The 576,716-nt window shown below is 42.5% G+C and overlaps 4 protein-coding genes across 11 annotated transcripts; 2 read left to right on the top strand and 2 right to left on the bottom strand.

The window, feature by feature from the left end:
- Positions 1-12,068: 12,068 nt before the first annotated feature.
- Positions 12,069-23,086, bottom strand: EEF1AKMT2 (EEF1A lysine methyltransferase 2). 4 transcript variants are annotated; one of them, XM_045025929.1, is made up of 6 exons: positions 22,904-23,074; positions 20,487-20,552; positions 19,770-19,884; positions 15,109-15,216; positions 13,414-13,630; positions 12,069-12,609 (listed from the first exon to the last, which is right to left on the bottom strand). In XM_045025929.1, the coding sequence occupies exons 1-6, from the start codon at positions 22,984-22,986 to the stop codon at positions 12,512-12,514; spliced, it is 687 nt and encodes a 228-aa protein (XP_044881864.1). In that variant the 5' UTR covers positions 22,987-23,074; the 3' UTR covers positions 12,069-12,511. The 4 variants fall into 4 exon arrangements, with proteins under 4 accessions (XP_044881864.1, XP_044881865.1, XP_044881866.1 ...); XM_045025930.1 differs by lacking the exon at positions 22,904-23,074 and adding an exon at positions 22,539-22,765; XM_045025931.1 differs by lacking the exon at positions 22,904-23,074 and adding an exon at positions 22,453-22,528.
- Positions 23,087-29,190: 6,104 nt separating this feature from the next.
- Positions 29,191-55,302, top strand: ABRAXAS2 (abraxas 2, BRISC complex subunit). The gene is made up of 9 exons (XM_045025498.1): positions 29,191-29,321; positions 32,014-32,104; positions 36,540-36,576; positions 40,211-40,277; positions 43,028-43,218; positions 43,898-44,017; positions 44,743-44,827; positions 47,242-47,356; positions 53,085-55,302. The coding sequence occupies exons 1-9, from the start codon at positions 29,250-29,252 to the stop codon at positions 53,549-53,551; spliced, it is 1,245 nt and encodes a 414-aa protein (XP_044881433.1). The 5' UTR covers positions 29,191-29,249; the 3' UTR covers positions 53,552-55,302.
- A 72,930-nt stretch (positions 55,303-128,232) lies between these two features.
- On the top strand, positions 128,233-197,804 carry ZRANB1 (zinc finger RANBP2-type containing 1). 2 transcript variants are annotated; one of them, XM_045025963.1, is made up of 11 exons: positions 128,257-128,316; positions 156,140-156,240; positions 157,014-157,864; positions 167,946-168,133; positions 170,664-170,817; positions 172,726-172,797; positions 174,021-174,219; positions 181,795-181,915; positions 182,848-182,977; positions 192,366-192,595; positions 193,606-197,804. In XM_045025963.1, exons 3-11 carry the CDS (start codon positions 157,051-157,053, stop codon positions 193,822-193,824), a joined length of 2,127 nt encoding a protein of 708 aa, XP_044881898.1. In that variant the 5' UTR covers positions 128,257-128,316; positions 156,140-156,240; positions 157,014-157,050; the 3' UTR covers positions 193,825-197,804. The 2 variants fall into 2 exon arrangements, with proteins under 2 accessions (XP_044881899.1, XP_044881898.1); XM_045025964.1 differs by lacking the exon at positions 156,140-156,240 and having other exon boundaries at positions 128,233-128,316.
- A 683-nt stretch (positions 197,805-198,487) lies between these two features.
- CTBP2 (C-terminal binding protein 2) lies at positions 198,488-430,410 on the bottom strand. Of its 4 annotated transcripts, XM_045025959.1 has the most exons (13): positions 430,000-430,410; positions 375,214-375,390; positions 349,443-349,533; positions 295,131-295,289; positions 276,742-278,517; positions 230,832-230,986; positions 229,346-229,490; positions 217,928-218,134; positions 209,005-209,219; positions 208,212-208,342; positions 207,009-207,136; positions 205,570-205,687; positions 198,488-199,961 (listed from the first exon to the last, which is right to left on the bottom strand). In XM_045025959.1, exons 4-13 carry the CDS (start codon positions 295,186-295,188, stop codon positions 199,781-199,783), a joined length of 3,114 nt encoding a protein of 1,037 aa, XP_044881894.1. In that variant the 5' UTR covers positions 295,189-295,289; positions 349,443-349,533; positions 375,214-375,390; positions 430,000-430,410; the 3' UTR covers positions 198,488-199,780. The 4 variants fall into 4 exon arrangements, with proteins under 4 accessions (XP_044881894.1, XP_044881896.1, XP_044881897.1 ...); XM_045025961.1 differs by lacking the exons at positions 276,742-278,517; positions 349,443-349,533; XM_045025960.1 differs by lacking the exons at positions 295,131-295,289; positions 349,443-349,533; positions 375,214-375,390; positions 430,000-430,410 and adding an exon at positions 203,488-203,569 and having other exon boundaries at positions 199,825-199,961; positions 276,742-277,432.
- Positions 430,411-576,716: the final 146,306 nt, after the last annotated feature.

Below are 576,716 nucleotides of genomic sequence, written 5' to 3'. Positions count from 1 at the left end.
TAGGCTGGTTATCTGGGAAATTTCCCTGACAGGTAAACTCTTACAGGAAGCGGTGAAAGCTCCATTGCTTGGAACATTTAAAATTAGACAGGACAAAACATTATTAATGTGCTTTACTAACAGGAAGAAGGGCTGAATGATCTGGCAGATCTTTTGCCATCCAGTTCCTCAGTCTGAGTTAAACTGGAGGCTTTTCTGATCACATATGCAGCCTAGAAACCATAAAAATAAAACATTCTCAAACCCCTGTTCCAGAACATGGGGATCAAATTTTTAAGACGTGTTTTTATAGTTTCCCAATTGAACAGATAAGTAACAAAAGTTTACAGGGTAACTTATCCGCAGCCTCTGTACAGCAATTTCACTTTCCCATAACCTGACTGAAAGTTGCATTCTGTTTATTTTCGTACCTCCATACAAAAAATAGCCCTTGTTTACCACCAGTCCCTCTATGCTTCAAGACAGGTGTGTTATCTGTGTAGTGCTATCAGTCTAGGTGAACATGACCCTTTGGCTTAGGTATAAAAAGATGCTTTCACAGAGACAGTATTTAACAATCTATTTAAATAACATGATTTAAATTTAGGGTTTAGCCATTTTAGATCTGTTTGAAAAGGAGAAAAACAGAGTCCCAGTTTTGATGGACTATATAAAAGTTCTTTGTTAAAGGGAAGGAAGAATGGAAGAGCCTTTTGAGACTAGCTGCCACAGGCTGTAGATTTGTTTGGCCAAATTCTGTGCTGACTTAGGCTGTAGACATTGGAGTAGCATTGAGTCAGCACAAAATATGACTCCCCATGTTTACCTTCCAGAACTAGCTTCCAGAACTATGACCACAATATAACTAGAAAGAGTCCATAACTGTCTGTTTACCAGAGGCCCTACACCTTCCAACCATTTTCCCTGTAAGAACTTCTAGCTGAAGAATTGTCTTTCCCCTTGTGGGTTCCAGGACTAGCTGCTCCAAGAAGCAGTCATTTAAGGTGTCAAGAAACTTTATCTCTGCATCCCGTCCTGAGGTGACATGTACCCAGTCAATATGGGGATAGCTGAAATCCCCCATTATTATTGAGCTTTTTATTTTTATAGCCTCTCTAAACTCCCTGAGCATTTCACAGTCACTATCACCATCCTGGTCAGGTTGTTACAGGGAAAACGGTTGGAAGGGGTAAGGCCTCTGGTAAACAGACAGTTATGGATCTTTGTGGACTCTTTCTAGTTATATTGTGGTCATAGTTTTTATAGCTCTTAGCTAAAGTACAGTGATAAATGCCATAGATAGATGCAATTTTCTTTACCTGCTGTTGCCCAGTATTTTGCTAGTAAATTACAGTCCTGTGGCTTTGTAAAATTTGTAATAGTTTTTCCACCCATGCAGAGCCAACGCAATGTGTTATATTGTCACACTGATAATTTACACTGTATTTGCCATCTATAGTCATTTCAGAAGAAGTGTTTTTTTTAATATCTACATCTTATCTATGACTGTAGTATCTGAGCACTTGCTAATGTTTATGTCCTAACCCCACCATGAGATGAGGCAGTATTATCTCCTTTTTCCAGAGGGGAAATTGAGGCACCAGGCAATTAGGTGATTTGTCCAAGGTAAGACACAGAAGCTCTGTGACAGAGCCAGGAACTGAACCCCAATCTCATGAGTCTTAGTCCAGTGCTTAACCACAAGATCATCATAGGTATCAAAAATTTAGAATCAAATTCTGGCTCCATTTAAGTCAATGGGAGTCTATGCCCAAGCACAGGGGTGCTGGAACACTTTGTATAGTGGGGGCGCTGAGAGCCATTGAACTGTAAACCCTGTATATGATGGAAACCTCTTCAAGCCAGGAGGTGCAGCAGCACCCCCAGCACCCCTAGTTCCAGCACCTATGCCCAAGTAGCATAAATACGGACACCTACATCAGATCCCACCCCCAGTGTGAGAAGCAATTCTAAAATGGAAAGTATCCAAATGGCCTGAAGCACAGGTATCCTCGCAAAATATCTTAACTACTAATGTTTTATTGTAAATCCACAAGATGATCAACATGTTCCGCCTCACAGAACCAATCTGGATCAAAGAGATAATCTCACTCTAAATCAGATGCTGCTGAGCACAGAGGGCTGTAGCTAGTGGTGCTGCTTTTATGACAGTCAACACGTGAAATATCATATCTTAATTATGGAATTTGCTAGATCTCTGATGGAAAACAGGTTTTTAGGATTTTTGCTATCATAGAATCCATGCTACATGCAGCATGGATTTTCACTTCACAGGCAAGTATCTGTTGGGAAATGTTATCCATTTTTTAAAGGACAAGATTTACCCCAAATAGAAAACAAATCACATAAACAATCTTAAATCCACCAAGGGCAATCTTAAATTGCTCTATGCCTGGTTTGCATCTGTTAGAAACTTTTGGCCTAATTTCCTCAACTGTCATTACAGATATTATTAGTATTTTGCAACATTCTACTTGCTCTCTTGAGTAAAAGTCTGATCCAAAGAACATTTAAGTCAATAGGAATCTGGTTTAAATTTTGAGCTCCTTGTGGTAGGGATCAAGACTCAGACCTTCAAAGATTAGGTTAAGGCACCACTCCTATTGATTTCAATCTGGACCCAAATCTATTTTTAAAATCTATTTAAGCTGCCATGCAAAATGATGGTGCTATGTAATATTAATAATAAGGAAAAATGGGTCTCTGATTACAAGGTTCAGCATGTTTCTCCTTTTTAGACTCTAGCTGTTCCAAGAAACACACCTTGCACAGTAGGGTTCTTAGAAATGAACCCTTCTTTCAACTCACTTTTTCTTGATCAAGGTTTTAGAATGGCTGGTGGCTTATCAAGCTGTGGTATGTATCAGGATTTCTAGTCTCTGTGTTGTAACTAAAAGGTAATAGTTCACAAAGTCCTAGCAACATTTTACATGGCTTAAGAAATGCAGATTCTTCCAGTCTCATCTCTGCTTGACATCTGACACTGTTGGTGAACGCTCAAGATGGGGAAGAATTGTGTTGAAACTGATTTCTGCTCTCTCACTAGTGTTTATGAGCTCTAGCTTTCCAGCAATGAATTGCACACTCACTATTATTCAGCATTTATATGTTACTTTGGGGTTACATCATTTTTCTGCATGACGACCTTGAGTTAAATTTCTAGTAACCTAGAAAACTGTTCATCAGAAGGGCAAAAATTCCAAGCTATTACTTAGCTAATCAAGCCAGGGGTTGACATTTCCTTTTGTTATATTATAGAACACATGCTGATGATCACTTCTTCCCCTCAATTTGAGGCCACTTCATCTCAAATCCCCCCACACCCACACCCACTCAATGCTCTACAGATCCATTAATGCTTCCCCACTTAACTATCCTCAAGGCCTGGATCATGGTGAACATACTTCCAGCCAAGCAGTATAACACAGGTGTCCTTTCAGAGTCCATCAGTATCCTCTTGATTTAGCCAAAGGGGGTAGAGTTGGGCAGTATAATCCTACTGTCTCCTTATCCAAGCCAAGAGAGTAAGGAATGGGAATGCAAAGCACTGCCTGAAGACTGATTTATTTCAGTATATTTTATGGAAGATCGTTTGATATGTTAAAGTACTTAAACACCTTATACAATAAAACTGTTATTGAGGTAGCAAAGGGTGTTTGCTTTGTTGCATGCCAAGATTAAGAAAGCAATTTCAGTGCAAAAGCACTAGAAATTAATGCCGCATGTTTCTAATTACCATATTTACAGTTTCTCCGTAACCCTAGATAACATGAATTTGACAATCCTGTACTAAGTACCCTGGAAAAGATAGATAGATAGATAGATAGATAATGATTTTCCTTGCAATGACTACAGTACTGTTTATATGCATATTTTCAGGATGAGGACATAAGTAAAAGATCAGTATACTGATGAAGAGAAGCAAGCTTATACCTAATGTAGTGGAAAAACTATTCAAGAACTCACCCTTATGTAAAAATGGTTGCCATGAAGCTGCCAAGGTCTGTATCAGCCCTTGTTCCTGGCTGCATAAGCTGCAGCTTGATCTTGTACACTTAAAAACAAAATGTTCTAAAAGAGTGGCCGTGTCAAATTGCTATAACTTGCCCATCCAGGCCTCTAGTCCGTTTGGACCTGCAGATGTCCCGTCCTCATTCAGAAAAGTGGCCTGGCTTGTACCAAAAATTCTAATGTTTTTGAGGCATATTATACACAAGACATTCTTCTCTTCCAATAAGACACGCATCCCTTCTTTTTTAATGTTTAAACTCAAGGACAATTCAAACTCTTATTTCACTGCGAGTAGTATTAACTAATGAAACCATCCTAACGGCCCTAGTAACTCAAGCATGTAACTGTTTTACGTAGCCACATACATATTTATACACTAACACAAAAAGCTAAGCTGGATAGAAAAAGTACATACATTTCAGCAACTGTTTTGCCTCTGAATGTTCAGCAGGCCTAGTGGATTTTTTGGCAGTCAGAACTCCCTCTGAACCTGTCAACGTGGCACTTTAATTGGTCAGAAGATCATCTTGTTTTTTGTTTGTTTGTTTGTTTTTGTTTTTTTAATCTCCCCTGCTGGTGCTCAGCGAGCTAGAGCACAGAACTTAAACCTACACGAGAGAGCTGTGCCCTGGGAACCAAAACCTAGGTCTCCTGCAGGGCAGTACAGATCTCATGCACTAGGATGGGACGTCAGACCTGTCTTTGGGCTATATAGCAAACCCATTTGGAAGCCAACAACAATCCTAACTTTCATCAAGGCAGCATTCAAAGGTCAACCATTTAAATATACTTATTACAGTTAAACAATGGGCATTATATTCATTTAATTACTAAGCTAAGCATGTTATTGGTTATTTATATTATAGCAGTGCCTTGAGGCCCAACCATGATAAGGGCCATGCTGTTTAAATATAGGACGAGATAATTCTTGCTGTGAAAAGCTTACAACGTAAGGCTATGTCTTCCCTGCCATCGGGTGGTTTGTACAGTGAGATAGCTAATGTACAGTAGTTAGCTCACTGTAACATCCTAGTAGAGAAAAGGCACCTGTCTTTTTTACCACATGATAGCTAGGCAAGGTCAGCATGTATTCACCCCAGCTGTGGTTGACATTGCCTATCTACCTTGTAATGAAACTACAGGTGCCTAGTCTTTACTAGGATTTCACTGTGAGAGAGCTAATGCACATTCATTATCCTGTGGTAAAAACACACTGTTTTTAACAGTGAAGACAAAGCCCTAGCAGACAGGACAAAGGGAGAGATGAGGAACATAGGCACAGAGAAATCAAGTGACTTAGCCAATGCCACATGGCAGGTGAGTGGCAGAGCAGCAAACAGAACCCTGGTCTCTTGAGTTCCAACCCAGTGCTCTTCCCACTGGACAGTATTGCCTCTCACTTTCTAATGATGATACATCTGTCTCTGTGAGCATTACACGGTGACTACTTTAACTTCACAAAAGGTTGTGATTGTATGGAGCTGGAATTTTGATGAATAATCTGCCACTCCAACAAAGTAGAAACTAAAGCCGCAGCTTTCAAAAATATTCCGTACAACTTCTTTGTTCTCTAGTATAACTCCTGTGTTGTTCAATGGCTTTCTTTGGCTGTTTTTAATGATGGGCATTTTGCTGTACTGTTTCTAAATCCTAGGAGCTCAGGCAATGTGCAGCTGAGGTTCTAGTACCAACCTTTACACTGCCCTTGTTTTTCTATCTTTGCCCCACCCAACTACCACATTAAGGCAAAGATATTTTCCATTGATTTCTACCATTGTGTGACCCCTGTAACATTTCCACTGCTGGGAAGATGCATTAGCATATCTGAGGGAACAGGAGGCTACTAATGGAAGGTAGAAACTTAGAGGTGTCTTTGACTCAGGAGAATGCTGTGAGGAGAGCCACTTCCCTCTTCCCAGCACAGGGCATGGCAGTACTAATCCTGGAGTCCCCTTTGTCACTGTATACAGTAGCGCCAGCAGGAGTCAGGCACCTCTTTGCTCAAAAGGAAGCCAGGAATGATGGGAAATGCCAGTGGCTCAGGGGCTGTATGGGGTGGGGGGGAATTGATAGTTTCACCCCATAGTATGGCTATCACTAAAAGCAAAGGTCCAGGGGGAGAGCATGGCAGTGAGGATTCCACCAGTACCTATACCCTCTGTGGTGGGGTGCGTGTGTGTGTGTGTGTGACAATACTGCCTGCTAGGATCTTGAAGCATGGGTGCTGGTGGCAGATGATTGAGGCAGGTGAGACCACAACTAAGTGGGGATGTGATTTTTTTTCTAAAAGTCATAAATAACCTGCAATCTTTAGGAAATATCAGTACAAAATTCACGAACTCCATATCACCTTACATTAGCAAAAGCACTGGGCGTGCTAAAAGGCCACAGGACTCCTTAAAAAGCAAAGTGAGTTAAGATCAGGTGAAGAGAAATTTACAGAATTATCCAAACGTCTCAGATAAGTTATAGATGCACATGGAGGACAGGTCATCCCTAGAACTTGGGAAAAAATAGTCCTACGTGTTAGTTAGGATCCACTTATAACAAGTTTGATGGGTTTAGATCAGAGTGATTTTGATTGGACACTTTCTCTTTAACTAAAAAATACTCAATTGTCTGAGTGTCAAACTTCTAAAAAATATTCACTTCTTGGCAGAGACTGTGCATGAGAAATGTTTGGAAGAAAGCAGCCTTTAAAATCACTAAATATGGTGTGACTTGTGATAAAACCATGAGAGCTGGCAACTCTGGATTTACAGAAATTCTCATAATCTTAATTTTGGAATCAATATAGTGAGTCCCTAATACCCGTGTTCGGATATAAACCAAGTACAATGCAAACAGTTGCAGTTTTAATTTGGGGTCCTCAGTAATAACCTGAAGAATATTTTCCTAAAGGAACAAAAAGGATATAATTACATGCTTATTCATCTCTGGCCCTCTATGGAGCAGCAGCAGCCAATGAGCTATAATTCTATTAGTTTTATGATGTAATCCAATATCTTCTAAAAACCGAGATCCTCCAAAATGATTTCAGTTTAGTTTGGCCAGATATGAAAGCTAAAAAAACAAATATTAATTCCTTAACCTCTAAGCCTCTCCACAAACATTACACCCAAAACCAGCAGCATATAATAGCCTTTGAAAGTGATAGTTCCTGCTCACTAAGTGATAAATACCATCATGTAAACATATCCCCTGACTTATAAAGAACAGTATGGTTACAAATAGGTGGAAGTCAGAAACTAAGGGAGCATCAGCCTTCATTTTGAATTTCCTGGCGTTTGTTAGCTTATCTCATGACCTTTCTTGTATTACATTTCCTTATTTAAAAAAAAACCCTGTGTGACATTGAAAATAGGGAAATACTTATTTCAACTAAGTGTTTTGTTGTGAAGAAGAGGGGGACTTTTATTTACCAAGAATCAATTGTTTTGGGGAACATATTTATCCAGTGGCTCTAAAAGAGTCCCATGTGCAGAAATGCCATTAGAGTTGTCCTCTTAAATACATACTTATTTATTTATAAAAAATAACCAGGCCCCTCCGCCCCCCATTAGTAAAACAGGGAAGGCATGAACTAAATGGAGAGAAGTGACTGCACTGATCTGCAATAGGAGAATGCCTATCAAACTGAAAAAGTAAGATCTACAAGATGGTAATTAGGCATGCACTTTTGTGTCTCTCTTAATGCTGGGCACTCAGGAAGAGCGAGGAGCAGATCTTGAATACGGTGGAATGAAAATGTTAAGATGAATGCTTGGAGTTACAAGGGTGGACCATGTTCAGAACAAACGAATTAGGGGAAGTGTGAAGGTGTTACCGATTATAGAAAAGCTGAAGGAATCCAGGCTTAGATGGTGTGGGCATGTGAAAAGAAGATCAGAAGAATATATAGTAAACAGGGTGTTAAACTTAGATGTAGAGATTAAAAGAAGGGTTGGCAGACCCCAAAACTAGATGGATGGATGTCATACAAAAGAATTTGATTAGCTGTGGAGTTTCCTAAGAACTGCTTCAAGACAGACTGGAATGGAAAAGAAGAACTCAAACTGCCGACCCCACATGGGTGGGACTAAGGCTCAGTGAAGAATTAGGCCCCCATCCAAATTATGGCACCTGGATAGTTTACTTTCCCAATACAATTTAAATGCAAGGGCCTGGTTTTCTCAATGTAAAATACAGATAGGACTGCAGATAAAACAAGCCCCACAGCAAACCTCTCCAAGCTTTAATGCACTGCTACCTCAAATGCCTAGATCATACGACCTTTGCACCAGGCCCTGAAGGTTTAAACTGCTCAAGAGGACTGGGAGGGAAATAAATTCCAAAGCTGTGGATCCCTCATGGAGAATACCCTGCTCACAGCCCACTTCTTTGTATATGGCATGATCCAAAGCTCATTGACGTCAATGGGGGCCTTTACATTGGCTTCAGCTGGCTTTATTGGGCCTGATGCAAAGCCTTCTGTAGTCAATAGAACTTCCATTGACTTCAGTGGGCTTTGTATCAGAAACCCTTCCCTGCTTCCCCTTCCCCTTCTGCTGAAGCACATACCCAGCCAAAGACACACACACCCCAACAGCAGTCCCGCCGTGATATCCAGACAGACTTTGGTTCCACAGGCAAAGTCTGAGGTCTAATCCTTTATCAGTTCATGGGCAGCGATTAGCCCCAAACCTCACATTCAACAGTGATCACATAACATACCCGTGGCAACTACAGCAATTGTTTATCTGGCAAAGTAACAGGAGGAAAGTATTTAATGTATTTTTAGCTTCTTTCAATATGGGTCAGCAGCTGGAAACAAGGAAGAGATCCAACACTGCGTGACCAGCCAAGTCCCTGTGAACTAGTAAATGCACGTGTTGAGAACCACTCCTCCAAAGCATGTCTCAACCTCCCTTTTTAAAAGTTTGTTTTCCATTGATGAGTATAAATGTTTGTAGGCTTTAACTTAGTCAGAAAATGTAGAGCACAGCATATGACCCAGACACAGAGACTGTCTCTGAGAAGTCATCTCCATAGCCTTTTAATCAAGAAAAAATTCAAGCTGATTAAGTTTATATTAAAGACACACTGGAAACCTCCAGTTTTAAAAAACAAATATTAAAACAAATCAGGTTTCTGACAGAGCATCCTTCAAACGGGTCCTTTTTTTTTTTCTTTTTAGAAAAATCCTCTTTAAACCAAGTTTAGAAGGGTTTTTCTGCTCTCCTGTTTATGATTAGAAGAGTCTTTTGGGCATGGAGGAATCACTCTGTTAGATTTATGGCCTGTGTTGACATAATGGCCCCTTCTAGAATTAAAATCTATTAATCAACCCCACCAAACCTGCTTGGGCCACCCCATTTCTTCCATCACTTCCTGTCTACTGATTCTTCCTTTTTAGTTTTACCACTCTTGTTACTGATAAACACCTTCTTGCAGAGCCTGAGGAACAGCATGCTGGTAAGGTCCATCCCAGAGTAATGCATGAGACAAGGAAACACAACTAACCATCAATTAAACATTGAAACTGACTATACACAGAGTGCTTACATGCATCCGACATGCATCCGACGAAGTGGGTATTCACCCACGAAAGCTCATACTCCAATGCTTCCAGTTATGGTAATTTTTGGTGGGTGGAGGGGGAGTTAATTGTAACAATACTAGGTACAAATGGAAAGATTATTTCCAAGTTGACGGTGCTCCTCGAACAGGTGTGTGCATCTCCTCTGCATTACCAAACCCCTTCCCACTCCTTTCCCTTTCAAGGAGAGTGGGTAGGGGGAGATGTTTGAAGGCATTGTATAGCACCTATGCAGGCCTTGTTGCCTATCGAGCTATACTGCTGAGGAGAGCTGGGAGGGAATACTGCAGTGCGTCACAGGGCCTTAGCTTTTCCTACAAAGATCCATGGGTTTGGGGAGCTGATCCACCTCTTTCCCATACCATGGAAACCATCCAGAAGAAACTTTCTCACACAGTGGACAATAGGGCCCATAGAAAATCTTCAAACCAGTGTTAAGATGAGAAGTTATAACCTTTACTAAAAGCTTTGCTGAAAAAATAAAATAAAATGCCAGAGGATTGATCCAATTTCAGTTCTATCACCAACTTTGTCTGATGCACATTTATTTGTAAGAATTCTTCAAGTCAAGCTTTGAATAAATAATTGGAGAGACTTAATATTTTTATATGGTCTGCATGGATAAAAATAGAAATCAGTCATTTTAAAAAACAAAACAAAGCAATAACAGGCCTAAGTCTTACAGACTGAGAAATTATGGTTAAATTCCTGTTAGCTGATTAAAGGAATTTCCTGTAGTTTGCGATCATAGTTGATTTATTTTGATGTTTTAAACTCTGTATCACTCCTAGATTAGCAAAGATTACACATGGGAATAAAACAGAAGCCTCATATCCAAACAACCCATAATGGTGTATGTGTCCGTTAAAATCTGCTTGTATTGGATCCACCTGATCCCAAATTTATTACAAAAATCCAGACCCACATTTTAAGGCTTGGGAACATCTCTCCAAAGATTTGTTATCTCATCAATATATCCAAGGTATGAACTGATGATGGGCAACTCTTACATGTACTAGTAGTCCTATCTGCTGCTGGAAACCTTTAGATGGGATGTAGTAAATACTACCCCACTGGCTATTCAAATGGCAACATCACTACATCTAACCATTTTGCGGGGGGGGGGGGAGGTTTACTTTGAACATATGTAAGGATACTAGGCTGCTTAAGCATACAAAGAAATCTATTTGTTTGGGACCAAAACCTGATCTCTACTTCTGTTGGGTCATTTTTCAGTGGAATTAGCACAGTTCCACTGTGCAAGGAGGTGCAGAATTCGGGAATATCACACTAGGGGCTGGTTAAGGAGGGAGGATCTCCTACTGTACAGCTCTTCTGGTCCTTATTTCTTGCAGAGGGGGAGCACTAGACCAGCAGCAGGGAAGGGAGGATTCCCTTCCCCTCTATGATTCCCTGCACCCAACCAACCTGCTCAGACTGAGAACTAGGAAAGCATTTCCCTGATGAGTAAACATGACATTCTTCTTCTATGAGAACAAATTGCCTAATAGGAATTGTTGGATGCTTGAAATGTCATGTTTACTGCCATTTGAAAATGTGCGTGGGACAAGTCATAAAAGGAGGAGAAATATTTCTTTCCTCTCTCTCCAGGCAGCTATGTCATTATTCCACAAATATAAAATAATAAACAAAGAAATGAACATGGGTTAAAAAGAATAATAAATACATGGGTTATTAGGCTGGGGAATGTGGAGTTTTGTGGTCTCTGTTTGGGTATTATGCAACTAAAATGTCATATAAAATTCATTGGAGAAGGAGATGTTCATTACTGGCCCTTCCTAACACATTAGCATACAATTAATTAATATTGAAATAGGTAAGCATATCTGCTACTGAGAGGCTGTAATAACACCAAACAGCGTCTTCAAGTATTTAATTGGATCGATGGTACTGATCAGTATTAGCGAGCATATATTAGAGATTCAGGGAGGGATTTTTAAAAGCACTCAATGTTAGCCTAACTCTCCTCCCACTGAAGTCAACGGACTTTGGTGGAAGTAGAAGTAATAAAGGTAATAATAAAAAAGGTAATAATTGGAGATATACCAATCTCCTAGAACTGGAAGGGACCTTGAAAGGTCATTGAGTCCAGCCCCCTGCCTTCACTAGCAGGACCAATTTTTGCCCCAGATCCCTACGTGGCCCCCTCAAGGATTGAACTCACAACCCTGGGTTTAGCAGGCCAATGCTCAAACCACTGAGCTATCCCTCCCCCCAAGTAGGTGAATTCTGAGCATTTATGAAAATCCCACCCTAAAGCACTACATTATAATGTCTTGTGAGTGCTACAATCTTTACACTCATTTTCCTCCTTATTTAACTAAAGGTTGATTTCGGATTACACTATAACATGCACGTTTCCTTTACAGAAATAAAATAAAACATTGCCCACTGTTTAGATCTCAAAAGCATGTTCATTATTATGCCAAACAACACAGAAATAAGACTTCTTGTTTTGTATGATTCAAGACTGCTTACATTTATTTTAAATTGTTCACTAGAAACCAAAATAAACATTAAATAGGAAAAAAATATTTACACTTCAAATGCAAAAGTAATGTGAATAGTTTTAGTTGGTCTCTGAAAAATCAGAGTGCCACATTTTCACGCACTTACACCCACACAATTTTATTGAAATAAGTGAAGCTATAACAAAGAGAAACAGCACAAAGGCAGAATTTACCCTAGAAACATTTCAGCTGTATATAACTTGCCCTGAATTTTATGGAGGCCCATTGCAGTTCAGCACATGCACTGTGTTTTATTGTGCACTCAGTGAGCAGTTATTTACACAGATGCTGGGTTTTTTTTCCTCTCTCTCTCTCTCCTTTGCATCAGATTTACTTTGAAGTGAAGACTTTTCTTTTCTCAGCTAATCTAATTTGTCCAAGATGGATGGCCTTATTTTTTTCTTTGGAAAACCAAGGCTGTTACACTGTTTCCAATTCTCCCTCCAAAGCAGAACTTGGGTGTTGGCAACTCCTCCAGAATTTCAAATCCTGCCAGACAGAAATTAATGCTTTTATTAAGAAGTCATGTTACTCTTCCCTTGGATAACCTTTTGCAAACCACTCTTAATTCATATGGAAAACAAGCAAGTCAGTTACTTTGTAAGTTTATAGTGCTGTGTTTTATATTGCTTCTTTATATAGCTGAAACTCCTCCATAGATAATAAAATCTTAGCTAGCTGCATTGTGCAGACTAACGACAGAAAAGATAAGAATTTGCCAGCAATTCTAGTTCTCGGTACACTTGGGTTTCAAGCTTCAAGCATGAGATTCAGAATCTGACTAGCAAGTAAAAGAATTCAGACCCATCAGGAGGTTCACTGAGCAAGTGACATGTGAGTGCACATGGACTGTCACAGCCTACAACTGCCAGTTCCTTTGTGACTAAGAGAAAAGATAAAAATGTATCCCAATTTTAAAGGTGAGCTGGGTGGGTGAATGGGGGATCTATTTTAAAGACCAGAGGAAAAAAAGCCATACTGGTAAATAATTCTCTTCTTCTCCAAAATAACTTGCCTGCAATTCTTGTCCTCTGAGGTTGGAAGGTATAAAAAAAATCCTCATTTCTGAACTGCATCTCTACTGGTAAAAGTTGGAGCCAGAATTCCCTACCCATGCCTACAACGATGGAAGCTGTACTGAGGATAAGGCTGAGGACGCACACCCACGTTTTATCGCTGTGATGTCTAATCCCGCTTGGATAAAATAAACACGGCAATAAAAGGACATTAACATTTACCTACCAAAACCTTAAACAACCACAAGTTGGCAGATAACTCTGCCCAACTACTTACCTTCCTTGAACTCATTTAGCAGCTCCTCTTTGGTCCAATTACAAGAGGTTATGAGGAAAAAGCCTTCCATTTTCAATACCGTGCAGAGGGATTTCACATACTGCTTCCTCTTCTCAGCTGCATTGTCAGGATTAAGGCTTATGGCATCAAAGGTTCCCTTGTCAATACAAATCTGAAATCCTGATAGCTCAGCTGATGGAGTCAAGAAGTCTTTTACCTAAATCAAAAGTGTACCACTATGTAAATAATCATCTTTTAGTTGGGAAGTGCTGCATCTCTAATGTAGACTTGTGCTGTCATTTGTGAGGGCACAAAAATTGACAACATCTAGGTGTCATGGAAGAAGATAACACTCACAACAGACTCAGGATCAGCTGAAGCCGTTTCAGGCTTTATTCCAAGCACACAACACAGCACCTAGTGGGTAAGGAGCCAGGCAGCCACTTCCCTGAGCACACACTGACTGGCACTCGCTGAGCTCTTATATAGCCAGCCTGGCCATCCTCTGGTGGGCAATGACCAATAGGGTGTAAACTATACTAATTCAGTTACAAGTTCTGCACAGGCTGTATGAGTACCTTACAGACAGGACCAAGTCCATCCCTCCATGGGCTGCATGAGTTCCTTACACTAGGTCTACTTGGAAAGTGGTTACCATGCAACTGCTTTGCACAATTTTGGTGCCATGTCAATCTGATTCTCCCTTTGCATTATGCAAAAATCTCTAGTTGAGCCCAGCTACATGCCTACCTATTTGAAGTGCTTTAGCTGGCCTCCATTGCAGTAGTATTTAAGCACCTCACAATTTTTAATGTATTTGGAAGTTCACTCTAAGATATTATTTACTATTTGCCGTATGGCAGCACTGAGAGACCTCAGTCATGGACCTGGGTCCCAGAGTGCTAGGCTGCATATAAACAGAACACAAGTGACATGGCCCAAGGAGTTCATGATCTATTCTAAGGCTATGTCTACACTACCGCAATAAATTGACCTAGGTCTAGTTACCGCGGGGTCTACACCATGGGGGTCTACACTACAGGGGGTCGACGGGAGAAAATCTCCCATCGACTTACCTTACCCTTCTCATTGGGGGTAGAGTACGGGGTTGACTGGAGAGCGATCTGCTGTCGATTTGGCAGGTCTTTACTAGACCTGCTAAATCGACCGTTGGTGGATCAATCTCAGAGCGTCGATCCCCACTGAAGTGTAGACCTGCCCTCAGTATAAGAAAAGAGAACATCCAGACAGGGGGAGCACAAGGTAACAATGAACTGGTCAGCATGAAAAGCAGTGGTGTCTGTACCATTGTTGAATTTTTTGTAGTTTGACATATTTAGTCTGCTATTTCTTACCTAAAAAAGTCAGAGTATATATTCTAGAATACAGAATTGATCTTTTAAAGTGTGATCTAGTTTCTCCCCTTGCTCAGGGATGACACTCTTGTTAGCCTAAATGGGAGTTTTGCACAGGTATCACGGGGAGTAAAATCTTCACCAACCAAGAGATCTTCTGGTAAATACAGATATATTAATAAGCTGTTGGTTAGAGTCCCCTTCAAGTGAGCAGAACTACAATTAGATTTCAAAAAACGTAGTCAGTATATTAACATATGTCTGAAATCAAGTGACTCGATTAATCCCTCAAGTTCAATTGCTTTCTGTTTTCCCTAACATAATCCCTCGGAACACTTACCTGCAATTTAATATTAGACAGCCCTTCTTTCTCTATTATGTTTTGAGAAAGTTGTATTGCAGAAGGAGAGTAATCAATTCCAGTGAGATTAGTGTAACCACATTTTGCCTAGAGAAAGAGAGAGAATCTTACTCAGTGTGCTAGCAAACTACCCTTACTCAGCAGGTGTGCTCCCTCTGTATAATCCAAGTCAATTCAAGTCATCCTAATAACAAAAAAAGCTTTTACTCATTTTTATTCCTGATGCCTCTGTAGAACCAAAAAAGCTACAGGAGCATGAGCTGTTACTCTATTTTGTTTTGTATATCATCAGCAGAGTTGTTAACTAAGAGCTAGCTCCTTCCAATAGGTGGAAAACTGAGCAGAACCATGACAAGTAACACGCTGCAGAAGTAGTTATAAAATACAATAATACATCCTCTAATCGGTACCAAAAAGGAAACTAGACAACAGGAATTTCCATATAGATCACAATAATGGCCAGTATCAGATGCTTCAAAGGACAGAGTAAATCCTCCATACTGGACAATTATACGATAACATAGTTATGGGGAAATTGTTCCTTACATTCAGACAGGTAGTTGATTTGTCCTGAAGCATACTGATATCCCTCATACTTTTTATCCTAAGTGAGGTAATTGCATATGATATTCTGATTATTCACATTAACATCTAATCCTTATTTGAATGCTACTGAGTTCTTTGCTTCAGTATTATGAGTGAGTTCCACAAGCCAATTATGTGCTGTGCCATACAGACATTGAGTTCGACTCTGTACTCAATAAACCAGTGCAGAGAGCAAAGCACAGAGATAATATTTTAATGGCAAACCTTTTGCTAAGCAGATGAGTTACAACACCTTGTACCTGCTGGCGTTTTACCAGAGAGTGTGTGGTTTCATTCCTAGATAGAATAAATTTCAAAAATGAAGCCTGGGTCACAAGAGGCCAGGTCTGAATCCACCACAGAAGGTGCGATCTCCTGGCCAGCAGCAGATATAAGTAGATGTTTTTATGCCAAGATGGCCATTTGGGAATCCAATGGCATTAAGAAGTTCAAAGGGATCCGAGGCTGTGCACTGACTTAATAGGAAGGCTGATGCCCTGGATAGCAGGGGATATACAAAGACATGCTTTTTGCAGCACTTTCTTCCAAACAGCATAACCTCTGTGAGTTCAGCTTTAACCAGCTACTTTTAATCCAGGCTCTAAATTTTAGCTAAACATCAAGAAAGCTGAGAGACTGTGTTGTTCACACTTGGCATGGAAAGATTTGACAAGGAGCTGTGTACTGCTAAGATTTCTGCCCCTGTTGTCTTCCCAGAGCTTCCAGAGCCTTGAGAGTCTTCATAGTTGAGGGCTCTGGAGGTGGAAGAACAGTTCCCATACCAGCCCTCTCAATTTGATGTTTGAGGAACAACATGATTCACTTGAGGGAGTTTCAGCTCGCCCTACAGCTTCACCTACATTCTCTTGGGACAAGACAGGAGCGTTTGGAGATCAATGATATTGAATGCTGCAGAGTGCTCCAGCTGAACGTATGTGGACTAACTACCCTCTTATACAGACAGGAAAAAATCACACACCAGAGCAACCAATTATGTCTCTGTACCATGCTCTGACCAATGGGACTGGTAGTTCATGTTGGAAAATGCTTTTTGCTGGTTTCTTGATTAGTGTGCTTAGAAAAAGCAGCTTAAATACTGGGTCATAGTTTGCGAGGTCACTAGCACTGAGCAATGGTTTCTTTAGTGTTGGCCAGATTACTGCATGTTCTGAATTGGGTAGTAGATTTCCCTCATTAAAGGATGTACTGACAATCTCTGTTAGTAGGGGTCCCAGATGTTCTCTGCTCTCCTACCATTCAGGAAACAGAGAGGTCAGAGTCATAAGCGGTGGCCTGATTGCTCTATCAGTCTTTCCATAGCTATTAATAGTGAATGGGCTATATTCCTGGTGTTGTATCCAGGAAATGGTAGCTGAATGAGAAAAGCTCATCACAAATACAGAGGCAGAGCTGGCTCCAGGCACCAGCATTCCGAGCTGGTGCTTGGGGCGGCAATCTGCAAGAGGCGGCAGTCCCTGTTGTTTTGCCCCCAAGCAGCGCACCGAATTGCCGCTGCGGACGGCGGGCGCAGTCCGTGTGCCCTTAGGCCGGCAGGCGCGTTTCCGCGGTGGCGGCAATTCGGCGGCAGCTTCTATGTTTAGCTGTCCGCGGCAGCTTCAGCTAAACATAGAAGCTGCCGCCGCATTGCTGCCGCCGCGAAAACACGCCTGCCGCCCTAAGGGCACACGGACTGCCTCCGCTGTCCGCAGCGGCAATTCGGCGTGCTGCTTGGGGCAGCGAAAACTGTAGAGCCGGCCCTGCACAGAGGCAGAAGTCACAACTGCTCTGCGAGTCAGTACACTAGACCCTCAGTAAGCAGGTCTGCAGGTTCCTCATGATACACATATGCCAAAGAGCAAGAAGACCCAACATTGTGGGTGGTGGGATAACAAATACTGGGAGCAGAGACAGAAAGAAAAAAGGAGAAAAATAAAGGAAAGGACGACACAGGAAGTTTTCAAGAGTTTGTCTCTTGGACCTTGTGGAATGGTTGTATGATAAAGGCAACAATGTGAGTTCTGTATGCACTTTGGGGTGCTTTGGCTTGTGGGTGGGTATCAGGATCTGTTAGCATCACAATGGTCACTCATGTGGTGCACCTGCTTAAGGTATGTTGGCATGTGGCATTCTGTATCTGCTTGACTTCTTCTAGAGCCACCTACTTTTGTCAGTCAGCTCTGCCTCATCTATATACAGCCTGCTGCACAGGAGTTAACAATGCTTCAACCAGCATTAACCTCCATGGGAATCATTTTTCTTAGTATAATTCCACTTATTGTTCCTGACTGTTTATACATGTGTCTACTTTTCCCCTGGGAACCAAGCTATGACTTCATTTCACCTCTTCTTGCTCTGATGACAGCCCACCACATACCCTGTACAACCACGTTCCAGAGATGTTCCATCCTATTTAGTTAATTAACTTCATTTTGGCTCTTTCAGCACTGCAGTTTCTATGGAATTATCAGGTCCCAGCTTCCAACTGTAGAATTTTATTACTGTTGATGATGCATGAGCCAGAAGAATCCCAGCATTACTTCCAGATCCTGGACTGAGGTTACAGAGCTGCCAGTTGGAAAAACTAATGCTTTTTCTTATAAACTGAGCAAATCTCATCTCGAGTTGAGAGTAAACAATCAACATGACAGCCATTTTTCAGAATAGTACTTCACTTAAAAAATAACTTTCCTTGTCCAACCACAGTACTTTGGGGCACTTTATATCTTGAGGGATAATTTTTTGGGGGGGGAGGAATAGGCGATGCTAATAGCCTTTAGAAGTGGATTTCCCAGATCATCTTTACCTTTCTTGATATGGAATAAAAATTCATTATATGTTTACAAGTTACATCAAGGATCAGATTCAAGGATGGCAGAATACTCAAGTATGATCCAAAATAACTACATTCTTCTGCAATGAAAGTGTTAACAGTGAATTTAAAACTATTAGGTTTCAAATTAACATATCTAATGAGATAGATGGGGCAGTTATACTTCTCAGTGCTACTGTTTCTGTCTATCTACAGATTTAGGAAGACAAGACAGCATTGGATCACATTCATGGAGACAATAAACTTTAAAAAAAATACAAAAGCCGCACACAAACTTAAATTCTGCTGTAACTGCTAAAGCCTATGGAGAAGTGCTGGTACGGTGAATACCATACACTGACTCAATCTAAACCAGCTAGGACATTCTACCAAAGCATTTAATCAAAAACGTGAAAAGGAACACAAAACTACTCATAACTAAACTTACTGAAGATTGCTCAACTTCATGCCCTGTTGTGCCCCTATGAAATAACAATATTAGTCTTTAAAACATACTTGGTGCTGTGTTTCCACCTCAAGAGAAAAATTATCACTTTTTTTTTTAATTAAAGGGATACCATCAACTTAAAATATTTTCAGGCAGAAGTGTGTTTTTTTTTAACTACTATTTTCACAAGTAATGCTAAGGGTAGTATAACCAAGATGAAAGGGGGGGAACATCTCTGTTTTGTGCATTTGACAGCCCTTTGTGTATTAGTCAATTTCACTATTTCCCCTATACTACAGTTTGTCAGTTCTCTCTCTTGTTATTGTGGGTCTTTCACACAGCAATAGAGGAGAGAAAAGCATTTTAAAACATAAGAAAATATCATAGTAAGTCTACAAACCATGGCAGGGTAATTCAGAAGCTGGTACAGAACCAGATATTACTTATAACAGTTTTTTAAACTGATTAAAGGGAACTGTAAATCTGAAGTCTAAAGTTTTCAGAGAAACAGAAGACTTCTCAAGAAGTTGTAATCTAAACCAGTGGTTCTCAACTGGGGGGCCACGAGCAGGTTTCAGGGGGTCCACGAAGCAGGGCCGGCATTACACTTGCTCGGGCCCAGGGCAGAAAGCCGAAGCCCCATCACCTGGGGTTGAAGCCTGAGGCGCCAAGCCCTGCCACCCAGGGCTGAAGCCGAAGCCTGAGCAACTTAGCTTCACGGGGAAATATTCTCTCATTTGCAGTAAATTTATATACTCTGTTCTTAGCCTTGATTCTGTAATTTTACAAAATACCAACCAATTCAACAAGTAAAACACCATTTCCAGTTCCAATGTCAAGCACAGAGCTGTCCAGAGGGATCTTTTGTTTTTCCATCCATCTGATTAAACGAATCATGCTTTCTTCTCCAAACCTATCAGAAACAGAGGCTTAAGTAATCAACATATTCAAGACACATGAAAGGCACAGCAGCAACTGTACTTCATCTCTCCCCCTATCTGGAATTCATAAAGCACCTGTCACTATAGCATCTAGGCAACAACCTACATAGATCATATTCCAAGTCTGATTTGTTTAAGTTTTAAGTAAACCAAATGGCTTAAAACCTGCTGGGATTAGCAGTACTGGAAACTAAGGCCCTCTTTATGGCCACATAAAATAAAGACTGCACTGGAAGCTTCCCTAGGCTGCCTATTTAATTCTCAGTCTCTGATGATAATAATGATGTCCTTGGTGATATGAGTACGTGCCTACTAGTAAAACAGACTGCAACCACCAACTCATGTCACACACAACAACTAATTTTCAGGGAGTAACTAACAATCTTCAGTCACAACAGAGTTGGGCCAAATAGGAATTGGTGACTCCAAGGAGAAAAGCTCCATATCATATTACCAATACTTTGAACTATCCAGTGACCCAATGAGTTTTTTATTTTGCTTTTATTCCATATATTTTCAAAAGAATAAAAATACTGTATGCATATGTCCATTGATAGTTATTCTCTTTATTTACCAAATTTCCCCAGCATCTCCACTCTCCTGAAAAATCTGTAGTTCACTTTCATATGCAGCATCCCAACTAGGGAGGAAGAGAGGACAGAATATGAAATTAACACAGGAATGACATAGATGAATGATCAAGAAGAAAGGGCATGGGTGGAGATTGTATTCCCATATCGTACACCCCATGTCCAACCCATAAGCTGTTGACACGTGCATCAAAACAAAGGGCCGGATTTCCAGCTCCGTTTGAGAAGTGTATAGCACAACCCAGGAGCGGTATGAGGGCAGGGGGCAACAGTGTGTTTTTGCATTCCCCTGATCCTGGGGTTGTTCTGCACATTGAGTTAGTCCTCCAGAGTAGGTCAGACTGTTATAACCTCCACTAGCAGCCAACAGCCCCAATGGATTGTTATAGAAGCTAGGAATTGCTGGAAGCCCCAGTCACATCTCTTTATCCCATACCACACTTCCTATACCAGCAACCAAGATTTAAGAGGTGGCATGGGAATGGCTATGGTGACTATATGCCCAGGCTAACCCAGGGGAGATTCTCCAGTGGTTAAAACAATGGGGAGTCCTTGTGGCACCTTAAACACTAACAAATTTATTTGGGCACAAGATTTTGTGGGCTAAAACCCACGGGCTGAAATTGTGGAAAAACAGCATCACTTGCCCCATAACCTCAGATCAATAAGGTTATAATGGTGTCTGTCATACTCATAAGCTGCAATGTTCCTTTTCTGGAGCCTTTCAGCACTCATAAAGGTGTGAAGCTCCTTACAAACTCTGAGAACATCAAGCAAAAATAAAAGAAATCACTGCCAATCTGAACCTTACAAAACCTGAGACAAATGAATGGCATACTCAGTGATTTTATGATCCATGTTAGAACTCGTTATGTTCTCCATGGTATTGCTCAGTCAAAGGTTTATTTGTATATTATACAAACTGATGTGGAACATTTTGTCCACAGTACAGATAACGCTGGATGATCACAGTGAACTGAAAAGGTTCAGGTTGCTAGATATGAACTGCATTGGGGGGGAGAGGTAGATTTTTCTGATTGCTCCTCAGATTGAGTTTAAAACTTGAACTATTTTAGCTCCTGTTTAAATTTTGCGTTTTAAAATAGAACTGCTTTCAAGTTGTAGGATTATAAAAAGCTTTCAGAACCACCAACTTCTAAGGTTGTAATTTTTGTAGCGGTTACCATCATGTATTTTTCTCAAAGTGTCCAAAAAACTTTTTAAACAACTTTTTTTTCTGTAGCAGGTGATGAAGAATAATTGGAAAATTGTACAATTTACGAAGGATTCATTCCTCAGGTTCAAGAGAAAATATTAGGCCTATAACACATTGCTACATACTTAAGCTCACATGTTCTCCTCCTAAACTCCACAATCAAATTAAAAAAAAAGAAAAGACTGAAACAAGGAGAGAGAGAGATGCAACTAACTTTGCTGAGATCTAGTGCCCAGGTAAAATGTCATTAATTAATAAATTACAAAAAGCTGACCATTTTTACTTTACAATTGTCTACATGGGGAAATTGCCCAGAATAGCTATTGAGGAATGAACTATTCTGCTTTGAAATCACACTCTGATTATTCTGGAAAAGAGTGTCCACAGGGGGAGCTATTCTGGACTAGCTATAGCAGTCAATTTCTCTGTGTAGGCAAGCCCAAAGAGTATCTATCAGCAGTGAGGTTTGATTTCCAGCTCAGGAATACATTATATATGCTAGCTGTGCTGGAGCTCACGTTATAAATGGCAGCATGACCCAGGAATGCTGGAACAATTTTTTTAGTGGGGATGCTGAAAGCCAATGAACCAAACTGTAAGCCTTGTATATAATGGAAACCACTTCAAGTCAGGGTTGTGGCAGCTCCCCCTGCACCCATAGTTCCAGCACCCATGCTGTGATCAAAGGTTTGGGCAGTGTCTGGCCAGCACCCAGATCCCCAGGGGACATATACCCAGCCATCGCCGAAGCCACGACATTATTTTAATGCCCTAACGCAACTCGCCAGCCTGCCCACCCGGGCTGGGGGTGACACCTCACAGCGGCCCCGCAGACATCACACGGCTCAGCAGCAGCAGCAAAGCGAGAGGCAGCAGGAGCCAAGGTCCCAACGAATGTCAATGGGCTTTGGGACAATTTTGCCAACCCGACTGCCCTGGAGTTTCCAGGAATTAAAGATTAATTTTGAATCAAAGACACTGTCAATGCGATGACAGCTCCAGCCAGGACTCGTCCGTCCACACTGGCACCCCGAGCTGGCACCCGAACAGCCGCAGCCCCTCTGAGAAGCCCGGCCCTGAGCCCTGGTTGCAAACACAAACCCAGGGGCCCCGCCGCCCCGGGGGGAAGGAAATGCCCCTGCGCTCTGCCGGGCCGGGGGGGGGGGCGCCCCGCCCGGGACTCACTGCTCTTTGGTCCCCAGGGCCGAGGGGCCGAACTCGGGCCCCGGCCCCGGGGAGTCACGTGGCCGCTCCCCGGCGTCACTCATCCTCCAGGCGGCAGAGAAGCCGGAAGTGCCCGCGCACCACGGCGTGCGGCGGGGCTAGAGCCCTCCCGCGGCCAGCCCCTCTAGGCTGCTGGAGGACCTTTCCTCTGCCCTGTGCTGCTGGAGTAACGGCGGCCGGGGGAGTTGGGGTCGGGGCTGCCCCGGCCGGGCTCAGTGGCGCCTGAGCAGCGCGGTGTGTTTCCATCACGTCTCTTCTCAGTGCCCAGGCTGGCTGGGGTGTTGTGCCCTCTGGGGGGCGGTGGCGGGTCAGAGCTGGGTCACTTCAGCGAACACACACACACACACACACACACACACACACACACACACACACACACACACACACACACACACACACACACACACACACACACACACACACACACACACACACACACACACACACACACACACACACCCCCCCAGCAGAGCCAGCACTGGTTACTCCGCTCCCCCGGCTTAACTAGAGGGGCGATGACAGACAAGGAAGGATCATCTCATCCTTATTTCTTGAACCATGGAATTGAGGGGGGTTACGGTCGAGGGGCTCCGGTTACACAGCCCCCTAACATGACATGCTCATAACATTTCAGGTTCTTGCAAGTGTTTTCGCTGCACAACGAGGGCCTATGGGGTGTCGCAGTAGTGAGGGGGAATGTGGAACTGTGAGAGCAGTGCTGGGGGAAGAGGATTAGGGGTGGAGTAGTGGGGAGTATAGATGGTGACGGCTTTGGGGCTGCAATGAGGGGAGAGGGATTATGGTGCGGAGGATAAATGGTAGAGGAAGGGAAAGGCATTGATAGTAGAGTGGCCAGGTGGCCGGTTTTTGACCAGAAAGTCCAGTCGAAAAGGGGACCGGACGGTATCCAGTCAGATCGATTGACTTGACACCCAAAGTCCAGTTACTTCTGGCGGGGGAGACAGGAAGGTGCCAAGTCATTACCCATGCCAGCCCCTACTCAGCCAGGGCTGCCTCCTATCTGCATCGGGCTGCTGCAGCTCCCGCCCACGTTCTGCAGGCGAGTCCCTCCCAACCCTGGCAGGGAGGCAGGCAGAGCGGAAAAGCAGTGAGTGATGGAGAGATGGGGAAAGAGGAGCAAACAGAGGCACAGCCTCAGGGGGAAGGGGCCTTGGGGGAAAAGGCAGGGCAGGGGTGAGGCCTGGGTGGAAGGGGCAGGGCAGGGGCAGGTCTTCAGGGGGAAGGGGAGGTTACAGCACTCCTGCTGGAGTGTCCGTTTTTTAAGGTGGGGGGCAGGAGTACTAGGGGAAGTGGAAGGATGGGGAGGACATTGAGATTGGGGATTTGGGGCTGGTTGGCAAGAGGAGGGAGGGGATCTGTCAGCCCATGGTATCCCCTCCGTCCCTCCTCTACGCGTGCAGGATTTGGGGCTGTCTAAGCCCCTCTCCCTGCACATCAGGTGGGAATGGATCTGGGGGAGGAAGGGGTGTCTGAGCCCCTTTTTTTACTCTCCATGTATGATCTTGGGTGGGGGGGTCTTCTCTGGGAGAAGTCCGAGCTCCTCTCCCTGTCTTCCTTATGTGAGCCAGGAATCGGGGTCTGAGGGTGGGAGGAGTGTCTTTTTTTTTAATGGTCTGAGCTGGGAGTATGGGGACAGCAGTGAGGTGGAGTGTTGGAAGAGTGCAGGGAATAATGAAGTGGAAAGGAAAGTGTCAGAGATATGCTATGGGGGAGGTGGGGAGAGCCTTCAGCTCTGTCCTCCACAAAACTGCTACATCCATCAGTCTAGCCAGGATAGGTGCTTATAGCTCCAATCAGTGTAGTGTCTGAGCACTTCACAATCTTTAATGGATTTATCCTCACAACACCCCTGTGAGTTAGACAGAATAAGATAACAAAAGAAGTCTATCATGGAATGGGATATTGAACGCAGGTGTCCCAGGTCCTAACCACTGGACTGGACCATCCTTCCTTTCAGCCCCCCCGCTCAAAAATGTCCTCACTGAACTCCAAGCTAGTCCTGCATCCTCTCACCAGCTCCTGAACACATGGGTCCCAAGATGAGGTTTGCCTCTCCGTGGGACTGTTGGGAGGGAGAACCAGGCAGTGCTGGAGAGGCAAAGGGATGATGCAGAGGCAATGAAGACTACAAATTAGCAAAGATTGGGCAGCTAGACATGGGACAGACCAATCAACAGATCCCAATACACTCTGAATTTTGGGTATGTCTACCCCATCTCTGTAACAGGTTGACTAGAACCATGCAGCTTAGAAGCAGCTGTGTATTGAGGATGAGGCAAATACAACAGGCTCTATTCTATGCAGATCAGGCTTCTGGGAAGTTGCCAATATGACCCTCACTCGGGCAAATTTTGGACAGCCCCATGTCTGTCCATGGGGGAATAAAGTCAGAGGCAAGAAAGCTCTCATGTTGTGTTTGCGTATAGAACATTTTAACAATACTGCAAACTTCTTTATAGATAACATGGGCTTGGACTGGCAAAGCGTTGAACCTGTTTTCAGGTATTTAGCATTGTATAGGATTGGACCCTATGTTATTCACATAACAAACCACACCAGCCCCCTGGAATATGCTTCTTTTTTCCAGACTTAAGTTTTCAGGCCATTAAAGAGCTTTAAAGTATTTATATTTTAAGCTTCATAAAGTCAGTAGGCCTGGCAGTAATGCTACACCACTAATATTTTAGCAGATTAGAGGACTAAATTTAAGAGATCCAATCCTGCAACCCTTAACTGCACAAACAGGATCAGGTCATAGCTATTTTAATACTGTACTTCAATAGATCAAATTCATCCTTAGCACGACTCCAATTTTATGTCCTGTTCTTTTGTCCGTCTGTCTCTTAAACTGTGATTGTTTTGTTTTAGAGACATGATTTTCCTGTTTTTCCATCGTCATATACAAATGCCAGCATGTCATTTAAACAGATTAAACAGTAAATAGCCTTGCTTTCAATGGATAATGTGACTCCAAATGACCAGATTTTGAACCCTGCACCATCTGACCCATATGACTGATCTAAAACCATCAGAATCAGAAGGATTTCTGCTATTTCTTTTGGATCACTAGCGTGTGAAGAGACAGGAAATATAAACACATGTCTTAGACTCAACAGTGAGTACAGTGCATAACCTACAGTGAATGGGGCTTGAAACTTAATCAAAAATAAAATTGCTGTTTTATGGCAAATGAAAATGTAAGTGCCTTAAATTAGAAAAAGAAATAGAATCAAATCTGTCTGTACATTTCTAATGTGACCATGCCATACCATCTAGGAGTCCATAATAAAAATAATAATTTTCTATATTATTTTTATTCTGCACCTATTATACATTCCCTTTAAAAATGACCTGGAGATAACATTGTTCTATATTGTGTTGGGATTATCAAACACAGCATTATCAGCTTTTCAAAGGAACTTTTCATCACATTTTAAATATTTTCCTTGCTGTTGTTTATCTGTTCCATGCTTTAAAGGGATTATAATCTGTTTACTTGCTCTATGTTTTTTCTTTCATTATTCATTCACACATAGGTTCAGTTTTGAAAGGCTTCTCCTAAGATCTCCCAGTATTGAGCATTTGAAATCTATGTATTGAATAAAAAGGTATTGATTCTTGTATTAAAAATAAGAATTTTATAAAGATCAAGTATACAAATGAATAAATACTATAAATACTTATATCCCCAAAAGGAAGAAGTGTACACAATGAAATATATGACAGGACTTGCACCTTTTCCAAAGAACAAGCAATTAGGAATCTGAAAATGGGTGTAACTAGCTGGACATTGCATCAGAAGTGATAAACCCTGAAACTACCAGATCATCTGTGCTGGAGGACCCACACAGAACCCAATCTGATCATCACAGGGGTTCCCCCACATGGAATGGTTTGCAAGATGAAGGCCATAGCCTTTTTGTTTTCTAACACAAGGAATTACATGGTTTTGGGAATCAGATTCTACACGTCCCTTAAATGTAAAAACATACAGCAATTCACTATTTAGGTAGAGAAATCAAGCACAAAAATGTCAGGAGAGTGAAAAGTTATGCCTACAACAGTCATCACTCAGCCTTTTTGCACAGTTCTTGAACAGTTTTAACAATATCAAGCTCCATTTTGAAAACACTATCAAGGGTGCTGCTTACTATCTTGTGTAGTTTCAAGGGTGTCAATAAGTGTTTACTGTTTTGAGAAGCTCACTGGTTTCCATGGACTATTCATGGTTGTCTGACCGACATTTGGTAGTTGGTAGTTTTGGTCCTATAAATGTTACAGTAGAACCTCAGGAATGGAGGTTGTTCGCAACTCTGAAATGTTTGTAACTCTGAACAAAACGTTATGGTTGTTCTTCCAAAAGTTTACAGCTGAACATTGACTTAATACAACTTTGAAACTTTACTATGCTGATTAAAAATGTTGCTTTCCATTTATTTTTAGTAGTTTTTATTTTACACAGTACAGTACTGTATTTGCTCTTTCTTTTGTTTTGTTGTCTTTGCTGCTGCCTTATTGTGTACTTCAGGTTCCAAATTGGGTGTTTGGTTGACAGGTCAGTTTGTGACTCTGGTGTTCTAACTCTGAGGCTCTACTGTACTATATTAGGCTTCGATTCTGCAAGATTGGAGCCTGAAAGTATATTTTTTACAGCAAAAATCGGAATGAGGAACGAGGCTGTAGGAATCCTAGACCTAATTTAGCTTTGGCATATGAATGCACAACTCCCTCTGAATTTGGCCTCTTCATTTTTGTTGTTGTTGCACTAACTTGGGCCCCAGTCCTGCAAGCTGATCCAGGCAGGCTGTGCACAAGCAGAACTCCATTGACTTCAATAGGGTGATACACATGCATAAGGGTCTGCCCATATGGATTAGCTTGCAGTTTCCAGGCTTTGATCTCTTAACCTTAATGTTACACTAAGAATCCTTAATTTAATTCCCCTTGGTTAATAAAAAAGAGTGAAAGAAGTAAGTATGAAAAAGAAAAAGAAGTATTTGCATGTGAAATCACCTCTACTGGGATACATATTGTGATTTTTACTTCTCATTTACAAGTTTTGTTAAACTTTGTATGAAACTGTATATGAAATCACATCTCCCTGCGTGGACGTTACTGAACTGCGCCATTAAAATCACACTGTCACCTGTACATTATTTTGTGGGAAACCTGTCACAGGAAATAGCTGTTGCCACCAGTGGGGCAGATTTTGCTGTTAGTGTAACTCCATTAACTTCAGTAGGATTGGCCTGAGGTGTAACTGGAAACAGAATTTGATTCCTTATACTATTGTTCAGTTCATCCATACCTCCAAAACCAAAACCTTCAGTACTACATATTCATGAAAACATAAATAGAAACCTTTGCGGTTTTAAAATTACTAAACCTATTTTATTATTATTACATATATTTATTACAGTAGTGGCCGGAGAACCTGATGTAGACCCCCACTGTACTGGGTGCCATGCAAACATAAAATGGCACAGTCCCTACCCCACTGAGGTCTTGTCACCTGTGATATTTAAGTCTGAGGCCCAGAGACAGCATGGGCAGAGGGGTCTACATTTCCATGGGTTATCTGATGACAATCTAACGACCCCACAGTTAGGTCAGGGCACATGCTAGGGCAATGCCTGGTGACCTTCCCTTAGTCTGTATAGCACTGTGTACTCTGATGCTGCTTAGGCTGCTAGAGCATTGCGTCGTGCCGTTCCAATATTCTGTACAGCACCGTGCATGCCCACATTGTTAGGGTATTGCCTGGCAACCTGTCCCCGTGCTCTGTACAGCGCCATGCGTGCCGACGCTGCTAAGGCACTCCCTAGTGACCTGTCTCCGTGCTCCGTACAGCACCGTGCACTCTCTCACTGCTAGGGCACTGCCTAGTAACCTGTCTCCGTGCTCCGTACAGCACCGTGCACGCCGACGCTGCTAAGGCACTCCTGAGTGACCTGTCTCCATGCTCCGTACAGCACCGTGCACTCTCTCACTGCTAGGGCACTGCCTGGTGATACCCCGCAGCACAATGACAATCATTACTAGTAGTGCATAGCGAGAGGTACTGATAGGCACTGTGCTGGGGCGCACCGGTTCCCTGGTGGCCGCGCCAGGGCCCTCGGGGGCAGCAGTTCCTACCACTCCCAGGCGCCCGCGCATAGAGGCCGGCATCCGGGAACTACATTTCCCAGGCATCCCCGCGGCGCTCCCGGAAGCCGGGGCGGTGGGGCGGTACTGGGAGGGGGCGGCGCGGTGGTTTGTGGGAGCGGCAGCGGCGGTGGTCTCCATCATGGCGGCTTCCATTTCGGGCTACACGTTCAGTTCCGTCTGTTACTACAGCGCCAACAGCAGCGCGGATCACGTAGGTGTCCGGGGCTGCGCTCCGCTCCCCACCGGGGGGCTGCTGGGAGGGAAGCGGGCTCCTCACCCCCCACTGGGGCTGGGGGGCTTCAGGGAACCCCCCTGCCTGGCCGCCCCGGGCCTAGCGCCCCCTGCCCCGCCCGCTCTCCCCGCGCGGCCGCCTTCGCCTCACCTCAGCGCGGGGGCGGGCCGGAGCCGGGGGTGGGGGTGAGGGGAGTGGAGGGGCAGAGTTGGCGATGGGGGGGGCCGTGCTGTGAGGGGCTTGGGGAAGTGAGTCTCTTATGTCCCCCCCCCCCAACTGGTCTAACGAATCAGTCAGAAGGAGTACAGGGGAAAGGGGGGAGCCCAGGTGGACTGAACGCCTTGGTCCTACACAAGGCAGTAGGCAAATTGGTATGCGTCGTTGCAATCCAGACTAGGCGTTTGCATGTCCGTGCATTGCTGACATCAGTCGTGCATCAGTCCCGCCTCAAGGGATGTTTATTTCTCTTGTTGCTCCAGTTGTTTAAACTCTGGTCTGAATACTTTCAGGAAATGGATCCCGTTCTCCATCTTCTCTTGCCTGCCCCACATGCCCCTGCTGAAATTAACCAGGTGGATAGTATGGTGTCATAGTCGCATAAGGCCATTCATGGGTGTCTAAACCAAAAGCTAGCTTCCAAAAGCTGCCTAATATCTTGAGTTCATTACTCTAAAAAGCCTACTTTGTTCTTATAAATGAGAGTATTTTTTTACAATATTCTCTTCAGTGTACATAGTTTCTCTTGCCTAAAATCATTTTGGCATACAATAGACATTGGATCATAAGTCACTTAAATAAACTGCCTAGTTTGACCATCCCTTGAGTATTGTAACTTACTTGTTGACCTAATACAAGTTATCACTCTACTTTCATTGTAAAATGTATGTAATCATGAAGCAGAAATTTAAAGAGAGTTTGTCAGTTGCATTATCAACATTCTATTGCCTGTGTTTCACAAAGTAAACAAAAAAGCTACTTTTAATGTATCATACTATTAGAATTTATTGTAGGGATTTTATAATGTCTGCAGAGGTCTTTCACCCTTGAAAGTAGATTTTTTTCATTTTAAAGAGTGTGGTTTGACTAACAGTCTGATGTAGGCCAGAATTCTGCAAACATGTATGTCAGGGGTCGGCAACCTTTTAGAAGTGGTGTGCCGAGTCTTCATTTATTCACTCTGATTTAAGGTTTTGCTTGCCGGTAATACATTTTAATGTTTTTAGATGGTCTCTTTCTCTATGTCTGTAATATATAACTAAACTATTGTAGTATGTAAAGTAAATAAGGTTTTTAAAATGTTTAAGAAGCTTCATTTAAAATTAAATTAAAATGAAGAGCCCCCCTGAGTGGTGGCCAGGGCCTGGGCAGTGTGAGTGCCACTGAAAATCAGCTCGCGTGCCGCCTTCGGCACCCGTGCCATAGGTTGCCTACCCCTGATGTATGTCATTAACTTTGGTGCCAAGACTACTTTATTATAAAGTCAAGCATTTGTGTGATTGTTGCTGGATCAGGGCGTTGTATCAGTGTGCCATGTACTTGAAAGTTGGGATGGATGTACAGTAAAAAGGGGGAAAAATACAGATTTGGATTAAACCTCTTTATCCTACGTAGTGTACTAGCACTGGTCATTAAAAATATTACCAAGAGTCCAGATTGCAACAATATGTTTTGCTCTACTTATCTGAATGTAAAGAAACAAATGGCAACCTATTGTTTCATTATTTATATTGATAGGGCCTGATTATCAGTTATCCTACTCCTGTGCTTGGGATAGGAACAAAGAGGGAAAGATGGCTTTAATTACAAAAGAATGATCCAACTTAGTATGACCAATTGTCCACCTACCCCAGTATCCTGTCTTCTGACAGTGGCCGATTCCAAATGCTTCATCAGGAATGAACAAACAGGGCAATTAAGAGTGATCCACCCCCTGTGGCTTGTCCCAACTTCTGACATTTGGTGGCTTGGGAACACCTGGAGCATGTGGTTGTGTCCCTGACCATCTTGGCTAATGGATATATTTTCCATGAACTTATCTAATTATTTTTTTGAACCCATTTATACTTTCGGTCTTCACAGCATCACATGGCAACAAGTTCCACAGGTTGACTGTGTGTGTGAAGAAGTACTCCTCTTGTTTCTTTGAAACCTACTGCCTACTAAATTCACCACTGTTTTCCATTGTATGGGATTGCCCAGCCCCAGTGTCGGGTTTAAGTAGAGTAACTGCAGGGCTTCTATAATTTACACTCTGTTTCCTGTGGGCCTTGGAAGGAGAGAATAGCTGTGATGCAGTGTCCTCTCTGGCTGCACCACCTCCTTTTTCATATTATCTGCATAACATGGCCCCTGTACCGGGGCGGTTAACAGAGTACATATAGAGCCCTTACACAGGTTTTATAATTGAAAATATGGTATTCTTCAAAAGCAATTTCTGCCTCATTCAACACATCTTTACACTGCCAGATTTGCATAAAGAGGCTTTAAGTGAAACTTAGAATCAGACACCGCTGAATTTACTGATAGGTTGCATTTGTAGTTGCTTAAATCAACATGTTAATTTCAAACAGTCTTACATTTAATTCTTTTATTAAATGTGCTTGTGAATAAATTATACTAGTAGTTTCTTTCTGTTTTTAGTCCATCTTTTTTTTTTTTTTTTAAACTGTAGGAAGGATTTCTACTGGGAGAGGTAAGACAAGAGGAGACGTTTAGCATCAGTGATTCACAAATCAGCAACACTGAATTTCTGCAAGTAATTGGTAAGTTGTACTAAGCTTTGAGAAATTCTGGAAGAGGTGCCTAGTTAGTTCACTTTTTTATATAAATAAGGATCTTTTTTTTCTGTTTAAAGGAAAAAACTTTTTAAAAGTTTTCTCCTTTTTAAAAATAGGTATTTTTGCTAACCCTTCTGTAAGGGTAAGGCAAGATTTTACAATCTCCCAAGAACTGTTATCCAAAATTCTTCACTACCATGTGTGTATATATATATGGCTGAAGTATGAGGAAAGGGAACAGTCCTTTTGCTGGATACAGTTTTACTGTGCCTCTCTGTAGAATAAGTGTAACTCATCTTAACCATTCAGTAAATTCCACAAATAGCTTGAATTTTGTAACATGAAATGATTTAGGCCCTAATCTTGAAAATGATTCCACCCACATGCTTCAAATTTGATTTTTTTGCTCCCTTGTATCTGCCTTCATTAACTTCTGGTTTCTTTTATGGGACACCAAAATATTTTTTTCTTGGTAAATAGCTGAAAAATCAGCCATCAATACTGAGGCCATCCCATCTCTCAGGTTTTTTGTTGTTTGTTTTTTAAATAAAAGGTAGTTAGAGCAGTATGATCAAATTCATAATCATATAAGTTTAAAATCCTTACCCATGTTACTAATAACACATTAAAATTGTATTTTAAACAACTAATTAACTGTTTATGCTTCCTGTTTACTATTTTGCATTTCTCTAGACAATGAAAATAGACTAGTGTGTTTTTTGACTTGCTGCGACAAAATGAGATGATTCTAATGGAGATTTTAAAGATCTGTTTTTTGCTGCTGGGTTATTGTTGGCTGTTGTAGATATATTGATTAATGGTTGAAGGGCAGTAATAGTAGTCAGTTTGATAGCAATATATTTAAGAATTGTCAAGGAGGTGCTTTTTTTTAATGGATGCATGTATAAATCAAAATAAAAAGACATTAAAATATTTCTATCAGTCTTAAGATGTTGGTGTGTTTAAAGCCTAAATCCTCAAGCCTGCAATCAGATCTATATGCCAGCAGACCCCGATTGACTATAGCAGGGTTCTGTGCAGGTGTAATGGATTGGCTAACATAGAGTTGATTGCAGGACAGGGCCTACATTTTTTTTCCATGTTTAAACTGATATACATGATACCAGGAACAATGACAGATTATTTTCTGTGTGTGAGATGGGGAAGTATGGTAGTGGAAAATTGTTGATTTTCTTCTCAATATATATTTGCTTTGACAAATTTAAATTTGCATTATACAAACTCAGTTACTTGTCTGAGTCATCGATGACAATAGAGCAGGCCTTCACAACTTGTAAACGGCGAGGGTCATATTACTTCAAAGAAAATAGCTGAGGGCCGAACCCCTCCCCCTCCCAGCACTGCCCGGCCCGTGGAAACACCCCCCCCCCCCAGCGCCGCCAAAACACTCCCCCAGCGCCGCCCAGCCATCCCGAAACACCCTTTGCAACCCCCCCCCAGCGCCACCCGCCCCGTGGAAACAAACCCTCTTTCTCTAGCACCGCCCCACCGAAACAGTGGTATTGAACCTTGGTAGTATGTTATAGTGGGCCCCTAAGGTAGTATAATTAAGGTAAAAGAAAACTCTCTTTTTGCTAAAAGTAGAATAAGATCTTCCCCCCCACTTTGTAATCAATTGCCCTGTTGAATGAATGAGGTGTGACTGAGCAAGGCATGGAAGGCAGGCACCTCCAGACAGCTGCAACCCTTGGAGAGGGGATGGGAGCCAGATCAGATCAGTAGAACAGGTCAGCCACCGACTCACCACTCGCCTCCTCAGCTCCCCTCCCCCGCCTCCAGCTCACCTGCCCCCCCACTACTGCCTGCCTGCTCGCCTCCTCAGCCGCCGGCTCACCTGTCCCCCCGCCACTGCCTGCCCACTCGCCTCCTCAGCCGCCTCCTCCCCTGCCACCGGCTCACCTGTCCCCCCGCCACTGCCCACCTGCTCACCTCCTCAGTCCCCCAGCTCGCCTACTCACCCCCCGCCACTGCCCACACCTGCTTGCCTCCTCAGCCCCCCCTCCCCTGGCTCACCTGCCCCCCCACCTACTCACCGCCTGCCACTACCCACCCGCTTGCCTCCTCAGCCCGCCTCCTTCACCCACTGCTTGCCTAGTCACCCCCCGCGGGCCGCACAGTGAGCCCGCCTAGTCACCCCCCGCGGGCCGCACAGTGAGCCCGCCTAGTCACCCCCCGCGGGCCGCACAGTGAGCCCGCCTAGTCACCCCCCGTGGGCCGCACACACCAATAGTTGCGGCATTATGGGTTGCTTTTTTTCTGTCAGTAAACACACTTCTACAGTATGTTATTCACAAAGAAGATAATTTGTATTTTAGAAAAAAAATAGGGAATTAGCCCCATCAAAAGAGCTCTTTTGAATATTATAATAGTTCAAGATGTAGGATTTGTGAATTCCTGTTGAAGAAATCACATTCATTTAAAACTTGGTATTAAGGCCTGAAAGTAGTGTACAGAAATTAAGCCTTGTAACACTACTGTGCAATATTTTTATCATTCTCACTTATCAATTGTCTCAGTTTACCATAGAGGTTTAGTGATATCCCAAGGATATACAGCTATTCACTGTACAGAACCACAACTAGAATTTAAGAATTCCTGGTTTCCTCTTATAGTCTATACTAGACCTGTGTTTTTCAAACTGGGGTCGCCACTTGTGTAGGGAAAGCCCCTGGCAGGCCAGCCTGTTTGTTTATCGGCTCTGTCCGCAGGTCCGGCCGATCGCGGCTCCTACTGGCCGCAGTTCACCGCTGCAGGCCAATGCGGGCTGCTGGAAGCGGCAGCCAGTAAGTCCCTCGGCCTGCACTGCTTCCAGCAGCTCCCATTGGCCTGGACAGTGAACCGCGGCCAATGGGAGCCGCGATCAGCCGAACCTGCGGACGGGGCAGGTAAACAAACCGGCCCGGCCTGCCAGGGGCTTTCCCTACACAAGTAGCGACCCCAGTTTGAGAAACACTGCAGTAGACCACACTGTCTCAGTTTTTTAAAGAAAGCCCTAGGTCTGGTCTAGATATAACAATGTAGCTGAAAAAAACAAACAGGTATATGTTCCCAATAATTCTAGCATGTGTACTGCTGCTTGAGGTAATTACATTGCATGCTGGTATTATATTATTTACTGGCTTTGTTTAGCAAATCATTTCCATGAGACTCAAGAATGTCAGGCTGTAAATCTGGAGCTGGCATTAAGTTCGTCTTTGGTTTGCAATTGAATAAAAATGTAACTTTCACAGCTCCATCCTTATCGTAGCCAAAAACAAGGTGAAATCTCTGGAAGCACAAACATATATTGATGTGCAAAGACTTATTTTGGTAGTGTCTGAATATGGTGAGAAGTTAATGTGTAAAGTCTGTTCTTGGAGATTGTGGTTTGATTGATTGAGCTGAAATCGCAGACGTTGTGAGCAAACTCTGTGGCTTTCAGAGCAGCAAGTGATGAGTTACTCTTCAGGGAGGAAGGTACCAAGCAAAGTTACTGCTAAATGCTCACTTTGGCAGAGCTCAAAATATTATTTCTGTATAAATGCTGCTGAATCTAGAGAGAGAATAGGGGATTTAAGAGTACTTAAGACAAAAGCACTGGAAAGGATTGGTAGAGAAAAATGCAAATGATAAACAGTAGCTGATTAAAAAGTCATAACTGGAAGGATACATGGTACAAGTGCTTAAAGCACATAAACAAACTAACTTTGATTCACGTTGAAAAGATGGGTTTACTTTATGGGCTTTTTTATTATTTTCCTTTACTTGCCCCACAGCAGAGATCTTTTATAACCTTTTCTGCTTAAATATGAATCTTAGGTAATATTTGTTACTAATTCTTAAAATCAAAAGAAAAAATAATGCAGTGACTTTGTTTAGTTGCAGTCACATTGGCTAAAGTGACAGGAAAGTAGTCATGCCAGAGTGGTGCTTACCCTCTTCTCTTTTAGGTCATTAATCTGCATTTCCCTTCCTCCAGTTTGATTAATTTGTCACGTCTAACTGTTAAGTTTGCTTCCTACACATTTTTTTATCTGTCACTGTACCATTACTGAACAACTGTAAGCAGGTACATCTAAAAGATAGGAAGGTACATCTAAAAGCAAATGAATATGAAACTCAGCAATATGTTAGCTACTTAACACCCATAGAAGAATATTTTAAAATGTGATTACTAGACTCACTTACATGTTCCCTAGGTTCATTATGCTCAGTATAATGCATTCTTAGACAGGAAGACTACTCTCTCACTCTACAGGGGCAATTCTTGTTGTCAGAAGTTCCCCACAGACTGACAGCAGTATATTGTCTGATATTGTTCATTACTGGAGATTTAGAAGAAATTTGTGCAAGATACATAACCACAGTTTTCCCTGGGTTTTGAGCTGCTGGGACAGACACTTGCTTTTTTTTATTGCAGAAATCCATGACCACGAGCCTTGTTCAAAACTCTTTAGGTAAGCTATTTCTGTTGTTTGACTGTACTGATTCCACTGTTGGGTGAATCTGGCACATAAAGATAGGTAGTTCATTGAAATACGTTAGCGTTTCAGATGTATATAATAACATTTGAAACTGCTCCCTATGTGGTTGTATTACAGTAATATGGGTAAATGGAACCCATTGTGACACACAAAACATCCTTTGAAAGCTGTACTAACACCATTTTAATGTAGAATATTAGTTTAAAAAGCACATAGCAGCAAAGTATGTGTAGATACCATGGCCCAAATTCTTTCCTGTGTTGAATTTTCACTTGATGTGTTAGAGAATGGTGGCAGTGAAGGATCCAGTCATGGATCCCTGATAATTGAGGTGGAGCTGCACCCTAGTATAGGTTGGAGAATCATTGGGACTGCTTTAACCTATGCCAGTTTGTCCCAAAGGGACCTGGAGAATAGATGTGCAGCACACTCTGGTCACTCTCACCCCAGATGACTCCGATACCAGGGCCAGAGGGTGGCGTAGGAGCCAAGAATGATGACTTTGCATCAGCCAGTTATTCTCCCATGCCAGAGGAATTTTCAGCTGGCTAGATCAAGCTGCTGTCTGGCCCCTCTGCACTGCCAGAATGTAAAAGGGAATCTAGCTCTATATATCTTCATTTAGAAGACTCATGCTGTGTTAAATCTAATTTTCTCATGTAGACTGCAGTTACTAAGCAAAGATGGCTTCTAAATTACTATCTATAGTGTGTGTTTAGAAGTTGCATTTTTAGAAATAATCCCTGGTTATGTGCCACACATTTGTTTTTATTTGGAGATTTCCACAGATTTACTAAGGAATGGGCCTCAAGTGTCATGATTGACATTTATTATATTACAAAAGAGACGCTGCAGTCTGATTTGCTGTCTGATAATTACAGAAGGGAATAGTCTCATCCTTGTGACTTATGTGCAAGACTCTCCACATCTCAGGTTATGTCCCAGTATCTGTGGTCAACAAGCATGTGGACAATGGTGATCCAGTTGATATATAGTGTACTTAGACTCAAAGTTTTTGACAAGGTCCCGCAAAGGCTCTTAAGTAAAGTAGGCAGTAATGATATAAGAGGGAAGGTCGTCTCATGGATTAGTAACTGGTTAAAGCCAGGCAACAAAGGGCAAAAATAAATTGTCAGTTTTCACAGTGGAGGGAGGTAAAGAGTGAGGTCCCCTAAGGATCTGTACAGGAACTAATGCTGCTCAGCATACTCATAAATGATCTGGAAGAAGGAGGTAAACAGTGACATGGCAAAGCTTGTGGACAATATAAAATTACTCAAGGTAGTTAAGTGCAAAGCTGACTGCGGAGAGTTACAAAGGGATCTCAGAAAACTGGATGCCCGGGCAACAAAATGGCAGATGAAATTAAATGTTGATAAATGCAAAATAGTGCATATTGGAAAACATGATCCCAACTATACATACAAAATTATGGGTCTAAATTACCTGTTAACACTCAAGAAAGTATTCTTAGAGTCATGGGTGGTTCTCTGGAAACATCCACTCAATGTGCAGTGGCATTCAAAAAAGCTAAAATGTTAGGAATTATTAGGAAAGAAGTAGATAAGACAGAAAATATCATAATGCCACTATATGAATCCATGGACCACACACACACTTCGAATACTATCTTCAGTTCTGGTTGCCCCATCTCAAGAAAGGTATATTAGAATTGAAAAAAGTACGGAGAAGTGCAACAAAGGTATATTTTCTAACAGCGTCCATATGAAGGGAGATTAAGAAGACTGGGACTTTTCATTTTAGAAAAGAGATGGCTAAGGAGGGATAATGATGGAGGTCTATACAATCATGAGTGCTGTGGAGAAAGTGAATAGGGGTCATCCAACGAAATTAATAGGAGATTTAAAAGAAACAAAAGGAAGTGCTACCTCACACAGTACATTGTTAACTTGTGGAACTTGTTGCCAAGGGATGCTGTAAAGATCAAAAGTATAATTGGATTCAGAAGAGAATTAGATAAGTTTATGGAGTATAGGTTCCTCAATGGTTATTAGCCAGCATGGTCAGGGACGCTATCCCATTCTCTAGCTGTCCCTAAATTTCTGATGGCCAGAAGCTGGGACTGGACAATGGGATGGATCACTCAACAAATTGCCTTGTTCTGTTCATTCCCTGGGAAGCATCTGGCACCAGCCACTGTCAGAAGACAGGATACTGAGCTAGAACAACCATTGGTCAGACTCAGTATGGCCACTCTGATGTTCCAAATGCATATACTACTCATCAGTAGCGGTGCTCAGTATATGTGCTCTTCCTTTAACCTTCACGTCCAAAAACATTTTTGGCACACTACCAAAGCTTCTTGACTTAAATGTAGTCAGTCATAAGGAAGCTTGCAGCTGACCCACCCTGTGCTCTTGGAAAAGAACAGCTGTGGCCTTGCTGCTATTGAATAGGGTGGGTTTGGTTGCAGTGCATTTCCCAAGTGTTGGGAACTGAGCCAAAAATAAGGGTTCTAAAAAGGCCATTTTCCTGTATCAAAACAGTTTGCAAATGAAGTTGCTCAATTTTTTACAATAATTGCTGGGTATCATCATCCTTGTATGTAAGAATGATGATTCTGTAAATTATAGAAAACAGGGAATAATGATTCCATGAACTATAGAAAACAGACTTCTGGGGTTAGATGGCACTTTATATGAAAGAAAGCTTAAACCATTTTAAAGGTGAACTGAAAAGATTATGCAATTAAATTATTCAGGATTCCACATTTGTAATGGACTATTAGTCTTAAAATTCCAAATAACTTGCATCTTAAAACAAAATATGGTTCCACCTTTATTTACCAGCCAAGTACTGAGTTCAGGATTTTGTTTTTCCCTGACAAGAGTTGAGATCATAGACCTCTAAATCAAAGTGTTTTCCTGCACTGCTTTAGGAGTTAGTGATATCAGCTCTTGAAAGAGACTAAAGACTTGGCAGGTAAGTGAAGGAGGAATCTATTTTCAAATGTTTTTCCCATGTTTTGAAATGTGTAAACCATTTGAATTCATGTTCTGTTATTGACTTAGGCCCCAGTCGTGCAAATGGAGCCACGTGGGCACACCCTTACACTTGCATGGATAACTGTGGACTTCAGTGGAACTTCACAGGTATAAGGGTCCACCCACGTAGATCTGATTGCAGGACTGCAGCCTGAAAAAGTGTTTCCATATTTTTTAATTGAAATGTAAAATTGCTGTTCTTTCTCTCCTTCCCATTTAGCAGGTGGAGAACCCAGACATCCAAACATAGGGCTTTTCAAGAGCTAGTCAGAGGAAACTTATGCAATCCAGCTACATACTCCTTGTAGAAGGGGTTGCCAATGAAATAATTGCCACCTAGCTGTTGGGTGCAACAACACTGAAGATTTTTTATAAACCAGTAGTTAAACCAAGGCGCATTGTTTTTTCACCGTTAGTGATCTTGGCACCACGTTGCTAAACTGCTGCATTGGATAAATGTAAAGCTGCTGTAGTGATTCAATATTCTATGGCTAAATTATGAGATAGTATCTAAAGATTAATTGAAGTACCGTATGTTTACCAAGATGACATCTGAATAGTGTGTAAACTGTACCTACATTTTTTTTCCTTTTTGGTTTAAGCTTTTATGACTATGCAGGCAAAGTTAATGAAGAGAGTTTGGAGAGAATTCTTAAAGATCGAAGAAAAGTAAGTTTCACTATATTCTTCTACAGTTCTGTTTTATTTTTTCCCCCTTGTATAGCATATAGGGTCTACATACAGGAAAAAAGGAAATTTGGGCTCATACAAATGAGCAACTGAATGTACTGCCTAGAAGAAGTGCTTTCTTTTTCAAATCTGCCCATTTATCTTGACTCACATAATCTTTGGCAATACCAGGATTAATCTTATCTTGTGCAGAGGCTATCAATCATGCCAATTATTTTGTCAATTTAAGTAGGGGCAAAAACAGAAGGACCAAATTCATGTTCACGTGAAACCTTGGATTTAGATATAGGTCCCCAGAAATTAATAACTAGTATTAACCTACTGTCACCCTGAGCTAGACTTGCATAATAATGACTGCACAGTGCAATTTAGGCCAACAGAAATGGGAGTTTATGTGAAATGCTCATTTAATCCCAGAGCAGTTACTGTTAAAATGTTCACATACTCTTGCTTAAAAATAGTTATAAATTTATTACAAAGGTCTGACAAACAGTCTTGGAATTCAAATATTTCCACCATCTGAAATATTTTAAAACTGAAACAATATTGCCTCACAAAGTAGCTATTATTAAACTATTGTACCCTTATTCAACTGTACTTTGCTATTAGCACATTCAGTACTATATTAAAAATGTTTTAAGTTTCTACAGTTGACCAATGGGGAGTATCAAGCTCTTACCAATGGGGAGTATCAAGCTCTTACCAATGGTTCATTTTCCATACACATTTAAAACTTGCTAATGCTGTATCTTAACAATTAGCAAACACTTGTTTCAGAAGTTTTTAACAGATATGATATCCTAAAGAGCAGAACTGAGCTTCAAATAGGGGACAAGCAATTCTTAGAGCAAGGATAATCAATTGCCGTATATACTCATTCATTAGCCCGTTCAGTTATAAGCCAACCCCCCAGAATGGATAGGTAAAACTAGCAAAAACTGTATGACCCTTTCATAAGCCGACTCTATAGTTCAAGGGTTGGAAAACTTTGCTCCTGGCCCGTCAGGGTAAGCCACTGGTGGGTTGGGACTTGGAGCGTCTGCAGGCCTGGATCCCCTCAACTCCCTGTGGCCACGGTTCGCCATTCCCAGCCAATGGGAGCTGCGGGAACTGGCGCACCTGACTGTCTAGCCAACTTGAGGTAAGAGTTTTTGTGTGTGGACAGGCCTAGAGTTGGGGAAACACTGAAATTATAAATTGAATTAACTCTATAGTGAAGATAAGACTTAAGTTATCTGTTCAAACTAAATACTTATTTCAGTACTAGTTCCTGCACCACAAATCTACTTTTAGTTCCCTGTAACCATTTATTTCTTGTCAGTTTGCTCCAACAAAAGCAGTTGCCTCAAGTATGTCTTATGTCTAGTAATGATCACATGGGTCTTTCCTATCTCAGACATTTGATTCTATAAGCACCTAACTCCAGCACAGAACAGTATAAATATGGTGTGTGGGAACAAGATGTTTTCGACTGTTGAAAGAATGAGAGAAGTTTCAGTCTTTCAGTTCCCCTTCAGGAGATAAAGCAGAAAACACTTCTTAAAACTGTCTGGCTTTTTTTTTTTTTTTGGTGGGGGTGGGGTGGTGTTAAGCCTGTAGTGTACATTTTCAAATCAAGACACCAACTTTTCAGCTGAGTTTTATTTTGTTGAGATATAGGTCAATTTCAGACTCAGTAAAGATGCATTCTCTGCAATCTGAAAGTAGATAGACTTGAGGAAGGGAAAAGCTTTTAAGTGTCATGTGACTCAGCACTCCAGATTTAAATTTAATGGATTCTTAATGCCATTAAGTTACCAGGACATCAACTAAAATAAAAATGCATTTAGTAAATATCCTGGATTCAGCTGATTGCTAGCTGAGCTTCATCAGAATCCACAGCAGTAGAGGTTTTATTGTAAAAAGACTGAGTAATATTTGCTTACTGTTTTTTTTATTTAATACAAGTGTCGTGCATTGACAGTTAATGTGTGGAATCTACTTTATTCTTTTTGAATGTATGGACGTTTTCTTTATAATACTGTGTACTCTCATGGCTCTTACTGAGCCAGGTTCTGATAACGAGCTAACTTTCTGCATTATTGTCCCTTTATTTCATGTTAACTAGCATGTAAATTAGCAAGTTAAATACATGTTCGTATTTGGTATAATCAGTGAATTACTAGATGGATGTTATCTGCAGAACATACGAGTATGTCACAATTAAATGCTCAAAGGGATAATTTCAGCACTATACACAGCAGATTAATCCCACAGTTTCTGTGAATAAACATAAATTTGCAATTCTGTTCTATGATGCATGTCATTGAAAATGTATCTCATAAGTGCAACACAAGTGAATAATCTGTTGCAGCAATCCTCAAAATAAAAGAAAAAAATCTACCAGGTTTGAAAACTGAGCAAGTAGCAACAAAGAGAAGATGCTCTGAGGCTTGCCTCTAAAATATGACCTTCCATTATAAGTGGGTTCCTAGATAGATGAAGAGAATTAATTTATTATTTCTTGTACAAAAAGGCTTGTAACAATAAACCACTTAAACTTTCAAATGTGGCATTAGTGATAGTCTGTGTAAAAATGTAAGCAATATACAATAATTTAGAATTATATAATTGTCAGATTTTCAGTTTCTTAACTACATTAGCCATACTTTGGGCTGTCAACAGATAAAACTATAAATCTTTTCTCTCTCCATTAATGCTTTGTTTTTTCTTCTTTACTTTCATTACAGAATGTTATTGGATGGTACAGATTTAGGAGAAACACTCAGCAACAAATGTCATATAGAGAACACATCATCCATAAACAGCTGACACACATTCTTGGAGTGCCTGACCTTGTCTTCCTTCTCTTCAGCTTCATCTCGACTGCAAATAACTCAACACATGCTTTAGAGTATGTGCTCTTCAGACCAAACCGAAGGTAAACAGTCCATGTTCACATCAGCTACCACAGTGTGGTTGTAATTATACTCTTTATTGAAATTCCTAATAGCATTAAGAACTATTTTAAAAAATATCTGTATTGAAAGTAATTGTCGACTGGCCAAACTCTGTTTTTTTTATATGCATACATAATAAAATAAGGTAGCATGTTTTTCTCCTGAAGCAATTCATAAATTAAGCTAAGATTCAGTCAGGGCAGTGGAAAGTTATTTTTTAGTCAATACATTTTTTTAGACTAAAAATAGACTGTGAAAAAATTGTTTCTAAAGAGAAATGAGAAGTCAGTATGGCTTTACTTCTCCAAAATTACTGAGCTGGGAATGTGGCTTTCTTTCTGCACCTACAATAGTCTGATTAGTGCACAGTCGACAATTTAGGCGGTATGAAAGATAGATCCACCTGCTGGTCAATTTTGGTTTTGCATTAATGTGTTAAAAACAAAAAGCCATCTTTGAATATGACAAATTGTTTATTCAAAATACAGCTGACCTAGAAATGTATATTAGTTTAAATTTTAAAGGAGTTGAGCTCCTCAAGTACTCACTTTGCTAGGAGACAGACCTGTCCACTTTGGGTAGGGAGGTGGGAGCATACCAAGACTTGCAAAAAAATCTTTGGAAGAATAATAGTGGTCTCTTTCTAAACTTTCTCAACAGGTATAATCAAAGGGTGTCGCTTGCAATTCCCAATCTAGGCAATACTAGTCAGCAGGAGTACAAAGTTTCTTCAGTGCCAAATACTTCTCAGAATTATGCCAAAGTTATTAAGGAACATGGGTAAGTGGAGTTCTTTTTTAAATTAAGTATAATCCAGAAGCTCTACAATTTTTGCCTCCTAAATAGTAATATGAATATGGATTTCAGCAAGAAACAGAACAAAGTATTGAAGCTATTTAGTAATCTGCTTCCATTTTATGCAGTCACCATTTTCTAAACAGCAAAACATATTTTTTTTAATGAATGGATCTGAATTCTATAGGTTTGCAACAACATCAAAATTAGACTAATTGTGGCCTAATCCTGCAAGCCCTCCCTGTGCAGAATTCCCACTGAGTTCAGTGGATGTTCTTTATGTAGGGTGGATTTACAGGCTTTGACTCATGGTTTGAGAATGTTTATTCTTAGTCATTTAAATAAAATGCACAGACACTGCAAAATAACATTTAAAAATGGTTTGGTTATCTAACAAAGACATTTTTCCAGTTACGGCATGGAAGCTTGGAGAGAAGTGTGGTTTTTTTTTTGATTTTTTTTAAGAGTCTAATCTTGTTAGCGTCAGACTTGACAAGTTTTGCCTTTTGTTCCAGAAAGAGCCTCTGCAGCTAATATATTGTTGCCTGGATACTGGTTCCTTGGGATAGAAACGATTTAGCAATATATGAAGTTTAATTCATTGTGTAAATATAAAAATCAAATCTTAAAGTGCTTTGGAGAAAAGCAGCTCAGAGAGACAGAGGAAGTTGTGATGTTATCTTTTCTAACTTCTGCATTTTTTTTTTTAGTACTGATTTTTTTGATAAAGATGGAGTGATGAAGGACATCAGGGCTATATATCAGGTTTATAATGCACTTCAGGAAAAAGTACAGGTAACTAATTTTATTTAATATTGGTCAACATTCATGTGGCGCCTCTGTCTCTGAGCTCTTGTAGCCCAGAGTTGTAAGGAAACCCAGTTTTTTTTTTAATTTAAAATGGTTTAAGGAAATATGAGAAATGACTTGTATTTCTTTACTAGTTAAACATTCATGTTTCTCTTATACCTTTTCCCACATGACCTGCATTTAACAGATACTTCTAGAAAAGTAGAAGTACAAGTAAAAGTAGTCGGTATAAGCATTATTGAGTCTGGCTCTTCGAGCCTTCTTTTTTTTTTCCCACATGAGAGTAATTATAATGTTAAGTAACATCTGAGGGAAACTTCTGTTTTGTTTAAGTGCCCAGGTCTTGCAAATGGATCCATGTGGGTGAATTCTTCCCCATCCCCCACAAAGTAGAGCCCCATTGAAGACAGTAAGACACCATAGCAGTGCAAGGGCCTCCCCACATGGATCTGATGGCAACATTGGGGTTTCACTCTGTACTAGATACTATAGGGAACTCTGCATTTATTAAAACTGACAGATATTTTGCAGGGAACGTACAATGCTTTGGATACAATGCTTGGGTCAGTTTAAAAAAAAAAAAAGACTCTTGCTGTGATCGTATCTGACACATCTGAAAATGGCTCACTCCTGGGCTTCAGAAATCTACTAAAGACTAGATTGTCAATTTACAACTTGTCCTGAGTAGACGATGGCATATAGCTGTGCTGCCTCAGGATCAGACACGTTTGGGAATTGTGACTGAGGCTCCCCCTTTATATACACCCTGGAGTAATGTGCTCCTCATATAGACTGGTAGCAGGTCATATCCCCCTCTCTACCGGCTCAGCTTTGCTGCTGGCATGCAAAACGGGGAATGAGGCAGAGTCAAGGCTCTAACCATCTCTGACCCTGCCCTGTGGAAGCTGCTTTCCTTTAGTGCCCCCACTGTGACCTGTGACGTAAGTAGCCCACAGTGGGCAAGCTACAATTTGGCCTGGCATGTTTGGAGGGTGGCTGGATGTACTTTTATTTTTCACACACGTGTGTGCACACTAACATCAGAGCAACCTTCCCTCTGTGGACAAATACTGTTCTCTCTGGACCTCGTCAGCTCTGCTCTCAGCGCTGCCCAGAGCATGGCACTCAGAGTAAAGAAAGATTCTCTTTCCCAGGAGTTTCAGTGCTGCCTCCAAGCTCCATATTTGAAATAGATGAACAGTTATTCACAAATGTGTTAATAAATGGGTTGATGGGATAGCCTTGTTTAGTACCTCCTGCTTACCAGCATTAAGTAGAGTTAGATATATGCTTCTGCACTAGTCACTGGTGAGTTTAGCTAGCAAGGTGTTTGAGAGAAATAAGGAAAAATACTGACTTCCCTGGGGAACTGCTTTATTGCTCCTAGAATTGTGACCCTGCAGTCTTTTGGTGTCTAAATGGCACTGTTAAGTCTGCTTGTGCACACATACCTGCTTGTTTTTATCCTATGTCAAGTGTTAAAAGTTCCTTTTGTTGGTTAACTTTGAAACACGTGTTTCACAAAGAATGTTGCAAACTAGAAACACCAAAAATGTGTTTAATAGAGCAAGAACAGCTCTATGTATTTTCATTTATTCACTACACCTTTTAATTTTCACTATCAAAAACTTATAGATAGAGGACGAATGTAGAATCTGTCCGTGCAACAGCCAGGAGATCAGGTCGCAACACATTTATCTCCTGACTCCTAGTCACCCAGCTACAACACAGCTGGAAGTGTAGCATAAATGTTACGTTAACATATCACTATCAGGATCTTTAAGTCTGAACAGTTCAAGGATCTTTACTATATTTAACAGTCATGGTAATCTCACGTGGCTGTTGCTAGTATAGTTTCAGTCAGTGTGGATGAGGCCGCCTTTTTGATCCTGAGTGCAGAAAAGATTAGCAGACTATCTAAATCATTTGTAACAGATGATAAAATATAGAGGTAACTTCTTTCCGTTAGGAGTGTCCTCCTATAATAATAATAATACCTAGCTCTTGTATAACACTGTTCATCAATAGATCTCAAAGAGCTTCCCAATCTTTAGTGTATCTTCACCACATCTCTGTGAGGTAGGGAAGGTACTATCATCCCCATTTTACAGATGCGGAACAGAGGCACAGAGGGGCTATGTGAATTGCCCAGGGTCACACAAGAAGTAGGGGTAAACTGGAAGTTCTTTCCATCTTGCAACAGCTGAGCATAGGCCATGATCAGTAGGTGAAAATCCGTTTTCAACAGTTCATGGTCTGGTTCATGGTCTGGTTCAGTATGAGTTCATCCTCTTGGTATTGTTTCTAGTCTGGTAGTATTCTCTGGCCAAGTTGTGTAACTCTTTAATGGACTTTTGGAGAATCTGAGTATGACTTATCTTATTGTGTTTTTCTCCCAGGCAGTATGTATAGATGTAGAAAAGAGTGAGCGAGTTGTTGAATCTTTCCAAGCTGATGTAAACAAACTAAAAGGGCAAATAACACAAAGAAAAAATGAAAAGGAGCAAAAAATAAGTAAGTTCCTTTACACTTATGTTTCATAAACAGAATCTGTAAGGACAAAACATTTAGTAGAAACATGGACTTAAGACACATTGGAATGATCTGCCTGTTTTTCTTATTGCGACAAAGATATGGGGCACAGCTGTTGTCAACCTAATAGCTATTCTTGCAAACTCATGTTTACAATGCCTGTGATAGATTTCGACGGAAATGATTCCTAGATTGTGAAAATACTTGCAACACACATCTTAATGTTCTCTACGCCAGAAGAAAAATATAATTACACAACTTTCTAAGATTTTGCAGTGTGAACTGGCAAAACTGAAAATTTGAAACTGAACTGTGGAGAGGCTAAGTGATCTGTGTTAAAAATTTTCTCCTGTGGATACCTGGCTCAGTTCTTGCTCAGGTTCCATTATTTAAGTGATCTTAGCCTAAAAAATGTGTGGTGTCGGATAGGTTAATGCAGGCTATCAGGCCTTGGACTATAGAACGTGTATTTACATCATCTTACCTAGAGCATGATGACTATGGGAGAGTGCAGCATATGCATCAATGATTTTAACAACGGATTAAAATGCATGCAGTGTTTCATATTAACTAACTTGTGTGTTTTTTCTTTGGGAAGTTTATAAAGAGAACTCATTCTGAGAGAAATATTGATTTCTGTGATAAAGAATTTGGTGGGGAATTGCTTCTCCTTTAGGTGAATGACCTATGCTAGTATCACTATTGCTGAAGCATGGAGGGCCAGATGCCTACATCAGGCTGAATTCTGCTGAGTGTGGGAGGAGGAAGGTGGCTGTCAGCCACTTCTCAGCTTCTGTGTTGCTGGGATTGAACCTGAACCAGCCCTTGACATAGAGTGGACCGATAGGTGCTCTTGGCTATGCCAGCTAATAAGCTTAGTCTCAGGCTAGTAGATGTCAGTACATTATTGAAGCCTTGATTTTTGTGATGGGAAGCTGATACAGCAACATTAGTTAAGTGAGGCACACTGGAAGAACTGCATGAGGTGAAGAGAATAACTAATTGATGAGGTAATTAGCAGTACAGCTGTAGTGCTGCTGTAGTAATTGTCTAGAACAGTGGTTCCCAAACTTGCTCTGCTGCTTGTGCAGGGAAAGCCCCTGGCGGGCTGGGCCAGTTTGTTTACCTGCCGTGTCCGCAGGTTCGGCTGATTGCGGCTCCCAGTCGCCGCGGTTCGCCACTCCAGGCCAATAGGAGCTGCTGGAAGTGGCGGCCAGTACGTCCCTCGGCCCGCGCTGCTTCCAGCAACTACTGTTGGCCTGGAGCAGTGAACCGTGGCCACTGGGAGCCACAATCGGCCGAACCTGTGGACGTGGCAGGTAAACAAACCAGCCCGGCCTGCCAGGGGCTTTCCCTGCACAAGTGGCAGAACAAGTTTGGGAACCACTGGTCTAGTATATCTCTGGCCCATACATCAGTGAGATTGCGAGTTTTATTTCATATACTAGCATTTAATCCATTAGACTGGGGCATCTTCATTTAATCTTTTAACATGTCAGCCTACCACATATCTGCTAAATTTTATTTATGAATCAGCATGAGTTGTCTGTTATTTGCTGTTGGATTGAACTGGATCTGAATGAATAACTGGAATAATTACAATTAGGACTGTCAAGTGATTAAAAAAATAATCGTGATTAATGGCATTGTGAAACAATAATAGAATACTACTTATATAAATATTTTTGGATATTTTCCATGTTTTCAAATATATCCATTTCAATTACAACACAGAATACAAAGTGTGCAGTGCTCACTTTATTTTTTTATTATAAATATTTGCACTGTAAAAATAAGAAATAGTATTTTTCAATTCACTTATTACAAGTACTGTAGTTCAATCTCTTTATCATGAAAGTTGAACTTACAAATGAAAAATTATGTACAAAAAATAACTGCACTCAAAAACAAAACAACGTGAAACTTTAGAGCCTACAAGTCCATTCAGTACTACTACTTGTTCAGCCAATCACTCCGACAAACAAGTTTGTTTAAATTGCAGGAGATAATGCTGCCTGCTTCTTGTTTACAATATCACCTGAAAGTAAGAACAGGCATTTGCATGGCACTGTTGTACCCAGCGTTCCAAGATATTTACATGCCAGATGCGCTAAAGATTCATATGTCCCTTCTTGCTTCAACCACCGTTCCAGAGGACGTGTGTCCATGCTGATGATGAGTTCTGCTCGATAATGATCCAAAGCAGTGCAGACCAATACATGTTCATTTTCATCATCTGAGTCAGATGCTACCTGCAGAAGAATTTTTTTCTTTTTTGGTGGCTTGGGTTCTGTAGTTTCCGCATCGGAGTGTTGCTCTTTTAAGACTTCTGAAAGCTTTCTCCACGCCCCATCCTAATCAGATTTTGGAAGACACTTCAGATTCTTAGACCTTGGGTCAAGTGCTGTAGCTGTCTTTAGAAATCTCACATTGGTACCTTCTTTGTGTTTTGCCAAATCTGCAGTGAAAGTGTTCTTGAAACGAACAACATGCTGGATCATCTGAGACTGCTATAACATGAAATATATGGCAGAATGCAGGTAAAACACAGAGCAGGAGACATACCATTCTCCCCTAAGGAGTTCAGTCACAAATTTAATTAATGCGTTATTTTTTTAACGAGCATTATCAGCATGGAACCATGTCCTCTGGAATGGTGGCCAAAGCATGAAGGGGCATACGAATGTTTAGCAATCTGGCTGGTAAATACCTTGCAATTTCCGGCTGCAAACGTCCCATGTGATCGCCTGTTCTCACTTTCAGGTAACATTGTAAATAAGAAGCGGGCAGCATTATCTCCTGTAAATGTAAACAAACTTGTTTCTCTTAGTGATTGGCTGAACAAGATGTAGGACTGAGTGGACTTGCAGGCTCTAAAGTTTTACATTGTTTTGGTTTTTGAGTGCAGTTATGTAACAAAAAAAAATCTACATTTGTAAGTTGCATTTTTCACGATAAAAAGACTTCACTATGGTACTTGTATGAGATTAATTGAAAAATAATTTTTTTTGTTTATCATTTTTACTGTGCAAATATTTGTAATAAAAATATAAAGTGAGTACTGTACACTTTGTATTCTGTGTTGTAATTGAAATCAATATATTTGAAAATGTAGAAAAACATCCAAAATATTTAATAAATTTCAATTGGTATTCTATGTTTAACAGTGCGATTAAAGCTGTGATTAATTGACAGCCCTAATTACGATATCATTTTTTTGCATGTTAAGCTAGAATCCAGCAAAGCCAGTCCTACATTGAGGAGTAATCACTGGTAAATATAGACAGATACATAGTGCCTTTCTCAAATATCACTGAAGTTTCCTACTTATCGGTGTTAGTTCTGTAATTGAAATGTTAGTTTGAGTATTGAAATACTGCCATCTGGTATTATGTCGGAGGTGGACTCATTCATCCTTTGATTTATTTCAGACAGTGTGAGGCATAAGTAGAACAGGACAATCTTAACTCTATTTTGGTTTGTGATTTAAGATCTGATGTATCAAAACATACTTTTTGTTTACACTGGTTCTCAAAACATACCATTCTTTGTATTGATTTGCTGGGGTATGATTTAGCTTACTATGGTAGAAATATGTCCTCCACATCAAAAATTCATGTTTTTCATTCGAGTTCTATGCCATTTTGTCAGAATAATTATCATGGCATGTGTTATGGGCTACCAGAAAAAAATCCAAGAGCAACAAAACTGCTTAATTTGCAGTTATTTTCTGCTGCTTCACAATTGTCTTGCTCAGTCACATCCATTGTTTGAACATGTTTGGGCTGGTGCCAAACTGTTCCTCTTCCCTAGAAACTGAATAGGGCTTCAGGAAACTTTTGCTTAGCAGGAGGCGGGTATAGTAAAGTGCTCCAGCATTTGAGGAAACAGTACTGATCTAACTCACTTTGGCAGACATAAGGCAGTGGAGATGAGGGAGAGAAGTATAGCTGGAGGGTGGAGAAAGAGAAGCATGAAATGAAGGGAGGAAATATAAACAAGGTGTTAAGGAGAACATTTAAGTGCAAAGTGGAATATAGGGCAATTGTGTATTCGGGGTAATATAAAACAAAGCATCTCAACTCCCTGTTGTACTTTTCACCAGTGTTCCAGAAAAGTCAGAAAGGTGCTCTGGAGAGAGGTTTCACTCTGGAACACATCGTTATATAATTGTCTTTAATTTTTCTCAAGCATTCTTGCGAAGGGCCACTGCTTCTTTCCATCCATTTAATGGAACAATTTATAAAAATAACCCTGCCATTACTGCCAGCAAGAGTATCCTTTATCAGCTCTGTATTCAGTGGTTCTATGTGTGGTTGGGATTAAGGGATTGTTTTGTTTAGTGAGTATTCCAAGCTTTGTAATGGGCCTCTCCGCTACTCGGATTGAGAGACCTTTCCTCCAGTCAGCACGGCAATGCACATGGTACCCACTACTGCTTGGGCATTTTGGCAGCAACAGTTTGATCTCCCAGCCCGCTTCCTGAAGGGTGCCTTCTTCCTTCCTTCAACCCGGAGGATTGATGCTGGCTCTTACCTATTCACTGACCACCTGTAATACACAGCCAGTGTGAATCATTACTGCTTCCTGCTTGACCAGGGATAATGCAGCTCAGGTGACCACTGCTGCATAAACCAGCAAGAAGGTTAAAGTGGATAACAAGAGTGGCCAGAGCTGAACCCAGTCTGTGTGGTAACAGATTCTGGGCACTAAGAACGGAACAGCATTAGCAGTGGGCTGCAGGCATCAGTTCCTGAGAGCCTGTGTCTGAGCAGACAAGAATTGCTTGAGATAGGGTGAGACAGGAAAGTATATACCCAGCTTCCGCATACGTGAAATCATTAGATTAAATGCTGTGGCTGGTTTTCCACCTTCTCATTTTCTCAATATTGGGAAACTTCCTCTTTGGCATTGGAGAGTTGATCATGTATCAGTCATGCTCCCTGTGCAGGGGCGGGAAAGGGAGCTATTGCTATGAACGTTTCTGCAATTCAGGTCCCCATAGTAGTGCTGTTTGTCAGAAAGCTTGTCATACTCAGCAGTTATTGTTAGGTAGGTGTGAATTCTATTTCTGCTGCAGTGAAGTCAGTTGAGACCTGTACCTTCTAAAACATTTAAATCTGTCGTTTTTATAAGTACAATAAGATGTTCAAGGGAGTGATTGATGTTTTATGTTGCATGCACTTCTCAGCTGCTGAAAAACCTTTCATCTTTCTATGTCACCACCCCTTGTACTGTACATCAAAGATTGAACCCTATTGTGTCTTAATTTACCAAATCCATGTGCTTGAACTTTTTCCTATGTGAGTAACATCTTGTCTACTTAAATGATTCCATATAAATCAACTTTGGTGCTTTTGGCTTCACCTCAACTGTTCATAAAACACCACTTTAATCTGAAAAAAGACAAGCTATATGAAACATAGTAGTAGTAGGAATCTAATTCCCAGAGGCTTGAGAGTTAAGTTTACACAGTATAGCAACTTTTCAATCCATAAAATGATTTGTTTAAATAAAGTCACTGAGAACAGAACACTTTTTTTTGCCAGTTTTATGCAGTTTTCCACAAGAAACAAGACAGATGCTTTCTAATGTGTTCACTATACCTGAATTTTCCATAAACACTGACCAACATAAACATAAAACTAGATCACTTTTCATGCTTTTCAGTGTAATTAGGACATGTTTATTTTCCTTTTGTCTTTCATAGGACTGCAGCAAGCCATCTTAACCAGGCAAATGTCAACTGATAATTTGGAATCTATGTTTCCTCCACGAATGTTGTACCCTGGATTTGCTGTGGAAGGTTGCACACTGGAAGACTCAGATGCCTCTGATCCCCCTCCTCCTTATTCTGATTTCAGTGTGAGCAATCAAGAAAGTACTTTGGGGCCTGGTCTTGCAGAAAGCAATGTTTTCATGCCTCGACCTCAAGCAGTGGGCTCTTCCAATTATGTTTCCACAAATGCAGGATTGAAGTATTCTGGCAATGGCGCATCCATGCCTTCCTCACAAAGAGCTGCTGGTGACATTGTTGATGAATCAGAAGACAGTGATTATGAGAACTTGCTTGAACCTACAGAGTCATCTGACAGTGAATACTCACAGACAAGGGATTCACGATCCCTGACGCATCCTGATGGGCATTCCAGGAACACACAAACCTCCCAGATATAATAGAACAAAAACTCAACATGGCACTCTTTTTCATAATTGTTACAGAAAAATTTTGGGGATTTAACCTGGAGGAAATAAACTACAAAGAGGATTACTGTGCACAGAAAATGTAGAAGACTTGCACTAGATGGCTTATTCACCTTGTGATACATTTTGCAAGTTTTATAATGGAATCATTAGGATAATCAAGTTGTGTTAATGTTGATGAGGTTCATGGATATACTGGTAAATTTAGGCAAAATGAAATTTCTAGCAACCTTGTAGCTTTTGTTGCCATATTTTCTTTAAGACAATAGATTGGGATTTAGTGACTAAGCACAGTTAGTCTACAAATAACAATGTTCTCTAAAATCAAAACTTACCTCTTGCACTATCATGCCTTGAATTTTAGTTTTTGAAAGGGAAACAATTTATCAATAGCCTTCAAAGCAACTTTCTATGGTGAGCCAAATTGATCTTTACCAGAAATGAAATTTTGATAATTCCAAGAAGTCTGATTGGAACAAATGTGGTCTACCTTCTTCTGTGTGCATGCTCTTTTAATAGAGAAGGGGGTTGTTTCAATTTTTTGTACTAGCCTAAGGTATCTCATTTAAAATGACTGTTGCCTTTTTTCTGTAGGAAAAACTTACTGGTAAATCATCCAAATGAATGTCATACGCATACGTTGGTTTTGGTGGGTTTACAGTGGCTCTATGCCACACTAGCTTCATTTACAGTCCCATTTTTGTACTAAAAATATGAAGTGCACATAGCAAATTACAAACAGTAGTTAATTCACAATTGGGCTTTAGAATCTACAAATTCCAAACGTTATCAACTATTTGCAATTTCTTTGCCATCTGTGCATTGAATTTTTACTTCCGTATAGTTTATTTTATGTAAGAAATAGGGGATTGCGTTGGGGAAGGTTGTTTAGAGATTCCCCTGGGTTTATTACCTCTTTCACCTCCGGGTGAAATACGCAAACATTTATTTTAATTGGAATCGCAGCTCTTGTCAGAAATTTGCCATTTTGGAAACATGAAATGTGGTATATTTAGAGAATTTATGTTTGGATGCACTTATATTTTTATTTAATTACTGCTTGTATTCTAATTTTGCCCAAAAGATGTGAAATTGTGCCATTAAAAAGTCTGTGTACTATTGGGCTTTATCCCTTACTTGTAAATGACAAAACCTGCAGTTTATGGTGATAGCACATGCATTTAATGCTTTAAAGTATGAATAACCCTCCTTTTGATTGGTTAATATCCCAAACAAAACAGTTGCTTAAATGTTTAAATATTTCAGATTTACAAAAGGCTAAAGTCTCAGATAATATATATGTTGGGCAAAAATCTGTTCATTAGCCTCTCTTTACCTGTACTAAATTAAACAAAATGGGTTTGGAAAAATGAAATGTTAAAATTGGCACTCTTCTATTGGGTGTTTCAACCTCTAAACATCTAATGGTCTATCTATTTTAACTGTTTTACATTATTCTCATTAGCCTTAACTTGATGCATTTTGTTTTCAAGTGTTGCAGTCCATTTTAACAACAGATTTGTTCCAGTTTTATTAATGTTGGTTATCTTCAAGCAGTTGTAGTGCTGGTGTGCTAAACAAGTGCTGTTGCCATCTCATCAGTTCTGGTTTTCACATAAAAGAAAGGGTTTTTTTATTATTATTTTTATGCTGCACAGAAACCTGCAATGTACATCAGACAAAGCAGTTAAATGTGATAATAAACTCTTATTTAATCCTGTAAATATATTTTTAATATCTGTCAGCTAGATTCCATTTCAGTGAAGTCATGCATCTATCTGCATGTGAAAATGCAGTTTAGAGTTGAGATACTTGTTTATTTAAAAAGATCAACAACTTTGCCTAGTGTGGAGGTAAAAGGTGGAATTCGCTAGAGGAAGAGAATATAACGACGAGATTATGGTTTGTATGCCATTCTTGTATACATTGTTCATGTCCACCCAGGCGTTACAACATTTTGTAATCTTTTCTTACAACAGAATTACAACAACTTAGGTAATAATTTTCAGTTCACCCTATCGCACATCTGAATGTAGAGTGCAAAATGAGAGCCCTCCAACTCTTCACACTTCCATGTGGATATTTTCAGCTACTTGTAATCACTCATAAACCAGCATAAAGGATCAGTATTGTAAAATAGAGTATTTTGCTACAGAAAGACACAAAGAAGTGTCGTCTTTGCAGGTGTCACGCTCCTATTGACAATAGGATTGGATGATGACCATAATGCAGAAGTCAGAAGAGATAGTAATACACAAAGGAGATCAGTGCTTCATGTATTGGGGTTTAAGCATAAGGTTTCCAAGCCTCAACCATGCAGACTTCCTCTCTGAGCATAAAAACCCCAACTATCTTCAGGAATTGTGATTTGCTAGCAGGCAATAAAAATCAACAAGAGTGGATCCCTGTGCCTATTGGATTTAAATCAAGTTAATACGTAACTAGTATTTGCGACATATTAACAAAGCTGTATTCACGAAATATAGGGTGGTTAGTGTGTTTTTCAAATTTTGGCTTGAGCACAGCTTTTTCTAAATGTTCATCACGAAAGACTAGAAATCTTTGAATATTGGAAATGGTGGTAATTACGACTTCCACCTGGACAGATTAAAAAAAACCATTAAGTGAATATAGTGCTTCTGAAAAGACTTGATTGATGACATGGGAATAGGAAGTCCTATGTTTGCCCACAGAACAATGCTTCACGGGCAGCCACAATATGAGCATCCTCATCTAGCTTTCTGGAGTGTTAATTCTGAAGCTTAATTATTCAGTTCTTAAATTTTTTGTCAACACCGCCAACCACTTAGTTCGCAGATGCACTTGATCCATATGAATGTCTATATGTTCCTTGTCCTGACACTTTTTGAAAGTCAGTTTAACCGGATATTGTTACTTTATCTGCTTTTGCTGCTGTATGTGTCAATCTGAAACGGGTGGGGCGGGGGTGGTCTGCTGATTTCCCCCCCTCCTCACTCAGTCTATGCTAAAAGCACACACACACGACAACCAGCATCGGATCAGCATACTTAAATTTAATTTTTTTCTTACATCATCGGTTTTAGAAGCAGATTACTTGGATGTTTATGAGCTAGTAATTATAAGTACCAAGTTCTGAATCACCGTTTTTCTTTGTTTTAATTATGTGCACATGAGCTTCAATGCAAAGTTCTGGCATCTGTTGTTCTTCAAAAAAGAGAGATCTCTGCAGATATTTTTTGTTTTCCAAAACAAGATTCCTTCCGTCCTCTCTTGTGCTGCATTTATGGCAAAGCCTGACTTTGACAGTTTGTCCAAAACAAACACCTGTTTCTAACTTCAGTATAAAATGTTTGAGAAACATCAATGAAAAGGTCATGCATGTAGGAGGATCTGACTGAGCTAATATTTAGTCTTTATACTACCATTTGCCCAAGTGTTTTTTATTTAAAAAGGTAATTTGTGAGCTTTGAGAATTATGATGTGACCCTCAGAATCTTACACTTACTTTCTCTTGGCTAGTGCAGTGAGGATTACTTTTCAAAATGTGTGTAATAACCTATAATACAATGTAGACTTAAAAAAAAAAATTCTACATGCACAGTCTCATTAGTAAGCTGTTAGATACTTGGATGTACATTGTAACCGCAATCTCGTTCAGGCATAAATTCTAACCTTGGTTACATAGTACTCAAATAATTAGCATCTTATTTGCATTCCTCACCCACGCCCTGCCTATCCTCTTTGCCCCCATCAGATGAAATGCTCCAGTTAATATTTCATAGCCTGGATATTTACTTGGGCGAATGCTTCTGCAGATTGAAAATATGCTGTAGATTGTCTCTTTGCGTTGTCGTCTTACTGTTTAGTTTCATGATTTTTTCTGTAAATGACTATTGCATAATGGTATCTGGTGTTACATTGCAAGAGTAGGAGAAAACAGGAACAATTCCCACAGAGATTGAACAAAACGCCTGTCGGTTCTCTATTATGACTGGTATATGCTGATTCCTACTCATGGCAGCCAATACCTGGATGCTATACTTTCCAGAACTATCTAGATATATAGTGACTGTTAGACCCATGTTCCCCTCAGATCCAGAGGTTCAAGGTGACGGGATAACTATGAAAGAGACCGTGTGTCCACACTCCTTCAAATCCTTTCTTGTCACTGAAGACTGCAAGTCTCTGAATCATCATTTCTCTGAACTGTTACAATCCTGTTCATATTATTATTTAGTTCTGGTAAAGCTAGAAGTATTTTTAAGTGGCGTTCATGTCTACCACTGATAGTTGGTAAGCAGAAGAACAGTTGCATCAAGTTTTGCTGTTAGGTATGTGAACAGAAAGCTGGGTACTCAGTTGGTATTAGTATGTGGCAATAATGTCCATGAGTGACCAACATACTTGGGCAAGATTCTGTACCTTAAGGGAGACAGCACAGAATTTGCATCCCATGGGGAGGAAGGGTAAGGTAACTGTAAGCTACCTATTCATCCTCCTGATCCTGGGCTGCTGTGGGAGCTGGAAATGCTCCCAGGGTAATTTAGACAGACTAGGGCTGTCTAAGTTACAGCACCCTAAGGCTGTTCAATGGTCTGTAGCACTGCCTGAAATCTCCAGCCCTGCCTTGGTATGCCCCCAACACCAGAGCTTGCTAGGGAGTCTTTGAAGCCTTATGGCTGACTTCTGCAGTGCTCTCACTGTGGGAATATTCTCTAGCTCAGTGGTTCTCAAACTTTTGTATTGGTGACTCCTTCCACACAGCAAGCCACTGAGTGTGACACCCCCCCCCTTGTGAATTAAAAACACTTTTTATACATTTAACACTATTATAAATGCTGGAGGCAAAGTGGGGTTTGGGGTGGTGGCTGACAGCTCATGACCCCACCCCCATGTTATAACCTGATGACCCCCTGAAGCCCAAGCAGGGATGAGGCTCTAAGCCTTCAGGTTTTAAGAGACTGGGAATAAGTACTGCACAATGGGGGTGTTCACTCTGTGTTGGCTTCACTTCTGGGGCCTGCCTTGAGCAAGAACAACAGCTAAGATTGGTCTGGGTAGAGATGGCTCAGCCCTCAAGGGCAGATCTATCTCATCTGCTCTGTGTTGAGAGAGAACCAACCCACTCATAATCTGAAACTACTTTGTAGGCAAAACACTCCAAAATGAGTGAGCCAGTACTTGGATCTGAATGTCTGTCAATCTATGATCCGCTGAAAAACAGGGATGTAGATCCACAGGCGGGACTTTCTTATAAGACCACCTCTGTTCCATTGTCTTCCATGGTCACAGAACAGGTCTGATGTGTATGTGCGCTGCTCAGACCAGCTGATTGAACTTGTGTCTGGCAGCTAACAGTCCAGTTATTGTTCAGTCGTTGGACCTGTGGGCTGCCAGAGATAGGCCTACCTTGATTCTGGGTTCCTTGGATCTGAGAGCCAAAGCTCCAGGTACTGTGCAGGAAGCTGGACCTAAACTATGTGGCTGGGTCCACATTGACTCTGGCATCATACAAATTCTTGGGAGAGATGGGGAAAGTTGGAAGTTTTGGCAGCTCGGGACAATTAGGGCTTTTGTCAGCTGAGGTGGCATGGGAAGCAGTTTGGGTTTGTGGGTTGAGCACGTTTATGGTTTTTCTGCCAAAACGATCAGTAGCAAAATAATAATGTCGATGCTTACATTATATTTGTTTCAAAGTTGATATCCCTTTGAAATGAATGGGGCAGTTCTCACCTCTCTGAGTTAGTGTTTCAGGCTGTCTGCCAAATCAGCAATAAAACACCTGCTTTGGAAGCTAGAATTTGGTATATTCAATATCCAGATTGTAGATATTTTAAAAATATTAAGGAAGCAATTGGTTTTTCATCCTGGCATAATATAGTTTTTTAAAAATGACTCTGCATTTGACCCTGGATGTCCTGGAACAGAAATACAGTGATGCATGAGGCAGATGTTTTCCCTCCAGTGAATTGCTAGTCTTTTGACTTATCAGCATGCCTTTGGTGGTGGATATATAGTTTCCTTGCTAAGTTTGTGAGCTTTTTTCCCTTTTATTGCTCTCATCTTTGCACAGTTGATTCCAAATGAGGGGGTTTTGTTGTTGTTGGGTCTTTTTGCTCTAAAATTCTTAATTTCCCCACAAATTTGGAGATAATTCTACCTTAATTGTCTCCAAAACCTCAGAATCCTTCTGATTACAGATATTTCCTGAATGGCTGTGGAACTTTAAAGAATTCCCTTCAGAGAAGGAAGGACATTCAAAAATGAGAGTAATATTTTCTGCTGTTCGGCAAGCATGGGCGTGGTAAACCTGCTTAGTAAATTATTATTGCAAAATAGATTAAATCCTCCATTTGGGAGGATCACAAGCATGGGTGTAGCTGTGGGGGAATAGAGGGAGCATTGTCCCCTCAAAATGTAAGTCTCGGGCAGGCACAGAATATGCCTCCCCACCCCTAGCCCCATTGGCCTGACTGGAGATGTTCCTGATATATAGAAGTCAAACTACACCTATGCTTAGGCAAGAGTGACGGCTCCTGTGGTTTCATAAGAGCTCACTTTACACTTTAGCTTCCCCAGCCGTGGTGAGATGTAGCACCACAGCAACATGGCCACTACTTTATTTTGGGAGATTTGAAGGACTGGATGAGGAGACTTTTACAAGCTAGATCTCACCCTAGTAAGTTCTTCAAATCAAAGTTGACATTAGAGCAAGTTATGTGTGCCTACCTGGAACGTTACCTTCACTTAGGAGTGTTTGCTGGGAGCTGGAGAGGAGGGCAACTGAAATCATAACCATTTCAGGATCTCTTGATAGGTAACAGGATCAGAGAGGAGTAACATCATCCTGCAGTGCGTTTCTACATAGAGCTGATACTGCAGTGGAGATCTGGGGTGGGGAAAGTGCATGCTTAAGATTTGTTGCCCATCAGTCAAGATGCTAAATCAGTGTTCGTTTGGCTTATCTCTTAGGAGCTGCTCAGGTGAATACAAAATATCCGATGCCCCTTTTCAAGGCGTAGGGGTAAACTCTAGTATTCTAGTTAGCATTTTCTCTCAACGAAAGCAGTTTTTAAATACTCAAAGCTGCATGATCTGCTGTGATAAGCATATGCTGGTTGCCTCAGTGGCTTGCATTAATGACATGTAACTCTGCTTGAGGATACCTTGAGCACGACAGGTGCTAAATTATGCTAGCCACACTTGTATTTTGGACAGCTGAGCATGTGTCTATGTTGACAAACAGTTTGTTAGCTATTATTTCCTTTCCTTGCTGAGGTTTATTTGAAGGACTGCTTCCTACTTTATTGTGGAAGCTAATAGCAAGCAAAAGTATTTGCATGTCAAGACCCCTCTTCTCTGCTATCAGCATTCCAGAGGTTGAGACTAAATAGTGACAAAACAAATGTACAGGTATGTTAAATTCTTCCATTTAAAAACATTTCATATTTTCTTGTCAGGATCCACTTTAACTTTTTGCCAGAGAGTTATTTTCCCCCCTACCCTTTTTATTTTGGTAGTCAGACAAGTGTTGGTCTTGACTAGGGAAACTAGAAATAAAGGTAACCATTTGTCATGAAAAAAAATCCTTGGCTGCAGTAAATGCACTGTTCTGTCAAATTCCACGCAATAGCATGTGATTTATAACACATTCTCAAGAGCAACAGGGGAACGGAGGTGCCACAATGAAGATGGGAACAAAGGTGTAATTGGTAGTCTGTGACGATAAGGGATCTCTGGAATTTTTGCTGTAAATGTAGCTTTGTTAAATAACATGTTTCTAATTCAAACTTTGCAGAAAGATCATTAAAATGATACTGTTCAGATGCACTAGTGGTACTTCTCCATTCTCCAAAAGATAAAAAATAATTATTGGTTGAAAGACAGCATCAAAGGTAACATTCAGAATTCTGATTCCTATTTCTCTCTCTTTTAAATAGTCCTTTGGAAGCTTGAAACTAAAATCTATTACTTTTACCAAATATTTTTCCTTAAACATGTGGTTTGTTACTATGAGATTGTCTGGACTTACAACACTAAATTTAAGGACTATAAGAGTATTGAAGCATTTGCCTGGTGAGGGAGAACATGCACATTCCACTCAATAAGCAATTGCTTCAGAAATCCATACATTTGACATTAGTGATCTGATCATTTTTCTTTGAGGACTTCAAACATGTTAGAATCCATGCTTCCTTTAAAAACCAGACAGTGGTGGTGCAACTTCTGCTAATGGTATTGCAGTGTTTTGAACTATTACTATCCAATACAGTTGTGTTTTTATAGGGGCTGTGAAAGATGCCATGCTTCTCTGCATACTGAAGTCTATCTACATAACAGGGACAGGAGAGGCAAAAACAGGGTAAGTTTTTTTTTTGTTTGTTTGTTTTCACGCCATCAGAACAATGTGCTTCAACTTTTCACCTTGAGGGACTGATCTCTAGGTGTGAGGACAGTTAACTTTCCAAGTTCTGTCTTTGGCCTGAGTGTTGGCTGGCAATGAGGATACAAATTGATGCCAACTGCTATCGTTAGTTCACTGAGAATCAGAGTTGGATCACTTACGCATTTCACATACGAACCAAGCAGCCCGCCAAATGGTGGTAACTTTCACTTGGGACTAGATTTCAGGGGGTAACCAAATCTTTCAACCATTCACTTCCCTAAAATGTCACACTTTTAAGTCATTAATTTGAAATGTTTCTCTCTGTTCTGTGAAATGCTATAATTCCAGGGTATACAGAAAATAGATTATTTATATTTTGTACTTGTATGGTCTGTCTTCCGAGGCTCCTGAATCAGTTTTTAATAATTAATTATGCCTCTTAACATAGTGGTGGTCAGTTTGATTCCAGTGTGCCCATTTTACTGAGATGCAGAAGTTCTGGCCTGCATAAGCTCACATGCATTGTTTGTAGAGCTGAAAACAGAACCCAGAAGTCCTAAACCCCTAATTTAACAAGTAGAACAGTACTCTAGATCTCCTCTTTTGTTAGATACCTTTGTTGCGCCGGAAGTTTTGTTTAACAATACGTAGTGCTTACCACGGTGTCTTCTACCCAAGGATCTCAAAGCAGTTTACAAAGCCTGGGATTAATTTTTGCAGCACCTCTGTGAAGCAGGGGAGTAGTATTACTTCACCAGTGGAGATATAGGGAAATAGAGGCACAAGACAGTTACATGACTTGCACAAGGCTACACAGCAAGTTGGTGTCAAACCAGGATTAGAACCGAGCTTTCCTAACGCAACCATCATATCTAAGCACTAGCTATGTTACTCCCTTAGACTTTAGCTTTATTTCTTTGCTGCATATTAACTTAAGAAATCTCCCCTTTGTTTCTATCTAGATATTAGTTTAGTATGTGGTAAGTAATTCTTAAACAAGTTTATTCTTTGAACAGCTGTTCGGGGGGTTGTGTACTCCTTCTGTGATCAACCTCAAAGTCATTCTCACAGAGAGCACTAGAAATCAAATGAAAAAAGTAATGTTCCTGTTAGAGGACTGGAATAGCAGGGCGAGGCTTACAAAGCATCCAGGGAAGTGCTGTGGAGGTTGGTTTTTTGTTTTTTGTTTTTTAAGACCAAGCACAGTACAAAACACCCTGCAAAGGCAGACCACTCTAGCATTAATTTATACTCAGAGCTATAAAATGGAAATTGTCTCCTGGACAGAGAATAGTCTATTAGATGTGGGGTCAGAAGTAAAGGAGCAATATGGAGAAGGTCTAGACAAGAGAAGGATGATTTCCTTTCCTTTTAATAACATTTCCTTTAAAGTGGGCATAGTGCAGGTGAAAGGGCATATAGCTTTCCACTGCTCTGTCCTTCATCAGAGCAGGAGAAGCAGCAGCAGCTGAGGCTCCTGCACGTTTTCCCCCCGTGCTTCAATCCAGACTTGGAGAGAGAAAAAGCCAGCATCAGCCCTGATATAAATGGCTGCCACTCATAGAAATTTGCCTTGCTGAATTAGACCACTTGTTCATGTAGTCCCAGAGCCTGTCTCGGGCAGGGGCCAGTTACCAAGGGCTGCAGAGAAAGTTACAAGAACCTCTGATGGACAATTGTGGAATAAACTGCCCACAGAGGCCATTTCTTCCTGCCCCCATCAGTTCACCATTGTTTTATGCACTGAAGCATGAGGGTTTATATCATTAATACTTTTTTTTAATTTAATATAATTATATGGATATTCTCATTATCCTTGCAAGTGTTTAATCCTTGGACTTTCACCCAAGATGCCAGCAGTGAATTTGGCCTGTTTCCAGCCCAATTTAATCTATGAACCACTCAGCAGTGATGGTAGTAGCTACTGTGATGACCCAGAAGTCTCTGAACCTGCCATCAGTTGGGAATAGCTTGTCACTTACCCAATCAGTTCCAAATCAGTGCCCAGCCATGGAAGGCTGGCTTCTTATCCCATTCTAAAGCCTGTGAACCATCCAGACTCCCCATGCCTAGTGTTTAATTGTGAGAGGGCAGTGTTTGTACTCAGATAAAATTGCCCCACCTGCAGAAAACCAGAGAACCGGTGCTTTGTGTAGGGTACCTGGCAGGGGAGCAGAATTAACACATGCATCCCACCTAGATGGGACTTCACACCACCACCTCTGAGGCGGCAATTCCAGCCAAAGGACTAGAATAAAGGCAGCTGCCCTTATGCACTCACTGTATGTGGAGAGCTTGGGCCACCTGATCCACCTAATGGCATATTCTGTGGTCCCCACCACTTCAGTTGTCCCCAATGGCTTTCTCTGCACCAGCCTTTTCGGAGCCAGTGCAGAGGACCCACTACCTAGTGCTATTAGTCTAAAAGGTGCCACAGGACACTGTTGCTTTTTACAGATCCAGACTAACATGGCTACCCCTCTGATACTTGATACCTAGTGCTATATTACTCAATGTTTCTACATTAACAGGTGGGGCAGGGGGGCTTCACTGGAGAAGAACTTAAATAGCATTAAGCAGTTTTGCCCTCTAGTGGCTAGAGGATTGAGTTCAAGACTGCTGCTTTATTTGGGGTGAGGTGTGAGAGAGAGAGAGAGAGGGATAGCAGATGAAGAGAGAGGGCACTGGTTTATACATCTGGGTAGCAAAGACTAGGGCCCAAAAGCTGTTAGCTTTAGCATAGCACAAAGACTGCCACTGATGGCTTTTAGCATTTGCTACCCTGCTCCATAGCTGTGTTCAGCATATTGTAACATCTCATAATGAACTAGCCTGTGGAAGAACTAACTCCTCCAGGAAGGCTGGTCAAGATAGCATCATGCTTGCCTGATGACCGCAGGTGGGTTTTTAGTGGTCTAGCTGGGATACGCAATTGTATGTTTTCTGGGGGTTTGGAGTTGGAATTCTCTCTCCTCCACACAAAATCAAGTTCTTCCTCTTGCCAAATAAACCAACAGTTTTAGTAGGGCTGGGAAGTTCCTCTATCAGCCTTTCAAGACCAAAAGCCAAACTCTCTTTTCAATAAGGAATAACAATTAAAGCGCTTTGAAACTGACAACTCGTAGACAAAACTAATATTACTTCTTCCAAGTGCCTCCCACAGAGGTAGTTGTCAGCAATGAAGGGGTCTAGCCCACATCTTGTTGGATGAGCGATGGTCTTGAACTAAAATCCCTGAGCCATGTTTTTTGGGGTAGTTTGTACCCAAATTCAGACATTGTCATTTGGGTCCATCTCTTAGCATTGGTGCCCTGATCTAGCCGATCTCTGGAACCAGTGTGCCCTTTCCAGTGATGGGAGAGAGGGTGGGACACTTCTCCTAGTGCAATGATGCAGTGGAAGACTTAACAGTTTCAGTTGTGATGCAGTGACCACGACTCTGAGAAATCTCAATCATTTCAGCAGTAGACACTGAGTTACTTATCCAACCTATAGAAAAGCTATGCTAATCTCCGTTTATCTATCCAGGTGCTTACAATTCCCAATTCAAGACAGATAAAGCACTAAAAAATATTGATCAAAGAAAGAACATTTGTACTGAGTGTTAGAAAACTTAAATACAGTCACTATAGTCAGGGACAAGACTTACTTGAGTTGATGCTTTTGCATTGATAGGCCCAAGGGTGGCAATCATCCTGGCAACATGTAAGAAATGGTATGGCCTTGTCCAGGGTTAAAAGGGTTATTTTATGTAAACAAGGCATTAAACTTGTCCCCCACACTTCAAACCTGGTGCATGTATTCTGGGACGTATTAGCAGGAGTGTTGTAAGCAAGACACGAGAAGTAATTCTTCCGCTCTACTCCATGCTGATTAGGCCTCAGCTGGAGTATTATGTCCAGTTCTGGGTGCCACGTTTCAGGAAAGATGTGGACAAACTGGAGAAAGTTCAGAGAATAGCAACAAAAATGATTAAAGGTCTAGAAAACATGACCTATGAGGGAAGATTGAAAAAATTGGGTTTGTTTAGTCTGGAGAAGAGAAGACTGAGAGGGAACAGAACAGTTTTCAAGTACATAAAAGGTTGTTACAAGGAGGAGGGAGAAAAATTGTTCTCCTTAACCTCTGAGGCTAGGACAAGAAGCAATGGACTTAAATTGCAGCAGGGCTGGTTTAGGAAGAACTTCCTAACTCTGAGGGTGGTTAAGCATTGGAATAAATTGCCTCAGGAGGTTTGCAATCTCCATCCTTGGAGATTTTTAGGAACAGGTTAGACAAACACCTGTCAGGGATGGTCTGGATAATACTTAGTCCTGCCATGAGTGCAGGGGACTGGACTAGATGACCTCTTTAGGTCCCTTCCAATCCTACGATTCTGTGTATCTTGCAGTGATTGCCCCCTTTGAACCAATGATTTACAAAATACAATGAGTTCCCTGAGCTAAATCTCCTTGCTGTAACTCCATTGAGAACAATGGAGTCACAGCAATGAGAACAATGGAGTCGTCAAATCAGTTACAGCATACAGTTAATCAGCCCATGAGTTGCATTTGATATGGGCAATAGAATGCATTGAGGGGAAACTCTATAATCAAAATACCTGCTATTCACAAGGGTTTAGGACTCGTCTCTTTTCAAGGTTTCATTGAAACTTAAATACATGGATAGTTGATTTCATCTGTTCCTTTAGGGGACCACTACTCCCGAGGGCATTTTGCACCAAAAAATAAAAATTCTGCATGCAATATTTTAAAATTCTGCAAATTTTATTTGTCAAATAAATGTGGAGGCTCCAGCATGGCATTGGGGAGCGCAGGCCACTGGCTGCACAGAGGTGGGAGATCACTGTGCAGGCTGCCCCCGGGACATGGACTCAGCAGTGAGGCTGCACCCAACCCCGAGACAGGGCAAGGACAGAAACACCCCAGGGCCCTAACCCTCTGTGCCAGGTGCACCAGGTGTGGGCAGGCAGGCTCAAAAAGGCAGGATCCAAGTGTGGGGGGGATCCAGGTGTGGGTTCAGAGGGTTCTGTGTGGAGTAATCTGGGTGCGGGCGACTCAGTGGGAGATCCGGGTGCGGGGGGGATCTGGATGCACAGGGGCTGTTGGGGGGTTCTGGGTGCAATGGTAATGGGACTCTGCAGGGGGGGTCCAGGTGAAGGTGGTTGGGACTCAGCAGGGGGGGAATCTGGATGTGGTGGGGATAGAGCTCAGTGGGGAGTACAGGTGCAGGGGGGCTCATTGGAGCTCCCAGATGCAGCTGGATGGGGGGAGTGGGGTTCATTGGGGGGTGTGGTGAGGTGAGGCTCATCAGGAGGCTCTGGGTATGAGGGGGTCTGCATGGGCAGGGGTTGGGTGGATGGGGGAGCAGCTCCCTGTATAGGGATCCCTCCTCCTGCAGCTGAGGAGTGATGGGCACAGGAAACAGGGGGAGAGGGGGTTTGCAGAGTTTCCTTCAGCTGGGGAAGAAATCTGGGGGTGGGTCTGACCCGTGCAGGGGAAGAGTAAGTCCTGTCCTCCCCAGCACAGCTGGGACTAGCAGCTGAGCCCAGTGCAGGTTAGGAGCCACCAGCCAGGTCTTACCCAATCCCACCTCCTGCCCCACAGTGATTTACCTCTCTGCTGCCTGCCCTAGGCCCCTGAAACATAGTCCTGGGGAGGGTCGCATAACCGTTCTTGTGTCTTCCCTTTGCTTCCCAATCAGACAGTCATTTTTCTGTGGGGAGGCAAAGAAATCTGCAGGGAACTCAAATTCTGTGCATGCTCAGTGGTGCAGAATTCCCCCAGGAGTAAGGACCACTCATGGAATAATGCCTGAGTGAAAGTGTCAGCATATGGCTTTGGTGATTAGCATCTTACCCCGCATAGATGTTCTAACTGGTGTTGATTTTCATCTTAATTTATTTTTAATGTATTTTGTGCTTGGATAAAGACTTATGGTCACTTAGTACCATTAATTTTTAATGCCTTTTTTCATTGATAAGCTGTTAGATAGTTTGGGGCGGCAATGTGGTCTAGTGGATAGGGCACTGAACTCACCCAGGAGACTGCTCAGCCACTGCCCTCCTGTGATGGTTTGGGCAAGGTACTTCCCCTCTCTGGGCCTGTTTTCTCCTTTGCTCTTTGTCTTGTCTTCTTATGTGGCATCTCCACACTAGGGGTTTGCAATCATGGTAGCCCATTCTGTACATTCCCCTGTTTATCCCTCTGTGGATGAATAGTGCTTTTGAGACACCCAGGATGCCACACTGTCCATCCAAGATCTTCTTTTTCTGCCTCATGTTCAGCTTTCCTTTCCAGTCTTGTAAACATGTGTTATTCATGGAACTAGGGTGACCAGATGTCCTGATTTTATAGGGACAGTCCCAATATTTGGGGCTTTTTTTAATATGGCCTCCTATTACCCCGCCACGCCCTGTCCCGATTTTTCACACTTGCTATCTGGTCATCCTACATGGAACCCCTTAAAATGTCTTGTCTACTAAGACCATAAGCTCTTCAGAGCAGCGACTCTCTCATTCTGTTTGTACGCTGCCTAGCACAGGGATGCCTACCTCTTGGTTGGGGCTTCTAGGCTCTACTCTGCTACAAATTATAAATCATAGGCACTCACCTTGGGGGTAATGAACAAGTTTTATGGGATCAGGGTTGGGAGTCCCCAAATTATTTTTCATTGTAACACAAGGTCACAGTATGGAAGCGATTGAGACCCACTGTAATTAGTAATCAGAATAGTGACTTTTAGATATTTGTGCCTAAGGATTTCATCTTGTATGTTAAATTGGTTTTCTTGAATTGATTTTTCCCAATGGTTTATGTATGTTAATCATAGTCATTTAGACAACACGGAAGACAAATAAAAATGAATAGAAAACAAAACTGCAGCTCCTTTTGCGTATGCTAATTATTGTTTTATCCTAACATCAGCCTGACTGCTGTTTTGCAGGATGTTTCTAAAACTACAACCTACTGGCCTGCATTATCACTACTGTGGGATGCAGGTAGAACACCAAGAGCAGCTCAGCTACCAGCATAATTTTTATTAGTCTGTTGACACTGCAAACAAAATGATCTGTGTTACCATCAGAATGTATTTAAACAAACAAACAGAGCAGTATGGAAATAAATGTGTTTTGCAAGCTTAACCTAATCCTCCCTAAAGCTTTATTAAAGCTGATTTAAGAGGAAAAAAAAATAAATGGATAGGCCTGAATGAGTCCAATTCATTATTTTTTGTTAAGAGTAGGAAAGTGTCAGAGGGCACTCACTCACCGCTGGAGCGCCTCCTTCTGGCCACATCTGCCTCCTATACTTGCTGTAGAGAGGACTCCAATCTCCAGGACTTTCAACTCCGCATCTTTCCATGCACACTGTATTCAGATGACAAATGCTGATTTTGTGTGTCAGAGCTTTAACCTGCTAGAGCAGTGAAGAAATCCATAATGATGATCTGTATTCTTCCTCTTCTTGTCCATGTCATTTCTTTAGTATCAGTTTAGCTAATTGCTTCCTAATTCAAGGTGATGGTCAAATATCTAGCAGGAAGATGGCTACATGGAAGACAGAGGCCAAATGTTCCCATATTGTGTGTGCTCACATTGAGACACCTTGTTCCTGATTTTCAGAGATGCTGAAAAGACTCTCGGCATCCAGTTTTCAGCATCTCTGAAAATCAGGCACAAAATGCCTCAATGTGAGCACACACAGTTAGGGAATGTTTCTGAAAGAACATAAGAACAGCCATACTGGTCAGACCAATGGTGTATCCAGCCCAGTATCCTGTCTTCCTACGGTAGCCAATCCCATATGCTTCAAAGGGAATGAACAGAACACGGCAATCAAGTGATCAATCCCCTTTTGTCCAATTCCAGCATCTGACAGTCAGAGGCTTAGGGATACCCAGAGCATGTGGTTGCATCCCTGACCATCTTGGCTAGTAGCCATTGATGGATCTATCATCCATTAACTTATCTAATTCTTTTTTTAACCCAGTTATATTTTTGGCTTTCACAACATCCACTGGCAACAAGTTCCACAGGTTGACATTGTGTTATGTGAAGGAGTGTTTCCTTTTGTTTGTTTAAACTTGCTGCCTATTAATTTCATTGGGTGAGCCCTGATTCTTGTGTTATGTGAAGGGTAAATAACCCCTCCTTATTGGCTTTCTCCACACCATTCATGATTTTATAGACCTCTGTCATATTCCCCTTAGTCCTCTCTTCCAAGCTGAAAAGTCCCAATCTTTTTAATCTCTCCTCATATGGAAGCTGTTCCATTCCCTTAATCATTTTTGTTGCCCTTCTCTGTACCTTTTCCATTTCTAATATGTCTTTTTTGAGATGGGGTGACCAGAACTGCACGCAGTATTCAAGGTGTAGGTGTACTATGGATCAATATAGTTAATTATATTGTGTTATATACTGTCTTCTTATCTATCCCTTTCCTAGCGCTTCCTAACATTCTGTTCGCTTTTTTGACTTCTGCTGCACACTTAGTGGATGTTTTCAGAGAACTAGCCACAATAACTCTGAGATCTTTCTTTTCTCTGAAAATGTGGCTGCATGTCACAGCTTCTTTTAGCTCAGAAACTGAATGTACGTGGTGTGTCTGAGGGCATGTACACTATGTAGCATAAAAACAATCATGTTCAGTAAACAGAGTCAAAGACAAAAATTCCCTCCTCCCCACAAAATTACAGGCCAACTCAACCCTCAGTTCCCACCCATAGACTCTGCTGCACTGCAGTCATCCTTCCCTCCCACTCCTTCAGGCAAAAGCCTGAGACAAGTTATGCAGTGTACTGGATAGGCTGTCTGACCAGTGAGGGACACCTGTCCTGTTCCAGACTCAAGGACCCTCCACTGAGAATTCTCTGCCCTGCAGTAGAGAAGGAAAGAGGTGACTCTGATAGAGATCCAGGACCCCAACCCATTGACAGCTTCGTAGAGCAAAGTCAGCATCTTGTATTGCACCTTGCAGTTGCTTTGTGGTTTCAAGAAGCTCACTCCTCTTTCAGTTCCTTTCCTTTGGAATAACTGCTTCTTTCTCACCCCATAGAATTTGCAACCCTACTGTGGTTAATGCCCTCTGCTCCTTGACCAGTGTGTTCTGCACATTTGCGTGGGCCTTGGCACACAGTATAATTAGTATACTGACTGCAGCCCCTTGCAGTGTTCAGGTACAACTGAGTTTGTACATGCTGAATCAGGCTGCATTTTCGTCATGGATTCCATGATGGTTTTTGGTGTTTTTTTTTTTAAATCTGGTGACTTTGGACCTTTGGCCACTTTTGCCATTTTCACAATGATCCTTGAGGGCTGCCAAGTTAAAAGATGAGCTGTGTATGGAGAAGAGAGGGGGTGACTCTTCATAATTCTCTTTATGCTAAAGAAGCACTTACCGTATTGTTCCGAGTATAGGCCGCTCCTGATTATAAGCCGCACCCTTAAAGTTTGGTGCTATTTTAAAAAAATTAAATTTTTAACTTTTTTTAACTTAAAGAAAATCTCAGCCGCGGCTGGGACTCAGAGGGCTCTGGGCTGTCTGCCGCAGCGGGGAGCCCAGAGCTCTTTAAATCCCAGCCGCGGCGGGGAATCAGAGCGCTCTGGGCTGCCCGCTGCGGCGGGGAGCCCAGAGCGCTTTCAATCCCAGCCGCGACCGGGACTCAGAGGGCTCTAGGCTGCCCGCTGCGGCGGGGAGCCCAGAGCTCTTTAAATCCCCGCCGCGGCTGGGATTGAAAGTATTTTTATTGTTTTTTTTTTTGCAAGATCCCGCTTATAGGCCGCACCCCTAGTTTAAATACTTAAATTAGGGGGGAAAAGTGCGGCCTATACTCGGGACAATACGGTAGTTATAACTCCCCTCTTAGGCCTAATTCATGTCACTAAGCAGAAGCAATTTAGTGGCTGTTCAGCAGCACTCCCATTGATACAGGATTATGTCACTGTTTTCACTGTCCTGCTAATCACTTCTTACCTTCTGCTCATAAACACAATAATCCACTGGGACCGGGCAGCATTGAGCGCTCTGTGGTTGCCCCACTGCCTCTCAAACCCTCTGGTTGTTTTCTTTATCGATATGGTGGTAGTTGAGTACAAAAGCAAGTTCTGAGACAGAGGTCATGAAATGTACATGGAATGATTCCCTGATGCAACAGGGCGGAAACTCACAAAGGTTTCTATGCAGCGGCACTGAAAGCATATTCTACCTTTGTTACCATGACGGCAGCTGGTATTATCTTCCTTTTCTTTTCTCTGCCTGATGCTTAATGTCATATTGTCTGAAACTCATTATAAATGGAACATAGCAAGTTTAGGAGATGCCTTGCTGTCTGTTGTATGATATTTCTTTTTGCAGGAGAGGAATTCTCCCAGTCCCTCTCCCCTACTACAAATCTGTTAACTCTGGAAACAGACTAGAGTCGGGTTATAGGGTAAGGTGTATTTTGCTTGCTTTTATATAAGCACAGAAATTGCAGCAAGAGGCTTGCATTTTAACTCATCTCTGCAAAAGATTTGGTGTGTGATCATAAGCTTGTCACTTCTACCTGTCTCTGTTTGGAAGGTAATAATACTGATATACTTTACAGGGGTGGTGTGAGAATTATGAATAGTTATTTGTACCGTGCTTTAAAGAAGTAAAGCATCATTTGTGTTTTGTCTTTTTATAGATCCAGTAGATTTAGGGTGGGATTTTCAAAAGTCTCGAAGGGATGTAGAATAATCCTGATGAAAAGCAGTGTGTGACCAATAGTCAGCACTGAAATAGTATCTGATCAATTAAAACCCTGTTGTTAAACACCTACGATGGGCTTTTCTAAAGCACCTAAGTTGATATAGGAACCCAATTTTCCATGGGACTTGTGCTCCAGAATCACATAGACACTTTGGTGGAAAGTCTCTCCCCTTAATAATTCTGGGCCATCAATGGGTTGGCCACAATTACACTAAAAAGGTTAGTTTTACATGTGTTCACCCAAGAGCACTCATCTGAAATGGAAAACTCAGTGTTTATACTTAAAACATTGAAAGGCCATTCAGAGTGGTTCACTGGGTCTATAATGGCATTTCGTCTCTCACGTCTAATGCTCTCCTTGGAGAGCTGAACAGTCTCAGTAGTGATTGAAGGCACTAAGTATCCACTTACGAATTCTAATGGGGAGGAGAGGCTACCTGCGTAGCTACGTTTATTGACTGAAGTTAGAGAAATCACTTCCAGGCTAAACTAGCTCATCCCCTCCCACAGTAAAACCCACGGGAGGAGGGGATAAAGAGGGAAATCTGCCCCCTGCTGCTCCTTAGCAGCATGGCTGTTCTAGGCCACAGTGGGCCCTAGGGAAGCCTGTGAGCAAAAGATAATATATCCTGGGGCTTTATTATATTGAGTGGGGAATAAGCATGGGGCTTGAGTGGGGAAGATGTACATGGGAGCTGTGGGTAGATCCTAGACCCTGTGGAGAGGCTCCATGAGTTCAGAGAAGGGGAGAATGGTGCCATGGAGGTGATTGAACCTGTTCAGTCTGTAACCCAATCTGCCTACCAGGATATCCTCCTGATGTGTACGTGTGTCCGCAGAGACCACCAGCTCATTTTGGGTAAGCCAATTTCCTCCACAGGAATACATCCTCTCTGAGCTAGCAGGGACCTCTACCCACAGTAGGGTTTTCACCTGGAGGAGGGCACAGGCTGTTTGCACCCCTGATATCCGGCAAGGGTACCAGCAGAGCAGGAGGAGGGCTCTGTAGGAACTCTGCTAGCCTGACGGCTGGGAGAGCACATCCCCAGCAATCCTGCACTACCCAATTTGAAGTTTAGCATTGGTCAGCTGTCGGCGCCCCGTGGGAAGGAGAGTTGTGGGTGCCCTCTGTCACTGTAACCTCTCTGGTCACATACCATTCGACTACATCCTAAGGCTTGTCAGAAGTGGTCAGTGATTTGGGTGCCCTGTATAGAACGCAGGCCGCTTCTGAAACATTTGGCCCAGAGACACAGTGACAGACTCCCAAACACGCAGCAACGGGCCAGCATTTCAGGCAGGCCCTTCTTGCTGGGCACGCGTACAGCCTTTTCCTCCAGACGCAGCAATATACAACATTAAAGGGAATCCAGCCATGTCACGGAGGGCATTGTGTGGGACTCCTGTCAGAATGGAAATCTGAGTGGGACCCCTCTTCTACACACTGCCACAGCTGCTTCGGCATGAGTGAAAGTAAAAATAACCCAAGTAGACATAATATCTAAGGTGTAAAATAAGAGAGAGCTCTCTTGACATGCCATCCAGTAAGCCAACACTCCTGCGATGAGACGCCGTGGGGCTGCCACTGGAATAAAAACTAACTCTTCAAAACAAATCTTTCTGCAATAGCTCCTTCTCCGCCCTTGCCCCTTGGCATTTGTGTAAAGTAAAACATTCTAAAGATAGAACTGCTCTTTCCTAGAACCTTCTTTCCCTTCTGGAGCCACTGCAGACAAACATAGGCCCTGGTGCAGGGTATTTTTACTGGAGAGGCTCTGTGTTGTTCTGCCTTGCCAGATTCAGCAGTTGCTATCTCATGTGTTTGTCACGCTGGTATGTGCATTAGACATGGTGATGGCAGATCGAATGGTACGTAAAGCTGGCAAGGCAGGACAATAATCCTGCCTGAAAAGAGTGAAGTTCGCTTCTGATATTATTACAGCAACAAGACCTTTACACGGCTCTTTGAGCATGGGATGTGCTTTAAAAACACGGCCAGATTCTGATCTCAGTTACCTTTATACAGCTGTATCACTCACTTTTTTTTTTCTCTGAACACATTGCATCGATACAATTGAGTGCAGAATCTAGCCCCTGGTCTTTGACCCTGATTCATCAGGGTACTTAAACACATCCTGAACCTTAAGCATGTGTTTAGTTTGATTGAAGTCAATGAGGCACATACTGAAGTACCATGCTGAATCAAGGCCTATATTCAGAGATCAACTTTAAGGGTTTCAAAACAACTTTCACTCTGTTAACATATGCTAATGAAAAGGGCTTGCAGGATCTTTGAAGAGCACTGTTGACCCTGGCTGACCCAAAATCTGATCTCTTTTTTTTTTCTTGTCTGCTTGCAGAGCCCGTATCATTTTTGTGTGTTAACTTTTCTCACAATGAAGACTTCAAATGAGATTTTTCCAAAACAAAATCAATGCCAATCTCCACTGCAACAGGAAACCAGTGTCCGTGCTTGTGTGCACACACAGTATGAAGAAACATGGTGAGGAAATAGATTTTGGTTTCAAATATCTTAGGGGTTATTTTATTAAACAACAACAAGTAAAAAGACAGCAAATTAAAGAAAGGAAACCTGACCTCTAATTTGCTAGTGAGTCCTTTCTAGCTGCATGCTTCAGAGATTCTTATGATGCCCCAGTTATTATAATGAACCAATGTACTAGATCTTTGAAATGTTTCAGAATCAATGGGTTTTGGTTTTGTTTGGGGTTTTTTCTTCTCACTCCTATTGGAGAAGATAGTGAAGCAAAGCTTGTTTGCTGGGTATTAAAGAAAATCAACAGGATTTTTTGTTTGTTTGAGAAATTGCTTTATTTTTATTGAAGAAAGAAAAGAGTTTCTAAAGCATGAGATCTCAATGGCCAGTGCTCTCCAGACAATCTCAAGATGTTCTTCCATAAAGTTCTGTCACCAAAGAAGTTCAGGTTAGAACACTCTAGTTGCAACAGTGGCACTTTTAGCTCATGTGCATGGACTTTAGTTTTGGGCTAATCTATAGCATTGCGCAAAGCACATATCTAAAAACTCTGTTAATAAGTTCCATGTAGTGTCTTTCACTCAAAGTTCTTGATGTGCTTTACAAAGATAGGTATATATTAACCCCATTTTACAGAGAGAAACTAAAGCACAGAGCATTAAGTGGCCAGTCTAAGGTCACCCAATATGTTAGGGATGAGTTAGGACTAGAACACAGATTTTTCTGACTCTTGGACATATGCTCAAATTATTAGACACTACAGCCTGCCCAGTGATTGTCTCAGTTTCTAACCAAAACCAGAATTTGGCCCAGGTCTCAAAACGAGGTTCATTAACCTCAGCAATGCTGTAGATGTTTCAGATTTCAGGATGAATGTCTTGCATATTTCTATTTGTCACATCATGACATGATCATTTTGTCCTTCAGGACAAATACAAACAAGTGGTCACCTCGCTTCCCTCTCCATGTGATGTAGTACTGATCTGATGTCAGACACATACGTGTGGCAGATGAAAGACAGGCATTTCAGAGCTCCTCTTGAATAATTAGGAGCAAACCTCCTGCATGAAACCAGTGTCGTCAGTGTGATCTAGGATCTAACTTATGAGTTATTGAACTGGTTGTATTCAGACCTATTTCTGTTGCTGGGGTGGAATTTTGCATCTAAACAAATGATGATACATTTATAAGGTTTTGGGTTCATTTATTTACTTTAACTGGCTGGTATGTGTATGTATGGAACTAATCTGCAAGTATATTATTTTGATTTTCATTTATTTCTTCAGAACTGATTATTTTACATTCTGACTACCCGGTGTTGCAATACAATTTTAAAGTGGTTTGAGTGAAAGGCTAGAGGGGTAAAATAATCTGCTGAATTTCTGAAGTATCAATTTAGCTCCAGTTGCAAGTAGTGGCATTGAGAGAATCGATTTTTTTTTTTAACAAGTGATCCATTTAGGTGCTGCAGTTGTTAGCTGTAAGGCAAGTGCTTAATGCTTTATTCAGTTGTTTTGTACCTTGCTCGTAGTCTCTGTCTCTGCCAGGCAGATGTCAGGAATGTTAATGAAAGATGGATGATTTTTTGAAGGAGCCCATCTCCTGCCTCTGCGAGCAATGAAATGGAGGCTGCAGTGCCTCATACCTCCCACTCAGACAGTGTAGTGAGTGTGTGAAATGAAGTTCTGAGTGGGATGAAGAACCAAGAACAGAGATGTTTTGATTTACCTCTATCGCTGCAAAGGAAATGGGGTGGGGGATGCATATGGGCCCTTCTTGCTGCTTTATGGACATTTAAAAGGCCTGGAAGGTCCTCTTTTCTTCCCTGCTTGTTGTTTTACCTAAGAAATATTAGGGCTTTCCTTTCGTGTTTTTTTGCTAGAGCACTGCTTGGAAGACTGGAGAATTGGTAGAATTGTGACATCCTGAAACACATGGCCAACTGACAGGGGAAGGGATTTTTTTGTCAGACTCTGTAAAGCTTTGTGTGTTAAAATCTGTTCAACAAACTCCTAACTCTTGGGAGAGAGAGACTGTGTAAAAGAGACACTACTCCTGCCCCTACAGCCCACAGATGGGAAATACTAGTACACACATGCCCGTACACGCATTCATATTGAATGCCAGCTCTCTCGCTGCTACCACCTCTGATAATATTCCAGTTGACTCTCTTCTGGAAGCACCCAGGAGCATAACAGTCACTACTGGTAAAACAAAACTGATGCTGACCATACAGGCTAGAGAAAAGGGCCGGTCTTGTCCGTGATTGTTACCTGGTTCAGTATGGGGGATGTGGGAAGGGAATGCAGGGACTGTGCTCTCAGGACACCACTAGAATGGCCTGTGCCTCTCCTCTGCAAGGACTGGGTGTGCTGATGGGGGATTGGAGGAGGCAAGAGCAGGCTGCATTTGAAGACGCACTCTCTCCTGAGTTCCCAGTTGGGAGATACGGCTCTGCACCCTCCCCTACTCTGAGCTGTGCCACTTGAGCACAATCAAGCTTAGAAGGTAGAAAGGTTTGAAATCTCAGTGCCTGAGCTGAATCCATGCCAGGAGGGTTGGGCTAACATTGCAGCAGAAAGAGAGCAGGCTGGCATCATTCTGTTTGTTCCTTCCAGCTGGCACTTCGTTCCCCTTGCGGCTGATGGATTGTCTGGTGGGGGAGTGTTACCTTGTTCTCAGCGCGGGTGAGACGGAACGTCAGCCTTCACCTTGCAATCCTTGTGGACTCGCCCAGTGCAAGTATGAAGAACAATGTTGTCAACGTATCATTTGCATGTTAATAAGACAAGTCTCCTTTGCTTGTGCATCAGCCCCATCCCTTGATGACCATGTAGCTCTGGCAGTTGCGTTTCAGTCTGGGGAACACTTTGTTTCTTCGCCCTGATCCTTACAGAAATAGCGGCTTTCAAAATGACAGTGGAATTCTTGTGATTGTCCCTTCTAATAACATCATGTTCACTTCACTGGGATGTTTGCCAAAGAACACATTCAGTGCAGTGTGCTCAGACTGCTTCACGCTGTGGCTCGATGCCCCACCTTCCCTCAGATAAATGAGTGCACATTGCCCTGCGTCTCACCCGCGGAAACGGGTCAATAACTGATTTTACAAGGTTTGCTTTGGGAAAGGAGAACAGGAGTAACTCACATCCAGGGGGCAATTTACAGCCATTGCATCCCAGTCACCAGGCTTCGTGGCTGACATGCACTCAAGTGTAATGCACTGTGCGGTATGTTCCAGGGTATCCAGACAGTTAAATATAAACCCGAAGCATGAAAGAGACAGAAACTAGGGATTTCTCATTTAAACGTCATAAATTGCAGAGAGCTGCGAATCAGCGTGCATCTCTGAGTAGGGTTAGGGACCAATGTAAAATGACCAAGACGAGTCAGTTGAGAGATTAGGGCCGGGTCTATACTACAAACTCTTGTTAATATAGCAGTGTCGTTCAGAGCTGGGTAGATATGGGGTATCTGACTGAGAGAGCTATGCTGGCAGAAATTCCTAGTGTAGACTTGCAAAAGTGCTCTTGCTGGTAGTTTATTTCGCTTGGAGGACCTGGAATGAGCTATACCTGCAAAAACTCACTTTCACCAGTGTAAACTGCATCCACACTAGGGAGCTTTGCTGGTATAGTATACGCCAGTCTAGCTCTACTGCCAAAGCGCTCCTAGACTGGGGTCCTAGGATCTCCTTCCCTCACCTCCTCAATTTCAGCTTTCAAGTCAATCTGTTGCTTGTGAAAGGTGACAGATTTTCAGCACTGGAGACTGAAGTCATCAGTTTATCCACACCCGGGGCTAGCATCAGAAAAGCTTCCCCATATTGACTGAGACACACTTGTGGGGCATATTCTGGAGGTTCTCCCGATGGTAACATGGAAGGTAACTCCTGTGCCCCTTCAATCCTGCCAATTAGTGCTGTAAAAGAGTTCCTGGGAAAGCATGGGATAGTATTTTCTAATGTGCTCCATCAGTACATCAGTAGCTGCCCCTGCCAAGTGGTTTGTATGGGGTTAGAGAAAATGTAATCTTCGACAGCAGGTTAAAGTAGCTATAGTTCTTGAAGAAGAAGGGGGTGTGACTGTTAGCCTAATACAAGGGTTTCGACTGGAATTCTTCGTCCTTTAGAAAGTTTCTCTAACTGGAAGAAGAACTGAGCTATGGAGCATTTTCTGTGTAATGTGAAGTTGGAAGAAACAAAACAGGAGCTGACTAAGGCTTTGATCCAAAGTCCACTGAAGTCAGTGGAAAGACTCAGGTGGGGTGAAATCCAAGCTCTGTTGAAGTCAATGGGAATTTTGCCACTGACTTTAATGGAGCCAGGATCCCATTGGTGGGTTGTGGATGAGATCCTAAGAACATTTGAAGAGACTATCCAACAGGCATTCAGAATCACCAGCTGAATCCCCCAATTTAGCATTCAGAGGGCTGCGATGGGCCAGACTGTTGGTTCTCAGTTTATGGTGTATGAAGCACCTTGGCCCACAGAGCCCGTCCTAGTGGTCTGCAGAACTAATTATTTCGAGGCCCAAAGAACTGGGAGGGGAGATTGTCCATGAAAGGCTCTTTCGTTTAGAAAGTCGTCTGATGAACAGAGAAGCTGGGGAAATAACTGACCAAACAGGCAAATCAGGTATGGTTGCCTCAATAGCTGAGATATAATTAGATGAGCCCAAAAGGAAAATAGTAACTAGACTGTTCACAATAAGTGGGAAGTTAAACAAGGAGCCTATAGGTTTCTGTGAGAAATTCACTGGTGGCAGGATTTTGAAAAGTGTTCAGCATTGACCAAACTGCTGCCAGTGAAGCCAATAGTAATAGACCAGAGTTAGGCCAATGCTGAGTGCTATTGAAAAATCCCATTCCTTGTCTAGGTCTGATGCCGCAAGAAAACTCTGACTTTAGGAATCTTCCCCTTTTGAAGCTCATGTAGAATTATATGACTCAAAATGTAAATATGAGACAGTTCCTAATAACTGGGGGATGCCAGACAGACATTATAAGAGCTAGAAGAAATTAGCTTTTTTTCTGACTTTTTCCAGCTGGCTCAAACAGTTCAATTCGAATGCAGGAAACCAAACAAAAATGCATTTTACTGAACTAAGGCTCAACTAATCGGGGACAGGCGAGAAATATCATGTGACTTGACCCATATGAACTATTCCTGTTAGCTACTTGCAAACGCTAAATGTACTGCGACCTGCAGTCTGTGGTAAAGTCTGTAGATATCCAGATAAAGCAAAAAAGCGTCATGAGACTCTTCCAGAAACAGCTCCCGGAGATGAATAAAACCTGATAAAAAGCATGCAGAGGAGGTGTATAGTTTTAACTTTCACCAAGACTGATTTTGAGTAGCTGGCTGTTCAAGTCAAACCTTTTGTACAGCTCTTCCCCTGGGTTTGTTCACTAATAAGTATGATCCATATTGAAGGACACCTGTCATCGTAGTATCTAGATGAACTGTAGAAAGCTTAGGTTGAAGCAGAAAGGAGGACATTGACAGCTGACTAGACTAGTGGTTTTCAAACTGTTTTGTCACAGATAGCCGCAGGACCTCCAGACCTCTATGACGATGCCAGCATACGTAACACTGTTTTTTATTCTTCTCACTTCTACTTCAGTGTGGCTTTTTCTTTTTTCTTTAAATGCAATTTTAATTAAAAAAATAATATAGAAAGGGAGAAAAATATTCTTATGGTGTCTGCACGAGCAGTGATCCACAGAATAAAACATTTTGGGAAGCACGCAGCAGGGACTTGCTGGGTTGGGAGAGGAAGTAGTCTGGGGAGGGGATCCTTCTCCTTTGAAGGGGTCTACAGAGGGAAAGAACTTGAGGACCATTGGGCTAGATGACAGGGGAAATGAACCATCACTTAGCAAAATGACTGGGAAAACAGGTCCATATGCTTTTTGAATGGAGCCAGACACAGGCCTAGTGAATTTCTGGTAGTGGCAAATTTTAGTCTATTCTGCTTGGCCTTTTAGCTATAAATGTAACAATTTCTGTAAATGTATTCATAGGAGTATTTTACACTGATGGATAACTGTTCTCATAGATGTTTAAGTTCAGAAGGGATTATTGTGATCATCTAGTCTGACCACTTGCATAACACAAGACATAGAATTTCCCTCTATTAAGTCCTGCTTCTAGTCGAATAGCTGTGTTTAAACTAGAGCGTATCTTTTAGAAAAAACATCCAAGTTTTATTTAAAAATTTCCAGTGATGGAGAATCCACCATGAACCTTGGTAAATAGTTCCAGTGGTTAAATACCCTCACTGTTAATTTTTTTTTATTTCCTTTTTGAATTTGATTAACTTCGACTTTTAGCCGTTGGTTCTTGTTATGCCTTATTGCTAGATTGAAGGTAACCATCCTTATCGAAGATGCTAGTCTCCCTTACATTTCCTATTTTTCTGTAGTGATCATTGTTAATCCCCTTACACCTTTAAGTACCATAGTTCTTATTGGTAACTACTAGTGATGTTTTTAGGATCTATAATCATTACGTCTCTAATCTGAACATCCTCTGTTTTCCCCGCACTGTGCCTTTCCAGAAATACCTACAGAGACTGACACCTGCTTTTTGTTCAGTTGCTCTTTTGTTCTATCAACCTTCTTTACAGAGATTTTTTTATCCATTCTATTTTTAGTTACAGTAACAAAAGGCTCTGCCACAAGTCTATCTGAGCTGTCATTTCAAAAATGGATTCAGAACAAATATCCAGCAGGTAGAGGGAGGGAACTGAAAATCTTAACTATTTAATGTAATAAAAGGAAGTAATCTCTATTTGCTAAGTACAACTCGTGTAATAACCAAACAAACCCGGCACAACTCAAAATACTCACACATCTGCTTCTTTCTGTGCCTATCGTATGTTCAGTTTCCACTAGCCAAATACTTTATTTAAATGAAACTCAATCATTATATGCATAAATATTAAAATTATATTAATAAACAAATGATTTAACACATCACACTTTCCTGACACCCATGGATGGTTTTTACTTACAAGGGCAGAGTCATACTATTCAGTGCAGTCAAACTACAAAATGTAGCACCTCTGTGCCAATAATTCTGCAGGCCACTGCCCTTCTGTAAATTACAAACAGCCTTCTGTCTTGCACCGGTTCCTCCAGTTAATTTTTCTTTGTGATGTCAGTTAAGTTTTATTATGCTTCTTCAGGTAATTTCTCCACATTGGAAACATGTCACATTCCATTAACATGGCACAAAAAAATCATCAAAACATTTTCTTCGAAGATATGTGTCCAATACAGAAAGTATGGGTGGGTGTCTGTGTGTGGAGGGGAGGCTGTCTAAACAAGTCTGAGACAAGATAAAAAAAACAACTCCAAAATGTAGTATATCTATGTGGACTGAAATGTAATATCAAACATTATGGCTACTTCTGCTCTAATACATGCTGCAGAGATAGTATATTAGTGGCGGCACGTAACTACACAGCTGAGGTATTCAGGGTTGGATTGTCAAGGTCAGGCCACACAATTGCACATGTGCATTAGATGCCTAACTGGCTATGTGCACATCAGGTATTTGCACAGAAGTGTGCACCTACGTTTAAAAATGTGGTTCCTCATATACTGGAGCCATAGATCCACCTGTATTCCTACTCCCCTGATCTGAATAGGCAGCCCCTGTTGTATCCTGGATAGTACTTGTGCCAAGAAGCCATTCCCCTTTGTAATTCCAACTTATGTTTTTAAAATTTTTAGAATCTGTACAGTGGTCTGTTAAAGTTTTGAATAAAACATCAATCAGCATTACAGCACTAGGGTCTCTGATGCTCTGTCATTGCTTTTCATGACCAGATTATTTTTATTTAGTATTTCCTACCAGTGTGTAAGGTCTAGTTTTGCCTATTGGCTCTATGGAATAATCTTTGTTACATGTTGGTTACTAATAGGCTGCACACTTTCAGCACTGTTATTACAACACAGGTGAAATCTGAAAACAAGCAAAGCTCCTTGTCCATGATAGCTCAAGTCTGTTTTAAGAGCTAGAAAGACATACATTTGTCAATTAAGCAGAAAATCCTGGAAATATTTAACATTACCTGGATTGTGTGCCAGTTTCTAGGTAAGAGGGGGTAGGAAGATTAATATAAAGGTTAGTTGCATGACCTCTTAGTTTAGCAATGAAAACCTTCAGGGGCATATATCACAGTTTAGACTTTCTGTGCTTATCTGTGTAATGTGGCCTGCCCTGTCCTGTTTATAAACATCAGCGAGACTGGGCTGATCCAGAAAGGTTTTGTTTGTATCTGTGCTGAACTGTTCCGGGAAGAGCTTAAAATAGCTACCTAAAATTATTTTAGGATTTTGAACAGGGAAACAGCTCCTAGATGGTTTTTGAAAAGTCCTGGTTAATTTCAAATGGAGGCTCAGAGGTCTTGTCAGCCCTGGAACATATCTGTGTTTGATTGGGAACACTCAAGTTACATGACATACTGCTGACTGTCACCGGAGACACAGTTAAATCCTGCTGGGCCTGGGACCACTAATTCGACCTCACAAATCCCCCTGGGAAGTGAGTCAGTAAGTAGTAATCTCCTGTTATACCAATGAGAGGAGAGAATAGAAGAGAATTGCCCGAGGTCACAGTAGGCGCAGAGCAGAGATTAGAATTCAGGAGTTGATGGCTCTGATTCCTGTGGGACATGTTTCCGCTCAGAATTTTGTGCAGTGTAAAATGCATTCCACAACCTCTGCTCAAACTGGTATAACTCCTCACTGAGGCGTCACACCATTGTGAACTGGGACTTGTCTGAAACACTTTGGTGTATTTTGAGCATAGTTTTTGCACCTCAACCCACCCTTTCTGACCTATGCTTGTTTGATTAGAAACCTAGTCTATTACAGGACTAGCAGAGAGACCCTGGACCAAGCATCGTGGGAGGAACAGCAAAAGTTCATTCAAGTCAGACTTCAGACTCTGTTTCCAACTGGATCTCAGTGCCATTTCTTCCATGCTTCTAATGTCGGCCATTTCCACAGCTGCACAAGAAACACTGTACAGGAAGCAGAACAGAGCAGATCCAGTCAGTTCTGCAGTTTTGCAGCATACATGCAGTACCTTACACTGTGGGTAGGTACATATGGGAAAATGTTGACTTCTGCAAAATAGGTAGGTCCTTTTAGAGGTGTCTCAAAGAATGCTCTAGGAAAAGAACTCTGCTTTTATTAACTGAGTCATTCTCTTGTGCCATCATAGGATATTTATTACAATCTCACCTTTTCCAGGGCAGGCTTTGATTGCAGCTCTCCTGACATGCCTACTAACTAGCTGTAGTGCAGACTTTTCAAGGTCGTTGTTAAGGGATAATATCTACCCTGGGCTCACTGTTCAGTCTGCTCACTGGCACTTATTGGGTCCCAAGTGCCAATTTCACAAAGTGCTGAATGTGCTCACTTCACATAATAGGGCCTGAAGACAAGCACCCTGTCTTAAGAGCTTTGTAGCTGATGAGTCAAAATGCCATTGTGTGGGTTTCTCTCCTTGTGCTGCCAGCAGAGTGAGTCCTCCTTCCCATCTTCTGACTACACTGGATAGACGGAGAGTCCGAGGAATGGCAGCACGTTGATAGGGCAGCAAAGGAGAGCGGGGGAGATAGAACAAAATAGGAAAAAGGAGTAAAGGAGAAGATAGCCAGGAACTCATGAAGGAATTGCTCACGTGCAGTGCATATCTGGAGAGCTGTGCATGTGAAGGCAGGATAGAAAGTGACGAGCAGGGTGGGAAGCACAAGGGAACCTGACCCCGTGTCGGTGGCAGTGCTGTTGAGTGATTGGCTCAGTCACTGTTGCTCCTAGCCAGAGAGGGGCACAGAGCTAAAGACTCTATTTGCATTGCTGAGAATTACCCTGTCTGGGTTTTTTAGGTACTGCTCTTCCTGCTACGTGCTGCATAAGGTGAAAGAGCAGAAAAACCCACAACAAAAAAGATATTTTTTCTCTTTCGTCAGCCAGGGGCATTCTCTGCCCACACCTTGCCCCTTCTAATACCCTCTGTACTAGAAGATAAGGGTCTGGCTACCCTGTCGGGAGGGGAGTATATTTTTAAATTAAATTAGCTAACCTCATTGGAAACACCCGGTCTAGATGCAGTTTAATACCATTACAATTGTGTTAGCTGGTATCTAACCCCTGTTAAAATACAACTTGCCCAGGCTACCCTAGAGTGTTAAAACATGCTCATTAAAAGGTGTTCGCTAACTCTGATGATTTGGGGACTCTATGTATAACTGATGCGTTCTGTTTAATGATATGAACTCTCTATGTTTAAGTCTTTATGATTATTTTTAGTGTATTCTGACATCATCCTTCTTGTGCTAAGGAGCAGGGGAGTGGTGCCTGGGTATCTGTCTTTGAATGGGACAGTCCTTAGGGTTCACCAACAGTGCCTGAACAGAACAATGAGATGGCTGAAGTCTCGGACTAGCTCTCTGGGCTCCTCTAAAGGAGGAGGAGTGGAAAATCTCCAGGACGGAAAGAAAGACTGAAGTGTTGGTACAGCCATCTAAAACGAGAGGCTGCGAAGTTGGGGAGGGACTCACAGAGGAACAAAGAAGCATATTTCCAGAACATGGGGGAACCTTTTGTGTGAGCCAGAAGCTGAGGGATATGGTGGGCAGGCAGGGGCCAGATAGCAATTCCATGTTCCAGAGGAGAAGCCATGTACAGAAGGGAAGGGGGAGAGGAAAGATCCTCGACTCCTTCAGAGATACTCTGACCAAATCCCAAAGAACACTCAACAGGGTAAGGAAACTGAGGCAGGGAATAGTGTACAGATGTTTATTATTTTGCCTAGATCTGTGTATCTGTTGGTCTGCCTAATGCAAAGAGTGATTGTGTTTAGAAATCCTGTCGCAAATCTGTGCCTATTAAGTGTGCATGAAGGGTTAAATTGTAACCCCAAGTGCCCACAAGGCTGGAGCTCTGGGAAAGAATGTATCTAAGTACTTGGGTGTCAGCACTGGTCTTGGGGCCAGTAGGGTAGCTGGACTGTGAGGTGCCATTTCTAGGGGTAACAGACAGAGTTTATGCCCAGCAGGTGTGCCAGAGAGGACAAAGAAAGAGAGACTGCTGAAATCTACACAGGCCAAGAGAAGCTTAAAGCACACCGGTTTAGTGTTGGGATCCAACAGCTGTCTGGGGAGTGTCTGCAGGGCAGCGCCACTAACACTTAGGGCAGGTCCATACTCACCGCGCGGGTCGACGCGGTGAGTTCGACTTCACGGAGTTCGAACTATCGCGTCTGATCTAGACGCGATAGTTCGAACTCCGGAAGCGCCGCGGTCGACTCCGGTACTCCACCACTGCAAACGGCGGTGGTGGAGTCGACGGGGGAGCTGCGGAGTTCGACCCCGCTGCGTCTGGACGGGTGAGTAGTTCGAATTAGGGTACTTGGAATTCAGCTACACTATTCCCATAGCTGAATTTGCGTACCCTAATTCGAACCCCCTTTTTAGTGTGGACCAGGCCTTAGAAAGAACACCTTTTATTCTCGTCTAGAGAGGCCTGAAGGGAGTGGTCATCCATGGAGCTTGAGGCTTTCTTCCACTCAGGGCCTAGTGCTTAACTTTATTTACACCCCATGTAGCCTCCACTTGTACTGGGACTGGACTACCAGCGTCTTTGCTCCCCACTGTGCTCTGCACAAGGACGTGCAGGATCGAGGCTAAACAAGGACATGAATGTGAGAAGGTAGAAGCCAGTAGGCTGACCCATTTTTTACCCCCTCAGTTCAAGAGTATAAAACTTTACCTCCCCTCACACACAGGGCGGGTACTTGACTAGCCATATTCAAGAATGGCCTGAACCATTTAATACTGGGCTGATCTGTTTCAATTTATTCTGCCTGTCCAGTCACACACAATCAAGCTAGAGTAATGACGGGAGGAAGGAGAATGTGGGGCCTGGTCAACAGTCCAGCGCATGCTGAGGTTTCCCAGTAATTGTAGGTCTATACCAGAAAGATTCGCTGTGTGAAGCATTCCCCCGTACCACACATCTTGCAGTCAGAATAGAGCCTGTCGGTAACCAAGGCTGTCAAAAACTTCTCAAAAAGCAACAGAGTCCTGTGGCACCTTATAGACTAACGGATGTATTGGAGCATGAGCTTTCGTGGGTGAATACCCACTTCGTTGCCACAGGACTCTTTGTTGCTTTTTACAGATCCAGACTAACATGGCGACCCCTCTGACGCTTAAAAACGTCTCAGTACTAAATTACAATAGTGTCCAATTTAGATAAGCCAGGATAAGGAAAATGCTTGCAGATGAGCTGGAGACTTTCTAAAAATAGGGTGAACTAAGATGAGTAGGCTTTGCAAATGGATTTGCAATAATTGACTGCTGAGCAGGCTGAATCAGACTATGACCCCTGGCTTGGGTTATGTTTTGCTTTATGGATGCACTGTTCAGCATAGCATGCTTTGGAAGGCTATTCAGATGCCCTACACTGGAACAAAGGAAGAAAACCCACTGAGCTACAGTTTGAAATTGTGATGATAGTTATCCAACTTGATTTAATTTAAAAGCTTTGAAGTGTTGGGGAGCACAGTCCTTTTTTAAACTATTAAATTGTTTCTGATTCTAATGCCAAGGCTCGGACAAGTCGTACCATTAGGGAATGGTGATTCAATCATCTGAAATAGCTAAACGCAACAGCAGCTAGGACAGAATATATTTTGAAGGATAAAATAGAGCAATCCCATACATACAGTTGTTTGTAAATTCTCCATGTGTTTATTGGAAATGTCCATTTATACAATTTAAGGGCAAAAACTTGATGAAAATAATCTCTAAAATTATACACAAGTGTTTATATATACTCTTAATCATAAAGTGTAGGTCTACTCCAAGATTCATTTAAAGCTTCCACAATAAATCAAGATCCAGTTTCTCAGAGGAATTTAGGTGCCAGACTCCTGTTGAAATCAATGGGAATTAGGTGCATAAGTTCCTCATCAAAGGACAGTTCTGAAACTATTTGACAGACCAGTTTCTCTTGCAATATGTAAGCTGCTCCATTTGGAAGAATTTGGAGGAAGGGTCTTCATATTATATACAAATCTAAGATTTCATCCTATTCTTTGCTTGACTTATGTTTTAACATGAATTTCAGCTTTATCCACATAAGATATCTATATAGTAAGCAAGGGAGGATAATCTTTAGTTTAACATAGAGAATACAATAGTGAGCAACCAATAAATCCAGCCGAATACTTTGGGCTTGTCTTTACTACCGAGGAGATCAATGCTGCTGCAATCGATGCAGTGGGTGTCGATTTAGCAGGTCTAGTGAAGACCCGCTAAATCGACAGCAGAGCGCTCTTCGGTACACCCTGGTACTCCACCTCTCCGAGAAGAGTAAGAAAAGTCTCCTGTCGACACAGCACAACGAAGACACTGGGATAAGTCGCCCTAAGCTACATTGACTCCAGCTACATTATTCACATAGCTGGAGTAGCGTAATTTAGGTCGACTTACCCCAGTAGTGAAGACAAGCCCTTTGTCTAACACATAAGAGTCTCCTTTCTTTACAATAACAGTCTGCTGCCCAGGTTCATATCTTTGTTCAAGAAAATAGGTAAATCAATACATGCTTCCATAAAAACAAAACATAAACACACAGACCAAAACCGCCAGGTCATGCTGTCTGGAGTGGCTCACAGCTGAGTGCCTACTTCATGGCAGACTGTCAAAAGCAGGGCAGACACCCCAAAATACATTTTTCTATATTTAAAATTCACTTTGATCTCTAGTAATACACAAGTGAACGGGTCTGGCTTCCAGCTCTGCATTTGTAAGTGTTCAGTGAGGCCTGGGGCCTTGGCATGAGCTGGCACTTGGTTGCCAGTGTCACACACCCCACCAAGGGAATATCTCCACCAAAAATGCATCCAATTCACTGTTCCCAATTAACATGTAGAGCATAATATGGGCTCTTCCTCCTTAATAATGTGCATGTTTTCATTATTTTCAGTGGTGTTTCCATGGATTTTGGTCACTACAGATACTTAACCAATATTTTTTAATTCATTTGGCCATTTTGGTTCTCTGTTTCATGCTCACAACTCTCCTCCGATGCTGTAGTGGCTAGGGTGACCAGATGTCCCGATTTTATAGGGACAGTCCCAATTTGGGGGGCTTTTTCGTATATAGGCTCCTATTACCCCCCACCCCCGTCCCGATTTTTTACACTTGCTATCTGGTCACCCTAGTAGTGGCTGTTCTTGCAACTGGGCTGCCTGACTCACAAAACACTGCAGACAGAGACTGTTGGCCTTAGGTTAACTGGACAAATTAACAAACTATTCCAGAATTGAGTTCATACGTGTTACTGAGTAACATTGTTTACAATTGAGATACCCAGAAGAAACGTTCATGAAGAATTCAGAGTAAACAATCTTCAGTGCTACTTAGCTGCTCCAAATATAATGACGATAAGGGCAGTGGTCCAGAGACAATTTTCTGAAAATCATAGGTAATATTTACAGGTGAGCTGGATCATTACAGAACAATTTGCTGAGAGTAGTTATATAGAAAACGGTCTTAGATTTCTTGAGTCTGACCCCGGGGTGTTGTAAAGTGGTATAGAATCTTTAACTTCAGTGAAGCTACACTGCTTTACCAAGGCAGAAGATCTGGCCCGGTGAGTCTGACACTGTGGATTTGTGAATGTCTGTATTTTCAAAAATGTCTTAAAACGCGCAGAGAAATGTAATGTAAAAAAGACCCTTGTTATTCTAAGTCGCTAATCAGCATCTAGAAGCATGATCCTCCAGTTTGATCAGAACAATTGGCTCCTGCTCCCAGGGGGAGCCCTATTGACTTCAGTGACATTATAGATTTAACATGAGAGGGCTGTAGTGAGAGCTTACGTGACTAAGTGCTTGTCTACCAGGCCCCATAGTTCAGACTATGGGAGTATGAATTGTAGCATGCACTAGTAGCAAGCTGCAGTGTAACTCCCTGTTGTGGATTCTATGGGTGCGAACTAAAATTCACACCCCCATAGTCTGAACTGTGGGGCCATGTAGACATAGCCAAAGACTTTGTTACTTTTCCAGCATGTACCACAGAAATGCAACATAAGCCATGAGGTATCACCCTAAATAATTAAAACTAAATTACACTTCTCAAATAGACAAAGTACAGTTTGGGTCTTGCAAGAATTAAAAAGGTGACTAATCCTTACTCTCACAAGCTATAACAGTAATACCTAGTCTCCATATAGTGATGATATGCATAGATCTCAATGTGCATTACATTTTCAACAGACTTGATGAAGTCATGGGGAGCTCCATGCAGGCAATGGGGTCTGCCCACCCAGACCTGATTGTAGGATCAAGACCTTCTGCAACAAGGATAATGATGTGGGCAAGCAATGGCTTCCCCAGCTGTGGGCTGTTTCTATTCTTCCTGTTCTAATACCTGGCATTTGAAAAAGAGGAGCTCTTGTGAGTGAAATGTGCACCCATAATTTGCAGGAGTTGAAATTATTAGATATAGGAGTATCTGGGTCTTTCTAATACTAGACTACTAATCTCACTAGAGCGAGGCCTACTGTTTCCAAAATAGCTTAGTAGAGTTTTCTTCATTAGATGTATCCATATATTGAACGTAATGCCCATTTGTAGTCTTAATGGCATGCAGAGCACTCTGGACAATCTCATGCTCTAAGGCAGTGAAGGAAACCGTGTATATCATATTGATTTTTATGTTTCATATATTACATTAAGCAATCTAAACATTAAGCCTCTGAAGTGCTCTTTGGCAAATAGCCCACTTTCTTTGTACTGTCATTTGCACTGGTTATCTTCATCTGGAACCAACCCCTTACCCCATTCATTTAATTGAGTGTAGTGGGATGTGCTGGCACTTGAAAGCTTGAGAGGAAGTCCTCTGAGGCCAGCACTGTGCTGTTCCAGGTTTTGCCTTTTAATGCATCTCTATCTTGGGAGTGGGGAGAGCATTAGGATCACAGTGTGTGTGTGAGAGAGAGAGAGAGAGAGGTGGGTGCAGGGAAATGACAGGCATGTGAGAGGGTTGCTTTAGTCAACATGCCATCAGAGAGAGGGTGTCAAACCCCTGCAACACCTCCTCCAATCATGCTGCAGCCCATTGGTGCATGTGGCTGTACAGTTTTGGGAGGTGGCTAGGCAGGGAAGTTGTAGAACTAGGAAGAACTGCTTTTTGTAAGGCCATTTTCCTGAAAACCCATGAGGATTTCTCCCACTCCCTGCTGTCACATGCACACCAGAGCTTTTGACCCAGGCTGGAAAGCCCCCAGAAAGGGTCCTCTACACAAAGGTGTCAGGGTTCCCTCCCCACTCTGAACTCTGGGGTACAGATATGGGGACCCACGTGAAAGACTCCCCTAAGCTTATATTCCACCAGCTTAGGTTAAAAACTTCCACAAGGCACAAATTTCTTTCCTTGTCCTTGCTGCCACCACCAAGTGATTTAAACAAAAAATTCAGGGAGGGGCCACTTGGAGCCCTATCCCCCCAAAATATCCCCCAAAGCCCCTTCACCCGCTTTCCTGGGGAGGCTTGAGAATAATATACCAACCAATAGGTTAACAAAATGAGCACAGACCAAACCCTTTGGTTTTTAGGACACTAAATATCAATCAGGTTCTTAAAAGAAGAACTTTATTATAAAGAAAAAAGTAAAAGAATCACACGTGCAAAATCAGGATGGAAGGTAACTTTACAGGGTAGATAAAAAGATTTAAAACACACAGGATTCCCCTCTGGCTCTGATTTCCAGTTACAAAAAACAGGAAGAAAACTCCCTCTTAGAATAAGGAAAATTCACAAGCTAAAACAAAAGATAATCTAACGTATTTCCTTGCCTTACTTACAATTCTTGTAATGTTAGATGCTCATTTTAGGTATGTTTTTAGAAAATGTTTTTCCTGCTCTGGTCTTTCTCTCCGTCTTGAGAGGGAACAAACAAAGAGAGCACAAACAAAACCTCTCCCCTCCCTCCGCCTGCACCCCAGATTTAAAAGTATCTTTCCTTATTGGTCCTTTTGGTCAGGTGCCAACCAGGTTATTTGAGCTTCTTAACCCCTTACAGGTGAAGTGATTCTGTACCTCTGGCCAGGAGGGATTTTATGTTACTGCATACATAAAGGTCGTTACCCTTCCCTTTATATTTATGACAAAAGGCTTTGTCTTCGTTGTCCCCAAATCCACAGGTTTGTCCCAGTATCTGTGGGACAGCAGCAGGGTTGGAGGACCATGCCCCCAGCCCTCTGTACAAGAAGGCAAACCTGGCCTCTCTCAACAGGATGATTCGATGTAAACTCTACAACCTGATAGCCCCAGAGTGTTCAGTCTAACTTCAGTGTGTGTGTGTGTGTGTGTAATAGGGGGTGGTACACTTCTACCTCGATATAATGCTGTCCTCGGGAGCCAAAAAATATTACCACGTTATAGGTGAAACCGCGTTATATTGAACTTGCTTTGCTCCACCGGAGTGCGCACCCTCCCCCCGGAGCACTGCTTTACCGCGTTATATCCAAATTCATGCTATGTCAGGTCATGTTATATTGAGGGAGCGGTATATATGGATGGGCAACAAACTTGCACCACTGACATGAAGGAGTGTCCTGGGGTTTGTTTGCCGTAGGCAGATTCTCTTACTGTGAGACTAAGTCTTAGGTGATACTGTAAACTATAGCCATTAGGCACCGTTGAATGCTGTATTCCCCTAACTGTGCAGGAGGGGGTGCTCTTCTCCTCTCCTGACAGTTTGGACTCTGTTATGATTTATTATTTATGTTTATATTATGGCAGTGCCTATAGGTCCTCAGCAGGATCTCAAGTCCCCGGTATGAACTGGTGTCTCATCCTTGCTTCTCTTCCAGATATGGGTCAGCAACCAGGAGTATGATGAATCCAGAAATCCAGGCTGGCCACTGGCCATCACAAATCCTCCTAGATGACTGGTCTTACGTCACACCTTTGACAAAAAACCCAACAACCATCTAGAACTGAGCAAAATAAAAATAAAATTGGTCATTATTTTGGGTTAAAGGAGAGCTGGCATTTAACTCAGGATTTAAAAACTGGAATAGTGAAGGTGACAGCAGCCATCTAACTTGTTGGAGTGATTATTGTCAAACTTCTACTACATATCCGAGGATTTTGATTGTACATTTCTTTCTTTGTGCCGGGCACCATGCAAACACAGAGGTAAACACACTTCCAATATCTTTTCCATGTGTCAGGGCAAAGGTTTGTAAAGAAATCCTCTCTTCTGGAGTTTTTAGATCATGTCTACACACACATCTTGCACCAGGTCAGCTAAAACTGATGCAAATTTTGCTCTAAATCAGCCAGAAGAGGTAAAAAAGGGAAGTTTAGGCAGGAAGATTATTAAAGGAATCATTTGTTTTACTTGAGATACTCTCAGAAAGAAAGTCTTGAAACAAATGAAGATTTTCCCTGGGTAGTAGGGGGAAATTCCCTGTCATATAACTTGCGAGAGTTTACTGTGAATTAATCTGAGTAAACTAGTGATTTGGGAAACTAAAATTTTGTGGAACCTTTTTGTTGCAGAAGTTTAGTTGGGGGAGGGGAGTTAATTCTGCCAGAAGGGAGAGGAAAAGATTGTTTTCTTAGCTGAGTGTTCAGAATTAAATCATGTTGCAGCTCATGTTCATTGTTTTGTAGACAGCTAGGGAATGGGTGTTATACAGTAGATAGATTTAGGCAACTGAGGTTAATCAAGCATGTATAACCCAAGGTTTCTGCAAGAACTTGGACCGTCCAGGAACCTTTTGAGAATTTGGTGATCCAGTGGCTGCTACAAATCTACAATTATTTATATAGATGTATGTGCTGCAGCTCTTGCCATTTTGAGCAAAGGCAGCAGGACTGGTAAAAAAACAAACATTTATACTATGTGTGGTTCCCCTTATGATGTATTATAGATCCACGTAGTCAGGGAATGAGATGTAGTCCATTGTTTATTTAATGAGAGATGCTACCATATTGTAATGTAATTTAGAAGTGTATGACCTACTAATTCATAATGCTGAAGTATGAACAAAAATATTTTATGTAGTTGATTTGTTAGGACAAGTTATTCTTTAAGATTCAGTCGATCTATATTTTTGCTCAGATTAGTTTGCTCATAATTTTTTAAGGTAGAAATTCAAGCAGATACTGCAACTGTGCAGTAAGGAAAGAGGGAGATGGTGCAGTGGGAAATTGCTACTTTACTGTACAGGAATAGATCTGGTATCATGCAGATTAAACAGCTCCTGATACTGTGGGAAGTGCTGTGGAGGGAGCTGAAGAAAAACAGGAACTAGGACAAGTATTGATAGGTATGTCAAAGGAATTCGTTTCTGCTAAGTATTTGGAGTTCACTCCTAGTCAGAGACTATTGCAAAGAAGCAAACATCACTCTTACATTATATATAAAAAATATTTTAAGACCGTGAGAGTGTGCACTTACGAGTATCAAAAATATCTTATTTTATTCTAATCTAGAATAGATTATTTTAATCTCCCTCTTTATTCCCCCTCAGTTATTGTTCTTAAGGCTGAATATTTCAACTTTTCACCAGACACAACAATCTTCTGGCATTCCTACCATATAATAGTTGCTTTTTAAGCTATAAATCATTTGTTAATATAAAAGTAGCTATATAAAATTACAGTGCATAGTTCTGTATCCTCTGCAACTGTTCTACAGTAAGCCACATAAATTACAATCATAATTGCGTTTATCTTTGGCACAGAACATTCCACATTTGAAAGAGAGAATAGCCTGCAGAAATGAAGAAAGGAAAGAATGCTCTTCAAAGCCCAAGGTCTTAACAATAATAGACAAAAAATATCTTTACTCTGGCATACAGAGGGTGATCTTGCAAAAAACTGTCTTCATTGGGCCTCTCAAAATACCCAGGTCCAAATTTGATCTGCTTGATGTGAATCTCATCGAAACCAGACTGTTCAATATTCCCCAGAGAAGTCAGATTGCCCTGGGAGGTAACTTACTTAGATTCAGTGGAATTTATCACAGCCTTGTCCTGTCTGGCAAGCCTTGTCCAGTCTGTATATTCCCTTCATATTGTCACTCTGGGGATTAAAAGACTAGGTCACATCAGATCACTTTGGCTTAGAAATGGAAGATGAAAATGTGACTTCTAGCATTTAGAAAACACAAGAGCAGGCAAACAAATGATTGTTCTTTAGAGTCAGTAATGCAGCGAATGCTCACAGCTTCTGGTCAAAGTCAATAAGAATTGACCTTGCAGGATCCGGCCCCATATGGTAGGGGAAAATACTCCCTTTTGTATTATGAACCTGTATGCAAAAGTCTTTTGAATTATACTTTTATCCTTCAGTGATAAGGTAAGCCTGTTTTTTCCTGCTAATGCAACTGTGCCAGCTATAATCACTGGAAAAGGGAGGCTTGCTGGACTTTGCTTGATGGTCCAGTTTAATGATCTGTGCTTTCAAATGGCACACAAATCTAGACAATATCTTTAATTTCATGGGGCCTCAGCAAATTCAGGACTGTGGAAGACAATGAGAATAGATACCAGAAGAGAAGTGAGGAGGATGTGTTCTGGAGGCAACTAGGGCAAATTACATGTATATAGTACCTTTCATCTAGTTGAATGCCAAAGCAATGTAGAAACTGTATGTAGCGTGTGTACACACACACACACACACACACACACACCCCTTTTGACAACCACTAGAATGCAGCCAGCCATCTCTGGGATGGAATACATAAGCTGTTCAGTAGCACAGAACAACACTATATAACAGTTCTGGGACAAAAGGTGAAAAAGAATCATATATAAACATGCTGCTAGTGAGGGATTTTAGCTAGACAGAATGTGATGACCCAAACTGGAATTCAACTCGGACACTGGGGCTAATGTGTCTTACTTTCCTGAAATGTTCCATGGGAACTTTAATGACCATTCAAGATTCATGTCTCTCTGGGAGAGAAGACCTCCAGCAGCAAATTGTTCTTTAACACTAGGCTGGGGTGTTGGTTCAGTACGGACTCAAAGAGAAGTGTGCCATCTGCTGAATCAGCAAAGTTATTCCTGCTGCAAGCAGGTGCTCCTTGGCAATAACAATCTTGTCAACCCATAGCATTCAAAAATTGTTAGGTCTCAAAATATCATGTGATTTGTCTTTGAAAATGATGAGATTTAAAAAAACACATTTTATTACCTTTTTGTTTGCCTTCTGATTTCTGAGCCTTTAGGGTGTACTCGGGTTACATTGTCAAGGTTTTCTCTGCAACCAGGAGGAAATCTCAGATTCATTAGTACTGTACAGACCTGTTTACGCGCGAATCTGCTTAATGAGTGGTAGCAATGCTACCTATTTAACACGTGAGACTCGTTAACACGCGGTACAGGAACTTGCTATGAAGCGCCACAGATTTGCTCACTAACTCACTGACATAGAAATCAACAGGAAGTGTGGAGCAGAAACGTGTTGTATGTCTTTACCGCCAACGGGGGGGGCGGGTAGAAAGGAGCAGCAATGGACCATCCTTAACATTGCTGGCCCTTCCCCCACTCCCTCCCTCCCCGCCATCAGCAGCCCTGTTGGTAGGGGAGGGATAGTTCAGTGGTTTGAACATTAGCCTGCTAAAACCGAGGTTGTGAGTTCAATCCTTGAGGGGGCCATTTAGGGATCTGAGGCAAAAATCTGTCTGGGGATTGATCCTGCTTTGAGCAGAGGGTTGGACTAGATGATCTCCTGAGGTCCCTTCCAACCTTGACATTCTATGATTCCAGGAGCTGGGGTTTTGATAACACCAGATAAAATTGTGAGCGTTAGCAGTGCCATAATAACCCTAGTTAGCTTGTGAGATCTAACAGGATCAAAATCCAAGGTGGCCAACAGCACTCAAAATGTACCCAAGTTTAAGTGGCATCTCACTAGGGGTTATCAAGCTTACATAAGGGAAGCTATTTTGACTTTGAATAAGCAGCAAATGAGACCTTATTTGAAATATTCTAGGATTTGGGAGGGAAGCAGCCAATAAATGAATATGATTCAGGGCATGAACTATGAGGACAAATTAGACACACTTGAGCTTTTAACTACATGACAGACAGGCAAGGGGTAATCTGTCTGAGAAATATGCAATTCAGGTAAAAAACATATTATTGGTAATGGAGTGGTGAATTCAAAGCCAATAGGATAAAGAATAAGAAAAATAGCCCACAAATGAACCTGGCAAAACTTCAGTTACTGTACACAAAGTGGGAAGGGGAGCATCAATCCAAACGGCTTCTTCTTCTGTGTGTGACATAGCCAGTCCCAGTCAACTGAAAACCTTTTTGCTGTTTTTTCCCACCGACCTGTGGTTTTGATTCTGTAGAGATAATGTATTCAATACAGCTCATGATACACTAAGCACACTTTGCAGTCACGTTGCTATTCCTGTATGCTCAGAGACAGACCTCAAAGGAAGGTGCTTGGGGCGGCCAACGGAAAGTGGCGGCACGTCCGGCTCTTCGGTGGCAATTCAGTGGGAGGTCCCTCACTCCCTCTCGAAGCGAAGGACCTGCTGCCGAATTGCTGCCGAAGACTGAAGCGGCGGCAGTAGAGCTGCAGATAGCGATCACGGCTTTTTTTTTTTCTGCTTGGGGCGGCAAAAGCCCTGGAGCCAGCCCTGCTCAGAGATGGCCCAAGACAAAAAGTCAGATCTGAAAATTCTTCATTATTTTAATCAAGTGTTTTGTTTGAGGCCTCTCCCTATGATAGTCAGTTTTCCTGTGCAGCTGTATGGAGAAATGGTTGGTAGTGTAGTGCTTGAGTTACATGAAACTTCTGAACCGCTAGGAAGGAAGAAAAATGTCCCAGAAGGGAAAAGTGATGTATGCATCCATAGGCAGAGTCTTCAGTGTCTGTGAGGATTGTGTTTCCAGCCTAGAGGCCTGATTTTTCAAGGAGTGAGCAGCTTCATCAATTTGCATTGACTTCAGTGGGAGGGGAAAGTGCTTGGCACTTCGCTGGACTGGATCCTAATTTTGTAATATTTTGTCATACTTGATTAGGCTGGATTTTATTATGCAAATACAAGTGCTTTCATCATGGCAACCACTTCCTGCTTCTCTTTTGCTTGGCTGGAAATGTGACATGAAGATACACGATTACACATGAAGCTGTCTGCCTTCTGACATCCGCCTTTCAGCTGTTGTTTACCCCTCAGCTACTGTAAAATAGATAAATAAAAAGAAATCCCCAATACTAAATCTGTATCTTTTTTACTGTATGGAAGATCTAACTTGTTGTTTTATCTAAGCAATTTACAGATGCACATAATCCCATAGTAGCTTGAACACAGAATTACATTTCCTTGATGTTTAAGCCCAGTGAGTTTAAAACAGACCCTTGGAATAGATAGTTATAAAGCTGTTCTCTTTTATGTAAGGGCAGGCTGTTGCATCTTAAACTTTCTTCAAAGAAAGAGATTAGGCAAGATAAACTAATACAAATCATGCTGCTGGAATATCAAACGCTACATATTTCTGATTCGCAAAATCTGTATCTATCAACAAACCAACAAACGGGCATCTTGTATGAAACTGGAATTGCATATTACACAGAGGGTGCTAATAATACTGCTAAGAGCAGGTCACTGCAGGCTACGTGGCTCTGGGAAGAAGGATAAAGGAGTTTGAGGCGCAAGTCGTGTTCTCGTCCATCCTCTCTGTTGAAGGAAAAGGCCCATCAAATTGTGGAGGTAAATGCGTGGTTACACAAGTGGTGTTGAAGAGGGAGCTTTGGATTCTTTGACCATAGGATGTTGTTCCAGGAAGAAGGATTGCTAGGAAGAGATGGAATCCACCTAACAAAGAGAGGGAAGAGCGTCTTCAACAGCAGGCTTGCTAACCTAGTGAGGATGGCTTTAAACTGGGTTCGCCAGGGGATGGTGACCTAAGCCCAGAGGTGAGTGGGGAAGTGGGATACCGGAAGGAAACGCAAGGAGGAGGGTGCAACAGAGGAGACCTCCTGATACATACTGAGAAAGTAGGGCAATCGGCTAGTTATCTGAGGTGCCTGTACACAAACTCAACAAGCCTGGGAAACAAGGAGGAAGAATTGGAAGTCCTGACACAGTCAAGGAACTATGATGTGTTTGGAATAACATACTTGGTGGGGTAATTCACATGACTGGAGCACTGTCATGGATGAGTATAAACTGTTCAGGAAGGACAGGTGGAGGAGTTGCACTGTATGTAAGGAAGCAGTATGATTGCTCAGAGCTCCAGTATGAAACTGGAGAAAAGCCTGTTGAGAATCTTTGAGTTAAGTTTAGAGGCATGAGCAATAAGGGTGATGTCGTGGTGGGCATCTGCTATAGACCACCAGACCAGGAGGACGAGGTAGATGAGGCTTTCTTCTGACAACTAAGAGAAGTTTCAGATCACAGGTCCTGGTTCTCATGGGGGACTTCAATACAGCAATACAGGAGAGCAATACAGCAGTGCAAAGACAATCCAGGAAGTTTTTGGAGAGTGTTGGGGACAACTTCCTGGTGCAAGTGCTGGAGGAACCAAGTAGGGGCTGTGCTTCCCTTGACCTGCTGCTCACAAATGGGAAAGAATTGGTAGGGGAAGTAGAAGTGGGTGGCAACCTGGGCAGCAATGACCATGAGATGGTCAACAGAATATAGACCCTGGACTTCAGAAAAGCAGACTTTGACTCCCACAGGGAACTGATGAGCAGGATTCCCTGGGAGGCTAATGTGAGGTGGAAAGGAGTCCAGGAGAGCTGGGTGTATTTTAAAGAAGCCTCATTGAGGGCGCAGGAACAAACCATCTCGATGTGCAGAAAAAATAGCAAATATGGCAGGCAACCAGCTTGGCTTAATAGAGAAATCTTCGGTGAGCTTAAACACAAAAAGGAAGCTTACACGAAGTGAAAACTTGGACAGATGACTAGGGAGGAGTATAAAAATAATGCTCAAGTATGCAGGGGTGTAATCAGGAAGGCCAAGGCACAACTGGAGTTGCAGCTAGCGAGGGATGTGAAGGGTAACAAGAAGGGTTTCTACAGGTATGTTAGCAACAAGAAGAAGGTCAGGGAAAGTGTGGGACCCTTACTGAATGGGGGAGGCAACCTAGGGATAGATGATGTGGAAAGTACTCAATGCTTTTTTTACCTCGGTCTTCACAGACAAGGTCAGCTCCCAGACTGCTACACTGGGCAGCACCATATCGGGAGGAGGTGAGCAGCCCTCAGTAGTAAAAATCAGGTGAAGGGCTATTTAGAAAAGCTGGACATGCACAAGTCCATGGGTCCGGATGCAATGCATCTGAAGGTGCTGAGGGAGTTGGCTGATGTGATTGCAGAGCCATTGGCCATTATCTTTGAAAACTCGTGGTGATTGGGGAGGTTCCAGATGATTGGAAAAAGGCAAATATAGTGTCCATCTTTAAAAAAGGGAAGAAGGAGAATCCAGGGAACTAAGGACTGGTCAGCCTCACCTCACTTCCTGGAAAATCATGGAGCAGGTCCTCAGGGAATCCATTTTGAAGCACTTGGAGGAGAGGAAGGTGATCAGGAACAGTCAACATGGATTCAACAAGGGCAAGTCATGCCTGACCAACCTGATTGCCTTCTATGATGAGATAACTGGCTCTGTAGATATGGGGAAAGCAGTGGATGTGATATATCCTGACTTTAGAAAAGCTTTTGATACGGTCTCCCACAGTTAAAAAAGTATGGATTGAATGAATGGACTATAAGGTGGATAGAAAGCTAGCTAGATCATTGGGCTCAACGGGTAGTGATCAATGGCTCGATGTCTAGTTGGCAGCTGGTATCAAACGGAGTGCCCCAGGGGTCTGTCCTGGGGATGGTTTTGTTCAACATCTTCCTTAATGATCTGGATGATGGGATGGATTGCACCCTCAGCAAGTTCGCGAATGACACTAAGCTGGGGAGAGAGGTAGATATGCTGGAGGGTAGGGATAGGGTCGAGAGTGACCTAGACAAATTGGAGGATTGGGCCAAAAGAAATCTAATGAGGTTCAACAAGGACAAGTGCAGAGTCCTGCACTTAAGACAGAAGACTGGCTAAGTGGCAGTTCTGCAGAAAAGGACCTGGGGATTACAGTGGATGAGAAGCTGGATATGAGTCAACAGTGTGCCCTTGTTGCCAAGAAGGCTAACAGCATATTGGGCTGCATTTGTAGGAGCATTGCCAGCAGATCGAGGAAAGTGATTATTCCCCTCTATTCAGCACTGGTTAGGCCACATTTGGAGTATTGTGTCCAGTTTTGCACCTTTCACTAAGAGAGAATGTGGACAAACTGGAGAGAGTCTAGCAGAGGACAGCTAACATGATTAGGAGGCTGGGGTACAAGACTTATGAGGAGTGGCTGAGGGAACTGGGGTTTTTTAGTCTGCAGAAGAGAAGAGTGAGGGGGGATTTGATAGCAGCCTTCAACTACCTGAAGAGGGGTTCCAAAGAGGATAGAGCTAGGCTGTTCTCAGTGGTGGCAGATGACAGAACAAGAAGCAATGGTCTCAAGTTGCAGGGGATATTAGGAAAAACTATTTCACTAGGAGGGTGGTGAAGCACTGCAATGGGTTACCTAGGGAAGTGGTGGAATCTCATCCTTAGAGGTTTTTAAGGCCCGGCTTGAAAAAACCCTGGCTGGGGTGGTCCTTCTTTGAGCAGGAGGTTGGACTAGATGACCTCCTGAGGTCTCTTCCAACCCTAATCTTCTTTGATTCTCTGAAGAGCTAAATACGTAAGTAAGACACATCAGTGGAAGAGAACACTGGCACACGCTAACAATCTCCTGTGACTAACTATACATCTTAGTTGTGCTCATCATTTATTTCTAAAGTGGGAGACTGATTCCATGACAATATTCTATTCATTGCAATGATTTTATTTTGTTACTATTATAATTCTATTATAACATGTAAAACTGATGAAGATATAGCTACTCTGTGTGACAAATGATGTGATACAGCAACAGTTGTTAAATGTACCATTGCTGAATTGCTACATTTTTTTAAAGTTTAAAAATGAAACCAATCAAAGAACTGTCTTTCCAGGAAATGAAATTTTTAAAAAAGTAAGCTGTTTTCTGTTTTTTTTGTTTAATGTATCAGTAAATATGGTAACACACTCAGTCCGATCATCTGCTAAAGGATTTTATTATAAAAAATGTTAGCAGAGTAAAGTGAAAGTTGCTGACTCTTCAGTTCTTGTAGGTTCATCAATGCTGGGGGAAGTTATAGATGTTTTATGGCACCAATTTCTAGAATCACAGAGTTGTGTTAAATTAATTTTTAAAAAGTTCTGAACTAGGCGAGGCCTGGAGCCATTTAAATATTCCCCACAAAACTTCAGTGCTGCCCAGATAATGTCCCTTGCCAGCTCTTTCCAGACCAGTGCCATTTTTATTTAAAAGAAATTATTTAACTTCATCTGTTGCTGTCGCTATAAGACCTCCCCCAACAACAGCAAAATAACCCTGGTCTTCTTATTGTCCCCTTGAACTCATGTCACATTGTTACTGCAGCCATTACACCATTCTGCAGCTGTGTAGTACCTACACTCCTGTTGAGTCACTCTCTTAGATGTACTGCTTTCTGTTGCTTATTTTTACTGGATGTATTTAATCCTACATCTCCTCCCACACAAAGGAGAAGACTCAATGAGCAATTAAGAAAAGGCTAGGAGGTTTTAGACAGAAGTGAATATATTCAGAACTCTGAGAGGTATATCAATGAATTATGTCAACTTGAAAAAAGGTCTTGCTCCCTCTCGCTCATCCAATAATCTGATTAGTTGGCACTGACTCTGGTTGGTATGATTTACGGTACTCTGTAAATAGAACGTGTTTTTTTTATTGTTCAGTGGGTATTTTGGGGACAGGTGTACAATAAATTCACTTCTTACTCTCACTGAATGATCTGTACTAACCTTGCCTCTGATCCTGCAATCTGATCCACCCTTACACCCACCTGGAGTCTTACTTGTCACCAGCAGTCCTCTCCACTGGTACAAGGGCCCTCCCACATGGATCAGAATACAGCAGGTTCCCAAACTTCATTGCACCCCAGGGCCAGTGCTATTATTAAGGCAAACTAGGCGGTTGTCTAGGACACCAAGATTTGGGGGTGCCAAAAAGCGTTGCCCCCAATTTTTTTTTTACAGTGTTCCTGGGCTGGGCTGCTGGAGGCGTGCTGACACGTGCGGCTCAGACTCCCTCTCCAGCTGTTTGGTGCCGCAAGCCTGGGAGGGGAGGAGAATTAGAGCGGGGGTGGCGTGCTCGGGGAGGAGGCGGAGCAGAGGTGAGCTGGGGTGGGGAGCTGCCACGGGGAGGGTGCCTCAGGGCCGGGGAGGGGGGAGCTGCCATGGGGAGGGTGCCTCAGGGCCGGGGAGGGGGGAGCTGCCACGGGGAGGGTGCCTCAGGGCGGGGGGGGGAGTGAGGAGCTGCCGCAGGGCTGGGGGTGGGGGCATAAGGTGGAAGTTTCGCCTAGGGCGCAAAACTTCCTTGCACTGGCCCTGTTGAACTGTGACCTTCTTTTGACAGCAAAAATTACTACATAACCCCAGGAAGGGGGGTCGAAGCCTGAGCCCTACTACCCCGGGCGGGGGGGCAAAGCTTGAGGGCTTCATCCCTGGCGGGGAGTGGGATGGGGGTTGTAACCTGAGCCCCACTGCCCAGGACTGCAGCCAAAGTCTAAGCCCCGCCGCCCAGGGCTGAAGCCCTCAGGCTTGGGCTTTGGCTTTAGCCTTAGGCAGTGGGACTTGGACTTTGGCTTCAGTCCTGGGTCCCAGCAAGTCTAACGCCAGCCCTGGCAACCCCATTAAAACGGGGCCGTGACCTACTTTGGGGTCCTGACCGACAGTTTGAGAACAGCTGGATTACACAATAAGTGCCCTTGTTATTTATATGCTATCAGAGGTGTATGTGCATGTGTCACTTCACACCTGAATAAAACAGGTCCCTGCCACTGAGATATTACAGCCTTTGGTCCCAATTCTTCAATGTCATGCACATGTATGGCCTCCTGCGTCTGTGCAGAGCCAGGTGCCTGCAGTTACAGAAGTCCACCCCTGCGGTCCTTATTACAGGTTGAGGGCCTAATTTAGACCAAACGCAGTAAGGGATAACAAACCCAGCACTGAGTACAGGAAGAACCAGGGCTATGACAGGAAGAGATCAAGATATATTTATTACATGCAGGTTATTTGAGGAAGCAATGTTGGGGAACAGGGCAGGAGTGGAGAGACTGCGTTGGAAAGAAGGTTAAAAATTGTCTTCAGGAGAAATGCATAAGGAGGATTAAGGTCTCATGGTGCACAGGTCAGAGCAGTAGAAGATTGCAGGCATATAATGTGGTGTGAGCCACAGAGTGGCTTGTGGAAGAAGACCAGGGGAGTGATATTTAGGCTACAGAAGAGGAAAGCTATTTACAAATGGGTCCACACTGCTTAAATAGATTTTATACTCTATTTGTTAGATACTTTAACTTTTTAATAAAAACCAGCTCCTTTAATTAGGTAGCAACAGTGGCCTGGACACAGTATCTGGATCCAGGCATTCCAGAATTCCAGGCCCTGATTCAGCTGAGCATTAAGCACCTGCTTTACTCTAAACACATGAGTAATCCCTTTGATTTCAAGCATGTGCTTAAAGTTAAAGCTTCTGTTAGACAATTCATATGCTTAAAGTTAAAAACACACCTAAGCCTTTTGCTGAATCAGGGCTCTAGTCCCATCAATATCACTGGTTATTTCTTCACTGAAGAGTTAGTCTGGGTCCAGGAATCTGGATCTGGTCATCCTAGTTAGCCAAGGCCACATGTGAGCATCCACACTTCAGAGCCTCACTCAAGTTATACCTACATATCTTCATCCACACTGGTGCTGCATTAACGCAGGTTAGGTGCTAGGATTTCGGGCGGGGGGCATATCCCAGGTTTCCTAGTGTCTCTCTAAATTAAAGCACTCTAGGAATTGTTTTGAGGTGTATTGTGGGATAATTTGTCTGTCCTTCCCAACCCCCTGTGTGGAAGTGTTTTTGGCCCACTAACTGTCAGACTGAAAGGTCTTTTAATTCTGTGTGCTTTTCATTTCTGTTCATTCTGGCTGCTGGAAAGGTTTGGGTCTAACAGAGAATGATGAATATGCAAAGTAATGCACACTGGAAAACATAATCCCAACTATACATATAAAATGATGGGGTCTAAATTAGCTGTTAGCGCTCAAGAAAGAGATCTTGGAGTCATGGATAGTTCTCTGAAATCATCCATTCAATGTGCAGTGGCAGTCAAAAAAGCGAACAGAATGTTGGGAATCATTCAGAAAGGGATAGATAATAAGACAGAAAATATCATATTGTCTCTATACAAACCCATGGTACATCCACATCTTGAATACTGCATGCAGATGAGGTCACCCCATCACAAAAAAGATATATTGGAATTAGAAAAAGTTCAGAAAAGCAACAAAAATTATTAGGGGTATGGAACGGCTGCTGTATGAAGAAAGATTAATAAGACTGGGACTTTCCAGCTTGGAAAAGAGACAACTAAGGGGGGAATATGATAGAGGTCTATAAAATCGTGACTGGTATGGAGAAAGTAAGGAAGGAAGTGTTATTTACTCCTTCTCATAACACAAGAACTAGGGGCCATAAAATGAAATTAATAGACAGCAGGTTTAAAACAACCAAAAGGAAGTCTTTTTTCACATAACATAGAGTCAACCTGTGGAACCCCTTGCCAGAGGATCTTTTGAAGGCCAAGACTATAACATGGTTCATAAAAGAACTAGGTAAATTCATGGAGGATAGGTCCACCAATGGCTATTAGCCAGGATGGGCAGGGATGGTGTCCCTAGCCTCTGTTTGCCAGAAGCTGGGAATGGATGATGGGATGGATCACTTGATGAATACCGGGCCGAGCCCTATGCAGTATTATTAAACTGGTGCCCCTATGCCTGATGGCAGCACGGGCTCTCATGTGTATTTTAGATAAGGGTGGTCTTTTGAAGGATTTATTTAAAAAATTGTATGTCTGAAGATTCAAGCATATAAGGCTAAAGATAAATACTCAGATGGTGCATCTAAAAATCTATGCAAGGATTTTTTAGAGATGTGATTTTTATAATCTTCAGCAAAACACTAATAAAATATTTTTAAAGCAAATTTTAAACTAAGATCTTGTAGACTAACATGTTCTGAGTAAATATTACAGTCATGCACAACTGTTTTTGTCAATAAATTCAGAAACTGACAGTATATACCTGGGGGGTTGGCAAATGTCTGTTAAATGGCTTCATTACCACTTGAATGGCTCTTTAACAGTTTCAATGCTGTGCTAATAGGTCTGGCAGGCTGGAAGGCTTTTTCACTGGAGGAAGACTCACCAGGCTGCACCAGCCAGCTGTGGTGGGAGCCTGCAGGAAGGGTCAGAAAGGGATAGGGAGAGGTGGGAGGGTGGACACTCTAAGACCCTGGGGTGCCCCAAATTTTCAGGTGCCCTACGTATGCCTAAGGACAGCCCTGATGTTTACCTGTTCTGTTCATTCCCTCTGGGGCACCTGGCATTGGCCACTGTCAGAACAGGATACTGAGCTAGATGGACCTTCGGTCTGACCCAGTATGACCGTTCTTATGTTCTTGTGATGAACTGTTCCTGGTTTTAGTTGCACTGTTAACACACCAGGATGCAGACAAAGGATCTGAGATGTGGTGGTGGGCATTTCGTCAGCGGCTTGCTGCCCTCAGAAGGCAGCAGCAGTCAGGCTTAGTGAGGAGATCACGCACACTGGATATTACCATGGCAGAGTGGAGACAGGTGAGTAGTTGCAATTGGTGTGGATTCCCCCTATGCTGACTGGGAGTTCTGGCACAGGATCACAAGCACCATGTGGCGGGACTACATCATCAAGCGGACCTGGGATGACCAGCAGTGGCTCCAGAACTTTTGCATGAGGAAGGCCACCTTCATGGAGCTGTGTGAGGAGCTTGCCCTAACTCTTCAGTGTTAGGACACACAGATAAGGGAAGCCAGACGAGTCCAGAAGCAGGTTGCTATTGCTGTCTGTACACTGGCTACCCCAGACTGCTATTGGTCAGTGTCAAACCAGTTTGGTGTTGGCAAGTCAACTGTCGGTGCAGTGGTGGTGGAGGTTTGTGAAGTGATTATTGATTATTGAAATTTGTTCCTGAAATAATAGTTGGCTTTGAGAGAATGGGGTTCCCCAACTGCCTTGCGGCCACTGATTCAGGGCCAGCTCTAGACATTTTGCCGCCCCAAGCATGGAGGGTCCGCTGGTCCTGCGGACCCTCCACAGGCACGCCTGCGGGAGGTCCATCGAAGCCACGGTACCAGTGGACCTTCCGCAGGCAAGCCGCCGAAGGCACCCTGCCTGCCGCCCTAGCGGCGACTGGCAGAACACCCCCCGCGGCTTGCCGCCCCAGGCATGTGCTTGGAGCACTGGTGCCTGGAGCCGCCCCTGCAGTGATTGTACACATGTGCTCATTGTTTGTCTCTCACAGGGAGCATATAGATATATCAGCCAGAGAGGACACAACTTGTTCATTCTTCAGGCTTTGGTCAGCTGTAAAGGCAGGTTCATGAACACTATCCACTGGTAAGAAGCATGATGCCAGATGCAGCTCTGGCATTTATCTGTTTGGACAAGAAGGGATCTTAATCCCTCCAAATAATATGCTTATTAATGGGGTTTCTATGCCCACTGTTATTTTAGAGAACCCAAGCTATCTTTTACTGTCCTATCTTTTGAAACCCTACCCTGATGTCAGAGCTCCTGGCAGAAGAAGGTTTAATTACTTAATTTAATCCTGAGCAGTTGCAGGAAGGTGGTAAAAATTTTATTTGGCTGACTGGTGGCAAGATGGCACTGTCTACAGACCTGTTCAGATGCTTATGTGCCCACTGTCATTCTTATTATTAGGGCATGATGCACACTACACTGCAATTGTGAGGATAAATAAGAGAGTTTTCACCAGGAATGGGCTCAAGACATGGCTGGCTTGAAGGCCTGATACAGGTAACCAGAAACCTGTTATTATTGGAGATGGGTCCAGGAGAGCAAAGGAAGTAAGGGATGTCTTGTGTGCCCACATCCTTGTGTTGCAGGGAGAGATGCATGGGAAATCTGGCACAATGTGGTGTTTTAGCACACACACACCAATTTATCAATTTGTTGTTGCTTTTATGTGATTTTGAATGACCTATTAAAATCTTTGGATAAATCTTTCTGCCTTTTCCTTGCTTCCAAAGCACTTGCATATGGATGTAGTGTAGAACCAAGCACTTTATTATAAAAATTATACCATATTAAAGTAATAAATAAAATACAGGAAGAACCAATACAGGCAGCACAGCTGCCAACAAGTAAAGTGTGTAAATTGCCACAAAATCAAAAAGCGCTAAGTGTAGTAAAAACAGTGACGCCACTCAGTGAAATTTCACTGGTAATGGAAATGCACATTGTCAGTGGATCAGGTTTTTCTTACCTGATGAAGTCACAAGGGTTGACTGCATGGACTGATGCATAACCCAGTCCACCCCAGAATTGGCCAGTGCATGCATTGGCTGCAGGACATGGTAGTGTGGAGGAAAGTCCACACTGGTGCTTGTGTCTGCAGCTTACTGGCCAACAGGGAGAGCAACCATTAAAATAGCTCCCTCTGCTGCTTTGGTCATGCTCAAGGTAGTCTGTGACCAGATTTTCCTTCCTCTCCTTGTCTTGCTGCAGTTGTTTCTGCTGAAGCTCAAGGTGCCTGTCCAACCTGTGATGAAAGTCATTATGCATTTCTAGCAGCAGGTTATCCATGAACCTTTTTCTTTCCCGCACTGGCTCAAGAGCTGGCAGGTGTGGATGGCTACATCGGCCTGTTAGAGGTGGGACACAATGAAAAAGTATATTATATTTTTGACCATGGAAAGAAAGAAACACATTTCCCTCTTTATGTTTTGTGACACAGCAGACCACAAGTTGATACTTCTATGTGCTTTTGCTTGATATGCCTTCATTTCATCTCTATGCATCTGCCAGTTGCATCTCAGGTCCACAGAGATTATGGCAGGTATTTCATATTTAATTTATTTTTAAAATCTTGAGAAAAGCTTAATGGGCATGACTGGGGGCAGAAGAGGGCAGGGCCGACAGACTAGGGGCCTGTTAGCAGGTAAGGTCTTAACATTATTTCAGGCACCAGTAGCATTGGAGGACATTAATCTGCCAGAGATCCCAAATTGGAAGAGGGAACAATTTTTCCAGATCTCTGATAGAAGACTGTTTATACATATCAAGGAGATATTTTATTTGCAGTGTAGTTGTTGCTCCCAGGATAGGACCTTGTAAGCTATAGGGATGGACATAGGAAGGTTGCCCAGCCCAGGAATTCCTCTGACTGCCTTGAGTTCCTTTTGTTCAAAAAATTCTCAGACATCATCAGCCAGGAGTGGGGAAGAAATTGGGCAAACGTAAACAGGATGCAGAACTTTGTAACAACAGATTTGCCTTTTCTCCCTCACATGCACCTCTTCCTCTTTCCAAATAGCATGCTGTGAACTGAGAGCACCAGCAGGTCAAGCACTGCTAGCACCAAGGGACTTTTCTACATAGTTCAGCCAGTGGGATCGATAATACATTCTGTATAGGACACTGCTTTAATGTGAATACTGGTATAACAGGTGTGTAAGTGTGCATGTGTGTATAGATATTTACATCTGCATTCATGCTTGCTAAGTATGTAATTCCAGCTTTGAATAAGTGTGCTAGCAGCAACCAGTTAAATCAATAAATCACTAGTTACATGTTTAACTCCCACCCCCTTCCCCCCAGCCTCCCGTTTGGAATATCTCTTAGATTACACATGGTGTGGGGCGATGAAGAGAGCCAGGGAAATGGCATGGCTTCTGCCCTCAACTGAAGCCAAGGCCACCCCATAGCTTGCAATATCTTCCATAATGATAATTCTGTTCATTATAAACTGTGTCCTCACTGAAAAGTAAGCAGGTTAGAGCCCATGTTAAAGTGAAACCTATTCTATACCCCCAGCTGGGCAAGCACACCAAAGTCAAAGCACATAGAAGCTGAGGTTAAAAGTTTTTGTGTGTGGGTGGTAAGGGGGTTTGGCTAAAACCCAGGTAAGAGCCAACCTAAGTCTGCAGTACATACATACCCATTGACCCAGTTGGACCTCAGGTCACTTAACTGTCTTGTGTCCCTCTCCCCTTCTGAAAGTGGGGATAATATTAATGTCATAAGAGTGTGGCATTAGGTAACATTTATGAAACCCTTTGAAAAAGTAAAATACTGTGTAAGTGCTAAATATTCTTAATAATGAAGCATAATAGTTTTGTTTTGGAAGAATTCAGTATGGGGAATTACAGTCTTCAAACTACATTTCCTCTACAGTTTCATGATAACAGTGTATTTCTTCACTTTCTTCCTCTAAACAGCTGTGCTGTGGGAAGTGAGTTAGCTGTTGCTACTCATCCTGGAGGTGGCTGCATTATAGCAACTCTTTTGTCAACAAGCGGTTGAGCATCCTTGCACTTTTGGGGACTGGTCTTTTTGGTCCTGAGCCAAAGCCCCGTGAAATCACTGGGAGTCTTTCTATTGACTTCAATTTATCTTCCAGTCAGCCCCTATGTGAGGATTTTGAGAAGTAAATAGATATCCACTAGGGACCAGGATGAGCCTCCAACTTCTCTTTCCTTTACACCTAAAGCAGATTTTAAAATGGGATTTTTTAAAGATAAAATAATGTTTTAACCTTCAAAGACTTATAGCTGCTGTTATTTGGCACTATGTGTAAGGCTCCTGCTGAGAGGAAGGAGAAGTGAATCGACTGGTTTAGAATAGTTTGAAAGCTATAAGTTATATCCATTGTAGGATGCCTTTTTAGTCTGGAACATTTTATGAATTTATAAATGGAGACTGAGAGAAGTATTACCATGGAACAAGTTATACTCAATGCAGAAATGGCTGAAAATCCCATAGAAGAGGATATATGTGAAGTTATAGACAACTTACTAAAGGGTCCTGTGTATCACAATTTTCACTGTACACGAGAGATGTGTAGTATTTTATAGAGGATTATATTTCTTGAGCTACTAATTCTGAAAACTCTTGGGTCACAAGATTTCTCTTTCTTTTCCAACATGTTGCCACTTCTTCAAGTTCAAATATATGAATTCAGTTTGAGCGGATAGAAATTTGTACTGAAGATCTATTTATGTTTGTGTTCTCCTATGCACTAGCTAGGGGAGACAGCTCTTTGTTAATCTGATTGGGATTATTTAATTGACATGTTTATCCAGAGTAGTCAACAAAGTCAAACAACATAGTGTAGCTAGGAAATTGAGACAAAAGCCAGAACAGAAACTCAGAGGAGTCTGAAACATTGGGCTGCTTTCCACACTCAAGAGTTGCTGCTGGAGTGAAGTCTACATTTGAAATGGGTACAATAGATCTGTACCTGGCACCGCTAATATTTTACCATAAAATGAAATTGTCTTGTCATAGTTCCCACATACCTAAGACAGGAGAACCTGAGGACAAAACTAGTTGTTTAAATGCAGAAGTTCCCTTGCACTCAGAGATGGCTGTTGTGAAACTTCTTTTAATATCTGTTACAGCAGACTGCTCACATCTGGTGAACCATTTGAATTAGAGAACTGCCACCCCTACATTGCAGAAGCCTGGAAAAAAGGGTTCCGGATTTGTCAAAAGTCATAGTACTTTGCAAGGTGCTTAAGACACAAATTAGCCTCTTTTCTCTTCTATATGCAAAAACTCCAAAACTCTGCTTTCATTAAATTTCTAGACATAAGCCCTTACAGTTCTTCAAATACTTAGTGTTTCCTAGCAGTCTGCTCTAGCTGACTTTGGCTTTCCAAGCTATTAGGGTTTCTGTGTTTCACCCCTTTGACTCTCTTTTCATACCACTGACCACTGTACTCTTAGGCCTTGTCTACACTGGCAAGTTTCTGTGCAGTAAAGCAGCTTTCTGCGGTGTAACTCCCAAGGTGTACACACTGCCAAACCACTTAGTGTGCAGAAACTGTGCGGTTGCAGCACTGTAAAAAAGCCACTCTGACGACATCCTGGTCGATCACAGCGCTGCAGTTGGCCTCCGTGAGGTGTTCCATAATGCCTGTTCTCACCTCTCTGGTCATCGGTTTGAACTCTACTGCCATGCTCTCAGGTGACCAACTGTGAACCTCACCTCTTAAATTCCTTGGGAATTTTGAAAGTCCCCTTCCTGTTTGCTCGGTGACATGTGCAGTGGTCTCAGCATATTTTCCAGGTGACTATGCCTGCTCCACACCAGGCGATCCCCCACTTGGAGCAATGTCAAACCGCTGGTCCTCATCAGCATTTGGGGAGAGGAGGCTGTCCAGTCCCAGCTGAACTCCAGCAATAGGAATTATGATACCTATGGACAGATTTCACGATGCATGAAAGAGAGGGGCTATGACCGGGACACACTGAAGTGCAGGGTCAAAGTGAAGGAGCTGCAGAATGCCTACCACAAGGCACAGGAGGCAAACCGCTGCTCCAGTGCTGCACCCACAAGCTGCCAGTTCTACAAAGAGCTGGACGCGATACTCGGTGGTGACCCCACCTCCACTGCGAAGGCCACTATGAATACTTTGGTGGCTCATTTGCCAGTTGAGAGTGGACCAAGCCAGGAGAAGGAAATCTGGATGAGGATGTGGATGGGTGAGAGGGACCCAGAGGCAGAAGACGACTCAGAGGTCAGAGATGCATGCAGCTAGGAGCTCTTCTCTATCCCAGAGGAGGCTAGCCAGTCACAGCTGTCGGCGCTTGGAAAAGCGCAAACAGGAGAGAAGGCCCCTGGTAAGTGGCTTTGATTTTGGGAATTGCTGAAGCGAGTTATTAGGGTTCCCTCCCCACTCTAAACTCTAGAGTACAGATGTGGGGACCCACATGAAAGACCTCTTAAGCAGTGTTCCACTGTGGTCAGAACCTCTGTGAATGCCACAAGCAATCTCGTGTCATAGCTACTATGTGTGGTGAGATCAATGTTGCACTCTTCTTGCCTTTGTAGCTTAAGGAATAACACTCTTGACGTGTTAGTGAGAGCAAGCAGCATATTGGTCAACAGTGCGGGATCCGTTTCTGCAGACCGAAGAGGCAGAGCGTGCAGTACACAAACCATTGAAAGATGGTGCCAAATGTGGATGGCAGCACAGGGATTGCTGGGATGCAAAGCAATACATCACGGGGCATTGGGACAGGACCCAGGATGCCCTGCGACCCCCTTCCACCTTCCCACAAGTCTTAGCGGCAGAAGAGAAAGAGGTGCTCTGTGGGATAGCTGCCCAGAGTGCACTGCTCCAAATATCACTGCAAGTGCTGCAAGTGTGAACACGCTATTGCACAGGCAGCTGACAGTTTGAACACACAACAGTGGTTTCCCTTCAGTGCTCTCTGAGTGGCGATGTAACTGCCGGCGATGTAACAGAATTTTCTTGTTCCTTTCAATGTTTTCATAATGCAACATTTTTAGACATGTAAATTAGCAGAAGCTTGAGGATTTAACATCAAGGTAGCCTCAAAACGCTGTCATCACTCTGCCACTGATGTAGTGGCATATTTGGTTGATTCTTGGTGGATGGTGGTGTTGTAGTATAGTGAAAAGGAGGTGAGCTTGATGGCTGCCCATACATGAAGGGAGTCTAGACTCCTATGTGCTGATTTTCCTTCTATGTTATAGCTAGTTTATGGATTTTAATTTGTTTCTTACACAATTTTGTCTCCGGTCAGTTGCAGATTTATTTGTTATACCTTTATGGAGATGTTTCAGGCCTCCCCAGCCATTTCACATGATTTATATCAGCTTTTCTAATGGCAATGCTTCTTATCATTGATCATTAAAGAACGCAGGGAAGGCTTTCTCTATTGCTCTCCCTATCTTTCCCTTCTGCTTTATTTTTGGTTTCTAACTTCCCTTCTGGTAGTTCTTTATCTTCTGATTCCTCTCTTTGTTTTCCTTGACTCTCTCCCTTTTTTCTCCACTTCTCCTTCTCTTTTCTCCTTTGTCATTTTGCTGTGACAAACCTGCATAGAGCAATTGCAGTGATCTATGCTGTGTTGGCCATCTGAGATGGGAAGATACTCCCACCTCATGAAGTCTCCAAATTGTAGACAGACTCTGGATTCCAGTGCCTGTTGGCCTATTTATGTATCTATGTATATTACTTTTCTGTTGACAATGCACCCAGAACCCTTTGCCCGTAGAATGTCTGTCCAGCTGACAAAGGACTCTAGGAATCCCTGGTCATTCTGGTCTTAAAGAACCAATGAGTTAAGATGCCCTATTATTGTGTGATTGTGCCATCTTCCTTTCCTTCTTATTCAGTGGAAGTATAAGAATACCAAGAATAATGTATTGTGTATTAAAATGTTCTAAACCAGTGCTCCAATGGTGATAGCCAAGTATCCCCTTAAGCTTCATCTCTGCATAGCTGACATTATATCTGTTTTCTAACTCTGATCTCCTTTGGTTCTTTGTTGTCTTTTTTTAAACAGTTTTTTTTTCTCTCCTCTGTCCCCTTCCGTAGTGGGTTATATGTTGCTTGAAGCAATCAGGGGCCTACATTGCTGGTTCCTTGTACATGCTCTGCTTGGGCTTTTGTAGCAGATCCTGTGGTGGGTGAAAAAGAAGAAAATACCTAGGCCAGTAGGCTGCTGCTAGAGTCTACATGTGAGCTGCTCCTACATCTGACTGCCTTCTGAAAAAGGAGGGAAAGTGACTGGCTTTTCTGTCATTGCTTTCCCCACAGGAGCTGCAGCATACATACACTGGGGAGATAAAGCTGAAGATTGTTTAGCTTTCCCCACCCTGGTTGCTCCTCTGCTCTCCTTTGTCCCCTATCCTGATTAATCTGGTGCCCCTTGGCTTGAGATAGTCTCTTATATTTCCATTTCCGTTGTATTACCAAGCAGTAAAGATTGGAGGCAAGAGGGAAGGATCTGATGATCCATGCCCGAGCCATCAGTCAGAGGAACTTTTGAGAGCAGATGCCCAGGAAAGGAGGGGGAAATGTGGTTTTAAAACTCCCTCCTGCAGGATGTTCTCCAAGAATAGTCCAAAAATAGAGCCTGACTGAAGGGTAGAATAGCAAAAACAACTCCCCCTTGAGGCCATGAGGGTGGAGCTTAGGGAGTGTTTATTTCCTCCTTGATAGTTGGAGACTAGTGTTTGAGGAGAAGGTGATCTTTTCTCCTTCAGCAGTTAAAGAGGAGTTTGATAAATTTGAAGCTTGCTGATAAAGACAATAAGTCCCTGGTACAGCAACCTTGAGGGAAACCCTGTCTCCTTTTCCAACAGCTGCAGGTGAGGGGGGTTGGTGTTCTAGCCAGGACATTGCCCCTAGACCTCACTAGCTGACCATCAATCTCTGTCTTGTAGAGTAAGTCCTCTGAGTAGTAGGTATCTGGCAAATTCTTCAAGCTCTAGCTACAATGCAGTATTTTTTGTTTAAAAGTGAATGGGGAAGGAGAGGGAGGGATTTTCCCAATATGTGAAACACAAACATATGAAGGACACTGGTGGCAAGAACCTTGATGACCCAAGAGGAAGGGAAGGAGGGACTTGGGGAGAGGATGGAAGGAGGAAAGTGAATCAAACTGTCTTTAAACCTTTTTTAAAACTGTTTCCCTCTCAATACTATAGTGTCAACAACCTCATCTTCTTTGGTTTATGGTGGGTATCTTTTTCGACTCTTTCATCTAAGCATATTAGTTTAGTTGTCAGTCTTTGTTGCAGGCAAACAGCTTGAAAATTCTGAGTAAAGAGATGGTTGGAACAGAAGGATTATAGTAGCCAGTCAGAATAGGGAGCTTTGCATAGTCACAACTTGGTTACTGAGAAATAACCATATAGTGATTATACAAATGTCTGCATTGTGATTGGTTGTGGGTGTGAGTTGCCTAATCACTACACTCTGGCTGACAGCTAGTATTAAATAGAGTGCAGGGAAATGAGTAACTGAGAAATCTGTGGTTATGCATCACTAACTGTATGGAATCCTTGCACTCTGGCTGACACAATTTCATCTTATCCTAATGTCCCATATTGGTATAGAAGGAAGCAATTTAGTAACTTGTTTCTTTCCTTAATGTACCCTCAAGCTGGCACAAACTTGTCTTTAGCTGATTGAAGCTGTCAGGCATTATGTGCAACTTGTAGCAATCATAGAAATAATAGAAATGTAGGACTGGAAAGGACCTTAATAGATGACCTAGTCCAGTCCCCTGCACTGAGACAGGACAGAGTATTATATAGACAATCCCTGACAGGTGTTTGTCTAACCTGTTCTTAAAACTGCAATGATGGAGATTCCACAACCTTCCTAGGTAATTCATTCCAATGCTTAACCACTCTTACACTTAGGAAGTTTCTCCTAATGTCTAACCTAAATCTGTCTTGCTGCAATTTAAGCCTCATTACTTCCGGATGTGTCCTCAGTGGTTAAGGAGAACAATTTATCACTCTTCTCCTTATAACAACCTTTTATATACTTAAAGACTGTTATCATGTCTCTCCTCAGTCTTCACTTTTCCAGACTAAAACCTAATTTTTTCAATCTTTCCTCATGGGTCATATTTTTTAGACCTTTAATCATTTTTGTTGCTCTCCTCTGGACTTTCTTCAGTTTGTCCACATCTTTCCTGAAATGTGTTGCCCAGAACTGGACACAGTAGTCCAGTTGAAGCCTTATCAGTGTTGTGTAGAGTGCAAGAATGACTTTTTGTTTCCTGCTTATATCACTCCTGTTAAAAATTCCCTGAATGATGTTCGCTTTCTTTGCAACAGTATTAAATTGTTGACTCATATTTCGTTTGTGATCCACTATAACCCCCAGATCCTTTTCTGCAGTACTCTTTCCTAGACAGTTATTTCCCATTTTGTATTTGTGCAATTGATTATTCCTTTGCATTTGTCCTTGTTGAACTTCATCCAATTTATTTCAGACTATTTCTCCAGTTTGTCAAAATAATTTTGTATTCTAATCCTGTCTTCCAAAGTGCTTGCAACCCCTCCCAGTTAAGTATTATTCACATGGCAGATCAAAGCAAGTTCGATATAACACGGTTTCACCTATAATGTGGTAAGATTTTTTGACTCCCGAGGACAGCGTTATATCGGGGTAGAGGTGTATATATTTTCCCTGTTCCCATTCTCTGGGATCTCTCCTGTCCTCCATGAGTTCTCAATGATGAATTGCTAATGGCTCAGAGATCTCTTCAGCCAGTTCCTTAAGTATTCTTGGATGTATTTCATTAGACCCTGATGACTTGAAGACATCTAACTTGTCTACATACTTCTTAACCTGTTCTTTTCCCTATTAGACTCAGATCTTCACTATGTTAGTCCATTCACTGCTAAGCTTTTTGGTGAAAGCTGAAACAAAAAGGCATTCAACATTGTTGTGTTTTCTTTATTTTCTTTCCTTTCTCATTGAATAATGAGCTTACTATGTCCTTGGTTGTCTTCTTGCTTCTAATGTATTTGTAAAATGTTTTCTTGTTACCCTTTATGTTCCCAGCTAGTTTAATCTCATTTTGTGCCTTGACCTTTCTAATTTTGCCCAGACATGCTTATGTTAGTTTTTTTTATATTGTAGCCCTGCTTGCTTCCTTTATTATATCCTTTCTTATTGGTTTGTTGTTGGTTTTATTATAATAAATAATAGATTTATAGTTTTGTATTAAAGTGTTTTTGGCAGTAATGCAAGGACTGTACACAGCGGCGGCTCCAGGCACCAGCACTCCAAGCGCATGCCTGGGGCGGCAAGCCATGGGGGACACCCTGCCGGTCCCTGCGAGGGCAGCAGTCAGGCAGCCTTCCGCAGCTTGCCTGCAGGAGGTCCGCCGGTCCTGCAGATTCGGCGGCAATTCGACGGCGGGTACGCTAAAGCTGCAAACCTGGCAACCTCCCGCAGGTGCACCGCTGAAGGCAGCCTGCCTGCCATGCTTGGGGTGGCAAAAAAGCTAGAGCCGCCCCTGACTGTACAGGCCACATCCTGTATGAGCTAAAGCTAATTATCATACATATGTTTGTGGCCTTTGGCATAGATAAGTGGCCTACCACGTTCCCCCAGTAAACTTAACAGGTACACTACAAAGATCATGGAAATCACCACCAATCAGGCCAGAAATAACAGAAGTGAGAATGAGCTACTTAGCATTAATACGTATGAATATGCCAGACTATAGAGTAAGTGTAACACCAACAGACCCTGGTCGTTGGTGGGCGGGATTGAACCTGGGACCTCTGGAGCTTAGTGCATGAGCCTCTACTGCAGGAGCTAAAAACCAACTGACTGTTAGCTGAGGCTGCAGAGCAGATTCATTTAATCTCTCTCTTTAAGTGGTCTCGGTTCCACTAGATGGGACAGAACGCCACACCCAGACGGTGTGCAGGTTACATAAGCACCCCCTGATATTGTGTGGGTCAGGAAATTAAGTTTGGACATGGAAGGTGGGCACATAGTGCTCAGGCTGTATAAGAGGGGCAAACCACCATATTGTTAAGTTAGTTTTTAAGTTAGGTTTTGGGTTAGTTTTTCTTGGGTCTTTCTATAGCTTTCTAGCTCTCTAGCGTCTCCTAAATTTTTCATCTTCCACTCGATAATTGGAGCATTGGACTCTTTTGGCATGCCAGAGATAGGGCTGGTCCTTCGTCTCTTACCACCAGGCTTTCAAAGAAGGGAGTGAGTATTTTAATCTTTATAGCTTTATAGCCCTGGGCTACACTACAGGGTTAGGTCGATTTTATCCATGTTAGGTCAATTTTATAATGAATGCGTCTACACAAGCAACCCTAAAGGGCTCTTAAAATCGATTTCTGTACTCCTCCCCGGCAAGGGGAGTAGCACTAAAATCGACCTCGCTGGGTCGAATTTGGGGTAGTGCGGATGCAAATCGACGTTACTGGCCTCTGGGATCTATCCCAGAGTGCTCGAATGTGACCGCTCTGGACAGCACTTTCAATGTCAATGCACTAGCCAGGTACACAGGAAAAGCCCCGGGAACTTTTGAATTTCATTTCCTGTTTGGTCAGCGTGGCGAGCTCAGCAGCACAGGTGACCATGCAGTCCCCCCCGAATTGCAAACGAGCTCCAGCATGGAGTGAATGGGAGACACTGGATCCGATTGCTGCATGGGGAGAAGAATCTGTGCAGGCAGAACTCTGATCAAAAAGAAGAAATGCTAATATATATGCCAAAATCGCACAGGGCATGATGGATAGAGGCTACAACAGGGACACACAGCAGAGCCGCGTGAAAGTCAAGGAGCTCAGGCAAGCCTACCAAAAGACAAAGGAGGCAAACGGTCACTCTGGGTCAGAGCCCCATACATGCCGCTTCTGTGATCAGCTACATGGCATTCTAGGGGGGGACCCTACCACTACCCCACCACGGTCTGTGGACACCTGCAAGGGAGGAGTCTCACGCAACACAGAGGAGGATTTTGTGGATGAAGATGAGGAGGAGGAGGAGGATGCACAGCAGGCAAGTGGTGAATCCGTTCTCCCTGGCAGCTAGGACCTTTTCATCACCCTGGAGCCAATACCCTCCCAAGGCGGGATCCCCAACCCTGAAGGAGGAGAAGGCACCTCTGGTGAGTGCACATTTGTAACTACAGTACAGGGTTTAAAAGCAAAAATGTTTGTTTGATTTGCCCTGAAGACTTGGGATACATTCGCGGCCAGTACAACTACTGGAAAAGTCTGTTAATGTGTCTGGGGATGGAGCAGGAATCCTCCAGGGACACCTCCATGAAGCTCTCCTGGAGGTACTCTGAAAGCCTTTGCAGAAGGTTTCTGGAGAGGGCTGTCTTATTTCATCCTCTGTGGTAGGACATTTTACCATGCCAAGCCAGTAGCAAATAGTCTGGAATCATTGCAGCATAAGGCATGGCAGCAAATGGTCCTGGGTTTTGGTTGTATTCAAGCAACATTCGGTCTATATCTTTCTGTGTTAGCCTCAGGAGAGTGAGATCATTCATGGCCACTTGGTTGAAATAGGGGAATTTTTGTAAAGGGAACAGTAAAAGGACCCCGTTCATACTGGGCTGTTTGCACTTGGCTAAAAGGGATCATCCCTGACAATAGCCACGTGATGGGGAGAGGGGTGAAGAGATCATCCCAAATAGCCATGCGGAGGGGTGGGAGGAGGTGTGTGCTGCACATCCACCAGAAAACAGCAGCCCCTCCTTTTAAATGGCAAACCCAACCGGCATTGCTTGCTATGGGAAAGTAGGGTGCTGCAGTTTGAAAACATTACCACATGTTATGAAGGCGTTAGAAGCCAAACCCATGTACCCTTTGGCTTACCATGGCTGCCTAGAAACCGAATTCTGTTGCCCAGCCATGTGTGATGTGTCACCATACTGGCAGGCGCTCAATATAAAAGGCAAAATGCAACCTTGTACCTAAAGCACATGTGAATTGCTTGATTCACTGTGAAAGAGTCTCCCTTTTGTTCTCAGAAATGTATCATCTTAAATTTTACTTTCCCTTTTTATCTCCCCACAGGTGCAAATGATTCTGTGCTCCCCCTATCATCTCTGTCCCTGAGGTTATCGCAGATTAGAAGGAGAAAAAAATGCACTTGCGATGACATGTTTTCTGAGCTCATGCAGTCCTCCCGCACTGATAGGGCACAGTTGAATGCATGGAGGCATTCAGTGGCAGAGTCCAGGAAAGCATTAAGTGAGCGCGATGAGAAAAGGCAGGATGCAATGCTGAGGCTAATGGGGGAGCAAACGGACATGCTCAGGCGTCTGGTGGAGCTGCAGGAAAGCCAACAAGAGCACAAACCGCCGCTGCATCCACTATACAACCGCCTGCCCTCCTCTCCAAGTTCCATAACCTCCTCACCCAGACTCCCAAGAAGGGGGTGAGGGGGAGAGGCTCTGGGCACCCAGCCACTCCACTCCAGAGGATGGCCCAAGCACCAGAAGGCTGTCATTCAAACAGTTTTGATTTGTAGTGTGGCTAAGCAATGTGGCCTTGTCCTTCCCTCCTCCCCTCCTCCCCCACCCCACCATACCCCACCCGGGCTACCTTATCAGTTATCTCCCTCTTTTGTTTAATTAATAAAGAAAGAATGCATGGTTTCAAAACAATAGTGACTTTATTTCCTTTGCCAGCTGTGATTGAAGGCGGGAGGGTGGTTGGCTTACAGGGAATTAAAATCAACAAAGGGGGGCGGGTTTTCATCAAGGAGAAACGCACACAACTGTCACACCATAGCCTGGCCAGTCATGAAACTGGTTTTCAAAGCCTCTCTGATGCACAGCGTGCCTATCTGTACTCTTATAATCGCCCTGGTGTCTGGCTGTTCAAAATTGGCAGCCAGGTGATTTGTCTCAATCTTCCACCCCACCATAAATGTCTCCCCCTTACTCTCACAAATATTATGGAGAACACAGCAAGCAGTAATAACAATGGGAATATTGGTTGCGCAGAGGTCTAACCTAGTCAGCAAACAGGGTCAGCGAGCTTTTAAACGTCCAAAGGCACATTCTATCACCATTCTGCACTTGCTCAGCCTATAGTTGAACTGCTCCTTACTACTGTCCAGGCTGCCTGGATATGGCTTCCTGAGCCATGGGAGCAAGGGGTAGGCTGGGTCTCCAAGGATAACTATTGGCATTTCAACATCCCCAATAGTAATTTTCTGGTCTGGGAAGTAAGTCCCTTCTTGCAGCTGCTCAAACAGAGCAGAGTTCCTAAAGATGCGAGCGTCATGCACCTTTCCCAGCCATCCCACGTTGAGTTGGTAAAACGTCCCTTGTGATCCACCAGTGCTTGCAGCACCATTGAGAAATACCCCTTGTGATTTATGTACTGGTTGGCAAGGTGGTCCAGTGCCAAGATAGGGATATGTGTTCCGTCTATTGCCCCACCACAGTTAGGGAAACCCATTGCAGCAAAGCCATCCACTACGACCTGCACATTTCCCAGAGTCACTACCCTTGATAGCAGAATGTCAGTGATTGCACTGGCTACTTGAATCACAGCAGTCCCCACAGTAGATTTGCCCACTCCAAGTTGATTCCTGACTGACCAGTAGCAGTCAGGCATTGCAAGTTTCCACAGAGCTATCGCCACTCACTTCTCAACTGTCAGGGCAGCTCTCATCTTGGTATTCCTGTACTTCAGGGCGGGGGAAATCAACTCTCAGAGTTCCAGGAAAGTAGACTTACACATGTGAAAGTTTCACAGCCACTGGGAATCATCCCATCCCTGCAACACTATGTGGTCCCACCAATCTGTGCTTGTTTGCCTGGCCCAGAATTGGCGTTCCACTGTATCAACCAGCCCCACTGCCATCATGATGTCCCAATTGCCACAGCCCATACTTTCAGGAATGTCTGTATCCATGTCCTCCTTACAATCGTCCTCGTGCTGCCGTCTCTTAGCCACGTTCTGCACATATTGCAGTATAATGTGTGAGGTGTTTACAATGCTCGCAACAGCAGCGGTGAGTTGAGTGGGCTCCGTGCTATGGCGTCTGCACGGGTAACCCAGGAAAAAAGGCGCAAAATGATTGTCTGCAGTTGCTTTCAAGGAGGGAGGGAGAGAGGGATGGAAGGAGGGGAGACTGACGACACGTACCCAAAACCAGCCGCGACAATGTTTTTACCACATCAGGCATTGGGAGCTTAACCGAGAATTCCAATGAGCAGTGGAAACTGTGGGATAGCTTCCCACAGTGCACCATTCCATGAATTGATGCTAGCCACGGTAGTGAGGACGCATTCCACCGAATTAATGCTCTTAGTGGGGGCATCCACAATCAACTGTATAAAATCGATTTCTAAAAATCGACTTCTATAAAATTGACCTCATTTCATAGTGTAGACATACCCATAGTAAATGATACCACATGTACCTCCAGAACTGTACTATTTCCTTTTTAATTCTGGTTGCTTTCTTTTCCATTTGATTACTATTCCATTTATGTCAATAAAAGTCTTTAAGGTTGTATTTTGTTCTGAAATTGAGTGTCCTTGTCATACATCCCGAGGATCCTTGCAATACTCTGGGTAGCCTGATTCTGGGACAAGAACCTTATTATCTTCTGATCAGATCAATTGGCGAGCCTATAACCTTTATTATATAAACAATAATATTAATCCCCTAAAAATCAGGCAACAATATTCATCCTTTGTAATTTGACCTACTTTCCAGTTTTTGTATGACTCTTTTTTGATTTTCAGGTCATTGAAGATATCCTGGTTTATACAGGGTGGTTTTTACCATACTTCCTATCTTTCCTGCACGTTGGGATAGGTTACTCTTGTGCCCTTAATAATGGCTCTTTAAAAAACTCCCCACTCTCCTGAATTCTTTTTTTCCCTTAGACTTGCTTCCCATGGGATTGTATCTACCGATTCTCTGAGTTTGCTAAAGTCTGTGTTCTTGAAGTCCCTTGTCTTTATTCTGTTGTTTTCCTTCCTAACATTCTTTAGAACGATGAACTGTATCATTTCATGATCAATTTAACCCAATCTGCCTTCCATCTTCAAATTTTTAACCAGTTCCTTCCTCTTTGTCAGAATAAAATCTACAACAGCCTGTCCTCCAGTTGCCTTCTCTACCTTCTGCAGTAAAATGTTGTCTCCAATGCATTCCAAGAACTTGTTGGATAATCGGTGTCCTGCTGCATTATTTTCTCAACAGATGTCTGGGTAGTTGAAGTCCCCCATCACCACCATATCCTGTGCTTTGGATGATTTTGTTAGTTGTTTAAAAAAAGCCTCATTCACCTCTTCTTCCAGGTAAGGTGGTCTATAATAGACTCCTACCATAACATCACCCTTGTTTCTTTCTCTTTTTATCCTTATTATGAGACTTTCAATGGATCTACCTTCCACTTCTATCTCATCTTCAGTGCAAGTGTGTACATGTTTGATATACAAGAAAGCACATCCTGCTTTTTTTGTCTGTACACTTCTGTACCAATATTCCAGTCATATGAATTATCCCACCAAGTCTCTGTGATGCTAATTATGTCATAATTATGATTATTTGGTAGTATTTCTAGTTCTTCCTGTTTATATCCGATACCTTTTGCATTAATATAGACATCTAAAATGGTCATTAGATTTCCCATCTATGCGCTCTCTTGTCTCTCCTTTCTTTCTGCTAGGATTGCCCATGTTCCCTCCAGATTCTGACCATTCACCAGGTCTCCATGTTTTGGGCTTACCTGTGGGCTTTTTTCTCCTTCCCCTGGGGAACCTAGTTTAAAGCCTACCCAAGCTTAGCCAGTCTGTATCCGAAGATACTCTTCCCCGTCCTTCATAGGCGGACCCCATCTCTGCTCAGCAGTCCTTCTCTGAACATCATCCCATGGGGGAGTATTTTACAATACTCTATTGTAAAATGTTTCAATGCTTGCTTCCTAAATATTGATTCCTGTGCTATTTATTCATTTACAAGCACATTGAATCAAAACAGGAACTTGAGAGATGATAGAGGGAGGGGGGAAGAAAACTTAGAGTGAGCATTGGAAGGACTGAAGGAATGGGGTATCTGAAGATTTGAGGAACTGAGCAGAGCTGTGCAGCAAAAGGTAATTTCATTTTGCAGAGGATTTCAAAATTTGGTTTCATTCTGATTAGGAATGAAAACCAAACATTTCTAAATTCTTCCTGACAGGGAACTGAGACCCGGGCAGTCCACCTGACAGGCTGCCATAGAGTCATAGATCCTGGAAACTGGTCCTGTGGTCTTAAGATACATGCAGGATTCACTTTTGATAATAGTGTTTTTGATCAGTATTTAAAGGAATATGTTGACAATACATTTAACCATTTCTGCTAGTCTGTGTTTACACATATCTACTTGATTACATGAAATGGTTCCATTTTACAAAATAACCATGTAATTTATTTTACAAAACAATCATTTCTGTTTCTAAAGTTCCTTAAATGATAAAACTTGTTAATTCTGTTGCCATAATTTTTCCTCTTTCCTGTGTGACAAAATTCAGTGCCTGCCTTGTGTTACTGTTACATCTTTTCAGGGATTTGATTCCAGATTCCATTAAATTCTTTCCAGACACACCCAGAATTTATCTTGCAATCTGCTAATGTAATTCACTCAGTTTTATTTTACCAGAAATCTAGCTGTTTCCATGGAAAGCTGGATAACTTGCTGAAAGATTTAGGAAATACCTTGAAAGAGCTGAAAGAGAAAATTTATTCAAAACTATAAATTCTTTTTGTTTTTATATAAACCTGATCTTTCCACCCTGTCTAATCTAAAACAGTTGTTTCTGTATATTTTATGTGGTTAAATATTTGAAAGAGTATCGAGGATTTACCTTAGCATTCACCATTCTTTTAGATAACTTCCTTGTCAAATGCTTATCTAACATGCTAAGAGCAAGTTTTCTGAATTACTTCTAATCACAAAGACCATAGGCAGTAAATAGGTATCCACTAACGATAGAAATATTTCTTTAAGATGACTTGTCCAAGTTCATCTTGGATCTCATATCTGGCTGTGTGACAAGAAAATATGGTTGTCCTCATTTTTGTGTAGCTAAATATAATTAAGCCTTAATATGCTTGCCAATGTGTAGAGTAGGGCACCACTTGCTGAGTGGAGACAGAATTTAGCAATGACACAGGCTGGGAAGGGCAAATGATCCATTTTCTTCTGCTGCTGAATATTGTTTATAGCAAACCAGTTTCCTTGTAAAGAGAGACAAAGTTTCATTTCAGTCTTTGAAAATAATTAAATTTGGCTTGCCCTGACTGGAGTCCTGATCTGCTGGACAATGGGATTTTTCCTAGCGTAAGTGATGCTGTGGTGCATTTTCATTATTGGGTACCTTTCCCTTACCCCAACTGAATGTGAAGGAAATGATGTAGCTGTGTAAGGCACTGTTACCCAGTCCATCATCTAGCCAGTAGATGGCTCCATACTGCCTAGTACTGTACAGGAAAAGGAAGTAACATGCTGAAGTCAGAGGGGATCAGAGTTGGAGAGGAAGTAGAGGCTGTGTGGAGGAGGTGGCCAATGGTAGCCTGGAATCCGTAGAGGAAAAATTAGATATGAGGCAGCCTGAGTGTTAAGACTGAAAAAGTGAGAGCTGGGTGAATAAACAACCTGTTGCTGTGAGGGAGGCAGCAAGAGGAGGATACAGGTTCCCCTCTGGCTCTTGGGAAAAATGTGATGTGTCTTTTCCTTTCTTCTGGATCTCTGAGTGAGAGAGAGAAGGGGAGGTGACAGCTCCTTTTTAGACCTCTTTGGTGAGGGTCAAGGCTCAGAGGCCTAGCAAGAGACCTGCACTCTGGACCATTGGGAGGATGGGGCTCATTTCTGGTCTGGAAGGAAACAGCGGAAACTTTTTGGGTCTGTAAGGAAAGGGTTGGGGTCTCTTCTTTGGATCCTAACAGAATTGAGAGCCTCCTATGTTGTCCCTTGGGAGACAAAGAGCACACTGAGGTAGGGTCTCCTGTGTGGTTCCCTCCGGGAGGGAGGAAGCACAATGGAGTAGAGGAGGGGTAGGGTGGTGTCATGTGCATCTTGTACACCAGGGGTGGCCAACCTGTGGCTCTGGAGCCACATGTGACTCTTCAGAAGTTAATATGCAGCTCTTTGTAAAGGCACTGACTCTGGGGCTGGAGCTACAGGTGCTAACTTTCCAATGTGCTGGGAGGGTGCTCGCTACTCAACCCCTGGCTCTGCCACAGGCCCTGCCCTCACTCCACTCCTTCAATCCCCTGCCATGTCCTCACTCCTCCCCCCCAGCCTCCTGCATACCACAGCTGATGGGGAGCGAAGGGGAGGCATTGATCTATGGGGCTGCTGGTGGGTGGGAGGCACTGGGAGCGGTGGGGGGGGGGTTGCTGATGGGGAGCTGCTGACATATTACTGTGACTCTTTCTCAATATACATTAGTAAATTCTGGCTCCTTCTCAGGCCCAGGTTGGCCAGCCCTGTCGTACACAGTAGGCTGCAGGGCTGCTATTAGCAGTTCAGGCTCTTGTACCAGATATGATCTGGCTATAGTGCTTCCTTCCCAGAGATGTACACCAGAGATGTGTTTCCTTTTAGTCTACACTTTAATTCACCACCAGGTAGATCTGTTGCATGCTCAGATCAGGTGTTACAAGTAGCACCACCTAGGAGCTGAACAGTATAATACAGTTTATATTCTAGTACAGGGGCGTCTTCTATGTCCCTGGGGGAGTGGAAGGGTGTGGGGGGGTCTCTGGTGTGGCTGGTCGCCTGGGGGACGGGAACGAACTATGGGGTAGAGTTGGGTTGAGGCTGCTCCCCTGTTGGAGATAGGGTCTATTCATGCAGGGTTGCCAACCCTCCAGGATTGTCCTGGAGCCCCCAGAAAGTAAAGATTCATGTCTTATGAAAGATTATGTCCTGTGACGAAACCTCCAGGAATATGTCCTAGCAAAACTGGCAACCTGACAAGATGTGTGGTCCTCTGGCAGGAGCAGGCCAGGGAGAGGGAGAAGCTCTGTGAATTATTGGGGGAGGAGCCGAGGGGGGGGAGGGGAGAGTCCGCCTCCCCGAGAGAGGGCGGGGCTTTCTCTGGGCTGGTGGGGGGAGAGAGAGCAGCTCTCCGGCTGTGTATGGGGGAGGGGAGAACGCCCGCATCCTCACAGCGGCGGGGATGACATCACCACTTCTTCCCAAAGAGGCGCTCTGGCATTGGCTGGGCGGACGGGGTGCTTTCCGCCAATGAGCATGCGGCAGGGCTCCGGGCTCGCTGACGTGAGAGCCCTCTGCCGTATGGGGATTTATTTTGCTTTGGGCTGCTCTAGCCGCCGCCATTAGAGGAGTCGGGAGTCTGGGGCTGCAGATCCCCCCGGCTGCGCCGAGTGGGAGCGCCCGCGGCCGAGCGAGCGAGCTAGGCCGGGAGAGACCATGTCCTGAGCGGGGACCCGCAGCCAGCGGGGCGGGGGGTTGGTGGGGGGCGCGGGGGGCTGCTTGCACCGAGTGGTGTCTGAGGGACGGATCCGGGAGCAGCGGCAGGAGCAGGCGGCGCTGCGGGGTAAGGCAACCTCCCTCCCCGCCCAGGAGCGATTCCCCTCGGGGCCACCCACCGGCGGCTCCTTTGGAAACCGCCGCCCGAGGCCCTGCTCTCCCTCCGACCCCCGGGGGAGGGGGTCCTCTCTCCGCCAGCCGCCTTCTGGGGCAGAAACCCCCCTGCCCTGCGGGACACCTAGGCCAGGGGCTCCCCGTCCTGCTCGTCCGAGCCCCCCGCCCCGACCATCGCCACGGACGGAGCTTCCTGTCGCTGGGTGCCCCCTCCCTAGCCCCTCCCCCTGCGCCCCTTTAACGATCGGGATGGCGCGCGGGGGGTGGGGTGAGTCGGCCCCTCCCCCAGCAGGACCCTGGCTGCCCTGGTCTGTTCCCCACGGTGAGCGACCCAGGGGAGTCCCATCCCGCCGCCAGCGCCGCTCGGGCTCCGTGCTGAGCCGGGGCCGCGGCCGTCTTCCCTTCTCTTCCCTTCCCGGTTTGGGAGGGGGGGCTCCTGAAACTTTTTCTCCCGTAACAAGGGGTCACGGTCTGGAAAAGGGCGAGAACGTCGCTTGCGTGTCCTCCCCCCGGCCGCCCTGCCGGGGGACTCCAGGCACCCGCTCAGGAGAGACGATGCTACTGCAGTTGCCTTGTTTGTTTACGGGTGTAGAAATACCTGCGGCGTCCAGCAGACTCCAACTAGGCTGAGTGTTTTTATAGTCGGAGGATGACCCCAGCTTACTTAAACGGAGACGTGTGGTGCATCTTCTGCCCATAAGGCTTTTGAATTCCACATATTAATATCTAAATCGTGTTTGGACTTTTTTGTTTGTGTCTCCATTAACTTGTATCCTAGTTTAAATGAATAGTGTTCACTTCTCCACTGGAAATCAGGAATTTGCTTCTGCAGTAACTGTTCCCTGAAAGAAGGTTTTTTTATGAACTGCTATATGCAGGTTTATCACTCCACCCCAAAAGCGCTATATCAGACAACTTAAAAGCTATAGTCAAATGACAAGACTGTTAAACAGAGAAAGCCAGGAAACTCTCCTTTTTTTCCCCTGCTCTCCAAACATCTGCAGTACTGAGATCTACAGGAATGAGATCATAGGTCTGTTGACTCCCATTTATTCTCTCTCCCCCTCCCCCCCATTTTTTTTCTAGAGAAGTCTTTACCTCTGTACTACAGAAGCCACCTGCATGTTGTGAATTACTTGTTTGTACATGTATTATAGACTGTAGGATATTCATAGTTAATGTTGAACATGGTACCAAGTTGTACAGAGCATTTGTGATGTTGATGTACAAAGATAAACCATAGTCAGAACAGGATCTGAAATATTTATGAACTGAAGTCATTCTTATTAATAGACTGTAAAATAATCTTCTGATATTCACTTTGATGGTGGCTCCTTAGGACTGTCTCCATCTCTGGTTTGCAACTCTACCTTCAAATCCCTACATGGTAGCAACTAGCTTGCTGATAAAGCTAAACTATACAACCCTCTTTGGAGTTCATTAATGCAACTCTATGAACAGCTGTAGGTAGGCACTCTCTTTCATTCTTCAATCCAGATTCTGAACACACCTCTTCTTGATTAGTCCCAGCTACCCACTCAGGACTAGATGGTGTTAATATGATTGCAGATATAGAATCTGGGTCTCCTGCATGGCGCAGACAGCACAGCTGCTAAGACCTTTGTACTAGCACAGTGACTTTCAGTGATACCAATGAAGAAAATAACTTTTCTAGAATTTTTGACAATTGCCCCTTTGGACAGTAGTGTTTCCTTTTTAGAGGTTACTGGAACAATACCTGAATCTTTAACTGCTTAAAGATTCACATTTTAATCTAGTGTGCAGATGTGTATTTGGGGACACAGTAATTTGTCTAGTGACAGCATACACTAACTCTCACCTCTCAGCTTTTTTGTGTGCAATATCAGTTACATGCAGAGTTGTCCAATGCAGAAATTAATTTTTTTTGTTAGTATAACTGTATTCAGAACCCCCAAAAGAGTAATTCAGGAGGCACTTCTTCCTTTGGTTTATTCAGCACTTCATTTTGAGTCTCTAATAGTTTGACTTAGATAATTGTGAAAGAGGACATAGAAACCCATTAGTACTGTTCAGTAATCATCCAGAGGGGTTGCAGTATGGTAGAGCAACATGAGCCATCACCAGTGTCTTCTAGCTATGGAAGTGGGACACCAGAAACTAAGTTGGTGTCTCCTAGTTTGCAGTCTAATATCTGCAGGTGTTTTTAACTTATACGTGTTGATGTAAAATCGTTATAGATTTAGTTTTGTCACAGTGCTGGACTGGAATAACATTTCTGCATCTATTGCTCACAGGCTTTTGGAAGCTTCAACTATATAGTGTAATGGTTTTGAAGAAAGGATTTGTTGAAATGCTGGTAGCCATTCCTCTAAATAGAAAAAAGCATGGTCCCTGCTCAGCCCCTGGATTTGCAAATACACTAGTCCCTTGTTATTGGAGAGTGGTCTACAATATTACATTTTTAATAAAATGAAGGTATTTTAAAATAAACAGGAACACTAAATAGTTAGAAACCACTCCTTTTATGCACTTGATACAGAAGCATAGCTCAAAGTGGACTTTTAGAGACATAGGTTAAAAATACTTCTGGGTCAAAACAACGTACTCAAATTTTATCCTTGAGTGACTTTGGTGCATGTTAGAACTCCTGGACAATAGTTCATCATGGAAAAAGCCTTAATTTGAAATATGAGTGATACTTAATTTATATCTCAGATCCTTAAACTATAAAATAGGTGGAGTGTGTCCTCCATCAGAAGCATTTTATTAGTTGTGTTGTCTCTGTATGGCACATTTTAGAGTGATACATCAGGAAGGACCCACAACTATGAAGGTAGTGAAGAGAGCAAAGTTAGTTTAGATTCGTCTATTCAAGACAGCTCTGGCTTGTGTTGTTCAGCTTGTAATTTTAGGATTCCTACTGGGAGGAAACAGTCTTGGCCACCTTTCCTACTTTCGCACTAGGAACTTGTATTTGTTTACAGGTTTATACTCATTAACATGTTTCCTTTTTGCTTACGTATTGAATCTGTAGGAATTGAGGTTTTGTTTAAATATATCCAAATTAGGTGTACCCTTGCTAATGCTTAAAATTCATGTGAATTTTACCAAGCATCTTAGTATGGTATCAGCTTAATTTACATGTTATATGCCCTCCCCATGTTTAATGCCTGCCTTCAGCTTGACTTTTAAAAATTATTTCTTCTATCTTCGTCTCCCACATCTTGCTTTTGGAGAGAGCTGAAATTACGATGCCTATTTGTTAAACTATTTCTTCTTGTATAGCACTCTCTGCTAAATTATCTTTCTTTGTACTGCATCATCATTGATGTTTGTGCAATAATTAAACTGCTGCTAGATCTGCAGGGTAGCTAACCAGTTTACTCTTTTTCTCACCAATTCTACTAATATAGTATCACATTTTCTAACTAACTGCAAAAATTCCAGCTATTTCCTAAAGACTTCTGTAAACAAGTAGACTGCATCTTAATTGGTGTAGTAGCAATTTAAAATGGACCTAAATTTTGGTTGTGTTTGGAAACAGTAAATAAACTAGTACAGGGGAAACTAGAAGAGAACAATTCTGTAGTTATCAGAGTCTTCATTTTAGCTTTTTAATAGGTGATACTCATTTATTTTTGCTCCCATTCTCCCATCATTTGTATCAATTCTGATGTTTTACACAGCTGGTGATGAGCTTACTGCATCAGTTGCCAAATGGCATTGCTTGGTAAAATCATTTAAATAGCAGATAATTGCTGCTTTGTGGTGATATTTGAGTTGAATATGTTGTACTTTTAAAAGATAAAGTTTTGTTTTTAATCACAATCTCAAACATAATTTACATTATAGACATTTAACTAGTATTAATAACATTATAACACTTTTTCATACGTTTTTGTCAAACTAGTTGCCGTTTTGACATGTAGGGAATCCAGATATTGGACTCACTTGCTCTTTTAAATTTAAGATCTTCCTTGTTTACTTATTTTCTTGATAGAGCTTTTGTTCATGGCTTGAGAGAGAATTTCCTTTTCAGCATAAGCAGCAAAGAGTCCTGTGGCACCTTATAGACTAACAGACGTTTTGGAGCATGAGCTTTCGTGGGTGAATACCTTATGCGCCAAAACGTCTGTTAGTCTATAAGGTGCCACAGGACTCTTAGTCTGGATCTGTAAAAGCAGCAAACACGGCTACCCCTCTGATACTTTTTAGCATAAAATCCCTTTACAAATAATCTGTGAAAATAATTTAGAACAGTCCTGTAATTTTTGCAGTGATTTATGCAAAATTGAATAAAATGGTACAAGAGTTAAATAAAATGTTCTGATGGCTAGTAATATTTTGAATGTCCTAATGGTAACACTTTTTTTTCCATACAATGATACAGCAAAAAAGCATTCTGTAAAATTGCTTTTATTTTACACTTCCTATATGTTTTAAGGAAGATTACAGGACTAAGTATTATCTAGACCATCTGCGGATTCGGAGCCCCTCAGTTCCCTGTGGCGTGCCACAGCTCCCATTGGCTGGGAACGGCAAACTGTCATTTTTGTTTACCTGAAGCATCTGCAGGCATGGAGCCCCTCAGCTCCCTGTCCACAATGTATTAGATATTCAATTCAGTGATTCCACAGAGTTTAAAATCATCAAATTTTGGTGTAGACCCATTTATAAGCTGACCCATTTATATGCTTCGATGTGTCATTTTTATACCAAAAATATGTGGCTTATGAACGAGTATATATGGTACTTCCTCTGTCTTGCTTACAGTACTCCTGCTAATACAGCTCACAATGTTTGCCTTTTTTGCAAAAGTGTTATGCTGTTGACTCATATCTAGCTTGTGATCCATTGTGACTACCTGATTCCTTTCTGCAGTATTTCTTCCTAGGCAGTCATTCCCATTTTGTGTGTGTGCAACTGATTGTTCCTTCCCAAGTGGAGTACTTTGCATTTGTCTTTATTGAATTTCATCCTGTTTTCTTCAGACCATTTCTCCAGTTTGTCTAGATCATTTTAAATTTTAATACTATTCTCCAAAGCATTTGTAACCCCTCCCAGCTTGATATCCTTCGCAAACTTGATATGCCCTTCCAGCTTGACTGTGCACCACTGATAACTATTATCTAGGAATGGTTTTCCCACCAGTTATTCACCAACCTTATAGTAGCTCCATCTAGGTTGTATTTCCCTAGTTTATAAGATGGTCATAGTATCAAAAGCCTTACTAAAATCAAGGTATAACACATGTACCACTCCCCTCTATCCACAAGGCTTGTTACCCTGTCAAAGAAAGCTATTAGGTTGGTTTGACACAATTTGTTATTGACAAATCTATACTGACTATTACTTATCACCTTATTTTCTTCTAGGTGTTCGCAAATTGATTGCTTAATTATTTGCTTCATTATCTTTCTGGATAGTGAAGTTAAGCTGACTGATCTGTAATTCCCTGGGTTGCCCTCTTCCAGTCCTCTGGAATCTCTTCTGTCTTGCTTCATTTTCAAGGATAATTGCTAATGGCTCAGGTATCTCCTCAGTCAGCTCCTTGAGTATTTTAGTATGTGTTTCATAAGCTCCTGGTGATCTTAAAGACATCTAACTTGTCTAAGCAGTTCTTTCACTATTTTAGCTTCTGAGCCTAGTTTATTTTCACTGGCATTCATTATGTTAGCTGTCCAATTGCTACTAACCTTTTTGGTGAAAACTAAAACAAAAAAAGTCACATAACAGAAAATGTGGAAATAGCAGAAATGCTATTGTTCCTCTCCATTTCTTGAGTAATGGGCCTACCCTGTCCTTTATCTTCCTCTTGCGTCTAAAGTATTTGCGGAATGTTTTCTATGTACTACACTTAGGAAATAAAAATAAAATGCTGACTACAAAACGGGGAATAACTGGCTAGGAGATAGTACCACTGAAAAAGATCTGGGGGTTATAGAGGATTGCACATTACTCCTGGGCACAGTCTGCGCCAAAAAAATAAAAATTCTGTGCACAATATTTTAAAATTCTGCAAAAAAATCTGAAAATTTTATTTGTCAAAATAACGCTGCATAATCACGCCAGTTTCAATTATTTTGTTAATTTTATTTCAAAATAACCTGTCAACAAGCATGTCTAACAATACTAACACACACAAAAATTCCCCTAGGAGTAGAAAGTTAAAGAAACCCCCGTGACAACTCAGTTTCTGTTTCTCTGCCCCCTTTTCTCCCCAGAGCCCAGCTGGGGGGCCAGACACTCTCAACCCCTCCACCCCAAAGTCCAGCTGCGGGGCCCCCCTTGTCCAGACACCCCCCCACCCCCACCCAGAGACCAGGGATCCAGAGCGAGAAACAGCCTGATGCTTGGTCCCAGGCTTACACAGAGTTTCCTGTGTGCTGCCCTCTCCTTCCCTCAGGACATTCTGGGAACTTCAGCTGCTAGGAACCCTGTAGCTCTCTCTCCCTCCTCCCAGCAGTGTCTATGTGCAAGCCGGGTTCTGCTGAGTCCAGTGGTGGCTAGCAGCACTGCAGCCCATTTCTGTGGGGGTAAAGAAATTGTGTGCACGTTAATTTTTGCAAAATTCTGCATTGTGTGGTGGTGCAGAATTCCCCTGGAGTAGCACATTGAATATGAGTCAACAGTGTGGTGCAGTTATGATAAAAGGGAAACATTCTGGAATACCATATATGAAGACACGGGACATAACTGTTTCACTCTATTCTGCATGGAGAGACATCAGCTGGAGTACTGGGTCCAGTTCTTGGTGCCCTACTTTAGGAAAGATGTGGACAAATTGGAGAAAATCCAAAGGAGAGCAACAAAAATGAAAAGTTTAGAAAACCTGACCCTCTGAGGAAAGGTTACAAAACTAGGCATATTTAGTCTTGAGCAAAGAAGACTGAAGAGGAACCAGCTAGTCTTCTGATATGTTAAGGACTGTTATAAAGATGATGATAATCAATTGTTTCCATGCCCACTGAAGGTAGGACAGGAAGTAATTTGCTTAACCTGTGGCTAGGGAGTTTTGTGTTAAATATTAAGAAAAACTTCATAACTGTAAGGATAGCTAAGGACTGGAATAGTTCCCAAGGGAGGTTGTGAAATCTTTAATAGATTGGAGGTGGAAAATAAAACTAGGTGAGAAAAAATTAGGTCTACTAGTTCTAATATCTTGAAGGCCATGGTGACCAGGAATTTACACATAACAAAGGAAATGTTTAATAAATGTTTAAATTCAAAACATTTTGTTAAACTTACTTCCTTGATCCTTCCCCCCTCCCCAGTGTATTTAAAACAAATTTAAAATGCTGTTTTGGTGCATATTTTAATTGTTTGAATTTCAATCCAAATAAAGATTGACCAAAAAAAATTAATTAGCTAGTCAAGAAGAAATGCATCATTTACCATCATCAACATAAAATTTGAATAAATGTATGTTAAGCTATATAATTGCTTAAATAAATGTGTTTAGATACAGCATATCCTCCTTGTTGACAGGTACCACCAAATTTAGTGAAGGCTATATTTAGTTGTAAATCAACATGTTTTAATATGTTGATTCTCATTACTTGGTAACTTTCTTCAGATAACTTAAAGTTCAAATATAAAACAAGATTAGAATGATTTAAAATCACTTTGATTTAAATCAGTCCACACTGGTTCTTCCCACTGATACGTAGAATATTCCCTAAAATTCTGGAGTTGATTGATTGCAGTGTTCAAAAGTCCTCAAAAAGAAATTCCATAGGCCTTGCTTTGCTTGGCCAAAGACTTATTGCTTCTGAAAACCTGTTAATGTCCACGTTGAATGAATGAATACATAAATTACTTATTTCAAATTAATACTGGTTAGTCCATTTTCTGACCTGAAGTTGAAGTATAGCAATTTTGCTTGACTTTTTTTTCTTTGTTGACCATTAAATATATGTGTTAGGGGCCAAATGTAGACTCATAATAAAGTTTCAAAAGAATCAAATATTTACTGTCCGATGCAGCACATGGAAATCCTGAAAAATTTAACATTCCAATAATAGATAAATATTAATTTTTCAGTCTTGTCAAGTTTCCTACAGAAGCCAAAGCTTATTTGCAAGACTGATTCAAAACCTGCTTATTTCAAGGTACTAGAAACTCTTTGGGCCTAATCCAAAGTCCAGTGAAGTGAATGGAAAGACTCTAATTAACTTTAGATCATTTAGGGCCTGATCTAAGCTGTTAATGTTAAATGCTTGAGTCACATGTTAACAATTACTTTGGAAATTTAAGATCTAACAAAATTAATGTAGGAAATTTAAAGTAATGTGATCTATAACCTGTAAAACCATACCCAGATCAGTGGCTGAAATTTTACACAGAGCTAGGAGAAATTTGTTGGATAAGTAGCTTTCTCACTGAAAATTCAGTTTTAGGTCGACTAAAACTATTCATGAATTTGGCTCAAGTTCAGCAAATAGTTTTGGCTAAAGTTTAAAAAAAAAAATCTGAAAAAGTCCAAATATCTTTAGACATTTTCAAAATGTAATTTCATTTCAAAACAATGTTTTTAATTAAAAATTTAGCTAGATTTATTTAGAAAAGGGTAAAGCACACCCAAAAACTAAACAAAATTGAAAACACAAATTAGTTTTGGAAAGAATGAAATGTTTTGACTGACCTAAACAATCAGACTTTTTTTCAGTGTTTAATTTTGGCAAGAAAGACCAAAAGATTTCCATTTTGGGTTAACCTGAAACAAATACTTCGGGTGTTTTTTGATTTAGTCATCAAGCCAAAAAATCAGTTACTCACTTGGCTCTAATTTTAAGTGCCTTCACATTCAACTAAGTTTATTTAATGTATTTTGAGACTTCCTTTGTACAAAGAGAAAAACCTTACCTTTTGTGATTTATAAATAGTTCACTTTCTGAAAGTGAACTACAGTAGAATGTCAGTGTTACAAACAACAGAGTTACGAACTGACCAATCAACCACACACCTCATTTGGAACCGGAAGTACGCAATCAGGCAGCAGCAGAAACAAAAAAAAACAAAAAAAAAAAAAAGAGAAGAAAAGAAAAGCAAATACAGTACAGTACTGTTAAATGTAAACTACTAAAAAAGGGAAAGCAGCATTTTTCTTCTACCTAGTAAAGTTTCAAAGATGTATTAAGTCAGTGTTCAGTTGTAAACTTCTGAAAGAACCACCATAGCATTTTGTTCAGTTACAAACATTTCAGAGTTAACAACCTCCATTCCCGAAGTGTTTGTACTCTGAGGTTCTACTATACTGCAATTTTTTTTTTAAAATATAGGGTCTGCTTTCAGTCCTTGTGCTGCTGCTGCTTCTAGATTTCCCAAGTGTAGTACTGTATTGTACAATTAACTACTACACCTCTATCCTGATACAAAGCGACCTGATATAAGGCGGGTTCGCATACAAGGCGGTAAAGCTCTGACACACCACTCTGAGCAGCGTGTTAAAGCTGCTGGGCCAGGCCGAGGGGTTCGATAAGGGGCAGAGGGTCTCGGGGGTGGTCAGGGGCTCCCCCCAGGGTCTGGAGGCAGGAGTTGTGGGAGGGCACTTTTGGGGGGCCCGCAGTCCCAGAGTGGCCTGGGGGATTAGCGGGGGGCTGGGAGCAGCCTGCTCTGCTTCCCTGGCCCCAGTCATGTCGCTCGGGGGAGGGGGCTTGGCGGAAGGGATTCCCCCCTGCACTCACCAGCAGCAGCAGAAGTGGAGCAGCCAGGCCCCTGCCTGCTCCACTCCGCCAGTTCCCAGCCACAGTACTCCGCTTCCAGCTGCAGGTGAGTATGGGAAGCAACCTTTCCCCAACCTCTCCGCACTCACCTGCGGCGGGAAGTGGAGTGACGCGGCTCCAGCCCGCTCCATTCTGCCACCTCCCAGCCGTGGCGCTCCGCTTCCCGCCGCCAGTGAGTGCAGAGGGCGTCCTTTCCCCAACCTCCCTGCACTCACTGGTGGTGAGAAGCAGAGCAGCCCAGCCCCAGCCAGCTCCACTCTGCCAGCTCCCAGCCGTGGTGCTCCACTTCCCTACGGGCAGATGAGTGCAGGACCTTCCTCCAGCTGCCCCCCAGCGACCTGGCTGGGGCTGGGGCAAGGAAAGCGGAGCGGGCTGGGGCTGCGTCGCTCCGCTTCCCGCCACAGGTGAATATGTGTGTGTGGGGGGGAGGGGACGGGGGGAATCCTTTCCCCAACCTCCCCACACTGGGGAGTGGATAGGGGTTGGATAGGGGTCAGGGGACAGGGGAGTTGGGTAGAAGATGGGATCCTGGGGGTGATTAGGGACGGGGGTATCTGGAGGGGGTGGTCAGGGAACAAGGAACCAACAAGGGCCAAAGCAAGTTTGATATAACGCGGTCTCACCTATAACTCAGTGAGATTTTTTTTTTTTTTGGTCTCCCGAGGAACGTGTTATATCGGGGTGTATTTGATTCTCTACAGAACCTTGTGGGCAGCAGTGAAACTGAAAAGACTCCATGTTGATTTTTGTATGCTGCTTAGAAAAGCTATGAGCATCAGCAGTAGAAAGCAGAAAGGTCATTCAGATGTGAAACAGACCTAAAAATGAGGTTCAAGGAGGATTAGAGTGCTCAAGTCCAACAGTCAGAAGACTTGAAGCAGCCCTAATTTTTTGGGATTTATTTATAAAATGTATGTGCTTGGAGCCAAACTTGGATTACTAACCTTAAATTGACTAAAGCTTTAAAAAAAAAAATTTCCTGAATAAAAAAGGTTGAAGAATCCCTATAGTAGCTCATATTGCACTTTGAATGATGCAGGAAATGCACTAAGTCATCTTATCTGCACCTGTCTTGCAACTAAAATATAATTCACTCCTGTTTTTGTCATGCCTCTGTCCATTTCTTACCTAGCTAAATTATGTGAAACCACTTGATATCATTATGAGTGTGGCTGTGTACCCTTTTTTAGATTAATGGATTCCAAAGCCAGAAGGAATCATTGTGATCATCTAGTCTGACCTCCTGTATAATGCAGGCCATAGAACTTAGAAAAACATTCAATCTTGATTTTAAAAGTTGTCAGTGATGGAGTTTTAGTAAACTGAGTTTTAGTAAACTGTTCCAATGGTTAATTACTCTGACAAAAATGTATGCCTTATTTCCATCTGGGATTTGTTTGTATTCAACTTCTAGCCGCTTGGATTGGATTGTACCTTTCTTTGCTAAACTGAAGAGCCCATTATTAAATATTTGTTCCCCATGTTCACCCCTTTACCGTCTCTTTGTTAAGCTAAATAGATTCAGCTCCTGGAGTCTGTCACCATAAGGCACTAATCCTTTAATCATTCTCGTGGCTTTTCACTGAACTGTCTCCCATTTATCAACATCTTTCATGAATTGTGGGCACCAGAACTGCATGATTCCATCAGCAGTAACACCTTTGCCAAATACAGAGGTAAAATAACCTCTCTACTCTTACGTGGGATTGCCCTGTTTATGCATCCTAAAATCCGATTAGCTCTTTTGGACACAGCATTCTAGTTAGATTTCATGTTCAGCTGATTGTCCACTATGATCCTCAAATCTTTTTCAGAGTCATTGCTTTCCAGGGTGGAGTTCTCAGTCATGTAAGTATGGCCTACATTCTTTCTTATATACAGGTTACCAAGTGATCCAGGTCACTCTGAATCAGTGATCTGTCATCTTTACTGCTCCTCAAATTATTGTCATCTGCAAACTTTCAGTGATATTGTTTTCTTCCTCGTCGCTTAATAAAAATGTTAAATGTTTGATGGCATTTACACTGGAACTTAAACAATATAGGATAACCCAGTATCACATAAGTATTTCTTTAACTGTGTGACTGAACATAGTCTGCGACAAGTGTGTTTGGGGGAAAACTAATTGAATATACTTTCAGCATTAGGTTAAATATGTTTTCTGTGTCAGGTGTTGAACAGTGTGGTCCAAATCAACAGCTAATCTACCTTCAGCAAGGGATAATTATTGGTATTGGGTGTCAAACACTGTATGAAGTCTAGTGTAGGCAGGATCTTTTGATATGTTGTCTGTGTTGAACAAATTAAGGTTAATTTTTCTACTCTGGTAGATTTTAGGTAGTTATTTCAAAGTTTGGATAGATCTCAGTTGTGTCATTTTCAGACAGACAAGTCAAAGGATGACACCTGATCCTTCTCATCCTGTATTTTGGGTCGGGGGGGTAAAACAGAATCTGTTGTTTTTCTTAAGGTCATCTGAACTGTATCTCCAACTTCATGTTTATGAAGAAACCACTTGTTGTATCTTCTAGGCAATTGAAAAATTCAATACTGTTTTAAAAACTTGACACTTAATAGTTTTATTTATTAGTGTCATAGATACCCCTTTGTTTTGCAAGTTGATTCATTAAGTATTCATCATTCATTCCTTTTGATTTGTCAGTCTGGGTGTTTTAATAGTGTTCCAAATCACCATTGCTAATAACCATCTTTATTAAATGTGATTTCCTGTATTTTGCATCTTATACTCCTGTATAAGGGTGAAATGTTTTGGGGGGCTTACTTGTTAGAGCAGTAGTGTTTGGGAGATAATTTGCATTACTTGAGTCTAGAACCGCTTGCTCTGTGTGCAGAATAGTATTGCTTAGATCAGCAGAAAATCATGTAATCATGCCCTTCGTAAGCTGAGGGGATGTATCTAAACCAGTGATACTCAGACTTAAATGTTCAGGAGCCAATTCAGCGATCATTACCCAAAAGAGCCATGTAGTGTGAATTAATTGTTTCATTTACAATAGGGCTATATGTTTATATTCAAACAGTATGACAGTGAAAATATTTACATTTTTAATGTGTATTCTCACAGCAAAATGACTGACAGAGTATTTTATGATTTTTATCAACTTACAATTGGTTGATAACATAGTAAAATCATCCTGATTGCAGCACATGATATTAAAACACTGATTTAATTATTAACCAGATTGCCACAAGAGACTCATTAAAGAGCCATTTGTGGCTCATGAGCCTCAGTCTGAGTATCACTGATCTAAACAGTTATTCAGTGATACTTAGGGTTTTTTTTTTTTATTAAAATGGTACTCATTGAATTAAAAAGACTCTGCTCGCTGAAGCTAAAACTACTCTAATTGCTTCTTATAATGCCTTGTTTTTGCCAGTTGAGGGTTCTGTAAGTGTGCTTTCTCTGTTGCTTACATGGTAACACCTAACTATCAAAATTACACATTATGGTTAATCCATTCCTATCTAAGTTGTAGTGTATAGTGACATTGTCTAGTCTGAAACACTGACAGTTTTAATGATGGACTTAAACAAAAATGTATTGGTGAACAAACATTATGAATGTCATCAAAATAAAAAAAGGAGAAAAAGCATAAAGGAATCTGTGTGTTGACTATTTATACTTCTTTAGTCTCTCTTGCAAGTACTCAAATGATACCCAGTTGATATGATTGTTTTTAAGACTGTCTAGTATTGACAAATCTGACTTTATGAATCACTAAGAATAAATTTAAGAACACCGTTAGGACAAGGTTAATCATATTATCTTTAAGTAGAATGGGTAGACTTTGCACCTGTAATTAGTGTATTGTAATCTTTAAACTGTCTAGAATTTTTAACGATGGGCAAATTTAGCATGACATTAGGTTAGTTTGTAGACATAACCTGGACAGTCTTTTTAAAGTACCATGACAGCTCTTTTATTCCAAATGAGTATCTCTTAAAGATTGTTGCTTTAGCTCTGAATAACCCCTGAAATGCTTGACTCATTACTGATTCGAATAACAAAATGATGCACATGTTTACATTACAAGTGCATTTTAATTTCCTTGTTTACATCAAATGAAGGATTTTCAGTTTTTATTGATGTGCTGCTAAACTGAGTACTTAAAGGATCCTTCAAACAAAAGTAACAATCACTATATTGGAATACAAGGAATACATCAATTAAATGTGTCTTAACCATAATAAAAATAGAAGTAGCTTTCTTGACTGTAGACGTATGTAGCTCACTGTTAAATCCCTTCAATGGGGAGACTTTCAGAGTTGTTACTTAATAAAAGGTCATTTACTTTTTCAAAATTACAATAAAATATAATCTATTCTGTAACAAATCTGAAGTGTGTCTATTTCCCATTTTATCCAACAGTGAGACACACTTCCTGTGGCTCAACTTATTTCCTTTTATGACATGTCTGGAATATCAACAAAATTTTAGATCCTGGAGAAAGGCAAACAACATTGATGTAGCGAAAGTGATATTTTAAAATCTAATGTCTTTATCTCTTGTGCAAATCCTATATTATTAAAACTGAAATTTAAAAATACACTTTTAGATAGTACATTGGTTTGTTGCATTCTTAGCACAGACAATGAAAATAGCCATTTTCTACTGTGTATCACTTCTTGGTTCTTAACACAACACTGCGGCATTGTGTCACTGGACAGACTGCATAGCAATGTATATTCATTTTAAAAAGCCTGGTTCCAAAGAGACTAAAATATGCCTATAACATAGTACAAAATAGTAATGGTTCTAACTTGTAAAAGTTTTATCTTTACAAAACTTAAATTTTGGGCTAAATTTGACCTGACCGTGCCCCTTTAAGGTAATATGGTTCTGTTTACCTTAGGCATGGGAGCCAGTTCATGAGAATACTTTCTCTCTGCCCTGCTGAATTTACTCCAGTGGCTACGATTCTCAGTGGGATAAGGCTTGGAAGACTTAAACTAGTTTGCTGGGAGCGGCCTCCTCCCTACTGAATTCTTGCAGGGTATGCATGTATCCAAAGAGGAAGGAGGTGAGATGGGGTCTTTACTTCCTGAACTGACACACACTGCAAATAACCAGCAGTTGCTTCTGGGGACAAATGATTTCATTGTGTTTGGTTTTTTACATTTAAAAAATAAAAAGCATGAAGGGATCAAATTCCACATCTAGTAAATCCTACCCTGCATCATGAACGATTGTGTCAACTGGAGTCAATGTAATACAGACAGAGGCAATTGCAGAACAAGGACCAGGTGTGGACACTAGGTTCATAGTACTTGTCCTCATTTGTTGTTCTATAACTGATCACTCCAGCCATCCTCATAAGGAACTTTGAGAAAGGTGAGCCTAATAACTGACCTATTTTTTGGTACTTCCTATAACAATTTTTTTAAAACAGATCCTTGTGGTAATGTAATATGGTGAGCATAATGGCAAAATATCAAACTGCTAGAGTGATTTGCTGTAAACAAGTGCACTTGGTTTGCTTACAAGTTGAGGTGGTTTTATTTTATTTTCATAAAGGTTTGACTTTAACATCACTGCCCCTTTTGCGCACCCTTACTCCCTCCCCGCCCCTAGGCTGCCAGTGTGGGGGGGGGGTGGCGGGCAAAAGGGGGCAGCTACCCCGGGGCCCGGTGATTTAAAAGGGCCCGGCGCTCCCAGCTGCTGCTACTGTGGCAGTGGCCGGAGCCCTGGGCCCTTTAAATAGCTACTGGAGCCCCAGTCGGTGTGGGACGGGCAGCATGGAAGGGCTGCCTGGGGGAGGCTGACTCCTAGCCCTGCCCCTTCCAGGGGCCTGGAGCCAGGACTCCATACTAGTAAGTCTGTCTTCTTACTTTCACCCCTGCATCCGAGACTGCTATAACATGAAATACTTGGCAGAATGTGGGTAAAACAGAGCAGGAGACATACTATTCTCCCTGGAGAAGTTCAGTCAACATTTAATTAACGCATTAGTTTTTTAACTAACATCAGCATTGAAGCTTCTCTTCTGGAATGGCGGCCGAAGCACGAAGGGGCATACAAATGTTTAGCATATCTGGCACATAAATACTTTGCAATGCCGGCTACAAAAGTGCCATGTGAACGCTTGTTCTCACTTTCAGGTGACATAATAAATAAGAAGCCGGCGGTATTATCTCCCGTTAATGTAAACAAATTTGTTTCTCTTAGCGATTGGCTGAACAAGACATTGGACTGAGTGGACTTGTAGGCTCTAAAGTTTTACATAGTTTTTTGTTTTTGAATGCAGTGTTATAACAAAAAAAATCTACATTTAAGTTGCACTTTCACAATAAAGAGATTGCACTACGGTACTTGTATGAGGTGAATTGAAAAATACTATTTCTTTATCATTTTTACAATGCAAATATTTGTAATAAAAAATATAAAGTGAGCAGAGTACACTTTGTATTCTGTGTTGCAATAGAAATCAATATATTTGAAAATGGAGAAAAACATCCAAAATATTTAATACATTTAAATTGGTATTCTAAAACAGCGCTATAAACTTGTGTTGCTGAAGAGAAATGTTGACAGATCACTTGTTGCACTATGAACGTTTTTGTAGGACTTGTCAAGTGATTTAAAAAAAGTATCACGATTAATCGCACTGTTAATAGAATACCATTTATTTAAATATTTTTTGATGTTTTCTATATTTTCAAATATATTGATTTCAGTTACAGCACAGAATACAAACTGTACAGTGCTCACTTTATATTTTTTATTACAAATATTTGCATTGTAAAAAAGATAAAAGAAATAGTATTTCAGTTCACCTCATACGAGCACTGTAGTTCAAGATAAAGAGATTGCAAGTTCAGCTTTCAAATGTATAATAATTATTATTATATAACTCACTTCAGCTGAGTGAGCCCTTGTTTGCAAGGAAGGGTGGATTTTACCTTAAGGCCTCAACATGCAGCAGGGGAGGTGAGACTGGTACAGGGATGCTGAGCTTGCCGGGCTCCTGTTCTCTATGGCAGTGTTTCTCAAACTTTTTGTGCTGGCGACCGCATTTGGACTTAAAAAAAAATTATGCCCTCCACCCTCCCTCTCTCTAGAAAAAATTGTGACCCTCCAGCCCGGTGGGAAGCATGGGCTTCTAGACCAGCAGGGAGTGCTGATGCTTCCCTCTACAGCCAGAGGTATGCAATTAACATGTTAAAATTTTTGTTTTCAGTTAATTGCAGGTGTTAACTGCAATTTGACAGCCATAGTTTTTTTTTGCTTAGAACTGTCTTTTAAATAATAATAAATAATATAGGCCTAATATTAATATAATAATAATATTTCAAACATACAGGCCTAACAGTCACTGAAGATATACACTTTAACCGTTAGTTTATTTAGGAAAAGCAACATTTAATAACTTTTTTGCAGTCTAATCTAAATAAGATGTTCTGTTTTAAAACAAACAAGTGAACTACACTAATTTGCTAAATCCCTTGTTTTAGTGTTTTCATATTAGTGTAGAAAATCCTTCTAGATTGTGGCTCTGCAATAATCCCGCCTTTCTTTATTATAATATAAAGTTGCTGCTGTTTCAGAGATTCAATGCTGATGTGATGAGATTATCGCGTTGACACGATCAATATGCTAGAAGTGTGGTAACTTATTTGCATAGCCAGTGGAGCTGCTATTTCCTGTGAAATCTGAAGGTTTGCATATAGTTACTTTTATTTTAATTTACTGCCCTGCTGAGGCTCATGCTGAGTTACCCTTTTTGGCTAACGCTTGTTTGGCACTACAGCAGAGCGAGTGTGGGCACAGAAAAATATAAAAAAGAACACTAACTCCAAAGGTAGAGAGCAAGCGAAGAGAAAACAGTCGTCAAATTGCTGTGTTGGAAGAATAACCAACATAAAGAAGAATTTTAGTTATAAAAAGTTAAGTATAGCATTTGATTCATGGCGATAAACAGCAAATTGTTGTGGTAGTCAGAATAGTATATTAAACATTAGTAGCTCAGCATTTAGTAAGGCTTCTTGGACACATGCAATATTGACAAGTTTCAGAGAAAAATTAAACTGTTAAACAACGTGAAGGAGTTTCTCAGAAAACTTGTAAATCTGAAAACGAAACAGATTAGCCAGTTGTTTTGTTTTGCATGCTTTTGTACAAATATACTATCCTCTAGTCCTTCCTGCTAGCCAGGATATTGCAATTTACAAGAATCCTGGGCTTGACTCTTTCATTGACCAGGATTTGTGTTGACCTCACAAATGCTAGCTCCGGAATGGGGCCAGCTGGCAAAGTTGTAGAATAGCATGGTATGCCTATATGTGATGCGAGGAAACATGTTCAGATCAGTGCTTTGTGTTTCCAAGATATAATATTGGGCTTTAATTTATATTGCAGCTCTTTTAGAGCGGATTTAATTTTCACGGTACCAAGGAACATCTAAAATGATCTGAATTCAGGCCTGTAAGTGTCCTATGATGTGACTGTTTTTGAAACATGAGTTGCTTTAACTGGACACCACCTTTAGCTTAGAATTTCTTTTCTTGTTAGAAATTTTAATGTTCATAGCTTTTTAAAAAAATTTAACGTCTATTCAACATATAAGAACTTTAAATTTAGGTTATAGGTATTCATTTGCTGTAACTTCCCAAAAATAGACTAATGGCCAGTAAATATAAAAGGGGCTGTTATTGGTAATAGACTAGTAGTTACTTAAAGGGATTGGAAAATATCATGTAATTATTTCAGATTGTAGGAAGTTTGCCAAATTTTATTTTTTTGGAAGGACAGTTGTGGAAAAGAATATCACCTGTTATGCAAATGCATTTATACACTTCATGCAACAATACTGTTCAGTTACTATTAAGTAATTATCAAGTGAGGACACTGTTTTCTAGGGGGTTTGCCACTTGTGTGGAATAATTCGTAAGTGTTATAGGTTATTGTAAATATAATATCCGTTGTTTGATCTTCCCTTGCTGTTCTGCTTTCCAAGCTGTATTCCTTTTCCTTCAGAAAATGGTTGGGCATAGGTGAGGCAGATGAATGCAGGAGCAACGCCAATGTACACGTATCAAATGACTTGGATCCTGCATTTGATTACAGAGTTGTTTTTGGCATGAAAACAGGACATTGCTGAGGAATTTTTCAAGCTGTATCATTAAGGCAAACTACTTGTTCTGTTTAATTCTTTTGTGTGAAAAATTAGTTGTTTTTCACTGTAAGTAAACCTCTTCTGAGTTTTGTGACCTTACTCTGCATAGTAGTAATGGCAGCCGTCTTGCTGAAAGTGAAGTCATGGAAGATACCAGTTCTGAAGAAGCCAAATATAAAACCAAGTCAGCTGCTCTCCTATTTATTTTTTGTAAAATCTTAATGATGATTTTCTGAACACAAGTTTATTTAATATTTAAAGGTTTTTTGATAAGCTAACTTTAAGCATCAGGGAACGGGTTTAGTCTTCCCTTGCGCTCACGCAAAAGTTCTAAATCTGCTTTAATCTTAATTGTATCAAAAGAAACTTTTAAAAAATGTGTTTACATATAAAGTCCAAGTCTAATGTACAATCATTATAAAAGCAGAATGGTAACTGGCTCAGTCTTGTAGTGAACTCTTGAATAACAATGCCATCAAACTGCAGCATTTTTTCAGCTGAGATGGCTGCCACCAACAGTGGATCAGATATAGCAGTTGTAAAAAGATCTGGAATTGGAATAGCCATTGATATTTTGTTTTCAGGTACATTCCTCAGTTTATAGTGAACTTTGAAACAAAAAATTGAAGACTGCTTGTTTGAGCAAAATGAAAAGTTTGTGTAAATTAAGATTTTCCCATGAATGTGAATAATTAAAGACTTGAAGAAAATATGCTATTTGGTGCAGACTGTCAGAGGAGTTCATACTTTGCCTCATTTCTCTTTGATTTCTTTATGCCACTTTAATAAGCTTTCCTGTGTACACAAACAATAGGTTCATTTGGACTTGTTTCATTGTCCTGGCATTCCCTCTGCAAGAGAGGTGTAAACAAGGTGCAGACAAACATTTCCAGATTGTCTGTTTCAGAAAGCTGACACTTTGCTTATTCATTCATATGCATGTTTAATGTCATACACACCATTAGAGCAAGTAACCAGATATTACATTAGGAATATTACACTGCAGAATTTAAGGTGGAACTATTAAATAAAGCTCTATGATTGCTTGTGCTCCCAGCCCAGGGTATAAAGGGCCAGAGCCACCTTGACCCCCCCCTCATTCCTTTTCACTGCAGTGATCAATAGTCAGAGTGTGTGTGTGTGCTTGTCACACTTTTCCATTATTCTCCTTCTCTTTCTGTACATGTTTAGTTACTCATTGTGATAGTGGTGTTTTTTTGGGAATCTTTGTTTTTATGTATATTTTTCTCTTGGCTTTAAGCTCAGTACTGGGGCATGCCTAAATATCTGGGATTTTAGTGCTCTTCTGATGTAGTCGTTCTGTAAGTCAGCAACCCTCATTATATGTGTTTAAAGCAGTGGTTTTCGAACCTTTTTTTTCGCGGACCACTTGAAAATTGCTGAGTGTTTTGGCAGACCACTTAATGATCTTTCTAAATGTTGTTTGTACCATTAGCTAACTATTGTAAAGCGCTTTGGATAAAAGCGATATATTAAAAAAAAAAGTAATTGGTTTTTCTACAAATAAAAGCAACTCATATTTTAATATCAGTAGTCTTACCTTTTTAATGCAATGGATGTGCCCTCTCTCCCCCGCTGTTGGGGCTGGGAAGGAGGGGGGTGGAGTTGTCTCTCCCCCACCACAGCAGCCACAGAGCTGAGGGAGATTTAAGACTAAGATGGTTTGGGACGTTTGACTGTGGTGTAACCTGATGGTGGCAGCTCTGTGCTCCACTCAGGAACTTTGTATATGAGGCCTTGGACTCCATCTCAAAGTGCACTGCTGAATGTGGTGGATTCCCTTCAGAGGGAACCGAAGAGAAGGTGTTCTCCTCTTGTACTGCATAATCACCATAAGTTCGAAGCAGCCCTCTTCCTCTTCAAAAACCAGGTCCTCAATGGAGACTCATAGGAGGAAATCTGGTACCAAGATTAGAGCTCAGCCTGCTCCACATAGGCACCCTGCAGTATTTCATTCGTCCTCTAGCAATATAGTCATTGACTCTGGCACCTTGTTTGGTACAGTTGAGACCAACTACATTGCTAGGGACATTCTGCATTGACTTTGTCTGTGTTACACCTATGCTTTTGGTACCTGTGACACCTGAAGCTTATGCAGTGGCCAGGGACCTTCTTTGCCTCTCAGTCCTGGATTCCCCACTGATACAGGAGGAAGTTCCGATGCTCACCCTGTTTCACAAGCCCTACTACTGTCTCCTTTTGTGGCACCCGCTTTTTTTGGCGCTGTCAGATTCTGGTTGTGTGCGTGGGTGCCATTGAACTCTAGAAGCTCAAAAGTGAAGCAGAGCAGGTGTACGGTACCTTCTGTGGGAAAGCCGCTGATGTTTCCTCTGGTACTGATCCCATCTCATCGGTCCAGGTTCCAGTACTGCACTGCCTTGCCCTTCAAACTACTCTTCAGAATTAGAAATGGGATCTCAAAGCATAGTATCCCGTCACACAGGATCAAGAGCCTGTTCTCATTCTTCCTCTCATAAGTCAAGATCTCAGTATCGTGATTTTTGTAGAATCATGTCCAGGGACAGGATGTCTTCGGGTTGGGCCCTGGTATCGTACCAATTTTAACAATGGCCCTTTGGGAGTCCACTGTGTGTTCCTCCAAACTCCAGATCCTCATTGGCTAGACTGTGTAGCATTTGATCACCATCAAGACACCATATTTTGCCCTGTGCCAAACTTGGTACTGAGTCAGGTACGTAGTTAGAAGATGTTTCTCTCAGTGTCTGATCCTTCTGGTGCAGAAATAAAGCAGAAAACAGATCAGACATTACAGTGCAGCCCTTCCATAGTTCCTCCTCATCACCAGGTGAGGCTACTATCTGAGTCATCCTTTCTGATTCCTGATATAACAAAACATACCAGGAACTTATGATAAAGGTAGCCACCTCTCTGGGAATTCAAGTAGAACTGGTCCAGGGCAATTCTCACAAGTTAAAGGATATTTTGCATACTATAGGACCTTCTAGAATGGCTTTACCTATTAATAATGTTTTCTTGGAGCATACCAAAATCCTTTGGCAAACTCTCCTCTCTGACACCCACTGCCAAGAGGCCTGAGAAAAGGTGCAAATACCCTCTCAGGGCCGTGGGTACTTTTATTCACACCCAACTGCAGGATCTTTGGTGGCCATGGTTAATGTAAATGCAAGACAAGGACACTCTAAATCTACTCCTAAAGACAAAAACACGAAGAAATGGGATTTGTTTGGAAGGAAGGTTTATTCATTATCAGGATTACAGTTGAAAATTGCTAACTACCAGACTCTTGTTTGCTTGTTATGATTACTCCAATAGGGCCTCGGTGCTAAAATTCCTTGACATGTTGCCAGGCTGAGAAGGAATACAGAGCACTTATCAGTAAGGCTACATTTTAGTCATGGGTATTTTTAGTAAAAGTCACGGGCAGTAAACAAAAATTCACAGCCTGTGACCTGTCCATGACTTTTTTACTATATATCCCTGACTAAAACTTGGGGGCGGGGGGAAGGGAAAGACCTTGGGTGATGGCCGGGGGGTACTGCTGCGGGTGCTTGGGGGAGGCGGGGGAGGGAACGCAGCTCGGAGGGGAGGGGGGCACCACCACGGGTGCCTTTGAACAACTGAACCTATCTTAGAGAAGAGAGATGAAGAACTTTATTCTCTAGAAAATTTTCAAGCAACCCTAAGGTTTTTGGCCTTTATACTCCAGGCCCACAGAGAAAGCAGTTCCATCTTCAAATCCAGGATTGATATCAGTGTTACCCTGTTAGCCCCATCAATTGAGGAAAGGCCATAAGACTCACGGAAGAAGACCACCATCTCTTCCTCTTCTGCTAACTCCAAACAGACAGCTTAGATGCTACAGACTATCAACTCCTTGGTTAAGGTCAGCGAACCCCTCATTTTGACTTCTCGTACCTTTTGGCAATAGGTTGTCCCAATTCCTAAGTAAGTGCTTAGATCCATCTGATCAGTGGGTTCTAATCATGGTGGAACTGGGATATACTCTGCAGGTCACTTCTATCTCTCCTTCACATCCTTCTCCTATCCCTTTTCAGGGACTCCTGAGACTGTACTAATTCAAGATGTTCAGTCACTGTTACAGTTAAGGTCCGTAGAGGAAGTGTCTCCTCATCATCAGAAGAAAGGATTCTGTTCCTATTTTGATTAAGAAAATAAGTCCAAGGAAGGCCTCAGACCTATTTTTAGACCTACAGAAGCTCAACAAATACATAAGTTAAGTTTCATATGGTTACCCTAGCACGTATTATTCTATCTGTAGACTACGATTGCTTTGTTGTCCTTGATTTAAAGGATGCTTGCTTCCATGTAGTCATTCAGTAGAGTCACAGTAGATTCTTACAGTTAGTTGTAGGAGACATTCATTATAAGTTTACACTCCTCTTCTTTGGTCTTCAGTCCCTTGAGTTTTCACAAAGAGGATGGCAGTGGTTGCAGCACATCTCTGAAGGATAGCTGTCCAGGTATACACATCTGGATGAGTGCCTGGTTTGAGATTGGTCCAGACAACAAGTACTAGTGGCCACTGAGAAGATTCAGTTCAGCAGTCCCAAATGAAAGAGAATCAACAAGGAGAAACCTGTTCTACCTGTACAGAGAATCAGATTCAGAGGAGTAGTTCTCAATTTGACCTGAGACAGTATTTATCTCAAGCCAGGCTTCAGGAGATATTGGACCCATGCGAAGACTTAAAGGCATGTCCTCATATGACAGTTAGCAATAGTCTGAAGCTTGTAGGTCACATGCAGTGTGTACATATGTGACTCATCATGCTAGACTTCACCTCAGAACCATGCAGAAATGATTGAAATCTGTCTGCTGTCCCTCTTATCTGCTGGAGAAGTTGACTCGTACCAAGAAGTGTCTTGACGTCCCTGGACTGGTGGATGGACCCTGCCAGTGTATGCAGTGGGGTTCCTTTTGCCCAAATTGTGCCCTCCATTACCCAAGTTGTGGGTGATTCATTTCTTGGTTGGGGAAGCTCATGTAGAGAACTTTGAGACTCAGGGTCTCTGGTCAGTGTAGGATTCCTGCACTCCAGTGTTTTTGGAGCTTTGAGCTGTTCACCTGGCCTGTAAAATTTCCTCCCCACGTCAAAGGTTGTTCAGTACAGGTGCCCACAGACAACACAATTGCAGTGTTTTATCTAAACAAGCAGGAAGGAACTCAGTCAGACTCCCTTTCCTGAGAAGGAAAGAGCCTCTGGTCTTCCTACATCTACATCAGGAATGAGATAATGCTAAAAGCGTCTTGGTTTCCTAGATCTCAGAACTATCTAGCATACCATTTTTCTCCAGATCATTCAGCAGAGACCATAAGTCATCCCTCAGCCTGACAGAAGAGGAAATGTCATCAGTTCTGTTCAAGAATAGGTCACAACCTTGCACACACACAAAATGGGAAATGACTGCCTAGGAAGGAGTATTGCGGAAGGCGATCTGGGGGTCATAGTGGCTCACAAGCTAAATATGAGTGAACAGTGTAACACTGTTGCAAAAAACCAAACATCATTCTGGGATGTATTAGCAGGAGTATTATAAGCAAGACATGAGAAGTAATTCTTCTGCTCTACTCTGCGCTGATTAGGCTCAACTGGAGTATTGTGTCCAGTTCTGGGTGCCACATTTCAGGAAAGATGTGGACAAATTGTAGAGAGTTCAGAGAAGAGCAACAAAAATTATTAAAGATCTAGAAAACATGACCTATGAGGGAAGATTGAAAAAAATGGGTTTTAGTCTGGAGAAGAGAAGACTGAGGGGACATGACAGTTTTAAGTACATAAAAGGTTGTTAGAAGGAGGAGGGAGAAAAATTGTTGTTGTTAACCTCTGAGGGTAGGACAAGAAGCAATGGACTTAAATTGCAGCAAGCTAAATATGGTTTAGGCTGAACATTAGGAAAATCTTCCTAACTGTGAGGGTGGTTAAGCAATAGAATAAAATTGCCTAGGGAGGCTGTGGAATCTCTGTCATTGGGGATTTTTAAGAGCAGGTCGGACAAACACCTGTCAGGGATGGTCTAGATAATACTTAGTCCTGCCTTGAGTGCATGGGACTGGACTAGATGACCCCTCGAGGTCCCTTCCAGTTCTGAGAGTTTGAGTCTAACCCAGTCGGGCTACTGTTCTGGAAGGGGAAACTTTTTTTTTCTTATATGCTTCCCTCCTCCATCCCTATGGTGCTGAGAGTTTTGAGCAAGTTTAGACAGGATTGTGCATAATAATTTTTATAGTGCCATCCTGGCCTTGTCAGGATTGGTTCTCAGATCTGTTGAGCCTTTCAATCCAGGATCCTGTAATGCTCCCTCAGGTCTTGGATGTAGTTTTGCAGGACCACGACAATTCCAGCCCTCTCAGAATACACATGACTGCATAGATGCTCTGTGGTTAATTCCCCAGGAAGCTGTCTGTTCGAGCTGGAAATCTTCTATACCTTCCCCAGGAAATTGCTGATGGAAGAGATTCCCAGTGTGGTTCCAGCAGAAAGAAACCTTTCCTTCACAGGCTCCCATTCAGTGTATACCTCCTTCACCTAAAAGACCAAGGACTTTGCAAGTTCACTGAGAGTTCATCTGGCAAATATCTTCACATTGCTTCCACGTGTGCCGGGAAGATTTTTTTTCCCCCCCAACCATGTGACTGTTAGGTTCTTGAAAGGTTTGGATGGGTTCTTTCGATCTATTTGATACACCACACCATCCTGGGGTCTGAGTTTGGTTATTTTGATTTTAATGGAGCCTATTTTTGAACCTATGTCTGGGTTTTTTCTTTTCTCTCAGTGAAGGTAACATTCCTGGTAGCTATCACTTTAGTTGGGAGGGTAGTAGAACTTCAGGCTTTGATGGGTGATCCTCTTTTACATGGTGTCTTATAAAGAGAGTTTGTTTGCATTGACACCCCATATTGCTTACCAAAGTGGCATCGATTTTTTTTTTTTAATCTCAATCAGACTGTATATTTACCAATCTCTTTTCTGAAGCCTCATTCTCACAGAGCTGAGGAAAATGTCATACTTTGGATGTTCTCAGGGTGTTAGCCTTTTTCCTAAATGAGATTAAAGAGTTGAACATCTTTCTGCAATTTTGCCTCTTTTGCTGACAGGATGAAGGGCAACCTGTCACTTTGCAGAGGATCTCTTTCTGGATCTCCTCCTGTATTTGTCTGTGCTATGATATTCTAATGTTCCACTGCCTCAGAGTTTTAGCACACACTGCAATATCACAAGCATCATTGGCTGCTGCTTTTTTTTTTTTAAAGGGCATCTCACTTGCAAGGCCATGACTTAGTCGGTTCATACTTTCACCGTCATTATGCTTTCTCCCAGGCCTTGAGACTATGCTAGATTTGGGAAAGTAGTATTGCAGTCCTTGTTTAGGTAGGCTCTGGAACTGCTTATGAGTTGCCTAAAGTGGAATGGGTGAGTGCAAGCACTCGAAGGAAAAAAAGGTTGCATACCTGTTGTTCTTTGAGATGTGTGGCGCATGTTCCTTCCATGGCCCTTCATCAGAGTCACAGCCAATACTGGTCTCCAGTGTGAAGGGACTTTGGGGTTGCTCTGCCCCTTCATGCTGTTGGCTAGCAACATGAGTGTGCAGAGGGCACAGTGCTGCTTTGATGGGTTTCATTATGTGAAAAAATTCTCCGCTTCAGTTGACTGGCACGTGAACATACCTAAAGTGGAACTGATATGTGCATCACCTCTCAAAGGACAATTACCAAAGAGGTATGTCACTATTTTATTGCAGTCAGAAGCTGGTCAGGGAGGGGCACTGTGCTAGAACCACAGAGTGCTAACAAGCTTTACCTTCAGACTGTACTAGATTGACTGTCTGTAGTCCATTCAAACAGTTTTTGATCTGTAACTGTATGGCTGATAACTGTGGCACAGAAATGTTTTGAAGGTGTTTCAGTGAGAAATCTAGCACCTGCATAATTTTGGCTTCTAAATATAGAAGAGACATAAACTAACATTGTGAGACCCTTTGAGTCTACATGGGTGTGAGGTGCATTTGAGTTAAAACCCAACATGTACAGTAGAACTTTAGAATTACAAACACCTCGGGAATGGAGGTTGATTGTAACTCTGAACACAATGTTGTGGTGGTTCTTTCAAAAGTTTACAACATAATGCAGTTTTGAAACATACTATGCAGATGAAGCTGCTGCTTTTAACTCTCAGTTGAAATGAAAAAAGCAGAGAAATTTTTACCTTGTCAATTTTTTTAAACTCTCCCTCCCCTTTTTTGTGGTTTATGCTTAACACAGTTCTGTACTGTGTAGTATTTGCTTTTTTGTCTCTGCTGCCTGACTGTTCCAAATGGGGTGTGGGGTTGACTGGTCAGTTCGTAACTCTGAGATTCCACTAACTTTTTTTTCCCATCAGCTTTTTTTCCCAATAGCAGTATCATGGAAATATGAAAACTAACAGTTGAACTGACGTACTGAGTTTTTGTATTGAGGAGGATATAATCTTGAAAACAATGCATAACTTGCAATTCATGAAGTAAAACCAATACAGGGAATGGAAAATGCAGTTTTCTCTACAGATTGTACAATCAAAACGGTTTAATATTAGACTTTGACTTAGTTGAGTTCTTAATTGAAGTAGAGACGTTCATAGACATAGTGATACAAGTTCAAAGTTTGTGTGAATTTAGCTCTGCTACTTCAGTTACTGTTAATGAAAGTTGAACAGTTAAATGGTTGTATGATGCACTGTGGCTGGTTCTTCCCAAAAATTGATCAGTGGCAAACTTATTTTAGAGGTGCTAAGTATGCATTAGGCTTAGAGTAGGTCATGACTGAGTTTAAACAGAAGCCAGGGATTAGAATGGGAGTGGCATACAAAGCACTACTTTTCTGGTTGCTCAAGTCCAGTGTGAGGCCTTAATTGAAACTGTCTTCATTTTGTTTACAGGGATAGTTGTCACATAGTGTCATCCATCCCATTTTGCAGTTTGAGGAGGGCAAGGTCTGCGCCAGCATGGAGACAGAATCTCCTCTTCATTAGAGAAAAAAGTAATTTTTTTTTTAAAAATCACTGTAATGTGGAAATCAGGATTGGAGTACATATCTTTAAAAAGCCTGCCAACAAACGTAGTTTCTGCACTGGCATTTTTCTGATTTTTCTCATAGCAGCTATTGACCTGAACAATATTAAACAAATAGGCTTAAACAGCTTATGTATACTCTTAAACCATACTCAGTATGCTGTTTAGTGTATGCCACCTTAACAAAACTATCTACCTGGCTGGTGCAACGGAGTAAAGCAAATCCACACCATTCTAGCTTTACCTATCAGCATATTTAACCCCTGAAATGAGGGACTTTGGACAATTAAATGCTACCTTTTCTATACTGTTGTACTCATACTGACTTTTCTTGTCTGATTCTTCTAGCTATTGTCAGCCTTTGTGTTCCATTTCCCTACTTCCGCCCTCTTCCTTCCCCATACCTTTATCATTCCAGTGTTCTCTTTGTACTGTGGAAGAGGAGCTAGGTAAAGATGTCAAGTCTGTACAACCTTCAGAAGACTATGAAGCAATAAACAGTATTTCATCTTTGGAATCTGTTTGTGAAGTTTTCAGCTTAAATTGAAGGAGAGCCTAAAATCTGAAGCCCATTTTCATTTCCTCTTGGGAAACCCTATTCCTGCATTTAACAAAAAAAAAAAAAAAAGTTGCTTAAGCATTAATCAGGATGTTTGCCTAAAAGTACGCTATCCTTTTAATAAAACTTATGGTATAGTATGCAACCATTATGTTCTAATAATATTTTCTAATTATTTATAGCTTTCTGCCCAACACAACTTACTTCAAGAAGTGCACAATGACAGAACGTGGAATTAAATGGGCTTGTGAGTATTGTACATATGAAAATTGGCCATCTGCAATTAAGTGTACCATGTGCCGTGCTCAGAGGCCTAGTGGAACAATTATTACAGAAGATCCATTCAAAAGTGGTTCAAGTGAAGTCGGTAGAGATTGGGATCCTACAAGCATTGAAGGAGGAAGCAGCCCTTTGATATGTCCAGATTCTAGTGCAAGACCAAGGGTTAAATCTTCTTACAGTATGGAAAGTGCAAATAAATGGTCATGCCACATGTGCACGTACTTGAACTGGCCAAGAGCGATAAGATGTACTCAGTGCTTGTCCCAGCGTAGGACCAGGAGCCCCACAGAATCTCCTCAGTCTTCAGGGTCTGGTTCAAGATCAGTCCCCTTTTCTGTTGATCCTTGTGAAGAGTACAATGATAGAAATAAACTGAACACGAGGGTACAGCACTGGACTTGTTCTGTATGTACATATGAAAACTGGGCTAAGGCCAAGAAATGTGTGGTATGTGATCATCCCAGACCTAACAACATTGAAGCAATAGAACTGGCAGACACAGAAGAGGCTTCTTCAATCATAAATGAGCAAGACAGAGCTCGATGGAGGGGAAGCTGCAGTAGCGGTAATAGCCAAAGAAGATCTCCTCCTACAACCAAACGTGAATCAGAAGTGAAAATGGACTTCCAAAGAATTGAATTGGCTGGAGCTGTTGGCAGCAAGGAGGAACTTGAAGTTGACTTCAAAAAACTAAAGCAAATAAAAAATAGAATGAAAAAGACTGATTGGCTATTTCTAAATGCTTGTGTGGGTAAGTTGTCTGTCTCTTGTTATATTGTGATAGTATGTGGAGGGGAATGGAAAGTAAAAAAACCACAAACTTACAACGTGTAAACAAGCTCTCAACATGCAGTTTTGTAGTAATAATATAATTTCACTTCACAACTGCACTTAAGTGAACTGAATGTTACAGTTCCTGAAATAACTTAGTGGTGATGAATCGGGAAGTATCTGCAAACTTGACAGAATTTGGCAAGTTATCTTCGAGATAAGTAGAGCCATTTTGTGTGTGACTAGTTGCATGAGCTCTTCTGACTTTATGGGAGTTGATACAGAATAGCTGCTGAATCTGTTATATAGATTTATTATCTAAGAAAAATCAAAGAACCAACTTGTGCGCACAATAGTGTGAAAAATGCTCTACCTGTGTAAAATTGCTGCTCTGTTTACTGTTACAAGATGTACCAGTAGAATCACCAGATGTAGCTTGGAAATATTTTGTAAACAGTGTAGAGCTTGTATCAGCACAAGACGCTCAGTCAGTTGTTAAAAATAACACACATATGTAGCTCCAAGAAGCTGCATGCGTAATATTGACCTTGAAAATGTTGTGTTAATATTTACATGATCATGTTAACAAGATTTCTGAAAGAGTCTTATATACCCAACTGACTTCAGAAATTCAGATACCAATTTTGTTTTGTATTTTAGTGCTTTCCTAAGGAAATTCTGGATAATGCTCCCAATGCTGTTAAAGAACAGAGACATGAGAGCAGGGTTTTCTCCAGTTATTGACCTTGTGAGTTAATTTTTGTGATGTAACTGCCCGGAAGCAGAAATTTGAGGCTTATGCATAGGAGTAGGTTAAATGCTTGAAATTTACAATGACTTTGGAGTAGGACATTTCTTTTGAAATTCCAGCTCTTAACAATGTTTGTCTCATACCATTCCTTGATTTGTCATGAAGCGACTTTATTGCACTTGGCATTGTTCAAGAACTGATTTGTGAAACACCATTATGTAATCTATTTGGCTGCAAGTGAATGTTCTTATTATGTACATGGATATGTGCATTTCAGTCAGCTAAAAGATACAGTGCTCTCCTTTGATGGGTAAAGAGTTCCATGCATAGACTTAAAGCATTTATGTCCTCCTTTTGAAAGGAGGTAGATTCCTCTCTTTATTCTTTCAAATGATGGTGGCCATTAAAATGTATACTGGCCATGTTTTTCCCCCATAGTCACTTCTTTTCACCATTCCTTTTCCTTCCTCAAATGGAACAGGTAAAAGATTTTTTTTTTCCCTTGCATGCCCTTCATGTACAGAGTTATTGTTAGAGATCCTTTGTTTGCCCTGTGGATGTCTAGTTAGCTTTTTAATGCCATCTTATTAGATGTCAGATTAGTGAAATAGGATTTTTTTTTTCCTTTGTGATGTCTGAAAGATAGAAAAAATGTCCTCTGGGATATTCTGCAGTATTTGTATTTTCCTTGTATTCTGAGATTTGAAATATTAAATACTTGAAAAGTTTGTTCCAGAATAGCGATAACTAAATTGCTGTCTGGTGCAAAACTGCAAAAACAATTATAGAATATCCTGTACATACACTACTTTGTGTAAGGCAATAGTAATTTGCTTGTTTCTTGAATTACTTAAATATGAATGTATTTTGAAGGTGCCTTGTTTTAATAAGTAATTTAATCAGTAAAGGATCAGAGTGACCAAAACATCAGATTTACTCTAAGAGATACATTAAGTAAACATGAAGCTTTAAAGCTTCTGGGGGAATCCAGAATGCCAATTGTGAGTAGCATGTGCTGAACTTTGCAGGTCTCATGATGAAGATTTCATGGATTTTTCCCCTGAGATACTTCTTTAAAAGGTAATACCTTCATATGGAGGCCAATAGTTATATCTTTTGCAATTTAAAAAAAGTTGCATTTTATGTATTTTGGATTTAATCATATTATATAGAACATATGAAAAATGCTAATATAAAGCTTATTTCATCCAGAGAAAACCACTTCTTAAAGACACAGATAACTATTACTGATAAAATATCACACTTCTGCTTCTCTTGCAGTTCAGTTCCATTCTAACTCCTCAACATTATGAAAGTATTTGAACAAATTTAATTAAGGGCTTGTATATATTAGGAAAGTTGAATCGGTTTAAATCAATTTAAAATCTATTTAGTTAAACTGGTGTAACCCCCTAATATAATTGCACTTAAACTAGTTTAACCCTTGCTTAACTTATCAATGCAAGCTAATATACTTACAAATGAAGCTAAACTTATTTGAGTTAAATTGATTTAAGTGCACCCATGTTAGAGGTTTGCACCAATTTAACTAGATCAATGTATTTAAACTAGTGCAACGGTTCTGAGTTATACCATGTTTTAACCAAAGATATAGAAATACGGCAATGAAATAAAATTTTCAAACAAAATTTAAATGTGCAAGAGGGAAACCCATTTTCTTCCCCTTTTGCTGGTCATGTTTAATATCCTGTGTACCAACTGCTTTGTCTGAAGGTCCCCCAGGGCTTGAAAATGGTAATGACTGATTTTTATAGATGAGGAAATGTGAGGCGCACAGGTTGTGGCAGGTGGAAAGAGAACACTGTCCTCCCAACTTCACTACTCTGCTCTAGCTTCTAGATCATGTTTCCTCTCGAACATTCAGAATTACACTAGACACGAAAAGATTTGCACCTCAACATGGAGAATATGTTGTGTTTGTATACAGAGGCAATGAACTCCAGAGGCGCATGTTCTTGATGCAATGATCCTACATTCAAGACTATATCTTGGGAAGGGGCAGCAGTTTTGCTCTTGCTGATTTTTGGTTGTCATTGCAACTGCACTTACAATCATAAAAGTCTGAAAGAATTTTTAAAACTTAATTTGACTATTCATATAATCACACCCAATATTTATGTGAAAAAATGTTAAGATACTACTGTTCAATGCTATAATTAATTTTGAGATCAGGCTGCTGTTTAACACTGTCATTAAATACTCCTGGGGGAATTCTCTGCCCAAAAATTAAAAATTCTGCACACAAGATTTTAAAATTCTGCATATTTTATTTGTCAAAATAACACAATATAATCAACCAGTTTCAATTATTTTGGTAATTTATTTCAAAATACGTGTCAGCAAGTATGTCTATAATAATAGAGACAACCAAAAAGATCCAGGAAATGTTTTTGACAGATTCCTTACTAGGCATTTTAATACTAAGCTTTGATTAAAAAGTAATTTAAACTACAATACAGAAACATATTTTCCCCCACCCCTCAGAAGCAGTGCAAAGGCTTTGAGGAGTTGCGGGGTGGGGTGGTGGTGGTAACATAGGAGTTGAGGAAGAAGGAAGTAATTGCTGGGTTGGAGCCTGGGTGTGAACTTGGAGGGTTGTTGGGTGTGGGTGGGAGAAGTATGGAACAGGGATTTTTTGGGGGTAGAGGGATTGTTAGAGAATTGGGGAGCCTCCTTTATGCAGAACCTGGCTGACCCATAGCCTCTCCCTCCATCCTTGTGCCCCTACTCAGCCACCCCTTGTCCCCATATGTCCCTACGCCCCATGTGTCCATGCACTCCCACTCACATTCAGCTGCTAGCTCCTGTGCCCCGCACCAGTCTGTCCCCCCAGGCCTTCTGAACCCCAGTTTATGACCCCCTCCCCCAGCAACTCCATGTGCCCTTCTCTGTCTGTGCCCCCCCCCCCCATATATCCCATGCCTTCTCACCTGGCCCTGCAGACAGGGCGCTGTGAGGAAGGCAGCCTTTCCATCTACCTCTGTGTGGCTGAGTGAGTGGGCTTGGGCTGCCCTCTCTTTTGGTGCCATAGCAGCCCCTGGTGGGAGAAAGGTATAATTGCAGTGCCTTCCTGCCTGTGCACAGAATTTTCTGTGCACAGAATTCCCCCAGGAGTAAAAATAGTCCAGTGAAGTAAGTAACACATTGGTGTGTTGATCTTTGTGAAGACCTTTGCGACTCTAATGAAGCTACTTGATAGATAAAACTTTAAAGCAGGGATAATCTAGAGAAAACTAATATTCAGTAGCCTGTAGTATGGGTTCAAAATATTCATCTGACCTTACCATCCAAGGATGAAGAACAAGTTTGATTCTGTTCTTGATGCCTCATTCTTTTAATTCATTTTCAATTCTCATTCGAATTGCAAAGCTGTCAAATGAGCAGGCTCTTCCATTAGCGTATTCTTTATTTTCCAGTAAAACTAGTGCACAATATTTATAAAAGTGTTTGCTTTTCTGGTATTTTCTAAAGGGAATCCATTAATGTTGCTTTATAGTTCCAACTTGGCAGACCACCTACTCCCTTTCTAAGTAAATGAGGCCAGATTTCCAGTCATGGTCACTGTCACTTGCACCTCCTAGTTCAATCCTGCAAGTGGTTTTACAATCATAATAAGACAAATGTTGATAAAAGAATGTATTTTTTCATTATTTTATTACCTAGTCAAATTAGAATACTTTTAAGATATTGGTATTTTATAGTATGACTCAATTCAAATTGTCACTTACGGTAGAGATCTCAACTTTCCATTATAGTTGAGAATTAGTAAGCAACATTCTTATCACTCATATTAAGTAGTTTACAGTTCATTGCTCCATGATAAAATACATATTTTCCTTCTCTTTTAGTGAAGTGGTATATTAAAGTTTTAAATGCAAGCAACTAAATACATTTCTTATGCACATACAAATATTTAGACTAATCTGTAATAAATCTTATTTTGCAGTACATCCTTAAAAGGACAGTTAGTTCATTCCTAGTGTGCCAGCATATTCCTCTGGTTAGTTTTGCTTCATCCCTGAGTTTATTATGGCTGTTACAGGCTGCCCTGTTTGTTCTCCCCCCCACTACGATTTTTACAAATGGCATTAGATGTATCCAAGCATTCATAAAACTGGCATGCTTCCCTCGGACAAAATGCAGCAAACATGGTACCTTGTTGGATGTGCTGAGAGAAATTATGTGAGGAAGGAGGAGATCCTGCTGCATTGCAGAGCCTGCCCTTTTCTCTTAACATTGGGAAGACCGATTGGCTAGTTGTAGTTTTACACACTGAGGGTTTGTCCACATGTACAGCACTGCAGTGGCGCAGCTGATGAAGGGTCTCTGTGCCTGTGGGAGAGAGCTCTCCCTTGAGATAATAAAACCACTGAGATCTGTGCCTGGTTTCTGCATCTTCCCTCCTCCTTCTGCTCCCCGCCCAGTGGCTCCTGCCTGGACTTGGAGCACTGGGCTCAGGGCTTCTGCTCCACCCCCTCACCCCCCCCCCCACTCCTGCCTGGGCTTGGGGCACCCATTTTCAAATTGGCCAGGGCCCATGTAATCCATTACTAGTTGTGACTAGCAGTTATGAGCAGCACGGGGGTTATTGGACCCACCTCCACTTCTGTCTCCTCCAGCTGCAGAAAGCTCCACAGAAGTGAAAGTGGCAATTCTGCTACCGCCCCTACAACAACTTTGAGACCCCCTCAGTCCCATTTTGGGTTGGGACTCCCATAGTTACAACACCATGAAATTTCAGATGTAAGCATCTGAAATTGGCCAACTTAAAAAACTCTGGCCATGAAATTTACCCAAATGGACTGTGAATTTGGTAGGGCCCTATATAATAGATGTTCTCTGTGACTTGTAAGTCATTAGAGACTTGTGATGTAGAGCATACATAGGTCTGTAAGGATAGTCTTGTAAGGATGGTATAATTGAGATGAACAGGCTACCAAGGGAATTGATGCCTTTCTAGAAGTCATGATTTAGCCGTACAAAATTATTGGGTTCTGTACAGGGTCACTGGTTTAACTTAATGGCCTGTGCTATACAGGAGGTCTGACTGGAGGACCTTATGATCCCTTCTGAGCTTAAACTCTGTGAATATGTAGTATCTTGTCACTATTTATAGCAGGGGCGGGCAAACTTTTTAGCCTGAGGGCCACATCAGGTTTCAGAAATTGTATGGCGGGCGACTTAGGGGAGGCTGTCTCTCCCCAAACAGCCAGGTTTGGCCCGGTCCCCGCCCCCATCTGACCCCCTCCCCTGCTTCTCTCCCCCTGATGTGCTCCCCCCCCAGGACTCCTGCCCCATCCAACCCCCCACCATTCCTTGATCGCCCCCTTGGGACCCATGCCACTGACTGCCCCCTGCTGCCCCATCCAACCCCTCCTCTCCTTCCTGACTGCGCCCCCGTTCCCTGCCCTCTGACCACCCCAACCCCTATCCACACCCCTGCCCCCTGACCACCACCCCGACTTCACCCACCCTCTATCCAACGCTCCCTGCCCCCTTACCGTGCTGCCTGGAGCACAGGTGGCTGGCGGCGCTACAGCTGCGCCGCCTAGTGCACCAGGACAGGCAGCCGTTCCACCCAACTGGAACCAGCCACGCCACAACGCAGCACAGAGCATCGGGTCATGCAGCGCAGCTGCAGAGCCACAGCCTGGCAAGAGCTCGCAGCCCTGCCACCCAGAGCATTGTGCTGGCAGCGTATTGAGCTGAGGCTGTGGGAGAGGTGGAACAGCAGGGGAGGAGCCAGGGGCTAGTCTCCCGGGCCAGGGGCTCAGGGGCTGGGCAGGAGGCTCCCGCAGGCCGGATGTGGCCCATGGGCTGTAGTTTGCCCACGTTTGATTTATAGGTAGGGCAGGTAGCATTACCTATAAACAAGGTTGCCCAACACTTTCCCTGTTTTGGGTTGCCTGCTTCCTGCTGATTTGTTTTTGAAAAATTTCAGCCAAAGTGTTTCAGCTGTTTCTCAGATCAAGGCTAGGGGAAAATTGTTTTGTGAGAAATTTCAGTACCCTCCTTTGGAGTAGGGACTTGGAAATTTGGCAGAGGGCAGCTTTTGTGTCAGGAAACATGCCTTTTGCTGTTAGGTGAAAATCTACCCAAATTTGGCTCGGTTGAAACCTTTTGGAAAAACTGCAGTTTGCATGTGGTCAGTAGAGACTTGCTAGGTCTTTGTAGCTAAAATCTCCAGAGTCCACTGCTCTGACATGTTCCAACCTGGTACTGAGCAGGACTTTTCCTCAGTTGCCGCTCTGGGCTGTTGTGTGCTGGGCACTGTACTGAGCAGGGAGCCTTTCTATCCTTTGCCTTTCTCTGCTGATGCCCAAGCAGTGTGAAGGAGGAAGCTACCTGATTTGAATGCAGAGGGAACAAGAACCAGACGTGTGTGTGTGTGTGTGTGTGTTGAGAAGATTAAGACAAGGAGCCTAGGGCTAGGGAGAGATTGAGAGTTGAGGTAGGGGAGAGATTAGGGCTCGCTGGGCAGAGACTGGGAACCAGTGGTATGGGGTGAGCAGGGAGAGGGGAGAGAAATCTGAGGAGCAGCCAAGGGATGTGCAGTGTTGGTAAAGAGAATGGAGCAAGGAGTTCAGAGTGGGGATGGGGAATGCAGACGCCCAGGGAGGGAGGTAGATTTGGGCTATGTCTAAACTGCAAAGAAAAAACAAGGGCACTGAGTCTCAATGCTTGGGTCAGTTGATTTGGGCTTATGGAGTTTGGGCTGTGGGGCTGAAAACGGCCATGTAAATGTACTTGGAGCCCTTCAGGCAATTCAAGCAATAATTAAGCTAATTGTCATCTATTCAAAGGGTGAGGCACAGCAACTTCCTTAAGTAGGTGAAGCATTTTCTCTGTATAAAAATGAGAACACAGCCCTATTTAACATGGTATTGCCATCTGCATAAGTACAGAAACCCTGAACTTGGAAAGCTTTTAGTTTAAGTCCTTGCCTAAACTGGGGTCTTGTCTATGCACAGTCTTACACCTGATTAACAAAGTGTTCTTAATCCAATTTAGTTGGAATTCAAGTTTGTGTGTTTACATTCTTATTTTAAAGTGCTTTCTTTTCAGTTTAGCTTTTTCCTATTTAAAAGAAAAAAAAGTAATCTACAGCAAAAAAAAACAAAACCCCACAAACCCACTCTAAGAACTTTATACACAAAATTATCTTGTTTTTACCATGCCATTATAATTAAAGCAGTTCAGCCCCCACCAGTGTGGACACAGTTTTGCTGATATAAAGATACTGATATCAATGTAGTTATTCTCATACATTTAGGAAAATCTATTGATATTGGATACCTTTGTATACATAGCTGTTGACACTAGAAGTTGTACCCATTTTAATTATTTTGGTTAAACACCCACCCCACCCCAGATCAAAACAGTTAAATTGGTACAAAACCAGTGTGTAGGCCAGGTGTTAAGGTTAGAACATATTGGCTAATTGGCTGCTGACACAATTTTCAACATTATGTTGATTGTTGAAAAATATGCTAGTGAGGTGTCCGCACTAATGCTCTGAGTGTTGCTGACATTAGTGGGAAATGTTTTGATAGTTCAATATAAACAAGACCTACGCCCCAAAAGAGGTCTTCTATTGAAACCAGGGAAGGCCAGACTTGACGTACATGATAGGGTTTTTTGTTTTGTTTTTGTAACTTTATAACTGTCAGGTTACCTTTATATATCATAGAAGGGGGGGAGGGAGAAAGGCAGTAGCTTAACTTAAAACAAATTAAACTCCTGTGCAGGTCGCCTTTTTAAAAATGTTAAGCATAGACATTTTCAGCCCAAAGAAATAATATGAACACATGGAAAAAGGGTTGTTGAAATGAAAGTTGGACCATATCCTTAATCATAGCAATGTTTGCCTGCAATTGCTGTGATTCGTATCTTAGTTATCACTTCCAAAGACACTTTTTAGAAGCTGCTGCATGACTTGTCCCTGCTGGCTTTGCAGTAGCAGTTAAGTAAGGCTCATTCACAGAGTTGTGCTGACATTATTTAAAGATTGTAAATAATTTAAGCGGCCCCTCCCTGCACTTCCTAGCTGTTTACCACTACCTCTTCACACGGAACTAACACCTTGAGTCGCAGGGAGGGGCTGCTGAGGGTGGGCCCTGAACCTTTAAACCACCCCCCCCCCACACACACACACACTCAGCAGGTTACCAGTTGTCTCTGTCAGAAGCTCCTAACCCCACTGCAGGGTAAGGATGTAAATACCATTTAAGAAGTTAACCATTTAAGTGGTTAAATATTCCATTTAAACGGTTTACCAATGAAGGAGCTGATCCGGCTGGCTAGGGATGGGGCCAGTGGGGCTGGCACAGCCTGGGTGGGGGTTAATGATTAAGGCGGGTTAATCTTTTTACATCCCTACTTCAGGGCAGAAGCCCCAAGTTCTGCCTTCCCCCCCCCGCCCCCGTGCGCAGTAGGTTGAGGGGAGGGACCGGATGTGTGGGGCTCTGTGAGTCGCACTTTAACTGTAAAAGAGCTGTATGGGGCTCAACCACCGCTGGTGTACACGGAAACAGACAAATGCATTTCTTTTCATCTTGGTTACTGACAGGTGCCACTGGTTTAAAAAGGGAATATTGGTGTTTAGAAAGACTGTACTTGTAAGCACAGAATAAATATTTTATACAAATACTTTACATGACAGTTGATCAAGGAGTTACAGTAAGTATTATCTATGACCTAAGTATTAGAAAGGCAATTCCACATTAAATTTTTCTTCCATCTTATCTTGTATATTAGGATGGAATGTCAATGTCACATTACATTTTCTTTGTACAAGAGTATTTTCTGTGATAAATGGCAAGATTTAAAAAGTTGTGTTTGAAGGGATTTGTCAAAACAAACTCTTGCATACAGTATACAGAGTATACTGATTTTTGACAGGCTTTAAGTTAAACTGCAGGCAAAGTTGTCAAAATAGAATTTTATGATGAGTGGCCACTTTCATCATCCATAGTAAGATGTAAGGGCTATGTACTATATTTAAACCAAGTGTGTCATCTGATGGTCCACAACACCAAGCTTTACTTGGATCACAGGCTCCTACTCTGACTTGGTGTCCTAGCATATGCTTGCTGGAGCATGGAACTGGTCTGGTGGGGTAAGGTCAGTGCAAGACTGCAGAACACTTCAAAACAGCTGTGTGAGCAATTTTGCTTTTGTTAAAGACTGGAGTCCAACGGGCATAGGGAAAGTGTGAAATAGGGTAGTTTGATCCAGAATCATAACTTCATTTTAGATGATGATAATGATGTGCTTTGTGTGTCTTCAGGAGTTGTAGAAGGTGATTTAGCTGCTGTTGAAGCATATAAGTCATCAGGAGGAGATATTGCACGCCAGCTTACAGCAGATGAAGTACGCCTGCTAAATCGCCCTTCTGCTTTTGATGTGGGATACACACTTGTACATCTGGCTATACGTTTTCAAAGGCAGAATATGCTAGCAATTTTGCTTACAGAGGTGAGTTACTTTGGCCCTTGTTTAGATCAAATAAAGTTTTTACGTAACCTTACCACATTTTGCAATCATTGCAGTGTGACTTTCTTTGCTAGGTGATGGAGACAGACAAATGCATGAGTAGCATCTTTGTGCCTTTTTTTTCTTTTTTCCCCTTTGCAGCAGTAGTTCTCTTAAAAGAGCAAGACTGTCATATCCACATATCTGACAAGAAACTTTAAGATATAAGCAGTCTGGTCATACTTCCTGACCTTATTGCAGTGGAAGTAAACTACTTTGCTGCCTCCTGTGCTTTTGGCTGGGGGAAAGGAACTGCCACTAGAGCAAAACACTTACAAACACTTGCTGTATCTGAGGAGTTGCAGCAGCCTTTGCTCCACAGTGCACACAGCGCAGCAGGGGGTGGCACATGGCAGGAGCAGGTATGCAGCTGCAACTGTGCCAACTCCACAGGCAGGAAGGGGAGAAATGACTCGACAGGCAGAGGGCAACAGTGTTGTGGGTGGCTCTGGTTTGGTGGAAAGGGTTGCGGGTGGATTGGAGAACAACTTGCTTCACTTGGTTAGGTGTTCTTTGGTCCAAGTTGGACCTAAAAATTAGGCCTGAACAGACAGGGCAGATGGGTCAGATGATACGTGAAGTTCACCTAGAGGCACCCTTGTGTACTTTCAAAACTACCTCCTTTCAGGGAAGAATTACTCAACAGAGCCTCAGTTCACGCCCCTTCCTGCTTAGAGCTGAATCAGGAATCCACGCAACTTTTAAAGGACAATTTAATGAGAAAAATTACTCTTACCCCGCAGGGTTGGGGGATTAACTTTCCCAAGGAAGCTAGTGTGTGGGAGAAGGGGGATGAGATGCACATAATATATCTAAAGCCTGGGGGTGAGGAACAAAGCAGCAGAAGAAACGACTAGTGGGAAATTTTGTGCAGTTAGTACATGCAACTGCACATTTAAGTGATGAGGGACGCGTATGTAACTGGTTTGATGGATAGATTTAAAACAAAGTTAGCTTCACTGAAAAATCCTGTATTTTTGATTTTGTCAGTAGCAATTTTTACCTGCCATAGTTGTGAAAATGTGTACGGAACCCTAGCACATAGTAGTAATACTGTTCCCTAGGTTTGTCAGAATGACCCCTTTAAAATGCATGTCTTTCAAATATTTTAAAATATCTCCATTGTGTAGTCCAGATGTGTACCCGATGTTAATATTTGACTTTTTTCCTGCCATTGATGGCCAGAATCCTTCAGAATATTGTGGTCCATGTAAAGAGTCATTTCCCCACTTATTAGACTTCTGGCAAGTGGGAGGTAAGAAATGGGAAGTATTCAGTATGGGGTATAGAATTCCATGTAATATAAGATGCAACACCATCACAGGACCAAACCAGATCAGCCACAACATCACCGGTTCATTCACCTGCACTTCCACCAATGTAATATATGCCATCATATGCCAGCAATGCCCCTCTGCTATGTACATCGGCCAAACTGGACAGTCTCTAAGGAAAAGGATAAATGGACACAAATCAGACATTAGGAATGGCAATATACAAAAACCTGTAGGAGAACACTTCAACCTCCCTGGCCACACAATAGCAGATCTTAAGGTGGCCATCCTAAAGCAAAAAAACTTTAGGACCAGACTTCAAAGAGAAACTGCTGAGCTCCAGTTCATCTGCAAATTTGACACCATCAGCTCAGGACTAAACAAAGACTGTGAATGGCTTGCCAATTACAGAACCAGTTTCTCCTCCCTTGGTTTTCACACCTCAACTGCTAGAACAGGGCCTCATCCACCCGGATTGATCTAACCTCGTTATCTCTAGCTTGCTTCTTGCTTGCTTATATATACCTGCCCCAGGAAATTTCCACCACTTGCATCTGAAGAAGTGGGTATTCACCCACGAAAGCTCATGCTGCAAAACGTCTGTTAGTCTATAAGGTGCCACAGGATTCTTTGCTGCTTCATGTAATATAAGGAAGCAAAGAAGAAATTTACATGAGGATACTAAATTGTAATCCGTGCCCATCCATAACATCAGGCTTTTTCCTTTTGTCACCATGTGGCCTCAGCCGAGTTTGGATCAGCATTTTATGAACTATCATTTTGTTTGCTTCTGTTATCTGATTCCACCCCACCCCATCAGCCATCTGTTCAATTTCATTTTTTGCTGGAAGCAAGGCTGTTATGTGGTGGTCAATTTAGTGCCTGTTAGCTTCATAATGAGTAAACGATATTTGCATTCACTCCATTTATGATAGCTGTTGACTTATTTGTAATGTCTTTGAGAAGATTCATATTTACACTCATTTGTGACCACCTTGCATCTGTCTTGATGGGATCACTTTTTCCCTCAGAGTTGTTTTTATTCCAGATTCCTTTTTTATAAACAACTTTAAATACTTACTCTATCCCTCTTTTCCTCAAAACGTTTTCTATGAAATGTTATCCAAAGCCTAACGCTTCTTACTATTTTTGGTTAAATATAAATAGCTATCAGGAGAAATAAGTCTGTTATATTACAGGTATCACAACATGCGGCAAAGTGCATTCCAGCAATGGTGTGTCCAGAGCTTACAGAACAAATCCGGCGTGAAATTGCTGCGTCTCTTCATCAACGAAAGGGAGATTTTGCTTGCTATTTTTTAACTGACCTCGTAACATTTACATTACCTGCAGGTAATTATGAAATGCTCCTCACTTTGTTAATGATGCCTTTGTTACTTTAATTGTGTGTGAAACTACAAACTACCGTGACCCTAGATTATGAAAGTACAGAGGACATGCTTCTAGGTCTGGCTGTCCGCTCACCTAAAAATGCTCTTGATACAGTAAAAGCTTTGTTATTTGGCATGTTTCGTGAATGGGGGGTGGTGGTTTAGTCAAAAATTCTGGTTAACTAAGAGTTATACTTTCCAATGGAGGGAGTGAGTTTAGGTGTGGTAGGGAGACTCGGGGAAGGGGGTTGGGACACGGGAAGGGTTTTGGGGTGCCACATCCAGGCAGCGCTCACTTCGGATGGCTACCCGCAAGCGTCGACATGCCCCTGCAGTTCCTAGGCAGAGGTGCACCAGGCAGCTTTGCACACTGCTTCCACCTGCAGGAGCTGCGGAGCCAGTGCTCAGGGTAGGGCCGCGGCAGCACACAGAGCCCCCGTGACCATTCTTCTGCCTATGAGCAGCGGGGACATGTCACCGCTTCTGGGGAGCCACGCAGAGCCAAGTAGGGAGCCTGTTGGCCCCGCACCAACCGGACTTTTAATGGCTTGGTGAATGGTGCTGACCGGAGCTGCCAGGGGTCCCTTTTTGACTGCGTTTTGACTGGGTTTTCTGGTCTGGACACCTGGCAACCCTAATGAAGATTTGTATTGGGAGAGATCAGAAATGGTGGTTTCTAGAGCTTTCCGGTTGGTAAACTGCCAGATAACACAGCTTTTACTGTAATATGCTTATCTGTCTAGAATTTCCTCTTCTGAATCCTTGTGAGGAAAACTGTATAGTGACTTTTTCTGTTCCATTTTGTGTTCAGTCATTTAAGCTATTTTTTTCCAACAATAGGTAAACAGTGGCTGTAGTGCACTATGACCATAAGTAGGGGTCCACTGTACTCCTATCTCACAACAACAGAATTGTTCCCCACTGCAAAAAGTAGCATTTATGGCTACTTCATTTGTTCTGATTCAGTGGGTCATGTAATGTGAAGCAGACAATCTGATAGTGTCGTGTTGCTAAAGATTTTTAAAAATAACTTTCCTTTAATGTTTTTTTTGGGAGGCGTGGGAGGGTTCGGGGAAAGTACAACTGAATGTTTTCACAATGCGAAATTAATATGCAGAGCCCACTGGAACAGAACAGGTTGCCTATATCCAAAAGTGAAAATAGTTTCTGAAACTCGTTTTATTATAAAATTTCAGTTTTGAGGAGTGTAATTATGTAATTTGCCCTTATTTATCTCAGTTGAAGTATATTTGATGTGCTCCAAACTTTGTACATCAATGTTTTATCACATCATAGGATAAGAAAATTTGTCCCATAAAACAACCATTTGCCTTACCACAGAATACAATCATTTTTGTTGCAGAAGTAGGTCTTCCTAAAGGCCGTGGGCCCTTCCTAAAGGGTATGCAGGCAAGTAACAGCGTGTTGGACTTGGTGTCCATGGTATTAGAAAAACAACTTGCCATTTACCATCCGCGCTAGAGCAAGGTTTTCTTAAGACTGATATGGAAAAACTCTTCTTCTCTACTTATTTCTTGCTTTCTCATCTGGTTCCCTACTTCACTGATTCCACTGGAGGAGATCACTGGTGATCCTACAGGTGTCCAGAAATCCTGTGTGTCAGGTCCCTTAGTGCTTTGAACGCCATGACAAGCCAGCATAAAGGATTTTTAGCTTAGTCTGGGATCTGGAGCTTTGGGCCACACATAGCTGAATGGAAAATAGCAAAGCCTTGTTAAGGAATTAGTGGTTAAGGAGGGTGAACAGTAAGAATCAGCTAATCAATAACTGCACACATTCCATATATCAGTACGCCTCCATTTTTAAATGTGTTGGTGTTAAGCAATTTTATTCATTGTTCCTTTTCCAGATATTGAAGACTTACCACAAACAGTCCAAGAGAAGTTATTTGATGAAGTACTTGATAGGGATGTTCAGAAAGGTAAGTACTTCTCTAGAGAGAGTGTGTTATTGCTAGAGCCCTGCAAATCCGTGGCTATCCACTTTATATCTGTGGTCCATTTTTGCAGATAGCAGTTTGGATGTGGATACGAATTTTGTATCTGTGCAGGGCTCTGGAGCTGTAGCACAGACTCACCAGGGCAAGTGGAGAGACTCAAGCTTCCCACAGCTGCCAGCATGGCTCTCACCGACCTGGCACCACAGCCCGGCCGTGATAAGGGGCGGGCAGCTGTGGGGAGTCATGGCGGATCCTCCACCTGCCCTGGGCCAGGTGGGGAGAGGCAAGCAGCCCCCGGCCTGAGTCCCTGCCCCCCCAGGCCCTGCATCCAGGGCAGGTGGAGGGTTTACCACGGCTCCCCATAAGTGCCAGTTTGGCTCGTCTCATGGCCCGGGCTCCCCAGCTGGGCTCCGTACTGGCCTGGCCGGGGGGAGTGGGGCCTTGGGGAGGAAAAAGAGGGGAAGGGGCAGGGGTTTTCCCCTGTGAAAAGTGGACAAGCGAGCCGAGCCGCCCCCTCCCCCAGTGCCCATTGCTGTGCTGTGACCTGTGGAGCTGTTTAGAGACTTGCAAATCTGCAGATACACATTTTTTTTGTATCTGCGCAGGGCCCTAGTTATTACAACTAAGCCCTAAAGTCTTGCTATCTGCAATTAAAGCGATATTTTATTTAATTTGTAATAATACATAAATTCTATATTTAAAACAAAATTTGATGCTGGATAGGTTGGCATTTGCAGGCAAATTTCTACCTTTTTAATATAAAGATTAGAGATTTGACTTTAACACTAGGAGTACTTCTGAAGGGACAAAGAAAATGCGCTGTGGTGCTGGTAAAATTTGTGAAACCTATGAATTTGTTAGTCTAAAAACTTCTGAAGGTCATGAGCTCTTCAATGCTCTCTCTCTGTCTCTCCTGTGTTTAAGTAAAACTGGTGAACAATCTTTCCACTTGAGTAGCTCTCTTGAAACAAATTATGGTTTTTAAGTTGAATGTCTGCTTTTTTTTATCCACAGTGTTTAGTTCAGGGAGCTCAGCTCTACCCTGTTTAGTGCATCTATTTTTGTAATGTTAAGGTGAATAGATATATGTAAATTGTTGATTGTATAGTATTTTCTGATAACCAGTTTACCTGTAATACAGATTTTCATGTTGAAAAGAGTCTAATTGCAAGTAACATTTACTTAGGATTTTTCTTGTATTGTAGAACTAGAAGAGGAATCTCCCATTATAAACTGGTCTTTGGAATTGGGTACGCGTTTGGATAGTAGACTATATGCACTTTGGAATCGGACTGCAGGGGACTGCCTGCTTGATTCAGTACTACAAGCTACTTGGGGCATTTATGACAAGGATTCGGTGCTACGGAAAGCTCTCCATGACAGTTTACATGACTGTTCACATTGGTAAGCTGGTAAATTTCTCATGTTAAGTTCAGGAATATTTTTCCAGTAGCATCGATTGTAATATAGTGATGAACTCGTGGATTTATATTTAATTATGTGGAATAAAAGGGATGAATTACAGCACAGTTGAAATGTGTGTTTAGTTTATCTTTAAAAACAACCCCCTCCCAAAAAATAAATAACCCAAAAACGTGTATATTGTGTAAGTCAATTGTATTACCAAATAAAATTCTTATTTTCAGTGCTTTAAATTCCACACAATGTCCTTACCACGAGCTATAGTATGTCGATTACTGCAGCTTTCACATTGTGAAGTGTAGTGAGCTTATTCTGGACCCGTATGTGCTAGTTCTTTATATAGTAACTAAACTTTTAAGTAACTTAGTTTTTAGCGTGTGGAAAATATATGTTAAAATAACATCAGGTTGCAAAGTCAAGAACTCAAAAGTTAGGAAACGTGAGAATTAAAGTTGCTTGTGCAACCTTAACTTGTCCCTTTTGTGCCATATGCATTATGATAGTCACTTTTCCCATAGTTTCCCCATCTCATTCAGTGCATGGAATGGACCATGTTCACTGGATGAGGAGCTCTTCAATATGTTTTCTCCATTGTTCCACATCTGGCCTCATGCTTGCCTTACTGCACAGTATTCAAACCCTGCTCTGAAAACAGAATTATTCATGTCCTCATGGGCTTTTCTGTGGGGTGTATCACTATAAAATCTGAGCTTTTGTTTAACAAATGTTAATGAACTTATTTTCATAGCATCACTGTGAGGCCACAAAGTTGGTGTTAGTTCCATTTTACAAATGGGGAACTAAGGCACAGAGAAATTAAGGTGAAAAGTATCCATCATTCTAACTGCCCAATTTGAAACACTCAAGACTTGATTTTGCAGAGTACTTAGTATTGTAATAGCATTGCATATGTTTGAAGTCCCGCTCCCATTGACTTCAGTTGTAGCTGTGAATGTTCAGCACTTATGCAAATCAGATCCCAGATATCTCAGATTTGGCACCCACAAAAAATGTGGTCATGTAACCAAAGACTGTATCATAATATATATGCTCACAAGGGGGCCAAATTAAGGTTGCATGGAAAACCTTATTAATTCTGGCACTTCCTAACTTTTTTAAGAACCTAGGAAATTACGGTTTTAAAAACACCCTACATGAAAAAGATTAAGGTTGCGAACTAAAAAGACAAATTCCATCATATGGATTCTGTTGACACACACCTGGTTCATCATCAGGGTTGGGACCTTTAGATCCAACATACTGACTTCTGCCATTTGAGCTAATGGAGAAACTGATAGCAGTAGTAGGTTTTCATCTTCTGTGGGCCAGCAGTAGAGGAGGAATTGGATACTTTGCCAGTGGATTTTACAGATATTTGCTGACCGCACAGAAGTGGTGAGACTAGGGAATCAAGGGTTCCATTCCAGTCTCTGGAGAAGGGAATAGTCTCTAGTGGGCACAAACTCTTGCCTGTTTCCCCACAGGCTTGACCCTTCTGTCGTGTCTCGTCTCTTTCCTCCCCCCCTCCCCCCAGCCCCTCCAGTCTTGTGGCTAGCCTCCTTGCCCAGCATTCTGAGTCTGTCCGCCTGTCTCTTTTCCCCCACAGTTCCTTGTCCAATCTCACTGGCCTCTTTGTCCAGTCTCTTTCCATCCATGGCCGCATGGTCTGTCTCTTTCCCAGCCTATCTTTGTCCCTACACCTTTTTTAGCCGTCCAGTCTCTTTCCATCACTCCCCATTTCCCACCTCGGCTCCAACTCTTCTTGCCCAGCCAATTCCAGTTTCCCTCTCCCCCCTCGGCTCCCAGTTTTGTTCAGTCATTGTCTGTAACCTCTTCCTGGTCCCAGGTTACTCCGTGGGGTCATGGTCTTGCCTGAGTCAAATACAGAAGGGACAACTTCCTTCTGCATGCTGCGAAAGTGGATAAGGAAAAGTTATTTACTTATTCCCATAATACAAGAACTAGGGGTCACCAAATGAAATTAATAGGCAGCAGGTTTAAAACAAATAAAAGGAAGTTCTTCTTCACGCAGCGCACAGTCAACTTGTGGAACTCCTTACCTGAGGAGGTTGTGAAGGCTAGGACTATAACAATGTTTAAAAGGGGACTGGATAAATTCATGGTGGCTAAGTCCATAAATGGCTATTAGCCAGGATGGGTAAGAATGGTGTCCCTAGCCTCTGTTCGTCAGAGGATGGAGATGGATGGCAGGAGAGAGATCACTTGATCGTTGCCTTTTAGGTTCACTCCCTCAGGGGCACCTGGCATTGGCCACTGTCGGTAGACAGATACTGGGCTAGATGGACCTTTGGTCTGACCCGGTACGGCCTTTCTTATGTTCTTATGTTATGTTATGCTTGGGTGCTAGCAGGGGTACAATTGAGAGAAAAGGGGAGACAGCGTCCCTTCTTTCCATTCTGGTGCCTGGGCACTGCTTGCAAGGAGCCAAGAGCTGCAATTTCAGGGAAAGGCCTCCTTAGCCTCTGTCTGAAGCATTCCCAATGTGCGCAGTCTTCAGAATGGCTGTGAAACTGGAGCTAATATCTGGTGAGAATGGATGAACCGTAGTGGGTTTTTTGTTTGTTTGTTTTTCCCCCTGCCAATGGCTTGTAACTTACCCAAATTTGGCTGGATTTTCACGGGAGCAGCACAAGGTACATCTACTCCTTGGAGGAATCCTGCACCAAAAAATAAAAAATTCTGTGCACAATATTTTAAAAATCTGCAAAATTCTGCGTATTTTATTTGTCAAAATAACAATATAATCATGCCATTTTCAGTTATTTTGGTAATTTATTTCAAAATACCTGTCGACAAGTATATCTAACAAAACAGACAAGAATAAAGATTCAGGAAATGTTTTTGACAAATTCCTTACTAGACATATTAATACAGAACTTTGAATAATAGTTCATTTAAATTATAATATAGAAACATATTTCCCACACCCCTCACAAGCAGTGCAAAGGCTTGGAGTCAGGGTAACTGAGTTGCTGAGTGAGAAGGAAGTAATTTCTGGGAGTGAACCTGGAGGGGTTGTTGGCTGGGTGTGGGTGGGAGAAGTATGGAAAAGGTTTTTCAGGGCGGGGGGGAGGGCAGGAGGGAGGAATTGTCAGGGAGTTTGGAGACCCTGGCTGGGAGAGACTGGAGGTCAATCAGTCAGGCACATCTTCACCCGACCCAATGTGTCCCTGCATACCCTTCCCCTGTGTGCACCCCCACTCCCATTCAGCTCTTGCTTCGCTCTGTCTCCCCACTAGCCCTTCTGAACTCCAGTAGCCCTGTGTGACCCAGTCTGTCCCCCTCTCCCCCATATCCTGTGCCTCCTTGCCCTGTGAGGAATGTAGCTTCTTCTCACTCTCCCGATCGGTTGCTGATTGCTACAGCCAGTGAGCCGCCTGCCTCTGTTCTGGTGCCCCAGGTTGGCAAAAGGCGTAACTGCGGAGCCTCTCTGGCAGAATGTGTTTCCTTTGGAGGTTTAAAAAAAAACAACAAACAAAACTGTGGGGAAACATTAATTCTGTGCATGTGCCGTGGTGCAGAATTCCCCCAGGAGTAACATCCCTGACACCGAGACCATCCCTGCCAAATTTCAAATCCTTGCTCCAAAGCAGGGGAGCACTAGATCTTCTCAGAGAAAAGGTTGCCAGAATTTTTTAACATGGCAAAACAATGTATTTTTCCCTAGCCTCATTTTTAGAAATGGCTAAACTGTTTTTAGCCAACATTTTCCAAACAAATTCAACAAGAGGACAATGTTCCTGGCCACCCTGAGGCACTCCGGTTTGCGCATAACGATGTTGAAGACTTCTCTTCCCCCCCCACCCCCCGTACCACCTCCAACCTCTCAACCAAGGCGTCATTTGCTGTTTCAAGGCCACGTACACAAGGCTTACGTTCTCATGGATATGTAGTGCTATGGATGCTGATCCCAATCTTAATGTGATGGAGTGTCGGAAATCCTTCAACATTGCATCCATTGCCTGTTTAATATAAATGATGCAATCAGCAATCAAGCCTGAAACAGTCAATGCATGTTGGCAAAACCTATGGAAAGAATGTGTGAATGACTTTAAGGGTTTCCCGACCATTGACAAAAAAGTGAAACACACTGTTCAGGTGGCCAGGCAAGTGGGTGGTATGGCTTAGTCGACATCCTTGAGGAAGAAATTGAAGAATTCTATGAGGCCATAGAGAAACATTGACTAACGAAGAGTTAGAGGAACTGATAAAATCGTCTACAGAAGACAAAGATGACGACGATTAACAGGAAGAGCCAGCAAGTTGGAATCTTCATAAATTTTGCTGAAGTGAAACACTTGAATGATTAAATTTCTGAATACGATCCCTCTATGGAACGGAGCCTCAAAATCGAGTGGTGTCGACTCTGAAATCAGCAGAGATACTGAGGTGACTAATGGTGCTGAAGTGGAGGGCGGCGAGTGCCACCACAGTAATATTGGTGGCACTGAAAGCGGGAGTACCAAAGAAGTTCCCAGTGCCAAGGAGGTAATTTGTGCTGAGCCCAACACCGGCCCCACTTCCACTTACTGAAGAAAAGAAACATTGGGGTTTTCGGCCAACAGACCCACAAGTTCAGCGGCCTACCCAGCCAACAAGGCCATAAATGATGCAGCCTGGCAGAGTCCTGAACTAAGGGAGAGGTCGGGTCAGAAAGGCAGAGGAGGTTAGTTGCTGCTTGAAATGCTGCTGGCACAGAAATAGCTGGTGTTGACATTGCCCTTGTCAGTAGCGGACTCAACAGTCACTCCAAGGCCAGAACTGGAGTCAGTGGTATGGGGTCCCTGCCCTCCCTGCACTGTATTGGGGAGCAGTTGATGGGACCTACTCCATCCTGTATGCCAACATTCACACTGTGCTGGTCCACACTCCTTCTGGAGGAGGCAGACAAGTCCCCACAGGACCTGGAGTGGCCACAATGTGAAGTGGCAGCATTCTTGCAACCTGAGGGCAACCTCCGATCCAGTGTAGGCCTTGGTGCTGCAGCAGGCCTATTCAAGCAGATGCTCCTTTAGACAAAGAGCCCTTGCCACCTGAGTCTGTCATGAACTATTTGCAAATCGAATACCACTCCTTGATGTTGGCTTTGCCTAAGCACAGCAAGCACCACATGTGGGGATCGTTGTTGAGGATCTTTTCCCCTGCAGTAGACAATGTTTAAACCCCGTCTTCTCCAATATTATGGTAGCAAGATTCTTAAAAGGGTATCATCTCCATCCTCTAGTCCAAGTGTCTGTTCCTCTCTGGGACCTTAACACAGTCCTAGCGGCTTTAATGGGACCTCCATTTGAGCCCTGGTCATCTTGTCCCTGTCCGCTTTTGTGTCAGAAAACCTGCATTCCTAGTAGCGATAATGTCCACAAGAAGAGTGATAGTTGCAGGCTCTGATGGCAGAGCCTTCTTTTACATAATTCTCCGAGGACAAAGTTACTTTATGAGCACACCCCAAATTTTTATCTAAAGTGGTTTCTCAAGTTTCATTTGTACCAGACGGTATATTTACCTGTGTTCTTTCCTAAGTCGCATTCATTTTTGGAGCAGCATCATCACCTGATGTCCAGTGTATGAAGAAGTTTAACCTTCCATCTGGACAGGACTAGCCTGTTTCGTGTTTTGCCTCGTCTTTGTGTCTCATGCAGATCATATGAAAGGTCAAGTGGTCTTTTCATAGACAATCTCTAAATGGATAACATCCTTTATCAAGGCTGCATATGAAATATCTTCAGCTGCATCTCCTCTGCTCTCGTAGAACGTGAGCTCGTTCTACTAGAGCACAAGCAATGTCAATAGTGTTCCTCAGTGACATTTCAATATTGGACATTTGCAAGGTTGCTATGTGGTCATCCATATGTACATTTATAAACCATTATGCCATTACTACATCTTCCAGGGTGGATGGAGTTTTGGTACGGTTGTCCTGCAGTCCTTGTTTAGGTAGACTCCGAGCCCACCTTCTGGGGTGGGAACTGCTTGTAAGTCATGTAAGTGGACTACATGGCTGCATCTACTCGAAGAGGAAATGGTTACTTACTGTAACTCTGGTTCTTCAAGATGTGATGCAGACATGTATTCCATGACCCACCCTCTGTCCTCTCTGCACTGAAGTCTAGTCTCCGGGGGTCAGGATCACTGAGGTTTTTTTTTACTGGCAGCACTGAAAGATCCACACAACTTCTGGCAATGTTTTTCTGCATGCCCTCCTAAACTGGCTTCTTGAACAGAAAAGCATCTCTAGTTTGCTAGTGACAGCTACAAATCATTCCAACGTCATGCTTATGGTTAACAATTTACAGATGTGTAATTATGCTGCTTGGCAATATCTGAATATTTTTGAATATGGTGCATCTTACAGATGTTAACATATAACTGTGTTTTGGTGATTAAAAATCTGTGGCTATTTCAAACATTTTAGTAATTACCCATTTTTGAAATTAACATACAATTTGTTCTTGATAAAGTCGTTCTTTAAAAAAGCTTCTGGATTTCTACCTGAGGGGGGACTACAATCCATTTGAATTTGAGACATATCTACTTTACTTGTGTCCTAAACCAATTCACCTGAAAGAAGAAAATCTGCATTCTTCAGATGAGAGAAGAGTAAGGAATTGCTCCTTAAACAGAACATTAAATTTACATGAAATTCTATGCCTTGTTTGTTCCCTATGGAACTACATTTACCAAAAAAAGGCAGTAAGGCTTCAAAATAAACTATGCAAGATGTATCAAATTGGCCATTAGAAGCCTTTCATCAGTTACGATAAGTGCCTCCTGTGGACATTCGATCCCACTCAGTCAGATATCAAGTGGCTTCTTAGGCAGGGATGATCAGCCTTGTACCAGCTAATTTGCAGACTGACTCTTGTATCATTTCCTTTAATTCATAAAACAATACAAGATAGCTATTTCACTTTATGGATAGTCTTTGTCAAAGTTCACGGCTGAGCAATCCCAGTAGTTCCTCTATGGCGGTGGAAAGAATTATGAGAAGAGGATAACTTGTTGCCTTACTGTCAGTTGGTCTTCTTACAACATTATACATTCACCAATTGAAAAGACTCTGCGTATTCTCAGACAAATGCATAAAATAGCACAGCTTGGTTAACTGTCTGCTTGTTCATATACAGCCGTCACATAGATGGTATTAAAACATTAGCTTAGTTGCTTCCTTTTCATGATAAACAGGACCAATCATATGCAAACTCTGAATTAGTTGATGGCTGCTTGGAGAACTGTTTACAGGTAAGCTACAGCTGGTCTGCCTCCTTGGGACTTGGAGTTCTGTTTTTCTGATGCACAGTCTGTTTCTGCCCAATGGAAATTGCCGGCATGGAAGAGTTTAGATTTTAAAGTTTCACAAGATTTCTTTTAAAATTGTTTTTGCAAGATGGAAATAGGAAACCCATTCTATTCTTTCATAAATGTTGACTCTTAAACTCTAAAATATTACCATCAGTTGTTGTATGACTCACTTATTCTCAAAAATCAAACTACTATCTTACTTGCTTTACATCCTTTTTTTGCTGCTCACTGTTCTAGGTTTTACACCCGTTGGAAAGAGTGGGAGTCATGGTACTCCCAAAGCTTTGGTTTACATTTCTCACTGCGAGAGGAACAGTGGCAGGAAGATTGGGCGTTTATACTCTCTCTTGCTAGTCAGGTAAGAACATTTTCTTTAAAATCTTACTCTAGGAAGGGATGTAGAATCTGAAGAGCAATTTCATAAACTTGCATTGTTCGTGCTTTAGCCCAGAGTTTTTGGTTAAGGAAAACATCAACCATTTTTCTTACACCAGAAATCGCTAAGTGTTACGGATAGGGTCTTCTCCACAAGAATAAACTGTGAAACTGTATTTGAAAATTGAATTTATAATTTGAGTTTACTGGTAACCTTTCAGCAAAACTGATGCTATTTTTCTTATCTGGTAGGATGAAGCTTGTAAGAGATGAGGCACCAGTTTCTGTTCTGTTTAATGCCCTGCCTCCTTCCCCATACACCTTAAGTAATCGTAGAGAATGAACATGTCTACAGACTTTTTGTGAGCTTGAACCATTAAAGCACTGGCAAATTGAGATTGCATTTCATAATCCAGTGCAAATGTGCCAAGTGCATTTTTAAACCTTTATAACTGTGGTAAAATAAACCATATTTTCAGACTCTCTAAATGGCATATCTACAACCTAGAGACTATCTCCCTGTCAAATTTCCATCTTCTACTGATGTGTTAGAACAGCTAAAATTTAAATTTTATTTTCCATTATTGGGGAAAAGGAGTATTTGTTTTTTATTTTTTGCAAATATCTGAGTTTTTTTGGGCTCAAACTTTGCATAAAACTTCACACATGAACACAGAACAAGCCTGTTGTATTTAAAAAACAAAAACACGGAAAAAATAGGTAAACTTCCTGCAAGTGAAGCATTCCAGAAAAATGTTTTGATTATGGAAATCTAAATGACAGCCATGACTTCAACGAGACTTCAGCAAAATTTTAGGTGGAGAAAAATTTGGTTTTATGGGGTTCATACAGAAGTAAATGTTAGATTAAAGTTCTGTTTCAAGTATTCTTTTTTTTTTTTCCCCTTTGGTATAGCCTGGAGCAAGTTTGGAGCAGACACACATTTTTGTACTTGCACATATTCTTAGAAGACCAATTATAGTTTATGGAGTAAAGTATTATAAGAGTTTCCGGGGAGAAACGTTAGGATATACCCGTTTTCAAGGTAAGCCTCGATACCTAATTACAATTTGTACTTCTTAAAAAATGGGTTTTAAGAGTCTGAAAGCAGCTTGATATAAGATTCTTGTGGAAGGGAGGTGGAGTGAATTTATACAGAAGTAGCTGTTGTTTTAAGCCTCTAATTCTTATAAACCTGTGCGTTCAACCAGTGGTTAACTCCTTGATAGGGAAGGCTGATTATCGAAGTACAAGACTTGCTGGCAGCAGACGTTGGGTGCAGCCAGAGTGGAAGGATGAATGTTTTAAATGACACTTAATACATTCTTTATAGACTTGTTAATTGCATTCAATTTATTGAGGATCACTATTACATTCTTATAAGCCAGGAGAAATGTGTAGAATAATGAAGGTGATGCTGCACTATTATAAAAAGTGATTTTTCAGGGGTGCAGCTTACCCCCATTTAAAACAGAAAATCAGTCTGCATTTTGTTTAGTCAATGTTCCTGTTGTAATACATAATGGCACAATATGGTTATGTGAGAAACAATAGCAATGCTTCACTAAACACTGGATTAATGGAACTCTGCAGAGTCTTAGGTAATGGAAAACCACTTATAAAAGATCCTTGCCTGAAGTACAAAACAAAGATTTTAAAAATATGAAGTAATTCACTAATGGTAAGGAGTAAATTAATTTCATAATGAAATACTATTAACCATAATTATATAGTCCAGGCTATTTCTAAATGATTGGCTTCCACTTTAGATTTAGCAAGTACAGAACTCATCTCATTAGCATTTTCATTGTGTTTGTGCATCATTGGGAAATCTTGACTCCAAATGTTAAGGGGTTAATAGAAAAAGTCTGAGAGCTAGGAACTGTAATGAACATTCCTGGTGGTTCTGGACTGGACTGAACTGGGGTCCTTAGTAAAATTCAAATAGTCTTGTCATTATTAGGTTTATTTTTAAGATGGATGCAATTGCCAAGGGCATTTCCCTGCTTTCCAGTTCCTTGTGGGGAGAGGAGTACCTTTTTAAAAGTTACATGTTAAACTATTAAAGAAGTTTTCTAACTGTGGCTTAATGGAAGGGCCAGCAGAAATCTGTAGAAATTTTTGTCATATTCTGGTCTTCTCAGATCTACAGATTTTTGTTTGTTTATTTTAATATTAAACTGGAAAGAGCAGTCCCCCAAACCTGTTTCAACTATATCTTCATCTGTGGTATACGTGTAGTATATTCTGCGTTTGTTCAGCATTTAGCACAGTGGGATTCTCGTCTACGATTGGGGCTCCTAGGCATTATTGCAGTATAAATAATTAGAATTCCTAGCTCCATGTATACCAGGTTATTAGAACTTATAATAATTCAGTTTATAACTAAACTGATGTATTTGTATTTTAAATGCACTGAAGGAGTTTGTTCAGTGCCTTTTATAAATTGGAGGGATTGTGGGTGGGATCATCATTCAAATAATAGTCTCACAACAAAGTGGGAGACCTAAACTGAACTCTGGACTCCCACTTTTACTCCCCAGGCTTATAAAAGCTAGGAGTTACAAAGGTATCTGCTGGGTAGCCTTGAGGACTAAGCGGCATGCCTTGTCACTCCACAGCATCCCCCTCTCACGTGATTTGCGCTGCAGTCTATAGGAACAGTTAAAGGAGTCATCCTCTGGGCTAGAGGTAAGATGCCATATTAAGGTAGCTAGAGAAGATGAAAGGGGGTAATAAAAAAAAAATAAGGTTGGAATAGCAGAGGAAATGGTAGTGTTTCTGGTATTTTGCCATTCTTGATCAAACATTGAACCATAAAGTTGGCATCTTGCCTTCAGCAGTAGCCAATTGTTTTGCCAAGTACTTTACCTCAACCTCTGTATAGAATACAGTTGGTTAAGAGAGAGATTCCTTTTTGACCCCATGCCAATATCTTTTATTCTGAAGCACGAAATTAGATGACCCATCTTTTAGTATGAATAACTACAAAAGATATTTCTGGTCATCCTACAATCTGTTTCTAACTATCTGTAGCAATGAATTCCACAGACTCTTTGCTGTTATGTGTGATTGATCTTTTGTTTATGTAGTATGAGGTGATAAAATAGATGCTGACCAGTTTTTTTTTAAATTATTTTTAACTGAACTTGTAATTGTGCATTCCTCGATCAATTTCCTATCTTTCCTGCTTGGCTTTCTAGGTAAAGAAGAGCCCAGCCTTTGTAGAATGAATGTAAATGTTACTTTAACGGTCTCTAGTTCAGTGTTAGACTCACATCTGTGTATGTCCAGAGGTGTACATTCAACTTTGCCTAGATGCTAACATATAAATATTTCAGTGATTGGGAAATGAACACCTAAGGGTGAATGGAGATGAAGGACGTGTATATGATGTCTTTGCTACTGCTTCTCTGCTAAGCGTAGCAATTTCCATCAAGACAAACAGCACACTGATAGTTTCAAAAATTCCCATTGTTGTATAAGAGATTGAACAGAGAACATATTCGAGGCAGCCAGGAACTTGATTGCCATGATGGCTCCGCAGTTGTCCACCAGCCAAGACAGACCTCCATTACTGCAAGGTGTGGTGCAGTCTAGAGGTAAACCCACGATGATGGCACCACTCGCCTTCTCCGTGGCACCATTCTCCAGCTCTGCCATGATCCCCCACGCTCAAGGTCCCCGTCATCGGACTTGGAGGCAGAGTCCTACTATTCCAGGTGCAGTTGGCACCGATTTGAGTGGCGCCGCTACAGGCGGGGAGGGTGCTGTGGCAGGCGCAGTGGCAGGGGCCCACGCAGGGGCCTTTGTGGACCCCGTGGGCATACCTTCGGGCCCAGGGCATGTACTCCAGGGGCTCCCAGTCCATAATTTCAGAAGGACGTGTCTCTTTACCACCTCGGGACTATCCCCCGCTGCCTGGCACCGAGACGTCTTCGGTCCACGGTGCAGAGCCCGTCCACGTCCTGGCTTCACCACTGGTACCAAAGCCGCTGTCTGCGCTGAACAGCATGGCACTGAGCAAGACGCATTGAGGGAGCCAGAGGGACATGAGGGCCTGGTACCATCTATGGCTTCATCGTCGTCCTCGCTGGATGAGGCAGTGGCAGGGTCTTCGTCCTCTGGGCTGCCCCCCATTGATGGTAGAGTGCACCAAAAACTGTTGCGCAAGGTGGCCCATAACATGGGGCTACAGGCCAAGGAGGTGGTAGAGTCTGAGGACCCCATGGTGGACATATTAACCCCTGAGGAGACATCCAGGGTGGCATTGCCACCCTTTAAAACAATTAAAGTCACTACCCAAACATTGTGGCAGACTCCTGCCTCCATTTCCACTACAGCTAAGGAGGTGGAGAGGAAGTATTTCGTCCCTATAAGGGCTACAAATACTTATTTACTCATCCACAGCCGGGTTTGCTGGTCATAGTGGCGATGAATGAAAGAGAGACGGGCAGCAGGGCCCAACTCCATAATCAAAGGACTCAAAGAAGATGGACCCGTTTGGCAAGAAGGTGTACTCCACCAAGGGGCCCTCCAGCTTTGGATTGCTAACCAACAAGCAATCCTCAGTAGATAAAATTTCAATTTATGGGACTCCATATTGAAAATTTAAGGAGTTAGTCCCATCAGACTCCAGAGTGGAGTTTGCTGCCATAGTGGAGGAGGGCAAGGCAGTGGCACGGACCTCTTTACAGGCCTCACTGGACGCAGCAGACTCAGCCACGCAGACCATGTCCTCTGCTATAGCCATGAGGAGGAGCTCATGGCTCCAGGTGTCGGGTTTCCACCAGAGGTCCAACAGACAATTCAGGACTTGCCCCTTGGTGGCATGGGGCTGTTCTCAGAGCAGACAGACTCCAAGCTCCACAGCCTAAAGGGTTCGTGGGCAACATTGAAATCATAGCCTCGCCACCCAGCAGAAACACTTTAAGCCCCAATCTCCTCCATGCTTCTACCCTCCCCAGCCTAGGCAGGACCCCTTCAGGAAGAGGGTCAGGAGTGGCAGGTATAAGCCTCCCCATCTGCTGCCCAGTCAAGGCCAGAGCTCAGCAAGGCAGTCATCAGGCTCTAAGCAAGCCTTCTGAGGGAGCGCCCGGGGGCAACACACCAGTCCACTCACTGGATCCTTCATCTTGTTTTCTGAATCATCTGTCCCACTTCCACTGTGCATGGTCCCAGATAAACTCAGATTGCTGGATCCTTTGCACCATAGAAGTGGGATATTCTCTCCAATTCTGCTGCTCCTCCCTTCCCCATCCCTCTTCAGGGACCCTTCTCACGAGCAGCTCCTCATGCAGGAGGTTCGAACGCTCCTCGCCATGGGAGCAGTGGAGGAGGTTCCTCAGGACCTAAGGGGCAAGGGATTCTACTACCAATGTTTCCTAATCTCCCCCAACCCCCTCAAAGCCAAAGGGGGTCTCAGACTCATTCTTGACCTATGAGGCTGCAACAGATTCATGAAGAAGTTACCATTCCACATGGTCTTTGACTGCCATCATCCAGTCTCTGGATCTGGGACACTGGTATGCCACCCTTGACCTCAAGGACGCATATTTCCACATATCGTTAGTTCCAGCCCACAGATGCTTTCTCAGGTTTGTAGTGAACCCCAACCATTACCAGTTAAAGGTCCTCCCCTTTGGTTGGTCAGCAGCCCCTCGAGTTTTTACCAAGTGCATGGTGCAGGTTTTACCGTACCTCAATGACTGGCTAGTCAGGAGCTGCTTCAGGGTGCAAGTGGAGCAGTACATCCCCTTGATGAGATCCACCTTCGACAGGTTGGGTCTACTTCTGACGTATACAAATCAACACTATCCCCTATTCAGAGAATAAAGTTCATTGGGGGCAGTGTTGGACTTGGGGTCAGGCCAGAACCTTCCTGCCAGAGTCTCATTTTCAGACAGTGCAAGACATCATACAAGGTTTCAAACAATACCCCCACCACCACAGTGAGGAATTGCTTGAAGCTCCTCGGACATATGGCAGCTTGTACATAAGTAGTACAACACGCAAGGCTGAGGCTCAGACCTTTCCAGGCCTGCCTGGTATCAACTTATCGGCCAGGGTGTGACAACCTGGACAAAGCAGTTACATTCCCACTGCCAGTTCTCAGGTCTCTCCAGTGGTGGCTTGACCCACAGGCAGTGGTATGCGTGGGGGTCCCCATCACCAAACCACAGCACTTGCTGACCCTGGTCACAGATGTGTCAGCGTTGGGGTGGGATGCTCATCTGGGAGAATTCAGGACCCAAGGTCTTTGATCGCAAGACGAGATCTCACTTTGCATCAATGTCAAGGAGCTGAGAGAGGCGGTCTCCCTGGCATGCCAGACCTTCCAGACCCACTTGCAAGGGAAGTGTGCAGCAGTTATGATGGACAACATGACAGCAATGTTTTATATAAACAAGGGGGGCGGAGCTTGCTCGCTCCTCCCGTATGTCAGGAAGCCTTCAAGGTATAGGACTTCTGCATACCCCACTCAGTTCACCTCGTGGAAGTATCCTGCTTCCCAGGTTCTCAGAATAAGCTGATGGACTGTCTCTCAGCAGGTCCTTCTACAACCATGACAGTTGTAGCAGGGTGGACCCCTGCTCCTTGTCTGAAGGGGTTTAAAAGTGGCCTGGCAGGGCTTGAGAGCTCTGCCCTCAAAGCTGGGCTGATTGGGGGAAGTGGCTGCAGCTGGGCCACACCCCAATCAGGCCACAGCTGGCCCTTATAAAAAGCTGTGAGCCAGGAGCCCAGTCAGTCACTCTCTACCTTCAGAGAGAGAAGGGCCTGGCTGCAGGGAGCTGAGACAAAGTACCTCAGGGTGAAGCAGGGCTGGGGAAAGCTCCAGTCTGGAAAGCCCCAGGCTGCGGCCTAGCAGAGGGCTAAAAGGTACAGGGGGTTGCAAGGTGCAGCCCAGGGGTAGGCCAAGGCAGCAGATCCAAACCCTCCTTGCCAATGATGAACAGGCTGATACTGCAGTCTGCCCCAGGACATGGGGCTAGAGAATGACTGGCAGTAGCCAACACTGAGGCAAAGTGGGGATAGTAGGGCGGGGGTTCCCCTGGGAGGGGGAGACCCGGTTAAAGGGGCACCGGGGTCCTAGGAGGGACACAGGGGGCCAGTAGTAAACAGGTGGATCACCGGCCTGCAGAGGGCGCTCCGGACTGGGGACTGAGCTAATTCCCCAGAGTCACCAGTAGGAGGCGCCACAGGGGTGTGTCGACCCGTTACACAGTCCATTTGCCCGGATGCGGTGAACAGTATTTTCCAAAGGTGCGGAATTCCCCCGATGGACCTGTTTGCCACAAAAAGTAACAGGAAGTGCCTGCACTTCTGTTCCTTCCAGAACCACAGCCCAGGCTCCCTTGCAGATGCATTCCTTCTCCCTTGGACGGACCAACTGTTGTACACATTCCTGCCTTCCCATTTGTCCACAAGATGCTGCCCAAGATCCATGGGGAGCAGGCCTCAGTCATATGATAGTGCCAGCCTGACCTTGCCAGCACCGATATACCATGCTCCTGGACCTATCGGTGGACAACCCAGTCACATTGCCCTTGCTTCTGGATGTGATCACTTAAGATCACGGCCATCTCCAGCATCCTAGGCGTGAGTCTCTCCACCTTACAGCTTGGAAACTTCCTGGTTAAACCCAGTAGAACTAATGTGCTCTGAGCTTGTTAGGGAGGTTCTCCTTGGCAGTAGGAAACCCTCCACCAGGGCCACCTACCTGGCCAAGCGGAAGAAATTCTTGTTTGCAGGGCTGCACCCCTCTGACACAGGCATCAATACCTCTCATTTTAGACTATCTACTGCACTTAAAGAAGCAGGGCCGGTCGGTCTCATCGATAAGGGTTCACCTAGCTGCCATTTTGGCATTCCACCCAGGAGTAGCTGGTTGATCAGTCTTCTCCAGCCCAACGGTCGGTTGGTTTCTTAAAGGTCTCAACAGATTATACCTGCAGGTTAGGCAGCTGATCCCATCTTGGGACCTTAATCTAGTTCTTTCAAGACTAATGGTCCCGCTTCGAGCCCCTAGTGACTTGCTCATTACTCTACCTGTCATAGAAAGTGAAATTCCTGGTCACAAGAACATCAGCTAGGAGAATGTCTGTCTGAGCTTAAGGCCTTAACGTCTGACCCTCCTTACACCATTTTTTATAAGGACAAGGTTCAACTTAGGCCTCACTCAGCCTTTCTCCGGAATGTCGCTCTCAGTTTCATGTCCATGAGGATATTTTTCTCCCAGGCTTTTAACCTAAGCCACACGCTAACAGTCAGGAGCAAAGGCTCCACTCCTTGGACATTCGGCGAGCATTGGCCTTCTATATCGAACACATGAAGCCATTTCATAAGTCAAACCCGCTGTTCGTCGCAGTAGCAGACAGGATGAAGGGACTCAGAATTTCATCGTGGATCATGTCCTGGCATGTTACAATTTAGCAAAGATACCTGCCCCAGCACTAACAGCACATTCTCCTCAGTGTCTTTCCTAGCTCAGATCCTGATCCAGGAGATCTGCAGGGCAGCGACATGGTTATCGGTCCACACGTTCACCTCTCATTATGCTATTACCCAGCATGCCAGGGACACTGGTATTTGGCAGAGCAAGCCAATGGATTTGGGGATTCTTTTTGCTAGAGCACAGCTTCCTGTGTGAGAGCTGTGGAAGTCTTATCAGCTGATGGTGTGCAGCTGGTGCTTTTCTCCTCTATCTTAGTTAGTCCCCTCACTGACCCTGTCATCAGTGATATGAGAGCAGGCCCCCATGAAATCCTAAAATTGAGCTAAAAGTTAACTGCCAAACTCTGCAGGTGGAGGTGGAGCTGGAGAGGACATAAATGATTCTATGGGAGATGAGAACAGCCTTTTAGTATTTTTCATTGTATCTGTGGTGGAAGACTAGAGTCAATTCATAATGTTGCCTATCTGAGATCTCCTGTTTTTGATATAGGGGTAAAGACAGAGACAACTGAATGTCCTTGCTTTTGACAGGAAGCACTCAATCTAATAGATTAGTTTCCCATTAATGCTTCATGGGTTTGGGACTTCATATATTTAATATCAGTATTGGATTTACTGAAGTCATTTGCCTAAATATGCATGCAGAGTTAATTCTGAGGATTGCAAAAAAAAATGTTGTTTTTGGTAACTCCTCCTCATCCTGCATCTCTTTCTACAAATCAGGTTAATCAAATGGAAAGTTGTCCATTGTTTAAAATTCAAATTTAATTTAAACAAAATGTTAAAGGAACACTCCATTAGGAGCTGGCCCCAAACTTAAATTTAATAGTAACATATATCTGCAAGCCTAAATCTAATAGAAAAATTTCCAGAGAGAGTTGAAATAATCATATATTTCCCTGTAGTGTTTTGCAGTCCAAATATGGCCAGTTCTGAGTACCTGGAAGTACATTTTAAAATGTGCAGACTGGTTCATTGATTTTCATTGTTCAGAAATATTTAGCATCCCTTTTCAGTATTACCCTTTAGTGCGTCATTGTTCCACGAATGTTGTAGGAGCAAAGATATGCCTTGTATTTTGTTGCAACCATAGCTGCCTAACACATTGCAGGCAGCTACACTATGAAAGGTTGCTATGGTACATATGCAGTTGGTTTACGCACAGATATTTATAAACTGTCACAAGGTGAGGCATGCTTTTGCTTGAGTTGTCTTGCAGGAGTACACATAAGAATTACTCATGTTCCTAGAAGAAAAAAATCCCAGCAGTGCAGTTTACTCACTTTATTTCTGAAATTGGAATGTGAAACTAGTCTAGGTTTCAACTAGTCTTTCATCTAAGCAAGTAGTATGATCTTTTTGGTGATTCTGATAATTTGATATAAATAATTGATGCAGCCCATTTATACAGTGTGACAACAGGTTATGAAGGCTGTCTGGCCTGACAGGGAAAGTTTGCCATGTAGTTCAGTATTGCATAATCTTGTGGTGTGAGACGATTCTTTTAATACTATCTTCTGAAAGCAGAAGGCGAAATTTTTGGTGGTTTATGAAAACAATGAAAATACAAGTGTAGTGTTTTATTCTCTTGTGCTGTGGAACTTCTTATATTTTAAGGGGTTACCAAACATGAAATCTTATTACTACTATATTTACTCGTGTTCCTTATTGTGTGGAAAGGGCAATGGAATTGCAGTACTGGCTGGAATTGTATGGGCAACCTATGCGTAAACTTGTATGGTAGTGGATAAGGGTATGTATATTGTAATCTCATGCTTAACCCAGTAATGATTGATGATACTGGGGAAGCCTGAGCCATTTTAACAGCTACATTGTGGTCGAGTGCTTTTAATGTCCATATTATGTTAATATTCAGCTAACAAAAGCAGCTTGGAAACCCCCTCTTCACCAAAAATCACTTTAATGTAAAAGAGGGCTCCAGTTCCAGTTGTCTTATCCCTTTTTCCTTTTATTTGTAGGTGTATATTTACCTTTGTTATGGGAACAGAGTTTTTGCTGGAAAAGTCCTATTGCTCTGGGCTATACAAGGGGCCACTTCTCTGCTCTGGTTGCCATGGAGAATGATGGTTATGGCAATCGAGGTGCTGGTGCTAACTTGAACACTGATGATGATGTTACCATTACTTTTTTACCATTGGTCGACAGCGAGAGGAAATTACTGCATATTCACTTCCTTTCTGCTCAAGAGGTAAGAAGCATTTATGTGGCTGACAACTTTTTCCACACTTATTTGTAAGTAAAGGAGGTCTCTTTTGCAGTCTGACATGTTTGAAGTTTTAAATACACCTACCCTTTTCTGATTCTGCTCTCCTCCCCATAGTTTGAGACAGTGCAAAAGGATGCTTCTCACATCTTTGGAACTTGGTTTAGTTTCTTACAAGTTGAATGTAAATGTACTGTATATGTAAATACAAATGCAGTAACCCTGAAATGGACCCAAATATATCTAAAATAGGCACCCAGTTAACTACAAATTTAAATTCAGCCCTAGTTTGAGTGCAACTTCTTTATTGGCCAGTAGGCTCTAAGAGTTAGAGTATTTATATACATCCTAGCTTTAATTAAGCTATGCTTGTTTGCTGATACTGATAGGGAGCTGTAGCTAAGTGTAGAGCCACATTTGAGGATTTGGAGATGGGTCCTTGTCCACAGAAGCCAGTATGTAGAGAGAGGAGAAATAGTATATAATTTTAGTTATAAAGAGAATATTACCTGGCAAGCCGTAACTTTGAACAATGTCTTCAAGAACCGGAGTTTAGAGCAGAGTATTACTAGAATTGTAAAGATTGCCTTGTGACTTACAAGCGCTTTGTAAGAACTCAGCTTTAGAATTGTCTGCTGTATCTGTACAGTAGGTAACATACAAATATTTGCACTGTACTAAGGTTCATTTTGAAATGGATTTTTTTGAAAGATGAGGAGGGAGAGGGAAAACTGGCAAGTACGATTGAGTATAAGAACTAATGTAACAATTATAATAAAAAAAAAAAAGTAAAACCTGAGTGTGAACTTAAACTCTCAAAAATAGAAGCCAAAAAAACCTGATAAATATTATGAAATGTTATGTCCCACTAACTGTATCTAAATAGAGTAGTGGTATTACTTTAGCTCAGATGTCACAATGTAACACAGGTTGTTTCCTTAAAGTTGTCAGCAATCTTGAAACCTTCATCCTGAGTCTGTTTTCTGTCCCCTAAGATAGGTAATGAGGAGCAGCAAGAAAAGCTGCTCAGAGAGTGGCTAGACTGCTGTGTGACAGAGGGTGGAGTCCTTGTTGCTATGCAGAAAAGCTCTCGTCGCCGCAATCATCCCCTGGTCACACAAATGGTAGAGAAGTGGCTTGACCGTTACCGACAGATTCGCCCTTGTACATCCCTTTCTGATGGTGAGGAAGATGAAGACGATGATGATGAATGATGAAATAAAAAATTAAGTATCAATGCATAGTGTCTGACCCCGAAGTTAGAGTTGTGCTCTAGCAGTTTATGAATTGACTTAAATCTAGCAGAAGCGTGCTGAAAGGATTTTACTTACCAGCATGGGGAGAGTCTAGAGGTTCATCTGCTGTGTGAAGAGAGCTAAATTGGTTGGACTACAGCTTGTAAAAACAAAAAACTAATTTTATTATCAAGACAAAACATTTGTTTCTTTCCAGTTGCAAATCTGTCTATAAATGTATCGCATGTGGTTGTGTAAGAAGTTGTGTAATAGGAAAAAAGTATACCAGCATCTTAATTATTGAGAAGAAATTTCTTTCAAATAAGGGCACTTACAAAAGCACATGTTAGATGGATATTTGTTCCTTTTGAGATTTACTTTTACAGTAGAACTTGTATTCTACATCACTCTTTAAATATTCTGACACATTTTCTTGAAAGGTCATTTTGTGAGATCTCACTAGTGCCCAGTCAGATGGTGAGGTTTATTTTTTTGTTTGCACAAACTATCCAGAGCAAGTCAGAAGTACAAACAACGTTCATTATTTTATTAATATTTTAGTTACTGTTGTGCCCATTATAATAAAATCAAATCTTTAAGGAACAAACTGTGGAAGAAGAGCTACATTTTTCATTGAGTGAACTTATATTTTGTTTTCTGAAAAAGTCCGTTCTGCTCTCCATTAATATTTCACCTTGTAACATTTTAATACTTTCTTCAGTATGCTTAAAATATTTATTTAGAAAAGTGACCTAAAATGTTATTCCAGAAATTGCATACTAAACAATTGCGTGGAGTTGCCAACTCAAGTGTGATTTGAGAATTTCATATTGTCCAAACCCAGACTTGCTGTGATATACTGTACATATCATTTTATCATTGAGTCTTTCACTCTAGTTAAACATTGCAAGTGAAAACTACCTTTTACTAGGGGCACTTCTTGATCATTAGTGAGAACTCTTGGCAATTTTTTATTTTTTTTTAAAAACCCCTTCATTCTAAAGTGGCTTTTTAAAAAAAGCACTGTAATATATTTCTCTATGTAAACCTGGGTATTTCTTGCATGTTGACTTTTGTGGCCATACTTAATGTGTAAGGTTCATAAAAGTGTAAGTCCAGAGTATATTCATCAGTAAACATTTTATTATATGTGATAACTTTAGCCATGCAATTTGTAATGGGTAAAGTTTATCTTAAAACAACGTTGCTTAAAAACACTGAAGGTTAATGCCAGTTTTTTACATATACAATGCAATTCAGATCATCTTTAATAAGCACTTTGAAAACTATTGAGTGTGTGTGTGTGTGTGGCTGGTGGATAGGGAACTTTGCAGTAGATGACCTAGAATTTCAAAAGAAGACCCATAAAGTGCATATTTTTGTGTAGCTTAAGGCTATGGAAACACTAAAGAACTTGCTGCTTTTTCTTGCAAATGCTGCTTAGATGATATTGAAATGTGCACAACTCCTAGATAATCTTGGTGACAAAACACCAAAAATATAGAAATAATGAAGTGCTGTATTAAGTTAGCAAATTTTTTTTCCTCTCAGATTCCATTGACATTTATTATGAAATGTGTCTTCACACACTTTTGGCCATTTAGGTCTCCTTTGATTGGTGCATGCATAGATTTTCAGGTAAAAGAATGCATGTTTCTTTGCAGTATATGTATGAATTACCTGAGTGAAAATAGAAGAATCACAGATAGTGAACAGGTTCTACCTTAACATACAATCTTGATTTCAGTTTGCTTTCTAAATGCAGTAGTCAGGTAAATTGATACCTTGTCCTCATTCTTCCAAGATGATGATGTTACCTTACAGTGAAATCCATGTGTACCATGACCAATGAGTAACTTAAGTAAGTTAAGAGCTCATGCATTCATTTCAGTATGCTGTGTAAATGGTGTTGACAAACACACAAACAGCAGATAACACTGCTTCATTGACATATCTTCCCCCAAATGACACACAGTTACTGCAAGTCATAAGAAGCAAGATTCAAATACCTTCTTTGTGAAGTAGTCTTTAACCTTTCTTCATTATTTTGCCATTCTCCAACCAAATTGTTGCAGAAGCAAGCCTTATCTTGCCTCCAACAATATGGGTGGACTGTACCCAAATCTGAGTTCCTTTGAAGAAATGAACATCCTTTCATTTTTAAAGAGATTTAATGTCAGTTTACTATACAATCAGTTACAGCTTTTGATTTTAAAAACCAAACCCACACTGTCTAATATCTTTGCCCCACTTTTGTTACGAATTTACACCCCTCATACTTTTTGTAGAGTTTTATTAACCATTACTGCTTTCTTCTAATCTATAAAACAACAGGTTCTGGCTAACAAGCCTCACTGTGTTTTCAAAATCAAGTGAGACTTTTTAAACAAAAGTCCCTACTTAAAGGAGTTGGGGTTTATCTGTTGACAGTGCACCTCACCCACTACAGTAGATGAAGGTGCAAACAATTGTCCTTTTCCCAGCACGGTAGCCAGTGCACATTAAATCTCCCCATTTGACATACTTGAAGGTTTACAAACACGTATGTGCAGTTGGTGGGTAAGTCCTATATTGACCCAGTCTATATTAAATTTACCACTTGTTTTTTTACTGTTGAATGCTTACATAGCCCAGTACTTGGCTTTTCATTTCAAACTCTTGCCCCCTCTGCATCTGGGAATTGTCTTGGACTATTCATGAATTCCTTAGTAGAATTTAATTCCTAGGTCGCTTTTGTTAAACCGAGGCATGCTGAAATCATCCAGAGTGCTGCTACAGCATAGCTTTTAACCAGCAGTACTTGAATGTTTCATACTCCCTTAGCAAAGTAAAATTGCTGTTCATTTTGAAGAATGCAGAATTCTTGTTGTGTTACTTAATTAACTGCTTAAGAAGTAACTTCTGTGAGCTTTACTGTATGAAGTGGTGACTTTTTTTTTAAATGCCAGTTTTATCAGCACAGTCACATTTTTGTTACTTGTATGAACTGCTTCATGTTCTCCTTGATTGATGGAAGCGCCCCCAGCCTTCCTTGTATTAGTACAAAAGCAGCAGTAAATTGGTTTGTCAGTAAAGCAAAAGGCACAAATCTTGAGCAGCAGCTATCTGCCATACATTTCTCTCCCCTCCCCTTGCACGCTATTCAGTCTGAAAAAACTTGGGGCATACTACAGTCAGCTTGCTTTGGACCCAGTAATATGTCAAGTCAGGCTGGATACACATTCTCCCCGTTTCCATATGACCTATTCCTTGCATATTTTGTTGGTGTTTGTACTACAGACAGTTGAATCCCTCTGTACTAGTCACAATCCCAGAAGTACAGTGTTGTTTTTAAACTGAAGCCTGTTACTATGATACTTTGTAACATTTGGATTTTTTAAATTCATTTTTAGTTCTTGTTGAACTGTAAAACTTAATTGGAAGTGATTGTCTAAGGTTGCTATGATTTGCATCTAATCTTATTTTTATAAGTACTGGATGAAACTCTACAGCATCTGCCATTCTCTGAAAGGTTTGTGCTAGACTTATTTTCCTGATTCAAAATCCACTGCTGGCAATGGATGCACTAGGAACCACTGGCACAAATTATTCTGTTTCATAGAACAGTATTTACACCCATCTGAAATGCAACTGCTTCTTTTAAAAAACGACAGTACCAACAAGTTATTTTTAAAATAGTCACTTTAAATCTTGACAACATGAATTAAATGTTTTATCTTCATTTTCATGTTTCCCAAATGTCCTCTCTCTAACTAACCTGTTTTATTCTCCTGGTTTCTCTATGCTGGTGTTTATGGATAATCATTCATACTTGCTATGTTAGATCATTGACAAAAGGATAGTCACACAGCTATGAAATGTGACCTCTTTGTAACATGTTTGAAGCTGGTAAATAGCTTTCCATTTAATTTAAAACAAACAAAAATACAGTTTTGTAACTAGAAACTTCTTGGTTTCAATTGTTTTTTCCCATGTCCAGTTATTTGCCCTATCTATTCAAGTGGATGTTGGCATTAATACAAGGATGGGCCCTCCATGCAGTGAAGTTTGAAGCTGCTAGTGCTCAGTCAGACTTAGCAAGTTTCTGGAGAATCAAGTTTAATATTTTCTCTGTCTAGTGTAGATAAGTGTTAACACTTACTAAAAGGTTGTACAACCAAGGGCCAGCTCCTTCCCAAAGCACACTGTTCATGAGGGTGAGTTTCTTTAATATGTAGGGCAAATGAAAGTTGCACAGAATTTAAATATTAGCAAGGTATGGATCCAAAATGCATTTTTCTAAGAAGTAAAAAATCATGGGGCAGAAGGTAACACAGGCAAGTTTTTCTAAAACTGAACTGCCTAAGGAATCAGCAAGGTTAAATTGAGTTTCTCCAGAATTTCTTAATTATAAATATCTACATGTGGAGTAAAACCTCAGGGCAGATCCTCAGCTGGTGTAAATTGTCATAGCTGTGACAATTTATAGCAGCTGAAGATCTGCTCTACCTCACTGTGAGTTGTGCAGCCATGAGGTCTTTTTAAGAGGTTTGGTACTAATGCTGTTGTGATCACATTTATAACTTACTTTACATTCTCAAAGGGTTTCTATTTTTAAGCATCCTAAAATTGCATTGAGGGCTCTACGTTTCAGAAATTATAGAAATTTTATCATTTTATTGAAAACTGCACTGAACGCTAAATGTCCACATTCACAATAAACAAATACAATAACGGTAACACACTAAAACAAAACATACTTCTGATAGCCATTGTTCTTTCTGTTTGGGACAGTTTAAGATTTTTTTTTGTCACAGAAACAGGAATGCAACACCCCCCCCCCCATACAAAGGCTCAAAACAGGCCATCTTTTTAAACAAAAAGGCGATGATTCACAAAAGACTATGAATATAACATGTAACTAGTTGATACAAATCTAATAGGATTTGTTAAAATCAGTCACATCTAATAACACATTTTTGAAGTGTCCTTGTATAAAATATCACGTGAAGAAAAGAAGACTCTTATCAATGTCTAAAAAAGTGGGTTTTGTTCATACAGTCTGACAAGTTACCATAAAAAGTGTTTCCTGAGACATAAGGAAATGCAACATTATTCTTCTTGAACCCTTTCCAGCTCAAGACGTTTGCACTCGATAAAATAGCTGCAGATTTAAAACTGAGAAAATATATTTGAGTACAAATAGTGTGTGAAACTTACTTTTTTTTTTTTTTTTTTTTTGCATCCCTGGGGGGCATAACTGAATTTACAGCTACTTTATTCAGTGTGTCGGTCAGATGAGAGAAACATTTCTACTTTCATGTTTTAGGAGGGGAGCTATTTTACTGACACCTTTTTTTCACATCCTAACCTTCCAGGCCTGAATGGCTATAATTAAACTTTATTAAGAGAACTTTCATTATATATTACTGGCCAGCTAGGACTGCACCAAGACATTTTTTCTCATCTCTAGGCCAGTATTTTCTCCTTCTTCTGTAAAAAGAGGTAACCAGACAAGTGAATAAAGAAGGGGCTGAATCCACATGATGGTTTCCTCTTAAATTTCTCATGTTAACTCTTTCAGGTTTGCTTGATGCAACACTGTAAATACAGGTGAATAGGCCCTGCTATTCCCAAGGGCTGAGAAGGGGAAATCTGTTTTATTCTTGTGATTGATGCACAGATGAAGGAAACTTAACACACAGTAACCGAAGCTGATCATTAATGTATATCATCCTAGTTGTCAGTACTTCAGTAAAGCAGGTGACTTCTTCAGGGTTTCTCCCCAGTCTTGACTGCTATCGCATTGTAGTTAACACTGGAACATCAATGATGCATCTGTCCAAAATCAACATTACAAATTTTGTATCAAATTCCTTTTTTAGTTCCTGTATAACTTTTTTTTCACCCAATGTCTCTTGGTCCCAAGTTTATTGAATAATTTTTAAATTAGCTGCTATTGCTCATTAGGGTGCTCCCTGTTGTCCCCATGTTTTGTGGGCTGGTTAGGAGATGGAGCTTGGGAAGGGTGTGCCACTGTTGGAAGATTGTGGGTAACGGGAATGCCTCCAGGTATGATGCCCTCCATTGCTGCTGGAATCCCTCCAGGTGCAACACTGACCATGCCAGGTGGATATCTAGGAAGAAAACAGGTAATGACACCAATATGCAAAAATACTGTAGCAAGACATGTATTAAGGAATGACCAGAACCAATTACCTGTGTTTTGGAAGGAGTTAAGAGTTTCTCACTCAATATATGCTAACGGTGTAGTGGTGTCTATAATTCACCACAACAGACAGCAAGGTATAACTATTCTAATACCTAAGGCATTTAAAAACAAAAAACCTACTGTTTGCTCAAAAGCTTAAAGTTGAACTAATTTTTAAAGTAAAATAGCTCAGCTAGGGCTGTGCACATTTATATTCCAAATCACTTCAGAGAAGCTATGATCAGATAGGGAGAAAAACTGCAGCTGGTGTAGTCTCTATCCACTGGTGTAGTGATAGTAACAGTCATGCCAACAAGCCTTCACACCATAGACTAATCACATACCTCCAGATCAAGGTTTTTTTGAGACAATAACATTGCAGTAGCCCTTGACACAAAACTACTTAAATGATAAATTTACAAGGAAATGGAATGAGGCTTTAGCCTTTATACAGAACCTGAAAGTCCTTCAGTGGATACACTAGCGGCCACTAGGAGCTGATGTGAAAAGATCCCTGAATATGGACTTGTGTGATTTACAGCCATACTTTGTAACTAATGAAGACTTTAATGGGCGAAGAAGAGAACTTCCTCTATTAAAAAAGAATCCACTCGGGGGGTGGGTGTGTGTGAGAGGAGCTGATGTGAAAAGATCCCTGAATATGGACTTGTGTGATTTACAGCCATACTTTGTAACTAATGAAGACTTCAGTGGGCGAAGAAGAGAACTTCCTCTATTAAAAAAAAATCCACTTGGGGGGTGGGTGTGTGAGAGAGAGAGAGAAAATGTAGGAGGAAAATGCTTTCAGCATTCGTTGTTACCGAAGTGTTTATATAAATGTTATTTCAAGCTTTCTCTACTCCTGCATTTTTGTAGTGAAGGGTGGTATTCCATGTTCATCTCTTCTAGTGTTGAGAAGGCGATCAGTATCTAAACAGCACTACCACTGTAACCTAAGGAACAAGTCCCAGGCCCAGCTAGCAGGAAGTAAGGCAAGAAGTGACAAACTTCTATTTGAATTGGGTAAAACTGTTGGGAGGGCGGGGAAGAAAAATAAATGTACTGAATATTTAAAATGCAACCAACGCTTCCTTCCCCGTCCACCATCGTACTTCACTACCCTTTTTTGTCTTGCATCATGCCAGCCCATTGATTGCAATCCTTTAAGGATTATAATGTGCTTAACTTTGCACATGGTTAGCACACAGGCTTTGTGGGTGTTTGTTTTTTTTGTTTGTTTTTAATTAACTCATAGTGGCTCAAGCTGAGCTTTCCTATTGACACCACAACTACCCCATTATGTTTTTTTCAGCTGTCTTAACCATAGAAATCAGCTTCTCACTTAGGAAAGATCTGAACAAATCTACTGGCCTCATGTTAATGCATCGTCTGAGATACATTTTATGGTACAAGAATGTAGCCGGGGAGCAGGTTGCATGTGAAAGTGAGCTCAATGAGGTCCCTAACTCGCACCAGGTCTGCTAAAGCATCGACACACGAGAAGATATTTTAACTAGATTAGCGTAATCTCGTCTAAAGGGAAACAATATCTGGTGGACCATTACCATTCAAACATTTCACTGAACTCAGTCTTCTGAAAATGACTCTTGTAAAAGTGTGCAACTACCACTTTGAACCATGCTTATGGAGCTAAATGTTTCAGGGGAAGGTAATAAATTGCACACACAGCTTGTATTCTACTGTGGCTATGAAGTTGATATACAGACGCTGTATATTTGTGGGACAGCCAAAGGTCATGAGGACACACAATTTTAGCCATAAATATTTTGAACTCTGACTGATGAATAAAAGTCTGGTAGCAGCTTATTTTTCATGTAAGATGTGACAGGTGTACCAAATACCTTTTGGATTCAGTCCTTTCCAGGGGCATGAAAAGTAATGCACACTCAGCTGTTAAGTTGGAAAAGCTTACACTGCTTCAGAGGCCCAGGAAAACATTTCAATGGCTGCATTTATAGGGAAGGGTGCAAAACATGGGCCAGGGGATGTTGAATAGAGGGAGGAATTTTGGCTTAGCTGACATGGGTGCTAGCAATGCTTAGGAGAATTTCTGGGCTGCAGGGAGCAAACGCCAGCTCCACCCGGATGGGAGAGATGCTGAGTATTGTGCTCACTGTAGGATAGCAGCTATTATGCCAGCCAGGTTCTAGGAAGCAGCAATGCACTAACCGTGCCTCCTGCCAGAACCTCTCCATGATGCCTAGTATTCCCCTCGGCTGTCTAATTAGGGCAGCTTTATGGTCATCTTTGAACATGTGCAGTAGCACATGTGGGGGGCTTTATCAGAAGCCAGGATCTAGAGCACAGTTTGTGCTCAGGCATGGGGCTAATAAGTGGTGCAAAGCCAAAAGTAGGAAGGAACATAGTGAGTGCTAGGGCTTGAAAGATGAGATGTATGCAGAGGAGGAATGATGCAGAACCTTGAGAGAGGACAAGGACACATACCTTGAGCTTAGTATGAAGAAGAATGATGGAGGTAAGGAGGGGTAGGAGCCAATACTGCGGTCGCACTGTGGCAGGGCATGCCGTGATAAACACAGAGGGCAGACTGGTGGAGTTCACAGGAGACAAGATGAGATACCCAAGGCATGGATCAGAGATGGAGGGGACAGGACAGATGTTAGAGAGGGAAAGAAAGAAGACATGATCTTGCTAGAATCCTGAGGTGGAGAGAGGCAGCAAGAGCAAAATGATGGTTAGCTTAGGTGCTGGAGAGTGGTGGCATTTTCATCCATAAGAAAGAGAGGAAGAGATGTAGATGGAGAGCAGAACCGATGCTGAGCTTGCAAAGGAAATGTGACAGGAAGAAATACAAGAAAAGTCTGATGGAGCAAGATCTGTAAGTAAGTCATCAGTATGGAGGGCAGAGCTGAAACTAAGGCATCAAAAAGCAAGTGTTAAAACCAGAGCAATGGCCAAGCATGAAGTCCCTTCCATCAGAGGAGCAGTCACAAAGGGAAGAGATGAGTATGTTCCAGGAGGAAAGTGTAGAAGAGGCGGATGCAACAGACTCTACCGAAGTGACAACAGCTCAAAGAGACTGAGGAGGAAGAGGCAGCCATTCAGATGAAGTTAATAGTAGCTTTGGTATGAAGTGGAGAGGGCAAGGGCTAAAAGGAAAGGTGTGGGTAAGAAATTTCAGGTGCAGGGTTAGACTTACATGGAACTCAGAGGTGAAGGTGAGAAGGGAAGTAGATGGTTTCATCCTAATTGATGGGGGAAGAAAAGGCCATTGTCAATGATGGCTTCTTAGTTCCACTGGCACAAGGATCTTGATCCTAAATTAGACCAACTGTGCTAAAAAGTTTGATCCAAGTGGGCCACATTTTCCAAGTTGTGGCTTCAAATGTTAACTTTGCTCATGAGCAAAAACAAACCAACTCACCCAACACACGCTGTGGATACACACATGTTGCATCTCATTAAAATACCTGGTATCCTGGCCTCTACTGCTACACCTGAAAAATGCGCTCATACTTTACAGTGGGCAAGCATACTCCAAAAGTGGCTGATCTACACCAATGAAAATATATTGTTAGCAATCTGTGCTGTACATCATATGTTCAGAGTAGACATATCAGATTCATGGTATCTAAATGTGTTATACAATAAGCAGTGTGTGGGGTACACACTGTAAAAATGGTGCACGTTAAACAGAGAAAGCAACAGCCTGTAAGCACAATACACTCTGATATGGCACATCTCAATGCAATTACGAGACGGCCCACATGTAATGTTCTGGCTACTTTTTGATTTGACATTCTCCAGCAGAGTCATGACTTGTTTTGTAGATAGTCCAAATAAAATGAGTCGCTCCAGGCAACAGTGGAATCTATCCCAACATTTGTTTTGTACTGTGTATGACACCACTGTTGTCTGAACTGCCTCATTCATGCTTAATGATGAGCGTTTCATACAGAGTTGAAAAGCAAACCATTTTACTCCTTCATTTCCTCCCTGCTTTGGTTACTGCGGTGTAAGTTAACTACACAACTGGCTATGGACATTTTACTGACTGTTCTAATTGCCTTCCCCTTTAAAATACTACAAACATGAACAACTCTATTTTGATACGATTTTCTTGTACAATTAAGCTGTAGCCCATCATGGAATAATATACAGCCTTGGCCAAGCACTCAGTAGCAAAGTGCCATTGTGATATGCAAAGGCCAGGATCTGGCTCCACATGTGGATTTTACAATCTGGCTGGGGGGGGGGGGGTCCTTAGTACGGGTGCTGTGGGAGGGCCTATAGAAGCGAGGAGGATGAATGTGCTACAATTAATCTCACTCTTCAGATACCTACTTCCAGTAGAATTATGCACTTAAACAGGGACACCGTCAAATTGTATCTTCATAAAACAGTAACCGTGGTTACAAAACCCAGCTTACACAGAACCTGGAAGCACTTTAAAAGCCTCATTTACTTTCCGCTGTTTAATTACTTTTTTTGCATTTCTCTCAGTTTGGACCAAGAAAATTGAGAAATCAGTTTCATTTTCCAGTTCTCATTCTCTACCCCGGTGCTGCAGTATTCTGGTTACAAACACTGCAGGGGAAAGGCTATTCATTTAAAATAAACACAGGGAGTTTTTTTAAAATCTTGGACTCCTGGCCTCGGGTTGTGTAAGAGCTTGGTTCTATACACCTAACACCAAGACTGTAAAACCTCATGGAAACTGCTGGGTGCGCAGCACTGTTGAAAATCTAGGTTTTAAAAGTCTAGCATTAAGCCTCTTACTTCTGAAAATCTTGGTCTAAGTATGTGACCTAACAACATATCGGAGTACTACTGTATAACATGATCTGCATGGTGCTGATATTAGAAGCAGTATGGCAAAGCCTCTGCTGAGTATTTCTCTCTCAAAATCCTGTGCCCATTTGTGTTTTCTTGCACTCTGAGCCTTTGCCTCAAGTCCCATCTTCCTCCCCGGATACACTCCCCTGGCACCCCCAACCGCACACGTCTGGCTTTGTGAATAAAAGGCACAGGCTGTTTCCTGTACAGTGCCCGTATTTTTATTTGTAAGTCTTTCGGATTGTTCCACCCCCGGCTCTGCAAAAGCGCCACAGCTCCTTATAGAAAGTCCTGGGGGTATTTTTAGTAAGAATAATGCACTGAGTCTCAAGTTTTCCCTCCGCTTCTTAGGCCATGGTGATGAGTTTGGTATGAATGGCTAGATTAAACAGATCAGTTTAAGACTGCCTGAAGCCCTTCGACAGAAGTACTGAGAATATCTAGAGAGATTCTGTGTACGGGCCATTTATGGAGATGCAGCGTTAGCAGCTGCTGTGATGTCTCAATGGAATAAATGTGTAAAATAAACTAAGCTCACTCTAGAATAAGTAACTTGAGCAGTGCTGATAATACACACACATAGTTCCTCTACCTAGTCAAATCCACAGAGGGTTTTGGTTTTTTTTTTTAAAGCAATAGTTACTAGCAGCATTGTCACTGCATATGGAATTCCACTCTGTATAAAACAGCTGTGAAAATACTTTTCTCCCTCTTACCTGTATGTGGCACCATTGAGCTCTGGATGAAGTGCTTGCTGATCTATTACTGACCATGGGGCTGTTGTGACAAAGAATTCCTTGTTCACGCAGTTTCTTAGGCTTTCTGGGATGCGACCTGGAATATAGTTATTAAAGTTAAAAACGTGTTAAGCAACTTAGGGCCTTATCAAGATACAATTGAGCTACTGTTTACTGATTTCTGCTGCGACGGCTAGTGTGAAGGAAAATCACATTCCACAAACAGCGTGGAACGGTTTGAAGAATGCAGCAGTGTTTTTGGAGCCAGAATAGCAGTTCAGCATCGCAGGCTGCTGTGCCTCTATTGCGGAAAAAAGAAAAGTCTGTAGCTAGACTTTCTGCTGATTTCAGAGCTGCATCTAGGCAACAAGCTTTGGCACCACCTAAGATAAATAATTTCTGTTGCACGATGAAGAGTGAGAGCCAAAGTTTGGCTGTAAAGTTATATATACATATAATAGGCCCGATTCGTGGGACAAGTTCAGCTGTGCCTGCAGCAAGACCCACAGAGTGAGGTTTTGGGGCATAGGTGTCTTTATTTTACCCTTGTAGTCCTCCGCTCTAGGGCTAGCTGGTTCCCCAGTCACTCTCCAGCATAACCTCATGGCGGCCCTAGGTTACATGGGTTGGTACGCCGCCCACACCAGGTGCCACTGCGGCACAGCCGCCTTCGCTTCAGTGCTGGGTGACTAAGATGACTGGGTGGAATACTGCTGGCTACTCAAGCTCTCCTGGTCTCCTCAATTATGTGCTCGTGTTATCTGCTCCAAAGGCACGAGGGAAGTTGGGGGCTGGATCTCCGCCATTTCCTTTTTGCTCTATGGTGACTGGGGGGGTTTAGCTGGGCCATATAGGTCTTTATGGTTAAAGTGCCTGGAGTCCTTGGGACACCAACGCCCTCTGACAGTCACTGCACAATTATTCTGATTTATCAGAGCTTGGGACATCAAAGGTTATTTTTCAACAGACCCTGGTTTGTTGCTTTAAAAGCAGCAATGATTAAAATTACCCCTACTTACACACGGTCTGCGTCAGCCAGGCAGCCACGTGCTGCGCTGTTCACAAGCTGCACTGTGTGTAATACCAGTAACACTTGTCGGCCGACAGTGCTTTATAAAGGGAGTGAGGATCATTTCACACAAGTCACGGAGAGGTTAAAGGTTTGGTACCTTCCCCACCGGTACAAATGGGAGTAATGATGAATGCCCACTGACTTCGGTAAGAGCTGTGGGTGCTCAAGCAGCACCTGTTTCAAATGGGCCATATACGAGCTGTCCAACGTAACAGCGACTCTGGCAAAGCCAGGTTTAGAAACCAGGGCTCCTGGCTCCTTGTCCAATCCACTGACTCATGCTGCCGATTACAAAATAAACACAGGCAAAATAGAAGGTGTGTAAGATAAAAAGAGAGTTAGATACCTGTGATTGCGCGACGGATTTCAGTAGCAGCAGCCTCTCTCATCTCTAGGGATGCCTGCTCGCTGTACCAAGCAGTGTGCGGAGTACAAATTAAATTAGGAGCATCTTTCAATGGGCCTTGAGCAAAACTATATAAATATGAAAAATCAGGGTGAAAGTTACAAATCGTGAAAATCTAATGGGCAGCTTCCTTCACGTGCAAGCCACTCTGCTCTAGCCACATGATTTACAGCCACAGCAAATGTAGTGAACACGGAACACCACAGGTTCTCCCTCTGGTCTGAAACTGTTGAGTGGTGTCTGGCACTGGGGGAAGAGGTGCTGAAATACTGCTTTAGTGCCGGGCTTCAGGGGGCATTTTGGACTTTGCATCAGTGCTGAAAAATTTAAAAATCAGCAGTTGTGATAAAAAGAGCAGGTGAGTTTGACAGCCTTTTATAAACCTGCTGGACGATTGATTTTAATACTTCCATCACTAGTATTAATGAGGAGATAAATGACTGGGTGTCTCTCTAGCAGCAACAATAATTCATCTGTCTCCAGCAGAGTGTTTCTTCTCCTACACTATGGACTGAAGGAGCAAAGTCACTAATGCTGGAGACATGAAGAGACACAGTCAGGTCATTTGAGAACTTGAGTTTGTAAGTTTTGTATAGAGATATACATACATAAATAAAGAGAAAGCTGGGTATTCACCCACGAAAGCTCATGCTCCAATACGTCTGTTAGTCTATAAGGTGCCACAGGACTCTTTGCTGCTTTCTCAAAATGGTCAACAGAAATATGTCCATTTGCAGTACCAGTTTTCATTTGCATTTATAAACAAATATTTTCCTGTAGTGTCTGCATTGCAAACGTAGCAGAAAGTGAAATCTTCATGTTTATTTTCATTGTCCAGTGGAACATTCTCTCTAATGAAACAGGACTTTTGACCTGACACGGTCCCTTTTCAACTTTGTTTTTAAACCAAAATTTTAAATTATTAATGGTCTCAAGACTTCCTTGGATTACTGGTTCTAGAACAATGCCTGTGGTATTTTCTCTTTCATAGCACTAGGAATTCTAGGCTCAACATTCACAGGGCCCAGTTGTGGGAGCTGGTGTCAATGGGAATAAATGTGAGCCCTAAAATAGCTGTAAAATGAAAAGTGAATTAACTGCACTATGTATAGGTAGCTTTTAATTTAAAAACAAATTGTTTACCTAAATGGCTCTGATTCATGCACATCAAGCGCTGCTCCTCGTATCCTTCCTTCTTTCAGGGCTTGAGTTAAGGCTTTCTCATCCACAAGCCCACCGCGTGCTGTGTTTACTAGGAATGCTCCCTGCCTCATCTGATGGAAGCCAGGAGGAAAGAGACTATTCAATATGGTTATTCAATGACTCCTCACTTCTCACTACATGGATTTAAATGCTACAGTAGGTAGCATCCTCTCCTACTGACATCTTCCAAGCCACAAGCACTGGCTGCAGAATCTCAGAACACTTTATATAGTAAATACAGGCAGATTTTCCTTGCTGGAAAGATTACCTCTGAACACGTAAGCTTTGCCTATTGACTATGCAAGGTTGCACAGTGTAGGATTAACGCCAAAAGAAAACCTTTCAAGCTAGCAAGGAGGTTCTTGTCATAGAATCTCAGGGTTGGAAGGGACCTCAGGAGGTCATCTAGTCCAACCCCCTGCTCAAAGCAGGACCAAACCCAATCAAAGCAGGACCAAACCCATTTGTGTTCGCTTACTAACAAAGGCTTTTATTTAAAAAGCCTAAGCTCTAGTTTGTAACGTCACACAAAACAGGCTCCTGTTTCTGTCTCAGCAACTGCCTGAATGGGCTCTCTTACCTGCTATCACCTGGTACATAATGGGCAAGAGACAGATGTAACTAACTACTCAAAAGGTAAAATCATCACTGGTATCATCACTATTATAGTGTTCTGGCTTTTCAGCACGAACCATAAAACGATCTTATTTCTTTTATAGAAAAGGTAAATTACCTGCTTAATCGTAAAGTCATTGATAAGGTGGTGATTATGTTCATTAAGGTTACAGTGCAACGATACACAGTCACTCTGATATAGCAGGTCCTGGAGTGTGTAGACTCGCTGGACGCCCAGAGACCTTTCTATCCCATCCTGCAGGTATGGGTCGTAAAATATCACACTGAATCCAAATGCCTTGGCTCGAACTGCAACTGCCTGCGCAGTGCGACCTACATATCAAGAAAAAGAAGAGAAGATGTTGAGAGTCACATGGCTTGAGTGATGTGACGCTGCAGCACTGCGTTCAGTAGGCAACAGATCCATTTACTGCCACTATTTGCTCCCATGTATTTTCTCCTCATGCCACAGCAAATTCATTCGGTCTGCACTGACTCTGCTCGCTTGCGTTTACTTATTAGCCACATCCATCTGTCAGGAGGTGCTGAGGTGCCGGGGCTTTTGGAAGAAAGAATGACATAAGCAGTGGCTAGAGCCAGGCAGGTGGTACAGACGTTTCCCTGCACCACTTTTCTAATACACCTTCATACCCACTTATTTGGCTCTTAGGACTCTTCCAGGAGGTGATCTGTGGCCTGATGCTGCTCCCATTGGCTGTTAGGCCCCAATCTTCAAATTATTTAGGTGCCTATGGGCCTAGATTTGTATCATACTCCTGTCCTGTACTCAGGGCATGTGGCTGACATGAGAGGTGCAGAGGGGAACGCTAGTGTAATGAAAAGCATTTCTCCTTAAAGAGGCATGGTGCGTTCTGAGGATGTGAGCCGAGGCCAGGGCTAGCGATCTCAATGGAAGACATGGAGCCAGGAACTTCAAAGCCCAGCTCTGAAACTTGAGACAGGCCGGTGACGTCCAATACCACAGAGAGAATCAGATTCTGCACCTCTAATAAGCGCCAGAGTGTCCTGTGGCACCTTATAGACTAACAGATGTATTGGAGCATGAGCTTTCGTGGGTGAATACCCACTTCGTCGGATGCATCTTACGCTTATGCTCCAATACGTCGGTTAGTCTATAAGGTGCCACAGGACTCTCCGTTGCTTTTTACAGATCCAGGCTAACACAGCTACCCCTCTGATACTATGCACCTCTAATGTGTACAGATTCATTAACCAGGGGCTGTAAAGTGCTTTGAGCATGAAAAAGGCTAAATATTATCACTAACCCCCCTGCAGTGCCCATTCTCCCCCCCCATCACTCGCTGGCACATTTATGCCAAACTTCCATCTGCAGCAACCTCAGCCCCGAACCTGGTGATTACATCACTTCAATTCATTCGGCCTTTGGCTTAAGAAAGAGCAAAAAAAGTAACCAAATGTGTCATTTAACGCTCCCCTGCGCCGGTAACACAACCCCCCTGCCTTTGAGCCCCCCCCCCGTGCCCCCCGCCCCCCGCCGCAGCCGTGACATCTGTAAGCCTCTTTCCCTCTCAGGATCGACTGTCTAGCTGTTGACTTATCTGAAGGGCAAACATTAACCATGCAGCACAGCGTGCAGAGGGCTAGGCCTAGAATGCGCCTTTACAATATAAGCAGCAATAGTGGTCAAAGGACTGTCCATTAAGCATTTGCCATGTTATTTAAAAGGCTGTCGTCGTTTGAGTAAACGTAACTATCTGCACCCCTGCAGCGCTCGGCTCTGAGGTCAGAATTTGACGCTACCACCCCACCAGGGTAGGGCCACATTCTGTGTGTTCTCGGAGCAGGCCAGGCCATGAGGAGCCGTATTAAGAAACGAACTCCTTTATGAGGTGCTTTTGTTCAAGCAGACAATGCCAAAATAAAATAAAATAAAAATAAAGCCCTAGTTATAAGAGCAACTTGTTTGCTGTAGGCTTTTCCTTCCATCCTCTTGCTGAATGGCTATTTAATTGGGCATGACTAAGACAACTGTCATGGTTTTGAAGCAAAGGTTTAATAAGGCTATTCTGATAAAGAGGGACAGCTGCAGTGCAATCAGCAGGTCATTATCCACAATGTCGTTCCTATTCAATGTCATTGCCTGGACTCGGCTACCCAAGTCCTACATCAATACATGCCCCTTCGTTCCTCATTCGTCTGTCTGGCAATGTAAAGAAAGCCAAATAACCAGGCACTGTCCATTCATGTTGAAGTACTCATTAGAATCAGGCTCTGCGAGTCCTGTGCCGTGACTGCCTGAAAAGCTGCCCTTACCTGAGTACTTCATACAAAGCAGCCCCTGTCTACAGCCCAGGCCCATTCCTCAACACAGCAAAGCATGAGCCCCGTCATTTGACTGCCCCCTTTTGGCTGCTGCTAGGTGACGCTGAGGGGCTGGAATGCCAAGGCGTGAGTGTGTGCTGGAGCCTTTCTCCTCCCTCCAGCAGCAAGCTCTAGGCGTGGGCCTGTGGTTACAGGAGCAGACCCTGAGTGTGTTATGATGCGAGGAAAATGGAAGAATTTTCCAGACCAAGTCCAGCCATTCAGGGCCTCTGTTTTCATGCAGCCCAATGGCAGGGGCCAGTGCTTCATTTCTGAATATTTTATTTTCCCAACGAACTACTTCTGAACACGGTGAGCCAAATTCACCTCTCATGTAGCACCACCGAAGTCACTGGAGTTATGGCAGAGATGCAATTGGCTCATTGTCCGAAATACCAGTGATAATGGGGCTAGCCCGGCCCAGTGCCCTGGGTGTGGACTACTTCTGCTGGTGGATGTACAATACAAACAGGATGCTTACACTGGCTCTAGAACAACAATAGAACGGCCATTCTGGCTCAGACCAATGGTCCAGCTAGCCCAGTAGCCAACAGCGGGCAGTGTCAGATTCTTTAGAAAGAATTAACAGAACAGAGCAATTATCGAGTGATTCACCCCCGGCATCCAATTCCAGCTTCTGGCAGTTGGAGGCTTAGGATACCAGGGGCATGGGTTTGCCTCCCTGATCACCATTAATAGACCTATCTTCCACTAATTCATCTAATTCTTTTTTTAACCCAGTTATAGTTTTGGCCTTCACAACATCCCCAGCAACGCGTTCCTCAGGTCCTGTGCTGGGGTACCCTGTCTACAGATGGTCACCTCAGAAGTGTACATCCTACGCTCACAGCAACCATGGGGCAAGCCTCATGGTGGATTTTCTAAGGACAGTTTCAAATGCTTAACCATGGCCGTGTTTTAAAATTCAATTCCAGGTGTGTTCCCACAAAGATGCATGTTAACAAGTAATCACTGCCAAGCTATGGCCAATAGCTTCCCCCCTTCTTCCCTGTCCACATTCCACCTTTTGTCTGTTTAAACTGTTTTATTTCCTTTGGGTCAGAGCCTGGAGGGGGTTTGCTTTTCTCCAGTGCCGGGCAGCTTCCACACAGCCTGAGTTGAGCTGTAGCTTCCTCTTGGCAACATGTGGCAAGCCATCAGGTAAAGAGGTACAAGCTTTCTGGCATTACATATTTAGCTGCTATGTCCCCCATCTGCAACACTAGCAACATGGCTATTTTTAGATAGGATTCTTTTCAGTTTCACTGATGCTATTTCCATGAACTATTTCGGGTTCAATGAATTAGCATTTTCCTTGGAAAATTTCCTTCCAGCTCTTCTCCTGAGTCAAGAGGACACACTTCCTGTCACAGAAATGCAGGAGGGCAGGGTCAGCCTTAGGGAAAATGGCAGCCTGGGCAAACTTGTATTTTGGTGCCCTTTCTTTGATTTTGAGAACAGCAGCATGGGGTGCAGGGTGCAAGGACCAGCCTCTAGCTCCGGAACCTGGCCGGGCTGCACAGGGAAGAATTTCTGAGCTCGGGGGCTCCCCCGGCCATACACACCCTGACTACCTAATGGCAGGAGAGTGGTTGCATAGCCACCCCCCCATCCTGTGGGAAAGGGGGATCCAGGGGCTGTGCCTCCCCGCCAGGCTGGAAGCTGTGGGTGGCATTGCATACCCCCTTCTTGGCTGGCCAGGGGCTCCAGCCCCGGGCTCGCCCGCACTCACCCCTGCTCTGGCAGTCCAGGGCCACCAGCTTGTGGCACTTGGGACAGTGCACCCCACAGCCATGGCACCCTGGGCGGTACCCCATCCGTAAGGCCAGCCCTGCGGGAGGGTAATCATCCCTGGCTCCTGGCGACACACCAGTGCTTGAAGCCATGCACTGGAGCTCAATCGTCAGCATCAGTATATACAACAACGATAACTGGCGGCCCCAGTGTGCGGTGCTGTGCAATCCCTGAAAGAGCCTGCACTCTATACAGAGGACAGAAAAAGGACTGGAGGGGTGGGGAAGGGCAGAGAAGTGACTTGCCGAGTGTTACACAGCAGGTCAATGGCAGAGCCAGGAATAGGCTCCAGAGCTCCTGATGCCCAGGCCAGTGCCCTAGCCACTAGGCCATGCTGCCTTAAAGGGAAGGAGACCCATAAGTCATGTGTCACTTCCACAATTCACCCTTCAGCATCTGAGAATAAAGAGGGACCCACTCAGGCAGAGGGAGAGCAGTGCGCAGAGGCAGTAGGAGCTGGGACGGAGGGGGAATCATTCTCTGCAGGGAAAGAAGATGGAAAAACTACGTCATTACATTAGGGCCTGGTGTTAGCTTCGTAAAACAGCTTTTAACCAGTACTCTTCTATTTCTTTAATGAGGGATTTTTCAATACAATAAAAGGACAGGCAGGGTCTGAGCACTGGGCTAGGCGCCAGGCCTCCTGAGCTGGAATCCTGGCAGTGTGACCTGGACAACTTACTTATTCTTTTCCCTTCACTCTCCCCAGTTATTAGAATGCACAATGCCGACCTACCTGCATCCCAGGGGTACTGGCAGGATTCATTAGTGATGGGCAGTGACGAGAAACAGCATCACACAAAGACTAGATATTGCTAGAATGTATCTTCTGACTGTCACCCTTGTACTCTAACCACTGGCCAGTGCTTCCATGCTGACATCTGATGTCTGGCCGCATGCCCAATGTGCAGCGAGACACTGTCATGACATACACCAACACTATCTTGTTGCACACCAGCCGTTAACACAGGGCCCTCAAACTTCAATAGTCTGAGAGACAGAGGATGTCTGCACAGCAAAAAATCCCTCTGGCCGGGAGTCTCAGGCTTGCAGGGCTCACGCTGCGGGGCTGAAACCAGCAGTGTAGATGTTCGATCCTGGACAGGCGCCTGGGCTCTGAGGCTGCCCCTCCCCCCTGCTGGGTTTCAGAACCTGGGCTCCATCCCAAATGTCTACATTGCTATTTTTAGCCCCCCAGCACAAGCCCCATGAGCCCGTCAGTTGACTCAGGCTCTAAGACTCATTGCTGCGGGGGTTTTGTGGGTTTTTTGGTTTAGCTGTACCCACAGGTACCTTCTAGCCAAGTCACTCACTACATCTTCAGCCCAGCGTTAAAGCATCTTTAATGCACGTTCGCCACAAGTGAGAACAGATAAGCCACAATGCCAGTTATCTGTGCTACTTTCGCTCCACTGCAAGTCAGATTCTGGCTTGGCTTTACGCAGCCGTGCAGAAGGCATCCGGGGGAGTGAGACTTCCCTCTCCTCTGCAGCATCCTGGAATTTCCCTTATGCACTGGTGGACAGGGATTGGGCTCTGCTCCCAAAATGGGCTGGCCAGCATGGCGGAGTCAGAGCAACTGGGTCATCAGCGGCAGCAACTCTGGCTCTAAAAGCAGGAGCCGCTACTGCCTGGACTGAAAGACTCAGCTCTCAGCCAAGGCTGTAGCAGGCTCAGCAACTTCTGTCCCAGCCACCATCAGAGGGGAAGAGAGTGCCATACTAAGTGATCGGGGGAGGGGAATTGTAATCTTCTCTGAGGAGCGAGCAGGGAGCCCAGAAGGAGCTAGGTCTCCTGGGGGCAGCACACATTCACACACAGGCTGGTTCCATGGGCACCAACTTATATGGGCTCCTGGGGCTTTAGCCCCAGGAATATTCACAGTCAGGGGCTCTAGCGATATTTGGAGCTAGGTTTCTCCCCTGCTCTGGGCTGCCGGCAGCCGCGGGGAGCCCAGAGCCTTTTAAATCCCAGCCGCGGCCGGGAATCAGTGGGCTCTGGGCTCCCCGCTGCTGCGGGCAGCGCAGAGCCCTCTGACTTCCGGCCGCGGCTGGGAATTAAAAGGCTCTGGGCTCCCCGCGGTTGCAGGCAGCGCAGAGTCCTTTGAATCCCAGCCCCTGGCCGCTGATTGCCCCCTCCCCAGACCCAGGGCCGGCTCTAGACCCCAGCGCGGCAAGCACGCGCGTGGGGCGGCATTTGCCGGCAGGGGCAGCAGGCTGGGTCGGTGGACCTGCTGCAGTCATGCCTGCGGGAGGTCCACCGGAGCCCCGGGACGACCGGACCTGCCGCAGGCATGACTGCGGACGGTTCGCTGGTCTCACGGCTCGGCTGGACCTCCCGCAGGCACGACTGCGGAAGCTCCACTGGAGCCGCCGGACCAGCCAACCGTCCGCAGCTGCGGGAGGTCCAGCCGAGCCGCGCGACCAGCGGACCCTCCGCAGTCATGCCCACGGGAGGTCTGCTGCTCCCGGGGCTCCGGGGCGTCTCCCGCGCATGACTGCTTGGGGCGGCCGAATATGTAGAGCCGCCCCTGCCCAGACCCCTGCCCCAACTGCCCCCCAGGACTTCCACCCCCTATCTAAGCACCACTGGTCCTTGTCCCCCGATTACCCCCTCCCGGGACCCCTGCCCCTAACTGCCCCTTGGGACCTCAGCCCCTATCTAAGCCTCCCTTCTCCTTGTCCCCAACTGCCCCCTCCTGAGACCCCACCCAACTTCCCCCCAGGACCTTCCTACCTGTCCCCTGATAAACCTCCTGGACTCCCATGCCTATCCAATTGCTGCCTGTCCCCTGACTGCCCCTCCGAACCTCTGCCCCATCCAACCCCCCCTGCTCCTTGTCCCTTGACTGCCCCCCGGAACTCCCTACCCCTTCTCCAACCCCCAAACCACTTACTGTGCCGCTCAGACCAGCGTGTCTGGCTCTGTGCAGCTCCAGACAGTTGCTGCCATGCTCCCCCATGGAGCCCACAGCCCTCTCCCACCCCCAGCACCTGCCTTCCAGATTTGAACACCTCAAAATTCAGGAGTGCTCAAGCTCGGTTTGGGCAGCTTTTACTTCATTTCTCCCAAATCAGTTTCACCTGCAAGGTGCCAACTGAAGGTGTTGGAGAACAGAGAGATCGGGTGGCCTCCTAATGCCTGGAAAAGAGACAAAGGCCGGAGGAGGGAGTGTCAGTGTCTGTGCGGACTTCTGGGAAGTGCACGGTGTGGAAGGGGATGCTGTGATGCTTTGGAACAACTCCATACAAAGCCAGTCAGGACTCTGGGGGAGCCTCCTCTCTCGGAGCAGACTGTCTCCAGGGCAAGAAGCTTACACCTTCCTGGGTCTGACCTCGGAGCATTCAGCTTGCCCTTCCACATGATGCACTTTCCACAGCGAGTCTGCCCAGGCTGGTCCTGGGGCAACCAGAGGTCCCTGCACCCCAACTCCGCAGTCAGATGTGACTCTCAGCCAGACAGTAAAACAGAAGGTTTATTAGATGATGGGAACACAGTTTAAACAGAGCTTGTTGGTACAGAAAACAGAACCCCTCTTGGGGGGTGGGGAGCCCAGAACCAAGTTCTGGGTCTCTCCCCATTTCCCCAGCCAGCTCCAAACTGACACTCCCTCCTCTGGCCTCTGTGTCTCTTCCGGACAGGGAGGCCACCTGATCTCTTTGTCCCCAACACCTTCGTTGGCATCTTGCAGGGAAAACTGAGGCACCCACACAGTATTCAGAGAAAATATTAACATTCCCAATTCATCACAACAGGTGCAACAAAATATAATACTGTATATTGAAGTAGGCAAGTGCTGCTTCTGACTTTCCACTTTTAATTGACCCTTGTAATCTTGTGGCACTGACGCGTTGTAGCTTCATTTTATATCGGCTTACAGGGCGGGAGCGGGGGGGGGGCACCACCATTTTGGGCCCCACCAAAAATTATACAAACCTGCCGCCTATGGCTGGTTCATGTAACGAATACATGGGCTGGCCCCGTGCATGGCCAAGGCACTGCCTGGGGAGAAAATCATTGCTAGCAAGAGGATACAGAAATTGTTGCAAAGGTTCATGGTCACATTGCAGAGCTGCACTCTGGAGACAAGCGCGGTTGGAAGATACAGCATGAAACAAGGCTACCAGTGTGTGCGCAGAACCCTTTGGGAAAACTCCCACGGGGAAAAGGGAGAGTGCAGGAGAGGCTCATGAAAGCACTGAGGAGATGGGGCTCACCAAAGTCCCTGCAGCCTTGGAAATCTGCTTCCTCTTCGCAGAGGAAGCTGGGTTCACAATTCTGAACAGGAAAAGAACAGGCTCCTTCGCCGGAAAATCAGGGCACATGGCTTCTGTTCCCACGTAGCTATAGCGGCTTAGAAACACTGTTAAATCGGTGGAACCCCTAGCGTGGCTGCAGTTGTATCACCACAAAACTGCCCACATCAGTAGCGCACAGTCTAGTAAATGCAGCAAAATAAGCTCTGCTGATATAGAAGATCTAAGTCAGGGATGGGGAACTTTAAGGTAGTGGAGGGCCAGTTAATCCATTCCAACCCTTTGAGAGGGGTCCTGAGGGAGGGGGGCTGGGGAATGAGCCTGCCCCGCATTTATGCTGCACTACTGGCTCCTCTGCCACGGGGCTGGGCCCGGCTCCCCACTCCGGCCTGTTGGCTTTCACCACAGTATCACGTCACAGCCACCCTGTTCCCTTCCTGGCCCTGATACCATCAGATCGCCTGCCCCAAGCTGGACACCAGGGGCCCAAAGAAAATGATCTATTTAGTGGGATGCAGCCCCCGGGCGACCAGTTGCCCATCCCCGATATAAGTCCTGAGAGTCGTACTCCTCCAAGGTCAAGACTCCATTAGCTCACTGCAGATGGCTCTGCTTTGGATATTTTGTCCCCCAAAGTTGCCAACATACCAAATCCAATGAGGCCGAGAGTTTCTCCTCTGATCCGAGCTGCTCCCGAGGCCACCTCCCTTATCTGTTCCACACTCTGCACCCGGGTCCCTTCCCTCAGTGCTTGATACAGCCAAGTGTTCCGCCTGTAGAGGTTTAGGACATGGCATATGGTGGAATCTGCAGTCTCTTCTACAGCTGCTGATGGGATATTGCAGACAGCAATCCCTGGAGAAGGGGGAAAAAACCCAACAAAATCACGATCTTAGAGCCGCGCAATCTAGTCACTGAAACACCAGCAAATCTCCAGGATTCTCACTAATGAAACTGTCCAAGAAACTGATCTGAACCATTTCTGTTATTTGATACCATCAGCAGACCATTTCCCAACCCAGCATGTAGGTGGACCTGCTCAAAATCACATGACAGTGAAAGGAATTTTGTGGCAAACTCCCAATATCACCTTGAATTTGTACTACTAGATGCTGCTTCACAAAGCACCAAACTCTCACCTGCAGCCTGCGGACTATGTAAGAAATAACATACATAAGAACATATGCTTGGCATACAGGATCAGGCAAGCTGGCCTTCTAGCTAGGTACCCAAACACTGTACTTCCCAAGGTACATTTTTTCCCCAGAGGTTTTAAGCTAAAAACTCAAGACACCTTTTAAAGCTAAGATTCCATTTATTTTAAGCAATCCTAATTGCTAACAATGAATCCTATTTTGATACTTATAAAACAGTATTTTTTCCTCAATGAACCACTTAGAAGTTCTTTTTAAATGTAATTCCAGCAGTACAGTTATAACAGGAATGTTACTGATCTGTTTTCTTTACTTTAGCTGCATATAACATTAGTGTATTAATTTTCTGCAGTGAAGGGGCAAAGTAGTTCCAAAGCATGTGAGTCCCAACCAGGCCCATTGTTCCTTCACAAAGGCTGGTTTTATAAGCTGCAATGAGACTCCTTTCACCTCTGAAATGTCAGTCTGCTGCATTTCTATGCAGAGCAAGCGTCCCACCACACACACACAAATAAACTGGTGGGACCTCACCACCGGGCCACAGCAGGGCAGCGATACTGGCCAATGCAGCTGGTAGTTCTCGGGGACAAAAACTCAACCTTTTTGATCCTATTCCATCCTTAATCGAGGCTGTTATGACATTGTTGCACAGTGATGTGTGGGAAAAAGGGGTTCCTTGGGCGCTTCTGGTTTAAATTCTACCACTAGATGGAGGGAAGATTTGGGGTGATTTCTGTCTCTGATGGGACTCACCCCATCTCTGGAGCCTTGCCAGGATTACTTATCCTTCGGGCTCTTACAAACACGTCTGAAGAAAAGTCTGCACTGGGGATGCACCAAGGGTCAGATTTTTTTTTTATTTTATTTTTTTTTAATTCCCAGGGCAGCCTGCCCTTGCCATACCAACAGGCCGTCACACTATTTCCCATTGCACTTGCTGAACACTCTTAGAAACAGGAAAACAGTATAAACATGTGCTAAGCTCCCCTGAAAACCAGGCTCTTACTGCACATGTGTTTTTTATGGAGCCTTTTGTCTCTCCTTGGTGATAAATAACGAGAAATGTTTAAACGGTAAAACAGAGATTTCCCAGCCCTTCACTCTCCCTCTCTGCAATAAGTCTGGCCCGGGAACACAGGATCACCCCAGGCTGAGGGAGAACATTTTTGCATGAGTCCCTCTTTTTTTGCCTATGTGAGAGTCAATAACCATTTTGGGTAACAGTTTTAAAAGTGCCCAACTGGTTTAGGCGCTTATATCTCATTGAAAGTCATTGCAGTTTAGGGTCCTAAAACTCCAAGGCCAAGATCCTCAAAGGTATTTCAGCAGCTAACTCTCAGTGAATCTACCTTTGAGGATCTGGCACTTTCGGGAGTTTTACCCACCGACATGACTGCCTTCCTTTTAATCCTTTCTTTGGCAAGAGCAGTCATAAGGTATGGAGCCCCATCTTGTGGTAAAGGGTCTGAATCCCAGTCCTTATTCAGGCAAACTCATATGAAAATCCCTACAGTCCAGATCCTTAAAGGTTCTCAGGCGACTAAGTCCACATTCCGGCATTACTGATATTCTCAAAGCTGACACCTAACCCTGGAGGCACCTCCAAATGCTGGTCGGCATTTGCAAAACCACCTAAATGGTGACGCTGCCCCACAGCTAATAAGTAGCTTGGAGGCCTTGGCTCAAGCTGACACCCTGTAGGCCCCTAAGCCAGAGTCTCAAATTGGGCAGGGGAAGGGGAACGCCTATCTCACCAGCAGAGCCCAGTCCTGTAGGCGTGCTCAGAGCATGATTAAGCCAGACCTGTCACACCACAACAGGAGGACTGGATGCAGGTCTCCAATCAATGGGGGCAGCACAGCTCACATATAAAATACAGCCGGGAGAGCATGAGCAGAAGAGAGAAAGATGGTTTCAGCTGCCAGAACATGGGCTACCTAAGCAGCTGACCTGTCTTTGGTGCCTCACTCCAGGAGAGGGTTCGCAGCTGAGACTGCCATATGGAGGGAGGCACCCAGCAGCCAGCCGCACCAGGTGCCTACGCTCTTCTCCTTGCCCTGGGTCCTTCTCGGGATTTCACTCCCAGCTAGCTTAGGCGGCTCCCTTGCCAATTCCTTCCTTAGGTGTCTAGCTCTCCCTATGCACTCTATGGGGAGCCTAGCACAAGGCTGACCATTTCACCCGGCAGCAGGCCGCCTAGGGTTAAGTACTGCTATGTTGAGCAGGGCAACGTCTATGTACCATACCTTTAAGGATTTGCGCATCGGTCCTTACCTTGTGAGAAGAATCTATGGGCTATTTGTGCGTGTAGGCAGTGCACTGCCGGCCTGCCTGACAGGGACAGATTTAAGAAGTGAGGCCTAGTGGACAAATTAACTGAGGGGAAGGGCAATATTACAGCCCGGTGTGGCACTCAAAGCTTGTCTTCACTGCACAGTGAACCCAGGTTATAACAAGTGTTGTCCTAACTCAAGTCCCATCCACACACACAACCCCTCAGCTCCAGAGCTGTGGTGCTTTTAACTCATGCTGGCTGGTCCGTCCGGGGGACAGGACAACAGCTCATCAGCTACTAACACAACCACTCCATGCTGCTAACATACTGGCTGGTTGTAGCTGGCGTGTTATTTCACTCTCCCTCCAGCTAGGCTAACTCGAGAGGCTACTCCAGTTAACTCTGCATTAGGACATAGCCTCAGTGGAGCAACCGGTAGCAGCTGAAGTGACAGGGGGGATTGAGGACACAGCTGTAACGGCAAGAGAGGCAGATGGACGCGGAAGTTCCTCCTCTCCCTGTACCAGGGAGGGGCAGGCTCTCACCTCCCACTAAACCTTCCTTCTCCCATCACTTGACAGTCTCAAGTAGCCTGATGCAGAGTGGTAGCTAGCCCACTCCTCCTGCCTACGGATGTAGGAGGAGCAGCAGCAGCAGCCCTGAGTGGGCTCTGGTGCAGTCTGCAGCCCTGTCAGCCTGGAGCAGGTGAGGCTGAGGCGCAGGGCTTGCAGAGTTCTCACAGTGCAAGAACCCTTTGTTAAGGTAACGAGTGCAGGCCTGGATCAGCTGATTAGGACACTGCTGAATAAGCCAGCTCAGCAAGACCTACAGTTGTGTGCTCAGTCCTGCTCTCAAGGGCCTGGGTGCTCCAAGGACTAGTCGAGCAGGTGGGGAATTCTGCATTCAATTAAATATACGCAGGAACAAGCAATTGGTATGGCACCCCCGGCAGACATGTTATTTTACTCTGCCCCCATACTTTCAACAGGCTGCATTATTTTTGTTTAAAATGTACCACAGAATTTTCTGGGGGAGAGGGGGCTGGGAACGCCCCAACCAGTGGCTCCTACTTTGTGCCTGGCTCAGCTACTAGTCCCTGCAAGGAGTGACTTGGGCTAGGTCAGACCCGCCCCCAACTGCAGGAAGCTCCGCATCTCCCTCTCGCCCACCGGCTTCCTGCCCCCATTGCCTCTCAGCTGCGGGGGGAGGGGGTCACTGTACAGGGAGCTGCTCCCCCGTCCACCAAATCCCTGTGCATCCGGATACCTCCCAGTCCCCCACCCTGCTGAGCCTCACCCCCTGCATCCAGAGCCCCCCCCCCCACCTGGACCCCCTCTGCCAAGCCTCACCCCTTACAAGACCTCCACACTTTAACCCCCACCCCGATGAGCCCCATTCCCCTCTGCACCTGGAATACCCACCAGTCCCCCACACCCCGAGTCCCACCTCACTGAGCCCCAACCAGCTGCACCGAGACGCCCTGCTGAGCCTCCTACATCCAGACCCCCCTCCCGCTACATCTATCCCCCCAAGCTCCCTGTAGAACCCCAACTACCTTCACCTGCATCCCCCTGCAGAGTCGCACTGCCCCTGCACCTGGAATCCCCCAACAAGCCCCTGGACTCCCCACTGAGCTGCCCACACCCAGAATCTTCTCATCCCACACCTGGATCCGCCCACATTAACCCCTCTACACTTGGGTCCTACCGGCCTGAGCCTGCCTGCCCTCACCTGGTGCAGAGGAGCAGGGCCCTGGAGTGTTTCTGAGGCAGGCCTGGCCCCTGCACTGGCAGCCTCCACATTTATTTATTGACAAATAAAATTTGCAGAATTTTAAAAATATTGTGCGCAGAATTTTTGGCACAGATTTCCCTTGGGAGTAAATGTTTGTACTGCAAATCTTGTAATACTGGCCAATGTAAAGGTCCAGTCCAAGCCCACTGAAGTCAATGTGAGTCCTTCTCCCAACTTCAGTGAGTTCTGGATCAGGCCCTAAAGCATTTATATGTCTCTTGCTCTCAGTGGACGTGTAACTCTAATTAATGCTGAGAGGTGTTACCCCCACTGTATAATGTGCATGCCGATGGGGAGACGGAGATGAGGGAGGGGTAGGGTAAGGCCCCAGAGGGTGTAATATGAAGTTAAAGTCTTCAAATGTAAATAATTGTACAGCTTTTGTTTATTTTTAAAAGAAAACATCAAGGAGCTACGCAAACTATAGTCAAACTGTGAGCAACATGTCAACCGTCCACAGCCAAATGAACATATTTTTGTAGATAAACACGTCAGCCAAATGTCTAATTCAAAAATGATTGTTCCAAAGAGCACGCGTTTTCTTTCATTTGACTAAGATTTTGAAGGGATGAATTATGTTAACACCAGCCTATCAACACACCTGAAAGAGCTGTGTTCCTCTGGCAAGGAATAAATATCAGTTTGATTTTAGATGCTAATGGTATCCATTAGTGGTAAAACAATTCACGTTGCTGCTTGCAACAGCTCACTAACATTTCTGTAAGACACAAATATGGCCAATATATATTATGACTCTTTAACCTAGTTAAGAATGCAACATTATTGTGATGGCGAGCATCACCAGGAGGCTGCCACACAATCTTCTGGTTTCTTTTCTTTTTCCGGGTGCGGGGGGGATAAGAACAAGGTCTGACTCTTAGGAAGACACGATGCACTGTTGCTAGTCTGGGGTTTTGCAAGGCTGTGTGCAGAGGCAGCTTCAGGAGAGAGGGAGCTGTGCGACACGCAGCAGAGTTTGCTCTCTGTCTTGGGCTCTGATTGGAGTCAGTACTTGAGGCACAGCAGCTCCCTGGGAACTAGATGTTGTTGGGCTGAGATTCCTGGAAGATGGGACTACCCGGCAAGCTGTTTGACCACACTTGTTCCAGGAATGATGTCTGAGTGTAAATCAAATAAATCACTCATAGAATATACCCAGACAATACTCCACTGACTTCTCTATCCATGCTGATGTGATAGTGGCCAGAAAGACCATCTTAAGGGTAAGGTTTTATTTACACACATACACAAGTCCTGGCGCAAGGGTGGTTAGTAATCTGACAACAGCTCCATGAGTAACAGGAGGACAATGTTACGACAACATGCAAGAGTCAGGTCTCCATCAAAAGGGTAAGTGTGCAGATGTCCCTTGAGGCATCTGGATACCGTTGGCTACAACTGTACTGACATGACACAGCAATATTGCTGCAACATGAACTCTGAGAGAACGAAGAGTCAGTCCAGAATGTTTCAAGAGCAACACATAATTGAGGATCTTTGGGACTGGAGCTTCAACTGGTCCCAGAGCATGCTGGATAGGCTATATGGAGACCTGTTTCCATATGGAGGAATAGGTCTTCCTGGCAGATGGCTTCCTGCTTTGTATGAGGCTATCCTGGACCGCTTGATAACAGTCTCTGTCAGTAGTGCTCAAGGAGCCAACATCCAAGCCATCAGGTGCAACAACTATGGGCCTAGCTGCAATATCTGATTGTGGTTCTGAGATATCATGTCCGGAAAGATTGCTAGAGGGATGCAGGGCTGAATGGACATGTTCAAGAGGTCTGGCAGCCCAAATAGCCTGTCTAATAGGCAGCTATTAGCATCAGCATGAACGTCTTCCCTCTCATTTTGGATATCACCCTGGAGATCAGGGGAATGGAGGGGAAAGACATATAGGAAACCTGGAGACCAGGCTCAGATGCCCTCTAGAGCAGAAGTTCAGGCACTTTGTGTTGTCCTCAGTGGCATACCCTGTAGGTGAAATATCAGCTCTGTAATGGACACCTGCAGAGACCACTCGAGGTTGGTTATTGTGGGCCTGCTTAAAAAGTCTGCCAGGTTGTTGCTAATTCCTAGAAGATGAAGAACCAATGGGATTACCCCATGGTGATGACGCCAGGTCTAATGGCTTCCTAGCAGAGACGGGATGACCCAACACTTCCACACTTGTTGATGTAGTGCATCTGCACCATAAGGTCCCAGAGAACAGATAGGAATGCCATGCAGGCTGACTGGATATCCCTGAACTCCAGGACATTCAGATCATCCTGGGACCTGGTCAAGAAAAGAACACGCTTTCATATGTTTTCTAGGTTCAGCCATTAAGTGGGCTCTTGTAGAACCTGGGTGGGAACGTGACACTCTTATTCATGTGATGCTTGGATGGAAATCACAGTTGTAAGAGCCACAGATGAAGTCTTGCAAGCAGCATCCAGTATATGCACAATGACAGGTGACCCAACAGCCCAGGCGTGTACACACCATTGCTGCCAGGTTTGACTGGAAGTCCCTTGTCATTGACTGAACAGACAGGAACTTGTCCCCCTAGCAGGTGAGCTCTCACCAACTGAGAGTTGATCATGGCTCCTATGAACTCTATTGTCTGCGATGCTGTTACAGACTCTTCTTCATAGTTCACAAGGAGTCCTAATAGGAGAACAGGTAGAGGATTCCAGAGCTGCTGCAGTTTCCTGCTTGGACCTTGCTCCTGATCAGCCTGTCATCTAGGCACGGATAGATGTGGAGTCCCTTTCTCCTTTGGTGTGCAGCCCCCACCCTCCGACATTTGTGAATATTTTTGGTGTTGTGGAGAGAACGAAGGGCAGTACTCTGTATTGTTACCTGGTGGGTCCCACTGTGAATCTAAGGCTCTTCCTGCAAGTCAAGAACTATAAGCCAATTTTGAGCTTGGAGAGATGGAACGATGCAGGCAAGAGTTATTCTGAATCTGAGGCCAGTACCTGTATTTGTTGAGTCTTCTCAGGTCTAGGATAGGATGAAAACCCCTTTCTTCTTTGCAATAAGGGAACAAAAGCTGTGCTATCAAGGAATTTTAGCACAGACATTAGAGACTTTAAACTGTAGTATTTGCCCACTGCCTGTTTATTCAGTTGCAGCAGCAGCAGCAGGGGAATGCAGGGCAGAAGTAAAGTGCATGCACAGCACTTTTAACAACCCCTCTCTAAGGATAATGCAGTTAGACGTGTCCTGCTGTTGCTTGCATTCAGTGTGTGCATGACTGATTTCAGAAAAGTTTCACCACCCCATCTAGTGTGGATGTTGCTGAAGAAGACCATTTAAAAGAATTTCAAAGGTGAAATTTTAATTCATCACAGTCCAATCAGTTATGGCCAGGGGCTTGAGAGACATTTTTATAGAATAATTTTCTGACATTAGGAGTTAAACAAAAAAAGATGAAATGGAAGGAAAATGTCTCCATAAAAATGCCCTGTGCCTTTGTCACACAGGGCCAGAAAGGGTTACACAACTAGCAGGATAATTGATCCAGATTCAACCTGTAGAGACATATTAATAGATAATGATTTGTGGGTTTTGTGTGTTTACATATATATTGTTAGAGGCTGACAATGTAACCAAACGGTTCCTGTCTATCGTTGTAGTCTGTTAATTCAAAGATCAAAAGGAGATATTAACATTTAGATGAACTGAATGTAGTAATATCACTGTCTTCATTTCTGTTTGAAGTATGTAGTAAACTACCTGTAAATGGCAAGAGATGAGCAGTTGCCTTATTGTTAATCCATGTAGCTTGTTACCAACGATGCTTAGGAAATAGGAGGTTACTTCAAAGTCACTATTCTTTACCTAAGGAATGCCTGCTGTCAAGAGGCTATCGGATAGCTTGCTTGAGAACTATAAAAAAGCACTCTTGGGCCCTGATCCTGTTATCTCAGATCTGCTAAAGCTACATCAGGGGAAGTTTGAGTTGCAAGACTAAGGTCCCCAGCTCCAGTCACCCTAATAGTGGACATTGGATTGTGACCTATGGAACTAATTCTGAAAGAACTTTTGCAACTCTAAAGTTCATCTCTACTATGAAACTGATCTAAGAATTTTATTCAAGTCTGTATGTATAATGATCTTTTAACCTATACTCACTCTCTCTTCTTTTTTAATAAATCTTATTTTAGTTAATATGAATTGGCTGTAAGCGTGTATTTGGGTAAGATCTGCAATATTCATTAACCTGGTGGGTAACGTGTCTGATCCTTTGGGATTGGTAGAACTTTTTATACGATGAACAAGATTTTCACTAATCATCATATTTGACCTGGCTGTCTGGGTGAAAGCTCAAGGCTGGGTTGCTTTAAGGGAACTGTGTTTCTGGTTTCTGGGTACCCAGTAAGGTACTGTAGAATTTGGTTTGTTGCTGGCTTGGCGAATCGAAGTATTAGAATAACCACCAGTTTTGGGGATTGTCTGTCCCATTCTTTGCAATTTGCCCTAATTGAGCAATCTCGGTGTGCCCCGCCTTGGGATCTGGTCAGTCTATAATTACATAACACAAATAATTAGGCCATTAGGTATGTGATGAAGCCTATCTTGGTTTGCAAAATCAGTACCCAATCCTGGACAATTCTAATTAAAATCTAACAGGAATATTGTGAAGGCGAGAATGACATTTATAGCTATGATCATCTACTTTGGACTATACTCTTTCCTCAAAAACGTCTTGACATGGAGTCAATGGAGTCAATGATTGTTAATATTTCTACACAAGTGGATCTAGAGTGATTTCTTCTTCAGCACATAGGATATCATGAAAACATCTATACGTGACTCTGAAGTTTCAGAAGTTAACTACGCAAGATCTACAAACTGCAGAGGAACTATCATGTATCTGTTTAATCACAGATATCTATCCCTGTCACAAGAGTAGACACTGGAAAGGAGACATTAGCAGCTGTAGCTTTGGTTTATAACTAATAGCAATGAATAATAAATGGGTTGACCATTATAGAAGCACTTTTCCTTAGGGATATTTGCTCTGTTCCAATCTGTCAGAACTGCTGCACATCTGTTATGCAAAAGTATACAAAGTTTTCCGTCAAAGCACTGCCTAGTTTCATGGGTGAATGCTGCCTTTGCTTTCATATGGGTACAGTGCATCTCTATGGGGACATGAAAAACTAAAGTAAATTTCTCAGTAGATCTGTGAGAACATTTTTAAATGTCATTTTCCTGTTCCCATAAAGAAAAGAAGCTTTTGTTAATGTCAAAAAAAGAACTGATATGAAAAACCTGTGATCAGACAGTAAAAACAGAATTGTTATCCACACCTAGGCAACAGACAGCAACAAGTGGAGGAGAAAAAAATAAATCTTTTCAAATATATAGCCACTGACATTATTTTACAAATCCCAGAAACTGCTACAAAGCAGGTGAGAGACTGCAGGGATTGCAGCCATCCTAAAGTAAAACGAAAGCAGCTCCATCACAACAGGGTTCTTTCTTTTAGCCTGTACAACCCTGTTATTATTAATTTCTGCTTCTCATAATCATCAGGAAGAGCAAAGAGGCTGTGGAGAGGCAGCTCTGAACTTTCTGTAGCACAGGGCGTTCATCTGGAATGCTGTTAGGTAACACAGGGATTCTGTTTCAATTCCACAATTTAAAATGAATTAACAATTTGGTGCAAAGGTTGAATTTCATTGCTATTATGGTAATTATTCCAAGTAGGAGATAGCTGAGTAGGAGGGAGTATGCATTAAATGAGCCTGAATGTCTGAAATCAGAACTGAGCCACTTGTGTTCAGATGGTGGATACTGCATGACTTGTCACTATGGTTAGCCACCTGTCATGTATCAGCTATACAAAGTTAAAGATCTCTTCTTAGTTTTTTAAAAAAATCCCTTCTAGATAGTGGTGCCAATTAAACTTTCGGCTACATTTGTAGAAAGAAATTACATCTTCCACTTCAAACCCCACCATTTGGCCACCCAATTTGCAATGTTTAAAAGGGAGGATTATGCAGCAGTGTTTGTAAGAGTAAGAGTTACAAATACAGAAGAATCTGTCACACTAAGAAGACACCACTCCTCTAGCTGAAAAATACTTCACTATGCTAGGATTTGCTTTTTAGGAATGACTATTTGAAACTATTTGATCTGAATTATCTAAGGGTCTAAATGTCTATTGTTTTTATTTTCCTTTGAGAAAATCTTTAATACAAGCAATCTTGAGCAACGCTGTCATGGTACTTCTTGATGGATTGTATTCTTTGGACTAAATTATCAAAAGGGGTCTCAACACAGCTACTAGAATTGTAGATGCAATTTAGCTCACCCAGTTATTTGTACGTGCAAATCCCCAGAGTTCCGCAAGCAATCTGCATTCGCAGATTGTACAAATGCAACGAGTTATCGTGATTGCAAAAAAAGTGCCTGCAACTGTAGATGGTAGTTTCTGACTATTTGATTATGCAGCTACAAATTAAACATGATGGAGAAATAAATACTAACAAGAATAAGAAAAACACCCCACAGAACTAATAAAAGCAATCTAAAACAAACATCCATCTCATTTTTTTGTGCTGTGGGTGGATATATATATTTCTAACTGGGGCAAGTTTTAAAAAGCAGTTTCTAAAATTGCAATTGTCCAAGCTTTTATGTATTTCACAGTCATGTTCTTTTGCATGCAACATCTTAACACACACAGAACTGCACCCACAATTTTAGGGGCTGAGTCTAAACCCACTTGAAAATTTGGTCTGACATGCCACGTTGATCAAATGCAGGTAAGAAACAATGTCACCTGTGTTGACTGAAAGAGAAAACAAATGGCAGGGGGGCCATTGGCACAGAATGGACACATACCGAGCTCCCCTGCAGCTTTGATATCGATGTTGTCATAGCCACTGCCTATTCGAACGATGACCCTTAAGGCCTTGAACTTCTCTAGATCTTCTCGGGTAAGGGTGATAGTGTGGTACATCATTGCCCCAACGGCTTCATTTAATACCTGAAACAGAACAAAAAGACGTCAGAAAATCTTAGTCATTTAGGTGGGGAAGAACTGGGAACAACTGTTACAGTCGTGTACAATGGAACCAATGGACCTGACCCTGCTGAGCTTGTGGTGCTGTACACCCTTGACTGTGGCAGGAGTCAACAGGAGTTGAGGGCACATTCTAAGGTAATGTCCAGTATTTGTGAGATGCTTCATCCTTAGAGGAGATGCTGCACTAGAGCTCTATAGGCAATTAATGCCATATTGACTTCGAGGAGATGTTATACACTGGAACAAGCTTAGGGAAAAGTCCAGTTATACAAGAAGAAATGTAACCGGTGAGCATTTCTATGTGCTCCCTTTGGTATTATACAAGTATTTATTACGCTAGAGGGTCGCACACTGTTACTTATGTAGGCTGAACTCGCTGCACACACATCAGAAGGTCTTTGCATCCCTTCTTTCTCCCCCACAAGCTCCCTGTGTGCCACCCTCCCTACCCCTCTATTTCAGGGGCTCCCTGCAACTCGCCCACCCCTCAGTCAGAGCTCTGCGAGTCCCCAATTCTCCCATTCTGGGGTCCCCTAATTCTCCCATACTGAGATCACTCATTTCCTCCCATGCGAGAGGCTGTGTGTGTGTGTCCTCCTTCCCCCTTCGCCATTTTTTATTTTTCTTTCTGTCTAGGGAGGTAAATCATTCAGGGTGTCGACATTTTAAACTCTATTGGGAGGATGGGCCAAGCTGAGATGGGGGAAGCTGTTAGATTGCAAGGTGTTAATGGCTGCCAGTAACTAGTTCTTTGATATGGAGATAATTATAGACTTGGTTGAAGCTGATGTGTGTGCTAACCAGATTCCAGGAGCTCCATGGGTCCCCCATTTCCCTCTTCCAGTTGACTGATTTTCTCCAAAATCAACAGAGTTCTGCCCACTGACACCTAGAATTTTCCCTGAAATTTTGGAATTGATTGGGTGCAACATTCAAAAGTTTACATCCAAACAGACAGACCGATGCCACTGAGTTGAGCGTAGGACCTCACACTGAATTGTTGAGAGTTGTCTGAAAAACTTCGAAATTAGAAATGTTGAGGGCATTTTTTAATCAAAATTTTGATGCAAAAAAAGGCAAACAAAAAACAAAACAACTCCCCCCTGAAATGTCCATGAAAATTACATCCCAATTTCCAGCCAGTTCTGCTGAGTATTAAGCCACAGATATTTTTAGAAGTATGGTCAGTTCATCACACTAAAATGCAGCACCCAAACAGGAAAATAAATACTCTGTTAAAGAGGACAAGCATCTTTTCCCCCTTCAAAAACATCTCAATGAAGTTACAGAAGTTAAACTTACCTTCTCATGAATCTCCTGAGTTGATTGTGCATCACAGAATGCAACAGTAGCCAAGTCTTTCAAAATTGGCATCTCCACTGTACAGTCTCTTCCATCCAACAAAGCCACCAAAGGACGAGGATGCATAGGGCCATTCATTATTTGTGGGCGAATACCTGCAATCAAAAGGAGTTTGACTGTTAGATCAGCAGGACTTAAAACACTTCTCAGTCTATAGTTGCTCCTATTTGGGTATTAGCTGAACTTGGTTTCAGTGTCAAGTGTGAAGTGGCTGCATACAACACAAGTTTACTGTATTTGAAGCTTTAGGAAGTAGTTTGGATGGAGGAGCAGGATGCTGGGAGATTCAGCATCATAGGTATCAGTTGACTATCGATACATTCTCTATTAGGGAAATACATCCGTGCCCTTCCTAAAGGGTAGACTCTGATCTACCATGCATTTTCCAACTCCATCTACTATTACGATAGGGCTCCTGACTTTGATCTCACACTTTTTTTTTTAAACTGGTGCCACTCCATTAACTCCAGTGCAGTTACTTCTGATCAACACAGGTGTAAGTGAAAGCAGAATATGGCCCTAGAATTAGGTTTTGCTAGGATATCCGTATATTTCAAGTACTATATATGTCAACAAACAAGACAGACTCCCCAGTTTTGTTTTCTTGAGTGTGTGCAAACTAATTTGTTCAACACTGAAATCTCAGCCCCACTGAAGCCCTGACTTCAATGGGGTCAGAATTTCACTGTAAATGTTTGTATAGGCCTTTAAAATTGTGGTTTTTGAGGAAAGACTCTAGCATTCCTACTACCTCAGTAAATAGACTCTGGGCAACAATCATTCCATAAACAAACAGGTGTTTACCCCAAAAGGAAAAGGAAGGGAAGAGCCAACCAAGAGAAACAGATCAAACAGGCCTTTAATAGAAATAGAACAGGAACCTCTTTTGTTGTACAAATGTGTATCATTAGGGTTGAGTGGGGGAGATGCCCTACACACACATCTTAGTTCATGAAATCAGTAGCAATATTATAAGTCAGAGTAACTGTTGCTCTTCTGTCTCTGCACTACACACTGTAAACTGGCGTTTGGAGCAGGTGAGAGGAATCTGTGTGCACATATGGGGACAATACCTTAAACTCTCCCACCCCAGCTGCTGTAGGAAATCTTCAGGATACTTTCCTGAGCATGTGCAACCAGAGCTGGGAGTGACAGCAGCCAGGAAACAGCTCAGAGGGGTTTTGTTATTCTTACATGGATCCACTTACACAAAGTTTTCCCACACGTTTATTTTGCACTCAAGATGTAATTGTGTGTCTGTTAAACTGAGCTGCCTTTTCTACAACTACATGTTCTCAGCCTCTTCTCTTTTTAAGCTGAGGTTAACCAATAAGCGATTGTGCCAAATGGGGACCAGGAACCAGGACTCCTGTGTGCTATGCCTAGCTCTGCCAATGACTCACTGTTTCATTTGTGGATAAGTCACTTAAAAGATACTAGGCCTCAGTTTATCAGTATGTAGAATGGGGATATAATTAGGGTTCTGTGACTGTGTTTAATTTGTTGTTGGTTTTTTTCACAAAATGTTGCAAAAATATTTTCACAGTATAATTCCAGGCAATTTCACAGTCCAGTAAAGCCCATCTCCTTCAAACACGTGTGCCTTTATGCATAAGAGTAGTCTCAGTATGCATGTGCTTAAGTGCCCTAAATTAATTTCGTGTGATAGCTTTGTAAAATGGAGGACTGGCACCAAAACATGCAAGATTTCACGGTTTTTATGCAAGAGACAACCCCGCCCCCACATATACTGGAATGAAAATTCAAAAACGGAGGATTTTACTTGGAAATTTTGAATTTTGTTAAAAAGAATCATTCAGAAATGGTCCCATTTCCAAGCAAAAATGGTATACAACGCTAAGCCCTCAAACACTGAGATTTTTCAAATTCCATTGTGAATATTTCATAGAGCCCTGGGTATCCTATTTACCTATGTCACAGATGTCTGAGGTTTTACACTTGTAAAGTGCTTGGAAATCACTGGATGAAAAAGTAATTTTTTTTTTAAATGAATCAGTATCTGGAGAGCATAGTACTTTGGATCTGTGACCTATGGCATTAAGTGTTCTGGGTTCAAATTTTCAAAGATGGCAGCTAATTCTGGGTATTTAACTTAAGCAACCTTAGGCCTGATTTTCAGAAGCTGTAAATACCCTTCGCTCCTGTTAACCCTGATTTGAGTTGTGGATGTTCAGCCCTTCTGAAAATGCAGGCCCAATGTGTTCTAATTTTGGCCCTCAAAAATATTAGAGGCCATTTTTTAAAATGTTGGCCATAAGAGATGCCTGTCTGATAGAGGAACCAGGCAGAATCTTTTTTTGATTTTCTTTTTCTGTCTAAGTTAAGAACACATCTGTTCTACCTAGTTACTCTACTATATTATTCAGGTGGTGATGGAAGTAAAGAATGTCTTCAGTACCATCTGATCTTATAGTCATCTCCTTGCTACATTAAGTTCCAAACATATCAATTTACTAGTTATTACAGTAATCGTTTATGATGATTATTTGGACAAGCACTGGGTTATTTTGTCGTGGAGAAGTCAATGGAGTTATTTTAAGTGCGAAAAATCAAATTACATTTCCCATTCCTTTCTAAAGTGGAGACCTGTGACTAGTTAAGGAGGGTCACAGGGGAAGTCATAACTACCTAAACAAAGAGCATTACAGAACAAATGCTATAGTCTGCGACTCTGCAGCTATTCAAAAAGCAGATAAAAAAAGAACCCAGAAAAGGGGGGATCGTTTACTGACTGGAACTAAGATCTCTCACTTGCAGCACTGTGGTGGCAGTCTGGCTTCCTGGATAATGGTCAACACTGCAATATCCTGCTGTGGAAAAGGCCAAAAGCGGTGTCAGTGTAACCCTGATGCCAAAAAATGACAACGAGGGAAGGAAATTAATGAGAATGCCACCACGCTGATTTTTTAAAAAATGACAAAATTAAACATGCACTGTTATCCATTTATTCAGTCAGGTGAACAACATTAGCAAGATCTACATCAAATAATATGTGAAAGACAGACTGAAACACAATGAGCCAAAACCATGCTTTGCAGAACTCCACTGAAGCCAACTCACTTACCCCAGAGAGGAATCTACACTGGTGTGTATTGAATACTGGTTAAAAACTTGCTATACTTGTTTTAGAGGCGGGAAAAGAAACCCTGGGCATAGGCAAATTTAGCAGAAATGTGTTTAATGGTTCTCAGATATTGTTTTGTTGAGGGGGATTTAAAAAGATAAAACCCAAAACAAACAAGTTCTGATGAAATATTTTCAAAATTTAACATGAACGTTTTTCTAAACAGGATGCCTTTTTTCTATGGAGATTTCCATTTGCACTTACTGGAAGTAATACATCATGCTAGCAGTGTTTTATCCAGATGGAAGTGCAACTGTGTCAGTTTGGATGGTACAGAGCTGAGATGATTTGGATAAGTGAAAGAAGCTTGCCATAAGCAGATAAACAAGAATAAAACATGTATAAATCTCAAATGCTTACCATCCATAAGTGAAGCATTATTCCTATTTAATAAGCAACTTAATCACAACACTGACTAAAATGTTACTAAGGTGTAACCAAGCCTAGACCATCACATAATAACAGCCTCGTGTTGTTATCGGCAAAGAAAGAATATGCTACACAGGCAAATGGCACAGTGAAAATAGTTACATCACCACCAGGACAATGACTTTAGTAATCACTGGGATTTACACCATGCGCTGGCCAATGTGTTTCTCAGCCAAACATAATCAGAGCTTGCTGCCTATGCAGGGTAAGAGCTATTTACAAACAGTGATGTAGACAAGACGAGGTTGGTAATTATTTTTTCAAATAATGAAACAAGTAAAACAAAACCAATGGCTATCTGAAACTTGGACACTTAAACTGAAACCCTTCCCACCCAACTGTTTTATCATCCTATCATTACATAAGTGACTTTGTAGGTCACAAGAATTTTTTTTTTTTTTTTTTGCAAACATGACATCTGTGTCTTTGCTTGGGATTACGGATGTAATTGTGTGTGATGACATAGGCTCCTTAGACACGTCAAGCTAGTCTACAGACTAAATACACTTGCCCAGGATGAATGTGAGCTGGAAACTGTGCTGAATATTTAGAAGAATGGCTCTCATTTTCTCTTACTACAATGAAGTAATTTACATCAATTTGCAAGAGAAATAAAGTTTTGAAGCAGATCAATATGAGATGAAGTGCATAATATAGAGTAATTACATTTTAATAAAAATCATTGACAGGTTTGCAAGTTAAATCATACAGTGCAATATATTTTCCTTGGCTGGTTCATTTTTTGTATCTATCTAGTTGTAGCTCTATGACTCTGTATATAAACTTTACAGCTCTATTATGCATATATTTTATACACAAACTCAAACCAAACTGCTGGGACACAGGAAAATCAAATTTATGGACTCAAACTGCATATAACTTTTCTCCTTCTTTTAACTTATGCAACACATTTGACACATATGACTGCTTCATTAAGAATCTGATACGCAAAAAATCAGAAAGTAATTAAAAAATTCCCCCACTAAAAATTCCCAGTCGAGGTTTAAATCATGGGCCTTAAACCTTTAATTCTGCAGCACGTAAGTGTTGGGAACATGGGGAAGGGAAACGCAGCATATAAAATAATATAAAGCACAGAGCTAATCTATGAAGAGTTATTAAGCACATAAAACAAGGAGTCATCCCCACTGTAACAAATGCACAGTTCTGTCTCAATTCATGGGCATGTAGCTACAAATAAGAGGGAGTACAGGCAGAGCTGGATGGAGGACATGGAATGTCTCTTTTTCTAGTGAGATTAGTGCTCTTTATCATTTAGGAAATATATTATACATATATACCGGTATGTATAACATTAAAAAAGCTTTCCACTTATTTGAAGCTTTCTGATTTGAAGATAAATCATAATAAAGCTTGCAAAGCTGACCCAAGTACTGTTCATTCTATATATTTTGGGGCATTCCCTGCTATCTATGGACTTCTTCCAGCATTTCAGTGGACAGCTTTTTAAGGAAGGGAGGAGAAAGGAAAAAAACCCTTTCCCTGTAACACTGAGAACTCAAACTCCACCCCAATTCAAAAGCAGCACAGCTTGTTGCACCCAGCTCAGTGTATAAAGTGCTTTTGTTTCATTTTTAATACACAAAGCCTGCTTGTCTTCTTTTGCAGCTCCTCCCCTTTGCCACCCACTTGTATCCGATTCCAGTGGCACCCCTGCCAAGAGAATTAGGGAGTGCTCCCTGCTAAATGGCAGTCTTTGTGTGACCGCAAGTCGGCTGGTACTATCTCACAGAAACAAAAGCAGAAGCCATTTGCCTAATACTTATTAATCTCAGTTGCCTACGCCACGCAGCTATTAAAAAAAAAAAAAGCTTTAAACATGTTCACTTGCACTATATAAAAGTGTATCAAGAAGCAAGCCCGACAATCTATTGAATTACACATTCACAACAAAGTAGCTACAGTTTTACAGTCGTAGCTACAGTTTTACAGTCAACTACACACTTTATTAAACAAACAGAAAAGAAACAGGAAATTTCCCCTTGCCTGGAAAATGTTGCCTCCACATTCTTCTTCTTATTAAAAACCGCACATGGTAGCAGAGGAGGGAGGGAGGGAGGGAGGGAGGGAGAAGAGGGGGAAAAACCCCCCACACAGGATAAAATACTACCACTTTCAGTGCGTTGACTCTCCTCTCGTCTACGAAGGAGTATCTTCAAACAAGCAATCCCACAGCCCACAGCTGCAACATCTCAAGACAAATGTCTCTTTGAACACGGAGGGAAAGAAAAGGCTTTTGTCCTGAGCTACAGAATAATAGTCTGAAATTGCTAGAGGAGTTACAGTCACCTCTGTGCAGCTCCAAACTCTTTAGAGCACTCCCTCCAGACTTTGCCGAAGCTTTTAACTAATCATAGTTCTTTCCCAGCCCTTGAATAAAATCATGTGAGTGCCAGCCAAAAAATCTTATGCTGTGCACACTAAAGAGCTTGTATATGTTGGTTTTTTTTCCCCCCTCTCATTGACTTGCACATACGTCTCTTTTCTTGGTTGTTTTGAATGGATTTAATCTGTGCCATGCTGCAGTTTTTCATTACTTAAAGAAGTCAAACATGCTTCTCTATGTACAGTATATGGAACAAGGCTCCATGTTCAAACCGATAGCTTGCAACAACAGCAATCCAAGGGATCAACAGCAGTAGGGTTCGGAGATCTGATTTAGATAAGTACCCAAAATTTAGGGGCCAAATTTATTCCTGGTGTGTAAGTCAACTGGTTTTCAATGGGCTCACCCCAGAGATGAATTTGGCTCTTTAGCAGTACCATTTGCATCTGCAAAACTGGGCTAGCAACCCTGCAACATGAGATCCCTACTCCAGTTGGGCCAGAAATCTCTGAGAACAGCGTGCTTCACTGTGACCTTTTGGCTCATCAGCTTCTGTCTGAAATTAGGAAGTGTAGAGGGTGTTCAGCAATGAAAAATAATGGAAAGGAGAAAACATCCATCCGTTCCTCATTCCCAGACCCGTACCTTAATCATAACTCCATTCTTCCTTGACATCCCATGTCATCTTAATGGGTCACCATAACCACGGTAACTTGCCTAATTAACAGATATATGTGCCCAAACAGAAAAGAAACAGGAAATTTCCCCTTGCCTGGAAAATGTTGCCTCCACATTCTTGGCTGACAATTCTTGCTGCTCTTGTTTTGTTGTTGTAATTGTTGACGGGGAATAGAAAAAATAACGGACCCAAACCTCAAACCAAACCACTCCATAGAGAGTTGGTAAATCTGGATTCGTTTCCTGGCTCTCGGAGATTTTTAACATGACTGTGCAAGTCATGTGAGCTTCTCTGCACCTCAGTTCCCCATCTATAACACAAGGACAATAATACATATCTATCTATTGTACGTATATGGTCCCCTTTACAGTAGCATCTGAGCACCTCAGACTCTTGACTGTATTTATCCTCACTACACCCATGTGAGGTATTATCCCCACTGCACAAGTGAGAAACTGAGGCAAGCGAGACAAAGGCAACAGAGGAAATCTGTGGCAGAGCTGTGAATTGACTCTAAGTCCAAGGCCAATGTTCTAACCACCAGACCACACTGCCTTTAGTGCTATATAGCTATGAGCCACTATGCAGTTCAGTGTTGTGAGGATAAATTCATTAATATTTGCAAAGCCTCTGGGAATTGTTGGATGGAAGTCGTCTATTTAAATGGAAAGTTAAAAAAAATAAACAGACCAAAATTCCCACCAGATGCCAGGGAGTCACAGTGGTTCAGGCCAGATCCCCATAGTCTCTGATGCGGATTTGTTCTGCACAAGGACAGCGCCATCAAGCCCAGCATATTTACAAAAAAAATGAGATTGGAGTTTTTTCCCCAAACAGATTTTTAAAATAAATATAAAATATTGTTAAAATCTGTTTGGTGAAAAAACTCCAATCTCATTTTACAGGCATACACCTTTCTGTGGTGCACAGGGGTCCTGTTATAAGTACACAGTACGCTGGGCCAAGCATTAGTCAAGTCTCACTTTAGATATGCAGTTTAACAGCAAGGATTGCTATAAAGCAGTGGTTCTCCACTCACAGCCCAATCAGCACACAGCTGCGGCCCATGTGACATCCTCATATATTGTGTGGATGTGGCCTACATAACACAGAGAGAGCTGCATATGCGGCCCACAATGATAAATAGGCTGAGAACCACTGCTATAAAGCATGCTTTGATTTCTTTCTGGAGAACTCATAACTGCCTGGTCTGACCTCTATTAAAGTCAATGGGAGTCTTTCTACTGATATTAATGGGAGTTGGAATGTGCCCTTAAGACCCAGTTAGGAAAGTACTTAAGCATCTGCTTAACTTTAAGCACCTGAGTAGTCCTCATTGACTTCAAAAAGATTACTCATGTACTTAAAGCTTAGCAAGTGCTTAAGCTCTTTGCCCTGGTCCCTTGGTGAAATAAAAAAGGGACTTTGTTAAACTCAATACTAGAAGCCTAAAAAGGGTATCAAGATCATTAGTCAATGTTTGTAGAGCACTTTTAAAACAAAAGGTACTATGCTAAGTATTCTTAGTTGTTATTAACAAGTAGATAATTGACATAAGATTCTGACATAAATTAATACAAGTATTTAGAAGGGCCTGGGAATCTTATCCTAAATAACAGCATTCATCTGTAATAACTGCTGCATTTCTATGGACTGCAGCAAGCCAAGCAAAACTTTATTTTGTTACTACCTACTTCTATTCAATTGATTCCAAGGCCAGAAGGACTACTGTGATCATCTCAAAACTGACCTGTATGATACAGGCCTCAGAACTTCCCCCAAATAATTCCTGTTTGAACTGAAGTTTATCTTTTAGAAAAACATCCAATCTTGATTTTAAAATTGGCAATGTATTAACATGTGGTGTGGTATAAAGGTTTTACTAACTCGCAAGTGGCAAAGTAGTAAGTGAGTTATGTGGGTCACACCAAACAAATTCCGACAAACATTTACGAGCACCATCTGATGTCTTTTGCATATCACATAACTTGCAAAACTGAATCCTGCAAGAGTTAATCACTGTGAGTGTCAACACTTCCACACCTGAATTCATTCCTTTAACTTCCCTTCAATACGTTCTTTGTGCATACAATTTACATTCAGACGTATATACAAGAACACACAGAAAATGAAACCAAACCTATAAAAATGAATCAAACTATTTCTCTTATTACAGCCTGGGAGGGAAGAAAGAGTTATTGTTATTTTTACTTGTAAATACTTGGAAGACACTCAATACTATGATGATAGGGTCCACACAGGTACCTAGTGCATTAGAGAAATTATCTAAAATAACTTTCTACATATAACAGTAGCACAGTTTTTAAGTCCAAAATCTCAAACTTTTGGAGCCAGAAACAAGTGCTGGGTGTACCCACTGGAGAAAGACTGCAAAAATCTCCTCTTTCCAGTGAGATAAAAGAGCTAGGATCTAACCCTCAGCCCACAAGATACTGGCCCTTAAACCAGTTACCAGTGCAAGACTGAATACTGCCCACCCTGGGATTAAGTCTGCCATTACTTTGTTTTGGGGGAAGGGCAGAGCAAGAGGGATGGGAAGAAGGAACATCTATGCTTCGGAGGAAAGAAGGGAACATTTATCTGATACATTGATTAGCAACAAAAAACGGTGTCTGTTTGAAGCTGCTCAAGGGCTTTGAACATTAGAAGTCATTCTGGGAGGGAAGGACTAGTGGTTAGAGATCCACGGAGCCCCGGTGGAGGCCCTACATAGTTCAGATTCTGTTGAGTTCTTCAGTTAAAGCAAGGTCCCAATGTTTTTATTAGAGATGAAATTAAAAGCACTTCAACCCCACGAGTCAGCACTTGGAGTCTCTTGCAGACTTCCGAAGGTCTGTAGTCAGGGCCTCCAGAAACCTTAGCAGCTCCTCAGGGCATTGGGAGATGGAGGTCCCCTTCCTCAACTGAGATCCCCTGAAGGTCTACAGTTGTAGACTCAACCTGACCTCCAGGGGCCCTGGGCTGCCTAGCGCCAGCTCCCTTGTCTGTCACTCCACTGCGGATTATTCTGCAGCACCCCTTGTGTCCCTAGAGCTAGAAACCATGCAGAGAAGTATGAGCTAGGGGAGTCAGCCAGGTAGCCCAGGCACCAAGGGCGAGCTTATCCATTCTCAAGGTCACTGGGAAGAAAAGAGGCAACCCTTGACCCTCTTGAGCTCCTTCAAGTTTTCTGTTTCAACCTAGCTTCTACCTGAGGAAGATGTGTGCTTCAGCCGCAAGACATATCTGCTTCAAACTTTAGCACTTACAAAGTGAGGTGTGTAAAAATGGGTGACAAAGCCCCAGCCTGGCTCAGCTGAGGAGGGCTTGCTTATATAAAAAGGAAACTCTGAAGAATTACTCTACAATAGCAGCCTCCCCTCTCCAGCAGAGCCCAGGAACTCAGTGCAGCTTCCCTGCTCCAGAAAACTTTTTCCTGAAGAAATTCCTAAGCTTCACAGAAGAGGAGAGTCTGGAGATCTCTGCGGGAGAGAAGCAGCAAAGGTTCCCCTCTCTTAAGGAACTCAAGTGCCTGGAGCTATAGAAAACTGTTTGCACTTGATGCTGGCAATGTTCTGTGGAAACTACTAGGGGCTTAGTGCTGTAGAAAACCTTATGCAGCCAGCATATAAAAGTGGCTTTTTGCTGTTGTTTTTTAAACATGAATCTTATTTTAAACTTTAGCTACACAACCAGAAAGTTATTGTGAATAGGAGTTAAGCGTTACAAATATGGAAATGACCAGCTGTGGTATTTGACACAGATGTTTCAGTATCCTTATAGCTTTTACACTGTAGATAGGCATGATACAGCCAGGCACACCCCCTTCCTTTCCTCCCCACACCTCCATCAGAACATAGAGATGTATGTAACCCACAACTGATACCATCCAACAGCATGATTTTCCCTTAGACAGTGGCTCTCAACCTTTCCAGACCACTGCACCCCTTTCAGGAGTCTGAATGTACCCCAAGTTTCATCTCATTTAAAAATTACTTGCTTACAAAATCAGACATAAAAATACAAGTGTCACAGCCACGCTATTACTGAAAAATTACTTATTTTACCATATAATTATAAATCAATTGGAATATAAATATTGTACATACATTTCAGTATAAACTAGTCATTGTCTGCATGAATTTTCGTTTATACTGTAGTGCTTTTTATGAAGCCTGTTGTAAAACTAGGCAAATATCTAGATGAGTCGATGGAAGGCCCCTGGTTGAGAATCACTGCCCTAAGTGACTTGAAATCAACCTTCAAGCTTCATGAAAATCTGCAGAACTTTCCTTCTATTAAAGTATCTCTCAACAGAACAAAATCTTATTGAGGAACATGCTGGATACTGTTTCAATTATTAAAGCTTGGTGTGATCCATGAAGTATGTAAAATGTAACATAATTCAGCTTTCTATTTATACTATACCTTCCATCACAAGATATTTGTGCTTCACCTTGATTTCCTGGATGCCATCAGGACCATTCAATATGTAGGCACACAGCCGCATGCATCCAATGTGTCTGTCTAGAACAGTGGCTCCCTAACTTGTTCTGCCGCTTGTACAGGAAAAGCCTCTGGTGGGCCAGGCCGGTTTGTTTACCTGTCACATCCGCAGGTTCAGCCGATTGCGGCTCCCAGTGGCTGCGGTTTGCTGCTCCAGGCCACTGGAGGCTGCTGGAAGCGGCGCGGGCCGAGGGACATACTGGCCGCTGCTTCCAGTGGCTCCCATTGGCCTGGAGCAGTGAACCGCGGGCACTGGGAGCCACGATTGGCCGAATCTGCGGATGCGGCAGGTAAACAAACTGGCCTGGCCCACCAGGGGCTTTCCCTGAACAAGCGACAGAACAAGTTTGGGAACCACTGGTCTAGAATTATGTTCCTGGTTCAACTCCCAAAGAATCTTTTCACTGACCTCAATGTGAGATGGACAAGGTCCTAGGTTGGTGGATAGAATAAAACTGCTCTGAAAACCAACCTACTCTTTTCCTTGACAAGTTCAGTACCAAGTTACTTTGTCTTTGGGTATGCAGAAGTTATTTTGAACTTCCGATAATCATAGCTGCATCCGCTAGCAGGGGGAACGGATGGACAAGTCACAAATCAGCTGGGGGAAGTTTGGTAACTGGCATGAGGAGCTGAAATACATAGCAGGAGCTCAAGGACCATCAGAGAAAGCTAAAAGAAACTGCTGATCAAAATATTAAGAAGCAGAGGAGGAAGGAGTGAAGGCCAATGGAACTTAATTATGTCTCCACAGGAAGCATTGGAAGCTGTCAGAGGATACAAGACAGATGTTCAAACAGATGGGAGAGTCCATATGGGGAACTAATGGATGCTACCAGGAAAGCTAAAACAAGTGTCTGGAAGAGGAAAGGCTCAATCAGGAGAGAGACAGGAGAGCTCAGGTAAATAAATAAAATTAGAAAAAACATTGTTAAGGCTTTTTGTTGTGGAGGTAAGAATACCTCACTGACCCACAAACTTTCCCATCACCATGTGGGGTTTGAGCTCTTTAACTACTATTAAAAACAATGTGATGAAGGCAGTTAAAACCCCACACAACTCCCTGAAAATGTGCCCCACCATGTCCAAAACAGAAACATGGAATTTGGTGTTAGTGGTATGTAAGAAAAGATCTTCAAGAATTATATCATCCATAAGACTGACAAAATAAATTCCATATAGTGTTCCCACTTGGCCCGTTGCAGATTTTCTTTATCTTGGGTGTGTAGATATTTGTCTTTGTGGCACACACAATAGCCATATGGCACTACAGAAGAACAACACCAATCACATGTAATTTGTCCTTCGTGTCTATCGCATCTCTTCCTCTCCTCTCCCATTGCAACTATTTATTTGTTCATATTTATTAAAATGGAAAAAGTAGATCAAAAGACACAAAAAACAGTCTATGCAGGATGCAACCTGTTTTAAAAAAATGCAAAATCAAATGCACACAGCTAGAAAAAACGATGGTATTTTGCAGTGTGTTGATGTCCAAATGTAAAGTGGTGCCTGTAAAAAATCCTTTTGCATTTGGGAAGTGTGTTTTTTGAAGAAAGGTGTTTAAGTCTCTCCACCCTCACGGAATGTACATGACAATGTCTTAGTGCAGTCTCTGTGTTGGAAGAAGTACAGAATGCTGACAGAACAGCACAAAGCAGTCAGGCAAAGCCCACGGAAAGAGGTGCATTGATATCAGCCATCTGGACACAAGGAGGCCTAACTTGAAATCACCCCATGGGATTCAAGGGCTTCAAAGATATTTTGAAGACATGATGTATGAACGTAGACTAATGAACAGACTGCCAAGGGTCGTGACAGAAGCCTCATCACTTGGGACAGTTGTAATGACACTGGATGAAAACATCAGAAAGCAAACTGGATGTCCTAGTTCTTGGTTATGGTGGATCTGGATCCAAAAGGTCCAGCTGCTACAAAAGCAGCACTCTTGCTGTGCACCCATATTCTGATCAGAAGTGTTTTCACCCCTCCTGCCCCCTACAGAACAGGTAAGCTGCACACATGGGGCACATCATTTTCATCACTGGGCGGGCCAGGGAATGGAAGCAGCATACTTGTGAAAAACACCCCTTGTCCTCACAACCCTTCCAGGACTGTGGCAGTTTTCTGGAGTGGCAAGGGATTCATTGTATGCAGCTGAAGAGCCAGGACAAGGGTAAAGGTAACAAATTTCCACCCTTCCTCCTCTTTTGCAGATTTTCTATTAAGCAAGTAGGAACAAAAGCCAGCAAGAATTTGACCCTTTCTCTGCTCCTATATATATTCCATCTACAGGCCACAGCAGTACATGAATGATACCCAATAAACTCATCTGCAAAAAACACACACTATAGTTTTCCGAGTGAATCATATGGAAATCCTGATTGTGCAGCACCCTTAGTGCCTTGCCGGAGAGACGGGAGGAAGGGAATTTCCACTGGACCAAGACTCCATAACCAAACACACCCACTCTTTGGGAAAGTCCTTATATGGATCTGACTTTTCCAGCTAAGGTATATCTCTCTCAGTATATAATTATAAGTGCTGCTTACATTTTTAATTTAAATATGTATAGGAAATGTTACCCACTCAATATACTCTGTCCATTTTGGAAAAAGGGAGTGGTTGAAGAAATACCATCATAAGTATAGAGGAAAACAAATCCGGTCATTAATTTAAACAACTTGCCAAAATACAGATTTTCCAGCTACAAACCACCTCTTATATTGTATTCAGTAAACTGACAACTTGATAGTTCAAGCTATGCAGGTTCCTCACAAACAAAAGAAAAAACTGTATCAATCAGCAAAACATCTGGATTCAGTTTTTGGAAAATGAAAGTGGTTTAACCTGATTCGCTGTCCATCTGCCATATGTATGTTTTAAAGTTGTATTTGCACATCAGTAACAGTGAAATAATAGACAATTAGTGGAAAATAAAGAAAATGCCAGACTTTAAAGTGTTTGTGGCAGTTAAATTATGTTAACATTAACCAGTTAGGGTTAGACCTTCTGATTATGCTAAACAGAAAATGCTGTGAATATTTCCAAGTAAAATGTGCTGAAGTTTTTCTATGCACTATTTTCTAGCTTCCATTACTAAGAGGCATGCCTGAGATCTTACATCAGCTGGAAAACAGGACAACAGGGATTACATTTAGAAAAGTTTCCATGTTGGGCATGTACAAAAGCAGGAGAGGATGCTGATTGCCATTTCATATTGATTTATAGTTTTCATAACTAATTTGATGTTGCCCCAGCTTCACAAATGGGATTCATACCCCTGCCAAGATTATGAAAGAAAAGTGTTCTGGTTTGATGTTGGATTTTTTTTTTTTTTTTTTTACTAATTCCTGTTCTCCACTTCTACTTGCTGTTCTTCTTCTGTGTCACTGGTAGAACTTAGTGTACAGATTCAAATGGAGGGATCACTACTTCCCACTAGTCAATAGTACTCTAAATAAGCAAGATGCTACCTTCCTTAAGGGGGTTGTGATATTAAGTGGGGATCCAACTATGTATTTTCCCCTCCCCAACTAAATTTAATTGCTGTTCAAGAGTAAGGGGGAAAGAATGGTCTGTGCAGGTGGGTCCCAGATGTGTGGCCTCTGAGGGTAAAGGGTGGAGAACTGTTGCTGGAAGTGACATTAGCCATCTGGCCTGGCTGCAGACATTGTAGCAGTAGCTAATAATGTTCACAAAGCAGTGAGATCTGTTTTAAAAAAAATACTGTTGATTATTCCGTTCAGTTCCAGACTGTGGGATAAAATAAAGAGTTTTATGTACTGTGAATGCTCAGCTCACAGAGAAGTAAGTCAGGTCATTCATATACAGCAAAAGGGAAAATGGTAAGAACTTCATTTAGAGCTTTCTTGCAATAATTACCATGTCTCTCAACCACTCTTGACTATTTTCTGACTCCCTGATAAACTGACCATTATTCATGACCAAACACTCTTATCAGAGAAGCAGGAAATGTAGCACAGTGCATGCCTCCTCTGTCCCTCACCCGATGGTCAGGTACAAGCTTTCAGTAGTGCATCTTCAATCTCAACTTCAAAAAAAGTATTCAAATGGCTCTCAAACACTATCCTATACATTTATGAGGCAAATGGAATTTCAAAACTGTCATCTGCATAGACAAACAAATAATCCTTCACAAGTTATAACTAAAATTGTTAGAATGTAAAATATTCTCAACTCAATGTGTGTGGCCTTACCAATGGAACTGCCGTTAATGCTAATTAAAGTCCCTCCCATTAAACCAAGACTCCATCCATATGGAGTTTCTTCTTCTTTCCTTTAGAAAAACTGATAGGTAATGGTATAGTGAAGCAGAGGCAGTGACAGAAGGTGGTAGAGGTTGCCTCTATAGAGACATATCAATCCAGCAGCTTTCAAAAGCTCTCCATTTTGGCATTTTGGTTTTACAGGAACACCTTTTAAGGTGTCACAATTTTAGAAACCAAGCTATTCCTCTCAGCTATTCTAGCCCAGTCTTTTATTAATGTTATTTCCAAAGTCGACATGGAAACCTGTGATAAGAGACAGTTGTAAATGAAGAATCACCCAAGTCAAAGGCAGCCTCTAGAAGTGGCACACAGTGTGAAATGGAGGCAGGCAACATGTAAATGGCACAGATGGGCTTTGACCTCAAAGTGGAGTTTTGGCCACAAGGGGGCTGCATTGTAGCCCTTGCCCTGGGTTGGGTGGTTGGATTTGAGCTCCTCAGTCCATCTACGCTTCTCCTGCAGTTTCATCCTAAGTGATACATTTCAGTACAATGCCCACAAAACTCTCCAAGCCTAAGGCCTAGACATCATGGCTTATGTGAAGAACTGTCCTTTGAAACACTTTTCCAAGTGTCGTAAGCATCCTCAAATCCCGCTGAAGCGAATGAGGGCTGAAGATGCTCAGTACCTTGCACAATCAATTCCTCCAGGGTTTGACTCTAGGCCCATTCAAGTCTACGCAGTCTTTCCACTGGGCATTGAATTGGGACTTCAGTTTCTAGTTCACCTCTTCCTTGGTGCTCTTCTTGGTACTCACCACGTCTTTCTCTTGTTTTCTACATTCTTATTTTCTTACTTTCCTTTTATTCATTCTCCCAACTCTCTTTGAAATCTGCATTCAGACACTGAGAGGAAAGGTGACAATTCAGTTTCAGAAGAGGAAAGGCAGCCTGATGAAAGTAGATTTCTCAGGGACTGATTCTGCCAGATGCTGAACACCCTCAGCTCTCATGATTTCCCTAGAGTACGTGTGCTCACTTTCTCACAGAACTGGACATGAGTGAATGAGACAGGCAGCAATACAAGGAGGCTGCTATTGGAGCTGAAAGTTGATTTACTTGTACAACTATTGCTTTATCAGTCATTTGTAGGGATAGTGTGGACCCCGTGGTAAGTAGATCTAAGCTACGCCAATTTGAGTTATGCTATTCACGCAACTCAAATTGCATAGCTTAGATCGACTTTTCCTTTTAGTGTAGACAAGGCCGGAGACGTCTCATTTCTACCTTTTCCTAACTGGGCTGGTGAATCTGAGAGCTAGTACTGTGAAGAACTGGCCCACCTGGGAATTAGCACTCAACCTCTTGGAATCCTAATGTAGAGCTTTTCTTGTGGCCTGTATCAACTTGTCCTCAAGGACAATATCAGAGGTGTGGGGGAAGATGGATTTAATCCTCCCTCCTTTTTTGAAACCATATTTCCAGACTGTTTTGAAATCCCTAAGTATTCTCCCCCATCCTTGTCAGCTATTACCAGTCCCATTTCAGGCAGGAACTATGTGATTATTACTGTATAAATAATGAAGATATACAGCATTCTTTATGTCTATGTGTGCTACAAGGAGACGCATTTCTATTTTGCAGTTTGTTCATTTATTAAATATTATTATTATTATATTTTTAAAGAGGTCTCCCATGACACATCAATAGAATACACATGGGTCAGCGGGTATGGGGAGACGTGTTTGTTGTTGAAGCTAGCTTCCCAAAAAGCATGTTCCATCTCAGATGTCAAAAGGAAGGGTGTTACAAGGGACCTGTTGGTTCATCCTGCCCTCACCCCCGTCAACCCTACTAGCTACAGTAGTCTGCAATGCTGTTCATTCAGCAGAAGAAAACTCAATCTCCTTACCAGACCTCTCTGAAATGATTTTAGACATCCCGCGTAATGCAGTCCTTTTTAGCAACTTGTGCTCTCAAGTCACACTTTATCAGAGTTTAAACTGGATTGAATGGATCATAAAATTGGTGTACTGGACAACATAGAAGATGTTACCAAAACAAAAAATCTGGCTGGTAAAATAAGGTTTTGTAAGATCAGGGGAAAGTATAAATCTGTTTCTGGTTTTACACGTTTGAAGTTTATGAGTACACGTTTGTGGTGTGTGCGCACGTGTGTGCCTAATTCTCCTCTTACACCAGATCAATAGTGGTTTGTGTTCACTGTTATAAGTGGCACTAGTTCTGAATTAAGCCCATGATGCATACATACGCACCCTACAAACTTCATAGTAGTCAACCATTAACTTTTTACGGTCCCATAACCTGAAAATGGCTTGTCTGAATAACCCAAAAAGTTCTCCTCTGGCATAAGCAAGCATAATTTGAGACAGAAATGAACTCTTGCAAAAATAAGAAGTGGTTCAAAGTAAGGCCTAGAATGGGAACTGTTTTACAATCTTAACGTTGGCATTGCTACTATGGCTCCATAGTATATCTCACAAACCTTTTAAACAAAGAACTGTACTGAGTACAGTACATGGGCCTTCAGATCTCTTGCATACCTGGGGCCCCTTGGCTAGTTTGTGAGGGCAATAGCTACTGGGCGCAGCTGGGAGTTTAGAGAGCTCCACTGCAGCCTCACAGGGTCCCTCTGTAGCCAGTGGGATGAAAAGGCCAGGGGGGAAGAGGCGGCGAGATCATAGGGTCCATGGAGTCTTCCGTATGCATAATGTTCTAAAACAATAACTCAGTGTTGCCAAATTACATCCTCAAAAATATCATGGAGACCCATGGAGTTTCTTTCACACTGGTTAACGATGCTGCAGCCTTTAGGCCAAGTGATTTTGGAGTTATGGGTGGGTAAAACATATCAAGAGCAATTGTCAAAAACTGTAACCCACAATTTTTCTGACCCATAATTACAATGCCTTGTACGATGAACCTCAAATTTTTCATGATTTAAAACTAAACATTTAAATTTTCAGGCCAGAAGTTAAAGCAGGGTGCGGGATCAAAAATGCCCCTTAAATTATGCAGTTACTAAGTTTGGCTCCATAATACATTGCCTCATCCCTAAAAAAAATGAAATATTGAGTAATGTCTCATTTATCTTGCCTTCAGCAGAAATTAAGACAGTTGCTATAGAATCTTCAGTGTGAAATTTTCTAAAGCGTTCGGCACTGGCCCTAAACTGCTCCATTGACGTCAGTGGTAAAACTCCCTTTAACGTCAATGATGAGTCCTTCTGAAAATCCAACTCTCTGTCTCTAACAAGCTAACATGGCCGGATGTTGAGCCCCTCTGGCAAGGTACTGAATGCCCACATCTTCCATTGCGCTAGTCATGCAACACCCCTCAGGAGGCATTCAGCACCTTACAAGATTGAGCTCTACATTATTAGGAGTACCTAATGGATTAAAATAACAAAGGTCATAAGCACACACACATTCTGATTTGTGGCAATCACCACATCTGATACCGAACAATTACTAAAAATTTACATAGGTAAAAGGAGAGCAGGGTGTATCCTTAAAATATTATCTATGCTTAAAATAATATTGCAAAAACAAAGTGCAATTAATGAATATGCATAATATCTTTAGAAAGAGATCTGTTTAAATGACAGCAATACATGAGGGTATCTACCATATCACTGTACCTCCGAGCTAAGAAAACATATACTTTATGTTATGGCTTTCAAAAATATAAAAAGACATTAACACAGCAAGTAAAAGCCCCTACCCAATACTAGTGACTTTCTACTCGGCATGAGCCAGTGACACCCCAAGGATAACAACTATGATCATGCTGATGATGCATTTATATAGTGCTTTTAATCTTTATTAATCCATACTACACAGCAGCAGATTTTTATTTTTCAAATACAAGAACTATTAGTTATTTTGTGCTATCACTATTTAATTAATGGTTCTCCTGAAGATCACCAAGGGCCAGATTATAGTCTTTGACCACTGGCACAAGTAGGAAGTGGTACGGAAATGCACGGCTGCACAGGGAGCTATGGGAGGGCACAATCCCGCCCCATGGAGCCCAGTAGGTGTTTACCATCCCATAAGTAGTGCAGCCTGCTCCCTCCAGCATGGTCGGTTCATTCCACAGGCCAGTGGGGGGATGGGGTGGGCAGGAGAATGTATTGCAGAGCCTTGGCCAGCAGGCCTCACCCTTACCAGCTAATAGATGGAGCAGTCCCTGTGCTCCCCGAGAAAAGAAACTGTAATTGTGACAGACCACAGCACAGCCTGCACTTGTATCTAGCTCCCTCTCTCATTTAAAAATAGCCCTGAAAATGCTGTCTTAATGTGCCATCTCACAAAGAAATTAGGTTTTAGTTTTAAATAGAACTGTATCACCACACTTCACAGGATTAACTCAATGAAGGGCGGAGGGAACACTGATGTGGACATGGATAACACAGTCTGTAATAAATGGACATCTCCCAGGCAGAGACTATTCTGATGGCAATGTTTGTGAACTCTTAAAGTATTTTAATAGACATGGAGAAACAGACATTTTGAATATAGAGGCCCTGATCCTACAATCAGATCCATTTGGGGAGAAATAAATTTGATGAATTTACAAGCCTCAATCCTATAATGCAAGCCATGTAGGAAGATTCTTGTGTCTACATGGGGTGTGACTGAAATCAACATGCAGACACAAGGGTCCATCTGTGCAGACCTGACTGCAGTAGCAGGGCCACAGGTTATAACCAGAACATAGACATTATTACCATTATATTACGATTAATAACAGTAGCTTCTATAACGTAAGGAAACCAGTCCCTTATTATTTACAGAACTCTTTTCACCTGGAAGGACATGATTTATGGTTGCCACCTGTCTCAAAATGAGTGAAGGAAACTTGACATTCCCTGGTCTGTCCTGTAGCCTGCTAGCCTAAATTGCAGGACACTTTAGGCTAGGATTTACAAAGGGGCCCAAGGGACTTAGGTGCTCACCTCCCATCAAGAGACTCCCCAATACATTTCCTGTGCCTTATCATCATGACACAGCTGCACCGTGATGGAATCACCGTCCCACTGTGGCATTTTACAAATATGAGTTTAGATGGAGCGGCACAGGGTAACAATTCGAGGACATCGCAAAGTAGCATCGCTACTGCTTTCATCCATGTCAGGATTCTGCTCTCAGCTCCTGTCAGATCTTAAATGTATCGCTCTCTCTACACGCAGGGAACTGCTAACAATTTAAGTGGGAATTTCGTTGGGGAGAGTGAAATATCAAGGTTAAGCACGAATTGTGGACCCCTATTTACCATATATGCAGCCGTGAAAGTTTATCTAATAAACATCACATTTAAGGGGTCCTATTCTCCCATGTCTGCATTGGCTTATTTACATGTGTAACTCCCATGACTATTAACAGGAATCACCATGAAAGTTCCCTGTGCACTATGTGAAGAATAAACCCCAAAAGCTGGCTACTCTTTAAATGAAGGTAAAATATTATGAGCAGAAAATATTTTTATTTTTACATCACTGCTGTATTTCACTATCACTGAAAAGAAAGTCAATTCTGCTGTAGGTAAGAGCAGACTATAAATTTATCTAACGACATATACTGAAGCTGGTGAAAATATTTTAAATCTGCCTGAGGTTATAAAACGATAAATCACATTGAGCTACACCGCTGTAGTAAGCCATTTTCCCTTAATGGTTTTCTATATTTTATTGCTTCAATAAAATCCATCACCTATCACCCTAAGAACTTCAGTCATATACCCTACGGTAATTCTCAATTAACACACAGAAAACCCCAAGGTTTCAGTAATTTTAAGGTTGTGACACAAATCCACTAGAGGAACAGGAGATGAGAATGATGGACTATCCAGCCTTAACTTTGAAAAGAAAAAAACAGCCTCCACAGAAGTTTATGAAAGTTGATATAAACTGTAATTTCTCTACAGGCTTATACTAGCAGTTGATAAAAATGGATTCTGATGAATGGCCCTATATCCATGTATTTATATATCTATAATATGCAGATTATTGAATATATATGCTGGGTCTAGTCAAACAAATGTAACGGGCTGAGAAAGGTTCATATAATAATGAGATGGGATGATAATATAATTTATATCTATGTAGTGTTTGTGTTCCAAAGTGCTTTGTAAACCAACTGCATGGCTGAAGCACAACCAACTCTGAGGTAACCATAGATAATCAAGAGGCACATATTACCCTGCACAGAGGAGAGGGAAGAGAACATCTTGACGAAGGAATCCAGGGAAAACTCTTACTCTGAGGCAAAGCGCATTAGGATCTTTTAATTCCACACAAACTTCTGTTTTTTCAGGTTTCATCCAAAAGACACCCACGCACACAATAAATTGCAGAGAATTCAATTTATTAGTCTACATTTCGCTTACACTACTGTCATTCTAGTTCGTAACTATATTTTGGAGCAAAAAAGAAAACAAACAATTAAGATATCTTAAATATGTGCACAGTCAGTTTTTTTTAAAAGGGTGTGACAAGAACATAGAGGCTGCCATCCCATAATAGCACCCTGGTTGCTTCCAACAATACCTGGCTCTCTCCTTCAGCAATGTTACTTTCACCAAGAGCTTTCCTGAACCTCTCTCTAGATATTATCTCAACAAATAGGTCATCATCTTCGACTTGATGTTCTCTCTCTGCAAGTGGCACAGCTGTATCGTCTTTGACCAATTCTGACATCATTTGTTTCACTGACACTCATCTCTTCATTCAGAAGGGGAGGATCATTCCTGTGTAGGAACTTGTTAGAAGTTGTGCCAATGGAAAGACTGCCTGAAGAACAGTAGATGGATCTCATCATAGGTTTTGGAATGATTTCCTGAGGCACTTGAAACAATCTATTTTGTCATCACCTGAAAGGAAAGAGACCTTGAGAGGAGTGCCCTCTTAATGGTTTGGTCCATTAAGCCACTACCACTGATAGGCTTGTAGATTCATTAATTTATTTACATAGCATTATGAATCACAAAAGATGCATAATGATTGAAGAATTCCATTCCTCTGTGAGCTCTACTTGAACCAGGTGCACAGATCTGTAGCACAGTCTTCCATATCAAATGCAGTTCTGCTACTGGATTTGGTGGCAGCCTTGCACTATTATGGGGTATATGACGTGGACATCCAATAAAGAAGCATGCTTCATGCCAACATTATACATAGAACATTCAACAGTATTCTTTCCTGGTATATGATTAGACTCAAGTATTTCCAACTTTAGCCAGTCCCAGGGCTTTCTGCCCCCTGCAAGGCACATGAACAAAAATTCAGTTGCTCCTTTCTTGTGAGTCACATTAAAAATTCTGGCAATCAATTGGTTCAGTGTGGGAATCACTCAAACCATCTCTGGCTACTGAAAATAATTGATTCTTCATTCTTCAGATCAGGCTTTCTAGAAAGTAAGGCACAAACACTCCGCACCAAACAGTTTTGGTCTGAGGACAAGCATAGTTAGTGACAACATCACTGCTGAAGAAAGAATTTTTTTGTATTTGACTCAGATGGTCAGCAAACGTACTTTATACGGCATATCTTCAAACCATTACTTTTCTTTATATGCATGATGGGTCAAATTTTCTAGTCTGCTATGGTCACGTAGCAGTGCTCAACCAGTACACAAGATGTGAAATGATTGCAGCCAGAGTTCCAAGTACTCGCTGCCTGAGCCCCCTACCTCTTCGTCTGCATACACCCCATACTAAGGTAAGCGAATAAGGAGCCAAAAAGCAGAGGAATCACTGAAGTGGGGTCATGGGGCTTGAAGAGCTGTAGTGGAGCTGGGGTACTACTGAGCTCCTCACTCCAGACACTGCTCAACTCCCCAGTCCGTTTCAGGACCCCTGTCAGGCGACCGGGATGAGGGCTGTCTAGCTTAGTGCTCAAAGCAAGTGTCAGGCCTACCGGTTGGCACATGCATCAGAAACCAAGGACTAGGGTCAGAATTGGAGTCAGCCAACGGAAACTGAAGCCAAGGGTCAAGCTGGAGGTCAGGAGCTAGATACCAGAGCCAAGCTGGACTTGGTAGTCAGCAGCCAAACCCAAGGTTCAAACCGGAGGTCAGGAACCAGAGCAAACAGAGTAGCAGGCAAGGAGGAGTTCAAGACAGGGGAAGGACAGAGGAAAGGCCAGGTGCAAGTCAGGAGCAGCAGAAACAAGGTCACGCAGAAGAAGTCACATGAGGATTGACCAGCCAGCGAGTTGCTGGCTAATCAGGCAGCCTCCTGCAGGCCAGATGTATTGATGAGGCTGGAGACTAGCTCTGATGAAGGCTCTGATTCCGGACAACCCTTCCCCGCAACTCATCCAAGAGAAACAAGTGCCCCTGACAAACATGGTGATGCAGTGGAAAGCTCATTGCCCATCACAGAGATGGGTGACTTAAAGAGCCACCAACAGAGGTAGTCAAATGCTTAAGATTCAAAGCTTTATGCTGGAAGAGCTAGAAATAAACACCAACTTATTATTATTGTTTATTTATATTGTGGTAACACTCTAGTCATGGAGTAGAACCCCCATTGTGCTAGGTGCTGTACAAACAGTGAACAAAAGGATTGTCACTGCCCCAAACAGTTTACAATCTAAGTAATTGCTTGAGTTTCCATCAAAATTCTGGAGTCTTGGTGGGTCTGTGATAGATCCTCGTAGATCTGAGTTCATACTTTCACGTAAAAAAGACCTATGATAATATTGCAGCAACATGCTTTTATCATCATGCAGTTGTAAACTGCTAATGTCACAAAGTTCTGTATATCTACATATAGTTTTTTAGCCTTTACTTTAAAAGCAGAAGGTACTGAAATTAACTGGACTATAAATGCAGATTTGCAGGCATGCAAAGTTACTATTTGGTGAGCATCCAATCTTGATTAGCATGTGTTTCCCATAATGATTGGCAACAGTAAATATTCCTGATATGATGCATATGTAAGGCTGAAACAAGAGGGGAAGTATATTACTATAAAGTGCCCCAAAACATTCAACTGTGATGAATTAGCCGTGGCATTGTCTTCAGGATCCTGGTATCATATTGAAGGGTGACAAGCAGAGTTTGGAAACCAATACCACAAAGCGCACGGATTCTTTTCTTGCAAATCCAGACACTCTGACACTTTAGCAAATGCACAAGAACATATCATGTAACCTATTTATATACTAAAGAAATCAGTCTAAACTAATGGACAATGCCTGTTAACAAGAGACATGAGGATAACAACAACTAATATCAAAAGGTTTGTATTTATTAATGTTGTAATATAAAGGAAATAATAAACCCCTTCAAACTGAGCTTCTAATTTGTTCTAATCCCCTGGGTGTAGCCAGTTCAGTGCTGGCTGCCTCTCTGTCTCAGTCTCTTTAGATTGGTCAGGACAAGCGTTTGCCCAAATCACAACAGCTGGCTGGAACAGCCCTTCCCCTTCTGTTTTTCCCTACAACTTTCCCTTAAATCACAATGACTTTTAAATCCTTCCAGGCTCAAAGCCCAGCAAGCAGCAAAGCGCTAAAGCCCAGCACAAAGTGATATTTATTTCTCCAAGCTATTATTTTTTCATATAAAAATCCAATGGAAAAATAACCCCCGTAACATTTGTTATAGCAACAGGCGGACTTGAAGCACTTATGAAGGGTGAATGTGTTGTACCTGTGCCCTGGGATTGGCATGGTGTGCCTGCCTCTGTACACAGTCATCACTAAGCAAAAAGTAAAAAAATAAAAAGCCGCACCTCATATAAGCTCAGACCTTTTCCTTGACTGTTGGAAGAAATTATTCAGAGGAAAACTTTCGGGGAACTGGGAGTTCGACAGCTCCAGTGCGGAATGGATAAAGAACTAAAAGGAACAGCCACAATGGCTGCATAGTGGTTTACTTAATTATAGAGTTGGCAGCATTTGCCAGAAAGGCGACAATATTACACACAGTTAAAGCAAACGACAAGTAAAAACCATGGCACATAAAGCCACAGGGCAACAGAAAAATTATCAAAACAGAAGATCATTGTCTGACAACACCAAACCAGTGCCACTGTCCACTTCACTAGCTTCACAGATCCTTAGAAACCACTTCAATAATACATTACAAAGCTGGAAAAGTTGTGTGTGGTCCAGTAGCTAGAGCAGGAGATTGAAAACTGATATTTCTGGCTCTGCCAATGAGATGTGCATGACCTACCACACTGACACAGCTGTGCTGCTAAGCTGAATTAACTAATTTTGGTAAAGTGCTTAGAGATCCTTGGATAGAAGAATCCACAGAAATATAAAAAAAACATTATTTAATGACCTTATCACATAAAATTAAGATTTGTTACTTAACTTAGCAATCAATAAAAGGTAAAGTTTGTTTTCTTGACTCTAGTTATATGCTCTGAACTCCTGATTCAGCTAGGTACTTAAGGACGTGCCAAATTTTAACCACATGAGAAATCTTACTGAAGTCAATAGGACGCACATGCTTAAGTATCTTGCTGAACTGTAGCTTAACTGTGTACCCAATGCTCTGTGAGTGCAACAGCGATAGGTTTTCTGACTTCTTCCCCAGGCTTAGTGGTAAAGATTTCCCCCTGCCCGCCAGTTGCTTCCCAGCTTCCAAGGCTGGCATATTTCATGTACTGTACTTCCACGTGGAGCCCAGGTATCTGGCCACAGCTGAGGAAATCTAAAAGAACTAGAGAACAATTTAGGAAACAACAGAGTAATAACCATGCAGGGTTTTGTTTGTTAGTCTGATGTTTAAAACAAAACAAAGTGATCAAATGGAAAGGCTTTAATGATTTTCTTCTCTCCAGTCAGATCCCCTCTAAAAAACGGGAATAAGAACTCCTCTCACTAGAAAGAGAAATTTCAGATTCAGCCCTTTTTCTGGACCAGCACAGGGTGGATCATGACAGAGAAATGGGTACCCATGGAGAGAAGAGAAAAGGAAACTAAAGATATCTTTCTCCTACACTGGTTCCTGCTGATCTACCAATCCAGCACTGACAGAAAGCAGCAATCAGTAGCAGACATCCTCCATCAAGGGGAGGGTAAGCAGTAAATAAACCTCCTGCAGTGATTGAGGAAGGATCAGCAGATGACCCAACTTATGGAAATTCCAATGATTGGTGTGCAAACACTGCAGGTAGTGAAGAGGCAGCATTGCTCTGAGCACTGTCTCCACACTGGCCACCATCATGTCAGACAATACTTCTTAACTGTGGAGAAACACCATGGTATTGAATCTTTCACTAGGCTAAAGAATCAGGAAAAACAACTAGGTAAAGAAGTTCCCGAGGGTATGTCCACACTACATCCCTGTAGCTATGCCGCCATAACCCTGTAGTGGAGATGCAGGCTATACTGTATTAACGGAAGGGGTTTTTCTGTCAGTGTAGGAACACCATCTCCCTGAACAACGGTAGCTGGGTTGACGAAAACATTCTTCTGTCAACATACCTGCTTCTACACTGAGCTACATCAGCCAGAGGTGTTGACGTAGCTATGTCAACCAATGTTTTAAGTGGAGATCAGGCATGAGACAGAATTAAGCTCTTACTGTACCTGACCATGAATCTCTGTTCCTTGAGGACTTGAACCTATCTGCACCTAACTATCCTTGAAAAACTGACCCACGGTGACTGGAATCAATTCAACTACAGCTAATACTTCTTTTAGTTAATGGATGGGTAAGATTCTGTGGCCTGCTTTGTGCAGGAGGTCAGACTAGATTATCATAATGGTCCCTTCTGATCTTAAAGTCTATGAGTCTAAATGCAAAGCACATTTTGATAAACTTTGTTTTTTCTTATGTACTCAGCACATTTAAGTTTTATTGAACTATTAAAAAACAATTTTAAAATGCAGCTTTTCTGCATTTTTAATTGAACACCAATTTCTATCCAAATGCAGCTTGACGCAAATCACGAGTAAGAAATTATCATTTATAAATAAAAATGTCATTCACCATTTTCTAACATAATAAAAAATGAAAAAATTAAGAATCAGAATACATTTATGTTGAGCTATATAACTACCTAAATAAACTTGTATAGATATGTATCCTCTTTATTAGCAAAAAAGTATCAAATTTAGTCTAAAGGCTATATTTAATTGCAAATCAGCATGTTTCAATGGTTATATCAACCACTGAGAATGAACTTTTTTTTTTAGGAAAATAACTAAAAAATACAAATGCAAAACAAGATTAAAATTGATTATTCAATGTTACCTGCTTGCTGATCATGATTAAAATCTATGATTTAAATCACTTTGATTTAATCAATGCACCCTGCATGGTGCTGAAAAGTGTCAGCAGCCAAAGGGACGTCTATAATAGAGCTCTCAACATTGCTAACCTCAGTGGTACTGAACCAGTGTCAGCAAAGCTGTGAAATGTTACAAAAATGTCCTCAATATAGACACACATGAAGAAGTCACCTTAATTACTTGAAAAGCAAAGGCCACAGCTTCAGTTTATGACATTTAGTTTTAAAATACATAGTGAGAAATCCTGACCATGGCACTGATTTTCCTAATTTTGGGTTCCAGTTTTGCCAACCTCAAATGTTCAATAATCATGAGCCAGCCCAACCAAAAATCTGGAGGCTGGCTTCAAAATCTTGAGATCTTTGAGGCTGTTTATTTCCATTCTGTTTTTTTAGTCTTTAGGTTGTACCTGGGTCACATTTTCAAGGTTCATCTCTGCCACCACAAAGGTGGTATGAAAAGCACTGAATATTGCAAGAGTTGCAAACTCTTTGGTTGGAAGGGGTAGGTACTGGGTTTGTCCTCGTTCAGATGCGTTTGATGCCTAGTTGTTTATCGGGGCTGGGTGGCTTTCCTTTCAGATGTTTTAACATCTGATACTGTGGTTTTTGTTCAGTGCTTAGGTACTTTGTCTAGGTGCCTTGTAAACAGATTAAACAAATAAACAAAGAGACAAAAGGGATATTAATGTGCATGTTTTCTAACTTCCGAGACATGAAAAAAATGACATCATAAAGACCCCGCAAATAAGCCTATCTCATGGAAAATGCCCATTATATGATGCAGCATTGAGATGAAGTCTGGATTTTTGACATCTGGTGCAGGCAACCTGAGTCAGAACCATAAGACCATTGAAAATGAGACAGCAATTCCATTACAAATTGCTTATCTTCCCATGCCCAGGTGCTGCTTCTCCCAGATTTCTGCATTCTGTGGGGGAACAAGAGCAGATGGCCAGAAGGGGTTAAACCAGCATCCTTCCCCTACTGACATCTTATGTATCTTCTTTCCAGTTGGAAGGGCAACTTGCTTGTTCACTGACATAATGGCAGCAGATCTCTTTCGCATTTTCTTCAATGCATTGTGACATCCTAGAATACTCAAAGACTGACTGAGGAGATATTTGAGCCATTAGTGCTTATCTTCAAAAACTCAAGGAAGATGGGAAAGATTCGAGAGGACTGGAAGAGGGCAAACATAGTGAAAATCTATAAAAAGGGGAATAAGGACAACCTAGGGAATTACCGACCAGTCGTCTTATCTTCAATATCTGGAAAGACAATGGCTCAAATAATCAAGTCATCAATTTGCCAACACCTAGAGGATAAGAAGGTGATAAGTAACAGACAGCATGAATTTGTCAAGAACAAATCATGTCAAACTAACCTTACAGCTTTCTTTGACAGGGTAACAAGCCTTGCAGAAGGGGGAGCTGTAGATGTGGTCTATCTTGACTTTAGTAAGGCTTCTGATACTGTCTTGGTAGGTGCATAACTGGTTGGAAAACCATTCCCAGAGAGTAGTTATCAGTGGTTCATAGTCAAGCTGGAAGGGCATAACGAGTGGGGTCCTGCAGGGATTGGTCCTGGGTCCAGTTCCATTTCATATCTTAAATTATTTACATAATGCCAGAGACGGTACACTTATAAAGTCTGTGGATGATACCCAGCTGGAAGGGGTTGCAAGTATATAAAAGATTGTTACAAGGAGGAGGGTGAAAAATTGTTCTCCTTAACTTCTGAGGATAAAACAAGAAGCAACAGGTTTAAATTGCAGCAAGAGGGGTGTAGGTTGGACATTAGGAAAAACTTCCTGTTGGGGTAGTTAAGTACTGGAACAAAAAGCCTAGGGAAGTTGTGGAATCTCCACCACTGGAGGGTTTTAAGGTTAGACAAACACCTGTCAGGAATGGTCTAGTTATTATGTAGTCCTGCCTTGAGTGCAGGAGATTGGACTAGATGACCTGCTGACGTCCCTTCAGTCCTACACTTCAATGATTCTCATACTGTTAGCTGAGTTGAGCCAACATGAATCTGTGCTCAGGAACCACCACACCCACACAGAGCCCCAGGTTTGCTAGTGTTACTTCCCCTACTTTTCTGGGCGCTCCATTTGCCATTTATCTTGCTGCTGACTTTCTTGCTTTCTTTCTGCTGTGAAAATGTGGCCTCCCACTTTCCTGCCCCCACCTCTTTTCATTGCCTTGACCTGGCAACCAACTAACCAAGCAAAAAGACACGTCACACGAAGGAGTGGTACCGTCCCGAGACTCTTCAATATCTTTCCAAACAGCAGTGTTCAGAGCTCTGTCCTATTTTCTCTTCTCATCAGAGGACACAGAAGCTCTCCTAGAACATCATTGCTTCCACTCCCTAACATTGCCACAAGAAACCAAACAACTCAGTGTCCCCCTTCCCCTTTCCACCTTCTACTTGGGCTATGCTAGTTATCTATCTTGATGATTGCCTGGGACAAGCACCACCAAATGGTGCTTCCCTCCTCCATCTCCTAGGAAAAGGCTTTTTAACTAAAGCAATATACTAAAAGGAAACATCTACTGAGATCCAAAAGATCTCATTTCAGAATCAAGCGAGTCAATACCTATATTGAATTTCTTATTCTCTACTAGCAATAGAGACTCAGAATTCCTTATTTATTCTGCACAAACTCACAGTAACAGGATATGCTGTCTCGTGTATCTGTCCTATCTTTATATTACACACTTCTCTACTTGTAACTGTAAAACCTTTATAAAGATACATTTTATTTTTAAACTGTGTTTATGTTTATAACCCTGAGTGTTACTTTCCCTCTCATGAATAACTGTGTTTATAGTTTGGGATTTTACACTACTGAACCATTTTTCATATTGTTCCATGTATCCACATACGTTGCCTCTATGCTGCGTTTAAATTAATTAATTTTAAAATCACAATTCTATTCCTTATACAACTATGACTCAACTGAAACTAACAAAGAGTGTATGTAAAGCTCAATAGTTTATAATGATTAAAATCCAAGACAATAGTTTATCAGAATTATTTGTACACACAGTCCCCTAAAGACTTTACAGCAGTTTCATATTTATGAATCTCTTCTTAAGAAAAAACATTTTGTAAGGAATACAGAACACTTCAAGGAGCTGGTAACGTTTTAATTTAGAACAAGTTCTGGTGAAGGCTGCTCCTCAGATCCTAAATAGAAGCAGAAGTTAAAGCAGGGGTTCTCACACTGGGGGTTGGGACCCCGTAGGGGGTCGTGAGGTTATTACATGGGGGGGGGGGTTGCGAGTTGTCAGCCTCTACTCCAAACCCTGCTTTGCCTCTAGCATTTATAATGGTGTAAATTATATTTAAAAGTGCTTGTAATGGGGGGGGGCACACTCAGAGACTTACTATGTGAAAAGGGTCACCAGTACAAAACTCTGAGAACCACTGAGTTAAAGTAACACCTTTGAGTTTTAAATTGGGTAAAACAAACAAACAAGGGTTGGGGGAATTAAGCTAATGGGAATAGAAATGTTGCCATGGTTTTGTTTTAAATTTAAATAGAAACACACACACACACACACACACACACACACACTTTTATATCTGTATCTAGGTATATGAGGACACCCAAACACAACAGCATAATGCTAGCACAGGACAAACAGCTGGCAATACAAACAAAAATCAATCTGACCAGTCTATTTTCAATATCCAAGCTGACTGAAAAGTAAACAACCAGCATAAATGTAGAAAAATGAATTAGATCTTTGAAAACGCTTTGAGATTTAATAAGTGTTTGGTGCAATTTAAAAGCAAGTAAATAGCGAACACTTATTGTACTCATTAAAACTGGGAAAACAGAGAAAACCTACTCATTATCTATTTGAAAAATACAACCTATTATTTTTAATAATGCATGAACATTTAATGATTGAAATTTACAGCTTTTCTTGCATAAAAAACACTTATTTTGTAGATCAAATTATCAGAAATTCAATATGGGGCTGATAACTTTTGCAAAAGTCAGAGTGGAATCCTGGCTCCACCAAAGTCAATGGCAAAACTCCCACTGATTTCAATAGAGACAGGATTTCACTCAGACTCTACCTGGATCCAAACTGTTTGCCCATGGCACATAGTGGTGCGTCTACAAAAATTAGCGGTATCACTTTGTTGACCAATCTCCCGGGGTTGTTTGAAATAGCAATATGGGCACAGAATAGCTCAGTGGTTTGAGCATTAGCCTGCTAAACACAGCAATGTGAGTTCAATTCTTGAGGGGGCCATTTAGGGAACTGAGGTTTTAAAAAAAAAAAAATTGTCTGGGGATTTGTCCTGATTTGAGCAGGGGGTTGGACTAGATGATCTGCTGAGGTCTCTTCCAACCCTGTGATTCTATGAATAGCTAAGACTCAAGGACGTGTGTTTGTTATTCCATCAATTTATGCTCTGCCAATCAACTGACAGTGTGACAAGTACACATACGATTGCCCTCTGACCAGTGTGAATCACAGCTCAGTGATGCATATTTTGGGGATGAACATAAAGAACAGAGAACATCTTCACTTGCTGTACCAGTATAACACACAAGAGGTGGTGTTATAGGTTGCTAAATACTGATTAGCAGTATAAACATGCAGTGATACTGCTAATGATTCTGGATTCAATCCTTTTACTGACTGCAGTAGAAGCAGGATCAAACCCACAATCAAAAAACCAAAACTAAAATGTATGTTCAAGAGCATTAAACCAAAGGTTCCAGCCCATAAAATAAGACTCCACCTTCTCCATTCTGATCCATTAGAGAATGAGAAGATTTCAGGGAGTGAGAAAGGTGACCATTTTTATGAGTCACTATTCTTGACCAGGTGGGATAACTAATACTTTATCTAAACTTTCCCAGTTATTCAAGTGTCCCAGTAGGATATCTGGATATTGTGACACTATCTGTTGTTTACATAGATATGCCCCTTTATACAATTACTTTCCTAACACATGTTAATCAAGATTCCTTTCGCACAGATGAAATGCATACCTAGCGTGAACTAATGGACTTCTTCTAATGGCAATTTAAGACTGTACAATAATCAAAGTATCCTAGCACAGGAAGAAAACAAGACAAAATGTTGATGACACTTCTAGTCCTTGTTTTCTTTGAGGAAACCGTCCCTGCAGATCAGAACAGTCAGGGATTTCAGTAATAGTCTGGACCACTAAAGAAAGGGCTGACAATCTATACATCCAGGAAAGTATCAAGCAGGTGGCTGTCTAAAGCTGCTCAGCAATTTGAAATGCTAGAATAAATCCCAGGAGAGATGGATTAGTGGGAAGAGGGAAAGTGAGGAGGTCAGAAAGGTGCGAACAGGGGCTGCTAACAGGGAGTTTCGCAAGGGAGTTTAGAAGGGGAGTGGGAAGGGAGCGGGAGTCCCTCGCCGGCCGTAACCCCTTCCCTGTGGCCCCCCCCTAAAATCCTAAAACCTATAAACCAAACTACATTCAAAACCTCTTTCTTTAAACCACCCTTACATTAACTAGGAGACAATGCAGGCAGAAGCCCAGCAGCAGAGTGGGGGCTATCCAGTTTATTGCGCTGAGTGTAGCATGTATGATTACCTGCCCTGTGGGTGGGTGGCGTATGTGTGCAGTTGGTGCAAGGAGCTCCTGGCCCTCAGAGACCATGTACGGACTTTGGAGGCCAGGGTGGCGGAACTGGAGGAGCTAAGAGAGGCAGAGAGGTATGTTGATGAGGCTTTCCGGGACACTGTAGAATTGTCCCACCTCCGCTCAGACGGCTCCTGTGCTGTTGAGGAGGAAGAAGGGCCCAGGGAAGTACAGCAGTCAATGGGAGCAGAGGGAAACCTTCCCGTAGTCGGGACCCTCCTTCCAGATGGTGCTGGGGTTGCCTCTCGCACCGAGGTTGCCTCTCCGGGGGAGGGAACTCCAGTTTCTAGGAAAAGGCAGGTGTTAGTAATGGGAGATTCGATTATTAGAAATGTAGATAGCTGGGTCTGTGATGACCGGGAGAACCGTATGGTGACTTGCCTGCCTGGTGCGAAGGTTGCGGATCTCTCGAGGCATCTAGATAGACTTATGTGTAGTGCTGGGGAGGAGCCGGTGGTCGTGGTACATGTAGGTACCAATGACATAGGGAAGGGTAGGAGAGATGTCCTGGAAGCCAAATTTAGGCTGCTAGGGAAGAGACTGAAATCCAGGACCTCTATGGTGGCATTTTCAGAAATGCTCCCAGTTCCATGCGCAGGGCCGGGTAGGCAGGCAGAGCTTCAGAGTCTCAATGCGTGGATGAGACGATGGTGTAGAGAGGAGGGGTTCACGTTCATTAGGAACTGGGGAAACTTCTGGGATGGGAGGAGCCTATACAGGAGAGATGGGCTCCACCTAAACCAAAGTGGAACCAGACTGCTGGCGCTAAACATTAAAAAGGTTGTAGAGCAGTTTTTAAACTAGGAGATGGGGGAAAGCCGACTGCTGCAGAGGAGCGTGTGGATCGGACACAGACTTCTCTTAGGGGAGAGTCTGATGATAGAGAATCTCCAGGTTATAGTCAGGAGCAGAGGACTGAAAAGTATAATGTAAGGGCCGGATCAGATGATAAACAGTCACATAAAAAAGAATCTGGCACATCAGAAAAAGGCAGACTAATAAACAGGGACAAGTTTTTAAAGTGCTTGTACACAAATGCCAGAAGTCTAAATAATAAGATGGGTGAACTAGAGTGCCTTGTGATAAAGGAGGATATAGATATAATAGGCATCACAGAAACCTGGTGGACTGAGAGCAATCAATGGGACACAATCATTCCGGGGTACAAAATATATCGGAAGGACAGAACAGGTCGTGCAGGGGGAGGAGTGGCACTATATGTGAAAGAAAGTGTAGATTCAAATGAAATAAAAATCGTAAGCGAATCCACATGTTCCATAGCGTCTCTATGGATAGAAATTTCATGCTCTAGTAAAAATATAACATTAGGGATCTATTATCGACCACTTGACCAGGACAGTAATAGTGATGATGAAATGCTAAGGGAAATTAGAGAGGCTATCAAAATTAAGAACCCAATAATAGTGGGGGATTTCAATTATCCCCATATTGACTGGGAACATTTCACTTCAGGACGAAATGCAGAGATAAAATTTCTCGATACTTTAAATGACTGCTTCATGGAGCAGCTGGTACGGGAACCCACAAGGGGAGAGGCAACTCTAGATTTAATCCTGAGTGGAGCGCAGGAGCTGGTCCAAGAGGTAACTATAGCAGGACCGCTTGGAAATAGTGACCATAATACAATAGCATTCAACATCCCTGTGGTGGGAAGAACACAACTGCCCAACACTGTGGCATTTAATTTCAAAAGGGGAACTATACAAAAATGAGGGGGTTAGTTAGACAAAAGTTAAAAGGTACAGTGACTAAAGTGAAATCCCTGCAAGTTGCATGGGCCCTTTTTAAAGACACCATAATAGAGGCCCAACTTCAATGTATACCCCAAATTAAGAAAAACAGTAAAAGAACTAAAAAAGAGCCACCGTGGCTTAACAACCATGTAAAAGAAGCAGTGAGAGATAAAAAGACTTCCTTTAAAAAGTGGAAGTCAAATCCTAGTGAGGCAAATAGAAAGGAGCACAAACACTGCCAACTTAAATGCAAGAGTGTAATAAGAAAAGCCAAAGAGGAGTTTGAAGAACGGCTAGCCAAAAACTCCAAAGGTAATAACAAAATGTTTTTTAAGTACATCAGAAGCAGGAAGCCTGCTAAACAACCAGTGGGGCCCCTTGATGATCAAAATACAAAAGGAGCGCTTAAAGACGATAAAGTCATTGCAGAGAAACTAAATGGATTCTTTGCTTCAGTCTTCACGGCTGAGGATTTTAGGGAGATTCCCAAACCTGAGCTGGCTTTTGTAGGTGACAAATCTGAGGAACTGTCACAGATTGAAGTGTCACTAGAGGAGGTTTTGGAATTAATTGATAAACTCAACATTAACAAGTCACCGGGACCAGATGGCATTCACCCAAGAGTTCTGAAAGAACTCAAACATGAAGTTGCAGAACTATTAACTAAGGTTTGTAACCTGTCCTTTAAATCGGCTTCGGTACCCAGTGACTGGAAGTTAGCTAATGTAACGCCAATATTTAAAAAGGGCTCTAGGGGTGATCCCGGCAATTACAGACCGGTAAGTCTAACGTCGGTACCGGGCAAATTAGTTGAAACAATAGTAAAGAATAAAATTGTCAGACACATAGATAAACAGAAACTCTTGAGCAATAGTCAACATGGTTTCTGTAAAGGGAAATCGTGTCTTACTAATCTATTAGAATTCTTTGAAGGGGTCAACAAACATGTGGACAAGGGAGATCCGGTGGACATAGTGTACTTGGATTTCCAGAAAGAATTTGACAAGGTCCCTCACCAAAGGCTCTTATGTAAATTAAGCTGTCATGGGATAAAAGGGAAGGTCCTTTCATGGATTGAGAACTGGTTAATGGACAGGGAACAAAGGGTAGGAATTAATGGTAAATTCTCAGAATGGAGAGGGGTAACTAGTGGTGTTCCCCAAGGGTCAGTCCTAGGACCAATCCTATTCAATTTATTCATAAATGATCTGGAGAAAGGGGTAAACAGTGAGGTGGCCAAGTTTGCAGATGATACTAAACTTCTCAAGATAGTTAAGACCAAAGCAGATTGTGAAGAACTTCAAAAAGATCTCACAAAACTAAGTGATTGGGCAACAAAATGGCAAATGAAATTTAATGTGGATAAATGTAAAGTAATGCACATTGGAAAAAATAACCCCAACTATACATACAACATGATGGGGGCTAACTTAGCTACAACGAGTCAGGAAAAAGATCTTGGCGTCATCGTGGATAGTTCTCTGAAGATGTCAATGCAGTGTGCAGAGGCGGTCAAAAAAGCAAATAGGATGTTAGGAATCATTAAAAAGGGGATAGAGAATAAGACTGAGAATATATTATTGCCCTTATATAAATCCATGGTACGCCCACATCTCGAATACTGTGTACAGATGTGGTCTCCTCACCTCAAAAAAGATATTCTAGCACTAGAAAAGGTTCAGAAAAGGGCAACTAAAATGATTAGGGGTTTAGAGAGGGTCCCATACGAGGAAAGATTAAAGAGGCTAGGACTCTTCAGCTTGGAAAAGAGAAGACTAAGGGGGACATGATAGAGGTATATAAAATCATGAGTGATGTTGAGAAAGTGGATAAGGAAAAGTTATTTACTTATTCCCATAATACAAGAACTAGGGGTCACCAAATGAAATTAATAGGCAGCAGGTTTAAAACAAATAAAAGGAAGTTCTTCACGCAGCGCACAGTCAACTTGTGGAACTCCTTACCTGAGGAGGTTGTGAAGGCTAGGACTATAACAATGTTTAAAAAGGGACTGGATAAATTCATGGTGGCTAAGTCCATAAATGGCTATTAGCCAGAATGGGTAAGAATGGTGTCCCTACCCTCTGTTCGTCAGAGGATGGAGATGGATGGCAGGAGAGAGATCACTTGATCATTGCCTGTTAGATTCACTCCCTCTGGGGCACCTGGCATTGGCCACTGTCGGTAGACAGATACTGGGCTAGATGGACCTTTGGTCTGACCCGGTACGGCCTTTCTTATGTGCATGATATTTTATTCATCACAATTCTACAGTTTATCACAATGCTCTGCACATTATCCCAGTTCTGCAGCTTGTCGTGTAAATATCAGCTATACATATGGAGTGTACGGATATAGATGTCCCATGATTTTCAAAAGTTGTTAGTGGTTTTGGGTGCCTCAACTTTTGGGCACATACCTCCTCCACCTTTACTAGGTATCCTACTGGACTTCTTTGTGAGTAAAGTTTACCACTAAATTGTAAAGTCTGCCCCACCTTCAGTTTATTTACTTGCAAAGTTGGTCCGAGGCAAATTCACTTTTCAGCTGATCTGCTAACTTGCTATTGACAACAGCTGTTGTCAGAGGGGAGGGATAGCTCAGTGGTTTGAGCATTGGCTTGTTAAACCCAGGGTTATGAGCTCAATCCTTGAGGGGGCCAGTTAGGGATCTAGGGCAAAATCAGTACTTGGTCCTGCTAGGGAAGGCAGGGGGCTGGACTCAATGCCCCTTCTGGTTCTAGAAGACAGGTATATCTCCATTAATTTAATTTTAGGGGGGAGGGATAGCTCAGTGGTTTGAGCATTGGCCTGCTAAACCCAGGGTTGTGAACTCAACCCTTGAGGGGGCCATTTGGGGATTTAGTTGGGGATTGGTCCTGCATTGAGCATGGGGTTGGACTAGATGAGGTCCCTTCTAACCCTGATAGTCTAACTGAGCATCTCCACAAATACTGCTGAGATCACCTTCTCTCTTGTGAGTGCTAGTAACATTTCCCTCCACATGGCTAAGTTGATAACATTTATTTATGGTTTTATGATAATCCTCCTCCCCATTTTCACCTCACTTTTTTAAAAAGAGCAAGCAACCTATTGTCCTGACCTTTGTATGTATGTTAAAAGTTCCCCAAGTTTCTATGTCCTCTATAGTTGCTCAGGTAAATTCTACTGATTTCCCTTCTACAAATATTGCCTGCTGCTTCCCTCTTTATTAGTTGACCTAGTCAACATTGCTCTGTAACACAATCATGCATTTGGGAGCTACTTCAAGAATTTTGGGAGCACTGTGTTCTACTTTTATTCTCATTCTCTTCCTCCTCTCCCCCAAATAATTAAGGTCAAGATTTTGCTGACCCTTCATGGATGTGCAATAGGTGGGAGGGAGCCTTCCTCCCTCCTTTCTCTACCCCACATTCTGTGGTTGAGATCCAGTTACTTGGCGCTGTAGATGGAGTGGACTGCAACAACACAGAAGAGCCAGTGAGCCATTCCCCAAACTCTGCACCAGAGACATGGAGTGTTGGAGCCAATGATCTGCTTAAACATCAATCCCATAATGGCATAATGTCACTCCACTCTAGCGTACAGCCTCAGGAGCTAGGTCAATATTCCCAGTCCTTACATTCAGAGGATGAAATTTACTCCGGTGCACAAGGCCCTCCATACTATTTCATACCTGCATGGGTGAGACTGGGGAATTGGAACAGAGTGACCTCACAGGGGTGCATATGTGCCTAAAAAGAGCCCCTGTGTTGGTCAGACACAAGCTAGGGCGGAAGGCCATTACGGCATGCCACATGATAGGCATTTAAGCAGATCATTAGCTCCAACAACCTGGCGAACCACAGCTAGTGGGAGCCGTGATCGGCCGAACCTGCGGACAGGGCAGGTAAACAAACCAGCTCGACCCACCAAGGTGCTTACCCTGGAGAGCTGCATGCCAAAAGTTGCTGATCCCTGATATACAGGGTTTACCATTTGGTTCAAAGGCTCTCAGCACCCCCACTATAAAAATTGTTCCAACACACCTGGTTAATCCACTCCAAAACCAAGTAACTTCAACCACAGAATGTGAGTCCCAGAAAAGTCCAGTACTGGACTCCCCAAACATACTGGACTCCAAGCATACTGGACTCCCCAAACAGGGCAGGGAGGGGTGGGTAAGTCTGAAGCCATGATCTCTCACACTCCGGTAAACAAAGCTGAGCCAGCACACAGGGGAGGGTGCACTGCTCTGCCTCTTCCATTGACTCTCTGGCGAAATCAGCTTCTGAGGACTCTTGTATAGTCCACTCTGCACCCATCACTGCAGGATGTGTTTTAGCAATATTGCCCTTACTGTACAAAAAAGAGTTAAAACAAATATTGCTTAGGACACAGAATGCATGGTATAAAAACTGAGCAGATCCCATTTCTTCCTAACAAACACTAGCACACAGCAGACAGAAGAAATTATAAATTAACCTTCTTTACAGAAAACTAACAGAATGCTGTTAATGTCAGAGTGTTTTTAAGGTGTCAAAGACTAAAGCTAGCCTGCCAATTGTTATGTATATTGCTTAATGATATATGTTCTATGGCTGCTGCAACATTTATGGCAAATAAACAACTTAATGATTGTGGCCTTCTACTTTTTAACGATACAACTTGATACCGATTTTGACTCTCTCTGTTTAAAAATTATAACTCGGTTCAGCAGTACAGCATTTTCATTACGCTGGTCTGTAGTTTCATGCTATGCGAAGCGGAGAAGATGCATTTAAAAAATGTTTAATACAGTAATGATCAGAAACCTTGAACATATATAAGGAAACAGGCTTGCTTGTTCTGTAGCTATGGAAACTACTACATGAAAAAAATATTTTAAAAACATTTCAGCTAATAGAGTTGGAGAATGTACTGGCTATGGAAGTCCTAACAATGATATAACCCTGTATGTGGGGTAAAAGGGAGGTGTAAATTGAGGCTGACAACACTTATGCATCTGACAACACATTTTCCTCTAACAGGCCCAAATTCATCTCTACTGTAACTGTCAATGGAGTTGCAGCAAGGATGAATTTGGCCCTCTCTATTGCTTTTGATAAAACCATTGTACAAAGTGTATTTCATCCTTTAAAAAAAAATGTTTTGAAGGGGCACTCTGTTTAATCAATGAAGCAACACTGTATATTGACCAAAGCAGTCAATAATGTTATCAAGGTAACTCTCCATACCATACCTTACAGGCCCCAGACTGCATTCCTCACACACCCAAAACTCTCACTAAATACGATGGTGCCAGTTCTTCCGTCATTTCCCACGGGAATAACCCTTCTTACGGGAGTAGTCCCATTGACACCAATGGGATGACTCACACAAGTAAAGTTACACATATGCATAAGTGTTGGCCTGATTGGGACTAAGAAGAGTTTCGGCACTATAAATAACATTGGATTGGGCCCCAGGTTTGCCTTTTAAATTCTTTTCAAATTCCATTGTATAAACTACCATCATTTCAGCCATCTATCCATGTCACATTGCAGATTAATGTTCTACAGATAACGCTGTGACTGTCAGAAAATAGCAAATATCCAATGATAAACATAAATGCCTACTATTTCCTTCATCCTTCCAAGAATTACTGAGGCACTATCTGTGGTGGGTTTTTTTGTTAGTTTGTTTTCACATTTGCTTGTCCATTTTAAATTGTAAGGTCAAACAAACAATTCAATGGTCCTAGATAGTTTTCTGTGCATCTACGGTTGTAAAGCATTTATAAATCAAAATTTTGCAAACTATTTGTTCACAATGTGGATCACATTTCAGCATGTGGGGGGAAAGAGGGACTCCCAATTTGGATTAAATTGTTTTGTCTACATACCCCTATACTCTGTTTTGTCAGTGAAATCTGAATTACTAATTTTCCGGCACTTGGAGATAGCAAGTATGTACCTCATCTGGATTAACACTATAGTTCATAATGGCACCAAAGGACTTGTTATGGTCTGTCAGGTCAATGTGCAAATTAAATAAGATTTATTGGTACACAGAGGCTTCCTTTGAAGCTATTACAGTGTGTATTGTTAATCCAGCTGCCTTGCATATGCACATTGTGATTACATGCTAAATGTCTGTACAGAAATTTTGCTGAACACAACCTGGACACTATTTCTAAACTAGTCAGCTATATTGTGCTATATACGGTAAAGAACAAATACATTTTTAAACATTTTACAATATACTAGGGCTGTCGATTAATCACAGTTAACTCACGTGATTAACTCAAAAACATAATCACGATAAAAAAATTAATCACAATTAGTTTTAATCTCACTATTAAACAAAAGAATACCAATTTAAGTTTATTAAATATTTTTGGATGTTTTCTACATTTTCAAATGAATCGATTTCAATTACAACACAGAATACAAAGTGTACAGTGCTAACTTTATATTATTTTTATTACAAATATTTGCACTGTAAAAATGATAAAAAAAATTGTATTTTTCAATTCACTTCTCAGAGTACTGTAGTGCAATCTCTTTATCATGAAAGTGCAACTTACAAATGGAGTTTTTTTGGTTACATAACTGCACTCAAAAACAAAACAATGTAAAACTTTACAGCCTATAAGTCCACTCAGTCCTACTTCTTGTTCAGCCAATCACTAAGAGAAACAAGTTTGTTTACATTTATGGGAGATAATGCTGCCCTCTTCTTAATTACAATGTCACCTGAAAGTGAGAAAGGCATTCACATGACACTGTTGTAGCTGGTGTCACAAGATATTTACGTGACAGATGTGCTAAAGATTCATATGACTCTTCATGCTTCAGCAATCGTTCCAGAGGACATTCTTCCATGCTGATGACACTCATTAGAAAAATAATGTGTTAATTAAATTTGTGACTGAGCTCCTTGGGGAAGAATTGTATGTCTTCTGCTCGGTTTTACCCACATTCTGCCATATATTTCATGTTATGGCAGTCTCAGATGATGACCCAGCACATGTTGTTCCTTTTAAGAACAATTTCACTGCACATTTGACAAAATGCAAAGAAGATATTGTGAAATTTCTAAAGACAGCTACAGCACTTGACCCAAGATTTAAGAATATGAAGTGCCTTCCAAAATCTGAGAGGGATGAGGTGTGGAGCATGCTTTCAGAAGTCTTAAAAGAGCAATAATCTGATGCAGAAACTACAGAACCCAAACCACCAAAAAATAAAATCAACCTTCTGCTGGTGGCATCTGACGCACTGCTTTGGATCGTTATCGAGCAGAACCAGTCATCAGCATGGATGCATGTCAGCTGGAATGGTGGTTGAAGCATCCAGGGACATATAAATCTTTAGTGCATCTGGCATATAAATATCTTGTGACACTGGCTACAACAGTGCCATGCAAACACCTGTTCTTTCTTTCAGGTAACATTGTGAACAAGAAGCAGGCAGCATTATCTCCTGCAAATGTAAACAAACTTGTTTGTCTGAGCGATTAACTGAACAAGAAATAGGACTGATTGGATTTGTAGACTAAAGTTTTACATTGGTTTATTTTTGAATCCAGGGGTTTTTGTACATAATTCTACATTTGTAAGTTGCACTTTCACAATAAAGAGATTGCATTACAGTACTTGTATTAGGTGAATTGAAAAATACCATTTCTTTTGTTTTTTACAGTGCAAATATTTGTGCTAAAATAAAGTGAGCACTGTACACTTTGTATTCTGTATTGTAATTGAACTCTATATATTTGAAAATGTAGAAAACATCCACAAATATTTAAATAAATGGTATTCTATTATTAACAGTGCAATTAATTTTTTTAATCGCTTGACAGCCCTACAAAATTCAGTATGTATGAAATGAGGACTACCACCTGTAAAATCTCTCAGTGCCCATAATGCTCTATGCCAGTTCCATCATGGCATAATTTAAGGAACGGAACTGCAATTTACCCAGATGCTGAAGCACATTACCTCACTTTTGACCCTGCCTCCCTTAAGGTCAGAATTCTCCCTCCCTCTCTCTGGATTACCCCCCGGTTTAACAGCCTTAACCCACAATTCATGCAATTGTTAATAAAAGCACAGTTTATTTGTCACAGAGTAGAAAATAAAGAGAAAAATCACAAATACGTGTTAGGCAGAATATAAGCAGAGCTGGGCTCTAAGCTGTTAAAGAGAATATTGGTTAGCAAAGACGAATCTCTAACTCTAAAGAGAATTATTTGCCCAAGGTAACCCTGTCTGGCTTTCCACGCTCCAGGAAAGCCTCTAATTTAAGGCATTCTGAGGCATTCTGTGCCCTAGATTGTCTCTTATGCCCTTTTGGAAAATCAAGTTTCTTTCTTCTCATTAAACCTCTATCTTCTCTGGTATCCAAGCAGTCCCACTATCCACTCTGACAGCTTCCTATACCACTCTATGAGAGCCTTATCCTTCATTCCAGCCTCAGCAGGTATGGACAATATATGACATCTTCTTTGATTACTTCCTTCCAGTCCTGTGAATGATTTTCCAATTGCATATTTGAGATGGGCCTTTGGTTCCTCAATTTTGCTCCCAGTCCCCATCACTGGAAATACTTATTTGGGCAGGGCAGCTAGACTTTTGAGCTGTCTGTTCCAACTACAAAAATACAAGATATTCATAAATCAATTACACAAAGCTTCAGAAATGTAATACCAAAATTATAAAACAGGTATCCAGGCTCCTCCTCAGTCATGAAAAAGCTGGGAAATATGCTCATAGGACTATTTTGGAAGTTCACCTTCAACTCTGATTGTAGTAAGCACCAAATGCTGCATAGAAATGGTGTTTCTCAAAGACTAATTCCTCAACACAGTTAAGACATCTTGAAACTGTCACACCACGCATCTTACCTTCACTTCTAGTTTAAAATTACATTTTAACGGGGGGAAGCCCTCTCCTGTTCTATTTTGAAAAAAAAATAAAATGCAAAATAAATAAATGAAGACAATTTTACAGGTCCTCCTTCAGCTAAACCTTTCAGCCACTTCAATGAGAAGATAATCTTTCTGTGATTATGACCAAACCCTCTCGTTGCTTAGCAACACATAATTAAGGAATATGTTTTCAGATCCGCTTTGCAAGCTGGCCATTATCTGATGAAATTACTGGAGCAACAAATGTCATCCTCATGCAAATGAGTTGGTTGTAGAGAAAGAATGTTTGACTTGTGAAGAAGAGGGCTCAGGATCTCAGAAACATTGTTGGTTCTTCTTGTCATACGCTGATTTTTTTTAAAGGAAGAGAATAGTATAGACTTTTAAAGAACATAATTCACAATTTAAATATGAGGAATAATGGAAGGAATGTTAAATTTATCCTGTGGGGAAAAATCATTCAAAAACGTATACACCCCTGCAGTCCCTTGCAGCAGTATTAATATGTACTTTCACTCCAACGTAACCAAAGTAATCAGCTGGATCAGATGCACTGCAATTAAATTAACATTTGTGTTCTCAGTATTATGTCAGTTTCATTTTTCAGGCTTTTGGAAATTGTTTATTCAAAAAGCCTGCCTGGATGTCCTTCCTTTGTGCCTGAATCATGTCAATACACATAATGCTGATGAATATTTAAATATGATATATATGTATAAATTACCCAAATTAAATACAATAGTCACAAAAGAGGAGGAATCTACTTTTAAAATCTGTGATTGCAGGAAAGGGGGCGGGAGGTCTGAATTTTGACAACTTTATCATTTCCACTTGCAAAATAGTTCTTTATTTAGATTCCCATGGAATGTCATCATTGGCTTGGCACAGTTTCCATGCCTATAAATGGTATACTTTTATTAAGGCATTTTGTGTGTGCGATTGCACAGTACGTTGTTCACGATGTGTTTGTATGGTGGTTCAGCTGTTCTGTGCAGAGAAATAATTCCCTCCCATACAGTCACTATCACTGTGCACAAAAAAAAAAAACATTTTAAAGGGGTTTTAACATTTATCAGAAAAGTCAAAGTAACAAATGAATGGGATCTTCTAAATTTCCTCTTACTGCAAAATGCATTTCCTATGGTAATTTTTGTTGGTCTTTGACTAGTAAGTATCAATTTATATTTTCCAAACTGAAGCACTAAGTCTGTTTGAACCATTTAGCCCTAAACAAGGAAGGGATCTGAACATTTCTGAAGACAAAAAGGAGGAGGAAAAAAGGGGCAGCCACTCCTTTTGATCATTCTAGTGGTTAATCATTGACTTTAACATTAAGTGTCGACCTACTTCCTTAATAGTTACATTGCCACACTTATAAGTACTGCTAATAGGAAATCAAGAGTTTTAGTTTAGGTGCCTGATAAAACAGTTAATTAATTAAAAAACGACTATGGTAACTGCCAAAGGTAAGTCAATTCTGGAATTAACACCATTAGTTATCTGATAAATTTAGGCAAAACAATGCTAACCATTTCCTCTGAGAAACATATTTGTGCCCGATAACAACTGTAAGAAGTAAATCTACAACTAACCCTGTAGCCTAATTGCTCAGAAAATGCAGTATCTAATCTTCTGTTCCCTACAAACAACAGGAACAGCAAGATTCATAGTAGAACAATTATCTGATATACCAATCACTTTATCTGAAGTTAGCTAATCAAATAAAATACTCTGAATTTAATCACACTGTGAAAGGCAGCACTGGAAACTCTGAATAACTTGTGGCCCCGGGGTAAACCTATTTGCCCCACTTTTTTGTGCATAGGGATATTTTAGCCGTAAGTCTAACTGGATTAGACCCAAATGTATCTTACGAGAAACAAACACAGACACAACTCTCCTAGAGCACACTACTAATGAATACACTGTTGGAAAATTACTTGGTTCAGGTGACGCCATAGTTGAGACAATAACTGGTGGTCCAGTGCGTCTGGTGAGTTTCTGATAAGGAGAATGTTGCATGTGAAAACTTGGGCCAGCAAGCGCCAGGGTGGAATCCATTTGGGCTCCTTGCTTTCGGAGAAGCTGAGGGCTGCCGTGTGGGCTATGCATTGGGGACATTGATGTATTTCGGTCCCTCTTCAGCAACTCCATGGGCACTGTGTAAGTGGTTGGATATGCTGTTTTGGGACTTGCATGTGGGTTAGTCTGCACTGTAGTCCCTGGTAATCCAGTTGGAGTGGAATAGGCAGACACTGGACGAGTGTGCATGTTGCATGGTAAAGGAGTGTTGTATCCAGAATTAGCTAGAAAATGGGCACCTTGATGAGTTGCCCCAGATGAGGAATAAGTTGCAGTTTCCAGAAGGTGCTGTGTGGGGGCACTGGATGGGCGACGATTTATTTCTCCTACTCTCGGTGATACTGGCTGTAGAGAAGGAGGAGGTGGTTGCTGCATAGTTGTGCCGTCTACACCAGGACCTGTGGCAGGGTGCATGCCATATTCATTCTGCAGCAGTTCACTTCGATGACTAAAGCTGTTAGATCGGGTCCTGGGACGGAGTGTGCTGTTCTTCCTATCATGCCTTTGTAGCTGCATTTCTGTTTTGTAGTTATGGGCAATGCGGGAAAGCACCCTTGCCTGTCCAAGATTTGGAGCTACAGATTTTATATCATTCTCTTCCATCATCGCGAGCAGGCTTGGAGAATCAAACCCTTGCTGCAGCAAAGCATTGAATGTGCTTTCGGACACGCCTTCTGAACGCAGAAGTGCTAGGAACTCCGGATCAAAGTTTCTTTTAATGTCTTGTCCTGAGAAAGTCGTGGGCATCTGAGAATGGGAAGGAGTCATGGCAGTTTCATAACTATCATAAGGAATCTTTGCATTGACATTTTCCCTGATGGATCCATAACCACGATTTACAGCAACGGCAGATGGACCTACGCTCCCATCAGGAACAGAAGCAGAATTTGGATCGACTACCAAGCACGTTGCAGTAGTTTGCCTAGCAGCTGCAGACTCTATAGGTCTCTCTGATGTATCACTATAGACCTGTCTGTTGGGAAATGACGGTGGTTCTGTTCCATATCGAGGGGTGGGCTGTTCAACACCATACCTTGCAGCAGAAGGATCTCTGTTTCGCATTCTCTGCCCCTCTTGGATCATTTTACTCATGGGATCCCTATACATACGGCTGGCTTCGTGTGGGGCAGGTGACCGTCCTTGTACCTGATCCCAAGCCAATCTGCTACTGGGAATCCCATAATTCGGTAATGATCTATTAATCATGTGGTCTCTATAGTAGCGTGGATCTTTAGGTGATCTAGCGGCTAAAGATGGGTCACTGTAATAATCCTGAGATGGCAAGGAGCTTCGTCCAGACATTGCAGCCTGTCTGTCGTAGTAAGTGAAGTCGGGAACAGAACCCTTCCGTAAGGGACCCTGGTTAAAAACTGGATCCTGATATGGGTATGGCTCTTGCTTCAATTCAGCACCTCCTTGCAAGATGATATCATGCGGTCTATGGTTTGGCTGCTCATACCAACCTCCTTCTCCACCGTAAGTCAGCGAATTTCTCCTCCCTGTTGGTCTCTGATATTCAAATGCATTTTCATTCTCCCAGTTGCCTTCATACCATCCTGCAGCATCCCAGCTCTGAGAACGGCCAATATTTGTATGCTTACTTGGAATCGGCATTGGAATGAAACAATTGACTTCTGTTGAGATAAAGAAGAGAAGGAACCTCTCTTTTTAAATCTTCTATTACACACGTCAAAAACAGATCGAGCTGTATCTGAGCTCTTCTGAGACTTCAGAAACAACCAAGTGGTGGTTTTATATTTCAAAGTATTGCCTGAATTATTAATTCTTCGAAACTTTAGTAGACAAAACACACAACACCCACTGTAACTCAGTCTCACTCCAAAACCGAAGAATGAAAGGTCTTTTCTGTATAGTTCAGTCACAGACAAGGGTTGCTGCATTTAATCCAGATGGTTTATCCCTTCCTGCTTGGGACAGTTTGCTCACATGGACAACTGGTCTAGCAGTGTGTGAGGATTATGAGCTAAATAAAACCCCTAAAGCCTTTGTTCCATGTGACATCACTTTAGCCCGATGAAACCTTCTGCGCCAGCCGATCCAGCAAACCTCAATATAATTTCTCTTCTGAAAGTTATTTTTACATTTGTATATACGTTCATTCATGATATATTATATAATATATATATATATATATATATATATATATATATATATATATATATATATATATATATATATATAAAAATAAATAATAAAAAAGAAAGCTTCAGTGTCAGCTCAATCTTAATCCATCCTGATGAAATGCTAATCCACTGCACACAGCTAAGGACAAATTAAATGGAAGAAGACAGACGAGCCTAAAAAAAGGCTGATGCAAGAAAAGAATATAAGACACTGGCTAGAAATTTGTTAGGTATCAGTAGAACACTTTACGAATATTGTAATTTGCTTTGGAAATTACGTTTTTTGTTGCAGTTTCAAATTAGCTCCAAAAGGATTCTTTACATTATTATCATAATATTCAAATCCTTTCATCATCCCAGGAAAGAAAATTGCGGAGGTGTAATCTGGAATTTATAATTTTAAGACCCTAGAAGAGGTCACAGTAAAGGAAGGGAGGATCAAAGGATCTTAAACCTGGTATTACAAAGCAAAAAAAGGGAGTAGTAGACTTTTGTCTATTATCTCCTGGTTTCCTTTAACTATATGTTTATGAGATGGAAAAAAACACTCAGACATCAGACAAAACTCAATTTTTGTATCTTGCAGCATTTCAATAGTCATATGGCTTAGGCTTTTTAAGCTGAAAGTAGGCAAAGGGATTTAGATGGAATCACACCAAAGAAAATTGTTATTTAGAAACATACTAACATTTTCCATACAAGGTTACCATTTTTGGGAGAGATATTAAAATAATTCTCTAAAACACAGATCAACTGTCACATGCTGCAAATGCTCAACCAGTCGTTGTTTTTGCAAGAGTAGTGCAAATATTATATTTTGTTTACCAACCATCACGTACACTGCAATACTTCTGTTCAAAAAAATTTAAATGGAAATGAATCTGTTTCTTTCTCTGCTACAGTAAAAATGTCGGCACTACAAATATGCAAATTTCAGGTCTGAATTACTAAGAGGAGTAATAGTCGCCTTTTTAGGGAGGTCGGGGGGGGGGGAGAACAGCTTGTGCATTTTTATGGCTAATCCACAATAAATGTTTGGTGCACTAGCCATCACATGATGAAGTATTGTGCTATTATGATACCTAAGTCACTAATACATCTAATGCTTATACTTGCCTATCATACTAATACCTCTGGGCTATATTTCTGACCCAAATACTGACAGGATCTCTTAGTAATCCCTAAATTTCTTTATTGCAGTAAATAGTACAAAATCCTCTTCAAACATCCTCCCCCAGAAAGAATTGAAGTCTTTAAAAATATTCTGGATATTTTATAGGCATACAAAAAAATTGCCCCCACAAGATTTTTTATGCATTTTTGGACAATATCTGATTAGCATCATATTGAATTAACTAACAGAATTAAGGCACACTGGAAAATTTCTTCCTGTGTGAGTCAAAATGGAAAGACAAGTTTGTAGCTGATGAATAACGGAGAACATCTTGGCCTACAAAAAATATTTGATTACAACCTTTTTCTTAAAAGGGTAAAAATATATTCCAGACTAGATACCAATCAAACAACTTGGATTTTAATGTAACAGAGAAAATAACAGTATTATAAACAAAGTTCTGAAGCAGAAGAGAGCTAGTGAAAATTATATAATTTTATACAATAAAATAGTATTGATATTCTACAGTTCAAGAGCATCTTTCAGCCAGTGATTTAAAAGGAAATTAAAGAACTGAGTCACAACACCAAGATTGGTGGTATTATCCTCAACACAGCTGAAAAAACTAAGTCACAGAGATGTTAAGGCCCATATTTTCTAGTGTTCATTAATTTTAGGTGCCTCATTTTCAGAGGTGCTGAGAAAGACAACTGCAGTTGAAATCAGTGGGGACCTCGGGCTGCTCACTACCTCTTAAAATGCCCCCCAAGCCCTAGGGTCTCAAGTTGGGCACCCAAAATATTAGACACCAAAATCTACTTGCAAATGTGTAGAGAGTTGCTCAAGTTCACACACAAACTGAAGGAGAATCCCAGAAGAAAACCTAGGTCTCATGACTCCCTGGTCCGTGTCCTAGCGAGAAGACCATATTTCCCCATTACTGAAAGATCATTGCTTGCTAATAGCGTCAGTCTAAAATGATCTAAAATGATCTAAAAATGATCATCCAGCAACTGCATCTGTTCTTCTCTTTAGATAAAGAAATGCTGTGAAAGTCAAAAACGTGGTGGAGTGCTCCGTGGCAATGTCTGTGCTCCTGCTTTATAGGAGCCAGCAAACTAACAGTTTAGGCCCTGATCCTGGCAACACTTCTGCATATGGTTGAATTTAAACACATGAGCAGTCCCATTGACTCAGGGCCGCCCAGCGGGGGGGGCAAGTGGGGCAATTTGCCCCAGGCCCTGTGCCCCACAGGGGCCTCCACGAGAATATAGTATCAGAGGGGTAGCCGTGTTAGTCTGGATCTGTAAAAGCAACAAAGAATCCTGTGGCACCTTATAGACTAACAGACGTTTTGCAGCATGAGCTTTCGTGGGTGAATACCCACTTCTTCGGATGCAAGTCTTGTTTCACAGGATTCTTTGTTGCTTTCACGAGAATATAGTATTTTATAGTATTGCAACTTTTTTTTATGGAAGGGGCCCCCAAAATTGCTTTGCCCCAGGCCCCCTGAATCCTCTTGGTGGCCCTGCATTGACTTCAATGGATCTCCACAAGTGCTTGAACTTAAGCGTGTGTGTGTGTGTGTGTGTGTGTGTGTGTGTGTGTGTGTGTGTACAGGATCAGGGCTTTAGTGAAAAGTCAGCCACTTTTCCACAACACTAAGTTAAATAAATTCTTGTGTGCTCGCTAGAGAGTGTATTTCTATTATACTGACTTTAATTAACAGCTGCTGAGCAGGAATTCCAGCAGCCTTTCAGTCTAAACTATCATCTCCCTGAAAACCCTCTGCTTAGTGCAGCCATGTCTGCTCTGCCCTGCCCTGCCCTCTCTCTAACTTCTCTGTTAAGGTGGACACAGACTATTTGCTCAATGAACACAAATGAGAGCACAGATGTGACCGTGACAGCCAGCATGAAATATGATTGGGGGGGGGAGTTAAATTCCCCACTGAACCAGGAAATAAGTAAGAAATATTTTAAATGAAATACAGATAGGGGCAGAGAGCTCTTTTGTTTTTCTTTTTGCACTCTTAAAAACAGTTCCTATGCAAATACCTGTATTTCTGTAGCTATTTATAAAATAAGATCCCTGCAACAGTCACCAACAGAGGACTTTATGGAGCAACGTACTGACCCAACATAACTAATCTGATATAACAGAGTACCTGGAAAAGAGCAATTCACAAATATTGACATTCCTAATGCAAGGGTGAGACTGAGGAATGTGTTTTACATGCAGCCCATTTTATTGTACCTTATCTTTGAATTTTAAACATATATTAGGAATATTGCAACATGGAACAAAAGCAAAATAATTACCATGATATGAAATGCTTTTGTCTTTGTGAACCTGTGAAAAAATGCACAATTGTAGTTTAAAACAATGGATTTCAATTCAACAGTGACATAATTGGCATGTGTTCTGCTATGATACGACAACTGCAAAAATAGACTTTTTTTTAAAAAAATGTGATGGGTGACTTTGTCATCTAAAATCCCCTCATCTAAAACTGAAGGGGTGAAGATCAAATTTGTATAAGTCAATGGGGTCTGACAATGGTAAATGTCTAGCTCTACACAGTGCTAGAAAATTCAGTTTTGTATCTGGGAGAGAAGAAAGCATGGATTATATTCTCTTACTTACTTTAGAAAACAGACTATTAAATCTGCCAATGCTAGAGAGTCTACTCTCGCCTCAATATGCATGTAGAATTCCTATCAGTCATGGGCAGCAGGTGAAGCCCCTCTTTGGGGAGGCCAGCCCCTGGCTCCGCCCCTTCTGCCGTGCCCTCCCCATGGCAAAGGCCCCAAGACCCCCTTCCCTGCCTTCCCCCCGTGGCTGTAGCCACAAGTCCATCCTCCCGTCCCCCCCGCGCAGTGCCCTCCCCCCCGGCCACAAGAGTCCCGGCCTGGCCGAAGCCCTGAGCGCTCCCCGCCTTGGCTGGAGGTGCCCCGGGCTGGTCAAAGCTGCTCTGTGCCTCCCTCCCTGGACCCAACCTGCGCAGGGGAAAAGCATCTGTTAAGATGCTTTTGATATGCCCTATGCAGGTATGGGGCAACTGAGGAGGCAGTATTTGCCTCCTCAGCTGCCCCGGAACCTGCATGGGGCATAATAAAACAAAAACCTCACCACCAAACCCCGCAACGGGAGGCAGGGGGCGGCGTCCAGTGGCCGTGGCAGCGCTGTGGGAGGCAGAGCCTCCCCTGGCCTATTATATCTGCCGCTCAGTAGCGTAGCTGGTGGGATTCAGCGGAAGCAGCTGCTTCCGCTCAGGCCGGCAGGCGCAGAAGCAGCGCCTGCCGGCCGCACGGCCAGAGGAGCCGCAAGGCGACAGCAGCAGCCTGGTGCGGAAGCGGTGCCTGCTGGCCGCGCTGCACGCCGCACAGCCGGAGGAGCCACGGGGCGGCACGCCGGCTCTGAAGCCGCCCACCTTCCCTCCGGCGCTATCCACCGCACAGCCGGAGGAGCTGTGGGGCGGCAGGCTGGCTCGGAAGCCACGCCTGCTGGCCCGCGCTGCCCACCACACGGCCAGAGGAGCCGCAGGGCAGCAGGCCGGCTTGGATGCCGCGCCTGCTGGCCCGCGCTGCCCACCGCACGGCCAGAGGAGCCTCGGGGCGGCAGCAGCAGCCCGGTGTGGAAGCAGCGCCTGCCGGCCGCGCTGCCCGCCGCACAGCCGGAGGAGCTGCGGGGCGGCAGGCCACCTCTGAAGCCGCCCACCTTCCCTCCGGCGCTATCCACCACACGGCCGGAGGAGCTGTGGGGCGGCAGGTTGGCTCTAAAGCCGCCCACCTTCCCTCCGGTGCTATCCACTGCACGGCCGGAGGAGCCGCGGGGCGGCAGGCCGGCGCGGAAGCGCAGGAGGGAAGGTGAGTGGGGGGGGGGTCCAGTCTGGGGGCGTGGCCAGAAGGGGGAGCCAAGGGAGGGGCGCCTTTTTTATGTTTTGTGCTTCCCCTAAGCCGAAAACCTGGCTACGCCATTGCTGCCGCCCATGCTATCAGTGTAAGTGAAAAGCCCCTTGAGAGGGAATGTGCATAGTGGTTAGGGCAGGGATTACATATCAGGACTCCTGGGTTCTATTCCTGGCTCTGCCACTGACTCACTGTGACACCTTGGTTAAGTTACTTAATTTCTCTGGTCTCAGATTACCCATTTATAAAGTGGGTATCATAATATGTGCCTACTTCACTCTGATGTTGTGAAGATATTAATGCATTAGTGTTCTTAATATGCTTTGAGCTCCCTGGATAAAATGCACCAGAAAGGTGCAGAGTTAGAGTAATATTATAGCTCTCTGAATGTCGGCCCTTCTACTGAAAATGCATCATTGTGCATAACGATTGCTGAAGCTTAGGTAGCCCTTTATTGCTTCCTCTGCTTGTACCTCCTCAAGAGGCATTGATGAGGTAGAGTTAAACATTTTCTGGTATATAGTGGATACAAAAGGGGAAAAGGAATGACGTGCACTGTAAATGCCACATAAAGAACTTAGTTTAAATAAAAATCTAAGGGGGGGGAGGGTTGTGAGTGTGCGTGATAATCCCTAGGAAGTCATTGTATTTGCTGAAATTTGGCTTTGCAAAAAGCTCTCACACACAGTGGCAACAAGTGCACAGCACAGATAGGCTTTATAGCAGCTTCTCTCTAAATTAGATAAGTACAAAGAGAAAATTAGCAGGATTGCACAGGAATCATTTTCAATAATCAAAGAAATAAGAACAGCATCTGAAAGCACTCAGTTCTTGGAGCTGTGTCACGTGCTTTTATGAATTTACAGATCAAAAGTGTGGATGCTAAAGAACTTCAACAAAACACTCCAAAGAAAACTCAAATACCGAGTTGGTGCATTACAACAAAAACTCTTTTAAGATTAGCTGAACACTAAGCAGTCACAGCCCAATGTAACTCTAGATTCTGGTCACTTTAGAAGCAAAAAACAAAAAGCTTATGTATATTTGCAACTCAACCTCCCTGAAACTGGGATATAAATTTATTGAAAACACTGAATCACATATTCCCATGGCTTGTGCACTGAAAACTGTAGGAACTCACTTTAAAAAAATCCTGCCTCTAAATGCTATACACAAGATAAAACCTCCAACTTAGTTATGCTGCCATTCCACCTTACTGCACAAAAATGGCCCCATGCACATGAAAAGCATATTCCAAAAAAAAGAAAAAGGTATGTGTGGTCTGAACATATGTAGGAGAAACCAAAGCAAAGCCAAAAGGACCACACATGCCAAAAAACAAAGGCAGTTACTGCAGAAAACTAGTTCTAAGTGACTAATGCCATTCTGAGCAACAGTAATTTGCTAATAGCCCACAAAACCCCAGCTCTCTCTGTGGTAATATACAAAGATAGCAGACGATTTCTAAAGCATATCACATCCACTTGCAATGGTGTGCATCTGCATTACCTGCATCTGTGGTTGAAAAGTGTTTGGAAGGGTTCTCTGCACATTATTTTTCTCATCCCATTATAGCAGACCCTGCATCTGCAGATCACTTTTAAAAAAAAAAAAATCATACTATTTCCGTTTTTTATACTGTGGAGCCCACGAAGACATGCAGCTAATAAACTTACGTAACCCACAACCTTATTATTGTAATCCTTGATAGGGTTGCCAGTTTTGGTTGGACGTATTCCTGGAGATTTTATCACATGACATAATCTTTAATTAAAGATTAATCTTAATTCCTGGAGATTCCAGGGCAATCCTGGAGGTTGGCAACCCTAAGCTTGACCTCTTGCCACCCAAAACTTCCTTCCTTTATTTTTGCCTGGTGTGATTACACCTTCAATTAGTCAATAAGTGCTCTGTGGCAGGCTGCATATCTATTATTTGTCAGTACACAGGACACTAGAGATGGTGAACAAAGAAACAACAATCTCTCTAATGGGTGTTTCTAGACACACTCAATGCACCTATTCCAACCTTCTATTATTTTACAGGGTTGAGTACCATGAAAAGCATTAACTTATGCCGCTCAATTCTGTAGTAAATATTTGCAGATCATAGAAACTTCTAAAGCTTTTTATTGCAACTGGGAACCTATGGCTCCTGGTCACTCAACCTGGCTTTCAGGGTAAATACCTCTGCCAGAAGCCATAACAGCAGTATGTATATACTGAGCGTGCAAAGACAGAGCAGCGTTCTGACCCACAGGATCTTCTCGCTATTCAAGAGGGGCCTACAAAAACTGGTTCTGAATATCTCTGTTGGGAATATTGGAAGATTCCTAGAATACTGAACAGGGCTGCTATAGAGATCCTAAAATGCGAGATGGCTTTTCCTAAGGAGTCAAGTACTTTACAGACATGACCATCAGCTAGGGAAGAGATTTAAACAGGCAATAGCTTTAGCAAGAAGCAACAAGCCACCAGGGGAATAAAGCCCTCTGGTGACTGGGAGCCCCACCGTGAAAACCAGCATATATCGGGGTTTTTGGAAGACAGCCCCACTTTGCCTGCACTTCATTCATGCATACACAGAATAATTACTCCAGTATTGGGCCGCAGTAACGTCCTAGGAAGATGTTCAATGCAGTACTTCACGGAACTGGAAAAATCCACCCAAAGCTGCCTTTGAATAACAAGTTCTAGGATTAAAGCCTCCAAGTTTTATGCCAAGTTTAGAAAATGGGGAGTTAAAAATCACCAAGTGCAGCAGAGATCCATTATCTATGAAGCAGGTTTTGATCTAGCATGGGCTTGTAAGATCTGGCAAAGAATGAGAATTTACTATTGAAGATAAAGATGGAATTCCGATTAACAGGAACATGAGAATCTAGAATGCACTCAGAGACATAAAAACTAAACCTAGCTGTAAACACCACCTTGAAATCTTGGAATAAGTTTTACAATCAGGCTTCAACCAGGCAAAATTTTTGCATTAAAATATTTCAAATATTGCTTACAAAACAATTAACAGAAAAAATATTGTGCAATTCTTGCACCAGCAAATGGTTTTATTTTTTTATATATATTTTTTAACACTCCTACACCAAAAATGCATATACTTTCAGGAACTACAAAAAAAAATCAATCAATCTGGATGCCGAATAGTGATCTGGCATGCATGGTTCATTGGGCATGTCCCTCAAATATTCACAAGGATCTAATCTAGGAATGGTCTTTAAAAAATCCTTTAGAAATCACATCAAGCACCTTGCATCCAAAATTGGGTATTAGACCTGGAGGTCAACATTCATCATGATATTAAAAGAATTTGGGAGTAAGATTTAAATATAATTTGTAACGAAAAAGCTTGGAATTATATCTGTCCCACAAACTAGAATCTTAAATGAATGTTTTAGAATTCTGACCTCTGCCATGCATGCCTGGGCCTCCATATAAATAAATAAAATAAATAAATAAAATAAATAAATAAATAAATAATGAAGGAATATTACTGAATTCCTGAAAGATTAAAAGGTGGAATCTCAGGATACTTTTTTTTTTTTATGGTGATACTCAAGAGCTACGGGGAACGTTTCCCAAGTTTTGGAACTCTTCACAGGTAAAAGAATATCGGGAGAAATATACTTTCAAATATAAATGATTCATTAATAGATGTTTTAGATCAGTGGGTCTCAAACTTCATTGCAGCATGGCGCCCTTCTGACAACAAAAATTACTACACGACCCCAGGAGGGGGACTGAAGCCCAAGACCCACTACCCTGGGGGAATGGAGAGGGGGGGAGGAAGAGTCAGCAAAGCTGCCCCAGGGCTTCTGCCCTGGGTGGGGGGAGCATGCAATCTTAGCCCCCCTGCTCAGGACTGAAGCCCTTGGGTTTCGGCCCCAGGCAGTGGAGCTCAGGCTTCGGTTTCAGCCCCAGGCAATGGGGCTTGGGTGTTGGTTTCAGCCCTGGGCCCCAGCAAGTCTAACACCAGCCCTGGCGACCCCATTTTAATGGGGTCGCACCCCACTTTGGGGTCCCGACCCACAGTTTGAGAACCTGTGTTTTAGATTAATAGATTTTAATGTCAGAAGGTACCATTAGAGCATCGAGTCTGACCTTAAGGAAGAGATCTATATTATAATATCCTTTTGCCTACTGGAAAACAGATACATGCTTCTTGGACATCCAAAGGGAGCAACAGGCGTGTAATGTGACCAGATTCTCAAAATAAAACAACAGGACACATGTCACTCGGGGTCATGAAAGAGGAAGAAGGGGTGACAGCTTAATCGAAGGGCAGGATCAGGCCCTGTGGAGAGCAACAGGAAGAAAACTGAGGGCAGAAGAGAGAGGGGAAGATATACTGAGTCTCCATCACCCCATGCATGAGAATAATAAATCTACTGACTATTTGTTCTTCTCAGAGGAATAAATCCCTTTCAACAAAAGAGGCTCCTTAAACTACATCTCATGACAATCATTGCACTTGTGGCTAATGGTGCATTTGGTGATGGAGTGTCCACTTTTAGTTTCATTTTATCACTTCTCTGCGCTCCTCCTTCCCAGCAGAGACTAGGGAGAATGGCCTCCCTGTCAGCAGCACCTCCTGCTGGAGAAGTGAAAGTGTGCTGCTGTACACAAATGGGACATGTTGGAGTCCTGTTTTAAAGACTATAAATCTTTGGGAGAGTACAGAGGTGGAAAAAATCATAGATCCTATGTTATCTTATTAATATATAAACTGAATAAATGGGAAAATTATCAAAGCTGAAAATGAAGCCTATGGTATAGAAGTAGTTAATGATAATGGCTACCCAAAGGTGCTAATGACATGAGGCCATAACACTTGTTACATGGAGTCTTGATTTTTAGACTGGGGGAAATGCAGATTAGACAAATACAAAGCTACAACAGGTGTGGGTTAAGAAGTAAAGACAGAAGCCTTTATTTTGCATTATGGGCAGCTAACAAAGCATCATGGGCAAAGATGTCCTACTTTCAATAGCAGGCTAGGTTGGATATCCAATACAAAAAAGCTGCACATGGAATTCACGCATATTGCACCAGTATTCCTATCTATACTGTTAGGGCTCAATTAATTTGTCTTACACTTTACCAAAGAAAACCAACAGGATTTTTTTGTTTTGTTTTTTTAGTTATTTGTACAGCTTGTTTCATGTGTAACTCACATTCTAAATTCTGTCATGCAGTTTTCCCCCATGCCACAACTTGGGTGACGTAACACAAGTAAGCAAATGTGCATAAAATACACATACAGGCTTGAACAAGAACCAACACCACCACATTCCTTAATGCTGTAAAAATGACTGCACATCTGTCTCATCTGGAACATGCACAATAGCTTATTCACAAGCCAAGAAATGTTCATTTATACCTAGGGGGAAAGTTTGAATCAACATGGTGAGAGGACTTAGCTTGACCTACATTTATGAACCCACTGTGGTTGCCATGAACTTTGTTCATCCAAATGAACTCCCTGCACAGGATTTACGTCAACTTTTTTTGGTTGTATCTGAAGACCCACAAACTTCATTAGACCCTACATACACTGATTGCAGGGATCCCCCAAGAACCTGGACACCTTGTTAATGTCCATGATGCCTTTTCACCACACAGATATTTCACAGCACTACTGGAATCTACGTTCCTCATTATGGATACCAACAACACAAGGAGTAATAAGCTTCAAGGAAAGGCCTTTGTGAAAAATGTGAGTGAGTTAGAAAGTAATGTAATGTATAGACCAGTGAACTTCAGATGGATATACTGGAACAGGGCAGCAAATCAGGAGGAACCAGCCATTAACCAAAATGTTAAGGGGGGAGCTTGCCAGAATCTCAGTTGGTGTAAATCAACACAGAATAAGTTTAACAGCTGAGGATCTACAAAACTTTTTATTTGCCTCCATTAATTTCTCTCTCTTTCCCCAAGGAAAAACTTGTACGCTACTTCCTAAAAAGTCTGATAGTTTTATGTCTTTTGAGAGGCAAAAACAAACAAATATAGTTTTATTGGGGAGGGAGAAAAAACCTCTCTACAATGAATTATACTCATGAAACAAAGCCAACTCAGATCTATTAATAGACTACTTCCCTATTTATTCTAAATGAGTAATTTTTACCCGGTATTGGCAAACGTATCCATACTTGATATAATCTCTAACACATTGTTTCTCTTTGAATGACTATTTGTGATACAAATTCCCAGACATAAACAGGAATTAATTTCGTAACAGTCAACAAACAAACAAAAACATCTATTTAGTTGACCTAGAGGCTGTTTATTAGTCCCAATGCAGGTTTTAATCATTAAACGCCTTATGTTGTGAGCTCCTCAGAGCAGTTGTCGTCTTTAATGAGGTCTTAGTAAGCAGCTATCACACAATGGACACGGCTGTAAACAAACAAACAAAAAGCTTCCTGACCCAGGAGCAAGAGAATTTCCCCTTTTTTCAGTCAGGAATTTTAACTTGTATTTTCTTGCTCCTGCCTGGAAGTGCTTTTCACATGAATGGCAACCAAATCCATCAGGGCAGGTAAGACTAGAGTGGAGAGAACCACTTCCTGTACTGCTTGTAACTCTGGGAAGTTGTTCTGATGAGCTTCCACGTTTTCTCTGACCAGAATGGATTTTTTCAACAGGGCTAGAGTCACAAAGTAACCGATGGAGGTGGTGATGGTGGTGGTGCCAGTGGCAACTTCCCTATAACCTTTAGCCCAGTGGTGAGATCACTCATCTAGGATGTGGGAAACCCAGGTGGAGAAGGGATTTGAATACTGGTCGCCCACATCTGAGGAGCATGCCCAAACTACTGAGCTATGGGCTATTCTGGTGTTAGTCTCTCTAAATGTCTCCTGTGGAAGCTGCTCCACTTCTTTCATTTGTCTGCTACTGTAGCCTCCCCTACACCAATAATTCCATATAATATTCAAAGACACCAAGACAAAACCAGGCCAAGTAAAATGCCGGCTTTTTCAGTTTATGCTTTCATAGCAGCTGGAATGGCCAGTGTTCAGGGATTTATACCCCACAGTCCAGCCTGATCACAACATCAAGATCTTTCAACAACAAAAAAAAATAGCCTTCAGCAAAGCCAATGTGGTGTATGATAATCGTACAACCCTACGGGCTAGACTCCACAGAAAAGTTAGCTTGATTGAGCTATGTTGGGCAAGGGGTGTGAAAAGTCCACTCCCCTGAGAGATGCAGTTAAGCCAACCTAACCCCTGGTGTAGAGAGCACTACTTCTGTTGACCTAGATACCACCTCTCAGGGAGGTGGATTAACTACAGCCACTGGAGAAGTCCTCCAGTCACTGTAGTGCATGTCTACACTGAGGCACCATCGTGGCACTGCTGCGCTGCCATAACGTTTTAAGTGTAGATCTAGCCTAAGACTCTAGAAAATTATTTTTCAGGATTATTTTTACAATGGTAATTACGGTCAATCCTAACCTGTTACCTATAAACATTTTGGGAGTCACGTACAACATGACATGCTGCAGCTGCACAACAGTAAATCCCATCAATTTAAGATGACGGTAAGGTGGATAGAAAACTGGCTAGATGGTCGGGCTCAACGGGTAGTGATCAATGGTTCCATGTCTAGTTGGCAGCCGGTATCAAGTGGAGTGCCCCAAGGGTCGGTGCTTGGGGCCGGTTTTGTTCAATATCTTCATTAACGATCTGGAGGATGGTGTGGACTGCACCCTTAGCAAGTTTGCAGATGACACTAAACTGGGAGGAGTGGTTGATACGCTGGAGGGTAGGGATAGGATACAGAGGGACCTAGACAAATTAGAGGATTGGGCCAAAAGAAATATGATGAGGTTCAACAAGGACAAGTGCAGAGTCCTGCACTTAGGACGGAAGAATCCCATGCACTGCTACAGACTAGGGACCGAATGGCTGGGCAGCAGTTCTGCAGAAAAGGACCTAGGGGTTACGGTGGACGAAAAGCTGAATATGAGTCAACAGTGTGCTCTTGTTGCCAAGAAGGCTAATGGCATTTTGGGTTGTATAAGTAGGGGCATTTCCAGCAGATCGAGGGATGTGATCATTCCCCTCTATTCAGCACTGGTGAGGCCTCATTTGGAGTACTGTGTCCAGTTTTGGGCCCCACACTACAAGAAGGATGTGGATAAATTGGAGAGAGTCCAGCGGAGGGCAACAAAAATGATTAGGGGGCTGGAGCACATGACTTACGAGGAGAGGCTGAGGGAACTGAGATTTTTTAGCCTGCAGAAGAGAAGAATGAGGGGGGATTTGATAGCTGCTTTCAACTACCTGAAAGGGGGTTCCAAAGAGGATGGATCTAGACTGTTCTCAGTGGTAGAAGATGACAGAACAAGGAGTAATGGTCTCAAGTTGCAGAGGGGGAGGTTTAGGTTGGACATTAGGAAAAACTTTTTCACTAGGAGGGTGGTGAAGCACTGGAATGGGTTACCTAGGGAGGTGGTGGAATCTCCTTCCTTAGAGGTTTTTAAGGTCAGGCTTGACAAAGCCCTGGCTGGGATGATTTAGTTGGGTTTGATCCTGCTTTGAGCAGGGGGTTGGACTAGATGACCTCCTGAGGTCCCTTCCAACCCTGAGATTCTATGATTCTATGATTCTATGAATTCAAATCACAAATAAAGTTAGTGAACGGCAAATGTGCTTTTTTCAAAAGTTATTTAAACTGCACTTTTACAGATTAGAAAAAGATTTTAGCCAAGAAAGAACAAAAAGCTCAAATCAGTTGTTCAGAGGAAAATAATCTAAACTTCAATCACATCTAATGTTCTGTTAGCAGGTTTGTCCTATGATCCTTTTGAGTTTCTTGTTCACTCAGCAACCAGATCTGATAGTAAACATCAAACTGGAAAGGCTGCTTTTGAAAATCCCAACTCTGCCAATATAAGTCTTTTAAGTCAGGTTCAAAGTCATTTTTTTAAGATAAGATAAAACACTACACCTGAGTGTTTATGGCATTCAAATGGATAGATATGTAACTCTTTGCTGCCATATACTCCGGCCACTGTCAGCACCTTCCTTCCTCCCCCAACGCCCTCCCGTATTACAAAGGCAACATGCTCTGGAGCAGAGTTAAGGCAGATTAACCCAGTTTTGATTGGGTTAATTAAACTGACAGGTGGAATGGCTTTTACATTTTTCTATATTACTTGATTAAATGAAGAACTCATTTTTCAATTTCGTGCTCTCTGCACTGAGCTTGAAATGCAGCCCTATCTGATGAATAATGCCGCTTCCTGAGGGATATCAGTATCAACGCGTGTTTCATGTGCGGGTTGTATATCCAAGGAGATCACTAGGATCACCCCACTCAATTAATGGTTAAATAATTCATGGCAAGCTTAAAATGATAGCAAAGGAGTTGTATTTAATTACTGCTGTATCAAGAAAAACACAGTCCATAACTACTAGAGCAAAACATGTAGGGACTCAGTTTTGCCTTCAGTTGTGCAACCTGAGGGGTCTTATACGTTCTGCTGAAAATGGTTATAAAATGCGTTTCTCGGCATCATAAAACTTCAGTGGGAGTTGTGTGCCCACATCCAAGAGCACAATTTTACCTGGGAGCATTTAACATAATACTTTAAAGTGTGCCCCTACAAGCCATTGTTCATAAAAGTTGAAACCATGTACCTGGACAGATTCTCCCTTTAAACATAGGTAATCACTCAGCAGACAAGATTTAAGCTACAGCTGCTTGAATGACACTTTGTTCCTTTTTTGCTACAGCTTGTAAAATTTTTATGAGATGGCCGCCAGCTCTCATCAGAGAAGTATCTGCGAGCACATTGGAAAGTCTGAGGTTGTCTGGCACCACTTGACTTTTCTCCTAAGTAAATAAAAGTAGCTTACGCCGATCTGAAGCTGCAGAAGAGATACGTTAACTACTGGCTGTCATTCTGTTGTGACACTGAACAAAACGCAGAAAAGTAAAGGAAAAACCTACCTGGGCTAATGCACCCAAACACATGCTATGAATACAGAATGGATCTACAAATTTCTCTTGGCATCACACATTTGCTAATGAAGGAAAAACTGTTTGTCTAATATTCTGTCCGATACATTCAGTTACATTTCAACAACAAATACAGTTAACACATATAGAAATTGTCAATGTTGCAGAAGAGCTGAATTTATTGTAGCCTGAGTAGTGTAGGAGTAAGTTGTCTCCAGAAAATCTCGGTCATTTAAATTGCCATTTAAACCATAAACTGGTTTCAGAGTGCCTATCATTATATCATAACTGACATTGCTCAAAATGCTAAGCTAGGTAGCGTGGCATTGCCATGAGTGTGTGAACAAGAAAGGTAGTTGTTTTGCATCCAGCAATCCCTCTCACATAGTCTGGGGCACCGGCACTGGTGTTGACTTACGGTAGGTCTATACTTACCGCGCGGGTCAACGCGGAGAGTTCGACTCCTCAGAGTTCGAACTATCGCGTCTAATCAAGACGCGATAGTTCGAACTCCCCACGCGCTCCGGTCGACTCCGGAACTCCACCACCGCGAACGGCGGTGGTGGAGTCGACCTTGGAGCCGCGGACTTCGATCCCGCGGCGTCAGGATGGGTAAGTCAGTCGAACTAAGGTAGTTCGACTTCAGCTACGCTATTCGCGTAGCTGAAGTCGCGTACCTTAGTTCGACCCCTTCCCCCCCCCCCCGTAGTGTAGACCAGGCCTAAGTGAGGGAAGGCTGGGAAGAGCTACCCCCTACTCATTTCCATTTGGGATTTAGATCATTAACTTCCACATGGGCTCACAGGACAGCACTTTTAACAAAGCAGCCCCGGTCACTGTAAGGCAAAGTAGAGTCAACATCTTGATATGGCAGCATCTAGACTACAGATAAGAGTGCCATTCCACTATAAATTACTAAGCAAGGCAAAAGAGATGGCCAGTAAGCCAAAGTCTTATCATTTGCAGGTCACTTTCAAAACAGGAACAGGTGTTTCACTTACAAACACCAATGCTAACCATAGTTCAGCAATTCTACTTTCTTTTGAAGAATCGATGCGGATTTCATTAGAAATATTGGATTATACTCAGTCTTACCTTCACAAATTCTGTCCAATCGCTGTCGTTTGACTTTGTGTTTATCCACAAGTGCCATTCTTTACTGTATTTTGTAACTTTCTGATTCAAAAAGCAAAGCAGTCCTCCAAAACTCAGGAAAATTCACAGGAGTCTGAGTGCATAACGGCACTATAAACCCTGAAACAAGGAAAAAGAATCCTTACATTTAGGACCCTTGGTACAAAGGATGACAACAGTCTATGCTTGACATTACTGTGGACTTTCTGAAATGAAAGTTACAAACTGAATACTTTCTACTCATGTTCTCAAGTAGCACCAATGTACAAGAGCATGGCAGTATTGTTAAAGTGTTATAGGTAAGCTTTCCCGGTTTTATTTCAGCCTCAGAAACCCAAACTGTATTCACAGGCTCTGAAAGATTAGAGACAGAGCAAAAGAAAAGTTACTTTGCTCTTCTGATATCTCCTTTGAACACTTGCGCTTTGGATATCAAGTCTTATTCAATTCATTTCCAGTAAAATGTTTGTCACTGGAACTACACTTTGGACTCCTGAAACTTCCAGAGTTTATCTCTACAGAGAGGGATATGTTACCCACAATTTTTTTTTTTTACGCTCGGCCCAACCATAATTGTAGTTTGTTCTCTCAGTTGCACTCAAAAGGCCAGTGTTACACATTTGATGCTGGATGTGACATTTCCAACACACACACCCTTTAAAGGCTGCCACATATCGGTGTCTCATTAAATAAAGCAATCTAGTAATTGGCAGATACGGCTAATTTATAAGAAGTATTCTATAAAGGGACAAGGTCCCAAGTCTTTTCCAAAGGAATTAACAAAATCAGGCAAATAGAGACACTTGCATATTCCTCATCACTTTTTCTTTATTTTTTTTTAAATAGAGCACAAGTTTGGTTTAGTTCTTGAATATGCACATCTGAGCAGTCTGCACTCAGAATAGAGACTAGAAGTGCCATTCCGGCACTTTAATGCAACAGTCTTATCATAAACCTTGGACATGAGTTTGCTTTTCAGAGCAAGCACCACCTAATTGTTAAATGAATTGGGAAATAAGTGAAAAGAGCTCATGCTGACATCTGATTTCCAGTAACTGTCTACCACAGGCATTAAAATTTTACTAAGTAAAGCTCTACTCCCAGTAATTCAGTGTTAACCCATCCTGCCTCAGGTGCTGAGGGGAAGGTAGATGAACATGAGCTAGATTTTGATATAGTATCCTTGACTTGTGTTATGCCGACCTACTTGGTCTTCCAGTCATCAGAGCAAGCTGGTGAGGTTCTACTGTTCATGTTTTTAGGTGAGGAAGAGGTTTTTGTTGGGGAAGGAACTGATGTTCAAAGCCAACATCTTTCATTCAAGGTCATCTTTGGTGGGTGAAATGAAGGTGGAGAGAGGGTGGGGAGAACTGCCTTTGTCTGTACATACACACAATGATGGAAGCATTAACAAGTTCTTGGTTTAGATACCATTAAAATCCACCTGTCACACACTATATCACAAGCTACTTTAAAGATACAAATCTAATCAAAAGATTCTATGTACTTGAAGGAGTCTGGCTCAAGAGACAAAGATGCAGGGCCACTTAGAAAACACCCACTTAGGGTAGGTTTACACTTACCTTCCGGGTCGACGCGGTGAGTTCGACTTCTCGGAGTTCGAACTATCGCGTCTGATCTAGACGCGATAGTTCGAACTTCGGAAGCGCTGCGGTCGACTCCGGTACTCCACCACTGCAAACGGCGGTGGCGGAGTCGACGGGGGAGCTGCGGAGTTCGACCCCGCCGCGTCTGGACGGGTGAGTAGGTCGAACTAGGGTACTTCGAATTCAGCTACGCTATTCACGTAGCTGAATTTGCGTACCCTAGTTCGCCCCCCCTTCTTAGTGTAGACCAGGCCAAGGACAGGCAAGTGGGTGTACCCCATCTGATCACAGTAGCACTAGTGTAGGCATTGGAGATATCTTCTGGAACAGTCACTTTAGGTTTCCCTGGATTCTTAGTGAGTTTAACAAACCTCCCTACTTTGTTGCTGCAGGGACACATGAGCTATATCAAACAAGGAGTTGCAGGGCACTTCACTGAAACTCAGAGGAAAGGCAATAAGTAGATCCGTGTTTCCCAAATTTGTTCTGCCGCTTGTGTAGGGAAAGCCCCTGGCGGGCTGGGCCGGTTTGTTTACCTGCCCCGTCCGCAGGTCCGGCCGATTGCGGCTCTCACTGGCCGCTGTTTGCTGCTCCAGGCCAATGGGAGCTGCTGGAAGTGGCGGCCAGTACGTCCCTCGGCCCGCGCCACTTCCAGCAGCAGCAAACCGCGGCCAGTGGGAGCCGCGATCGGCTGGGGCAGGTAAACAAACTGGCCCGGCCCGCCAGGGGCTTTCCCTACACAAGCGGCGGAACAAGTTTGGGAAACACTGGAGTAGAGGGTAGCAAAGCTGCACATTGATTTAATGCCACATACTGGTAGCAAAAGGCTACTACAGTGAGGAACTCTTTCCCAAAGACAGGTTTCAGAGTAGCAGCCATGTTAGTCTGTATCCACAAAAAGAACAGGAGGACTTGTGGCACCTTAGAGACTAACAAATTTATTTGAGCATAAGCTTTCGTGGGCTACAGCCCACTTCATCAGATGCACAGAATGGAACATATAGTAAGGAGATATATATACACATACAGAGAACATGAAAAGGTGGGAGTTGTCCTACCAACTCTAAGAGGCTAATTAATTAAAACTTTTGTAGTGATAATCAAGATAGCCCATTACAGACAGTTTGACAAGAGGTGTGAAAATACTTAACATGGGGAAATAGAGTCAATGTGTGCAATGGCTCAACCATTCCCAGTCTCTATTCAAGCCTAAGTTGATAAAGTCTAATTTGCATATTTATTCAAGTTCAGCAGTTTCTCGTTGGAGTCTGTTTTTTGAAGCTTTTCTGTTGCAAAATTGCCACCTTTAAGTCTGTTACTGAGTGGCCAGAGAGGCTGAAGTGTTCTCCTACTGGTTTTTGAATGTTATGATTCCTGATGTCAGATTTGTGTCCATTTATTCTTTTGTGTAGAGACTGTCTGGTTTGGCCAATGTACATGGCAGAGGGGCATTGCTGGCACATGATGGCATATCACACTGGTAGATGTGCAGGTGAACAAGCCCCTGATGGCGTGGCTGATGTGATTAGGTCCTATGATGATGTCACTTGAATAAATATATGGACAGAGTTGGAATTGGGCTTTGTTGCAAGGATAGGTTCCTGGGTTAGTGTTTTTGTTGTGTGGTCTGTGGCTGCTGGTGAGTATTTGCTTCAGGTTGTGGGGGGCTGTCTGTAAGCAAGGACTGGCCTGTCTCCCAAGATCTGGGAAAGAGTGAGAGATCATCTTTCAGGATAGGTTGTAGATCTTTGATGATGCACTGGAGAGGTTTTAGTTGGGGGCTAGTGGCGTTCTGTTATTTTCTTTGTTGGACCTGTCTTAAAGTAGGTGACTTCTGGGTACTCTTCTGGCTCCGTCAATCTGTTTTTTCACTTCAGCAGGTGAGTATTGTAGTTTTAAGAATGCTTGACAGAGATCTTGTAGGTGCTTGTCTCTGTCTGAGGGATTGGAACACATGCGGTTGTATCTTAGAGCTTGGCTGTAGACAATGGATCGTGTGGTGTGTCCGGGATGGAAACTGGAGGCATGTAGGTAAGTATAGTGGTCAGTAGGTTTCTGGTATAGGATGGTATTTCATCCAATCAAGTGGGCTGTAGCCCACGAAAGCTTATGCTCAAATAAATGTGTTAGTCTCTAAGGTGCCACAAGTACTCCTGTTCTTTTCCCCAAAGAGTAATCAGTATGGAGCTGCCAAATTTCAGCTTTTTGGGGGCACAATTAAAGAAAAGCACCATAAAGGGTTAAAACAGTCTAGCAAAAAAATGAAGAGAATCTCAAATTGTGCACCATTCATTCAAGGTTACTACAGTACACCAGAGGAAGGGAATTATTGTCATCTAATAAGTACTAGGGAAAGCCCTCTATCCCATTGTCAGTAGTGTTGCACACTGTGGGTGTGAAATACATAAAGTTTAACAACATAGTACATAAAATTATAAGTAATGGTGTCTTATGATACAAAGTGACAAGGACCATGGTAAACATAGGGGTCTGGGAATTAGAAAACACAGGGGTGATGTCAAGCAGCTGACCTTGGGCAATATACATAACCGCTCTGTGCAACTGTTTCCCCTTCTGTGAATAGGGGATAACAGCACTTACCCACCTTTGCAAAGCCCTTTGAGATCTTCATATAAATGGCATTAATTGCAAAGTACTGTTATATATCTTGTATATTACCCCTTCATCTCCAACAACTAAGCTTGTGCAACTCCCCCCCACCCCACCCCCAAAAAAAGGTCAGTGCAAGAACAATCTCCCAGAAAACACAGGTTATTAATAGTTAACGAATGCAGTAAGCTAGAGTGAAAATGAGGGAGCGGGGTAAAGGCTCTAACAAATCTGCTGCATACCAAGATGACAATTTCATGGAGATTATTGTTATTATTATAAATGGTTATCAATTATGCATCACATTGATAGTTAATTTATAAAAAGAAAAGGGTTGTGTTGGTACAACTGAATTCTGACTGATGGAAAATAGGCGATTTCCTGGTAGTTAATGGCCAATTTCCCAGCAACACGACTGCAGCATAATCTCAGAGATTTATAGCAATAATTAATTGATTTTTTTAAAATGTAAGGGATGCTACAGAACATGAGTCCCACTCACATTAATAATTAATGAAACATTCTAAAGTACCAAAACTTCCATTCCAGACACAGAAGCTTCCTAAAGTCAAGAGCTTGTTATATTAAAAAATCAACTGAGTGTTAATGTAGATAAAGCCATACAAAGAGATAGCATTTCCATTATCAGCACTTAAAAAGATATACCCGTCTTTTAACTTAATGAATACCCATCCCACTCCCAGGGAGATTTGGCTGGGCACCAGGTCCAAGTAGAAAGTCTGTTTGGAGTTGGGCCCTTGCTGCATGGGGAGGGAGGGAGGAGAGCATCATTTGTGGATCTCATGAGAGTAATGTATTGTGAGCTTGATCACGTGGGATGGATGCTATTGTCCACAAAGAGCGACTGCAGATTTTAAGGATCTCAGTGATCTCTTATAACCCTTTCCCAAAAATTGCCCCCCCACAGCCTTCCCCCCTCAGATCAGCAGCATTTTCTCTTGTGTGGCAAGAATGAAGGACAATCATAGAATTAGAAGGGACCTCAAGGGATCATCTAGTCCAACCCGCTGCTCAAAGCAGGACCAATCCCCAAATGGCCCCCTCAAGGATTGAACTCTCAACCCTGGGTTTAGCAGGCCAATGTTCAAACCACTGAGCTATCCCTCCCCTCCAAATGATTCCTTTGCATCCCTTGTGTTCTTTAAGAGAAGATCTCCCAAGCAATATCACCAGACTGCACCATACAGGGTGGGTAAAATAACAGTTCAGATTCCAAGTTCACATAGCACTACTGTTACACAATCTACCAGACCCGTCGTTCTCTCATCTCCTTTTCCCGCCAAACTTGCACAGATGGCAACATCATGCCCCTTGCTGGCTGCACAGCACCCCACATGGACCATCCTAAGGAGCAGGTTTAGTGCTGATTTTTGACGAATTATTTTATAATTTATGTTTTTATATTTCTGTTGAATCAAGTTTATTTAATTTGTCAAGACTCCTAATGAATTACAGGTTATTTATGAGATCCCAATTAACGTATAGTTTCTTCTTTGTAGTGACAGTTTCATGGAGCTAAACACTTTCACCATGGTTGTATTTATGTTTCTTCTGATAAAGTCTATGGTGTTACCAGTACAATCAAAACAGGCCCTGGGGCTTCCTTTACTCTCATTACCAAGGCTCCACTTTTACATGCTGTATATTAAAACAAATCCTGACAATAAAAGTTCTCATTCACAATGGCTTCACTCTTCATATGGTCAAAATCTCCATTTATAAGTCTTTGCTCATTTCAGCAGCACTGCACGTGGCAAGTATATTTTCAGATTATAAATTGCATAGAAACACATGTCTGAACATATGAAGAAAACTTTGTTACCTGTATGTTAAGATTACCAGTTAGAATCTAAAGTTCTATATTTGTATATTGAGGAATCCTGCATCATGTACACGCCAAATACAGGTTACAAGCCCTCACAAATCACTGTCCACCCACTAAGGATATACTCGACATAAGCCGGTTTGTTTATAAGCCGACTCCCCAGGATGGATCTGTAAAAAGGGAAAAATTTTATAACCCGTTCATAAGCCGACCCTATAATTCAGGGGTCAGCAAACTTTGGCTCCCGGGCCACCAGGATAAGCCGCTGGGGGGCCAAGATGGTTTGTTCACCTTGAGCATCCGCAGGCACAGAGGTAAACCTAAGTAAACAAAATGTCCTGGTGTGCCCGCTGCTTACTCTGATGGGCCAGGACAGCAACTGGTGGGGAAATTTTTTGGGGAGGAGAAGCTGGGAGACAGGGGAGTAACCCCTGTGACCACCCCCTACATGACCCCACCCCTAGGCCGGGACCCCACACTCTCCCCATCCCATCCCTTCCCACCTTATCTGGGGAGGGCCAGGGGAGGATGTCTCTGACCTGGCTGGAGCTGCTCGAGGCCAAGCGGCACGGCTGCAGCCTGCCAGCCCCGGAGCTGCAGCTGTTTTGGAGGCTGGGGGGAGAGCAGGGCGGCCAGAAGTGGAGAGACTCTGGCCCCGCCTCTTCCCTTCTGGCTCTGCTGCCTCTCCTTGCTCCCTCTGTTGGGGGAGGGGCTGCGTCCCACCTCTCCCTCTTTATACCTGTTCATAAGCCAACCCGTCTCTGGTGCTTCCCTTTTTTTCTAAAAAAATTCAGCTTATGAACTAGTATATAGGGTACAGTCCACCTATCCAAACAAAGATTATCTTCCATGTCTTTGGCCCATTATCAATCAAAGGCACATCTACATCTTGCTCCCCCTTCCAATTATATTCAAACCAGAGTCTCCACCCTCTTCCATCCTTGCTTCCCACCGTAGCCAGAAGAGGACTATATCACATGGTTTAATCTCCATATAAAGTCTAGAAACAATACACATTCACTCATTCACTGTTAGAGCCGTATAGAGAATGCAAATTCCGTTTTGTGGAGGATACTGGGATTTCAAAATTTGGTTTCATTCTGATTAGGAACCCCAACATTTCAAAATTCTCCACAAAAGAAAATCCCCATCCCAATTTGTTTCATTCCAAAATTGAATGTTTCATTCCAAAAGTATCAAAATGGGGAGTTCCAACCTAGAACTTTTTTCCTCCAAAACAAAATTTTGGTGACATCAACATGATTTCGGGAAGTGTTTTGATTTTGACTAAACTGCATTTTCTGACACAAAGTGGCACCATCAAAGCTTCTCTGACCAGCTCTATTGACGCTATCATTCCCTGGAGGAAAGCTTTCTGCAAAGAAAAATAATGATAAATAATAATCACCCCCACCATAGGCATACTGCATAGCTTAATTTAATTGCCATGCTGGGGCCTTTCCTAATAATTTTAACCAGTCCATTTGTGTTTGACAGGTGTTTGTGAGGATACCAAGCAGCAATAAGAACACAACTTAAGAGACTATTAAAAATATGACAAGAGCACCCAGAGTGGGATTTAGCAGGCATGAATAAACTGGAGAAAACCAGATGTGAAGGGCACAGAAAAAAGCAGGTCACTTCACAACCTTTACATGAAACTGTTATTAAGAAAAGGTTTTTCCATTTTTGGTGTGCAGGACACAGCTAGTTGAGCACAAAACTTCTATTTACTCTTAATGATTTCTACATCCAATTCAATCTCAATATAATCACAAGGTTAAACATTTACAAAAAAATAAAATAACTGTAAGCAGGCAAGACTTAAAAATATCAGGGAGAGCAGTTAAAACATAAACAAATCTTGCCATACAATAGAATTTTAAAGCGCAAGAAAGAGGCAGACATATACTAAAAAAAAACAAAAAAAACTGTAGTTCTTGGTCTTCAGCAAGATTAGGAACCAAGTGAAATGATTTACATATAGTAATTGCATGTCCTTGCTGGTCTCCAACAGTGTCTTTCAAAATGTAAATTTCCTTGAAAACACTGGGACATTATTATAGCCTAGTATTTATTTATTTATTTATTTATATATGTTTGTTTGTTTAAAGGGAATCTACCTAAACACAATGGTTTAAAGGGGGGGGGACACAAAAACCCTGATGCAAAACATTTAAATAGCTTCTTAATACTGCATATTAAACACCACCCAGTCCATGAGCCAGAAAACGAGAGAAAAGCTGGATGTATTCGGATGTATTTTGTTCTCCTAAGTCACAGAAACGGATGTTTCCAAACAATGAAATGCATGCTGCTTAGCTTTTTTTTAATTTTTGCCCATGCTGGGTGCATTTATGTGAAAGTATTGAAGCCAAATGTTGCTGAAGAGTAAACAACTCCACCCAAATCCATGTATGGAAGGACCATGAGATAATCAAATCCGGAGTTCAACTCGGTCCTGTCTCTCAGATGTAAGGAATGCCCATCGTTTAGAAGGCTTGGCGAAGTCTGATAAAAGAATTTCATTCCTCAATGCACTATTTTCCTGTAAAGATCTCTTGTGATAATTATCTCATTTCATATCCTGTCATCCCTACCATCCTGGGGTTACCATGATAAGGGATTGCACAGAGAGGATGTTTGACCTGCCTCAGTTTATAACTATATTTATACATTAAAAGTGAAGAGGAAATAGGAATCTGAAGATGTTTTTGTCTCATGCTCACTGACCAAAAATTATTATAATGTATAACACCATGAGGACAATTTTATGAATAAAGTCCTTATAGAGCACCTAAGCATCCAAAAGACCTTATACTGTGTCTAGCTGGGATCTTTAACAAAAATCTCCACTGCTAATCTACCACCAATGCAGCTCAACCAGTGACAGCAAGAGTGAGAGCCCTTCCACAGATGGGGCACTGGCACTGCTTTACCAGCATCTTATCTAGCCCTGATCAGAGCAGGTCTAGAGAGCACAGTGATATAAACTCTGGTAGCCACATGAGCACCAATGGCATCACCACTCAAGCTCCAGTAGTGCCCCAGTGCTGGATTTCCAAAAACATTTAGACATAAGAACCGATCAACACTTCCTGACCATTCAATTTTTTAAAATGAGAAGAAGAAAAAAAATTGGTGAGCGCTGTTGTTTCACCACATTTTTAATCTTTGTAGAGTGCAGATAAGTGTTTTATAAATACCTAGAGACCAATAATAAAGAAGAGAGGGAGAGAGCCAGAATAGGAACAGGAAACAAAGTCCCATGATCACACATCTGGCTTGTTCTAGTACAGGGGTCGGCAACCTTTCAGAAGTGGTGTGCCGAGTCTTCATTTATTCACTCTTATTTAAAGGTTTCCCATGCCAGTAATACATGTTAACATTTTTAGAAGGTCTCATTCTATAAGTCTATAATATATAACTAAACTATTGTATGTAAAGTAAATAAGGTTTTTAAAATGTTTAAGAAGCTTCATTTAAAATTAAATTAAAATGCAGAGCCCCCCGGACCGGTGGCCAGGACCCAGCCAGTGTGAGTGCCACTGAAAATCAGCTTGTGTGCCGCCTTCGGCACCCGTGCCATAGGTTGCCTACCCCTGTTCTAGTATATGGTGGTCACTCTTTGGAGTCAGCTTCTTTACATATTACCAAACTGGAGAAGAACTTGTCATCACCACATAGACTGTGAGGGCACAAGTTCAACAGTCCAGGTCCTTCCTCCCTAAGGATTTTATGATCATCAGAATGGCAATGCAGATGTTTTTTCTGGTTATAGTAGCCACTGAGTTGTCATATCTTTTATTGAGGTTTTAAGAGACTCACCTTCCTTCCTTTATCTTCATTTATTCCAAAACCTTCTGTTTTAATGCATTACCTGGTCAAGGTAAACCTAAGGCTCCACCCCAAATTTAGCTCAATATCATGTGTGAAAACTACAACGGCCTTGTCTTACATGAGTTAATTAACAGATGTTAAAGACATCTTTTTTTCTAGTGTCATCACAGATCCAAATCAGACTTGTCATGAACCTGAACTATAACTATGGTTCTAAAGAAACAAAACCTCTATTGTCTAAATTTTATAAGATCTGTTATGAGGAACTTTTTAATTGTTTATGATTTGCACCTGAAATTCTTGAGCTGGATGAAGTGTAACATAATGGAGGTTCCCTAATATTATGGCCAACTATTTCTTACACAAACTGCAGTGGCCCTAGGGTGGGGGGAAAATCAGATAACACACTGTAAGCTTGATAATATACTTATTTTGCTGCCATGGAAAGGACAGGTTCTTGCATGGGCTTTTAGGTTCCTGGATACTGAAGGATATTAGTGCTCTTTGCGTAGAGTCAGACCAAGACTACAGGAAAGTGAATTACCAATGTATTCAGTGATTCTGAAGTGCACATTAGATACCAGGCTATGTAGATCTCCACTGGCTCCTCATTCGCCAAGATACCAATTTCTAAAAGCCTTTTTCCTGGCCCTACCACTGGCCTACTGGGTGACCTTGGGCAAGTCACTTTATCCTCCTTTTACAGATGTGGTAACAGACATACCGGGAGGTAATGAGAATGACCTCCCTTTGTAAAGCACTTTGAGATCTATTGATGAAAAGCACTACATAAGACCTAGGTGTATTTATGATTGTATTTCTTTATTAGCATTTTATTGAAACAATGGTTCTGAGAGGTGTGGACTGTCCGCCATTAATCTCATTGGAGTCTTAACTCTAAAAGCCCAGCATTAACTATTTAACTGCTGATCACTTCAGCAGATGTAATGGGGAACGCGTGGGATGAAGCCCGCAAGTGCTGAGAATGGGGTTTTGCTGCAAGGAAGGAAATGAAGAGGGAATTACTAAGGTAAGACGAGGAGACAGAGAAAGGGAGAGAAAAAGAGAAAACAAAGTGTTAGAATGCATGAGGCATGGGGTAGAAACTCCTGAGAATGTAATGCCTTTGTATAAATGAATGATACCTGCTGAAGTGGAATATCATGTTCAGTCCTGGTCACCACCCTCTCTTTAAAAGACAATAGCAGAACTGGGACAGGTGGGAAGGGAATCCAGAGACTGGCAACAACAACAAAACAGAGACATGGAAGGACTTCCAGATGGAGTAGCTGAAAAGACTGCTTTTGTAACAATGTCCCTGGGTGGTCTCTTGGTCCTGAATCCAGAACCCCTGAATCTAAAAGTACGAGTTTCTACTATTTGAGCTAAAGGACCAGGCCTCTTATCGCAGAGACAGCAGCAGATAGATTAAGCTCAGTTCAGAGTTTAGTCTAGGGAGACAAAGAGCTGCACTGTGTTAGCATGGGTTATAGAGATGAGATGAGTAAGAGGTGGTATCCTAGGGGCAGGCACAATAATGAATGGAATAGAGAAAGTAAATCACATCACTTACCCTCTCGCAATAAGAGAACAAAGGGATACAAGACAAGAAATTTTAAAATGATATAAAAGGAAATACTTTTTGAGTGTACAGGGGGTTCAGCTCAAAATCAACTTGTGGAACTCACTGCCACAAGATACCATGGAGGCCAAGATCTTCAAGAATCAAAAATGGTATTAGATAGTTATATGGATAATGAGAACCACTACAGTTTGTCCATTAGGAAAGAAAACAAAGTAAACAAAAATATATAATGGCTATAGATCCTCATACCCTGGGGAACCTCCACCTGACAGGGGTTAGGAAGAAACATCCCCTGTTCCATTACTGTCCACTATGTGATCTCTCTCATGCTGTTGGAGGCAGGATAACAGATAGGCTGTACCACAGGTCTGATTCGAAATGGCAAGTCCTATGTTCATACACGCCTGCAAGCTAATGCACATGTGACTAATTCACTAACTTGAGAACCCACATTGAGTTAAAAAGAACTTCTCACACATATGGTGTTCAGACTTGCAGGATCATGCCCTGAGTTTGGATTCTAAATTGGGGACATCTGTGGCTTGATTCTCCACTCCATTAAACAGAGCAGTCAGATCCTGAGGGATTTTAAAGCTTTACTACTTGGGTGGATTTTCTAAAGGGAGTTAGGGCTCCTGGGTGCTATGGTATTAATTAAATACATAATTAATAATAATTTTCAATTGGAGTTGGGCACCTAACTTCCTTAAGAACTTTCAAACATTTTACCCATTGAACTGAACATCCTCCATGACCTTTCAGTTGGCTACTTTGTTGACTTGGAGCCTGATCTACAGCCTAATGAAGTCAACGGGGGTCTTTCCATTGACTAAAATGGTCTTTGTCACCAAATGGCCACTACTTTGGTAGCATACCTAACTGTTGGTACATGACTCATGGCACACTAGAATTCTGGCCGGTGAAAGACCATTGCCCTCAAAAAACTAGACAGAGAGAATTCTTGGCTAAGGAAAAACGAAAGTTAATTAAACGTAATATTTTTATTCCTTAATATAATTTTGATGTTGCCAAGTGCTCAGCGATTTTTGGTTATAAGGACATTCGGTGGGAATGACTAGAAGTCTCAGCGGGAGGTAATGTGCCTTTGTGGCTTGAATTCTTCTCATAATCATAATGATCAAAAGTGACTGTTTGGTGCCCTTTCCAAAATTGCTGGGTTCAGGTTCTAGTGGGCACGGACACCACGAAGGTCACTATCAGAACTGGCACTGTTGCCAACAGTTTGATCACACTGACTTGATATATGGCATCTCTCAACCCTGGAGGTTGTCCCATGAGGCACAGCAGCACTGACTATGTGGAAGACGTATGCATTGACATTGCCTATGGGCCTATGCTGTTATGGCCTATGCTGTTCTGTCTTTAGAGGACTTCACTCTCCAGTCCTGTCAATCACTACTGCCATTTTCCCTTTAATATTAAAAGGGGCACTGTATAACAGAAAGTGATTGATTGAAGCTGAATCTAGAATGGCTGGGGAAGCTATTTTGTTATGACCAAAGATAAAACCTGGGGGAAAAGGTGTAGTAAGTCTGTTCCTGCAGTCTGATGGAGAAAGCAAAAATACAGCAGGTTAAACATCAGTCGTATGTTTTAGTAATAACAGACACTCCCATTTTAACACCTGTTGATTAGAAATAAAGAGCTACTCTCTCTTTAGTGAACTATAGAGAACAGAATACTGTAGGATTCCTTCACACACGAAATGTAACAGTTTTAAGTGACTTGCTATTATATAAGTGAGCAAAATGTACCGTAACTCATATCAGTCTGCACATCTGTTGTTTAATATGCTACATAGTGATGCAGACGACATCTTAAAACATTATACAACAAGATAAAGACTCTGCTAAAATAGTATGGCTTGAAAGGTAGAATAAAGGGCCTGATCCTTCATTCCTCACACACCCTGAACTCCCACTGATAGTATCCTTAATCTCTTCTATTGCATCAAAGCTGTTTGTTTAATCAGCAAAAAGGGTCACAGTTAAAGGTGACCTGCAAAGGAAAACAAATAAATTGGCTTGTGCCTACTTTTTTCTTTCCTTCTTTAGTATGTACAAAGAAGGCCAGACAGTTTTTGTTTTAGGGTTGTTTTTGTATTTTTAAAGTTTCTTTTCTGCTTATATTTCACATTAGAAATTCAGGTTCTGTCTAGCCTAAAAGACTTCGTGATGACTGGAGAGCTGACAGTATTACAAGATCCAAGAAAAACTGAGGGGCAGCGATTTTTTATAAATATCTGGGATTTGTTTTTTGTTAACGCCCATTCAACATTAATAACTAATATTGGAGAAAGGAATTCTTCATTACTAATTCAACAATGCATCCTCTTCAGTCAACAGTATATATTCTCAGAGACCTTCAATAAGTCCTCATGAAAAACTAAGGGACAGCGGAGTTGATATATTTGATATTTCTAAGGAAGAAAACCAGGCAAGAAAATACTTTTAAAGAAAACAAAAATACCCATCATCCCTCCCATATGCATCCTAATGAAGCAATGTAGGCTATTTAAATAAATTAAAAAGCCACTTTGCAGGTCATCTTTTAGGCATTTTAAGTGAACAATCTCCTCAAGCAGGTTCATGCACTGCCTCCCCAGCACCTCCAGACTCTGCCAGTGTGGCGGTGGGGGGAGAAGAAAGACCCCCCCAGGGTGCAGGAACTGCACCCAAATCACCTACATATCTTACAGAGCACAACCTACTGCTAGGCAATCACAAAGTTCCCTTCTTCAGCAGGTTTTTCAAAATATCCATCACAAGTAAGGGACACATCAATATAACTATGCTGACTGACCAGTAGGCTAATTTTTTTTACTTTTAGTTTAATATCCAACAAGTGTAAATTCTATACCTCAAATCTAAAAGCCCCATTCAAAGAGATCTTTGCAACACTGAAAAATCATATCAGCTTCTATAGCTCTTCACATTTTTTAAATTGTTTTAAAAGAAGTAAATCTTCATTCTTTGAAGATTTGTATGCTCAAAAGCCCTCTTCTTCCCTCTGAGTTATTCAGTGGAGCATCAGAACTATCCCAGCCAAATTAGAAACCACTGGAAAAAGGTGTCTTCATTTGCAGTTTTCTAAACTGAGTTATATGCTTATATGGCCATCAGAGGGCATTTTATACTAGGGAGTGAGCTGCCTGCACACAGCTTGCGAACAGCACAGCTAACCCTCATCTGCAGTTGCTAAAGAACAGTTTCCATCTACTTTCATTTAGCAATTGTCACTTTTCAACCTTTCCATATGCTGCACGTAGACGAGCAAGCAAATGCAAGGACAAGAGGAAAATAAGATGAAGCCATGACTAAAAGCCGTGGTTAAACGAACACTTATCAGACATACAGCTATTGCTGCTTCCTGGGTTTGGGCTTTTTTTCCCTTCCTACCTCCAGATGGAACAAAAATCCATCCTTTGTTAATCTCATGAACAGCAGATTATGTTTTAATTTTTAAACGATTAACTGAGAAAAATTCTAGATTGTGTCATGGCACCATTCTCTGTCTCCTGAGCGAGAGGTTAGAGCTTATGTCTGAGAGCTGAACCAAGATAAATTGAACTTCCAAACTGTCTAAAGACAGGACATGGCCACTTAGATGCAGATGGCTCCCTTTTGGTACTAACGTGCACCCAAATGTGGAATCTAAACATCCTACTGCTGGCTAGGAATCCACACACACAGCTACCCACTTCCCTTCCTCCCACTCCTCCCCACTTGGGACATTTCTCCTCTGCCCACCTAAATATAAATCAAATTAGGGAAAAAAACCAGATATCTTTATACCAATAATATAGCTGTGTCCATCTCACACCTTGTCTCTTCTCATGTACTATCAATTCCTCTGTCCAATCACCGACACCAGCCTCAACACTCTGCTTGTCTCCTGCTCTCTTCTGTCACCCCTTATGCACAGAAGGATCCACTTACCTCAATTACCCCGGCCATCCTTCTCCCCATTAACACCCAGGGGAAAACTCACTAGAGTACAATACCCACAAGCAATGAGTTCATAATGAGAAGTATAAAAATAGTAAGACCAACACCACCCTAAAGCTTCTAAATTATTCTCTCCTGTGGATAGTCAGTGAATCCTGACTTTGTGGTATCTGCCTTTTAGGCTGTAAGCTCTTCATCTTTATCTTCCTGTCTTTTGACATCCCAAGCACCATGTCATTCCAAAATAAAGGATAGAATAAGACAGGAAAATAGATACACATGCAACAAAAGACACACACCTGCATTTATTTAGTACCATATTACATACTCCATAATATGATATGGTATTTTACATACACATTCACACATATAGAATGTGAGCCCCTGCTGTAAAATTCTGGTCTGGATTTCACTCCCCAAGAAGCATAGCAAGCGTTTAGATTCCGGGGTTTGGTCCAGCCCTTACGAAGATAGGGGCCCTTTGTAAAAATCCAATCTGAAACTGGACTCTAAATCAGCATCAAGTTGATAGGGTTCAGGTTTGATGTTTCAGCTTTGGTCTTGTGTGTCTGAGCTAGTCCACCTCCTGGGCTGTAACTGGCAGCATCAAGTTCAAGGTCTGCCATAAGTTACTAGTTCTACGTTACCTGTTAAAGATCTCGTACATAAATTCTCCAACTGGGGATGGAGTTTAATAAAATATGGTTTAAGTCAATGGCCTGGGCTTCCCCCACTGTACACTTTCTCAGAAGCTATTTTACATTCATAGATCAAAAACTTGCAGTATTTTTAAAAATACTGCAAGTCGTCAATCTTAAATATGGAACAATTCATATTCCTTTGGTAATCTTATTTCTCACTGAAGCAGCAAGGGAGTGCCCCGAAGTATAGTCACGCATTATTTGTCTTACAGTAGCACCTGAAGACTGCATTCAAGACTGGGACCCCATTGTGCTAGACTTTTACAGACACACAGGCCAGGTCTACACTACCACTTATCTCAATATAACTTACGTTGCTCAGGGATGTGAATAAACCCCCCAACCCCTCACTGAGAGACATAACCAGGGGTTCTTAAACTGGGGGTTGTAGTTATTACGTGGGGATCCCGAGCTGTCAGCTTCCACCCCCAAACCCCGCTTCGCTTCCAGCATTTAATAGTGTTAAATATATATAAAAATGTTTTTAATTTATAAGCAGGGGGCGGGGGTCGCACTCAGAGTCTTGCTGGGTGAAAGTGGTCACCAATACAACAGTTTGAGAACCACTGAGTTGCACCAACCTAAACGTTGGTGTGGACACCCCTATGTCGGTGGGAGACACAGCTGCTGCTGTTCATTGGGGGTGGATTAATTAAGTTGATGGGAGAGCTCTCTCCCATCAACTTAGAGCAGCTACAGCAAGAGACAATTCCTAACCCAAAGAGCTTTCAATCTGAATTGGCAAGACAGACATAGGGTGAGAGAAAAAAGAATATCATCTCCATTTTACAGGGGGGGAACTGAAGCATAGAGAGATCAATGACTTGCTCAAAGTCACACAGAAAGACTGTGGAAGAACCAGGAACTGATCCCAGATCTGCCAAGTCCTAGTCTAGTAACTCAGTCAAACTTCGTCTCTGTGTAAAGTCCCTGATTTGATACAGGATACGGAGGCAGCTAACAGGTGCACACAGGCAGTTCCAGTGAACAGACTTTTATGGCAGCTTACTCAGAGATCACTCTGTACATATTGCACCTGCGTTCATTCCTGCTGGTGTGGTGATGTGGGCCACTACCATGTCTCTTAAAGGCACCTTCCATTACACTCTACACACAGACAAAGCATACTCTGAGAGCTGATACATCACATACCTGAGACAATTCTCTGAGTGCTAGATGTCACAGATATTCATCCATGTTTTTAATAATGCCCTTCTGCACCAATCGGTTGGGGAAAGAAGGGAATGTTACAAGAATCTTCCAGCTGCCAAGAAAAGCATCTTTAAGGACAAGTGACTTTTAGGGCTCTACAGTCAAAAAAGTCCTTTTAAGCCTTGAGCATCACCCTTTATTCAAAATTTCTAAGGCTTTTGTTAATTAAAACCAGACAATTAATCATTAGAGGAAGATCAGAATGGCTCCAGGAGCTGGTAGAAACACAGGAAGCCTCCTTGTCATCTTTTTATATCTGGCTCAGTTTCATAGTGACCAAGCATTATTGCCAGCTCATAGCTGTTTAATGGCTCATGTGGAATGAGCTGGTGGTCTCAGTCCAGTTCCATAGGAGACAAACACCCATGTCGCAAAAAACATCATGAAACTGGTAGTAAGCAGCGCCCTAATTAGCATAGCCTTAGTAGAGAGGCCCTGGAACAAATTGGGAGTGGGCACGGAGAGCTCTCTTACTCCTACTGAAGGTTCCTCCAGCTCAGCTTGAGAGATATTGGTGGGGAAGTCTGAAGTGCAGCTCGTTGTGCTGTACTTGCATTGGGGATAAACAGAAGTATCCAGGGGCCATCAATCCAGCATCTTTCACAAGCACTAAATTCACTTAAAGAGCAAAAAGTCACTACATCTTTCTCCTTACTGGAGCCTGGGCCCACAGTCTTTTCTGAGGTGCACCTCCCAGAGACTGACTGGGAGCTTGGCTTGCACTGGGAATGCAGGATCTGACCCTTAAGATTAATCAGAATCAGCAGGCATGTCTACCTTTAGGAAATCTTTTGAGTTATAATGTTTAGCTCTTATCTTAGTGCTTATATTCACTAACCAGCCTTACATAAAAAAGTCCTCATCTGCATTGATTTATTTAGCAACATGAAATAAAATAGCCTGAAGCTATTCATGTTGTTTAACATACTTTTTTTTCTTTATGTAGATGAGGTCGTGCGTAAAGAAAATTCAAAGAGGCAAACTGTGTTTTGTTTGTAACACTGATTACTATCATTGAAGAAACTATGTTCTAACAAATCTCTGAAGGGGGAAACACGTGTAATATCCTTAATAACTAAGCTAATTCATCTTTTGCTGGCCAACTGATAGTGAAATCTGAAATGGTAAATTTACAGCATTTCTCGTTCCAAGTTCTGCAGCACTGCAACCTTCTCTCACTTTCAGTGAGCCCTTCTCCTCTTCATTTTCAGATCCATGCCAGTTTTAGTTAGAGTCGCCAAGTGTCCAGTTATCGCCCGGAATGCCTGGGGCTCCGGTCAGTAGCCGTTAAAAGTCTGCCCTGGCTCCATACAGCTCCCAGAAGTGGCAGCATGTGCGACTCCTAGACGCAGGGGGGGCCACGGGGGCTCTGTACGCTGCTCCACCCCAAGCACTGAATCCGCAGCTCCCATTGGCCGGAAACCATAGCCAATGGGAGCTGCAGGGGCAGTGCCTGTGGATGCGGGCAGCATGCAGAGCCCCCTGGCCCCTCTGCCTAGGAGTCAGACATGCCTGCCGCTTCCGGGAGCCACCTGAGGTAAGTGCCACCCAGCTGGGCCCGCACCCTTCACCCCCTGCCCCAGGTCGGCACCCCCTCCTACACCCTAACTCCCTGCCCCAGCCTTGAGCCCCCTCCCACACCCAAACTCCCTCCCAGAGCCCACACCCCCTCCCACACTCCAACCCCCTGATTCAGCCCTGATCCCCCTCCTGCACCCCAAACTCCTCATCCCTGGCCTCACCCCAGAGCCCACATCCCCAGCCAGAGCCTGCACCCCCTCCCACACCCCAACCCTCTGTCCCAGCCCTGGGCACCCTCCCACACCCTGACTCCCTCCCGGAGCCCCCATCCCAACCTCCTGCCCCAGCCTGGAGCCTTCTCCCGCCCCGAACTCCTCATTTATGGCCCCACCCCAGACACCACACCCCCTGCCCCAGGCCGGTGAAAGTGCGTGAGGGTAGGGGAGAGCAAACGATGTAGGAATTGGGGATGGAGTTAGCGGGGGCGGGGCAAGTGTGTTCGGTTTTGTGCGATTAGAGACTTGGCAACCCCAGTTTTACTATGCAAAAGAATGCAAGGCCAAGCTGTCATTTAAGTATATAGTACAGTGCAAATCCTGTCCTTCCTCCTTATGTGGGGGGGGGAGGATAATTTCTCGGGGAGGGAGGGGGAGGAACAAGGAAAAAAACCGCTTTGTTTGAAAAATTTCAACCAGCCGTCATTCTGATTTTTGTTTATACATGAATGTGGGTTTTTTAAAAGCACCCGGAGTCAGCCAAACTCTGCTTCCACTGAAGCCGTGTGAGTTTTTTGATGGACTTAAGGCCATAAAAACAAAGGCAGTATAGACTTGGTGATCTCACAGGTGAGCACCACTGAGCCCCAAATAAAACCAGCCATAGGAGCAGTCAGTTGCTAGTCAAGTACACTATATGGTTCTGTCACTGCACCTAGTCCTGAGTTTTATAAACCCTGCAGTCCCAGTCCTGAGCAAAGACAAACAATTATGCCAGTTGTATAGTGGTGAAGGCCAAAAGCCTTCAGTCCTGCAAGATGCTGTGCAGTCTGTCTCAGATCAAACAAAGCCCATAAGCATGTACTTAACTTTAAATAAATGAGTCGCCTCACTGAAGTCAAAGGGCTAGTCACTTGTTTAAGTGCTTTACTGATTCAGGGCTATATTTCTGTGCCTCTGTACTGCAACACAACATGTAGTATGCGGAATCACCCACTACCAAGAGACCTTCTGCTCATCAGCTTACTAGTAACTATAACTTTTCCTTCCTTTTGGGTTTCACACCTGATGCTTTCACAATATCATTCATGTGGGGAAGGAGAGACAAAGAGAGCACCGAGAGTAGGGAGAGAGGTTTAGATAACAGTAATAAATAAGAGACAATAACTCTCACACCACTTATCTTTAGCAGCAAGTCAGAGTATTCCTCTGGACCTTGCACAGGCTTGCATAATCAACAGATCTTTCCTCTGAGCCTATCCAGTCTGCCGTATCAAGGCTATTTTGCGATTCAACAACATGCAGATTATTGACCTAAAACTATAATGGCTCATCTGGAGCCATAATGGTCCATTGCGTGTCAAGGCCTACTTGGGACTCAATACATAGACTACTGAAGCAATGAACTGTGATGGCTCCCACAGAGTTGTGACGTTTATTGTGGCAACACCTACTTGTGGCCCTGTTAGTGCACAGATCAGTGACACAATACACACTAATGGCTGCTACTTGGGGATGCATTATTCCACAGATCACTGATGCAATAGACCGTATTGGCTATGTATTAACATAGACCAGAATCTATGTTAATACAGCTAGCAACAGACACACAAAATCCACATACCGAACACTGTTCCTGAGACTTCCGGAGAGAACGTGCACACTTGGATGGACTAAACATAACATGAAAACGTCTTTCTAGACAACGCAAACTGGACAGCCCTAAATGGTGAAATTTTCAGAAAGTTCTGAGCTACCAAAAATTGGGATTTATAATGAAAGTCTTGCTGGAACCAAAATTTTAGCTAATGCTGCCAAAGGCCTGTTACAAATTAATGAAGACAGCAGGAGTAAAGAGTCACCGTGGAAAACTAAGGCTCAATTCCTGTACTCAGAACTGCATGGAAACTAGGCATAAAACTCAGGGCCTAAATATCCAGTAAAACTATTTTAAAAGTTTATTTTTCTTTTTAAGTTTCAAGAGTTGTGCAGGAGGTCAGACTAGACGATCATAATGGTCCCTTCTGACCTTAAAGTCTATGATTCTGTGGGAGCAAAAAAGACTAAAAAAGCAATACAAAAGTACACACACACACATCTATTTTTTCCACTGAAAAAAATCTTGGAAAATAACAATACTCCAAACATACTGGAAATTAAATGTGATAAAATAAGTTTCTCCCTCCTCGACTGAGACTTCAACATGCAAAAAAAAAAAAAAATCCGAAACACACCGAACCTCTTTTTAAAAAACAAAAACAAAACAAAACACTAAACAGATTTTCTCAGCTTAGTTAACTACAGAAAATACAGTAGTGTTTGCCCACTGAAAAACTGCACCTGGTCTTTCCAATAGCAGCGTGTCTTCTTCAGTGTTTACCTTGTGCTCTTTTGAACCTTGACATTTAACATTCAGAGCTGTAATTAAAAGGTAACTGTATTCTTCTGATGTTTAACCCTTTCGGTTCCCTCCTCCCTCCCCATATGCCCTCGGGGTATCGCTCTCCTTGGGTCCTGACATCTCCCATCTATTTAATGCAATCAAGGTTACAGTAGCGCTGACAGCCTAGCTGCTTACTCTTTGGCTTCCTGCTGCTATTTCTAGGATCCCGTCTGGCTCCCTGCTGCTTGCATATTTCTCTCTGTGGAGGGTGGACTCGGTTCCTTTCTCTTACAAAGATGCCTGCTATTGGCCTCTTTTTCTTTTTTTTGGAAGAGGTCTAGGGTGCAAATCTGAACTGCACCTCTATTCCCCTCTTCTCCACCTAAGTTCACAAATGACATGAGATACTGAGCGGGTCTCTTCTGTGAGGCACATGGCACAGTCTTTATGGCCTGTGCACAGGGTGACCACGTCTCAATTTTCTACAAGCAGCTCTTTTTTATGGAACATGTTCTGGCTGGATCCATGGAAACCTGGCTTCCACAGAGCTCCAGGATACACAGGCACCCAAGAACCTGCACTGACACCATGCTTTCTGCCTGTGGAACTGCTTCTCCAGTCTTCTCATGCACAAGGATAGCATGCGGGAGAGCTGCTGAGATAGGCTCCCATCCTACCAATGGGGTCCACACCAGCACAGGGGTCTGCACTAGCAGTTCCAGTTAGAGGATCTGGGCTGTATTTTGTAGACACAACTATTTAACTGGTGCATTCTACCTCCACACTCTAGCTCTGAAGAGCCTAAATTCTTGATAAAATTGATCTAATTTCTTGGGAATTGCCAGTGCTGTATGTACTGTTGCTCTGCTATGTGGGCTCCTACTGATATTTGTCTCGTACTGCTAGCCAGTATCACCTTCATCCCAAACATGAGAAGCCAAGAAACCCTTAGTGTGAGTTATTTATTTATTTATTGCTCTAGCTGCTTGCTGGCTCCCCCTGCTGGCATACTCCAGGGCACTGCACTCACATTGAGCATCTCCATGCAAGGTCCCTCTTGACTTTCTCCATAAGACCTAATTTTTCATGGCAGGAATTCATGGTCATTTTCATAGGGAGAGAATCCTACTTCGTTTCCCTTCTCACCAGCCAAGAGCCAAACTTTGAGCTCTACTTTTCCATTTTTGCTTAGGTCCGTGGCCTGGCATGACCATACGTGCTAGAACTAGGGGTGCTGCCATACCCCCCTGGCTTGAAGTGGTTTCCATCAGATACAGGGTTTACAGTTTGGTTCAATGGCTCTCAGCACCCCCACACAGGCTATGTCTATACTACCGCGGTAAGTTGGCCTACGCTACACAACTCCAGCTACATGAATAACGGAACTGGAGTCGACGCACCTTAGGTCAAGTTACCGCGGGGGGGGGTCAACGGGAGAAAATCTCTCATCGACTTACCTTACTCTTCTTGTCAGGGGTCAACTGGAGAGCGATCTGCAGTTGTTTTGGCGGGTCTTTGCTAGACCCGCTAAATCAACTGCCAGTGGATTGATCTCAGACCGTCGATCCCGACTGTAGTGTAGACCTGCCCTGAAATTGAGAAGAGGACTAAAACTCACTTCTCCACTAAAAGCAGATTGCTTTACAATGGTAATGCCTTCCAATTACATCAGGGGAGGTACTGAATTCAGCTCACTCATATCTGCTTTGGAGTAAGTCCTGGACATGTTTTATAGTTGCTAATTGTAAAAGGAGTGAAATGGAGTAAGAAAACAAATAGTTGGCTAGATTAGCTGATGACATATCTGTACTTGTATACTGAGAGACACTACAGCTGAGTTTAAGGCTACTTAGAAACAACACTATTGTTTCTATATGGCTTTAAGCCCTGCAGTCAGCAGCTCTATCAGGTAAGTATAAAAAGAATTTCTTTGTCATCTTGAAACTACCCATGTTGAACCTCCAAAAGCTCCTCAACAAACAAGCCAGTTGAACTACTGTCTTCAATATATGAAAGGCCTCACAGCAGACTAGAAAAATCAATATCCTTCACCCAACTTATCAAAATTACTGAGGACATTTATATAGTATAATTAAATAGGAGATACAAATACAAAAAGCATCTGCATGGCACTGCAGTGATTGCATGTCCTCTGGAACAGAGGCCACTTTGACAAAAAGGAGGAAAAATGCTACATATCAACCAAAGAAGCTGTGGGGAGTCGGGGGGTGGGGGGGCAGGGGGTTCTTTGCTCTCGCACATTAAGCATTTGCCATGAGTGATAAGTAAAAATGGTTCCAAATTATACATTAATTAAAACACACTGCAGAGAGGCAATTTGCTTCATTTTAGCTTATTCAACAAGTCCAGTTCAATGACTAGTTTATTGAAAGTTAAGAAACCAATTGGGAGTTGACAAAGCAGGAAAACTTATTTTCCTCATCCAATCTATGAATAAAAACTAGGTATGAGAGTAAGAGATCTACTAGTTCTAAAATCTTGAAGGGCATGATAATCAGAAACAATCAGTTCAATGTACTAATTAAAGTTAATACTTCCTTCGTTTAATAAGTCAGGTAGTTCTAAATGCAAAACATGTTTTGATAAGCTTTGTAACAACCTTTTTTTTTTTGGTATGGATTCAGAACCTTTAAGGCAGTTTTTTTTAATAATAATCAAAAAATTAAAATGCTCTTTTGGTGTATTTTGACTAGAATTTAAATTTCCATCCAAACAGAGCTTGACACAAATCACAAGTAAAAAATTAACTATCATCTGGTAAATAAGGCATCATTCATCATGTTCTAATGTACTAAAATGTAAGACATCCTTTATTAAAAATGCATGCTACTCATTTTCTCTAAATGTGAAACTATGAAGAGGGAACATTGGTGTAACAGATTTTTTGTTGTTGTAGTTCTTTAAGATTTTGCATCCATTACTATTATAAGTTGAAAAGAAATGTCAAGAGACAGAAAGGCAAAATTTCTTTTACTTGTACTTCTGGTCTCTCCCGGTCTGGACCTACCACTCCAGGCAGAATTATAGCTCGTGGGAGGTAGGAAGACACAAACATCATCCAGTCATCATATAGTGAGGGTAGTAAAATAGGGAACAAATGCAAAACCATAGTCATTCATGGAAAGGCAAGATAGCAGTAACTGTGAGCATGAGACTCTTTCTCAAACTAGATTTTGCCTGAGAGTAAAAAGATGCTGTGAAGTCAATTCCGTTAGCTTTAAACTAAAATATAACTCTTCCCAGATGGAATAATTTGATATATTGTTTTAATTAAGGCACATCTTCATCCTGAAATGCACTGAGAGCAGACTGAAAGATTTGCTGCCCAAGATTTGTATCTAAGTACAATAGCAGCTCAAGTTTCATAAAGCTTAGAAAAAAGAACATATTGACAATCAGGTAGCAGTTGCAAGTTTTTTCCAAAGAGGGATGAAGAAATGTCACCCAATGCTGCACACTGAACAGCATGACCCAAAATCTCAAAAGGAGGTTCATGGATAGGTGATTAATCTGCTCGGAACATTGAAAAAATTGATCCATCTGATTAAGAAGAAGTTGGCAGATAACATAGCCCTTCCAAGAGACGGTCAAGCAACATGAGAAAGGCATCACAATTCCTCCATCGATACAAACTTATGTCCAGGCCACCCCCTGAGAATAAAGCTTATCACTGAAAGGGGGGAAAGGAATGGTCTGTTGCAGATGGAGGTCAGTGGTATAAAGTGGGCTCAGTTTAGAGCTGGCCTGAACATGATCTTATTCAGAGAGTTAAAACAATATCAAAGGATCTCTAATAGCTTTACCTTCGCACTGACATGAAAGTACTGAGAAACGAGATCTAGATGGTCAGAAAGTAGAGACAAGCTTGTAGGAATCTAGGAGGCAAGTACAATCTGTGAATTTTGCCAATGGAGCAAGTGGAAAAACGGCCCTGGTGAAGGCCAAAACCATCTGGCTGATAGGCTAATCATATCATCTTAGGCTAAGATGATCGAGAAATTTCAGCCTGAGGTACACTCTGCACAAGGGATTCTGGATGTGCCAGAGCGGTCAGGAGGTAGTTTTAACATCAGCACTGTTCCTTTAGGACATGCAGTACACCTCCACTGAGAGGCAGGACTTTCACTTTGGGCAGGCAGTTTGGTATCTATCACCTTGGGGACCTCAGCAAAGTAGTTTTTGATGCTGCCAGTTTGCTCCTCTCTAGATCCTGTCAAGCCACAAAGCCTGCAAACAAGTCCAAAGTATAGAGAGAGGAAAACTCCGTCCCTGGGCCCCATACAAGCAACTGGCACCTGTTTTCCCTGCTCAAGCACCTTCCCTTAAGGCAAGTTACTCTCAAGGTATGTCTAGACTACCCGACGTATCGGCGGGTAGTGATCGATTTCTCGGGGATCGATATATCACGTCTCATCTAGACACGATATATCGATCCCCGAAAGCGCTCCCGTCGACTCCGGAACTCCACCAGCGTGAATGGCGGTAGCAGAGTCGACAGGGGGAGCTGTGGACGTCGATCCCGCGCTGTGAGGACGAGAGGTAAATCGATCTAAGATACTTCGAGTTCAGCTACACTATTCACGTAGCTGAAGTTGCGTATCTTAGATCGATTCCCCCCCCCGCCCAGTGTAGACCAGCCCTCACACTTCATGTGCTCTCCTTTCTGGATTGACAGCGCACAGTGGATTCTGGATAATATAGTCAGCAGGAGGCAGGGAAGGAACTTCCTGTAGCAGAGCTTGTGAATTGTCTGGGACACTCTTAATACCACAGGTATTTCCCAGACCTGCATGTCCTTGGTCCAAAGCAATTTAAAAGGAAGCAGGGATAGTTAGCAAATTATAACATTAATTCCTCCCATATTCGCTTTCCAATTGGCTTCCATATCCCTACCCAAGATCATTGCAGGGGCAGAAATGCAGATATTGCGTAGCAGGCTGGGTGGCAAGGGAGGCATAAAGATGATCCCAAAGGGGAGATGGACTGGCATCAGTGCTAAAACCACTTTGTCGAACTTTCTGCTGTGTCTGCTGCAGATCGAGCAGCAAAGCAGGAGGTCAGGTGAGCTGTCGGTTGCAAAAGCAGGTGCCCTGGTGTGTCCCTAAGGGTTGATAAGCACTGAGGAAACCCTGCTGTGTTAAGGAAATCAGCTCCAAGTGTTGCATTCCATTTCAATTTTTTCTGAAAATCAAAGTAAAAGGAAGAGCCCTTTGACATGGTTCAACCCCTGCAAACAGGGATAAGGGCTAGGGATCTACTGCTGGGTTACTGGAATCCTCAGTCCTCCCAAAAGAGCTTCTATGAAGACCAACTTGGAGAGCGAGGGAGAAAATTGCCAGGGAAAAATATAAAGGGAAACTCATTTCCCGGGGGGGGGAAAGGACCCCTTGCCAAAAGCTCTCTCACAGCGAGCTTCAGAGGAAACATCTGCTCTCCTTCGTGGAGGCTGAAAGACAGGGGAGGGAGTGCTTGGCTCAGCCACAACATTTAAAAAAAAATGTTTAAACCTTTTTCAAAGGAACTTTGCCCACCGAGCTCTGTCCAAAGCAGTGGATCCGGCATGGGAATAAGTGTGCATGTGTAAGTGGGACCGGGGGGGAGTCCTCTATACTGGAAAGTCAAAGCAAGAAGGATTCAAATGTTTTTAAAGACCAGAGCCTATGAAAATGGCAGCAATGCTACTTGATGAGGTCAGTGACTAGAGTGGCCTAATGGTACTTGTAAGAGAAAACATCTGTTGATGTTAAAAGGTCAGCAGGAAATGAATGTTATTTACTTTGTCTTTATTGGTTAGGCCAATACTCCTCGAAAGTGAACCACACATAGCTTACCTTAGTGTTAAAGAAACTACAAAAACCTTTCAATTGTCTTCTGACTGGCTGCCTACCTCAAAAAAGATGCTTTGCTGGGATATTTCTGTGCACTAACTCTCAGCCACAGAAGCTTGCATGAGCTCCTAACTTAATAACTAAGACTTTGTTTCTTCGTTCACAGGGCAGCAGCAAGTTTAAATGGCTCTGAATATGCAGTGACATGCATCCAGCCTCATGCAGTTTCCCTATCCAGTACACTATAAACCTGTGCACTTTCTTCTTGTCACGCACCCCAGCACGGTGGCATTCAAGAGAGGTGGGAGTTGGGGTGGAGGGAAGCACCATGTGCCATCTGAATAACAAAAAGTTAAAATAAATCTAGCAACTTAAAAGCAAAACAAGAAGTTTCTTCTGGAAAAAAAAACAGGAAGTGCTAGGTACATAACAGCTTAAAATAGTGTCTACTTCATCTGTTGACAAAACTGCAGCCTCAGGGGACCATGCCTTTTTTGCACACAATCCCACTTACCTTTAATAGTCCTCAGCAAATTGTCTACATTCCCATGAAAGCCCTCAAGAAACATGTTGGCACTGCTTTATGTTACCATTCTGACAGAACTAACAACAGTGGAAGGTACATGGCTCTGGGCCCAATCACACTTCCTGTGAGCAGTGTGGGGGCTCCCACAGGAAACCATGATATAAAACAACTACAAGCATGAATCAGGGCTTGCTTTAATAAACAGAGGGGATATTTAAAGCTGGCGTCCTCTCAATTGCTTTTTAAAATCTTCTTATTTTTACAGATTAAGTGTATAGGAAATTCTTTTCAAACTCTCCCTCTTTAATGGACTCTCTATACTTTTAAATAGTTCAGTGTACACCAGCCAGAATGAATTTCTGAAGTCTAGTGACAAAGTTAAAACAATAAGGGCCCAATCCTGGAATTTCTTACCCAGAAAGGAGTTCACAAGAAAGAATTACAGGGTCAAGCCTCTAGCTGGGTGAATACCACAGAGAAAGAATTTCACATTCAAGAATTCAGATGAATTTCTTTGGCATTTTCTCAGCATCACGTAAACCTGTATTTTCTTACTCCTCCCCAACCCAAGAACAGCACAGCCCATAAGATTTCACAACAACGCATGCTGGCTTTATGATTCGACATGCAGAGGTGGACAGCAATAGGCAAGTTTTTTCTTTATTAAAACAAGGGCACAGATCTCAGACGGTGTTACTTAATGTAGGGTAAAATCAATGTATCAAAAAACCAACTCAAGATACTATCCCTTTCTAAAAACCCTTCATCTGCAGAGAAGAAAAGAACAAATTCCATCACAAATACTTCATGCTTGATTGGCTACCGTCTGAGTCTTTCTGCATGCTCCTGGGGTATTCATCATGTATGCAACACACCAAATCAGACCTGAAGGGGTTATGTAGTGAATGGTTAATTATTAGACCATATTAAAATTATTGCTCAGTTTTAATTGGGGGGGGGGTCCTAACCTAACAATATGCCTTTTGACAGCAATGTTACAAATATGCTAGAGTGTGATCAGCCGGCTGGCTCAACATGCAATTAGGATAGCATGTGGATCTTATTGCTCCTAAGAATTCTTATTTGATTTCCTGCACCACCAACTAGTGAGATGTTTCCAAGTCTAAATACAGAAGAATTAGATCACTCGTTGGGGTGGTCGCATCTGGGGTTGGGAAACCAGATGGAGTGCATTTTAACATCCTTTGTAACTGAACCAACATACCAAGTTGCTAGGAAGCATGCGAACACAATCATTGCTTTGGGGCAGGCTGCAGTAGATTTAGTATGGTCTCTGCCAACATCATGGGTGCCATCCTAAGCACTAGTAGACAGAATGCTTTTTGGTAGCAACAGAATTTGGAAAAACTGTCTCGAGCCCATCACTTTTGAACTGTAAGAGCCTGTATTTCAAATCCCGGCAAGTACAAAAAAACAAAATTAGGATTACAGTTATCAGAAAACAGCTCAAAACTGCCGCTTGTTTGTGCTGTGGAAAGGACATGGACTTGCATCTCTGTCCCCTCTCTATGATTAACTCACAAATATGAAGTAGCTATCTATGTACTGGATAGTCGCATCTTAGAAGCAGAAACTGCATAGAAAAGGGAAAAATGGTTTCAACAGTTTGATAACATACACGGGCCCATAGTCTTGATCTTTACACACCCACAACATCAGTGGGGTTAGGAGTGTGCACAAAATTCAGGATCAGGCCTTTAAGTGCACCATTCTAATATGACTATAGGCCTAATCCTGGAAACAGAAGCTCTGCAACAGACCCCTTAACCTGTGCAGAGACCCCAGCAAAGTCAATGGGACTTTCTGCCCAGGCTAGTGCACCTATTCACAGGATCGTGGCTTGCAAGAGGATATAACAATCCAATTTCTCAGACAAACAACTCGAGTCTGGAAAATAAAGCCATATCACTACAGTCCTGACAGAGAACAAACACCTGTTTTAGATTAAATTATTATATACTAAAGTATGAACAGATTATTAAAAATATTTGAGGATTTTTAAAAATCATTGTTAATAGGGCAAGAAGGTAGAGAAATAGACTGACAGGTATATTCAGACTCAGGCTATGTACATACTACAGCTTACATTAGTACAAGTTATGTCGCTCAGAGGTCAGAATAAGCCATCCCCCCTCAGCGACGTAAGTTACACCGACCTAAGCGTCAGTGTGGACAGCGCTATGTCAGCCAGGGAGCTTCTCCTGATTCATAGCTACCACCGCTCGCGGGGGTTGGAGAAATTAAGTTGAGAGGCGAGCTCTCTCTCTCGCCCGTCGGCTTAGAGGGTCTGCACTAGCAGCGCTACAGTGCCGCAGCTGCATCGGTACAGTTGCACCGCTGTAAGCTCTGTAGAGTAACCATAGACTTAGTGTTTTCTGAACACAGAACAAATTATCTTTTATAGATGTCTATATAAATAGTTTTCCTAAGGATTTTTGTTTATGTATATAGCAAACCTGTGACATTTTGAATTGATATTGAGGGATATACTGCTACTGTATTTAGTTTTTAAATGGCATTATTTAAAATAATAATAATAATAATAAAGCTTGGAAAAACTAAGAACATCTTTCCTTGAAAGCACAATTATGACACCTTCAATAATATACTTTCCACATCAAATTCCAGCCTGGCACTTTCACCTCAGACATGCCAGAGTTGATTTTCAGCCATGCCTGCCTCTCTTTCTGTGCCAGTGTTTTTGCTGCATAAATAACTGTGGGTACAACTTAGGCCATACAACATGGCTAACATCTTCAAACCTGGCTACTGTTTAAGCACCTAATGGCCCAATATCCAGAGGTGCTGAATGTGCACAAGTGCCATTTGAGTTAATGGGAGCTGTTCATACACCTCCGAAAAGCAGGCCACTTTTTCAGGGGACTCATTATGACTTTAGGTGGCCAATTTTAAGCAACCGAGTTTGAACATTTTGGCCCAAGTGTCTGGTTTGTGGAGCACCAGGTTTTGAAAATCTGGCCCATAAAACCAAATATTCTACATCGGATTTAGAGCATTTTTTAACCCAGCTGTCTTGTTTAAAAACAAATGCAAGTCTCAAAGGCAGACAGCACATACCCAAAAAATTTATTTTAACCCAAATGCTAATCTGTACTAGCTATTACAGAAATTATATTCAAAACCTAGGCAAAACTACAGAAAGCAGTTTACATCACATAAAAACTAGCTGTGAACTGTGGCAGCTTTCTAGCTTCCAAATACATGATGGCAACAGGGTAGAAGGTGACTAGCCACAATGAGATGACACTATACTAGACTTACTAGCTCCACAACTTCAGAATTGGCTGATTGCTATTTTAACAATTATTTTAAGCGATTACATGACTCAGGAGACCCGAGTTCAATTTCTGGCTCTGTCACTGGTTTGCTGGGTGACCAATGGGCAAGTCACTTTCTCTGTCTGTAAAATGGAGATAATAATACTGACCACTTTTGTAAAAGCGCTGTGAGAACGATACACGAGAAGTGCTAGATAAGGGCTGGGTTGTATATTTAGATTCACTAGGGCATTTCTGTGATACAGGAACTAGGCTAGCAGTGGACAGTAATTTGTAGACATATAAACCAAAATCCTTGAAGTTTACATAAAAAATGTAAACTGGATGAAAGCAATCTGGCCTTAAGATAAAACAGCAGCCATGCAGTAGCATGTGATGCAGCCCAACTCTGGAAATCAGACTTGGGATTGTTCTTGCTGGGCTGATGGAGGCTGAATGTACTGGGAACAAGGCTGGGTTAGTTTCCAGAAGGGGTGGGGAGAAGGATGATTTGCCTGCACTTCTTACCGCAGCCACGAATTTGGCTTTGGACCAAATTGTGTGCCCTCTCTCCCTGGTAGCTTGCCACTGTGGAAAGAACCACCAGGGGAGGAAAGAGAGATTAAATGCAATTTAAAGAGCATATCTGAACATGGTTACAATTATCACACTGTGTGATCTTAGCAAGGAGTCAGACCATACCTCTCAGTCTGCCAGGGCCCCAAAAGGGGACAAAATGAGAGATCAAGATCCACAGTGAAGGACTTGAAAGCAAGACTCAGTACTTACACAGGCCCTTGCATAGCCAAAGTGCAGAAGACACATGAACGAAGATCTTGTCCCCCTTGGGGATGTCTTCAGTGATGTTGCTACACAGTGCAGATGTCCTGGACCTCACACCAGAGTAATACGATCCCTGCTTTGTAAAAGTGCAGTGCATCTACATGGGGGGATTTTATTGGTATAGTCACACTGGTGTTAAAGTCAATGTAGGTAAGCATTTAGCAATCCTCAAACACAAACCTGTAAGGTAAATATTAGCCCGTTTCACAGGCAGTGAAACCAACACGAGAAGTTTTATAATTAAATTATAAATAAAATAAAAACCCCTAAGTTAACTCCACCAATGTTTCACATTTCATCCTGTCTTCAATATGTCTATCTTTAGCTCTTGTGAGACTGTCCTTATTTTTGCATGTTGTACAGTGCTGAGCTTACTGCGAGTGCTAAACAAACAATCAATTAAGTGACTTGCACATCAAACTGGTCTCAGGAACCAGAATTCGAATAAAGGCATTTCTGGTTTCCAGTCCCATGTCTAGTCCATTAGAATTTGCAGTCTATCTTACAAAGAACACTGAATAATAATTATAGGGCAGGAAATTAAAAAAAATGAAGAACTAATGTTTCTCTGGGACATATAAATGCTAGTGTTTCAAGTTCATGAGTTTTGTGTTTCTCATCACAGTAATTTACAATAACACAAAAGATAAACTGCAGGTTTCTGCAGGGGCAAGGAGGCAAAGTGAGATCAATACTGCGGGGCAATCACAAGGGAAGGCGTTTCACCATCAACTGATATTGTTGCACACATTTTAGGAGATCAGAAATCTGCAATATGGTTTAACTATCAGATTGCATCATGAGCTAAATCAGCTAAACTGTAAGACCTTAAAATCTTCATTTCGTACCAGTGCGCTTATTGCTTCGCAGTTCTACCACCTGAATGCTAATCATTAGGATATTCCCATAAATGTGCAGAAAACCAAGGGTAAAATTTTAGTTCTTTGGCTCTCTAGTGCAGTTAAAATTAATTGCCACATAAAATTGCTGATTCCTGCCAAATGAAACTGTACAATTTATCAACTCAAGGAGAGAGCAAACTCAGTAGTGGCTTGAATACATCACCTGAATTATTACTATATTTGTACCAGCGACAGTTTTATGGATAACATAGGTTTTATAAATTCATTAGGACAAGACTAACTTTCAAAGTAAACAAAGGCATTAAATAAACACAGCAATACTGTGTTTATATATAAAACAGATTTTTTTCCTCCTCTCAAAAGCCAGGCTGGGATATTTGAGGGGGAAAATGCTAGAAAAGCTCAGGCATTACATTTCACATGGGGAAAATATGGTCTGTTCATTGCAACACAATGGTTATGTTCTGGTTCTCAAGCTTCCCTACTCTGCCACTGACTAAAATGTATGACCATAGACAAGTCATTTATCCTGTCTGTGCTTCAGAATCCTCCTCTGTAAAACAGCTACAGCAATACTTATCTACCACAAAGGAATACTGGACCTGATTCAAAACCTTTTGCAGTCAATGGGAGTCTTTCCATTGACTTCAGTGGGCTCTGAATCAAATCCATAGTAAGATTTAATTAAAGGGACATGGTCAACTGGAAATCCAGTCAATTTCATAAAAAGAGTTAACACTACTTTCAAGTACAGTTGACTGAGTCTCCAGCCATTTTCATACTGATTAAAATGTTTTTCTCTTCTATTGCTGTGTGAAATACCCACACAAACCGAAAGAGAAAGTGACTAACTCACTGATCATACAGGAGAAACTGACTCTACACACTGTGCTGACCAACCCCCCCCCCGCCCCAAAAAAGCTGCAAAAATACAGATTTCCCCCCTCTAATCCCTTTCAGTCACAGTAATCTTAGACGTTACTTATAATAATAGCAGGTAAAAACAATTTCAGATGGAAGTGTGATTTTTAATTGGCACTGTTCCTTTCCAAAGAAATCTCTTAGTCTGAGATTGTTTTTAACCTACTGTTGTTAGAAGTAAACACCTAAATTTACTGTAACTGAAAGGGATTGGAGGAAAACATTGTTTTTCTCCACTTCTCCAATTTGTTTTACTTTGTGCAGTTTATCAGCATTGTGTGTAGAGTCAGTTTCAATGTTTCCCCTGCAGTCAGTTTCCCTTGTTATGCAGGTCCTTTCATGCAGCAATGGGGAAGAGATAAAGATAAGAAAAACAAAACAGGCAAATGTGATTATAAAAAATACAAACATTAGCAGGGGGCCTTGGATGGAAATGTACTATCAGAATCTATGTTAAACTTAAAACAAACAAAAAACCCCACTTGTTAAATTTCAATTGCCCATACCCATTTAGGACCAGATTTTCAAAAGAGCTCAGCACCCAACAGCTGGAGCGGCTGGATGCTGAGCACTTTTGAAAATCTAGCCACTCAGGGTATGTCTACACTGCAACAACACACATACACACACACCTGGTCCTTGTCAGCTGAGTCAGGCTTACGGGGCTCGGGCTGCGGGCCTATAAAACGTCTAGGCTCAGGCTTTAGCCTGGGCTCTGAGGTCCTCCTCCACCCTGGTGGAGTCCCAGAGCCCAGAAGATAAAACACCTTCTTCAGAGCCACAGATGAGAAGCGCGATGTAAGTGGGCAATATTATGATCACTGTTATCTGCTGCAGCAGACCTGACAAAAAGAAACAAACTGGTCAATATTTGTTAGATTTCAAACGTTTAAGAAAAACGGCTAGCACAGAAAAGAGTGGGTAAAATTTAGAATAAGCCAAAGCTTCCAGATTTAGCAATGAATTAGCTGACACTCACCAGGGATTAGATAAATAGCCTGGAGCTGGAGTAACCCAAGTTTTGTAGCCACTGTAATGTAATCATGCAATGCTACTTCATTCTCCGAGACTAGTTATTTAAAAATGCGTCACAGAAATAGATCACGGTTGACTGTCTCGTCCCCCTCTCCATTTAAGCTAGGGAAATGAATTTATATTGTACCTGTGTGTTCTATTGGGGACAAAAACCAAACATGTATAACAATGGAAGGCTCAGTAATTAAGAATAACACTGCATTTCCAAAAGTCGTAATAGACTGGATTATTTTCTCTGGGACATTTTCCATTTAACTGTCTGCTCTAGTACGTAGCCACACTGGCAGAGATGTCCAGTCTACCACGTACACCCTCTATAAAGTTATCATTTTAAAGTTACTGTATGGAATCATAGTGCACCGATGGCTGACCAGAGCCCCAATCTTTGGGTTTATTCTTTGTTATATTAAAATGGATTGGTCGCAGGCAGAGCACTAGAAGGCTGTACATTATTATTTATACATCACAGAACATATAAAAGATGAAGTAAGAAGATTCTGCCTTGAAGAGTTAAAAAATTTAAGACCTGGATCCAGCGAACACCTACCACCAAGCATACTGCTTACTACCAGGATTAGAGTGAAACAAGACTACTCATGATAGTAAGTAATCACACCTAGCTCTTGCATTGCAATTTTCTTCATTAGATCTCAAAGCACTTTACAATCTTTAATAAATGTATCCTCAGAACACCCCTGTCAGGTAGGGAAGTATCATTATCCCCATTTTACAGACCAGGAATTGAAGCACAGAGAGATAGGCTAAGATTTGCGAAGGTATAGCCTCCTAACTTCCACCAAAATAAGTGATTGATTTAATATCCATTGATTTCAATGGAAATTAGGAGCCTAAATACTGTAGTGGTTCTGGGCCTAAGTGATTTGGTCAAGGTCACACAGGGAACCTGTTGTAGAGCAGGGAATCAAACCTGGGTCTGCCAAGTTGTAAGGTATATATACACTACAGCTGCTACAGTGGCATAGCTAAGGTGCTTCCTACAGCTCCAAGTATAGACACTTCCTGTATCTCTGAGAGGCGGTAGCTAGGTCAAGAGAAGATTCCTTCCATCAACCTAACAACATCTAGACCAGGGGTTAGATCGACCTAATTACCGTATTTTCCGGCGTATAAGGCGACTGGGCGTATAAGACGACCCCCTAATTTTACAGTTAAAACATAGGTTTTGGCCTATACTCGCCGTATAAGATGACCCCCCCTTCCGAGGGGGGGGAGCCCAGAGCCTTTTAAATCCCAGCCGCGGCCGGGAGTCAGAGGGCTCTGGGCTGCCCGCTGCGGCGGGGAGCACAGAGCCTTTTAAATCCCAGCCGCGGCCGGGAATCAGAGGGCTCTGGGCTGCCCGCTGCGGCGGGGAGCACAGAGCCTTTTAAATCCCAGCCGCGGCCGGGAATCAGAGGGCTCTGGGCTGCCCGCTGTTTATACCCGGCGTATAAGACGACCTTCGATTTTTGGGGGTTGTTCTTTAGTATAGAAAGTCGTCTTATACGCCGGAAAATACGGTACAGTCCTGAGTGATGTAGCTAGGTCAACCTAAGTTTTAGGTGTAATCCTGGCATTACACAAATGCCTGAGCCACTGGTCTATCCTTGCTGGTAAAAGTACTGTGTAAGTATTTCCTTGTAACCACTATGCTCACTAGCATGTGGAGGATAAGGTCCTAATTTTCAACATGACCCACTCGTGACTTTAACAAACATTAAGGGAGTGGGAGAAAGATGTAAGTTATATGTTCATTGAGATGATCCCATTAGCTTTATAGCCATTCCTCCCAATGCATGCACACACACACAAATTATGATTGTTTATAAACTAAGGATTTTGATATTTAAGGAAGCGATTGGTTTATTATTTGGGGGGAAGAAGCAGGGGTGGCTCTAGCTTTTTTGATGCCCCAAGCACGGCAGGCAGGCTACCTTCGGCGGTGCGCCTGCGGGAGGTCCCCGGTCCCGCGGATTTGGCGGCACACTTGCGGGAGGTCTGCCGGTCCTGCGCCTTCGGCGTACCTGCCGCCGAATTGCCGCCGAATCCACAGGACCGGCGGACCTCCGATAGGCTCAACGCCAAAGGCAGCCTGACTGCCGCCCTCGCAGCGACGGGCAGGGCGCCCCCGCAACTTGCCACCCCAGGCACACGCTTGGAGCGCTGGTACAAATCCTCCCACTCCATGCTCACATCCTATCATCCATTTGACTACAATAAACATGCCCATCTCAACTTCTTACATCTTCCAAATAACAGAAGTAAAAGAAAACCAGACTGTATGGGCCTGTTCCATAGCCCAGTGAACTCAGTGGAAAGACTCCTGTTGACTTCAGTGCCCATGGATGAAGCTCTAAATGAATTTATTACTTAGTTATGTCAAAGTCCTGTATAAAAACAACAACTGAGTGTGCTTCCTGTTAAAACTTATTGCCTAGGCAAACTCCCCCAGCCTTTGGCTTTAGAAAGTTTTTGGCCCGGGGCTCAGTTATTTCCTCCTAAGCAGGAACCACCCTGAAGCTGCAATCTAAGTAACAACCTCAGTAACAGCGGCTTTATTTTGGAAGAGAACACCTAAGCAAAGTGTTCAAACAGAAAACCAAATTTCAGCTATCGTATTTTCTCCATCAATTTACAGCAATTTATTACACTAAAGAACTTAAAAGCTTGCCAATACTTTTGTCGAATATCTGAAGAAAATCTTGACTAGAAACAGGCTGGAAAGAGTCACTTGAGGTGTCACTAATTTCTGCTGCTCATTTAGGTTCCAATCCTCCAACTGATTCTGCAAGGGCAGCCTCTTGAGCCCATGTGAGCTAGCTAGAGGATCAGAACTTTAATTTAGTCTGCTCAGACAAGAATTTCCATGGAGTTCCCTATAAAGAAATCTGTTTATGGGACAAAGGCTATAATAAAAACAAGCACATACACTAACAAGCAAAATAAGCCACTCTTATTGTTATTGTAATGTAGTATTAAAAAGCCCTCAATATTTTAGATAAAACCACCTCACCCTCATAACTCCCAGACATGCTGTGAATTACAAAAGTCTTCTGACAGAGACAGCACAAAAAGTAAAATCTCATGAGTGGTCCGAATACAAAATTTTGTCATCTCTCTCCCCCTCTAGCCTCCCCTGCCCCCACAAAACAAACCCTAAAAACTCCGCTGAATGCAAACCCAGCTATTTTCTAGGTTTTCTATTCAATTTTTTCCTCTCTGGATTTTATTGTATCTATGTAGATTTCTTTTAAAATGCACTAACGTTAGAATTATGGGATCCAAGTTCCATGAAGAGGGTTCTGGTAAGGTGATCTTCTTTCTCATGGTTTTTGACATCAGAGCCCCATAATGAAATTATTATTCCATAATTTTATCATCTGTCAGTGATTCTATACTAAACTTAAAAAAAACCCCAAACCACATACCCCAAGTGACAAAAAGGGTCAACATTTAAATTGGCAAAGTAGGGAATTTCACATTTAATGACCCAGTTTAGCTAAGTACTTAAGCATATACCTAGGTATGTGTTTAAGAAATTGCTTGAATCAGAACATAACTGGACACTAAAAACCAATTTAAATTTACCTGTTTTGTTTTTAAAAAGGGGAGTGAACTTAAAAGCCTTAAAATCAGAAGAAAGATTTATTTTTAATATCAATGAAAACAGTTTGCTTGTTTTTAAGATTTTTAGTTCCAGCAATTCCCTGCAATATGATTAATATTGTGCTACAGCATGAAAGTCAGAAAGCAAAACTGACTGGAACAACTGGTCACAATTTTTTGAAATTTTGATAAAAATCAGGGGAAAAACATTGGTGACATATTTCATGGATTGCCCCCCTCCCCATTTTTCCTAACTTGTCTAGTTTCCTTGTCCAATAGGAATGAAATTCAAAAAGGCAAATCAAGCTCAGAAACAGTAAGAAGTTGTCAACATTATTCCTGTTTTACTAAATCTAAGATGTTATTAAACTGCTTCAGATGTATGCAGTACCACTCATGTTGACAATGGCCCTGCAAAGCTGAAGCACCATCCAGGACCTTTTGCTTTGACTCATCTGTTTTCCATTTTGAAAGCATTTAATAGCAATTTCTTCCTATTATAAAGCAATCACTTGAAAGATGTGTGAAATGAGAAAATGTCTATTCTTCTTTAGAAAAGGTACATGAGTTTACAGCTCAACCTGTAAAAAATAGTCAATGTCATCCATTGCATTTGGATAATGGAGGCTGCATAGTAAAATTCAAAATTTAGGTAACTATACATCATGAACAACTAAATATTCTACTTGTTCTCATTTATCAAATTCCAGCCCCAGGCCAAAAAGTTTTATGGTGAACCTAAACACTGTTAGACCCTTAACACTTGCTGCACTAACCTGTGATGTTATAACAAAAACCTAAAAAAGAGTTTTATTACCATGTGTATATTTCATACTCACACAATTTACATTACGTAAGCCAAATTCTGTCCTCAGCTACATACATGGATCTCATATTGTATTCAACAGGAGTTGTACATTTGTGTATGTCTATCAGAGGACAGAATTTGGTTGCAAGTGTTTTTTAACCAAAAGCTATTTTAAGGTACGTATTTACCATGTTCTATATGCTCCACTGATTGCCTTGCTGTATTTCCATCCTTAGCCATCAGATTACAGTGAAAAGCCTCTTTAGCCTGTTCCTGAGAAGACTCACTTTACACATCTTCATTATCCCCAGATTTTGAACTGTATTTTGTTTTCTCAATGAGCACTTTTGTACAGTTAGCTTCTAGAAATCTACAATTTTTTCCCCTCATTGACTCCATTTCTCTGGAAAGATGTCACAGGCAGACTTTCTAACAAAGTGTCGTTGCTCTTTCAGAGTATCCCTTACAAAAAAATATAAAGACATGGAATACATGTAAAGGGATCTTGCTTGGTTATCCAGTATTTGTGCTGGTTTCCCAATGAATTCATTATAAGACTGTGGAAAAAAACTCGTGCAAAAAGCGACTCTCCTAGCTGTGATGATTATTTAATCCTACTACCCAATATATGGTTGACTCACTCTCTGTGTGCTGAGCCAATATTTCCTCAGCATACACAAAATGTTTCAATGTTTTCTGATGTAGCTGCAATGGCTAGAACCCTGCAAATCCGCGGATATCCACTTTATATCTGCAGATATCCTCATCCACAGATGCGGCTATCTGGCGGACCATATTTGCGGATTGCAGCTCAGATGCGGATACTAATTCTGTATCTGTGCAGGGCTCTAGCAATGGCTCAGTAAACTATGAACCTACTTAAAATGACAGTCATTCCTGCCACTGCTGATAAAGAGAGAATGGGCAATAACGAAGCACCCTGTAAGGAGGAAAGGAAAATTGAAGGGAAAGCGTCAAACAGTTTTGCATCCTTGAACTTTAAAACTTTGCGGAATGGCTAGCATTGGGTGGGCTCTGCACATCCTACCCTCACTCAGCGGGTGTGTTGCTATTGGCACCGTAACAGAGACCTACTGGGGACTCAGGGAATTGAAATGGGAAAACCAGGAAATAAAATGTAAAAAAAAAAGTGTATTGTGAGCTACTGATTGAAGGAAGTAACAGAGCCTTTAACAAATCAGTTATTTGTCTGGTTAGCCGATGCAGAAGTGGAACAGGAAATTAATTCAATATGCCACAGACTCACATTCCACTATCATTTTCTGTTTTAAAAACACCCAAACCCCCCAAAAGCCAAGTATCACTGGGGAAGCTCGTAACTGAAGCTTATGAGAGTCCAATTAAGCAGATCTAATCATTGTTAGAGCTAGAATACAGAGTACAGAACAGTCTTGGAAATGAAAGAATACAGTAGGAGCAGTTAAAGATAAAAGACCCTCTTCAGAAATAATTTGGTTGCCAGCAGCTCTCGATTTGTTGAAAAATATCCCAAACCAATAAGTAATGCCATTAGATTCATACAAACCTTTATGAACAAGTTACCACTCTCTGTGCCTTCGATGATGTGGCTGCTTGCCAGTAATTTAGCTTTAAATATGAAAATGGATATCAAATCCAAGTTTCTAGATATATTAATGGCACAGGAGACTGATTGTATCACTACACAGCACAATGACTATTTAAAACACTTTTGGCTGCACTTACAAAGCTCTAGTGACCTCTAGAACTACAGAAACTGTATATAGTGTTAGGAGGAAATAAAATTAGCAATTCACAATAAAAAAACTAAAGCAATTCAGCATTTTTTCAAAGAGGTACTGAATGCAGTTAGCCCTTCTGCAGCAGATCAGCAATACTGGTACACAGCTTTGTGGTTAGAGGAGGAAGAGAGATGTTCCAAATTTCCATAAATGAAACATACACTGCCAAGACAACACTAATGTTATTGTGGGTACCAGGGAATTTTCTTTGAGAAGGCAAAATGGAAATAGATTTTCAGTTACAAGAGAGGTCAAATCTCGCTTCCTCAAAAGGTTCCAAGTTGTAGGGAACCTTTTCTCCTTAGCAGTCAACATATAACATAAGTAGGGAGGGGGAAAGATGACAAGGGAGTAAAGGAACAGAAGGGAGGAAGTGGCTGACAGAAGAAAGAGGGGAGTAAAGCAGGGGAGAGAAAAGAGGAAAGAGAAATGAGAAGATGACTAAAATTAAAAATATGGAGGTGGTAAGAAGAGAAAACAATGAAGGAAAGAAGAGCAGAGCAGATGGACAATAAAGATTGGGGTGGGGGGTTTGCTGGCTCACACTTTCAGAGTATTATTGTTATTTATATTACAATAACACCCAGAGGTCCCAAGTGAGATCAGAGCCACATTGTTCACATAGTGAAAGAAAGTCCCTGCTCTAAAGAGCGTAACATATAAACAGACAAAGGAAGTGAGGGGAAACAGAGCCACAAAGAAGTAAAGGGATATGCCCACAGTCACACAGTAGAGTCAGTGGCCGAAGGGGGAATAGAACCCACTTTTCTTACATGCCAGGCCACCTGGCAGCAATATGAGAGCATGTCCACTATTTTCAATATAACTGCAGCAGAGCTTTCAAGACTTGAGATTTGTTCACCCCTAACCGAGGATAGGTCTGTTAGATTTATTACTTGTTCAGCACCATCCACATACTCAGGGTACGTCTACACTACAAGACTATTTCGAATCTACTTAATTCGAATTTGTGGAATCGACCTTATGAAGTCGAATTTGTGTATCCACACTAAATACACTAATTCGACTGTCTGAGTCCACAGTAACGGGGCCAGCGTCGACTTTGGAAGCGGTGCACTGTGGGAAGCTATCCCACAGTTCCCGCAGTCCCCGCTGCCCATTGGAATGCTGGGTAGAGCCCCCAATGCATGCTGAGGGAAAAATGTGTCGAGGGTGGTTTTGGGTAACTGTCATCATTCAACCGTCACTCCCGCCCTCTCTCCTTGAAAGCGCCGGCGGGAAATCTGTTCGCGCCCTTCTCTGGTCGGTTACAGCTCGGACGCCACAGCACTGCGAGCATGGAGCCCGCTGCGATCATCGCTGCACTTATGGCCATTGTCAACTCCTCGCACCTTATCGTCCACCTCTTCCACAGTCAGCTGCTGAGAAATCGGGCGAGGAGGCTCCGGCAGCGCGGTGAGGACAGGAAGTCACAGAGTGGCGCAGACCTCTCACAAAGCAGGGTACGCCGCGCAGTGGAGATCATGGTGGCAATGGGTCAAGTTCATGGTGTGGAACGGCGATTCTGGGCCCGGGGAAACAAGCACGGACTGGTGGGACCGCATAGTGCTGCAGGTCTGGGATGAATCACAGTGGCTGCGAAACTTCAGAATGCGTAAGGGCACTTTCCTTGAACTCTGTGACTTGCTGTCCCCTGCCCTGAAGCGCCAGGACACCCGGATGCGAGCAGCCCTGACTGTGCAGAAGCGAGTGGCCATAGCCCTCTGGAAACTTGCAACGCCAGACAGCTACCGGTCAGTAGCGAACCACTTTGGCATGGGCAAATCTACCGTAGGGCTTGCTGTGATTCAAGTAGCCCACGCAATCGTTGAGCAACTGCTCTCAAAGGTAGTGACTCTAGGAAATGTCCAGGTCGTCAGAGATGGCTTCGCCACGATGGGATTCCCAAACTGCGGTGGGGCTATAGATGGGACTCACATCCCTATCCTGGGACCAGCCCACCAGGCCAGCCATTACATTAACCGAAAGGGCTACTTTTCTATGGTGCTGCAAGCACTGGTGGACCATAGGGGACGTTTTACCAACATCTACGTCGGGTGGCCGGGCAAGGTTCATGACGTGCGTGTGTTCAGGAACTCTGGTCTGTTTAGATGCCTCCAGGCAGGTATTTTCTTCCCGGACCACAAAATAACGGTTGGGGATGTGCAGATGCCTACAGTGATCCTCGGGGACCCAGCCTACCCGCTAATGCCCTGGCTCATGAAGCCCTATACAGGCGCCTTGGACAGTGAGAAGGAACTCTTCAACTACCGGCTGAGCAAGTCCAGAATGGTGGTGGAGTGTGCTTTCGGACGTCTCAAGGGGAGATGGCGGAGCTTACTGACTCGCTCGGACCTCAGCGAAAAAAATATCCCCGTTGTTATTGCTGCTTGCTGTGTGCTCCACAATCTCTGTGAGAGCAAGGGGGAGACCTTTATGGCGGGATGGGAGGTTGAGGCAAATCGCCTGGCTGCTGATTACGCTCAGCCAGACAGCCGTGCCGATAGAAGATCCCAGCGGGAAGCGCTGTGCATCCAGGAGGCTTTGAAAGCTTGGTTCCTCGGAGAGCAGGGTAACCTATGACTCTCCAGTTGATTTACAGAGAAGCTGAACCTGAGCCTGTTTCAGTGACTGTTGACTTCGATCTGTGGTTACATACCCCGTTCTCCAGGTTTCCCCCCTTCCAACACACATTTTAAAATAAATTTAATGGAACACTGATTATTAACAAAGTTTTCTTTAATTATGAATTCCTGTTCAAGGGTTGAAACATGGACACAGACTGTGGTGGGTACGGTGTGCACTGATGTACAGACCGCTTCTACACTAGAGGAATGACAGGCTCCTGCTCCTACAGCGGTCTCTGGGGGGAGGACGGTTGCAGGTGGGTGTGCAGGAAGGGGTGGGTTTGCAGGAAGGGGTGAGGGGTGCCGTCTTTGGGACAGAGTTTGGATGCAGGCTCTGGGCTGGGGGTTGGGGCGTAGGAAGGGGTGAGGGGTGTGTGGGAAGGGTGAGTATGTGTCCGTGGATGAGGGCTCTTGCTGGGGCTCAGGGCATCGGAGAGGCTCGTGGCTAGGGTGGAAGGGCATGGTAAGGGCAGCCTGCCTTGCCATTTGTGGATGGCAGGCGCTAGGACCCTGGGGCAACATACACCTCACAGACTGACCCGGGGCAGCATACACCTCACAGACTGACCCTGGTGCCTAGTGACTGCACTCTGTGTGTGTCCTGCTGTTGATCCTGCCCCCAAGTCTGTACCCTGGTAATGGAGGCTGTCCTATGCAATTAAAAAACCCCTCCCCCCCCTTCACACAAAGTCTTCTGACAAGGAAAACGTGACGGAAACAGTGAATAACAACAAACTACTCTTAATACTCAACTACACAGTGGGGGATGAAACTTGGATTTGGGACTGGGTGATCCAGGAAGGGAAGCACTTCTCAAAATTTATGGCATGAGAGCTGTTTGGTACATGAGCGCTCTGCTGGGGTGGAGTGACAGTTTTCACGGCCCCTAGCGCCCCTCCTTCTTGTGATTTTGGGTGAGGGGGGGACAGGACTTTGTGGCGGGGGAGGGCGGTTGCAGATACAGTTCAGGGGGGCTCTCTCCTCCTGCCTGCGGTCCTGCAGAACATCTACAAGGCGCCGGAGCGTGTCCGTTTGCTCCCTCATTAGTCCAAGCAGCGTTTGAGTCGCCTGCTGGTCTTCCTGCCGCCACCTGTCCTCCCGTTCGCTGTGTGAGCGCTGGTGCTGACATAGGGTCTCCCTCCACTGTCTCTGCTCGGCCGCCTCGGCTCTGGAGCAGGCCATCAGTTCCGAGAACATGTCGTCCCTAGTCTTTTTCTTTCGCCGCCTAATCTGCGCCAGCCTCTGTGAGGGGGAAGCCGGGGCAGTTCGTGAAAGAGCCGCAGCTGTGTGATGGGAAAAAGGAAGTGATTTCCTTGAAAAGATACATGTTTGCGAACACTGAACACAGTCTAGTCAGTTTCTGTGAACAAGACCATACAGGGCACCTAGTCTCACGAGCTCTCAGGACAAGTTCGAGATTTCGGAATACGCTTTCATTGGCTGCGGTCGTGCACAGGAGATCGGACAAGCGGGGCGGTACAGCTGAATCCGTGTAGCAGCCAGGCCTGGTAAGCACTACACTATAGGCTGCTTAACAGTTAATGGATAGCTGTGCCCTCCCGCTGAAGGCAATCTGGAAAGCATAAAGTCTGACCCTGTTCCAGCCCCTCGCGGCTGTGCCCGGGAAAGATCACTGTATACTTTTCCTCTGCGGCCTCCAACACGTGGCTGTTAAACGAAGGTCATTGCTATGCAAAGTAAAAGTCAAGCATTCACAATAGTAACAGTACACTAATTGCCCTAATTAGATGCAGCAGTCGCCGAACGAGATTACCCTGAGGCGGGTCACTCGGAGAGAGAGAGAGAGGATGCTGCGAGAATCCCTGCACAGACCAGGACCGTATGCTGCCATGCTGGTGGAGGCAATGATTCCGCTGTACATTAGGATGGCCTGGCACGGAAGAGTGTGCTTCCACGGAGCACCAAATAAGGCACCTCTCCCCAGGAACCTCCTGCGGAGACTTTTCGAGCTGCTCTACGAGAGCTTCGTGGAAGTGTCCCAGGAGGATTTCTGTTCCATCCCTATATGTGTGGACCTTCTTTTTATATAGTTTTATAGGGAAAAGTTTTTATATAGTTTTTATACATTTTTTATTCCTGTTTTTTAAAAAATAAATGTTTCCATGTTTATAGCACTTACCGACTGATCCTTCCCCTGATTCTGAGTCCGGGTTAACGGCCGGGGAGGGTTGGTAGGGGATCTCTGTGAGGGTGATGAAGAGATCCTGGCTGTCGGGGAAAGCGGTATTGTAAGCGCTGTCGCCTGCGTCGTCCTCCACAAACCCTTCCTCATCTTCCCCATCGGCGAACATCGCCGAGGAACTGCCCGTCGACACTATGCCATCCTCAGAGTCCACGGTCACTGGTGGGGCAGTGGTGGCAGACCCACCTAGAATGGCATGCAGTGCCTCGTAGAAGCGGCATGTCTGGGGCTGGGCTCCGGAGCGTCCGTTTGCCGCTCTGACTTTTTGGTAGCCTTGTCTCAGGTCCTTGATTTTCACGCGGCACTGTGTTGTATCCCGGCTGTATCCTATGAGTGCCATGGCTTTGGAGACCTTCTCGTAGGTCTTTGCATTCCGTTTGTTGGAGCGCAGCTCCGAAAGCACAGACTCATCGCCCCACACAGCGATCAGATCCAGGACTTCCCGATCTGTCCATGCTGGGGACCTCTTTCTATTCTGGGATTGCATGGACTCCTCTGCTGGAGAGCTCTGCATCATTGCAGGTGCTGCTGAGCTCGCCCCGATGTCCAACCAGGACATCAGATTCAAAGTGCCCAGACAGGAAAAGGAATTCAAATTTTCCCGGGTCGTTTCCTGTGTGGCTAGTCAGAGAATCCAAGCTTGGACTGCTGTCCAGAGTGTCACCAGAGTGGTGCACTGTGGGATAGCTCCCGGAGCTACTAAGTTCGATTTGCATCCACACATAGCCTAATTCGAGATAGCCATGTCGAATTTAGCGCTACTCCCCTCGTCGGGGTGGAGTACCGAATTCGAACTAAAGAGCCCTCTAGGTCGAATTAAACAGCTTCCTGGTGTGGACGGTTGAGCGGTTAATTCGAATTAACGCTGCTAAATTCGATTTAAAGTCCTAGTGTAGACCAGGCCTGAGTCAGTGCTGTAAGGAACAAAGAGGAAAACATGGTCCCTACCTCAGAGAGTTCACAGTTATTAGCAGATATGTATAAGGCACCTTATCACAAACATTTAAACTCTGCAGAAGAGAAAGGTTTTTACATGTTTCTTGCTCTGAGCCAGGGTAGTCAATAGGCCAAATCCTGACCACCAGTTGCTTTTGAATAGACACCGAAATCTTTTCTTTTATTTATTATCATTATTGCTGGGGTTCTTTTATTATTATTATTATTTTCTCTGGAAGCTGGACCTTGACTATACCTTTGACCAAGAAATTTGAATTTTGACAAAAAATAATTGACTATCCCTGCCCTGAGCCATTCAACCAGGACAACCCTGAGCTGTCATTTCTGTAAGCATGCTGTCTTTAGAAAGCTAACACAAAACTGCTGGGGGTGCTTTATCCAATCTGAACAACAGGGAGGTATGGCCCACTCATACAAATTCCTCACAGCACCTGTGCCTGTCCCAGTGTGGGTCTACATCCTGTGTTTAAGTGCTAGTTGTACCCATTACGTTAGTAACGGCAGGGCTGGGAGAAGACTGGCTCGTGACCCCTGAGTTCTAGAGATTTAACTGACTTGGAGATGTAATAGGAGAGAATTATTTTTGGAGTTTAGCATGTAGCTCTGGAGAACTAATTATTTTGCAAACAGAGCCCTAATTCATTAACAAAAATGTTGATTATAGCATCTGCTATCATTATTTGGCCCATTACTTAAAACACTGGATAGGATGGGGAATAACTGATATTAAACCTCTGGAGCCCAAGTATAGGGAATGATAGAAAACAATCATTGACTATAACTGTTACAAGGGAGTTCTGCAAATTCTACTGTAATCAGACCATTCGAATAAATCCTTCCTATCCAAGCCCTTAAAGGGATGAAAACACTAGTCTTTTTTCTTACAACTTTTCATTTTTATTTGCTCACCACTGTTTGCAACATTCACTTTAAAATATAGTAAGTTTTATGTTTTTTATTAATTTCCCTATTGGATTTTGGCCTTTTCCACTGAAAAATTATTTTTACTGAGTTTTTTTAAATGACTCTTGAAATTAGGAGGACTCTTTTTGTTGAATTCCTTGCTAATATCCTAGCAACACTGAGAATTATTCCTTTTAATCCACATCTATTGCAGAGGGAGCACAAGCGTACGCTACTTTTTGCACACCCATCCCTTTCTTTATCCATCCAATAGAAGAATCACAAATGTTCAGGTATGAGTTGAGGTGGATTGTCTTGGGCTCCAGGAGGGGCATACAGAGACTTCTTTTATATAAAATACCATGTTCACTTAACCTCCAGAATATGAAGTCAGGTTCCAGGTTTGGAGGCCACTGGACTCTGGACATAAATTCTGTCCTGAAGGATATTTTCCAGAGAAGTATATTGTGATGTTCCTACGGTCAGAGAAGCAGGGATGTTGAGGCCAACAAAGAAAAAGCAGGATCTCTTCCCTCCTGCCTGATATTTCTCAGAACTCTGTATAATTAAGAGACAAACAAGAAACATATCCCAGTTCTTTGCTCCAATCCCAGACAAATGCATCCATCTCTCAGCCTCTGAGGTCAAAGCTTCTGCCAGAACCTAGTAAGCATAGCCATATCGTTGGTGGTGAACCAGCTAACAACTGGGAACCTTCAGGAGCTGTCATGCCTCCCAGGAAGTAGGAGGGCACAGATTCCATTTCCTTCTGCTTGTTCATATATGCTACTGCACTCTATTAGTTGAACCAAAAAAGAATGTTCTGGATTAAGTCAAAAAGAAACATCCAAAGCTCCAGCCTTTCATTCTGAAGCTATAAAATGGAAGAGGCCAGGTCCCTAGAACTGAAATATTCCCAAAAGAGGAGCATCATGGTGATGCCAAACCGGAGGAGAGAGATGGTAGAAACTCAAGTCCATGATAACTGCAAGGGAAGTGCACCATATGGGATTTACTCCTCAACAAACTAAGGAGATTCCCCCATAGCATAGAGACCAAGTAGAAACTCAAGGATGGGTACTCTCTTAAGAGGACAAAGGTAGAAATGAGTGCAGAAGACAGAGTCAATGCTGGTAGTAAAGTTGCCCAGGAAGATCATCTGGATGAGAATGAAGGAGGAGGAAATAAGGGAGAACTGCAAATGCAGAGGACATGAGAGAGTCTGATTTATGTCTTCACAAAGAAAACCCATTTACACCTTACACAAGTGTCCTGTGGGTCCTAGGAGACCTTGACCCACTTGGAAAGAGTGAGAAGGGCCAGAGACACATGACTTCTCTCATCTGCTAGGCCTGCTAATAGATAATAATTGGAGATATACCAATCTCCTAGAGAACTGGAAGGGACCTTGAAAGGTCATTGAGTCCAGCCCCCTGCCTTCACTAGCAGGACCAATTTTTTTGACCCAGATCCCTAAGTGGCCTCCTCAAGGATTGAACTCACAACCCTGGGTTTAGCAGGCCAATGCTCAAACCACTGAGCTAGCCCAGAGAACTGCTGCCCAATACTGATATGGAGAGGATGAATGGGAGGTGTCTGTCAATAGGACGCAGTTTGGAGAACATTAGTGGCATCCTTAGTTACTGAAGACTTCAGTAGAAGCAGCTTTTTTTTCTCCCTATAGCTTGGGTCCTGATTAAAACAAATACAGTATGATACTATGCCTCTGGTTCCCGCTGCTCCATTAATTACAAACAAAGTTCACTGAAATCTTTTCAGCAACAATTTTTTAGTCCCAAAATGGGGTTTCAATTATGCAATATTTTTTGCAGGAAAAATCATTTGTCAAATTCTTCATTTTTTAACAAAATTGAATTTCAAAACAACAAATTTCAACTTTTTATTTTATTTTTCAAATTTGTGGGGTAAAGCCTCTAATTTCTCAGAGCTACTGGCAGTTTTGCATTGCCACTGCTTATTCTGTGGGTGAACAGGAGGCTCTATTCTCCAGAGCTGTCAAATAGTACCTATTCTAAAGAATAAAACTTTCAAGTGTGTATGGGCGGCAGGGGAGGGAGGAAACACAATTTCATAAGTTACCTGTAAAATGGCATCTAAATGAGGGAGGAAAGGGATAGCTCAGTGGCTTGAGCATTGGCCTGCTAAACCCAGCATTGTGAGCTCAATCCTTGAGGGGGCCATTTGGGGATTTAGTTGGGGTTTGGTCCTGCTTTGAGCAGGGGGTTGGACTAGATGATCTTCTGAGGTCTTTTCCAACCCTAATAATCTATGATTTCCTTGTCCTCTTTGAAATTTAATATAGAATCCCAAATGAGTTAAATACTCAGTTTCAGTTCTGAAGGCTTTCATTATGGGAACAAAGGAAAAATTAGAAAGGGGACCACATCTACAAAAGACAAATATGAGCAACCGATACAGACTGAAACCATTATGGAATACTAGCTCTACTAATCACAAACATAGCAGCATATCCAAATGCCAGGAAAAGAAATTATTATATGCTAGTCAGTTTTAGAGAATGTGACCACATCTCTTTACAGCCATCAAATTTATATACATATATCTCCAGTGTATCATTTATACAGACTGGGCTGCATTCATCCCTGGTGTAACTCTCCTGATACAATGGATTTACCACAAGAAGGGACCTGGCCCAAGGTAATTTATCTGATTCAGTGCACAGTTCCACCAGTATTAAGTTGTGAATCAACTTTCATATTAGCAGCATCACTGTTTTTACTGCTGCTGTAGCCATTAAAAGGTTTTTCCTGTAGTTAGTTTATATGCTCCAGCTCATTAACATCTCCTAATACTAGAACTTTTGGCTCATTAGCCATGGCAATTCTAAGGAACATAATCTCTGCTCATCTTCACAAAGCAGGATGCTCCTTGGTGGCCCAGCTGTAGCTCCGCATGCTACCGTAAGGTATCACCCTGGAAATAAAAATACTACAGGATCTCACACATTTAACAGATATAGCGAACAGTAGAGCTGGTCAGGAATTTCCCACTGGAATGATTTTCCAATGGAGAATGTAGTTTCCACAAAAAAAATCAAAATTTTCCATGGAGCTCTGATTTTATCAGGGAAACTGAAATTAAATAATTCATTTTGGGTCAGTTCAACCCAAATTGGAATATTTCATTCTTTTGAACTGACCCAAAATGTTTAGTTTTGAATCAGTTCAACAAAACTTTACACTGCATTTTCCTATTGTGGCACATTGCCTTTTAAGAGTTGTAGTTCTGAGCCCCATTCTCTCCTGTGGGCTATTTCAGCCTCCTTGAAGAAACATTGATGGAACGTTGTTTTGATGGAAAATGTCAAAACAAAATGGTCTCACATTTCTAAATTGAAGTTTTCCAGAATTTCAGTTCTGTGGAAAATTCTGAAATTTCTAATTTTTGCCCTGTTTCATGACAAGAACAAATACCGAAGCACTGGAATTTCCTGTGGGATGGAAATTCATAAATTCATTCTGCTTTAGTGAATATACACTGATCACCACATCCGTGATGGTTAGCGATAGGCTCAGGACTAAAACCTCTAAAACTAAAAACCTGAACGTACTAAGCTACTTGGCAGAAGGGCATCAGAATACAAACCTGGATCAAGTCTGGAATTCCTCAGCTTGATTAACAGACGTTTTGCAGCATGAGCTTTCGTGGGTTAGTCTATAAGGTGCCACAGGATTCTTTGCTGCTTCTACAGAACCAGACTAACACGGCTACCCCTCTGATACTCAGCTTGATTCTGTCTCCAAGGGCTGAACCAAAACCCTGTTTCTAAATATCCCCAAATATTCCTTCATCTCCTCCTCAAGGGTAGCCATTACTGAGCCCTACAGGGGGAGGAGGTATAGCTCAGTGGTTTGAGCATTGGCCTGCTAAACCCAGGGTTGTGAACTCAATCCTTGAAAGGGGCCACTTAGGGATCAGGGGCAAAAATCAGTACTTGGTCCTGGTAGTGAAGGCAGGGGGCTAGACTCAATGACCTTTCAAGGGCCCTTCCAGTTCCAGGAGATTGGTATATCTCCAATTATTAAAGCTGACTCTCAGTTGAAGAAGAGCCAACATTTTCTTTACATATTACAAAACCTATGGTCTCCGATCAGTATTACAGGCCAAGTGCCACACTTATTGGGTTATTGGCTCTGTATTTTGGTATATGATTCCCAGCCAACCTGTATATTTACTGCATAAGCAAGTATGAAGGATACTGTGAATTATGTAGATATATGGTGTTAATATTAATTAGACTGTGCTTGACTAGTAGCTGTGCTATCTAGACAATTTTGTTCCAGTGTTCTAGCAAGGGATTATGCTGTTGGCAGGGCTGTATTGCCGGCAGAACACTGTACTATCCAAGCTATTTCCAGGCAGAGTAGCTGATTTGGTTGGACCGGCTCCTGATTCTTTGAAGAGTTCTGGCTTTTTAAAACATTTTAAAATTTGACAGTGCTGGAGACCGACATCCTTTATCACCAAATGGACAAAGCTTAGACAATGGTAATACAAATTTCCTCCTACAGCCAAACCAATGTGCCTCCTACCCCAAAATGAAATGAGAAATTCTAGAGTACAGGGTGCATGTCCCTCCTAGTCTTGTGATCTCTTCTGTGGACAGCCAGTGAGAGCACTAATTGGTGCCAACTGTGGTGCATGTCTTTGTTTGAATATGTTCGGTGATATAGGTTCTTAAACTGCAGCCCAGGTAACACACTGTGGACTGCATATGCGGTGATATAGGTATTTGCCCACGAGGAGATGAACAGAAACCCAAACACATTTCATACAGGCCACTAAATAGCCATATCTAGTTATAACAGCTTTCAATCAAAACTGGTCCAGGATGGATCTGAACCAGCAACCTAGAAGTGAAAGGGTCTATTCCATACTAGTTCCCTGGGCCATATAGTCCCTCGGAGAGCTCTGTTTTTATACATTTTGTATGGATTAGTTTACTTTAACTAACTGTTTACTGATCAAGGCTCAGAAGCAATCGTACAGTCTCTATGACAACATCTCTCCCCTCTTCAATGACTAACTCTACTAGGTCAAATTTATCCCAGATGTAATCAACTGACAAACATCAGGTATAAATTTAGCCACTCTGTTGCGTCCACTGTGGTTTTTGTCAAAAGCAAATATAAAATAAGTTCTAAAATGTAGATGCAAAGTTCAGCTACCAAAACAGTTACTAGAAAAAAAAAACCTAAATGAATTTTAAAATAATGAATTGTCCTAAATCCAATAAAAGCCACTTTTTACAGAGCACACTATATAGGCAGATAAAAATACTTATTGCATTGGTCACACTGTTTGATTCCAAGTAGTTCTGACAGAGCTTAAACTTGAGCTGGCATTTTTCCCCATCATTTTTAACAATGTTAAACTGTTTCAATACTGTACCTGAAAACTTGTAGTAATCTTGTCAAATAAATGTACTTCTGAGTTAACATTGTTCATATTTATGTGTTTAATATAATAGTTTACTGCAAAGTGAACAAATCATTTTAACCTAGTGTAAATTTAGCTACATCTGCACCACTTTACACTCAGCTAAACATCTGCAATATCCTTTATTTTGGGGGGCAGACAAAACTTATTTTCATGCAACTAAAATTAAAGAAAACCCAAATAAATTTGCAAATAGCTCGGTGTAACAATCTCCTTGGGATTAAGAACCACAACTGCCTGAAATTATGGGGGATCTGTTTGGAAAGTTCTCCCCTTGATAGAAAGGTAGAGCCTTGCTAATTTACACACCCAAAAAACCAGTGGTTTAACCCTGCCTCCGGATGGGGTGGATTCTCCATCACAAAGTCCTTAGATCAAGACTGTATATATATTTAAAACATATGCTCAGGGGTGAAAATAAGCCAGTACGGGCCAGTACGGCGTACCGGTAAAAAGTGGCTGCCGGTATGGGCCCGAACGCAGCCGATGTGAAAGCGCTGCCGCGACAAAGGACCCTGCTTAACGTTGCTGCCCCTTTTGCCCTCCCCCCCAGGGGCAAAAGGAGCAACTGCCCATTTAAAAGGGCCTGTGGCTCCGGCCGCCGCTGCTGCTACTGCAGTAGCAACCGGAGCCCCAGGCCCTTTAAATCGCCACTGGAGCCCCGGGCAGCACAGGCCAGGCAGCGCAGATGGGCTGGCTGGGGGACACTGACCCCCCAGCCCTGCTCCTTCCGCCCGAGGCCTCACCCCTTCCGGGGGCCCAGAGCTGGCCCCGTACCGGTAAGTGTTGAATGTTACTTTCACCCCTGCATATGCTGCAGCTCAAACAAAAGTCATGGGCTTGATGGTAAATTTATTGGGTGAGGTTCTGCGGACTGGGTTATGCAGGAGATCAGACTAGATTATCATAATAGTTCCTTCTGGCCTTAAAATCTATGAAATTATCAACAAATATTAATAACACAATACGGAGGGCTCATATTACTTAGAAGGCTTTAAAAAACACACGGTGGGACATACTGTAATAAAGTATTATAAATAATTAAACTAGAAATCGGTTTGTCAAAATCAGGTGAACAAATGATACTTTGTGATGCAGCTGGATGCAGTAGCAGGATCAGAGCAGCTGTCAGTTCTTCCTCCAAGAACAGCCAGTATTAGCTGCATCAAGATAATCTCTATAATGGAAAAACATGGAATAATGTGCCCACACAGAAATTCAGTAGTCACTGTGTTAAAATAAAAAAAGTTACCCTTTAAAGGTTTTCAGATTCATTGGCATTTCTCTTTGTATTCTATTTAGAGAACGGTTACATACCTATCATTCATTCATTTATATACTTCTATCACAGTAGTTCTTAACCCATGGCCTGTGGGCTGCATGTGGCCCAATTAGCACACGGCTGTGGCCCAGCTGTGTGCTAAAGGCTGCCCGGTGTGGCAGGATCCAGGATAGGGGCTGCCGGGCTGCCCTGCCGCTCAGCCTGGCGGATTCCAGGGTCTGGGGACAGAACCGCCCTGCCGGGTCCAGAGCCGCCTTGCCCTGCCACCCGGGTCCGGGATCAGGGCTGTCCTGCTGCCCAGCTGGGTCAGGGCCACCCTTCCAGGCCCAAGCTGTCTTCCCGCACAGTTGGGTCCAGGGCTGCCGGGCCACCCTGCTGGGTCTAGGCTTGAGGCTGCGTTACCCCCCAGCCTGGCAGGGTCCGAGGTCACCCTGCCACGCGGCCCCTTGCCCAGGGTCCGCTCCTGACCCCACTCTGTGGAGGGGGCTCTGGGCAGGGGCCAAGGCGCTAGGAATAGGGGTCTGTGGCTCTCAACCTGCGTCCCAGGTAACACATTGTGGGCTTCATCTGCGGCCCCCAATGATACATAGGTTGAGAACCACTGCTATGTCATGTTCCCTCTTGTAGATCTCCTCTCGAAACAGTCCCAATCCTTTCCATTTCTGCTTATATGGAAGTCACTCCATGGCTCTGATCATTTAAGCTGCCAAGTCTCTGAACCCTTTCAGTGTCTGTTATTTCTTTTATGAGACGAGGAGACCAAAACTGAACACAATATTCAAACTCAGGGCATTCCATCCATTTGTATAGTAGTACTATCGCTGCAGTATTTTCTCACCCATTCTTTATACAGACGCTCCCCGACTTATGCAAGCGTTCCGTTCCCGACAACTGGGGGGGGGGTGTGTGTGAAGGTTACAGAATTTACGGAACTTTTTCCGTACATTCAGATTTGCATAAATTGGGTTTGCGTAACCAGGGGAGCATCTGTACAGCAGCATTGGGTTTTATTTTTTTATTACTATTGTTTATTTAACTGCTGCTGCACACTGAGCACATGTTGAGCAGTCCACTAAGACCCCCAGGTCTTTTTCTTGAGTGGTTACAGTTAATTGTAAACCCAGCAATCAGTATGAGCAGTACAAATAATTCCTTCCTAAGTGCATACCCTTGCATTTGTCAATAATGAATTTCATCTGCCCTGATGCTTCTCATTTGCCTATCTTTGTTAAGTCCCTCTAGTACAGTGGTTCTCAACCGGGGATCTACAGCCCCTGGGGGGTCCATGAACCCTTTCAGGGGGGCCTTAGAGCCCCATGGCTGAAACCTGGTGCCCCGAGCCATAGCGCTGAAGCGGGGAGCGGAGCAGGTCTGAAGCCAGTGCCCTCCCCCACCCGGCCGGTAGCGCTATGGGGCTGAAGCTGGGAGCTGCACTGGGAGACCCCCACCCGTACACAGCCCCTAGCTACCCCCCTGCCCGCACACAGCTCCTAGCTACCCCTGCCCGCACCCTGACCAATCCCCTGCCCACACCCTTAGCTACGCCTCTGCCCGCACACAGCTCCTAGCTACCCCTGCCTGCACCCTGAGCTACCCCCCCGCCTGCACACAGCCCCTAGCTCCCCCTCCCTACACCCTGACCAATCCCCTGCCCACACCCTTAGCAACCCCTCTGCCCGCACACAGCTCCTAGCTACCCCTGCCTTGACCCTGAGCTACCCCCCTGCCTGCACACAGCCCCTAGCTACCCCCCGCCTGCACACAGCCCCTAGCTCCCCCTCCCTACACCCTGACCAATCCCCTGCCCACACCCTTAGCTGCCCCTCTGCCCGCACACAGCTCCTAGCTACCCCTGCCTGCACCCTGAGCTACCCCCCCGCCTGCACACCGCCCCTAGCTCCCCCTCCCTACACCCTGACCAATCCCCTGCCCACACCCTTCGCTACCCCTCTGACCCCACACAGCCCCTTGCTACCCCTGCCTGCACCCTGAGCTACCCCCCCGCCTGCACACAGCCCCTAGCTCCCCCTCCCTACACCCTGACCAATCCCCTGCCCACACCCTTAGCTGCCCCTCTGCCCGCACACAGCTCCTAGCTACCCCTGCCTGCACCCTGAGCTACCCCCCCGCCTGCACACAGCCCCTAGCTCCCCCTCCCTACACCCTGACCAATCCCCTGCCCACACCCTTAGCAACCCCTCTGCCCGCACACAGCTCCTAGCTACCCCTGCCTGCACCCTGAGCTACCCCCCCGCCTGCACACAGCCCCTAGCTCCCCCTCCCTACACCCTGACCAATCCCCTGCCCACACCCTTAGCTGCCCCTCTGCCCGCACACAGCTCCTAGCTACCCCTGCCTGCACCCTGAGCTACCCCCCGCCTGCACACAGCCCCTAGCTCCCCCTCTCTACACCCTGACCAATCCCCTGCCCACACCCTTAGCTACCCCTCTGCCCCCACACAGCCCCTAGCTCCCCCTCCCTGCACCCTGAGCGGTTTTCAAACTTTATGAATGGAGTCCCCTCTTTGAGTTACATGTTTTGGTTGCATCCCCCGCCAGACCAGACAGGCTGGGTGGCCTCCTGAGTGAGTCACAGGGTGGAGGTGGCGCTCCCTTCCTGGACCCACCTGCCAGCCATTGCGCCCCCCGCCCCAATAGAAGTAAAACTATGCCTATACCGAAGAGCTCCCCCCCAGCCCGGAGCCCCGCACTCCCCCTCCCCCCGCTGGGCCCTGGAGTTTTTATAGTATGTTATGGGGGAGCCTCAGCAAGAGAAAGGTTGAGAACTCTGCTCTAATGTTCCTCACAATCTTCTCTAGTCTTGACTATCCTCAGCAATGCTGTGTCATCTTCAGATGTTGCCAGCTCACTGTTCACCCTCTTCTCTGGATTATTCATGAAAATATTAAACACGTGCTAGTTACGAGACCAATATCTAAGGCATCTCACTGTTAACTTTTTTCATGCTGAAAACTATTTATTTCTACCCTTTGTTTTCCATCTCTAATCCATGGCAGATCTTTATGTCCCACCTCCATCACTATTTGGTTTTCTTTATAACCTCTTGTAATAGACTTGTCAAAGGCTTCCTGAACATCCAAATGAGTTACACCTATTAGTTCTCTTTAATCCACCACTGTGCTGAAACACTCAAAAGGACTCTGATAGACTGGTGAGGCACGATCTTCCTTTACAGAAATCATGGTGGTTTGCTCCTTTCATGCCATGTTCATCTGGGTATTTTTAAAGCCTCTGTCTTTAGTTGTAGTTTTAATTAGTTTAGCTGGAACTAAAATCAGGCTCACTGCTCTGTTTTGCTCACTGCTCTGCGCCTTTTTAAAAAGGGCTAAACTCTGTGGACTGAGAGGTTTTCCTGGGTGCAAATGCAAGGGTAGTGTATAGGCTTGCTGGAGGCTAAGAAAATCAGGTGAAGGAGTTGTGAGCATGACCCCAAGAGGAAACACAGGAACTTGGCTTCTTAGGTATAGAGCTTGCTAGAGTGGCAGACTTGGGGATTTTTGAGCAAACACCTGCCTGCTGCTATTTGTTTTTACTGTGGTCAGGGAAGCAAAACTGTGTGTCAATTTTTTATTTATTTATGTATTTATTTTGGTAAATAGACAAGATTACACCAAGAATATGCCTGACTCATATCACCGATTTTTCATCCTAACAGGAACCGCCCTACAAGACCCCAAATACTTGCTAACTGGCAAAAGGGACAAGAAATACTACATTTGCTACCCTCAGGTCCTAAGATATTGCATTATTTTGTTTATAGCTCACCCCTTTAATTCTCAAATTCCTTCACAACTCTTGCATATAGGCATGTTGCTCATTATCAATTTGTTCCAGCATCTCTTCTTTAGACGCATCAATCTCTGACAGTTTCATTTTTATTGCCCGAAAGAAGCTGGTCTGATTTTAGTATCGCCCCAGCTTGGTCTGTGGTGAAGGATGACGCAAAGAAAAAGCGTAGCTTCTCTGCAATGTCCTTATCCTCCTTAATTGCTCCTTTTATTGCCTGGAAGTCCAGCTGATCAACCAATCAGCTCTCGCAGACTTCCTATTTCTGGTATACTTAAAGAATTTCTTGCTGTTTGTTATGTCATGTCCTTGGCTAATTACTCTTCATCATCCCTCTTGGCCTTCCCAATTTCCACATTATATTTTTACCTGCCATCATTTATGTTTCTTTCTATTGGCTTTACTTTGGCTGAATTTCCATGTTCTGAGGGCTATTTGGCATGATTAACCTATTGTACCTGGCCTTTTAAACACACTTTATCATCAGTATTAATGATCTGTATTGTACCAACACCTAGGAGTCCCAGTCACAGACCAGGATCCACTGTGCTAGGCATGGTACACATACAGAACAAAAAGACAGTCCCTGCCACAAACAGCTAATCTGTTTCTTTCATTCCTGCTTCATTTTTGTTTAGGGTACATGCAAGCCTCTGTGACCCAGAACAGAAGGGAAGGGGAGCTTCTCCTTTGTTAATGGCCCAACCCTGCCAGCCCTGTATTCTTGTGAACTCTCACTGAGTTCTTGAAGGCTCAAGCCTTGAAGGTCTGCCATTCCTGTAAGTTCTTCCAGGAGGAGGCAGAGAAGGCAGCAGTCAGAAAGAACTGGAAAGGGTCCTAAAGTGCCAAATTATCCTAAACCCAAGAGGAAGATTCTGCATGGCAAGATGAGCTTTCCAGCATGAGGACTGCAAGATCAGACCCATCATATCCAAGAGTCACATCAGATGTATGCTTTCTGAGAAATCCAAGCAGTTCTTTTGCAGTTGTTTTTCATCGCGGGTGAAATCTTGGCCTCTCACTGAAGCTGGAGGGTGTTTTGCAATCAGCCAGGAACCAGGTTTTCACCGCCATCAGCTTACATACACACAAACACCATGCTGTCACACTTTTAACATTAGTGTCAGCTTTGGTTGTTTTAAAGTATTTTAAGCCTGACAGAAAAACTGTTTATTTTTTACACCGTGCTTTATACAGCTCCAGTGGTGGATAACCCCATCGAATCGGACAAATATTCTCATTTCTATTTCAAAATCACTGGGGAACTAAATATCCTTCTACCATTACCTTTTTTTGTAAACATGTTGGGTCTGAAAAGCAAATAATAAAAATCTGAGTGCATTAAACTGATAAAATGCAGCTTAAGATCCTAGAAGGCAATTTGTATCACATGCAAGCTGGGGTCTTCATTCACTGACTGCCCTGAAAGACTTTCCTGTGCATAGGGCCCCTAACCCTTTGTGAATCATACTAGCCAATGAACCTGATTCTAATCTCATTTACACCAGCGTAAACCATGAAGGCAATGGAAATACACTGGCATAGTATCTATATATCTATTCTTATGGGTATAAGACTCTTTGTCAGCAGTCAAAACATGGATTTACAGTTCCAGTGGAATTCTTAGCAGCACTTAAAAGATTTTTAACTCCCAGTCTTTTGTCCCATTGTGTTAAGCACTGATCAAATGTCAGAATGTGACACTCTATGAACGCACAACACATGTGGCGCTTGACAGGCACCAGTATGGAAATATGATAATTCCACAGTGTCTGTTAATCATCTCTATTTTTTATGGACTTGATTTATTTACCAGCATGTAATCAATCACCACCTTTTTCAGTGAGATAATTCTCTGCTCTCCATGTAAACTGACAAAGGAAATCCACAACTAAATTAAAATTTATGCACCAGTTTCAGCCCTTGTGTTTGATGACTTCTTACATAAATGGATATTTATTTTCTGGTTCCATTTATTTTCTGGTTCTGGTTGTTTATTTAAAAAACAACAAACAAATCTGACTCCTTGGAACTGACATAAGGATATACATTTAAAAATAATCACCACAGATATATAATTAAATGAAGAGGAGTATAATGTGAGAGTCCATATTGGTAAGCAAATCAAGTCTCTCTCCTATGTAAAATGAGTGAGATACTTCTGTTTACATTTTCTCAGGCCTGGTCTACACCAGGGGAGGGAGTGCTGGGTTGGTGGGGGGGGAAAAATCGATCTAAGTTACGCAACTTCAGCTATGTGAATAACGTAGCTGAAGTCAACATACTTAGATCTACTTACCGCGGTGTCTTCACCACAGTGAGTCGACTGCTGCCGCTCCCACATCGACTCCGCCTGCGCCTCTTGCTGAGCTGGAGTACAGGAGTCAATGGGAGAACGCTCGGGAGTCGATTTATCACGTTTAGACTAGACACAATAAATCGATTCCTGCTGGTCGATCACTGGCTGCCAATCCAGCCGGTAGTGAAGACACATACTCTGTTTAGGAATTACAGCTGCAAGAAGCCAGTCAGGTCTCATGGTTTGTGAACGTGACCTACAGCGACGGTGTAAACTACCTTGATAATTTCATTTTATTACAGAAAATCCAAGCTCTGAAATTAACGCGGTGGGTGGACAAGGAAAAGGAGATCAACTGCCAACAGTTGCAAATTCTGAAGATAAATAGAAATTTGTTTTCTTTTTTCTGGGGAGGGAGGGATAGAGAAAACCTAGAACAATTTTCTAACAGCATAATTAGATCACAGGAAAAGAGCCATCAGGATCAGATGTTGCACTGGCAGAAATACTAAATAAGTGGGAAGAGAAGGAAGGAGGGTCATCATTTACAGACACAGGGGCCTATTCTCTTCTGCATACAGGTTTACGACTCCCCTTTAATGTTAATGGAAGCTATACATACATGGTAAGAAGAACAGATGCCTGTCTGAGATAACAGTGCTGTTTTCACAGTCCCCATTCGTCAAGGATTATATATGGTTTTTACTTATTAGAACTTTTCAACTTTATCATACAAAGTAATGTATCTCAGTTTCCACACCTCAGACTGAGACAGCCAAACTTTGTGACTCCAAAGGCTACTTAGGCAATTTGCCAGGAACCTGACAAATCAGGGCCCAACCTAGTAGCACCTCCATACACAGTACAGTCAAGGATATCTATTCAGGGTTGGGGCACTGGAAATCCAGGCATAAACGCAACTTTTTCAAATTAAAAAAAAAATGCATAAGGAACCTGATATATGCTCCCATTTGCATGTTCTGTGGCAGATTAATAGAGCTTACTTGGTTGTGCTCAGCAGCAACAGACATTCGTAAACCCTCCTGTCACGGCTGCCCGTGGAAGCACTTTTAGAGCTCTGTGGTCACACATAATTCAGAGGCTGTCCAAGTCTAATGGGGAAGAGTAAAATAAAATAGAACCCATTTCCCAAAGAAGGACAGAAGCATTTTTGCAGCCCTAACACAGTATCCATGTGCATTCCAAAATGCTCTGCACTTATGGGGCCAGATCCTCAGCTGGTGTGAACTGGAGTAACTCCACTTACTTAAGTGGAGCTACAAAGATATATGCCAGCTGAGAATCTGGTTCATTGCGTGGCTGTTTACACTACAGGTCGTTATATGGTATGTATACCTATGGCAAACGCTAAATTGCATCAGCGCTGCTACACTAATAGATCTAAAAAGAAACCTCAATAGTTTTCTTTCTTCCTACTCTATTTCTTCTGTCCTCTTCCCTGCCCTCTCTGCAGTCCACTTCTGAGTGCACACCTCATAGGTAGGTAGTATGTCCCTCACAGAAAACCCAAAACACTGTCAAACACAAATCTGGGCCAACTGAAGTCAGCGACAAAATGACATCAACTCCAATTCCACTAGGAATTTGCCCTCCATCCCTTGCAAAACCTCCATCCAATGAGTGCCACTAAACAAGAGAAATTAGAGACACATCCCAAAGCATGTCTTTGTTCCCTTCCTACCCCCCAAAAATATGGTAACATTTCCCTTGGTGTCTATTTTTGCTGCTGTGTGGATAATTTTTTATAGCAAAACCGATTCATTTCAAACCTAGGTAGGATGACACTCATTTAGCTGACTGATTGATTGACAACAGGTTTTTAGCTGTGCTGTGCATTACAAATTGTTCTAAATGGTTACAGCACTGGTCCTGATTATGCCCACACAGCACCTAAAACTTTGCCAAGATCATTTAATAGGCACTGTCATAAACAGCCTTATAATATTCAGAAACACCTTTTCCCACCAAAAAGGAAAATCACTAAAACATTTCAACAAAACACTGAGCACTGCATCCTTTATTAATACTAACAGATTGCCTTAAAAAAACAGATGTCCTCTTCTCACGGTTCTAGCAGTTTTTTTCTTCAATACACAGGGAGAGGGAAAGAAAACAAATTCCATGACCAAGTCATCATTCCTTTTTTCAAGAGCAAACAGCATTCCAAATAGGACTATTCCACCCACAGAAGGCAGTGGGAGTTAAACATTTTGTTTTTTTTAAGGGCAAAGAGGGACTATTAAAAATAAGATTTTTAAAAACATTCTCTTACATACTATTTTTAATGTATTTTCAAACAGACATCAAATATATCTACTTTGTATCTCCTGGCAGTTCAAGAATGCCAACTCACCCCGTCCTTAGGGTGCCAGAGCCAATCTGTTGCCAAGAGACACAAAAATGATATCATGGATATATGAAGCAGTCTTTGGAAATGTACAAAATAGCGAATGCCCTCATGTGCAGGATCTGACTTAGGAAGACGTTGAGGGAGAAAAATTAACCTTTCATTATAAGATTTTAAGCTTAGCATTTGTATCCTTTTGAGGAAGGAGCAGCCTTTCTAAGATGGAAATATGTTTGGTATTTAATATGGTATTTCAGGAAAATATACTGACTTTTTTGAATGTTTACTTTTGTTTGTGAAAAAAAAATCAATCTGGGATTGAATCATCACATATCAGCATGCCAGGAAATCCATAAAGGTTGTGTGGTTTGTGACAGTCACAGAACAAGGTTATGAATTTTCAAAGTAGGTGTCTTAACAGATTATTCAGTTGTCACATCTGGATGTCCAAAGTGATGCTCAGATGTTTAAACGTTCATCTGAAAAGTCAAGGACAGACTTTAAGCCTCCAAATTTGGACATCATAAAGGCACCCAACATTTAAAAATTGATCCCTAAGCGTTCTTTCAAATAGGAGTTTTTAATACTTGGAGATTGAAGATGTAACCTACTGAAGAGTGTTACAGGTGCCCCTCTGTGCACTGGCTTTTGAGCTCAAACTAGAGTAGCTCATCTTTTTAGCTCTGCATGTTCCCAGTTCAATCCCTGGTGAGCTGGCCAAGATGGCAGCCCTCACACAGGCAGGGCCTGAATTTTAAGCCAGATAGAGGCAGCTACAAAGCAAGCTTCCAAGTACCATCCTAAAAACTCTCCCCTCTGATTTTCAAACCTTAGAAGATATTCTGATTTGCCACCTCAAGCCCACAATCCACCCTTCCACACTGAGGCAGGACTCTTCTCATAGCTCTCCTGAATTCTATGACCTCCAAGTCGTTAGTTCTGATTTTACATGAATGTCCACAAACTTTGACACCTCGGATTTTGTGCGCAAGTGGTTCTAGTGACAAAACACATAATGTAGAGATAGAATATTAAATCCTATTCTGTGCAGCAGATCAGCCACAAATATCCCAGTGACCCAAAGACTCAAGCCAGAGGACACTCAGAGAAAAATTCAATTCCCCTTAAAAGGCTTCTTCATACCAGTGTTAATTTTGCTGGTATAATATGATGAGCAGAGGTGGGTTTGCAAAGGTAATTACGCTACAACAACACAAGTACGCACTTTAGGTCATTTTACTACAAATCCCATGTCGTTAAATCCTTCATTGTAGCGTTGGTCAAAAAAAAAAAAAAAAAAGTTCATCAAAAATGTGTCCTTTTCTGTTGTTAGAAAATTTCAAAGTTCCAAATCTTTTCATCAGTGCAACTTCAGCTTCCCCTCTCCTCCAAAATTAAGTTCAAGCTCTTCCTCCTCAACTTCCAGGTTAGATACAACTCTACCCCACCCACACATCCGCTTTTCTATGTCCACGTATTCTTCCACTGTCATCATGAGTCACCTGTGGTTTTTCTTAAAAACTACTGAAGCAAAATTGAAGTCAGACAGGATTCCTTCAGAGTAAGGCATGCTAAACTGAGCACAATTGCTTTCTGCTAGGTTCTCGGTCTTTTTCAGCATGCTTCACTGACAAATGGCAGTTGAAAATGAATCACAAAGGTTATTTTCCAGTCTGGGACACTAATTTCTAAACTTTTTAAATTAAAATAGAGTTTAGCTTGTCAAAACTAAAATGTCAAAGTGAAGTAAACTAATTAGATACCAACAGTATCATCCAGCAAATTTCAATCTAAAAATACAAAAGAAACATGAAATACATGGAATTGCAATGATTTAATGTAATGTTGCAGATCACTTCAGTACCTAACTAATCATATTTCAGGTAGCCAATGGTGAATTGCTATTGCCTTCAGCTAGACGTGAAAGGCAATACCTCACATAAAATAATTACTGTTGCCAGGTGTTCTTTATATATGGCAAATGAACAATAGACCTCTATTGTTGACAAGAAAGAAAAAAATCCTGACTGATTGCAAAAAATAAAAACAAACCAACCGGCCAGTTTATATAAATTGCTTGTTCTCCTGCACAGTGTATACAAGATCTTGCTACTACAGAGGAATGTAAGTTCTTGTGTCTTATGAGGAAAGAAAACTGACATTACACCAGCATATAGACTGAGAAAAGACAGAGAGAAAGAAGAAAGGGGTTAATAAAATTCAAACCAGAAAATAGGAAATGAGATTAAAGGAGACATTTTGGCCATGAGGCCTTCTTTAGGCTGAAGAAGGCCTCAAAGCCAAAGTGTCTCCTCTAATCCTATTTTCTATTTCTAGAGTGCATTTTAATAACCCCTTTGTATATGGTACAATGACTTTAGCAAGTCCTATTTTAAGCAGATTTTCCACAGCAGAAAGCAAAATAGGTTAAAATAATTGTACAATACACCTCGTGCACACAACACTTTGTTTAATCCAATGTCAAATACCAAAACCATACAATACAACACAATGTCCATTTATACAGCCCCTTTCATGACAAACAACCCAGGGCACTGTACAAGAAAAGGATAATACACATAGCTCACTTCAACCAACTAAAAGGCCTGAGAACACAGAAATGTCTTTTGACTGCTTTTAAACCAGGATGTGGAATTTGCTGATCTAATGTCATTGGGCAGAGAATTCCTTTGCCCTGGGGCAAAACTGTCAAAGGCTCTGGCACCTGCCATTTCCAATCAGTATTTGGAAATGGTTAATATAAACTAGTACCCAAAAGCACATGGTCCAATATGGAATGTGAGGAGACAAAAAGTTCAAGTAAGCAGCACTGAGGCCATAAGAGAGCATCCACTCAAACCTGATTTGAAACTTTATGAGGACACCTGTGGAATAACTAAGTAATTGGAGAAATCTCTTAGCTATACTTTGCATAGTCAATTAATCTCATCACAAGAACTTGGGGCCAGCTGATGTTTTCCTAGTGCTTGCACAGAGGTCCTACTGACAAAGACTGCAGTAATCTGTCTGACAGGTGATTATATCCTGCACATGCAGGGGTGTCAGGAGAAGAAAGATGATATTTTGATGTACAATATTTCTCAGACAGTTAGAAGCAAAGTCTTTACTCTCTGATAACAATGTGGTTAGAGGAAAAGGGTGATCCATATATAACCCAGATTCCAAATATTAGAGTTCAGAGTTAATGTGTTGCAATTAAATAGTAACAAAATTGAGAGAGACAGTCAGTACTCTGTACTTTTGGGCTAAGGAGAAGAGCATTCATCCAATGTGAAGGAAGCCTATTTCAGACCTTACATGTCCAAGTGTCAATGTCACAAACAATGGAACAACACAAAGATTTCGTCCTGACAAGGGGAGGGAGTACTTTCGCTTACCCTCTGCAAGGCATCAAAGAGGTTCTCAACACAACATGTATCAAGACCAAGTGGGTGCATGTAGTTCGCCAATTCCTCTTTCAAGCCATGTTATAATGTTACATTTATCTTCAACCAGTAGATTTCAGATTGGGTTCTTTTCTGTAGTTCTTTACTTGTAGGTTTGAAAATTCTCATGTAGCCAAATAACTGCTTCACGAGAATATAAATTGTGGAAAGAATGTACAAAAACCCATTTTCAAGAAGTGCGCATTAATAATCAAAGCCACTACATGATTTTGTTTCTGTAACACTTGTACTCCATCTTCCCAATGTTTGCTACCTTTCCTTGTCATGTCAGGTCTTACTTAGAATGCAAGTTCTCAAAATCCGTGCCATTGTCTTCCACTTGTATGTACAGCACCACAAGTATTTATGGCAGCATATAAACAATGGCAACAATTTTCAAGCTTGGGTAGCATAAAGTTAAATCCATTGTTAGGCGGGTGAGTAAAAGCAGCCTGATTTTCAGAGGAACCAAGTACCTGCAGCTCCCACTAATTTACACTGGAGTTGCAGGTGCACAATACCCCTGAAAAATCAGGCCACTTTTATTTTGGTTCCTACATACAGAATGAGGCTCCTAACTTTAAGCACCCATGTTTGAACATTTTTCACAGTAACAATAGCGGACACAAACAAATCTCATATAAAACAAACAGTAAGTCCATTAACAAGGAAGAGAGGAAAGGAAAGAAAGCAAGTCATTCGTTGGGCTCCAGACTAGAACAAGTTGCCATGGACGCCCACCTCATCTATTTCTATATTCGCAGAGAGACAATCAACTATATGTTGACTAACTACCTATTAAAAAAGACTGGGGTGAGCACAGTGCAGCAGGCTTCTCCAGCCACAGACACTGCATTAGAAAAATGGAATCTAGACAGGCCTGCATTATTTATTCTCTGTGGAATTCGTCAGTTGAGTTAATTGGATTTTTGAGTGAACAATGAGGGGTCAAAAGAGGATTTTATTGTGGAGTTAAACTAGAACTAATACCAGACAATGACTCATTGAAAAGATAGACAGACAGTTACTGAGTCAGTAAAGACAAGTAGAGAACATACGAGATGGGAATCAAAGATGGCAAATGAAAAAGTGGAGATATCGAATCACCGATGAAGACGTCAAAATGACACAGGTGGACCAAGTGGAATAAGTGATAAAACTCAATCAGAACCATGGTAGAACAAGACGCTACAGGCTAGAAGCTTTAATTCAAAGAAAGTGTAAAATCAACTATTTGCCTTTCACTGTGAAATCTGGTGATTTCTGGAGAACAGGGAAATCCTTTGAATGAGGTTCAATCAAAACTTTTCCAATTTTAATTTTAAAAGTCCTCACAACTAGAATGAGGTTGGCACATGCGACCAACCGAATTTAGCAAGATATTAAGCACACACTTTATTTTCAGCATATGAGTAGTCCTCAATCAATGGGATTGCTCACGTGTATAAAGTCAGGAACACGCTTAAGTAAGTTGCTGAACTGGGGAAGCAAATGATTAATTAGATTCTGGTGGTCATGCCTCAAGGGTCAAGAGACAAGGGTAGAAGCCAAGCCTAAGGTTGGAGCAATTATGATGTGATCAAACTGAATAGGCTGTATTCCTCAAAACCTTCCTTTTAATTAAGTAACTCTGAAGAAATGATCATATAGTAGTCAACGGTCTACCTTAGATTTACATGCCTCTCCAGGTATAGGCGCCTCTCCAGTTATAGTTGGCTTGATACTGCCCTTGTGACACCATGGTATTTGAATTAACAGAAGGGACATGCAGAACAGGCTTCATCGGGATAAAGGTAACAGATGATATCAGCTCTTTTTAACAGGGCCTTCTGGAGTCTACAGAACAGAGCAAATGTTCATGCAACACACCTTTTGGAAGAAGAATAAAAAGCAGACCCGAAACATCAAAACACATTAATCTATTACATGCATTTTTCAGTATATACTTAGTATACTTCAGTATATACTTAGTATATTGCCGTGGCACCTGAAATAGCAAACTAGATACAGAGTGGCACATTCTAAGGCAGATGCCCTCTAAATCTGCCCTTCACACTCTTTCACTATCCCAGCAGTCTAAGAATAGAAATTCTTCTGTATCAGACACTAAAACTGAATGGAGAGCTAAACAACTTTGCACTAGAATTAAAGTGGAAACAAAATAATGAAAGTCCAACAATTACTTCAAGATGTGAGTGACAAAGATGCCTAAACCACAACATTTGGACCTGGACCCAATCTTCATCAAGATTCAGGGTTTATTCAGATACAGCGCCAGACCATTCTGTGGTCAATAATGGAATGAACGAGATCCAACGACAGTCAAACCAACGTTTAGTACACCAGCAGAGCACTGCCATCAAAATATGGCAGCAGCAAAAAATAAAAATGCAGAAAAATCCCTGGGCAAATGCAGCCAACAGCAGAAAGCATATCAACTACAGAACTGCTACCGGGTGAAGGGAACAGCAGCCAAAGCATCAAGGATGACAACCAGAAGTTACATGCAGTAGGTAACTTTCGCAGTCCTTACTAAGAGTCAGTTCCTCGGCAGATGTAAATCAAGCAGATTTACACCAGCTGAGGATCTAGCCTTTATTGTATTCAATGGGAATTTTACCTGAGTATATACAGTGCAGGATCAGGCCCAGTGGATCCCAAAAAGGAGAAATGGCAGAATACCACAACTGAAACTAACCAATGTGGATGATTCAAAATTACTCAAGAATGCGAGGTCCAAAGTTAACTGCAAAGAGTTACAAAGGCACTTCACTAAACTGGGTGAAACAACATGGCAGATGAAATTCAATGGTGATAAGTGCAAAGTAATGTACACGGGAAAAAATAAACCCACAAAATGATGGGATCTAAATTAGCTGTTACCACCCAAAAAAAAATAAAAAAGATCTTGGAGTCATCATGAATCGTTCTCTGAAAATTGCTCAATGTGCAGCAGCAGTCAAAAAAGCAAAAGAATGTTACGAACCATTAGGAAAGGGAGAGATAATAAGACAGAAAATATCATAATGCCACTATATAAATCCATGATTTGCCCACACACTGACTACTGCATGCAATTCCAGTGACCCCATCCCAAAAAAAGATATTACAATTGGAAAAGGTGTAGAGACGTGCAATAAAAATGATTTGGGTATGGAACAGCTTCCATATGAGGAGAGATTAAAAACAGACTGGGACTGTTCAGCTTAGAAAAGAGATAACTAGGGAGGAATATTATAGAGGTCTATAAAATCATGAATGATGTGAAGAAAGTGAACAGGGAAGCGTTATTTATTGCTTCACATAACACAAGAACCAGGGGTCACCCAATGAAAATAATAAGCAGCAGATTTAAAAACAAACAAAAAGACGCACTTTTTCATACAATGCACAGTCAACCTGTGTAACTCATTGCCAGGGGATGTTGTGAAGGCCAAAAGTATAATTGGGTTCAAAAGAGAATTAGATAAGTTCATGGAGGACAAGTCCATAAATGGCTATTAGTCAAGCTGGTCAGGAATGCAATCCCATGCTCTGGGTGCCCCTAATCAGCTGACTGCCAGAAACTGGGACTAGACTGATCACTTGAAAATGCCCTGTTCTGTTCATTCCCTTTGAAGCATCTGGCACTGGCCATTGTCAGAGACAGGATACTTGGCTAGATGGACTGTTGGTCTGACTCAGTATGACCATTCTTATGTTCTTGTTAATAATGAATCAACAAAAAGCACTTATCCAAAGTATGATAATAGAAATGGAAATACATGAAAAAGTCAATGGTGTGAAACAAGAAGGGAAGTGAAGCTGCCACAAGGATAAAATTGTTTAAAATTATTTTAAAAGATCTAATAGTAAAATGAAAAACAAAAAGTGAAATTACCAAAACTCCTCTGTAACTAAAAAGGGTAAATGTCAAATTGAAAATCAAGTAAAGAAAAATTAAGATGAAATTAAAATGATAAATCACCAGACTGTTAGCTTTTTAGGGCAGGGACTGTCTTTATTCTGTTTGTACAGCACCTAACACACTGGGGTCCTGGTTATGACTGAGGCTTCTAGGAACTAAGACAACACTGTACAAATAAAGACCACCACCAATAATAAAAAATTAACTCCAAGTATGGGAGGACTGTTCAGAGATTGCTAACCGCCCAACAATTCACAATGCTACAACATGAGCTGCATATTCAATATAAACTAATTCAGTAAGACCTTACTGACCATGGGGTAGTCTCAGCTGGTTCAAACTGTCACAGCTCCAGTAAAGTCAATGGAACTTCAACAACATACAAGAGCTGAGAATCTGCTCCCCATGCTCTCAGAAGTATACTCAACAGAAGATTCATTGGATGGGACTATAACATTAATTTGTAAATAAATTACGGGAGAAAACATCAAAGGGCTTAAAAATCATTGAGTGTACTAGAAAATAAAACAAAACCAATCCCACAACTTTTATTATGACAGCAGATTAAGTACAACTGAAATTTCTACAAGGCTGAATTCTACAGAAGCCAATGTTCACAACCACTGACATAATAAGAAATAAAAATAAAAAAGCAGGTAAGAAATACAAAAATCTATGTAGCATGAAATATCTCCAAGAGACTTGTTTAGTGAAATTAACTAGTAGTTTAATAGAAAAAAAGCCTGATATATGAGAGTACTCCAATTTCTTCATAGAAATTAACATTTCAATCCTGTTTTTATCTAGAAGTCATTAAACTGTGCAACATGAATTATTGGAACTGTAGCAGAGAATTAACTCTATTCATCAAGTAAGTCCAAACAGTTTAGAGTGCATCTGTAATGAAAAAATAGCTCCACATTTCTATCTCTTCTCATTAAAGTAAACCAGTTTTCCCCCTCTCAGTATATAAAACTGTCTTCTCTTCACGTAATTTATATTACCATAAGCCAGCTCACATTCTAAACTATTACATGCCTCCAATTAATTTTTGCAGCTTTTGCCTGAAAATTTAATGAGATAGTAGCGTATGAACCTGCTGACTCCAGATTACGTGTGTGCTTCCAATATTAATGTTGGCATAATAAAATAATCTGATACATACTTGATGAGAGCTTTTCACTATTGTGAGAGTAAAGGCAATACATAAATCAATTCAACTGATTTTCTTCCTTTTTTTTTAAATAAAAAAAAAACACAAAAAAAGTTTCCAGTTTCAAATTGAACAGCTCCAAGTTAAACATGAAAAAGTAAATGTACAGTATTCACGCGCACTTTCTTGAACAATTTAAACATTTATTAGTCTCCTGTTTAAATAGTATAAAGGGACTTAGTTTAAAAAGCCCTTTTCTTTTCAAAAGGTCTATTAGACATGGTAAATGGAATTTTAAGTTTCAATATTACATTTTATGCTCTGCTTTATAAATCATAGTTATGCCACACCTCGCTCCTGTACTGTTGAAAGTATTACTACCCCAACGATAATGGATTAACTGTGAAAGAGAGAATCGGTGATTGCAGGGCTAGATTTTCGGCACCTAATTTCCATTGAGATCAAAGGCAGTTAGGCACTTAAATACCTTTAAAAATCTGTCCCATAATCAATATTACACAACATACTGTGAGCAGGATTAGAACGCAGAAGTATGACTGACTCTCAGTCCTCTGCTCTGCTCACTTGACATTGCTTCCCCTAGGTTTCACATATATTTAAGCATTTCAAGTTCTGCTCCTCTATGTGCCGGTCCTGCAACACTTGTGCATGTGCTTAACTTTACTAGCACGAGTAGCCCCCGTAGCCTTCATTGGGTAGTAAAGTGAAGCAAGTGCACAAGTGTTTTCAGGATTGGGGCCCTAAACAGAAAAAAAAAATCACATTTTATAATAAAGGCCCTAATTCTGATTGCAAGCTCCCGAGTGTATTTCATGATTGTTCAGTTTCAGCTCTACGTTGCTAGGGATCTCTCAATTAAGCAATGCACAGTAGGTGTTATCCCTTGTGGAAGCTTGGGAGGTTTGCCAAAAAGGTAAAGGTGAGTTGGAGGTAAATTTGTAAAGGGAGAGAAGCAAAGAGAACTTAGGGGAGAACAGTCCCAACAAGGAAGTGACACACATTCTTAAGTATATCCCCACACTGCTTAGCTATTTTGAAAAACTGAATGCATAAGATAAAGCATTCCCCATGGATTTTTAAATTGCATGAGTAGCATTTAGATACCAGACCATCCTTCTGCAGGTTTCACTGGCTTTCTCAATACAGGCAATGTCTCACAGGTAAGAGTTCAGGCTCGTGATCAGACAACTTAAGAGCTGCTCTCAACGTACTGTATGACCTTAAATAACATACTCCCTGTATCTGAGTTTGCAAATGGCAGAATGAAGCTATTAGCACTTACCTATTTTTGCAAACTGTTCTCCAGAATATTAGATATAAACAACGTTTTCTTCACAATAAGAATTTTTTAGAATAAGGTAAAAGCCAAAACATTCCCATTTTCCATTGTCACTATAATTTTACTACCACACCTTCCTGTTACGGAAGTGCAGACTAGTAATGCAGAATACAATTCTGACACTTATACAGCTACAGTAAAACTCGTGATGAGCTGGTCCTCAAAACAGAATTTGTTTCTATTTGTTCATTTTGTGTGATTTCACACTATCTTAAATTTCAATTCCTGTGAAATTTCAGGAAACTGAAAATTCTTTGCAGTGAAGCATATAAGATGCTCAAAAAGCTTCTTTTGTGCCAAACTTTGACCAGTACTACTGTAAAAAACTCCCAGGGGCTACATGGCATAGAGAACTCAGCAGTAAGGAGCCCAGGACTAGGGCATTCGAATCCTATTGTATGGGCTTAATAATACTGTGCGCTGCCCTAGCACTTGATATTAGAGAGACAAGGAGAAGAGTTTTTGAAGAGCCCTGTGTAGTTTGAAAGCTTCTTTCTCACCAACAGATGTTGGTCCAATAAAAAATACTTCCTCACCCACCTTGGCTCTCTAATATTTTGAGACCAACATGGCTACAACAACTCTGCATACAGCACTCCATAGTCATTAGTTAGTTATGCAAGTTACACGACCACTATTAAGTAACTAAGCCTCATTTATCCTATTTTAAGAGGGAAAGAAACTGGGGCTTAGAGAGATTTTCACTTGTAGAAGTTCACACAGCAAGTCAGTACTGGAGTCAGGATTATGGACCCCCCTCACCCCCACTCTCCTCTAACCTCCAGTCCAAGGATCAGGGCTTCTTTGCACAACACACTGTACAAACACATGGTAGACACAGAGCCTGCAAGATTTTACTGTCTAGTTTGAGACAAGATGCGACAAACCAGAGTGACAGATGAAAGGATGGAGGAGTGGGGATGTGAGGAAGGCAGAGAGTAACAGAAATCAGACCATATGTTTACAGGGGTAAGCTATTGTGCAACGTAATGGTTCCAGACAGTTCAAAATCATTATAAATGAAAAACAAATAAACATCATATGATATCCTCTACTGGCACTCAACCCAACCATCATTGACACTGACATTTAACTAAAACTGGGTTTTCAGAATTCTTTACATAGTACTGTAAATAAGAGAGGAAAACAATACTAAAAACAAGTGTGACCTAGTTTGTTCTTAGCAAGGTAGGTCAAGCAAGTAGCAAAAGGTACATCTTTGGCCTTCAAAATTCTATTTAATCATAACTTCTGCCTTATGGAGTGGATCCCTATATTTCCAGAGTGGCTGCTCTAACAAGCCAGTTCATTTGTCATTAATGAAATGAATTCATTCAGTAATACGTCTCAATCTATTTTAACAAAAGCAAATGAAAGTCAAAATCCACTTAAATGTACTGCAACAAAATTGGGAAACGTCTTTCAAAATACAAAAAGAGAAAGCTAAAGAATCTTCCATCTATTTTCCTTTTGCCAATGACTCCAAAGTAGTATTTTTCAGACTAAGGAAGAGAAGAAACCAATTCGATAAAGGAATCTAAATCTTTCTATTTAGTTCAGGCCTTGATCCTGCAAATGACTCCACATGGTTGGACCCACTGTTCCTGTGCAGAGCCCTAAATGAGACATTTCACAGATGCAGTTAAAGGATCTGAGGGTATGGCTACACTTGCAGGTGTGCAGCGCTGGGAGTTACAGCTGTGTTCGTACAGCTGTGTAGGGAAAGCGCTGGTGTGTGGCCACACTCACAGCTACCAGTGCTGCAGTGTGGCCACATTTGCAGCATTTGCAGCGCTGTTGGGAGTGATGCATTATGGGCAGCTATCCCAGCGTTCAAATGGCAGCTACGTGCTTTTCAAAAGAGGGGGGTGGGGTGGAGTGTGACGGAGCGGGGGAGAGAGAAAGAGTGGATTTTTGGACCCGACACTGTGTATCAGCTCCCTGCCTTGCAAAATCTGAAAATTTCCCTGACCCCTCATTTACTCTTAACTGCAAACAGCCTGCAGACCAGATAAGCAGCTGCTCCAACGGACTCCCTTTCTCCCCCCCCCCGCCCCCGCTGTTTCTCTCCTCAAGCAAACACTCATCCCTCTGCCTGCCTCATTCACAGCAAGGTAGTGGGTTATCTCAATTGATTGTTCACAGTCAGTTACAGATTGATCACAACAAACAGGAGCTGTGTTTGTTTTTTAGATAAGCAGCTCCCGGAGCCCCGAGTTCACAACAAAACAAAGAGGCATCATAACAAAACAAAGAGAGTAATTTAGTTAAAAGCATTCTGGGATATCTCCTAATACCCTGGAGGCCAATAACAGTGCTGGTGTGTGGCCACACTTGACGAGCAGCGCTGCAGCACCAGCGCTGCAATCGTTATACCCCAAGCAGACCCAGGTGTACAGCCAGCGCTGCAGCCAGGGAGTTGCAGCGCTGGATGTGCCCTGCAGGTGTGGACAGTTACTAATTGCAGCACTGGAAAGCCTCCACCAGCGCTGCAACTCTCAAGTGTAGCCATACCCTGACCCTTGGTTCCAAAACCTGGACCTGGCCCTCCAAACATGCATAGGAGTAGCTTCACTCAAGTAAGCAAAGTTATCCCCATGCACGTGTGGAAGATCAAGCCACATATACTGAGTACGCTGCATGTGCATCTGTGTGTATATGGATTTAAGTTTATTAATTTTACTTAAGGGTTTGTTGTAAGTATTTTGTTTACGTTTCCCTTCCAATATTTCTTTAGAAACTGGAATACCACATTTTTTTAAATAGACACACGTGACATCCCCCTCCACACACACTAACAAAAGCCCCATACTTTTACAGGTCATAAGAAACATATAATTAAATTAACAGATGCATATTTCTGCCTTCTCTCCGATCTGTTTTCCTTGAACGCTATGCCAGATAGCAAATAAAAATCTGCATTTAAATAGAATATTTTTAATGTATGAAAGTGGGCAGCCTGAGGGTAAAAGGTATTGCATTCAGCTCTCCATAGTCACAAAACTGCATTCAAAATGTGACACTGCATTTTAAAAATTCATTGAATATTTTTGATTTGTCATTCTATTACTTTCATTTTATTGTAAAAAAAAAAACACCTTAGTCCAATAGTTTTTGTATCAAAGAATGTTAATAAAAATATTGTGATATGACATCGTTTTATCAGTTTAATTTTGAGAAAAGATTACATTCAATCAGATCTCATAAGTCACCATCTCTGATAATTCCTGCTATTATTCAGTGTGAAATTCAAGCAGTCTGAATCCATTAACATAAGTTGTTACAAATCTGCATTTTTAGACTTTGTCATAAAAAGCAGCAGTCCAAACTCAGTGACCTGAATCTAACAGCCTTTCATGTGCAGTGGCCTTGCTATGCAGCTTCTCCTAACCCCTTACTTCTTGTACAGGTCAGGATACAGACACTGCTTGCACTCTTCACTACTGACTGGGTCCAAGTGAGAGAAAATATGAGCTAATCAAGGATCAGCAGTGCTTGATCACATTTAGGACGTGACTGTGCAAATGCTAACATAGGCCCTGATCCAGCAAAGCACTTAAGCATGTGCTTAATTAGAGGTATGTTCGTAGTCCCATTTGAGGATATCAGAATTACTCTTGTTTAAAGTTAAGCATGGGATTAAATGCATGGCTGGATTGGGGCCGTAGGGCCTACATGTGTGAATCATTTCATTCACGTTAACAGGACCTCTCAGCACACTCATTAGTGTCTGCAGGATTTAGCCCTTAATTTTCTCCAAATTGCATAGGCCTCTAGCAATGAGCAGAAGAGTGAGACCATGTTAGCACCCAATGACATATGTTATAAAACAGGTGTCACATTATATTGGAGGGACCACAGACAGACAAAAATAAACCATTTTTGACACTGCATTATCAGGACAGCACCTCCAGGAAAAAACCTGTTGATTTCTAAATTATCAAAATGCGATGACATTAAAATGACACATGGACTAAAGGGCCCGGTCCTGCTCCCTTTGAACTCAATGGCAAAACTCCCACAGAATTTAGTGGGGGCAGAACCAAACCCTAATTTAGAAAAACTCCTCTCGTTTAATCAGGACCTTAACCCCTGCAATACAATCCTGGCCGGAACACCGAACAATTTAGTTACTTACAAAATACTCTGTATACCATTCATTCTAACCTTATGGCTACACTGCAATTAAAAACCCGTGGGTGGCCCATGCCAGCTGACTCAGGTTCACAGGGTTCGGGGCTGTTTAATTACAGTGTAGACATTCGGGATTGGGCTGCAGCCCAGGCTCTGGGATTCTCTCACCTTGCAGGGTCCCATAACCCAGGCTGCAACCTGAGCCCAAATGAATACACCGCAATTAAATAGCCCAAACCCCCGAGAGCTCGACTCAGCAGGCATGGGCCAGCCGTGTGTGTCTAATCGGAGTGTAAACATAAGGGGCCTGTCCTTTCTCCACTGTTTGATGGGGAGGTCTTCTCGCTAGCTTTATCAGAGTAACCCTGCTGCTGCCCACCCAGACTGTTGCTTTGTACAGCCAGGAGAAGGCTCTCATTTAAAAAGCTCAAAGTTCATGAACCTAGATTTCCTGTGCAGGAAGTTACACCTCAGGACTGCCTTCTGAACATTTTCCATGGACCTAATCAGAGAATTGCCTCACCTACATTGTCATTTATGTCAGATAAGGGACTTGTTTGCAATATGGATACTCATTTTTCAAGAGTAGATGCATTCCTACAGAAAGTTCAACTCACTGGGCCTGATTCTGCTTTCATTCACCCTGATTTTACAAAATGCAAACGCCATTAACTTGAACCTTCAACAAAATTGCTCTTGATGCATCAGAAGAGAATCAAACCTGCACACAAAGATTGAGTGGTAATTATTTTATGTTATTAGGGAGCTGCAACCGTTGAAATTCCTAGATGTCCAGGAGCATACTGGTGAGAGTTCAAACATTAAGGTCTAGTCTATACCAGAAAAGGTTTGCCAGTGTAGCTATACCCACAAGCCCTTCTACTGTACACACAGCTGGTACTGGCAAAAATGTATCTGGCTTTTGCCAGTATAACTTACATCAGTTCCCTGAGCAAAATAAACTGTACTGGCAAAAACACTTTTATAGGTGTGTCTACACATGGGCTTTTGCCAAGATAAAAAAAAGGTTGCAAAAAAGTCACACCCCTAACCAACATCATTATACTGGCTAAAGTTTCTAGTGTAGACCTGGCCTAAAATTTTCCAGTCCCTGCAGAAAGCCAAACTCTGTGCAGTCATTGGCAATTAATTGTGCAACGCTCAGCAGGAATTCCCGGCCCTGATAAAGTCACTCCAAAATTCAGCCCTGAGGCCAACAGACTGTAATATTTTAATTTCCACCCTTTCCTTAACCTTCCCAGATGAGATTTCTCTTATGTTTAAAGAACAAACTGCCCAACATACTCTGCCTTCAGAAAACCTGAAAATAAGAACGAAATTCCAAATTGATGTATGTGAGTCATCAACACCAAATTTCCAAGTAAGCAGTTAGCTTTAAGAATATCCTGCCAAAAAAAACAAACAAAAACAACCAAACCAAGTAAAATTTAATAAAAAGCATTCTGCAGGTGGCAGCCTCAGCTACAGTCTACACCGTAAAATATAGTGTAACTAGCTCCCCTAACACAACATGGCTGACCTTGTATAGCTAAGAGTCTTTCAGAAGCATATTACTGAGGAGTGTGATTTCATGGACTTTGCAAAGCTGTAGGAGGATTTGTTAACACAATTACAACATTTTCATTTAAACACATTAAACATAAAACCCACTGATCCCACCATGTAGGCTGCTTGATAAATAATTACAGGTATTAGCAACACCTACATAGTTAAAGTTGCCTAATACTTTCCATCATAAGCTCCTGTTTTCAGTTTCTTATAACTCTGCCAAATTTTTAACCATTTGAGTTATTTTCTCTGTTTGCTCTCTGCCTCAGGCTGAATTTTATTTTTAAGTGTCAGCGAAAAGAAGTTAACGGCTTCCAAGAACAACGGGAAAGAGGTAGTTTTGCCAGACACAGAAACTGTTTTAACTATCTCCAAAGAGCTCTAGCACCTCCATGATTTGAAGAGCAGGCATTTGTCTGATGGGGCACAGTCCAAGAAGTCCCCTTTGCAAAGCCACCAAGATTTGCGAGTTAAAAGCCTCTGAAAATCATCATCACTTGCACATGTTCAGTAAAGCTTCTTCTCTCATCATTCCTTCTGCACTGAGCACACCCCCAGACCCCACTGAGCCTCCTGTATGGTGAGCAGAGAGCTAGAGCTCTGGACTGATGGTTGCCACAGCAGCAGCCACTGCTATTCCCTTATCCCTCACTGGAGTAGAGGGAGGCAGGGAATCAGGAAGACCATGAGTTGTAGTATCAGCTGTTCCGCTAACCAGCGTGCACTTCACAGCCCTTATTGAGCCAGGCCTCATAACCCAGCCTTAGACACTATTCATCCATTTTATCCCGGAGAGCTGGGTTCTGTGTGATGTCTGGAGAAACTATCTAAAGACCTTCATGCACGGAAGCTGAATTAAGGTTGCACGGGCAACTTAACTTTTGACATTTACTAACTTTTAAATGCTTGATTTTGTAACCATAATGTTCTTTTAACAGTTTTTTAAAATGTAATTTAAAAAAAATTAAATACAAAACAGCTCCAGAATCTCCACTGCATGCAACTGCACAGGAAGAGAGGTTGTCTTTCAAGCAGGCAAGTCTCAAGTCATAGGTCAAAAACCAAACACCTGAAATTTCACTCAGAAACTGACAGGTAGCTATGATTACGTTCTGGCTCCAGAACGTGTTAATCATATTAGGAACTATTGTTCTGTAACCAGACCTCCCAATCAGGTGTATTTTCTAACACACACAGAACTTATTACATATAAGCAGGGTTGTTCTCTCTTCACCTCATCTTCCTCCTTTACCTACTTAACCCTGACTCTAGCCACAGAAAAAGATTTGCACACTTCCGTCTGATCAGAATCACACAACAGCTCATCTTACAGAGCCCCTGCCCCCATCCCATTCCCCGATCTTTCAGCAGACACACACTGAATGTTCACCTGAGAATTATAAGTAACCTCTCCACCTCCAGGCATTCAGATCAACATTTCCACACCACCATCCGTCAGTCTGAAAAGCAGAAAGACTAAGGACAATCCCAGATCTAGGCCTTGATGGGGCTTCACACGAGTTTGTGCTTACGTTTCTCTTTGCAGGATCAAGGTGAAAGTGTGATCAAAAGGCTGCACTGAAAGTTAACGGTCCTCTGGAAACATCTTCTAGAGAAGATGCGGTGGAGGAAGATGACAAGAATGGTGAAGAAGGTAGCCTTCTCTTCTATAAAGCCTTGGATGGAGGCCAGCAATAGGAACGAAGAACCTAGGAACACAGAGGGCATGTCTGAAACAAAAGATGGTCTGCACACAGAAGTAGCCTGATCCCATCCCTTCTTCTCCCACTTGCTTCCTCAAGGCAATCTTATTCCCAACCCAGTGATCACAACATTGTGGATGCGCCAACAAGGAAATGGATAATAAAAAGCTAGTAAGATAGGTAACTTAACACAATCAAGTTTGCAGTACCTACAGTACTTGAAACCACATATTCAAATCCCATCAAGGACAACTCAGCCCTTTATTTCCACCACTCCTGAGGAACAGAAATGGAAGTTTGCTGCATGTGTCTGCATGGTGGAAAGGAATTTCATCACAATGAAACTTTAATATCTGTGGTAAAGCCTGCTCTACATGAATATTAAAGAGCCTATAGTGCTTTTGTTCATTTGTTTTTAAAGAGGATGGATTTGCCCAAAGGTACCTAGGAACAATTTCTTTTGCACTAAGCTGGATGACTGCTGACCCCTTTCCCCCACATTTAGAGGAGGCTGTATTTCAATGCTGGAGCACACACATAGCTTCCGAAATGCTCTGGGATCCTTTACAACCTTTCACTATAGGCATATGTAAAATATTATTAAATCATGTTAATTTAATATCATGTTCAATTAGAAACAGGGATAAAAAACCAAGAATATTTATCAAATGCATAACACAAAACCAAAAGAGATAGGACAAAAAACAAACAAACACACTTCCAGATAAACCAAGAGGGTATTACAAATAATGGAAGTATAGTACACCAGTACTTGACATTATCCCATAAACAGTAAACTGCACCTCAGCTGAAATAGAAATGTAGCTGTTCCATTTAGCTTAATTTTTCAAGGAGTTACAGGTTACACCCATTCTGCTGGCAAAAATGAGCTGGTTTGGGCAAAACAATGTACTGCAAAACATGGACTATAAATGAGGGAGAACACCATTGCAATAAATATTAAATTACAAATTCTGAAATGCAAATAAGATATTTATCCTCTGAGACCTTGCTAGACGAAAACCACCCCTTATGCTAAATAGACTGACCTGATTCCCCTCTCTCCTATACTGGTGTAACCAAACTGTCTCCAGTGCAGTTACTTCTCCTGTACGCACATGTAGCTGAGACAACAATTAAGGCCTATCCATGAACATACTGAAAAACAAACTCTAAAACTGGACTAGACAAAAGCTAGTATTTGAGATAGGAAGAGGCTGTTTACAAAACCAAAATAAAATGGTAAACGTATTGTTGCTAGTAAGCAATACATTGTTTTAACATGTTATGATACTTATAAATATATGAAGTTTAAATAAGCAGATGACAGAAAGTTCCTTTTCATCTACTGAATGTTTATTATTCTTCACACATTAGCACTTTTCCCCTCTTACGTTATATCTTCTGCCATTTATAATTAATTTTAACAGCTTCTGCAACTTATCCCACAGGTTGTTGCTGTTTCTTTTAAACAGCATGCTGCTGAGAAATTGATTTGTTTGCTCCGTATGCCTACAGAAATCACATTATGAAATATGCATAAATGTCATTTCTTGGGCTGCTTCTGAGGATTAGCAAAGAATAAAAGCTGGCTTTAAAAAACGAGACACACACACACACACACACACACCCAAAGAAAAAGAAAAACTTAAAACTGAATCTCAGTTCAGATTATTGGCAAAAAGAACATTCCATACCTGGGTATCCAACGTGCCCTCAGATACATGGCTCAGATTGCTACCTAACTGGTACCCCAGTGCAGCTGTGTCTCCGTAGCAGCGGAGTTCACAAGGCACACCAAGTATCCTGGGGGTCAGGATGGAACTCTTCACGATAAAGTGGGCCAAGACTGCCACTTCCATCAAGTATCAGGTGAGGACAAAGGGGCATATGTTCCCTGACCCCCCTCTGTCAATGTAGAAGGTTCACATCTGCCAAGTGTTGCAGATCTTGACTCCATAGGAATTGTCTCCTGCCCAAGTATGCAAATCAGTCTGAGGATAGAAAACCCAGGACCAAATCCCTATGAGGCTGCAGAGCCCTACACAAATCCTAAGAGAGAGGGGAGGCCCGCAGATCATTTTCAGCCATGGAACAAACCAGTTCTGTAGCTATCCTGCCTACCGCCAGAACAGGAGCTGTGACATCCCAGTGTTAAACAAGCTAAACAACAGCCAACTAATTCAACTGCAGAGAGAATTTTCTGTCTACAAACCCTCACACACGTTGGAGAGGACAATGGACCCATTCACATTTCCCCCAATTCACAAGGCAACGAGATGCAGGGAAGAGACCCACAAATCTCCCTGACTGAGCCTCCCACATCTGTGTTCCCTCCTGACAAAGGTCACTCCAGCAACCAGGCTGTAACAGTCTCAGCCCTGGTCTACACTACAGAGTTAGGTTGACGTAAGGCAGCTTACATTGACCTAATTATGTCAGCGTACACACTACAGCCTTGCTCCTGGTGATGTAAGTGCCCTATTACACTGACATCATAACTCCATCTCCGTGAGAGGCACAGGGCTTATGTCGGTGTCGCTAGGGCGATCCAGTGTCTGTCTAGTTGTCTCCACGCTGGAGCCATTAAATTGACAAGAAAGCCTCACAGCTCCGGCTTTCACCCCAGGGCAGGTGGGGGGCTCTAGACTCCCAGCTGGGCGGCTGCCCAGGCTCCCCACTCCAAGCCAGGCTTCCCCTAGGCTCCTGGCTCCCCACTCTCAGCTGGGCTGCCTATTCCTATTCCTACTAGACTTGGACTTGAAACCAGTGAAGAGCTCCTCTAGTGTAGAAGCCATGGGCCTATATATTGCTCAGGTTCTGGGCCTAAGGATTTAGGCCTGTTCTTACAGAGGTACTAAAGTAGCAGACACTTTCTGTTATTATTTTACTCCTCCTATCAGAGATCTAATATTTAACTTTTGGTTACTCCACTTTTGCAGACACCTCCAGCTGCTTATGGATATGGAAATCCAAACAGATTACAATGTGTTTACTGTTTTAACTGCATTGTACATGGTATTAATGCATTTTTCAAACAGTCATTGTTTCATACATAGGTATAGATAATTTACAAATATAATAGGATCTATTTCAGTAAAATATCATACACCACACACCGGCGCTTTGCCTTGCACAGCTGTAATCAGGTTGGGAATGCAGATGGAGGAAGACAGGACTGAGATTCTTTAGGTTGTACCATTCCCTTGCAAAGAGCATAATATATCTTAAAATCCACACAGTAGGACAAAGTTATTATAGAATGGACAGGCAGCACCTGCTATATTTAAGCTCGCACAACAGCTCTGGTATAAAATAGAGTGGAACACAATCTGATACAATACAAAATGAACTGTGATACAGGCTAATGGAGTACAATGCTGTGCACGGCAACAGAAAAAGCTTCTCAAAAACTGCAAATTAGTTCCTACTCAATGGGATCAGAGTGAGATCATTCTTTGAGACGAGTCCCATTGACTCAGTTCAAGCAGCAGCATGCTATGCATATGCTTAATAGATGTAATGGTAGACTGAGATGGAAGGTATTTTCCCCATGTATTTTCCATTGCAAAACATATTGAATTACAAGTTCTGAAATGCAAACAAGGTATCTTTTCTCTGAGACCTTGTTAGACACATCACTCTCCCATATTATTACAGAGAGCTGTCAAAATAGCATGATGGGAGAGCTCTTCCATAAGCTTGCAAAAGTATAACTATCATAATATCAACTAAATTCCATTAACATCTACACAGTCATTTTGCATAATAAAAGTAAAGGTTCTTTATTTGTGATCTACTTATTTATGGCCATCTAACTAAGAAGCACTTATTTTTCCCTGATGCCTTTGTTAAAATTATAAGATAATTTGGAGTTGTCATCAGTCATTAATATTTGCAACAAAATGCCTAAGGAAATTTGAGGCGGCTGTGACCTAGGACTATTGACACAGTAATAACTCCTGTAAGCAAACTAACTCAAAGAATAATTATTTTTAATTTATGTCATCATAGAAAGTACTGAAAATGGAAATGCTGGAAATTCTGTGCAATGATTATGAAATTATATTTCTTCGCTTTTTTGCCTGTCTATAAAGTAATCAAGACTATGCAAGGTTTTTCGGGAGGTGAAATTTTTCACAGCCCTGAGCATCATAGCTAGGTCAATTTAATTTTTACGTGTAGACCAGGCCTCAGTGCCCTTGCAATGAAGCAGCCGCTGATCTTGAAATCCTCACTCAGGCTAATCATCCACTGATCACCAGCACCTGCAGGTCCCTGAATCAGAAAGGAACATATAACAGACAGAATGAAGGCAGAGAATGGGAATGGGAGATTTTTCTCCCTTTTAACGAAGATGTACAGTAGTTGATCAGAGTGAAGATGATAAATCCCCTGAACAACAAAGAACCCAGCTCCTCCAGATAGCTATTCCAGCCTTACACAGAAAGAGAAAAAGAGAAATGGAGTGGTTGGCTGTAAAGTTTTTTTAAAGGTTACAGAGCTTTCCCAAAAAAAAGTTGCTCAAAAACCTTGTTGCCATTAACTGGATACAGGTAAGACTACGAGTTTGTCACAGAGGTCATGGATTTCATGACTTTCCGTGACCTCTGTGACTTCTTCAGCGGCCAGTGCGCCTAGCCCGGGGGCCACCTGAGCAGCTCAGGGAGCCTCGGGACCAGTTGCGCTGTCCGCAGCTGGGGCAGTCTCGGGCCACCCTTCCCCCTTCCCCCAGCAGCAGGAGTTTCGGTGTGGGAGGGGATTGAGGCACAGGAGGCAGTGAGGGCTCTGGGCGGTGCTTACCTCGGGGGATTCCCTGGAAGTGGCAACATCCCCTGGCTCCTAGACAGAGGGGCCAGGACGCTCTGCACACTGCCTCCGCCTGCCAGCACAGCCCCCTCAGTTCCCATTGGCCACGGGTCCCAGAGCTGGCACTCGAGGCAGAGACAGAATGCAGAGCTCCCTGGCGACACCTCCGCCTAGGAGCAGAGGGAGGGGGATGTTGCTTCCATGCAGACACAGAGCCAGGTAAGAAGTCTGCCAGCCCTGCCACCCCCCACAGCACCGCCTGCCCCCGATTTAGTTGGGTATATAGTAAAAGTCATGGACAGGTCATGGACCATGAAATTCTGTTTACTGCCTCTGATCTGTCCATGACTTTTACTAAAAATCCCCATGACTAAAACATAGCCTTAATCATGGGAAAGACTCAAGAGGCAGCAAACCCTAAAATGTAACCAAAAAGAGGCCTGGTGATAACATTTATTTTTTGCCACTATAAAAGATTTTTCTGTGTAGCAGTTTACTTTTTTTTTTTTAATTATTACTCCTTGATGGACATGATACTATTAATTTAATTTCAACTTGCATTTCATATTAGTATAATCTACACTAAGTTATCTCTATGGCAGTGATAGCAAAATCACTTTATAGTGAGCTATATCATTTCAGAGTTAATTACATGTATTTTGGCTTTGATAAATGAAAATACCAGACATGATTAACTGAAGGACAATCAATATGATCCAGCTATTAGACATCCTGATGAGCTACCCAGAGTACAGGGACAACTTATGATAATCAACTAATTGAAGAATATGTACTAAAAAAATTTTAGGAAATCCAGACTTCAGCTTTAAAAATACCCTAATAAAACTCAGCAGGAAAAATGCTCTCACAAAACCACGCAGGTCTTGCAGCTTGAGAGACCTTTTTTTTTTTTTTTTTTTTTAAATAAACAGAAATGTTGCTTCATTGGCTTAAAACCAATTACTGTGATAAAACACTGAAAAGCAAAATGAATTTGGCTGGTGAATTCTGAAGAGTGTTTCTTATTTACATCTACCCAAACTCCTTTAATTGTATTTTTCTAATGCCTTCCGATTTCTGGTACTGCCCGAGATTGTTAAATAGTTTCATTTAAAACACTCTATTTATCTTGGTTTAGTCACACACCAGATCAAATTAAGCAGTCAAATACTAGAACAAATTAACCCTTTCCATGTCTTTTGACATGAAACCAATAGAAGGATGCGGGGAGAGGGGGAGGGAAAGCAGTGATGCTGTGTCATCACCAAGCAAATGTCAGTTAGCTTTACATTTCCAAAGAGGTGTGCAAGAGTACATGGAGTAAACAGTACGTACAAAGCTAAAGTGTTACCAAATTTTTGAAAAATATGAATTGCACTCTGGAATTCCATAAATCTATGGTATGTAAGTACTATTAGCATAAATGCAGACAACGGTTAATCTACCTTAACCCTGATTAATGGCTGCAGTTGCCCATTAATACTAGGCATTTTAACTTACTACTGAAATTGATTAGTCAGTTAAGAATTCAATCCTAATGTTCAATAAAATTGCACTTTCTTTGCAAATGCACTATGAAATGAGGTGATGCATTTAACAGCACTCACATATATTACACTGCACGTAGCATAAAGATGAAATGTGCAGTGTAATCGGCACTGCTTGAACTATTTCATACACACCTGTAGTAGTTGTAATGAGTGGTGGGTAGTGGTAGTGCCTAAACACTCAATTCTCTTGGAAATATAAATGTTTCCCTGAACTTCCACAGTACATGTAAATACTGTATAGAACTGAAATCTAGAGTAAACTGGCATGTAACACAGATGTGGGGGTGGAGGGCTGACGGTGAATCTTAGATGAGGGAGTGGGTTGGTACAGAGCAGGGGAAGAGAGACGGGAAAGCCACATGGACAAGGGCAACAGCTATGGTTCACATGGGACCTTTTACTGGAAACTCTGAGTAACTCCATTGCTGCACAGCCATGAAGCTGTACAACAGTGGCCTGGAAATCAACTGCCACTGCATGACTCACTTCCTTGAAGAGGCATAAATGAAGAAGCTCAGCATCTAGATCTCATGGGTCAGAGAGAGCCTAGACACAGCTTTGAGTCAGACATGAGGAAAGGGACCAAGCCTGGCTAGCCACTGGGGAGAGAGTGAGGGGGGAGGCAAAGCCTGACTGGAGCAGGTTGGACTAGAGTGAGCTGACCACGAGCGAAAGTTCAAGGTGATTCATGCCCAGAGGTAGTAAGGGTCTAGGGGTGGGCAGGAAGTGACTGGCAGGGGGTCCTTTTGGAGGGGGTTTTCTGATGCAGACTGAATAACTGACCCCTGACTCTCTCCCAAATGCAGACCTGCACTTTTTCCTTTTTCTAAAATCTCTAATTTATTAAAGAATTGTCCTAGGGCAAAATATAGAAACCACCCTCATCTCATCCCATCAAAAACCAAAACCACAAACCAAAACCTCTTGTTGAGGAAAATGTCAGTTTACTGTAACACTTTTTTTTCTTAAAACATAATCAGAAGTTACAATATTTCACATGACATTATAGTGGTATTGTACTGCTCAGAGCACAGTAGTTACAGGTCTGTTTAAGTTTCCATTATAACCCTCTCTTTCCAAGAGGGCAATTGCACCATGGATGCTTACAATACTCTTTACACGCAAACACTAAGCCCAGGGCTGGACTCAAGGTTGGTGATTCTCCAGGGTACACATGCAAAAGGTGGCATTTCTGGAGTTAGAGGTGAATATTTACAGTCAAAGGTTGGGATGAGAGGCAAGTGCCACCTCACTCAGGCTTGGCTGACAATCTGAGACAACAGGAATGAGGGTTGGCTTTTTTTCCAATCCTCAGATGTTAAATGAGTCTTTGAAAACACGACAGCAAAATCCTTCATCATAAGGGAAATACACTTTAAAAACTGCCATAAATTAATCTTATATGAAGGAGTGTCTAAATAGAAAAAGACTATGCAGGTCCTCTCGGGGCACAGTTTACCAAGGGCCTGCCTTGCTAGCCCCTAAAGCAATCAACACATTACATCTTTTAGGTCATAGCCAAGTCATGCAAATGCAAAAAGGACACCGTGAAAGAGCTGGCCTTTCAGCTTCAAGCAGCAAAGACTCATGCTTTTAGATACAGAGATCCTGCGTTCAAACCTAACAGCTGACCTACAATGGATGTTATTACAGCAGCATTTTGCTGCTTGCTATTCTATAACAAAGTAGCTTTTATGTCCTTAAGGGCATGATCCAGCAACTCTCTGCACCCAGGACTCTCAATGGACTTAAACAGTAGGTTCTGCCTATGCAAGGAATGCAGGACTGGACCCTAAAACAAGACACTGGTAGGTATTTTGTTGATATTTTTAAGCACGTGGATAAGGCGTGAAGATTGTAGTAAAGAAGCTAGGATGACCCCTCTGTGATAGCAATGCTCATTTAAGATATTCCAAAGTTAGGCCTTATGGTGCTCCTTGTGATTTTCAAAACTCTGTATCTAATTGACTTAGTCACAGGAATTACAGGCTACAGAATAAAGATCGTTTTAAATTCTATGCAGTGCTTCCATATTCTCATGAATGTTCACGATTGCTTTCCTGTGAGCCACATCACCATCATTTACAGATTACTGCGTAAAACAACAGCAGTTCACAAAGCTCCCTGGTTATCTCTTAACAGGGTGGTCCACGTAAGTGGATCCAGGTCCCAGAAGTGTTATAGGGACCAGGGACATTTACAATCCCTGCTCTGCTCTCTACTTACTTCTGAAATCTCCGTACTAAATCTGAGGCTGAAAAAAGATTTCACGTTAAAAGGTAACTTACAAAAAAATTTCCCTATGTGCCTTTTTAGTTGTTTCATTATGGCCTTATAAAAGGCCTGAATATCTTTCACCCCTTCAAAGTTATTCTTCTCCTGATTATTTTCGCGTTGAAATACCAGGTCTTCTTGAGGAAAACAGAATGGAGTGATGGACAGGGCACTAGCCAGAGGTGCCTGAATTCCATACTCAGCACTGCCACTGACCTGCTGTGCGACCCAGAACAAGTCATTTCATTTCCCTCACCCTCTCCCCACCCCCTATAAAATGCGGATAATGATACTTCCTTTCCTTTGTAAAATGCTTGGAGATTTACAAATGAAAAGCACCTATACGCATTATTAAATTATTATCCTTGTTATCCTATTTCATAAACTCCTGACAAACATACATTCGGGAGAAAAGTTCTCTTTGAGTTTGCCTAGATTAGTAGAGGGGTCAAGGTTAGCTACCACATTAAAGTCGGCCCTAAAGCTAATCTGCATCTAACCTGAGAGAAAGATCTTGGTTAGGTTGGGGTCAGCCAACACATGTTATCTAATGCCTAATCTCACCCTCATCTCTTAATTTAGACAAACCCTGTGTTAGATCTGAACACCCTGGCCCTTCAGCTAAGGTCTTGGAAAGCTCCCATTCCAGTTCTCTGGTTCTCCAGCAAAGATAGAGGAGACAAGAACTAATACTCCTGATATATCTAAGGTGAGAGACAAATAGGAACAAATCTTTCATGGCTGTCTTTACACACCCCAAAGACCAGGTCACCTCTGTAAAACCCATCCTCTCACAGCCCATGCTACTGCCAGGCTGCATGTCCCTCACATCACTATACCTTGCGGAGTCGATTCTTCTCTAGTGGGCACTCGGCCTCTTTAACTGACAGGCGGCCCTGGCGCCTGTTGAGTGGATTCAGTATATTGAAACAGTGAGACTGGAAGATTAATGCCAGCAGGGGCAGAACACTTAGAGCTCTGTTATGTTGGGTAGACGGGTGGATTCGTTCTCTTCTTTGTATCTCCTTTGAGCCATATCCCCACCTGTCCAACACTGCAGATTTCAGAAGGAGTGAGTCAAGGCTCCCTGGGGCTCACCCCCGCCCTCCTTATGTGTTACTGATGGCAGCAAAGGGACCTTATAAACCAGTGACTAAGTAAAACATTTCAAAGGGAGAATAAATCACCTGTTATTATATTGCTGGAAAAAATATTACCAAAAGGAGCCAAAGGAAACTCAAGCACATCACCCGCCCCAAGAGTATTAAGCTTTTCAGAGTAAATTCGCAGCTATATAGGCAGGACATTCTTTCCAGATTTCATGTCATTGTGCCTATGGTACTTGCTTGTTTTTAAATCAACTGGGTGCTTCAAACTATAGACATAGATGGTGTGTGTGTGACAACACTCGTTCTCCTAAGCATTTATTTGGCAGGCAGTATGGAAAAAGTTGGCATCCCAAGGGTTAAACTGACAACTCAAAGTGAAATTAACTCCTCCTGATTTGCAAGGTTACAACAAATATGCACATATTTTTTTAAAAGAGGTAGGAAGACACTAGCCAGAGTGTCGTGTTACAGACTTCAATGCCAGAGACATCCAGGTTAGAACATGACCTTTGAAATCTGCATCTCTGGCCAGCACAAGTGAATCACACAGCAGGAGTGGGAGTGATTGGCCTGTCTTTCTGCAGATCCTTTTGTTCTACTGATGTCCACTTTCTCAGAGTCTGACTACAGATGTTCACATGACGACAGAGAGGGGAACTGATCACAGAACGCAATGATGCCAGAGGTCCTTGATCGCTTTTATTCTAGCGATTCTGTGCATCCATATAACATAGCCCATTTAAGTCCCTATTGTTCTTAATTAAGCCTTACTCGGCTGGAGCTTAATCCTGCCTCCAGCACTGAATACTTTGATAATAAGGATTTGAGGGAGCAAAATGACTCCATAGCTCAACTCAAGCCCCTCATAAGTTTGAGGCAGGCGACGAAGCACTTAAAAAATAAAAATAACGGGAGCATGTGAGGCTAGAGCCTAAAACAGCTGCAGTCCTGGGGCTCTTCCTGGCTCCATTTTGGCTCTGTCACCACGGTTCAAACTGCACAATACACACATGTTCAAATGAACTAGTCTGTGTATTTCCAAGCACGTTGCCTGTGTTCATATGGTCTACTGCACACATGTAATAATTACCATGATACTTAGCACTAATACAGTGCTATCGTCTGCAAAGCTCTTTACAACCATTAATGTAGGTCAGGCTACCCCAGAAGTAGTAACACATGGGGAAAATGACTATTTTTAAAAGTGGAGTATATTTTCGTCATAACAGCTACATATATTTTCCAAAGGTGCAGTTTGATTTCATTCATTATTCATCAGAAACAATAAGTATGAATGTGCTTTTTAAGAAATTCTCCCTTATTCAGCAAAAAAAATGAGAAGAGGTGGTTATTCACCCATAACTGGAAGTTCTTCGAGATGTGTGGTCCCTATTTGTATTCCAAATGCAGGTGTTCATGCACGCCATGCGCCATAAGTTTTCAGCAGCCGTGTCCATTGACCTACGCAGCCCTCCTACATCACCATGTGCTCCAGGCAAGGTTAGAAGAGGCATGCGAGGTGACGCGACCTCAGTCTCCTTCTACCCAGTCTCCCTCCTACCACTGCATGTAGCGAGTCCTCAGCAGAGGGGACAGTGGGCAGGTACCGGAATACAAATAGGGACCACACACAGGGGTGCTGGAACAATTTGTATAGTGGGGATGCTGACAGCCATTGAACCAAACTGTAAACCCTGTATATATGATGGAAACCACTTCAAGCCAGGGGGGTGCAGCAGCACTCCCAACACCCTTAGTTCAAACACCTATGACTACACATTTCAAAGAACCTCCAGTTATAGGGGAGTAACCTCCTTTTCTTCGTCGAGTGATGGTCCCTATATGTATTCCAAATGCAGGTGACTAGGGACAAGCGATCAGCTTGGAGGTGGGTGCGAGGACATGATAGGTAAGGCCTGCTTTAGGACTGCCCGCCCCATGGCCGTCTCAGTGAGGGACAGAGCCATCAGGAGCCATCATCCAGGTAGGGGAATACAACGTGTCCCAGCCATCGGAGGTGGGCTGCCTCAACCGCAAAGACCTTGGTGAAGACCCTGGGAGCTGTCACATTTCCAGGACCCTGAATTAGCAGTGGCTGTTGTCAACACGGAAATGAATGAATTTGCGGTGGCCAGGTGGATGTCGATATGGAAGTATGTGTCTTGCGTGTCAAGGGTTGTGAGCCACGCCCACTGGGAAACAGAGGGAATGATGGATACGAGTATCACCATATGAAACTTGGTCTTTCTGATGAAGGTATTGAGCATGCGGAGATCGAGGACTCCGCCCTTCTTCGGGATGAGGATGTACGGGGAGTAGAAGCCCTTGCTGATGAAGGGAGCAGGCACAGGTTCAATTGCCTCTTTCGTGAGGAGGGTGTCTGCCTCATGTTGAAGGAGGGTGTGGGGGGCAAGGCACGGCAGAGGGGGGACTCTGTGGGAAGGGAAGGAACTATCGAGTAGTTGTGTTGTATGATCTCTGGTACCCAGCGATCTGTGGTGCTCTTGCCCGAATGGGGGGTGAAGAGGGCAAGACAGCCCCCAAAACGTGGTATGCAGGGCCGCAGGCAGTGACGCTGGGGGTTCGCAGCTCTCGACCACTGTCTCAAAATCGTGCCTTTTATTGGTGCCACGGCATGGCAGTGGAAATGGCGGTGGTCAATAGTTGTGGGTGCTGGAATTGGGGGCACCAACAGGCCAGCTCCCCATAACTGGTGTACGTGAGTTAGTACAGCGGGTAAGGGCGTGGGCAGAACGGTGGTTTAGGTTGCCAGTGGCGGGGGGGGAGGGGGTAGACTGTAAATCCTGAGAAACTGGAGGGTCAACCTCAAGTCTTTTAGATAGTGCAGGGTGCCGTCCGTTTTAGCGGAGAATAACTTGTCCTCATCGAAGGGGAGGTCCTGGTGGATTGGACCTCCATGGGAAAACCAGATAATTGGAGCCACGCTTCCCACCTCATCACCACTCCCATGGCCAGGGAACAGGAGGACGTGTCCGCTACATCCACTGTAGCTTGGAAGCTGGCATTGGTCCATCGGGGACTGGAAACGTTGACGCTTTTCCTGTGGGATGTCCTCCAAGAACTCTGCCAGCTTGGCATAATTATTAAACTTGTACTTCGCCAGCAGGGCTTGGTAGTTTGAAATGCAGAATTGCAGGGCTGCTGAGAAGTACAGTTTTGTGGCCCATGAGGTCCATGTTTTACTACCTTATCTGGAGGTAGAGTAGTGCTGGTGTGCCCATGCCGTGGCCATGTGCACTACCAGCAAGGTCTGATGGGGGAGGGAAGGAAAACAGAAAGTCAGCCCCCGTAGCTGGCATAAAGTACCTGCCTTCTGCCCTCTTGGGTGTTGGTGCGCAGGATGCCAGCATGCACCATGCTGCCCGGGTGGGTTGTAAGTTGGTCTCATTAATAGGCAGAGATACATGAGCTGGTCCAGCAGAAGAATGTCCAGCAGTTGGTGATGCTGGTCCTGGACCTCCTCCAGAGGGATGCCCAAGTCAAAAGCCACTCTCTGCAGCAACTCCTGGTACTGATAATGATCATCAGGAGACAAGAGGATCAGGGGGATAAGGGCCTCGTCCAGAAAGGAGGCTGCTGCTGTTGGGACTAGTTGTACCAGTGGTGCTGGGTTGAGCTCTGGGTCCAAGCCAACCGATTCCGCCAGAGGGGCTCAGATGGGATGGTGTGATGCCACCAATGGTGGGTACAACCAATGATAAGGATCACAGGGCCATTACTGCCATGAGGTCAGATCCTGATGGTACTGCGGGCCCCAAGGATGTGGATACCACCGTAGTGGGACCAGACTGTAGTACATCTGGTGAGACGGATGCTCAGAAGTCCGAACCATGCTGGGAGCCCAGGAAAAAGGATGGTTCTGCCACCAAGAAGCCCTCCAAGTCCGAAGAGGCCTCCGGAAGTGGTGGAGCCATCGGTGTGGGTGGTGCCATGACCAGTGGAGGTGGATCTCAACTGAGGAGGAACAACACATCCACTGATGTAGGAGGCTGAGGAGCTGAGAGAAGTAGCAAGGGTGGGTATGGAAGTTCTAGGTGGGTGGCAGGGACCAGCATTTCCATCCATCCCAGTGTCCAGGAGACATCCTGTTGTCCACCAAACCAAGGAGGGGTGCTTGGAACAGAGCCCGGAAAATCCTGCTGCGGCTAAGGGGCTCACGCCAGTGGGCTATCGTGTCCCTGGGTCATCACGGAGACCATCAGTGCCAGTGGGTCTCTCTGCCATCTAGCCTTGCCCTGTTTTGGAGGAGGGTGAGTCATTGTGCAACATCTCGACCGACTGGGCCGAACTCGGGGAGGGAACACAGTGCACCACAGAGGTCCATGACGGGGACCTGCTGCAGTGTTCATAAGAGCACTTTTGGCTCTCCTTCACCACTTTCTCACATCTTAGCAGAGCCGAAGGTTCCGGGGGGATGTCAAGGGCGGAGCACTCACCGCCAGCGAAGGGCAGTGCAGCTGCGGAACCAACAGTCCACAATCGGACTTCACACGAGGCTGGAGTGCCACCTCCAGGAGGCACTTGTGGAGGCACAGGAGGCAGGCTTCATGGGTCCTCAAAGGAAAGGACTTGGAAATGTCACAGCATGCTGCAAGGTGCACCTCGCCCAGGCAATAAAGACAATGAGTGTGCTCGTCACTTACAGAAAGCGATCAAGGACATGAGGAGCAATTTTTAAACCTTGGACCACGGGCCATAATCCCCCAACTCGGTCAGGGGAGGCCCCTTACAGGGCTACTATTTATAATAACTGACTAACTATTTACAGGTTTACTATGATGAAAAAGCAGACTAACTAACTATGTACAATGGACAATTGTTCTCATAAGAACATAAGAAAGGCCGTACCGGGTCAGACCAAAGGTCCATCTAGCCCAGTATCTGTCTACCGACAGTGGCCAATGCCAGGTGCCCCTGAGGGAGTGAACCTAACAGGCAATGATCAAGTGATCTCTCTCCTGCCATCCATCTCCATCCTCTGACGAACAGAGGCTAGGGACACCATTCTTACCCATTCTGGCTAATAGCCATTTATGGACTTAGCCACCATGAATTTATCCAGTCCCCTTTTAAACATTGTTATAGTCCTAGCCTTCACAACCTCCTCAGGTAAGGAGTTCCACAAGTTGACTGTGCGCTGCGTGAAGAACTTCCTTTTATTTGTTTTAAACCTGATGCCTATTAATTTCATTTGGTGACCCCTAGTTCTTGTATTATGGGAATAAGTAAATAACTTTTCCTCATCCACTTTCTCAACATCACTCATGATTTTATATACCTCTATCATGTCCCCCCTTAGTCTTCTCTTTTCCAAACTGAAGAGTCCTAGTCTCTTTAATCTTTCCTCATATGGGACCCTCTCTAAACCCCTAATCATTTTAGTTGCTCTTTTCTGAACCTTTTCTAGTGCTAGAATATCTTTTTTGAGGTGAGGAGACCACATCTGTACACAGTATTCGAGATGTGGGCGTACCATGGATTTATATAAGGGCAATAATATATTCTCAGTCTTACTCTCTATCCCCTTTTTAATGATTCCTAACATCCTGTTTGCTTTTTTGACCGCCTCTGCACACTGCGTGGACATCTTCAGAGAACTATCCACGATAACTCCAAGATCTTTTTCCTGACTCGTTGTAGCTAAATTAGCCCCCATCATGTTGTATGTATAGTTGGGGTTATTTTTTCCAATGTGCATTACTTTACATTTATCCACATTAAATTTCATTTGCCATTTTGTTGCCCAATCACTTAGTTTTGTGAGATCTTTTTGAAGTTCTTCACAATCTGCTTTGGTCTTAACTATCTTGAGTAGTTTAGTATCATCTGCAAACTTTGCCACCTCACTGTTTACCCCTTTCTCCAGATCATTTATGAATAAATTGAATAGGATTGGTCCTAGGACTGACCCTTGGGGAACACCACTAGTTACCCCTCTCCATTCTGAGAATTTACCATTAATTCCTACCCTTTGTTCCCTGTCCTTTAACCAGTTCTCAATCCATGAAAGGACCTTTCCTTTTATCCCATGACAGCTTAATTTACATAAGAGCCTTTGGTGAGGGACCTTGTCAAAGGCTTTCTGGAAATCTAAGTACACTGTGTCCACCGGATCCCCCTTGTCCACATGTTTGTTGACCCCTTCAAAGAACTCTAATAGATTAGTAAGACACGATTTCCCTTTATAGAAACCATGTTGACTATTGCTCAAGAGTTTGTTTTTCTATGTCTGACAATTTTATTCTTAACTATTGTTTCAACTAATTTGCCCGGTACCGACGTTAGACTTACCGGTCTGTAATTGCCGGGATCACCCCTAGAGCCCTTTTTAAATATTGGCGTTACATTAGCTAACTTCCAGTCATTGGGTACCGAAGCCGATTTAAAGGACAGGTAGCAACTACGAGCACACAAAGAGAGGCTTCTGATTCTGCCCATGTGGTAACAGGGAACTGAGGGCATGCTGCCCCACACAGCCTCTTATAACTTCGCCGATGGTGATGTAGGATGGCTGCATGGGTCAACGGACATTGCTGCTGCTGAAAACTTCTGGCTCCAGCGCATATGCGCACTCGCGTTTGGTACACATATAGGGACCATCACTTGAAGAACTAATTCTTTCCATATTCATATACAGCCATATTTGCAATACTACATTTAAGGTCCTACCATCACTTCATTATCAGCTCCCCCCTCTACATTCAGAGGTTTAGCAAACTCTTTTGAAAAAAATCCCCCATAAGCAAAAACTCAACATGCAGGAGTCTTGGTACAGGAAGGAATTTTATGGAAAATCTGCAGTAAAAAAAATTCTGTCCAGCTGGTTTTAAATTATAAGCATGTAAGATTATATATAGAATGCAAAACAAACACACACACACACACACACACACACACGCACATTTTGAGACTCTCCTTTGTACTCAGATGTACCTAGGGCCAGTAGAAAAATTGAAAAAGTAACAAAACTGGCAAACATTTGAATGAACTTGTCACTTAGTTAAAATAAAAAATTGCAGGATTTTTCCCATTAAAACAAACAGGGATATCTTTAAAATGGTGTACTTATCTATTAATTTAATTTACTGTTAAAATTAATGTATATTATACTCCCGCATCTCCTTTGTAATAATAATTAATTATTATTATTATTATACTGGTACTTTACTGATAGCTGACTCCTTCTGAAAAGCCTAACAACTGCCACTGACTTAAATGGGGGCAAAGTCAGGCCAATCCTAAGCACTTTCGTACATCACTTTTAATCCATTTTTTTTCAAATTTTAGATCAATCATCCAAGGATCTGAAAGCACTTCACAAACATTACGGGCCAGTCCACACTATAATTCTTAACTGTGATTTCGTACCCAGTTAGAGGCACGGTCACCTCAATCAATGACAAGAGACATAATTCATTTGGCTTCCACACAGCTGCTTTTCTGCCGATACAATTACATTTGTCTGTCCATTCGAACCACGCCGCCTATCCCCATTTGTACCAAGGCGTTTAAGAAAGTCTGGCTAGCAATACTACAGTGCCTGCGCATTGAATACTGGACTCGATCCACAGCCTGTTGAAGCCAACAGAAAGGTTCCCATTAGTTTCAGTGGGGACTGTAACAGGCCCACGGTGCCCAGAAGACATGCACACATGAGGCAATACACACTGGGATGTTCTACTGCACAGACCACTGGGTGAAAGGAGGACTAGAACTTGAAAAACCAATTAAACAGACACAACTAGGGCTCCTTTTTTCATGACCAAAAACAAAGGTGTGCTGGACCATGTAGCAGTAACATGGTCTGCTCTGCTCCTGCTTTTTTGCCCCACAGAAACATGCTCAGACTTCTCTGGTTGGATAGCCACACCGTGCTGCTAATTTCAGGCTCCTCCACCAACAGTTTTGTGCAACGTTCCTTGTATCTTCCGCCCTTCTCCCAAAGCCCAACAGGAGAATTCGCCCTTTCTGGAGATCTCTCTGACTCAAGGCTCAGCCAGCCCTGCTTCTCTCCCCTGCACTTCCTTCCTGTGCCTCTCTTATCAGTCTTGAGCGGATGGACTAATTGTCTCTTTAGCTTGCCCAGTCCCCCCACTTGATTAGATAATTAACGTCACTTACCCCAATCAGCCCCCAATGGGTAACTAATTGTTGGAAGAGTGATCAGAGTGCAGGCTCCCCTGTTAACTCCCTGCACTGTCAGAGGCCGGTATTTGAAAGACAGCCCAGTGCCAGCCTAGGCCTCTGGGGTGGTGAAACACTTTGATAGATACCACAGTTACTAACTGAGTAACAGCAATAAAACAATAAGACTTAATATTTATATGGTGTTTTTTGTTATCAAAGCTCTTCACAGATATTAACCAAAGAGACCATGACTTATGTCTTGAGCTGGAAGTTAAGTACCATGCTGCAAACATGGAAGACTCCGTATGATGAGACCTCCCTCCTCCTGACATCCCACGCCCCACAGTCCTTTTCTGGTCTAGGCAATGAGAGAGGAAAGTCTTGCTGGTGGGCAAAGAGAGATGTACTAGGTCATCAAGTCACCCTTGCAGGAACAATGCAGGATTGCTCTCTCTAGTATATTTTCTATGGCTTTGTTTGGTGTAGTTTTAAACATCCTGTGTAACTGGGCTTCCACCACATACCTTGGAAAATTAATTTTCAAAAACATTAATAATTCGTTACTTTATCTACACAAGTTCCAAGTAATTCACAAGGAAAAAGTGGCTACACTTTGGAATCTAGCTCTCAGTGGAGCAATTTATAACTATATCAGGAGACAGTGATGCAGTTTGGACATTGAGTCCAGAGGAATTGTTGAGCACTAAAATGTCAGACTCCGCTGATCAAACTTGTTCTGTTTTTGCTCTTGTTTTAGACTCATTTGCCTTTAGCTATTTCAAACTCCTACAGGTTGCTTGCAAAAGGAAGCTAAGTCTTATGTGACTCACTGTCGGTATTAGACTCCCTTTGCATTTGCTAACATTTATGCACAGAGATTATAATATACTGCATTAGCTAAAATACTTATTGCTGCATTTTTCATTGTTTTGCATTGGGTATTGTGACTGCAGGACTTCTGTCTATTCTGCACAAAAGATCTTTGATATTATTTAGTGGGTTAATGAGGGCTTAACAGAAAGCTTATAGCAAGGGATAATGGGGCTGATTATATAATGGCATCTTTTTAAAAGTAACTTGGCTTGATTCTGCTGAGGTTATAGTGAGCTCCAGACAGCTGAGGTTCTGGCCTATACACGGTAGCAATGTGGTGGAGAGATGTAGTTCGCTGTGCAACTGCTGCTCTATAGGGTTCCCCCTTTCCTCCTCTAATTTTAGATTTAACTTCTCTCACAGCATAGGACATTCAGGATGGATAATAACTAGGGCTGTTGATTAATCGCAGTTAACTCACGTAATTAACTCAAAAAAATTAATCACGATTAATCACAGCTTTAATTGCACTGTTAAACAAGAGACTACCAGTTGAAATGCATTAAATATTTTAGATGTTTTTCTACATTTTCATATATATCTTGTATTCTGTGTTGTAATTTAAATCAGTGTATATTTTGATTACAAATATTTGCACTTTCAAAATGATGAACAGAAGAAATTGTATTTTTCAATTCACCTCATACAAGTACTGTAGTGCAATATCTTTGTCCTGAAAGTGCAATTTACAAAATATAGATTTTTTTTTTGGTTACATAACTGCACTCAAAAACAAAACAATGTAAAATTTCAGTGGCTACAAGTCCACTCAGTCCTACTTCTTGTTCAGCCAATTACTAAGATAAAAAAGTGTGTTTACATTTACAGGAGATAATGCTGCCCTCTTCTTAGTTACAATGTCACCAGAAAGTAAGAACAGGCATTTGAATGGCACTTTTGTAGCCAGCAATGTAAAGTATTTACATGCCAAATATGCTAAACATTCGTGTGCCCCTTCATGCTTCGGCCACGATTCCAGAGGACATGCTTCCACGCTGATGACGCTCATTAAAAAAAAAACTGTTAATTAAATTTGTGACTGAACAGCTTGGGGGAGAATTGTATGTCCCCTGCTCTGTTTTACCCACATTCTGCCATATATTTCCTGTTACAGCAATCTCAGATGATGACTCAGCACATGTTGTTGTTCATTTTAAGAACACTTCCACTGCAGATTTGACAAAGAAGGTACCAATGTGAGATTTCTAAACATAGCTACAGCACTTGACCCAAGATTTAAGAATCTGAAGTGCCTTCCAAAATCTGAGAGGGACGAGGTGTGGAGCATGCTTTCAGAAGTCTTAAAAGAGAAACATTCGGATGCAGAAACTACAGAACCCGAACCACCAAAAAAGAAAATCAACCTTCTGCTGGTGGCATCTGACTCAGATAATGAGAATGAACATGCGTCGGTCCGCACTGGTTTTCGAGCAGAACCAATCATCAACATGGACGTATGTCCCCTGGAATGGTGGTTGAAGCATGTGCAACTGGAATGTAAATATCTTACAGTGCTGGTTACAACAGTGCCATGAGAACACCTGTTCTCACTTTCAGGTGACAATGTAAACAAGAAATGGGCAACATTAGCCCCTGGCAAATGTAAACAAACTTGTTTGTCTGAGCGATTGGCTGAAAAAGAAGTAGGACTGAGTGGACTTGCAAGCTCTAAAATTTTACATTGTTTTATTTTTAATGCAGTATTTTTGTACGTAATTCTGTATTTGTAAGTTCAACTTTCATGATAAAAAGATTGCACTACAGTACTTGTATTAGGTGAATTGAAAAATACTATTTCTTTTGTCTTTTTATAGGGCAAACACTTGTAATCAAAAATAAATATAAAGTGAGCACTGTACACTCTGTGTTGTAATTGAAATCAATATATTTAAAAAATGTAGAAAACATCCAAAAATATTTAAATAAATGGTATTCTACTATTGTTTGACAGTGCAATTAATTGCATGATTAATTGCAATTATTTTTTTTAATCACTTGACAGCCCTAATAATTTTTAAACACTGTACCTTTCTGAAATGCAATGTAAATATATTTTCAAAGAGCCAACATAACCTAATATGCTTTACTTAGAAAATCAGGTTCTCAGGACCTTAATTTTTCAAGGCACCTCTACTTTTACAATTCATAGTAAAGTATGTAACAGCTAAGACAGACAGGACTGAACATCTGAATGTCAGTGGTAAGGGTTTCCTCTGAAAATCCTGCCGATGCAGCTCTCTCTTCATTTTTGGCTGAGCATATCAAGTTAGTACCCAGTGTGTTATATAACTAGCATGAGAATGACGATACAAAATGTCAAATAGTTACCTTTTATTTGAAATTTTATTCCTGCTATAAATTTCAGTGGGAATATAAATTTTTATATTGTAACACATCTGTATTAAATCTGCAATAAAACAATACTATAGGATACATATTTCCATTTAAACATGCAAGAGTAATAAAGTAGAAATTTACCCTGCTTACTCATTTGTTTTCTTTGAGATCTTCTAGATCAGTCCATATGCTTGGGTTATTGTTACAGCTGGTCAAAAACAGTAATATTTTTGTGCAAAAATGCTTTTATCAAAAATTTTTAAAATCCACATTTTTTTCAACAGCGCATTATAGTTTCTCCCAGCCTCCAGTGGGAGACAATACACAACCTTTTGATGACATCATGCCCTCATACACAGGGTCTAGCTGATTTAAGTTGGATACTTCAAAAATCCAGAGAGGGAGGTCTAAACTGCTACAGGAAATTTAAAATAATTAACGGGTTCAGACAGTTTCAGTCTTCAGTTTTCTATACCAATCCAGATCCAGAATTCCCATGAGCAGTACATATTTTTCAGTTAGGAAAGATCAGTATCTAACAGCCACATGCAACACCATCCTACTAAATGCCATAGGCACCTATTCACCTACATTGATTTAGTGCCTGGAAATGGTGTGTACTTGGGCCCAGTAGCTACCTTACAGGTCTCTAACAATGCCTCTCTTCTGTGTGTCCATGGCAATGCTATTCTCACACCAAGAGACAAAAGGCTGCAGGATTTTACCCAAGTTAAAGTAAGCGCCTCTGATCAATCCTTTGATCAATTTTGAGATGGGTGTGTGGCCTTTCCTTGGCCCTTGACGTAGAATTAACCACCTATTAATTTGTTAGTCCTGGCTGAGTAAATCCAAAAGGCTCTATGGATAGCCAGGCAATGTAGCCAGGCATCTGTGGTCAAAACTTTCCAACCTAGAGGGCACCCCTTTGATGTGTGTTCAACAGTCAGACTCCACTCCAGGGGCCCCAGTACCTTTGGAGGGCGTTCTAGTCAGTTGGTTCTCTGATTATATTTTCTATTGCAACAGCAGGAACATCTGGGTTGGTCACATAAAAATGGGCCCAAGGAACCACTTGGAAGCCCATTGCCATTAAGTCTAAGACCTGAAGACTGTATGATTTTGTGACTTGCGATACGGATTTTCGTAATCTGAGTGACTCACCTGCTGTGGATACCCCACCCAGCGTTATTCTAGATCCATATTTGTGTGAAATTCTATAGACTGTACCCAGCTGATGGATTTCATGCATTGGTCTACACTTGATCAGGTCATTTGCATGGAGCTTGCAGACACACCCAGCGGTATGAAGGGAACTGAAACAGCTGAATCCTCTAGTTTCTAAGATGATTCTATTCCCTTTTTCCTGGTCAGAGGTTTTCCTGGTCACCTCTGCCTGTGCTAAGCTGGGTGGCAACTCCTGACCATGTAGGCCTGTCCTCAGGCAGGCCTTGGTTCATTGAGCCCGACAGCAGCTACTGAGTCTTTGCCATCTCTTTCTCTGAAAAGAAGCCCATTTTTGAAGGACAGCGTAGCCAGTCTGGTTTTAGACTATTGGTTTGCTACCCACTACGCTGAATCACAGGGATCTCTTTCCTGAAACAGAGAAGAACAAACAGCTATTCTGATATTGCACTTGAGGATCCCAGAGGAACCCCAGTGCTGATGCCTGGAATGCAGGCCTTTTGGCTAGTTCAGACGGATTGTCCCTATCCTCTGGGGACCTGCTGGGCTGTTGCATGCCATGACAACCAAAGCCTGGAGCACCAAATCCTAACCCTCATTGTCCCTATTCAGAGAGGCTTCGCTCTTTCAGTCCAGCGGTTTCTTTAGGGCTGCTTGTCCTCCCCGTACCACCACAGTTCCCCTCACTGTGACCCCAGAAATGGATTCAACCATGCTTCCATCAGTACTCAACCTCCAATGGCCTGGGAAGATAAAGAGCTCTAATATTCTAAATATAAAATGGAGATAACAGTACTTCCCTCCCTCAGAGAAGTTTTGTGAAGCAAGAAAAGGTCCTAAGTATTATTATACTATTGCCACACCCTACTTGCCTCACTTCTTCCATTGTTATTGCCTAGGCTCACCCCTTTTTAAAACAACTCAGTGTTGTAACAGCTATGCACTAGAAGTAATTATTTGATAGTGACCATACACAATTAAGCCACACTGTATTGCTGTGCATCTTGAACAATCTACTCCTGCTCAGGAATCCGAGTACACAGCGGTGCATACTAGGCACTAGACGTCAGTGTCTGGCCCGGGTATCCAAATGCTTTCTTTCGTCCAGGAAATATATGACAGTCTTTCCAAACGGTCTTTGAGTTATACTTTTCCCTTAATTATGCTATATAGTTGCACTATAAACTTCCAAACTCTGCTCATGAAAGCAAGCGAGCCAAAGGGTAACAAAATATCAGGATCCAATGGGGCTCAATAATAAGCCTAACCCTAATTTTTTAAAGATTTTGAGAAATTTTTAAACAATTGAGTCGCAAGGATCAGTAGTTTCAAATCACTACCTTTGCTAAGCTTCCGAGACGGTTAAAAGGTAACAAGTGAGTCTCTCGCATGAATAAAAAATTATATTTTACATAAATTAAATATATAATTCGATTAAATATGTTTATATCTTTGCGGTGACATTTAAAATAGGAAGTGTTCATTTTCTGTTTTGAAAGGAAAAAAACTCTTTCAAATGTAATTTGAAGCTGTCAAACCAATCTTCTTTACAGATCTTTTAAATGTCACATACCTTCGAAAGGGGGTGGCAGATTCCTTTTAAATATGCAATTGCAAACAGTCCAAGCTAAATCAAGAATTTATTAAAATATGCTACTGACATTTATACTGATTAAGTATAGCCCTTTACTTTCTTCCTTTTGATAGAAACCCTTACAAAAGATGTGTCACAACATCTCATATTACCGTACTTACTGTAATTCCTTAACACACAACCAGTCTTTACCAGGTGTCACACACACAACTAACCAGCAAAATCTGACTGCATGAAAAGAATCTGCTGCTTGTTTTGTATAAAGGCTAATATGAAATTGTGGTCGCTTTACATGAAGAATTGTTGGGGGGGGGCTTTTTTTTTTTTCATGATTTCTTACCAGCTTGTCTGAAATTTATAACCAAAAATATTAACTGCACTTAGTTTAAATCAATTACAGCACTATACCTAATGGCTTTAAATGGAAGAGTGTATTAATCATAAGCATAAAGTAAACCTACTAGAATTCATTCACACAACTTTACATTAGTGACCTGTATGTTTTGTTTTATAATCTCAGTATCTATCATTGGGCCATGTTTTTATTACTCTCAAGAAATGCTCTATTTCTTGTAACACAAAGGATAAAGGCCACATTTTAGAACGACTGTTACATATACTTGTTTTGGGGGGTGAGGGGGCGGCAGACATACTAGCTACAGGTGAACGTTCAAGTGGAACCACTATGCTAGCCCGTGGTTTTAGTTTACTCCCTGTGACATACTGCACATTTTAAAGTAATATATTTTCTGGAGTGTAGAGGATTTAAATATTTTTTTTCTCTCCTATCATCATGCAGGTGAACTGTATGTGCATAACTCTCATTAGCATTAACAGAAGTTACAACGAAAATTCTCCCCTGTGAAGCAACATTAAAAGAAGGACCATATTGAGCCTGTGTTCTCACATTAGAAAACAAAACGTACCTCCTATTTCTCTATACCACCACAGGGGGAAATGGAATGGAATGAAGGAGATTAAGCCACAATTCCTATATCAAATCTGTTTTGTACTCTGTAATTACTCACCAGAATGCATATAACGGTTACTTCTTGAGCATAAGAATTTGTTGCACATTATTTAAAGATTTTATCTTAATGCTCTCAACTTCCTGGTGCATAATGCAGCAAATTACAGCACAGTCCTCATAAAATAAATCTTGCTCAGCACCCAATACTGGCTTACTTAAAGCTTATACTCCATATTTAAAAACAAAAATTACTAACAGGAGTCTTAGTACAGCAACACCATGCATCAGTGCCAGCCACTAAGGATATGAAATAGCAACCTGGCAGTAGCTTGTGCTGATCACACTGTGGGTCTTTTTTGATACAAGCATGCCCTAAAATAGCAGTGCTACAATCAGCATTTTCTGTCGCATTCACGTGTGACGTTCACTTAGCCAGCATCGTCATTCAATACTGTGATTTTAACATAGCCAAGAAAAGAAAAAGAGGGAGGAGCTATGACCTGTTTGCATCTTAACATTGAGATGGTTGCTATGTGTCTGACCCTACTCCTACTGAAATCAATGGCAGAACTCCCACTGACTTAAATAAAGGCTGAGGCAGCTCAGCACCCCTGAAAAATCAGGCCACCTATTTAAGGCGCCTAAATATGGATGTAAGGACCTAACCTTTGGCACCCAAGTTTGAACATCCCCACCATAATCTGACCCCCAACATCTGGTATACTCTTCCACTGCCGGAGACATATGCCAATGTATTTAACTTAGAAATGTCAATAGAGCAAACTTTTCCACAGAAGAGCTTTAAAAGATTTCCTTCAACTCTGATGTTTCATTAGTCGTTATAATGTTTTTTATTTTAATATTAAAGTATGGTCTTTCAGTGAAAGGGACCACTTGTATCTGGCAACAGTCATCCTAGAACCGACTGCTTCTCCTTACTGTAGCATCTGCCTTAAGGACAGTTATATTATCGGGTTCTTAGGCTACCCAGCGCTGGAAACGGTGTTACTTTACAAAACAACTCCAAGTGCACTGGAGAATAGACAAAATAATCTCTCAGTTGGAAAGAACTATGAATATCAACATGTAAACTCTTCAAGAACAGATACTCTTTATTTTAGAGATCTGCTGGGGGTTGAGTTCTTTCAGTTTAGTCTGCAGATACAATATAGATGATCAGTGTAATAAATGCAATTTAAATAAAACCACTGGAAGTTTAATACAGCTGTAGCCAAGCACGCTACTTTTTTTTTTAAGTTTTCCAAGAGATGCAAAATAAGCCACTCTTCCATGTATCAGAGCTTCTTCTGCTGTTCCCCAGAACTGTATCTTCTTTCTTTCAAACTCAGCCAGCCTGGTCAGCAAAGGAGACCCTGCATAAAAAAAAACCTTCCAGCATGCCATTCTCAACAGTAAAAAATCAGGCATAGCAAAAGCAGAGGCAGATGTTCAAATACTCAGTGCCTATACTGTACTGGTTCCTGGTCCTGCAAAGCTGCACAATGCCACCTCAGCACTGCTGACCATCCTCATCTCCCAAAGTGATGGTGCTCAGCACCTTGTAGGACTGCATCCTCTCTGTTCTTGTTCAAGACCCAGATCAGCCCTTCTGCTTCCGGGAACAGAAGGGATCTTTTGCTGGCCCACCTTCCCATCACTGCAGGAGGTAGAGGACGTCACTGTCTTAGAAGCAGCAGCATCTCCCCACGCCTTACACATGGCAAAAGCACTTCCACTAGGTCTATGCTGAATTTTGGGCTTAAGGGGAGGACAAAGCAGGGCTTTAACCTCTCTTTGTCTTCTGCAGATCTGTAATGCCCCCACATTGGTTCCATAGCTGCTAATGCACAAACGCGGAGGCTCCCATCCAAAAGTTGCAGGGAGGGCAGATGAACACCACAAAGTGACAGTCTTCCATTTAGTCAGCCCCTCTTCCACTGATCTAGGGTTTCCTCTTCTTGTGGAGCCTCCTAAATCCAGATGGCTGAAAACTCCACAACCCCAAGCCCATCCTCTTCTCAGTACAAGGGACTCCAGTCAACCCCAAGTTATTTTCCGGCCTCTTGTAGTTCCTTGCACAGGTTTCATCAAAGAAGAGAGTACTCTGGATTAAGAGAGGATCCCGTTCCCCTTTTGGCTATTTAAAGAAAGCAAGGACTACTCAACAAATGTGTTATCAAAACATGATTTCTATGCTGCCACCCATTATGCAGTGAAAACTTGAAGCATTAAATCGTGCTTGCATAGGTTGACAAAATGCCATTTATAGTCTAGGTAACATAGCACGCTGTCTTTTTTGGGTTGGGGAGCAGGGCTGAGGTCAATACTAGTGTACTGCAGTTTGAAAAGGTATGAAATCTGTCTGAGGAGTTTCCAGAAACTTAAATTATGGAATGTTTTGCTGCCTGGCTGCTACACAAGAAAATCTTGGTTCCTTTGTTCAGTAATTTGTTTTGTTTTATGTAACCAGAAATGCAAATGCTTCTATTTTACCTAGCAGAAGAAAATGATTATCAACCAAATGGACGATCAAAGGCCTCCTCTGGTTCTGAAGAAGAACGGTTCATTTTAGAAGTAAAGTAGGAGGGGTCTGTTTTCCATATGAATTCAGTATCCAAAATTATGTAAGAAATCAGCAGTTGAGATGGATACTTAGAGCTCTGTGAACCTTCTCTTTATAATCTCCGCATAATGGCACAACCATAGCGTAAGGCAGTGGTTCCCAAACTTGTTCCGCCGCTTGTGCAAGGAAAGCCCCTGGTGGGCCGGGGCGGTTTGTGTACCTGCCGTGTCCGCAGGTTCGGCCGATCACGGCTCCCACTGGCTGCAGTTCGCTGCTCCAGGCCAATGGGAGCTGCTGGAAGCGGCGCGGGCCAAGGGACGTACTGGCTGCCGCTTCCAGCAGCTCCCATTGGCCTGGAGCAGCGAACCGCGGCCACTGGGAGCCGCGATCGTCCAAATCTGCAGAGGCGGCAGGTAAACAAACCAGCCCGGCCCGCCAGGGGCTTTCCGTGCACAAGCGGCGGAACAAGTTCAGGAACCACTGGCACAAAGAAAGCTCAACTAGTCACAATCAGTGTGTGCCTACAGAGCTATGCAATGGTACTTTTATTGGTGAAATGCTGTATGGCAGAGACACCCAAGAGAGTCATAATGTAGAAGACAGTTTTCTTTCCAGTGATAATTAAAAAAAAACAAAAAACCACAAGTTGGGAATAAACTTGTCTGTTCATGTGCAATCAATCATGCTGCTAATTTTATTTCAAGATACTTTTAGCAACCCATGATTTTCTAGCACAGAAGAGGAGACATCAAAAGTAAGGGCTCAACACAGTAGACAGTGCAGCTCTATAGTCACAGCATTTCAGAGAATTTAGATCAATACAGTCAAATCAGTCAATACATTTAAACCTGAGTAAAGCACTATATGTTTTTAAACCCCTTTTTTCTGTGCACAATTGACCTCTAAGCCTTTAGAACTCAACAGTGAGCAACTGAGAGTTCTGTAGCCAGTTAAAACTCAACAGCAGAATATATAACCTATAGCCAGAATTTTCTCTAACTTCCTACAAAGTCCTCCACAAATGGAACTCCCGCAACATCTCCAGGAGCTCTAGTGGCAGGATCAAGCCCCAATCTGCATTTCAAAGTTTGTCCATGACCTGTCAGCAACTCTAACTTCATCAGCAGGCTGGCCCTTAAACTACACAACCCCTCAAGCTTGCTGGTTAAACTGAGCACACCGGTCCCACTTTTACCTCCATCTAAAACATCTACAGGGCCACTGCATTCAGGAGCACCTCAATATTTAGATTCCCAACATACGCACAGTTTATCTTTTGTTGCTCATTTTGTTCTGGTTTGATTTGCAAACAGAAGGAAGGGGGAAAGTGTCAAGTTAGTTATTTTAAAACATATTATATAACAAAAAAAACCTGCGGTGTATCTGATTATGCAAGCATTTCTCCTGCAGTAACATGATATGATTAATGTGAAAGACATTGGGGTCAGGTTATTTTTCCAGTGCAAAGCATGCATTATTTTTTATCTGTTTAAATTTCCAAAACAACTCCTTTCCACAACTGAAACTTAAAGCCAACAAATCAGGGTGGCCTTCCCTTTTATTCCTCCTCCTCCTTCAGTTCTAGCCAATAGAATTATTTATTTAGTTACTTACCCTATCTGAAAGGCCATAAATTGCACTGCAACATAAGTCACAGAGGGAATTCCTTTAAAGATGTACTGTAAGTAAAAATCCATAAATAACCTTCTGCAGCCTACAATAATCATCTACACAACAAATTCATTTTCATTCCTGCTTTTGAACTAATCTTCCAGCTAACAAATCAAAACAAGTACCGAAATGCAATTATTCCATTGTGATAATGATCTTCTAACACTTGGATTGTACCTACGCTTATTTGCTCGCACCAAGGAGGCTTTTGTTAAAGTTGTACTGATAAGTGCAGAGGACAATAGGGTGGTGGTGGAGGTAGTACAGGGAAATAGAGTAACTTGGGTCCGATTGTCCATTGCCCTGCACTTTTTGTATTCAATTACACTAGTGTAAGGTTGGTGTAAAATGCTGCCAGATCAGAATGCTAATGTACATTACATTACAACCTTCGGGGCAATGGAGAATCAGGCCCCCTATGAATACATGATCCTAAAAGATGGCTACACTACCGCAAGAAATGCAACTGCAAAAGGAAATCAGGAATGAATCTGGAATTAATTGGATGAGAAGGCCAGGAAATATTTTGCAAAAGACATTCATGCAGGACAGCTGTAGCCAGCGTAGGTTTTACCCTCTTTATGAATCTACTTCTTGTTTCCTGAAACTAGCCCTCATTAATATCAAACACACTTCATCTGCTTGTCTTTCCTCCTTATAGCTCAAATGTTAATGGTGCATCCTAATTCAGACAGGACCACATTACACCAGCGCCAAATACAGGGGAAAAGCTCAGTGTTTATACTGGAAAACATGAACAACTGACTTTAACTGAGGTCTGGAATGAGCAATGTAAATGACATGGATAAATGAAACCAAACAAAGATATTGACATGTCAGGTTATGTTATTTCATATCCTCTTGTAAAGGGGCAGAAGTAATGCAACAGAAGATGGACAGCATTAATACAAAAGCTAGACACAATGAGCTAAAAATAAAGCACTACACAACTAAACTTGACTCAACAGCCAGTCTCCTGAATAATCAAATGCACAAGACTCGGAGAAAAACCTGCAGTAATCAATTTACATATACAGTATGGTAATACATATGCTGTATCACAGAAAAGGAATCGCATCAAAAGGCAAAAGGTATGTATCAGAATCAGAAAGGTGCAACATTCTTCGACCAAGATTCCAAATGCCACATTGAAGGTGACAGTTATGGCCCAATCCCACAAGGTACTAGTTATATCTTGGAAGGTGCTGATCTCCTTCAACTTCCAATACAGTTTATCCAATATTTATCCACAATATAAATAACAGAACACACTGTGATGTTCACAAATATACACTAACATTTAAAGGGTTAACAGTTTAGGTTCTGATCTAGCAAAGCCATAAACACATGCGTAACTTTATGCACTCTGGGTAGTCCCACTGACACACTACTTACTCACCGTGCATAAAGTTAAGCATGCCTTTGATGAATCAAGATCATAAGACCCAATTACTGGGTTCTTTCACTGGCACTACGCCTCAGAAATGCACCCGCATCTCAAAAAGGAATAAAAGAATTGAGTGTTAGTTTGAATTCCTGTTCATTCCCACTTACTGCAGTGCTTCTAAATTTAAATCTCTATACTTCAACAAAAAAATATCTTGGTGCTTTTTCTTTAAGTTTCTAATAAAACTGGACTATCAGAAGGAAACTTGGTGCAACAGACCACACTATGGGACTGGATAAGTAATAAAATCCCTAAAATCAGGGGGGCATTGTAATGAAAATGATGATGCATCTTTAACATAAGGGGCCCTGTAATTTCATTACATTGCTAAGCAGGTTTTTTCCTCTACTCCAAATACCTGGATGCCACTTACAACATACATATGATGTATAAGCAGCAAAGAGTCCTGTGGCACCTTATAGACTAACAGACGTTTTGGAGCATGAGCTTTCGTGGGTGAATAGTCTATAAGGTGCCACAGGACTTTTTACAGATCCAGACTAACACGGCTACCCCTCTGATACATATGATGTAGTAGCACATAAAGGATGACGGAATAACATCTTTGAAACACAATTAAACTCCAATCTATGATGCATCAATCCCATTAGAGTCATTAGGTAACTGTTGCTAAATGAGTGGCCAGAAGCTCTGAAGCTCATTCTGATTGATCTTACCTCTGAGATTTTTCTGTATTTTTTTCCCTTCAGTATGTTCTGCTTTACAGTATTCAAAACAAAGTGACATCTTCCCTGTTTGATGACACAGAAGCTGACTTTAACAGTGGTATTGCTGGCTAGTGCTTATATTGCACTGGGAATCAAATGACATGGATCCTTTCCCCAACTCTGACACAGACTTGATATGTGATCTTGGGCAGTTCACTGAACCTATTTATGCTCTGAGATCCTCGGGTGAAAAAGCTCTTGGAAGTGCTAGTATAACATCTGTTAGAAACTCATTCCCCAGCACTGGCTGTTTATTGAGTTTATAAGAAAGGTAAAAAAAAACCATAGGAAAGATGCTAGTATAATAAACTTTACTTAAGTAACCACTGTTATGGCTCTATTTCTGCCCCAAATGCCTCAGCAAGTTAGCCACGTTCTGAATAGATTCAATGTTCTTTGATTAATCTCTACACAAGTTACTTTAGCAGCTCACTTCTGGGCCTTTTGGCTAAGATCAATGTCTAATAGCCCGGCTCATGAGACAGCGCATGGTGTCCGACTCCATCAGGGTCCAGAGCCATCTATACGGAACACATCACGGGACACCGTCAATACCAGGTTGAGTAATCGAGACCGCCAACCAGGGAAATAACCCACATCCTTCCCTGACGAACCAAGGGACACACCCCACCCAAGTACTTACTCACCACACTGATAGTGACTTGGACTCTTAATACATTCCATGGGTGGCATACCCAAGCCCACTTATCCACTGACGCGTTAGAAACTCCCGCACCCCAATCTACATGCTGGTTATGTGATATGTATACATCTCATGATCCTTGTAACCAATACCTGCAATCCCTCATAACTCAAGCCTGACCCCAGATGTACAGTACCTTCCCTCTTAACTTGTGTATATTTAATTTTAAACATTAACTTTAATAAAAATGTTAAATTATATTTCCTCTGATTTGAGAGGCCTTTCCCACTCTAACTGTGATGATGTTACAGTGGTTATCATTACAACTGCAACACTCAGCAAGAGTTACCATACACTGGGACACACAGACAGCTTCTGAAGGCCTCCACTAATCCTGGGACTTAGAAATAAGGAGAAGAGCCCCAGCTTTCATTAAATAGAATTTCTCTCTCTTACAAAGATATCCTTGAAAATTGGAACTGATCACTAGGGCTGAAATCTTGTCACTAGGGTGACCAGACAGGAAGTGTGAAAAATCAGGACGGGGGTGGGGAGTAATAGGTGCCTATATAAGACACAACCCCAAATATCAGGACTGTCCCTATAACATCAGGACATCTGGCCACCCTACTTGTCACTGAATTAAGTTACCGGGGCTGGCTTTTGTGGTCTGGACAATTATAGCCAGAGGTTCTTTATTTTTAGGCAGATTCCAGCTCACAACTGTAGGGGGCACTGCTGCCTAGGTTACTAGGGTTCGCACTAGACTCCAATAGGCTCCAGGTCAGCTTGCTCACTGCAGCTGAGACATCTCCTTTGTCGAGCAGCCAGAGTCCCCTCTGGAAACAAGGGCAGGCAGCTCAACTGCATGTAAGGCAGTATGGCCTGCCCTAGTGGACTGATCGACCGACTCAGATGGTAGCACTGACACCTGCTGCCTCGGTAGCCTTTGTCAAGTCACATAAAGCATGATTTACAAACCTGGGTATCTAAAGTTAGTACAAGCAGATTTATAATCCTGAATGTCTGCAATTTCCAACTTCAATTTAATTATAAAAATAGGATTGTGGGTGCAACTTAAGATAGACAAACAGTTTATTTCCTTCTCTTTGGGAGGAGTATGTATAGGAACCAGTAATACTTTTTCTAAAGGAAGTGAGGAGGGGGAAGCTGCTAGCTGAGTGCTTCACAAGCCTGGCAAAAAACGTTAAAGCCAGCCCTGGTAGTATCTGAGATAGCACAGCTTCCCCCTATTATTTAGAACAGGAAATTACTGTGGAAACTGTTCTTAAATTGTAAGCTCATCAGAGCAGGTGCCATATCTTCCTTTGTATTTCCACAGTGCCTAGCACAATGGCACCCTGGGCCCAACTGGGATGCCAGGGAATACCACAATATAAATATTACATAATTAAAACAACCGGAATCTGCAGGTACTATCTTTAGACTGCAGTGCCATCAATCAGAATATCACTTTCCAATCGACTCCAAGAGACACTTTGTCTTATTTTCTCAGGTTTGCAATCAGACGATGAATCTGCTCACCCTACATACACATTCAAGAGCCTCCTTCCTCAACCAACTAGTCAACAAAATAGAAGATCAAGACCAACAAGACATACTTAACTAGCAGGTGTGACATGGAGTCAGATGCATTCATCTGCTTCTTTACTGGGGTTGCGGGGAGGAAGGGGGAGTCTCCCATCTAGTTGTGGAGACACAAAGAAATCCGATCGCTGTCTCGGAAGTAACATGAGAACAATGTCTCAGACATCGAGTCGGGTACAAGAGAGCAGAAAGAGGAAACACCTGTCTCTATGGGTAAGCTATTTCTGATGGCACTGAGCACTGGGACAGGATGTGTCCTGAGATAGGTAGGACTAACTAAGGGAGAACACAACTATCCCAGCCATACAGCAGGAGAGGAATATTCAGACTAAGCCTGTATCAAGGATGGAAAAAATCCTTAAAGAAAGCTGTAAGTTTCAATCCTTTTCTACGTTGGCAAATGATAATATATCCATCTCTTGCAAAAACTGTTCTTCTTTATCTGACTCGCCCACAATCCAGCACGTATTCAGTGCACATCTTCAGGGCTGCCAGTGGCAGTATCACATTTGGAAGGACTTTGCTGACTGGAGCCACTGTTGAGCATCTCGTTGCTTTAATGCAGAGTTTGGAAATGTTTGAATTATACATACATCTGTCCCTCTAACTTACACCTTAGAGGATAAAGCGGAGCATTGTGCAGCACACAAATGGAACATGGATGTCTCTCGGCATGGAAGACTCCCTCCTCCCCCCTCAGTAAATTAAATAAGTTGCTGGCTGGCTATCAATACATACTGAAGCCCCTCTCTGCCACATACATACATATGTGTGTGTGCGTGCATGGCACTGCTTATCCATCTACAAAACATGCCACATGCCAGTTGTCTGACTTACGCTAAGTTTGAAAAGAGGCAAAAGGATTGGGGTGGAGAGTGGGGGGGAAAACCAAACCAAATCCCCAGCACGGTTTAAAAGATTTCTTCCTGCTCACTGTTTTTATTTGCTTTTTTCCAGTTTCTATGGGAATTGTCTTCTCCTACACTCCACCCGGTGCTCCTTATTGTCAATAAGGCGACACTTGGTGTAGATCCAGGAGTTAATTCTGAGTTTCCCTCTTAGGTACTCACCTAAAAGGGTAGGCAAGTTAGCTCCCAAGCCAGGTTATTTGATGGGAAGCAAAGCAGTTCAGGTGGAATAGGTAGGGAGATGAGATTGCTTGCATCTCTCAGTTCCATGTGTCACCAGGCTCCCCCAAAAAGTCATATTTTAAATACAAAATTGTTTAATACCCACCAATCTATTCCAAAAAAGCCATAAGACACACACAGAATCTCATTATGCATGCTACCAACAGTGTGTCACCTGAATAGAGAAGGAAGTTTTTAAATTTTACCTGCATACACTAAATATTGTGATACATATATATTTTATTTGATTTACTGCTCTCCGATGCTTTTCCTCAATCTCTCGAAGGTAATTTTTCTCTCAAGCACAACTGCTTAATTGGCAAGTGTACAAAATGTAATTACATTGCATACAAGTTGCAATATTGCTTATGGGAATATCACTGTTCATGCATTCTGCTTTATTTTGTGTTTAATCTCTATTAAGAGATCTGTATGAAAATAGATGGGTGCTCCTGATTTTATAAACATGGCATATCATTCAGTCATTTCCCTACTAATCAAAGCCCAAATGCAGTCCAAAAAAAAAACTTGGATCATTTCAATACAGCTAAGTTAATAACAAAAGTCTTATATTTTCCTCTTAAGAAAGTTCAGTACTAGGACATCAAAAAAACTGAACCTCTCTGGGCTTATATTTGTCACGTCCATTATATGAACAAAATGGTAAGAGGCAAGAGCATTGTACAAAGGAATATTTGGCTTTTAATGATATGAAACCAAAATCCTGAAAACATTTCCCAAAAGGATCTTGGCAGTCACATCTTTATTGTAAAAGAGGCACAAAAATGCAGTGCAGCTTTACAGAAACAGATGTCTAGTGCCAACTCTGTGAATAGCACCTGACATACTGTAGTCAACAACAGTCAATGAATGTGGCCTTTATCTTGTGAGCTCTCTTTTCTGACCATAGTATCTGATTAATAATACACATCTTTTTCTTAGCTGAGAGTCCTGTCAGTCATTCAACCTGCAAGTTATTCTGCATTTAAGGATACTTGTCTCTAGCCCCTTGATGACTTTCACTAGTCAGACCAACACAATCCTGATTACAAATGTATCCAGTTATGCCATTTTGCACTAAGAACTATTAACACCGCAATAGGCCCTGATCCTGCAAACACTTAAGCATGAGTAATTGTATGCATATGAGTAGACCTGTTTGCAGACGGGCCTTACTTTGTACTCTGGCTAAATATAACAACATTGGTATTATAATAAGTGCCTTAAAGGTTTATTTCATTTGCATGAATCTTGAGATTAATGTGGCGTTTGTTTGTTTAAGCTAATGCATATAAAACCAAATGCCTAAAATGTCTTCAAGATTTGTTATATGTTTGCTTTACTATTGTGTTTTTAATTGCAATGACAAGTTCATATTTTGCTCCAATATCACTGTAAAGAAAGGAAGTGTGCAGTCTACGAATATTTTGAATTAATTATATAGTTACAATGTACATCAGTATTTGTTATTGTTGATCCAATCACAGTTTGATCTGGTTTACTTCTTTCATTGCTTTTAATATGTTCAAGTGTTAGGCTTAAAATGTGGTTCCTGCATATTCAACGGATGTCACACAAAAAGCTTTAGTGCCGCAAAAGCTTTAGTGGAGTAAGTGAAATCCAGCTGTGCGATTTTTTTTTAAACTAAAAATAAATGTCTCTCTTGATAACACCAGCCTCACCCTCAACAGCTAATGCTCAGAGGCACAAAGTGTAGATTAAAAAAAGGATGTAAACATTCCTAGAGTGCTCTTCATGCAGTGTCTTGTGATGCACGATAAAGTCTGATGTCAATACTATGTGGAGTCTCAGGAAGCTTAGAGTGCATAAAAAAGGTTACAATCTCAAAACCCAACTTCTTACCCCATCAGTTGGAAAGGTGCCCAGACACAAGTAACACTATTCAAAATCTCACTTTACAAGACCTGAACCGTGGTTTTAAATTGCTTGTTTTTAATTGTTTTGTACTTGTTCGCTTTAAAATGCAACACACACTCTGTTTTTGTTGCATTGGTCACACTATCACAGTTTAATTAAATTTAAGATCCATTTTAGACCCCTTTTCAGCCATTTGTACCTTTTTTCAAAAGTTGACCATGGGTGCTGGAGAGTTTTTTTCCAATTATGATGGCAGCTAAAAAGTGTTTTAAAGTTTAAACAAGTTCATTCAGTTGTGTAAATTATTTGACAATCCAGTAAGAAATTTTTTCCCAGACACTTAAACTAAAAAAGGAAAGTTCACATTTGACATGCATTGTCTCAAATAGGGAATGTGACCTTTGCTAATTTCTTGTCTGTTTGAGTCCACAGTGGTATTTACCAGGTGCCGACACTGCAGATAATTCATCATTCTCATTGCTACTGAGATTTTTGAGATCTTGAGGACTTAACAATTGAGCAAAGAGAAGAGTACAGAAATTAAGACTCTGCAATCTTTACTAAATGTTATTCAGATCCTGCAAACTCTTACCCTTGTGAGAAGGCCTTACCTATGTGAGTAATCCTATCGAAGTAGACTGGAGGTGCAGGTCTACAGTACTTGTGGAAATCTAGCTATTTTCATTTAAATGTCAATCTTTTATAAATGATAAAGTCAGAAGGGATCATTGTCATCACCAAGTCTGACCTCCTTAATAACACAGGCCTTAGGAGTTCCCTGAATAAATTCCTGTTTGAACTAGTAAAACAACCAATCCTGATTTAAAAAATGGCAGTAATGGAGAATCTACCATAAACCTTAATAAATTGTTCAAATGGTTAATTATCCCCCTTTGTTAAAATTTGTGCCATACTGTGAGTCTGATTTTGTCTAGTTTCAGCTTCCAGCCACTAGATCATGTTATACCTGTCTCTGCTACGTTGAAAAGCCCTGTATTATCAAATTTATTTTCTCCATGTAAGTACTTGCAAACTGAGATCAAGTAACCCCTTAACCGTCTCATTGTTAAGATAAACAGATTGAGCTCTTTAAGTGTATCACTATAAGGAATGTTTTCTAATTCTTTAATCACTCTGATGGCTCTTCTCAGAACCTTCACCAATTTATCAACATGCTTCTAGAACTGTAGACACCAGAACTGTACACAGTATTCCAACAGTGGTCACATCAGTGCCAAATACAGAGGTAATATAAACCTCTCTACTCCAATTCTATATTCCCATTTATACATCCAAAGAATACATTCAACCTTTTGGCCACAGTGTTGCACTGGGAGCTCATCTTTAGCTCATTTTGCATCCTCCACACCCCCACATATTTTTCTGTCTCTTATTCCCAGGATAGAGGCCCCCTGCATTCCTTATTCCTAGATGTATACATTTACAATTGGCCATATTGAAACCTAAAATGTTTGCTTGTGTCCAGCTTACCAAGCAATCCTGATCATTCTGTATTAGCAGCCTGTTCTCTTCATTATTTACCACTCCCCCCAATCTGTATGTCATCTGCAAACTTTCAGTGATGATTATGTTTTCTTCCTGGTCATGAATCAAAATGTTAAATAGTATAAGGCCAAGAACCAGTCCCAGCAGCTGCTCAATTATGATACCCTGTTTACAAACTACATTTTGAGACCTGTTAGCCAGTTTTTAATCCATTTAATATGTGCCGTGTTGATTTTATATCATTCTAGATTTTGAATAAAAATGTCATATGGTACCAAGTCAAACGGCTTACAGAAGTCTAAGTATATTACATCAACACTACTTTCCAGAAATCCATGTTGATTAATAAAAAAAAAATTGACAATAATTATATTACCCTTCTTTAATTTTTTTATAAATTATGTTCTGCATCAGATGTCCCGTTATTTTGCTCTGATCAACATCAGGCTGATGGGACTTTAATTGCCCAGATCATACCATTTACCCTTTTAAAATACTGGCACATTAGCTTTCTTCCAGTCCTCTGGAACTTCCCCAGAACAGTCCAGCAAGCTCCTCAGCCAGCTCTTTTATAACTCTCAGATGCAAGTTATCCAGACCTGCTGATTTTAAAAAGGTTTAACTTTAGTAGCTGTTTAACACATTACCTGTTTTCTTCCCAAATACAGAACAGAAATACGTATTAACTACATCTGCCTTTTCTACATTATTCTCGACAATTCTACCATTTCAGTCTAGTAATAGACCAACCAAATGTTAGGATTCCTTTTGTACACAATACACTTAAAATACTCCTTATTGTCCTTAACTCTTCCAACCATAGATTTGTCCTTATGTTCTTTGACTTCCCATATCAAATTTCTACAATTCCTAGCTTCTGATTTATATTCATTACCATCTTGCCCTATTATGCACCGACGTTTGAAAATATTGGCTGTACTGCCACAAATAGACACTTTTTAAAAAAGAAATGCATAAACAGCCTGAAAAAGTCCAGAACAAAGTCTGGAATGGAGGTAAGTGAAGGGATGCTACATGGAAAAAGGAAATTTTGAGAACAGTTTTCAAGAAAGAGATTGAAGAGTCACGGTGTACCAGGTCAAGCAGGAGAGTTTCAGATTAAGGAGCGGCATGAGGAAATTCACAGAGTCAATTGTGGGAAGAGGTGACAAAGGGCCTGTGCCTGTGAGGTGCTGTGGCCTCAATTCTCAATGAAATCAAAGTCAATGGGGTATGAGGGATGCTCAGCAACTCGTAGGATAAAGTCTCTTTGTCATCGCTTCCCACAAGTAGCTCTGTATCATACTCAGGGGTCAGGTGAGTCGAAGGGCAGTCCAGATCAGTGGTCAGAGTTCACATAAGAGGTTTGATAGCCAGGAGATCCAATCCAAGGAGAATGTACAGCGAGGTAGCTGGCAGGGTCAAGTGAGGCAACAAGGCAGGGCCCAAGTAGCAACTAAAAGGCAGTGGCCTGTTGCTCAGACAAGGCCAGAAAAGAAGCAAAGAGTTTATATATGGTCACCAGACAATCAGAGTCAAGATCATGTGGCAAGTCAGGAAGCAGGTTGCGGAACCCTGGAAGCTGGCCCACGCAAGTCTGTGAATTTCGCAGTAACTGGATGCGTTGCTGTGGCGCGATGGCCAAGGCTGCTTCCCAAGAATCCAGCAGGGCTGGGTATGAGGCCAGGGTTTGACACCAGGATCCTCATACTCTGGATTTCCTCATCTGGGAGTATCCTGCTGTACCATGAGGTTTCAATCTCTTTCTTCAAAATTCCTTTTTCCTATGTACCCTTCCATCACTCACTCCGCCCCATGCAATTTTATCTGCTTGATACCTTGCCAAGTAACCAAGTACTGACTCCCTGGGCTTGTCCAGTATCTCTGCATTATTCTATGGGAGACTTATTAAGCTTGATTCCAGCTTCTGATACACAGTGCTCCTAGGATTCCATAGAAACAAGAGAGTCACCTGCAGCCAGACCATCATGGGCTGTGACTGTGTCAGATTTCATATTCTAAGCAAGGTCAGGCCTGGTGTTTAGATTAGATGAGACACCTCCCCAAAAGAAAAAAAGCCTGAGAAGACACATTGTGAGTTGTTTTTTGTGGATCAGCCTAAAACTGTAATTCTGCCTCGTATGGAGCCTCTTCCAAATGCAGGATTATACTTCATCCTTCCATCACCAAAAACTTTTCATCTCTTTGTTTTTCATATTTTTGCTTTTCAAATAATGCACAAGAAACCACATGGAAAAAAACCTTATCAATGCATTAAAACAGAAGTGTCAACGCACAAAAGGTAGAAAATTCAGAAAGTGCTCAGGTATATATAGTAACCTCAGAACTACCCCCTTGCACGCATATGTTGCAGTACTGTCATTTGTTGCCCAAAAAAAGACAAAAATACTACATCTGTGCCTCTAATGTTAGAAAAAGAGATGCTGTTCTTTTGTACCACATTATATTACATACCTTTTAGTTTGCCATGTTTGTGATCATCTAACTATTGTACTATGGCTATATCTACACTACGAGCTAGGGGTGAGATTTCCAGCTTACGCAGACATACCTGTGCTAGCTCTCATCTGAGCTAACACACTAAAAACAGTAGTGTAGCCACGGCAGCATGGACAGTGGCAGCGGTGGCACCATGATAGCAGCCCCAAGTACAAACCCACCTAAACCTTGTGGGCACATACTAAAGGCTGATAGCATGTGCCACCACTGCTGTCGCTGCTACACTACTATTTTTAGCGTGCTAGCTCAGATGAGAGCTAGCACAAGTACGTCTACAAGAGCTGGGAATGACACTCGTAGCGTAGACATAGCCTAAATGAGCAAAGGGTAGTATGGCACACTGGGTGCAAATAATACAGTGGTGTACCACAGGATTCCACTTCTTTCTGTAATCCTAGCATTACATATATTTTGTATTCCTGCATTTCATATATGTTGCGAGATCATGTAATGAAAGACCCTATTATAATATACACTAAAAAAGGAAGGAGAAAAACCATGGTTAACGAGGATAACCTAACACTTAACATTTTCTGACTTTCAGGTATGTAAACTCTCACCTTGAGTGCTGCATCTAAACACTTTTGAAAACATAATATAGTATGTACTAGTGGCATCGGCTAAAACATATGGCAAACATACACCAAGTAACAGAAGCTTCAGATATTCTGCAAGAGCATGGAAACCAGATTAAACACTTTTACACATAAACTGAATTTAATCTTGGGGCCAATTAGTCTAACTTCAGTTTAGATTGATAGACTTTTCAATACAACTCCCAATATTTGGGCTAAAATTTTTGCTCAAGTTTCAGATGGGATAAATGGCCTGGGATCAAAGTACCAATTGGTATCTGATTCTCTCCATATGCCATTCCCACCAAAAAGTTTTGACATCATGAAAGTGCAAAAATCTATTTTTGGTTATCCCTTGTAAAGGTCTCTTGTATTTAGTGTTACACATGTTTAAAGAGAAATTTACATTTTTCCACCAACTAACGCACAAATAAAAAACACACACGAATAAAACTAAAGGGTAAACTGATCAAAACCAAGAAACTGACAAAGAGGGAAACCCGTTGATAATCTACCCTGTTTGCACTGGGTATTACAGCACATATGGAAAAAAAAAATCACCCACTGTTCAGAGACTTCTGCAATAACTAGACACAGCAGGGTGGGGTTAGAGATAGAATTTCAGCCATAATTCTGACGCTCCTGCCTTTTGCCAGTTCAGGCCATATTCTTAAGGGCTGTGTTAAAAACAGTCTCTTTATGTTCCCCCTGCACTCCACAAATCTTGCCTGAACAGCAGGGCAGGCAAAGTCTCTGCTCAATATCCAGAACAAAGATCCTCTGAAATAACAAAATTAGGCACTGGTAGGGCTGTGCGGTTTAGCAGACACATTTCAACTATAAGCCCTGGGACTTCCCCTTTCGAGGCCATACAACGGGAAGCATAAAAGTCTTAACACCAGCTGAACGCTTTACAACAGCAATGCATAATTACAGTCAGCCAGAGTTCAGTCCTACAGCACTTGGGATCCCAGACAGGGGGCATGCCAAAACAATTCCCTAGAAAGTGCCCATCCCTCCCACCCCCACCGCAGCTGGGTGGTTGGGAGGGGGAAGGCAGAGACAGAGCATCCCAGAAAAGCAACAGGAGACAGCAAGGCATCCTACTGCCTCCCTCCTAGCTGATAGGAAAGAGGGAAGGGCTCTACCCCATTCCTGCTGACCAAGGGAAGACTATCACCCAGGCTTTGTCAATCGTGGAAGGACAGAGCACTGTAACCCCTTTCCTCCTCACCCTGGTAGAGGAAAGCTCCGTTCCAAGCTGATGGGTGAAGTGTGGGTATTCTATACTCCCCTCTACCATTTTGGCTGTTGCTTTGCTCTCTCTTTGAAGTTGGTTGTGGGGTTGAGGAAGAAAAAGTCGCTGTTGCCAGCTCCTTCCTTGTCCTGCCTTTACTGGGCATCTCTTTCCATGGTCCAACCTCTTATTCTCCATTGGCTCTTTCCTCCCCACAAAACCCTGCTGCCTCTTTATTTAGAAAACAAAAAAGCAGCTTGTAAATGTAGACATGGCCTAAGTAAACCCAGGAAGGCTAATTTTAGAGTCTCCTGTGGCTTTGTGCAGACTTGCTTAGCACAGAAGAGAGCTGTATTTTCAGAACTGAATCAGGGCCTAAAAATATCCCGGACAGCATCCATTTAATAGTAGTTATTTTTAGTAACAGCGAATCATTCCACATTATTCCCAGTCTCGTTAAAGCACTTGGCTTCTCATAAACATTAGGTCTCCACTGCACACATTCTCTAACCACACTGCTTCAGGGGTCTAGTTAAGTAATAATTGGTATGCATTGTTGCAAATAAATAGCAATTGATTGTTTGACAACATTACACAAGTTTACACATGCTAGAGCGACTGCGGAGTCCTGTATTTGAAAATCAAGTCTCTGGGGTTATTCTAATATCTATTTGTTTTAAATCTCTAACAGTCACCTCTGGTCCGTTTCACACTTTTGTCCAAATGAGACAATGTCCCTTGTGAGAAAGGACGTTCAAAGAGAGGGGTGAAGCTAGGAGCCTCCAATCTTGCAACTGACTCAGCAGAGACGGACCCTTGTGCCCACACAGAACCCAAATGAGGCTCCACTGAAGCACAATGCTCAAACTGTGCATGATCTTTGTCACAGCCACTGCCCTAATTCTGTGTTTTTGAGAGTCAAGGAAGATTCACTTCCAACAAATAAACCTAAAAACTTACTTAATTATTAAAATCCATTATTTACTTCTTTTTTTTTTAAACTGAATTTACATTTCAGTCCCCAAACAGCATTTATTTCTGCCTGATGTTTACTTTCACTCTTTCCAAAGATCAGGTATCGCAAAAGATTGTTTCATTCCGATTGACCAAAAACATTTTAAAAGTGGTTTTGTAAGACTCAAGATTGACACAAGTTTCCCCGCGTACATGTCTGAAACCACTTTTCCAAGTATACAATTTCACAATTCATTAAACACTTTCCAACCTGTGGCCCAGTGCCCTGCTCTCACCAGCGCACCAAACAGAAAGGGCTCCATGCAAAGCGGGAGAGGGGTATACTGTTCTGTGCAGCACATAATGGAATGTAAAACAAGTATACTTACAGCAACACACAGGACTCAAGACTGCGTGACCCAGTGAGGCAAAGTTTCCATTGATGGAACATCCTTTGGGAAGTGAACCTACTACTGAATAAGCCCCATTTGAGATAAGGGCCCCATAATGCTACGCCTGAATGAAGACACAGTGTATGTCTACACTAGAGTTTTTTACCTCAAATTAATAACTCAAGGTACTTAATATATTTGTAAAGGCTAATCTGGATACTCCCCACACATCTGTCCCCAGGTAAACCACAAATGTTCATATGCTTGAACACACACATGGGGAGGGTCCAGACACTTCACAAACTTTTACAAATGTGTTAAGTACCTCAAATTATTTAGCAGTCTATAAATTTAAGGTAAAAAACGTTCGTTTGAACCAACCCATGCGAGAGAGAGAGAGAGAGAGACACAGACAGACAATCTAAACAACCAGTGACTCGAACAATGTTACAGAGCAAATGAATAGCAACACTGGGATTAGAATCTAAGTCTCCTGACTCCCAGACCCTTTTCAAAAGACCATATTGCTACTACATGAGATACTCAGTACACGTACAATTTCTGTTCTTTTATTGTCAGAACTGAAAGGAGTTTTACAAGTAAATTTTTGGAGCTTAATGCAGCTATTAAAGATACTCTCCTGTGCTGAAAAGAAATACTTCTCTTCTTTGTTATAAATTTTTTAATGCAAATTGTTACACTAAGGGGAATGAGAGAAGCAACTGGTACACCACTAATAGATATCCTCTAGGTCACCACAGCTTTGCTACTGGGGAGAAACCATCGGTTATGCAGCTAACCGTGGTTTTTATATTCATGTGATATATAGTCTCTATGTGCAAATGTCATGTTACCAGCTGAGATGGGCCCAAACCAAAACTGCATATCTAACCAGTGTTAACCTTTTGAAAAGTTCATATCTATGTGCAAATTCTCTATCAGGTCAGCTTAGTCATATGGTGGTATTTCTTCCTCAAAAGTGTTCTCATTTTTAATTATTTAATTAATTTTTTAAAATAATCCTGTGGAAAATTCAGAAACCAAAAGCCAGGCATATACAAAACACAACAGAGCACAAATGAGGTCAAATTTGCCAGCATTTCCACCGACACTTCTCCCCACCCCTGGATTTTTTTCAACCTGCTCTATTCATAAGACCCTGTTATTCTATCTACTACCCAAGATCCACAAACCCGGAAATCCTGGACGCCCCATCATCTCGGGCATTGGAACTCTCACTGAAGGACTGTCTGGATATGTAGACTCTCTACTCAGACCCTATGCTACCAGCACTCCCAGCTATCTCCGTGACACCACTGATTTCCTGAGGAAACTACAATGCATTGGTGACCTTCCAGAAAACACCATCCTGGCCACCATGGATGTAGAGGCTCTCTACACAAACATCCCACATACTGATGGAATACAAGCTGTCAGGAACAGTATCCCTGATGATGCCACAGCACACCTGGTTGGTGAGCTCTGTGGCTTTATCCTCACACACAACTATTTCAAATTTGCTGACAATATATATCTCCAGATCAGTGGCACCGCTATGGGCACCCGTATGGCCCCACAATATGCCAATATTTTTATGGCCGACCTGGAACAACGCTTCCTCAGCTCCCGTCCACTCACGCCCCTTCTCTACCTACGCTACATCGATGACATCTTCATCATCTGGACCCATGGGAAGGAGACTCTGGAAAAATTCCACCACGATTTCAACAGCTTCCACCCCTCCATCAACCTCAGCCTGGACCAATCTACACAGGAGGTCCACTTCCTAGACACCATGGTGCAAATAAGTGATGGTCACATCAACACCACCCTATACCGAAAACCTACCGACCGCTATGCCTACCTTCATGCCTCCAGCTTCCATCCCGGACACACCACAAGATCCATTGTCTACAGCCAAGCACTGAGGTACAACCGTATCTGCTCTAACCCCGCAGACAGAGACCTACACCTAGAAAATCTCCACCAAGCATTCTCAAGACTACAGTACCCACACGAGGAAATAAGGAAACAGATCAACAGAGCCAGACGTGTACCCAGAAGCCTCCTACTGGAAGACAAACCCAAGAAAGAAACCAACAGGACTCCACTGGCCATCACATACAGTCCCCAGCTAAAACCCCTCCAACGCATCATCAGGGATCTACAACCCATCCTGGACAATGATCCCACACTTTCACAGGCCTTGGGTGGCAGACCAGTTCTCGCCCACAGACAGCCTGCCAACCTGAAGCATATTCTCACCAGCAACTGCACACCGCACCATAGTAACTCTAGCTCAGGAACCAATCCATGCAACAAACCTCGATGCCAACTCTGCCCACATATCTACACCAGCAACACCATCACAGGACCAAACCAGATCAGCCACAACATCACCGGTTCATTCACCTGCACTTCCACCAATGTAATATATGCCATCATATGCCAGCAATGCCCCTCTGCTATGTACATCGGCCAAACTGGACAGTCTCTAAGGAAAAGGATAAATGGACACAAATCAGACATTAGGAATGGCAATATACAAAAACCTGTAGGAGAACACTTCAACCTCCCTGGCCACACAATAGCAGATCTTAAGGTGGCCATCCTACAGCAAAAAAACTTTAGGACCAGACTTCAAAGAGAAACTGCTGAGCTCCAGTTCATCTGCAAATTTGACACCATCAGCTCAGGACTAAACAAAGACTGTGAATGGCTTGCCAATTACAGAACCAGTTTCTCCTCCCTTGGTTTTCACACCTCAACTGCTAGAACAGGGCCTCATCCACCCTGATTGATCTAACCTCGTTATCTCTAGCTTGCTTCTTGCTTGCTTATATATACCTGCCCCAGGAAATTTCCACCACTTGCATCCGAAGAAGTGGGTATTCACCCACGAAAGCTCATGCTGCAAAACGTCTGTTAGTCTATAAGGTGCCACAGGATTCTTTGCTGCTTCTACAGAACCAGACTAACACGGCTACCCCTCTGATACTTCCCAGATCAAGTTATCCAACCAAAATCAGCCCCATAATTTGTAATCTGAAGGGAGCAATATATAGCAAAGTTCATCCAGCAGTTTGAACACAATTGTTGCAAGCAGGGCTTTAAATGTAGCACAGAGAAGCAAATTTGCACCCAACCCCTACCTTCAAGGCACAGAGGGGCCTGAACACAATGGAACTAATATTGTTCAATGTATGTTTGGCAGAGGCGACATAAGGATGGAAACCTCCTGTGTACCACGGAGCTGTAATCAGCAGCAGCAGATCATCTGTTCACACTGGATAGGGGAGAAGGAAATGGAAGCGGCGCCACTGAATGTGCAAGTACACAGACCCAAAGGTGCCCAAAAGACATACATTGACAGGGCTCCTATAGAGGGCTCCATGGCCTGGGAGAATGGAAAAGGATTCTCTCCCATCACCCGCACAATCACACATCATCCACAAAACAGTGGAACACGATGCATAGCCCAGTTGCACAGGCAGTGTGCTGAGAAAGGGATGTGGCCTACAGACAACACTTACCACTTACACAGCAATGTATACTTTTCAAAGCATTGCACAGCCATGAACTAGTAAGACTTTTAAAGAGGTGCTGATGGTCTCCTGAAAAAGTTGTAACAAATTCTAGTTCAGAACATTTACTTATCTGCAGCCTTATGCGGTCTACATTTACTCCCACTTCTTTAGTAAAAAAGACGAAAGCAGGATTTTGTTTAAGAGTTTGTCTTTCCTTGCTGTTTATTCTCCCAAGATAAGTCATAATCTTCTGTCTGCAACATCACCATGATAAACTAGGTGACATCACACACTCAGGATTATGATGTCAGGGGTGGGGGTGGGGCAAAAACAGAAACAGATGTTTAATCCTGGGTAAACAGAGCCTGTTCACAAGCAAACAGTCCATAGTATAATGCATGTGGGTAGAAAACACCGAAAAGAGTAACTATATCAGGGGTCTCAAACATGCGGCCCGCGGAGCTCTTCCCTGCGGCCCGCGGAGCTCCCCAGGGCCGCCCAGAGGGGGGCGCAAAGGGGGCAATTTGCCCCGGGCTCCGCAGGGGCCCCCAAGAGAAAAGCGGAGGCTCCCGCCTCCGCCCCTCTCCTGGAGCCTTTCCCCCCCCCCCTTACCCCCCTTACCCGAGCGCGTCTCCGTCCAAGCGCCTGAGCCCCGCCCCGATCCGAGCCGCGTGGGGAGGGGGCGGGGCTGGGAGCTCTGGGCTGAGCGCTGCGCTCGGCGTGGAGCTCACAGCCCCACCCCCTCACCACGCGGCTCTGAGCGGGACGAAGCTCAGCCCTCGCCGGAGACGAGCTCGGGTAAGGGGGGGGGGAGCGGGAGCCACCGGGGCCGGGCCGGGGCCTGGGGGGGAAGCGGGGGGGGGGGCGTGGGGGGGGGGGGGGGGGAAGGGAAGCGAGACCCGCCGGGCTGGGCCGGGGGTGGGGAAGGGAAGCGAGACCCGCCGGGGCCGGGCCGGGGGGGGGGGGGAAGGGAAGCGGGACCCGCCGGGGCTGGGCCGGGGGTGGGGAAGGGAAGCGAGACCCGCCGGGGCCGGGCCGGGCCGGGGGGTGGGGGAGGGAAGCGAGACCCGCCGGGGCCGGGGTGGGAAGCGGGACCGGCCGGGGTGGGGAAAAGAGGGACCCGCCGCCGCCGAAGCGCAGCCCGGTCTTCGGCGGCGGGGGGCCCCTTCCGTTCCGGGACCCGCCGCCTAAGTGCCCCGCCGCCAAGCCACCAAACAGCTGTTGGTGGCGCTTAGCACTTTCCAGGAGGGAGGGGGGAGGAGCGGGGAGCCGCGCGCTTAGGGGAGGAAGTGGAGAAGAGACAGGGCAGGGGCGGGGCCTCATGGAAGGGGTGGATTGGGGGTGGGGCCAGGGACAGCAAGGGGGCGTGTCAGAGATGCGGCCCTCGGGCCAATGCACTAGTCCTCATGCGGCCCTCGGGGTCATTTGAGTTTGAGACCCCTGAACTATATCGTTATGTATACAAGCAGGATTGTTCCTAACTAGAATGGTGGCCCGTGTGAAATGAGTTTGTGTTCTTGGTCCAACTCCCAGTGGACGGGCATCAGCATCATAAAATCCACCATCACAACTGACATAAATTTGCCAATTTTGAACCTGATCCTGCTGTCCTTACACACCCAAAACTACAACTGGATTCCAGGGGAGTTTTTGTCTGGCCCCTTTCTGGCAGTCTCATCAGAAATGCCAAGACATGAATAGGCATGGAGACCACACCATCTTTTCACACTGAAAGATATTCTCACCTTGGTGGGGCTGAAGCACACTGATGATGCAAACTTCCCCACCTTGCTCAATGTCAATAAACAGAAGATTCAGCCTTCAAGGCCTCAATTCAGTGACTTTCATTTCACCCCACAGGATATTTCACTTTTATCTTTAATTTTCTTTTTTTCAGCCTTCCCCTTAAAGCCCATCTTATCTGTTTTTATTTCCCCTCTCTACTGCTGGAAGAATATCACTGATTGCAATGGAAATACTTGTCTCTTATTCCTTCTTCTGTTTGTTTCACGTTCATTTTGAACTACATATGCATGAAAGTGACAGAGTGGGCTTCTGAATCAGAATTTAAAGCACCAGGTAACATTGTACAAATACCTGTCAACAAAATTATAATTCCTAGGGTGAAATCCTGTCCCACTGAAGTCAGTGACAAAATGCTCAATGACTTCACTGGAACCAGGATTTCACCCCATTCCCTACAGACAGAACGAAGAGGGATTAAACTGCCCCTTGTTTTCTGCTATGCTCATTCCACGCTAACAATGGCCCTGCTCTCTCCCTACTGCACATTCTGTATGCATATGTGAATCCTCATGTCATTTCTCCTTTCAGAGCCTAAAAACAAAATGCCCTTAGTGGAATAGTAATTTACATAAAAAGAGTTAAATGACAGGTATGTATTTATACAGGATGTGCAGCTGGGACAAAAAGGTTGAAGGGCCTGATCCTTCTATTAAAAATCCATGGGGAGTATGGACTTCAATGGGAGCAAGGACAGACCCTATATTAAGAGTGTTATCATTGAAAAGCCACTGATCACATTTGTTTAGTCTCCATTAAATCAGAAACTAAAGACACACTGAATCCTTCAGAATACTATTCTGAAACTGTGATGAATAATCAAATGCAGTTTTACAAATGACGCTGTGAATATATTAGAAAAGAACTTTCACCCAGTTCTTTCACATATTCCATCAAAATTAGCATCAAAGATCTAGGAAAATATCTGTTTTGGAAAGAGCATCATTACTTATTATATTCCACAATTATTTAACTTAGTTCAGATATAGTATAATTTAAGGAATCCTCAACAAATATAAAATGCTAGACCTAGCAGGCTGTTACAATTTTTCACAACAGTATCACACTCCAGTATTTTAACATGCCCATAGCAAAGTTTTTAATAGTGTAAGTTTATAGGAGCACATTTTCACTACTCTGGCACAAGTCATTTCTAACTTTACATGGCTGGTACAAGCCATCCAAAAAAATGTATTGTACTTTGTCACTTTTAGTTAAAACTAACTTACCCTTTCCAATGTGTCAAGCAACTCTTGATTTAATTACTTTCAAAAACTGTGTTGTGCACATTCTTACTGAAATACTAGCTGAACTGCAGAAGTGTTATTTCAACTGTATCCAGTCGGGCAGACAAATTTCCTTCACCAGCCACAGACTTAATGAATGTGTATTTGTAGCCAGTCTAGGACACAGCACATTTAGGTTGATGTTTTTACTGATACAAAGATTATTAACACTGGGACCCAGGCCATGATCACATACATTATGGTGACAACTTCTCTATACTGAAATGACAGTGTTAAAAATGAAAGCTACTGCCACCATTCTACCATTATTGTAAACTCCTTTAAAAATTTTCCATTTAGGAAAAGCATAAGTGCAAAGGGTACAACTTTGCCTTCAAAACTGATTCATGATAGGAATGCACTGTTAGCAAATAGCATTCTAGTGTTAGATCTCTGCAGGATGTCATTCTGTGTCAGGAATCCTATTCGGCTGAACCTCATGGATTCTAAATAGCATATGCCATAAAGAAAACTAGCTTTAAAAGCCTGGTGGTTTGATTGTAAGACATAAATTCATCATTTAAAAGAAAAAATGGCATCATTTTACATTATGAAGTTTCACAAGAAAAATTCTCTATGCTGACAAACTACTTACTTCCTAAATCCCACGGTCAACTTTATTTATTTATTTTTTTAAAGTGACTGCATTCTATTTCTAAACATGTACATTTTACCTCCCTCACTAGATAAACCATATTTGATTCCATTTTAGAAATTATTTCTAAAAATCAGAATGCAAAGAAAGATGTAGCCACTGATGATACAAGAAAGTGAAGACACTTAACCACATAACTACATAGATAATAATTTTTACTAATTAATGTGTATTTGTAAAACCATGAAAGCAAACCCCTACACCTTGCTAATAACAAACAAGTGTTTACAAAGCCTTCAAAATTAAGAGTTCCTGTCTAATAATATTGCCCTGCATTAATAATACAAGTTTTTCATAGATTATATCAATTATTAATAAGATGTCATATACTACCATTTATAGCCACTTTATGCCACCTGTTTGGTCAGAAGTTTAGTAATAAAACATATTAGCCCTTATTTAAGATGAAACGGCTGTTTGTGCAAATCACTTCACTTTGGCAACTCCATGAAGTTTGAAGACAAATCAGCTTTGTGGTACTAAAAGTTTACAAACACACGCAAACCACTAAAAATATTTGTTTATTGCAGTATGGGTGACATGCCTGTGTTACAACAATCACCTGTATAATCATAAATGCCTCATAGTATTCTGAGCATATACTCCTATAATGAGACTGTCTTCAGTTTTGCTTATTGAAGCAACCTTTAAAGAATGGTAAAGCGGGCATCGCCGTTATCCGGTGAAGAAAAGACTAACAAAAATATTCTGCCATTAGACAACTTGTCTGCCATTTACTTTATTCACTAAGCTTGCACAAACTAAAAAGTACAGCACTTTTTTCTACAAATCTACAATAACTGCACTTTTTTATGCCAATTGATAAACTGCCTTCCCTTTGGAAATAACTGGTCACAGAGGCTAATAAGCACTGGACATCTTTTATTCTATGTATTTCACTAATATCACCAAAAATATATGATCAATATATATAAAATATCCCTCACTGCCCTACAGAACCGTAAATGTTTATTTCTTTTGTTCAGTTATGTTATATTTGGTCATGTGTAAACAATTAAAGTGGTCTAATTAGGGCTGAATGTATTCATTGGTTGCATGCAACTTCACAGGCAACTAAGTATATTTGAAAGAAGAAATGACTTGTCTTGTTTTATTTTGAAATCTTTATCTCCTTACACTTTCTTCCTGGTGTAATAAAAAGGACAGCATCACAGTTTCAGGCGAAGTGTAATACATTAAGCCACATCCAGGATTTACCTTAGGGGTGCAATCTTGTTGAAAGACAAAAGACTACTCTTTATTTCAGCTCCATGTCTAGTTAGTTTTTGTTAAAAGAACAAGCTCTTTCAGGCTCAATTATACAGAGTAACTAGCTTTTTTCAGCACATGTTTACACACTGCTGCTCTGTAAAGACCGAGACACAATTTTGTTTTAATGCACAATATAAAATTGTTTTAAAGCTCCACGTATATAAGCAGGAACCCTAAGCAACAGAAAAACCCACCCTAAAATGGTATTTTACTGTCCAAAGATTATGGAAACTACATGAAAAAAAAAAGATTTATTTTCTCCTAGGACTATAACAGTTGAAGTGAGTACACACAAGAAAAACAAAACACAGGCAGATCTTATATGGAACATAATTCCAATAATGTGTGAACCTTAGTGTACAGTGGGACAGAAAGCAGCTTCTATTGTACAAAACAGTGCAAAAGAACACACAAACTTTGCTGCTGTAATACAAACAAGTTAAATGAAGCAAATGCAATAATTGTGCTTCCTTCGAAAAGACATGTCCAGAGAAGATGATTAATATTATATATAAATGCAAAAACCCCGAATGTGTCCAGAGAAATTGCTACAGTGACTGATCTGCATTTTAATTCTTCAGTGCATTATTTATCAAAAAGGTGAAACCCTTTTCCAAAGCGTTCAGGTATTTCATTCTGGAAAACTGTACTTAATTTTCATTTCAACAGCACTAAAAGATGGTTACTGAGGCTGCTGAGGATAGTCAGGGGTATTAAATACCAAACAATCAAGATCGCTTCTAAATAATACACACAGCAGACTGTGAGGCACAAACTGACACACGCAGGCACGCCGAAATGCTGAACGCCGAGCACTGATAACTACGTGCCAGTTATTGAATAAGAAACCTTATTCTGCAAACACCCCCACTCTAGGCTTAGTACGTTTCATGGAGACGAGGGATGTTTTGGTCGGCTCTACCCTAGACTGCAGGCGCACCAGCTTTCCAATCGCTTTAGGGATCCATGCGGGGTGAGAAGTGTTGCATTACGTTGCAACGTTACAAGGAAATTAATCAGGACGCTGCCTTGGAAAGGAGTTTTTCAGTCCACCCTCCAGAACGAAGCCGATTGAAGGTGTCTGTCGTATTTACAAGCCCTGGGCTTTCCCCTCCAAACTCGATGGATTCCAGAGTGCCTGTGCCAATGAACCGGATTTCCCTCCAGTTGCTCATGCCCCCCCTCCCTTCCCCCAACTCGGGAAGTATTTGTTTTATACACTCCGCCAAACGCGTTCACTTTGCACAGCCTCCAGCAAGCCCCCAAACCCAAATCAATACGTTACTCTCCTGGCGGATTATGCATAAAGGGGCCGCGACGCGCCACGCCCACCACGACCCAACTCTGCCATTGTTAGCATCACGACTGTTTGCACCAGGCAAACTTTCCGATTGCGGCTTGAAGTGCACCCGAAAAGTGCGCGAGGAAAGGAGACTTGAAGTGCAGGCTCCAGCGTGCGGGCAAAAGGAGGAAGTCCCAGGCCAGGCTGTATTAAAGGCTGAGAAACGTCTCTCCTTCGCCCCCCCCCTCCCCCTCCCTTGTCGTGGCTGAGACTTTGGCAGCCCTGCAAACCACGGGTAACCCTGCTAATCTGCTGGCAGATGTTGTCCATCATACTCAGCACTAAGTAAACAATGCAGAGCCCAGCAAAACAAAAGATTTCCACTTCACCTCATTTAACGTCTTTCACTTACTCTCTGGCTGCACCGGGGGAGCTTCTTGGAAAGGGGAGATTTGGAGAGGGCGAGAGAAGCAATTTAAAGATTTGCCATTCTCCCTTCCCCTCCGCCCCGCGAACAAATATATATATATATATATATATGCGCACTACCTCTGGCGGCTTGAACTCGCTCTCTGGCTTGAGCCACTGGCCCATATTTGTCCCTGCGTGCTCCGAAGTCTGCATCACACCCATGCATGATCAATCGCAGGGCATTACGCACACACAAGGCAAGACAATAATCAGCACAATCACACACCGAACGCGCGCACACACCCCTGGCACGGGGAAATATTTTTCACACACCACCCACCCACCCCGCCGGTTCTAATTGGATCTGGTAGTTTTGCATCCTTCAGCAACTAGACCTGCAAACATCCCCGCCTCCGTACATTTGTAAATAGATCTGTAGAGCAGGGGCGCTCTCCAGGCGGATTAAAGCGCGTGGGGGGGGGGATATGACCAAAGATGTCCTCATATTTCAGGCTTCCCTTGTCCTTCCCCCCCCCCCCCCCGCTCTGTGTGGCGCAGTGAGGCGAAAACACATGGACACCACCACGGGCACAAACATTAAGACTGCAGGTAGGGAGAGCGCGCACACCAACCCAGCCCTTCATTGCAAATATCCTCCCTCCCCCGCCGCTTCCCCCTTACCTCTGCCTTGGCTCCAAATATCCACAGGGAGCAAAGCCCCCCCAGCTAGCAGCGGCTGCAGCCTTCTCCTCTCAGCGCCGCATCTCTCCCTTTATCGATCGCCTCCCCTCTCTCTCTCTCCCTCCAGGGCTCTCGCTGCCTGAGATCCACCTTAAAATGACACACACACACACACACACACAAACTTAATCCCCTCCTCCTCCGAGCTGCTGCTCCAAGTGGGGATGGGGGCAGCCGCAGCCCCGGGAAAGAATCTTTCGCGGGAGCGAGGAGGATGCGAATTTCAACTTGGCTCTTTAAAAAAAAACCCAACAACAAGAAGCACCAAAAAAACCCCAAACAACTGAAAAGTCCTTGGCGGCTGCTCCAGCCGCGCGGCGCTGGGTGGAAGGGCTCGGCACCGGCCTCCCCGCCTCTCTGTGCGGAGTGGATGGGAAAGGTAGGGGCTCGCTCGCTCGCCTTTTTTTTTTTTTTTTTTGGGCAATAGGCGGGGTCTCTCTTTGCAAACCAATGACACAAACCCACATGGGCCGGCCTCGCCCCCTCCAGCTACTCTTCACTACAAATAGGCGCTCTCGGGGGGATTCGTGGATCCGCTAAAGTGCAAACAGGCGCAGCGAGGAAGAAAGGAGGGGAAGGAGAAAGAAAGGGGGCGGGGGGCCGCACGGAGGGAGCCGGCCTCTCTCTGCTGCACTTTTCTTCGCCCCCGCCCGAGACCAATGAAGTTGGAAACTAGGGGAAGTGGCCGAGTTGGGGAGGAGACAAATAACAAGGGAAGCGCCAGCGTGAGCCGAGACAGGCTCGTCCCTGGCCGGGCAGCCCCGCGCTCCCCCGGCGCTTCAGCGCGGCTCCCCTGCCCTCCGGATCCCACCGCCTCCCAGCCACGTGGAATCGCGGGGTTCGGCCCCCCACGTGGCGCGGCTCGTGTGTGTCCCCCGGCCCCGTCCCAGCTGGATCCGCAGGAGCGGAGGGCCTCCCTCCCGCCGCCACAAACACACAGCGCCCGGAGCTGGGGGACTCCCTCCTCCCAGCTGGCAGCCTCGGAGTCCTGGGGCTCTTGCCGTCCCCCTGCGCCGCCCCGCTGTGCCACATGTTGTCCGCCTTTGCCATCAGCTCCCTTCTCCACCCCAGCAACGATTCCTCCGCCGGCGGAAATTTCCCTGCAGGGGGATGGAGGCGTCCAGACCACACGGTGCGGACTGTTTAGCACTGGTGGGTCGCAGCAGCCATAGTAGCGTTAAGAAGGCGCTTTATTTACTAACCCTCTTTTTTCAACCGCAGCTACTGCCCCCCCTCGTTCCCCTGGGAGCTGACACGTGTGTGTTCCTTGCCTGAGTTGCGGGGGGAAGGTTTAGCCAATTTTGACTTAGCCAGTGTTTAGCCAGTTAAGTGAGAAAAGAAGTGGTTGTCACGCTGCAAAATTGTTCAGACACTTTCACTGCCCGTAGATTACCGATAAATGTTTTGTTTTATAACTCCAGGTTTGGACCTCGTCCTAGAGAAGGACAAGCATCTTTCACACGTTTGAAATAAATATCAGTATTTGACAGTTATATGCCACACTTACACACTGGGCTATGGGCAGTGCATGATTTGTCACTGACTTTCCACAAAAACATTGCAGAAAGATATCTGACTCACGGATATAACTGGAGCTCATTACCCCACACAGAGCTCATACCATTTGAAATTGATGTTGTGGGGCCTGAGGATAAAGGCCACTAGACATGCTGAGCCCCTTCTGCTGACATCTTTGAAGACAGAGGAGGTGACACATACACCCCCACCGAGCACCAAATTTGATATGAATATCATAATCACATCATGGTGTTTGTTTGAATGTGAGATAACAGGAGCACACTCGAAAGGTGCATTTATTTGTGTTTGTATTCTCTATTATCCTGGAGGTTTGGGAATTACTGTTTTGACAGTCATTCTGCATCTGCTTGTAACAAGGATGTGGGTAGGTGGTGAGCCTCTAGCTTTCCTGGGTGTACATAGTTCATACTTTTCAATTTTAGAGAAAAAAACAGATTCCTTTTCTGGTCAAATAAAAATCTTAAACCAAATCAATTGTCCATCACAATTAATAAAAATACTTTGAGTTTTGTATTTGAAATTACAAGGCAATGGCATAAAAATCTTAATTCTCGCCAGTAAATTGTAGGATTTTTCTAGGTTTTTACACCATACCCCTCATTGTGGTGTCTGAGCACTTGAAGTTGTGAATTACGGCCTTGGTCCTACAAGTGCTTGAATATGTGAATATCTGGAATTCAGTGGAATTACAAATGTAAGTGTTTGGGGAGGGAGGGGGGACTGTATTCATATGCAAATAACAATTCAATCTATTTGTGAAAGAATGCAAAAAAATCATATCATAAGCTACAGATTCAAAATTACACTGGTTCCAACTGTGAACCTCCGAGTAGATTTGAAGTGAGATACCATTCTTGCCCCAGTACCCAATCCGGCACTCTTTGCTCTGGCAAAACTCCCATTGAAGAGAAGGCTCCGGATCTTCAGAATGGAATTTCACAATGCGAACAACCTCAAGAACATAAATCCAAATACTTCTCAGGTTTTTCATCATTAACTTTGCTAATTATCAAAGATATTTGGGACAGATCTTCAGCTGGTGTAAACGGTGACACAACGAAGCTATGACAATTTACACCAGCTGAGGATTGCCTATTGTGTTTAAACACCTATTTTTTTTTCACCCAGCATCACCATCTCTCCTTGCTTTATTGCACACATAATTCACATGTGTTTGTATTCATTTGTAAAGTACTATCTATGCAACCTATGGTGCTGTAGGAATCAACAATAATAAATAATACTGATTTTGTGACAAGCATAGGAACATATATTGAGGTCATAAAGGCAAAATAGTGATTTTGCTAGAGGAGCAACTCTATGCTAAGTTTTAAGAGATACAGCTGTTATGCAAACACGTTTGCAAAATTAGCAAGGGGAATATAGCAACTAGGGATGTAAAATAGTAAATGGTTAACCAGTAATCGTTAGTCTTACTGGTTAACTCAGCCTAATCTTTAACCCCCAACCCTGGGTGGGCCGGAGCAGCCCCAGCTGTACTGGCCTGCCAACCCAAATCCCTAGCCCACTGGAGTAGACCCCAGCCCCACCAGCCGACCCCAGCAACAGCTACGGCCCCGCACCCGCTGGCTGGAACAGCCCAGGCCCTCTCCCTTTAATTAATTAACCGGTTACATGATATCATTTTAATTGTTTAACCGGTTAACTTTTAAAACTATATTTACATCTCTAAGAGAAACCATCAGGGAAATCAATTGATTTTTCTATACAATATTTGTTCTTACTATTAAACATTTTTCAGATTTTGCAACTGTGAAAGAATCTTTGTAATTAATCACTGGAGAAAGAGATGTATCTACAAAGCTTGAAATAAAAATCTCACAAATCAAATTCATAGAGGAACGGTGAAGGAGTTATAAGTGAGACTTTTTAACAATTGTTTTGTGAAAGAAAATAGACTGGTGAAATACACTTAAGAATTACAAGTGTTGGTACTTACAGTGAGAATTACAGAGAGTTTGGTGTGCAAGGTTTATTTAGAGTTCTCTTTTGACTGTCAAGCAGGGTTCACTTCACTTGCTGGAATAATACTATGCACTGTAGTTGATGGGCCCTTGATATTCACTATTCTAGTCTAGTGTTGGGATTTAACTACTTACTAAGATCTAATAGAAAAACTGGAGTGACTATAGCAGTAATAGTTATATTTGATTAATTATAATTATTTTCAGTAAGTGATTACATGCCTCGCTTACAAATAACTTTGCTTTCTACTAACTGTACAGTATTCAGAAAGACCAGGATATTCAAATATTGCTTCATGACCCATATGCTGGTTTCTAAGCAGCTGAATGCAAGTCACACACCATCAGCTGGGTACACAATCACACTTTCCCTCTACACTTCATTGACATGTCAGTCTGAGTGCAGCACCTCCTGTTACATTGGTGCTTTTCAAAATCTTGCAAGTAACTTAAAAAAATACAATCTGTGTTTCTAAAAAGACGTTGATTTGCAGACGCAAATATGGACCCTGATCTTGTAAAGATTTAAGCACATAGTTAATTTTATGCAGTGTGAGTAATCTTAGTTAAGCATGTGCATAAGTCTTTGTAGATTTGGCATCAGGGTTTGTTGGATATGATAAATGACCTATTTTACTGCTGTGAACACCTATATAATTTGAGGATTCTAAATGTATGTATGAACAGTCTGACATAAATTCTTCATAGTCTCTAATGAGATGAAGATTATGCCTGCTGCCACTGGAAAGGTAATTTACTTTAGATTTTCAGTGTATTCTTGAATTTAACCTGTGCTCTCAATATCACAATAATTTGGCCATTCTTAAATAAACAGATACTTCTGGTAGCCTATAATGAACACACACAGTAGGCTTGGAATATGTTTGAAGGAGATGCAAAAATTTACTTAGAAATTTGTGGTCATAACCATTTATTTTTTCCCCATAAGAGGAATATTTGATTCTTTCCATGTTGTTATACAAACTCGTATCTATAATTTGTGTTAAACTGTTTGTAAGTGCAGGGACAGTCAGCAGGAATGTGAACTAATCAAGGTATTTCCCTAAATAAATTACTGTATGTAAATTTGGAGATATGAAAAATGAACTGAAAAGTTTATTTATTCAACTAGGTAATCAATATTTAACAATAATTTATCAGACTTACCTTTTAAACATATTGGGCCAAATACATCCTTCTGTTCATAATTTCAGTGGATTTAAACCAGGGATGAATTTGTTCCATTAGATAAATATTTGGAAAACTATTCTAGAAGTAGTGTTGCTGTAGCTGTGTTGGTTCCAGGATTTGAGAGACCAGCAGGGTGAGGTAATATCTTTTATTGGACAAACTTCTCTTAGTGAAGGAGACAAGCTTTCGAGCTTCACAAAGCTTTTCAGAAGAGTTTTATGAAGCCCAAAAACTTGTCTCTTTCACCAGCGGAAATTGGTTCAGTCAAAGACATTACCTTTACCCACCTGGTCTCTCCCTTACTCTAGATATAGGCATTTAGAAGATTAATAATCTTTCCTATGTTTTTGGTCTCATTAGAGATTGACACTGGTGTAGTAATGTCATTGATTTCAGTTACTTTTGATTTATTCTAGTGCAAGATCAGAATCTGGCCATTAATGTCAACACTAGTAAAAGTGCGGCTTGTTTCAGTAAATTTGCTAACAGGGTGGTTCAGATCTGTCTTTATGCCATTTACCTTAAGCTTGTATCCAATTCTGAAAGAGAGCCAGAGTGAGTAGGAAAACCTACACACTATATGCCATCTTATCCCATTAGTGATTTTCCCCGTTATTATTTAGTGTTGTGTCTGATTATCATAATGTCTCTGGTCACAAATCTAGAGCAAAACTCTTTATACATCTGGAGTTACATAACATATAAGTAACAGCATTAAACTCAATATAAATAGATAATTATCATGTAAACAATAAGTTACATAGTGGGAGTATGAGGATGGGAGATGAGAAATAAGGTTGAGTAGATTTGTCTCTTCTTTACTTTTTCAAATTCAAACTAAATCTTGGTCAGAATAAAGAAAGAACATGAAGGGAACATTGATAACTACTTTCAGCTACTTTCAATATTTGTTCTCCCCTCCTTCAATGGAGTTATGCACAGTCAGTTTCTGGGGGTTAACTATTACTTAGTATGTTATGATGAAGAGAAAATGATATTTTAGAGGTGCCAGCTGGGCATTCCTTATAACGGCCCCAAGGTTCTGGAATGCTCTTCTGCACCTGGTCCAAAATAACCTAGATGTGTTGATTTTCAGAGCACACTGAAGGACCCATTTGTTTCACCTGGCCTTTTAGGAACGATATGTGGACCAAGGTGCAGGCCAATGTATGGGGGGATAGTATTTGGTTATGTGCTGCTGCTTGGTAGAAATAATATGCTCATTGTATTCCATTCTGGTCTTGTAATTTTAAACATCAGGCAGCTCACTCAGCATATGTGTGGATGGGCCCTTTATATTGATTCTAAATCAATAGAAAATAAAAATAAATTTTAATAATAACTATCTTGTAGCATAGTAATAATACATTACTAGCGACTTTCACATAGTATGCATAAGGGATTACTGCACTAACTTTTCACCTCTGGGGACACTGGCTCATATCTAAGTATGATCTTTGTTGAAATGAGGCTGGTGGTGTGCAATACTTCCTTGGTAGATACAATGTAAATTCCCCTCTCCCTTTTCAGGGCATATGATATGGTAAGCAGTAAAGGAGAGACTTAGGCATGGAATCACAGGGAGGTGGAAGGCAGGGGTCTGTGTAGGGAAGTTTACATAGCAACTACTTACACAAAGAGTGCAATCCTTCAGTGTCATTAACACTGAAACATTAAACACATTCTAAAAGCAATAACATTAAAAAACCCTCACATATATGATAAATACAATTTCATTCAATAGTACATTGGCCAATATGCTAGCAGTTATTCTGTGAAATAATTCCATTTTAATTATCATACTTATCACACTAGTTCAAGGACATCTGATATTTTTCATCAAATGTCCCTGTTATTCCCACTTGCCAAATTTATTCCCATTGAGAAAGAAAAAGACTTGCATGCTGAGAACTATTGAATTGAATCAGTGGTTAGAGAGGCAGGCAACACGTATTACTTCTGCCTTAACTACAAACATTGAGGTCTGCATTGGTGGAAAATTCGCAAAGCCATTCCCTTTTGTAAACACGAGTAAAAGGACTGTCAACACCTGAGAAACGTCTCTTTTGACAATCCTGGCTTTTTTTGGTTGTTGTGCAAACAGGTTTCTCTGCTTTGTTTGTCTTCCATTTGTCTTGTATTTTTGTGCAAGACAAGACATGATAAAGGTCTTATAAAATGCACACGTACAGTTTGTGTAACCCTTCCATAAAATTTTTTAATTTGGTCATTATGAGAGCAGATTCATCCCAGAAATATCTAATGTTGCTGTTTAATCCTTCCAGGAAAATTACATGAATGGCTCTTGAGTCAATCTATTTGGTTTAAAGTTTAAAGGGCAATTGAATGTACAATTTTGATAAATGTGCCAGGTGTTTCTAAACAAACAGTTATAGATAAACACATGTTCATGCCTCTCCCTCCATAAACTGTGGACTTCCTCAACTAGATGATCACAATGGTCCCTTCTGGCTTTGCAGTCTATGAAACATTAAACTTTCCTGTGTGCCAGTTTAGAACTGGTTAGGTAATAGAATGCTTTCATTGTACTTTAATATCTTAACGTGTTTATGCTCTGTAATCTCTAGTTCTGCCTTTGTGGTTGTTTTATAAATTAATCACTGAGATATTTGTAGCTTGTTAAAAATATAAAACCGATACAAAAAAATTTCATACAATGACAGCAACAAAAAATGGTGAGCTAGGCCTTCCAAAGTAATTTGCCATTCACCAAGACACTGGTGTTAATGCTCATAGGTATTACTGATGGGTAAAGTGCAACATTGGGACCATATTTTTCAGTGGTGTAAATTAGGCATGCTGGGCCCGATTCATCACTGCCCCACACCAGTTGTTGTTATTAATTATTTGAATTATGGTAGTGCTTAGAAGCCCCAAATGAGATCAGGGCTCCATTGTGCTTGATGCTCTACATACCCTTAGTGAAACATAGTCCCTGTTACGCAGAACTTAGTCTGAATAGAGAAGACTAGGTTTGCCAGTTTTGGTTGGAGGTTTCATCACATGACATAATCTTTAATTAAAGAGTCATCTTTTATTCCTGGAGATTTCAGGACAATCCTGGAGGGTTGGCAACCCTAAAGGGCAGGAGGGAAAAAGAGGGACATACAGAAGTGAAGTTACTTACTTACGGTCTCAGCACAGGTCACTGGCAAAGCTGGGTTTCACAAGTCTATTGTCCTATTTACTGGACAATGTGCTTCTACAGTCTTTTGATCATAATGGTCCCTTCTGACCTTAAAGTCTATGAGTCTATGGAGTTACACCAGTGATGCCAATAGTAAAGGCTGCCTACACTTTCCATTGTAAGACCCTGTTTTTGGTTGCTAATCATTGTTATTTATATTTTGGTAGCAGATAGAGGCCTCAAACAAGTCAAGACCCCATTCTATTGTGCTAGGCACTGTACACACCTATAGTAAATGATAGATCCTGCATTATTTGCATTCACCTTACTCCATTTTCAGCCCACAGTGACTAGAGGGATTTAAGATACTGTCAATTAAATGCAACAGTGTGCAATTTTTATCCATAGAGAGCCTGATTCAACCCCACATTACACCAATTTTATGCCAATGCAACTCATTCGTTCCAAATGCTGGTGAGCTGCTGGATTCCATGCCCGGAAGCTGAGGCCTGACCTACGTTATGAAAGTTTCACTGTTATAGCTATTTTGGCTAGGGATGTGGTTTGTGTGTGTGTGTTTAATACCACAATCGCCCTAATGTGGATGCCATTATACTGATATAAAGAAAGGTTCCGTCTACTTGGTCACCAACCTTTCCATAGTGTCAATATGCAAAGGAGTAGTTAATGGGAGAAGTCATGCTAAATGTGCATGTTAAGCACCATCCACCCTGACTTCTTATATCATGTCTGCACCAAGCCTTACTTACATCCTCAGTGCCAATGAACACTTCTTACAAGTCACACTTTCCCTGGAGTGTAATTTAGAGTTGGTGGTGTTCTTAGTTTAGATGCTGAGAACTCATGGTGTCTTACAGTACCCAAGTTCTCTCAGTGACATTTATAGATGGGGGCGGGGGTATTATTTAAACTATTAATGTTTCTTGTAGCTTGATTCAACTAGTAAGCACCATTATATAGGATAGAATCATGCTGTTTTAAGATGGGATAGTGGCTGGAAAAATCACCCTTGTAATATTTTCCAGGGTTTGTTCCTGACAAAAGCGGCAGCTGTTGGAAGACCTATCTATGTACTGCCAGATTAATTAATAGTGTTAAGATCCTGGTTTGATCATTTTAATACCTGAGATGTTTTGAAATTTTAACTGCTGTTGTACACTTGCTGAAAAATGCATTGTTCAGGGCACCAAAACTATTCACAAATTTGAGTCAAATTCAGCAAACAGGTTTGTCCTCCCTCCCAGAAAGAAAGAAAATTCAAAAAAGTCAAAATTTTATTGTGACTTTTTCATTCAAAACATTCCATTTTCACCATTTTGAAATGAAATGTTTATTTTTTTTCATTTTATACCCATTTTGTTCTGAAATTTGGTTATTTAAAAAAAATCACCAAAGACGGGTGAAAAATACCTGAAAACAACAAAAATTCATTTTGGGTCAAACAAAACCTTTTGGTTGACCCGAAATGAAGTTTGTTTTTTTCAATTTGGCAACCCCTTCAAAAACTTCAGTTTCACTTTAAACTGAACCAAATTATTATCATTATTATTTTGATACTTTGGCTTGGCCCCAAACTGAAAAATCTATTACTTGATCAGTTGTACTCAACCCCGCAGAAAATTGTTCCACCCAAATATGGACAGAGTTGCTTGACTTTAGGCAGGAACCAAATTTTGACAATTTTGGCCCAAACATTTTACTCAGCGTCCCCCCCCCCCTTGCCAATGGCACTCTAGACATTTTGCAGCAGTGTAAATAAAGAAACATGTAAAAAACCTGGGATATTTTACAAGTGTGATAAAACGATCACATCAGTCCCAGACCCGTGGGAAAGGCTTTTGGGGATTAAAAGGCCTTTGTGCCCTTTAAAACTCAGTCTGTATGTCAGAAGGCATCCTGTGCTGAGTACGAAGCAGCAGGTAGTTAGAATCAGCTTGCTCTGTCCCCAGCAATAACCACACTGCTTCCTTCTGAACAAGCTGCGGGTGTCAGAAAGCCCAAAATAGAATGCACTGCAAGCGTCCAACCTTGGTGTCACAAAAGCATGTTCTCTGGGTCTCAGAGTAGGGTGCAGGAAGAAAAGCCACAGTCTGATGACATACATAAGAGGGTAAAAGACTGAAACTGACATCTGATGATCAAGGACAGTGCCTAGCCTGCATACCACATTAATCTGGTGACGGAATTCCCCATTGAAGATAGCAAGGCTAGGAAACTGCTACCTGAACAAGCTAATGTAATATCATATTTGCTGGAATTTAATCACAGCCAGTCAGTCACACATAAACAGTGTCTTTCTTAGGATGCAGTTAGAATCTGAAAAGGAACTGTAAGAATACCAGAGCTGGATTTGATGTTTATGGTTTCTCTCAGTGAATCCTTATAAAACATACTCAGTTTGCCAGTAGAAAGATGTGGTGGCGTTTTTCTGACAGCTAGCCCTGCAAACTCGCTGTAGGATCTGAAAGTCAAACTGTGTTATTTCTGGTTTACGTGTCATCACCAATAAAAAGATTATGCAGTAGAGCTGATCAGAGAATGACAATTCTGTTCTGTTGCAATTTTTGAGGCTTTAAAATTGGTTTTCCAATGAGGAAAGAAAACAAAATCTTTTGTATGTTTTTTCAAAAATGGAATTGTGTTGGAATGAATTTGCAGACTGAAACCTCAGCTTTTCAAGTTGGGAAGAGGTTGTGTGTGTCCATTCCTCTGGTGGTAAGGATACTGTCCTGGGATGTGGAAGACCTAGGTTCAAATCCCTTCTCTGCCTGATCCAGAGCATTCTTTTTCATTCCAGATCACTTCTAATCAGGCAAAGCAGGGACTTGAATATTTGTCAGCCAGTGCCCCTAACCACCAGGCTACAGAGCATGAAAAAGTCTGTTTGTCTCCTACACCCCCACACCCCCCAAACAGTTTACAACATGTCTCCATAAAAGAATATTTTTCAGTGAAATAAAATTCCACTGAAAATGTTCCAACCAGCTCCATTATGCAGCTAGAACTCAGGCCTTGTCGACACACTAAGGCTTGGCCTAAATTTACCAGTTAGATTAACATAACTACATTTGGCAGGGATGTGAAAAAACACACCCCTGGCCAACTTACCCCCAGAATAAAAGCACCTGTGTTGAAAGAAGAATGTTTCCATCAGTGTAGGTGCCACTGTTTGGGGAGGTAGTGTTTCTACACCCATGGAAAAATCCCTTCCATTGCTATAGGCTGCGACTACACTACGAGGTTATGCTAGCATAGTTGCAACAACATAGCTAGACTGGTATAGTCTCTGTAGTGTAGACATACCCTAAACGCTTTAACGATCTTGACAGAGGTAAAGTGGTGCAACCCTAGTGTGGACGCAGTTATACCGGTATAAGTTATTCGTGCCTCACAAGGGGAATAAGCTGTACTACTAGAAGGCACTGCACTAGGGGTTGTCCTGGTATAATTATATTAGTAAGAAATCACACCCCTTACTGAGATAATTATACTGGGACAAAGGCTGCGTAGACCAGGCTTTAGTTAACCATTCTGTTGTTGAGGATGAGAGTCCAGCTCATTTCCCCACAGCTGCACTGGCCTTGAAAGACTAACAGGAATAAAAGTAAAGCTTATTTTATTCAGTAAAGTAAAAAAAAAAAGTGAGCTAGGATACAGATGCGGTGCAGACAGGATGAATAAAAAGCAGCTTTGACACAGCCACTTTTCTGGCCATAATTGCACTTTAAGCAAACCAGCTCAATCAGAGACTGGGGATAGAGAAATGTTAGGCTGGATATCAATGTGTGTAACAGTAATGATTTCACTGACATAGTTCCTCTCAAATTTCTCTCCTAAATGCAGCATCTAGACACTGAACAACTTTGGCGCTAGAAGCTCCTCCTCGTGGAACATGATTTGTGGTCCCAGTGCAGGCTGATGAGAATTCTCCTGAAATCAATGATGCCTAAGACTACTCTCTTAAGGTGTGATCTTATCCAAAGCATTTAAATGACCTTCTTTGCATTTCAGAATACTGCAGCAATGAGATTCTCTAAGCAGTACATTTCTTAGGGAGAGCTGAAGTCTTTTGGACAAAGTCCCAGATGGTTGGAGTCTTTTGGCCTTTCATTACACTTGGGATATGTGTTATATAATAATGCTCCCAAGGAGCATTGCTTGTTATTTCTCATTGTTTAAATATTTTGGAAATATTGTATAAACACTTTCTTTGACATTATTTAGAGAGGAAGAACCCCTCTTTTTACTCAAGGGTATGGCAGAAGCAGGAAACTCAGAAATAGGGTTGAGTTTTTGCACATTCAGCGATGAATTTGGTGTTTGATTGACAGATGTTGGAGGAAATGGAACTCCTCTTCTTTTCATCTGAGCCATCAGATTGACAGGCTACAATATTCATCTGTCATCAAAATGCACCGAGATCCTGAGCAAGCTTCCACTGATGTCAGTGGAAAGGCTTCCATCGACTTTGTTGGGAGTTGGATCAGGCTCCATTTTCCATTTTCAGTTGTGTCTCAGACATGATATTTGTATACCGGCAATCAGCAAAGTGTGCAGAGTTTGCAGCTTTCTCACCCATCTTTGGCTCTAGTCTGTATGGCTCAAGAATTATATAAATAGGACAAAATCATGGCCCAGTCTCCATTGTTTAATTAATTACATATAGGTGGTCTCACAGCTAGAGTGTGTGTATATCTATAAAGGGGGGGAAGAGAGACCGATAGTGGCAAGAGTGGCTTCAGGTAACATCATGCAAGAGGTCTATTTCTATGATTCTGATGTGTGAGGGTTGTAGGGGTTCACAAATCAAACAGGAAATTAAATGAAGCATTTGGACAGGATTTTTTAGAAGGATTTTAACACAGTGACCGCACACAGACACACAAAACTGTACATGCCTCACATTCTCATATATAATACTAAAATTGGTACAGACTATTACAGCTAGGAATTATTACACATACAGTATGTTAAAAGAACTTTATTAAGTCAAGCACTGTATGAAACCTGGATCTGTGGAACAAATACTATTTGATCATATAACTAAAGACTGGTTCAGAATGCCTAGACACAAAAGGGCAAAATTAAGGTTGCACATTTCCTAACTTTTGAGTGCTTGACTTTGCAACCTTAATAATATTTTTTTAGCATACTTGGTGTCCGTGTGTTTGTAATTTCCTATGTTTTCAAAAAAGCAAACTGAAAAAAACAGAAATTCCATCACATAGCTTCATATTCATAGCTTCGGATTCATGTAGCTTCATAGTCATCAGCAGGTCTGGAACCTTTAAGTTAATCTCACAGGCTGCTGCAACTTAGTAACTGATAACAGTAGCACAGCGGGGTCCGTGAGTCATGTCCGGGGCCGCTGGCCCCACTGATCAACTTCTCCTCCTCCCCCCCAGTGCCTCCTGCACGCCATGGAACAGCAGTTCAGCGACATGCAGGAGGCAGTGGAAGGGAGGGGGAGGAGCGGGGATGGGCGCACTCAGGGGAGGGGGCAGAAAGAGGCAGGGAAGAGGAGGGGCAGGGGTGGAGCAGGGGCGGGAAGAGGTGGGGCGGGAGTGAGGTCTTGGGGGAAGAGGTGGAATGGGGGCAGGGCCTGGGGCTGAGCGGGGTTTGAGCACCCCCGGAGAAAATTAGAAGCCGACTTGGGGGTCCATGAAAAATTTTTAAATGAAAATGGGGATCCGTGGGTTGCTGAAGTTTGAGAACCGCTGCAGTAGCAGATTGCCATCTTCTATGAGGACCAGCACTAGAGGGAGAATGGGACATTTTGCCAGAGAGTTTCCCAGTTACTTGCTGACAGCTGAGGAATGGTGAGATTTAGGAATCTTGGGATTCCATTCCAGGCTCTGGAGGGGAGTGTGCTCCAGTAGGCCCAGCCATTTCCTCTAACCATGACTCCTTCTGCCCCATTCTCTCCAACCTATTCCAGTCCTGTCTCTTCCACACCACTGGCTCCTTGTCCCAGCCCCATTCTCTTTACCTAGCTAATCACGCCTCAGGTTGCCCCTTGCCCAGACATTCCCAGTTCTCCCACCCCATCTCCTAGTTTCTTGTCCCAACTCTTTTTGACAAGCCAGTCTCATTTCTCCCCTTCCTAGCTTTTCACCCAGTCTGACTTTCTCCCTCCAATTGCTTTCCCCACCCACTGGTTTCCAGTCACAATCTCCTTCCTTGGCTCCTTGTCCAGTCTCAATATGTCTTCCCCCTGCCCAGGCTCCTAGTCCCAGAATCTTTCCCAGCAAATACCAGTTCCTCCCCTGCACCCTGGCTCCTCATCAGATCTCTCTCTCTCCTCTCCCTTCCCTGTGTCCCACTGATTCTCCATCCTAGTCTCCTGGCCCAGCCAGTCCAAGTCTCCCCTACAACTTCCAGTCCGAGTTTCCCTTTTCTCCTCCTCCCTGCCAGTATCCAGTCCCAGTTTCTGCCCCCTCTCCCTTTGGTTCCTTGTCCCAATCTACTCCACAGGTCCAGCTCTCGTCCCCTGTGCATTCAAATCAGGCAGCTTCCTCCTCTGCATTATCTGGACCCAGCAAAGGGCAGGAGAGAGTCACTGAGAGCACAAGACAGACAGTCTCCCTGCTCTGAGTACAGGAGCCTAGACCAAGCTCATAACTGCAATTGCTGGGAAAGTCCTTCTGAGCCCTGGGGAGAAGCATGCCCACTGCAGACAAAATCGTTGCTAAAATGTAAAGATGTCTCCACTGAGCATTTGTCTTTTTCAAAGACATAGTTTCACCAATTTGGGTGGATTTTCATAGTGTAATCTTTTATAACTTTTATGTTGAAATAATCCCAATTAATATTATGTTGTTAAAGGCGAGGGTGCAATAAAACCCAATTTAGTTTCCAGGTCTGAGCCTCTTGATCGGTTACAGAAAATTTAGTAGGGGACCACTGGGTGACACTTCGAATGATGCAACCAAACTTTAGTAAAAAGAAAAATGATTAGTTAAGCAAACAGGTGTGCAATTACTATTTACACAAATGCTATTATAGTACTCACACATAAAGATGACATGGTGTATAAGTTGGGGCTCACTCCACTGACAACAGTACAGCCTTATAATCCTGGAACCTAACAGTATCCTTTGGATGTTAATTGGAGCTCTCCTGAAATTTAGCAAGACTACTCCTTTTATGCTGCATTACAATAGTAATTGACATTAAACTGCCCTTTACCACAATTCTATTTCTGCCACCTTCTTTATGGCTCTTTACATTACACATTATTTAAATTAACATCTGCACCAATGTCCTTCCCATATTATCAATATAGATAGCAATTTAATAAAATATTCACAAAAACACTCATTAAAATCCTTGCTCACACCAGTTATGACCAAAACATAATGGCAACATAACCCTTGTTCATGTTCTTGCTAACTCTTATTTTCTCATAACACCCTGTCTCCAACTTATCTTTAACTTTTCTCACACTAGGAATTTCAATTTCCCATGGTTCTCTACACTTCGGCTAACTTACGCCTAAAACCTAACTTCTACTTATTTCGTAACCCAAACCATCCTATAGGCTACAACAGGGACAGCAAAAGGTACTCCCTGACAAAAATGGCCACCCCTCTGCCACATTTCAAGTCCCTGTCCCAAAGAAAGGGGTGCTAAATCACCAGAATTTTTCAGTGCAGGAAAAACAACGCATTTTCTTCTAGCCTTGTTCTTGGAGACAACTGAACTGCCTTGGGTGAAATTTTCCAAAAATATTCATCCTGAAGCCGACACCCAACATGGAACATTTCACCTCAAATGGTTAAAGTTTGACAAAGTTATAAGAAACTGATAATACGGTCTTATAATGGGAAGTGTTGGGCAACCTTCATAATAGACAAAGCTGCCAGCCCTACCTATACTAACCTCAAGAAGGTTTTGGAGGAAAATTCACAAGAGAAAGAAGTCTGCTATCTATAGCCAGAGCTTTGACCTTATCAGACCTCAAAAGTTAACCATGGATTGGTCAGTACCTGGATGGGAGACTTCCACAGAAAACCCAGATGCTACAGGAAGTGGTATGGGTGATTCAGTAGGTGGTACCATTCTTGATAAGTCAGTAATGAACTAATGACTCAGTAGGTATTAGCAGGTACTGTGCTTTTGGAATGTCTGCCTTTTGGCTGTGATGCAATACCAAGGTCCTGACCATTTGTGGTGATTAAAGATCTCCCAGTGCTTTCCCACCAGAGTTAGGAATTTGGGTAATTTTCTTCATCCCACTTCACCCTCTGTAGCTTCAGCTGGATTAATCTTGTCCTAAATCACTGTGAAGCATTGCAGGGTGGGATACAGCAGCAGTCTGCGGGAGCTATAGCAAGAAGCTAGAGATGGTTGAGGACTGAATGGAATAGGAGTGTAAAGAGGAAAGCACAGAAACCTGAGCAGTGTGTTAGTGGATGGTGGGAGGTCTGGGAAATAATGCAAGAATTCAGGGCAGGAAGGAGGGTTTGATGGAGGAGGACCTGGAAGCTGGGGAGATGTTCAAACGGAGCAGGAAGTTGGAACAGGATCAGGTGGAAGCAATTTGGAGGCCCTTTGTTAGCAGACTGGACTTTTACATTGAAAAGAGTAATAACAGGACTGTTCTCACTGTGAGAGACATCTAAGCCACTCACAGTTAATGGAAATATTTCACAATGATAGGAATTTCTGAAAAAAAATGTTTAGAAAATCGAGTTTTACAAATCCCTGTGTTTTGAGTAAATATTAATTTAGCTCTCTAATGTATTTGAACTAATCACAGCAGTTTCCTTTAATGTCTGCCATTCCAGACATGTGGTTTATTTACTGTAATGTAATACATCTTGAGGGAATGTTGTATGCAGATATTAGCAATTAACTCATTAATCTAAAAATCACAATTCTTGGAATTAATAGAGTACTGCACAGTCACTCTAATTACAAACTCTGCACAAAAGGCCAGTCTCACAGGGAACATGTAGCCTCCTAATTAGCCAAGATTTCAAAGGCAGACAGAAAATTGAGATGTTGAGGGTCAGACAGGGAAAGACGTGAAGACACTGAGAGTGCATGTGATGGAGGGAGTGACAAACACTACATCTCAGAGAGAGTTTACTTCTTGACAGACTGTGGAGTAGATACTCATTCAGACTTGGATACATATGCCAACGTATACCATATGACTTAACAATCTATGGTTTTGGGGAACAGAACAGGATAGAATATGTAGCATAAGGGAGTTCCATTGTGTTTACACAGGTATATCCCTTAGCTTCTTTAGTAGGGGGCAGTTTAGCATGGAAAAATTGTCTGCAGACCACACATTTACAAACTGAGAATGGTGGATGAGTTTGAAGCAGCCTGTGCTACAGGGAGGCAGTGTGTTCTAGTGGTAAGAAGAAAGTACTAGGGGTCCGGCTACCTGGAGTCTGTTCCTGACTCTGGACTTGATCCTGCAAGATGCTGAGCACTCTGGCTCTGATCCAGCAAGCATTCACACACATGCTTAACTTTATGCAGATGAGTAGTCCCATTGACCCTACTGAATTCAGTGGGACTACTCACATGCTTAAAATTAAGCACATGCTCAGGTGCTTTGCTGGATTGGTGTGAGAGAGCTCAGCATCTGGCAGGATTGAGCCCTTTGGCACTGAATTTCTATGTGACCTTGGTTAAGTCACTTAACCTCTCAATGCCTCAATCTCACCACCTGTAAAACAGGAATAATCTCATCTTGTAAAGTGCTTTAATAGCCATGGTAGGAAATCACAATAAAGTCCCAGCTTTCCTATTAAACTATTATTGTTACTATTAGGACTGTGCTGTTCTACCCCTGTGTGATCTGCTCTTTAGAAATCAAGAGAGAACAAATAAAAATGTACATATGGTAGTAACAGGGAGCATGAGTTTCCTCTCACTTACACCAGCATAAATCAGAAGTGACTTCACTGAAGTCAATGGAGTTGCACTGGTGTGAGTGAGAGAAGAATTACATCCAAGTTGTTATTGCAAAGGCTAGCAGGAGATGTAACTGAATTAATATGTAGATAATGTGCAAATTAAGACATTTAAATCACTAATATTTTAGCCAAATATACTGGAGGCAAGATAATGGAGTGGCTGATATGGGACTTGATTAATAAAGAACTAAAGGAGGATAATGTAATTAATGCAAATCAACATGGGTTTATGGAAAATAGATCATGTCAAACTAACTTTTTTTATGAGATTACAAGTTTGGTTGATACAGGTAATATCATCAATGTAATACAGTTAGACTTCTGTAAGGTGTTTGACTTGGCACTGTGTGATATTTTGATTAAAAAACTAGAACAACATAAAATTAACATGGCACACAGTAAATGGATTAAAAGCTGGCTGATACGTCTCAAAATGTAAGTGTAAATGGGGAATCGTTATGATGCAGGTCTGTTTCCAGTGGAGTCCCACAGGGATCTGTTCTTGGTCCTATGCTATTTAACATCTTTATCAATGGCCTGGAAGAAAACATAAAATCATCACTGATAAAGTTTGCAGATGACACAAAAATTGTGGGAGTGATAAATAATGAAGAGGACATGTCACTAATTCAGAATTATCCAGATTTCTTGGTAAACAAGGTGCAAGCAACCAATGTGTTTATTAATATGGCTAAAGGCAAATGTATACATCTGGGAACAAAGAATGTAGGCCATACTTACAGGATGGGGGACTCTATCCTAGGAAGCAGTGAATCTGAAAAAGATTTGGGAGTCAGGTTGGATTATCAGCTGAATGTGAGCTCCCAGTGTGATGCTGTGGCCAAAAGATCTAATGCAGTCCTGGGACTCATAAACAGGGGAAACTCGAGTAGGAGTGGAGAGATTATTTTATCTCTATACTTGGCAATGGTGTGACTGCAGGTGGATGACTGTGTCCAGTTCTGGTGCTCACAATTCAAGAAGGATGTTGATGAATTGGAGAGGTTTCAGCGTAGAGCCATGAGAATGATTCAAGGATTAGAAAACATCCCTTATAGTGGTAGACTCAAAGAGCTTGCTCTGTTTAGTTTAACAAAGAGAAGCTGAGGGGGTGACTTAATTACAGTCTATAACTACCTAAACGGGGAACAAATCTTTAATAATGGCCTCTTCAGTCTATCTGGGAAAGGTATAACAGAATCCAATGGCTAGAAGTTGAATTTAAACAATTGAGACTGGAAATAAGATGTACATTTTTAATGGTGAGAGTAATCAACTATTGGACCAATTTGTCACGGGTTGTGGTGGATGTTCCATCACTGACAATTTTTAAATCAAGATTGGATGTTTTTCTAAAAGCCATGGTCTAGGAGTTATTTTGGGGGAAGTTCTATGGCCTGTGTTATACAAGAGGTCAGACTTGATGATCACAATGGTCCCTTCTGGACTTGGAATTTATAAATCTATGAGTCTGTATTTAAAGCACAGTGTGACCACGAGTGTCAAACTCAGATTCCTTCAGTTAGATCTTTATTGGTCTAAATGACATAAAACATACCACGCTACCAACAACAGTATTCCTACATTAGCAAGGAGGGGCAAACAGAGGATTAAAATTGGTAATACCATGTCTTCTTTGTGAGCCTTCTTGCAACGGGACATTGCCTAGACCGGGCAGGCGATGGCCAGCTTCCTTCTGACTAGTCTTTTAGGGCTTTTTTGTTTGTTTGTTTGTGTTGGGCCCCGCTTAGAATGGCCAAGGAACTTGATAGCGGTGAGTGTCCTCTGCCATGACCATCTTGGCAGGGCTTCACTTCACTGTTCTAGATTGGGACAGGGCGTTTTAGTACCTGATGACCTTCAGCACTGGCTGTTCTGGTTTTTGAGACAGGAAATTAAGTTCTCTTTCCCTTGTTACAGTGGAGCCAGTTAGTGTGCCTGGGTTGCCAGTAGAAGCAACAGAGGATGTGAAAACAAGTAGAATCCAAGCCAGAAGCATTAGCAGCCACCATGTACGCTTCACAGGAGAGTCTGATGGGAAGTTTTCTTTCTGCTCAGCATCCTGCGAGATGCCTTTTGAACAGTGTTCCATTCTCCATGCTTCCATCCTTGTGCTGTTCCAACTTTTATCTTGCACCTTCTCCAACTGAAAAGTAATGTGACACCATCGTGACTAGCACTGTCTGAAGCTTTTGTCATTAGCAGACCTAAAGATCCGCTGCATGGAGAAAGGCCTGCTGTGGCTTTAAAATGGAGATATAAAAATGCTGCTGATTTTTCTTCCTTTCTGTTTTGTGTTTGCTCTAGAGTCCATTGAGGATTCTAGCAGGCTGGCAATTTTAGTCTTGAAGAGGATATTTTCCTTCATGTTTACTGATGGTGTCTCCAAATTAACTCCCGGGATTATCAGAATTTTTTCAAGGGACACCTCTCACCATCCGCAGTTACCGAGAAGACATTTTCGGATCAGAATGAGTGATTCCTAAGAGAACAACATTCTGACAAGAAGTTCTTTGGGGAAATTGCCGACAATGTGAAAATCTTCCAAGGGAATGTACCGATACATATAAAGGAACACGCTACTGTTACAAAAATAATATGTATACTTCTGAAACACTCACCAAATGAGAAGGCGACAGGTTGTGGCAGTGAAGCCACTGGTTGCCTAGAAGAGGGCAGTGCGGAGACACACCATCTCAGCAGAAGTTTACAGAGAGACCTGAGAAGATGAGGCAGGCCTAATAACTCTGGCAGTGTGGCTGCTGCTCAGGGGCGGCTCTAGGAATCCCGCCGCCCCAAGCAGGGCGGCGTGCCGCGGGGTGCGCTCTGGCGGTCGCCGGTCCCGCGGCTCTGGGGGACCTCTTGCAGACATGCCTGCAGAGGTTCCGCTGGTACCGCGGCTCCGGTGGAGCATCCGCTGGCATGCCTGCGGGAGGTCCACCAGAGCCGCGGGACCAGCGAACCCTCCGCAGTCATGCCTGCGGGAGGTCCACTGGTCCTGCGGCTCCGGTGGACCTCCTGCAGGCATGACTGCGGAAGGTCCGCCGGAGCCGGCTGCTGCCCTGCCGGCAAAATGCTGCCCCAAGCGCGCGCTTGGCGCGCTGGAGCCGGCCTTGCTGCTGCTACACTCTTTGAAAGAGTGCAGTCTGTGCTCCCCTCTCCCATGCGGGGCCAGATCTATTGGGAATGTGGAGGAGAGTGGGGTGATGGTCCTGTCTTTGCCACACCCCTCCTCACCTGTAGTCTGCAGCAACTGGTGGTGACACTTTAAGTGCAAGGATTGGGAGTGTGGCTGGATCCTGCTCACAGATGAAGTTTCTTTGCTCCTCTTCCCCCCTCATACACAAACGTAGGGCTGGGCACAATCTGGCCTTAATTAATTGAAGCTCATAGCACCCCTGTAAAGTAGGTGAATGTCATGCCATTTTACAGATGAATACACTGAGAGAGAAAGATTAAGCAACTTGCCCATGATCACGTAGTGAATCAATGGCAGAGAGAGAAAGAGAACTCAGATGTCCCTTCCATTTAAAGCATTATATAATACCACAAAGCACCCACACCATGGGCCTGATGGAAAGATTGCCATTGACTTCAATAGGTTTTGAATCAAACCCAATGAAAACATTATATACCAGGGATCGGCAACCTTTGGCATGTGGCCTGTCAGGGAAATCTGCTGGCAGGTCAGGACGGTTTGTTTACGTGCAGCGTCCGCAGGTTCAGCCGATCGCAGCTCCCACTGGCTGCGGTTCACCATTCCAGGCCAATGGGGGCTGTGGCTGTGGGAAGCAGTGGCCAGCACATCCCTCGGCCTGCGCCACTTCCTGCAGCCCCCATTGGCCCGGAACGGTGAACTGTGGCCAGTGGGAGCTGTGATCGGCCGAACCTGTGGACGCTGCAGGTAAACAAACCCTTCTCTGCCATTAATAGGAGGGTCTCGTTAGAGGTTGTGTCTTGATACCTGAAGTCAGCCAGGCAGCCTCTCTGCAAGCAGAGCTCTGAAGCTATGCTAACTATGTTTGCAAAATCTCAATTGGAACAATGTCAGCATTTAAGTAGGAACGCCGTGGGATACATAAGCCTCATTTACTCTTCTTTCTGCAAACCAGCCGGCTAAAAACATTTGCAGAAGAAATGAACTACAGCTGCTCATGTTCACTGGGCTCTGCTCTTTCCAAAAAGCTCATACAATTGTCCCAGTGTTGGTACTGCTCTTAGAGGGAGCTGTTTGCCTTGGTCAACAGCTTAGGCCCTGGTTCAGCAAGGTACTTAAACATGTGCCTAACTTTACACACATGACTAGTCCGATTAGTAGTTGATGACTCCAGGCATCAAGCAGTACTTGCTAAAAGGGAGGAAAGATAGAATAGAAAAAGAATGAAGAATAATAATTGAGAAAAAAAAGCCCCATGAATACCTACAGAGTTCCTTTTAGCTCCAAATATTGTTATTAGTCTGCTGTTAACTGAATTACCAGCAATTTGTACCACTGCCATGGGAAAAGGCTTGGAGAGAGCACCAGCACATGGACTAAACTGTGGCTAGAAGAAGATTAAAGTTTCTCTTGGCAATGTGGAGCAACTACCTTAAAATAAGTTTACAGCCTTACAATATAGCTGGATTATTGTTTTCCAAGAATTTGATATGTGGTTCTGATGTATTTTTTTTAATAACAGAGATTGTTGGACAAGGTGAAAAGAAATGAATATACTTCTTGTAATAACTAGCAGGTTTTAAGTTGTGAAAAAGGTGAATATTATGAAGTAAGCAATGTTTTGTAGTGCTTAGAGCAGGGCATTGGGAGCATAGACATCTGGGTTTCATTCTCAGTTCTGCTCCTGCTCTCTCTGTGACCTCTGGCAAGTAAGTTAACCTATCATTACCTCAGTTTCCCCAGCAGTAAAATGGGGTTAATATTGCTTACCTAGCTGACAGGCATGTTGAGAGCCTTTGATTAATGAATGTTTGTGGAGCACTTTGAGATCTCAGGATGAACGGCACTATAGAAGTGCAAAGTATTAAGAAGGAACCTGAAAGTGTGTGAAAAAGCCAATTTTTCTTTTTCTTTTAAAAAATAATATTTTTGGTCCATTGCAAATGCAATTTCTTCTGCACAGCAGCTTGATGCAACTTAGGGATAGTTATTCAAAGGGCAGGGAAACCTATATAAATCTTAAACTATCTCCATTACTGTCACATTATTAACTTTAGGCATATGCTAAATTTTACCAGGATTATCCCCACATATGAATTATGGGAATAATAAGGTTTCAATATTGTTCATTCAGTAATTAATCTTTGCAGGCAAGAAATTTCATTTAAAGTGCTAGTAAAGTATATGTAAAATATTAATCAGTATGTTGAACTATTAGCAGATCACTGGATGTGATCCAGTGCAGATGAAATATGAATACCTAACAATATGCAGCTCTCAAAGAATAAAAGAATTGTATCCAGTCTTTTTAAAACCCCTAGTAAGTTATAAGTGCACTAAGGGAAATCACTCTCAGATTTAAGAATACAGCATTGCACTTCCTATTATAGAAAAGAAATGAAGGAGAATAAAATCTAAAATATTGTTTAAAGTTCAAATGGAGCATTCTGTCTTGGAAGAAGAAAAAGATGATAAAAAAGAATTGATTAAGTCCAAGCTGGCAATTATTAGAATAGCAAAAACATAGTGTTTATGTACATAATGGTTTAAATTAGATTAAAAACCATAACTTATCTGGAAACACTCTATTTAGTACATTGTTGGTTAAATATGGTTCATAGCAGCTCTTTCAATTAAATTGTTCTTCCCTCGCTCCAGTATAGTATATTAAATATAATTTCCTGAAATGTAACAAAAATCATTATTTTGTTTGCAAACTGATACCATGTTTTTTGGTTTTTTTAAAAGGGAAAACATTTTCACCGATACTTGTGTAGCACTGCATATTTGTTCATACTCTTAGTCAGGATGCATAATGCAAACATGCCAACACCTTTTATGAACCTCTCTTGATAAGCTGAAAGTGTTTTTTCGTAGGACTCTGAGATCTTGTCCATGTTGAGGATTTGCGACAGTACAGACAGGCAATGCTCCAACAGAGCCTACTCCATGTTGAAACGGTGGTTAACTACACTGGTGCAAACAGCGGCATTGCCTGCTGAGATTAGGGGTTGCATTGGTGCAGCTACATAAACCCCTGCCTACTTATGTCTGTAACCAGGGCAAATCCTCAGTGTCTTAGCTTCTGAGCAAGGCCAGGGACTTTGAAGAGGGAAGGGTTAAAGCCTCCACGTAGGTTTATTGTCAAGAGGACTGGTCTCATTGCAGTTCTATCAGCCTCAATAAACAGTCACACTGGATGCTTTAGCTGTGCTGACTTGCTTATGTAGTGGGTTTTTATTTGGACCTGGTTAATAGGATGACCTTAGATTTATGATAAAGTACTTGTTCCAAATATTTTTAGTTTGGGGGGATTTTGTTTCTAATAAATGTGCCTATAATGAGAGTCAATACAGTGAACAATGCAAGAGGGAACACCAGATTCTTCTTGCTGCTGTAGAAGCAGATATAAACTCATAATTAGATAAAATACTCACATGTTTAAAGATTGACCTAGGAATGTGCAAGGGATTGTCTCCCAGCTGAATACTCTGGGTCAGGTTCTCACACATTTCCCTGTGTCAGTGAGGTTCTTTGCATCCCAGGGATTTCTACTATCACTCACCCTTCAGGTTTTCACCGGGGTAAGCGGGTTTAATTATCACCATGGATCCATAAGAGTTGTGCATGGGGGAAGCACTTAACCAGTATGCTCGTCAACGGCCATGGCCAAACCTCCCACTTTGAGAACTATATTTCCCCTTCAGCTGCCCCGCTTTAGTGAGGTTGCAGTGACTTTGTGGCAACTTTTCACCACTTGGACCCTCTGCCAAAGTTTACACTAGCATAAGCCACCATCAACTCCAGGTGAATGTTGCCCACTGTGCATATTGCCAGGTAGTCTCCTTTTGAGCGTAAATGGATAACATAGATGAATAATGTAGGTTCCAATTTCTCTTGCTTCCTTGGTGGGTGACTTTTCTAGCATGGAGGTGAACTAAAAGAAATCAGACCATGGTTTATAAATATATTCCAGGAGCAATATGGATGGTGAGCAGTGAACAGAGTAGCTAATATTTCTGTATGTTAGGGGTAAACTCTGGAACTGTTCCCTGGGGTTTTATCTCTGAGACTCCCATTGACCTTAATGAGAGTTGTTGGTCATGACCAAGCATATGCAAGGGACCCATGTTGACTTGAAATTCCAAGCTTTTCTGTGCCTCACAGGAGCTGAGAATACTTCAGAGACAGTGTCACTTAGCCCTGATTGGGCTCATCCCATCTTGTTCTGCAAGTGACTCTTCTGGCCAGTTGAGGAAGAGAGCATGATGGATGTTAGAAGGAATCAGGTTAAATTCCCCACAGCTGGAAGGAGGGTGGCTGAGCCATGGGACTTGTGAAGTTAAAAAAATGGGGACGCTCCTCGGGGCTTCATTATGGAAGCGAAGAACCCTTGAGGGATTAAAATATAAAGATGAGAACTATCATCTATTTTTGGAAATATTTTCATAGAATCATAGAATCTCAGGGTTGGAAGGGACCTCAGGAGGTCATCTAGTCCAACCCCCTGCTCAAAGCAGGAGCAAACCCAACTAAATCATCCCAGCCAGGGCTTTGTCAAGCCTGACCTTAAAAACCTCTAAGGAAGGAGATTCCACTACCTCCCTAGGTAACCCATTCCAGTGCTTCACCACCCTACTAGTGAAAAAGTTTTTCCTAATGTCCAACCTAAACCTCCCCCTCTGCAACTTGAGACCATTACTCCTTGTTCTGTCATCTTCTACCACTGAGAACAGTCTAGATCCATCCTCTTTGGAACCCCCTTTCAGGTAGTTGAAAGCAGCTATCAAATCCCCCCTCATTCTTCTCTTCTGCAGACTAAACAATCCCAGTTCCCTCAGACTCTCCTCATAAGTCATGTGCTCCAGCCCCCTAATCACTTTTGTTGCCCTCCGCTGGACTCTCTCCAATTTGTCCACATCCTTCTTGTAGTGTGGGGCCCAAAACTGGACACAGTACTCCAAATGAGGCCTCACCAGTGCTGAGTAGAGGGGAATGATCACATCCCTCGATCTGCTGGAAATGCCCCTACTTATACAACCCAAAATGCCATTAGCCTTCTTGGCAACAAGGGCACACTGTTGACTCATATTCAGCTTTTCGTCCACCATAACCCCTAGGTCCTTTTCTGCAGAACTGCTGCCCAGCCATTCGGTCCCTAGTCTGTAACAGTGCATGGGATTCTTCCGTCCTAAGTGCAGGACTCTGCACTTGTCCTTGTTGAACCTCATCATATTTCTTTTGGCCCAATCCTCTAATTTGTCTAGGTCCCTCTGTATCCTATCCCTACCCTCCAGCGTATCAACCACTCCTCCCAGTTTAGTGTCATCTGCAAACTTGCTAAGGGTGCAGTCCACACCATCCTCCAGATCATTAATGAAGATATTGAATAAAACCGGCCCCAGCACCGACCCTTGGGGCACTCCACTTGATACCGGCTGCCAACTAGACATGGAACCATTGATCACTACCCGTTGAGCCCGACCATCTAGCCAGTTTTCTATCCACCTTACCGTCCATTCATCCAGCCCATACTTCTTTAACTTGCTGGCAAGAATACTGTGGGAGACTGTATCAAAAGCTTTGCTAAAGTCCAGAAATAGCACATCCACTGCTTTTCCCTCATCCACAGAGCCGGTTATCTCATCATAGAAGGCAATTAGGTTAGTCAGGCATGACTTGCCCTTGGTGAATCCATGCTGACTGTTCCTGATCACTTTCCCCTCCTTTAAGTGGTTCAGGATTGATTCCTTGAGGACCTGTTCCATGATTTTTCCAGGGACTGAGGTGAGACTGACTGGCCTGTAGTTCCCTGGATCTTCCTTCTTCCCTTTTTTAAAGATGGGCACTACATTAGCTTTTTTCCAGTCGTCCGGGACCTCCCCCGATCGCCATGATTTTTCAAAGATAATGGCCAATGGCTCTGCAATCTCATCGGCCAACTCCTTTAGCACCCTCGGATGCAGCGCATCCGGCCCCATGGACTTGTGCTCGTCCAGCTTTCCTAAATAGTCCCGAACTACTTCTTTCTCCACAGAGAGCTGGTCACCTCCTCCCCATACCGTGCTGCAGAGTGCAGCTGTCTGGGAGCTGACCTTGTCTGTGAAGACAGGCAAAAAAAGCATTGAGTACACTAGCTTTCTCCACATCCTCCGTCACTAGGTTCCCTCCCTCATTCAGCAAGGGGCCCACACTTTCCTTGACTTTCTTCCTGTTGCTAACATACCTAAAGAAACCCTTCTTGTTACTCCTAACATCTCCGGCTAGCTGCAACTCCAAGTGTGATTTGGCCTTCCTAATTTCACACCTGCATGCCTGAGCAATACTTTTATACTCCTCCCTGGTTATTTGTCCAATCTTCCACTTCTTGTAAGATTTTTTTTGTGTTTAAGACGAGCAAGGATTTCACTGTTAAGCCAAGCTGGTCGCCTGCCATATTTACTTTTCTTCCTACACATCGGGATGGTTTGTTCCTGCAACCTCAATAAGGTTTCTTTAAAATACAGCCAGCTTTCCTCGACTCCTTTCCCCGTCATGTTATTCTCCCAGGGGACCTTGCCCATCAGTTCCCTGAGGGAGTCAAAGTCTGCTTTTCTGAAGTCCAGGGTCTCTGTTCTACTGCTTTCCTTTTTTCCTTGTGGCAGGATCCTGAACTTGACCATCTCATGGTCACTGCCTCCCAGGTTCCCATCCACTATTGCTTCCTCTACTATTTCTTCCCTGTTCGTGAGCAGCAGGTCAAGAAGAGTTTTTCCCCTCGTCATTTCCTCCAGCACTTGCACCAGGAAATTGTCCCCTATACTTTCCAGAAACTTCCTGGATTGTCTGTGCACCGCTGTATTGCTCTCCCAGCAGATATCAGGGTGATTAAAGTCACCCATGAGAACCAGGGCCTGTGATCTAGCAACTTCTGTTAGTTGCTGGAAGAAAGCCTTGTTCACCTCATCCCCCTGGTCTGGTGGTCTGTAGCAGACTCCCACCACGACATTACCCTTGTTGTTCATACTTCTAAATTTAATCCAGAGACTCTCAGGTTTTTCTGCAGTTTCATACCGGAGCTCTGAGCAGTCATACTGCTCTCTTACATACAACGCAACTCCCCCACCTTTTCTGCCCTGCCTGTCCTTCCTGAACAGTTTATATCCATCCATGACAGTACTCCAATCATGTGAGTTATCCCACCAAGTCTCTGTTATTCCAATTACATCATAATTCCCTGACTGTGCCAGGACTTCTAGTTCTCCCTGCTTGTTCCCCAGGCTTCTTGCATTTGTGTATAGGCACTTAAGATAACTCGCTGATTGTCCCGCTTTCTCAGTCTGAGACAGGAGTCCTCCCCTCTTGCAGTCTCCTGCTTGTGCTTCCTCCCGGTATCCCACTTCCCCACTTACCTCGGGGCTTTGGTCTCCTTCCCCCGGTGAACCTAGTTTAAAGCCCTCCTCACTAGGTTAGCCAGCCTGCTTGCAAAGATGCTCTTCCCTCTCTTCGTGAGGTGGAGCCCGTCTCTGCCTAGCAATCCTTCTTCTTGGAAGACCATCCCATTGTCAAAGAATCCAAACCCTTCTCTCTGACACCATCTGCGTAGCCATTCGTTGATTTCCACGATTCGACGGTCTCTACCCTGGCCTTTTCCTGCCACAGGGAGGATAGACGAGAACACCACTTGCGCCTCAAACTCCTTTATCCTTCTTCCCAGAGCCACGTAGTCTGCAGTGATACGCTCAAGGTCATTCTTGGCAGTATCATTGGTGCCCACATGGAGAAGCAGGAAGGGGTAGCGATCTGAGGGCTTGATGAGTCTCGGCAGTCTCTCCGTCACATCGTGAATCCTAGCCCCTGGCAAGCAGCACACCTCTCGGTTTTCCCGGTCAGGGCGGCAGATAGATGACTCAGTCCCCCTGAGGACAGAGTCCCCGACCACCACCACCCTCCTCCTCCTCCTGGGAGTGGTGATCATGGAACCCCCATCGCTAGGACGGCGCATCTCATGCCTTCCAATCAGTGGAGTCTCCTTCTGCTCTGTTCCCTCAGGTGCATCATCCACTCCACTCTCTGCACTAGTACCTGCGGAGAGAACACGAAAATGGTTGCTCACCTGTATCTGTGTTTCTGGTACATGGACGTTTCTGGTACTCTTGCCTCTTCTGGATGTCACATGCCGCCAGTTATCCTCACTGGCCTTCTGTCCCCGCTGTGTAGCCTGCTCTGAATCTTCAGAACATTGTGCCCACTGAAGCTGATCCTGACGTCTATCCAGGAAATCCTCATTTTCTTTTATGGAACGCAGGGTTGTTATTGGTTTTTGCTTGCAGGGACTATCTTCAAGGCTAGTAATCAATGTAACAAGAGGGGGAAGAGGAAGAGACTCTCAAAGATCAATTGCGCCTTAGAAGAGAAGTAGTTCAAAATAACTGCATATGTGTTGGGGCTCTTTTTGGCATAATTGAACAGTACCAAAAGAGTCAAGTATATTTAAGGGATAATCTCTCCAGCTCTATAGTATACAAACCAATAAATGTCTGTTGAGATTGATTAATCACTGAGGCAGTGTCAAAGAGTTTAATCCATCTCAAAAGTCCTTTAGTACAAGTATTCTGCAAAACAGCAACGATTATTGTTGTTATTCAACAAACCATACAAGGAAGGAAAAACCCAATCTCTTTTCTCCATAGCAAAATCTGAAAATACTGAGCTTCTATCTCCATCTCAAACCTACCCATAACACACAACATCTCAGCAGACAAACAGGGAAGGAGCAATTTAGTCTTTTGGCCCGATTTGCCACCACTTGTGGTTATTTACACCTTTACAAAGGGAATGTGGAATGCTACCAAACAGAATGAAAACATTTTTCAGCACTTTCCACTCGCAGGTGTAAATAACTGCACAAGGTGCAAGGCAGTGGGAAATCAGGTGCAAAGACCACACAAGTCTGTCCCAGCATGCGCTGGGCTCAGTTATAACAACCCTATGGATATCTCCACTTTGCTTGTTCCAAGTTCTCATCAGGAAACTGAATGGGATCTCCCCAGAATATTACATGCACCCTACAGAACGTACTGTATTGGTCATCATGATTGTTTTAATGAAGTATGTGTCTAGCAATGTACTGGTAAAACTGTTTGGTGATAGGAAACATTAATGCACTGTATTTCCCACAATATGTTCTCTTTCCTGCCTTATTCCTCTCTGTAATGCAGGAGGTAGATAGTAGAGCATTGACGGAAAAAGAAGGCATGGAAAAAGATCATTTATACTGGGGAATAGAACAGTATTCTTTTGAAAAAGCTTCAACAGGAAAGCCACATTCATTTCCTGTCAACCTGTACAAAACAACATCTGCCCCTTTCCCTCAGCACTAAACAAACTGTCTCCCTTGAGACCTATAGAGAAGTTCTTTCTAGCATGCCACAAACACTGAACATGTGTGAATGAGCCTCCATCATTTTTTGAGAAAATGCAGGGGGAGCAACAAAATAGAATTAAGAGAGAAAGATGCTAATAGAAGGAAACACACTGAGAATGAAATCAGGTGTAGTGAAACCCCCTTTAATAGAGCTAAGCCACAGAGATCCAAGCTTTTCACAAATTTCAGAGAAGTTCTGATCAAGAGTTCAGTTTGGCCTGTTGGTGCCCAGATACCATGATGATGGTGCCCATTAGAGATACTTAGCTAGATGAACAGATTAGATATGAAACACTCAGGAGGTTCAGATTGGATCTGGATCATGTCTATTTGGATGCTGGGGCTCATCTCACTTAAAATGAGATGGGATGCAAGTTCAAAATTGTTTAAATGTGCAATTTTCAAGGCAGTTTAGTGTGAGGTTAATCGGGGGGGGGGGCCTTGCACAATAAGTATAAATCATTATTAACTTTACTTGTGAAACCCAACCTTCTGTACACAAAAACACACCACCACAATGCTCAGGGAAGGGAAGAGCACACTGTACAATCAAATGAAAACAACATTACAATACAACCTTAGAAAACTCCCAAAGAAGTGTGGGGATGGAGAAAGAGACAGAGTTAGGAGAAGAGACTGAAAAGTTCTAAATAGGAGAATCAACACAGGTCATATGGGCAGCATCTATGGGGAAGGTGTTGTGTAGAAGTGGAGGGATGAATGTCAATTGGGAGCTTTCCACATCCTAATGCCAACCAAACCAATAGCACATTTGCTCGTCAACCTCTAACCCAGTGGTGACATGAGCGGTGTCAGAAGACACATATACATCAGAACGGGGTTCAAGGAGGTAGTTTCCTTTCTAGTCTGACTGGAGATCTGCCCCCACAATTGCAATGCTGGGTAATGACCCCAAATTGAATAAGTTTCTGTAATATACTAGGGTAATAGGCATAGACACTCATGCACACAGATTCACACTCATAACACTGATGGAGTAAGCAGAAAAGCTGATCAGGCTAGCGTCTTGTATGCAGAACTCTCACTGAAGTCAATCCTATTTCTGCACATGAGTCCTGGTCCAATGCTCACTGAAGTCAGTGGAAATACCCTCCTTGACATCAGGGAGTATTGGATGGGGTTTAGGGACAGTTTTCAAGATTGAGACTGAAATCGGTCAAAAACATGGATGACTGACTGGCCTAAAATAAAAAATATGTTATTTATTTCTCTTTATATCTCAACTCTCAAAAACCGCAAAACAACCTAAAAAAGGCTGTTAAATGATTAAAAATATATATATTACTTATAACTAGGGCTGTTGATTAATCTCAGCTAACTCACGCAATTACGTAAAAAAAATTAATCATGATTAATCACAGTTTTAATCTCATTATTAAACAATAGAATACCAATTGAAATTTATTAAATATTTTGGATGTTTTTCTACATTTTCAAATATATTGATTTCAATTACAACACAGAATACAAAGTGTACTCTGCTCACTTTATATTACTATTTTTTATGACAAATATTTGCACTGTAAAAATGGTATACAAAAGAAACAGTATTTTTCAATTCACCTCATACAAGTACTGTAGTGCAATCTCTTTAACGTGAAAGTGCAATTTACAATGTAGATTTTTTTTTGTTCCATAACTGCACTCAAAAACAAAACAATGTAAAACTTATAGAGCCTACAAGTCCACTCAGTCCTACTTCTCGTTCAGCCAATCGCTAAGATAAAAAAGTTTGTTTACATTTACGGGAGATAATGCTGCCCACTTCTTATTTACAATGTCACCAGAAAGTGAGAATAGGTGTTCGCATAGGACCATTGTAGACGGCATTGCAAGATATTTACATGCCAGATATGCTAAACATTCGTATGCTCCTTCATGCTTCGGCCACCATTCCAGAGGACATGCTTCCATGTTGATGATGCTCATTAAAAAAAATGTGTTAATTAAATTTGTGACTGAACCCCTTGGGGGAGAAGTGTATGTCTCCACCTCTATTTTACCCATATTTTGCCATATATTTCATGTTATAGCAGTCTCGGATGATGACTCAGCACATGTTGTTCATTTTAAGAACCCTTTCACTGCAAATCTGACAAAACGCAAAGAAGGTATCAATGTGAGATTTCTATACATAGCTACAGCACTTGACCCAGAGGTTTAAGAATTTGAAGTGCATTCCAAAATCTGAGAGGGACGAGGGGTGGCACATGCTTTCAGAAGTTTTAAAAGAGCAACACTCTGATGCAGAAACTACAGAACCCGTACCACCAAAAGAGAAAATCAACCTTCTGCTGGTGGCATCTGATTCAAATGATGAAAATGAACATGTGTCAGTTCGCACTGCTTCGGATTGTCATCAAGCAGAACCCGTCATCAGCATGGATGTATAAGTTTCAGTGAAAATTAACCAATCTTATGTCACTTTGAAGGTAAGCTTACCTCATTATATTCCATCAATATGATTGAACATGTCTTGGATTAATATCTTTCCCCCATTAATAAGGGATAATGATAAATTAAGCATGAACTGACAGTGCGGTTATAGGAATATTATATGCACAACTTCAAAACAGAAGTATACTTCGAAGAGACTTGTACTAAGTATATGTATTCACTGACATAATACAAAGTAAATTAAAATAGATTAATTAGATTGAAAGCTACCTAAGGGCTCGATCCTGTGCCATTAAAGTCTTTGTGGGGTTTACTGCATTGACTTTAAAGGGAGCAGAATCAGATTCTAAGCGGATAGTCTTAACTTCTGATATCAGTATATTTCAGAGTCTTGCTTTACAGTGATGTTTGGTTGCTCATGTATACACTTTTCTTCCATAAAATGAGGCAGGATAGTCTTCTGGTTAAGGTGTGGACTACATTAATGGACTTTAAGGTCAGAAGGGACCATCACGATCATCTAGTCTGACCTCCCCTACATTGCAGGCCACAGAACCTCACCCACCCACTCCTGTAATAGACCCCAACCTCTGGCTGAGTTACTGAAGTAATAAAATAATTGTTTAAAGACTTCAAATTACAGATAATCCACCATTTACACTAGTTTAAATCTGCAAGTGACCCATGCCCCATGCTGCAGAGGAAGGTGAAAAAAACTCAGGGTTCTGCCAACCTGACCCAGGTGAAAATTCCTTCCTGACTCCAAATATGGTGATCAGTTAGATCCTGATCATGTGTGCAAGACCCATCAGCCAGACACCTGGGAAAGAATTCACTGTAACTTGGAGCCCTCCCCATCCAGTGTCCCATCACCGGCTTTTGGAGAGATTTCCTGCTAGCAGTGGCAGATCAGCTACATGCCATTGTAGGCAGTCTCATCACACCATCCCCTCCATAAACTCAGGGGCGGCTCTAGCAATTTCGCCACCCCAAGTATGGTGGCACGCTGCGGGGGGCGCTCTGGCGGTCGCCGGTCCTGCGGCTCTTGTGGACTTCCTGCAGACGTGCCTGTGGAGAGTCCGCTGGTCCCACGGCTCCGGTGGAGCATCCGCAGGCACGTCTGCAGGAGGTCCACCGGAGCCACAGGATCTCCACTGGAGCCGCTTGCCGCCCTCCCGGCGACAGGCAGAGCGCCCCCCGCGGCATGCCGCCCCAAGCACGCGCTTGGCGCGCTGGGGTCTGGAGCCGGCCCTGCATAAACTTATCTAGTTCTGTCTTAAAGCCAATTAGGTTTTTTGCCCCTCACTGATCACCTTGGAAGGCTGTTCCAGATGGTTAGAAACCTCCTCTGATGGTTAGAAACCTTTACCTAAATTTCAAGCCTAAACTTGTTGATGGCCAGTTTATATCCATTTGTTCTTGTGTCCACATTGGTGCTTAACTTCTCTCCCTCCCTGGTATTTTTCCCTGTGATGTATTTATAGAGAGCAATCATATCTCCCCTCAGCCTCCTTTTGGTTAGGCTAAACAAGCCAAGCTCTTGGAGTCTCCTCTCATAAGGCAGATTTTCCATTCCTCAGATCATCCTAGTAGCTCTTCTCTGCTCCTGTCCAGTTTGAATTCATCTTTCTTAAACATGTGAGACCAGAATTGGACACAGTATTCCAGATGAGATCTCATCAGTGCCTTGGATAGTGGTACTTATACTTTCCTGTGTCTACTGGAAATAGATCACCTGATGGATCCTATGACTGCATTAGCCTTTTTCATGGCATCTCACATTGGCAGCTCAACCCATATACCCAGGTCTTTCTCTGCCTCTGTCACTTCCAACTGATACATCCCAAGCTTATAGCAAAAATTCTTGTTGTTAGTCCCTAAATGCTTGACCTTGCACTGTGCACTATTAAATATCATCCCATTTCTATTACTCCAGTTTACAAGGTCATTCAGATCTTCTTGTATGATTAAGGTTAAGATGTTGTCTTGGTTGTATTTAGTAAAAGTCACAGACAGGTCACAGGCAATAAATAAAAATTCATGGGAGCCCATGACCTGTCTGTGACCTTTACTAAAAATATCTTGGGGGGAGGGCTGAGAGGGGAGGGAGGGGGAATCACAGCTGGAGCCCCATGGTGGGGGGAGACTGCCAGTCCGAGCCCCCCTGCCATGGGGGAAGGGAGAGGAGAGCACAGCCCCGGCTCCAGCCCCTTCCAAAGCCACTGGGTGGGGGGCGCACAGCCCTGGCTCTGTCCGAAGCCACGGGAGGGAGGGCTGAGGGGGCGCACAGCCCTGGCTCTGGCCGAAGCCACGGGAGGGAGAGCTGAGGGGGCGCACAGCCCTGGCTCTGGCCGAAGCCACGGGAGGGAGAGCTGAGGGGACGCACAGCCCTGGCTCTGGCCGAAGCCACGGGAGGGAGAGCTGAGGGGGCACACAGCCCTGGCTCTGGCCGAAGCCACGGGAGGGAGAGCTGAGGGGGCGCACAGACCTGGCTCTGGCCGAAGCCACGGGAGGGAGAGCTGAGGGGACGCACAGCCCTGGCTCTGGCCGAAGCCACGGGAGGGAGAGCTGAGGGGCCGCACAGACCTGGCTCTGGCCGAAGCCACGGGAGGGAGGGCTGAGGGGGCGCACAGCCCTGGCTCTGGCCGAAGCCACGGGAGGGAGGGCTGAGGGGGCGCACAGCCCTGGCTCTGGCCGAAGCCCCGGGAGGGAGAGCTGAGGGGGCGCACAGCCCTGGCTCTGGCCGAAGCCACGGGAGGGAGAGCTGAGGGGGCACAGAGCCCTGGCTCTGGCCAAAGCCACGGGAGGAAGAGCTGAGGGGGCGCACAGCCCTGGCTCTGGCCGAAGCCACGGGAGGGAGGGCTGAGGGGGCGCACAGCCCTGGCTCTGGCCGAAGCCCCGGGAGGGAGAGCTGAGGGGGCGCACAGCCCTGGCTCTGGCCGAAGCCACGGGAGGGAGAGCTGAGGGGGCACAGAGCCCTGGCTCTGGCCAAAGCCACGGGAGGAAGAGCTGAGGGGGCGCACAGCCCTGGCTCTGGCCGAAGCCACGGGAGGGAGAGCTGAGGGGGCGCACAGCCCTGGCTCTGGCCGAAGCCACGGGAGGGAGAGCTGAGGGGCCGCACAGCCCTGGCTCTGGCCGAAGCCACGGGAGGGAGAGCTGAGGGGGCGCACAGCCCTGGCTCTGGCCGAAGCCACGGGAGGGAGAGCTGAGGGGCCGCACAGACCTGGCTCTGGCCGAAGCCACGGGAGGGAGAGCTGAGGGGGCGCACAGCCCTGGCTCTGGCCGAAGCCACGGGAGGGAGGGCTGAGGGGCCGCACAGACCTGGCTCTGGCCGAAGCCACGGGAGGGAGAGCTGAGGGGCCGCACAGCCCTGGCTCTGGCCGAAGCCACGGGAGGGAGGGCTGAGGAGGCGCACAGCCCTGGCTCTGGCCCCAGCTGAAGCCATGGGGGGCACATGCACAGCCCCAGCCGCTGACCCCTGATGCTGAAGAAGTCATGGAGGTCAGGTAAAGTTATGGAATCCGGGACTTCTCTGATCTCCGTGACTAAATCGTATCCTTATGTCTGATATTCTGGTCCTCCTCCATATTGGCAATAACTCCCAACTTTGTGTCACTCACAAATTTTATTAGCACACTCCCACTTTTTGTGTCAAGGTCAGTAATAAAAATGTTAAAAGATTGGTCCCAAGACCAATCCCTGATGAACTCCCTCCAGTCTGACAGTTCACCTTTCAGTATGACCCATTGTAGTCTCCCCTTTAACCAGTTCCTTATCGATCTTTCAGTTATCATATTAATCCCCATCTTCTCCAATTTAACTAATAACTTCCCATGTGGAACTGTATGAAATGCCTCACTGAAATCCAGGTAGATTAGATCTACTGAATTTCCTTTGTCTAAAAAAATCAGTTATCTTCCCAAAGAAGGAGATCAGGATGGTCTGGCACAATCTGCCTTTTATAAAGCCACGTTGTATTTTATCTCAATGACCATAAACCGCTATGTTCTTAACTACTTTCTCTTTGTTCCAAGACCTTGCATACTATTGAGAGCAAACTAACAGACCTGTAGATTCCTGCATCACTTTTTTCCCTTTCTTAAAAATAGGAACTATATTAGCAATTCTTCAGTCACAGGGTATGACTCCTGAGTTTACAGATTCATTAAAAATCCTTGTTATTGGACCTGCAACATCACGTGCCAGTTCATTTAATATTCTGGGGAGCGATTACTTGGCCTTCCCTTCCCCATTTTAGTCCCATTAAACTGTTTGAGTTTGACTTCCACCTTGGACATGGTAATTTCTACATCAACATCCTCATGGCCATTAGCCACCCTGCCACTACCCCTAAGCTCTTCATTAGCCTCACTGAAAACTGAGGCAAAGTATTTGTTTAGGTGTTGGGCCATGCCTACATTAGCTTTAATCTCCACCCCATCTTCAGTGTTTCGCGATCCCACTTCTTCTTTCCTTGTTTTCTTCTTTTTTTATATAGCTATAGAACCTTTTACTATTGGTTTTAATTCCATTTGCAAGGTCCAACTCTGTTTGGCTTTTGGCAGTTCTCACTTATCCCTACATGTTCTGACCTTCAAGCAGGGCCGGCTCTAGACCCCAGTGCGCCAAGCGCGCGCTTGGGGCGGCGTCCCAGCGGGAGGGCGGCAGGCGGCTCTGGCGGACCTCCCGCAGGCATGCCTGCGGAGGGGCCGCTGGTCCCGCGGCTCCAGTGGAGCATCCGCAGGCGTGCCTGCGGGAGGTCCACCGGAGCAGCGGGGCCAGCGGACCCTCCACAGGCACGTCTGCAGGAGGTCCCCCGGAGCCGCGGGACCGGCGACCGCTAGACCGCCCCCCACGGCGTGCCGCCCTGCTTGGGGCGGTGGAAATCCTAGAGCCGCCTCTGCCTCCAAGAGGTAGCTTTCCTTGCTGATCCACCCCATATTCCATTCCTTGCAGGCTTTCTGCTTTCTCTTAATCACCCATTTCAGATGCTTGCTCATCCAGCTTGTTTGGCACCCTTTCCCCGTAACATTTTTCCCCTTGCCTGGGATGCAGGCTTAAGATAGCTTCTGCAACTTTGATTTAAAGTAATTCCAAGCCTCCTCCTCATTTAGATCTTTGAGTTCTTCAGTCCAGTCCACTTCCCTAACTAATTCCCTTAATTTTTTTAAGTTAGCCCTTTTGAAATCAAGGACCCTTGTTGCAGATCAATTTTTGTTTATCCTTCCATTTAGTTTAAACTGACTTAGTTCATGGTCACTTGAACCAAGGTTGTCCCCTACAACCTGCTCTTCTATGATGTCTTCACTACTTACCAATACCAAATTTAAAATGGAATTGCCTCTTGGTTCAGCAACTATTTGGTGAAGAAATCTATCAGCTATCAGATACAGGAAAATCTGGACCCTACTGTTATTAGTAGCACTTCCCTGCCAATCTATATCTGGGAAGTTAAAATCTCCCACAATCACACAATGCCCAGTAGTATTTATTTCATTAAAAACATTAAAGATCCTGGTGGTCTGTAGCACACCCCCCTCCACTATGTCAGGGGAACCTCTAGTAGCTTTTTCCCCCAAAGTGATTTTGACTGAAACACACTCTGTCTTATCCATTCCATCGCTTCTAATTTCTTTATAGTCTACCGCATCATTATTATACAACTCTACTTTGCCACCTTTGCCTTTATTTCTGTCTTTCCTAAACAGCACATATCCTTCAATATCTGTACTCAACTCATGACTACTATTCCACCATGTTTCTGTTATCCCTATAATATCTGGTTTCAATTCTTGCACCAATAGTTCTAGTTTCTCCATTTAGTTACCCAGGCTCCTTACATTGGTGTACAAACATCTTAATGGTTGCTGCTTGGCTTCTCCCCCATTCCTTGCCTGATTGGGTACAGTCATTCTACTGCCAGTATTGCCAGTGTGACTGGTATCAGCACTATTTTTCCTCTTGATGTCCATTCTCCTACCCACTGCTGTTCCTTTCTCCATTGCGGTGTCCTTTCTTACTTGATTTTCTTCCCTCTCAATGTTAAAATCAGGCATGGAGATTACATGAGATCTCCCAACTGTTTCCCCAGAGTTCCTAGTTTAAAGCTTTTTTAATTAGTTGTGCCAACCTCCATCCCAGAAGTCTATTTCCCTCCCTACTCAGGTGGTGTCATTCCCTGAGAACTGTTCTCTGTCCATGAATGCCTCCCAGTGGTCAAGCATCCCAAAGCCCTCTTTATAGCAACACTGCCTGAGCCATTTGTTGATCATTGTAATCCTGTTTTGCCTTCATTCTCTTCCTCTAGGCACAGGCAGAATCCCACTACTCTGTTTGCTGCTCCTGTGCCACTGGCTGACTGGCTGCCCTTATAGGACTTCTAATCAGGGGAAGCTCCACCCCCTAATCAGGGCTTTGCTTCTCTCACAGCACACTGCCCCCTACCAGTCTCTACAAACTGTACAGGGAAAGAAGAAAAAAAACCCCCACAAAACAGAAAAAACAAACACCCCCCCCCCCCGCAAACTCACTCAGTGCCCCTGAGGACCTGGGGCTTGTCTCCTCCCTTCTTCTCCAACAGAACTCCCACTCAAACTCAAGTGTTTGCTGGCTCCTGTGCCTGTATCCCAAAGCTCTGCAACTAGACTCAAGAGCTCTGGGTTCAGTTCTCATCTCTGCAGTAGACTTCCTGTGTGACCCAGGGCAAGTCACTTAGCTCTGTGCCTCAGTTTCCCATCTGTAAAATGGAAATTATACTGCTTTCTTTCTCCCACCCTTTGTCTGTCTTGTCTACTTAGACTTAAAGCACTTCAGGGCAGGATGTGTCTCTCACTAATAAGTGTTATGCAGCACCTTGCATAATGTGTCCTTGATCTTGGTTGGGGCCTTTGAAGCATCAGCGTAATAAAAATAATAATACAAGAACACCATTTTTGTAGTAGAAAAGATATTTTTTCACAAATTAAATACCCTTTTGCCTACTTAATTGGATACCTCTCTTATGTGCATCTGGGGAAGAAGCATTTCCATCTCTGTCAATCTAAAAATGCAGACATTTATTACTTAAAAATAAGTACTATCAAAAGAAAAGTCTGAAGAATTACAGATTCATCTTTTTTAATCATTTGTGTGTGTGAGTATGAATGGGTGAGTTTTGAAGTAGATTTCAAATTCTCTTTCATTGAACACTTGGCAGTAATCAATATCAAAAGATTTTTTCCTGTTAAATTAGTCAGAAGTAGTCAAATTATAGGTAACATCTGTTTTTTCGGCTAAGCTCAAAATTAACATGAATACTTTTGAAAAGAGTATTTTTTTCATCATGTCAGATTAATATACTATACTTCTAATTTGTATGTGAGGCCAATGAAAGACATCATCAGTGAATTCAACTCCTGCGTAATTTTTGACTTGTCTATTTAGTTCATTTTTTTCTGAACAAAGACTAAAAATACCATAGCATTTCACTATTTCATAAATAAGACATATATGGATCTTATCTTTTGGGGAGAAATATTGGAAAGTAGTCAATTTTTCAACTCTCTGGGCTTTGTTTTTGTATTGGCAGCCAATTGTATTAAATATAAGACAACTATCTCCCTGCAATGTATACTGCATATAGGCCCCAATGCAACTACCAGTAAATGTAAAGACTCTAGCAACAGGAGTTGGATAAAACCCATGATGAGGGATAATTATAAGGCCACAGTTTTGTTACCCTACTTTTTTAAAATAACTATTTTTCTATTAAGAATAAAACATTAAAAAGTCCTTCAAGCTAAAGCAGAAGTAATAATTTACTTATTGCCATTCCTCCAAGCAAATTATGGTCTTGAAACAGAGTGAGCTGGGCCTTTGAAAAGGGTTCATGTGCCAGATGCATGCCCTCTGCCTGACTTTCTCAAGCTCTTTCCTCCCACTGAGAAAGTGCTTTGACACTGGGCTTCCACCTCACCAGCAGCATTGTTCAATTTGTTCTCAGCCTAGTGTCGCCTCATCCCTGGGAACTACAAGTCCCAGAATTCCACTGATCTGGGAGGGAACTAGACACACCAGTGCCAGGATTTGAACCTGTCTTAAAGACCTAGCACACCCGGAACCTAGTGCATTGCACAGTTAGTGGTGTTCACAATAAAAGAGCAATTATTCACATTTTTTTAAACACTGGCCACTTTTCTTGTTCACCCAAATTGTCTTAATGAAGCCAAGCCCCGCTGTCTCCTCTCCACCTGCAATCCTTTCCTTAAACCCTCTCTCCAGTCTCCCTGTTCATATGCATCATTCTCTGCCCAGGATCTATCCTACTTCAACAATGGAAATGGCAACAGCTGACAAGATTTCTCTGTCCCCTCTCTTGGATTTTGCTTTTGACCCAAAGGTTTATTTTTTGCCTTTTGCTTCCAGCCTCTCAATCTGTCCCCTTTATGCCATCTGTGCCTCCTGTCAGACAGCCTCCTTGTCTAATTCCCTCATTTTTAATGTCCACTCGCCTCTGGTTTTCCCCCTCTCCCTTCTTGCATGTTCTTGAATCCCTTATCTTTAACCCCCCTACCAAATACACTTACTTCTCTATCATTCTCATTTCCTTTCCCTTTGTCTTTAGGATCATGGGCTGGGCTCTTAACTACTGTTGCATTGACTTCCTCTCCTTTATCTCTCTCCATCTCCCCACTCTGGCTTCTGCTCTCTCAGCTCCACCAAAAAGGCCCTCCTACCAGGTACTGATGGCCTTCTTCTAGCCACATCTAAGTGGCACTTCTCTCTCTTCCTCCTCCTTGATGACATCATTGATCATTTCTCCCTGGTTCTGGTTTCTGAAGCTTTTGTCTTTTGCATTTCCTCCCTTACTGACTACTCTTCCAGAATCTTCTTTAATGGCTCTTCATCTTCTCTTCTTACCTCATCTGTTGGTGTCCCAAACTTTCTGTCTTTAGTCCCCTCCTTTTCTTGTCCTCTGCAGCTTTCTCATAATCCATGGCATCAAATCTCTGGCCCTCAGCTTTCCCTCTCTGTCCAGATTGCTGCCTCTCTGACATCTCTTCTTGGATGTCAAGCCACCATCTCCAGCTTAGTCTCTCCAAAACTGGACTTCTTGTCTTTCCTCAATCTCTCTTCTCCCCTTCCTGTCTCCCAACCCACAAGCTCAATGTAACCTCCCTCTCCACATAGCTAGTTCTTTTCTTTTTAGTATCACCTACATTTGCCTTTTTCTTACTATCTCCACTGATTAAAAAACCCTTGTTTGTGCCCATTTTTCACTCTGATTATTATAACTTCGTCTTCTTTGGGATCCTATTCTCTCCCCTTCTCCCCAGTGAGTCTCAAATGCCAGAAACATTATTTATTATTATTAGTTGTATAGTAGTAATGCCTAGAGACCCCAGCCTCTTTGTGCTAGCCACTATATAAATATATAGTCCATTCCCTGAAGACCTGAGCGTCCAGGACATCTTCCTTCCTCCTCCCCCACTCAGACCGCTTCACCGCCTTACTGAGTCTTTCCATTGTTTTCTTGTCTCTTATCACATCAGACTATCCTTGGAACAATCTCCTGGTCCTTCACTGTCAAGTACCCACCCCCCATCCTCCCTTACAACCCATCTCCCATCTCATAATTAATAATCCTCACACTCTCCCTCTCTGCACCATTGTCTGCGTCTTACCTTATTTAGACTATAAGCTCTTAGGGAATGCGTCTTATCTATGTTTATAAAATGCCCTGTAAATTTATGACACTGGATACGTTTCCTTTATTAATTATAATCGCTAGCATGGAGGTGTTATTTACAAAAGAGCTCATAAAAAAGAATATATATTATTTTGGGAGTTTCCCTATAAGTATGTTCACCTCACTTCACAATTTCCCTAGTATTTTGGAAAGGGACATAGCCGACTGGCTATCTCTTTTGCATATCAACAGACCTACTTCTATATGCAGCAAATAAAGACCTATCTGTTAACCTCATGTTTGTCTTCATATTACCACAAACATATTATGTGGTACCACTAAGTTAGGTTGACATTTCCTACATTTCAGCTCTTACAATTAGATCTGAGTGTTGCAGAACATCTTGTTAAGGCATTAATCTTTTACAGTGACATCAGTGCAGTCTGTTTATTGAGGCCTGCATTATATTCATTCATAATACCTCATCAGATGTAAGGCTTTTCACCATGCCATTCAAGTCTATCTTGTGAGTGCATTTATCATTAGCTAAGGGCTTTATTCATCAGTATTTCATCTTGTGAACATATCTTTATTTTTATGGGATTCTTTTCAGTCTGAACAGAATTCAATCAGCAAAAAGTCCCAAGATCTACAATCGTAATAATTCTCTGCATTTTCAGAGCATTTTCCAACTCAGTATCTTAAAGGACATTACATATATTAATTAAATAGGGTCTGCAAAATTCCTGTGAGATAGCTAAGAATCATCCATGTTTGGCAGGTAAGGAAACCGAGGCACAGAGTGGTTAAGTGATTTATGTAAAGTCAAGAGAAGGTCTGTGGCAGAGTGGGCAACAGAGCCTTCATCTCTTGAACTTTATCCACAGGATCATCCTTGGCCTGCATAGCTGATGAACATACAGGTATTGAGGGACCCAGGATTTGGGCTACCGCCTATCTGAGTACTTCTGTTTCAATGTCACAGGGTCTTCTATTTAGTACTGAAAAATAAAATATTTATACTTGCCTTAATCCAAGAAAAACCTGATTGGGAGGAAATAGAGTCAAGTCTCTGCTAGTCTCAAATACAGGCAAAGGGATTCCTCTTCTTTTGATGACTATAAGTGTGCAAGCTTTAGCATTAACAATATCACATCAACAAAAGTCTGTCTGTGAATAGGAACAGCCTGCAAAGTAGAAACACAATTGGACTATAATCCTGTTTTTGGTTTTGTTTTGTTTTGTGCCACTTTCACTGTCCTAAAAGCTGCTGATTTCATTTCCGTTGTTAATGAAATAATTTTCCTGCCTTGGGTCATGGACTGTGGAGCACCATTCCTGGATTTAGACAAGCCGAGGAAAGGAAAACCCCAATTTCAAGTCTCAAAATTTAGCACCATACATACAAATTGTGACTAAGTACCAGATCAGACCCTCCAGGGAAGATACACCCAAACTTTGCCCAACAGGGGAGTGCCCTGGCAACTTGCAAGTAGTCCAAGAGCTGACTTTAATTTAAATAAAATGGAGCAGATTGCACTCTACCCATGTTTAACACAGACAGTGAAAATATTGGGTACATGGAAGAAACTGTGCAAGAAAATGGTATCTTTGCCAAAAATGGTATTTTATGATAGATAAAATTCTGCCAAGCTCAGTACAACCTTGGGTTATCAAGTGCCATATCTTAATTTTGCCCAGTGCTCTTCTTTCAAACTGGAGCCAAACTTTCTGACACAGGTCTATTTTGTAAGGCCTTGTCTACACACAAAAGTTGTATTGTTTTAACAATACTGATATAGTTAAAGCAGTAGTTTTGATCCAGTTATACACGTATTAATGTGCTTATACCAGTATAGCAAATACCTGTATGGCAAGGGGAATAAGTTATCCCAGTATGAGGCACCTTTAAAAAAGTATAACTACACTGATACTAGGGGATGTACTGATATAATTATATCGGTTAAAAAAAATTACAACCCTAACCTATGTAGTAGAAAATCTTTTTGTAGACCAGACCTTAGTATAAACTGACTCGATGCAATAGCAATTCAGTGTTGTCACTGTTTTAAGAGATGGTTTGTACCTACACTCAGGGCCGGTTCCAGGGATTTTGCCGCCCCAAGCAGCCAAAAAAAAAAAAAAAAAGCGCCGCGATCACGATCTGCGGCAATTCAGCGGGAGGACCTTCGCTCCGAGTGGGAGTGAGGGACCCTCTGCCGAATTGCCGCCGAATACCTAAAAGTGCTGCCCCGCTCCGGAGTTGCTGCCCCAAGCACCTGCTTGATAAGCTGGTGCCTGGAGCTGGCCCTGCCTATACTAACAACAATATTAAATTTTATATTCAGTAATAAATCATTATATACAAAAATGTTTGATTGCTTTGCAATGTAAGTGTACTACAAACCTTTCCCAGCATGTAGCCTATAGGTTAAAAATGACAGCTGCTCAGCTGCAAACTGTCATGTTCAGCAACCAAAGTGGAAAACTATCCCATGCAATACAATTTAAAAAGCTGCTGGCAATTCACTGCAAACTTTGAAGTTTGTATAAATGTTAATTCTTGCTATCTAATGATCCACTCACCAGTTGTACATGTATTTATTCTGCAGCAATGTAAGAAACTGAGCCCATAATTTTATGTACCTTCTTTATATGCTTTCGCCAACTTTGGAAGACAAGAATACAAGTGCTTAGTATCTATAGAGCACTTTTCAACTTCAGTGTGCTTTGGAACCATTAACTGATCAATTCTCATTTATCCCTGTGAGGTAAGTCAGTAATATTATTCTGATTTTACAAATGGGGAAACTGAGGCACAGATGTTACGTGCCAATTACTCCCACTCCCTGCCCACACACTAGGCTCAGGTAATTGGGCTTTGCACAGAGGATCTAAAAGGGGCTCAAAGAAGGAATCCTTCTCTTCTTCAAACTGTCATCTCAGACTTCAGTAGCAACTGTGGCTCTTCTGCAGATCCTGAGCAAGTAGTTTATGTTACTCCTTCTTGCCCACCACACCATACCTCCAAATAATTTCTCTTTGGTCATGCACATGTGATAAATGGTGAGGGAGGGTGTAGCTTTCTTTTGTGGACACCCAGCCAGCCAGTTAGCTATAGAATCCTTCTTGGTAGTTGTTCTCTACTTGCTTTGCCTGGAAAGGGTTAAAAAGTCTCCCTGCATAGGTAAAAGGAAGGAAATGGGCACCTGACCAAAAGAGCCAATGGGAAGGATAGAATTTTTAAAATTGGGAAAAAGCTTCCCTTTGTCTGTCTGTCTGTTGTTCTCCGGAGAGAGGGGACAGAGCAGACAGGGCTGGGACTATGCTGTAAAAAGCTTGTTGTCAGGTATGGAAATCATCAGATCATACCTAAAACCTACTCATTTGAAACCCCAGATATGTAAGTTGATGAAAATGTCAGAAAGACGCATTAGGTTCATCTCTGTTTATTTCTTATTGGCTTGTGGACTCACTCCTCTGTGCTAACCTCAAATGCTTTTGTTTTGCTTGTAACCTTTAAGCTGGACCTCAAGAAGGTTATTCTTGATGTTCAATTTTTGTAAGTGGTTTTTTTAAATTAGCAAAAGCCCAAGTTCCAGATGTATTTTCTTTCTTTTTGTTTTTAATAAAATTTACCTTTTTTAAGAACAGGATTGGATTTTGGTGTCCTAAGAGGTTTGTGCATGTTGTTTGATTAGCTGGTGGCAACAGTTGATTTCCTTTGTTTTCTTTCTCAGCTCTTCCCCAGAGGGGGCGTGAAAGGGCTTGAGGGTACCCCACAGGAAGGAATTCCCAAGTGCGCCTTCCTGGGTTACAAAAGGGGGTTTTTGCATTTGGGTGGTGGCAGAATCTACCCACCCAAGGTCAGAGAGAAACTGCAACCTTGGGAGTCTAATACAAGCCTGGAGTGGTCAGTATTAACTTTTATAATCCTTGAGGGCCCCCACTTTCTGCACTCGAAGTGCCAGAGTGGGGAATCAGCCTTGACACCACCCAGGAATTGTCTGCACTGGAAAATTACATCATGTTAGCACATATGCTAATTTGCATGATAAACATAATGTAGCACTCAATGTAGACAAGGACTGTCATGTGTAACACTGTGCCAACTGGTGGTGTGTAACCTTAGGGTGGACCTTTTCCCCTGCTGCCCTTTGTGAGTGGGAAAAACTCCTACTCAAGATCTGTCAACCCCCCACCTTTTCCTCCTTCTAGTTCCTCCTCAAAACTCACCTCTTCCATAATGCCAACAGTAAACTACAACCTGATAATGGATAGGCACGTGATAAACTGTGAACACCACAACTACGAGGTGGCAAAAACTGTGCACATCAAAATATATTTATTTGTTACCCTGTCTCCTTGACACAGCCTGGCGTACGTTTTTGTCTCATCCAACTGTTATGTCTTGTTTGATTGTAAGCAGCTTGGGGCAAGGACTGTCATTCACTACATGTTAGACAGTAGGGCCCAACCTGGTTGAGGCCTCTAGGTGCTACCAGAGTAGAAATGCTAACTAGTTATAACAATAAGAACAGGAGTACTTGTGGCACCTTAGAGACTAACAAATTTATTTGAGCATAAGCTTTCGTGGGCTACAGCCCACTTCTTCGGATGCAGGTGCCACAAGTACTCCTGTTCTTTTTGCGGATACAGACTAACACGGCTACTACTCTGAGGCCTGGTCTACACTAGGACTTTAATTCGAATTTAGCAGCGTTAATTCGAACTAACCGCTCAACCGTCCACACCAGGAAGCCATTTAATTCGAACTAGAGGGCTCTTTAGTTCGAATTTGGTACTCCACCCCGGCAGGTGGAGTAACGCTAAATTCGACATGGCTAGTTCGAATTAGGCTAGGTGTGGATGCAAATCGAACTTAGTAGCTCCGGGAGCTATCCCACACTGCACCACTCTGTTGACGCTCTGGACAGCAGCCCGAGCTTGGATTCTCTGCCCAGCCACACAGGAAATGACCCGCGAAAATTTGAATTCATTTTCCTGTCTGGGCGGTTTGAATCTGACGTTCTGGTTGCACATCGGGGCGAGCTCCGCAGCACCGGCAGCAATGCAGAGCTCTCCAGCAGAGGAGTTCATGTAATCTCTGAATAGAAAGAGGGACCCGGCATAGACTGACCGGGAACTCTTCGATCTGATCGGTGTGTGGGGCGAGGAGTCTGTGCTTTCGGAGCTGCGCTCCAATGAACGGAATGCAAAGACCTACGAGAAGGTCTCCAAAGCCATGATCCAGACAGAGGATACAGCCGTCATGCAACGCAGCGCCGCGTGAAAATCAAGGACCCCAGACAAGCCTACCAAAAAATCAAAGCGGCCAACGGACGCTACGGAGCCTGCCACCACTGCCCCACCAGTGACCATGGACTCTGATGATGGGACAGTGTCGACGGACAGTTCCTCGACGATGTTCACGGACGGGGAAGATGAGGAAGGGTTTGTGGAGGACGAGGCAGGCGATAGCGCTTACAACGCTGGTTTCCCCGACAGCCAGGATCTATTCATCACCGTCACGGAGATCCCCTACCAACCCTCCCCGGCCAGGAACCCGGATCCTGAATCAGGGTAGGATCTGTCGGTAAGTGCTTTAACCATGTTAACTTTTATTCTTAATATAACAGGAATCTGAAGTGTGTGAAAAGGAGGTCTCTGTATATATGGTGATAGAACAGAAATCCTCCTGGGAGAATGCCACGAAGCTCTCCTGCCGTTAATCGATAAGCATCAGCAGGAGGTTCCTGGGGAGAGCTGCCTTATTGGGTGCTCCGTGGTAGCACACTTTTCCGCGCGAGGCTTTCACGCGGTATTCAGGGAGCACTGCCTCCCAGAGCACGGCTGCATAGGTCCGTGGTTCGTGCTAGATTTCACGCAGCATGCGCTCTCTATCTCCTTCAGTGCCCGTCCTCTCGGTGATCTCGCTCGGAGACTCCTGCATCTAAGTAGGGGAAGAAATGTTACGTTACGCCTGGTCCAAAGTATTTTTAATAAATAAACGGACAGACGGCATAGCACAGACTCAGCACGCAGCTGCGTGACGAGCGTAACGGAAAGCCAAAGAATCAAATGGACGCTCATGGAGGGAGGGGGGAACGAGGACGCAAGGTATCCCACAGTTCCTGCTGTCTCCGAAAAGCATTTGCATTCTTGGCTGATCTCCAAATGCTTCTAGGGTCAAACACAGTGTCCGCGGTGGGTCGGGGCATAGCTCGGCAATTTACGCAGCCCCCCGACCCCCAGAAGTTAAAGGGAAAACAATCCTCTGTTGACTCTTTTACATGTCACCGTATCTGTACTGAATGCTGCAGATAGACGCGATGGTGCAGCACTCAACACCAACATCCTTGCTCCCCCCACGCTATGGATGGCTGATGGTACAATAAGATGGAAATCCATCCTCATCATCAGCCTATTGGCACATGGGGCAGTGCAAAAGGACTGGTAACCATAACGACCGTACCAACTTGCTTGGAACAGGTCGGTCAAGGCCGCCTGTTGCTAATTTTTCATGGTAGATGGTGCAGTATGGCTGGTAACCGTCCTCATCATTGCAACAGGGGGCTGAGCTCCATCAGCCCCCACCCTTCATTGTAAAGAAAAGATTCAATTGCCCCTGGACTAGCAGAGGGATGAGTGGCTCCCTCCTCCACACCCCTTAATGTCATCTCTGGACTATCATTGCAGCTGGAGGCTTCCTTCCACTCATTTCTCACAAACGACTACCTGTGTCTTATTCATGCATTCTATATTACTTCATCACACAAGTGGGGGGACAATGGTATTGGAACCCAGGAAGGCTGGGGGAAGAACGGAATGAACAGCTGGGGTTGTTTCAGGAGCACACCCTGTGAATAGCGTTCAGCTCAAAATTTATGCAGGATTGGACAGAGAGCAGCTGTGGTCTCTGGTTGTATGATACAGTGGTTCTCTAGTACACTTGCCCATAATCTAGGCAGGACTGATTCTATTTTTAGATACCCAAAAAGGAGGGATTGACTCGGGGAGTCATTCCCAAATTTTGCTTTTGCGCCCCTGGCTGATCGACCAGGGGCACTTATGACAGCACCAAATGGCGCAGTGCAAAAGGACAGGTAACCATGACCATCTTATTACCGTCTTCTTACCAGTTCATGGTATGGTAGACGGTGCAGTATGCCTGGTAACCATCGCTGCTGTCATGCAAAAGCATAAGCATGCTGCTGTGTAGCGCTGCTGGTCCGCCTCTGTCAGCGGCATCCAGTACACATACGGTGACATATACAAAAGGCAAAATAGGGTCCATTGTTGCCACGCTATGGCGTGTGCCAGGGCATTTCATGGAAAACGTGCTCGAAATGATTGTCTGCCATTGCTTTCCCGGAGGAAGGAATGACTGGCGACATGTACCCAGAATCCACCGCGCAAATGATTTGTGCAACAGCAGGCACAGGGGTCTCAACAAAAAATTCACAGAGACAGCCTAGACTCAGTTAATTGTTCGCAAAAAAGTATCATTGCAAGGAATTAACTAACTGTTTCCCATCTCACAGCTTCCACTGTCTCCAGACCTGCCACAGCATCCACCTCGCAGAGGCTGGCGAAGATTAGGCGGCGAAAGAAAAAGACAAGGGACACGATTTTCGATGAATGTGTGGGCTGCTACCTAGCCGAGGCGGACCAGCAGAGGCAGTGGAGGGAGAAAGTCTCTCTGTACCAGCGCTCACACAGCGAATGGGAGGAGAGGTGGCGTGAGGAACACAAGCAGGCGACTCAAGCAATGCTTGTACTACTGAGGGAGCAAACGGACACGCTCCGGCGACTTGTGTATGTTCTGCAGGACCGCTGCAGGACAGAGCCCCCGGCAGTATCTCTGCAACTGCCCTCCCCCGCCACAAAGTCACATTCCCCCCTCACCTCAAATAACCAGGAGGATGCCCGCCCTGGGCCGTGAATACTGTCACTGCACCCCAGCAGAGTGCTCAAGTAACCAAAAGCTCTCCTACCCTACATTTGCATAAGTCCTTCCCTTCCGGACTCAAACAAGTCCCAATCCCAGTCCCATCCCATAACTGTGTACTTAAGTAATAAAAATACTTTGCTGTTAAGTACTGTTTCCGTCATGTTTCTTCACTGAAGACTGTGTTTGAATGGGGTGCGTGGGGAAGTGCGTTGCTAATTGCATAGGACAGGCACCTTTCGCAGGGTACAGACACGGGGGCCGGATCAGCAGCGGGTAACACACACAGTGCAGTCAGCAGGCACCGTGGTCGGTATGGGAGGTGGTTTCCAGGTTCTGTGTGGGCGGTGGGGATGTGACTTTTTAGCGGGGGAGGGCAGGTACAGATCTTATACAGCGGTCCTTGTCGTGGACCGCTGAGTCACGCAGCAGAGGAATCTGTATCCGTCCTCCTCCGCCACAAGGCCACATAGCCCCCCGCACACAGAATCCCAAAAAGGAGGGATGGCAGGCTCCGTTGAAACAAGCAGTCCGGCAATGCGGACCGCTGTAGGAGCAGGAGCCTGTCATTCCTTGAGTTTAGAGGCGGTCTTTACATCAGCGCACACCCTACCCACCGCAGTCTGCGTTCCAGTTTCGACCCTTTAACGAAAAGTCATGAATAAAGAAACCTCTCCTCAGTAACAGTGTGACATGTATTTTATTTTTACACGTGTCTTGGAAGTGGAGGAAACGGGGAGAACGGGGTATTTAACCGAAGAGGAGAGTCAACAGTAACTGGGTAAAGAAACAGGGGCAGGTTCAGCTTCTCTGTAAAGAAACTGAACAGTCACAGGTCACGCTGCTCGCTGGTATTTAAAGAGTTCCTTGTCGCTGTCCCAGGCGCCTGTATAGGGCTTCATGAGCAAGTGCATTAGCGGGCAGGCTGGGTCACCGAGGATCACTATAGGCAAATGCACATCCACAACAGTTATTTCGTGGTACGGGAAGAAACTACCTTCCAGCAGGCGTCTGAGCAGCCCACAGTTCCTGAGAACACACGCATCAGGAACCTTGCCCGGCCATACGACGTTCATGTTGGTAAAACGTCCCCTATGGTCCCCCAGTGCTTGCAGAACCATTGAAAAGTAGCCCAATTTCTCAGCAGCTGAATGTGGAAGAGGTGGACGATAAAGTGCGAGGAGGAGAAAACGGCGAGGATCGCAGCGGGCTCCATGCTTGCAGTGCTGTGGCGTCCACGCTGTCACTGACCAGAAAAGTGCACGAACAGATTGCCCGCAGGCGCTTTCAGGGAGGGAGGGAGTGAGGGCGTGATTGACGGTTCAATGACGACAGTTACCCAAAACCACCCTCGACACATTTTTTCCCAGAGGCATTGGGGGCTCTACCCAGCATTCCAATGGGCAGCGGGGACTGCGGGAACTGTGGGATAGCTTCCCACAGTGCACCGCTTCGAAAGTCGACGCCGGCCCCGTTAATGTGGACTCAGAAGTTCGAATTAGTGTATTTAGTATGGATACACAAATTCGACTTCATAAGGTCGAATCCACAAATTCGAATTAAGTAGATTCGAAATAGTCCTGTAGTGTAGACAAGGCCTGAAACTAGTTATAACAATATTAACAATGGTGTTAGGTAACACACATTCTAGCGCAAAGTGATTTTTTTAGCACAGACAAGCCTACAAAGGGACATTATGAAACAGGGGACACAAAGCCTCTCCACAGCCTACCCCTGCCTCAGTGGAACTGTGCTTAGGGTCCCCATACCTGTGGATGGGCAGCATTCAGTGACCTACAAAGAGTCACTGTCAGAACTATGATTAGGATTCAGGTATTCTCAGCTTCCAGTCCAGTGCTTAGATAATCCAGGGGTCAGTACGTGTTACATAGGAACATAAATACTAGATCAGACTCAAGGTCTAGGTAGTTTAGTATCTGATTTCTGACAGTGGCCAGCACCAGATGCCTTGGAGGAAGGTGTAAGAACTCCACCGTAGGCAGAGGTAGGGTAATCTATCCCAATGTAAATCTCATCTTGATTTCTGATAGTTTAGAATGGCGTGCGGCACAAGGTTTAAATATCCCTTCCGAATTTTTAATTGTCATTAATTATCTTAACGGATATTTTTGATATTCATTCACATATGGATATACATCCTCCTCTGTGCCCAATTCCTAGAGGACAGACACATGCTGACCAACAACTCTTTTCTTTTCATTGAGTTTTCTCCAAATTTGATGCTATTCTGCACAACTCTCATTTATGCCAGTGGGAGTTACATATGTGTCTGAGAATAGAATTTGGCTGCTGAACAATATTTAACTACTAAATTTAACATATTGTATTGTGACATTTGCAATATTTCCCCTAAAAGCTCTTCTCAGATTGAAGGCAAGCCACTATCTGGAGCATGCTGGCCCTTTTTCTTTGTTGATTGACAGCTAAATGAAATCAGTTCATTGCTTATATGTTGTATGTGCTGGTACTGGTAGATACCCAGTTGGCTTCCTTGGGGCTTCTTGCAGAGTAAGGTAAGGCTAGAATCATAGAAATGTAGGGCTGGAAGAGACCTCAAGAGGTCATATACCCCATTCCCCTGCAATGAGGCAGGAATACACTGAGACCATTCCTGACAAGTGTCTTCCTAATCTGTCCGTAAAAACATCCAACAACAAGGATTCCATAACCTCCCTTGGTAACCTGTTTCAGTGCTTTACTACCCTCATAATTAGAAAGCTTTTCCTAACATCTAAGCTAAAACCTCCTTTGCTGCAAACTAAACCTACATGAGTAAAACTACAGAATTTGTCCCTGCATTTGAATGAAGATCTTTGTCATTGCAGAAAGGTGGTGAAGTTTTTTTGTTTATTGTTTTTTACATTTGATTAGGCAACATTTATTCATTTGTGAAGTACAACAAAACTTGCAACAAAATCTGTTTGATTTGCAGTTAATTATTTTATAAGAATTCCCTTATAGTATCACACCCCAATACCACACAAACTGTTCAAGCCATAAATAGATAGGAGATTAGTGATGGGGAAAACTAAAATTTCGAGACATGGTCAAATAAGGAGTCAATGGGCAACATGCTCCCTGTCTCCAGAGTGTAACTGATCACATCTCCTTTGGTCTGGAGAGAGGGTTGTAAATTTCAGGAGATCAGGTATTGTGAGATTTCCAGTCCCTCCTGCTTTTCAGTGGGCCAGAGTAGATGTCCAGGAAGTGCAGCAATATTCAATATTTAACACCACCCCAATAAAGTGGGACAAAATGTTTTTTAACCTCAAAAACTATTATAAAAAATTGCATCAATTTCACTCCAGTTCTTGGTGAATATTTAGATTGGTATTTATATTATCCAAATTGACTCACTCATTGCTACAGTAAACCATTAGTAACAGTAAATTATTCTGGATCCAAACACCTACAAACTTTGGGTATGTTTTAAATCAACACTTAAATCTGCTTCCAAATTTTGCAACTATCCTCTCCTGTGTCTTTAAAATGAACAAACTGAATTGTTGGATCTGAACACCCTGAAACTTTGTGATGTTGGAAAAGTGGATCCAAAATTTAATGGCTTCACCTTATTTCTGTATTTAAGTTTTAGTCATACTGTTCTAAATCTGAGGATTATATTTTCTCCCTTCTAGAGAGGAAGGATGGCCCTGTGGTGGGGACTGGGACTTGTGAGACTGAATTTCAGTTCCCTGATGCTACTGGCTTCCTCTGTGACCTTTGGTACATCATTTAGGCCCAGATTCTTTAGTCATCTAACTTCCATTGATTTGAGTTAGGTGCCTAAATACCTTTGAGGATGTGGGACTTAGTCTTTCTTGGTAAACATTTCAAAATGACATAGGAGCTTAAGTCCCATTTTTAAAAGTAACTTAGACACTTCACATCTCACTGAAAGTCAACAACACTTAAATGCTACTGAAAATGGGACATTGGCCACTTAGGAACCTAGGTGCTTTTGCAAATTTTACTCTCTGTGCCTCAGTTCCCCATCTGTAAAGTGGGGATAATAGTACTTCCCTACCTCACAACGGAGATGAGGATAAATACAGCAAAGTGTGTGAGGTGCTCAGATACTATGGTAGTGGTGGACTAAGTAAATACCTCAGATAGATCCAAGGTGTAACAAATCCACAATGCACGCTTGGCAAACTCAGTATCTTAAAATACAGCTAACACCTAGGGCAATTCAGAGATGTTAAAAGTAGTTTTAATGTAGGTGTTGTAGTTTTAATGTCTATCAATGTAGCACTCGAGAGACAACTAATTAATAAGAGTAGAACTGAACAGGCAAATAAAAATAAAATCCATTAAAATGGCTAAGGTATTTACTTCTTGTATTTACACCACTGAGTGCTATTCTGTCGATCAGTAACTTTCCCTTCACAAGATGGAAGCAATTTGTGGAAACTGATCCCAGTTTTCTCATTAATATGTAAATGAGGCATGCCAGTTGTTAGGTTGGAAGAAAGCTGTCATGTTTATTGTGACAGATTTAATGGATGTGTTTGGATTGTGCATTCAATGTGTTTTCAAGAGCATGTCTTATCTTTGTTTAGGCAGTAAATCAAACATGTAAACAACAATTCATTAGCATCTGTCAGAGGCTCAAAGCTACATTGTTATAGTTGAAAATCTCCCTAGAAGTGAAAAAAGTATATCTGACTTATCCCTGATTAGTTTGATTTCCCTCCCTTCTGTTTACCAACTTGTAAGCCATAATCGAACCATGGAATCACTACATTCAGATAGCGCTAGGGGTCAGACATAAACCAACACAATGCCAGCTCATTCAAAGCAAAGATGGAAACCCCAGGCTAAATATGAGGATGCATCTGCTTACCCAGCGGTGAACATAACCCTCAGCTTGTCATAATGCTCATTTTTGTGACTGGCCTCTTTAATGTGCATGGTGATGAAGATGATTCATGGCCTTGTCTACAATGAAGATTTGCCTTGGTTACAGCCACCAGTGCAAATCAAGGTTTAGTGTGAGTTTTCTTGCTATGGATTAGCACTAGTGCAGCCAAAGTCATGGATTCCCACCAGTGGTTGACATCCCCAGTGTACAAAAGACCTAATGTTAGGAAATCCTAGTATAAGGGAAAATGGGTTGGGTGAAATATGAACACTTAATGGGTGGGAGAAGGAAGTTCTATGGATTTTACTTTACATTACTACAGGACCTATCATCAGAGATCTCAATGTGCTTTAAGCCTCGCAATAGCCCTGTGAAATAGGCAAGATCATACAGATTTTATAGACAATTCCGATGAAGCACAGCCGTTAAGTGACTTGCCCAAGTCACAGTGATGACCTAGTTTCAGTCAGAAATAGAATGTGAGAAGGCCATATGGCTGCTCTGTAATAGTTTTATGAATACTATATTAGGACTTGGTTATTGGAGTGTTTACTGTATGAATATGTTGCTATCATTTAATAGCAGACTGTTGCTAACATAAGCAGGAAGCAGGACAATGGTTTAAGGCAGGGGTAGGCAACCTATGGCACGGGTGCCGAAGGTGGCACGAGAGCTGATTTTCAGTGGCACTCACAGTGCCTGGGTCCTGGCCACTGGTCCGGGGGGGCTCTGCATTTTAATTTCAAATGAAGTTTCTTAAACATTTAAAAAAACTTATTTACTTTACATACAAGAATAGTTTAGTTATATATTATAGACATATAGAAAGAAACCTTCTAAAAACGTTAAAATGTATTACTGGCAGGCGAAACTTTAAATTAGAGTGAATAAATGAAGACCCGGCACACCACTTCTGAAAGGTTGCCGACCCCTGGTTTAAGGCAACTACCCCCTACCAACACTTAAGGGACAATGCAAGAGCCATTCTCTTTGTTGTTCTATCTCCCACCCCCTGCTGAGCAAACTGGATTGGTTTTTCAAGGGGGAAGGAGTCAAGCCCAGAAAAATGAGATAGAATTTCTGGCTGGATTTAAAGACAGTCCCTCAGAACCTGGGGAGAGAGAGCTAAGGTAAACCCAGACTCCAGAGGCTGAGGTGTCTGTGAAATTAGACCTACTGAGGGCTCCATATTAGGATGGGTAGGACTCTAGGTAAGATAAATCTAGGTAAGATTAAACAATACTTTGGTTTAAGAAGGCTGCTGTAGGTGATAGTATTCTCCACTAGTCACAGGCTCCCAAAGGGAAGCACTACAGGTGCCCAATCCAGTTGGACCTGCTGGATAAGCACAGTGGATACACAGCATACTGTAGCCCAGGGCTCGGTTTAAGGGCTTGTCTACACTTGAAGAGCTACAGCAGCACAGCTGCACCCATAGGTGCCGACTCTGTGGGTGCTTCAGGTGAGTGCTTAGCACCCACCGGCAATCAGCTCCCCCCCACCGCAGCACCTTCCAACTGCCAGTGGCCCCACCCATCAACTCCTCCCCCTCCCTTCCTGTGCCTCCCATCCACTGTGATCAGCTGTTCTGTGGCGTGCAGAAGGCGCTGAGAGGGGAGGGGAAGGGGCGGAACTGGGCAGGAAGAGATGGAGCGGGCATGGGAAGAGGCAGGGTGGGATGGGGCCTTGGGGGAATGGGTGGAGTGGAGGCGGGGCCTGGGGCAGAGCAGGACCGGGAAGAGGCAGGGCGGGGGCTTGGGGTGAAGTGGGTGCAGGCTCTGCGGCAGAGCAAGGGTTGAGCATCCCCTGTGTAAGGAGGAAGCCGGCAATGGTGGCTGCACTGCTTCAGCCTAGACACTGCCCCTATGCTGAAAGAAAGGGTTCTTCTGTCGGCATAGGCAATCCACCTCCCCGATAGGCAGTAGCTAGGCAACGGAAGAATTCTTCTGTCAACCTGGCACTGTCTGCATGGCAGGGGGGAGGGGTTAGGTCAGCTTAACTATGCTGCCCAGTGGTGGGAATTTTTCACACACCTGAGCAGTGTAGTTAAGCCAAGCTAATTTTCTAGTGTAGACCAAGCCTCAGAGTGGAAGAATTATGTAATCCCACCCCAGGAAAGGTAAAAATTACAAGGCCTGGCACCTGAGGGGTGCACTCAGAGAGAGGTCAGAGGTGCAGTTAGCACAGTAACAGTGACAGAACCACGAATCCTGGCTTCCACTGCTATGTGCTCACCACTTAAACTACACTCTCTCCCAAAAGAGAGTACCATCTTGAACTAATTTTGTTTATAGCTTTTGTTTCTTTGTGACTCATTGCTAATGCTAGGTTTAAAAGTTTCCCCAGTCTTTTAAAAGTGAAATGAATAGTCTGGAAGAGTTTGGTATTCAAGAGAATAGAATACTGGCTAGAGCCAGGTATAGTTCACAGGTATGCTGTGTAATCAACACAACTCTTGGTCTTCTGCTTCTGGGGCTCACCTAAGCATAGGCTGCAAAGCATGCAGTGGTTTGTGATGTGGACAAAAGTCAGCTAGAGATTAGGTAGAAAACCGCAAGCTCATTTAATGTCTGAGCCTCCTGTGATGACTGCATTAACTCATTATATCACCCCAAGTTTCTGTGCAATTTAATAGAAATAATAATTTAGAAAATGGTACTTAAGAACCAGCAATTATAGTACATAAAATATTTATGATTTGCAACCAACCTGAAAATATTCCCTTAGCTACAGAGAAAAAGTGTGATTTCTTCCAGTTAAGTCTTCAACCATTTTTAAAAATTGGCAATGGGCAGATAGTACTTCATGTATTAGCAATTTTACTGGGATGTGCCAACTGTCTTCATGATTTGGGACATAATTGCTTTGCTGCAGCTGAACGAGGAGATGTGCTTTTAAATACAAATGTCCAGTTCCACATGGACACTGCAGGTCAGCAGTGCTGCAGTGCAGGTGCTATTCTCCCCAGGAATCTGGGATGAAATCCTGGCTCCATAGAAGTCAATGGGAGCTTTGTCATTCAGTGGGGTCAGGATTTCACTCCTGGTATATTAGGCAGCAGTGGTTTGGTTTCATTTGGAAGAAGTGATGGGAAATCTTGACCTACATTGTATAGCATGGGTGAGATTTCTATGTCCTCAAGGGACTTAATCAATTATTATTATTTTAATATGGGTAACAGTGAAAATGAGATATTGAAAGCACTATCTAGAGACAGACATCGATCAGCACGTGCTCTGTCATACTCATCTCATCATCCCGCTTGAAAAAGGAAATGTGTGGCATTGTGTGTAAGAAAATGGATGCATGCGCATGTATTAGTGATTTCAGGGGTATTATTCTACTGCAGTAATTAAGAGTCAGACAGACAGATGCACACACTCTATTAGACTGGTGAGATATGATTTTCCTTTATAAAAGCCATGTTGATGCTCCCCCAACATATCATGTGTATCTATGTGTCTGATAATTTCATTCTTTACTATAGTTTCAACCAATTTGCCTGGTATTAAAGTTAGGCTTACCAGTCTATAATTGTCAGGATCACCTCTGGAACCTTTTTTAAAAATTGGCATCACATTAGCTACCCTCCAGTCATCTGGTACAGAGGCTGATTTAGGAGATAGGTTATATACTATAGTTAGTAGTTAGTAGTTCTGCAATTTCATATTTGAGTCTTTCAGAACCCTTGAATGAACACCATCTGATTCTGGTGATTTATTACTGTTTAATCTATCAATGTGTTCCTAAACTTCCTCTAGTGACACCTCAATCTGGGGCTGTGCCTCAGATTTGCTACCTAAAAAGAATGACTCAGGTATGGGGATTTTTCTTACATCCTCTGCTGTGAAAACTGATGGATAGAATTCATTTAGCTTCTCCAGAGTGCCTTTGTCTACCTTGAGTGCTCCTTTAGCATCTCAATCATCCAGTGGCCTCACTGACTATTTGGTAGGCTTCCTGCTTCTGAAGTACTTATAAAAATTGCTTTTAGTTTTTGTGTTCTTTGGTAGTTGCTCTTCAAATTCTTTCTTGGCCTGCGTAATTATACTTTCACACATGACTTGCCAGAATTTGTGCTCCTTTCTATTTTCCCCACTAGGATTTGACTTCCAATTTTTAAAGGATGTCTTTTTGCCTTTCGTTGCCTCTTTTACTCTGCTGTTTAGCCATGGTGGCATTTTTGGTACTCTTATTTTTTATTTGAGCTATACGTTTAGTTTGAGCTTGTATTCTACTGTTTTTAAATAGCTTCCATGCAATTTGCAGGCATTTCACCCTTGAGACCATTCCTTTTAATCCCTGTTAAACTAGCTTTCTCATTTTTGTGTAGTTCCCCCTTTTGAAGTTAAATGCTACTGTGGTGAGTTTCTTTGGTATTTTTACTCCTACAAGGATGTTAAATTTAATTACATTCTGGTCACTGTTATTGAGTGATTCTGCTATATTCACCTCTTGGACCAGATCCTGCATTCCACTAAACCAAGAATTGCCTCTCCCCTTGTGGGTTCCAGGACAAGCTGCCCCAAAAGCAGTCATTTATTGTGGCCAGACACTTTATTTCTGCATCCCTTCTTGAGGTGATATATACCCAGTCAACATGAGGCAAGTTGAAATACCCCATTAATATTGCATTTTCTGCCTTTGTAGTCTCTCTAATCTCCCTGAGCATTTCACAATCACAATCAATTAGAATTCTTTGAGGGAGTCAACAAGCATGTGCATAAGGATGATCCTCTTAATATAGTGTACTTGGACTTTCAGAAAGACCTCTCATGGATCAGTAACTGATTAAAAGATAGGAAACAAAGTGTGGTGACTTTTCACAATGGAGAGAGATAGGGTCCCTCCAGGTTCTGTAGAAGTCCATAAAATCATGAATTGGGTGGAGAAAGTGAATAGGGAAGTGTTATTTAAGGCTTCACATAACACAAGAACTAGGGATCACCCAATGAAATTAATAGGCAGCAGGTTTAAAACAAACAAAAATACTTTTTCATATAATGCAGTCAACCTGTGAAACTTGTTGCCAGGGCATGTTGTGAAGGCCAAAAGTCTAACTGGGTTCAAAAAAGAATTAGATAAATTCATGGAGGATAGGTCCGTTAATGGCTACTAGCCAACAGGGTCAGGGACACAACCCTCTGCTCCACGTGTCCCTAAAGGTCCGACTGCCAGAAGCTGGGATTGGATAACAGCCGGAGATGGATCGCTCAAAATTGCCCTGTTCTGCTCATTCCCTTTGAAGCATCTGGTACTGGCCACTGTCAGAGACAGGATATTGGGCTAGATGGATCACTGGTCTGACCAGTATGGCCTTTCTTTTATATATAATTTTTTTTGGTAGAAGCCCCCAGAATACAACCGTGAGCTTTTCCTTATTGGATTTAGCCTCACTCTGAAAACAGTCTCATATTTTCCCCATCCTTTCATTATGAGGCCACCTTTTACCTCTTTAGATACATTAGCATTGGCTTTTTATAGTACTTTACCAGAGGAAGGATCATTTCATGGTTAGGATGGACATTTAATCAAGGCACTGGACTGAGACTCAGGCGTTCTGGGTTCAGTCCTTGGCTCTGCCACAGACTTCCTATGCGACCTTGGGCAAGTCTCAGTCTCTCTGTTCCTCAGTTCATCATGTGTAAAATGGGTATGATGCTTCCTACCTTTCGCCTGCCTTGCCTATTTAGCATGTAAGCATTCCAGGGCAGGGAATGTCTCTTATTATGTGTATGTACAGTGCCTAGTACAATGGGATGCGATCTCAGGAAGTCTAGGCACTGTAACACAAATAAATAGTATTGCCACCAGCTAGGAAGGCTAGCAAATGGAGGTTCTAAATCCACTGCCAAGGGACACTTCAGCACTATCTATTCATATACACTTGAGCCCACTTACATTCTGTTTACGATGTGTCTGATCTTCACAGGTCCAGGAAGAAAAAGCCTTCGGGTCACTGCTGAACTTTCGCCTCCCACAGGACAGCATAATTCAGGCTCTCTAAGCCAGTTGGCCAACTCCAGCCTTACATTTATTTGAATTCCTTTTTTTCCCAAGGAACTTACAATTCTATCACCAAAACTTCTTAACAGTACATGAATTCTAAATTGCAATCATTTGTTGCAACTAGCCGCAGGCTTTTCTGTCTGTTAGAAATATCTGTGTTATTTCCTTCTTTTAAAGATTGCGTAAATAAAATAAAATAAACTTTTACAAATAATGTTTGCTGCTTAATGTTCTCAGCCAAAATATCTATCTGCAAAAATAAAATCCTTCTTTCCAATTCATCTGAAGGAAGTGGTTTCAGTTTCTTATAAAGTAATAAAGAATGTACCACAGATAATGTTCTAATGGTGCAAATGAGTGCAAATATAATCAAAATGATAATGGTGGCTGTTGTACGGATGGGATAATAAAATCCATCCCAGTATGGATATCGTATCTCAAGGCAACATTGTCCCTTCTGACTTTTCATAATAATTGTACATGTAAGAACAGGGCACTAAGAAGTGGTAGAAACAAAGGTGCTTTTTTGGTTCATTTAACAGGTATAGTTCTGATAGCCCATTGTGCCCAACCAAAGACCTCAATTTGATTTTAGGGAGGGATCAGCCCCTTGAAGGAGGAAAAATGAGTCAGAACCAGGGCCAGTTCAGACCTCAGCCTCTCCAGAGCTACGATTTATAATTAGGTCAAATTAGCTGTTTAGGTTTGCCTGACGAACATTCTCGTGCCATTGAAGCACCACAATTCAGCAGGTTAGATTAGATTAAATGAGGAGCAGGATTTACACAGTTTTATATGTTAAATCCTGGAGCCTTTGGAAAAGGACCAAGGGAAAGCTTTCATATTTGTCAGTGCTAGAACCTGCTGGATAGATAGCCTGCTTCTGTCATCACACCTCTTGGTGTTTAGCTGGAGTAATCTGTAAAACAAACCAACTCTAAAATAAAACCAAGCCTAAAGGGGAACCACCAGGGCCAGCTCTGGCTTTTTTGCCGCGCCTGCGGAGCGGCCAGAGCAGCAAAGCAGGGGAAAAAAACCAAAACAAAACAAAAAAACCTGCAGCGCGGCTGGAGCGGCAAAGCAGGAAAAAAAAAACAAAGCTGAGAGGCAGCCGGAGCGTGGGTGCAGGGGGACTCCCTGCTCTGCAGACGTGCCCAGGCTAGCGGAGGGGAGGAGGAGGGAGCAGGGGGAGAGAGAGAAGGGTGGTGGCCAGGACTTCAGCGGGGCGCTCCCTACGCTGCCCCGACCACCGTGCTACCTGCCGGGAGGGCTACGCACCGCTCCGGTTGGCGGGGAGGGAAGCATGCAGGCTGCTGGGCTTGCTGCAGACTTGGCACCAGCCGGGGCAGACGGAGCGTGCAGCCCACTCCCAGCAGGGCGCTCCCCTCCTCTGCGCTGCCGCCCCCTACGGGGCGGCCAGAGCGATGAACAAAAAAAAAAGCGGACGTGCTGCCCTAGGATTGGGCGGAATGCCGCCCCGTAGAATCTGCCACCCCAAGCATGAGCTTGCTCAGCTGGTGCCTGGAGCTGGCCCTGGAAACCACGCAATTATTGCAATGCACACTCAGATCACTCACCTCTGCTCCCTGGTGGAGAGGACTAAAGGAGTGCAGTAGAAGGACAGGGAGTGGGTGCATAGGTGCTGGACTAGGGGTGCTGGGGATGCGGTAGCACCCCCTGTCTTGAAGTGGTTTCCATTATATACAGGGTTTACAATTTGGTTCAATGGCTCTCAGCACCCACACTAAACAAACTGTGGCAGCACCTTTGAGTGGGTGGAACAAGGAAAAGTCATCACTATAGCTTCTGTCCGCACCAAACTCATGGAGGATTTCCCCCTACAAGACAGAGATGATACTGTTACCCTTATCTTACACAAGCCCCATTTTTGCATTCTCCACCCCCACCCAGCTCTATCAGAGGAGGTCAGCCTAGTTGCAGGGGTATCAGTGTTTCCACAAAGAAGGCCTGAAGAGTAGCATGGAGACAATAGGCCTCATAACAGATGTAATCTTTTTAGGATGCCACCAATCTTCAGTCTAGATTGGGAGGCCCACACCTCCTACTCAACTCCATGGAAGCCAAACTCTCCCTTTTCCCTCCATCCCTGAAGGGATGATTTGGAGGAAATTCCATGAGACAGAACTCATGGAGTTTCCCAGATTTTTGTTATCCATATTTTTTCCACGACAGCAGCATGATTTGGCCATAGGGTTTTTCTAACAAACGAAGTCACAAATGGCTAAAAATGGTTTCACAAAAGCTTGAGCATTTCCAGATAATATTATTATGTTTTTAAGTAACAGGTCTTCTCAGTGTTTCAATGCTGAGCTGAATTTACTCTGTTTTAGCCTATGTAGTCAGACTGTCAATGTGGCAGCTTCCTGTCTTTTATTATATTTAAGACTTCCTAAAAGCATTGTTTCTAGTGATTGGAGTATCTTTTGCTGTACATTACTTACCAGTTTTTCTCCTCACTTCAGGTATAATTCCTGTCCTTTGGAAGCTTATTTTATTTTAATCGTTATCACTTTTGCTACACAGTATTTACGGATGGTGCTTAAGTTGCTAACTGTTTGGGGCCCATTAGAATCTATTGTGTACATATATAATTACAGAATTTTAAAAACACAAATGACTACCTTTGGGGCCAATAGACACAGCAGTTACAATCTGTCATGTCATCTCTCATTCACTTCACTGCATTTTTTCTTAAAGGAAATTACCATGTAAAAACTATGCTTAAAGGAATAACATCATTAAGGATGTCTCCCTAACCAACAACAGCAAAAAGATCCAAAAGGAGAAAAAATTATTTTGCGTTAAATAGCAACGGCTAGAGTCTGCCCTCAGGTGCTCAGATTACTTGGTGTTGCATACATGTATTCATGGGCAGGCCATATTTTAAAAAAGAAACATTTCCTTAAGATATTCAAATTGAAAGATTTTTTCAATGCTATTTTGTTTTTCATCTTTTACACTGTTTACTTCTCTTTGCATGTTGATCCTGCAAGGCAGTTCCAAATGGGCAGACCCAACACCGAGGCAAATCCCTACTGACTTCACTGGAATCTGCTTATGAGATGGCCACTCTCTTGACTGATACACTAAGAACTGAACTACAATGTGAGCTGGGTGCAATTTTCTAACCATAACATTTTGTTGGCAAAAAATGCAGATTTCAGGTCAACTGAAACATTTTGCAAATTTATGTCAACTTCACTTAGTTGTTTTGGTCAGAATGAATAATTCTGAGAAAATCAAAAGAGTTTCATTTTGCCATTTTTGAAATGAAATATTTTGATTTTTTTATTCAAATGGACTTTTAAAGAAATTCCTTTTTATCTAATTTTAAAAAGTTAAAATTTATAAGTTGCTCAAAATTGAAGCAAAGTGGGGTTTTTTGGGTTTACTGAAGCATTTCATTTGACCCCAAACATTTTTTGCGTTTCCATTTCACTGAAAATTTGAAAATATTTCACTTTTTGTTTGACTCAAAACAATTTTTTATTTTCAGGTTTTCAGTAGTGCCAGTGAATTGAAAAATCTGTTATTCATCCACTTTACTGGGGGCCTTCAGACCTGAAATTGTTAGTCTCTACACCGTGTGCCAGGCTTTGCAGGTAGGGGATCCAACAGACTCATCCTTTCTGGATCACACACAGAAGGGTACGCGTAATACGCACTGACCAGTGGTCTATAAGCAGGCACAGAGGTCCATCTCTGTAAAGCTCCTTGCAGGGTTGGGGCCTTAGTCCAGACAGTAAAGCAAGGGGGGGGGGAATCTTAGTCCCAGGGGAAAAAAATAAAAATATTCCTGGTCTGTTTCTCCTGTCAGCTTCGTTTTCTGATTCTCCTGCAGTAGCATAATGCTTTTCTGTTTGGGTTGCAAAAAATAATTATGATTCTCTTTTTTTCCCACACAAAAGCAACATGTGAAGCCATGTCCATGTGACTATTCTATTCTATATGGGTTCTTGTACCACACCCTGTTGAATTCACATTCTTGTTCTCACTGTACTTTATGAAGGAGTGTATATTTGATCACTGAGTTGTGTTATACCATCACAATATTTCAGAATCATCAGATGAGATGTGTCAGAGTACTTCAGAGCACAGAATTACACCCTGTTCAGGCAATCTCATTCTGCTGATCATTTCCATCCATCCTCATCACTACTGAGACGACACATGATCCAGTCACAGTGGGGATTGCTAGAAGTGTTGTTAGCCAAGGATGCTAACTTTGGTTGTGTCCAGCTCGAGTAAGCCGTGGACCTGAGAATCTTTTCATTAACTTCATTGGGTCTTGGTTCAGGCCTGATATTAGGGGCAGGAAGAATGGGGTTGCAGGATGAATTTTCTACTTGCCTGTAGGATGTGGGAAGAGAAGTCCTCCAAAGGCTTCCTTTTGCTGAGGGGTAGAAGTTGCTTAGTGCCAGGCCCTCACCACCATCAGATAGGTCACATGGTGGAGTTTCTGTTCCCTGACAAGTCCACCTCTACTACTGCACCATTCTCCTGCCTGGTCTCCCAAACGTATATATCACCCCTCTTAGTTCAGACCATGTTAAATAAAGCCGCTAAAGTCATCTTCCTTGCTCACACTACCCTTCTTGAATCCCTTCACTGGCTCCCACCCACTACAGCATCAAATTTAGTCTCTGGCCTTCCCTTATCAAGCATCATGTGACCCCACCCTCTCCTCTCCACCAGTGTTTTCACCCCGTCCACCCATTTGTCAAACTCTCAAACAGTCATCTCCGTGCCTCCTTCCATACAGCCTGATGGCCATGTTCTGACTCCCTGAACTCACCCACTTGCTCCTGCTGCTTTTAAGTGCTTCTTAAAAATGGCACTGTCATTCTGCCTATACTGAGTCTATATATTGAGTATATAAAATCTCTTCTGTTGTTCCCCTCCCGTGGTCTCTGCATACCTGTCTGTCTGTCCACCCTTAGACTGTGAGCTCCTTGGAACAGGGACTTTCCTGTACATCTGCACAGCCCATGGATAAATACCTTGTCATTTGCAGCACCTCTCTGACCTACCTCAGCTCACAGACATGCAAATGTTTTCCATGAACTTTCACTATCACTAGGGCTTGAATTCTTGTGAGCCATTAAGGAATATTTTTATTTTTTTCCCCTGGGACTAAGATTTTCCCCCTCCCTAATTGTATCATTTTATGGAAAGATTCAGATAGCTCAGAGAAGGGTGACACTATCTATCACCAAACAAGCCATAAGGATAATTGAAGACAGTTGGCCTTTGACCTCATTCCTTGCACTGCATGCCAGGAGCGGTGTTATCAGGGTAAACCACCACACCTTGCCACCTGTCTGACTGCTTACTTTCAGACTAATTTGAAAACAAAAGCTAACTTAGATTTTGGTAAAAAGATGGCAAACACTTTCAGTGACACTTGCTAAAAATATATATATATATAAAAGAATTAAGTTGTTAAATCAGGATGAATCGTTTGAAAGAGTAGAGAGAATTGTCCTATACAAAGGTAACTCCAGCATAGAAATTAATCCTTTGTACAGGAAGAAATGAAAGTCATTAAATGTCTTTGTCTTATTTTAAAAGCAGCGATATCCTGTCTGATTGCAAGTACTTAAAGTGGGATGATTAAACAGAAACCTTATCTTCAATGTTCCAAGGAGAAAACTGGAGAGAAGTTATCCAATTATGGATAATAAAGAACAGGGAAAATCTGAGAGCAGAAATACTTGGTTAGGTAAGTTATACGAGAACACTCTGTAATAAGTCATACATGACATACCAAATACAAACAACAGGGAATGTATCCAATACCACATTTGAGAAGTCTCTGAACTGTATAATTGTTTGGTATCTTAAAACTGTTCTAAACCCTCTTCAAACCTTTATAAAGCAATGGCCTAAGGCACTTATAGAGACTGATATTCAGTTAAACATCTGGTTACTGTAAAGGGGGATTGTCTTTATTTTCAAACAGGAGTTTACAAGCAGATTATCAACTGCTGGCTGATTTATTTTACAGTGTGAGACCCTGCTCATGCAATTCACTGTGTGCAGGCAAACTGCTGTGCCTGCGTGGAGTCGCACTAGAGCCAATGGGGCTCCATGAAGTCACAATGGTTCACATGGAGTTGATTGCAGGATCAGGACCTTCTATTTCTACTGCAGGTTCTTACATGGCCCCAATAAACATGTTAGCCGAGCGCCTCTCATACCTTAATGTGTTTATCCTCACAATCTTCCTATGAGTTAAGAAAGTGTTACTATCCCTTTTATCCCTCGTTTCAATGTACTTTCTCCTGAGATGCTTGCTCTTCACTGGTCAGTATCCTGGTCATGACCCCTCACGTACAACTGTTTTGCAATGTCCACAAAAAAGGTCCTTATTCCTGTGGCTGGCCACAAGATTCCTTCCTGAACAGACTCTTCTCCCCAGATGGTGAGGAGATCCAGGGCCTCAGCATGGCTCCAACCAGCGGTGTGAGGCATGGTGTGGGCCTTCTGTAATTGTGGTTGTATCACCAGAATAATGATACACAGGGATCCTGAAGCAAACAGGGAAAATTTGGCTCTGCACCATCTTTTAATGGGGGCAAAGGTCATCCTGGAAATTTGATACCAGGACAGGGAGGATACACAAGTAAACAGACAGGATGGTATTGGCCAACTTGCAAAGCTTTGTGGGACAGTCGTTGGAAGCATGCAAAAGGTGGAGCATGGCAATTGCCTGCACACAAATAGAAGATTTGAACTTATTCAACTGGAAGCAAACCTAGTCCACTTTGCAAGAAGATTTGCGTTCCAGATAAATGTGGAGTTAATGCACAGTAATAGGTTGCGTCATATGTATGCAAGGATTTCAAATCAGATTAGCGCAATTTGATCCGGTTTAAAACCCCCATGAAAATAAAACCTGAGTTACATAAAATCATAGAACTGAAAGGGACCTTGAGAGGTCATCTAATCCAGTCCCCTGGACTCGTGGCAGGACTAATTATCTAGACCATTCCTGACAGGTGTTTGTCTAACCTGCTCTTAAAAATCTCCAATCTCCCTAGGCAATTTATTCCAGTGCTTAACCACCCTGACAGTTAGGAAGCTTTTCCTAATGTCCAACCTAAACCTCCCTTGCTGCAATTTAAGCCAATTACTTCCAGGGCCGCCCAGAGTGGGGGGCAAGAGGGGCAATTTGCCCCAGGCCCTGGGTCCCGCCGGGGTCCCCACAAGAGTTTTTCGGGGCCCCTGGAGCAGGGTCCTTCACTCGCTCTGGGGGGCCCGGAAAACTCTTGCGGGGCCGGGCCCTCAGAGCTTCTTCCGCTCCCGGTCTTCGCTGGCGGGGGTCCTTCCGCTCTGAGGCGGAAGGACCCCCCGCCGGAGAATTACCGCCGAAGTGGGACTCGCCGCCAAAATGCAGCCAGGTCTTCGGCGGTAATTCGGCGGCGGGGGGGCCCTTCTGTTCAGGGACCTGCCGCCGAAGAGCCCCGAAGACCCGTGGCGGGGGCCCCCCGCTGCTGAATTACCGCCGAAGAGCTGGCTGCATTTCGGCGGCGGGTCCCACTTTGGTGGCAGGGGGCCCTTGCCGTGGGTCTTTGGGGCACTTCGGCGGCGGGTCCCGGAACAGAAGGGGCCCCCTGCTGCCGAATTACCACTGAAGCAGGGGCCCCCTGCCGCCGAAGACCCCAGGCCCCCGGAATCAGGGCGGCCCTGATTACTTCTTGTCCTATCCTCAGAGAATAAGAAAAACAATTTTTATTCTTCCTCCTTGTAACAACCTTTTACATACTTGAAAACTGTTATCATGTCCCCTCTCAGTCTTCTCTTTTCTAGACTAAACAAACCCAATTTTTTCAACCTTTTCCAATCTTCCCAATAGGTCATGTTTTCTAGACCTTTAATCATTTTTGTTGTTCTTCTCTGAACTCTCTCCAATTTGTCCACCGCCTTCCTGAAATGTGGCGCCCAGAACTGGACAAAATACTCCAGTTGAGCCCTAATCAGAGTGGAGAAGATCGGAAGAATTACTTCTCGTGTCTTGCTTACAACACTCCTGCTAACACATCCCAGAATGATGTTCACCTTTTTTGCAACAGTATTACACTGTTGAGTCATATTTAGCTTGTGGTCCACTATGACCCCCAGATCCCTTTCCATAGTACTCCTTCCTAGACAGTCATTTCCCATTTTGTATGTGTGCAACTGCTTGTTCCTTCCTAAATGGAGTACTTTGCATTTGTCCTTATTGAATTCCATCCTGTTTACTTCAGACCATTTCTCCAGTTGTCCAGATCATTTTGAATTTTAATCCTATCCTCCAAAGCACTTGCAACCCCTCCCAGCTTGGTATCTTCCACAAACTTTATAAGTTACTCTCTATGCCATTATCTAAATCATTGATGAAGATATTGAACAGAACCGGACCCAGAACTGATCCCTGCAGGACCCCACTCGTTATGCCCTTCCAGCATAACTGTGAACCACAGATAACTACTTTCTGGGAATGGTTTTCCAACCAGTTTTACACCCACCTTATAGTAGCTCCATCTAGGTTGCATTTCCCTAGTTTGTCTATGAGAAGGTCATGCGAGACAGTATCAAAAGCTTTACTAAAGTCAAGGTATACCACATCGACCACTTTCCCCCCATCCACAAGGCTTGTTACCCTGTCAAAGAAAGCTATCAGGTTGGTTTAACATGATTTGTTTTTGAAAAATCCATGCTGACTGTTACTTATCACCTTATTATGTTCTAGATGTTTGCAAACTGATTGCTTAATTATTTGCTTCATTATCTTTCCAGGTACAGAAGCTAAGATGACTGGTCTGTAATTCCCCGGGTTGTCCTTATTTCCCTTTTTATAGATGGGCACTAAATTTGCCCTTTTCCAGTCTTCTGGAATCTCTCCCGTCTTCCATGACTTCTCAAAGATAATCGCTAATGGCTCAGATATCTCTTCAGTCAGCTCCTGGAGTATGCTAGGATGCATTTCATCAGGCCCTGGTGACTTGAAGACATCTAATTTGTCCAAGTAATTTTTAACTTGTTCTTTCCCTATTTTAGCCTCTTCTGATCCTACCTCATTTTCACTGGCATTCACCACGTTAGACGTCCAATCACTACCAACCTTCTTGGTGAAAACTGAAACAAAGAAGTCATTAAGCACCTCTGCCATTTCCACATTTTCTGTTATTATTTCCCCCCGCTCATTGAGTAATGGACCTACGCTGTCCTTGGTCTTCCTCTTGCTTCTAAAATGCATATTACTAAAGAATCTCTTGCAAGTTTGACTCAAAATAATTTGGCTCATATTTGCATCTTTTGAATCAGAGAGCATATAAAAAGTATTTTGGAGATTTAAAATGACAATCTGAGGGCAACTTGGAATTTGACTCCAGAAGCCTGAGATATTCTGGCCAGGTAACTGCAGCAACACAGGATTGCTGATTGGGGTGGGGATGAGAGACGGTGGGGGCAACTGCGCCTGCATCCTGGATTGTACAAAGAACAAGGAAGGAAAGCTTATGCTCAAATAAATTTGTTAGTCTCTAAGGTGCCACCAGGACTCCTCGTTCTTTTTGCTGATACACACTGACATGGCTACCACTCTGAAACCTGGATTGTATAGTGAAAGGAGGCCACAGCACAGAAGCCATGTTCAGAAGTAATTAGGAAGTGCACATATAGCTAAGAGGGGATATGGTGCCCCACCTACAGCGTTTCTTCATCTTCCTTATTGATTTGAAAATGATGCCTAATTACACATAAAAATAAGTTCTAGGCAGGCAAACACTACGAAAACAAAGTCCTGGACTTCTAGACTAGTTCATCTCATCCTTCACCCCAATCAGCAATCTCATATGCCATTCATTTCAGATGGGAGATAAACACCACCTAACATTTTTTGGGACAAACACCCGGGGTACTAGACTACAGCCCCCTCTGTCTTTTCCTTTGCACAACCTCATTTATCTTCAGAAATCCTTTGAAAAATAATTCCTTATTGTTTTCTAGATTAAATGTTCATAAAAGACATGCTAATCTGATAAATCTTGCGACACCCCTTTGGTAACCCTCTTGTTAAGTTCACAGTGTTATGATTTCTGGACATAAACGTCTGCAGAGTCATTTGCTGACTCTGGTGTGCTGCTACTGTGCACATTCTTGGGATATTTGCCAAAATGATAGCTGTCTAGAATCTTGAATCTCTTCTGTCTTCATGATTCTCGGATTCAGACCTGACTTGTGTATTTTCTCTTCTCTTCCTCACCCAATTAGAGTCTGATCCTGGTACCGTTGAATGCAATAACAAAATGTATGTATGTACGTCTTGCTACACAATCAATTCTTTAATCCCATCTCAAGGAATAAACTAGAGAATCATGTTTTGAAGAAAATTGCCCCTGGATATATAAAAAAATTCAACTCATTGTCACATTCTGTAAATTCCTTAATAACACCACTAATTTTAAGAGTTTTAGGTCAAATTCTCAAGAGTGGTATGGAAACTTGCATGTCAAAAATAGTGCCCATATTTTTAGTTGACCAATTTTTTTGCCCCTAAAATCTTGGCTTTTATATGTAAATTATGCAATATTATGCCTGTGATTATTTGTGATTGATTCAATATCGCTTAGACAGCTAAGTACACAGGCCCTACCACAGGCCAGGTGCTTTGAGGTCCAGGTGACCTTAACTGTATCTGCAAATAATTGCAAGTGAAAAAAAACAGATGCTTGGTTAAGACCAGGCTGAAAATGTAGCTCTTAGTATTAGCTCAATGTACATTGATTGAAAGAGGCAGGCTGTCTTACAAACATATCGGTGCTATGTCGGAATCTGTTTATATGTACACACACACACACACACAAAACAGGGCACTGCTTCAACTGAGTCTGCTTCTGCTTCTCCTGCCTCAGGAAAAGTTGCTGCACAGGGCTGCCTTGAGGAACAAACAATTTTAGTGACCACTTGCAGGCCTTCACAGTTTCAGGGCCCATGTAATTCTATACTGATTTAGGGCCAGATTTTGACTTGCATCCCCATTCAGCCTGGAGGTGCAAATCCACCCACCTACATCTGGGATTGAAAGTTACCGTTATCCAGGGCCCAGGACTTGATATATTAGATCCCGAACGAGTGCTAAAATAGCACTGCTGATTTGAGGGACCAGTGACTATTGTAGCATCTTATATCTCACCAGCCACCAGGGCTAGAAATTATTAGCCTTGGAGGTCTGTGAGGTATCCGACCTTGAAATCATTTAATTCAGAAGGTACTGTCTTGTCACTGACAAGTTCTACCCTGATTTTAGGGACACTAGTTTGGGAAATGTCACATAGACAATCAGACAGTCTAAAAACTGGAAATCCTATTTTTCAAGATGTAGTAAGCATCTCTGTCTAACTCTGTGAATCAGTAAGATTACTGGCTGCTAAAATCCTGCCAAAATTGGGAATGATGAGCCAGATATTTAGCTGGTGTAACTTGCCATTGCTCTATTGAAGTCAATGGGGCTATCACAAGCTATACCAGCTGAGGATCTATTCCATATATAGGTGCGCTTTTGCGAGGGGATAGGAAGAAGGGTATGGAAGAAACAAGGACACAATCAAAATGTCTGACGGTGAAGCATGGTATCACCCAATAAATTACATTTTCAATACTTTTGTTGTTATTGAATGTTATCTATGTAAGACAAGTAAGAAGTTAAACAAATCTCAGAGGGATATAGGCAACCAAATATTAACTACCAGCCAAGTCCCATGTCGCTGCTTACTTTTACAAGCTGTTTCTGATCTCATATTGAAGAGGAGCAGTAAGTGGAGAAATATTAGACTTTCTTCCTCTTTTATTTTTTAATCCTCCATTTTCTCTGCTTAATTTGATTGGGCTGTTGTATAGCTCCACCAAACATGAAAACAAGAATGGCTTATGGTTAGCAGCAACATGAGACTCAAAGACTTTCAGACTTACTGGAGGTAGCAAAATGGAAGTACAAATATTCCCTCTCCTTTAAGCATTTTGAAACCATACAGACATGTTACCTGGCCAACATTCACTTAATAGAAACAGCGAAAGAATTAATTGAATACATTAGCTGACACCCACTCTTTGTGGTTCAATTTTTTTACAACCTGACAGGGCCAGAAGCACTTTAGCACCAGCACAAATATTTCAGGATGAGGACATTTGTCTAGACAATTGTCCTGGCTGTTGAAGGAACAAGGGACATACTCTGGCTCCCAATTTACTGAGGAGAGGAACTAAAATTTCAAACTGAATGCTACTCTAGAAAGTCACACTCAGTGATGAGTAGGAACCTGAAAGAAGAACCCTGTTAAAAGAAAACAAGATCCTCCATCCTATCACTGCTCTGGGATTTTGTTTCCATTGGTCCTTATTAAAGGGGAGGAACATGAATAGAGCTGGGAAGAAGTTCGTTTATTCTTTTTGAGATTTGTGATTTGGAAAAAAAAATCCATTCTGAAATGGAATAAAATAAAAATGAAGTTTCCCATAAAATGAAATTCCAAATTTTTTTTTCTGGTTGATCAAAACATTTAATTTAAATAAAATTAAAGTATTTCGTTCTGGTTTCAGCTTTTTGATTTTATATTTATGTAACACAAAATAAATGAATAAAGGAAAGGAAAGAAAAGTCATCTCAAAATGGAGACTCCAAACATTACTGTCATGGCGTGGTCTCTTATGAACCCCTTCAGGCCTTAATTACAGATCACACTACTTCAGGTCTCCTTCACCACCACCTTTTTTATTTTATTATTCCACCAGGCCATGCCTATAGTGCTATTTACATATATTTACAAGCCCCAGCCAACTCCCTGGGTTGCTTCTGGAGAAGGGAACTAAGCTAAGCTGCTGCTGCCAGCCCTGTCTAACTCTACCTTCCTTCTGACTCTCATCTCCCTGCTTTCCCAGACTTCCTTCCTCTATTATATGCTCGGAGCTGCTGGGGTTGCTTGCCCCTCTGATTAGCCCCTCAGCTGTAGCTTTACTCAGAAGACTTCCAGTTAGGTCTCAATTAACCTAAATTGATGGCAATCTGAGTGACAGGGTGTGCTGAGTCAGCGGCTGACTCGGGACACCCTGTCACAATTACACTCCAAAAAGGCTGAAATGGAACATTTCAACCTTATCAAAATACTTTTTTCCTCCCATTTTCTTTCAAAACAAACTTTTATCTGAACCATAATATTTCCATAAACATTCTGCTTTTGATGAATTGGCATTTTCTGAGAGAAAAATTTTCCATTGGGAAGTTTCTGACTAGCTCTAAAGGGGGGAAAAAAACCAAAGAGAGCTATTCAATATGAAGAGAAATAATGGACTTTTATGGCAAAATACCATAACGTATCATTTAAAATGATAAGGGCTTTCTATAGTTTTTAAACCATTCTACTAAACTTAACAGATAATTTTTTTATTTATAATATATAGTTTAGAATCCTGTAGAAAAGATTTCATTCTCTAATAAATTCTATAGGATGTTTTAGAGTCATTTCTATTGAAATGTATTAAATATGTACCAAGTTCTCTTGATTTCATCCCTATTAAATTCTAGATGACTCTTTCATAAGGGTAAACAAGTTGTTTTGGTTCCTTTTTACAAAAAAACAACAACCAACCACCACTCTAGGGGGTCATTTACATTGCTGGACCATAGGAAGCCTCAGCTGTAATTTGTCCTGATGGTGTACTTGCAGCCACCATCCTTCTAGCTGAGGAGGACTGGATGGGACTCCTTTCACAGCTCCTTAATGCCTTTCCTGAACTTATTATAGGAGCTACTGTTCAGCAATACAAAGCATTCTGTGCCTCCTTCCTAACCCTGGGTGTTGCTTCAGAAACACTTTAATCCTCTGCCAACCCAATGAATGAAAGACCATGACCAAGAAAAAATATGACCTGAGTCCCGTATGCAATCACAGCACAAAGGACAGCTTCTTCCTTTTCTTTTACCTTCATAACCAAGGTTATCTGCTCAAGAATGCACAGACTAAATGAGGTTGTTTGGCTTATGGATACAAATAGATCTCGCTTTTCTGACTTGCAAAATGAATTCCACTGTGACTTCAATAAAACTTAAGTATGCTAATGTTCAGTCAACCAGTTGTCTATTTATTTCTGTTTACGCCAGCAGATCCATTAGCAACTTTTTCTTGTTTTCTTTTAGAATATTAAATGGTTCAAACATATTCTAAAAATTAGTTGATTAGCTTGTTAGGGCACATTTCTACTGCTTGTTCCTTCTGTAGCAAAAGAGAAAATGAAGGTAATTTTGTTTGCAAGGAACGTATGATTGGAAGCTGACTGTTGAAAGATGTGTCATGTCAATGTAATGAGGGAGTGTAATATCTTAGTTTGCATCAATATGGAAATAACTGTGCAGTTTGACAGACCTGATGCTAAAGGCAGCACCAGAGCACTCATTATGCATTCAGCCTCTGATTATGAAAAATAGTGTGTTTTCTTTTAAAGAGGAATACACATTATCAATCAAACAGCACCAATTATTTCCAAAAGGGATCACAGCTAAACAGGCGTGGGGTCTCTTCAACTCTAACTGCACCTGAAAAAACCGACAGATATCAAAGTACATGATAATTTAATTTCATGACAGTTGAATTAATTAGGCAGTCTAAAATCCTGTTTCCTGATTGGCCAGTGGCTTCAGTCCTCATTGCTAACATGACACCATGAGTTGGAACTACTTTGCTTTACTGAATCACATCACCATGCTGTGCCTCACAAGTCAACCATGATCAGAGGCCCTACCCCTCTGCTTCTTGGCTGAAGTTCCTGCCACCGCAGGATTTCAGCATAGCTGTTTCAGAGCTCCCGCTGCTAAATAACCACTCCCTAAGGTTTGGGACTCACCAGTACCAATTTTTTTTAGCCCTCTTATCTCCTACTTCTTCCTTTCCCTCCCCAGCCTTCTCTTTCTGCTTTCCCCTTCCCCATCCAGCATGGAGTACCTCTACCTCTGGGTGGAAGCTGTGCAGCTGGCTCCATCACACAGGAGAGCCTGAACTCTTGCCCAGCCACAATGTCCAGGGTCTGCCAAAACCTATTCTGCTCACAGGATCCAAGCTCTCACCCAGCCTTTCATGAACTGGGTGAGGAACACCACTCAGGAGAAGTTAGGCCCCCACCAAAAAGGAATCAGAGGCTCCTGAACAGTGACTCAGCTACCACAGTGCCCAAAACAGTGCCAGGTTCAGACCACTGTAGCAACACTTCACATTTAGCAGCAGGGGGCGCTAGCACCTTTGCCACAGAAAGCAAAAGAAGTCCAGAAATCATAGAAAAGCAGCTCCTCTGCTTCTGGTAAGGATAGAAGAGTAACAGACCCCATTCTCCACCTTCCTCAGTCCTGTTTCTACAGTCCAGCACCCCTGTCACAGGTGCCTCATCTGTTGGGACAAAGGGGCCACAAAGCCAGAGCAGTCAGCCAGATTCCCATAGCTCTCTGCCACCTTCAAAGCCACTGACTCAAGAGGCATTTCCAAGCATAAGGGGGTATAGCCAGAAACTCCTGTCTTCTAGCAATTGCCAGCTATTGGAGTGACTTGTTAGCAGCCAGGTGCAAGGTAGAGCAGCTCTAGGGCTGCTCTAAGTTGTGCTGAGAGCAGAACTGGCTCGTGACAAGCCCCAGGATCAGGGGAATGCATAGGTGGCATAAAGCCATATTTATCTCTCCATTAGATTCTGTACTAAGTACAGCTTGCCCAGGCCAAAGAATTAGGAGTTACTTGGTTGCACAGATTATAAAGCCAGCAGGGACCATAGTGATCATCTAGTGTGACCTCCCGTATAACACGGGCCATGGGAATTCCCTAAAAGTCCCATCATTTGGCCCTCACCTCAGGCAGGATAAAGAGAACAGCTGGGGCTGCCTGGACATACAAAGATATAAACATTTATGTTAACAGAGCTGAGCAATTCAGAAAAATCAAACTCGCTATTACTGTACATTAAACCTAGGCGCAGAGGACAGAGCACTCCCTTGGATCCTAGAGCTGCCTAGTTCCCCATGTCTGTAACTGAATTATCTGAAGCCAGGCAATTTCATACAATTGGAGGTTATGCAGGCACTCTTCTCCAGAGCATGGCTAAACAGCCATCAACATTTGTAAAGCAGGTATCTGGTCCTTCGTACACACCTACGGGCATTATAAACTGGCCTTGCCATCATCAGCTGATGTTGTCTCTGGCAGGATGGCACTCCACACTGTGAGAAAACAGCATATGCTGTGCAAACACTGAACCACCAGATGGACCGTGCATCTTACAATCTAGTGCCTTGCACCCAAACCCCACTTGAAGTCAATGTGAGCTCTGGATGTCCAGCACCTTTGAATATTGTCAGTTATATGGTTATTAATATCTATTGCTTGAGATCTTCGCTTTGGAAGACATCCTTTCACCAGGAAATAGAAGGGTGTGGGACTTATGGACAAGGTCAGCCTCTATTTGACAGCTCTAGTTGTATGTAGAGCCCACAAGAGAGGAATTCAAACCATGCCCACAGATAAATGGACACACCTTTCTCAGAGAGAGAAAACTGACAAGGAGATAAAATTGCTCTTTTTTAATTCAAAACAAACATATACAACTACTCCTCTTACAGGATTCACCCAGCTCTGGTCTAAAGCAGGTAAAACACTCAAACGGCAAGAAATACACAATGAAAAATAGCAGGTAAGAAAAATGATATTTTCCTTTAGATTTACATATTTCATTTATTTTAGTTGGTCTTATTTGTTGTTATTTAAGAGATGGAACCATTTGGGTGAGGATGCATTACTTGTACTGCCACAAATTTTATTGATTCTTTTTACTTTGTGTCTTCTTTGCAATAATAATACTGTGCGGCTTGATAATCTCCATAAAGCACGGCAGGGGGTGTGTGTCCTGCTGGGAAATATATAACCACTTCTCAGGTAGCTGTGGCCTTTGTCCTTGTCCTTACCCCAAAGCATGACAATATCCTAGCACAACACACACACCCACACACACCCTGGCTCATCTACTTGCTTAATTTCTTTGTTGAGCCAAAGTTGTTATATTTATCTTTGAGATGTAGTAGTTCTTAGCTGAGATATGATAAAGAAGTGCTTTCTCTTTTCTTCTCTTTATTTTCACAACTGTATTAAAATCTGGAATTCAAGCTGGGAGACATCTTGACAAAATGGACATCCAGCTACTTATTACATGCAAAAGGAAGACAAGATGATAAGAGTAAAGTCACTAGAAAATGTGTATGAATGTAGGTAATTACCTGCAGTAAACAACATGAATGAGGGCTAGAAATGCTAAGATCTTTTTGAATGGTTTGGCTTTGTATGCTTTATGCAACAGGGGTTCAGAGCCTAAAGGCTGAACATTAGAACTCTAAGAATGTGCTAATAACATTTATGTGTAATATCTTGCAAAGGAAAAATCACAGCTGTGTTTCAGATTTTTAAGTCGGGAGCAGGCAATACAGTACCATATAAATTAGAAACTTTACTATCCCCTCTCCCACCCCTACCCCCAATTCCATTTCCATTCCATTGATTTGTCCCTTAAGAGCTGTATAAATGAAAGCTGGATTTTTGTAAATAGGAAAAGTCAGTTGATCATGTAGGATTTCAGTCTGCTTTTGCATTTTAAGGTCTCTAATGTCAAGTTGTCTGTAATTTGTACTGAACCAGAAGCAAAATACTGCTGTGCTGTCACTGAAGTGTCACTGACTTCTCTGCAAAACTGAATCTCTGTGACATTTACACATCCTAAAGACCTGTCTGAGCTTTGCATTCCTCTGAGAGGATGCAGGAATAACAGTTACTTGAAGCTTCAAATCGAAGCTCTTCTGGCATTTTGCAGCTATAGCAAGGAATAAAAAACGATAACTTGTAACTGACCTTCTGTTCTGCTTCCTGAGAACAGCACATGCTGTCGATCTATACCTATAGGACTGCATTGGAGACTTAAAGGCACTGCAAACATTTCTGAAGAAAATCTATTTTATGTAAATGAATTTTTGCCATTTATTTGGGGATAATGAGAGATGTCTACTTTATAGCAAGGCTAGGTGTATATATATTCCTATATTCCACATACAAATTGCCAAACATAGCGCTTCCTCGTTACCAAGGTGTCTCTAAACAGAGACTTAAAAAGGAAAGAACACAAATCAAATTAACCTCAACTCCCACCAAGGAATCAGAGTAAAATTAGTACACAACTGGAGTATAGTGCTCTGTTCAAGCAGCAAAGGGTCTCATTGTTTATAAGCATATTTGCATATATGGAAAACAATGTCATCAAATAAACAAAAGGTTCAATAAATACCTTATTTATTATATTGTTAGCATAATAATGAATGTAGTTCACATTGCATTGCTGCAATACTGAATGTTTCCTCTTATCACCATCAATTATTGTAGACACACCTGTTTAAATGAAAGTATTCCCCACCCCCATCATGGTCCATCTTGATCCCTCTCCATTCAATGAAGTTGCAGTCATTTACAGTACTTATGTATTGCAATAGTTTCTATGACAACAGATGATGATGTTAAGAGTAAAGAATTTTGACTTGGGTTTATGAATAGGGAGATAAAGGAAATGGACTGCAGTGGAAAAGCTTTTCTTTCAAACCTTTAGCTGAAATATCTAAGCTATTAATATTTAACAACAAATAATTATAACTGCACGAAAAAGCAAACAAAATCAAACTATCGTTTACCACAGATCTTTTTATAGCAAGGAATATTTCTCCTCAAATCTTCACTTGGCTGCATTAGATTAGTTTTTGTGCCTCATGGGAAGAAGTCTCATCGGAGAACAGGGGTCCTTCACAGATGATGCTCTGCTCAGGCCCAAAGGGAATAATATTCAAACACATTTTTAAGATAATTTCATGAGCAAAATTTTGCCCTGATTTACCCCAGTGAAATTTGTCAGTGGAGATGCACAGTATGTAAGTTAGGGTAGAATCTGACTCATTACATTTATCATCTTATCCAGCTCTGTATTGCACTTTACAACCTGGCATGTGGCTTTAGATAAGCTGATTTAGGAGGAAGAAACCACAATTCCCCCTTACCTATGACTATCTGGTTAATATTGTTGCTCTGATCTCCAACTCTGTATACTAGTGATGCAAAATGTGTTGACAGAAGAATTTTTATGAAAGTGAAACTAGACACGTCCAATTTTGTTATGGGATAATCTGTGCTAAAACATGTGCCAGCGTTTGTAACCTCTCTCATGCTTGTGCTTTGTTTTCTATTAAATGTCAACTCTGATAGACTAGCTTGCTCATCTAAAAGGGCAGGTTTTTACTTCAATAAAAACAATACTTGTTAAAAAGAAAGACAGCACCTCAATAAAAAATACCAAGCATGAGTGAAATGTTCATTCGTAATTGGTACAGCTACATTGCACAGTTTTGTTGCTGGCATATGTTAGCAGAGAATATTTGTTGACAAGGGATTTTCAAGGTTATAAAAATCTTAAAGGTACTAGAGAGCGTGTAAATTAAGTCTGCTACAGGTAGTTAATTCTCCCGTGATGCCAGAACTAAATGTGCTGGAGCCTTCAGGTAAAACTTACAAGAATATAGACTATGCACTGGGGGCTAGATTCTCAGCAAGTGTAAATCAGTGTAGCTCCATTGGCTTCAATACACCAGTTTACACTAGCTGAGGATTTGAATCTTGAGGTCCAGACTTGCATTTAATATGTATAATACCCTTAAGTACAGCAGGTAAGAAAAAAGGGAATCAATAGTATAGACTTTTAAATGTACAGTTCCTCTCTAGACAAATGTTGTGCTACATTGAATGCCAATTCCCACTTCCACTGGGCTGAAATCTGAGAACATTTGGCAGGGCAATGAATGCACACATTGCTCCAGCAGAGTCACACCTGAAAGTGATGTAGCCAAATGAACAGTACTTCAGCTACAATAAATGTTCATACGTGGAAATACTAAATGTTAAGTGGCATGTTATTTACTGGGCTTGGGGATCTGGAGGCAAAGAGATTCTTATCAAGCTCACTCCTTTAGCTATGATGAATGCAACAAGAGAAGTGTGCTTTGGGTTACTGTTGTGATAGGGATACCAAGTAAAATGAAAGCCAAACACACAGAACAGTATTATAATTCATCTCTTTCTGTACTGAAAACCCAGCACTTGCCTCAGCCTGTTGTCTGGATGCTGAATTCCAAAACATTTGTCTCTTTGTCTCCTATTCAAGATGTTCTAGATCTCATTTGTCATTGTCCCTTTACAGCAGGCTAACCAGACTGCCTACCAGCTCCCCGTTAAACCTGAGATAATGACTAGAGCTCCAAATGAGCAAAGTTGAACTGCAATGAAGTACGAAGCTCTGTACAATCCCCCACTCTACTGAGGAGCACAACCTGGATGAAAGGATCTGACAAGATCCAACTGGCAATGGTGTCATTGGCAGCAATGTAACAGTACTGAGGTAAGTGGGACTAGCTCCAGCTAACTTATTCCCCCTGAAGTACCTCCATAGAAAAGCTGTCTGAAACAGATTTAGGAAAAGCTTGTAAAGCGTTTTAGCATGTAAATGTTACACTCTAATGTAAATGTTATTCTGATTTAAAAGCTTTTGATTAGTATGTTATTAACATTAATATGGCTATGAGGAATGTTTAACTCTTCCCAGGCCAAAGTAAAATGACCCCTTATTACTGAGTAAGGCATATTTACAAATATGGGGAAATATAAAATTGCTACACTTGTATATTTCTGCCTACTGTATTTTACAAATTTCAGTGCAACTAAATCCACCTGCCTTATAGGTTATGTGGCTAGGTAAAATACCTTCTTCTGCTTTCATTTTGAAGCCAGCCTTGCAAGGTCTTACTATGCCTACCTCTTGGTCAGTGGCTATCTTAGCTTATTTTTTCCTAAAATTTACCAGCCAGTTATATAATCAGTGAACCCCTGTGTTGTGTCTTTTGCATCATCTAGTGGCTGAAAAGGGCACTACAACATTTCTACACCAAGGACTGCAGTATCTGGTCATATGACTCAGGTGCTGCCTAAAAGACAGCTGTGGTTTTGTTGTTGTTGTTTTTTGAGGGTTGTGTTTCTTAGCAGGGATGAGTGAAGTGAACCCAACAGAGCTTGAGATTTTGTGAAAAACTTGCATTATTTTGGGGGTATGCACAATTAGCTCCCAGTTTGCAAAACTTTTCTTTTAACTTAAACCCATGTTTTTTGTTTGGTTGGTTTTTGAAGGGAGATTTAATTAAGGAAAAAGGTTTTTCTAGCTGAGCAGAGGCCTGTGCTAGGTATGTGAAATAGAAAAACTCTTCCACATGGTAAGTTAGGCTGGAACAACTAGGTACCAGAACAAGGTGAATCATTTCACACCCTCTCTACATCTCTCTTCTTTCTCTAGTGTCTTTCCTAAGTCAACTCAATAATGACAGAGTTGCATTACCCAGTTTACAGTGTTAGTGTGTGGTCAAATAAAAAAATAGATGAAAAGAGTTAAACCAAACATTGTCTTGAGTTACAGGAAAACAAAAATATAGGGATGGTCAAAGCACTTCTTAAAAACAGGGTTTTTTTCAAACATTTTGGTTTGTTTTACTAGTGTCAGCTTTCCATTAAAAAACATTTATTTTTCATTGAAAAACTGTTTTCCAAAACCAAAAACTTTTGGTTTTCAGCCAGAAACCAAAGTATTTTGGCCAAAACCTTAATATTTTGATTCAGACATGCTGCCATGGTGCCTTATGGGAGTTATAGTTACATTGCCTCATGCTCCCATTCTTCTCTATAGACTACGTTCCCCAATTAGACTACATCTCCCACGACACACAACCTTTACTCACCAAGTGGGGAGACCAACGTGTGTCATGGGATATGTAGTCCAACCAGGGAACCTAGCCTATAGAGGATAATAGGAGTCTGAGGCACACAAATTGTAACTCCCTTGAGATTTAGAGGTGGCATTTCTGAATCAAACTATTATAGTTTTCAACTAAAATATTTTGCATTTTGATTTTTTGCCAAAAAGTTACACATTTTTAGTGTGTGGGAGTACAGAGAGAAACAAAATTCCTTTCGCCATTTTCCAACCCACTCCGCAAATACACTTATTTAAGTTGTTTCTTTTTTCTATATTTAACCCAGACAATAGCATCTTTCTGTGCTTGCCTGATACTTGATAAGGAGAGGTTAGGGTACAATAGCTGTGCTTGCAGTTGGGGAAACTACTTTGACACTCATTTATTGAAACAGTATGAAACACAGGCAAATACTATATTGCAATGCTTCTTGTCCTTTTCAGAACAACAGTGCTCTGGAGGTAATTTAGCACTGATTTCAAATGATAAGCATTCTATCTACTGGAAACGGAAGACCCTTGGCCACTGTAAACTAAAGTACAAGACCAGGTGTTGGGCTTGCAGCCAACGTCATATTTTTTTCCCCCTACTGTACTACAAAGGACCTCAATGCTAATGGGAAAGATATATTTCCTTTAGGGATCAGAGATAATTAACTCTTTATAGTTGCTCATTTATTACTACTGCACTATGCCAAATTTTGCATTTCTGTATACCAGGGTTTCTCAAACAGGGGTTTCCGGTTGTATAGGGAAAGCCCCTGGTGGGCCGGGCCGGTGTGTTTACCTGCCCTGTCCGCAGGTCCGTCCAATCGCGGTTCCCACTGGCCGCGGATCGCTGCTCCGGGCCAATGGGAACTGCTGGAAGCGGCGGCCAGTAAGTCCCTCGGCCTGTGCTGCTTCCAGCAGCTCGTATTGGCCTGGAGCAGCGATCTGTGGCCAGTGGGAGCCGCGATCAGCGGCCAGTGGGAGCCGCGATCAGCCGGACCTGTGGACAGGGCAGGTAAATACAGGGGCTTTCCCTATGCAAGAGGTGACCCCTGCTTGAGAAATCCTGCTGTATACTTTATTAAAGTCCCTAACACATTGCTGATGCTACACAAATGACTATTTTCATTCATTAATAATTGGGCCTTTAACTCACTTTTCAACTACTCTTTCAGGAGTGAGATGTTTGCCATTCTCACGCATTTAGATTACAGGCTTCTATTTCGTTTCTAAATAATAACAGAATTATTATTGATATAAGGGAAGTTTTTAGATTACAGACAATAGAACAGGAGGACTTGTTGCACCTTAGAGACTAATACATTTATTTGAGCATAAGCTTTCATGGGCTACAGCCCACTTCTCAATATATGTTCCATTCTGTGCATCCGAAGAAGTGGACTGTAGCCCACGAAAGCTTATGCTCAAATACATTTGTTAGTCTCTAAGGTGCCACAAGTCCTCCTGTTCTTTTTGCGGATACAGACTAACACAGCTGAAACTCTGAAACCAGACAATAGAATGTCAACAAATGTGAAATGTACATTTTGCACAGAAATATCTCAGTATCAAGTTTAAAATCAGCTGTGCCCTATTACACTGCCACAATTGAAAATAATACATTTACAAATATATTAATAGCTTCTGCACCTCAATAATATAGCACTTTTTATGCAGGGATCTCAAAGTGTTTTTACAAAGGAGGTCAGTATCATCGTCTATATTTTACAGATAGAGAAACTGAGACAAACTGAAGTGACTTGCCCCGGGGCAGAGCCAATAATAAAACCAGGTCTCATGAGTGTCAGTCCAGTGCTCTATCCACCAGGTCACACGTTGGAACTGAGGCTAGCAAGATGCTAACAAACCTCAGCCCATGCTTGTGAACAATTGCCAAACATAAGGTTGTTTACACAGGATGAAACCTGCAACCCCTTTTCCACGTCTCCAAATTCTCCTTGTCCACTCCTAAACCACGCCAGCATGCACACACCACCCTTTTCTTTCCCCTCTTACCTCAGGTGTCTTTCAGAGGGGCTTATTGAAGAGTCCCAAGGCGTTCTTGGGAGAGTTAAAGGGAGGCCCATGGAGGATGAGTGGAGGCAGGAAGCAGCCAGCTGTGATTGGGTTTCGCTTGCAGATTCACGTCAAAATGGTTGGTTCACCTCCCTGTGAACTAAACTCCCAGGTTCCATTCATAAACTTACTACTGCAGAATCCACAGCACCCTAGAGGTAATGCAAAAAAACCCAACCCCATTTATACCAACAAATGCAGCTTTCACATGGCAGTTGCAATACATGGTTCAGTTTGCTAAAGTTCCTGGTCATCATTCTGTAGACATGACAGGACCATTGAAGCAAAATCTACAAAGATAAATATGCTTTCTCTCCAGCCATTTTTTTAACATACACCTTTTGGGGATATTAAAAAGCTCTCCACAATCTACAGTTAGTGTAAAAAATAAAGTCTTTGTCCCTTTTATCTCTGTTTTTTTAAAAACGTCCCTTTAAAGGGCAGCATTCAAGTTTAGCAGCATTGAATCTCTGTTCATGAATTAACCCTCCTGAATTTGAAGAATATATTAGATCCCTAAGATGAGGTGATGTAACAATGCTAATATTCCATCCAGGACAAAGGATCATTCAACTCTAGTTGCACAGTGCTGCTGTGAGTTCTTAAACAGTTACCATGTTCCACTCTAAAGGTGGCTGCATTTCAGAGGTAGGAGGAGTGATTCGGATAGAAAGAGAGAGATTTGAGTCAAACGTAAATTAGTTTCTGAAGCTTCTTGGGATCCCTTGGGCTGACAAGCCCTATAGAAATTGTTTCCTGGACAGTCCTACAGCAGTCAACCATGGGTGCTGGTCTTCTTCATAACCACACAAATGCATGTGTCACAGGACTGTCTGGAGGTGACAGTAGGTGTCTCACAAAGTGAGCTCAACTTAGTTTTACAGCAGTGAATTGATAGTTCACTCAAGATAGCTGCCCAGTGCCTGGGATTTACATTCTATGACATAAAACAGTCTGCTGGTTCAGAGTTGGGCCTTTGACCAGCCCAGGTTTCTTGGGTAAAGCCAGAGGAAATCCTTCCTTCCCTATCCTAACTTCACCCAGAACTTCCCCTGGAAGAAGCAGCTGGCCCTTTTAATCTTACCTGTTGGGCCCTGATTGGTTTCTGCCTGCTCCTGGCCTTTCTAACTGCTGGAGGACCAATTCTTGTTGGTTCTGAGAAGCTGATCATGGGAGGCCTCTCTTGGCAGCTCTTGGAGCTCTAAACTCACTGTTCTTTTTCTCCAAAGGACACTTTATTTGGAGTTCTTTGTGGCAGCCTCTAGCAGGGGACAACAAATACCTGGTACACCCCATACCATCTACTTTCTTCCTATAAGACCTGCCTCAAGAGGCTGGGTTCTTGCCATCTGAAATACTAACCAGTACTAAAGGAGAATAAACCCAGTGTTCTGAATTAGATTACAAATTGGCTCAATACCCTCTTTGTCCCTCAAATTACTATTTCCAGTGTCTTAATTATCTGAAAACTTAGTGTCTTCAACAGAACAGCAGATCACTTAGTTTATTCATTCAGTTTATTCTTTGCACCCAGGTGAAATAAAGATTTGCAGATTTGGCACTCAGTTCAAATATATACGGAAATAAAAATGAAAAGATAAGTAATGTTCACAGTGTTTGGGATTTGCCTATTAAAAACATAATCTTCCTAGATCCATACTATGGGATTTTAATTTGGATTTCTGGCTGATAGCAATTAAAAGCTGACAGCACAGAAGTATTTTATTTAAAAGAATAATTGTTCTGATGATATTCAATTGAAGCACAGCCGCAGTTTGAAGCTGGTCACATGCATAAAGTGCAGGGACTAGCTTACTTACAAAAGATCACAAAGGGAGTTAATAGGACTGGGATACAAATCCAACGTTTTTTTCATTCTCAGCTCTTTGTTCTAACCATTAGTATACACTGACTCCCTTTGGTAAGATCCTTTGTATTTCCAACTTCTCAGGGTCTCATAAATGAAAGTCATGTACTTTTATCTACTCATTCCCTTTAATAAGCGTCACAAACATTCAGTGTGATTGATTAACTGGTAACAAGAAAGAGACAAAGTACGAATATTCATATTAGCATATTTTTCTTTGCTCAAAGAAATGCATTGCATACATATGCAGTACTTCAAATAATAGATTAAGCTGCTGAAAGTGTTAAAGCAGAATTACATTACAAAATGCAGCGACAAGGCCAAATTTATCCTTGGTGTAACTCCCCTGAAGTCAATGGAGTTATACTGGAGATGAAAGAGGCCCGCCGTGTGTACATAAAACACATTGGTACATTTAGAGATTTTACAGTCAGAAGGGATCATTAAGACGGCATAAACATAGGTCACAGAATTTCACCCATTCCTCGTCCCCCGCCCCATCCAACACCCCCACACCCCATAAAGTCTTATTTGTTTAATTCATTTGCAGCTGTAGGGGTGCAGCTGCATTCGTCCTGATCCTGTGAGATATTCAGCACTTTTACAAGGTACTGAGCACCCTCAGCTCCCATTGACTCAGTGGGCTTTCTCTCTAATCCATTTATATCACACTCATCACTGTAGTGTCTGGAAATAGGCAGTGAAGGACATGGGTAGAACATAGATTGAGAGGGATTCCACTTGAACTTTTACCTGTAACACAAACATTCTTTTTGCCTACTCAGTGAGATTGACACAAGGCTTGTCTACACAGACCAGCAGTGCAGACTGCAAGGTAGTCCTGGCTCTGACTACATGAACTAGTTACCTTGTTAGTTTGTGATAGCTGGGTCTACATGGGGCAGTTATAGCGCAACACTTCAGTGCACACTGCAAAACCACCCCTCCACGCCCTGTGATCCACCCTGTGGGGCTCTGCAGACAAGCTCTTAGCCTGAGGCTTGAAGTATTGAGATTTGCTTTATTTTAAATTATTTTCCCTGTTATTGTCTTGTGGAATAAACTCCTTTTTAATTAGGACACTGTTGGATAGATTTTGGGGGCAGATTCAATTGGGCATGTTCATGAAAGGAACCAATCTTCAGAGGAAAGGCAGAGAAGGAACTGGAGGCAGCTAATCCAGGTGACACTCCAAAGATACCTCCCTGACAGCGGCAGTAGGCATGTGGGAAAAGTCAGCTGACCACAAGGAGTGGCAGAAATATGAGAGCCAAGCATAGAGTGGATATAACCTAAGATATCACTAAATATATTCCACAAACCTACTCAGGGCACAGTGGGGTTTTTTACCCACAAAAGCTTATGCCCAAATAAATCTGTTAGTCTTTAAGGTGCCACCAGACTCCTCATTGTTTTTGTGAATACATACTAACACAGCTACCCCTCTGATAAAGTGCTTTACATGCATTAATGAATTAAGCTTTAAAAAACAAGCTTGTGGGATAGGTAAGAAATTGTTGTCCCCATTTTACAGATGGGAAGCTAAACATAGAGATGATTAGTGGCTTTTTCCACTGTTTGTGGAAAAGCCAGGATTAGAATCTAGAACTTCTAACTCCCAGTCCTTTGCTTTAATAAAAAAAACAAGCTTCCCTTCTTTTTGTACTGCCCCAAATTGTCTCTCTCTCCCCCTCCCTGCTGTTTGGACCCCACGGCCACTAAGTTGGGGAGCAGCTGAAAAACACATCATTCTTCTCACACACAGCTGTTTTTCTCTTCATAGTGCTGATCAATTTAATTTAATATTTAATTAATAAATCTTCACTAATTTATGAGAGATTATTTCCTCACTTGTAAAATGGAGATAACACTGAGGCCACAGCACCACTCTAAACTCTCCTCCACCTCTAACCCTCCCTCCCTCACCTGGTTTGAAAACTAAAACTATATTATACAACAGAATAGACCAGATATTTCCTAAACCCTGATCTAAATCTAAGATTCCTAGTATAATCCGACCATATGCTCAAGAGACTGGTCTTTTTAAGACAACCTTTCAGAGGGATTCTTATATTTGCAAGGTTATTTTGTGGCCTATGGTAGCAGAAATTTGAAACATAACTTGAAATGAGGTGTGTCAACCATTTCAGCTTTGGGCCAGGTGGACGTAAATGATCTAAAAGGACATATTTAGAAATGTATACTTTAGACAGATCTAATCTTCATTTGTGTATCCAGTTACTAACTGTTAATCATGTCGACATCCTCCAAATTATCCAACCAAAAGGATACCTAGCGATTTGGGAAAATTCCTATTAGATTACTAATACCAATATTAAGTGAAAGAGCTTGAAGTATGCCACATTAGTTTCTGATGTCTGCCTTCTGCCATACTTCTGGCCAGCAAACCTTGGCAGATGTGACTCCATTCTGTCCAAATCTAATTCAGTGTTTAAGAATGCACTCACTTTCCTGGGACCATCTGTTTACTCTTCTGCTAAAGGAACTCCAACCTCTTTGGCAACCAATAAATCCTGAAATGTAGCAATTTTTTGGAGTATTTAGAATCTGAATGTCATCCAAATGGTTCATTATTGATATTAAAACCGATTTGTGCATCACCAACCGTTAAAGGAATGTACTAAATATCTCCATGAATGAGAAACTGAGTAGTCTATCAGAATACATTTATCAACACTGATGTTACCATTACATGAAAAACAGGTTCTGTAGCTGTGCCTGCTATTTTAAAGCCTCACCTTTGTCAAAAAGAACAGGAGTACTTGTGGCACCTTAGAGATTAACACATTTATTTGGGCATAAGCTTTCGTGGGCTAAAACCCACTTCACCGGTAATTATTTATATTGTTTTTTTATTTTTGCAGCACCCAAAAGTATACTGGGCATGTTACAAAACACGAAAAGAAAACTCTCTGCCCCAAAACATTACTTGAGCCATACTGAGGCACAGGGAAATCATATGCAGTTGAACCTCAGAGTTATAGACACCTCGGGAATGGAAGTTGTCCGAAACTCTGAAATATTCGTAACTCTGAACAAAGTGTGTTCGGGCTCCAGATCCAGCAGTTGACACCTCAGGCCAGGTTTCAGCAACAACTGAGCTCCCTACTCAGCACCAGTGTGAGTTTGCAAGCTTGTCCCCCTCCCAGTGGAGAGAGAGTGTATGTGTATAAAAACAGCTTGGTGTGTGTGTGCATGCTCGTTGGGGTCTGTCTTGGGCTGGCAGCCCCTGCATCTTGCTATAAGTAGCTGCCCTATGTGGGAGGATGGGGACAGGCAGCCCAGATGTGCCTACCTTTAAGATTAAATATGGGCACCGTACAGTATTTGCTTTTATTTAAATAATTTATTTATTTATGTCTCTGCTTCTGCCTGATTGGTTATTTCCAGTTTCATATGGTGTCTGGTTGACCAGTCAGTCCATAACTCTGGTTTTCATATCTTTGAGGTTCTACTGTAGTGCAGAATCAGGAGACCTAGGATCTATTCCTAGCTCTGCCTTTCATGACCAATATGGCAATTTCCTAAAGTACCCTTGGGAGACCTTATTGAATTAATTTTAAATATCTTTGGGATCCATTGTATTAAATGAATTATTTATGTATTATTGTTGTCTGGGGGGAGATGTGAGATTTGGGAATTCAAAAGACTGTACTGAATAATGTGCCAGCTACGAATGGACTTTTGGGACAAAAAAGTGTCAAGTGGTTTTCTCGGGGAATCTAGAAGGAGATGAGTGCGAATTTCCCACCTCTGGTTAGGCAAAAACCCAGCCTTTTGAAACTACACCCTGAGGAGTGAGCCATTGTCTGCTGATACATAAGGTCAAGGTCTAAGGCCCCAGCTGTATAAAGAAAAGACCGAACTATTCATGGTTGTTCTGGTTCTGAATCTGAGACAGTTTTCAATTTGTAATTTGGGGAAAACCCAGTTGTGAGTTTTGAAGGATTGACACCTGCCAGAGGTTGGAATCTGGTAGGCTTTTTAGCATATGTGTAGGTTCTTTCATTATTTTTAATATGTTTTCTCTGTAATGCTTAAGAATACCTTAAGAATAAATTTGCTTGCTTAGAAAGAATAGTGTGGTAACTTACAACTGTGAGCAATTATTCTGTTCACAGTGTCTGTGGCAAAAGCAAATGCAGACGTTGGCCTGTTTAGGGAGTCTGGCTTGCTGGGAATATCACAATGCAGCCTGGAAAAACCCTAATCAGGAGGGAGAGAAAGAGGCAGGTCTCTGCCCAAGAGAGGAGCTGAAAGCCTAGAATGGGTGCCCTTGAGGGACCATTGAAGGGGAATATGGGCGTAGCTAGTCTGAACTATGACACCATGGAGCTGCTGGGTAACCTTGGGCAAGTTACTTCATCGTCTCTTTGTTTTTGTTTCCCCTTCCTACATTTAGACTGTCAACTCTTCAGGGTACTTTCCCTTGTTATTTGTGCAGTTCCTAGCCCAGTGGGGCTTTGATTTCAGTTGAAGTTTCTAGGTGACACTATTTACAAATAATATATCATAAGTATGTACACACACACGCACAATTACCTTTCATCAGAAATATTCACTTTTTGGATAAGAAAACTGGTGTATAACTAAATCCATAAGATACATTTTTAAGAACCACTTTGAAGATGGAATTTCACATATGACTCATAGGGTCTCTCTCTAACTAAGTTGCTATGCTCTCCACCACTAACAATTTTTGACATTCTAAATATTTATCTTGGGTTTCTCATGATGTTTTTCATGAACTCGCAGAAGGTTTGGAAAAGCCATCATCAGATATCCCACATAAGAATTCTGATAGTTTTCTATTAGGATAAATATTGATAACATTGTCTTGCCAAAGCAGTTATATCTGGACTCCTTCTGAAATCTCTCCAGTTTTCCTCGTGCCTTTCTGCTGCATTGACTGTCTAAAAATTCTGACCTAAATGGTACCTTAGACATTAATGATGAAAAGCAGAAACCTCCTGCCTCCTGTTGCAACATGGCTAATAAACTGAACTATAGTCTTGTGCAGACACGTGTGACCTGACTTTGAATTCAAAGGTTATTTGCTTACTTCTGAAAGGGCACTAGCCTGTTTGGCTCCACCTCTGCATACAGATTTTCCTAACCCACAGGTGGATTACAAGATACCCTATGCTTGAAATACTTGTTTTTAAATAAGCTATTCCCCTAATTAGTCTGTGGCATCAGCATTTGAAATACTTTTCTGCTGCCTCAATAGCATGCTCATCTTTTATACTTCTCATGTATACACATGGACACACACTTTCTTTCCAGTTAATTTTGTGCTGGTGAAAGATTCCAGATTGATAGCTCTGAAGACTGAAGTCCTTTGTTATCTACAGAGAAGGTACAGCATGGGTAAAAGCAATAAAAGTTTCCCCATGCGGCTCCACCAATATGCCACCTCCTAGTTTGAGGAGGAAGCATCTGTAGGTTTGAGAAGTGAGTTCGGTTTCCATGCCATTTCTTCTCTGACTAAAAGAGTGCTAATTAGAGAATGCCAACAGTGGCATTTAGGATGTGGACACCTCTGTACTAGAAAATGGACTGAGGTTGCCAACATTTAGAGATCTCTCTATTAAGAAACTGGCTAAATTACAAGGGGCATGGTGCAGTGCCCCTTAAGCCCCTTAAGTCAGCACACAAGTGCTTGTAAGGGAATGAATGAGCAATGTAACAACGGGAGGCGACGGGGTTATACTTTTAAGCATCTCTCTGTTGCTTCAGATAATCACTCTCTCTCTCTGTCTCTCTCTCTCTCTTCTTCTTGTCATAAGCCCCTTCTCTTCATGCCCCCCACAACTGTGCAGCAGTAGAAATCCCACATGGTTCTGAGAAACCTGCCTTTTCTTATCACCACCATCTTTATCCATCATTAGGACTATTCTGGTTTGACATAATTTTCCTCAGCCTGTTAAGTGAGCAAGTGACTGAACCAACTGCTTTAGTTGGGATGTAATTAAATCTGACTTCCTGCGGTGTTCTGATCAAATGCTTTCACCTCCCGCCCTGGCCATGCAACTCCTGTAGCTCAACTCGCACCTCTCCTGTACGATAATTTCCTATTCCTCACGACACCCACAGACTTAGTACAAATACCCATTTCTTGTGGCTCCCTGTCCCTTGTTGCAATTCTGAATTCCATACAAAATCAATGCAACAGGAACAGTTTTAAAAATAAATGAATCAATTAATAAGCAAATAAATAATCATTAAGGTTCAGATTCAACCCCCACCCACCCCCTTAACCATTTGTTACTCCAGGAATAGTCTCGGGGACTTCAGTGTGACCCCTTGCAGGTCAAGGTATTGCTCAGTGTTTTTCACCTCAGGGGTCTTAGTGGGTTTTATTATTTGCACACTTCCACTGGCCATTCATTTTGCTAACAGGTCACTTTGCAAAGCATATTGGTGTTCTATGTCTCCATGAATGCACTTAACAAACTTAATATAATGCAACAGACTCAGAGGATGACCTTGTGGATAAAGCACAGCACTAGGAGTCAAGAAGTCTCTATACTATTTCCTCCTCTGCCGTGGATTTTCTATGTGTTCTTGGGTAAGTCACTGTCTGGTCCTCACTTTCCTTATCTCTAAATTGGGGCTATTAATTTTTACCCATCTCCCAGAAGTGTTGTGAAACTTAATGAGGGCCAAATTCTGCTTAGCCAAGGATGGGTGAATTTGGGATTGGGGGAAGAGGGTATAAGAAGTCTCACCCCCTTGGAAAGGGGCCAAGCAGAATCTTGATTCTTGAGCTATATGAGTTCAACAGCCTGGGGGTTTCCAACACCAGTGGTGACACTAGAAATCCCAGATGGTGAGGAGTGAATGTTGTAATATCATTGCGTGTCACCAGGTGGTACTATTACAGATAGCTCTAACAGCTAGTTCCCATGGGCATTAAGAACCCATACACTCACCACCTTCAACTCCAAGTGCAAGGAACACTTGTAGAAGCTGCCTTCTCTACTATGTACACACTGTTGTGTGCACATGAAAACAAAACAAACACATACAATTCTTCTCCTATGAGATTTCATTTCTTCAGTGCAGCCTAAAAGGATGTACTGCATACCAAGAAAAACATTACATGGTGTCAAAAGCATTTCACTTCAACAGCACCTTCTATCTGTAAAGTATTATTATTTATTATTTCATTTTTTTCCTGTCCAAAGTGACAATTAAAAGCCCCATGGAAATAATTTTCTTTCTTTGGGACAAGAAAATAACAGATTTAAGACTATAATTTGTTGTGGAAGTTTGTGTGTAATTCACATTACCATTATTGGGAGTATTTAGACATTGGGAGTAAAATACACAGTAGCCCTGGTAGTCTAAATCTCTAACAGCAAATACAGGAACCCAATGTAAATGATAGTTTGCAGCATTTTCAGGAAGGTCTCTCTTTTTTTTTGAGAAGTGTTTTAAATGTTTCAGATAAAAGCACTTAAAAGAAAAAAAATATTTCGATGAGCTACCTTCTACTCCTTTATGTCAAGGTTTCCCCACCCACTGTATTAAATTTATAAATATTTCTGACAGATATTGAAGTGGAATCAGACACTGTTATTTTAAAGGTATTCAATATATTTCCTTGCAAAATAGTAATCACAGTTGTCATGATGTGACAACAACATGTGAACTTTAGATTGATGCTAGCATTATTTGGATTATATAGAGGGTATGTCTTGCACACATTGTTTGAAAGAGGGTTTTTTTCAGAGTATCAGAACAAAATTTAAAAACAAAAGTTAAGCACAGGAATACTGATTTTTTTGTAATCTGGATGATCGGAGCAAGCGAACTGGGATTGCTTTCAACATTTACCTCTGCCTTCACTATCAGAAAGAAGTAAATAAATAGCAAAGCAAGGACAATGAATCCCCAGAAAGACAAAAGAGCTTAACATTATAGTTAAAAACAAAAAAAGCTTAAATTTAACTCCAGGATAATCCTGAAATCCTTAGTCAAGACTAGATTGATAGATAGCAAGGCAAGAGATGAGGGGTTATGTGGCTTGACCCCCTGTATAACAGAGGCCATAGAACTTCCCCAAAATAATTCCTTTGGAATTAAATCATATCTTTTAAAAAATATCCAATCTTGATTTTAAAATTGTCAAGGACGGAGAATACACTGTGGCCCTTGGTAGACTCTTCCAATGGTTAATTTGCCTAACTGTTTAAAAAATGTATACTTTATTTCCAGATTAAATTCATCTAGCTTCAGTTTCCAGCCATTGGAACTTGTTATACCTAGGTCTGTTAGACTGAAGAGCACATTATCAAACATTTTTCCCTCATGTAACTATTTTAACTGTGATCGAGTCACCCCGGACTTTCTCTTTGTTAATCTAAATAGATTGTGCTCCTGGAGTCTGTCACTATAAGGCATATTTTCCAATGCTTGAATCATTCTTGTGGGTCTTCTCTGAACTCTTTCCAATTTATCAACATCCTTCTTGAATTGTGGACACCGGAACTGGACACTCACCAGAACTGGTTTAAGAGGGGTAGCCGGGATAGTCTGTGCCAGTATGAAAACTGGACACTATTTCACAGCGGTGGTACCAGTGCAAAATACAGAAGTAAAATAACCTCTCTACTCCTGCTCGAGATTTCCCTGTTTTTCATCCAAGGATTGCATTAGCCCTTGTAGCCTCAGCATTGTCCTAGCAGCTCATGTTCAGCTGATTATCCACCCCAACCCTCGTATCATTTTCAGAGTCACTGCTTCCCAGGATATAGTCCCCCTTCCTGTAAGTATGACCTACATTCTTTGTTCCTAGAAGTATATGTTTACATTTAGCCATATTAAAATGGACATTGTTTGCTTACTTGATAAGCTGGGTGAAGTCTAGATCTCTCCGTGGCAGTGACCTGTCATCCTCATTATTTACTGCTCCCCCAATCTTTGTGTTATCTAATCAGTGATGATTTTATGTTTTCCTCCAGGTCCTTGGAAAAAGTTTTACATAGAACTGATCCCTGCAGACCCCACTAAAAACACGTCTGCTCGATGATGATTCCTTGTTTACAATTACTAACTGAAGAACAATTTAAAACTCCCATTTACTTCAACAGCAGTTTTGCCTGAACCAATCTTGGATAAGAATTTCAGGATTTGGCCATAAGATATTATATGTACCTTCACCGTGGCTCTACTGTAATTAGAATAGCAGATGATTTAAAGTCAATCAAACCTAAAAGGGATGTGAACTAACTCAAGCTGATACCAAATTCTAAGTACCAAATTCTAAGTGAAAGAGGAGACAACAAGTGGATATAGACAGACAGATGAGGGAGCACAAAGAGAAAATATCGGTCAGCATGGCAGGCACTGAATATAATGAGTGTAGCACTCATGTTATGTGCTGGGGTGACTGAACTGGGAACAGAGGTCCTATGTAGCTGCATTATGCAACAGAAGTTGGTCCAATAAAAGATGTTACCTGACCTACCTTACCTCTTTATGCATACCTAAGCAATGCAAGCTTCCCTATACTGTTCCACCGATGTGCCTCATTCCTGACTTGAATGGACCACCTCCAAGAGCTAGGATGATAGTTCAATCTCCTCCTCATTCAGCAGGATACTCAAGCACATGTCTAACTTTAAACATTGAGCAGTCTCATTGATTTTAGTGAAACTAGACACTTGCTTACAGTAGGCATATGCTTAAACACCTTACTAAGTCACAGCCTTACAGAGCAAGCTGAGTGAGGATACTGAGACTGTAAAATAATTGAGTTATCCCATAGATGATTCTGTCATACCTGGATTGTATCAAACAATTTGATTGGGTAAGAGGTACAATTTTAATCTAATAGTAATGCAGCAATGTGATTCTGCTCTTGCATGTGTGATCTATAAAGTATTTGGGGATCCAACACTATGTAATTGCTAACTATTAGTAATAATCAGTTTGTGTTAATTTTACCACAGGCATGAACTTTGCTTTCAGACTGAATATAAAAACCAAAATATAAGAACTGGATAACTTACTACACAGACTGTAATATGGAAAGCAACTGCTCTCACGGATTTCTTTCCACTTATTTTTACTAAATTTGGGAAATACAAGTAAATAAACTCTTTCAATAGACAAAATACAGGAATCAGATAATAAATCACATGGAAGAAGAGGTTTGTTTTTTAAAAAGCATGTCAAATCATGGTAAAGTCCACAAATTTGAGCCCACTAGAAACAGCTAAGTAGAAATAATATTGAGTCAGCTTAACTTCTTTTAATAAAAAGAGTAATTGAGTGATTCTTACCATAATTAAATATAAAACCTTATCTAGTATTATGAAAAATAAAGCATCACAAAATATTGACTTTAGGGAGCAAAAATGTCAACATTTCAGTCCTTCACCTGTAAAAAGAGAGTGCAGGGGCTTTTATTTATGAATACAGTAAGACAACAAAAAGAGACTTTATATTCTCATAGTCAAAAACTTACATTACTTATCTTTAATTAAACAAAGTTTAGTGAGAAATAATACTGAGGTCTGGAAACACTAACAAGAGAATTTAGATTGGAAAATTAATCTTTTTTTATGTTGTATATCAGTTGTTGCAGAGATCAGGAAAAACTAAAATTTTATTTTTATCAAATAGTACATTACCCATTCATTTGCAAATCTCACTGATTAGCTGATATCGGTCACATGTTGTCGTGACATTGACTAGAATAGTTGTAGTTAGTGTAGAAGTAGTTTGCAAAATACAGGACTTTTTTGAGGCTGTAAAATATGATGCTCATTCCTCACCTTCATCAACTATACACATTGTGTATCTGAGGAGAGTTGTGGGGAAGGTGACACTACGCCATTTTTCTACTGCCCTGATCTTGGATTGGCTGGATGCCTCTTGTGTAACCAGAGCAGCTACAGGGTTGCTTGAAGTCACCCTGCCCGCAGTCAGAGCTGTCAGCTGAGGAGCCAGTGGAATGCCAATATTCCCCTCCTTTCCCCAGCCCACACTGAGCATCCCCCCTTTTCACTCATCCCTGCCCTCCATGCTGAGGGAGGCGGTATTGTAAAGTCTGCTAATCTTTGCATCATTCAAAGGTTCCCCTGTTCCAGAGGAAAACCACAGATAACCCTTCAGGGCTGCTTTCCAGCTTCTACAGTGTGAGCTAGAGTCAGGAATGAGCCCAGTGTGTTTAAAAGAGCATCCGTTGAAATCGGTGACTAAAACAACCCAAACAGTCGAAACCTTAAGTGACAGAGCCACAGTAAAAAGATTCGATAATACCCCACATCTATTTGTAGATTTAACAAAATTTTCCATACATTCAAGTGTATAGTGAACGAGCACATTATTTTGGAGCAGTGCTCCAGACAGCGCTTTAGTGCAGTCATTCAGTGTCAGAAAATCCTGCATCTCATTGCAAGCTTACTGCATTTTCCCTCTCTGTATATTGTAATATATTTTTCTAGCCAATTTTATTTGAAACTGTCTAATTCAGACACGTGTGTCAAATTTAGTTTCAAGAGTTTTTATTGGAGAGAAGAATCTTCTCCAGTGTAACTTTAGAAGTGGAATGTTGTGAAGAACTGGAATTAGATTTCTGTTCTGTTAAATTTAACTGCTTCTAAGCCAGACACAGTAAAGCCAACCATGGAAATCTACTCTCCCATTAATTGCTCCACTTAGGTTAGCAAGTGACTTCTGGTCATTGTGACCTCTGGACAGTGGAGTTCAAAAGCGTTATCAGACAGGTCATTCCTGAAGGGAACGTTGCATTGTGGGATTGCAGCTGGAGGACTGCTGATTCCATTTTAGGTATGTGTCTGTCCATGCTGCCACTGTGTTGATGGAACTATAATGGGGGAGGGGGTGCGGGTTATGCTGCTATGCTGCTTTGAAAGAGGTAAAACTATGCCGGAAAATACGATGGGTTTTGTCAATAAATGACAAAGTAAGTGTTGAGATGTGCCATTGTGTGCCAAAAGGGAAAATTTGTCTGTACAACTTTTTAGCATACTCCAGGCATTAGATCAGTGGTAAGAAAATTATCCAAATCACCTCCCTCTTTCCATTTCTGTCTCTTCTTTAGCGGCATAATGAAAAAAGAAAAAGGTGTCCTATTCCATGGTGACACTAGCCCTTTAAGAGAAAGAAGGGCCAGTACCCCTGGGACTCATCAGCTGCCTCCTAATTGGTTTTAAGAGAGAGTACCTGGTGTGAGACAGTCTGTGGAGGATGAGAAAGGGAAGATGAGAGCACCCTGGGAGTGAGAAATCAGCAAGGAGAACTGCCAGAGCCCAGGACACTGTAGGAGGTCCTTGAAGGAAGCTGTAGGCGGTTCCCGGGGAAAGGATAAAGGCAGGGGAGCAGCAAAAAGGGTTTGCTGGCTGACCTCCCCAAGCTGGAGAGCTGGAACCAAGGGCTAAGGGCAGGGGAGGGGAGGGTCTTACCTGCTGACATCTCCATACTGGAGAGCTGGAAATGATTAATGAACCAGGCAGACACTCCTTGGGTGAGGATGAACTCCTAACAGAGAGGCTGGGTGTGTGTGTTCCAGCTGCGGTGATTGTCCTGGCAGAAGAGGACCCAAAAAGAGCCCACGTGTGGTAGAGGGCACCAGAGTGTGGTTTGTGGGCATCATGGCATGGGATTTTAAGAACTATGTGCACAGGGGGTGAAAAATGGACTGTTCGGGACTTTTGTTATGAATTACAAGAAATATATTTGTGCTACCAAATTGGCCCCAAGGAGGGGTATCATTGAGGTAAGAAAGCCTGCATGGAGTTACTGGGACACTGAAGGAGAGAAACTGATGCATGCAGTAGGGTAGGGCTACCTTATAACACCCTCCCTTAAAGCCAAGAAGATGAATAGATTCAAGCAGCTTAAGGCCAGCAGGGACCATTACATCATCTAGTCTAACCTCCTACTGATTGCATACTGGATTATTGAAATATAAATATATATTGAGTAAGTTCCCTTATGAAAGCTTGAAATCCACTGGACTTAATAGTCATTATGAGATATGTAGACAGGTTATGGTTATGGATGTATGCATGTATATACCCATAGAGCATTGTAATGGTAGCTTTGGTGAGGCTTCAACATTACCTCACAACATGGTGGTGAAGCAATCATACAGGGATGGGCAACCTCCTCAACCAGACAAAACTAGCTCCAAGCACCTAGCCATTGTCCCGGACAGGAAAAAACCAAACAAACAATGAGGAACCACCAAAGCAAATGGAAATAGCTTGAAACTGAAAAGAAAACCCCAATCTTCAAAAACTAAGAAAGGAGGAAGTGTTCCCCACTTTCAATATATATATATATAGTGATTAAGGGGGGAAAACCCACTACAAAACTTTTTAAAATAGACTCAGAGATTTTAAGGTCAGAAGGGACCATCGTGATCATTTAGTCTGACCTTCTGCACATTGCAGGCCACAGAACCTCACCCTCCCTCTCCTTAAAAAAACCCCTAACCTCCGGCTAAGTTAGTGAAGTCCTCAAATCATGATTTAAAGACAAAGTTACAGAGAATCCACCATTTACACTAGTTTAAACCTGCAAGTGACCCATGCCCTATGCTGGAGAGGAAGGCAAAAATCACCCTAGGGTCTCTGACAATCTGATGTTGGAGAAATTCCTATGGTGATCAGTTAGACCCTGAACATGTGGGCAAGACCCACCAGCCAGATACCCGAGAAAGAATTCTCTGTAGTAACTCAGAGCCCTCCCCATCTACAGCCCCATCTCTTGCCATTGGGGATTTTTGCCACGGGAAGTTGCCGATGGGCCACATGCCATTGTAGGCAGTCCCATCAAACCATCCCCTTCATAAACTTATCAAGCTCAGTCTTGCAGTCCCCACTGCTCCCCTTGGAAGGCTGTTTCAGAACTTCACTCCTCTGATGGTTAGAAACCTTCACCTAATTTCAAGCCTAAACCTGTTGATGGCCAGTTTATATCCATTTGTTCTTGTGTCCACATTGGCATCTAACTTAAATAACTCCTCCCCCTCCCTGGTATTTATCCCTCTGATGTATTTATAGAGAGCAATCATATCTCCCCTCAACCTTTTTTTGGTTAGGCTAAACAAGCCAAGCCCTTTGGAAGGCCTGTGAACTGAAGATATCCAGAAACTGAGGGACAGCATCTAGGGAGAAAGCTGTCTATGAAATGCTGGAGCCCCCCTACAGTTAGGGGGTATGCTGGGAAACAGTTCAAAGGCAATAGGTAACTTGGATTAGAAAAAGGATTACAATTGATCTTGAAAGTGTAAAGACAGAGGTTGCATCTTTATGTTTATTTTCTGTGTTGTTTGTATGTGTTTGCTTTCCTTGCTATTTCATCTTCAAAGCTGTTATGTTTCTATTAAATAATCTTTGTCTGTTTAATCCCGAACAGGTGTTTGGTGTGCAAAATCTGTGGAGTGTTGTGTCAAAGCAAGCTGGTGTTTGGGGAGCTGTTCTCACACTTCCAGGGGTGATGAACCAGAGGGGAAAAGTCCAAGCATCTGATAATTAAGAACTCGGGGTAGATTAATTTGGGGAGACTCAGGATTGGAAGACCTGTTGAGGTCACCCTGCAAGGAGCAAGTAGGCTGAGGGAAGCCAGGATGAGAACTTTATACTTGTGGGCTGGCTGCTGGTGTCAGGGCTCTGACCCACAGCAGCACAGCATTAAGTCACCTAATATAGGGCAGGCAGTGCTAGAACCCCTTACAGGACTGAGTGTTCCCAAAACATCACAGCCAGTTACCCCTGCTTCATTAACAGTTTTATCATCTCCATGTAGTACTAGGCCTATACCATTACTAGGATTTCTTTTGTTCCCAATAATATATTTAAAAAAAAACAAACCTCCTTATTGCTCTTAGCTCTGCCTGCCATGGATTTTTCCCTGATGTCTTTAGCTGCTATTATGAATTTTCTACACTTCATAACTTCTAATTGATACTGATTGCTATTTCCTGTTTTATCCCCATTTATCATATATTGTTTTATTCCTAAGCTCTGCCTTCCCTTTGCCACCAAACCAGGACAGGCTTTTCTCTAAAGTTGTCCACTTTCTTGAGTGTGGAATCATGGCTTTATGGCCATCTCATGAACTCTTCTTAAAGAGCTCCCAAATGTCATTCACATTTGTCTGTCTAATTTTGTCCTCCCAGTCAATTATACTCCATTTTTCTCAGTTGTTGAAAATTATCCTTCTGAAGCACCTTTATATATATATAATATATATTAAATATAATATATATTTTTATATATATTACTGATTAGGACTGCCCTCTGTTTATGATGGCTATATAAGTCCAAGTTAAGGAGTGTCTTCTGTTTGTGATATTAGCATATGCACCTTAACAAGAATGTGACAGTTTCTGCCAAGATGTGCAGGCACTAATGGGCACAGCATCAACAGAGGAGCTGTGGTTGGTGCTGGATGATATGAACGCCCACATAGACCAAGTGGAGGAGGTATGAAATGCGCTTAGGAAATTTCAGTTTAGGCACCATGAATAAGGAAGGGCAAGTGTTACTAGACATATGTATTGCCAATCAAAGGAGAACCAATACATGGTTACAAATGACTCACTCTTTTTTGGCCACACATGTAAGCAGAGTCTGAATAAGCTCTCCCTTGACATCTAGTGATGAGCTGTGGAAGAGGACTTCAGGAGCTGATCTCATTTGCATGGGCACACCTACCCTGCGTAAGTGCTTGGCATGATGGGATTGCTTGCCCAAATGATCACTTTTGGCTGGTGTTGGATCCCCAGTCTCCTTGTTATTGGAGCAGGAGTAATAAAGGGTTGTTATCCTTGTTGTGTGAATCAAGGGAAGCAGAACTGTGCTTAGCATCTGATTGAAGGATTCACCCTCAACTGAATGGCACTCGGTAGGCAGGGGACATGGGTTCCAAAGCCCAGTGAGTTGAGAGAGTGTGGGTCCTGCTTAAAGATCTTAGACACCATTTGACCCTTTCGCTCTCTCCACTGTGTAATAAAAGAGCTAATTTATACTCAATTGAGTCTTGTTACACACTGCAGAACTGAATGCATTCATACCTAGGTCTAAGCATTAGACCTGCTTTGGGACAGTGTCTCTGATGCAAGAGGTGCCCAGGGAGTCGTATGTAATTGTCACAGGTCGCTAGGTGGGGGCTTGAGCCAGTTTTGTGTCCTACTGTTGAAAAGGAACACCTAGATACTGAACCTGGCCCTTGTTACTGCCAAGTCTGACTGGCAGAAGGGTTACAAACATATCAGTGGTAGAAACATAAGCCAGATTGATATTATGTTGGTGAGGAAATCTCAGAGTCAAGTTATAGACTGAAAAGGGATACCTAGGGAGACAGTAACACTGCAACATAAGCCACTTGTGGTAAAGATAGTGGTAGACAGTGTTGTGCAAGGAGGGAACAAGATCAGAAGAAACAAGATTAAGAGTAGGGGATATTAAGGGAAATGCAGAAAAGTTTGTGCAAGCAGCACAGGATAAGTATTGGGATACAGATTTGGCATTAGCTGAAGAAAAGTGGAACCACCTCAAACGAATGTGGATTGCTGTAGTGGAAAAGGTTTGTGGATGGTGCACAAGGGGGAAACTCAAAGAAAGAGAGGAGAGGTGGTGGACCAGTGAAGTGCAGGTGACAATCCAAAACAAGAAAATGATGCATAAAAAGAAGTTAACCCATCAAGTGCAAATGAAAGCGAATATAAAGAAGCAAAGTGAGCTGCCAAGAAGGCAGTGAAGAAGGCCAAAGAGTGCCCTAGATGACCTGTATGCTGAGCTTGTAAACTACTCACAGCTGGCTAGCAAAAAGATCTATAGCACTGCAAAAATGAGATGCAAAGGGAAGGAGGGTAGTATTGCAACACCATTTATAAATGACAACAAGGGAGACTATTAGTGACACTTGAACAAGTGAATGAGAGATGGAGACAATATTTTGTGTCTCTTAAAACGAGCAAACCCCTTTTGGGAAAGAATTGCCAACATGTGATCCTAATAGGGTGTCTGAGTCCGACATAATGGCAGACGAGGTGAGAAATGCAGTCCAGATAATGAATGATGGTAAGGCAGCCCGACCTGATGAAGTGACAGTGGACCGGAGCGAGAAAGGCATGAAATGGACGAGCAGAGTGTTTAAAGCCAAATGGTCAGACAAGAGAATTCCCAAAGATTGGTACAAGTCCCAATCTTGGCCCCAATACTTAAGGGAAAAACCCACAAATGCAGAAATCATCAAGGGATAAAGTTATTGTCTCATACACACACTGAAATGCGTCTTGGATTCTAGGATTAGGACAACAGCAGAACCCCTCCTCGAACAGTTCAGTTTTAGGAAAGGACAAGAACCACAGATGCCATGTTTGTAATTTGGCAAGCGATAAAGAAGCAGCTAGAGTACCAACAGGATAGCTTCTGGGCTTCTGTAGCCCTAGAAAAGGCACACGATAAAGCGTACAGGAGAATGCTCACACCAGTGCTGAGGAACCATGGAGTGTCTGGAGATTTAATAACTATGGTGTATGCACTATATAGACCAGTGATCCAAATAACATGTTTTAGACTGAGAGGCCCTTTTGAAGTGTATGTCAAATTGCATCAGGAGCTGGCCCTCGGTCTGCTACTGTTTATCAAGGTCCCAATGGGAAAAGGTGAGAAGCTGCTTCTGACTCAGGTGTGACTCTAACAGCATTCCAATGCAAGAGGGCAAGGGGCTCATTGGTATCGGGGGGTGAGTTTCAGCTGGCCTGACAGGTCTAACCCAGCTCATTAATACCATAATCTGAATCAAAAGGCATGTAAGACAGCAGAAAGCTAACATAGAGATCATTAATATTGCATAGTGTGTGTACAGAGGACACATTCAAAATTACAAACACATTGGAAATTATCAAAGTGTGTCTTCCAAGCGGGGCTAAAGTTACTCCACCCTAGACAAATGAACATCTCCAAATGCTTTAAAAGACAATGGGAATGCAAGTTACATAGACGGTAAATAGGACCATTAAGACAGCAGAGGGAGAAGATTGAAGGAAACAGTACAATTTGCATTTTAGTAAACACCAATGAGCAATGAAACCAGCATGGAACTTCCTTCACTGGGACTCTGGGAGACTGCATGTTGCCTTCCTCACAGCTTGAATGAAACTTTACTTTTGGGGGTAATCTTCTGAAGAATCCATGTCCAAGGTTCACTAGTCTACAAAGAATGAGGCAGAGAACTCCAAGTGATCTTTCACCTAAGATGACAAAGGAACTGAATACTTCAGACTTTGGGGGAGATCCTGACCAGAGGGGTTTGTCAGCCATCTTGCTGGAAGGTAGATTGGTAAGAAAACTACCTTGAACAAAGGTTGTAGCTTGTTTGGTTAACTCTTAGCCTCGAGTAAACGTTTCACTTTTATTTGCTTGTAACCATTTCTAGTTCTGTCCTTGATACTTGAACTCACTTAAAATCCTATCCCCTTTTGTTAATAAATAGATTTTACATGTAATCTAAACCAACCCAGAGCTGTGTTTGATTTAAAGTGAATGTTAACTCCAGTTAATGTGGCAAGCAGCTCAGTATTGTACCTTTAAAGGAACAAATGAACCTAAATATCTCTCAATGGTCTAGAAGAGGGATGGACTTTGCAGTGCACATTGTTTTGGGAAATTCTGTGAATGGGAGTGTGTTGGGGGTTATATTGCTAGGTGTAACCAGAGTGTGTCTGGGATATAACAATCAAGCTGCTGTAATCAGAGTTGCTTTACCCACAGACACTCGGTGGAGACTTGTGTGTGGGCTGGGAGCATTCAGACAAGTGGCCGACCCTTTTGAAGTACTTTGGGTTACAGGGCAGGCAGTGACAAACCCTCACTGGTCTGTATTGCACCCCAGAATATGACACTGCCATATGCAGATGACACTGTAAAAAGAGTGTCATCAAAAGAAAACGGAAGCAGCAGTAAACCAGTGGTATAACCAGTTAAGCAGGCATGGGATGAAAATTAACACAACTAAGATCGAGGTCATGTGGGTTAGCAGAGATAGCACAGAAAAACTGAACACAGTGATTAATGGATTACGACTGAACCAGACTGACCATTTCAACTACCTTGGTGGGTGGCTATGAAAGACAATGATCTTGAATGTGAGACACAGTCCAGCAGTGCTGGAAGAGAGAGAGAGAGAGAGAGTGGAATACATCTCTCAGGTGTTGTGTATGATGATCATATGCCATGGAGACTGAAAATCCAACTGCATAGAACAGAGGTTCACTCTGCATTGCTGTATGGTGCAGAAGTATGGTAAAGGAGACAGCAGGTTCAATGCCTACCAGTGTTTGAGATTAGATTTCTTTGCCTCAGAGGAGGAGTTACATGAAGGGACAGATTTTGAAATGAAAGCCAAAATCTGTGGTATGGCTGATAAAATCCAGGATGCAAAATTTTGCTAGTTCAAACACAGAGGATGGATGAAGAGGTTCTGGTGAAGATTGCATGGCAGGAGAGGGTGGTAGGAAAGAGAGTCCACCGAAAGCCGAGGAAGCAATGGATGGATTGCACCCATGTACAGACACGCAAAGATGGCGGGTGCTTGCCTGACGACCTTACCCCAGGTGATGGGATAAAAAGAACACTGTCCTTTGTTTGCTTGTTTGAATGTGATCAGGTCATGATTACTGGTCCCTAGGCAAATACCACCTTCCAGTCCAGTGATGAATTTATGCATCATAATGAGTTCCAAAATAGAGCTACTTCATGCTGCCTGCGCTACCTTTTGTGTTTAAAAACTGACAAATTTTACTGCTGACAGCATGCGCCCTCCAGCATGTGTCTCCCCAACTGGAATCCATGTAAAAAAATTTTCACGCATTACAGACAGATGCTTGAAGAGTAACTCATCCTGACAAGGTAATGGGACAGAGCAGGGTTCTGAATCATTTTCATAGGGTGGACCACCTTTCAATAGGGAGATTGTGTCACTACTGACTAACCACTATTAGTAGCAATGAGAGCTGACCCATACTGTAGCTGATTGGTGGTCTCCGTTCTTGGTGCATACCTCTCCACATCACATAGACAAACTCAGCTGGCACCCTTGCTGACAGTCTCAGCACAGAACCCAAGCGTTAAATAGCCATAAAGTCTGAAGGCAGTATTGCTAGAACAGAATGAGAAGACTTGAAGCAGACTGAAATGGGTCTAGGAGCCAGGAACTACTGAGTGCCATACACAGTTATGTCATGACCTTGGGAAGTAATTTAACCTCTTTGTCCCAGTGGCTCACCCATGATCCCACAATTTGGTCCTGCTTTCATTTAATTCAATTTGGTCAGGGCCTGTCTCTTCCTCTCATCCTTGTTTCCCCAAATGTCCTTTCCTTCTAAGTCAGCGAGGCTTCTTCCCACAGTAACCTATGGAACTCTCAGCCATAAGATGTCAGATATTATGTAGAAAGTTTAAAAATAACATAGATAATGAGAACATCCACAGTCACATTAGACAGGATAAAGAAATAGAAGGGACATGGACCCTCATACTTTAGGACATAAGCCAACCACTAATTGCCTAGGGTTCAGGAAGAAAATTTTCCAGTGGCTATACTGACCATTGTGTGACTCAATGAAGCACTTGGTAGAAGCCATTATCAGACAGGGTACTGGACTAGATGGACTGCTGCTCTGATCCAGTCTAGCAATACCTATGTGTATTTGTGTTTGCATTGTTTGTGTACATCTCTCCCTCGTTGCAATGGAAATTGAATATACTGCAGCCTGGAATGATATTTCACCCTTCATCAGTCTCACATTTCATAGCAGGGCTTTGAAGTTTTTCATTAGAAGTGTGAATGTTTTTGAAATTCTGTATCATGACTCTTAAATGCTGCCTGTTAACTTTATATTAACAATATCTAGGCTAATAAACTCTAATGCTCTTGTGCTGTCTTTATTAGCCCAAGATATTGTTCTTATGTATCATAAACCATCAGGTTATTACATTATAGAAATAGCCTCATTTATTTTAAAAAAGAGCTATAAAATGGATTGAAATGAAAATCCAGAGGTGGATAAGGAGCTGGTTAAAGGGGAGACTGCAGAGGGTAGTATTGAAGGGGGAACTGTCGGGTTGGAGGGGGGTTACCAGTGGAGTTCCTCAAGGTTCGGTTTTGGGTCCGATTTTATTCAATCTATTTATTGCTGACCTGGGAACCAAGAGTAGGAGTGGGCTGATAAAGTTTGCGGACGACACCAAGTTGGGAGGTATTGTCAATTCGGAAAAGGATCGGGATATCCTCCAGGGAGATTTGGATGACCTTGTAAACTGGAGTATTAGTAACAGGATGAAATTCAATAGTGAGAAGTGTAAGGTTATGCATTTAGGGATGACTAACAAGAATTTTAGTTATAAGCTAGGGACGCACCAGTTGCAAGTAACGGAGGAGGAGAAGGACCTAGGAGTCCTGGTTGATCGTAGGATGACTATGAGCAGGCAATGTGATGTGGCCGTTAAAAGCAAATGCGGTCTTGGGATGCATTAGGCGAGGTATTTCTAGTAGGGATAAGGAGGTGCTAGTCCCGTTATATAAGGCGTTGGTGAGACCTCATCTGGAGTATTGTGTGCAGTTTTGGTCTCCCATGTTTAAGAAGGATGAATTCAAACTGGAACAGGTACAAAGAAGGGCCACTAGAATGGTCCGAGGAATGGAAGGCCTGTCGTATGAAAGGAGACTTGAGGAGCTTGGTTTGTTTTCCCTAACCAAAAGAAGGATAAGAGGAGATATGATTGCACTCTTTAAATATATCAGAGGGATAAATACCAGGGAAGGAGAGGAATTATTTCAGCTCAGTGCTAATGTGGACACGAGGACAAACGGATATAAATTGTCAGTCAGGAAATTTAGGCTTGAAATTAGACGAAGGTTTCTAACTATCAGGGGAGTGCAATACTGGAACAGCCTACCGAGGGAAACAGTGGGGGCGAAGGACCTCCATGACTTTAAGATTAAGCTAGATAAGTTTATGGAGGAGATGGTATGATAGGATACCGGGCTTAGTCAATAGGTTAATTAAGTGCCACACTGGTAAATAGTACATGGGTCAATGATATGATATTCTTAACCTTTTTCCAGAGGGTATGGCTGGAGAGTCTTGCCCGCATGCTCGGGGTTCAGCTGACCGCCATATTTGGGGTCGGGAAGGAATTTTCCTCCAGGGTAGATTGGCTGTGGCCCTGGAGGTTTTTCGCCTTCCTCCGAAGCATGGGGCAGGGGTCGCTTGCTAAAGGAGTGGGAGGGATCGGCTTATGTGGCCTGCATCTTGCAGGAGGTCAGACTAGATGATCATATTGGTCCCTTCTGATCTTGAATTCTATGATTCTATGATTTTGGACTAGTGACCAGTTGTAGTCAGTGGCCCAATTAACTGTGTCTAAGGCTATCCAATCATGTCTCCTTACCTTGCCTCTGCCTGGTTCAATCTAGGACAGGCTATGCATACTCCATCGCATTCCCCATTTTACAGATGGGGAGCTGCGACAGAGATTAAGTGACTTGTGCAAGGTCTCACAGGAAGCATGTGGCAGAGCTAGCACATGAGCCCAGATCTCCAAGTCTTATCAAAGCCATCCTTCCCTTCCTTCCCGTAGGCTACTAAGCAAGGAAACGCCCTGTACCTCTGTCATTATGGCTTTTTGAAAAAGAGGTTTTTAATGTTTAAAAAGCATACTTGAGTTAAAAATATATTGTACATTCCATTTACATTTCCTACAAAGTATTGAATTTACCAGGAAAATACTCTTATAGAGGCAAGATAAAATAAATGAAAAGACAGCTCTCCCTGTGTTTCACATTTCTTTTTCTGAAGAGGTAATAGAAGATTAAAGAGGAAAACCTGGTAGCTTCAGGAACAAGTGTGAGCAGTCACTTGTCATTTGTAGTTAGCACAAAAATATATTATAAAAAATATTACTTGTAAAATTTCCACTATAAGTATTTTATATATTCTAAGGAATCCCAGTCCAGGTATTTGCCATGCTGCATTGTCAAAAACAATGTCCAGGGTAAATGGTATTTGAGAGACCAGGAAAATCGGAGATAACAAGAGCACTAACACCAGGGTAGGGACATTTCTGGTCTCTCTTTAAAAGTGAAATACAAATATGGTTTAAGACTGATTTATATTTAACTATTACCCAGAAGTTATTGATTCTTTGCTTATAGTTTTTTTCCCCATTCTTCTTAAAATTGCTGAGTGGATGTCAAGAAGAAAGTAAGTTTTTATGTCTCTATTCTGTCTCTTGATGGACTATCAACTGAATGCTGAAAAAATGGCAATCTGAATGAGTGCAAAAAACTGCCACTCTGCCCACAGGAGGAGAATTCTGGACCAGATCTACAGCTGGTGTAGCTCTACCGAAGTCACTGAGATAGTGGAGCTATGGTGATTTATATGTGGAGCAGATCTGGCCCTATATTTCTATGTCAGGCATTTGTACATTTAACAGAATAATTACGGGGGGAAAAGTGTGTGGGTCATTGGCGCCGGTGGGAGTTCGACCCGCCTGTGCCCCCGGCCCTACCCCGACTCCACCCCTGCTCCACCCCCATTCCAACACCTTCCCCAAAGTCCTCGCCCCAACTCCACCCCCTCCCTGCCCCTATTGGACTCCCTTCCCAAATCCCCGCCCCAGCTCTGCCTCTTCCCCGCCTCCTCCCCTGAGCAAGCCGCATTCCTGCTCCTCCTCCCTCCTTCCCGGAGCTTGTTATGCCGCAAAACATCTGTTTCGTGGCAGCAAGTGCTGGGATCTAGGGGGAGAAGTGGGGACGCAGTGCACTCAGGGGAGGAGGTGGAGATGAGGTGAGGCGAGGTGGGGGGTGGGGCGTTTGGCTGCCGGTGGGTGCAAAGCACCCACCAATTTTTTCCCGTGGGTGCCCCAGAGCACCCATGGAGTCGGCGCCTATGGTGTGGGTACCAGAGCCAGATTGGCTGGTGCAAGGAAGCTGGCCAGTCCCACTGAACAGCCCACAAAATTCAGAGCTTGAATAGGGTCCTTTAATAATACATGGATACAATTTTGTTAATATTTTGGCATTAACATTCCTTGGTAATTTTTACATTACTTAGGCCTCCTTTGACTCTTTCTGCAAGTGATAAGCAGACAAATAGACTGTGTTGCCTTCCCAGAGCCAAGATATGAGACATCACTCTAAGACTGGATAAGCTTCTGAAGTAGACAGGCAAGGATCTATTAGTGATGGTTCATATCAGCACTAATGACCATGTGTCACAGACGATCTTGCAGATAGCAGAAGACTTCGGGGAACTTGGAAATCTGCTGAAGAAGAATGTCCATGCAATCTTGAGATTCCTCCTGTCCCACAAGCAAAGTTACACCACCACTTAACTAGCCTGAGGTTAAGGAAGAAAATTTTGGTTTTGTGGAACATTGATCCCCATTCTATTGGGAGAGGTGCCCGTATAGTTTGGATGGCCTCCACCTCAGTAGAAAGGGAACCAATATGCTTGGGGATAGGCTGTCTAAAGTAGTCAGGCAGGGGGTTGACTAATAACAAAAGGAGGGGCGGGATGAAAAGAGGCAACAAATGAGCACTCATTTAGAACAGAATCAAGATTTTGAGAACAAAATTAGTCAAGGAACCAAAGGGCATGCAGAAGAAATTCTGTAATTGCCCAGTATCAGGGGGTGCCGTGTTAGTCTGTATCCACAAAAACAACAAGGAGTCCGGTGGCACTTTAAAGACTAACAGATTTATTTGGGCATAAGCTTTCATGGGTGCTGTTAGTCTTTAAGGTGCCACAGGACTCCTTGTTGTTTTAATTGCCCAGACACCAATGCTAGGAGCCAGGGTAACAAACAAGAGGAATGGGAATTACTCATTTGTTAGCAAAAATTCAATCTAGTTGGTATTACTGAAACCTAGTGGGATGATTTGCATGATTTGAATGTTAAAAAAATCAATGGTTATAAACTATTTAGTAAGGAGCAAGAGAGGAAAAGGCGGGGGAGAGGGAGGGACACTATGTCAAAAATGGCATTCGCTGTTTCCAAGTCACTGAAAATAACCTTGAATGATTATGAATCAATGTCCTAACAGATAAAGCACAAGATGATCAGTTCCTTATGCAAGATGATTGGCTTGGAAAAAAACAGATGTAGTCATATCAGACGGTGATAATACTCTTTCCATTCCACTAGTATCTCGGGAGGATATTAAACAGCAACTACTAAAGTCAGACATTTTTAAAACCAGCAGGTCTAGATATCTTCCAAGAGTTTTAAAATAGCTGGCTGAGCAGTTGACTGGATTGTTAATACTTATTTTAAATAAGTCTTGGAACACAGGAAAAATGCCAGAAGACTGGAAGAATGCTAATGTTGTGTCAGTGTTTAAAAAGGGTAAAACAGGATGAGCTGAGTAACTATAGGCTTGTCAGTCTGACACCGATCCTAGGCTAGTTAATAGAGCAGCTGACACAGGATTTGATTAATAAAGAATTGAAACAAGGTAATGGAATTAATGCCAATCAACATGGATTTATGGAAAATAGATCCTGTCAAACTAACGATTTTTTAAAATTAGATTACAAGTTTGGTTGATAAAGGTAATAGTGTTGATGTAATATTCTTAAACTTCTGTAAAGCGTTTGACTTGGTACTAAAGGCCACTTTGATTTTATATCACTCATTTTAAATCAAAATGGTACATGTTAAAAGCACTAAAAGCTGGCTAACTGGTTGGTTTAAAAATGTAACTCTACATGAAGAATCATCACTGAGTGTGTGTGTTTCGAGTGGGGTCCCACAGGGATTGGTTCTGAGCCTTACACCATTTAACATTTTTACTGGTGACCTAGAAGAAAACAAAATCGCTGATGACAAAAATTGGGGGAATGATAAATAATGAAGAGGATAGATCACTGATACAGAGCATTCTGGATTGCTTGGTAAGCTAGGCACAAGAAAACAATGTGCATTTTAATTTGACTAAAATGTGAATGTATACATATAGGAACAAAGAATATAGGCCATGCTTAGAGAATGGGGGACTCTATCCTTGGAAGCTGTGATGCTGAGAAAGATTTGGGGGTGGTAGAGGATAGACAGCTGTGCATGACCTCCTAGAGTGACTTTGTGGCCAAACGACTACTGTGATCCTTGGATGCATATAGAGGGGAATCAAGTAGGAACAGAGAGGTTATTTTACCTCTGCATTTTGGCACCGGTTCTAATGCTGCTGGAATACTGCATCCAGTTTTGGTGCCCACAATTCAAGAAGGATGTTGATAAACTGAAGAAGGTTTAGAGATGGGCCGTGAGAACGATGACTGGATTAGAAAACCAGCCTTATGATAAACTGAACAGACTGAGCTCCCTAAGTCTAACAAAGAAAAGCTTAAGGGGTGACTTGATTACAGTCTGCCTGTATCTGCATGAGGAATAAATACTTGATAGTGGGCTTTTCAGTCTAACAGAGAAAGGTGTAACACAGTTCAATGTCTGGAAGCTGAAGCTAGACAAAATCAGCCTGGAAATAAGGTGTAAATTTTTAACAGAGAGTAATTAACCATTGAAACAATTTACAAGGATTCCAGTGGATTCTCCATCAAACAATTAAGTCCAGATTGGATGTTTTTTAAAAGATCCGCGGTAGGAATTTTTGGGGGAAGTTCTATGACCTGTGTTGTGCAGGAAGTCAGATTAAATCACAATGATCCCTTCTGGCCTTGAAATCTATGAATTTGCTTTTGTGCTTCCTTCATTTTTCTCTCCTTTCACATATTTTTTATGCTGTACTCACTCTATCACCCTTTCCTCTCTTCCTCCCCACATTCCCCACTGGATGAGAACATCCAGTCTAGACAACCTCAGAGCATGGAGAGTGGAAATGGGATGAGAGAGATCATAGAATCATAGAAGACTCATAGAAAATTAGGGTTGGAAGAGACCTCAGGAAGTCATCTAGTCCAACCCCTGCTCAAAGCAGGACCAACACCAGCTAAATCATCCCCGATGCAGACAGATGCAGTGTGGGTTAGCAGTGGGAAAGCTAAATGAATGTGTAGTTATATCAATATGGTGATGTGTCTACATTGCTCTTATACCCATATAACTCCCACCAAAAGAGAGTTACAAGCCAGATCAAAAGTGGTTTAATTATTTTGTTTTTAGCGGTGACGTTAACTGATGTAAGACAGTTAGTATATGGACAAGGCATCTGCTGCCAGAAAAAGTGATGTTTCACCAGTTCAACCTTCTGTTATAGGCACCCCCTCACTCTTTTGCTTTCTCTCCAGCTCTCTTTCTAACTCTCTCTCTCAGGATTTCATCTCTCCTCTCCCACATCCATTCACACTGACTCTCCTTCCATTTCCCAAAGGAGTATGGTGGGGAGAAAAAGCATTGTCTCCAACTTTACTCAGCAAGCTAAAAATGGCCCCGTGGGAAAAGGCAGCATGGTTTTCTGCTGCACACCCTACCTTTTACCTCCAGTGTAATGAACAGCCTTGGGTAGTAAGGTATGTTCCCTTATACCCAGGAGAGTTGACACCAGACTAGGGAGGTGGAAATTCCTCCACAGTCCAGTCATTTCTTTAGCTAGCAGAAGCAGATCATGTAGCTTAGTGAATCGAGCACTGGACTGGGACTTGTGTTATATTTCCAATGGCCTGCTCAGTGACCTTGGGCAAGTCCTGCCCCTCTCTGTGCCTCAGTTTCCTCCTCTGTAAAACAAGGGTGCTTTCTATCAGGTAGAGGATCTCATATTCTTGTTCACTTGCCATATTTTCAAGTTACAAGGCTGCTCTGGTTAAGAAGTCAGCTATGGACATTTCCCTCCCTTTCTTGTAACATAAAGCTAGATTGTAGCATTGCAGTTTAAATAGCATGCACTGAAGGTAGGGTGACCAGATAGAAAGTGTGAAAAATCAGGACAGGGGATGGGGGGTAATAGATACATATACAAGAAAAAGCCCCAAATATCAGGACTGTCCCTTTCAGGACATCTGGTCACCCTAACTGAAGGTGTTTTGGAGATGCCAATGGTGGCTTTTAAAAATGCTCTGGTCATGTTCCACTTGAATGCTTTCCCGTCCATGAACATATCGGTGTAACATTTCATATGCAAATATTATTGCAATTTGGATTTATCTTTGTTCCACTGGTGATTGTGACCTTGATGCAAAAGGTACCAGCTGTCCTTGTAGGAATGATGCCCCAAGCACTGTCTCACTAGCATTAAACTGTATGGTTGTCTTTGTTCCACATCATAGTATTCAAGATGGGATAACTGGTCACCAGCTCCTTGAGCTATATGATGGTTGCATCATGTTGAAATAACCGTGACCATCTTGCATCTTTGTCTAGTAGCCTCCTCAGGCTCACACACATCCGAGAGGCTTGGAAGAAATGTTGTCAGAATTTACAAACCCTAACAGGCATTGAACTGACTTAATACCTTTAATTATAGGCATTTGCAATATTGCTTTTACCTTTTCAGTATCAAGTCATAGCGCTTGGGAGATCAGCAAGTGATCCATGTACAGTACTGCAGTCAAACAACTTCATCTTTCTTTTACTTCATTTTTTAAATGTATTTCCCTGGCTCTTTTTAACAGACAGATAAGGTGTGGTCATAATCTGCCACAGCTTCCATCTGGCTGTCTCCACCTCCATACACCAGAATGTTATCAGCAATGATGCCGAGACATGTGATGGTTCATCTTGCTGGTGGTGCTTGGTATTCTTGCACTGCAGGGTTTGAATCACAAACTGCATTCTCAACCATCTGCATCTACCTACTACTGTCCAGAATGTGATGAAGTAGCTGCTTTCCTAGTCTGCAAGCTTAGGCATGATGACTTACAGTTATTGTACATATCCCCATAAGCCTGGCATGTTCTGTTATGTTCTTCTCCACAGTGCCCAGAGATATTCCTTTGCATTTTGTTTGTCTTCTCTGCTTTGTATTGTTCATTTGCTTTTGCACAAAACTTTGGTGTATTTTTTCTTATATTTTCATGCTTTCCCTGTGCTACTTGGTGAACTAGCTCTGTGCCTGTTCTGCTTGTTCTCTGCATTTGGATGCGACCTTGTTCACTAGCTTTGCAATATCTATAGCTCTTGGTGGAATTAATGGAAGCTCCTTGTGCATTCTCATTTGAGCTCTTCATCTATCACAAATTAATTAATATTTTAAAATATGATAATCATGAGTCAACCATTTTGTTGTTTGGCAATAAACTGATCTATTGTTTCAACAGTTGCAATCAAGAATCTGTTGAAAAGATACCTTTTGTATATTAATTTTTTTGGGGGGTGGGGGTGAAAATGCTTTTGTGGTGCTTCTAGGGTTTTACATGAGTCCTCCAGCTCTTCTGCTGACATACCCAGATGTTGCTGTAGCATGTGGTGGCCTTTGCTCATTATAGCTAATAGTGTAGCTGCTCTTATTTTGATTTCCTTTTTTTCCCAGCCCCACTTCACTTTTGTAGTCTTCTCATTGTGATCTAAGGAATGGCCATTTGCTAAACATATCCCCTTTCATGTCCATCAGCTGGGAGGAAGACTCTGGTATGGTGCCATTATTGTTGGCTCTGGTATTTTTGTTTGGAATGTTCTTAGTTTCTCATTTCATGTACCTGCAGGAAATGATTCACGTCTGACACCATGATTAGGGTTCAAGCATAAAAAGCAAGAGCCAAGACAGTGCAACATTCAGGCTTTATTCCTTCCCCCACATGTCCAGTCCTATCTCATCAAGAACGTCTTGAAAGTAGCATTCTGGGTTCTTAGCCACTACCCTATACAAAACATTCTATAATCCCCACTATTAGGAAGATATCTATCATAACACTGGGGGTGCTGCAGGGTTCTTAAGCTCCATATTGCAGACAGAGGTGAGTAAGGGACTGAGGCTCTGCAGACCTCTTATGTTTAATTTAGCTCTAGAGGTCAAGGAAAGATATAGGGTGGGGGTGGTGCCCACTTTGCAGAGTCTCCCCTCACTCTTCCCCCACACACATGAAGTTTAGGAAATTAAACAGACCAAAAAACCCCAACTTTGTTCCCTTTAATTTAAAGCTGCAAGTTTTCAATAAAGTGAAATCCTAGAAATATAACACTGAAAATACTTAAAGCCAAAATTCTCAACTTGGGTGCTAAAGATGGGCATTTACATGTATGGGCCCAGATTACTGTCTCCTGTCATAAAATCCATGGAAGGAGATTCAGGGTGAGGAAATCTTTCTCTGACATCACCCTGTTAGGAGGCTTGATTTCACCCCCTCTCCTTCACCCCCACCCAGAAAACATCTGGCAGATCTGAGGGGTCCATTCAGAGTCCCTAGCCTCCGCCTTGGCTCTGGCACCCATAGACCTACTGGCACCAAGTCCTCATAGGAACCAAGTTACCATGGACAGCCCAAGCCATAGCTACCACTGGGGTTAAGGAGTAACTGTGTGTGCTATTTGCATTGGCACCATCATTTTCTTAGCAGCGGTCATAACCCTTCAAACTGTTTCATGGATGATGGTGGGGTATCCAATAGTGCTATTGCCAAGGGAGACTTTAATCTGCAAGGATAACTTTGAAACTCTCAAAGTTCAAGTGGGTTCAAAATTGTTCTGAATGCATCCGTGATCTGCTGGGGTTCCCAGAATTGAGAGTACTGTGTTATCCATCTCAGCCTTTGCAAATGAGAGCTTTGCAGCTGCTAAGCTCCCTGACATACCAAGCAGTGAACCCCAGTTCCTGAGTCCCTTACACATCTTTCTGCAGTGCACAGTTCCTTCTTACTGTGAGATTTGCAAAACCTTATCAAGTTTGCTGCTCCTTTAAAGAGACAGTAAACAGCAGCTTCTCACTTTAACTAATGTTAGGCTATGTCTACACTACTGCAGTAAGTCGACCTACGCTACACAACTCCATCTACGTGAATAATGTAGCTGGAGTTGACGTACCTTAGGTCGAGTTACCGCAGGGTCTACACCATGGGGGGGGGGGAATCAATGGGAGAAAATCTCCTGTCAACTTACCTTACCCCTCTCTTCAGGGATAGAGTACAGGGGTCGACTGGAGAGTGATCTGCAGTCGATTTGGCGGATCTTTACTAGACCTGCTAAATCAACCACCGGTGGATCGATCTCAGAGCGTCGATCCCAGCTATCGTGTAGACCTGCCCTTAGACACTATTTCAATCAAAGCACTAAATTGGTTTATAAGAGAATTAAAGTAAGCTTATTAATAAAGGATATAAGCTTTAGTGATATCAGGTAAAGAATAAAGATAGAAATGGTTACACACAAAAGTACAAATACGCTTCAATCTAGCAGACTAGAGTCCTTTGTTCAAAGAAGTTCTCATCAGAATGGGAATGGCTGACCAGTTTTTTAGCAAGGACCTCTCGCAGAGCTCAAAGTGCTCAGTTTCTTTGTCTCCTGAAGTAAAGAAGAATTTTGGGGTTTGCTCCACTTTTCTTTGTAGTCCAGTAGCCTTTGAAATATACTCTTCTGAAGTACATGACACCTCTTAGATACAAATTATGACAACAGTGAGTTGGGGTACACTGAGCTGGTAATGCCAATGGAAACTCACTACTAGATAACAGGAAGCCCCCTGCCTTCTGGCATAGGAATGCTAGTAGGGTCACAGTAACCCTTTGCTCATGCAGAAATAAAACCCAATTAATGACTCAAAGGTTAATGGAAGATTGAATGCATCTACAAATAGTTTACCTTTTGTTACAATGACTTTTCTTCCATGATTCATTGGGGAGTACTTTGTTCTTGAATCTCCCCCATCCCCTTATTCCCTTGCTTCTGCAGTACAAAGGAAGAATCGAACTGGATACTTAAATGGCTAAATACATCACTTGAAGTGTTACATTTTAGAACTTCATAGTTTTTCCAAATTATTTACATGTCAGAGTGGGAAAATAGCAACATTGCTATAGGATTTGATTAAACTTCCCAGGTTAATGTGCTCATTGCTGGGAATGAATCACCACAAGTATACAGACAATGAATAGTCCATAAAGATTCATTCCTTTCACAACATATTCTTCTCCATGACCACATCAAAATATTTTTTTCTAGTATAAAAAGGGAAAACAAGAATATTTCCTCTTTTCACAGTAAATGCTCCTGTCGTTCCAAGTAGAGTGAATTCCTTAAATTACCAGTCAGTTTTTCATCTTTTCTTCAAGACCCAGAGGCAACTAGAAAAATCTTTCACTTGGCTTAACTTTGTTGAATTTATTTAACCAGTAAATTATTTGCCTTCCAAACTAGAAGAACCAATATACATTTATGTTCCGGGAATGGTTTGTTTTACTTACTTTATGAGTAAGGACTGCAATAGTAGCAAAGCCAAAGGACATTTAATTAAGTTATATTTGCTTTTTCATGATCTTTTAGCTCTAGATTATAAATCAAGAATCAATGAGTACTTAATTTTCTCTATTGCATTAGAAGTAATTGCTTCATAAATTCGCTTTAGTAATCCAAATATTTGCACAGAGTACAGCATAAAAAAGTTGTTTCACTGAGATTCCTAACTTCCTTTCTATTTCATTAACATAAAGGATTGGCTATACTGAGTAAGTTCTATTTTAAGGTGCTGAACACCCTAAACTCCTGGGGGTGAAATCCTGCTCCAGTTAATATCAATGGGAGTTTTGCTACTGATTTCATTGAAGCCAGGATTACACCCACATTGAACTCAGCACTTGCTAGGATCCACTTCTAGGTTCCACTCTTGCAAGGAGAGTGAGGTGGGTGGACCCCTGTGCCTGTGCAGAGCCCCATAGGTCCTCACAGTCCTTTGTATCTTTGTGGCAATGTACTTCTTAGTGCCTTATATGCTAAATCCTGTATTCATGGACTTGAGTTTCAACATTATCAACAGACTCTTACATCACTTTCTTTGAAATGCACCAACTAACAGAGAACCAGGAGATAACTCTGCCTTTTTGTATTGGGTACTGTGTAGTGACACTACATGTCCTTTAGTATGTGTCTCTCTGGTTTTCCCAAATACGCAATATTTGCTTGTTTGTACAGGATGTTGAAGAGCTTGGACCATCAGAGAAAACAAGGAATCAAAATAGTTCAATGATCCAACCTGCATGCAGCTGCAGTACAGCATCACTTTGATGAAGGGAGCTAGTCTGAACTAGAGAGGTTCTGGTGAATAGTCTTCTAGTAGGAAGAACATCACCAGAAACTGCTGTTCTTGTTGCCACTGCCACCACCACCACCAGAAAATGAACAGCCACAAACTCATTCTGAAAAGTATCAGCTCTTCCTGATTCCTGAAGAACCCAATCCAGTGCCTACTGAAGTCAATGAAAAGCCTCCCAATGACTTCTGTGGGATCTGAATTGAGTCCTAAGTTCTTGTAGTAGCACAGGTCAGAGTGAGTGAATGGGAATTGAGGATGTTCAGATTGGACTTGTGGACAGATACTTGGCTTCAGATCATCCCCTTGGTTTGCAAGGCATAAAGGGGATAGAGAGCTGTCTTCTTTGGATTCCCATTGCCTAGGGGAGACCCTGGGTATTGAAAAGACAGTGTACACCACTGGCTCCTGGATCTCAGTAACACAGGAGGTTCTGGCCCATCCGTTCTTCCATAATTGATGCATCTACAATCTGAGTTTGGGGCTCTCTCAAGTTAAGACTCTCAGGACCTTATTGAGGAGTCCTTATGAAGTCCTTTGAAGTCCTTTCCCAGGCAAAAATTGTGCTGAAGTCAATGGTGATTTTGTCTGATTAAGGTCTTCAGGATAAGGCCCTCTATGTCTTGAGTATGGTGTTGTGGTGGAAAAGGTGAGGTCAGAATTGTCATGGTCAAAATTCTCATGTGACTATCTCAGAGAAATCCTGATAAGAAAAACACTGTTTCTTTAAGAGAAATGTGGGGAGAACTGAAGAGGACAGACAAAGAGGCCTGAGGTCAGAAACAACTGTTATATTGGAAAAAGATCTCCTCTGGAGTGCAATGAAATAATCAAGATTTATTTATAAAATATTGCTATTAAATAAACATTACAGAAACTTTTGAATATCAAGCTTATTTATAGCTTAAGGCATGAAAACCCATATTAGTATGTTGAATTATATGAGTTCACTGTTGCCTGCTGGCTGACAACACGTCAAATTATTTGCAAATATTTTCTGGAACAGTAACCTTGAAGGATGCCAGCACCATTCAGTATAACCTTATCACAAGACAGGAACCAAGCAATGAGGCGAGGTGTGAGGAAATAGAGTTTTTAGTACCGAGTGACCTCTGACCTTCTGCTTAAAAACAGAATTCATACCCTACCTCCCTCAGCAGGAAAGGGGGCTTGTCTTTTTGACATTTGCCCTGATTCTGTGCCGTGGTTTCGGAAGATGGTGTGAGTGATGTCTAGTTGAGAAACTGTGCTTTGGGCAGGGATTTGTGAGTACATTAGTCACATTTAAGTGGGTTTATCTCCTCCAGCCTGCAATACCAAGCTTCTGCAAAAATTATGTAATCATTTTAACAAAGTGTTCTGTAATTGACATGAAAACGGCAAAGTAAAATAAAAATGAATTTCTCTGTAAGCAGAAAGGCTTGATTCATTTTAACGGCAATCTGCAAGAGGGAAAAGGAAGGAAAATCACAAATACAGAGTTTTTATGAAAATTCTGGCCTTGTTGAAATTATAAGCTCTATGCTATCTAAATGAGTAATGCTTTCTAACGCAGACTATTTTCTCATTTAAGAGTCTGAGACATAATTTCATCCTTTCATTGTCTGCTGTATTTTAACTTCCAGCAGTCTGACTAAATATTTCATTTTCTCTCCATCAAATAGTTGGTGCAACAAGCATTTGTTCAATTAAAAGACTAATTATATGCAGTGCGCTCTCTGTGTAAGTGCATAAGGCCACCTACTCACATAAGAATCCTGTGGGGTTGCTAAGCTAAGGACCGAATTGAGGAGCGTCCTAGTTGGGTGCATGAAAAGGGGGAGATGTAAGGGGCCACAATCCTAGTTATTGCATGCTGCTTTTGGGCACATACCAGGAAAGTCTAGCCAAGCTGACCGCACTAGTCTTCCCCCAAGGAAAAGATGCAGGACTATGGCCACGGTGAACTTCCATGCCAGCCTGTTGAGCTGATCCAAGGCAGAGGACAACACATGCTGCATTCAATTACAGGGTGTACAAATAGCCCTCGCTCTGTGATGCATTTCTCCAGTGTCCCAGAAGGGCTTCTGGCATCTAGAATGCATCTGGGCGCTGCCACTGGTGAAGAGCACCTCTGCACAATCCCCATCCTCATGCCCTCAGTTACAATGTAGCCTTTAGTTTGGAATACAACTATTTGCATTGTTGCCAACCCCAAGCATTCAAAGATCATGCGTCACACCCCCAAGAGGAACTAGTTGAAAAATAATGAGATTTCAGTAACGTTTGGGGATTCTTTTCCTTTGCCTTCTGTTTTTTTGAGCATTTCTGAAGCATTTGGGTCACACTTTCAAGTTTTTCTCGACAGTCATGAGGGCTAGAAATGTCCTATTTTGTTACTGCTGCTTAAAGGAAAGCTGGGATTCTCATGGACTTACTTGACTCAGGAGCTGAGGCTTTAGAAGAACACTAGATATCACAAGATTCACGGTAAAGTCCTGAGAATGGGCAACAATGAGTGTAAGCTTGTAACAGAATGTACCATGCCCTTTGAGACCCCTTGCTGGAGGCCTCGTGGTCCTACCACATCCCACCCCAGGAAAGGAGCCATGAAGGTGGATCCTCCAGGCCTGCCTCCAAAGACTGCACAAAAGCAGCAAGAATGTAGCAGGCTCAGTTAAAAGGAGATGCAGGGGCTGAGCAAGTCAGCTCCTGGCTGGGAACCTGAGTGGCAAAGAAGGGTGCTCTGCTCTGGCGAAAGTAGCCCAACAGATAACCAGAAGTTTAGTTCTGGTTGCATTTTGCTTTCTGCAAGGAGAGTGCGGACCTGAGAACAGTAACCCTAAGGGACTGGGTGACAGGGAAGAGACTTGGGGGAAGAAGCCCAGGGGAAAACAGTAGCAGCTAATTGAAGAACTTAAAGGGAACAGTGCTTGACTGCTGTTCATAGGGTCCCTGCGTTGGGACCCAGAGTAGTCTGGATTCCCCCCATGAGCCATTGGAGAAGTGGCCTAAGCCCTGAAAAGAGAATAAGATTATTTAATAAAAGTCTGAGAAAGGGACTGGAGTTTAAACAGGCCAAGAAATGGGGCTGAAGACCCATGAGCAGGCCAACCATTTGTTGGACTTTGCTACTCCGGAAAGGGACTAAACTTAAGGAGAGAGCTGGGACAGCGAGAACCGGTGAAGACAAATTCTCGAGGGAGAAAGCCCTGGGGCAGTACTCTAACAGGGCAGGGATGGATTAAGCACAGAAGGGGCTGAGAACTGAGTCCAGAGTCCGGGCTAAAGACACTAACGAGGGCACAGTGATATGCTCTGTTGCAACTTTGTTACCTCAGAAGAGATTCATTCATTGTTGACTTTGATTTAGCTGAAGGGCTGAGCCACTGACGACCCACCGGACAAGATCAACCATCTGCAAGGGGTGCCAGGAGAAAGAGAATAGCAGCACCACACTCAGCCGACAGGAGCCACCAGGGCCGCCCAGAGGATTCCGGGGGCCTGGGGTCTTCGGCAGCGGGGGGCCCTTCCGTTCCGGGACCCGCCGCTGAAGTGCCCTGAAGACCCGCAGTGGGGGCCCCCCTGCCGCCAAATTAGCACCGAAGCAGGACCCGCCGCCGAAGTGCAGCCCGGTCTTTGGCGGTAATTCAGCGGCGGGGGGGGCCCACCGCGGGTCTTCGCGGCATTTCGGCGGCGGGTCCCGGAACGGAAGGGCCCCCCGCCGCCGAATTACCGCCAAAGACCGAGCTGGACTTCGGCGGTGGGTCCCGCTTCGGCGGTAATTTGCCAGTGAAGGACCCCGCTCCAGGGGCCCCGAAAAACTCTCGTGGGGGCCCCTGTGGGGCCCGGGGCCTGGGGTAAATTGCCCCTCTTGCCCCCCCTCTGGGCGGCCCTGGGAGCCACTCACGAGAGGTGAATTCCCCTCCATCACAAAGCTACAGTAGACCTATTAAGGACATCTTTGTTAAGTAATAGGTACCATAGCAGTGAAAGATATTTGAGGACACACAACTGTTCTAAAAAATGCAGTTAACCTTAAGAAACAAGTGTGAAACAGCTGAACGGCATGCTACAGTATCAAAAAGACAGACCATCTACTCTAACAGTATTTTCAGTAGCGAGGCAAAGTGGTTTATAAAGTTTTATGTGCTCCCTCTATGCTGATAGAATTATGGATTCAGAACCTTTATAAAAACAAAAATACGCACGAGGCTACACTGAGATCTGGATGATGACAGATAGGTTACAGGCCCCTTGTGGAGGATAAGGGAAATGCAAGCTTCCCTTTTATCATTAGGGGACCTGCAACCAGACAAAGCAGTCCCCAAACTGGAAGAGACTGGTCAGGAAATGGGACGTGGCCAGGGCACCCGAGGAGTTGATTCAGAACAACCCTTAGTTATTTTTCACCTGGGGCAATGACAGAGTGCCTTTTCCCAGGCTGAAGTCCCTTCCTCGCCCCACAGAGGCAACTGTTTCCCAGCGGATAGCAGCTCCTAGTGGCACAGGGGCAGCAGTTTACACTACAGGGGGATCAATTCCCGCCAGGACATGCCTCCACTCCAGAGTTAACCCACGTGATCAGCACCCGGGTCAGCCTAGCCTTGGTGTGAACAGCCACACTGCAAAGCCCTACTTGAGTGTCCGTGTTCTCACTGGTGCTGCTCTCACACATCTCACACTAGGGCTCCTAGGGACACACCCTAGCAGCCCAGGTAAAACCCTCACTCTAGCTTCATTCCCAGACAAGCCAGCTAGACAGATCTACCTTGCAGATTTTAGCTATGCCAAAGGCTAAAACCCACAGCCACATCAGCCACACCATCAGGGGCTCGTTCACCTGCACATCTTCCAATGTGATACATGCCATCATGTGCCAGCAATGCCTCTCTGCCATGTACATTGGCCAAACCGGACAGTCTCTACACAAAAGAATAAATGGACACAAATCTGACATCAGGAATCATAACATTCAAAAACCAGTAGGAGAACACTTCAATCTCTCTGGTCACTCAGTAACAGACCTCAAAGTGGCAATTCTTCAACAAAAAAACTTCCAAAAACGTGAAACTGCAGAACTGGAATTAATTTGCAAACTGGACACCATCTGATTAGACTTGAATAAAGACTGGAAATGGTTGGGTCATTACAAAACCTAAACCTAATTTCCCCAATACTAATTTCCCCCTACTGTTACTCACACCTTCTTGTCAACTGTTTGAAATGGTTATTTTTCCTCACTTGGTATCCTGCTGTTAATTTATTTGTCTTGTTAGACTCACCTCTCACTTGGTAAGGCAACTCCCATCTTTTCATGTATTTATACCTGCTCCTGTATCTTCCACTCCATGGATCTGATGAAGTGGGTTCTAGCCCATGAAAATTTATGCCCAAATAAATTTGTTAGTCTCTAAGGTGCCACAAGGACTCAGAGTTATGCTGGGCATTCCAACATCTAGATATCGTAGAAATGTTAGAGATCTAGCAGGTCTAGGTTTAGTTTTCTTACTAGGTATGCTTCTTTGCATTTACAAAAGGAATACATTTTACAATGGCAAGAAATAAGCTGGAGCAGGCCAGATCTGAACTTGGCAATCTCCCATGCTATAACATAACATACCACACAGAACAAGTCATATAAGATATAGTGTGAGGGATACGGATGTGCTTTCAAAGCAGAATATTCATTAAAGTATCCATTGGCATATCTCCTTTAAGTATCCTCTTTGTTCTTTTCAATATTATTAAGCAACTGGGCATCTTTTGTCTTTACAGGTCATGGGTTAGATTTGCTGCTTACTGTTTTACAACAGGAGAATGCCACTGTCTCAAAGGCACTGCTGCCGACTTTTGACAGGGTAAAAAGAGATGGTTTGTTTTGTACAGCACCTAGCACAGTAGGCACCTGGTCCATAACTGGGGCTCCTAGGGCTACTGCAAAACAAATGAAGACAATAAAAGTAAATGGCAAGGCTGTGAATGGCGTAAGAAGATAGTGAAGCATGCTCTGTGGCTACATAACCAAAAGTGAATCTCTGGTACCCTAACAGCCTCGGTTTGAACCAAACTTGGTTAATGCACTTCTGCCAGTGTTGAACAAGTTGCTATCCCTGCTTCCTTGAGTCCACTCATTCTGGCTTATGCTCTGGAATCTCGTTTATTCACTAGACACAGTAGGTGACTGATGTTGTTAGCTTGGTTTGTGTTTAATTGGTCACATTTTGGCTTGACACAGTGGTGCTAACGGATCTCTTGCTGCACATCTGTTTCACTAACACCCATCTTCCTTTTGCTGCATATTCACTGGGGTGTGCCTCAAATTTGGAGGAAGTAAGAGATAGTGCTTGCCTTTCGATTACTGCAGCATGTTGCTTAATGGGATTTCAATTTAGAGGCTGCTTGAAGTGTTGTTGCTTGTTGTGCTTATTTTCATTTCTCCCAGCACAGTTTCACCTCTTACCTTGCTAACACATTTTTAATATGAAAAAAATATGTTTGAATAGAACTGCTTAAGAAACAGTACAAGTATGTGATAAACACTGCCTTAAGAGACCACAGCTAGTTTTAATTCTTGGCTTTTGTTTTCTACGGTCTGTAGTCAAGGACAGATTGTAGACTTGATGGGCCAAATTCATCACTGGTGTAAACTGACGTAAAAGAAGTTACATCAGGGATGCATTTGGCTCTGTTTACTCAAAAAACCCAAAACAGCTGGATACTTTTATGACCACTAATTATGTTTGTTGCTATGCAAGCTAAGATAACGATAAGGGAATCACATCTCATGCTTCGAGGCATATTTTCATCACCTGTAGATGTCAGGAAGGAATATACACTCCCACCCCCACCCCCCATGTACATCTCTGTGCAATTAGCTAGATATCATGGTGGTTTGTTTTCTGTTTATTTTTCTCTTCCTCTGAAGCATCAATTATTAGCTGCAGCCAGAAAGAGGATACCAGATTAGATTAACTCAGGGGTTCTCAAACTGGGGGTCGGACCCCTCAGGGGGTCACAAAGTTCTTACATAGGGGGGGGTCATGAGCTATTAGCCTCCACCCCAAACCCCTCTTTGCCGCCATCATTTATAATGGTGTTAAATATATTAAAAAAGTGTTTTTAATTTATAAGGAGAGTCACACTCAGAGGCTTGCTATGTGAAAGGGGTCACCGATACAAAAGTATGAGAACCACTGGATTAACCAAAGGTCTGATCCAATAGGGGAATTCCTAGGTTCCTGTACTGGAAAGCAAAAATCAGCCGCGGAAGAATACTTATTCTTTTGCAACTTGGAAACAGACTGTGCAGTGTTTTAAATGACTGAATAGCCTGTCAGCTGCCAAAGGGTAGGATGAGGCAACCCTGAGCTTCTAGCTACATGAAAACTGGCATTGAGAGTGTCCAAGTTTGAGCAACACATTGCACTTCTGCTTAAACTCTATGAGCAACATCTGCATTCTAGGACTCCTGGGTCCTAAGGATTATATTTGTGGCCAACCATCATGTTATATTAGCAGAGACAGCATCAGCCAGGAAAACAATTGAAAGACACTGGAAATCTGCCTTGCTATCCACATCCAGGGACTAGCTCTCCGATAATCCTAACAGAGATGATCATGTTTGCCCAGAAAATAGAAGATAGTCAGCATTTTGTTTCATTCTCCCCCAACTCTTTCTGCTCTAGACAAGACTTAATCAAAAGCTAACAAACATCAGCCTCTCTACACAACGCAGCATTGTCATTCTAGTACTTTGATAAATCCCAGTCTCTCTGTGTTATTGACTTTGCCCATTTCCTTTTGTTTCATTTGCTCCCACTTTTCGCTTTTCCCGCTAGTGCTTTATTTTTATCTCAAGTAAAGCAAGTCTGCCATCTAATTAATTGATTGGCCTCCACCTGCAGCCAAATGAAACTTACTCTCTATTAGAGCTATGACGAGGATAGAAATTCAGCTTTGTGAAGGAGTTTGACATGTCAGCATTTGTCTTCATTCTGATTAGGAATGAAACCCAAACATTTAGAAATTCTCCTCGAAAGAAAATAAAAAAAAAATAGTCTGCATCAATTACAATGTTCCATTTTGACAAAAATTGAGTTTGTTTCAATTTTATTTTAGAACAATCATTTCAACATGAAAAATTTGAAACATTTGCTCCAGAAGTGTCAAAACAGGGTGCTTTTACATTGTTGGACATCTTTGGTGTTTCTCTAACAAAATTTTGGCAAAAAACAATTTTTAAAGCATTTTGGTGAAGCTACATTCTCCAGTGGAAAATGGTTCCATCCGTTTTTCTGACCATCTTTACAGAGACAATGTATTGGTAATTGTACTTCATACCAGGGAGTTTCTACTCAAATGTTGTTAATGAGGGTGTGCGTGTGAGAGACAGACTATCAGTTATACATGGGAGATTTGACAAGGCACCTATTACAATATGTTTGCTTTTTATTTTGCATTAAATATACATATGAAACTTCAGAAAAATGTATACAGGATATTAGTTATTACAGGGACAAAATGTGAGGTCCTTCCTCTCATTGATCACAATGGGAATTTGCCTGAATAAGCACTGAGTAAAAACTGGATCTCAAGAGTTGGCCCAACACTAGTGATATAATTCCAGGGTCAGCATATGAAATGTTTTACTTGTCTCTTTAGCAATTATTGATGAATGCACCAAAGCTACAGGTGAACACAAAGGACTGGCTGTTTGTTTTTCTGTCCTGCCAGCACACCAGATTGTATAGTAAGCAAGTCATTGTGCCTGGAACTAGACCAACAGAATGCTGACAGATAGGTATTTGGAAAGTGAATTCCTGAAAATGAAAATAAGCTGTCACTGATTAGTGACCTGTTCTGTTAATTACAATGTGATGTCTTTCTTCTCATGCTGAATGCAGAGGACTGAATAAGAGATTTATTCAGGCAATATGGGTTTGATCATTTGAGGTGCTGAACACCAGGAAAGATCAGGCACCTTGTGAAGTGTATATTCGGGGGGCTGACTTCAGGATAAAAGGACCATCTCCCACAATCAACTGTTTGATTGCAGGAGGTCAGAGCTAAATAACTGTAGCTGGATTTTTTTTAAAGGGCTGTATAATTTTATGAGCAGTTTATAATATAGGTGGATGTTAAGAACAAGCACATCTCATGATTCAGGCTGATTGCTGCCAGTATCAAGGAGGACATTTCTTCCTCACATATAGCCTGGCACAAGTGACCTCATTCACTACGGTGGCTTTTCATTTTCCTCTAAAGCACAAGGTACTAGTTTGAATGGGCTAGCAGTCTACAACACTATGCCCATCTTCAGGCTTCGATGGAATTGCAGAGCTGTGTTGTTCTTCCCACTTGTTTAGCTTGCTAAGTTTTTCTACATCACTCAAGAGCATAAAATCTCAGGAATGAATTTACCTAATTTTCCTAGAGCTCATCCTTTTCATTCACCAAAGGCTGCTTCTGCTTCTGGCCTGGTGCTGCTATAATAGTGTTCTCCATTTGTGTGTTAAGACTCACTCTTTTTTTACTGCCACCTTCAGCACTAAGACTAGGGAATGTGCAAAGCTCAAAATATAGGTTATAAGTTGTGAGATCAATTGTGCCTGATAGAAACAGCCCTGCATTGGGAACGGTGCAGAGATGCACCGGTGCAGGTGAAATTCCAGGGGAATCCTCAGATTTCCAAAGTACGTAATGGGAGCGTGCTTTGCTGATGCCATGGAGAGAGGATATGGATCCATAGGCTTGCCTCCTCCTGGCTTGCTTCTCACAGACAATAGGATGGAGCAGTTCTTGTGCGGATACTGGGTACAATTTTGCCTGAAGCATCTTTTTTAATAAATGTTTAGTACTCATTAAAGATGCTGGCTCCACAGCTTAGAAGACTGACAACTGCTATTCAACCACTGTAAAAGGATAGCCCAGGCAATGGCACCATAAACTTTCTCACACTGACCTGCCAATGCACCTCCCTCCTTACCAGAGACCATCTCTTAGGGTAACATTGGCTTTGTCTTCACTAACTAGCTAACCTGTTTTCACTTGAGTGTTTCCCCTAACCTGACCCAGCCCTGGACCTCCCTGCTGAGACTGTCAGAAATGAATGTCACTTAATGCAAGCTCTGGTGATCTTATGATGTGGACATTTGTCTGCCAGGAACTGGATCATCAAAATTATTTTCTACAGGTCACTGAACAGCCAACAGATAGTGACCATAACTCACCCCTATCAAACTGGCCTGCATTCAGTTGAGCAGTCAGTGAAAGACTTCCTTTCACCATGTCACTGCTGATCACCACAAAGTGTGCTTTACAAAACAGTAGGCACTATTCCTGAGGATAATGCAATCTGAAAGATGCAGGACAATGGCTGGGACAACCCTTTAATTAACTAACAGTGTGGTGAGGAAAAACCTGGAAGAGGTTACTCACCTTGTGCAGAAATTGAGGTTCTTTGAGATGCGTGTCCCTATGGGTGCTCCACAGTTGGTGACTAGAAAGCAGTGCCTCTAATTGGAAGGCTGAGGCTTTGGAGCAGCATTTACTGCATATGTTAGGACAGTATGTCCTAGGAGAGTGTCCGCTATGGTATTGTGAGTAATAGCATAGTGATGGGCAAAAGTGTCTGTTGGTGCCCATGTGGCAGCTTTGCAAATGTCAGTAATGGGAACATTATTGAGAAAAGCAATGAAGGTGGAAAGCGAACAGGTGGAATATGCTCTGATTGCAGTAGGAGGTTGTCTATTGTGTAGTTCATAGGAGAAATGTATACACTGCAAGATCCATTTAGAAAGGTGTTATTTAGAGATGGCTGCACCCCTGGATCTTTCAGTCACTGAAAGGAATAAATGTGGTGATTTTTGGAAAAGTTTAGTCCTGTCCAAGTAGAAAGCTAATGCTCGTCTAAGGTGTGCAGAGCTGCCTTCTGTTAGTTGCAGTGAGGCTGTGGAAAAAAGAAAGGAAGGTGAATTGGTTGATTGAGATGGAAAGATGATGGAACCTTGGGTAAAAATCTTGGATGTGGGCGTTGTGTAACTTCGGTTTTGTGAAAAAGTATGTATGGGAGATATGCCATCAGAGCTGCAATTTCGCCAACTGTCAGGCTAAGGTGATGGTGACAAAGGCAGTTTTAATTGATAAATGAATGAAAGATCACGTTGCTGGTTCAAAAGGAGGTCTAGTCAGAGAACATAGGACAAGGCCAGGGACGGTCATGTATGTGGGGATAAAGATTTTGGAGACCCTTCAGAAAACATTTTTTGAGTGGGTGTGTGAAGATGGAATGGCTGTCTATGTGGTAGGGAAAAATGCACCGGAATGGAGCAGGTGGGTAGTCTTGATTGTTTAAGGTGTAATATGTAGTCCAAGATAAGTGGTAGTGGAGCATGGATTGCGTTGACCGGATGGGAGGCACACCAGTACTGGAATCTAGACCATCTCTGAAGGTAAGTGAGTCTAGTCGTGTTGCGCCTGCTATTCAAAGGATCTGTTTAACTGCATCTGAACAGGTTATTTCTGAATCCAGGAGCCATGGAGGAGACAGGCTTTGAGTTAGAGCATTTGTAGATTGGGGTGGAGGATGTGCTTTGCATTCTGTGAAAGGAGCCATGGCATCGAATGGAGAAAGATCAGTTGGCATATCATGCAAGGATGTAAGTATAACAGAACTGACGTGGCCATGTTGGAGCTATAAGAATGACATGAGCTCAGTCCTCCTGTATCTTGCGGAGTACTCAGAACAGAAGGGGGAAGGGAGGGAAGGTATACAATAGTGGGGCATTCCATGTGATGAGGAATGCATCTTACAGGGATCTCCGTCCCACTCTCGACCAGAATTGAGAGCAGCAAAAAGATCTATGATGGGGAAGCCCCATTGGTTGAAGATGAGTCAAAGGATACACATATCCAGTTCCCGCTCGCAGTTGTGGGAGAATCTACTGCTTAATGAGCCCGCAGTGGTGTTTTGATGTCCAGGGAGTTATGCGGCTGAGATGGTGATGTTGTGTTGGATACACCAGTTCCATAATTGCAGTGCTTCTGAGCCTAAAGGAATGGGACCGTGCTCCGCCTTGTCTGTTGATGTAAAACAGGCAGGCAATATTGTCCATCATGCCTCTGATGATGTGATGTTCCAGTAGTGTGAGGAAATGTTCAAAAGCATTGTGGACCACTCAGAGATTGCGGATGACTAGAAGATTGAGGTGTAGGGTGGATTTGTTAAGGACCATCTGCCCTGCACTGTATGATTGTGATGGTGTGCTCCCCAACCAATTAAGGAGATGTTAGTTGTGAGAATCATTGTCTGTTCCAGTTGAAGGAAAGGACATAGACATTCTTGGGCTGTGTCCACCATAGTAGTGAGTTCTTGACCCTCATCAGCATGGATAAAATTTTGTGGAGGCTGTATTTGGAGCAGTTAAGATTGTTATACTTAGCCCTAAGAGCCTCATATAATTAGATATTCAAAACTGGTGTGTGGTTGATGAATAAACTTTGCATCTGAATAAATCCAAGTGTTTCCAGTCTCTATCTTGATGGTTAGACCAAGATTAGTATTGTCAGCCTTTCTTGCACCACATTGACTACTAGAGAATTTGGGGTGGGATGCAAGAACAGGAATTCCGCATCCTTGGCCGGAACATATTTTTTTTGTCTGCATGTTTGCAGGTTGGAGGGATGGACCCCAGGATCTGCCAGAGCACTTTCATGGGATCAAGAAGAGCCTCGTTGATAAGTAGTGCAATTTTAGAGGAAGAGGATGTGTGGAGGATATCAAGCAGTTTATCTTTCACTTCCTCCAAAGGAATCTGGACGGAGTCTGTAGTCCTGAGGAATAATTCCTGAAAGTGCCTGAAGTAGTCAGCAGCTGTAGGAGGTGGAGGCATCATAACCTCATTGGGGAAGAAGAGGAGAAATGTAGTGTTGGTGGAACTTCCTCCTCCTGTTCTTTCTTCTCCTCCAGTACTGGCAGAGGTTTGGTTTATTTCTGGTAGACAAGAGACTGATGGAGAAGGGAGAGGTGTAGGTCTCCAGCTTGGCTCCATGGGAGGTTTCCCAAATTGTGCCCTCTACATGGCCCAAGGGTCTCAGAATGGCTAGTGTGGAGGGAGTGGAATGTGTGGTTACATCCTCGGTGGTCCACACCAGGATTGTGGTCTGGATGTGGATTGTGGTCCAGATTTGGACTGCATATAGGGAGACTGCATAGATAAAGTTGTTGGAGCCTGTCTCAAATAAGAGGGCCTGATGTAGCCCTCCTCCTCTTCTTTCTCCTCATTGCTGGGGAAGGGAGTGCTGTCCTCAGAAGTGAAAGGAAGGTGTCATGAGTCTGGAGAGGAGGGTGGAAGTGGGGGGAGGTCATGTCTGAGGAGAGGTGACACAGGAGTATCAAATACAAGCAGGTCTTTACGGTATCTGAATTCATGTGGAGGGGGAAGGAGCACCATCGGTGCTGGTGTATGACTCGGTGCTGAAGGAGAGCTGTGTTTCCTGAGCAGCCAGCAGGTGAAGCTAGAGATTTGGCTGGTGTTGATGACTTGCCCGATGCCAGCAGTTTCAATGGTGCAGTGGACTTGCTCAGAGCTGCTGCTTCCTCAGTGCAGAAAAGGACACTGGTGCTGGTGGTTTTGGGGAGCCATAGCTCTGGCAGTAGGTCTGTCTGTCTTCAAAGCCAAGAGATGGTACTGAGAGCTGTAGGTCTGCCCACTTAGGATCTTTAGACTGTTGTTTTGTGCTGGTGCATGAGGTACTCGGCTGGGCTGTGGAGCCTGTCAGAGGACGTTGAGGAGACTGACCTTGCAGGGGATGGAGGCCTGGTGGGCTGTGCCTCAGAGTGTGAGGAGAAAGCCCGTTTCTTCTCATCAGAATGAGAAAGAGATGAGTTTCTCTTAGCAGGACACAGAAAATGAGGATCAGTGGATGACCTGGCTGAGTGTGAAGGCCACACATGAGGAGAGTCTAGGACCAGGTCTGATGCTGGACACAGTGATTTCTCCACGAGGAGAAGTTTTAAGTGACTGTCCTGGTCTTTTCCAGACCTGGCAGTCAAGTCATGGCAGTGAGAACACTTTTGTGGCATGTGTCCCCCTTCCAGACAGCGAATACACTGGGGATGGCCGTCCATTACCGGAAAGGTGGCCCCACAGGAGACGCACAAAGATCTGGGCATAAGGGTGAAGGAAAAGCTTCATGGTTGGGAAGGGTGGGCAGCGGGGAAACCAAAACCAAATCTATGGAATAACTATAAAGGTAAAGCAGAAACAAAAAAAGTTTTTTTTCTAGAAGAAGAAGAACTAACTACAATAAAACTGACAGGTAAGGCACTATCTACTGAGGGAAAAGGAGAAGCGGAACTTGCTGCAGATTCTGTCCCAGACCAAAGGTGGTAGAGAAGGAACTGAGGGGCGATCGGACAGGCACAGTGCTATATATACGTCCCAGAGTGGGGGAGGTGCACATGTGCGGTCCGACAGGCACTGCTGAAGAAGATGTCTGATCCCAGGCGCAATGGGTGCTGCTGCATCTACAGTGGAGCACCCGTAGGGGCATCACTTGACGAAGATAGGATTCCTTAAAGAAATGATATTTATTATGTGGCAAATTGCCCAAATTAAAACCCTGGCTCTGGACACCCCCAAACTCTGAAGTTAACATCTGGACCTTACTCCACACTTTGCATCTATTCCTTCCACCCCTAGTGTTCCAGGATAAAACTCCAGATGCCTTTGAACATTAGGGAAGTTCAGATCCAGAATTGTGACACTCTGGGAGGCGCCCCAGATACTAGCTCTCCAGAGACAATGACAAGGGAGGTAACCAACACGTGGGTTGGGTGGGTGGGTGCTGAACAGATATCACCAGCCATTGTCCAGCAGAGAAGTTACAATTCAATGGCTCACTCACAGGAGACACACCAGGGTATTGCTTTACCTTGGGACTCAGCAATGCCCACCAGACATGCCTGGACTTGTGTTCTCCAAGCACATGGACTAAGGGTATAAAACAGAACACAGTGACCACATGCTGGGCCTTTCTCCTGCCACAACCTATGCTGCAAGCAACAAGGACACTCAGAAGACTGAAGTCTTCAACAGAGGAAATTGGCCCAGGTTTAAGCAACAAACCTGTATATTAAGGACTGCAATATCCAGCGGGGTGAGAAAAACTGCTTAATCTAGAGGTTGCCCAGTCTAATAGGGTTGAGAGTTTAGACTGTGTGCTTATATTATATTTTGGTAACCACTCTGACTTTTTGCCTATTACTTAAAATCTATCTTTTGTAGTCAATACATTTGCTTAACTGTTTATCTTTACCAGTTAGTTTGCCTGAAGTGTTTGGTAAGGGTGTTTGCTCAGCTTTACAAACGCTGGTGTATATCCATTTTCCATTGTTCAAGTGGTAGGCCAGTTAATAAATTTGCACTGCTCATCTTGAACAGTGCAAGACAGTATATCCCTGAGGTACAAGGCTGGGAGCCAGGGGGATTTGGCTGGTGCCTCTCTCTGGGTGATTCATGAGTGGCTCTGGGAGGATTCATGCAATCTAGCTGGATGAGGGAGCTCCATGTGCAGTTGTGCTGAGTGATAACAGCACCAAGAGGGGCTTGCTGCTTGTCCCTAGCAAAGCACTGTGTGAGACAGCCCAGGCTGGAGAGTTAAGGGGGCTCAGTGTGTGACATTACGCTCCATATTCTTTATGGAAATATGCTTATGATATGGACACAACATAACAGATGTACTTTATGTAAGGTATCATTGGAAAGGTTATGATTTATGGAATGTGTTTATCCAATTTGTATGCATGTATCATTTTTGTATCTGAAGCTGGGAATATTGACCATGTCTCTATTTCAAATGTGCTATGTTGGATGAGGCCAAACAGTGTTAGTGGCTTATTGAAGAAATGCACACAAGCATAAGGATTACCCCAGGAACTGTGTACAATAGAAACCTCTCAGAGATAGCACTACACAATAGGAACTGTTTGACCCAGGTCAGATAGCTCTACACAATGGGAACTGTTTGACCTAGGTCACAGCAAAAAAGCTTTCCAGCAAGTGGGGGAGGGAGATATAAAAGAGGGACAATGACATCATGAGGGGTCCTCACTCTCCCTACAACACACCTGAAAACACCTGAGGAACAAAGACTGAACTGTGAGAAGTGATGGTTCCAGGCTAAGATCTTTAGCCTGTGTATGAAAACCTGGGAAAGCCAAGGCAACTTGTGGCTTAAGAATCTGTCAGCCTGTTTATCAGTCAGGGTGAGAATTTGCTAATTTGTATCCTACCTATCTAGTGTGTCAAACTCAGTTTGTGTGTTTTGTTTTATTTGCTTAGTAATCTGCTTTGTTCCATTTGCTATCCCTTGAACCACTTAAAATCTGCCTTCTATAGTTAATAAAATTTGTTTTGTTTATTATTGTGTGTGTCTCTCTCTCACATGTACAACTGCCCAGCCCCCCTCCCCTCCTGGCTGCTCCAGGTGCCCAAACCGACCTGCCTGTGCTGCAGGGAAGGGGCGTGTGACCACTCTTGTGGCTTCCCTTTGCTTCCAATTCATATATCATTTTTCTGCGGGGAAGCAAAGAAATCTACAGGGGACATTAATTCTGCATGCACAGTGACACAAAATTCCTCCAGAAGTAATTGTTTTGAGGCTATAGTGACATCCAAAAGGGTAGCCAGAAAGAGGAGATGAAGGCTTAGTTGTCTTGAGATCTGAAGAGCTCTGAGTAGCTTGAAAGCTTCTCTCCTCTCTCACACACACAAGTTGGTCTAATAAAAGTTATTACCTCACTCTGTCTCTAATATCCTGGGACCAACACAGCTACAACACTGAAAGCAAGACACAGAAGCTAGCAAAAAGCAGCAAGACATCCAGGCTGTGCATACCAGACAGCTCAAGCAAAGTAAAAAATAATCTGTTTACTGACAGCAGCAAACAAACATCTTAACAGAAGCTGGGAAAATAAGTTCTCTCTCTTACACAAGGAAAACTGACAGTTGCACACAGTCAGACACCACTACAGAAACTGACATGCTAAATAGTGACTTATGTACTAGGTTTCTACACACACCCACATATTACATTCTGATGTTTAATGTTCACAAACCATTAGATACAACATGTATATTTATGGTTTGATAATCAGCTGTCATTAACAGATTAGTAAACAACATAATGTTCATATTTAGGAGGACTATGCAAACTAAAGAGAAATTGCCAGTTCCAAAGAACATTTTTCTCCACACTTAATGGGTTGAGGGTGGGGAGGGGGAGAAGGAGGAAATATTCTGCGTAAATTAATTATGAGAAATTGGCAATGCCTCCACTACTGTATAACTGTAATTATCTCATCTCATGCGTGGGACTTTAGTCATGCACCCCCAGCTATTCACATCAATGAAAGTTAAAATATACATGGATGGGTATGTTCTTAACTCATTTACTTGTCCTCCTTTATCTGAACTGGGAAAACTTGTTTTTTTCACACAATGTTTTGCCAAGATAATCTGGCCCACTTCCCCCACTCTCCTCTTGTAAACAAAGTGTCTCTCAAACTTCATATGGGGGCAAAAGTGCTTCTCAGCATGGGAACCTCCAGTTAAACTAAACTAGGCAGCTTGTTGAGTCAAATGTGGTTCACCCTTCAGGTTTTCATACTTCTGTTCTAACATTCATTGAGGAAGGCTGGCAAAGACTGATAAAACAGATCCTAATCTTCATCGCCTTTAGAAGAATATGCCTAATCATTTTAATGTTTCTATTGATTTAGAAGAGGTAGGTATTATGTAGTGTTTTCCATCAGTAGATCTCAAAACACTTTATAAAAAGGACAGTTATGTACCACTTTCAAGACAGGTGCTGGAAAGAATCCAAGAACAGACCTTACAAGACAGAGATTTACAAGTGCTCACATTCGTCATTCTGTCAGGATGACCAGACACCAAAGGACAAGCCTCACCTGCCTCTCTAGATGACTGGAACTATTGAGATGAGCTGAATGGACAAGATGCATCAAAATGATAATACCCCATTCACTGAAAATAGAAAAACTTCAAGAGCAAATCAGAGCCATTCTGGAATAGAATCCTGAATCAGGAAAGCCAAACATGACCAAGGATATCTGAGATCTGGTAAGCAGATGTGATACATGTGGTGACATACAAGCCAAGCAGCAAGGAGAGGCCATGAACTAACAGACCTTGGAGCAAAGCAGGAATGGACCTTTTCACTGCAAACCGCTCATTATTGTCAATTATACAGACTTCTGGGAACTATATGAACTGTCAGACACTACCACAGTGACTGTCAGACAAAACAATGAAGCACTTCAGCAGGTGTGTTACCCCAAAACTCTACTTTCAGACAATGGACCTCAGTTTACTTGCAGTGAGTCTATGCAGTTTATGTAGGAATGAGAAGACAGTCACATCGGATCAACACCATACCAGACAGTCAAATGGCAAAGCTGCATCAGCAGCTCAGTGTGCTCGATATCAAGACACATGCATACCTTTGCCCTAGCATTACTACAGCCTGCCGTGGTGGAAGGAGTAGAATTTAAAAAAAGGAATACTCATGCCAAGGCCAAAGCCTACTATGACCAACAAGTTAAAGATTTCCCAGAATTACACCCTGGAGACACTGTCAAGATCAAATTATTTTCTCAGGACAAAATCATGTAACTTGCTTCTAAGTGCATGTGATGAACAGTTAAAATTTTGTTCATATAACATAGAACTGGATGGGCACAGGCTACAGACTGGGGACTGACTGGCTAAGCAGCAGTTCTGCAGAAAAGGACCTGGGGATTACAGTGGATGAGAAGCTGGATATGAGCCAGCAGTGTGCCCTCATTACCAAGAAGGCCAACGGCATATTGGGCTGTATTAGTAGAAGCATGGCCAGCAGATCAAGGGAAGTGATTATTCCCCTGTATTTGGCACCGGTGAGACAACACCTGGAGTACTGCGTCCAGTTTTGGTCCCGCACCCCACTACAGAAGGGATGTGGACAAATTGGAGAGAGTCCAGTGGAGGGCAATGCAAATGATTAGGGGGCTGGGGCACATGACTCATGAGGAGAGGCTGAAGGAACTGGGGTTATTTAGTCTGCAGAAGAGAAGAGTGAGGGGGGATTTGATAGCAGCCTTCAACTACCTGAATGGGGGTTCCAAAGAGGATGGAACTAGGCTGTTCTCAGTGGTGGCAGATGACAGAACAAGAAGCAATGGTCTCAAGTTGCAGTGCGGGAGGTCTAGGTTGGATATTAGGAAACACTAGTTCACTAGGATAGTGGTGAAGTACTGGAATGGGTTACCTAGGGAGATGGTGGAATCTCCATCCTTAGAGGCTTCTAAGGCCCGGCTTGACGAAGCCTTGGCTGGGATGATTTAGTTGGTGTTAGTCATGCTTTGAACAGGGGGTTGGACTAGATGACCTCCCGAAGTCTCTTCCAACCCTGATAGTCTATGATTCTATGATTCACCAAAATCACAGAATTCATTCACCCCCTAAGAACAGGACAAATAGGGACATGGAGCATGGTGAAATATGTACTTCTGAGACTTGGTCAGCAGGACATGAAAGGAACACAGGCCAATGAGCGGGCCCCGAGACAGTTTGTTTACATTGACCATCAGCAGGCCACAGGGACATGCTGGCAGCTGCTTCCTGCAGCTCCCATTGGCTGGGAACGGTGAACCGCAGCCACTAGGAGCTGCAGGTGGTTATGCCTGTGGATGGTCAATGTAAACAAACTCTCTCACCAGCCCGCCAGCAGATTACCCTGATGGGCTGCATGCGACCTGCAGGCCACAGGTAGCCCACTACTGTGGTGTGCAGTAAGTAGGACCTGGGGCTACATGTTAAATGATGAAGTTAAGAATGAAAGCTGAATAGCTGCTCATTCAGTGGGCACCATCTATCCTGTACATTGCATGAGGTAAGGGTCCTGTGAAAAAGTGGTATATGATCATGTAATTAAAGACTGTATCATGATGTAGGTGTACAAGGGGGCCAAATTATGGTTGAATAGGCAACCTTAATTCTGGCATTTCCTAACTTCTGAGTGCTTGACTTTGCAACCTTAACATTATTTTAATACAGCTTTTTTTTTTTTGATGCAATGACAACAGTAGTGTATGCTGACCGGGCCTGGTTTTGTTTTTTATGCTCGTAACACTGTGAGATCTTGGGCGGGATTGTACTCCAAACTACTTATTACATGGCGGCAACTCTGAGGGCTTGATCTAGAGATTATTGATGTCAACAGGAATCTTTTTGTTGACTGCAGTGGGCTCTGGATCCGGCCGCAACAGAGTAGCTGGGATACAGGTATGCAAAATGGGCAAGCATTAGTTCCCTGTTCCCTTCTTTCAGGTCACTCTCTTGCTACCATATCAACTATTCTGTATACTGAGTGGTTTAATCCATCAGCCCCTGTATTAGCGATTCCCCCAACTTCTCTTAAAGTGCAGTTCATAACCCATGTTTTCTATGTTGCCCACAGCCAATGCAGTGTCAGTTACTTGGCCATTTCAGGATGCTATTATCATGCCAACCCTCACAACCTGTGTCTCCTTGTCTACTGTCCCCACCTCACATCTTCTTATAGCACCAGTGTCACTACAGTAACTGGTTTCATTGTGAGACCGTGTGGAGAATGCAGTCTAATATTCACGTACATTGTTATATAAAAACTGGTTGTTTTGAAAATCATATCATAAATGGGAAGAGGGTAACTCCAGCTCAGGTGAATATACAGCAGAAGTAGATGTGTTCTTAAAACTTGTTTATTACTGTCAAAGGGTCACACACAGCCGTGTGTAACATGCAGAACATAAAAGTGAAGTACACTATCTTAAAAAGATTCTGAACACCAAGATTGTGCGTATAATAAAATAGTATCTTAAAAGGGACTCTATAGATAAATGCTACCTATTTTCCTTTATCTGACAGTTAAACACAAAAGAGTAATAACAAAGATTTATGATAAAACAGATTGACAGCCTATTCTGTGTATTGAGATAAGCACATGTGGGACCATACTACAAAGGCATCTAAGGCAAAGAGAAGCAAATTACACCAAATTAGAAGAGAAGGAGGGGGTGGAAGATCACACTTAGGGGATATGCTAGTGACTTTACTTGTCATACAAGTGCTTGAATGGAGTGTCAACAATTGAGTCTCTCCCTCTAGATGACTGAAATCTGCTTCTGGGGATAGGGCTGATTATATCTGTGACACTGTATGTACAATACAAAGGGTCAAAAAAATCCAATTCCGCTGCTTTTAATTCATTCCTATGACATGCAGCTGACTATGGTTTTTTAAACCACACTGGGGCTGAAAGGGTTTACTTTCATTTTTTGGAAAAGCTAGCTGTTCTGCCTGGGAGGATAAATTCTCAAGCAGATGAATTCTCCAAAGAGCTTAGTAAGTTAAGGTAAAATAGATAAAAGCAGAATTGTTTCCCAGGTCATATAGATTGTCTAGATCCAAAATTCTATATTGAAGAGGGTGCAGGAGCCCAGAGGCTGTAATAGTATCTGCAGCTTGGCTGGCAGGGTGACCCAATCCCTATCTTAACGACAAGGAGCAGGAGGATTCTGTCCTTTCAAATGCAGCATAGGGCTTTGCACAGAGGAACTTGTTCTTCAGCTTTGTTGCCAGGACCAGGATTTGTCCAATCCTTCTTAAGAAGACCATTAACAGCATGTAACAAAGATTTCGTAGCAAGGAGGAAATAACTGTGTTGATCTTTCCCTTCTATGTGGTAGAGGATGGTCCAGTGATTAGGGCACTAGACCCAAGTTCAATTCCCTAGTGCACTTCAGGCTTCTTGTGAGACCTTGGGCAAGTCACTTGTATGTGGTCATGTCTACACTACAAACTTAAGTCTATTTAAGTTAAGCCAACATACAGCCACCGCAGTTATTACTGTGATTTTTCATGTCCATACCACCTTCCTTCCGTTGGTAGTCGGCATCCTCGCCAGGAGTGCTTGCACCGACTTAAGAGGGCAGTATGAGGAGCTAAGAGCCCAGGCTCTCAGCTCAGCATGGAGCCCGACTGCAGCCCAAGCTCTCAGCTCCCCAACTGCTGGATTCTAGCTGGTTAGCTCTGTGGGGAGCTGAGAGCCAAGGTGGTAGCCAGGCTCACAGCTGGAACCCGCCCCCATCCATGGGCAGCACATATAAGAGGCTTCGGGATATAGGCGCTGACTTCTCCTCTGCCCGGTGGGTGCTCAACTTCCCCTCCGCTTCTTCCCACCCTTGCCCCACCCCCATTCCACCTCCGCCCCACCCCAGTCCCTTCCCACTCCCATTCCACCCCCAAGTCCCCGCCCCTTCCCTGCCTCTTCTCCACCTCCTCCCTTGAGCACACCATGTCCCTGCTCCTCCTTCTCCCTCTCGGAAAGTCCTAAGTGCCACCAAACAGCTGTTAGGCGGGAGGGGGGCAGGAAGTGCTGGGAGGGCGAGGGAGGAGCCTGGACATGGCGCACTCGGGGGGGGGAGAGAAAGAGGCAGCATGGGGGGAGCTTGGCTGCCGGTGGGTGCAGAGCACCCACTAATTTTTCCCTGTGGGGTGTTCCAGCCCCAGAGCACCCACGAAGTCAGCGCCTATGCTTGGGGAGACAACACCTTGGGGGAGGAAGAAAAGAGGAGCAAGCGGAGGGACTTGGGGATGGAGAAGGGGCAGGGCCTTGGGGAGGCAGGGCCACAGTTCGGGCACTGGTGGCCCCACTCCCCTCTTCTAGGGAGCTACTGGTTCTCGCGTGTAAGCGTCTCCAACGGAAGACTTGCGTGCCGCCTATGCCCCCACCCACCCTGGTGTGACAGCCTGAGCTGTGAGGCTGACCTAAGTTTCACAGCACTGAGCCAACCAGCCTTTCACATATGCCTCAGGCTCAGAGGGAGAGGCTCACAGCTGAAGCTGTGAAATTGACAAGAAAGGCTGGTAGGCTCCTGCTGTGAAACTGAGCCCGCACCAGGCTCACAGCTTGGGGTGTCACCCTGGCGTGGGGGACGGAGGCTCCGGCTATGAGCCCAGCACCCGGCTGACAGCTGGGTGGAGCCAGCTGTGAGCCCCATGCTGTGCTCAATTTCATAGGCTATTACTGAAGGCTGGCTACTTTCTTCTCAATTTCACAGCTCCAGCTATGAGCCCCCTTTTTAGAGCACAGCTGTGAAATTGATAAAGAGTGACAGCCAACAGCCGATATAAGTAATGCAATGCCTACATGGACACTGCATCGTCCTAACTACACCGACATAAGCCCTCTGCCTCACATGGAGATGGAGTTATGATGTTGGTGTAGTGGGGCACTTATATCCCGGTGGGAGCAAGCCTGTAGTGTAGACACTGACATAAGACAGCTTACATCAACCTAATTCTGTAGTGTAGACCAGGCCTTTGGGTGCCAGATCCCCATCTGCATAATGGGGATATCAGCGTTTCCCTATATCACTGGGGTGTTGTGAGCATAATCCTTTAAGAGTACAAGGCACTCAGACTATTGTGATGGGGACCATTGGAGTACGATAGCAGCAGCCAATGCAGGTCAGTTGGCAGAATCCTATTTGCTCAGCACACACTCCGCCTGCAGGAAGCCAATGTTAAAATGCAGGATCACTGTTATACCACTGGATGGCAATAATCCTTTCATTATTTTTTATTGCCTGTGGGCCAACTCTTGGTTGCCTTACTCAGTTAGGCAACGCTTCCAAGGAAGTCACATCACTCAAGAGTGCAAGGTAGCAATTCCAGTGTTGCCAACTTATGATTTAACCATGAGTCCTTTGATATCTGGTGTTTTTCTTAAACCCTCAGTTGCTGGAATCAAGAAGTTGCATAACAATCTTAAGTTTCAATTAAAAAAAATGTTTCTAGCCTTCATTGTTATGGAGAAAGGCTTGGAAACACGAAGTGAGATCTAAAAGTTCAGAAACAAGAGCCAAATAAAATTGAGGGGGAAAAAAAAGCAAAAAAAATAAAATAAAAGCACCATTTAAGGGCACCTGACTCATGGTTTCAGAACATTTGGATTTGGCAGTGCTGATGAGCCAATTTCTGCCCCCAGTTATCCCTGTACAACCCCACTGGAATTGCGTTTGGCATGAACTTGGACTGTGTCAGAATTCTGGAATTCACCCTTGCATGCTTTGCTGTCTGAGTATAGTGTAGCATACAGAGCAGATCTTCCCTCTGCCCACAAAACTATGTTGAATGTATTATTTCTTCCTGACACAAATCCACATGACTAAACACTCAATATAATTAGCAATGAGGACTGAAGTTTTGCAAGCGAAACCACACTAACAAGAGAAATAAAAGTGAGACAACTGATTCATAGGAATGGCAGCCTGCAGGGGCAAGATGAACCAGTGATGACTGGTGGAGGATTCGCCCACTTGCCATATGTTGAATATTTACAGCTTTTTTTGAAGGAATGATCCTGAGAGACAAGCGCTAGCAGTCTTAAGTCTCACTAATGCCGGTTATACTCCTTGTTCAGAAGTATCAGTGCCCAAAGCAGCCTACAGCCAAGTTCTTTAATAAGCTACTATCAAGACTATTGATAAAGCTGAGCCATTTTGACTCCCCAAGTGGCTGAAATCAGGCTGAAAGCAAGTCTGATATAGCATGGAGCACTTTTAAGAAAGCTATCAGCGACTTTGAGATCAACCCGGAGCACTCTTTGTGTGACCATTAGCCTGAGAGCTATACAATGAACTGTTCAGAAACGCTTGCTTACAGAAATGAATCTGCCAAACCAACAAGTGTTGAGAGATGGATTTCACTGGAAATAGCAAAGGACTCTCCTGAATTGTATGCTAATAAAACATGCTTAAAATGGTAGGAAACATTAAATGCAGCAGAGTACTCTCTGTTTCATGGTGAAACTCTGTCATCCATGCCCAAAATGTGAACCTGGACATAGCCCTATACATAGTTCTACACATAAACCACAATCTTTTGTCAGAAAGAAGGGATGAAAGCAGGTGGAAAACATATTTTCACTTCATGCATCTGATGAAGTGGGTTTTAGCCCATGAAAGCTTATGCTCAAATAAGTGTGTTAGTCTCTAAGGTGCCATAAAGATTCCTCGTTGTTTTTGCTGATATAGACTAACAGGGCTACCGCTCTGAACCCATTCAGAGAAGTGGTACTGGATACAGTGATGTGTCCTCCATAGTGAACTAGGGGTCTTGGGGATGCTGCAGCACCCCTGGACTTGGAGTGGTTTCCATATTATACAGGATTTAGTTTGGTTCAATGGCTCTCAGCATCCCCACTATACAAATTGTTCCAGCGCCCCTGATGGTGAATGGACAATCAGTGAGACATGTACTGGGGTAATCTGTATAACCCCGGAGATGCAAAGACAAACTGATACTGGTCATCTGCTATTTCAGCAATTAGCAATTAGATTGCAAGCACAGGTGCTGACTCCATCGGTGCTCCAGTCCTGGAGCACCTATGGAAAAAAATTAGTGGGTACTTAGAGAGCACCCACCTCCGGCTGTTTTGCAGCATGCAGGAGGCTTGGGTGGGGGGGAGAGAGTGAGGGCGTGGTGCACTCAGAGGGGGGGCAGAACTGGACAGGAAGAGGTGGGGTTGGGTGGGAGTTTGGGGGAAGGGGTCAGGTTGGGGCAGAGCGGCGGGTTGAGCACACCCAGGACCCAGAGGAAGCCAGCACCTGTGATTGCAAGACAGAGAAATGATGCAGCATCAGCTCCTAAACCTCTACATGAAAAAGACGGGCCTGACTACAGCTTCTTTGGCAGGCAATGGCTCCAGACAATTCAAGTTTACTGTCATGAGATCAAGACATTGGTTTAGGCACCAGTAAGCACTAGTGCAGTGCAGGACTGAAAGCAATTCTGTTGAATGAGAGACAAATATGGGACTATTAAGGAATATTAAGGAAAGAAAATATTAAGGAAAAAATATTAAGGAAAGAATGACCAGTGGAGATGGCCATCCGACTGAATTGTTTAACACATAGCCTATTCTGCTTGCACTACAAGAGAGAGGATGCTGAAACAGAATGGCTGGGCAGTACAGGAGTCAGGTCTCCTATTGAAGTTGGATGGGTTCAACAGCAGGGCTGGCTGCAAGTTTTCCATTGAAGTGTCTTTGTGATAAATGAAGGAGTAGGGGGATAGCTCCCTTTGATGGACACCCAGCCAAGCAGTTAGCTGTAAAATCCCTCTTGGTAGCTGTTCTCTACTTACTTTACCTGTAAAGGGTGAAAAAGTCCCCTAGGTAAAGAAAAAAAAAAGTGGGCATCTGACCTAA

Source organism: Mauremys mutica, chromosome 7 (genome assembly GCF_020497125.1).
Source record: "Mauremys mutica isolate MM-2020 ecotype Southern chromosome 7, ASM2049712v1, whole genome shotgun sequence".
Taxonomy (NCBI): Eukaryota; Metazoa; Chordata; order Testudines; family Geoemydidae; genus Mauremys; species Mauremys mutica.
Note: the sequence above shows the minus strand (reverse complement) of the source record. Positions and strands in the feature narration are given on the sequence as shown.

What these genes read in the sequence shown, in the direction of transcription:
- ZRANB1 (XM_045025964.1), top strand. Translation starts at nt 157,051, where the DNA reads ATGACAGAACGTGGAATTAAATGGGCTTGTGAGTATTGTACATATGAA. An exon ending in ATTTCTAAATGCTTGTGTGG is followed by an intron (nt 157,865 to 167,945) that starts GTAAGTTGTCTG and finishes GTGTGTCTTCAG; the next exon opens with GAGTTGTAGAAGGTGATTTA. An exon ending in TGATAGGGATGTTCAGAAAG is followed by an intron (nt 172,798 to 174,020) that starts GTAAGTACTTCT and finishes CTTGTATTGTAG; the next exon opens with AACTAGAAGAGGAATCTCCC.
- EEF1AKMT2 (XM_045025929.1), bottom strand. Translation starts at nt 22,986, where the DNA reads ATGAGTGACGCCGGGGAGCGGCCACGTGACTCCCCGGGGCCGGGGCCC. An exon ending in GGAGATGCTGGGGAAATTTG is followed by an intron (nt 19,885 to 20,486) that starts GTAAATAAAGAG and finishes TGTTTCTGATAG; the next exon opens with GTTTGGAGAAGAAAGCATGA. An exon ending in GTGTTTTACTTGTTGAATTG is followed by an intron (nt 15,217 to 19,769) that starts GTTGGTATTTTG and finishes CTCTTTCTCTAG; the next exon opens with GCAAAATGTGGTTACACTAA.
- CTBP2 (XM_045025959.1), bottom strand. Translation starts at nt 295,188, where the DNA reads ATGGCACTTGTGGATAAACACAAAGTCAAACGACAGCGATTGGACAGA. An exon ending in CAAAGCTGCAGGGGAGCTCG is followed by an intron (nt 218,135 to 229,345) that starts GTATGTGTCCAT and finishes CCCCTTCTCCAG; the next exon opens with GGATTGCTGTCTGCAATATC. An exon ending in CTCAATGGTGCCACATACAG is followed by an intron (nt 199,962 to 205,569) that starts GTAAGAGGGAGA and finishes TTTTCTTCCTAG; the next exon opens with ATATCCACCTGGCATGGTCA.
- ABRAXAS2 (XM_045025498.1), top strand. Translation starts at nt 29,250, where the DNA reads ATGGCGGCTTCCATTTCGGGCTACACGTTCAGTTCCGTCTGTTACTAC. An exon ending in TTCTTAAAGATCGAAGAAAA is followed by an intron (nt 40,278 to 43,027) that starts GTAAGTTTCACT and finishes CTTTCATTACAG; the next exon opens with AATGTTATTGGATGGTACAG. An exon ending in CACTTCAGGAAAAAGTACAG is followed by an intron (nt 44,828 to 47,241) that starts GTAACTAATTTT and finishes TTTTTCTCCCAG; the next exon opens with GCAGTATGTATAGATGTAGA.